The sequence below is a fragment of the Pithys albifrons genome, chromosome 11, assembly GCF_047495875.1.
Source record: "Pithys albifrons albifrons isolate INPA30051 chromosome 11, PitAlb_v1, whole genome shotgun sequence".
NCBI classification, from domain to species: domain Eukaryota; kingdom Metazoa; phylum Chordata; class Aves; order Passeriformes; family Thamnophilidae; genus Pithys; species Pithys albifrons.
In genome coordinates, this window is record NC_092468.1 from 6939918 (window position 1) to 7464384 (window position 524467).

Below are 524467 nucleotides of genomic sequence, written 5' to 3' on the forward strand. Positions count from 1 at the left end.
AACTTCAGTCTTCAGTTTTACCCTGGTCTGGTCCTGTGGATTGACCCCAAGGTGAGAGCTGAAGGGCACCAAGTATGGGCATGGCCCATGTTCACTGCCTTGCTGTCCTTTCACAGGAATCCAGGTCACATATGCTACATTTGCTCCACAGTGGGAACAAAAGCACAGTGGGTTGGGACAGTTTTGTTTGCAAAGTGAGCCAAAATAAAGTGGTAACATGCTCATTCTTAGCTCTGTTTCATTCAAGATTTTTATTATGTTTTAATGATTTTATTACCTTATTTGCTCCTAATTCTTGGGGGGGAGGGAAGGAAGAAGGAAATCTTATGGCAAACATTTGATGTGCTTAATATACAATATAATCACACTTCTTTTGATTGATTTAGTAAGGTGGGAACAGCTGAGAAATGGAAGGCTTGTTTTGAATGTTCTGAACAGTCAATCAATCAGTTTGTTTGGCATGATGTGATGTCATTTACTTACACTAAATGACAAGCTGGTGAGGTGTGTTTTGTCTGAGATGTTGCACCAGTGAGTTCGTATGAAACCGGTGACATGGATGGGTGGCCAGCACCTGACTCCACACTCACCACCCCCAGCACTCAGCAGCTCTGGGGCACTGTCGCGGTGCTCCCCAGGGCAGAGCAGCCTCCTGCCCCCTCAGGGCAGAGCTCATTACGTTGTGACACAGGGCAGGCAAATGGGATTCTTCAATGCCTTAGCTGCAATAACTTCCTTTTCCACTTCCTCCTCCTAGAGCTCAGTGGAGGTGATGGTTCTGCTCAGCCACAGAGCTGCTATCTGGAGATGTCCTGTTGCTGCTTTGGAAGCTCCAGTGGGAAGAGCCGTGGGCTCAGGAAGGAGCTGGTGTCCCTCTTGCAACATGGACTGTGCAGTTTGCTTTCCCTTTCACTATGGAGTTACATTCATCTTGTGCTCTGAGCGTGGCTACCAGGAACTTTATTGACATTGCAAACCTCCAGACAAAGTAGGCAAAAAGATGATGTGCTTTAGGAAAAGTAAACACTCCTATTAACAGACTATTTTAACCTTCCCAGTGGATAGGCCGTTCTTTATTGATCCACAGGCAGCTGAAACAATATCCTACTGCTTAATTATTTTGTATTTTAATCATACCTTTTGATTTATCTGTGAATTGGTAGCTCTCAAATTATAGGACCTTCTAGAGAGTAATAATTTTTTTTTGTATTACAGTAACAACTTTTCATATTATCACATCAAAATGGCAGCCTTTTCAAACTGTTAAGTTACTAAAACATGGAAGACCCTTTGTCATTGCCAGTGACAATCATTTGTTGGGCAACTGCTAAACAATACTTGCCTGCTGTGTATTGGTGATGAGAAATTTCACTGGGAAATTTGCAGTCTCTGCAGCAAGACTTTAATGAGACAGTAAGAAAATGCAGCTCTCTGCGAAAAAGCTCTGCTACTTTTCCTTTTTATTTTGTTAGTCCATTTGTTGTAGAATTTGAGTCACTTAGTGGGCTAATAAGTTAATTTTAAACTCCCTGCCTACCACAAGCTTTGCTGAAGTTTACAATCCTCAGAATAGTCAATTCTCAATTACTTGGAAGACCAACACTCTCTGTTGAAGTGTAGCAAAATGCAATTTGCCAAACTAGAGCATTTTCACTAATGATATTCCATACAAAAAATAAATATACTTAATCTAGAGTCCTGTGCTGTGATGCCAAAAAGTAAGTGCATGAAATGGGCACAATAAGTCATGTAACCTCATTCAAGCAGCCAGTCAAAGTTTCTTTTTAGCACTGAAGAGCAGAATAGAAAAGGGGAGAGGATGCTTTGTGTTCCAGTGAACTAGTTCTCCAAGCTCCTGTTGGTAATGGCCACTTATTGTGTCATCTCTATTGGCCAACAAGGCAGGGTGGTTTTGGGGTGTACTCCACATTTCCCTCACAGAATGCATTTAGGAGAATCCCTTCTGCCTCCTTTGTGGTGTTTTGCCCTGAGCCACTTCATGTGTGGGAAAAGGGTCTTTGTTCAATTTTTATTTATATACTAAAACTCATCATTTGGGGAAATTGGGAATAATTGCAGCATTTATCACTTTCACAGTTAAAGGATTAGTGATTCTAGAAACTCTAAGTCTTTATAGTGAGCCAAAACATGAATAGGTGGAATGTTGCTGTAGCTACAGTTTCAGTTATCAGGCAACAGTATAAACACTGTAGGTTTGAGGATCTCTTCTCTGATTTTGTCTTTGGTGTAATACAGTTTCCTGTAAGAAAATTGCTGTTTTGTCTAAATCTATGCTGTAGAGATAGCACTGCATTTGGAATGGTTCTAGGATGTGAACTCTCATGATTTTATTTCCTTTAGTTCCGAAACCCAATGAATAAGATTATATTTTTAAGAATTCATCTCGGCTCCTGGAATGATGAATCTGCTATCTCTGCCCTGTGTTTGTGATTCCTCTCTGTAGTCACTCTGGGCTTCTCAAACTCATTTTTTAGAAGGGCTTGACTGCAATACCTTGGTTTGGTTTCAGCTGAATTTTGTTGAAATTCAGAGAGCTATGTGGATGCATTTCAGCACTGAATTTCTCTGTTGTGATTTTCCCATTATTTATCATCTTCAGAAACATTGCCTTTCAGTAACGGGTTTTCTGACTAGTTTCCAAACCATGTTTTCATTCATCTGAGAGTAATATGGTCATGGTGCTTTAAAACTACAAAAATCACCATGGTTTCTCTTCTACAGAGAGGAGTTCAGCTACTGCAAAGGAAGAGAGCACAGTTAGAACAGCAGAAGTCCTGCACAGTGGGGGTACTGCTGAACATCCAGGCACTTTGATTTCCTGTGATGCAGAGATATTATCTGAGTTGGTCTCTAAAATAAAAACATAATCCAGATGACATCATGTTTCCCATAATGGGGGAGAAAGTCCTCCAGTGCTGTGACTCCCAGCGTGCAGGTTCCTCTCTGTTTGCCTGCAGCTCTGTGTGTCTCTGGATGGCACTCTTTACCTATGTTCCTACTGAAAGGATTAGCTCCTGGAAATATCGGGTCTTGTCAAGTGATCAGCCAAAATGCAACAGCTCTTGGCAGCTCAAATCAAACAGCATTAAAGCTAAAATTGTTGCTATCAAGAAGAAAACAAAATAGATGTAGTATAAGATGGTATTATTATAATAATCAAGAAAAATCAGGCATGGGGGAAAAGGTGGGAAATTACAAGGAATTATCATCAATCAGAAAAAAATTGATGAGCAGCAATTGAAAGTAACTGGTTCAAATTTAGCTTGAGGAGGAAATTTTTAGAAAATATCTGCATCAACATTTTTTGATACTCAGTCTTGTGTAATAACCTGCTAATTAAACTATAGGAAAGGCAGCAGTTACAGAATGCTAATAGTCATGTAGAGATTCCAATAGATTTTTGTATTAGAATATGCTTTTCCTACAAAGGTGTGTTTTTTGTGTTGAAGTCTATGAATTGGTAAAGGGAAACTGTGCTTTGCCAAATAAATAGAAGCTAAATGTTAGTTTAGAATATCTCATGTTTGTTATAAATATAATGTGAAAATCCCATGCATTTTAGACTAGTTTGCACTAATTTAGCATCTGACACTTTGCTCTAGAGCTTCAGGAAATATTCAGAAAACATTCAGAAAACTAGAAGAAAGTAGAAATAGCCAGTACTGATGAATTGAAAATTTAATGTATAAAATATTGAGAGTGAATAAGGTAAACTAAATGTTCATTTAGAAATTCTAGAACAAAGGAAAAGGTATGGGAGCTGAAGAAATTCTGAAAAAGGCAGAGTGCATGAAAAACATCCTCTAGAAGTTTAGCTGTGCAGTCCAATGGGAGCCATAAAGGTCCCTCAGGGTGGATATAAATGCTGTAATTTTTGTCTTCAGTGCTGTTAAAAATTGTCAAATTGCATTTTTAGTTGGGCTTCAAAGGTCACCTTGGATATTCACTGTTCTTCCCCCTCCACACATTAAAATAACCATATTCATATCCCTAGGTGGGTCCTCATCTTCCCTGAAGTCTGTACAAAGCAGAAAGGAGATAAACATGGGCTGTAAACCTTGCAGTGGGGCACCAATTTACATCTCTGACTTTACTGTGCTATTTACAGGCTGTCTATTCTAGGGACTGTGCAGGAGGTGAGTCACTTTGAAGGCAGGTACTCCGAGGAAGGAGAAATAAATGCTTCAAAGATCTTGAGAATTTGCTTACTGTTCCTTCAGGTGATGGTACTTGCTTCCAAGAACCAAGGGTACTGTAGTTTTGGTGGCATGCTGATGTTCCCATTTCCTCTGGATGTTTTAAGCTACTTGGAGTGCTGCCATCCAAGCCCAGCAAGCATGAAGCCCATGCCACAAGGAGCTGACACAGTGTTCCACAAGGCCACGTTTTTGGCTCCCTGAGTGTACAAAAAATGGTCACAAAGAAAGGCCCTGGTTCAGCAGGTTGTACAGCAGCACCAATTACATGACCTAATAATCTAAGGAGAGCATTATACACCCGTGCCAGGCACCCTACAGTAACTTTCCCTTTTCTGTTTGAATCAAGCCAAGGGCAGATGTTGATCTGTCCCCTTTTCCATGTCCTGTGTCCCTTGTGTCATCCAGTATCTTACCAGTAACCAAATAGAAACTAGTTTATTGCTTCTGGGGCTCCATGGCTAATGTAGGATAGGAGAGACAAGAAGGGTTACTGCTTTTTAATAGCTGGGATGACACTGAGAACACTCAGAAGAGAAAAAAGGGAGAATTTGAGGCATTCTGAAATTATGTTTTTATCATTCATTACTATTCCATTGAAATCTTTCTCAAAAGCATAAAATAAGTGAGGGGAAAAGAAAATGCCAAAGGTAAATATAGAAGCTTACTTGAAAACCATAGCCACCAGTTTAAATGTAAATATAATACTGCAGTACCCACACTTTCAGAGGAGGAAGTAATTTATGGTGAGTGGATGAGGGAAGCTCCAACTGGAGGCATTAATGTCCCTGTATGACTAGCCAGAATCTGAGACAGTGCCCTGATCAGTCATTGCTTACTCCTGCTGGTTTTGATATCTTTGGATAAACTAATTTTAAGGTAGACTTCACAGAATTAAAAAAAAAAAAATTTAGCTATCTCTCTGGTTAAAGTTTCTTAAAAGTGTATCTTGACTATATGCAAAATATTAATTTGCAATTTTTAATTTTAACTGTATCTTTCCCAATTTAGACTGAATGTTATGGTTGAAATCCCGTGTTACCTTCATTAAAATTTTGGCATAGATTTGTTATTTCCTTGTACTCTGTTGACAATCTCATTAATGCTTTAAAAATATACATTATCTCTGCTTTCAAATTCTAGTTAATTTACATAAAATAATGCCTTTAATGAAAGATCCAAACTAGATAACACAAAAGAAGGATAACAGTACTCTGCAATTTATCTTACAACCGAAAAGGTCAACACCTAGCAGGTGTTACCTCATTGACTAATATCAAAATAGAGAATCTGATTTTCATTAAAAGGAAAACAATAAAGAGAGTAATACAGAGTTAAGCACTCCCCTGTGGATTTCAGTCAGTTGATTACAGGAATGGTGTTGCTTTCTGTGTCTTTTTAGAGATCCAACACACTGCTATGCATATAAGCATTGCATCTGTGAGCATGGAAGTGTCCAGTGTCCAACTAGAACCTTTTGGAGCACTCAGGTAGGGGGTATCTGGTCACCCAGGGAGGAACTGGGGTAGAAGATGCCCAGTCTTGCAAAAAGTACTGCAGGATTGTCAAAGAGAATGTGCTGTCAAGACTTGTTAAATGTCATTCCAAAGCACATCCAGGAGCTCCCATCTGAGTCATGTCTCCTAACCAATTACCATCTTCCTTTTCTGCCAGACACAAATATTTTACACAGGTGTCCATCAAAGGGACATTTTGATGTGATTAAGTGAGATTCACTTAACATGTAACATGATTTTATTTAGTGGTCTCTCACTATAGAAACCAAGCAAGGATCATAATACATTTAAAGCAAATATTGCTTCACAAGTCACATTTAAACCCATGTGCCTGCTCTGGAGGCCAAAACATGATTGATGTCTCTTGCAGTTGAAGAGCATGACAGAAGCAGAGTTTGAAAGTTCAGCCTTCAGGATTCAAATATCAGACCTGAGGAACTGGGTGCACCTTTTCCATTGTACTGATTGGGCAGTGGAGGGTTAAATATCCTTTCAGAGCTCCAGTCTGTATTCTTAAACAGGAATTACAGCATTATACACAAATTGTGTGAGACAATGCAACAGCCTGTCAGCAGTATTAATTTCCACCATTAGAGCTATTTGGCTTCAGTTGGGTTCTTAATGTTATTTAAACAAATACAGTTCTCTCCCCACCTTTTATGTGATTTTTCCTGCTGCAAAAGAGCCTTTTGTTTAAAAAACTTCCTGATGATTGCAGAACACATGTATTTATCATTCAGATGGTTCATTTATTAAGAATAAATAATTTAAATACATTTTCTTCTGTTTAATTAACACATTAGCAGTTGCAGCATATATGGAAAGTAAAGTTTGTATTTATATTCATTTCTCAGGCTGTTTGTTCTGTTCTACTTGATGGCCACCCTACTTATTTATTAAAAGCTCCTGACCTGAGTAAGTCTAGAGAAGTGCTTGCAAACTTCTAGAGGTAGAGGCACCTGCAGTAGCAAAATGCTGCATCATTCTCATGTCCTCTAATAATGTCCAAGGCAAGTTTAAATACATGGAGCAAGAACAAATGATCAGGATGACCCTAAGCCTACTTCAGCAAACACATTTACTTCCATTCCATTGGGAAAGTGGATATGTGTTTATTCTGCTGTGGGACTGGAATAGCAAAATATATATCACATAATCATACATCATATCTATCATGTAGCAATATATGTACCATATGAAAATGCAGGCTCTGTAATGCTGTATTTTAAATCTGCTTTTTCTATAAAATGACTTTTATCCTTTTTTTCCTATGGTTTCCCCAGCATGAAAACATATGGCCATTTTCTTTGGTAATACATAAATGTCTTCTAATGTAATCAAATCTTGATTCCTGTGGCTTAGCTAGTTGGTTATTGCAAACTATACATTAAATTCAACACTGTATGAGTCATGGCTATAGGCACCCAATCAGATTATGTGCTTCCCATTTTTGGTGTTACGCAAACACGTCCTAAAATAAAATAATACACAACTGTGAACCTTAGACCCTGATCCTGTAACAAATGCTACAGTGGGGATTGCTACAGGATCTGAATTATGTGTATTTACATACTGAACTCATTTCTATGGACGACAAAGTGACTTTTATAATGTTTAAGAATATTCTTTATGATTTTCTTTATTTCTGATGCCTAAGTTGTTTTTTTAACTAACGGAGTCTAATTGACTTAACAATAGAGTAACACCACTTTGTACATGAATAGTATTAATGAATTTTCTTTTCTTTTTTACTTAGAAAAAACTAATATTCAGTGTGATATAAAAACTTTTATTCAGAAAACATGATCACAACAATAGTTAAAACTCCCAGCTAAATATCTCAATACATCAAGGGGTAGGATAGACCATGACCTTGGAGCTGCCCAGATTTCTTCAGCCAACTGTGCCTGTCAGGGTTAAATCCTGGCCTGCAGCAATATCTAAAATCGACACTAGGGAAATTATGATAAAAATAATCTTTGCATCTCCAGACTCAAATGGATCTTTCTGATTGACTGCCTCTGGTGCCAGGTCCGTGTCAATAATTTGCAGTGAATGCATGGCTGTGACCTTTTCCCCCTTGTTTTAGAATTTCTATTTTGCAAGACCAATAAAACACGTCAGAAGAAAGTGGCGGTTCAAGACACGTTAATGGATGGATCTCAGGTCAGAGAAAATCCTTCAGCAGGTTCCTGCTTGGCACTGAAGAATACATCTCCCTACTGCAATGGTTCTGTCAAAAATGTCGGCAAGCAAAAATTGAAAGACATACTCCTTCAGCTACACAGTGATTAGAAAGAAGAAAATGAGTAAAGGATTTTTAACTTGCTTTTTTAAAATCTGGTGAAGGCTGTAGAAGTTAATGGACACACGAGGTTGCAAACAATAGAATGCAATAGAATATGGCAATTATTTTTTTAAATTTTTGAATATTTTGAATATTTATTTGTTTTGAATTTCTGCATAGCACCACATCAACATTATTTAAACATTTCTGTCCATCTACATCCATCACCTGTAGAAGACACCAGCACTGTGTAACACCCAGGCTGTCGTGTCAATAAACAAATACAATCAGGCAAAAAGGAGAACAGATTTTCATTCTGACACCAATCTAATGTTACCTATTGGTGAAGCCTCTTCATTTTTTGTACTTCATCTCCCTGCCCATGGAATAGGGGTAACATTTGTCCCTTTTCATTTCTGTTATCTCGCTTCTTTATTTAGACTATGATGTTGCCTGAGGAGATGCATCTTCCTGTACATCAATGATCTTGCAAACTTCCTTTCTACATACCCCCACCAAATCAGTTGTATTATGAATTGTTAATAATAGGCTCATACAGAAAGCACTATATTCCCATTTTAGCTCCCTCAAATACTTGCTAGTTGTCTATATGAAAATACCTCCCTCTGAATTATGTTGTTGTGTTTATATGTCCAGTCTTTCAGAGTTTTAGTTCATAGGTCATATTTCTAACCTTTCACAGAGTGGGATCTTGTGTTATCAACTTCTGATGCCGTTCCCCACATTTATTTATTTATTTTTCAATTAGTGAACTAAAATGCTATGGATTTTAAAGTTCCTTCTGTGCCTTTGTAGTCTTTGCATGTCTCATGGCTGTAAGCGTGGACAGTTCTGGCCAGGACCACACGGATTTGATGTCATTCTGTTCATGTTGATAGTTAAACCTCTCTGCACTGTATTTAGTATTTGCCTCCAGGTGACAGATGCTCGGGCACTCAGCACAGCAGTGCACCTTTGAACAACTCAACTGCGATGGCCGTGGCTGGTTTCACAACTCAGGGCATGGTGTGTTCCCAGCTGGGCATCGGGAGGCACAGTCAGGATGTGGATCGTGCACTGAACATGCTCTTAGCAGGGAACCCTCACTGTGCACAGACAGCCAGCACTGCTTGGTAACACTTAACACTTTGGGGCTGGAGGAGTTTCCTCCTGACTAACAGAAAGTGGCTTATAATAGCTGAATTCCTCATCAGAAAATCTCTTCTGTGGAATGATAAGTGAATGGTAGCAAAAATTACTTTTTCTGTATAATTTTCTGTCATGCTAAGTTATTTTACTGCTGATTTTCTCAGGTTTTTTCTATACCCTATTCCATTCCAGCTCACAATACACATTACAGGAAAGCAGATTCCCTAACTAATTAGACAAGCAGCCAAAAAGAGCTTTAGAAAGTTTGTCCCAGCTGATATAGCTTGAAATATTTTTTGTCTGTATTTTTTTGGTCAGTAAATGTGTATTTCCAGCCTCCTTCCTTAGTAGATGAAGTGTTACATCTTAGGTTTGCAAAAGAGATTGGATTCTTGTCTCTGTGTCCCATCTCACTTTTTCTCTGTGTGTGGACAGAAGGAGGAGGATGGAATCTTGCATTCCAGGTACTCAAAGCAATTAGCTCAATGAATCATGCTTCTAGCAGTACATATAGAGAAAGATAATGGAAAGGAATAATGATAGAGACCCAAACCCAACCGATTCTACTCAATTACATAAGTTACCCTGCAATGATCCCTTGTTGCTCTCAAGGCTTATATGTGGCTAAAATCTTGCAGCTAGTCTAGGGCATTATCTTCATGTGAGTGTCCTCATGTTTGCCGGTGCTTTCCTTCCAGAGTATCACAGCTGTCAGTAATCTGCGCTCTTGATTACGAGTTGCACCTGGACATCATTAGTGAGCCCCATCACACGGCTTTTCTTGCCTTCACAGCCCAGTGCCGTTGCCCTTCTGCACCTCTTCAAGCCTCGCCAGTGCAGCCTTCATCTCTAAGGTCAGAAGTTTTGCCTACTCCTTTGTTTCTCTCCTCTACCAAAACCTGTGCAATTTGTCCTTTTCCTTCAACAAAAGCATTTCACATTCTCTTCCCACCTTGGTTTTCCAAGGTCTCCTATTTCCCTCCGAGTTTACGGAACCGTTACTTTATGTATTTTCTGCTCTGTTCCTTTCCTCTAGCCCCCTTCTCTGCGTCTCCTGTCCCGGTTCCCTTTGCATCCTTCAGCAAAGGCTTGTTTCCATCCCTTCCATCCCGTCTCCCTCCCATTCCCCACGTCCTTGCTGCCTGCTCGCTGTGCCCGTTCCATGCTCTCAGCCCGGGGGCGGGGAGCGGCACCTGCCCGGCAGGTGCGCGGCGCCGGAGCCCTCGCGGAGCCTCCACTCATGAATATTCGGGGCCTCCCCTCGCTGTGACGTGGCCGCGGTCCCGGGGCGGGGGCCGGAGCCGCCCCAGTGCTGGCAGCGAGGGCGAATGACGGCGCGGCGGCAGCAGCCCCCGCCCGCCGCCTCGCCCCGCTCAGAGCCGCGGCCGGGAGCAGTCGCGCAGGGCCGGCGCCGCGGCGGGGATGCGGAGGCGCCGCTGCTGCGGCTGCTGGGGGCCGGCGGCGCTGCTGCTGCTGCCGCTGGGGCTGGGCAGCCTCCTCGCCGCCAAAGGCAGGTACCGCGGGCGGCGACTGAGCGCCGGGGCCGGGAGGAGCGACGGGGCTAGCCGGGGCTGCCGCCGCACCGCCGCTCCCCGCAGGGTCGGGCAGAAAGTTTGGGAGAGCGGGGGGCTCCGTGGGTCGCCAGCGGGGACCCGCAACTCGCCGTCTGCTACTTTTGTGGGCACGCCCGGCGGGGCCGCTGGAAGCGGCCGGGATGGGCGGGAGGAGCCGCTCCCGCTGCGGGCGATGCTGCGTGGCCGCTCCGGAGCCCGGCGGAGCGCGCGTGGCTTGGGGATTTGCGGCTCCTGATGGAAGGGCTGGAAGGAGGGGAGCGGGAGGAGAAGGGGTGCCCGCGAAGTTCCCCGCGAGGCCGCGACAGGCGGTGACCCCGCGGGCGGGTCGCGCAGGTTGCCGCAGGTGTGCCGGAGCGCTCGCTGTTCCGCAGCGCTCTCACCGCCCGCCCGCTCCTCCCGGAGAGCGCCAGTCTGGCCCCTTCCAAAGGCTCTGCGCTCACAGGTGTCGCGGGCTTCGTGTATTTTGTTTTCCCTTGACGTTGTTTCCTTGCAGTTGTGGTCTGACTCTCTAGCCCCAAGTTTTAGAAACTTAGTTTTGAGAACTCGTCTCAGTTTATTTTACTTTATTTTAAAGCATTTCAGCTCTTTTTACTTTTATATGAGGCTTTACCATTTATTTTAGTTGTGGACATGTGTGTGAGAGAGAAAACTTCAGTGTTTTTTTGGTTTTGTGTTTGTTTTCTTAAAAAACCCAAACTCCCTGAGTCTTAACTTTGTGAGGAAATCGATTCTTTCTGGCAAATGCTGCTTGACTTTCTTGACATTTACCTGTATGATTAGCAGAACATGACTATAGGGAAAGAATTGTAATTTCTGTTACTAACCCAACACACTTTGATGTCTTGGTGGAATACAGGGTTTTCTGAGCAGATTTACCAATGTCGTTCAACATTTTGATGCAGGGGAATTATTTTCCTCCTGTTTGCTTTCTAATGTAATTTAAGGTCGTTTTCTCCTTTATTTGGATTTTTTTTTTCCTTTGGACAAGAATGTGAGTTTTTATTTCGTGGGAGAGGTTTTTAAATGCTGCCGGTAGTTCATCAGGCAAATCGAGGTAGTTTTCTTGGATTTTGCTGAATCTTTGACCACTGGAGGGCTGCAAAGAGCATGTTTGGTAACAGTATGCACAGTCTACTAGCATTTAGTGTTTAAAAATAGGCATTTTTAGGTTATGCATATTGATATTCAAGTGCTTTAAGTTTTCATTTATTACTTTGTATACCCTGTTTCTTAAAATTAGTTATCATCGAAGGCTGTAATGCAGCATTAACAAATGAAGTAACATATCTTGGCACTGTATGTGGTTGATATCTGATATATCTGATACACTTATCACTGTGGGCTCTTCGGGGTTTTTTTTGGTGTATTTTTTGTTTGTTTGTTTTGTTTTTTGCTTTTTTTTTTTTCCTTTCTCATCTGATCAGTAAAGCAAAGAAAAGAAAAAAATCTGGTGCTTTTTTTCTCCTTGCTCTGTATTCTGTAGTGAGCACATTTTAAATGAAAAGGCGTTTTGTGGGTATCTCATGAACACAGTTGCAAAGCTTGATACTGTAACCATAGTCTAGACTTGAAGGTGGATGCATTCTGGTTGGAGATGTAGGTAGGAGGTGGTGTGTACCAAGCCCCTCTGGTGCCTTAAGCATCCTGTTGTGGAGAGGAGCAAAGACAATCAGAGGTGATGATTTCAGTTCTCATCCTATCACATCTACTTTGCTGTGCTCTGCTGCTCCTTATTTCAAAAGCAAACCCAACCACCTCCCATTCTCCACATGTTTTTGAGGATGGGTAGAAGCATTACAGGAGGTATCCTGGTTCTCACTTTCCACTCAGAAAAATCACAATTTCTTCCACAAAATATCCTCAGGCTGCAAGAATCATTTAGTTTCAGTAGGGGGGAAAAAAACCCCACCAAGACTCTCTAAAGTTTCCTATGGAAAAAGAAATATTAGAGGTAACATCAGAATGTTTATGAGGTGGTCAGTTACAGAACTTAATCTGTGTATTAAATATTCATATGCAATTTGTGGCTTTGTTAGCTTTCTACCAGGTTGCTGACACAGATCTTTGTCATAACTTCCAATAAAATTACTGCTTTGAACACAAAAAATATTTCTTTGAAGTATTTTCAGATACCTGTGTTCAATAGGACAGAGATACACAGTGTCTATTATTGGAATTACATTAATGATGTCTCAAAATTGTCTGAAATGTCTCTTGTGGTCTTCAGTTATGGGATAGAGAATATGCTGAAGCATAAAATAGTTGGGTTTTTTATTCCCCCAGCACATTCAAAATTCATAGGTCCATGTGATCACAGGAAGGGAGAAATACTACCTGCAGCACTTCATTTTTTCTTTGTCTCTCCACAAATCTCTGTATAAGGCTGATCTCTTAAATGATTTATTATGTTATTCTAGTATGTGCTATTAAACTATTCAGTGAAGTCCTAAAAGGGTTGCCATACCCAAATTTCTTGTGAGACCAAATAAATCTACCTTTTAAGTTCACTGCATTTCAACTTCATCATTACCATAAACATCATTTTAATCTTAATTTTGAAGCACAGCTGAAAGCCTTTCCATGATCTGGATACCTAAGATTATTTTATTCCAATTAAATTAATTACATGGGCAAAACTTGAAGTCTTAAGTCATTCAGGACATTTCCCAATCAATGGAAAATTGAGCCCCACTTGGCACGTCTATTATGCAAATACATCAGATTTGACTATCAGCAGTAGAAAAACAACTAATCCAGAGAGACAGAGCCAGCATATTCTATGTAAAGGAAAGCTCAAAGCCTGGGGGGAGGAATTGAAGGAAAATCTTTGAGAACACGCTAGATAGATCCTCATGTCTGAATTTTTCTGCGTCATGCTGTGTTTTTTTTGTATTTTTTCATTGTAAATAGTAATGAAATATCTTTCATTATCAGTTCAGAGATAGAAAAATAAGATACTTCTTTTCAATCTCATCCAAAATAGATGAGAGGTAATGTCTGGCACACTGCTTAGGTGAGAAGATGGGCAATGAAGCAACCCTGTTTTCTGTTGCTGGTGCTTCCTGTAGTTCACCAATAAATCTCAGGAAAGACATGTAAATAGTTTCATGTTTCCATTTTTTTCGTTAATAAATGGAGCTAAGAATACTTTTTATTTTTTAAGTGTTTTGATTGAAAAGCTGTTCATGAAACTGACTCTTCTGTCTCATAGGATAAAAGATTCATCTGATTATGAAGTCTGGGTGTCAAGATAATGAAATGATTCAGAAGTCTCCAAAGACAGAAGTCAGAGTGCTTGATAAGAGCTTTAGTATTCAGGTATTTCAGCACAAAGACTGACAACTATATTTAAGTTGTCATTATGAAGCTGGAGAGTGTTTGCCAGCCATAATCATATTATTACCAGTTTTAATTGCATTATTGGAGGACTACCCAAACTGGGAACTTAAGAGCTTCAGAGCTTCCAAAGCAAATTTTGGTTGTAAGCAGTGTGTGCCACTGAAAGAGCACCCTGTAAGGGGTGTCTTTTGTCACCAAACAGTGTGCCATGAGAGCAATGTGTGGAGAGCTTTGTCACATTTACCCCCCACTTTAGACCTGTGAGTGTTGGATCTGTATCTGGGTATACCTTCTCATGGCCAAATTGCACACTTAAAAGTGTCCTTAGTTTTCTTTCGTAGCTTTTAGCGATTTGGAGAAGTGTGTGAAAGATGTTGAGAAGCTCTCAGAGGTGCTGTGCCTTTATTGTGATTATTTACAATTGAACTGGAAAAAAATATTGGTAATCTGGCACTCCTGTGCATCCATTGGGCATTAAAAAAGCAGAGTGCAAATTGCTACTTGTCTATAGGGACAAATTGGTGTATGTTCAAAAGATTTTATGCTTAGGACTCATGAAAATACAGTTGCATGGCAATTGCTACATAATCTCTGATAGAAACGTTAGAGGGCAAATGTTCTTATACGCTTTGTGTGTATCAGATTTTCTCTGTCAGACTGACAGGATGTTTTGGGAAAGTCATTTCAGATGTTAAGGCTGGCTTCAAATGCATGTCCTGTGTATGTTTATCCCTGGCCTCCTCTTGGTCCTTATTTTGACTTAGTTGCCTCAGAGTGGTTTGCTTTTCTTTTGTTTCCAAGCAGGTTGTATGAGAAGGCAACAAATAGATTGCCTGGCTCCTCTGGAGTGTCTGAGTGGTGTAGCTAACACTTCATTTAGTGTAGAGAGCTTCCCTGCTGAGGAATGGGAAAATAAAAGATAAAATGCATTGTTTCTATAGCCAAATAATTGCTGGTGTCAAGAGAAGTTCCCTGTTGTCTATAGCCTGGTTTAGCAATTCTGGCAAATAATCAAGTCATAACATTCAAAATATATTTCATGTTACTTAATGTTGTGTAAATGTAATTTTAAAGGACACATTTGAAAGCCTAATAGTAGTGAGCTGTGACCTGGCTCAAGTTTACCATTCTTTTGCCTGTGGAAAGGACCATGAAATAAGGGTAGTTCTTCTTGGAGACCTTTTCCTCCCCTCTGGTATCCTTAACAAAGAGCAGTCTGAAAACAGAAGGCAGATGATACATACCTGTTGGGATTCTTGACTTACCTTGGGATTTCCTGGTGATTGTGCTCAAATGATGATTCCTCAGTCTTCCAAATTTCTTAATTTTTTTGATTCATTAAGCAGAAATTAATAGGAAAAAAATTCAAACCATTGTAGTCAGTTTTAACTGGATAACTTAGAACATGACAAAATAATTGGAAGATGTGTTCCTTATTCAAGGTTCAGCTGGAGAAAAATCTTTGGATTTGGATGTTACACTTCAAATAAAACCTACACCAGCAGGAGTTGATTCCAACAGAGAACTGTGAGATTGGTAAATCAGAAAAAGTGACCTGATGTGTTGAAGGGGTTGGGGTTGTTGGCTTGAGTGAAAAGGAATTGAGGAACATGCAAATAGTTTTCAGGTATGTGAAAAGCTCCTTCAAAGCAGAGGGTAAAATCCATGTTCTCCATACTCTTGTGGGCAGGACAGGAAATAAACAGCAACAGGGAACATGCAGGGTAGACTTTAGGAAAAGCTTCTGTCCTGATCTTTGGGTACTTTTACTTGGTGAGATTAAGAACCACTTGGAAGAGAATCAGCATGTACAGTGGACCAGACCTTTGGGCTGTGAGGAGAAGGGATGCAGCGACCTCCTAAAGTCATCCCAAACCCTGAGTTTCAAACTACCCAGTGCATTTTTCTCTTCCTTGGGCACTTGCAGTTGGGCATTGTCAAAGGCCAGGATATCAGCTTCAGGTGTTCCTTGTTCTCCTACAGTGTTTGACTTTTCCTGTGGTTGATACCTAGGAAATTGGCTTAATTGCCGAACACAAATTCTAGTGCTTTGTTATGGATTTATGCTGAATTTTAAAGACCATCCTGGCTTATCTGAGACTTGGCATGCTTCCTTTCCTTTCCACAAAAGCAGGTTTTAAGTAGTGCACTGGCAAGCCCATAATAAATTCTATATCGGTACCTTTGATTATTGCAGCTGAGGTAGAGAGGAGGGTGACAAGGAATCTGAGCCTCTTAAACTTGAGAATCACAGAGCAAGTGAACCTGTTTTGAGGAGCATAAGCTGAAATAATAAGCGTAAAAGTAGAAAATGGTCTGAAGAAGTGGGAAAAGGAAGCCTAATGTTGAACCTGAAAACCATTTGTTGTAGCAGAAGGAAAACATTCTCTGACAAAAGTTAAAGTTGGTTGGACTTTTATTTATGAGTTTAGTGTGTTATGGTTATTTAAAAATGGAGAAGTTGTCATGATTTGGAAAGGGTGTTTGTAAAAATAAGTTAGAAAGAATTTTGCAAGTGACTCTCTGTTAAATCTGTCTCTGTACACAGAGGCAGAGGGTTACTTGTCTTTCACTTCACGATGGACTATCTGAAGTGCTTTCTGCAGCATCCTGCACCCCCCTGCACTCCAGGTTAGTTCGTGCAGGAAGGTGTAGCAGGGTGTCTGTGTGATTCTGTGGTGGGCAGAAATTGTGCACAGCAAAGCCTGTGTGTGTGTGCATGCTCTGTGTTTGCTCTGAGCTCTGTTAGTTCTGGCTTCGTCCATATGTGCCCACACGCTTAACTGGGGGTATAAAGGGTGGTCCAAACCTGAAAGAAAACTTCCCAATTCCTTTTGCATTCCATGCCTTGTGAGGCTGCAGTGTAAGGTTGGGGTCTGCCAGGATCCTGGATTGGAGTGTGTGGACTTGCTGAGTGTGCTCTGGTGCAATTATTTCTTCAGAGTAAACCCTACAGCAGCAGAGTTTTCAGCAGAAAGAATGAACCTGAGCCTTCATTCCCACGTTGTTTATATCTTCATGAACTCTGTTCATGTAGTTTAGTGTTTTTTGAATGACTGTGAAACTGTGGAGTGAGAACTTCAGGTTTTAGTTTTATATTAATTGGGGTGTTTAAGCATCCAAATGGTTCAACAAACATTTGCAGGATGCTTGTAATGCTCCAGGGTTTTATTTTCTTTTATGAACTGAGAGTTTACTATATAGAGGAGATTAACAAGGGGAATTTAACTATTTAAAGTATTTAAATGTTGATTTCTAAAGTGCACTTTAGGAAAGTTCACTCTAAATGACTTCCTATTTTTGCTGTATGTATTGCAATAAAAATTAATATGATGATTTCTTACAGATGTAGAATAAGGGAGTGAGTTCTCAGTAGTAAGTTGTTAAAATATTATGCACTATAACATGGCATCAAAATTCGGGTGACTTCATGATAAAAGCAGAAATATATGGATGTGTGTGTGTAACTACATCAGATAATTTTTGTTTTTCATTCTCATAAACTGATATTAAAAAAAGCTCCTAAAAATCAAGTTCACCATTTAAGGCACATTGAATCTTAATGGCATTTACCCTCCCTGCCCTGAAATCCTGCTTAATGTGGGAGATGGATGGTTTTTAAAAATCTGTCTTTTAAGAAATTGCTGGATGTTTTGGTAAGTCTTTTATGTTCTGTTGATGGTGAAATGTGCCTGCTGCTGTCAGCTGTGTGGTGTAGGGGGGCTGTACAAGATGGTCAAGCTTGGCACCAATGAAAGACTGGAAAAGGGGCTCAGGGTTTTTGGGGACTGAGTATCCTCAAGATCATTCAGCTGTCCAGTGATCACTTAAGAAGACTGGGCTACGGGAGAGAATTTTGCCCATTATCTAAAAGCGGTTTTTGGAATTGAATAGAAGTGGATGTGCTGAATTACAATTCATTTTAATGTGACTTCTCTCTCTATTGATTTTAAAGATGGCTCTGTGTGGAATTGCAGTTTCCCAGAAGTTAATGCTTTTATTTAGATGTTTGGTCTTTGTACTGAAAACCTTGACCCTCGTTAAATCAATGTGAGGTTTGCAGTGTATCTCCCTGGAATTGGGATTTCATCCTTTGTGTGTTTTCCTGTAAATGTAAACAGTTCTTTCAAAGCTTTTAATGTTCTTCTGCTATTAGTTGCCTTTATCCAAACAGGAGGGATGTTTGGTTTAATCTCTTTCACCTTATGGCTTCCTATGGTATAACTGCTTTGATTGAGTCAATAGAATGATTCTTGGGTTTGGGGTGTGGTGTGTTGTTTCTTTCCAAAGAGCTTTTCATTCGATTTAGAACTATTAAGTGCCGTGTTGGCCAAGTAGGCTATCCTGCAGGTTTAAGTGTGGTAATTCTTCCCTGGGTTGACTTTCAAAACACCTGGATTGAAGGAGTCTGTTTCCTCATTGTCTCCCATCCGATCCCCAAGATATCTATTTGTTACTGCTTAAATTCTAGGAGTATAGTGAAGACAAGTAATGCTGCCGTTTCCAAAGGTTTCAGTTATATTTCTTTTGTGGAGCTGGTTTTAGTTGCTGTTTTAAATCCAACTGAACACTTCAAGTTGCACATTTCAAATGTGGATAGTACTTGTCTGTTTTCCTAATAATAATTAAGAATGGCATTTTATTTACCTTACTACTATTTTATTCTACATATCTTAAGGCAATTAAAATGAAGTGTGACATCTTTATTTAATTTGAAGAAAATTGCAGTAAAAGGTAAAGATTAAGATTCTGCTTTCTGAGCATTCACCCATCACTCCTTTTTTTGCAGATTGGAGTAAGTACAATAGGTGAGAAAAATTGGACTAATTTTGGGACTGATTTCTTCATTCTATCTGACTTATGTAGATCCTCCTCTCACTGAAATATGCACATGCTTATAAATACTGTGTGTGTGTTTACATATGTGCTGTGCCTCTGAGCATTATCAGCTTACAAGGACTTAATGCCTTTAAAGTGAATGACTTTAATTTTATTTTTCCCTTTAAACTCCCAGCTTCTGAAATCAAAACACTAAGAAAGTATAATCTTTTCACCCGTAAAAGATAACAAACTCTACCTCTTATGTGAGGGAGAAGTGAAAAGGTAATGCAGGTTTGTCACAAAAACTTAACCAACACAAATAACGTAAGGAACGTTTCCTTCATAACTTTGTGAGTCGTTTTTGTCTTACACCAGGATGTTTGAAATGCAGTAAAAATCTGACTGTAGCTGGAAAATGTTCCTCCCCTTGTCTATACTGGGTGCAAATTTGCAGTAATTGGGTTAAATTTCTTGATTGTAAGCAAAGCTTGCAAAATCTGGAGTGGTGAAACAAAGCTAAAATATTCCGTGGGCTCTCTCTTCTGGTTTTCTGTATGAGAAATGATGTTGGTTGCTGAAACTTGTTTTGGAGTTAGTTTCCCAAAGGCTACTAGCAGAGGTCAATACATGACAGAATGCATTGGCAATAATATTTGAGGTATTTCTGAAGAAACTGTGGCAATTGTGTTTGAAGGATGATTTTCTCTTTTTCTTTTGAGCTGCTTTAAAAATTCCTGAGCTACAGCTGAACAGATGGTATTTGCCATTGTTGTCAGGCTTAGGGAGAAAAAATGAACTTTTAAGATCTTAGTTAACAGAATTCTGAATTTGCGTTGAAAGATGAAATCTGGAAAGATTTAAATCAGTGAGATTTACTTTAAACTGCCTTAAAAAGTCTGCCTTATGAGAGTGGTCTTGAAGTCTAGCTAAGGTAGACTCAGACTGTTGCTCTGGTGTCAGAAATGGAAAAGCATTGGATGCTGAACCCAACTCTAGTTGCTTCCATCTCTTTCTTCCTCACAATCAATGTAAAGAGTGTGATTGTATAAAATGGGAAGATCAAGTGTAATTATTTCAGTGTTTTGCCAGTGAAAGGCACAGGATGAGACACAGTTCTTGAGATGCAATAATTTGGAGAGTAGTATTTCAAGCCTTCTTTTGGGAAACTGGTTTTCTTTTTAATTTGCTCTGCACTGCTCCTTTAAGAGTGGTCTTCGTTGTTGTGGGATCTGTGGGCCCCTCCCAGTGACAGCGAAAAATAATCAAGGAAAACAAGTCTATTTTCAGTAGGCTTGTATTACCATTCAGCTGTCCATAGCTAAATGTGTTGGGATCCACGAATCAAAAAGTATTGGAACTACTTGTGAAGATTAACAAAAATATCCGAGAGAGAGTATTTTTGGTGCAAACAACATGACCTCAAAAAATGTCAGTCTGTTAGTTGCATATGCAACTGTTTCTAATAATAAACGATATTTTGTCCAATATGAATCTTCTTTTTTCTCCACTTAAATTTAATCTGTGTAGGTTTGAATGTAAAATAAAACATCTCACAGGTTTCAAAATGTCAGTCTCGGTAAATAAATAATAGTCACTTCGAACTATTTGTAAGTTGCAAACTTAAATTGTTCTTTGCAGGCTCCCAAGGGTTTAATATATATTTTTAAGGTTTTCATGCTTGAAGCCCCTTAGCTCAGCGTTGGCATCTGCTGGTGCTGGGCTGTGCAGGGGCAGCTCTGCCCTGAGTGCTGGCATTGCAGTGCTCGGGTACCTCTGCTTGGGAAGTGACACTTGGGGGGAATGAGGGCCCAGGTGGCACCCAAATCTTCTGTGGTCATTTCTGGGACTTCCAGGCGCCTCTCCATGTTTTTGAAGAAGACTTGCCCTCAAACAGCAGCTGTGTAGCTGTGCTGCATTGTGCACTGCTCCTTTCCATGCAGGAGCATCCCTGGGCACAGGGAATGCCACTGGCTGAGTGGGCAAGCAGGACAAGGTGCTGTTGGTCTGCTCTGGTGCATGCACAGCACTGCCCTGGCTCCTGGGGGTGGCACAGCATCCCTGCAGCAAACACACAAGTGTTTCATGGGACTAGGAAGATAAGCAAGGGGTAAACAAGGACAGTTCACTCCAAGAAACAAATTAACTGCGCAGCCAGAGGTGCCTTTATTTAGAAAGTGCTTTAATTTGACATGTCCTGAAAAAGGAAGTTCCTTCATAACTTCAGGGGAATATTTACTTTTTTATCTTTCCCCCCCAGCGCCAAAATTACATACTACAAAATGAGACTTTGTCTCTCTTGTTTTCTGGTCTCAGAGAATGTGTTCTTTAAGGTACAGTGGAATTTACTGCGAGATAAATCTTAAAGTGCTGTAATGATTTCTTAAACTCTCCATTTGAACATGCAGAGCTAAATCCATGCATGGTTTAGCTTAACCTTCTTTGGAAATACTTGGAACTGAGCAATGAAAATGCTTTCTGTACATGAGAATGAGGGTGTGTATGAGGAAGTCTTTCACAATAGCCATTCCAAATACACCTTATTGTGTACCATAGAGAGCATTTAGTTATAGCAAGAGAAGAACAGAGGAGGAAAAGTAGAGTAGTGTTTCGATAAGTAAAGTTGTTGGCATTTCAGGTTCTGGGTTTTTTGAGGCTTTCAGCACTGCAGACCCTGGCAGAGTGAAAGGAGCTGTGAGCAGGAGCCCTTGGTGTTTGTGAGTCTCCAGAAATCGATGGGAATACTTTGAAATTCCATGAACTTTTGGGTATCTGGCCTTGACTGTATTTCATGATGCAGTTCTCATTGAGGCCACAAATTCTAAAAATAAATTAGGGCAAGGGAATAAGGTGTGTTACCAAATTTAATTATAGACCAGTTCTGTTTCTTTGGAAGCTAATAAAACCCAATATATTTTTGCAAGACTTGCCAATATTGGCAGATTAGTGGATTTAGTGAAACCTTGAGAATAGCTGAAGGGTAAACTGGGACATAGACTTAAATTAATTTTCCTTCTGTATTTAGGTTCACCTCTCTCTATTCTAAAATACATTCCATGAAGTGCTGACTGGAGCAGAATTGTAAAGGATTTTTGAGATTTTTGAGTTTATCTTTGAAAAATGTTTCCTGGGTATCTTTTTGCAGATCATGCCTAACCCAGTTCTGAAAGGCAGAGTGCACATTAGAGAATTAACTGCTATTCCACATAAGCAATTATTCTGGTATAAATTATGATCATCCCAGAATACCTTTTGACCTTTTAACTTTTCTGCTGCGATGAGCTCAAGGACTGTGTTGATCAAAGGAGGATGTTGAAGGCCAAATACGCAGGAGAGTTGAATCCCTCTGGCTGTCACCTGTGCAAAGGGAGCTCATTGCAATCTTTTCCATGCAGCTGTCTTCCTCAGCTATTGTTGTGTGCACAGTAGGAGAAATTTGATGATGGAGAGGGGAGGCAAGCAAGGAATTGCTTAGTAGGAGCTCTGAGAAAAACACCACCAGTGGGATGCTACTTATAAATTATTTTGAATTTTTCCTGGGTAGTACTAATAGCTGTGTTAGTCACTCCTCACATGGGGAGAAAAGGGAACATGTGGGATGTCATGTGCCTGGTTTCTCCTCTGCATCCTAAGGATGTTCTAATACCTTCCAAGTCTCTAAAAGCTGTGTAACTTTGAATGGAAGGACTTTGTGGGTACAGAAAAACAGCACTCTTCCTGAGTTTGGCTGGTTTCATGTTTGTTACTCCAAGTTAAATTGCAAGTCTCAGAACTAAATGTAAACTTGAGTAAGGACTTTCTAAACTCAGCAGTATTTTCCTGTTACATATCACTGTGCATAGTGAGTCTAACAAAACTTAGCACTCTGAGCTCTGGGAGTTAGGAAGAAAAGTAGAAGCTGTATCCTTTCACATTTTCAAACATGTGCACATTCATGTTTTGTAAGGGAGGGGTTTGCTCCTGACTTAGTGCTTGTTGCAGAAACTTGATCAGAACTGTATAGTAGAACAATTTTCATTTTCATAGTAGTAAGTTGTCTTGCATTTGGTTTTCCCATTGCTAAGTGGAACCAATTGCCACCAACTTTTTAGGGCCCATTAGATGGGTAACATGCTTTGCTCCAGACTTTGGAGTGTGTGTAGCAAAACTGAGAGTAACTTCTGCTCTTCAGTTGAAAGGCTCTTCATTGACTTTGCAAGATAAATGTCTCAGACAATTGGACCTACCTTGGGAGGATAATGAGTTCCCTTGTAGTCCTCATGAAAATTTGACAGAGCAAATGGCCCAAGAGCTCCAGATCATGTGCTCACAACTGTTATTTTTTCTGAAAGATGTTTGACGCAGGGTGAACATGATCAGTAGGCTGCAGAAAGGGAGTGGAGATGTCTTTGTCAGCTTGGGTGTCCAAATGGTTTCTGGAGGAGTGTGACCCTGAAAAGTGACTGTGCTGTTCACTGCAGTGATTGAACTGAAGACACTTCTGCTTCAGGGGAATTTCCATACAGTATTTATTTTCCAACAACTGGAGAAAAAGGGTATGCTTGTTTTTCTGGAAGGCGAAAGTGTTCTTGTGGAGTGTGGTTGTATTTCAGTGGTGCATCTTTCTACTAACTACAGAAAAGATGAATCGGTCCACATGTGCAGACCTTTGTTACTCTGCATGTTTGCACACTGAAGTTCAGAGTGTCTACTGGAAACTATTGCCTGTGTTTCCCAGCCTTTGTAGGAAGAATGTGCCACACTTTCTGTGACCTGGAACAGAAATACAGCAGGCAGTATTCTTGAAACTCCAACCACCCATGTAGGTCCATGCTCCTTGGTGCTTGCAGAAATGGTGGGGAAGGTTTGCAAGTGGCATTTGCAGTATTTTGCTGGGCATGCGTGTGCTAAAGTGAGACTGCCCTGTGACAGTTCACACCTGCCTGCTGCTGGAGGGGAGGATGTTCTAGTAACACTTCAGACTTAGCTGGCCAGGAGAAAAAGAAGTAATGCTTTTGACTTTAAAATAAGCTTTCCTCAGCTCTTGACTGCAGTATCTTGGGGTTAACTTGGTGTTCCTTCTGAATTGCTCTCTATAGGATGTTTACTGTGCAGCTGGATATGTGTTATTTTTGAATATTGGTGGAAATAACATTCCCAGGTAAAATTCGGCTCTGTTCACTTCCATGGGCCTGTTTGAGACCCTGCTGTGTGTGCCTGCAAAAGTGTGAGCCTTGGCAGCTGCTGTTCCCTGCTTACATAATGAATGTGGAACAGCTCAGAACTTGTGGCCCATCTTGTCTTCCTTGCTTTTACAGGAGGAATTCCATGAGCTTTGTCCATTCTTCCTCTGTATTCAGACAAGCCTTCTATGTAAGCAGTACCAATAACTTGTTTTTTCTTTTTCCTTTCTTCTTCCCCTGCCCCAACCCCCATTCAAAGTGGAGATACTGACTTTGTTCTTGCGATAAGATTATAAACCCACTTTACATATTCTAATAACTTATTTTTTTCTGCTATAGTTCTTGAGCAAACTGCCTTTTTTGAATTTGGGCTTGGTGTTTCAAAAGCATCTAGCATCAAAATATTCTCTTCCAAATTGTGGGAATTATTCCTCAATGTGAGCAGGTACCTTTGTGGAACTAGTTCAAGTTCCAGGAAAGCTCTCTGTGTTCTGTCTTTCTGTTTATAATAAGGGCAAATAGATTTTAATTTTTTTTTGAGTTCTGTTAAGGGTATTAACTTTTGGATGGGATAATATTGCTGAAGTGCTTCATTTGCATAACAAATTATTAGAATGCAGTATTGATTGCTATTCATGAGTACAAACATTCAATGAGTAGCTTGGAAAGCTAATTAAAAATTATAATTGACTTTATTCTTCTTTCTCCAGTTAATGTTTCTCTTTCCTGTCAAATTGAAGTTGCTTTCTGTCTTCAGTTTTTAAAAATAACTTGCCTTCAGCACAGTCAAGAGAACTTTGCAGCCTCTTTTGAATTGTTCAGATGCAAAGTGTGGGTAAGTGGGCTGAAGTCTCCAGAGGCTCCTTTATACCCTCTTAACTCGGGGCAATAGAAAGGGAGAGTGTTTGCAGATTTCATGCCTTTTTAAGATTAGAGAGTAAAATTTTAGCTTTAAAACTTTAGAGAACTAGAAAAGAACAAAAAAAAAATGTTGATCTTAACATGAGTCAGGATTGTGAATCTGTTCACAAATCTTGCACTGAGCAAATTTCTACCTGGCCAAGTAATGCTGTTGATGTTTAGTTTTAGCCACCCTTTAGTTTAGCAAATATTTTGTAATGTGCAGTAGATGACAAAAACAATACTGTCCATGGGTTAAGAAGTGTTTGAGATTAGTATTGTCCATAGTTGGAGAGTGTACTGGGAAAGTATCACTTCAAGCTGGTCCTAGGCTCAGATTTCCCTGTGTTTCTGCTGAAGGCTGTCCAGCCCACCCAGATCTTTTGACATTCTCTTGTTCTTAAGGTGCTGACAACCTGCACAGGTTATCCACTTAATTTGCCAAGTCCTTTCAGTCAGTGATATAATCCTTGAGTCTGTGGAGTTTGGAGAAACCCAGCAAGAAAGCATTTTGCACAGGACACTGTTGTCATCACTCCTAACTCATCCCAGTGAATTTTTGATTGCATCCTAAGAGAAATATTTAGTATCATGAAGCCATTGGCAAGGATATTGAAATTAAGTGGAATTTACTAAAGTAGCTTTTGTACAAGTAGAATTGTCATTAAAAGACTAAGGCGACAGTTTTGTTCAACACTGTGAGCTTAAGATCTGTACTGCTTGATGGACAAGGTTGTTTCCCTGCGTGGTACTCCTGAGGAGATGATGGATTGATGATGAAACTCTTTCTAATCCATCAGAAAGCAGCTGCTAAGGGGACAAAAGTCATTGCATGTGTTTTGTGCAATTCCTGGTGGTGTAACTCAAACTTCTCATACAAAATGTGCCCCAGCAGCTGAAGGAAATGACTCAGTCTAAGGCTTAGGCTTACTTTAGGTGTATAAATTGCTGATTAGAATTTATTTGTTAAGTAATTTATAAAAACTCTGCCCTAAAAATGATATTTCATGCTGTTAGCTCTTTTTAAATGCATTTGGAAGAGTGACTCATGAAAATGTTTGCCATTTTAAGTTGACTTCTTGAAGAAAACTGTAATATGACTTGAGCACTCAAGCAAAAAGTACTTGAAAATAGTGTATCATTACTACTACATAGCCCATATTATTTGTATATACATACCCTGCATATTCTGAATATGATCATTTATTGTATATGGAGTTTCTACCATGCTGTTCCTTTTCCATTTCAGGAGTACATTTTATGGATTAATAGAGCAATGGTTTGATTCACTTTTTGCCACTTTACTGTAAATGACATTGGTGGATTTGCTGATTTGTTAATATTGAATCTGAAGTTTTTGCAGGCAAGACCTCTAAATAGTTGAAGAAAATTCAAATATGTCTTATGCATTTCTTAATGACTTGGTGAAAAGACAAACTTTTTAACATTAGTGATGTCAGTCTTTTTGTTATACAATACTTGTGGTTTGTTCTGTAATCAGCTGGCTTTTGGTATTGATGTACATCAGATTCTAATCCCTTTAATTATGAGGGCTAATGTCTTTCCCTGTTTTTTCCCTGACTGAAGTCAGCAGGGTGGCTTGCGAAGGAAGTTGAAAGCAGAGAGATCAAAGCTGGCCTTTCAGTTGTGAAATCATAACAGTGCATGTTTTGCAGATCAAGATTAGGGTCCGAGGCAGTACAAATCTATATGCTCTGTTTTTTCTGAGGAACTTATAAATCCCTATTTTGCAAAAAGCTGACTTTGCTTTAGGATTTATCTCAAAATGTGGCACTGGAAAGGAAGGCTCTGGAAGCAGGGCTAAGACATCACCATGAGGCATCACAGGTTTCCTGGTCTTTGGGCTTCCTCCTCAGTTGGGTGAGATTCCATGGACAAGATTTAGCTTGAAATTTAGTTTCCTCTGCTGCTTATTCTTTGTGAAAGAGGTGATGCATTTTGTGTTTTAAATCCTGTGCTTTGTTGAGAGATGAGCCATATTCTGTGACTCTCAGCCTTTCACGTGTTCTGTGCTGCCAGCCCATTGCCTCAGATCTTTCAGTGCTGTGTAGCTGGGGGTGTGAGCAACAAGGTGGAGGGTAAGGAAAGCAAGAAAAACTTTCTTGTATGGAGCTTTATCTGGCTCCTTTTGTTCTTGAGAATGGGCAAAATGATCTCTAAACTCTGTCATAAACCAGCTGGGTGGTGGAAGAACAAATACATTGTTATTCATTCTCAGCTCTCCTGCTAAAGCAGATGTGAAGCAAGGACCTTGAGTACTGTGATGAAAACTTATTTCCCACTAAAACCTATGAAGAAATGCCTTCCACAGCACAGATGTCCTATCCCAAAAGGATTAGTTAGCTTGGAGGTACTCATACCGGCCAGTTCTTTGCTTGAGTTCAGTTTTCTTTCCTCTTGCTGGCTGGAGCTGTCCTGAATGGCACACACTCAATTCCCTTTAAAGTGCAGTAAGTCCGTCACCTCTTTATACACAGATGTGGAGACTGTAGCAGCAGTACTTGCACTCTGGGTTTTTTACTACCAGCTGACATTATTTCCATCCTTTTCCTGAGGGTTTTATACTATTCCTGAGGAACAATTTGGGATTTCTTTTCTATTCAGTGTTTTGATTGGTTTGGGTTGTGAATTTATTTTTTATTTTCCCTTTTAGTGACTCGTAGCTTTAAAAAAAATTCTTTTCATCTTGCAGTGTATTTTATTGAAACTGGTTGATGAGATAAAGCTGATTTATTTACTTTGCTATCCTCCAGAATAAAGCATGTGTAACTTCCATCCTTCTATTGGCCCCGAGAACACATCTAGGTGGTTAAAGGTCCCAGTTGCAGCCTTGCCATGAGAAGTTCCTCTGCACAGACTAAGCTGAGGCTGGAGGGTGTGTTTGCTGCCTCTCTTAAAGGGTTTGAGCACACCCTGCCTTGTTCTCCACATGGTCTAAAGGCCAAGAGCCTCTTCTGGAATGCAGGTTCTCTATTGCAGGACTGAGGATGGTTTTGGTCTGTGCTCCACAAAGCAAAGGAGCCCTGTGAGCTTTCTCAGTGTCACAGCAACCAGTGGCTAAGGAAGCAGGTTCTGTGCTCTGTGTGTGTGAACAGAACCGGATGGGAAACAGGAATAATGAGGGCGATAAACAGGGCACTCCTCAGTGTGAGTGGGTTCCCAGCCCCTGCCAGTGCTGTGCTTGGCACAGGGACCTTTTCTTCAAGCTTGCATGTCTTTCTGGTCTGCAGGCTTTTTTGAGGTGATTCTTCATTATTCTAAGCATTCCCACATCATCTGAGAAACGCCTTGTTTTGTTGTTCAGGCTCTGATACAAACTGTTGCACTTTGTTCCTTAAACTAAATTACGATATGACTGTGCATTTCAAGAATAATTGAAAAATATGGTAAGTACTGCTGATAATTATTGATTTGTGAGTTGCTCTTGCATTGCACACCGAGCTTGCTTTCATGTTTGCATGTTCTCCCTTTACAGTGTCATTAAGATACACGAGCCTTTCTGTCACACAGCAGGGTTGCAGTTGGTGACCAGCACATCTTGTCATTACTGAGGTACAAATGTGCAGGTTTCTGTGCAGTGATTATCCCGTGGCTGGAAATAGGTGTTCAGGGCCTTAAAAAATATTTTGATTCTTATTTTGATTCTTAGGGCATTGCTAGTTTTCCTATTTATGATGAAGTTTCTCCTCTAGCAAAAGAACTGAAGGAGCATCAGAAAACAGAAATGCGAGAAAAGTTCGCAGCCTATTTTTTTTTTTAAACTTTTTTATTTTTTTCCCAGGTAGAACATTTGGCTTTTGTTATCTCTACTTTCTGTTTGTGTAGCTTCTCAGAGTTTGGCATTTCTAGCTATTGTAAAATATGGATGTTAGTTCTAATGGGTATGAAATTATAGATAAGACTTGTTTGAAAGAAGGGAAAAGCCCAACAGCAACCCTATATTGTAACACAGATGCTATTTACATTTGCATTTGATGTACTTATGCATAACAACAAGGCTCTTGGCCTTGATTTTGAATGTAACTTACCTTTCTTTTATTGGCTAAGGATTTTTTTTTATTCTCCTTAAAAATTCAGTATGAGTTAAGGTTTTAGAAAAAAAAAGGAGTTTTGCAGAAGACTGCCCAAAGTGTGTAACTACTGTTATTGATTTTTCTCTCTAATGGAATAATGGTCATCTTTCTTCTTAGCCAGTCTCTTGAGATTCTGTAGGTCACACAGTAACATAATAAAATCAAATACAGGCACATTATTTGTTAAACTATACACTATGAATAGAAAATGAGGCCTGAGGTGACTCTTTGGTCTCTCTCGTATTTTACTTTACTGTTGACTTTGTTCTTCTGTTTCTGTATTTGTTTTATTGTTTGTTGGTTTTTTTAAGTATCATTAAATGTTAATATAAAAAAGCAGTAAGTGATGGAAACTACTCCTCAGATGGAAGTGCCATGTTGCTATATTAGGAGTAGCTGGCAGGTAAAACATTAAATATAGTCTCATTGTTTTCATTCATGAACAAAATAAGCAATTGGATTAATGTCTTTGTTTTTTGCCTTCCTTTTGTGAAATCGAGATGGTTGGGTAACATTCCATGAGTGCAACAGCAAGGATTCCTTCTTATTTGACAAGAGGTCTCAGAAGAAAATTAAGACAAAGCTTTATTTTAGTCTTCATAAAAATGAAATTAAGTCAATTCATATTTTTAATAATTTAGTTGTTCCCCATCCTGGCTGTTTCTTGTTTTCAAAATGTATGATAAATTTCATTTGACAATAAATCTTAGTGTGATGCTTCTTAATTTGCGGGAGAATGTGCTGGAAGGAGATGCTTTCTTTTGTGTTATACCTTAAACTGCAGCTCATATCACAGCTTGCTCTCCTAGTAGCTTCTCCTTTGCCACTGAAGGTGCAGGGTTTCATAGAGCACATGGCTGGAGGAGGCAGTGGAGAAGGCTGTGGTTCTTTCCAGACTCATCCAGGGGATCTCTTCCATCCTGTATGTTTTGTTACCAGCATAATAGTATTTCTTTGCTGCATTTAGACAATTATTCTGCACGAATGCTGCTGCTGAATTTAACTTTCATTAACTCAGAATGAGTAGTGCTAAGCAAAAAAGCCAAGGGAATTTTGGAATACCTTGTGGTACTATAAATACAATTAAGATTTGTGGTGGTTTAACTGGTGGGATGGCACCAGTTGTCATGGTCCTTCTTTTATGAGACTGTCTTAAAATGGCTTGATGGGTTCTGGTAAGTGCCTACTGTGTTCCTGACACTTCTCTATCTGGTAAATGTCATCACAGTTCAAATAACTATTCAAGTAAAGGCCTAAATTGTAATGAAAAAAACAAACCAACTTGAATACAGTATACAAATAAAAATTGTAAGCTGCTTTTTCTCTTTCCAGTTGTTTGCCCAAAGCTCCCCATTCACTTTAGGACCTGGAAGATGTGCTAGTTTTGATTAAGCTGACCATGGTATGGTGGTTTTTTATCGCAATCAGCAAAGAAATGTTACTGCTGAGTGAATTAGTCACTTGCACAAGTATGAAGAAGCAAATTAGGGAAAATTAGGGAAAATTTACAGGCTTTAGTGGTGGGCTAGAATTGATTCATTCCAAGACGGCACCACAAGATACAAGGCTGTGGTGATGCTCAACAGCAACTGAATGTTTAATCAACAGAGCCTCCCATGTGAGAGTATTAATATAAAGGATGTGAGAAGGTTGTTGCCCTGAAATGTAAAGGGTCTCTCAGATCTGAATCTAAGATTCTATTTAATCTGTGGGCAAGATTTTTTCCTCTGTAGAAAAAATATTTTGCAAAGGTTCTAATTGCCCTTTTTTGCTGATTTGGGTGTTTGTAGCTGTGGAAGAGGCAGCTGGGGGGGTCTCACACTGGTGTCCACACTGGATGGAAAACCAGTTTGTATGTCAGTGAGGAATGTGGATCGGTGTTTGTTCTCTTGCAGTCCCCATGGCTATTCCTTGAAGAGGCTGGACAGGTTTATTGCAAAGAACTGTTTTTCATACCTATGCTGCATTTGAGGTTGCTTTCAGATGGGTTTTATGGGTTGGATTTCCTATGAATCTTCTCTTGCTGTTGTCCTTTTTTTATTATGGCATGAGGTGTTTTCAGTCTGGTGGGGGCAGTGGATGCTTTGATGTTGTTGTGAAATCTGCCTTTGTAACAACTGGCCATGTCTCAGTGTTCCCACACTGGCACTAGTGAGTTCCTTTAACACATTTCACAGAAAATCTTCTCTGTTTCAGCTTTTAGCAGTCTCAGTATACTTCCTGTGTAAGGGATCTCCCTTTCCTTCTTTCACGTCTTGATGAGAGTGTGAGTTGTTGATCTGGGCTGTTGTCAGGGTTCTGTGAGCAGCTCTGTGGAGTTCCACGTGAAGTCAGCTGGGGTGCTCCTGAAGTGTAAGGATTAAACACAGGTACTTCATCTCATCAGGATCTTGAAGGGCAGGAGCATGGAAGTAAAATCCCATTGATTTCTGCCTGGGCAGCTCTGGCTTTCACATGCTGACCTTGCTCATTGCCTGAGAATTTGTAGTGACACCTGGAGTTTGATGCAGATATTGATGTTAATGCAGCAGCTTCCGAGGCATAATTAGCATGACAAATGGGCTAATTCCGTGGCTGGATTCTTGTGCCACACGCTGTGCTGTGAGGCTGCAGCTTTGCCTGGAGCCCACCGGGAGGTGAAACACTGCAGTTGACTGAACACAGTGTGAGATGTTCAGTCAATGTTCAAATCTGAATAATGTTTTTAATAAAAGTAAATGTCTTTGGTAATCAATATCCCCGTGTAATTGTTTAGCTGCTTTCCCAATAGGGATCTGTGTACTTTAGGTGTTCTTTTGCTTAACAAACTACCGTCAGTGAACCATTTCTTGCAGTGTAACAGGTTTCTGGGGAGGGGTGGGAGCACAGGCAGCTGAAATTGAGTTTTGATGAGTAGAAGCTTAAGCAGTAAGAGCAAAGCACAAGATATTATGTGTATCTCTCCCTGAATTGTTAAAGTCTCCTAATGCCTTAGTGAATACATACTATTTCACTTAGAAATTGAAAATTGCTGTTGATACTGTTAAGCTTTTACTGTCCTGGTGAATTTGATGATATAATTTAAACCCCCCACAGCTGTTGTTTGCTTTGTGTCAAAGTGAAAAGATTAATCTTCATTGGTATCCTGCCCTGCAATTATCTAGAGGTACTGGGTGCCCTATATTATATAATCTGATATAGCAGAGGATTACTTGTAGTCCTCATTCAAGCAGAACTTGCATTTGCAGAGGGAAGAGTTTAATTTCAGGACAGAAGTTTGTTGCTATCAGAATAGGAAGCCTCTGTATTAAAACGCTCCTCAATTTCACACCAGCACTTCAGGCACTGCTAAAAACCAGTCAGAGTATCAGTGTCCCCTGTGTGCAAGGTGTGCTGAGGTGTAAATACAGTGTGCAACGGGGGAAAGGTACTAAAAGTAGTGGAAAAGAGAAGTGAAATTTATAATTTCTTGGGGAAGCTGCATAACAGGGAGCAAAAGAACTTGCTTCTACATTGTATGTATTTGCACTCTGTAGTTGTATTTAAATGTTTTAATTAGGATAGACCATGTATGAGCCATCCCAAAGCAGAAGCCTATTGCATGTGTGTGGTCTCCATGGTTTTTATGCCTGTTTCCTGGGATTCAGGCCTTCTGGATATGCCCATCTTAGTTCCAGAAACTGTGAATTGCCTCCCAGTTTTCATGGGACTATTTGTGCTATTGGCTGGGCAATGTGCAGCACCCAACACAGCTGGGTCTTCATTCTCCCAAAATACATTTTTCTGGTGGTTGCATTAAACAAACAATTCCTCCTATTACTCATTTTCTGCAGCTGTGAACCAGTATTGCCAAATAGTGTTGATGCAGTTGTGCTCTTGGTGCAGTTGGCCTTTAAAAGCAGAATTAAGGTGTTCAAGTCCATGAAATTAGCAGGGAGGATAAGCAGAAGGAAATATTTACTGGAAGAAGGTGAAAATCATAACTACTATGTTATAACTATATTAATAACTATGTAAATATCAGTAAGGAAGTCTTACAGTGAATTCAAAATTCACTGAGGAATTCCAGCTTTAAATTTTGGTGTGGATTCTAAAAGCAAAAACATGGGAGCTGTTGTTTCCTATGGATACACAACTAAAGGAAATCAGATGTCTATCTTTTGAACAGCTGGAAAACTCAGACTAAAACTCTTTGTTGCTGTCTCAGATTTGTGCTAATTCTGGTTTACTAATCCAAACTATCTATTTTTTGTAGCAAATAATTTATTTCTTTTTATTTTAAAATGCAATGCCAACCAGTTTGGGAGGAGTTGAGGAATCTAAAAAAATTAAATTCTGATATTGACAAAGGGGTCTGCAGATTTCCAATTTACTGCTGAAAAGCTGTATATACATTTCAGCTTGTAAATGGTAACATAAAGAGATTTCTTCAGAAATACTGAGGACACTAAGGTGCTTTGCAGGCTTGTAATTTTTCATAATGTTGAACTTTATATGGTATAATGGAACTTTTTAGAAGCTTAGGTAATAGCTGTGACCGTACATGACATTCTTCATAGATATAAAGAAGTTTATTAAGGCTTAAACTCAAGTTTGGTTATTTCAGAATTTCTCCTATGGTCTCATTGTTCTCCTTTTCTCATTCAGGAACTGGCATGAATTTCTCTTTCCCTTCCCAGGTCAGGTAGTTATTGGCAAGGGTGAACATTATTCTAAAACCTTCCTAAAGCAGAAGGACAACCACAAAAGACTTAAAATTTAATCGCTGCCAAATAAAATGTTCATGAAATTAAATACTGTTTCTAATCATGTGAAATAATGGAGGCTGTCCATGGTCAGCTGCAGTAAGAAAAGCCCCCAGAAAGCACTGAGAAGCAATTAAATTTAAGGACTACATGATTCCTTTCCATTTTGATCTAGGTATTCCTGTTTCATCTCTCCTCTGTGAGCAGGACAGTAGTTCTTTCTGAGGATAATAGTACATGGTAGGTCCAAATAACCCACTGATCGGAGTTTTTTGGGCCTTTTGGGCAATGCATTACTCTGAAATGACTTTACTATGACATGATCAAAAGAAATAGAATGTAAGAATGAAAGTAATTAAAAACCACTACAAAGTAATTGTAATGTTGCTGAACTGAGCAAAACTCTTTTTTCTGAAAACATCAAGGTAGGTTTTTATCTCAGTATATAACAGTTGTCTTCTCAGATCAGTCTTTGGCTTGGGAAGTTTTTATACAAATAGTTTATTTTAATTATGTTTTCTTGGGGTGGAGGGGGAATGGAAGTAGTTTAGCAGTTCTATTACATACATTTCTTTGTCCACTTTAAGAAGTAATTTAATACGATCTTTTATAGTAGATTTCTGTACTTGTGAGCACAGCATCAACACTTGTATGTTTCGAACAGAGTTGGAGTTGCTGTTGCAGACTGCTGGGGTGGCTCACACCTATTTTGTGGACCATCTTTGCAGACCATCTTTGCTATCTTGTGTTGCTGGCACTCACCTTCCATCACGTGCCATGTTCTTGCAGCTGCTTAAATAGTCCCTGAGGCTGGACTGCTGAAAAAGTGGAGAAACGTTCTGTGTGGTCCCATGTTATGTCTGGTGATTGATATCCCTGGCCTCAGGATGGATCCTGTTGACTTTCAGTGAGGAAAAGTCTTTAAGAAATTGTCATTCCATTAGTGAATGACAAAATCCTGTTTCTGCTGCTCAAGGATTGTTGTTGGAGGAAATCCCCATTTAGAGACTCGTGGCTCAGCACTCGGGGTCTCCTGCCATCCCTGACACGGGGGCTGGCTGGCAAAATGGTGCTGCAAACAGCCACAAGCATTGCTGGCTGCTTAACCAGATTATGAAGGAACATTGCTGTGAGGGATCTGCTCTGTAAGTGGAGGGGTGGAGAAGCCCCCTCATCTCTGCCCAAGGTCTCCAGGGGGTTATGCTGTGATACACAGATGTGGTTTTCTTTCTGCATGGCTCTTTACAGGAAGGTCTAGCACTCTTTCACTTACTATCATGCTTTTAGTTAATGTGGTTGAATTCCATACAAAATAAGCTGGAAGATGCTATGGAAATGCACACCCTGAGTCTTTACTATGTGGTTACACAAGAGCCATCTCACCCTGAGACTGCATTCATTGGCTTCCTGGTAGGACACAACTTTGTGTTGGTGGCAGAGCTGCCATCTGGGAAGCATGGGGTGTAATGGACACTGTGGAATGCCTTGTGTCAGTAGCAAGCATGGGTTGCTTGTTGCATGCTTTGAACATCACAGTGGTCTAAGCTGTGGAGGTGAATCCCCAGCTTTGAACACGAATCACCCATGCTCTCTTGTGCATCTGACATGTATGTGTGATCTGTGACCATGCACAGCTGTGTGTGTGAAAAGCACTGCATAAATAGTAATAGAAAGTGAATGTTTTCCCTGCTGGAGCATTATTCTTTAGTGCTCTGGTGTATCATGAATAAATAAACCGAAATAGGGTGGCAAGTTTTTAACCAATTAATCAGTGAAAGCAGCTAATTTTATGAGGTAGAAACTGCTCTTGCAGTGAAAAATAGCCATAAGAGAAGAAAAGTGTAAGTGTAACCCTTAGCTCCCAGTCTGTATGCAAAATCTATCACCTGCTTTCCTCTGCAAAATCTGGTGTGTTCCTCTATAAATAAAGCTGCAGGATCAAACGGGTGGTTTTCTCAGCAGTTAACTTTCTCCATGACAAAGCAGCGTCCTGGAAAGAGGTCAATGATAATTTGAATTCTTCTTTTCCCAGGATAGAGTTGAATGTGTAAATAATCCAATTGGAGAGGTTTAATTCGTTGGGTGTGAGCCCAAGGTGCCTGTGTGGCTGTGCATGGCTGACTCTGCTGATACACCACGTGTTTGCTGTCTCTGGTCCTGTCTCAAGTACTGGAACGGTTACTGCTTGCATAGATGGGTGCTGGGCCTGTCACTGGGTTTGCCCCTGAATTCCATGATTTCAGGAGTGAGCAGCTCTGTCAGCTGAGAACTTCAGTGCTGCTGGTTTGTTCCTGCAGATCCTCCTTTTACTGCTTGGCCTACTGCGATTCTGTCACACAAAACTGCATGTGGATGCAGTTTTAGGCAGCTTCTGTGCAGCAGGAACCCACTTTATGAACTTTATCTGTCTCAAAATTGTCTCTAAGATATTTCTCTAATCAATATTTATAATGACAGGAAGGCTCACCTAGAGAAGATAGGGCAAATTATTCTTTTTGACAGCTGAAGTAAATCTAGTTGGATCCTGGCTTAAGCTCAGATTATGAAATAGTGAGTTTGAAACACTTTGAATTTTCCCAGTGTGCTACTGCTGCAGAAACAACTGGATAGGTTTTTTGTAATTAATTATTCAGATTGATTTTCTCTGTGAGGGAAGGAGAACTTAGTTCACATGCACTGCTTGTTTATAATTTATAATCAAGGGCAAACAAATTGAAGTGCTCTAGGTAAAAGATTGCATGAGAAAACACTTGAATTAGAATGTGGAAATATTTTCATATAATGTTGATAAACATTTTCTTTAAACAAGGAAAGTTTCAGTTTATTTCAACTTTGGTTATGTGAAATGAAAACGTAACAATACAGAGTACTTGTTTACTAACAGAAATGACTTTTGGGAAGAGAAGTGAATGCCAAATTTGGTAACCTCCCCGTTTGCTATTTGTCCTACATCTGATATTGCTGTCAGTTGTGAAATTAAATGTTTCTTATACTTTCATGAGAGGTAACTTAAATTTCTTGCTCTTGATTTGCAATATAAGAGCAGCAGGGGTGACCTGAGCTGAAAAGACGTGGTTTTGACCTTTAGAGCCACATGAAGAAATGTGTGACTGCAACTTTGATAGCTGAGCTGAATAAATAACTTTGGATGTGAGAGACTGAAGTGTTCCCTGCAAAGCAAGGGCAGAAGAAACCCCTTCAAACACTGGAGCGTGTGTTGGAAATAAATCCAGCAGGAGAAGAGTTTGTGGGCAGACTCACTGTTCTGACCTTCCAGTACTGCACAGTCTATTTAATACAAGGGCTATGGGCTGCTTGTGCTTCTTGTGTTCTAGCAACAGTTTGAACTGTCAATAATAGTATAACTTAAAAATCTGAACTGTTAGAATTACTCAGCTTAACAGGAGACTGAAATAAGCTTTGAGTGCTTGTGGCTTTTGTGCCAGCATTCAGTGAGTAAGGCAGGGCCACAATCTCTTGCTAAGATGCCAGTGGAAATGATTTCTGTGAACTTCAGTTAAAATTTTAAAACTTGAATGCTTTGAAGTTCATTCTTGTAAATTAAGAATTTTCATAAGAACCTGACTCTATTTGCTATAGGAGGCTGAACACAAGCTGTAGCAGTGCAGTTAACTTGGAGTATGTCTGACCTGTATTCCCTGTCGTAGCACTGTGAGTCAGGAAGGGGCTGTGACCAGGTGGTGGCAAACAAATGATTGGTGTCACTCTGCAAGCTTTTGTTTCAGGGTGCATATAGTTAATTTTTGTGAAATTGGTGCAGGTATCCTACAGCTTTCTTCTCTGGGCTAGTGATTCCTTAAGGAAGGAGCATAAATACTGTCTTGGAAGTTGCAGGAGAGGAAATGAGCTTTGTAGAAGATTGCTGGGTTAGGCCTTGCAGCTACTATGTCACCATTAAAGCCCCATGCTAGAATAAAATTCTTAGTTCTGATACTTGTTAGGGCACCACTGATAGTTATGCCACAACTACTGTTTTATCCAGTACCTTCTATTGTTCTTTCTGGGTGATGCAGTAGAGAAGACTCCAACAGCTTTGACTCAAGCAAATAAGCACAACTGATTAGTGTCTTAGCATTAGCAGGGTGAGTTGTATGAAATTGAGTTCATTCTTTAATTTAGAATGTTTTCTTGTGATCATCATTAAGATGAGAAGGATATTAGCAGAACTGATTCTTCAGCTCATTTTCTGCACAGTGGTAATTTATGAAAGGATTGGCTGTTAAGTCATGCACTGAGTGCCCCTATTTTCATGAGCAGTTGCCTTGCCAGGCTAGGGAAGACATCCTGAATGTTTTTACTGAGTATTTTTTAATAAAAAGCATATTTCTTTCAATTAGAATTGTTACCACTAAGTTGTTGAAGTTCAATTTTAATGAGGACTTATGTCCTCAAGAACCTAGAAATAACAATTTTGTACTTCTGTACATACTGTGAAACAAGTTGGTGGAAGAACACAACCCATTTGATGAATATCAAGTTACCCTCTAATGCCACACAACCAAAGCTGAAATAAACTTTGGTGCAGTGGTCTGAAGAGGAAGAGATTCCAAAGAACTGAACAGTGTGAAGCTGCACAGGTACCAATCAAGGTTCTTTTCAATTTGCACAAGGTGTTTCCCTTCTTAATATGCCTGGATGGTGTTTGGAGTTTAATTACAACTCTTCGTGAGCTGAGACTTGAATCTGCAGTGATCTGAAGAACCTACTTTCATTTCTCAAGTGTTTGATTTCAGTATTAATTGACACCTGATACCTAAAGCTCTCTCTCAGCATTGCTGATGTATGCCTTTCAAGGAAATGTGTAACTCTACTGCAACGGCAGAAATTGGGACATGTGTTAGGTACAGCCTCCTTAGTGACAGCATTCTGGCTCTGTCTGGCATGGGAGTGAGCAATTGTGTTCTTCTGTATTGGCCTGTCAGATTCAGTTAGTTTGTCTGTAGGATATGATTGGTCTTAGAAGGGAGCAGGGTTATTGTGTTAGTGAGTAGAACTCATGAGAGACTATGGGATAATGCTAATTCCTTGAAAACCTAAAACAGACAAGGCCCAGCTGGAAGTTTGGGTACAGCAGAGAGTCAGGTCTGTGAAAGACACTGGACTACATGGAGAGCTTGCCTAGATGAGAAAGAGCATGCTGGGTAACCCTGTGCTGTTAGTAAAAGGAATCTGGAGAGGTTCATGGCTTTATTTCAGTTTAAAGGTGGGCATGAGGTGAAAGGCTAAATTAAAATTGATGAAATTAAACTGAATTAGATTTTGTCCTCCTGTATATAGGGTATTGGAAAGATTCTGAACCTTCTGTTTCACTTCCTAAAGCAGAAATGAGCTCTTCCTTCTACTCAAAAAGCTGGAGCCAGCTGGGTACTTCATCCTGTGAAATGATCGGTCCATCTTATATCTACAGATGATGGAAGAGAAGAGGAACAAGAAGGGTGGAAATAAATCTTGTGTATGCAAACCTTGCATTGAATACTATTGCAATGTAGAGTCAGTGAAATTGTGACAAATCCTTTCTCACCTTCTGGTTTGTAAGAAAACTTGTGCTTTGCATGTTTATTGATTCTGAATGCAGGATCTTCATGGCCGGGGAAAAATATGCTTTGTTTGAAATCAGCCAATGTTCAGCTCAAGACCATAATTTATCTCCAAAATGAGCAGTTTTCGAAGTTTCTAATACTTTTTTTTGTAATTTGATGGATTTTGGAACAAATCAGTCTAATCTATCCCTCTGAAAGATTTTTTTTGTAAGTGTTCTTTGTGTTTTGCTTCAGTACAAAATGTTAACTTCCAGGTGTTGTTGCCTTTTACATGATGAAAGATTTAGTAGAGGTGAAAGATAAATGTTTGCTCTGAGCTTCATTATTTATTATATGGTGGCAAAAACCAAGTATTTTCTTAATGTTGTCCCTGCCTAAGGAGGTTAGTTAATGTTGAGTTTATGCTCATTAGGAATTCTTCTGAAATTCATCATAAAAATGCATATTAACTATACTTGTTTGCTATTCCTGCAAGTGCTGTGAAAAAGTATAAAGGCTGTCTGGATAATTCAATGTTATATGTATTAGTTGTTAGACACCAAACACCCTGTTCACAAATGACTCCCTGAATTCCTTATAAAGGTCATTTTGCAGGTGCAAATTTCAGTCTTTCTTCATTATTTTAGTACCTCAGGTGTCTCCCTGTCTTTGGAAAAATTATTGACAAGTTGGGGGGAAATCACTGTATAAAAATAACAGGAATAAAAAGGAATACCAGGAGTCTTGCTGGCACACAGAGCTCTGTCCTGGCCTTACAGTCCCAGGTATGAGAGGATGAGTATTTATGAGGAATTTTTTGATTGCTCACTTTTACTATAGACAGGTCCAGCTGAGGCTTGCCAGAGTCTGCTGGAAACAGCACAGAAACTCAGGGCTGATGTGTCTGTGGCAATTCCAGCAGTACATGGATTGGATTCTTTGAACCTGAGTAATTAATTAATGAATGTCTCCCCTGGGAACATGCAACAATGCAGAAACAAAGAAGGAGTTCAGAGTGTTGGATAAAGACTGGTCTTAAGATTTATATCTACCTTCCCAATAACTTGTGAGTTAAAAGAGCCTAATCTATATAAATTTGAGTTTACTGAATGATATCCTGCAGCAAAATTACTTAGATACGTAATTTACAGGTACAGTAACAGAATCTAAGACATAAATACAGTGTGTGACAATGTGTCCCTAGATCTGCTTTGAAAAGGAGGGTTCCCACTTTGGTCCGAGCATTCGGAATGAGGTACTTTAATTAGTTATTCCAGGCCCTGTGCAGAGCATCACATTGACATTGCTGAGTTAGGATTGGATGTTTCCTGCAAACAAACAGTGAAGTTCTGGGCTTTGTTTTTGTTGTCATAATGTGTGGGTTGACATCATCCCCTATTGCCATGAAGTTGGTGTCCTCAAGGCTACTTTCCTTTCCAAAATGACAACAGGCCATAAGAACAGGGGAAGAAAAAAAAAAGGGAGCTGAGAAAAAAGTTGTGGAGTGAAATTCTCGAGTAAAGTGAATTCAGTTATGAGTAGAACTTGTTATCAGTCATACATTTACCATATTTTGAAAGGTCTGCTAAGGTTTTTATTACTAGTTAATTTGCTCTTCTAGAAAAGTATAGTCTTAACATTCTATTACTTTAGCTTTCTTTTTCTGCTGAGGGAACACCAGACATTAATGAAAAGTGAATGTCTTGCACTTAAATTCTAATTTAGATATGGGAAGAGACCTAAATGGTTAGTGAGGTTAGAGAGACTAATAAAAGGAACACAGTTAGTTCACTCTTTCAAATGGCATTCTGTATTTGCCAAATGAATTTAAATTATGTTCATAAAGATATCTGCTGCTTCTGAATTACAGCTTTGAGTCCTTTTCAGAGTAATAGGAGATTCAATTTGGCTGGATTTTATTTTGATGCTGTTCAGTCAAGTTATACTTTCCTCAAGAACAACATACCTCAAACTTGTTAGGTGAGCTGTTGCAGATTTTTTTTTTTGGTGCTATCTTGGATAACACTGTTATTTTTTAATATCCCCTTGGACTGTAATCCTGTAGAGTACGGTCAGAAAACTAAAACCAAAAGAAAAGGCTGTAAGCAAAATGAACATTTGTTTTAACAGTCAACAGAATGAAAAAGGAGTCTGAGTGGGACATGTGAAATGACTGAGATGGAAAGTTGGCAAGACTTAAATGGGCAGGCATTTCTTTGCCTGTGATACAGTCTGATCATATAATTAGCAGGTTTTTATTATTATGCCAACTGCTGCAATCCAATTATGTTACAGCAATCAGACTTGTTCTAATTCCTCACAAGCTCCACAGATGCCGAGGAAGCACCTCATTCATTCAGGTTGCTGCAGGAGTGAATAGAGATTCCTTCCAGGCAGCCCTTGGTATGAATCCTGAGTGCACTGTGGAGCTCTGAATGTAGCTGAAGAGGAATAGTCTATTAAAGAACCTCTTGGAATGGCAACCTAGGACACAGAGAAGCCAGCTTTTCTTGTTTCCCCCCAGTTTACTCACTGTTTTTTGAGTGTTGATGAAATGCAATACCAGGGGTCTGAGTTCCTCTTCCTGAGGAAGATTACTTTAGTGCTGCTGTTTGGTGTGTTCAGTTGTGCCAATCATTCCTTTTTTACTCATATAATTAATTTTACCATATTTTATCCCTTTTCAGTGACTGTGTGCATTTTAAGTGTAATAGCTGGCTGTAGGAACGGTTACAGGTGCCACAGTACTTTGACATCTTTTATGCTCATTAATTTCTGAAGGATGATGTGAAACATGGAATATCCATTTTTTCGGTTGGCAAAAAAGTCTGTGATGTGTTTTCCATTTTCATATGATAATTTATCCTCTGTAAAAGTTCCTCCAGTTTTTGAAGAGATGGACTTGACATCAGTGAACTTGTAGATCCTTATCACTCCAGCCAGTTACTTCTACAGCTTCCTGAGGTGTCTTGCAGGTTGGGGTGTTTAGCAAGCTGATTTTTTATTTATTTTTAAATTTTACTTTTCTATAGCTGAGAGTTTCATTGTCTTGTCAAAACTTAGTAAACTGAGATTTGAATGCCAACCTGGTCATTCAGGTTTCTGTAAGAAAACTTGCACCTGTATGTGGCTGCTGCCTTGCTCCAAACCAGTGTGGCTGCGTGCACTGTTTCCTGCTTTAGTGAGAAGGGAGATACTTCAACCTGACTGTGCACTGTAATAAGGGATTTATATTATCAGATAGGATGGTTCAGAAACGCAATATATTGAGAGTTCCCCCATCTGAAATGGAATGAGAAGTTATATTTGGTATTGTAAAGGCTCCCTGAAAATAGCTTTCATTGCTCATGCCTTTTGGCACATTAGAAAATAGCTGAGAAAGAGGCATCTGTCCCTTCCTAAGTGCTGTTTTTCAAGTAATTTTTGGCTATAGTTAATTTATTTTGCAAATATGTGATGTAAGAACTATTTTTGTAGTTTTGGTATTCTTTATTTTCCTTGTGATCAGTGTGAGGATGCAGCTGTTCTGTTCCAGCTGCAGTTTCTGCCAATCTCTTGATGAGGATGTCTGAGAACCTCTCAAAACCAAATCAGAGTTTTTGTAATGCCTGTCAGCTCCTGCAGCGTTTTTACTCATCATTTAGATGCACTGTGATTGAACCAGTAGCGACCTGAAACCGTGATTGATACAAAAATACTCCACCAGTCTGAGAATCAAATGAAAACTGGTGAATAACAAAGTAAGTTCTGTAACTCTGCTGCCAATACACAAAGTTGTCTGTTTCCCACTGATTTTCAGGCACAATCCCAAACCTGCAACAGTAGCAAAGGAGTCAGTAAAGAAATAAGTTACAGATAATATGGATTATATGGGTTTCAACTGAGTGTCCACATCTGCATGTGGAACCATCCCTAATGACACTGCATGAAGGATAAAGAACTGGGCAAGATTTATGTCTTTAGCTCCTAATGGATGCTGCAGTACTTGGCTGGGTGTTTGTGGCATATTCTAGTGGTGTTGCTTCATTAAGTGCATTTGTAATTGTCTGTAATTTTGGAATTGAATTGCATTAGAGAATTAAATTCATGTCTGCTGCTGCACCTTCAATGTTAGTGTTCTATTACTTTGCTAAAAACAATTAATAATGCTTTTAGGGGATATGCTGTGATCTAATCATGAATCCAAGGGCCACTTAGTTCCTTGTAATGGGGAGGGAAGGAGTGAGCTGTTTCTGCTCAGGGTATGGAATGGTTGTTCTGCTGCATGTTGCTGAGAGCCATAGTTGCGTGCAGGGGAACAGTTCATGATTGTTATTTGATGGCAAACATCTCAAGTGTAGCTCTGTGCTGAGGTGGTGAACTAGTCAGCTCAGTGATAAACCCCTGGCACAGACAGGTACAAGCCAGTTTATCCCAGTCTCAGCCAGCTGGGGGTGTTACACTGCCAGCAGTGTCCCAGCAGTTGTGCCCCCCCCACCCCATTCAGTGGTGATCCCTCCAGATTCTGGGTGGGCAGTGCTCAGTGATGGGAGCAAACTGCTTGGTGAACCCACAGGCTGGGACTCTTTTCTTGTACAAAGTAAAACTTAGTAATGGCTAAGATTCTTGCAAATGCTGGTCTGCTATTAAAACCCTTCTCAAGAGGACAGGATCAAAGCATTCCTAGAATTTTGTTCAGCATATCAAAACTTCTGTTTGTTGTTTTGGTTGTTTGGGGTTTTATGTTTGTTTATCTGTTGGTGTTTTTTTTTTTTTTTTCATTAAACCATGTCATTAAGGAAGGGCACTCTTATTCTGAAGCACTGCCATGACATAGTGCTGCTAGAGTCAGCATTAGAATAAGAAAATTAAAAGGAGGGAGAGAGTAATTCCCAGGAATATGCAAAACTGTTGAGGTGAGGAGTCCAAGCCAACAACACCAAGTCATTTGTACTTACCTTGCCCCAAACCAGGGCAAAACTGTGGCTGGTTTTCATGTATCTGAACTATTACAGTTAACAGAGCTTTAGAATTTGGGGCTTGTTGCCTTGAAATAAACTCATTTAAGACTGTTTAGTTCTGGCATAAATTATCATCAACATATTGTAATCATTTCCAAATATCAATAATGGTGAATAAAGCTTTGTTAGATATGGTGTTTACTCTTCTTTGTTTGCTCCATTGTAGAATTAAGAGTAAACATAAATGAAGTGCATTATTTCACAATCAATATTACTGTGCACTAGGCATAGAAAATAAATATGCTGTGGCTGCCAGGTGTTTAGGTGGAAGACTGGAGCTTGAGTTGGAACAAACAATAGTAGCTCATGGTGTGTGCTCTGAAAATAACACTGAAAAATGTTTTAGGTGAAACCTGAAAAAGTATTTTGACAAATTGAGTTACTTATGAGATTTCAAGTCCATTTTCAAGCTGCAAACGTGTCATTTACAAATTTGGATCAGGTTGTTGAATTCCTTCTGTTTTGGGAAATAGCCATTCTGGCTTAGTCCATAAGTGTTTCTGAAAAGCTCTTTGGTCTCTGGGAAAAGAAGGTATAAAATCTGAGATGTAACATAATTTTAGTAGTACATTGGCTTGGTACTTTCCTTTTTCTTTCATACCACTGAGGTTGCAAACAGGTTCTTTGAAGAAATCAGTTTTAGAGCAGGGATAAAACATGAATGATGTGGAGAAAAGATACAAAAAATGAAGAGCCCTCATGAGGGCAGAAGAGTAAAGGTGAATTTTTGTAAATTACTGTATAGGAGTAATAATTGGTGTGTTGTCTGTCACTTCATTGTATTGTAGCATTCATAGGAAAAACATATTTTGGAAAAATTACAAAATAGTTTTGCAGAGTTATATAAAGACTGGAGAGAGCTGCATAAACTGTTGTACCTTCTCAGACAGAGCCTGTTCAGTGTTCCTGAGCAGTCTTGTGTACACAAAATTCAGCAATTAACATTTAATAGATTTCTTGAGGCAAAAAAGCTGGGAGAATGTATTAAGGAAAAACCACTTTGCACATTCCCTAAACCTATTTAAATAATGTACTTGCTAATTAATGGTATTTTGAGCTGTGAACGTTTATAGGTTTGAAAAAACCCAACCCCCCTGTGAAATATGTTATTGAATTTGCAGAGTGATTCAAATGAATGGTTAGTTAGCAGCTGAGGTGGCTTTATGGTGGGATGACCTCATCTTTTGACTGTTGAATTTTATCAAATAATAAAGGTTATGTGCAATAGGCACTTTTAGTCCTCTTAGATCATGAAAATGAGCATGGCAAAGGTGATTCTTGTGAAAACTGGGAAAAAAACATCTCTTGAGCATTAAGTCCTGGGTCAGAGTTGACAGCTTTTCTCCTGCAATTGCTCTGACTGCCATGGCTGCTATGGAACCACAGAAATATGAACTCAACCAACTCGAAAGTACAAACCCTTTTGTTTCCTTGGCCAAATTATCAAAAATCTTCACTCAACACCATTGCAGTTTTTGCTCAAGTGAGGTGAGACTTATATTCCATTATCCATTATCTCCACAAAGGGAAATCTTCCATCATTTGGGATTTCTGTAGGTGACCAGCAGTGGCAGAAATTGAATTGCAGTCATTAAATAAAAAAAAGGTTTTATATTCCATGTCCTCGGAGTGCTTAGTCATTGAGCTGGCTTTATTTGAAACAACACAATTAGATTGCTCTTGGTTTGTCCTTGCAAATTTATCACCGTCTTTACCGCATTTGCAATATTCCTGTACTAAAACCCCTGATCATACACAGGAAAAGAAGCTTTTCTCATGGAATGAGAACTGTTGCCTTGGATTTTTCAGAGAAAAACACCAGCAAGACCCTTCCCCCCCCCCCCCCCCTTTAATGTGCTCCGAGATAGTCTTTTTTCTGCCTAATTAACTTTATTAATATTAAAGACTATAAACTGGTGCTCCCTTAATTCAGGGAATCTTAACTGTAATACTTGCCTGGGGATCCAGAGGAAATGTATGTTATTGTGGTCTGTCAACGCAAAGGGACCTGAAGTACTTTATTTACCCCTTTCTTAATAATGCTTAAGAAAACAAGTTATCCAAGTTGTAAACCAGATGAGGAAGAAGCATCTAAAACTAGATCTGTTTCAAATGAAACATAAATGAACAGGTGGCAGGGAAAAATAACTTCCAGTAGCTTTACCTTGTTTTCCTTTTGGCTCTTTGACATTTCTGGAGCAGACTACCAGCTGGACAAGTCAGCTGCCCTCTCCACTGTGGTGTGAGAGGCCCAGAAGCAGCTGATGGGAGCTGGGGAAGATGCTCTTTCCTGCAGTGGCATCTGGCTCAGTGACCCTGCAGCTGTGCTGCCTCTGGGGGGTCTCAGTGCCCTTGTTGCTGTCACTTGTTACTACAGCTTGTGCAGAATGTCTGTGGGGTCTGTGAAGTAGTTGGGGTGAGGCTGTGACAGCTCTGAACTCAGCAGGGGTAACTGCCTGAACGCAGCCTGGAACTTTTAAATTGATCTGCAGCTCATGTGACCTGTCAGTTTTTGAACTGTATTTAGTATCTCAGCACAGGGTTGGGTGTTTTTAGGGTCAGGACTTTGCCCTTTGACATGTTGTGCATCTCTCCTGTACTGCTGCTGTTAAGCCTTTGAGCCATTGCCCTGTTTGCCAGTTCTGTGCAGGCATCTTGGGTGCTGCAGGGCAGCTCAGGCAGCACTGGATGCCTGCTCTCAGGCTGTTCCATCAATCTGCAGCTGACTGTTCTGGAGTGAGGTTGGGAATTTCTGCTTGAGCTGAGATCACACAGCTGGGGTTACCCACTGATCCTGGTGGTTACACTTTGGTTCAGTTGCATCTCTTTATTTTAGCTATTCACATGCTATTGAAGGGCACGTTTTCATACCGCATAGTTCTGTAGGGTCTATCTGAATAGCTAATGCTCAACACATGGAAGATTTACATTACAGACTATCTTCCAAAAGGTACTATATAGTAATTTTTAAATTTTTTTTTTTAAACAGAAATGAAAAGTATTACTTAGATGGTTTTTAAAGGATATACAACTTTGATGCAGGTTGGGCAAAAAGGAATGCTGAATTTGGAAAGCAAGATTGAAATCCTTCTTTCTGGATGGAGAATACTGTTAGTGGCTAGTGTTTTGCCAAATTGTCTGTCATATTAGGACAAAGACTGGCTTCAAGTGGCAACAGAGGAGGTTTAGCTTGGATTTTAGGAAAAACTTCTTTGCAGGATGTGCTGTCAGGCATTGGCACAGGCTGCCCAGGACAGTCACCATCCCTTGAGGGATTTAAAAGACACGCAGATGTGGTGTTTAGGGATGGGGTTTATTGGTGGGCTTGGCAGTGCTGGGTCAATGATCAGATGTGGGGATCTTGGAGGCCTTTTCTAACCTGAATGATTGGATGAGCCTTGTTGTCTCTATCACAAAAGGAGAACATGCTCTCTTTCTAGAGACCACTCTTACATTTTCCAGTCTATTGTCCTTTCTGTTCCCTGTGTCTTCCTCTTAACAAGTGTGGCATTTCTGTTGACAGTAAACATGAGTGGGGAAACCCCTATAGCTCAGGGGTAAGATAAAAATGGGTAGGTGTGGTGCTCTATTATTTGAATTTCTCCCCACTAATCCCAGAACTCCATTACTATTCATGAAGTTGTTTTCTTCTGTGATAGGCAGCACTCTGTCAGCTGCCCATGTCTTCAAGGTAAGCTCAGGTATTTTTGATATCTTTTTTTTCCTGGCTTACAGTTTGCATTGGCCAACCTTTTCATACCCAATTCTCTAAAAGGCATTCTTTATTTTCTTTTACCCATTTTTTCCCATAACTTTCAATATATAACACATGAAATTGAAACACTGAACTTTATAAAAAGCCTCATTAAGTACTGGTAGAAAGGTAGACTAGTGTTTGAGTCTTCAGCACATGACTGTTTGAGTGTGCCAGATTTTCTTCAATGAGGATGTTCTTTCTAGTTGCTGCTGGTCTGTTCTGCAACAGTGCTTCGTTTTTCCACATTGTTATAAACTTGTTTCTTTAATGAGATTCACACGCAGATGTGTGTAACTGTATTTGTCTCTTAATAAAACTTTTAACTAGGGGGAAGTGTAATTCCGTGTATACTTGTTACAACTCCTGAGAATTGTACCTGCTCTCTTGGTCAGAGCTGGATTAAATACATCCTGTGTTCATCCCCAAGCGAGTTATTTATTTATGCAAACTACAGGGTCTGAATGAGATCTTAACAACCCAAGTACCACAGCTTGCAGTTTTCTTGTGTGTTCAGACCAAGCATCACTTTTAGCTGAATCCTTCCAGCCCGAAGCAGTATGTGGCACTGTGTGCAGCCAGGTGTGTATGCCCTTCTGCCTCTAAAAAAAAAAAGTAATATAATTTTTCCTTATGTGGAAGTGATTTTATCAATTTGGGATGGTTATGTCCACTTCAGTATTATTTGTTTCATGTGAATTTTCTCTCCTAGTCAATGAAACTTTTTCTATACATCTGTTGCTGGCAACACACATAAGCCTTCCTTTAAGCTTGATGGATAATCCCTTTGTGTTCTTCTGCTGTTTTGTTCTCTTTTTCCTTCATAAAGTAAACCAATGTCATTTTATGTATCAGTTATTTCAATTCAAATGTCGATTGTTATCTTGCCTATTGAGCAAACATTTACCACTGTCTTTGTTGTGGTTTATTGAGGACAGTGATTTGATAGGAGGTGCCGCCACATCTCCACTGGATTTCAAACCCCCTTGAATAAAGGTTCAGAAGGACCTCAGTGGATCTGTGGTTGAAATGTTTTCTCAAGACACACAGCCAGGCTGTCACCTGTCACTCTGCTTTAGGTATTCCACATCTCTTTCCAGTATGTAAATGGCTGCAGCTTGTGGAGGGCACAGTTTGATGGGTTCCAAAGAGTCCAGAGAATTCAACAGGAACATTGGTAAAGACTATGTCTCTTTACTCTCTCCCCTGCCCAGCTTTAGAATTTTCAGAATTTGATCATTGCTGTCTTACTGCTCAAATCAGTGGTTGGTAACTCCAGTGACAATAAAGTTAGGGGGATGCTGGGCTCTCCTGAAAGGGTCCAGTGTGCCCCTTGGAGTTGCAGAGTGTTGGGATAGTTGAATGGAAAGGAATCACAGCAGTATTAGGGCTATCCAGTACTTGTTTCCTTGGCTGCATGAGAGTTTTATGCTAATTATTTGTTATAGAGCATGATTTCATCTCCCAGGAAACACAAGTTTCCATTTCTCTGTTATGTCCTTTCTCATAATGTTTGTGCTTTAGGTATTTTAAGTGATTCAGCTGCAAAATTATAAGATATAACTTCTGCCTTCTCTTTAAATTATGCAAGCTTTTGCTTTGGGTGATTTTCTTTACCTCACTTGCCCATACATTGTCTTCTCAAGATAGATTCTTTTAATTTTTCTCCACTTGCCTTTTCTTTTTAAATTGCAAAGTTCTGCTGGGTGTATGATCTGTATTGCCATCTGAGTGTAACGAGAGCACTTAATTTTTAATGTTAGCTTTATTAAATTGAAAGTAGTTAAGGTTCTTATCCTGGAGTTCTGGGCTTTTTTTCCCTGAGGTGTTATTCTAGGAATTCCAAAATACACTTCCAATAACAAACGTTTATGGAGATGTTTTGGTGAGCCAAGTGAGAACAGAGTGAAGTCTGGCAATGTGTTTATTCTTAGCCCTGCCTCTGTGTGCACACATGCTCAGAGTAGGTGTAGATCAGAGGGATGGCAACTAAATCAGTGCATGTCTCCTGTCCTGAGCATTATTTCAGTCAAACCTGAGAAGTTTTCACTCCAAATTAGAGTTCTTATTCATTTATCTGATCTACAAGAAGCTTTTAAATAATGTGATCTGCTTTGTTTATGAGCATGCAGAAGTATTTTTCTTACTATGTTTTCACTCTAAATCACAAAAGATCCTGTTCAGTTTGAAGTCATAAGTGAAGGGGATAGAAAACAGGGAGGGAAGTATCAAATATGAGTTTTTTTCCCGTTGTTGTATGTTAAGGAAAAAAAAAAGAATGCTAGAAACAAGTCTTAACCCACTTAAACTAACTCTTTTTACTAAAGAATAATAGCCTATTATGTAGCTAATTGCATTTAAGGCATTGAATTTGCACTCCTACCACCTGACTGTAAAAGCATTAGGCTCTGTAATTGTTATTGTTTGAGCAGCATTTCCTACCTGATACTCAGGGTTAAGAACCTGCTTGTAGTGTCAGTGATGATACTGAGCATCCATCACTGGTTCTTCTATAGGCATGGCCCCCAGTGTCCTCTGTGACTTTGTGGTGTGTTACTAAATTTCTAAGCTTACTTTCAATTTTTATTCACCTTTCTCTGGAAGAACAGATCAAATGTGTGTAGTGACTTTCAGGTGAGGCCTTCTATTATCAATTAACTTGTCCTAAATACTGCCCAACCTGCCCTACTCCCAGACACCATGGGTGTTCTTAAACAGTAAGAGAAACATCCCCAACAAACTGCTAAAGGCTAATTCATCTATTACCTTTCTGCCATGAAGACTAAGATTACTATGCCCTGTAGGCAGCTGGAACATTTCTTAAATTCTTCTCTCGAAGTGGGGAGCAATTTGGGGGTAGCAGAGCAAAAATGCTGATCCTGGAGTGATCTGTGTGTGTAGTTGGTACAGCTGTGACGTGTATGCAGGCATGTGCTGGGGGTTAAGCAATGTTTCATCTGCTACTCTTGAGACTCACATTTCTGTATTTTTTATTTAACATTTCTAGTTAAATGTTATTTTCTAGTAAGTTCCTCAGGGCTTGCTTATGTTCCCTCCATTTCCTTGTGTCATAGACTATAGAACTTACGTCTTGCTTCTATTTTAGCTGCTTGAGCCTGACCTGCCTATGTAGGAGAGAAAATGGAACAGTCCCTTACCTTTTATTACTTTTGTTTTTTTGCTGCACTTGCTTTTCCCTCCTTTTTGTCTTATCCCATTGTTGCACTTTGAGGCTTGGAGTTCATATCCATTTTAGAAGCATATTGTATTTTTTCACATTAATTTTGAAGGAAAAAAGGATATAATTTGCTCTTCAACTGTTTGAATGCCATCTTGCACAATTGAAGGAGCTGAGCTGAATTTCTCTGAACAGTTCTGAGAATCTGCCTGAATGATTTAGATTCTGTGGGGGACAGTTGTTATGAGAAGTGCTGGATTTTGCAGCCTCCCACTCAGGCATTAAACTTGTCCAGGCACTTGAGGGAGCTCACCATGTTAATGAAGATGTAGCATAAATTCCTGTGTCCTCAAATGCAATTTTAGTTCTCAGCTGCCCCACTATATCTAAGAGATATATTCCATAATAACTTCTTTGTTTCTTTATTCAAAGGTATTGTACCTATATATTCTATTTGCATGGGAAAAACTTGTCATATGGTCTCAGCTAAAGAAGGAATCTGTATATCCCTTCATTAGAAAAACCTATGTCTCTCTCGTCCCCTCTCAGAGAAGGGGAGAGCAGTGGAGACTCTAAAGCATCTTCTACAGTCAGAACAGATGATTGTGTGGATTGTCAATAATTGTGTATTTCATCAAGAATTGTTATGAAAAGCTTCCCAGAATGGCCCTGGGGAAGAACAAGCGCTTGTATAGACCAGAGTGGTGAAGTTTCTGCTGTGATCCACCAGGACCTCCATCTTCCTCCTGAGGGAAGTCCTGTGTCAATCAGGGGACTCCTGAACTCTTTTAACATCTTAATGATCTTTTCTCCTGCAATTTTTCACAATTCAGGGTAATCTTTACTTTTCACTGTTAATTCGCTTATGTATCTAAATGGTGGTTTTATCACTCTTTGGAATTATCTGACAATACAGGGGGACTGATTGCTTTCAAACACCTCCATCACTATAAAATCATCTCCTTGGAGGCCTCTTTTAAAATTAATTTCTTGAGCCTATATGGATTCCAAAATGAAGTTTCTTCATGTGGAAATAAAAAAGCGAAAATATGTATTTTTCCTTAAGATGTCATTATGAAATCCATCATCATTTTTTTGTGCTCAAATATCATGCCTTTAATTGCATTTGTGAAAATCCAGCAGAGTAAACAAAAATTTAATTTACTTGTGCAACAGGAACATGATTAATGTTTGTGAAGATGTTACCTGGGGCAGAATAAAAGCTACTTTATTTCCCCCTCAAATTAAACTGGTTCTTGATCAAGAGGATCTGAAAAAAATCTCAATGAACAGTTTCATCAGTGGGAGGGTCCTGCTGGATAAAATGATGTGACGTCACTTTTGAGAATGTAGCTCTTTCCAGTGTTGCCAGATGAGGAATTCACTTTGGCCGGTGCTGCTGTTTTGCATATCATAAAACTAAAGCCTTTTGTGCTTAGTGGAGTCTCCTCTGTGATGGAATGCTGGAAACAATCAAGTCTTGGGACAATTTACACAGGTTCCATCTCCTAAATAATTGAGAGGAAAGTTCAGAACTTCAACAGCAGCATGTCTGTAACTGCTGGTGGTTACAGAGGAGCAGATTTCTGGTTGGTGCTACTGAACAAGGTGTTTTCTTCAAGAGTCTGAGATGGCTAAAAAGCCAGAAACAGCTGCATCAGTGTGTCCCTAGACCTTAAAAATTGTGTTCCTGTACAATACAGCTGAAACCTACTGGATTCTGTTAATTTTTAACAACAGAACTTTGTCTGAACTGCCTGCCTTTGTATTTGTTCTTTGTTAATATAAATAAGTGCAGTTTTTTCAAACACTTTGGTAATTTAACAAGATTAAGTGAATAAACAGATACTTTGCATTGTTTTGCACAACTATAAAAAGCATGTTCTTATTTTTTCCAGTATCTTTTCATAAGGTATTTACAGAAATTATATATGAAATGCTAAAAGGATTTATTAGCCCAGACTAGGCTTTAGGAAGAAGTAATGCTCTTTAAAGATTAAGATTGGGGATTTTTTTCTTCATAATTCAGCCTTCAGCCAATCAGGGGCTAATTCTCAGCACTGTTGAAAAGGCATCTGATATGTGAAGGCACTGTGTGCTCAGTGTAAAATATGATTTTATTGAGGGCAATCCTGAATTTGTAATGGAAGATATGGGAGTTTACTCTTTATAAAAATTGCTCCCTGAGTTATACTCATTTGAGTTTCAGTTCATGAAATGATGTTCATCTGACAAGTGTGAACATAACTTAGGCAATGTCTTACTTTGCTGTGGGAACTGTGCCTTGCAATGGGCAGCCCAGGTGACTGCACTGCAGAGAATTGGTTTCCATCTGGTACAGGGGGTGTTGTCAAATGGGGCATTCAGCTGGTTTTCTGGAAACTCAGAAATCAGTATCTCTTTGGGTAATTGGGTATGAAGACAAATCAGTCTGTGATTTCATCAAAAGAAATAAGGATGGGAGAAAGTTTTGTTGTGTGGTTATATGAGAAAAACTGGGAGCTTCCTGGGGTGTAATAGCTGGGGGAGGGAGTGTTTTTCTCCTTCAAACTGGAGATGTAACCTGGCCTTTTTCCCCCTCTATTTCCTTGTGTGTCTCACAGTGATTCCTTCAGCCCTTTGTGCATCTCCTGTGGCTGCAGTGCCTTTGCTCCTGCAGGGTGGGCACACCGAGCTCACGGATCCTGTTTGCTTTGACCTTTTTGAGGGGTTACCATTTGAAAGTGTGCTGAGATTGTCCCCTTCCAGGCTCTGTGAAAGATAAGGGGATAACAGATCAGATAGGAAAGGGACCTTGTGGCACATAGACTCTTGTGCCTCTGCCATTTCTTGCTCAAGTGATTGTCAGGTCCTTTGGTTTGCTAAAATCGAGCACAAATATCTGCAGAAGAAAAGGGCAGGCCCTCATTCCAAGATAGCAGCTTTTTTCAAGGAGGAGGATTTAGGGTGGCTGGGGATAAGGAGAGATTCAGGATAGCAGGAGGAAAGTGCTCTGTTTCAGGGAGAGAGGAGGCTGATGTATAATTGGAAGGACTGGAGGTGTAGCAGCAATGAGAAGCTAACAAGAGGTTCCTTAGCAGGAGGGCTCTTTGTAGCTGGGGAAATGTGGAAAGAAAAAAAGTATTAATGGAAGAGATGGGGATGTGCCTTACCAAGTGGGAAGACTAAAGGAGGAAGGAAGAACAGAATTGCTCTTTATGATAGGCAGCAAATATCTTTGGAGTCTTTCAGGTGTGTGGCATCAAGTCACAATTAAATTTGTGTGGAAAGAATATTTATTTGCCATACATAGTGTTGGAAAGGTAAACCTGTGGCTGGTCACTTGGTTCAACAGGAACAACAGGCTGCCTTGAGCTGACTTTACATCTAGCAGCTATTTTACAAGATTTTATATCTAGAAGTGGCACTTAAAGCAGGCTGTGTATCATTAAAAGAAAAAATTTGTTTTGCTGCTAATTAAGAGAGACATAATGATATTAATAATTTTGAGCAACTTTATATAGATACTATTTTGTTTTCACAAGGATGGTTCAAAATTTGCTACAAGCAGTGAAATAGACAACAGTGCTGTATAATGTTTTAGTTTCTTGTTTAGGAGACAGAAAGTTACAATGTGAGTAAATTTTATCCTAAGCAACTGTGACTTGTCCAAAAGCGCACTGAGAGAAATACATGTGAACTTTTTTGGAAACATGGCTGTTGTAAGCCATATTTAATCATCACAGGTATGAGAAGAAAGTAGCCAAGAAACACCAAGCAAAAGCATTGCAACAGCAACCTCTGTGTTAAGGAGCACACACAAGACCTTAGGAAAAACCTCATTCCACTCTAAACACCCTTCTGACGGTAGGATGTGAAATTTATGGCATTCCAGAGTGAAGGTTCTGGTTTGTGCCCTTCTTGTACTGATTTATCACATTTTCTTTCTATTAATACTGAGTTATTGTTTCTGCTAGTCTTTTTGACAGTAGTCATGGCAGTGATGTCTTTCAGGCTTGTAGAAATAATGACCTGCACTCCTGCAGTAGTCTAAGCTAATGATCCTGAGACAATGTACAGTGCTCTCTTCTGAAACCTGCTTATAAACTTTATATGCTCTCCTGTTCTAGCTCTTAAAATTTTTGGCAAACTGACTTCCCCGCTCTGACATTGATAGGTCTCCTAGCTGTAAACAACTGCATGAACTTCCAGCCCTAAGTCTTGTACAAAAAGAGTAGCTTTAAAAATTGGTATTGTTTTAGTTACATGGGACTGTCATGGGTCCTGGGATGCTCAGTTCATCTATTTCTGATATGTCTCGTGAGAGTCTCTGAAAATCTTTTCAAATTATTGACTTTCTGGAGAGATCCTCTCTAATGCCATTAATAGAGCCTGGTTTTATTGCTCAGAATGTTCTTGACCAAGTTATGAAGTTCTTCAGTACGGAATAAGGCAGTATGACTACAGTCAGGAATGATTCTTGGAGTGGAATTTGTGTCATTTATGCAGTATTAATGCTGGGGTGCTGTGGGAGGGAAAGCCTGAGCAGCAAAAAGGCTGTGCCAGTGGAGCTGCAGCAGAACCCACAGTGCTGGAGCTGTGTCTGGTATGACTCACTCAGGATGTGCCAGCAGAGCTTGCCTGGGAGATTCCTGCCACTCAGTCAGCTCCACCGCGCTCAGGTGTTGGCAGGAGCTTCCTCGGGCTGTGCTCAACACCTAGAATAGACTGAAAACAACCCCAACAGTTCAGGTCATGAATATTCATAGGAGGTAACAGCTTTTTTGTCACTACTGCATTAATTCTTCCAAATTAATACATTGAAGTCACTAGCATTAGTTTTGAAGCTGTGCATTTAAAAAAAATAAAAATAAAGAAAAATCATTAGAAATATTAAGCAAGAAGCCAGCTAGAATTTTCATGGGTCTGATTCCTTCTGCTTTTTAGTACAAGGCTGTTCATTTGAAGAGAAGTTTTTGAACATGGGTCTCTTAATTTAAACAGCTGTCTGGTGAGACCCCCGGTGTCAGCACTTGACAGGTTGAGTCCAGGAAGAGGATGCTGCAAAGAGCACAGAGACTGATGGCAGGGGGCTGTGCCAATGGGGATGTCATTGACTCCTAACAAATGCTGCCTCTGGCCATCTGGATCCTGCCAGAAAAATGAGGAGAGATCAGGTGTGACCAAGGACAGCAGGCAAAGGTGGCCTGGCAAGCCAGTTGTTGCAAGAGAGTTCTAGGAGTCCATCTTCAATGGGAAGTTTGCACAAGAAAAACTAATTTATCAGTGATAAAGAAAGGCTATGTAGAGAAATTGAGGAAGAATGGCCTTTTTTCTACGTTTTTTTGCGACAATCCTTAGTCCAAAGAATCCTGGTGTGTAAACACAGGCCCCATATGTCCTCTGTCAGAGCTTCCTTTTGCTCCTCTGTTCTTCTGCTCTGTGCAGTTTCTGGAAGGAAAAATACATTTCGTTCAAGTGATGTGCCTGTTTTTTTCATAAAGCTGGTTAGGAATCTGTGGGATGGAAAGATGTGATCTGTCTTTATCATTGTTTTTCCTGTATATGTTGGTTTATTCAGTGTACCTGTATTCTTAAAGATGTTGCTTTCCCAGAAAATAGCTTAGTGGAAAGACACAAATATGATTTTGGCTGCTGCTGAAATGAGTATGGCTTCTTGTCTCATATTTAATGGCTGATTTTCTTTCCTATAAATCTGTGTTTTCCATTTGTTGTGCATATTGCCTAATTAAATGTTGTCAGCTACTGTCAGACCTGCGGTTGTGGGAAATCCTTAGGCTGAATTTATAAAGGAAGAAGCTGTGTGTATGTGGGATTAGTGATTCTGAAACTGCTTATAGCAGAAAAAGTGGAAAAACAATGTGATTGTATGTGGACCACAGAAAAGGTTTCCTTGGAACAGAATTCTAAGAATCTTTTTTACTTTTTTTTATCCCCGAAGAAACTATTTCAAGTAGTTGCCTTTCTTTATTCCTGCTTCCTTATTCTCATTGAATTTGAGATAATGTTTTCCTGGTTCTGAAAATGAGGCTTGAGGGAGATGTGACCACCCTGAGTGAGAGCTGTTGCTCACTTGGATCACTATCTGAAAGTAGCCTTTCCTACTGCCCTTTCCAGGGGGCACCATCTTCCATGGAACTGGCCTGAAACCAGGTACAGATAAACAAAGGAGGAACGAGCTGTGTCACTGCTTCATTTTATTACCAGTGAATGGTCATAAGATATTGAGTTCAACTATGTAGAGGCAGGAAGGAATGCACAAAATATGATTTGCCTGCTAGGAATTTACTTTTCTCTTTTAAACTAACAGGAATGTCAATAACAACTGTGCTATAGCATCAAATGTGATTTAGTGGGCACTTATTCTGTAATTAGTGCTCTCTTAATTTAGCATCTGCTTGGGAGGTAGCACAGCAGATCCCCAGGTAATCACAGTGCATATGCTGCTTTGGAGTATTTTGAAAACAAAACTCTAAAATCAAAGTTCTGTTTGACTGGATCTATGAATGTTTCTACTTTTCTGCCAGACAATGAAGCTACATGTTCAGCTTTATTCAGAGGAAATAGACTTAAATACTTATATACATATATATATATATACTTACTAACTAATATACTTATATACTTAATTATATGATTACTAATATACTTATTAATGCTTACTAATATATATAATATATACACACTTATATAAATATTTATATCTCCTGATGATCTCTGCTAAAATCACCCTGTAACTGATTTGATGTAAGAAGAAATCCTTGATTTCATGGAGATGATGGTTTTTGCTAAGAACTCAAAAGGAAGGACAACAAGGAACTTGGTGTCTGCACATTCTGAAAGCTTTTATATAGGGTGAAAGTAATGAATCAGGGAATCATAGAATTTTCAAGAAACATGTCTGAGAGAAGTAAAAATGCAGGTATTTTATAAAGTGTGTGATAGTTAGATGATGTTTAAAAATGTAAATAATTTTTGCCCACTTGGTGCTTCTTTCTGTTGGATGTTCAGCAACACAATGTATGCAAGAGAAACTACTGTAGACTTAAAGGAAAACTTTCAGCTTAGTTAGCTCAAAGGCCAGCTTTTTGATTCTCTTTTTTGTATAATACAGTAAATACTTCCTTGATATGATGTGTTCTGTCATGATGGCAGTTGTTCCCCGGGTTTTTAATATGGAAATACCTCTTTATTAGAAGTACAAAGTAATTTTCTGAAATACTGCTTTCCTTGGCTATAGGAAAATGGTAGGAGTGAAAGGGTTTTTCAAGTGATTGGGTAAATATAAATAATGCATTGGATTATTCAGGTTAAAATTCAGTATTGTTTGCTCAAAAAGACGCAGCCATTAATCTCAGAATGGAAGTGTCATTTTGGTTTTCATATTTTCAGCTGAAAAGCATGTCTAAAGGGAAAAAAAAGGAGGTTTTTCTTTTTCGTTGGTTCAAATAAGCAGAGAACAATAAAAACAAAGCTGTGATTATCATACAAACTTTCCTGGGGCCACATAGTGGCAATAATTCCTCTGTTTGCATTAATATCCGTGTCATAAATAATTACCTGGCAAAAGTGGATTTTTCTTCCATGCTCACATTCCCATATCCTGGCTGATGCTTTTCACTTCTTACATGTATGTATTTGAGCCATATTAACAAGGCCTTTTTTCCTACCTGTTTAGAACAGAGGGAAATGGTTTTCTTTCCTAGTGCTTCTGGAAAGGTTTTGTGTGTTTTAAATCTCTCAGAAAATGTTTTGTGACCTCAAAAGGCTTCCATTGACTTCAGATGTTTTTCAGAATCAACAGTTTCTCTTATCAAGTTATGTTTGTGAATAAGTGGAAGAGGAAACTCCTGAGTGAGGTGTGAAGCAGGTTGAGCTCTGTGCCAGGAGAATGAGCTCTGTGTGTGTGTCTCTTCCTCAAGGGCTGGGTTTTCTGGCTGTTATGCTCTGGTTCAGTGCTACACTTACAAATTGTTTACTCTGATATTTTTAAATAACAATTTAAGTTCAAATGAGCATGTACTAGAGATCCTTGGTCTAAATCTACTTCCTGAGGGTGCATCTGCTAAACAAGTGCAGGATCCCAGCTTTGTGAGCAGCAGTGCCCTCTGACATTGCAAAAAAGTTACCATCATTTGTTTATAAATTTCTGAGTGTCCAATAAAAGCTGTTCCAGTGATTTACGTGGATGATACAGTTGTTCATTGCTATGTCTTGTCCCTTTTTAAAGGATAGTTACTTGCTCTGGTTGTCTGCTGCCTCAGATGTGCTCAACCTGAGGGAGAGCAGTGTGAGGTCACTGTCTTGCTGGCGCTGCTCTACTGTCCTTGCTCAGCTCTGTACTGGGAGCAGGGGAGGGCAGAGCTCCTTGGCTTACACACCTGGAAGGGACAGCAGCTTCTCTTACACACAATGTTCAGATTTCTTGGAGCTCTTATGGAGAAACTGCCTGGCTTGGCAAGACCACTCTAACAAAAAAAGTGGCACCCTGTAGAAGAGCTCATGTAGAACTGCCTCAAACCCCCGCTGAGTTAAATTCCTTATTCCTTCCACATCGATTTCTCCAGGCCATGATTTGTTATTACATTTCTAGCAGAATCCAGCTTGGGGCTTTTTGCTATTTGATTATATTTAATCACAGCACAGCAAATTTAGGAGACTTGAGGAATGCATAGGATAGGATGTGGCACTTGGAGGACCTTCTTTGGAATGAATAGAATAACAGCAGTCCCCGTTTCTTAGGCATGAAAATATACAGTATCTCTTTGAGCTATGGAATCCTTAGAGTTGTGGAAGTAGTTCAAAGAAGTTATAGAAACCATTGCAACTTGCAAGCTGTGTAGGAAACCTGTTAGTTTTTCAAAGGTGCTTTAATGTCTTTGCTATTGCCTTCCAGCTAATTTGTGTACTTGCTTCATTTATGAAAATTAAGTTCTTGTTATATTTAGGATAAGATAATATCCCTAATATCAACAGGAATCCTGTGGGAAAATTTTATTACCAGCATTTGCCTTGGGTAATATCTTATTTCATATAATGATGAAATAGGTCTTTTTGTATTCTCTGGGGTAATTCAAAAACATCTGCTTCACATTAGCTCCTCCAAGTACTTTGTTTAAAAGAAATGTATTAAAGAAACCTTTCACAGCTTTTAGTAGAGCAACTGCCTCTTATTTAGTCTTGGGCTAAGTGCTTTCCAGTATGAATGATTGCTCTAGCAGCAAGGACAATTAGAACACCAGCCTGCCATAAAACAGCACCCAGTCCTATTTGCAGAGTATTAATGGTCTGCTTTCCCAGCATGTTATGATCCAGATAATGCAAAATGAGCTGCTGCTAAGAGTTCCTTGAATTTTATAATGCTTTATTATATCTCTTCCTCCTCTTGCAGCAGCTGCCATAAGTGAACAAATTAGAGACCACTGGTGGCAGAAATTTTGCAGAGGTGTATTATGATCCTCAGAACTCTGTGTTTCTTCAGTCCTGAGTTAACAGTAATGCTGTGGTTCATCACTGTTGCTGTTACCATGTCTCCTTTGTTTTCCAGTCAGAAAAGCATTTGAATTTTTATACAATGATTTTCATGGTTCAATCTGAAATGATCTTGAGAAGGTAACTCTGAGAGCTATTTTTAGTAACCCTTCTGTCTGGTCTCATTCCATTAGCACAGTTTCATTAGTATTCAGGCCTGGTTTTATCTCTTGTATCTGTCCTATATTTCTTATTTTCAGCACAACTAAATTTATAGCTGCCTTTTTACCCTATGATCCCAGACTGATTTCTTCATTACAAATTCTCTCAGCATTACAACATGAGAGACTGTGCCTCCCCAGGACTGCTACAGCTGTCTCTTGTTCCCTGGGGATGAGGAGCCTCTGCTTCAACCACTCCTTTCCTTTTCAGGGACCACCAAGAATCCTGGAGCAGGGGTGGGAATTGCACTACCTTTGTAGATAATGACTCTTTCATAGAGTTGTAGTCAGAACACTTTTCTGTCTAGACATGGATAAACCTGTCCAGACTGAGAAAGTTAATACTTATTTTGTTTTCTCTGACAAGAAAAAAACCCCTATGAATGTGACAGCGTTTTGAAAGTATCAAGGCAAATAAAAATACAGCCACACAGGAGAACATTCAGAACTGTCTAACTACTCAGGATAAGCTTTCTTTCCCACAAACAATTTAGCACTGCTTGTTGTTATGAAACACTAATTTACCTCTTTACAGCACTAAGAATTTGGATTCTACAGCCTTAATTCACAAAGTTCTGTATAGTTTGCTTTTTATTCTCTCCATGCCTTTCCTCCATGTTTAGATGGAGCTGTCCTTGGTACATTTAGCAAAGTTTCAACAAATGCTGATTGTGTGTGTTTGTGTATATATATACATAAAAAAGATGGTGGTTGATTTTTCTAAGAGTGAGTTGATCCTTTTTGGAGTGTTTTTTCCATGTGTGAGGGTCTTTGAAAATGAAACTTCTCTCAGATGATAAATGTTATTCAGTCAATATAATTAATGCCTTTTGTAAAGGTTAAAGATGATAACCTAACAAATTTTCCTTTTGAGTGCAAGTTGATTTTTTTAATTTCCAAAGGCTCAGATGGACCTATAACTTGTATTATGCCAGTTATGTTCTGTAAACAAACAAGGTTTGAAAGAGTGTGATACTTAAACATTTTCCACACAGGTGCCAGAACAAATTCAGTTGTAGATTTCCATCACTGTTTTGTTCCTATGTCTTTTTTCTGAATGTACAGTAATATATGCTCTCATATACATTAGCTTGCTGCACATTTTATGACTTACTGCTGAAATGATACATACGAAGTTTGAACTCTCTGAAATATTCAGAATAACCATTTTCAATTTCTTCAAGTGCTTACCATGCAAATGCACAAAACTAGACTTCTCTGTGTGTATATGTGTGATAGTTAGTTTCATGTAAGTTTGTGTTCTTGTGTATAAGAAAGTAACCAAATAGTTCAGATGTGTGAGGGTTTTTTTTCCCCCACTTGGAAACTAAAGTTAAATCATCAAGAGATTTTTTTTTTATTTTAAAGTAAGTTTTTGTTCTGCTTTATTTCCATCTTTTTGATAATGCTGATAGGACAAAATAGTGTCCCAACTGACTATTAGTAATTAAATTGGAAATGTTGTTGCACATCCAAAAGGCAGTTACTCTTTTGTGCCATGTGCCAAGGTTTAATGATGCCTTGCCCAGCTTTCCTGAACTGCAGTGCTTCTGTTTCATGCATGCTCTGATATTTGCAATTGGAGGAAGCCTTTTCATTCAGCTTAGTGTGCTTTGTCTCTCTTTATAAACACACATGTGTCATAGATAAACACTTACCTTGCTGTCAAGTTGTGTGTTTTGGGGTGATAATTATGGATTTAGGGAAAATTTTACTTCTTCGGCATAATTGTGAGGGAATTCATGTTGTCACTGCTGCTCTGGTGTTGGCAGGCATGTTCTGCGTTTATTTTTTAGTAGGTGTGTGTATTTCAGTTGGCCTTACAGCATGTTGCTGATGAAATTCATAAGTATTTTGAATTTGTAAAGTCACTCCTCAGTACAGATTTGATTTAAAAGAAATATTTTGGGAGTAAATCCTAGTTCTTCACACTGTGAATGCAGAATTTCCTTCTATGAAACTGAATGTTAAATGTAAGTCTCATGAATAATTTTCATAGAGAGAATTTTAGAAGTCTCGTGTCTCTTACAAGAATTTGATTGCAATTTGATTCTGTTTGATCACTTTGAAGGCAGTAAAGCTTTGACTTCTTCAGATTTATTATATCCACAAGGATTTGCATTAATTTACTTCCTACTTGTTTCACTTCCTACTGGAAAACCTACTGCCTCTCCTCAGCCTTATAAATCATGGAAGATTGTCAAGATACATATAAAGCAAAATAATGCACCAATCTTGTTTCTCTGTAACATCTGTCAGATATTAATCCAAGAACAATGGAAGATGAGACATTATTGTGTGTCATTTCTTTCCCGAACTTGAGTGTTAACAGAGATGTGAATATCCATGGGCTTGACCTTTAGTGTTTCCATAAGCTCGTTGCCAGAGGAGCTGCTTCTCTAGTGCCACATTAATACCTTTAAAAGCCCCCAAGTGTTCATGGAGGTGGCTTTGCAGAGTGTGCTAGTTTTTTAAGCCACTTGCAAAAAGGAAATAGCAAAATTGAGTGTTCAGCTCCTAAACCAGTTGTATATTTTCTGTTTCCACAAAGTAATTCATAGCTAGGAGGATCACAGTGCCCTGAATGCTCATTCTAGTTAAAACTATTTACATGTTGGGCTTTGCTCAGATGGAAGATGGATGATCTTGGAGCAAAGCAAAATGCCCTCCTTTTGAGAGGTTGAAATGATTTCAGCTTCACCAGAAAACATGCTGATTTTTCAAACTCCTCGTAAAATACAGAATTCTCAGCCCTATCTTGTTTCATTTCTTTGACCTTCCTGAAGTGGATTTGATTGTAATTTCACATGTAAGCAACAGATAAACGACTCAGACTATAAAATGAAAATTATTAGCATTAGTGTTTTACTCCAGAGCTGAAGCACTGGTACTTAACTTTTGACTCAGAAATGAATAAACTGTGGTTTACAGCTCTGAATTGCTAAATCTTTAATGCAACCATGGCTGACTCAGCAATGCTTGAAAATTTCAGTTGCAACCCTTATGGTATGTGAAAATGCCATTAAGTCATGGACCATTTGTCATGCAATGATTCAAGATTTCCTGGGGACAGAGCAGTAAATTTCAGAGTAAGGCAAAGGGAATTTTGTCACTGGCAAGTTCTATAAATTTAGAAAAGTGTGCTCCAAAGAAGTTTGGAAAGTGCAAGTCTAAATATAAAAAACAAACAAAAAAAGAAAGTAGTATAAAATTCAGTGGATTAATATTTGGGGCCATTGCCTCTTAGCACTTGAAAAATAAAAAGAAATTATTTTTTTCTAAGTTTTACAGCATGTGGACTCTGAAGGAAGCATAGAAATTGTTGCTCTGTGTGCATGGGTAGTAGCGCTTTGGGAAAGGTAAAACATGTATTTGTGAAGTTACAAATTACCTGTTGGGGGCCATGGCCTCAGTGCTGTCAGCTGCTCCTGGGGATCTGACCATGCTGGGGTCCAGAATTGCCTGTGCCTGACTGGAGGAGGCAGAAGGGAGAATCCCAAGGTCTTCTGTGCAAGTTGCATTACTTGGATTATGTTTAGGAGGAATGATCTTTTCATTTTAGTGGAACTGCTGCAGGGAAAATAATAACTGAGGAAACTTGCCCTGTAGCTGAGTAGAAACATGTGTTCTGAGATCATCAGGACAAGAACTAGATTTAAATCAAGAAAATATGGTGAATCTCACTGCACAAAGGTGTGTAGGTGTACATTAATGAGTGTATAGCTTTGTCAGTGCTACCTGTTGCCAAACTCATCATGTTGCTGCTGAAGAGTCAATTTTATTGCTAATCTGCTCAAAATACTATGGGAGTCAACGTGCAGAATTGGTTTGTAGCTACTGTGGAAATTGTGTTTGGTTTCCTCAGTGATGAAATTTCATAGACTACAACAGAATAAGCAACAGGTTGGGATTTTAGGGAAGGCACCAGTCTAGAGCAGGTGGATAATTGAAGAGCACAGTGTTTTAACTGCCCTGGTTTTACCAGGGCAGCAAGATAAAACATGCACATCTCAGGGCCTCTAGCTGGGGAATAAAGAAAATCCTCTCATTAGTGTTGGGCATCGTGAGAACTAGGTGCTTGTTAGCTGCTAAAAGGGAAAATACTCCAACAGCTTATGTGATGGGAGGAAAACCATGGGATTTTAGGCAGCAAATGGTGTAATTATCATCTCCAACACCTGGTGCATTTCTGAATTACCTCAGTGAGGGAATAGAGCCTTGGTGCCTTGTTCAGCATTCCCACACACAGGGCTCACTGTGCTGGCTGGGAGAAGTTTTCCCTTTGCCAGTGTCAACTTTTTGTTTGGTTTTGGTACTCCCAACAACTTGCATTTGAGCTCTAGGGAAATTTGTACCAGCAGCTGTAGTCTGCTTGATAGGTGCCTTTAAAGGTTACTGCAGTATCAAGCTATGGTAAATCAGTCCCTAGAGATAATTAAAACGATAAAATTGGCTCATACAGTGATTGTCCAGTTGAAAAGGAAGACAGATTACATTAATTTCCTGTATGACCTGGATTCAGGGCAAGTGTAGGATACAGGGACAAGATGACACATCTATATGTGTGGTGCAAGGTACTCTTTTCTGAAGAAAACTTTCTTCCTGAGTCTTTAATCTGAATTTTTAAGATTTAATTTATATAAAAATGTCTCTGAAAAAATATGACATTGACAAAGGGAAATCCTTTGTGCCAAAGTGTTCATTTAGGGGGTTTCTAGAAATTGTGGGGACTTTTTGGTATAATGAACTCATATGTTCTGTATGGAGCTGATAGAGTCAAAATAATCACTGGGGAGTAGAATCATTGGCATTTATTTACATCTTAGCTGAGAAGCAGATTTTCTGGTCACCACTCTGCATCGAAGCCAGGCTGCCTTGAAATATGTTGCTCTTTTTCCTGTTATTGAGAACATTTCTGTTGGGTGTATTGCCCTCAGGTAGATAAATAAAATAATCATTAATCCCATGGTTCTATCTGGTTTAAGGTGCCACTTAACAAGATAAAGTAGATATGCAGGAGCACTTTTCCAGCTGCTAAACCTCAGCCTGAAAAGAGCCTGATTAACACTCAAGTGTGTTTACTTAGAGAGACTGTCTCAGATGAGTGAGGACTCTGCTATTTCCCAAGTGGGATATTCCCTGCAATATTGCTTGCTTCATCATAGGGTTTTCTAAAGTAACAGATACTTCTATTGTTGTTTTTACAGTATTTGGCTGCTATGGCTGTGGACCATATTGTCTGGGCATTTGGGGATTTGTCCCAGAACTTTGTTTTCTTCTTCCAGTAACTCGTGCTGTCACAGCAGTGTGCTGGGCTCAGCTCTGAGGGGGAGAAGCTGCTGCCAGCTCAGGCTGAGCTCAGCTGGGCTGCACTGCAGTGGCTCCAGTGGATGCTGCTGTGATCAGACATTGCAAGGAAAACAGAAGTAATCCAGCAGAAATAACCCAGCAGTTAAACTGTGGAAACTCAGCTTTCTGTTTACAATGGCAGGAGAGACAGACTTCCAAAAGTATGTGAGTCCAGGGAAGCACAGACATGCAGAGTGGTGGGGAGAGATGCTCTGAAGGGTCAGATCAAATGGATTTACCCCTTTCTAGGGAGTCCCCAGCAGTTTGTAGGGTTGTGCTCTGCTCCCCCACCTCCACTGTGGTGATGATGAAGAAAAGCTTGACCTGAGCAGAAAGTCTTTGATTAATTGATCCAAGATGAAATCTTTGTGGCATTTATGTTATCAACAGCCTGAACTTGTGCTAGAAATTCAGTTGTACTCCAAGTTTCAGCAGCCTGTTTTCATAATGGAGAACACTAGTCTGCATTTTTTCCCCCTGAAAACAGTGATTCTCATTAGATTAAGATCTGGGAATTGCAGACTCATTTAGGTTGGAAAGACCTTTAAGGTCATCAAGTCCAACTGCTAATCTGTCACTGCATATGAAAACATGGAACATATTTTATCAACCAGTCTGTGCCTCTTGTAGCTGAGTTATGGCAGCATATACTTTTACAGGCTCACAGAGAAAGCAGAACTAGTGTGAATCTTCAGTAGACTAAAAGTTCATTCAGTGTCAAAGCAAATGAATACGCAGTTTTTGATTATGCATAAGTGTTACTCTGTTTTCTTAAGAACAGCAAAATAAATGGCTTATTCGCACAGCTGAGATCGTTTTCCATCTCTGTTCAGTAGATGCAGAAAATAAATTGGATTTTTAACCTAGGTGCTGTATTGATGGATTCTATTTGATGAGCTCAAGCTGCACATCTTCTGTATTTTTGACATGAGACTATGTGCCATAAAATAGTGGTTGTGTGAAGTATTGTAATGAAGTTTTTCCACTAGAAATGTACTGGAATACAGATGTATAGGGAGTAGCTTTGTTGGATGGGAGTGCTGAATACACCCTAACAAACATTTTGCCCAGGCAGAAACGATATGTTAATGGCTAAAAGTAAAAGAAAACAGGAAAATGTGATAACACATTTTTAGGCCATTTATGTGTTGCCCAACACATTGGGTTTTGTGTGCCTGAAAAACAGTGAGGTAAATTGAGCTTAATTGCAGCATCTTTTCATCACAATAATAGCAATATAGAATTATCAAAGACATTAAATGCTAACAGATTTTGAAAGCGCAGAGGTGTATTTGAAGTTTGTTTTTCAGTGTTAACTTTGCTTCATTGCTCTTTAGGCTGCAGTCCCCGAAGTTCACTTAAAAGCAGAAAGAACACAAGTTGTACAGTGGTTCAGTCTTTATTTTATTCTCTGTAAGTTCACTGTCCCCAAATACTTCTTGAGAGTATAGCTCTGTGATTTTTTTTTTTACTTCATTGTACTCTAGTGCTTTGACCTGGGCAGATTTTTACTTCCTCAATTCTGTTTCTCTTGCTATAGAAAGGGAATAATGCCCACTGTGCCCAGCACTGAGGGCTGGTGAAAAGTTCAGGAAACCTTCAAGGCTGTGAAAAGAGACAGTGTTTTCTGCTTGAGTTTGAAACTAAGGGCTGTCCAACAGGTTTGTGATTTTTAAAGGTGTTATGTTTGTAATTGAGGTTAACTTAATCTGTGATTTATTAAAAAAAAATAAGGCAAGTATGGAAATGTAAAAAACAAACAAAGTGCTTTGTAGAACCCAATGCTTTCAGCTCTTTACTTAAAACTTTAATGCAGCTCATATGTGTGACTTTTGTACCTCATTTAAAAGCAGGCACATCTCTTGAATTGATTTTTGAATGATGGATAGATCATTAGAGTGCTGTGGGGGTTGTGTGTCAGATGATTGCTACCAATTCTGTGCTGGCATGTTGTGTTGCTTTCAATTTAGGCAGTCATAGGAAAATAACAGCTGCTGCCCTTTTAATGCAGGAGATCAGAAGGAGCTGCTTATTTGGATGGAGAACCTGTCTGAACAGAAACAGATAATATTGGCTGGAAGAAACCCTTGTTGAGAGGCATCAACAGCTATTAGCACAAGTGGGATCTTGGATGTCAGTTCTGTGTGGGAGCTGTTGGTCCCAGTGGTTTGTCACCCACGTCATTGGTGACAGCTCTCTGTGAGCTGTTTGCTGAAGGCACTCGTGGGGCTAATGGGAGTTACTGTGTGAGGAAAGGCCTAAATGGGCAACACCGCATTGCAGAGCAGAGGGGTGTTCAGACTGAAGTATGAAGTAGAGTCTGAGGTTCTGAGTTACTCTGCAATGCAAACCAGCTGCCTTTCTGAGTATGATGCATGATTTCGAAAAACTGAATTTTATACACCACTATTAAACTATTGTTAGGATGCAATATGTGCAAACCCTGAAAATTGGGTAATAAATCTTTCATGTTACCTTTTGGAAATGCTCCACTGATTTATGTGGTTGAAGAGCAAGACCTCCGTTCCATATCCACCCAATATGCTGAAGCAGGATGGTGGTGCGAGTATGTAATTCAAATATTTGGGGCCTGGAGGGGCCTCCTGAGAGCTGTGACAGGTAGTGGTGAGCAAATCTGTTGTGAAGACTTAACAGTAAAGATTATCAATACTACAGGAAGTTACCCAACAGCAATGAAGTGAGTTTGGAAAGTCTGGAATGTGTTGTTAGGAATAAACTGGAAGGCTTAAAATTAGAAATGGAGCTGCGTAAGTTGGTGCCCAGTGGTCTTTGAGGACTCCTGTGACTATGTAGGCACACAGACCTTAGCTTAGGTTTGTCAGATCAGAATAAGATGGAAATAATAACTAAGCCTGTTTTTGTTCCAAAGAATGTGATGAAAAGATGGCTTTGTCACACACAATCCCGGGATCACAGACATCAGGGAATAGATGTGATAACTTCAGGCAAGGCAGGAGTTGTGTGGAGACTTGTACGGCTTGTATTTGCTTAAGTCTGTTTGTTCTGCAAATTTGAGGGACAGCTATTTGTGCAGCACTTCCATAGGGTCTTGTAAGTTCTCAGTAACTACACACCATATTTCTTTGACATAAATGGAGTGCACACTTTGAATTTCTCTGGTGTATTTTCCAGTGCTGGGAGAAGCAGCAAAGCTGTCATGATTAATCTTCATTAAAAAAAAAAGGAAATGGCTAAGAACAAAATCCTGGGACTCATGGAACATGAGTATTTACATAGTAACATAAATGCATCTAAATGAGTGAGCCTTTAAAAGTCTGTTTAAAACATGGGAGTGCATTAACAGAAAACAAATGGTTTTGCAATCACAGTGGTGAAAGTAAAACAGTTTTATAGGATGTGTGTGTGTGCTGATACAGGACTCTGGTCAGAGGTTATACTGATAAATTATTTTTTCATGTAGGCAAAAGCAAGCCTTCTCCCAACATAAGCACCCTGTGGTGAGCCATGGAGATGTATAAAATAGTGTTTGGCTTGTGGTGCTAATTATACACCTTGCTCTGGAGCCTTCCTGGACCATGACCCTGTCAAACCAGACAGCATCACTGGAATTGTTAACTACACCCCCGTGGGTGTCCAGGGCTGGGCTTACAGAGCTCCAGGGACACAGCCCGTGCTCAGGGCTGGATTGAGCCTATTAGTCTTCCTGGTAATCACATGCACCTCCATTCAGTTGCCTTCACACCTGGAATATGCCCAGGTAACCTGTGCCAAGGTTGCTCTGGGAAGTGCTCATTAGGGGAAATAGGATGCAAGACTCTCTGTTGTAGCAGCAGGGTAGGATGATTCTTGTTCCAGCTGTTTTCAGCTCATGCATGTCTAAAGTATCTTAATAAAAAATTTTCAAGCTACTCTTCCAGTTTCGAGTGTCCTAAATTGAGAAAAAAGTTATTGATGATTTTAATAATTTTTTAATACTTAGCCTTGAAGTCTTGATTTCTCAAGTTGATATATAATTTATTTTTTGTGTGGCCATTATTCAATGTCTCAGGTGGTGTAATTTGTATGAAGGTTCATTTAGAGACTTCCTTTGGAGGCAGGGGAGCTGTGGGTATTTCTCTCTGGTGTTAGAAGGGGAGGGAGGGAGGAAGTATTTAAGCAGTCTGTGGCTTCTAAAGGGTTCCATTTATTTTAAATTCAGTTCAGAGCAAATTATGGTATTGTCATGTAACTTTTGACAGCATTCAAATATTTCTCCCTGTCTCACTGCATGGTGGTCGTGGTACTTCATACAATGTGTAGATTTGCATTTTTGGCGCAGACATGGAACCTGTGAGGGAAAGCTGAGTGTGTCTTACAAGCTGAGCAAAACAGACTTCCAGTTTTGTCAACTTAGTAATTTGTTTCTGTATTTTATTGTGAATTCCTTTAGGAAATTTGACTTTTCTGGTAACCTGCTATCACACTTACTGTCCAACTATACAGAAAATTCATCTTGTAACACCTGAGTAGCTCCAAGTGCTTGAAAGATCTGTTTTTTCCCCAGTCAAGTCATTACTTTTGGGAAATGTTTTTGCCCAAGTTAAGCCCCAATGTCACTTGTAGGAACAGGAAATTTAGAAAGCTGACGTACTTTGTTGTGATGACTTTGTCTTGTTGGAATAATTAATGCTTGAAAGCACATGTTGATGTTGCTCTGGGGACCAAAGCATTTCAGATTAGAAACCCTGGCACATCCTGGTACCAAACTGTCTTGGCAGCAGGGCAGAACTTGCTTGTGGTATCTTATACCTCTCCTATGTTTGTCTTTCTTGTCAATGAAATCTGTTACATCTAAACAAAATCCTATCACCAAAGATTAAAAAATATAGACTGGATTATGAGAAGAGTCTTTCTTATTTTGATGTCATGGACCATTTTTCTTTTTATCCTTTTTGCTACCTTGGAACTTTGTTCATCTTCTCCCTCCTAAACTATGAGCTATGGACAATCAACTCTTTGTTCCACTGATGGAATCTGAAGCTTTGTATTAGTGGAAAATGTAATCAGAACACCTTTTCAAGGTTAATTTGGAATTGCACAAAACTAAAGATCTGAGAGCTGCAACCACAGCGAAGGTTCCTTGTCAGTCCCTTTCTTGCATGGTTTATGTTTAGTTGAGACATGTAGGAAACAATCTGAGATGCACTTCAATATATGTGGATCTGGATTTTCTGTGTGTTTGCTCTTGATTGCAAGTTAGATTTTCCCACTTTCCCAGGTCCTTCTATAACATTTTTTTCAACCCTTTACATTGACTATATTCACAGGAAATGTCAAACTACTTAGCTCTTTTTTCTTCTTGTCTGTCTCCCCTCATGATGGGTCTGACTGATCCTGATTTGTTTGTTCTTTTGTCTGGATGGTTCCCTGGTTCACTCCCCACAGCTGCTGGTCTTGCTGTTGAAGGGTAAAATTGATGAACTAGCCAGACCCTCCTATTTCCTATCTCTGACATATCCAGGCCAAGTTGTCCTGAGAACAAACAGTTTTCAGCTGTTTTCTCAGTGAGATCTAAGGAGGTGTCTAAACTGATCTTAAAGGAACTTTCTATTTTTATCAGTGAAATCCAGGAGATCACACAGAGTTTACTTCTCAGCTGACAAAATGGTTTGTTCCATCTTGGGGTCCCTTAGGAAAGAAAAGGGTAAAATTATATGGTGTAGAATAGGATTCCTGGCATCATCACAGGTGATTATTAAAAATACTGAAAAATATGAAGAGCTACATCAATTTTTGGAGTTGCCAGAGGAATTAATTGAGAAATTAAACTATCGGAAGAACCAATACCTGGTTATGGGATTTTAAGGCAAATAAACTCCTAGGTAAGAGTTAACTACTTTTACTTAGTCTCATGATGGGTGCTAGAATCATTTAATATCCTCAGTGGAATCAGCTGAGATGGGAGGAAGAGCCCACATCTTAAAATCCCAAAGAGAAGTTTTAGCAGTATATGAGAAGGTGGTGATGACTCAGTGACTTGTCAGGTGATTATAACTCACTTTTTTGTCTCTTATCCTTTCACATGTTTCACAGAAGGGCAATAGTGAGCAGATCTGCTTTTTTTTTTTTCTGGATCAGCCAGAAGTATCGCCTTGCTGTCCTCTTGCTTAGGAAAGAACCCCCAGAGCTTCATTATGTTACTTCTCCAGCTCTCTCCAGCAGGGCAGCTATTTTTAAGGAAACCCTTCTCATCTTCTCTGGTCCTGCTGCTCAGTTAACCTCTGGAACATGTTACATGTAATGTCTTCCTTGACAATCTTCAATCTTTGCTGCAATACAGAATTAATCTGCTGTTGATTCAACCATGTGTGTCAGGAATGAAACATGTGGTTAGTAAATAAAATCTCCAAAGTAGGTGCCAGTAATAGTGTTTCCAATTGTTTTTCTTGTGTCCCATCTTGTTTTTATGGTTTTGTTGCTGTCATTTTCATAGACCTCTTTCTCTGCCTTGTCACTGTTGCTTTTCCCTCACAGATGCAGCATTCCTGATCCAACTCTGACTTAAAGATTTTTGTTCTCCTTTTCTGCCTCTGAGGAATTCAATATGAGCCTCTGTAATCCCCTGCTGCATTATTTTGGCCTTTTGCACAACTTGCCTGCTTTGGTTTTGGTAAGATTATATATGGAGAGTTGCTCCATATAAGACGAGAGTTGTGCTTGTGTGGCTGTGGTGGTTCTGCACTGATACAAATTCATGCCATGTACAGAAAGTGCTTTGGGTTCTGTATCCTTAGAGTGAGGCAGGTGTGTCCCAGTGCTTTAATTGTGTCCCAGTGCTTTAATTAACAAGCAGACAACAGCATCTGATTGTCCATGCTTTTTATCACTCTGGTTTTAAACCATGCCAAAACCATGGAAAAGATGTTACATAAATGTACAGCCTTTCCATGACTTAAAGACAGGTTGGTGATAATCAGTGTCTGCTAGTGACAGTGCATCTCCTTGGGAGTGTGTGCAGATGCCCCAGGCAGGCTGTGGTGGGGTCAGTGCTGGGGAGCAGAGCCAGAGCTGCAGCCTGGGCTGTGCTTGCAAGGGCTGCTCTGATTTGGCAACACCTTTCTTTCTCTCTTCTTTGAAAAGCTGTCTGTGGCCTCACATACATAAAGGAGGTTTAGGTTTTGTCACCTTTGTGTTCAGACCACTTTTCCAATATTACTAATGCCCTTGGAATTGCTGTGTCGGTCTAATTGCTCCCTGTTCCTCTGTAATGTACACACACACTTGGAATGTTTTCAAAGCCGACTCTCAGCCTGTCTGCCTCCAGCTGCCTGCTCCTCAAGCCCTTTACTGTATCAAGACATCAAATGAATTTTTATACTTGTGACTGATGTCTAAGGTGAAGGAGGTTCCAGTAATATTTAGAGAAATAATTAAATCCCTGGGTAGGATGTAGTGCTTTTGAATAATTGCCAGGAAGTCACCTTCCCCTCCTCTGACAGTCCTGCTCTCTGTTGTGGTGTGCATGGGAAGGGCACACGTGCTTGTCTGCTTTTCCACTTTCTGTCTGCGTGCCTCTTCCCACAGAAGGATTCTTCTGCCTCAAAGTATGGCAGGTCTGCTCAAAGGCAGGAAACTACTCAGAATCATATCCTGCACTGTATATAAACCTATTTTAAAAGACAATTATTAAGCAGCATATTAAAAAAAATCCACAAAACCGAGTTTGAAGTGATTTCCTTGTATTATCATAAGATGAAAATGTTTTGCAGCATCTCCTCCTCCTCCTCCCATGCCTCTGGTCTATGTGTCATATAATTTCATAGTTTTACAGCAAGGATATTGAGTGTCTTTATTTTCACAGCTGGTGCTGGAGCTGCTGAGCTGCCTGTCCAACCTAGGACTTTATTCCTGTAGCATATTTCACCTCTTCCCCCTTCATCCTGCTGCTTCAGCCACAGCACTTCAAATACTTCATCTGATCAATAAAAGACACCTGAAGGAACAGGGCAAACACTAAATAAATGTTTTGCCAGAAATGCTGTTCAAATTATGTGGTTTTGTCTATTTGTATTGTGTCAGAACCTATTTCGGTGTAGATCTGTTTAAATGACAGATAAATGAGTTGTGAAATAGTCTGTAATCCTGTTCTGATCTCAGGAGAAATTTAATCAAAACTATTTTGAAGGCACTGTTTAAAGAACTCTAATATTTTTAACAAATTTTATGTGAATGTAAAAATAAGATTGGTGTTCTGTAAGGGAGCAGCTTTCTTGTGCAGCAGCAGCTATCCAGACAAATAAATTACGTGCAAATTAAGAATGTCTTTTTCAACACACACAAATCAAAATTTAATAACTAAAGAAAGAAACTTGGTATTATTTCAAGAGACTACTGGCTCATTGCTGTCATTTTTAGACTTTTTTTTTTAATCTCCAAGAGGAATTGAAAAAGGGGTGTTTATTTCTTCAGAAAAGAAAAAGAAAATGCACTTGGGATTTGCATACTCACCCCTTTCTCTGGTTGAGGTATCAGTGCATCTATCAGCTGCTTTGGAAAATGTACAAGTTTGTCTTGAGGTGACAGAGAATTTGGAAAAAGATGAATGAAAATGAGATCCTTTTATTTAATGGAAGGGGCCACAAATCTTCTGTTTGGGCTGCAGAGGTCAGCAAATGATGGTGTTGCCTTTCACATCCAAGCTCACAGGTGAGAGATCCCTGTGTTCAGACTGCACATTTCAGAGATAACTGCATAGTATTTTCACCAGTTTTAATGACCACATTACTCATATTTACGTTTCTCTTTTAATTGGACATTTGGAGGAAAATTTATTTGGTAGTTCTCCTGTGTTATAGTTTTCATCTTCAACAACTTATTAACAAGCACAGCCTTGGTCAGAAGGTGTTCAGAGGACCTTGCCTTCTTAAAAATAATCTGTACAAGGATAATGAAGGGTCTAATTATCGTTGCAGTTGCAAAGTAATTCTCAAATGCAAAATACACCTCCCATATAATTACTGTGATCAAACTGGATTCTTAAATCATTTATCTTGTTTAACTGGAATGCCTTCTAAAAGTAACCTGATGTGGCACTAGAGGAGCCAGAATGTGGTGTTGTTTTATTGGTTTGGCTTTACTGCAGACTGGATATTATTTTTGTTTCCTTTTAGGTACCATCCCTGAGTGTTAGTCTAACCCAAAAGTCAGTGTTATACTTGGAGTTTGTGCAAACATACTCCTAAAGTTTGTCCTACAGAAAAAAAGTCAGACAAACATGGTGAAATGTTTTCTTTAGGTTCCACTGAAGATAACTGCTTAGATAGTAATAGCTATGTGTTGTGACTGTTGGCAGATGAGGGTGGTGGTTGGTCAAGATGTATGATTTTCCTTGAATTAAAAATATCAAACTTACCTTGTTTTTCCCTATTTATTTTGGTTCAGTTTTCTCCTTGCCCTGGTTTTGTATTAGTTCTTTCTTCAAGTGCCTTGATGTTTTTCAGCCAGGGTCTGTATATATCTTCATATATACAGTTTGTTGGTAAAGTTTCCACCACAGTGATGGTCCAGATCAGGGAGTAATACTATCAGTAGGCAAAATAATAGGCTCCAGATTCCTGCAGATACTTAAAAATTGTTTTGCAGTGTATTTAAGTTCATTCATCCTCCTTCATTAATGTGAATTCAGTCTGCTCTTGACTTTCTTGCCATTTCCTTTTCACATCTCAAATCTCTTGCATATACAAAGGTTTCTGTATTATTCCTCTCCTCCATTTCTTGTCTTCTCCTTCAAGCAATTAGTCTGTGAAATGTGGGAAGTAAACAAACCTAATCATACTCTGGCCATTTAAGGTCAACCTTTTCCTTTGTGACTTTGTAAGGTATGGAAATAAATCACAGCTTCATAAGTACTCTTTGATATGAGTCAGAAATGGATTGATACCAGTGACTGACCTCCAACTCCAAGACTAAGGGAAGGAAATTTATGTTCATATAACTTTGATATATTGGTTATGATGCAATAGGTTTTGGTTGAATCTGAAAGGATTTGTTTTAAACAAAAAAAGAAATGTTGGGGTTTAGAATTTAAATTATTTCTGAGCTGATGCAAAATAAGTTAAAAAAAATCCTTCTTGTTTAACGGCCTTGTCAAGTTGCATATGCACATTTAAATAGATCATCTCTTTTAGTGAATTGGTCTTAGACTTATGTAGTACTGGAGCCTCTAAAGCCTCAGAGGAACTGACCTGGCTCCAGGGCCAGGGATTTTTGGAAGTTATATCCTGCTTTACTGTGCTGTGAGACTGATGTCCACAGGCTGATTCTCCAGACAAAGAAGATTCTGCTCCCTGGTTTCTGTGTCCAGCAGAATGAAGGCGAGCAGGTCCCCAAGGAAAAGGGAACTGGGAGCCAAGCACTGGGACAGGCAGTGGCCTCACCAGGGGGACATACAGACAGGCAAAATTAGTGGATTTGGAATGAATTTTGCTGCACTGCACTTCCTAAAACAAATATTTCATTATTTCTTTAGAATGGAAACTATGAAAATGTGCTATGAAAGCTGTAGTGTTAGGAAATATGTTTGAAGTACTTTGCAGGTTCAGAATTAGATACTTAATCTGTGTGGGATTTTTCTTTAGTTCTTTCTGTAATTTATAATGGGGTTTTTTTGGTTGGTGTGGTTTTTTTATCTTGGAGGTTATACCTCTCCTCGTTTTGACCTTAAGTTCTGTGCCTAAGAACATGCCAAGTCATTGCAAAAATATTCATCAGTTACTGTAATCTGTGCTCTGCTTTTGAAATTTGCAAATAGCAATCTTTTCAATAATGCATATTTATAGGATATTCTCTCTGAGAAAGAATTCTGCATCAAAATGCAGAGGATTTTACTTTTACTGTTACAAATTCAAACTAATAGTTTTATTGCAGTGGTAAAGTTAATGCAAAAGATCAGTGGTGGGAGAGGTCATCCTCCTGTAGTATAACATACCAAATATTCATGGAAGTTAGGGTAATGTAAAGACATAACTTTGTGTAAAAACAGTGTGAACCTCAAAATTACTTGTGTTGTTGTCAAGTGAAGACCAGATTGGCTCTTTGATTTGAAGAGAGGTTTTGGCTCTTGGCTTTCCTGAGAAAGAGAGCAGCATCTCTGTTAGGAGTGAATTACTGCTTGTTTACTGGAGAGGAGGAGTGAGACAGTTCAGTGGAGCTAATAATTTCCATTTTCTTTTGATCCCAGGGGAGCAAGGACTTCACTTGTACCACAGAAAAAGAAAACATAAGTGGTAAAGATGCTGTACCTGTGGGTTGTTGGGAAGAAAATCTTTCTTCCTGCCCCTGTCTTTAAGAAGAAAGGACAAGGTTGCTCAACAATGGGCTGTCTTCCCAGACTTTTCCCTTTTTTCCTTTTAAACCCTTCTAGAAAGTGAGACTGTACCGGAGTTGAGAATGGCCTTGCAACTTATCTTTGCTTTCATGTCTTTTGTCATTGCTGTGGTAACTGTGTGTTATGGGTTTAGAAACTGCTCCTCCTCTGCAGCTCCCCTTTCCCAGGCCAGCAGCAGTGAGAGTGTGTGTGTGTAACTCCTGGTGACCAACCCACCCTGCTGAGCTCAGGGAGTACCACAGGTGGGGAGCTCTGGCTTTAACAGGAGCACAGCCATGTTTGCCTTGAGCAAGGCATGGAGGCACCAAATTGAGCTTCATTGGGTAGTTTAAGTTTTATAAGCAGGATAGTCAGGTCAGTGTGACATCACAGAGCCTCAGACCCACTTTTGTTGCCTGCCACAGCCCAGGTCCTGTTCATGGGCCACAGCACATGTACATGCAGCCATTTATTTCCTATGGGAATTCAGCTTGCCTGTGAACAGCAAGGTCTCTACATGTCTGGGAACGTTGTCTAAAATAGTCCCATCAGGGATGAAGCTTCCTCTTGTTTTTACTGGGAAAACCTGTAAATGTTTAATAATACTGCACTGCCAGCTTAGCCAAAGTCTAATTGTCTGTCTTCGGAGGAGTTTTGGGAGATTATTTATTGGGGAAAAAAAAGAGAAAAGCTCAGAAGACTTAAACTTGCTCTCTCAGGGGGCTCTTTGTGTTGCTCTCATTTACAAGGGGTGTGTGCCAAACTACACAATGTGATTTTAAGTGATTATTTCCTTTGGACATTGAAATCACTTCTGGTGTAAATGAAGGAAGGTAGCTCTGTGCAAGGCACTTGGCTCTGGTGGGTTGGCACTGACCAGCAGCTATGCCCATCTTACAGCTGCTTCCTCCTCCCGGTGGGACTGGGGGAGGTGAGGAAAAGCAGAAGCAAGAATTATAAGTTTAATAAGCAGAGTGGAGAGCAAAGAGAAAAACCAAACAAGGAGTGCAAAGGCAATTGTTCAGCACTTCTCCCAAGCAGATAGAGGCCCAGCCAGTGTCAGGGCAGTGGCTATCTTCCCCCAAAGCTCTCCCCTGATTTTATTGCTGAGTATGGTGTCATATGGCATGGAATGTGGCTCTGGTCAGTTGGGGGTCACCTGTCCAGGCTGTCCCACCCCTTGCCTGTCTTCAGCCTGCAAGGGCAGGGACGGGGGAAAGGGAAAGCCTTGGTGATGTGCAGGTACTGCTGAGCAACAGCCAAATCCCTGCTGTGTTGTCAGGCTGTGTTAGCCACAGATACAAACCACAGCACCAGCACCAAGGCCCACCAGCAAGGGCAACAATTAACTGCAGCCCTGCCAGACCCAGGATGGTAATATGCTAATCTACCAGTGTCTGATGCCAATATTGACATCAAGCCTGAGGATTATAGGCCTGTTAGTCCAGGGTATGCCAAAGCTTTTCAGAACTGGGTGTGTCTTCTAGAACAGTAAAACTGTAGGTGATGGGTAGATAGAATAAATAAGGGCATAAAGGGGATATAATGCAGCTACCTGACTATAGGGGCAGTTTTAATGCCTCTTAGAGTTGGAGACTGTCAGTAATTACATCTCATGTATGTGCTCTGCTCATGCATAATCCAGCAATGTGCATTTTTAAACAACAAAATACTGTCATTCTAAGGTGCTTTACACCTCCTCATACAGAAGCCAATAATTTTAGCTCTGTTAAGTTAAATTTCTTGTTTTCCTGTAGAAGCCTTTCACGCTTTGCATCTTTTAAAGTTCTGAAAAATACCACACCTGGCATTAGGGATGGATTAAACCAACCTTTACTTCTTTCACGCTTAATATCATGTTTGTTCTTTATGCTGCTAAAGTAGTTTTTGGTCTTAAGAAGGCTGAAATGGGTGGTGGGTTGGCAGACCACTCTGTCCTTCCAGGGAATCATTGGGAGTGTTTTCAGTGACATCTCTTATACCAGAGTACTAGATATCAAAGAAGTTGTAATCTAAAGTTAAAAGAGTGCTAAAAATATAATTGTATGGTTTGTCACTGTGCTTTTGTATTACATGATTTCTCACACCCAGGAGTGGGAAAAACCCTGATGATTTCTCTTCTGTGGCAGATCATTGTGCCAGCCCAAACCCAGGTGTGCCAGCCTAGACCCAGTCACAGGGTCACTGGGATAGAGAGGTGCAGGTAGCCATAGAAATGCTTCTCTGCTTCCTGTATTTCAGGAATGCTCTGATCTCATGTTGGCTGTAAAAGTCTGTGCTACCTCAAACTTCTGTTCTCCAACATCTGCCTTGTGCTCAGCAATTACAAAGATAAGGCTGCAAATATCACTGCTTTTTATGTGTGGATTTATCATCCTGACTGCAAACCCCCCTCATAATGGGCTGTTTGAAAGGGCAAATAAACTGCATTTATTACATAGCTGAGATGACTCTTAGTAAGTAGCAGTCAGTGTCCTCTGGTTTGTCTTCTAAAATGAAATTTTAGAGGTAAATAAACCAACCCTGTAAGTTTTTAAATCCAACATTTCTGATAAGGCGAGCACTTGACAGAGCTGACAAATGAATACGATTTGTTTGTTCAAATCTTGGCTTTGGCCAAATAAATATCGCTGTAAGGATGAAAGAAACCTCCAGCACATGGTGTTTGAATTGCTGGGAAGTTTGAGTCAGTGCTGCAGATGTTGCCTGTCTGCTTCCAGCACAGCAATTTCAGCAGCTGTTTAAACAAAGGGCAAAATGGACTACCTTAGTCAACACCCTTTCCACCTGAGGCTTCATGTTATTTTCTGGGGTTTTGGTTCTCAAAGGCTTGAAGGAATGATGTTGTAACAAACCCTGATCATCAACAGCTTCATAAAGCCTTTTGTTGTAGTTGTGATTTGTTTTTAGGTTTTTTTTTGTCTGTGTCTTCGTGTGCTGCCCAAAGGAAATGTTTGAAGATGTTCTATGTGGTATTTCCTCAGCCAAACCAACCTTAGTCTTTAAGATCTGGGAGTCTTGAGTGATGAGACTTGCTGTTGTTTCTTGTCCACATGTCAACAGGAATATTGTTTACTTTGTGTATGGAATTACATGGAAGAAAGCATCAGTATCAGTTTTCTGAAATTTCTCTGACTTACTAGATTTTCTAAATGTCAAATAACTTGTGTCAAGAGACTCTTCTGGCTACTGTTGCCCTAAATACAAAGCTTACATAAATTAATGTGTCCAAACCTAATGAGATCCTGATGGTCTGAGGACATTTGCACAACAAATTTCCAGTAGCCTTTGATTCACCTTTCTACTGAATCATTGTTCTGTACTTGGCTTGACACAGAAGAGGCTATTTTGAGAGCATATGGCCTGGAAAAGTATTTCTGAGCAGGTGTAACAGAATTTCTTCTCATAATGGCTCCAAATAATTCAGATAAATATGTCATGGATGATTGTTCCTGACATGAGGGAGTATATAATGTATAGAAATGATGACTTGTGGAACACTGACTTTGAAGAACCTCATTCTTTGCAATAAATGAGCTCCAAATGGATAAAATCCTAGTACAACTGCATAATGAAGGTGATTCACTTATATTTCAAGGTTTTTTCAAACTAGAAATTGCATCAGCTAAATTTTAGTGATTTATAATCATACCAGTCCACACCTAAATATTCAGTTGAAGGAGGATTTAAGTGTTTTTAAAGTTTTGTTCCTCTATTGCTCAGCTTTTTAAAAATAACTCTTTGTGGAAAAAGAAAATAACTTTTCTAGTGTTACCCTCTGTTAAGTCTGTCTGAAAACATTCATCCTGCTTCTGGTGGTGACAAGGCAGAAGGAAATGACTATTGCCTTTCTAAAACTAAAATATGCACTTGAAGATTTCAAGTAATTCTGTTTCATATATTTGAATGGAATGATGGTTTTACAAATTAATGTTGGATGCTCTTTGCAGTTACTGTTTTTCTGAGAAATACTTATCAAATCTCTTAGGATTTATTGCAAACCGAGGTGTAATGAAGGACCTTGCTGGCTTTGCATATAATTACATTGAGGTGGAATTGTGATGCAGATCCTGGAATTTTACATGGGGAGAAGAGGTTAAAAAAAGTTTTGAGTGTTTACGGTGCAATATGAAACTTTAGCTGTGATCAATCCATATGTCAACTGGTGCAGATAAATTTTTGGGTTTGTATGAACTGATCTATATTATTTTGAAAACTGAAAAGAGACAATGTTCAACTCAGAACTAAAAATCTCAAGGACTCTGATTGGTTTGCCATCTGCTCTTTAGATTGTGTTTAGATTGGCATCTAATTTTAGTATTTGTTGACGTATGATAGACATAAAATAAAATTAGGACTCAGATCCAACCTTAGTCCAACCAAACCTGATTCAATTATCATGTCCTTCACCTCCAAAGCAGTGAAAGGACCTCAGTGAAATTGTAAATTCAAAATGTGGAGCAGCATAACCTGAGCTCATCCCCATGATTCAAGTTTTGTGACATCACACAGCAGCAAGAAGAGGCAGGTCATTGGAAAAATACACCTTGGAATAAGATGCTGTTAAGGGCCATGGTAGAGGCAGGTGGTTCCTTGGAGGTTTGTCATAAAGCTTGACTCTCCTATGGCATATCCTCAGGGGTGGAAGGTGTTTGTGATGGAGCAGAGGGTACAAAGCAAGCTTCCTTACAGGTCTGATGAAAGAATCGGCTGGGAAGTCTGGATGGGACAGAAGGGGGGCTGCATGCCTGGAAAACCTTTGAGAAGAGAAAGCAGAAAATGAAAGCCAATGTAGTTCTCTTGTTATTTGCTTGGAATTTTTTTGCTTCAGTATCCATCAGAAAAACATGGAAATTCTGCATCTCAAACTGTTAAGTAATCTGCAAAATTGGTTAATAGATTATATATTTATTTTTAGTAAATTTTAATGGAATTGAATTAGCAAATGCCATAGAATTAAGTTCTGGGACATAGTAGAAATAAGAAAGGATCACTGCCTGATACAGGCTTATCTTAATCACAGTAAGTGCTTTTTTTCATCTTCAAGATTCTGTTCTTAAGTTTTCAGAGTGAATAACATCAAAGTATAAAAATGTGTCTGGATTTAGTGGGGTTTTAAAATATACTTTAGGGTTTTAAATCCCTTCAAATCTGTAGGAAAATCACCTCTAATTCATAGCACTGTAAGTAACTTCCTTCCACAAGGAAGAATGTTGGGAGAAAATGTTCTGCCTCATGGAACTGAGAGGTGACAAGATCCAGGAGTCTTTTGGAGACAAACTCAATGTTGTCCTTCTGTAACTACAACATGATGTTTTAGTTGCTGGAAGATGAGTAGAGCATCATAAAGTTGTGGGCAGACTTGTGCCTTCCACTCGTCTTAGTACGTTGGCTCAACGGTTCCTGCAGTTGCATATAAACTGCTTATGAAAATAAAATATGTTTTGGAAGTGGTTTCATACATTTCATGAGTTTTAAACATGTGGTTCTAGGCCAAATAAGTGTATAATAATGTATTTGTTGTGTCTGTCTAAATCAAATCAAGACTTGGAAAGGAAAGCCTACGGGATGCACAATGTAATCTACAGGAGACATGAAGAGAAAAGAGGATGCAGAATCTCCATCCTTGGAGATATTCAAAACAGGGTGTATAAGGCCCTGAGTAAATGTGTTTAGTTTCAGATTTAGCCCTAGTTTGGTGGTTGCAGCAGTGGCCTTGAAGGGTTCTTTATGACTGAATTTATTCTATGACTGTACAATCCTATGAATAAAAATAATGCCACTTAAAATTGTATTTTATTTTCAAAACTGACTTGGGTCTAAAAATGTTGCACTTGTAGCACCTTGCCATTTACATTGAAAACTGTTGTGATCAAATTCTTACCACTTCAGTGGAAACCTGTATGAAAGTTTTATAGGCTGAGTTGATTTGAGTGTTTTGAAAGAGAAAACACTTTTGGCAACTCCCATCACTTGCTTCAGTGTGGGGTGACAGAGTTATCGTGGGAAAGCAGAAAGAGAGGTCTTCTTTTGGGGGTATAAAGTTATAAAGTTAATTTGATATTGAAGTGACAAAAGGAGGCTAAATAATTATATTGTTCATATTTTCCCTTACAGAATAACTAAAATGTGTGTAACCCCCTGAAAATTCAGGATGGTGTGAAAGACTTGATCATCGACACATTGCAGTTGCAGCACTGCAGTTTGCTGAGGCATTTGCTAGAAAGAGCAACTGCAGTAAAACACAATCAGCACTTCATCTCATGGCTGTGCAGACTGCTCAGAGCTGCTGGGAGTTCCCCAGTGCCATGTGTGCACATTTGGCACCTCTTGCAGTGTTAATTTAATGAGAAGGAAAAGCTTGCAAACCACGAGCAGAAGCAGCAGCAACTGTGGTACCGTGGCCTGAGGAATGACTCTCTTTTCATGGTTAAAACTTGAGGTCAAGAATTCAGGTTCTGCTAGTTCCTCGTGCAGAACTGTGTGCCCTGCTTTAAACCAGGTTGCTTTCTAGGCTGACTGAGCATCCAAACCATCTTCTGGGAGCTCTGAGGCTGAGCTGGTGATAAGTGTTCGACTCTTAGACTTTGTTACTCTGTTACAAGTAACGGTTGGTATTTGTAATGTTGTTCAAAGTAACACTCACGTTACTTTGTTTCACTTCTTGTAAATCTCAGTTGTTCTTGCTGTATTTCTCTGATTATTGGTCTATTCACATCACAGACACAGGATGGGGACCAAAGCTCAGGTTCCCAGTCTGAGCCATGTGTGCTCCCTGGATGAACAGCTACAGTCCATTTTATTTTTCACCCTATCCCTGTGCACCTCAGTGTAAATTTCTAGGTACGAATACAAACCTTTAGCAGCAGTAATGGAGTTTGCCCCAATCCCAAACTGGTGGTTTGGATTGCCTGAGGAAAGGCAGGGAGAATATGGGTTCCCTGAAGGCTGAGGAATGTCCCCACCATAGATGTTGCTGATGAAAAAATAAGAAAATTTTATTGCTTTGTATTTGGTGGTGCCCTTTACAGAGAGTCTGGCAGGTTTTAGACAGAGATGGGCTCCCTCCTGCGAGGGGAATTTGTGCCTTCAGGAGTGGCTGTCAAAGAACGATCATTTGCAGCTGAAGGGCAGAACTCAGCACAAACTGCAGCGCTCTGAGCCTTGGTTCTCTGCCTGTGGGTGAGATGCTTCTGCAGGACAACAGATTATACCCCAGTCCCCAGAACTCCAATATCAGCTGGGCTTTGTGGTTGTTAAGAGTTTGAGAGGATCTGTGTCCATTTCTGTGGCCATAGTAAGGTTTGTGAAGCACTGTGAGAACTCCTGTAAGCCTTCAAAGTGCCGTAAACCACTGCACCCTGTTTCCATTGCGCTGCTGCTTTTTGGCTACAGTCAGTGGTAAGCTCTGCATATGGAACACATCAAAGTACAATACTGGGACTTACTAGGACCTGGCCAAACATCTAGATTTATTTTATTTATTTGGTTTTTTCTAACATTCTTGTGGTGCTAGCTCAACAAGAAGTATCTAGCTGTGTTCCCCAAGGGGATGAAGGGACTGATCCTCGAAAATTATATATTTCTGGTTACCTTGGTCTTCTGGGGTTCTACCTGACCCATTAGTATGGGGTAAGAGTTCTTACATAGCACAAAACAGGTTTTTTTTTGTCCAAATGGTATTTAATTTGATGTTATGGTGTTAAATAGTAAAGGGTATAAAATTCATGTTATATTCTGTCTCTTCCTCTAGGAAGTGTTGTATTTTGTGAACATTTGAACACAGAGAACAATGAAACTAATGAACCAGGGATGTCTTGATACATTAAGAAGGATTTTAATAGGGATAATATCTTGTAAAGTCTATAATTAGCATTCATTTACATCTTGAAGTAGATGGAAATACTAAAACGAAAAATAGTTGTTAAAAGCTAACTGGCTAAATATGTATATATTTACATGTATACACTGACCTCTGACTCGGTGATGGTGAGAAGTGTGGGCAGGACATGGTACCTGAAAATGCTTGGCAGAGGGATGTGGTGTGAGGGAAAGAATGGTGTAGAATATCGATGAATTCTTTGAGGTAAATATTTCCTTTTTCAAGACTTGCATCGACCTTCACAGCAAGGGCATTGTGGTTTCTTGATGAGGCAATTAACCTTACATTTGTTGCAAGTTAAGAAATTGTACAATTAGTTTGCCAGGAATCGGCTTATCCATAGTAACCTGTTGAGGTTTTGGGCTGGAGTATGAAATACTCTATTAATAAAACCAGTGGAACACATTTCCATGAACATTTTGTGTTATCCTGACACAGGAAAAAAAATCATGAATTTGCCTATGGATTAAAAAACATAATAAAAATATCTGAGTTAATCCAAAGATGAGCCATGTAGTGCACCTGACAACTCGGAACAAGTTGTGTTCCTCCTGAGCAGTGTCTCCTGCTGCAGCTGGGTTTGAGATGGTGTCATGGTGGGATGATTTTGTCTTTCTGCTGCTTAGATAATCCCTCTGGGTAGAGACCATGTGGTTGATGCTAGTTTTGTTTAAAACCTACCCATAGCTGTTATGAATGGATTTCCATATCTGAAAACTCTTCCACAGACACAATAAGAAAGTGCTATTCTAACTGAAAATAAGTAATAGTTTAGAAAACCTGTTTCTGAATACAAGTAAAATGTACTTTGGATTCACCTCAAATGCTGCCTTTATTTTTTTGTGGAGAGGCACCACACAGACTGGTGCAGTAAAGCTGCTGCTGAGGAACACAGCTGGGGAATAAACGTTATTCCTCTCAGGAAATGTTGTAGATTTAACCTTCCAGTTTGTGCCATTGTGTCTGCATCTGAATGTAGGATGCTTCTGAATGAATCTGGAATGCATGCAGGGATATCTCTTTCTGAACAGGAGGGGATGTGACTAGGTAAGTTCTGAGCAAGCTAAAAAGGGCAGGGAAAAAAATACCATCCCGAAACATTGGTCATCCTGTTTCAGGCATACAGGTGAAGCTGTAGAGGTACTGAGGAACACTGGAAAATGCAAGGTGACTTCTGTATTGTTGATGGATTTGCTAAAATTATGTGCATCAGTAATGCAGTGTGACAGATGTCTGAGAGAATCTGAGGCTTATTGGTGGGGAAAACCACACTAAGACTCATGTCCTCAAGCCAAGAGCTTTAAAATCCTGTGTGGGGCAGAGTGTGTTCAGCTGGACATCATAATTGAAATTACAATATCTGTATTGAAGCACCTTTCTGTAAAACGCTTGCTGCTCTGAGAAGGTTCAGTGAACTGGGGCAAACATGCACGAATCTCTCTCAGATCTTGCATCACAGCAAGTACAGGTGCCTAAAATTAAAAACCTAAATAAGCTGTCTGGATTTGAGAACTCCCAAAGCTTCCATTAGAGAAATTAATGCAAAAGCAGAGCAAGTTCCAGTAAGACTGGGAGGGGTGAACTTATTTGAATTGTTGTTGTCAATAATTTTGATTCTGGTCATAAAGCTAAGGCTGATACTCTGCTGACCAGTAAATATTGTCTATTGATTCTGTCGCCTGAATTAATGTCTCTGAACTGTATCCTGCTTCCCTTTAATGCTTGCTTTCCTCTTATTGAATGCCAGAGGCAGAAGCAACATAAAATTATAATTTACTTTTTTAAAACTTCCTTTTGAGCTGCATAAAACTTAACCAAATGTATAACCTGTGTGAATATTTGTGGTAGTTAGTGCAGTGCGATCCCATTTGTGTTGGGTAGAGGTGGCACATTGCATGGCTCGGGATGTGTCTAATTAGCACTTCTGCACCATGATGTTCTTCTGATGGGGATATTTTAGTAGCCTTTTATTCTTTTTCCCCCTGAAGAAAACCAGGCACAAGTAAAATTGCTTTGTTAAAGTAAGAATGAGGTGAGTTTTATTTCTGAAGAAATAGTGTTGTTGAAAAAGCATGCCCCCCAAAGGCAATGTTTTCCATTAAGAGGGAAAGATTTAGTGGCTGCCCATTAGAATGGGATGTCTTCTGGTAATAGGTGCTTCCAGGGGAACTTGCACCCAGAAGCTTTTTACAGAGCAAATCTTTGAAGATCGTTTGTATTTTTGTACCCATACAAACTCTAGTATGTCTCACAACATTCTTGGAATCCTGCTTCTCTAGTCTTGATCCTGCTTGACCTCACCTCTCTGTCTAATCAGAACTTAAGATGATTTAGAGGTTTTTTGGATCAGACTTGAAAACTTCCCCAAAGTAGTTTATTTCTAGAAGGAAATAAATCCATATGCTGCTTATTCCTTGATCATGTTTTATTAAGGATTTTTAAAAACGGAGAAAGAGATGGTGGCTAATAGGGACATTGCTTTTTTGGGTGTTTTTTATTTACCTTCCTTCTGTAGATGCTTGTTCCACTCACTAGAACTTCCATTTCATGGAGAATTGCTATCTAGGTTACCTTTTTCCCCCACGCTTAAGTGACTAGACTGTGTTTGAGAATTGCAGCCCACGTGATCCCCATCTTTGTCCTCACATTACCTTGGATTTCTGTGTTGTGGTCCCATCCATGACCTTAGTGGAGAAGAGATTATTTCATTTATTAGGCAGTTACACTATTGAATGGCACAGATCAGGGTTGCAGCTCTTGCTAGAGAAGATTTGAGAGACTGAACTGGTGGGTTTAAGGTGCCACATTTGGTACTGTCACCCTGCCATGGTGACCTGGGCTGTTGCTGGCACAAGCACTGCAGCTGTGTAGGAGAGGGTGTTTAGTCTCAGCTTTAAAAAGATGCAGTGTTCAGTCACAACTCTAGGGGTTTTTTTTGGTCATATTTCCCCCTTGGTGTGTCATGTTTTTGTATTTCTAACTCTCTCCCATTTCCCCTGCTCTCTTATTTAGCCTTTCTCCCTGGGGTCTGAGCAGATGAGGGCAAATTACTATAATTTTAATTACTATAATTTTATAATTATTCTTATAAAAATTTTAAAAATCCTTTGTAAATATGCTCTTCAATACAAAAAAAGATTTTTTTTTTAAAGCAAACTAAAATTCTTGCTATATTCAGGGGAAAAAAAAAGGTTAATTTGTATAAAACTAAACTTATTCTAGAATGTTTCCAGGAGATTAAAATATTAAACAGCACATTTAAAGCAAAATAATTAAGTTTTTGTTTGTCTATCTTAATTGGTTCTCCAGAATGTTAGTAGTAAGTCCATGAAAAGTATTGAGTATATATTTTGGCACAAACTGAAAATTGTAAAAGGTATTTGTCAATTAGGGGGAAAATGGAGCTGTTGTGATGGAGAATTCATTAAATGTTTGGACCTGGAAATGTTGATATGAATGTGGAATGGGAAACTGTGGGAAGGGGCATCAGTAAGGGCAGGTTGAACTGTCCTCTCAGATGATGGACCTCATACATTTCTTATGCTTTGGGATGACCTCAGGAAGGTCAGATCTTTCTCAAAAACTTCCACTTGACTCTTCAACTCCAGCACTGCTCTCAAATTTCCATTTGCTTCTTGAATTGTTACAGGAGAAAACTAGCTGGTTAGAACCTCCTCTTATCTAAGTGGTGGCTCTTGTTGTTGCTGCAGCCCTGAGCCAAAGTCCTGGTGCTGTGAAGCTGGAACGAGGTTTGTTCTGTCAGTGGCTGCCATAAATAGAATTGGCCTGGGGGTGGGGGTGAATGCACTGTGTGCTTTTATACCTCCTTACTGTGAAACCCAAGAGCGAGATGGCCCAAACAAAGCATGTTTGTACCTCCTAAAACATAAGCAAAATATGAACAATAAATTTGAAGCTGTACCATAAGAGGATAATGGAAAAAAGACACTGACCAGAAGAAGGTATTTTAAGAGAGGCTGCAGGCAAGTTTTCACAAATTAAAGCTGTCCTGCAGATGGGTTGATAGTGTAGTTCTTTCTTTGTTCTTGTTGACCTTCTACCCTCAACTTCTTGGCAATTTATTAAACTCCTGATAAACTTTGTACCACCTACAACTTTTTCCTTTTAAATAGTAACAAATTACTGATTCTGACCAACCTCGAGTTCTGACTTTCTTGTGAAGTTGGAACAAGTCTTTTCCCGGTTGTTAAATTGTAACATTTCACATTTTCAAGTGTTTGGCTATTAACACAGCTTACTTTTAATGAGAAAACTCAAAGCTGATTTCTTGACAGCTGTCCCAGTGAAATACTTGGCATTAAAAAGAGAAGCTGTAAAATGCTATCAATGGATAAATAAAAGGTTTGTTAGGAAATGTGTAGAAATTACATGTTCATAATTTCTAAGACAATGAATTGCAATTTGGCCATGATTTTTTTACATCTTACCTTTTGATATTTTAAAATGCATCACAGTCATATTAAAATATGGTATGTCCTTTCTTTTCTGGGCCTTGTTTACAGTTCTCTTTTCCTTCCTGTTACATGACTGACTGGCTTTGCATTATTGACTGATTCATATTTTAGGATGGATTTGGGATGGTTAAACATGGAGAAATGCTGAGTTTCAAGATTTGTGTTTATTTTAGGTATTCTCTCAGTTCTTTGAAATGCCATTTCCAGAGGGGATAGTTCAACAACAAATGCAGTTGAGCATAATATTTAAGAACTTTCCAGCAGATGAATTGCTTTTCCTCTTCTTGATGGTGTTGGAAATGCTTGTCTGTTGGGGCTGCTTTTCCGTTGGAGTCCTATTGCTAGAATGGGGTGGAACATAATATTTAACTGGTGTATTTTCTCATGTATTTCATTAAAACCCCTATATATTTACTGCAAAGTAGGTTAATACTCTCCAGAATTACATTGTTATGTTACATATATTGTGGATGCAATTAATTTTCCGACGTGAGTGATAGAAGAAAGTCCCAAGTCTGTGGTGGATGTCAAGTCAGGACATGGCCTTTGTGTGTCTCGTAGCTCCAAGCACTGTTTGCCCTGCACTGCAGAAAGCTTTATTTATCAAGGGCCTGGAGCACTGCTCTGTGGTGCATTTCAGTCCTGTGCTCTTGTCTCTGGGGCCGAATAGCCATTCTTGATGCTTATGTAAAAGCCTTCTTAGCCCACGAGTCCAAGCTCTGTGGTCGCTTGGGAGCTGGGAAGGAGCTTTGGGATGGTGTCAGGCTCTGCACAGGGCTGTGTGGGTTCTCACCTCTGCCCCAGAGCCTTCCCATGGTTCCCTCAGGTGTAAACTGAAGAAGTGAACAAATACAGATCCCTGCAGGCTTCCTTAGTCCCCTTCCTGCTCAGCCCCTGTGCCTCCAGTGCAGGAGCCAAACGTTGTTCCTGCTGTGCTGAATGGCACACAGAGCCCGGGCAGGGAGCTCAGCCTGGCGCTGTCCACGGGTGCCACCACCTGCCTTGTGCTGCCAGCCTGCACTTCCAGCTGCAAGCCGTCAACATCCTGGGCAGGACGGTTTCAGGACAGAAGTAGTTTGTATAGTTTTTAGCACTTGGGCTCCTGATGGCACCCCCAGGCACAATGAAATATTCATTCCTCGGCGTGACAAATCATAAGACCTGCAGTAGAGTCTTGTTATCCTGAGGCTGCTCCAACCTGTGCTTAGCTCTCTGCTGGAAGTTTTGCCTTTCTCTTGGCAGACCACTTCAGCAAGAAATGAGCCATCTTGAAGTGCATCTTTTCATTGGCAATTAATCCCTACTTCACATAAAGATCTGCATTCAAGGAGATGATGAACAGCAGTTGGATCTGCTTGAGGAAGAATTGAGGCTTTAACAACAATAAAAACGTGCTGAAGGAGCAGCATTTTAGTAGTGGGACTGACAGGAGATGATATTCCATCAAGACTACAGGCAGTGAAAAGTAGCAGTCGAAGCCTTTGCCTTTTCATTTCCTTATGTTGAAATAGTGCGGAGATGTAACAAGATTAAATAGTAATTCTTTCTACACTATTGCTGGAGCTGTTAAAGTTTGTCCTGAAGATTCAATGATGCCTCATCAGCAGCTCGTTTTTCCCCATCAAAACCACTGTGGTGTTACTGTTCTTGCACTTCTGTAGTGGCATATGATGGGGGGGATTCAGGTTTGTGCTTTCTTTGGCACCACCAGCACATCCCATATGTCATCTGAGCTCAAAGCTTAGATAAACTTCTAAAGTCAGGAGAACAGGACAGAGAAATTTATTACTCTTAGAACTGGAATTCTGTAATTCTGCAGTAAGACTGGGATGTACTTTGAACTCTGTGTGAAATATGTAATCTCATTTGTATGGATTTGATTTCACTTTGAAGTTTGCCATTTCCATAAAAGAGAAGAAAAAAACAAACTTAAAGCATATTTGCTGTTTCTGTTTTCTATCCCAGGAATCAACAGATCTATTCCAATATAAATTAGAAAAGAGTTTTCCAATCTTGAATATTCATAACCTCAAGTAATTTTGTTCAGAAAATAATGGGTGGAATTGACAACCACCAATGATGAAGGAAATTGTCTCTGAATGGGAAAAAGTCTTTAAAAACTGCAGCTAGAGCATTGTTTTAAACTCCCTTCTGACTCTGATATTTTTATATGCTTCTGGACCAGTTGTGTGTTGTAGAGGTTGCAGCAGTCCTTTGAAATCTCCAATTATTTGAGACCTTCCAATTATGTCTCTTATTGATCAGCATGCTCGAGCCTCAGTGTAGGCAGAATCAATGATCTGTGACCCTCAGGAAGGTCTCTCGGGTGCTAATTCAAAGCTTGTGGATAATTCAGGAACAATAGCATAAGCCTTTGTGGGCTTAGGATGTTTGCAGTGGAATTAATGTACTTGCTGGTTCAAAGGCTTTGCAAGCCAAATGTCAGCTTAGTTCTCTGTTAAACAGTTTTCTTGAACATGTCACTAGAAACCTGTGAAATTACACTGGTAATCTTTATCAAATTCCAAATACAAACCCAGCATTTATTTGGTAATAATGTAAAAAAAACCTTGAACAGAGAAGCCTTTCTGTGCTTCAGTATTTCCTCCATTTCATAAATGGATAGGATAAATATAGCTTAGTAATTTCATGACTGACTTTAGTGGTCTCAAGGCCATAATTTACTGAAATGTAATGAATTATTCTTTGTGAGAGGGCATGACGTGGCTGATTATTTTTTCCTTGAAGCCTTTTTCATTTTCTTGTGGTGGTAGTGGTTGGTTTTGGGTTTGTTTTCTTTTACCTTGGAGCATAAATTGCACAGGAATGGCTTTTAAGAGGGAGATGATGTAGCATCATTCCTTTTCCTAGAAACGAATAGTCTGCAATGTGATTAATGTGAAAAAAAAACACTTAAGTGAAAACTTTTCTGTTATTATAATTTGGTTTTGATTCTGCTCTGCTTTCTTTCCTGCTAGTCTTGGTGTTTGTTTGCCTGACAGGGGGAAGGTGGAGGGGTCCCTAATAACAGTAAATTGTCTTGATTTTTCTAGTAACCCCTCAGGGTAAATACAGTAAGTTTAGAAAATTCTCAACTCTAGCTTAGCAATATTAGGAAACTCAGCTTTCTGTGCACCTTTCTGGGCCTGTACTTAGAGGATAATGCTGCAGAGGTCAATAAAAATGAGTATTTATAGAAATTATAGCGATTCTGTTACCCTGCTAGGTTATGAAATTTCTTTAGTTTTTTTTTTTTGTGATAGTTCACAGACTGTGTTATTAGCCTTGAGTCAAGTAAAGGCATTTAACTTTTCCTGAGACATGGAAATATTTTGTTTTTAAAGGATGCAAAAATTTGATCTAAATGTTTTTCATTTTTAAAGTGTTTTGTTTGTTTTGGGTTTTTTTTGCTAAAGTCAGCATTTTAGTTGTCAGGATGTTTAGCACATCTGGAGTTAGGCAAAAGCAGCAAGACTGATGAAAATGTCTATCAATGTTTCCACTTCCATCACAAAATTATTCTTTCTGGGCTGAACTGAAATCCAGCCAGCTCAAAATCTCACTCTCATTTCTTCAGTGTTCTCTTAAAGTAAGTTCTGCTTTGCTCACACTGAGGCTGTGACAGTACACGAGGAAAGTAAGTTCCTGCAGTCCACTCTGACCGTCTGTGCTAATGGCTCTCTGCCCAGTGAGCTGAAATCTTTCATCATGAAAGCCCCTCTGGCACAGCAGAGCCCCAGCCTGCAACACTCCCTGTGAGCCACTCTCCTGGGGCAAGACAGAGATGTCTGACAGAGCAGCAGTGTCTGCAGGCTTGGCTCTTTGATCCTCTTAGTCCCCAGGCACAGATCTAATAATTCAAAAAGCTGAGCTAACTCAGCTCCCTGTCCTGGGAGATGTGTTCTGGGTCACTTGACACGGCAGTGCTTACACTTGGGTGGCACACATGTGGCCCAGAAAATGCTTGGCTTTCCAAGCAACTGGAATTTCAGCACAATGTTGTGGTAATTGTTTGCACATGCTGATGTTTAATGGGGAACAGGAAGCCTTAAGGATGGGTAATCACCTGTTATTCACATCTGATCTGAAAGCTCCAGTTTACAGACAGCATCATACCAAGAGTTAAGGTAAAATGGTGTGGGGATTAGGCTGCATGTTCAGTTCACCTTCCCAGTCAGGCAGCCTGAGCACATGTGCCGAGATGGATGATAAATTGCAGAGAAATGGCGACTGCCTGGTAAAAAACAAAAAAAAAAAAGCTGTGTCAGTGCTTATTTATCTTCCCCCTTCCTCTCCTATCCTTTGATTAGTTTATAACTCAATTTACTATGTATTTAACTCAATAAGTAAGCGGCTTTATGAGGAAAGTGTGTTTCTGAGATGGTTGGGTTTGCTTTTGTAGAGTTCTTAAAATTTTTATTAAGGACAAGTGGAGATCATATATTTACCTATATATAAATGTAGAGAGAGATACATATATATATATTCCTCCTGTGTTGGATTGTTCCCTTGGCCTTTAAATGTCCTTTGCAATTGTAGGAGACACACAGCCTTTTGAAGTGGATAGAAATAATTGCACAGAGTTTGTGTCAGATTATGCAGAAACACAGAAGAGGGAGAAAACATACTGAAAAAGTAAAGTTGTGTTGTAACCAAAGACTCTGTATGTTTTTCAAAATCAGGTGTCCTGTGTCTACCAGCAGAAAATTACCATGGTCCAGATTAAGGACCGTTATTCATGAGCTAATCATTTAAGTGTCATATCAGATGCTTGAGCTATTCTGTTTTGTTGTTTGCAATTAAATTTATACTGGCCACTTGCTTTTATTTTATACCAATAAAATTGCAGCCATCTTTCCTACTGAAAGCCTGAGGACTTCTCATTTAAATAGAAAGTACTGTAAGTTTTGTTTTTCCACTGGCTCAGTTCATGTTCACAAATGTAGGATTTTCAGACAACCAGGTGCAATCTTGAATCATTTGACATTGATTCCTTTCCTCTCTGAGTACTGTAGTTGCATTGCCTAGGGATGTTTCCTAACCTTTTTCATGTTTCAGGAGAAACAGGAGCTGCTTGGAGGCTCAGTGGTACAAGATGCTGTAATGGGACTTGTTTCTACCTGCATGGATTTCATTATAGCTGCTGGCAAATAGACCTATCTAGCCATAGAGTATTGCATAATAATATAGGCATATCAATTTTTTTTTAAACATTGACATTTTTGGAAGTTTTTTATATTTAAAGACTTTTTCCATCTCTTAAAATTATATAGACAGTTGAAGATTCAGCAGGAGTTTGCTTAAAATGTGAGTTGCTACTATAACAACATGTAGCAATGAAACCAAAAGACATGTTTCTTCATTAGGTGTGTGTTGTGTCTGTGTCCAGTTCTGTGATTTTCCTGATGAATTATCCTGGAGTGCATGTTAAATAACAGGTTGCACAAAGACCTTACCAAGGTCACCCTGACAGGTGAGGTCTCATTTCATGCATCACCAGCTGATTAGTTCAATAGGAGAGGATATTTAGAGTACAGGAAAATCTCTCTCCTCCCCAAAAGAAGAGATTGCAGTGTTTTTTGAGGTAATGAAATTTCCACAGTTAGAAACACTTTATCAGCTTTCATGAAATATGTATTTCTCTTTGCAAATTAAGCTTTCCTCGCAATCAAGCTTTGCCTTAATTGCCTACAGAAAAAGCTGCCAATAAACAACAAAAACCTCCTATTAAAAGACTTGTGACAACAAGGCTTGTTGATCTTCAGAAAAGAGTAAACACATCCTTACCAGGAGCCTGGTTTTGCCAGCAAGTGCTGTGTGAGAAGACTTGTTGCTGAGGGTTTTTTCAAGATACATGATAAAAGGTTCATCTAATTCCATGTACTTGCTTGTTTAATATATAATAAATCAGTTTATTATGTAAATATAGACTTGCTTTAGTTGTGGCCCAGCACATCCATGCCTGCTGTAGTGCAGTCTGCTGGCTACAGAAGTGTAGTCAATTTAAAACGGATTATTCCTAAAAGTGCATTTTCATGTCATAATTTTTTTTTTCCTGTGAGGCGGGGAAGGGAAAGAAAGGAAGGAAAACAGATTTAATTAATCTTGATACGACCCAACAAGAAGGTAATATATGATGTTGTTCATATGCATCCATGCTTTGCTCTGCTCTTTGGAGTACCCATGCTGGATGGTAGTTGGGGTATTATGAAATTGGCTGTGAGAAAGGCTCAGAACTCTAAGAACCATCGGGATAATTTATCTGTGTGTGGGCTGCAGTGTGGAGTACCCCTGTCTCAGACACCTCTGCTAAGTTAATGTGTTCTTGATGCATGAACAGTCCTTCCCTCGAGACACTTCAAAGGAAAAGTGTCACTCAGGCTACTAATCCAGCCTTTTTGTGGTACTGCAGTGCAATGACTAAAGGCAGAAAAATCCATCAGGATTATTTTCTGGAGGGTTAACGCAGATTGAGTTACCAGGGGAAGGATTGCTGTGGGATGGATGGTTCCAACCTCTATTCTGCTTTGTTACAGACACCTTTGCAGGAGTGTGAGCTTTAAAGGGCTCTGTAACAGATTTCTCACATGAGCCTGGGACTTTCTGCTTTAAGCTGGTGGTGACATCCTCTAAGGTGACTGCAGGGATGGTGCAGGCTGAATGTAGGGGTGTTCTGGAGCCTGGACAGGGGGGGTCTGTATGTGAGCACCTTGTGCCTGATACTTAACTGGGGGCTGTATGCACTGGGATAAAGGACATTTTTAAAATATAAACCCACTGTGTTCTGCCTTTCCTCTTAACAGTTTATCTAAAAAGAGAAGCAGATGTAAGGCAGAGAAGAGGAACAGAGATATGAGCCAAATAGCTCAATAAAAGAATTAACTCAGCTGAGATACCTAAATAAACAGTTCTCATGTAAAGCAGAATATACAGATATTAGTCCTTCTAGTTAGGAGGAAGGTGTAGGGAAAGTCCTTTGTAATGAGACTTATGATCACCTCCATCTGTTCAGGCATTCTAAGGTATGGAAAACTGAGGGGTCACTTGATTATATAATTGCCAATACAGGGGAGAGATGGAGAGATTCATGACAGCAGCTCTCTAATCTCCCAAAAAACCCAGAGGAAGTAATGAGATTCAGTTATTACAATTTGAAGTAGAATTAGAAATTGAAATGAAGGTATATTAGAACCAGTTAAGAGAATTAAGTACATTTTTTTCTACTTTAGTGCTTTTCTGTGGGAGATGCCAAGCCAGCATTCTGTCAGGGTTTATTCATATAAGCATCTTCTGGAAACCTAATGGTTTCCTCCCTGGCTGGCAGACCTGGGCACTCAGGGATTTTGGGTTTCTCTCTACATTCAATTTGAAACTCTGAAAATGAAATGCATAAAACAAGTGCAGATTTCTGTTCAGTCTGAAACAGTTCAAACTGAACTTTTATGTAATTTGGAGCTTTTTCACTTCTCCTAACATGGATATATCAGTTGTATCTGTGATTGTTCCAGGGTGGTAATGGTGAAAATTATGGTTCTTTAACATGAAAAGAAGCACAATGAAATTTAGAGGAAGTAGTTAATTCTCTTTTTCTTCTTGCACAGTTGATCATTTCAATAGATCAGAAATCATAAGATAAAAGGGTATATTAGGAAAAGACAAAAAAAAATAGTAATTCTGCAGCTGGCTAAGAAAATATTGCAAAAGGTCACTGAGTTATGTGCTCATTCCTTGCAAAAGGTTGAAGAATCCCTTCAGAAAACTCCTCCCCACTGTCTGGTGGATCAGTTTCTAAGTGACCAGCTGTATTTTAGCATCAAGTTACCAATGGGAACTGCTAAGGTACTGTGTTTGCAAGCACTTTTAGCTGTTGGATAACAAACAGCTGTGCTATGTTGTACTGGACATGATTTTTTCCTAAGTCATGTTCAAAAGTGAAGGTTTCTGGTCTATGTGGGATGGTTGGTACATGAAGAATTAAAGCATTTTGTGTGCATAGATTTAAATATGCTTTTACCTCTGATTTTTTCAAACATGCCTGCCTTGTGAGGCATCAATACACTTTCCTCAATCATGTAAATCTGTGCAAGTTAAGAGCAGCTAATAACAGTTGTGCCTTTGACAAAAGGGCCCCCCACTTTGCCTCATAATATCTTTACCCCAGTCTTTGTGCAGTGACTTTGTTTAGGAAGGTTCTTCATCCCTTCACAACTGTGCTCCCAAAGAGTTAATCTTAGGGAGAAGACGATCCTCCTGTGCATTTGTTAGGGCTGAAGTTCACCCTCAGAGCTTCAGGCTGAATGGTTTTGCTTTTTTCTCCCTTGGAAAGAGTGTCTGCTGGCACTTCAAGCCTGTGGCTCAGCAGTGTCTATGAAGAACGGCAGCCTGTGCTTCCCTATTCCCAAAATCCTGGGCTTCATCTCAGTCCTTGGAGCCAACTGCTTGCCCTCGTCTGGAATAGGCAACGTACAGGGTCACTCCAAAGGCCTGGGCAGTCTCTCATGCCAAGAGTGTTTGGGAAAAAAATCAAATTAAAAACCCTGACTGTAGGCTGAGCACTTCCTCTGCTAAATCTTTCCAGCTTCCACTGTCCTGAAAACTTGTTAAAATGTGTCAGTAAAAAATGAATGCAGCCCACTGAACAAGAGAAACCCCCTCCAAAACCTTAGAAAAGACAGAATTACTAAAAGCACATAATTATTTTTATTGATATTGTAAGTATTAGAGAAATCAGATTTTATTTTTAAATAAATCTATTGCACAAGCATCAGTAAATGCCTGCATCTAACTTCACAGATGATTTATAGGAACTTTCCTCCTTTCAGACAGTGCATTTGTTATCTGATCATCTGACTGTACATTGAAGTGATGATAAATGTTGGAAAGTTTCATATGCATTAATTATTCCATGAAAATGGAAATAATTTGCATAGTTTATAACTATTTTTTTTTGTTGAACTCAGCACAAATGTAATCATTATCTACTTAGTGTGGGAAAATAGTTACTTTTTAGGGCTGTGCAACCTTACAGATTCTTTGTGGTGCTAAAAGCTTCATAATTAGTATATTATCAAAGAGCATTTGCTTGACTCCTTGCAAAGATGAACTAAGCAGCTTACCTTAGTGCTTAGAGACTAAAGAGATTGCCAAACAGAGACTAAATTGATATTGAACAAAATTGACTTCTTTTTCTACTGATCCAAACTGTAAAATCTTTATCAAAGAAAACAACTCCATGATATCTTTCTGACAACCTCTTAATCTCCCTGAGATTGTGGGAGAGCTACAGTAAACCATCCTGTCAGTAACATGGGTTTCATCTTAATGTCTTGGGGGTATGTTACATACTGTCCTTCCCTTAAAGGAAATGAAGCTTTCCCACCTCTGCTTTCCTGGTGTAGTCCAGGATGCTCCTGGGAACTGAAATCCCTCCCCCCGGGCCTTTGTCTCTGGGGTTGTTTCAAATTTCCAACAGCAGCAAAAGGCTGCAAAATGTGCTTGGGTGACTTAGAAACCTCAAAGAGTGGGCATTCCAAAAGGATGATATTCAAAACCAGAGCCATAGCAGGTTGCACAGCAAGTTTTACTGAAGGGGAGTAGGCTGAGGCAGCCCGGGAGTCCTCAGCTGGTCAGACCCTCCTGTTTGTTACCTGAGAGGACAGTTTGAAAAAAATCTTAAATAAATAAATAAAAGTTTTGGCTTAACTCTTAATGTTCATTTTCATCCAAAAGTGGAGTTCCCTTTCCAGAAAACTTGGCATTGCTCAAAAATAATGTGCCTATCAAAGTATTTCCAACTAGTTAGTGTTGTCCTCCTCTGCAGGTGAAAACAGGAGTGCTGCAGGACCAGGGACTGCATGGTGGGAGGCTCATTTCTGCAGCGTGGTGTTGGGGGTTGTGTGACATTAATTGGTAGAAATGTCCGTGTATGAACATGAGGAGCAGTTTCTCTGATAGCCTTCACAATTCCAAGTGGCACTGTATATTTGTCTTGTTAATTAGGTGGAGAAAGGAATGCTTGGAAAGAGACAGTGTTTCTTAACTCTCCCAAGAGAGGTGCATGGAGGGAAAATATGATTGTTTCATTTTAGTACATAATAATACCAAGCTTTCCAGTTGAATATTTTTGTTTTCTTAAAACTTGTGTTCTTACTTTCCATAAATTACTCTTCTACCACTATCAATTCATCTTCCAGATGATACTTTGTGTCACTCTGCTGGCTCTTTTCTGCTGAGGAAGTAGATGTTTATTTTGGTATATTTTTTATTGAAGTTTTCACAATACAACCACATTTTATTACCAATTAAATTACAACATTTTTATTTTTTTAAATGTTACAATTGCAGACAACTTCATATTTTACACTCTAGTAAATCAGGTCGATAAATCCAACCATATAACTACAGAAATGCAAGGTCATACCAGAAAAAGGAAAAGCAAAGATTTGAAAACACAATCTCTGGTTTGACATTATTGTAAATGCTGAACCTGGTTAAATGCTCTTTATCTGTTATGTTGCAGAGCACTTCAGTTTTTAAATTAAAAACCTGAATTTGGAATTGACTTTTTGATTCTGTGAAGGATTAATTGCATTATTAGTCTTATACATCAAATCAGTGAGACTGTTCACCTGCACTGAAAAGGGGGTACATCTTTACAGGCTCTAAACTGGAAGCTTTAAAAATAGAATGGGTTAGTTTGGCTAAGAAACCTGGTTTTGTTGTTTTGAAGTGTGGTTTAGTTACTGCATTCTGTAATTTCAGAATTAGATCCTGATGAACTGAATAACAAGACCTTCATGGCAATTGCTTGAACATCTGTTAAAATATCTTGCAGAGGTGATTTCACTTAGACAAACGACTGGGAGCAGTGTATTTCCAACTCATCTGCTGGTTCTCCAGGTCCTTGTCCTTCAACAGAGAACACAGGAGCAAGTTTGAGCCCTGCCCCGTTCAGACTCTCCTGCACTGGGGCTCCACTTCACTGGATCAGAGGGCAGTGGCTGTAAACCTCAAATCCCTTCCCAGTCACTTGGGAATGCTTCTGTGACAGTAGCAAACATGGAGCAATTGGATTTTGGTCTGTTCATTGAGGTTTCCCTGTGTCTGCTGTTGCTCTGGGGCTCTGCTGCTGCCTAGAGGGGTTTGTGACCTGTGACTTGGTGCTCAGGGTACTCGTGGCTTGGCCTGGTGATTCCTCACTGCAGCACTGAGGGTTTGGAGCTTTCATGTGCCCAGGGACTTCAATAAGTTAATTTGCAAGGAGCTGCTTTTGCAGGACTTCTGAGGGCTGCTTTATCACATATTTTTATGAATTAATACTAAATAATTTTAACTTATATCTGTTTTCTGGCTTAATGAGCATGTTGCTGAACAGAGGAGCAAGTTCCAAGCAAGGGATTGAGGTTGGGAGCTGTGAAGCAGCCTCCTCACAGGTGTGACACCTGCTCTCACCTCCTGCTGGCACCTGCTCCTGCCTTGCTTTGTGTAGGTGTGCAGGATCAGCCACCCATCAGTGCTGAGGCTTGTTCTGTGGTTGTCGAACTAAAGCAGAGAGAAATGTAATCCATCAGAAAACTCTGCCCATCTCTGAAGGTCACATCCACAGTCACGGGGGATGGAATAGGTCTCTATGTACCTTGACAGCTTTTACTCTGTGATCGTTTACTCTTTAGAGAGTGACAGTTGTTTGTAATTGCTCTAATTGCTTCACTAATTGAGAATGAGGTTTCTCTTTTATTAGCAGTTTCTCTCCACTTCTGCTGGAGCAAAGTATGGTTTCCCAGCAGCTTGTAAATATGTAAAGTAAAGCCATTGAAGAAAGTGTAGCAATTTTAAGCTGTAAAGTCCACTTGAAAACTCCTTTGTTTACAGGGTTAAAGAGCAGGAAAACCTAATTGTTGTTACACCCTTTGAAATTTTTTTCTATTGCACTGTTCTTTTCCACATTTGCAAATACATGCAAAATCTCTATACTTTTTAGGTGAACATGTCAGTATTTGCTTCATGTTTGATTCTCTACACTTAGTCTCAAAAATAACTTTTTGCTGCCTTTGGTCTCTGAGTCTCTAGAGGCTCTAGTGCTTTTGCCCTTGTTCTGATCCAATACTTGGCAGCTTCAGTTCCAGAAAACCAGATGAAAGATCACAGACAGAATGAGTTCGTTCAGTGGGGTTTCATGAAATGGCTTGTGAGGTGTTAAATGAGGTCATTTCTCACTTCGTAACTTCATTAAGCATCTGGGAGAGGGAATGTGTGTCACAGTACAAATCTTTCAGTGAATGTGAACCAGCAGCTGTATCTGTATTGTGGAGCTGGAAATGAAAATTACTGGCAACCCAGAAAAAGATGATACCAAATAGATCTCTGGAAAATTTGTGGGGACAAAAATGATGGATAAGAGCAACTTGGAGGAGTGAAAGGATGCATGTGTGACTGGGTAAAACAGAAGGAAAAGGTGGGAATATCTAAGAGAAATGTTGGAGGAACCAGTAGTGGCAGCACACCACAATTGTAGTTTAGAGGTGAGATTTAGACAGTTCTGGTTCCACACAGGGAGTGCGATACTCAATTTCAGATTCACAGCAAAAATTCATAATTATTTATAGAAAAATGAAGGAAACAAAGGATAAATTTTGAGGACTCGGGAAAGATTGAAAAGGAACTATAAAAAGCAGAACATGTATAATATCATTCATCTATTTGTCAACAAATGAGTTGTATGTAAGCACAGATAACTCAAGTTTTGTTTCCCGTTCAGCAGTGAGGGGGCCAGTAAAGAAGTATCATTAAGACAAAAGAATGTTGTAAATAGATCTTTTTAGTGCCGGTGAGGAGTTTCTCAGGTGGAAGTTTTACCACCTGAAGCATTCAAACTGAAATTGGGAAAGCACTGGAAACAGGCTGTTAAGAGTTTTTAGTTACTGAGGGGATAGTAAATGTAGTTGGGACACAGTCCCACACTAAGATGCGTCTTCTGGACAGAGTAGGGCCAGACTGGTTTATTTTAAAGCCTCTGAACACATGATATTTCTTTCAAAGACTTGCATTAGTCTGAGGCAGAACAGCCTGTCCCAGGTGCAGTACCTGTGTTACTGGGGGAGGCATTTCCATGCTTGTAGACTGGAAGTGGAGGATGGCCATGGAAGTGATCCATTGCTTATATCCTTTAGAAGAACAGAGTGCTCAGCATGGCAGTGTCCAGTACCTGTGCAAAGCAAAGGTACCCTCCAGGTGACAATAAGGCACTGAGCTTTACTGTTACCCTGAACAGACACTGTGCTTGTCTTCCATTTATTTTCAACATTCAGATAACTGCTCAGTCTGCATGTTATAAACATTCCAAGTTTTTTGTGGGATTAGGTATTTAAAAGAGAAATGATGGCTGCAGTGTGAATGTATGGTGTAATTGTGTGGGAAGAAACAGGATCAGTACTGGTGTAATTGAAGTCAGTGAAGAGGCTGTAATTGGATGAGGGTTTCAGCATGAGTTTGGGAATGATGACTTTCAAATTGAAAAAGAAATGGTCAGAACGTTCCTATGACATGTCTGCCATGGACTGTGAATTTAGGGGACTTCAGCTGTGCTGAATGGTGACAAAAATACCTGCTTTTGTAAAGAACGTGAAAACAAGAATAGCATCCTAGAGCCAAGACATCACCTTTGGGGTGTGAGGGAGAACCTAGGTACAGAAGAGTTGACGTGATTGGTGGAGAACAAGTGATGGTGTTTTGGGGTTAAGTTTGTTGGAGTTGGGGTGGGTTTAAAGCTTGTTTTGTTTATGATTGTAGGAGGGATTTAAAAAAAAAACAAACCCAACAAAAAACCAAAAGCCAAACTAAAGCAACATCAAGCTATAAACTAACCTTTGAAGAAGGAAGGAAGGTGGTTGAGAAAGATTTGAGGGTAGAAATCTCTCAATCGCAAACATTCAAGATTGGAAGACTGATCAACTACCCCATCTCTGTGGGTGCACAGGGCAGCCATCCCCCCTGAAAGGGGATACAGCAGGACCTGATCTTCCTTCACAGCAGCCTTTGGTGGTGGTGAAGGAAGTGAGAGTATCTTAAGGATTCCCTGAAAACATGAGCACGGTGACATCCCATGAATTGTGTGAATGCAACTCTAGATGGTGATTTTGCACTGCAAAGTGTTCATGTATCATGAGCATTTCCTTAGGAGAAATGTAATGAACTGGTCAGGTTTTAGACCTTGAAGGAAGGATCATTATTTTTGTAATTACAGATTTTAAGTTCAAGATCAGAAGATCTTTTTAACATAGATCACTAAAGGGAATGCTTTCTGATAAAAATATACTGGTTTTATCTTTCTATTGGTACCTGGGTTAAGTATCATTCATTAATGCTAATAAACCAAGCCTCAGCTGGAAAAGCAACAGAGGCAATCATCTTTTTTCTTCCCTTAATGAGTCTGTAATTTGTAAGCAAGTAATTTTTAAGGTCTCTTCTATAGTCAGAGACCTTAGAAAACTTCCAGCTTGTTTTACTCAAATCTATGTAATTGCATCCACTCCTGAGATTTTGACTGGAGATGACTAATGTAAGAAAAGTATTGAATGTACTATGCAAATATTGCCTGGATCAAGCTTTCAGAATTGTACTAAATCCCATCATCTGCCTTGACAGTCTGTCCAAACTGTGCTGATTTGGGACATACCCATAGCAAACCTGAGATGTAAACTGATGTGTCTGTGGAATGTGGACAGTACCCTAGATTAAGTGAAATCTATTCAGAACAGACCTTTCCCCAAAATTCTGAAGGTCATTAGTTCTCTGGTACGTCCAACACTATTTCTGAACGAGTGTGGTTGTCTCCTACATAACGGAGCTGACACAGTGCCCACAGAAACCTGAACATTTAAGAGCTTTGCATACCCTCAATTATGTTGCAGGTTCTTATTCTCACAATAAGAAAGCCAGGCTTGCACCAAACTCTGAAGCATTCCTGGGAAGGAAAATAAACCAGTCATTACATTGTGTTACACTTTTTGGAGCACTGGCTCCTTCCCTCCTACTTGTAGTAATTGTAATACTGGCAAAATAAGAAAACCTGTAAATATTTCTCTTCTGTTCTGTGTACATTGCATTCTCTTCTACAAACGAGGTTTCCCTGTTGATTATCTGCAATCTTTGCTACAAAGGAAAGAAAAGAATAATGTGCTAAGGAAGCTGAGGAACCTCAGACACAGTATAGGAGGTTCAGGAGAAAGTGTAGCCCATTATTCTTTTAAATAGATATTAACCTCTCCTTGACCCTTATTAAATTAACTGAAGTTTAGAACGAATTTTGCAGCTCAAATTTGGATACCCAGTTTGCTGATATTAGGAAATTTAGTGTAATACGTACTTATAAAATAAACTAGAAACACTATTAATTTGACCTTGGTTTTAATTAACCCAAGTGCGTTTTGACACGGGAACCTCCCAGGTCATCACACACTCAAAAGGACAGGACGTAAAAGCTGCTTGCTTTGCACTGCAACTCAGTGCAGATTTTGGAGCTGATCAGTTATTTTTACCTTAAGGCAACATTGATCTGATTTGCACAGTCAGCAGCAATTGCTTAGTGTGCTGAAATCGTAATGCCCATGTAAAAGCTCATTAATGAGAGAACTCGTGAAGGCACATGTTCCTGTTCCCTGGATTTGTGTGAGAATAACTGTCCTAAAGCAATCTCAGAAATGTAAGACTGAAAATTTAAAAGAAAAAAAAAAGAAATGGGAATGGGCTAATTATCCCATAAACAGGGACCTGGTATTGGGCTGGGTGAATTTTGTCATTCCTGTGAATACCATATTCCATAAATCCTACCTCCTTCCTTCTGTTTGTGGAATTATGTGCTTGAAATCCCTCAAGACATTAGAATGCATTTTCTAATGATGACTCATTAGTGGTGATTACCCTGTACTAATAACTCTTCACAGGACTCTTTATTCTTGTTATCCTTTTAAACTCTAATCAATATAAAAGGTTCTCTGATCTTGTAACTTTCATTTCTGCACCCCCCCTGTGTGAATAAAGTAATCATTGTACGTGCTGCTTTTTTATTTTTTTTTTTTTAATTTTTGAACCAAGTCTTCTTTGCAAATCACAGACCACTTTTATGAGTGGAACACTCTACATAATTTGAATTATAAAGGAATAGAGATTTGGAAGTATGTATTTGGGCTGCTCAGGAGCCAGGAAAACAAAAAGAGAGGAGGAGAAAAAACTTGAAAAATTGGGACTTCAAAAAACTAAAATTTGCATAATTTAGGTGAACGTTAAACTCTAAACATATGTTGATGACCTATAAATATCAGTGTCTGAAATAAAAAAACAGACAACTTCAAGTTAATAAGACCTAATTGTGAGCCATTCCACAGCAGAGCAAGGGATGAAAGCTCCTTGGAGGCAGAAGGACTGATTTCCAGTTTAACTTCCTAATTTGCCTGCGCTCAGTTTTATTCCATCTGGGGCTGAATTTGGCAGACTTAGGCTGGCACTTTGAATCTTCAGTCCTTTGAAAGCCAAACCATCTCTTTTGGGGGGATTATATGTGCCTTGGGAAGTCATGGCCTGCAGGAGGTGAGTGTGGCCCCGTGTCTCTGCAGTCAGGAGGATTAACTAAAAAACCATTTGAGAAACAGGAAGGTGCTGCTGTGTTGCTGTGACATGCTCAGGAGCAAACCCGTGCCAATTGCTGAAGAAGTAGTAACAGCTTTGCAAAGTGTTTCTGGCATGATTGGCATTACCAGGCAAAACTTTAGAGGAGTCAGAATTTCCAGTGGCTAATTTTTCATGGTTGTTTGCAGGGCTCTGCAGAGGCCAACATCCTTCGTGTGATGGGGAGTGGGATACATCCCACCCACTGAGCTGTCCTGGGGGAAAAGGCTCCTCAAGTCCTGTGGCTGGGTAGGGATTCCCCACCTTGTTTTACCTTACCACCTTTCCTTCAGTCACAATCTAAAAAGTTAGAGGTAATTGAGAATAGGTTGTTGGTGATGTACATCTGTATTTGTTCTACCTGTTTCCTCCTGTGCCAGTTTACTCAAAATTTTTCTGCCTTTGCACACCTACTGGTTTGGGATTACAGATGGAGGTGAGGTTGCTTAATAGGGAGAGGTGGGGATGCCCCTCAGAAAACAATGATATTTGACAGCCTTAGTACCTCAACTTGAAGGCTGAGGGCACACAGTATGAGCAAATCAATTCTTTTTTTCCCAGAGTGGAATGGCTGGGGGTGGTGCAGAAGAAAGGAAAGGACTGGCAGGTACAAATCCACTGTTCTGTGTGTGTGTCCTATTTTCAGGGAAAAGAATTTTCCCTGAAGTCCTTCTTTTTTTAACCTATCTTGCCATAGAATTATGTACCCATCCTCTCTGAGTTGTGTGCCTGGGTAATACAGGCAGTACCACCCTGTAAACAGGTAACACACTTTGGAACTTTTGCAGTTACCATCTGGATTCGTGTCCGATGTTCTGCTCGTTGCTGATATTTTGATTAAGATGATGTTCCTGCACTGATTAGTGGAGCGACAGCTCATGCATCTTCTGTTCTGTGGGAATCCTGCTCCTCCCATCCCTGCCTGGGAGCAGTAGGATGGGAGCTGTGCAATCTGTTCCAAAGGAAGCCTGTGCTGAGTTGGGAGAAAACTGTAAGGAGGTGTCTCAGCAACTGCTGTGGTATCAGCTGCAGTGGGAGCAAAGACTGTTCTAACTTACCATCCAAACAGAACTGATTAAAAATGAAAGCTGTTCCTATTTTTGTACCAATCATGTTTTCATGGAAACTATGTGGTTTTAAAACATTGAACTCACCAGTTTGAATCAAAAGCTCCAGCTTTGTGCATAGATGTATTATGGCTTTGTAGGCATCCTTGTATCACACCACAGGATAAAAACCTATTCATGTAGCTGTGTGTTGTTTTGTGTGAACTTTTGGCATGTATTAACTGTAGCAAAAAAAGCAGTAATTTCCAAATAATTGTGAACACAATACATTCTTTAAATTAATTGAATATGCTATTTTATACAGTCTGCTAAGAAATGATGTGCAGTGAGATGATGAACACTTGCTCTGGGTGTTTTTCCAGCAGTGTTGTTGACTCATCTGTACAATTCTGAAATGGCAAGTGCTGCTTCTTGTGCCTTAGATACAGCACATCAATTTACTTTTCCTGACAAATTCAGGCTCATATACTGGTTAAAATGGTACAGAGATGGAGAACATTGCATTTTTTCCATTACCAAAAGATGACTTATCCAATTTAAGACAATCTTTGTTTTACCTCATTAAATACTGGATTTCTTGTTAAAGCAATTGTTATTTTTGCTGTTAAAATTTTTCTTTGGAGAAGGCTGAGGAGGTTTATATGAAGGAGAGTGAGGGATTTGTTCTTTTGACACAGTGAGAAGGGGACCATGAGTGGTGACATGGAGTTTGCTGGTCTGTGGGCTCTCACTCTCCACTGCATTTGCAGAAATAGCAGGCTAAGGTTTCTGTATTCCTCTGTGATTTCACTTGTTGCAACCTGAAATACAACACACTTTAGAAAGATGATTCAATATAGCAAATAATACATGCATTTCCTTCCTTTTCCAGTTATTAATCATTTATGTGTCTATGAAAGTGGCAGGTTTGCCCTTGGGTTTTGGTCACAGGCCATTATGATTTGCAATCCAGTATAGATTCTGTTGTGGCTGGATACAGGGCAGGAAAAGAGAGCATGGGGTATGAATAAATCATTTAGTCCACTGTGCTAATGCACAGCAGTTTGGATCACCACAGTGCTATAAAAGACTAGTGGCCTGACTTGTCATGAGCAAAAAGTTTTAAAGAACATACAGTCCTTGAATTTTGATCTTGAAAATGTAAGCAATAGTGATTAAGTGTCTGATAGTTCTTTTTAAAGATAATAGAAGGTTGGGGAGCCTTTCAGTAGGAGTTCAGCACAAGAACAATGTCAGCCTCTCAGATCATCAGTGGAAACCAGGTATGGTCCTGATCACTAACAAAGTGGAGGTTTTGTCTGATCAACAAGGCTGTATCTAAAACATCATGATTGCTATTATGTCTACTTGACAAAAACAAAGACATGCTTGAAAACAGCCACTACTTTATTTATCAGATAATGAGGTACCAGAAAGTTCTGAAGTGACAGCCCTTCAGTATTGACATTTGTACCTCTGTGCTGTTTACTGATACTGCTGAAACTAAGTTGCTCAGTTGAACTTCCTCACTGGAGTTATTTTTATAGAAAATTATGTTTCAAACTACATTTCTCATGTGTTTTCTGCTTTTTTTTCTAGCAAACTTACATAATTTATTTTACTTAAATTTACAGCAGTGGAACTGCCATTTCAGTATGCCCTACAGAAAAATGCTGTCTTCATACCTTGCAAGATTTTAGTCTCAAATATGTTTAATGGACTGTAACCACAGGACTACTTTTCCTAACCACCAAGCCCTTGGAAAATGGAAGAATGTCAAAATCTGCAGATCCTGTGGCTGCTGGGCTTCTTTGCTTAGGCATGGTTCTGTGTTAATTAACCTATGCAGATTTTCAAACTCCAAGCTATTGATGCCAACAAAGCAGAAATTCAGGGTTTCAGACTGGTGGATGGAGCTGTTTCAGGGTTGTTTGAAGTAGCATGGAAGCATCTTCTGTGGTAGTTTTCCATTCTCTCCAATATACTGTCCCTGATCTTATTATTCTGTAAAATGCATGGGAAATATGATTAGTTTTAGTTCAAATACAAAGAATTAGGTCATGAGCAGACTGTGAAATGTGGATAAAATCCTTTAAATTAAATTGTTTTATTGAAGAAAATTATCTCAATGCCTCTAAGATTGAAAGGCTGAACATGAAAGAGGTGCTTATTGAAAAAATGCATTGATAGCAGCTTAGTATACTGTGCTAATGAAAATGATTTCTGTATGCTCCATACTGATTATTGAAATTATAGCATTACTTTTATTTACACAGAAAAACTGATACAAGACTTAGACTTGTATCCTGACATCTTTGAAATTGTATCTGCTTTAAAATTAGATACATTTTTGTTTTGTTAATCAGCACACTATCATTTCTTTTCCAATTAATCTCTTTTGTTCTAGAGCTTGTCCTTAAAAATGGGAAATCAAACAGTATAAGCAAAATTATCCATTTGCTGTAGCTCAGAGTGGTAAAGGTATTGCAATGCAAACCAGCCTTATCTTGATAGCGTCAGAGGTAAACACTTTGTTCTGGTGGTGATCAGGTCTTTTAGAATATGCCCACTTGGTTGTTCATTATGCTGTGGGAAAAGCTGATACCCACTGCACGTTAGGCACTGCAGTTTAGCAGGGCAGGACATTGCTGCTGTTTGATAAATGAGGATCAAAATACATTTACATGAGGGACTGAAATGGTGGTTTTCAAAGTATGATAAAGGAAATAGCAATATATCACTGTGTACAGCCAGTCCTGAATGATAGATTTTGTACCCTTTTGAGTTAGGCTGCAAACTTCTTCCCAGTGTGCACTCATGAAGCCTTGGCTTATCTCTAACTTTCATTTAGGCCCCAAAGACCGTGCAAAGGAAGAACAGAAAGTCTGAAATAGAGCTGGATCACAAAGTCATACTGGAACATGCAATATTTCAAAACCTACTGTGCTAATCTACTGCTTGCCTAGACCTGTTTGCCTTTGAGTGTCATCTTGGGCATGAAGGGCTGCCCTGAAACCCAGGGAAGGCCTGAGCTTCCCCCCCAGCACAGTCCTTACACCCCAGCTCAAACAGTCAGGTGCACTAAACCAAATCTGAGTCCCCAGAGTCCAGTCCTAATCCACGTGGCTCTTGAATCTGTAATTAGCAGTGTTGGCCTTTAGTGGGTACATTTCTCATATTTTTTACATATTTAAAGTAGAAAAATAAAGCTTACTTGGATTTTAACATAATTGGAAGATTAAAGGGTCTGGCCTCATTATCATTGCTGTGATTCTGTGCAAAAATGGCTCTTTCAGTGGGCAGTAGCAGGACTATGAGATAGAATTAAATTTTTATCATCTCTCCTGTAGGTGGTTCAAGAGTGACCTGATTACTGGACAACCCTCAGCTACACCTGTATGGCACACTGAGGTTCTGTTGTCTGTTAAAATTATGTTTTAGGGTACCATCCACAGCATTTTTAAAGGGAATTCTCATTTTTAATTGCAAAATTACAATTGATTGAGTAGTATTCATAGTTGGTAGTGAAATTCTTGTGCAGCTGACTCTGAGAAACATGTTACATGTTGTTAAGTTCTATTTTTTATTCTTCTAAATGATGAAAGCCATTACAATGTCCTCTTAACTATGTTGACTTTAACATACAGAAAAAGGGATGCTTAAAAACAGAAAGATGGGAGAATGAAATGATTGTTGTAAAGTACAGTTGGAACTGGGTATTTGCTGCTTGTACTCACCTAGATACTGAAATGATGACTTTGTCAGAGTTCTTGGTTGGCCTGACAGCATCATGCCTGAACTGGACTGGCAAATCCCTTGACAATCCCAGTGCTGTATCTGCAGTACCTGAGTAAGTGGGCTGTGTGAGGAGGGAACTGTTCCTTCCTTGTGCAAACCTTCCTCGTGCTGTGATGTCTCAAAGCATGTTGTTTGTGCTGGGATGGAGTGCTGTGACCCTTGTAATTAAGCTGTGCTTCGGAATCCTGAGAGGCAGGATAGGGCTTTGGTGAGGAGAAGACCAGGAATGTTAAACTGGACGGGATGGGGGTGTTCCAGGTGGGATGGCAGAAAGCTCTGCTGTTGTTCTGAGCAGGATCTGGATGGACAGACAGCTGCTGAGTGGTTTCCTGGCAGAAGGAAATGTGTCTGTAGCGATGTCTGAAATCAAGTGGATGGTGACATGCCTAATTTTGAAGGACAATCAGTGCAAATGTGATGTTTTTCCCCCTTAGCCTTACAAAATAACTGTTTGATGCCATGTCTGTTTTCTCTAAACAAGGAGATAAGGTATAGTGGATTGGTTGATCTATATGGCTTTGTTTTCCTTCCTCTGTGTTAAGGCATTTTTGGATGTACCTCAAAGTTAAAGTCTTCATGCCGTTCAGAAGGGAGCAAGGTAGAAGGCCTGAGCTGTGTTGTGTTGAAGTCAACAGAAAAGCTAATTTTGACTGCAGTGGGCAGATCAGAAAAGGGGAAACATTTCAAAACCTCTCCTAGCTACCTTATTGAAATAAGGTTTCGACGAAGTGGAAAATAGTATTTTGCCTGTTACTTTCATATGATGGAAAAAGTTGAAGATTAGCAGCCAAGTCTGTCTACAGCAGATAAGTTAAGATGGCATTCCTTTGTAGGAGTGTGGAACAGGAAGAAACTAGTTGTCTAGGCTGAAGTCAAAGAATCCCATGTCATCTGTGTGACTTTTTTCCCCCTCAAAGTTAAAATAAGACTGCAAAAAAATCTGTAAATTTGTTTGAAATCTCTCCTTGCCTCATATTAGTGTTACCTTAAATCTGCCCCATGACTGTGGCAATGGCCCAGCTGTGCCATTTGTCTTTTCCTGCCAAGTTCTTGAGAGGTATTCCAGGTGTGAAAGTGTGCTGCCAAAATTGATGCTGAATCAACTTGTGAGAATAGCCAAGTGCTTAAATACTGGAGCATTTCTGACAAAATGAGGCTGAAATTCTCTGTCCTATGAAAAATCACTAATACAGTGGTCAGTATATAACATGTTGAGACTTAGGGTCTCTAAACAGTTATGGGATTTTCTTTATGGATATTATTACTGAAGTAGGCAGTTAAATGCCTCCCTCCCATCAGATCTTGGAAGCTAAGCAGGGTCAGCCCCGGATTAGTACTTGGATGGGAAATGCCTGGTGCTGTAGGTTCTAGTCCTGAGGAACTTCACTGGCACTGTCCAAGCTTGCTCAGCTGTGGCAGATGAACCTCAGGACTTAAGCGGTGGGGGCCAGTTCTGTGCATGCTGATCCTCACCTAAAATCCACTGCGCAGGCTGGAAGGGCACACCCACGTGGGGACAGCCCTGCCCAAATCTTCGTTCGCGAAGCTGAGCCACACACACACACATTATTACTGAAGTTCATTTCTAAATTCAGCACTACTGAGGGAACAAGCAATTAGCCACCACTCTAGGTATTCCCTCGTGAGCTTTCGTAAGGATATTTTGTGAAGTGATTCCCCTCACTGTTGTAAATCTTGGGTCTCTCTGTCACCTGTAGTCTCTTTTGATGCAGATGTAATATGTCTGTAAATAGAGAGACATTGTATAGAGTTACATTTTAATTAACTCATAAAAATATTTTTTTGAAGTGTGAGGGGAATTTACTATTCATAAACTAAGATGCCACTGACTGGGATGAGGCCTTCTGCAGGCAAATGCTGTGCAAGCTCCTCTGGGCAGCTCCCACAGTGCTTGGAGGTCTTACCCGCATCATTTCTTGCTCTATTTTTCATCTCACTTCTCTCATATTTATAAAGGTGATTTGCACTGTGCATCACAATATGCTTTGCATCGTGTTGGGGCTTAGTGATAAAAAGTTGAAGAAAGGCACAGCCACTGACTCTTCCAGTTCTTTGGAGCTACAGAAAGATTTCCTGAAGTATTAGATTCCTGGGATTGATCTTGTCACTTTGAAGTATTTCTGGTATTGCCTTGATTATAGTCTAATATATGTCTGCATAAAATGATCTACATTTAAAATATTAAAATGCCAACAGATATGTCATTATTGGTAGCAATTCTGCATTAATTCAGAGCATTTGGAATTGCTTTCTGTGAGGATATTGTTCCACTTAGAGTTCTGCCACGTTTCTTTGCATTGTGTTCTCTTTGGGTACAACTTTCTTATGGCCTTGGGATTTCAGCTGGGTACAAATGCTGAAATTATATTTGTATCATCCCACTGATACTGAGAAATAGGCATTTTCTGATGTGTTGCTTCAAATCCGAGGGGGTGATTAGGATGTCAGTTGGAAGTGGTCAAGGAAAAAGGCTGTCAGAGACTGGTGTCAAGCTGTGTGCTTTGCATCTGAGAATGATGCTTTTATGATATAAAAAATGGGCTTTGGCATGACTTGAGAAACATGAGTGTTTGGAGATTGTTGACCCATCCAAGTTAAAATGAGTGTGCCATGTCCAGCCAGTCCCTGATGAGAAGGAGAAGGCTCTCTGCAATGGGCTGAGCCCTCAGCAGGGCAGGCTTTTTGCCTCCTCCTCTGTATGCCCTTCTGTGTTGCCCAGGGATGGGAGCAGGGCTCCTTTAGGGCTCACTTCCTTCATAAATGAGTTCCTGAAGTTCCTAACAGCTGATGTGTTTGCAAATCTTGCAAAACTGCCATGCCATTTATCAGACAACAGATGTTTACTTAAATTGAAAATGATATATAGGCTGGTCAGGTAAGTGGTTTAGTCTGATAACTCACAGCTTTTATTGTTAAATTAATTACATATTTCTGAAAAGTACTACATTTTGAACAGGTTTTTGTGTTTATAATGTGTTTTCAAAACACATCTCTTTATTCTAGACAAATGAAATCCACTTTTTTCATTATGCTAGTACAATACATTTGTGATCCAGAGATCATCCTGATATAGACAAAGGGACTACTGCCTTATCAGAAAACTTGTATTATTCTTCCTTACCACTGCATTTGATAAGTATCTCCACTGATATTGATGAAACTCTCAGGAGAGAAAAGGAAATAAAGAAAAAGGGAAGAACAGTTTTATACCAGGTGCAAGCTTATTGAATTGCATCTGAAAGAGGAGAACGCTGCAGGAGATACGAGCACCAAGTGCGCCTTTGTGAAAAGGTGGAGGTCTGTCCTCTAGCTGGGAGCATGATCTGTATTATTCACCTTCTCTGGCTGGGAATTGAATGTCTGCATCTGACTGGATGTGCTTGAAATGACGGTATTTGAACAGACCCAGGGACATGAAATTTGAAATGGAGCTGCTGTGCTGCCAAGTGTGGGGTGGATTCTATTCCTCCAGACAGGCTCATTATGGGCAATAGTTTGAAACCATCTCTTCTGTCTCATAAGAGTCAGATCAGCTTTTTTTCCCCCTCTCCTGCTTTATTTTATCATTAGCCAGCAAAAGCTTTAATCATCCCTTTCTGTCCTTATCTGCCCTGCAAGAGAACACTTGTGAAAATGACTCTGTGCTTCTAAACTGGTTTGTCATTCAAAGGGACCTAATAGTGGACAGATGGCCAAACCCTGGAAAACAGAATGACAGGAAGGAAGAAAATTCTCTCTGCCAAATACCTCTGGAGCTCATTGGGTGAAGGGAGAGGGGAATATTTTATTCTCATCTCTTAACTTGAACAAATCTGCCAGATTTTCATTTTGTTTGGGTCAGATTCTCTGCCCAGTGTAAGATTTGGAGCATTATCTTCTTTATCTCTTTCATCTCTTGGATTGCTTAGCCAGGCATTTTGATAAAAATGTGCCCTAGGTGTTCTTTGAGTTCAAACTGCAACCACACAAATGAGCACTGACAGATGGGGCCATTGGAGTGAAATCCATCTGTGTGATAGGATTCCTAAGGGCAGCCTTTGAAGGCTTGTTGGAAGCACCCAAACAGTGCAGAATTCCAGTGGGTTAATTAACAGTTTCCTGTTAATTCATTTGGGAATTAAAAAACTTCTGAAAGGAAATTCCCTCTTGCAGCTCTGTGAGGATGAGACATACCTGCTATTTTGTTAACTGAACCACCCAGAAACATTTGTTGAGAGGTCGTTTTCCTGTTTTCCAAGAGAGGTATATCAAAATGTACTGTATTTAAACTAATCCCAAAGGTTCACATTTGTAGAAATTAACAAAAAATATTTGTTGACGTTTTCATTCCTGAACAACTTTGATACAATTTGGGATTTTTATGTGTGCACCATGATTTGGATGTCATTTTGATATATGCTTAACAGACCAGCAAAGATTTTTTTCTTTTTCCTGCTCTGTTTATAATTGAGAGGAGGGAGGGATGGGAGAAAGGCTCCAATCAGGACTGATTATTTTGTGAAAATTGATGATAGCTCCACACAGTTTCTAGGTGAGGATGCACTACTGCACTGTTAAGTGCTTACATGATGTATTTTCTCACTCAGTATTAAAGTATGATATTAATAATTTGTGGTGAGCAAGAAAATATTCCCCTGCGTCTGATTAGCAAACAGTCTTGTGAGGATTTACTCCTGTAGCATTTAGGCTCTGGAATGCTTTGATATCTCCTAACAAAGTGCCCCACAACACAGTGAGGTAGCACGATGGTGATTTCAGAGCTCATCTCTTTTCTTCACCTGCTACAGTGTGCCTGGCTGGGGTTTTCTGCTCTCAGTTCTTTGAGGCTGCTGGGCAATGTTGCTTATCCTGAGCAAATCGTAAGTGGAGGAAGTAGAAACTTGTGGAGCTTTCTGTTAATTGTACAAGCAATGTTACAATCTTCTCTTCTGTCTCTGGCAGTGAGGGTCTGGGTTGGCTCCTTTCAGATTCCTGCAATCATTTGGATTGCCAGCTCCTGAACAGACAATGTCTCATGATATCCTGGAGTCCAGTGAGCTGATTGGGGTGGGGATCAGCGCTGCTTCCCTGAAGGAAAACCACTGCAGTCATACATATCAAAGAACCTTTCCATGCCAATAATTAGACATCTCACTTTTAGAGACTGTACTGCTCTTGATTTGTGTCTTCATTTAGGTTTTCCAGACCAGCTGATTTAGTGCAGACTTCCACATGGAATATACTGGTGGTAGTTGCTGCTGCACCCTCTATATCCCTTTGTTGAATTTTCTTGAAGTTGAAATGGAAAGACATCCTCAGAACTTAATCATTTGAATATTGATGTGTCATTATCTGAGTTCCAGCATGTCTGTTACCACTTTGGTCACAGATGATTGTTACCTACAAGTAGAACAACTGGTTTCTTATTGTGTTGATGAACAAAGTCTTTGAGTTTATATCTCAGTGGCTGAAACTGGTGGGAAATGGGTGACTGGGCTGTGAAGATAATGTTAAATCACTGTGGAAATGAAGATAATTCATTTGGGACTTGTGCATGATGAACAGCACGAGTTTACCTACACCTGCCTTATTGCAGGAGAGCAACACAATTCTTGAATAGGAAATTCTCCTCAAAGTATTTAGCAATGAAATTAGCATAAAGTGAGCTGGCTAAAGACCTATAATTTTGCTTGCAGTTACTCATTACTCTGTGGTAAATCTTCATTTGGGGCTATAAGGATTTTTTTTCTTTTTAGTGTAATCATTTAGGAAAATCAAGGAGTTACTTAATATTCAGTTTCCATATATTGAAACATTCTTTGCATTCCTCTTTGTTCTTTCAACACTTGGTGAAGTGTGTTTCAGCATAATCAGCCTCCCAGTGGATTTTAGCATGAAAACAAATCTCACTTTAATTTGACAAACTTCAGTTTACAAAGCAGTGCAAGGAAATTAAATTACCTGTTTGCAAACACAGCCTCCTTTCTCTAGAAAGGTTTTTACTATCACTTGCAATTTTCATGTAACTCTTTCCATTGTCAGTTTTTAACTGTTGTGGTTGTGCCATCAGTCAAGAGTGCAGGCAGGTGGGCCATAACTCAGGCAGGTTTTACTGCTTTGGGACTTTTAGAAGCAGATTCATTTGTGGTGGCTGTTGGGGGTTGTGGGCTCAAGAAAGGGTGGGGATGATGTCAAGCTCATTCATCATAAGATACATCTACTAGAGTGTAGTTAGTCATTGTGAAGTTTGTTTATACTTTGTTGTGGGCCTGAAAAACCATATTGTCTCTATCTTTCATGAGCCCAAATAATTCCATATGTATGAATTTGAATATTCAATATTTTGAATACTTTGTTTTTCAAGCTCACAACAGCTCACCTGATTTGGTGTTATGCCAGTGGTAGGCAAAATACCATAGAGCTTTTTTTAACACCTTCCACCACCGATGGAAACAAAGTCTTATTAAAACTACTCACCCTTGCAGAGGAAGCCTATTACTGTAGATACAATTTATCCTGGTTTTAGAGGAAAGCACAAAAATTTTATGTAAGAGAAGATTATAATTTTTTTTCAGCATGGTATACTTTATCAGAAACACTGATTTATTGACTCTGAAAATTTACAGGGAAATATGCCAGCCTTGATGAGCCTTTTTTCAAGATATTTCTTCAGGTCTCTGATGAAAGTGGTAACTTGAAAGAGAAATCCTCATCACCCCCACAGCCTAGAGATTAATATATACTAGCCTCTTGTGTGGGATCTGGAGTCTCATGTGAGTTGTTCATGTCCCAACTGATTACTCTGGATCTGCCTTCATGTTAAAAATGTCTTCCTGATGTCAACTGCTTTGTTGTCTTGCATGCTCTCTCTCTCTCTCTTCGCCCCGGCCTCCCCCTTCCCCCAACAAATAAATCTTTAAATACTTTGGTTTTCTTGTCATATAAAATAGAAAATACTTTTGACTGTTTCCTAACTCAGGAAACTGTTTCTTTCCCATCTTTATATGGCTTTCTATCATATGCTGTTCCTGTAATGCCTCTTTTCTTTTGTCCTACAGCTGGGGAGGAGAACAAGGGCTTCTCTTCCCTGATCAGTGTGCTCAGGGCTGCCTGGATTGTCCTTCTGCCACAGAGGGGAGGGGGCTTGTCTGGCACTCCCATCTCTAGACAAGAAACAATAAAACAAACAGGCGAGCAAGTCCATGATAAACATGGCAATCATGGTAAGCAGTACCTCAGACATGAGGAGAGTAAATCTCTATCCCCTCAGATTAAGTGCTGTTCTGCATGACAGTTCCTGATGGATCTTTTGTGGGGATGATGTAGAGCATCCATTAGTTTGAAGAACTGCTCTTAGATACAGGTAATCTGGAAGCATCAGATGTTTGTGGCGTCGGCATATAGGCATTAAGTCATAGCAATATGGACACGAGCAGAATTGTTGCACTGGATTGCTGTCTGAGATGGCAAATTAGATCTCAGTCAGTCTCAGCCCCATAATTGATATTTTATAGAAAATTACTCGCTACAGTAAAGGAGTGGGGATTTGAGAGGGAGAGGTTTCCCTTAAGATTGACCAACTAAAGGCATTTTCACTGCAGGTAGATTTTGTAGATAGGTGCATGTACAGGATCTATGTGGTGTGTGGGAGTCTGTGAGTACAGAGTTGTATCTCTGCCTTGGGCTCCTTTGAGTGAAAACACCACTGGCAGTGACTGGTTAGGAAATTGTAACAGACCAAGTCTATTATTACCTCAAACTAATGCAAGGGCTGTATTCCCAGATTACTAATTAATATAATCTCTTTTGGTTCTCTGGCCTGGAGTTTACAGATTTGCTTTACAGATATGACTATTTTAATTCTTTCTCTTTGGAGGAGGAAGGGAACCACGACATCAGCTCTCCCCAGGGAGCTGAAACAGGAATTGAAGGAGGTGAAGAATTCTCTGCTTGTGTTAGTGCAGTAGCCACAGTCGCAGGCTGGGGGTGGAAGAATGACCTGGGTACTGAAGACCCTGTAGCATAAAGTCTCTGCAGTGTGAGGTTACAAAGGCTGTAGATGCAGGCTCTAGAAATCTGGTATTCTCAGAATGAATGTAAGTGGTGCTTCAAGATGGGGGAAAGGGCACAACGCTCTCAACAAATAATGCTGTAACATATTTTTAGCAGTAGCAAAGCTTAAGAAAGTTTTTGTTGTGGGCAAGTGCTTCCTGCTTCTGCATTTCATGACTCCATTGCCCTTGTTGTGCTCTGGGCTTATTGTAACAGTGCTGTACTGGTTTTGAGTTTTTTCTGCCCAGCTTTGTTTAAGCTTATATCCATTTTTCTTGAACTATTTAGTCTGTGTTTTAAAATTCCCACACGTACAATTGTTCTCTCCGTATGAGTCCCAAACACTGTGGGTAAAAAAAATCACATTTTCTTCCAGTCTTCCATCTGTTTGGTTTTTTGGGATTTTTAAAGAAGAATTATTTTGATCCTGAGGATATTTAACTTGTCATATTACGGTGTGACCTCATAGCCATGATGAAATCACGGGGTGAACAAGCAGTGAGTGCCATATGTCACTTGGAAAATATGTGTGAATGTGGGGTAGATTCAGTCAAAATTAACACCCCCCTGCTTGAGGAAAAATAATAGTGTGATTGTGACTAACTGAATATTTGAATGGATAATTAATTTCTAAAGGTGATTGCTGTGAAAGCAGTGGTTTGTTAGTGAAAATAATGTCCTTCTTCAAATAAAGTGTTTTGTGCAAATACACTCAGATAATCCCTTTACCATCCTAGTAGATGGAAGCAGATTCTAATGTGGCTGTGGCCATCTCTTGTATTGGTACATCACTAAAATTGCATCCACTATGGCACGATCAGAGCAGTTAATGCATTGGAAAGAACTGGAGTCAGTGATGCATAGGTTGCATAGGGAGAATTAATTTCTGGCAATTTTGGTTCAGGGTTTGTTATATACTGTTTTTCCATCTGCAGATGTGTGATATCATTCTCTCTAACTGAGCAGATAAAGAAGTTGTTTTAAATTATTTTGGTCTTTGCAGAATGCTGCCTACAACTTCAATACTTACTCACTACTTCTGTTTTTGTATGCCCATCTCTTCTCCTTTTGAACAGGTATCCCAGTGTACTCTGTGCAGACTTTGGGATGAAAACAAACCAAAAAAACAATCTAGCAAAACAGGTACCCAGTAATGAAGGACTCATTACAAATGACACCTCTGTATCTACTCTTGATGCAAGAAGAGCTGCTTCTGACAGGCTTATCTTCTGCATTTGGCAGGTTGGCACTTGACATGGCAGATAATCTATGCAGATACTGATCCAGCAATTCCATCTGTCTTAATATGCTGAAAATATACAGGTGTATACCCATAAGTCAATTAACTCATATTAAGGACTTCAGACTGGAACATTCACTGCTCAGTGTGTTCAATGCTCTTTGGCCAACACTGTTTCGACACACATTCCTTTTTATTAATTGTATCTAATGCATGTTGTATAAAATCTAGGTAAGGTTCTATATTCTCTTTGTTTTACTACTAAGTATTAAAGTTCTGTCAGTTCAATTGGGAATCTTTACCAGAGAAGGGACTCCCCCTATTGTTGTACTATTATTCCATTTAGCATGGAATCAATTTTCAAAGTATTAGTTGTAATCTAAAAAAAGCCCTAAATAATTAAAATGTTGTTGCTGTTCCTAATTTTAAATTGATTGGGACTGTTGCATTAGTTTCAGTATACAGGAGGTGTTGTGGTCATCTTTTCCTCCAGCTGAATTGTCTCCTGCCTTATAAAAGGGATGTCAGATCTTTTTGTCAGTTCAACATTTCATTCTGCTTCTGTTATATTTTCTAAAGAAAGATATAGCTTAGAGGCTGATGAAAGCTAACACTGACAGATTGCCATCCTTGCCTCTTAACTTTGATTAAGAAGTTCCTGCAAAGGCCATTTACTGCTTTTATTTCTGTCATTCACACATTTCAAAATTGTTATTGTAATGAGGTTAATAAAGGTAATAGTACTTGTACAGTTCTGTGTTCCATAATCTTCAAGTTTTGAAGACAGAGACTCTTGCTGTGAACACAATCACGTGACTGTCACCTTGCATGTGAAAAACAGTTTATTTCCTCCACCTCAAAGCCAGGAAGAAAGAAATGACTTGTACTCTCAGCCAGAGATGATTATACACAAGTCTTCAATATGTGGTGCTATCTACAAACATTTTCTTTCTTCCTCGGGGAATGTCTGGACTTCTCCAGGAGCAAATTTCTTTTCTGTCTAGTTCCTCTGTGTTTCCCTGGTACAGAGGGAATGGAGTAACATCATATTTAGTGTGGCCAGAGAAACCCAGAGGCAATCTTTGTCCGTGACAAAATATAAGCAGGCAGGTTCTTTATCTGGTGGAAAAGAGATGGTTGCGAAATGATCCATGATCTTTTCCAGTTTTGTCTGTTATGCACATATTGTATCTGTCTGCATATATTTATATATGGGATTTTACCCCTCTCTTTGTGTTCATCTCCATGTTCCCTTATGCCATGCTAATTTTTATTCTTTATTTTACTTCTGTGCCATGTTTTTGCATTATCTGTTACTTTTTGAGCTTGCAGTTGCTGCACATCATTAAAGTAAATGAAATCATAACTGACAATAGAGATTTTCTTGTGACATAGCTCTACTCTTTCGTGTAGGTAAAAAAACCAAACAAAAACCTACAAGTGGACAAATATATTCTCTATACTTTTAATCTTGGACATCTCAGGAAAAGTAAATCCATAACACTGTTAGAGCAAAGAGTAACAGAAATAGTTTTTCCTACTGCTTAACATAGCAAAAAAGTCAGTAAAAGTAAGAATTTATAAGCACCATGTAATTACATAGATTTAAAATTTACAAGTCTTATGAACCTGTCATTGTATTGCTAATTTTTAAAAACCTCATTTGTTAACAGCTGCATAGAAATCAAGGATGACATACTACTCAGAGGAACTGAATTATCACTACAAATAACAGCTGTAAAAAATATCCTGTCTGAATTAAATAATTTTAAAGCAGTATTTGAGGGCTGCTGAGTGCACACCTAGCAACGTTGCTCAGAATTCTTTTTTCACTGTTATGAAAGGTTCAGAGAGTCATATTTAAATTATAGAGATTTGAGATCTGCAAAGTACTGAGGAGAATGGCAAGAACTACAAACAGCCACAAAGCTATTTGTGTTGTTCTTCAAACAAAAGAACAAGGACGATGTGTTTGTATTGAAATAGGATGGCTATACAGAGAAAGAATAATAAAATGGGTTTATCGTCCCAGTTTGCTTATTTCAACCTGTTTTAAAAGACCCTGAAACAAAACTGTTACTGTGTACTTAGCTTTGTATAAACAAACCCATGGTGTGACCTGTGAGTGCTCCCAGGGCTGACACAGGTTGGGCATTTCCACGAAAATCTGAAAGCCAGTGTCACATGTTATGCTTTCTTAGATTTTTTTTGTATTTCTCCTGACCATAAGAGGAACACCCACATGGAGCTTATTTTAGTGCCGCTTTTAGATACAGATTTCATGGTGTTAATCCTATTGAAAGTTTGGGAAGAATTTGAACTCATAAGGAAGAAGTCCCTTTGAAGCCAGTCTGTTCTAAAGTTGCAATACAGGGCATAAAATTAAAATTTGCAGGGTGAACATATCTAAAGGGTGTCTGTTGTCTGCAGCACTAAGGGGGAAGAGTCAAATGGCTTCTCCCAGCTGAGTGGGCTGGATGCTCCTTCAGGGAGTCCCTGCAGGGGCTCTGGGGAGCACTCTGGGCTGTGGTGGCGGCTCTTCCTTGGCTGCACTGCCCCTCACCCCTTATATTCTCATTACACATTGAAGTGCTTCTGTGGGAGGTGTGTATTTAGAGGTTTAACAACAATGGGGCATATGGGGCAAACAAAGAGGTGAGGAAGAAGGGGCTGAATCTTTGTTTTGTAAGTGGAAATTCTGAAGTCACTTTTCAGCCAAAATATTTGGATCATGCTGCTTAAATGTAATGCATCAATTTTTCATGGGCTGTGTAATTTGGAGATGTGTTGTAAGGGCTTTGACAACACCTGTAAATATTAAGTATCTTTAAAAGCAGAAGCAGACCAGAGGCAGGCAGATGGGTACCTGTGTGGGTTGTGATGCCCACCTTGGGCTGCCCTCAGCTCAGGGCCCCGAGGGAGGCACCTCAGCTCTGCTTTCCTTGCAGATTTTGTTTTCTTATCCAGATTTTCCCTGTTTGAAAACACAGAAGTAGCTGAAGTCTGAGGCCACTTTAAGAGTTGTATTCTTGTTTCAGGATCAAGGTTAGGCTGCCAAATTGTGTTCTGTGGTCATATCGCCACATGATGTAGAGGCATTTGGTCTGCTCAGTTGTGTGCTTTTTTCTCTGGGAAAGTTGGGATGTGCTTCAGAGACTTGTCTTTCCCTTGTTGCTGCTTCCCTGCTGGGGCAAAAGTGATCCCATAACTACTTGGGATTTCACAGAGCTTTGGCTTTGCACTGGAATGGGTTTGGAGTGGTTATAGCTCAAGCGATTTCTTTAAAATCTGGAGAATTTTGTATTGTGGTTTTAGGATTGCAATATATTTCTAATTATCATAATTTGAAAGCATATTCACTCATAAAATCAAGATAATTTCTTTCACTTCAGCATTGCCACAAGGCTTAGAGTGTTAGATCTCCACTGCAAGTTTCATCCAATACAGTTATGGTTATATTCTTGTGGTCTGAGAAATGTCCAGAAGGAAATGATGAGGGAAAGACCTTGAAAAAGGTCTGTTCTGTCTGCATCTTTGCAGATTGATAAAAGATATTTTAAAAGCTTAAAACTGGTCTTTTAACTCTTGCTCATCCTTTATCTTTTTCAAGGTAGCCCAGGATATTCTTCAGCTTGATCCCTCTAAATGTGCAACATTCCTTGGGAGGGAGAAAGTTGTATTGGTATATTGTGGCCATTACATAAAATAATGCCAAAACTGATATAACCCCCCTAAATAATTGAAAATATTGATGTAAGAGAAAAAAGGTAAATATACTGTGATCAATATCAGAAAGAGATGAGAATAAACCAATGCAAACACTGACAGATGTACAGAAATAAGGTTCACTGTCTTTGCCACCAGAAAGTTAAACTCAACACAAAAAATACTCAAGCAAGAAAAAAAAAGGCAAAAAAAGAGCCCTGAATCTTAGTAGATTTCTAACTTGCTGTGGAACTGCCTTGTATAAACACTGATGAGTAGCAAAGCTGGTTGTGACTCTGCAGCACATGATCAGTCCTGTGGGACTCATTGTGGTGGTAATATTTTTCTGTGTCCTGGTCTCTCTGCTGGCAAAGTTTTCTGCCATGAGTGACATTGTGAATCCTTTCAATGTTCTTTGGAGCTGAACAGTCTCTCGGCCATGTCCCATCAGTCATAATCTCTTGTGTAAAAAGGACTTTAGTGTTAACCTTGTTTGGTTTGGAAAAAAAACAAAAACAACAAAACAACCCAGTTACTCGTTTTGGTTAGTGCTGATGCTTAGGCTGTCACAGGGGGGAGTTTCGAGCCACTGCATTTGAAACTGGTGATTAGAACTTTTGTTTTTCATAATGACCTTTCTTTTGCAAACAGGGCTAAATGACCATAGGAGAAAACCAGAAGTAGTGTCAGAAGCTGGAAGAACACACAGTGAAAAATTAATTTATACATGGTCTTACTGGGATTAATTCACCAAAGATTCTTCAATCCTTTTTCCTAGCTGTGTGAAAACATGACCAGGGCAGCTATATTGGCTAAAACTGGAATAATCTGATTGAAGTCTGTGATACTGTTTCAGATTGCTCTGCTATAGTTGAGATGTGCCCTTTTGTGACACTGTTTTGTGATGCTTCTGTTGCACAGAAGCTTTCTGAATCTGCAGAATTCTCCAGATATTTGACATCCTCCAAATGAAATCAGTGCTCTGAGAGACATCATTTCAAGGGGAGAGTGTGGGAGGACTTCCCTTTCCTGAGCTTTGCTTTGGTTATCTTTACGAGAGGATGGTGCTGCTATGAGGTAACAGTTATAGACTCTCAGTAGCACTGACTTACCTTGAGTTCAAGTGTCCATCAGATTACAACTTGCACAGGTTTGGTCTTCCTGCTTGTGGTAAAAAAGCTTTAGTAACAAACTGGCAGTAGAATTTCTGTACAGAATATAACTGTTTAAAGAAAATGCAAAAAACTGCCATGAGTAATTTTTATAGACAAATACTTTCCCCTCTTGTTAAACCTAATGGTTATAATTGATTTGATGTGACATTTCTTTCTTTATACTAATTTTTTTGACAGTCTACTTCAAAGATTAGAAGCTACTAGTGCAGAGATGATGTCCTGCCTTTTCCCTCAGTCCTTTCTTCTCAGATTTTGCAGGTAACTGGCTGATCTCTCCACCAAAAAGAGGCAGTACCTTTGCACTGTGCCACCTGCACCATAAATACACCGGCATCACATCATAATTTTACAAAAGATGATAACTTCCCTCTGGCAGTGTTTTCTCTGCAAGTGTATCAGGTGTGACTGAAAGACTGGAGACTGCTCAGAGTGCTTCTCCTTGTGAACTGCCCAGTTAAGCTACTGAACAGGCTCTGCTCTTCAGAAGAATGCTTAACAAACCATCAAACAAAACCAACCACAACAGCTTTGTTCCATGAAGGGGGAAAAGTCTCAGTCACATCTCCACTCCTTCATCCTGGTCTAAAACTGCAGAATCTTGGTGGACTTCAGGAGTGATGAGTTGTGGTGAAGGACGGGAATGTGGAAAGCAGCTGAGATGCTTTTTTAGGGAGGTCTTGTTTGACTTGATGCATTGAGCTGAAAGTCTGAAGTAGTTCAGGAACTGCTGATGCACAGTGAGACATCAAGTTCCAGCCCTGGGGTAGCAGAGTTCTCTGTCAAAAACATGGGGCAAAAGGCAGAGCACGAGGGCTCTCAGCCACACAGTTCTAATCTAGCACGGCCAGCATAGCAAAGCTATGGCTTGTAGTGCTGATAAATTTGGTGTCATCTGTAAATTAGTTCCTTAACCTCTTGGGATTTGACTTATTGTTACACCAATGAGAATGTGAGCTGCATAATTATCTTAACATTTTCTTTTTTTATTCAGTTTTAATTTTAGCAAAAAGGAGTGAAAGGAAGAGTTATTGCCGGTGTGAGGTGAGAGAAAGCAGATAAACTATTTTGTTAGCAAGGCTCTTAGTTGTGGTAATGCTTAACTAACAAGGGCCACACTTAGTAAATTCATTGTTTTTCCTATGTTCCTCCTCACAACCATATAAGCACAAGGCCTGTGTGTTTCTACCACTTTGTTATGCAGATATGCAGTGTAGTATCAATGGTAAGACTGATTAAAATATGTGCAGTATTTGTTAGGGCAGCTTGCATGTCATCATTTCCCTCTATCATCTGCATCTTCTTAAAATGCACAATCACATTAAATACATGTGACTAATCTTGTCTGCTGTGTCTGTGAGAGGCCGTGGCTCCCAAAGCCTTCCTGCTGTAAGATCTCCCACCTGTGGGCCCTGCTGTTTGCCCTCTGTGCTCCAGCTGTGCTGCGTTCCGAACTCGGATCAAACCTAGAAGGGGCTGAGAACCAGGGACCTGCTGCTGCTGTTACTCCATTCACGTTGGCATCCTTGATGTAAAGGCACTCAAAGTATTGCTTTGAAAAGGAAGGTACTTTTGAAGGGTTGCCAAACCCTGCTCGATTACATGTCACTTTTGACAGCAGGATTTTTCCTGCTTTATATTTGGAGCCTACCAATATATGTGAACAGTCAAACAGCAGTGGTCCCCTTTTGCTGAACCAGAGTAGTCCTCTGACCCTTGCCAGGCAGGTGGCTTTGGTTGCTTTAAACATGAAGTGAATTGAGATTGTAGATTATATTAATATAAAATATAATTTTTTTTCTAAAGGCAAGTTAGTCTGGAACTTTGGGTGGTGGGATTTTCCTGCTTTTTTAATCTCTGCTGTAACAGTAAAGGTTGATGAGCAGTGTTGAAGATGTGCTGATATAAACACAGCCAGCTGCCAAATGCCTGCGTCAGCCTTGTTAAATTTGTGTTTGCATGATTATGGGGTGTCATTTCTGCATTTATGTGGCTGCAGGCACTTTCCTGGGCTCCCAAGCATGATACAAACATTGAAGTGACTCTGCTCTTTCTTGTTTTATTTTAATAGATAACAATTTTAGTGGGTTTAAATGTTACCGTCAAGTTACTGTGTGTGAATCTTGAATGAATGAAGTTTCAAAGTCATCAAAAACCTTGAAGTTGAGTGTGGGGTTTTGATTGATTTTGGTTGCCTTTTTTAATCCGTGAGAGACTCTGGGCAGTTATAAGTGTGCTTTTGGTTCAGATAAAACCTGTAAGTGTTCAGTTCAGCTGAGGACAGGACCTATTCAGACCTTTCTTCCATTGCAAGGGGGTGCATGTAGATGTAGGGTGAGGTCTTCAGGACTTTTATTTATTTTTTTGCAAAATGTGAATAAATGAAACCTGTAACTGTGATTTGCTTCATTCTTTCTCTTGCCCTTTCAAGCAATGGCCTCTCCAAATCAGGTAATGAACAACCATAGGTGTTGACCCCTAAAAATACGTATTTTGATGTCTTAGTGTTTATGATATGGTCATTTCTGCATTTAAGGAGCTGCAGGAAGTTTCTTCTGCGTTCTGACTGACTTATTCTGTAGACTTCTAGGCTCCCATTGGGAAAACCTGAGTGATCTGGTGTGTTTTGGTTTTGCCTTGGCCTGCCCATTCTGCATAAACTGATAGGGAAGATTCTCACAAGGCTGGGGAGTGAACAGATTGTCTTAACTCTCTCCCTCCTTTTAGTGTTCCCGGCATATATGCTCAGTCATATATCCTCAGTCAGGTTCAGCTGTTGTTATCACATAGTTAATTTTATCCTCTATTGGCTCGTATTGAAGTATATTTGCTGGTTTGGCTTTTTATGTTTGCTTGCCTTTGAACTGTACTTGTTTGTTCCATATATTTTCTATTTAATATGTCATATTTCTTATACTGTCTCATTTTGCAGCCAGAACCTGTTCTTGGGGATGTTAAAAGCAAGACTGGCCCAATTTTCTATTTTATACTCAAATTCTGTGAGGGCAGAGTGTCCTTTGAATTTTTCATTGAACATACAATCAATGGATGAAAACATCCTGATTATCAGCAATTATTTCTGAGGAAAGGAGCCTCCAAATAAGAATATCCAGAGAGCCCTTACTTGAAATTGGTCCATAGAAACTGTGGAGTAGTTGCTTTAGGAAGGCTAGAAAAAAAGTTCTCCTTTGTTACCCACGTTTTCAAGTAATCATTGACTATCACCAGGGAGACCTTTTGAAATACCAAAAATAATGATTTCTTTGTAACATCTGAAATATTGGGAAAAATTGAAGTCCAAGTTTATTTCTTGAAAATATGTCCTGGAGCTTTAACCTTTTCTTCAGATTTCATAGGAATGATTTATGTAGTTGTATATTTTTATGCCCATACCTAGTTTTTTCAACCAGGTTGTAAAAAAGTATCAGAAATGTGATTTTAGTCAGCTGTCCCTTTGACAGCAGCTCCTAAAGTTAATGTAACAAGATAAGGTAGCAGGGGCTCTTTGGTTTGGGGTTTTGATGGTGTTTTTAGTAGAAACTTGGGTGCAATCTCCTTTGAAAATTCTGTTGCTTGCTCAAATGCAGATATTCTGTGCATAATGAGGGGTAAAGCTGACAGGACGTGTCTGTCACTGAAGTAATGAATATCAAACGATCAGTTTGAAATGAATGAACTGTAAAATAGATAATTATTATTCAGTGTTCCATACCTTTCACAATAAAAAGCATGAAATGAAATTTGCAATAAAATGTGTCCCATCTGCAACGTTGTAGGGCGAGAGCTGATGTGTTGTGGGTCAAAATCATTCACGTTAGCAATTCCAAGAAGTAGCTGATAATTAGGGACAAAGTGGTAAGCTGGGGAAAATTGTGTTTGGTACTGAGGAGACAATTAACTGGAGAACCCCTAAAATATGCAGAAGATGCAATTACATTTTTCTTCCATCAATATGTCTTTTGTTTGGCAAACAAGTTTTTCTGCACTGGCCAAAGCCCTCAAAACTCTTTTCACAGCAGGCAGCAGTAATTAAGAAATTATCTGTATAATTATCCAGAAATACTGATAAGTAATGAAGAGAAGATTAGCTGTTTTTAAGAGTAGACAGACAGAAATTAATGCTGAATGAATTCATAGAAATCAGGAGTGTATCTTATGCAAGTACTCGTGTTGAACTTTTGTGAGCAATTAATTATTCTGTTTTGGAGGAAAAAAGTATTGATTGCATCCAATTAGATGTTTTCTCCAAGATGTGTATTTTCATTTCTGGAGGAAAAATGTAGCTAAGTTGTCAACTTCTAAAGAGTATCCAGAGGGCTCACGGTGCCTGAGGGCTGCATGTCCTGTCTGGATCACCATCGATTATTTTATTCCTGGTTGTCTGCTTGGTTGCCTGTAACACAATAGGATGTCTTACATCAAGATTCAAACCAGCAGTTTTCCACCACTGTTTTATTTCCCTTCATTTGCTCCAGTGCTGCCTGTGGCTGCCCAGAACTCCTGAGCTGTGCGTGACACTCGTGGGATTCCTGAGACCCTGTCCCAGGGTAGGTGGTCCCCTGACAAGCAGCAGGGCTGTGCTGGGAGAGGAGGAGGTGGCTCATCTCAGTGCCTGCTGTTGGGAAGGACTGCAGAGGAGGAATCACTGTAGATGTCACTTGGTTGCCATTCAAGTGAAATATCCCATCCCACAGCAGAGGAGAGGGACCTGCTGCGTTGTCTCCCACAGGTGACCCAGTTGCAGCCCTGCTGTGGTTTTTAATGAGGAGAAGGTTTGAACATGTGGCTTTACACATTCAGGAAGGTTGGTCAGTCTTGCAACAGTTTTTTTGTTTACTTTGCCATGGGTTTAAAAGCGTTTTGGCATTGCTTGAATAAGACACAAATGCCCTAAAAGACAGGAACTAAAAATGTTTGGAACAAGGAAAACCCCCAGAAGAAACCTTGCAGTAATTTCTGCTGGCAGCTGATGGCAGGCTGTGCAGAGCCCAGAATGATGGCTTCAGTTCTGCTTAACATCAGAGGGAGGGGAAAGGTAACCCACACATTCAAGTGATCCCTGGGTTCAATTTCCAGTGCTTGTGTGTCTCCTTCCTCCCTTGTTTATAGGATCAGGCTAAAGGGAGACCTGTACAGGGAGTGCTGCTGGAAAGCTGTCTTACATTGTTGTGAAATCTGATGGTTTGCTGTCATTCCCAAAGAGTCTGAAATCTAAAAAGCATCTGGGTGCTGTCGTTGAAGCCATCTGGGGACAAGAATGTGTTATTTGTTGGTTCAGTGACATAGTTCAGCTCTGGAACAGAGCTCAGTGCTGGGTAATTGTGACTCCTGATACAGGTAAACTGCCACACTTTCACTCTGAGCACCCTCTGTACTCAACATTTATTATTTAAATACATAGATGTGAATATGAGGAAGGACTATTTGTTAATGTATGAATGGCAATTTAAAATGAGGCTGTTTGCAGTTTTAATTTCTATGTAAATAGACTGATACGCTTCAAAACATCTAGAAATTAGGAGACACTTGAGGGTGTTGAGAGGAGTAAGGAAAGTAAGAGGCCATTTCCAGGTTGAAATACAAAAGAGAGGTGAGGGAGTTTTAAGGAAAGAAGAAACCATTCAAGTAAAATGAATGATAACTTTAGGTTAAATCTGTAGGAAATGTACTGAGAGAAAAAAGAGGATTGCCTTAGAAAAAAATAAAGATTCCATTGAAAATGAGGAGGACCATAAAAGACAATTAAATTAAACATTGTGTTATAAAGTGAGAGCTGCTTATAATCAGAAACAGTATTAGAGCCTAGAAAAATAGTTATTTCAGGCAATTCCTATATCTATACCAAGCTGTTAAAAGAAAATAAATGAACTAGAAAAAAACTAAAATGTAGTAGACTATGGGTGAAAAGTGCAATATTGTTATGAAAAGCAGGATGTCAATATACTCTCCATATGGGTGATATAGCCTATGTAATTATGTGCATTCTTCTGTCTTGGAAAGCTGAAACACAGAGTCTGGACTATTAGAATTTCTGGAACACCCACACTCCTATTGATTTTTTTGGGTAGACAGATTATTATTTGTTTTGGAGTGTGCAGAAGCTTCAGTCAGGACCACAAAGTAATAAGAGGCATCGTATAAAAGTGAAAGGAAGTTGGACTCTGTAGCAACACACGGTTGTTCTTTAGGAGAAAATGGTTGGTGTCTATCAAATGACCATCGTGGACACAACTCCTCCAAAGGAGAAGACACTCCAGTGTTATCTGTATTCTCCCTGTGAGTTATTCCTTGCATTCCTGCTCTCTGCTGTGACTGAGACAGGCAACTCCCATCGACTGGCATCTGCACTGGGCATCAGTGGCAGCAATAGTGATGTAACTGCTGTTTTATGAATGGATGGGTCATGGAATAACTGCCAAGTTTTAAGGGCATATTCTGAGAGGTTTGGGCTGAGGTTGGACAGTCAGTTAATGTATTTATTTTGAGATATGTTTCAATTTAAGAGACATCTGAACACAAAATAGGGAGACACTTGCAAATGGGTATCCTGGGTGCCCGTCTCTCCGGATTAAGTAAAGGATAGGTTGTTTGAAGCAATATCTGTCCTTTATATGATCAGGTTCTCTCCACTGGAATGTCCTTCAGCCCCTGCTGTATGGAAATCTGTAATTTTAAACAAATAATGAAAAGATGAGCATCAGTACTTTCTTCATTTCAACAAACACCAAACTACTTACTCCTTTAAAATCCATGGCATTAGGATTTATCTCATTTCCCAGTATTTCCAAATGTGTAGGCTTATCTGTTGGAGCATGGGATTTCACTGAGATTAAATTTGTGATAGCACACAAGAGTCTTTGCTGTCAAAATAGTGTGGCATGAAATGTTATAAAGGTTACAATTTCTTAGGATTTTTTTCGTCCTTTGTTTTAGCCTCACAATCTGATAGGGATTTTAACTTCCAGTTTTTCAAAATACCACCCACAACCACAAGAGTATTGCTGAAGTTCTTGAGACATAACTGTATAAACCCTAAGTTAGTTTAATATCCTTTTTCAAAACTTCAACTTAAGGTACTTTTTGCAAAGAAAAACCCGCTAACCCAAATGATTAGTTGCTGAGAAATGAGTGCCTTTGAAAATCTGCTCAGCAACTGTTAAAATGTATAATGCTCTGTAGTAGTTGCAATGTTCATTTTAGAGATGTCATAATTGAGACCACTCATAGGAAGAAATAGCAGCAATTGGAATTCCCTGGGTTTAGTATTTTAGGCAGTAAGAGAGGTATTATACATGCAAATTTGTTCTTTAGTTAAACAGGGCATCCTGCAGATCTGTAATTCCTCAGTGAGGTCTGTCTTTGGTGCTGTTGCTTATCTGCATAACATTGAACTATTTAATTTTTTTTTGCTTCCTGTGAAAACACACTAACTTGATAAAAAATGCTTACTAGTGATCTGTGTGTTTCTCAGCATTGCTTGAAGTATCTGGATCATTTGCAAGATACTGGTATCCAGTTCATGAAACAACTGTGCTGGAAGCCCTGTTGAGATAGATATCACCTGACAGAACTCTTCAGAGGACACTCAATTCTTGTTTATTTAAGGAATAAAGACCAGAACCAGGTTTATTTTAAATGCATGCTGTAAATTCTACAGAACATGGATTTATTTTGCATTATTAGAACTTGCAGTCCAAAAAAGAGATTAAGTGTGTAAGAATAGAGGGACTTCATCTAGAGATCTTGGAGTTATTAATTGTGAAAGAAAGTTAAATGAAATTATAGAGGGGTTAAATGTTGGGGATCTCAAGCTTTTATGTATTTTTAAATGAGAATGAGGCTGCTTATAAGAAATTTGTGTTGAATTAAAGGTCAGCATAGGTGAGCAAGATAATGAAATTGTTTTTGAGTACAACTAAATACACAGGAAAAACACATCCTTGTTTGTGACCTTTTTCTGCCCTTGTGACAAGAATGAAAACATTTTTATACCTTTCTCATGGATTTTAACTGTAAAGAAATTAATGTCCGAGGACATAATCAGGTAAACGGTACTGAAGTTCCCGCGGATAATTGTGGGACAAACTCATCTGATTCCAGTTCTGTTCCTCAGATATACAACATGCAACTTCCTGGTCTTACTACTGAGGCATAGACTGTGGTAGTTTGGAATTCAGGATTGCATTCTCTGTAGTCTGTTTGTTATGCCAACTATCATTATAAGGGCATTTTGGTGAAGGAGTTGAAATCTCTTTTGTATTAATAAAAAGAGCAGATAAGTTTAAAGGCAGTTCAAGGCACAAAGACCACAGCTATGTGGTCCATTATCTAAAAGATGTTAATGAGGCTAATGCTTGTGTGCATATGAAAATTCAAAATGTTCTTTTCAGAAATAAGGGTCAAAAGTTTTACGTATTAATATATTGAGTAGAATTTTACTAAATTTGTAGCTAAACTGTTTTTTAAGAATCATAGAATTGATTGGGTTGGAAAAGACCTCCGAGATCATTGAGTCCAACCCTTGGTCCAACTCTAGTCCATTTACTAGATCATGCACTCAGCGCCACGTCCAATCTGCATTTAAAAATCTCCAGGGATGGTGAATCCACCACCTCTCTGGGCAGCCCATTCCAATGCCTGATTACTCTCTCTGTAAAGAATTTTTTTCTGATATCCAACTTAAATTTTCCCTGGCAGAGCTTAAGCCCGTGCCCCCTTGTCCTATTGCTGAGTGCCTGGGAGAAGAGACCAACCCCCACCTGGCTAGAACTTCCCTTCAGGTAGTTCTAGACAGTGATGAGGTCACCTCTGAGCCTCCTCTTCTCCAGGCTAAACAACTCCAGCTCCCTCAGCCTCTCCCCATAGGGCTTGTGCTCCAGTCCCTTCACCAGCCTTGTTGCTCTTCTGTGGGCTTGCTCCAGCCCCTCAATATCCTTTCTGAACTGAGGGGCCCAGAACTGAACACAGTACTCAAGGTGTGGCCTCACCAACACAGAGTACAGGGGAAGGATCACTTCCCTGGTCCTGCTGGCCACGCTATTTTTGATCCAGGACAGGATCCCATTGGTCTTCTTGGCCACCTGGGCACACTGTTGGGTCATGTTGAGCTTCCTGTCAATTAGTACCCCCAGGTCCCTCTGCCTGGCTGCTCTCCAGCCACTCTGTGCCCCAGCCTGGAGCGCTGCAGGGGGTTGTTGTGGCCAAAGTGCAGGACCCGGCACTTGGCCTTATTGAACTTCATCCCACAGGTTTGGATTGACTCAAGTATTTACTAAGTTCCTGTTAAATGTTTAGTATTTACTTGGTTAATGCTAAAAAGTTTCTCTCCTCCACTCAAAAAAGACTCCCAAACCCAAAAAAACGAAAACCAAAGCAACAACAAATTTACAAGGGAACCAAGCATATTTATGTAGCTGTCTTCATAAACATTGAAACATCTCAGAATAATTGGAGTATGTTATTTTCCAACAGGTGACTAATTACTAATATTACTGAGTCCATTAGACAAGGCACTTGATACTTTTGGTCAAATTACCTTGTAGTAAGAATGGGCTACTAACAAAGGAGTCCTCCATTTCAAAATTTCTGCTTTTTTAACATAAAAAGAAATTTTGTTAATGGGCATTGTCATTATTGAAAGATATTCTCTTGGGTGCCAGAAAATGTTCTTATGACAGAAGACTTTTTTTTGTGCAGTGTATTTCACACAGAATAGGTTTGATTGTGCAGCAGGTTCAAAGCAATGTGAAGTTCTCCAGAGGGTCTCCCCTGAGTGATGGGGCTGAGATGCACTGCTCAAAATGTATTCCTTAGTTAAAAGGTTCTCCAAAGGGTTCATAGCTCATGATCACATTTCATAAATCATATAAATTTTGCTTTAACTGAACTTAGCATCAAAACTCACATTGTCTTAATTGAAGCAGGAATTTCACATTTTTTTTAATGTAAAAGCACATAAAGCATTATGTTTTAAAGTTATCTGTCTAAAAATAAAGCCAGAACGCAACTACTGGTATTCCAGTAATTCAGGCAGTGACATCACATGGAGAAATAAGCATTAAGTCGCAGAAGAATAAATTTCTTCTTTACAATTTGTCTTTGCCAATGCATGTAAAATGTGTTTTATTTGTGAAAGTTTCTGGAAAGTTTTCATTTGCTTTGGTGTGTGGGGAACCATACTATTTTGTGTTTTGCTCACGGAGCTACCCAATGTTTGAGAGATTTAATCCTGTAAAATGCAACTATTTATTTGCTTTTACTTTTCAGCCATTTTCGGTTTCCACTTCTTCATTAGTTTCTTTTTCCTCAAAAAATGCATTTATCCATTTCCTTGTTTTCTCTGCCTTCCAGAAGAAGTTTTAAATTCTTTATCAAGGTCCTAATCCTCATTTTTTTAGTGACCTAAACCCTCAAATCTGCCTATCCTCTGAATATTTTTGTTCTTAGCTGCTACTTTCTGACTCTAGATTCTGCTGCTCTCTTTGATTTCTATCCCTGGCCCATTCTGGAGCTGGTAATTTGGGAAATCCATGTTTCTGTCTTAGGACTTACCTTGGAGGAATGAAGGTCTATTATGTAATGAAGTTAAATGTGCACTATACAGTCCTGTGTAGGAACTATGTAAAGAGAACTTGCTTAGTGAAAACAGTCTTTGAAATATCTCAGTCACTCAAACTACAGGCACTGGACACTCCAGCAAATTTCTGTTAAGGGTATGAATTTTCCCAACTTCTGGCTTGGTCTTCTGAAAATGAACATGGCACGGGCCACATGTGTGAGTAGAAATCCTCTTCTGGCTCACCCTCTTCCCTTTCAAGTTTCTCTGAAGCTCAGGGCTGGTAAAACTATCCAGAGAACACGTCACAGGATTTTAACAATGGACAAATTCTATTTTAGTAGCCATTTCCTTAGAAATCCCTGCATATAGAGCTGGAGCTCTGGCCATTGCTGACCCCCCAAGTCTTACTGTGGCATTTGCCCAGTGAGTACCAGCCCAGAGGAGGCCTGCACTGCCAGTGTGCCACCTGCATCTTTTGGGTGTTTCTCATGCAGCACCTCCTAACAGGACTCTAGAATAGCTTTCTTCCTCTGCTGTACAGAGAAGGGCTGGCTGTGTGTCATGCAGACGGCACAAGGGGTGAAGTTCAGCCTCTTGCATTCTACAGAAGCTCATGGGATTTCCTGCATGTGTTTCAAAGGCTTCCTGAGCATCCTCAGCTTGGCTGGTTTTGAGGGGAAGATCTTTGACATTTAGACAGGATTCCAGCAGGCTGAGCTGAAGATCACTGCAGTTAGCAGATGAAAAGACTTAGAACTGAAGTAAGTACTAAGAAAGCCTAAACTTCCTGTCAATTGAACTGGAATCAGCAACCACCTTAAGCTAGAGAAGAGAGAACATGTTATTAGCACAATTAAATGGAAAATAGATCCATTATGCTATGTTAAAAAAAAAAAGAAGAATAAGAAAGAAAACATTTGCATTCATAAAACAATTCTTAACGCTTATAATTTGCTACCTGAGGTTTTGGCTCACTGAAGATTAGAAATCAGCAGTTAAATCAGCTAGACAACACTGAATGTGCCCTAGTGTCAGGGGTTAAGGCTTCTAACACTCACTTTTTTATTTTCATAATTCTTTTACAATATGTTATTTTTGGATCAGTGACATTTTCTTAGCAATTTGAGTCAGAAACCATCTGAAATTTGTAAATATCATTGGACTGTCTCCCTTGTACACGTGCTGCTTTCCACCCACTCCCCCCTCCCCAGACAAGTGTCCGTCTTGGGTTAGAGAAAAAAAAGATGATGTGTGTCCTCCCGAGATGATGTCCTCATGCATTTTGTATGTAATCCTGTTATCATAATGGTTTGCACTGACAAACTGCAGCTTTTTTGTTCACGAGCACTGAGACTGGGGAGGTTTAATGTACAGTGTGGCTGCCCTCAGAAAGCTCTCTACATTCTTGCAGGGTGATAAGGCAGGGAATGCCTGTCTGTGGTTTGGGCATGGCAGGCACAGAGTTTGTGTCCCCATAGCCATGCTCATGGTGATGGCCAAAGAGCCTGGCATGGCAGGGGTTGATGTTTTCTGTCCCTGCTGCTGATGGTTAGTGTCCTGTCTGTGATTTTGTTTCTGCTGCAGAGCTTCTCATGGGCTGCTTGGGGCGGGTGAAGGCTCAGTGCAGTCATGGTTTCAGGCAGTTTAGTGGGGGTTTTGGGTGTTTTTCTTGCCATGTACCAGGTGACAGGTAACAGGGTGGGTTTTGAGCATGACACAGGGAGGAATAAAGCCCAGGACACTGTGCAGAGCATGGAGAGAATGCACCAGAGTAGAATGCAAGAGTCCAGCATATTTTTGGCGGTTCTGAACATCTGGCCTTTCTCTGTATTCACTTTACTTAATTTTGGAGCCTGTCCTTAAACTGACTTTCAAGACAACATTCCCGGGGGCATGAGATTTCCTGCAGACTCTACAGAATGAGTTTGTTTTTCTTTTGCGATTTTCTACTCTGTTGTTTTATGTGCCAAGTGCATTTGCAGATGGAACACAGAGTGGCAGTTTTCTAGCACGATGGTTTAATTGCATCCAAAGGCTTGTAATCACGAGCTTTGGTGGGACAGAGTGGCAAAATGCAGTGCAAATGGGGCATACAAATGTTAATGGATTGACCTCTAACTGTAATAAGGGAAGACGATTAATTGCCTTATCCTAGATGCTATAAATTATTTATATTATGGTTTTATAGGAATGACTAATAAATTCTAGGAAGGGAGGCAAGTTTAAAACAGAAAAACAACCTCCAGCATGGGTATATTTCATCTGTCTGTCTTAACTGAATATATGTTTGAAATCATGAAAGCCTTGTGCTAATTTCAGCTTTCTCTCAGCCAGAAAAATGCAAGGAAAAGGTAAACAATAAATGCTTCCAGAGAAGATTTGTTTGTAAAAAAAGACAAAACTAGAGGGGTTTTTTATAGTTTGAGTTGATATAACTGTGCTACAACTCAATATGCCTTGAGAGGGAAAAGAAGATGCTGCATAGGGACAGGAAAATATCAGAGATCTGAGAGGTGTGTTAACCTATGGATAAACACAGATTTGAACCACTCTTTTCTTCATAATGCCAGTCTCTAAGGTCTAAATTGTAGAATGTTTGTAATGTACTTTCTTTTCTTCCCATCCCAATATAATTTAAGAAATTATGTTGCTGTCACTCATTTGACTTGTTATTGCTCAGTGGACACTTAGCTAAAAAAACAAGGCCAGTAGAATTGCAGTCACTGTGTCCTGAGATTATTTCTTATCCAAAGTGCCATTAAAACTATTCTGTAGAATCCAGAGAAGGAAAGCTTTTATTCATTTGGGTTTTCTAATTCATTTTTGTTTTCTTTTTTGTTGCTGTTGATTTTGGGAGGGGTGAGGTTGGTTTTTGTTGTTTTTTTTTGTTTTGGGGGGTGTGTGTTTGTTTTGTTTGTTTTGTGATGGTGGTTTGAGTTTTTTTGTTTGCTTTGGTTTTTGAGTTTTGGGTTTTTTTTTTTGTGAGACCTCAGACGATTAATGGAATCAGGAGGAATAAAAAGTATTTGCTACTTTAACTTTTATTTCCATAAGGGGCTCCCTTTTCTTGCAAATCCCTATTTACCATGTCATTATTGTTAAATTCTGTCTGTCTCCAATCAGGAGCTCACCCTTTGTCTGTCCAGCACGAGGCAGTCAGAGCTTTGAGCTGCAGCAGAGCCCCCGTGCAGCCCATTTCTGTGCTTGGGTGTTCAGGCAGGTCATGTATTCAAATAACAAACACAGAATCCCTCAGCTGCCCTGCAAACTGCAATCCCAAATGCCATGCAAAGCTTCGAAATTGCATCCAGCCCTTCTCACATTTCAACATGGACAAGACTTTTGGCCTTCATCTATTACATGAACTCGCCAATCTCTCCTCTGGCTGTGCAGTCATTACAAGATGGAGAGATTTGAGATCCCTATTTTCCATTTCACCTTTCCCTGACACATCCTCAGTTTAATCTTCCTGTTGCTCAGTTATTGCAAAAATGGGCAAAACCAAGCACTGTGAAGCCAAGTATGCTTTATTCTGAAAGAAGATGTATTGCAATGTGAAAATGAACTCAAAGTTACAGTATCAGTCCCAGAATATAAAAATAATGCAGCTTTAAAAGGTCCACGATGTTCTAATGGTTAAACAAAGCAACAAGAAAGAGAAAGAATGAACTTCAGTTTGCCATAAATGTATGTTTGCTTTTCTCAGAGATCCAGGGACCATAATAATTTGTTAATTGACCAGCTGTGGTCAGAGCCCTCTCTATTGTCTTAGTGGGTTTTGCTACTTTCTTCTCAAGGAAGAAGCTGTGTGAGAACCTTGAATCTCACTGTTGTCTGAGGTTTTACAGAAGCCAAGGCAGGAAAGAGTTTAGGGTTGTGTGTGTGGATTTTGTTTGGCTTTGTAATGTTTTGTTTTGGTGCTTTCTGTTTGGTTTTGTTTTTTGTCTGTTTGTTTGTTTTTAAATAATCCCATCTGATTCAATTTGTTTTCACTTGAAGTGTCAACTCTCCGTCTTTGAGGTGAATTCTGTTCAGTCACCAGGTGTTTTCCTCAGCACCTGGTACACACAACTAAGTAATAGGTACAAAGATGACTTTGCAGATGAATTTGTTGCACATGTGGTAGATATTCCTTAGTGCAGTGCTCGCTCCTGCCTGGGGGAGAACATTCTTCAAACTGCAATTTGTTTAGATCTCACCATTGTATTACTTATGGAGGAGCTCCAAAGAGAGAACACTCAGATTGTGCCTGTGGGAAGAAAATGGTCTTTATAAGCATAGCAAAGCCGAGCCTCTTACATTTCCCCCTTTCTTTTCATTTTCTGTCTTCATACTTTCCAATAAATAGGAGATGGATGGTAAGCAGGATGTACATGGAAAGGTTTCAGGAATAAGACAATTTGAAGTGGTGTATCCTCTTCTTAAAGTGACTTTTTGCTTGATCTTCCTTTCTACTTCAAGACCAGGTATCCAAATGTTACAGAGCTGGATATCAAGGACTGATTTTTTCCAGGAAAACTTGAGTTCCCATTTAAGCACAAGTAAAGCTGTTTGAATTAAAAAGAGGTGGAGACTTTGATAAAACTAATTAAAATGTAGATGTTTATTTTTTTCTCTACAACATACAGAACAAAAAAAGCAATTTTAGCTGTTTTTCCATAAATACAAAGTGAGAAGTGGCCAAGAGTCAAATATTCTCACTTGCCCTTCTGCTTGGCTTTGTGTATTGTTGTTTCCCTCTTGTCCTTTCTCTTGAATCAGAGCTTTTCAACTGAAAGCAATTCCTTCCAAAGTGTCTGACCCTAATTTTGTCTGACAGTTGAGAACACGTTAAAAATACTTTGAACATTGCCTTTTTCTTTTGGTATCTTAATTGGAGGGATGTCTGTAAGTGCTGGGGATTTTTCATCAGTGAATTCCAGTACAATACACATGTCATTTTTCTTTGCTATTTGAATGTTTATGAAGTACTTTGGGATTTTTTTAGTGGTTTTTGAATAAGAACTTTAGTACTGGATGTATATTAAATAATTTCTCTTTAAAAATAAAATGAGCTAACTGGGTGTAAAACACAAACCCAATTAATTGGGCTTCCTTTTTTCTCTTCCAGTGAACAAACACAAACCCTGGATTGAGACCTCGTACCATGGAATCATAACTGAGAACAATGACACTGTAATTTTGGATCCTCCCCTTGTTGCTTTGGATAAAGATGCACCTGTTCCCTTTGCAGGTAGGATTGTACACTGGGAGCATCACTTGAGCTTATGGATGGTATTATGAATTTAGAAGCATTTGTAAGGCTGCAATTTGTAGTGCAGAGATAATGGAATTTGAAGGAGGTGGAAGGGCTGTGTCTGAGCACTCAGGACCTGACCATTGGCCCACAGACCTTGCAATGAGGTGTCTGTTACAATGAATGTATCCACTCACTTGTTTCAAAGCAGAAGAGATTATAAACAGCATAATACAGCAGGCTCTCACTGTCACCAGACTTTTCAATAAAACACAATATTTCTATAATTAAATTTGAATTTCCCTTTATGGAAATGAATAATTGTAATTACCTAAAGTAATAATACATAGTTAAATTTGTTCAGTAATAAGAGCCCCTGCTTTCACTCGTCCAATTCTGCTCCCTGGATATGGACAAGCTGTGTGACAAATATTTAAAGTTGCTGAAATCATATGTTACTCTGTGAGTATTTTATAACTGTCAGGGCTTGGACAGAAAATTTAATGGCATTTTTGAAGGGTTTTGCTCAGGTTCCTGCATGATGGATATGTGTCATATAGAAGCTTTCATTTGTATTAAGTCTATTTTTCCTGACATTTATTCTGTCATATTATGAATTCCTTAAGCAGAACAGAGTACTTTTGCATGTCAAGAGAGTTTTCTCTTAAATTTCCTGTTCTATTTTCTTTTGGAAGGAAAAGGATAATAGTAAAGCTTCAAAGCTATTCTCAAGATCCTAAAAAGGAAGCAGTTGTTAAAAACATGATATTGCCTAAGAATGTTCATCCCTTGGAAAGAAAGGGACTAGTAAGATGAGTATCCTTGTTCTGGTGGAACACAGTCATGCTCAGTAAGCAGTGAGTGCAAGTGCTTGGCCCAAACAGCATTTTGAAGCATCATGAAAGAAATGTTATAGCCATTTTCCCCAAAAGCACCTTCTGGCATCAACCCTCACCCTGCCAAACAGGGATTCACAGATGGTTTTTGTATGTTGAACCACATTTTAATACCAAGATTTGTTTGTCACTTATGGTGCCCCCTGGTTCTTGGGTGCACAGAACACTTTTCTTCCTCAGCCATATTTGCGCTGGGGATGTTCCATGGAGGGAACTCAACCAAATTTAGTCAGGTCTCAAATGATATATATATATATATATGGGTACAGCAACCTTAGTATGAAACCCTTTGTCTGCTGATCCTTTCCTGTGGCACTGAGCTATTTGCTAATAGAGGTGTAATCAGTGGCCATTCAGACATAGAGAGCCCTGAAGTGGGAAGGTCAAAGCAGGTGTACTTCACACAGAGATGTGCAGGATAAGGTGTCCTAAATTGGTTACTAGTCCATGAAGCAAAGGAAAAATTACTGGTTTCCAAGTTATTTTTTAGTTTAATCATCAACAGAAAACTGTGTATTAAAAAAACCCAAAAAAGCATGGAATAAGACTTTAAATGATAAGCAGTTTTCTCTGTTGTATCTGAGAACACTTTGGTTGTTACATTGGTAACTTTCACTCACTTGTGCAATTCATTTATCCAAGTATTTGTGTTGAATGATGTAAACTCAGCAGAAATCCTTGCTAAACTAAACTTATCTGTGAAATCTTCAGGCACAGTTATTTAGGAATGAAGATTAATTCTTAGTGAAAAGATGGCATTTTAATTTTACCTTTTTTATTTTTCTATTACTATGGATGTGCCATTTTATATTTTCTTCTTTTGCTTCCCTTCTCTTGGGATCCTTACAGGGACAATAATCATGTGCTGTTTTCACTGACACTGCAAACTGTGCTGACTGAGAATTTGGTAGCCAAATTATTTTTCTCAGAAATCAACATGTTTTTCATTAAATAGTGATTTACTTTTCATGTAGAAAATTGTCCTTTGAAGTACTGAACTTAGACTGGTTTTTGTGATAAAGGTTACATTAGACAGTATTTTAATTTATCTTTGGTTATTGATTTGAATTATTTATATTATAAGAAGTGTCTAGGAGGGAAAATACATTCTGTGTATTGCCTGATATTAAAGGTTCATTTGCAGATAATATTGTGCATTTGGCATAATGATCTGCAATCCAGAAGTAATATAGTACTTACTGAACCCTTAATTACCTTGAAGGGCCTGGAATCCCTAAATATCTGGAAAAATCTCTATGCACTTTTTATTTTTTAAATCTTGCCTTTTTAAATTGTTGGAGGAATTTATAATTTCTGTTTTAATTTCTGCTTTAGTATCATGTACTTTTATTTTGTTTCATAATCTCATTAATTTTATTGTAGGTTTTCATGGAAAATCCAATTTCTGTAATGTGAGAAGTAGGAGAAAACTGAACTAGATACAGCAACAACATTAACAGTATTCAGTGGTTGTACATTTAGTAGTGTGGTAATGTGGAATAAATTCTATGGCTATATTTTGTCTGTGTGGAAAAACTTCTTGTACAGTAATAATCAGAGAATCAGAGCTCCAATACTTCCTTTGCCATCACCCTGTTAATATTTTCACTATTTTGTCCAACTGTTGTAGAAGAAAAAACAATTATGGTATTTTCCATGAGGGTTTTGTGTGTGTTTGGGTGGGTTTTTTTTGGGGGGGGGGTGGAGTGGGGTGGTTTTTTTAATTTATTTTTTTAATAGGCCTAGATTCAACAATATCTCAGGGCAGTTTTTGGTTTGTGATGAGATCCCTACTTGGATCTCCTTGAACAAATTGTATTGACTAAATGTATGTAGTTTGTTCCTCTGGAACTACAACCACCCCAATAGTTTCCCAGCAGATTGTTGGCTGTTCCATCAGTATTTGTGTCACCTCATAGAAATAGACATTTTTTTTCTCAATAGTATCAGTGTGTATTTGACTTTAAAAAACCCCACCCACTCAAAATCAACTGACAGATGAGTCCTACACCAAATCAAGCAACCAAACCCCAAATCAAGCAACCAAACCCCAACCCAGCTGCTGTATATCCTTTCACTTTGCATATGGGCATAAGTTCTAGAGAAACAAAGTTGAGCTCACAACAGGAAGCACAGTCAAGATAACCACAAGGCTGATGTTCCTGGGGGATACCTGTAGACATACCTAGCCAGATGTTATGTGGATCTCTCTACTTGCCTTAGTTTCTTCCTTTTAAGTGCTTGTCTTCTGTCAGTGACACGTTTAGGGATTTATAGACTTTAGCACTGCAAGATATGACAGGTTATGGTAGGTAAAATGCATATTTAGTTCATACATTTATGTACTAATTTGTGCCTATTTATTCTGTGTTTTTCTTAGTGTGGGTGTAGTCTTGTGTGCATAACTTATGGAGTGAAGGGTATGGAGTCCTTATGTTCATGGCCAGGGCGGGAGGTGCCCAGCAAGGACTGGCAGTAATGTCAAGCCACAAAGGCTGTGCTGCCAAAATGAGCACTCAGGGGCTGTGCACTGGGGACTGTGAACCCCCTGAGGCTTTGTCTCCCAGCAATCTGCACTGTGCCTCCTCAGCCCCAGCCAGGGATGGCTGAGGAAGTTTTCCAGCATGGGAAGAGCAGTGCAATCCCATTATGTGCTCTTGGTGGTGCCCATGTTGCCCTCCAGAGTGCCCTCCAGGATGCAGAGCAGACAATTGCTAGTTCTCCAGCTCCGAGCTGTGTATGATCAGGGGTGCTTCCAGCAATGCACAGATCACCTTGCTCCTAGTGGTTGCCCTGGGGCACAAGTAGTTCATGCATTTAATATTTTTCACCTGAGCAAATAATCTTTCACAGCAGCAGAACTGAGCTACTAAGACACATTTGTTATTCAGTGATTTTTATCTGCCCTTAGTGCTTTGATTTGTTTTCTATACCCATTCTCATGTTCCTATTTCTTTAGTTTAAATGTTACTTGTGGCATAGGCCTTTTCTAAACTGTAAACAGTATTTTCATTTTCTCTCATGGAAACTTTAATGTTTTTCCTTATACTTGTGTCTTTTTCCATCATCATGACTAATAAGGTAAGTCTGTCAACCCCTTAGAGTAGGAGATGCACATTATGGTGCACATCAAACCCAAGTGGTCATAAGAGAAAATGGATATAATCTGCACTTTTCTCTCACCTCTGTCTAATTTGTAACATTAAGGGTGCTGACAGGAGAAAAAGCAATCTTCTGTGCAGTTACCCTCTCAACAGGTCTGTGTTTCTAGCAAGGACCAAGGAGAGACTAACGGGACTAAATGTGCCTGTGAAAATGCTGGCTGTCAAAAGTGATCATTTCATAAAGCCCAGTTCATAACTGGAGCATGAAGGCTTGAACAAGATTGCAAAGAATGGTTTCTGGTGTCTCTTTATCGTATGAATTTATTGTGAATAATTGAAGTATATGTAGAGTCTTGGTTCTCAAAATCGTGGTGGTGTAAACACAATGACTTACTCTTTTCCATACAAGCATATTTTTCAGTCTCCTCGTTTTGATGGAAAGCTTGAAAATACCATTGTAAGCTTGTCCGTGTGAAAAGAAATAACAGTTTTCCATATTTCAGATTTTCAAGACCTGGCCTGAAAAGGATTTTCACAAACTGGTGTTGAGATACAACTGATCTTTAAAATAATTAGACCCATCACAGCAGCCTGGAGCCTTTTACAGGGTATCACAGACATTCCCTGTCCCCTCCCAACCTTCTTGGCCAAATAAAAAACAAAAACCAAAGAAAACTCCACAAAAACCCACAAAGTAACTGCAAGCATTGTGTAGGTGCACTATGGGCAAATAATCTCATTTAGAGAAATCCATTGGAGGAATCTCTCTTTTAAAAACCTATAATAAAATGCAGCCAAAACAGGGACTGTAACTTTAATTAGCCTTACACCGCTCTGCAGAGTCAGCCATCCCACAGTCAGCTCACATTCTGGTGGTGAGGCTGGTAATCACTTCAAGGATTTCACTTTCAGGCTTTAGGGGTAGTTTGGCTAGAAACAAGGTGAGATCCACTAAATCAATTTGACAGCATCCTGTTTCTGTGATAGCAAGAGCCCTCACAAAATGCTGCAAGATTATGGAAGGCTTTTGGAAAGGACATCTATCTGCATTTCAATAAGAGCAACAACATTTCATCAGCAGTGTTGTGCAAAAATAGATCTGAAAGGAACTTCAGGATGTTTCCAGTCCATCCTCCTGCCCAAGGCAGGACCCTTTATACATGTGTCATTCCTGATAAATAGTCTTCTCTCCTAATCTTAAAGATCTGTAGTGACAGAGATGCAGCAGCTTCCCTGGGTGATCTATTCCACACTTCACCATACTCGCTGATTTTCATGATGTTTAGTCTGAACTTTCTGTACTGCAGTTTTTTTCCCGTTAGTTTTAGTCCTATCCACAGTGGCTGAGCAGAGCAGAGTATTCTCATTCTCTTTTTTTATTGCAGAAGCAGCCTTTTATATTCCTGCCTAAAAGCACTGTGAGTATTTCAAGTAGCCCAGGGGTGGAAGGGGCTTCTGCTGTCCCTGTGTTACTGATACAGACCTGAAGCAGAGAAATCAGGGGGAACTTTCAGGACCATGAGGTGATGGATGCCTGTTCTCACCTTGAAAGTGAAGAGCCTGACTCGTCTCTGTGTCACCACTATTAGGCTGATGCACTTGAGTGCAACATGTCCAGGTTAAGCTGGATCATTTCACCACAAGGAGTTGGGCCTGCTCTATCTTAAGCTACTTTTATGCTCTTGATAAACTGATAGAAGTCATTTTAAGCAAGGTCAGATGTGTGTGTTCCTGGCTCCACACACACACCAATCTGTGCCTCAGAAGAACATCACACTTCTTGGCAGATGGAGACCCAGTCTCTGACAACTTTGTCTGTGCTGAAACCACTGTAAAGAATAAGGAGACAATAAAACCAGCCAAGAAGGATGTCAGAATAATCACTAAACCACAAGCTGCAACCACAGGCTCTCCCAAATCATCTTTGCTATTTCAGCAATTCAGAGCACTGTGTGTTCTCAGCTGCACCACAGCAAATGCAGGACTTGTCAGTCCACTTGTACCCAGGGGCTGAACACAAAATCCCATTTCTCTGCTTCAAACTGTGGAGCTGTCCAGCCTTCTTGTTTGCTTGCTTGCTTGCATTGATAAGCAGTGTCATTAGTAACAGAAACTATCCATTTGGCACATCATTTTGGTACTGAAATTATTTTAAAATTGTGACTCTGAAAATATTTGTTTCTCCCTCAGTCAGCCATACTTAAAAAATGCTGTCAGTTTACGATGCCCAGAATCATTGGTGTTAAATATTTCTTTGTAAAAACGATGCATGACCAAAAAATCTGAACTGCAAGTGAAGCCATGGAGTATTGAAGTTGTTTCTAACCTTTCTTTTTATAATTTTTAACTTCTATTTTTGAAGTTTACATTTATTACTCTAGCTTAATTAGTTAAGAAGTAGCCTTCAAAAGCAAAAAAGGAATCTCTTCATGGTTATCCTAACCTAAGGAAAAATCAAAGATTGGCAATAGCACAACCAGGTCCAGAGATGCTGATTTTGATCCAGAGGATGTTGCTTGTTGTCCGTTAAAGACAAAGTGATACATGCTCAGGTTTCAGATTTAGAACGCCCCCAAACATCAGTCACTGACAGTGACCTCTGTTGGTTCATCCCTGAAGTTCAGAGATGAGAGGTTTGGGTTTTGGTTATTTTTTGTTTTTGAAGTTTTGGCCAATTAAGTTTGATTACCTTTCTTAGGCATTTTTACAGTTGTGAAATAATAGTTGTGAACACCAATGTCTCCAAATAGGACTAAATGTTCGAGGATTCAGGCTGTTCCCATAGAGCTTTGAGGAGATGCTGAGTGGTCTGTCATTGCAGGAGTAATTGGTCAGGAAGAAAATGAGACTTAAATGCATGGAGAGTGAATGGAAGTTGCTTCTGGCAGGTGAAACCAATAATGAAAGGGAAGGTGGAGATAAATTTCATTACACTTAAAGATGTTAAATTACTTGAAGCTAGAAAGACACAAAGTAACCAACTAATTCCAGTCTGATGATATTTACCTGAATTTAAAGACTACTTATGGAAAATATTGACTTGAAATAAATTGGAGCTTATTTTGAGTAGGTCTCTCTTTAAATAACAGTTGATTTTTGGAAAAATAAGGCAAGATATTACTGTGGATATGCAAACCTGCACAATAGCACAGGGACAGAATCTGGCATTTTATAATCCTGAAGTGTACTGAATAAGCATTTTAGTAACAAAATGTGCATTTAAAACAGGTTACAACTGACACTGCCAGGAAAACAATGTGAGTTGTTAAACTTCCAGGCTGTTCAGAACACCAGAGATAAACCTAGTCCTGGAATTGCTGAGCCTATAGGTCCGAAAATTGGTAGCTGCTGTTTTACTCTGACTGTGGATATACATTTTGTGACACTCCTTCTTTGAAACTAATGAAGCCTTTCTGTGTGAGTCCCATTGCTTTTAATTAAAAAGTACACTGTGAACAATGTGCCTGAATCTGCAGATGAAATATGAAGTAATTTATTTCAATGAACTATGTCCATTACCTGTTTATTTGAAACAAAATATTTTAAAATCTGCAGAAAGTAATTTATTTTTGTTGAGATGCTATTACTTTGTTTTTAGTTCTGCTATGGAATGTTTTGGAGTGAATTAGGACTGTAACTTGCTTTTGAGATGTAATTTTTGCTATGCAGTTAAGCGCGGATTCTACTCAGTTGTTTCTTTAATGACTTTCAATTCTGAATGTTAAAGGAAGGACAGCAGAGGAAGTGCATCTGTTTGGAGATAAAAAGGATGAGGAATAGTTCTCTTGCTGTGGTTTGAGGGATACAGTGAGGGCTGCCTTAGGTGTGAACAGGCTCATACGTTAAAATGAGTGCTCACCAAACAGGTGTGAGCAGGTGAAAAACAAACCTGCTATAGTCAGACCTCCCCTTTAAACTTGCAGTGGATATCATGACTGCTTCAGTTTTTACAATTTCAGGTAGATATAAACATTTTCAAACGTTTATTCCTCTAAATCAGGTTATTTTAAAAATGATGTCAACAAGCATAACTGCAAGGCATGAAGATGGACAGGGAATAGGTTGCAACAAGTTAGAATGAAACCCAGGTATGTTCTTTAGTTTTGCATAGTTTATCTTCAGTATTTGACATTCAAGAAGTTGCAAACTTGACCTCTTCAATTCTGCTTTCAAGGGTATGTCAACCTGAGAATTACAAATCTGTGCCCATCTTTACTTCCAGTACTACAATAACATAAAGGATTCTCAAAGGGAAGGCTGAAGGAAGTAGTGAGAGGACACAAGGGAAGGAATAAACAACTGACTCAAATAATGTAAATTCCACTCTAATATCTTTCTTCACGCTTTCATCCCTTGCATGGTCTGTCCATTAATTCAATTAAATCCATCTTCTTCCCGTAAATATTTCCTTCTATGTGTGTGTTCCTGTGTTGTCATGTTCTTGGGTGAATGAAGATGAATATTAAAAAAGATTGCTTGTAAGGACATGAAGCATTATTTATGCAGACTTAGAAAAATATAATACTGTGAGGTGTTAGAAAAATAATTTATAATACCATGAAATGTTAGTAACATAGCATGTGGATTTGGAATTTGCACCTCTTAAAAGTTCACTGCAACAAAATTGGCACTACAAGATTCCAGTTGACTTTAAAAAGAAAATCCAAAAGCTTTGAAATATATTCCTCAGAATGGAACTACTTGAGTTAGTGTTAGGGAGCAGGGGCATGTTGTTTGCTTGTAGTAAGTTCTAAATATTAAAAGCATTTTAAAAGAACAGCTTAAGCAAATAATTATTTAATCTTTAGAGGTTTTTTGTGCTTATTGGTCAATAATTGTCTTGGGGAAAGAATAGTTAAGCAACCTCCCTTTCCTTTAAACCTGCTACTTTTCACTCAGCTGAAAAAGCACAGCTGAAAAATAAGGTTTTTTCTGGACTAAAACAAACACTCTGAATAGTCTGAAAGTGCTGTTGATCCCTTTGCTTGCTAGGGCAGCCTGAAAAATGCATAAGATGCTACTTCTATGAAGCAGAACTGGGAAGGAGAATGTAAAGAAATCAAACTCTGGACAGGTGCTTTGGGTCATCGATTTTCTACTCAATTCTCCTGTTTCCAGCTGTGTGAAATGGATCAAACCAATTTGTTCTTCTGGTCTGTGGTTTCCTCCACTGTCCTTTTTTCTTTGTGTTCAGACTATGTATAAAAAACATTTCCTAAGTGCTTTTATCTGTGCCCACGGAGGCCTGAGCAGCCTCTGAGTGCAGCACTGGTACAGGGAGGGTTTGCTGCTCTCAGGTGTCCCTGTTTTCTGTTCCCTAAGCTTTGCTGATATAGGTATGTAGCATGTTTATAGGAGATGTAATAACTGGGTTGGTGTGGGTGTTGCACCTGAGGGAGCAATCCTGCTAGAGATACACCTCAGTATGGTTGCACAGCCCTGGCTCTGTCACAACTCCCAGCTGGCCAGGCAGGTGCATTCCTGGGGCACTGCAGAGACAGGAAGATAAAGGGTTGGCAAAGGGTGGAGTGGGGAAATGTATTCTTTCACAAAGGTTGCAGACTGTTGAAATGGCATTGTGCAGAAATGTTTAAGGTTGTTAATTGTCAAAATTAAAATATAGTTTCTTGAGGGTTTAGTCTTGGAGTTCTGTTTTGTGAAGAAGAAATGAAATGTGTTCTGTCTCGTACTAAAAATGAGGAATAAACTAGATATTTGTATTATTGGATAGATCTGTAGCTGTTCTTGGACATTAGGGGTTTCATATCAAGAAATAAAGTACCTGATTGTTTATGATGAAAACACAACACATGATATAAGGAACCAAATATTTTCTTAATCACATTGCATGTGTGGAGAAGTGTCCCAGGGATGTTGTGAATGGCACAGAGCCCTGAGTAACCAGAGCTCACAGCTGTCTACTTTGAGCAGTACATTTTTCCCGGAGAACTTCTGGGGTCCCCTTCAGCCTGAATTTTCATTGGGCCTGTGATTTTATGATGATTGGATGTTTCTTTTAGAAACTAAATTGCTACAGAGGTGGTGGGTGGGGAGAACATGTGGGCCTGTAATGCTGGATCAAAAAGAGAGTGTGCTTAATTTTGGTAATGACAAGGGAACTAGATGAGGGGAAAAAAGGGAACAAGTTCTCCATAGCAGGGACTTGGCTAAAGCCAAGTAGCAGCACCCTTTATCTGTATGTTTATTTTCATCTGAGCCAGAGAGGAGAACAGGCTTCACTGTTGAGTTGTAAGCCTTGCTTTTTTATTGGAGTGATTTATTTCAAAACAAAATGATCCTTAACTTTTTACATAAACTGTTCTTTTCACTCTCAACTACTTTAGCTATCTCCAACACACTAAAAAATGGAAGCCTACAAAATATTAGTTATGCATAAAAATTCCTCATACTGTACATGACTGCTAGGCCGTAAATGTTCTTTATGTGTCTTGTGCTCATATAAAAATCAGAAGAAAGTCCATTGAAGACAGTTGACAGCAGAGTGACTTGTGCAGTTCACTCCTATGGTATTGAGTGAACACCTTGGCCATGGTTCATACCCAGACTGCATTATCTTGTACAGCAGTTCTGTAGTGACTGTAAGCACATAAGTCATTAAAGGCCATATGCCTCTTGTGGACCATGACAGCATTTATCAAATAGCCTTTTAGTTGTCAGTATCCCAGTTTTGTTTCAGATTATATTAAAAATAAGTGGACACTAATATCAGAACTCTTGGTAATATGACAGCTTATGATACATGAAATTAATAACAGGCTTAAAAATTTAAAATGCAGTCTTTGAATAAATTGTTGAATACCACTTTAAGAAGAACCTGTATTATCTGCAACTGATTCATTTGGAAACTTTGTCTATCAGTGGAACTTAATTTTCCAGTTAACTGTGGTTGTGAGGAAATTTTTGGAGAGGTTATGAAAGAGATTGGTAGGGATTCAAACTTGTCCTGCTGTTGGACATCTGTCTTTATTTCACGTGAATTGCAATATATTAATTTACTTTTAATTTTAAACAGCTTTTTAAAAGAAAGATTTTATTACCAGATATAATGGCTTTTTTACTGCACATGATGTCCCTTCTGGCCTTTTTCTATTCTGTTGATCTTGTTGTGGTTTCAGCTAGCAGGGAGCTAAACACCTTCCTGAGTTTGATTTGTCAAAGTTCCCAAGGGTATGAATCTGCATGCTGGTTAGGAGTATCAAATCTAATATATTTATAAATGAAAAAACAGTCCCAAGCCAAAAGAAGGGCACAATTAGAAATACTTAAGCTTATTCCAGCTATCTGGAGAATCTCGCAGCATCTCCACTGGTTGAGTTCTTTATCAATGACACTGGAGGAGTGCACAGGAATTTTGATCAGCAATTCAGTGACTTCATTCATAAGTGTATTTGTATTAAATGGAATGAGTCAGTATCTTATTTTAAATATCAGGATGACTGTTGTTCTCAGACTGAAAGGCAGCGCAGACAGGACAGTGGAGATGATTTTATATTGTTTTGGGGTTGTTACCTCCATCACAAAGGGAGGGCAAACAGAACCAAAGTGGATTTCAAAAGTTTTTGAGAAAACTGCATTTCTCATTTGCTTAGTCTTTTGCACTGTTACACACTCTGCCATCTCACAAGCTTTATTATCTGCTTCTGCCAGGATGGCAAATTAGAGTTGCCCAACTATTGGCTGAGGCAAGTTTAATTTAGGAGGACACTGTAGTGTGTTTAAATCACATGAAATCACCAGCCAGTACCATCTCCACAGCTTCAGTCATCTTCCTGGTACCCTAGTCCTTTCCTTAGGGTAGCTCTGTGGTCTCACTCAGGTTCTTGCTCTCTCTCCACCCACTCTGGCTCCCCCCACATCCCCAGGTTCTTTTTTCAGCCTAATGGATTGCAAATTGATTTGTTTGTTGTGTCCTTCCATGACCCTGAACTTGAGACATTCTGTTCTTATTGAAAACCCATGAAGGCATGAACAGGTAAAATGTAGGCAGGTATGTTATAGACAATTGGGATGCACATTATTTTAAAGCATCTGTGCTGTAATAGCATCTTTTGGACAAAATTAACCTGCCTGTGTGTGTTGTACACACAAACACTTGTATTATGCTATTTTTGTGATAAACTAATTGGCATATAGGTCAGTTTCCCTTTTATATCATTATCTCTTCTATGAAGATGAGAAAATAGTACAAATATGGGAAGAAAAAGGATTAGCTCTTCAAAGTGATAACTTTTTAGTTACTTGTTCGAATGTGAATCTGGTTTTTTGGTCTGCCAATTAGCACAGTGATATAACTACTGCAAAAGAGACTTACTTTACCTTTGAAAATGTGAGGTGAATTTTTATATTTCTGATTTTTTCCTTGATTTTTAAAAATCATAATGGACTATAACTTACATAACTTTTATATTAGTTTTAAAACAACAAGAAAATAGTTTGGATTAACAAATGAAAGCGATTACCAACCTGTTAAAGAAATTTATCTCCATAAGAAAGGTAGATTTAAATTTAACTCGTTAATTTAGAATTATTATTCAATTTAAATTTATTTCAAGCATTTAAAATTAACTTTCTCCTGTTGTGGCAAGGACATTTAAGTAACTGTTACTGTGCACCACAGTGTGTCAGGTCCAGGTGTTTTGTTGCTGAGAAGTTTTCAGGTCAGGTGGGTCCCTCTTTAACCAGCCGCTCAACAAATTTTTGAAAGGTGCTTTGGTACTTGATGGATTTGTTAGTACATGTGACAGATTTAATGGATATTTCTGATAAGCTTTCAGCTCCTTCCTGGTGCTTGCCCTGGAGAGCTTCCAGGTGTGCTAATGAGAAAAGCCATGGCTGACCTCGCCTGTGAGGTGGAGTCCAGAGCACGGGAATCAAATGCAGGGCAACACTGTAATTAATAGGCCTGCTAGAACTGAAAGGATGACAGCCATTTGACATCAGCTTCTAGATGCTTTTGGACTAGAACATGTTATTTAGGACAGCAAAGGTTCTTCATCCTAACTGGCAACTCCACTGGAGCCAAGAGCTGTGATTCCGTATGGCCTCTTCTCCCAGGGATTCACTCCTGCAGCATTTCACTAAAACTGTTGGTGGGCCAAAGGGCAAAATTATGTGGCTCTGTTGACTTGAATGGGTGCTCGCCCACTTATGCTAGCTCAGTGCTGTCCATATGTGTGGAAATTGGCTGCAGTGTGGGGGCTGCCTGCTAGGAACAGCATCACGAAAGGCAGTGAAATCATGTGCAATGAGAGAGAAATCATATGCAAGGAAAAGCCCCATTCGCTTTATATAAAATTTTTGATTAAAAAGTCCCTCCTTGAATGGAATTTGACCCAGCTGTTGCCATCTGTCAGCTTTTCAATGCCCTTTACAGAAACAACGTTGTTGGTCTCGGTCCAGCCTCTCTAGGGCTGTGCTGCTCTAGGATGTGCCACATATGGCAGATCCTCAGTGTCACTGAAGAAGCCAAAGGCTGCTGGGGATGGGGCTGAGCACAGCTGATGTACTGAAAACAAAGCAGGCTTATGCTTTAATCTGCAAGATTTAAGTAAAGGCATTGCCTACTGTTCCCTGGAAAGTGTGCTTTTATATGTGCCTGTGACAGCACAGCAGAAAAATTGCAGCTTTCTGAGTCCCTGTGGAATCTGTTTGCTGTGGTTTTCCATAGAGGGGAAAGTAAATTTGGTCGGAACTTTCCTTGCCAATGACTGTGGCTTTGAGCAGAATTAGAGATAGAAATAACCTTCTTTGTGCTGATTTATTTTTAAGCTTTTATTTCAGGAACATATTATGTTCATAGAAGAGAGGGAATAGACTGCTCTGGGGTGAGCACTTCCATCCATGTCTGTCTGAGTGCTGTAATTGTGCAGGTGTAGAGGTGGTGACCCAACTTCTTAAGAGCTGAAAAAAACAAAAGGACAGTTTCTCAGAACAGCAAATTTTTAGAGTAAGAAAACTAGTAATAACTCTGAAAATGTATTTAAAGTTTGTGGATAAACTCTTACAAAGCTAGAAAGATACAGACCATCTTAAAATATATGGTGTTTTAATTGTTTTGGTGTACTTTGATTTGCCATGCGAAGGTTTGCTAAAGTTTGAAATGACAGTGGGTCAAAGGCACTGAATAACTGGGTGAATCATCTAGAGCCACAGGCTGGGTACATTTTGGGGATTTTAATGATCACCTTCTAAGAGGACAGCACTGCCTGCCATGAGGAAACTAAGGTAGTAAAGTTTTCATTGTAATTTAACTGAATGTGAATTATCAGTAATATTTTGCCCACAGTGCAATTTCTGTAGAAATTAGTCTGTAATCCCCAATAAGGGACTGAAGTGCAGCTACTTTGTTTGAAATAACATACAGCTTCCTAGACCAGTGTTTGAAATGACTCTACTGAAGATGAATTTACTACTTAGACTCACCCTTGAGAATGACTCCTAATCATACAAGATACTGACTTATCTTTAGAATACAAGTCTAAACCATACATAAATAATACCAACTTTTTATTCAGTTATTCTGGGACACTTTTGTTGTGAAAATGTAAGTTTATGAACTCTGTTCCTATGATAAACATGGAGAAATCCAAACATCAGAAGGCAAGGGAAAGCAAATTTAAAAATTAAAGTTTAGCTTTGAATAAAAAAAAAGAGAAAACCAAGTCATTGTTATTCCTGAAACTAATGGGAAATAGTTTAAGATGCTGAAATAAGCTGTACTGATCTTGGCCTTAATTGTTTTTTTAAGACTGAAAAGTCAGTAGGTAAACTCTAGGAAACAGCAGCCTGAATACACACAAGGCAAAACACACTGCACATTTCAGGGAGTTTGTGACTGTTATAATATTTATTCAGAGTTTGTGTTCATCTGTGTGAAACTTTCAGACTTCATAATCTTTAGCACTGAAAGAATGAATTGCTATAATTCAGTATAATTTATTGAAAACTGTGTTTCATGTGTGATATTGCACTGTGCTTTTCTGCTTTTTGAATGCACCAAAGCTGCTTTGCTGGGCTGGTTTTGAAGTTTATACTTGAGTAGAACCAGACCTTTTAAGAGGTTTGCACTGGTCAGAATTGATCAATTTTTTATCAAGCAACCAAAATAAGTAACTTATCACACTTCGGGAGGGTGTATAGAGCATGAAACTAGGGCAGAGGAATTAATATTTCAGTATTCTGCACTTAAGCCATTACATGCTGTTTTGCTGATGACAATGGAAACAACTTAGAAAAGGAGTGAGAGAGGAGTCTTCCCTCTTCTCCATTAGTTGTCAACACATTCTTGAATTGACTGAGAAAGGTTGTGATCTGCCAGCTTTGTTTCCACCTCATCTGTCAACCAGTTTTCTCATACATTTATTTTATGTTGTTCTTATCTAAGAATTATTAATGCCTATAATTTCTTTCACCCAGTGTGTGTGTAACTGTTCCTTAAAGCAATTAGAGTCCAGAGGACTTCAGAAATTCCAGAAATCAAGATTTAGCTTCCTCATCTGACACAGATTTTGGGCAGTCATTAAGTGCCCAGGTTGATCAGCATTCATTATTTGGTGACCATCAACACATGTAAGAATCCACTGAAATGACTGTTATTAATATAATTGCTGCTGAGCCTGATTACTGTTATGTATGCAATCCTTACTCCTTCATATTCCAACATTAATTTGAATTTTTTTTCTGCCTGGCATATTCCTTTTTTGTTTTGCAAGATGCCTTCTACCATTTTCCAAACTGTTCTTGCTTTAGTGTCAGGGCCCTGTCCTAAGTAGTCAGAGTACATCAACTTCCTATGAGTATGCACACAAAGAATATGTGTATTTATCTCCTTAAACATAAAGAGCAAATTCTTTGCAGTTAAAAACAGTCTGAATGTCTCATTTTATTTCCTGTGGACATTTATATGATGTAGGACAATCCTGAAATGTGGCTGTTTGCTTCTCATGGCCTATTGCAAATTTTTCAATTATCTCAACTTGACAAGCATTTAATTAAATTTGTTTATTACAGTCTGCACTTGAAATAGAACCTAAAGACATAGTTCTCTTGCTCTGCTGTCTATCAGATTGTTCCAGATGTAATCAGTCCATTAGTGCTGTGCAGTGTGAGCTGCAGTGCTCCAAGCAGTGGCATGTGCTGGGTGCTGAGTCCTTCGTGCAGGGGACAGAGTAGTCTCAGATATTAATTTTGCCTGCATTTCAACATAGATGTCTGAGGGCTCATGCTCTTTTTCTGTTTTTGCCTGTTTCTAGGTATGGTGGTCTCAATATAGGAGATAGAAATTTAATTTAATTTGGTGGGCTTGTAAAGTTAAATGGAAATTGCCTTTTCTGTTACAACACCAATAAATATGTGGGTGTATTTATTGTCTGTTTTCCTGTCACACTGTACTGTATTTGTCCTGGGATTTCTGATTTAAGTGATCTCATTTCTAACATTAGAACCTTGTGTCATTACACCCCTTTGACTTGCACTGACACATCCACAGAGGGTAACTCGTGTCAGTGCTGCTGACTTGGCAGTTGCTGCGATGCTTTCTCCTCTTGGCTTTAGGAATGCTTTTCAGAATAGGAAAGTAAATCAGTTTCATGAAGACACACTATTAATTCTTTGTATTGGGGGCCATTTGTTCATTTAATAGATTAACTTTGTTAAGAAAATGGACAAGATCCATTTGAAATGATGTCAGAGTTTCATCTGGCATGAGTTATTGTTGCTCTGGGGACAAAAGTGTAGCCAATAGGGGTCTGATCCAGTGAGACACACATGGATCTGGGCCAATAATTTTTTCTAGTTTACTCTTCCTTCTAATCAGGAAAATAGCTTTGTTTCAAAAAGCCCTTTTGCAGGTACTTCTAATTTTCAGAAAACCAATTTATTTAATAGTTTTCTATTTACTATATATCTGACAAAATCACAGGCCACATGCTGTGACTTCAGTGAATCCTTTCTTTTTATATGTTAGGAAATGAGTATTTTTATTAATTGTAGTTAATAGATCTGATTGCTTTTGAAAGAGTGGACACCTCCAAAAGCTCTATTCTGTGGCTGATTTAAGAAATGTGTGCCTTGTTTTCCAAGAAGAAGCAAATGCTTCACCGATAAATAAAAGCAGCTTCAGTATTTTAGAACATTATTGAGTAAAAACAATATTAAAATATGTCAGTGTTCACTTTTTGGTCTTTCTGAATTGTGTAACACAAAATAGTGCTGTTTGGGGAAAACTGTCCATCCCAACTGCTCTTGAGAAATAGAAACAGCTAAAAACTTGATTTGACTCAAAATTCCCAACCACCTTCCCTCCCTCTCCACTTTCCTGGAATAGCACTTCATCTTCTATTTCATGGTTGTGGCCACGTTATTCCAGCAAATAAAGGACTGGTGGAACTGCAAATATCAAAAGTGTAATTGATTTAAAATTATACATATAGAATTAAATATTAAAGAACTGTTTGAACCCACTACTCTGTTAATGATGACTAAAGTCTTGGGTCTAGTTTTCATTTCTTGTAGTAAAATACTGATAGCAGTTCCTTGGCTTTTTTCCTCAGTCTCATCTGTAAAAGTGGTATATTTGATGCATAATCTTCTTCCTGTGCTCAGCAAATAGAGACTAACTTTCCTGATGGACCTTATCTTTCTAATTTCTAGCCCTTGACGAATCAAAAAATTGACTATCAAGCAAAATCCAATTACTTATAAGGCCAAATGAATCAACTGCTGCAGCAAAACAGCTGATCTTTATCCCTGATATAAGACTAAGATCTTCAGTGTGGTTGAAAATGAGCAAAAGTAGCGGTAAAGAGAAATATTTTTTTTTTTTGCTCCCTCTGTTAACACCGTAACTAATTCTTCTGAAGATGCAGCCATCTGCTGAAACCAGCAGTAGCATCCAAGAAAGTCTGGGCTGGGATTTGCATCAGGATGCGTGGTCACTGCATGACATGGAAATGTTGGGCACTATTAATTCAAGAAGGTGCCCTGGTTTTGAAGTTCCTTGCTCCCTACAAAGCCACAGTGCAGTGTTTGCCCTGGCACTCCCATGTGCAGGGTACTCAGATGGGAGAGGGACCCAGTTCTTGGCTCTTCCCAAAGACACAACATGCAGGAAAAGTTGGTTTGCACATCACAGACCTGAGAAATATCTGGGCCAGAAAGTTGAAGGGAAGACAGAGTAGATATCCTTCTCTGCTAGTTAAGGCTGTAGGTTGTGGAATTGCTTTGGGTACAAGTTCAAGACTCCAGGACAAAAGTACCTGAGGAAATGAGAAGAAGAAATTATTCCAAGTTATGAAAATTGAGGAGGAATGGGAGAAGGAGTACATGTACTTGACAAGTATAATTAATGTGTCCTGGAGAGCAGGTGTTGTTGAAGTATTTTGAAGAGAATAAGATAATGAAACAAGTGGTTTTTGTTTTTTCTTTTTAACAAGTATCTCCTTGTAGGCCTATCAAGCCAAACTGTGCAGGTTGTGGGATTACTCATGAATCAAATAGTCCTGGGATGATTCTTTGGTAGTTTAACTAATTATATGGGATCAGAATAAATGTAAGGGCATCTTTATTACATCTCTAAACAAACTCTGTGCCATCACAGTGTGAATGAAAGGCCCTCTCATGGTTCTTTCTGCTGGATCTTTCTTGGTGCTGACACCAACTGTAATGATTTTTGGTTGCTGTTTTGGTGGTGGTGGTGATCCTTCTACCAATCAGAAGGCAGGAATTTGGCAAGTATTGTTCCTTATAGGTCTCAGCCTGAGAATCCCCTTTGTCCTCGGGTATGAAGGACAAATATTACTTTCCTGAGCCCAGTGATTTGTGCACAGAGCACTCAGGGGAGGGAGCACTGAACAGTGTGCAGGAGGGATTTAGTTATCAGGTGGTGCTCTGAAAGGGGATTGTAGGAAAGTGCAGCAGTGTCTCCTGAGGGGCAGCTGCTTCTTTCAGCTTGTCCTGTTTCAAGTCTTAAAGGAGTCACTATTCTGTTTTATGATGAAAAGTTTCCTGAACTCTTCATATTTTTTAATTTCCTTCAACAGTCATGTAAACTTGGCTGTGAATCTGTAATGTCCAGTGTGCCTCCTATTCTTATCACTGATTTAAATAACCTATTTTTATTAGCTATTTTATCATTTCTGCCTGAACATAAAACCAATTATTTGGTTTGTAATGTTCTTTATCTCCCTTAGTTTTCATAAGTATAAAATATTTCCTGAAGCATTATGAATAGATTAAAATTCAATTTGAGTGCTGAATTATGCATGGTTTTCAATTTGGCAATACTCTAAGAATTTTTTTTTCCCAGCTTTTTTAGTGTTATGAGAAAATATCTACTATCAAATGTATTTTTAATAGATATTTCCTTGTATTAGATGACACAGTTGACATTTAATCCATTCTACTCAGATGTCTAAATATTTAATTTTACAATTCACAGAGGCCAATCTTTTTGGTAAATGGAATGCTTCCATTCATGGCTAGGATTTGGGGGGAGCAAGCATATAAACAGAATTACTTCCAGAAGGCAGAAACATCAGTGCAGGTGACTCTTTCACTTAAATGTACATGGTAATAGCTCTCAAGCTGCCAACATAGGAAAGTAACAATCAGCAGAGTAAAGCCTGAAAAGCATTAATCAAAGCTCAGTATGATTAGCATTCTTAGTTTAAATGAGTAGGATGTGTAGATCCTCAAGATACTCAGTGCTTCTAGAAATAAATGAATTATGTATAACAATAAAAGCCTTAAAACGGAGGAGAAGCTTTAAATGTCCTGAGTTTTGCTCTACCATTTTTTTTCTTTTGCTATCTGAGTTGAAACTACAGACATAGCTCAGCTTTGTTGTGGGCTGGTCTGTCTAGAGTTTGTTTTTTGGCTTTTTGTATTGCTGTAGGTATATATATAAATTTTCAGAACAGATTGGAATCAGTTCACTGGAATTAAAAAAAAAATCAAAGCTTAAGATGCTTATTTTTTTTGTTTTATACTTAGATTTTCCTGGTTCCTTGCTCAGAGACCTTTCAGGGGTTTGGCAAGGTGAGGCTACTTGTATTTGAAATGTGCTAAAGAGAAAAATTCTTCACACATGGGTGGTACTGATTATTATACATGTCTGTGGTTTAGGATTTTTTTTAAGTGACATATTCACACAGCAAATAAACTTTGCACCTTTGTCTAATCTTATTTTGACCTGCTCAAGCATACAGAGAATTAAATGAATTTCACTTCTTTGAACTCAGTTCTCTAAGTGCTCTCAGCATTAGCTCTCCATATACCTATTTGCTTAAAATGCTTGCAGAAATTATTATTGTTTAAATGTGTGTATTCATTCTTGCTATAAATTTGACATAGCAACTTTTATTGACTTATTGGTTAATAATTTTAGCTTTATTTATTGAATGTGCAAAGCAATGCAGATGGATTTACAACTAAACACATCCATCCTCATGAAACGAAGTAGAGCTGAGGGCCTGAACTGGGATATTTCTGAACGTTCACATAAATGCTTTCATTAAGTAATCAATATCATTGAGTATGTGGACATAAACAGTAAGGATGAGGTATGTCAAAAAGTACTAAGGATTATAAATCCATTTTGTCAGTTCTCAGAGGATTAAGTGCCTCAATATAAAATGAAGGCATAAAACTGTGCATCCTTTTAAGGAATGATAGCTGTAATATTAATACACTTTAGACATGTTCTAGCAATGCAGAAATAATGATTTGATTACTGAATTTAGTTAGAAACCCACATTTTTAGACCTACGCTTGGTGAATTTATATCATATCTAATAAACCCAGTTTTAATCAAGTAATTTTTTATACTTATACAAAAATAATTTTTCCCTTTCATATTACATAAAGGTTTGCTTTTGTGATTGTTGTGTAAATGTCTAAAACATTTGAATTAAATTAAATTTTAGGGTTGTAGTTCACTCAAAAATATGCTGATTGCAAAGGATTGCATAGCTGATCACAAATGAACAGGTTATAAAACAATCAGCTGCAATAATCTGTAAAAATGGTACATTGCTATTATTGGAAAATAAAATTGAATTCCTATTTCTATACAGTTCTTTCAGAGTTAATGTTGTTCCAACAACTGCATAAACTAGGAATTGCTCAGCTGCTTAAGTTATGAGAAAACATCAGTGCCTGAAAATCCTCCTTTGAACTTGGCTCTGGAATGAATTTGTGGCAGTGGGGAAGTAAGGAAGTCAAAAGCAGGTGAGAGGATTGCTTTCCTTGTAAGGTGTTATTGATGAACACATCTTCACACAAGTAGTTCTTTAAGTGTAGTTAATTGTTCAAAGAATAAAATGCTCACTAGAAATGGCAAAGGTTCTACCAAGTCTTGCATCTCTTTTGTAGCACTGGCCTGACATACCAACATGCCCAAAGAAAACAAATCAGATCAGGCTCTTATTTGTAATTAGGGAAATCTCTTCTCTTTTAAAGACAGACTGATATCACCAATCAGCCTTCTTGATTCCATCAATATTGTTAATTACCGGGAATCCCACTGAGAGGAGTGTCCAGAACATGACCTGAAGGTGCAAGCCTTCTGTTGGAATTCACACTGGACTCAGGGATAATATTCTTGCCATACAACTCTTGTTTAAGTTATATGTGACTGAAAATAAGCTCCAATTTCAAGATAATAAATTATCCAATGCCTATGCTGTTTCTCATGTAAGCCAGGGATTCCACTGACTGAACCTTCCTTGCTCCCATCCTTGCCTGTTGTTAGATGATCTCAGGCCAAAGAAAAGTCCCTTGATTGTTCAAAGGGTCTTTTAATGAGTTAAATGTGATTTGACTTGTAGGATGAAATCTCACTTTTGACTTTCTTCAAATAATTTTCACAAAGAAGATAAAACACAAAAAGATTACTTTTAATAGCTGGATTTTACACCTATTATAATTTTTATTGGTTGTGTAAACACAGGGAGTCCTGACTTCTTGATGTCCCCTTATTTATTAGCTCCTGTTTTCTGTGTACACACACACTGTCCTGTTGTACTGCCAGGAGCATGGGTAGAGATCCTAAGAAGTCTGACCTTAGAGGGAATGTGGGTTATTTGATCTCTTGAAGAGAGGACTGATGGAACAAAAGAGTTTTCAGATGTATGAAAGGGTTGATAAGAGGAAGGTGGGAATACACTTCTCTGCCTACCAGAACTAGAACAAAGAGTAGTACTTTGAAATTACAGCAAGAGAACTTCTGATCTGTACTATTTTTATTTTATAAAATCCTCTGATATACTGAAGATGATTAACTATTAGACTAGATGGGTCAGGGAATTGTGGCATTTCTATTTTTGGAGGTTTTTTAATAGATCTTGAAAAAGGTTTGGGTTATAAATACCTCTAATAGGCTTATAGATACAACTGTAGTAAATAGTGTCTTAAGACACCTTCCATCCTGCTCCTGATTATTTTATGAAGGATTGGAAATCCATCCTATTAAAGGGTTAGAAGTGTGTCATGGAGTCTCTGGTATGGTGTCAAGCAGTGCAATTTCCACAAGAATAGAAAAAGCAATTTGAAGTCTCACTGTTTTAACAAGTAATTATTGTTAGTACATCACAAGAAATGAAAAAATAAATACTCCACTCTTCTCTCAGTTTTGTTTTCAGTTTCCCAGATGCCACATACCAAAAATTGTAAGGCATTAGCATCTCCTTGATTTTCCTTAAGATAGATACTATTCTTCTATTTTAACAAGTTTTCAAATAAGTTAAAAGATTTACTTTATAAGATACCTGTTTATGAAATGTCATACATGTCTCAGACTACACTGTTTTTCTTTGGTGTGATTTGTAGGGAATCACTCCCTTATAAATGTAATCTAGTTTTAATGCCTTGTTTGCTCTGTTTGTCCTGTGTTGTCACTCTGTAAGATGAGCTGTGAACGTGTCTTTTTGAGGATCTCACCTCTTGAAGGCAAACTGCCTGGAATACTTTCTTTGAAAAGAAATGAAATGGGAGGGGGGGAGGAAGGGCACATCAGTCTTTTTCTTTGCAATTTGAAAGTTAAAATCTCTTTCTTTAGCAGTTTCAGGATATTCAGTAACAGAGTGCATACCTTGAACATTGTCTTGGCTAGATTTTCCAAAAGCAAATATTGTACCTACAGATATCTTACTTTTAATTCCCTGATATTTGAACTGTGGCCGTTGCATCCTCTGTGTTGTGTGCAAGGGCAAACCCCAAGGATACCCCCAAATTCTTGACTGTTGACTAAGATTGGTAGCCTTGGATCATTCTCAGGTATATTCAGTTAAATCAATTGAGGTCTTCAAAGATGACAAAGCTCTTGAATTTGTCAGTATTCAGGGAGAGACATCTGGCAATAGAAAGCTTTGGTGTGGCGTGCTCTTAGTGCCATGTGTGACTGAGCACATCAACTTCACTGGGCTTATTTTTGAAGTGTCAGAATCTTTAAATGTACTTATAGGCCTTTTTAGCTGCGAGAAGTGTTTGGTATCCTATTTGAAAGGTGTTGTATTTGCTGCAGGTCCACTGGGTCTCCACATGTTGTTTAGGATGTGTGTTTTCTGAGGGGTAGAGTAATATAGTTCTTGACCAAAGGGGCCACTGGGTTACAGCACTGAATGCAAGCACTTCAGGTTGACAAGGCAATTCATGACTGGCATTTATTCTGCAAAGTGTGATTGCAAATAAAGCACAGAATACATCAGTGGCTTTTTTTCTTTCCTTTTTATGCAATTAGGAATGAATGCTGCATGTAAATGCAAGAATTTCTGCCAAAACCAGTGTCAGAAACTCAGACTGACATTAGGGCATTTATACATCACCTGAATTCTGACTTACTCTGGTATTTTCTCTCTTAATTCGAGCAGGGATTGGAATATAGATATCTCTTGCCCTGGTCACCCCAGTGTCTGTCATTTGATGACAAAATGGATTGCATTTTCATCTTCTGCTCTGAGGAACAGAATTTTCAGAATAAGCCAGTGGCCAGGAAGGTTCAGGAACGTCCAGCCCCATTTTCAGTACATGGTGATTTCAATCTTTCTTGCACTATCATTTTGCATTTCAATCAGCTGCTTTGAAAACTGAGTGCTGTGATTTATTTCAAGGCAAAAACTAAATTTGTGTGTTTTTCAAAACCTCTGCACTGCAAGCAGAGGAGGCCGATTTTTTCTGCCTGTGTCCTGAGACTTGGTGAGGAACAGAAAAAGGTTCAAACAGATCCTGACCAAATCACAAGTGTTTCATGTTTAAAGATGGGGAGTAATAAGGCAGTAGACTATAGGCTTTAGAACAGGGATGTTGTCCTTAAGATGGCAATTAGTACCTGGCAGTTCTTGAATCTCTTATATTTAATTGCACTTCAGAGAATGGCATAACTGCATTTCAGTAGAATAGCTTTCTGAAATATATTGTGCATTTACTTCAGGTGTGTGTTGCCCTGAGAGCCAGAGCCTGTGTAAGTGGTGATGGCTGACAGAGGAGAGTCACCCAGGTAGAGGGATGAATAAGGGCTGGCTTGATGTTGCACTAAGCTGGTTGTGGGAGGAAAAGAAGCTACTGAGCAATTAAAGATCTAATGCAGTGTGGTAAAAAACTGAGTAATTTTAAAAACAGCTGAGTGTAAGGGGTGCATAGTAAGGCCAGCAGTGAGAAAGCCCTGCCCTATAAATTGGTCCCTGGGGCACAAACTTTCACATTCAGACCAAAATGAGGTCCAGATTCAGAATCCATACTGTGGCTATTTTCTGACCTTTTCATAGGCTGTAGCTAAATATCATGGTGTAAATCTTTATTAGCATGACTTTCATAGGTGTGCTTTATTCAGACATATAATCATCTCTTGAACTGTAACTAAAGTAATTTCTTATGAAATTTTATGGTGTCTCATCCTTTAGATATTTTTTTTTTGGCTAACCTTTACAACTTTTCATAGCTATTCCTGAAATTAATTGATAGTTGGGGAGTTGAATAGATTTTCCTTATGATTACACAACTGTTTAATCTTTCTGGCAGCTGCAAACCAACCCAGTTGCTTATAAATTATAAGGCATTATAAATCCCTGGCTCAGAAACCTTTACCTATTTTATACAGGGGGAAAAAAATAAAGAACAGCATTTCTTCTGTATACAGTAAATAGCAAAGCTACTTTCCCTTAGGGATCCCTCTTCTATGATAGTGGTTCACTGAGTGTTCATATCTGATTTAGTAAATTGTGAGATGATAGCAATCAGGATGCTGACTGGTTGACTAATGAGATTCTGATGACTACCAGCTCCCTGATGGTAAGTGCTTCAAAACCATTAAGAGCTGTAAGATGCATAACATGTGAAGAGTGTAGAGAGCCCTATTTAAAAATAGTACTAACTGATTTTCGCAGATTTTCTTTATTCCAATAAATAAAACTTAGTTTGCTTTGTTTGTAGTTTTTAAAACTGAGAATAAGGATTGCCTGTTTATTAGTAGTATTCTCATCACTGATTATAAAGTAAGTCATAGGGTTCCTGTGGGGATGCAGAGGGATCATGGCCAGGCAGTGGTTTAGCCCTGTTACAGCAGATACACAAGCAATCCACACAACACAAAGTATCACTATTCTCTCAGTTTTTTCTTTCTCCTAATTGCCCTTATGCAGAGAGTGGGTACATTAATAAAAACATCTCCATATACACATATTTTACAATGCTACCAAAGTTTAATATTGGATGCTATCCAGCCAGCCCTAGTGCTTGATTTAGCTGTTCTTTTCTCATCAAAGCTATTTATTCAATGAATACACAGTTTAGTAATTTCTTATAAAAGAATAAATGATAAAGATTTGATTGTTATGTATTCTGTTTATCTATAATTAATTTTATCATTAGAATGCTGTATTGTAATGACTATTGAGACCTAATTCCCTGTAATCTATTTTTCAGGTTTGCCATTGAATTTTTTACTACATTCTTCATTTCTGCTAAGCCACACATTTTAATATCACATTTCTTGAATGTCAGGGTCCTCCTTAATTTGCTAGACATACTGTAAGACCAGAAACAAGTTAAGTGAGAGAGACCACTGGTAGAGAAAATTCTGGCATGATAATTCTATTTAAATATTAACTTTTATCATCAAAATTACTTCATGCTTCTTAATTCACTGAAATAGCTTAATGGGGTCTTATGAGGACCAGCTATTGTTTACAAGGACTGTCAGCTGCTTTTATGAATTTTTGAAGCCTTGCTGATGTGGCAGCAGATGAGTTCAGTGGAGTTTAATTAATTTGGAAAAAACCCTAAATTTCCTTTTATGAGATCATTAAGTTAGTATAAGTATTTAATTAATTTTAAAAGTCAAAAATTAATAAAAATACAAGTGAGAAGATTGATGGGTTCTGCTATATTTCTAGACTTTATGACTTTACATTAAGCATGGTAGTGAGCTCTAAATCACAAAATAACAATACTTCAAATTAAAGCAGCAAAAAGGATGGGCTAGTGTGCTTTAGGAGAATTAGGCATATGAGCCTTTCTTTGTTGAATAGAGACATTTTAGAGTCCCAGAAATAAGTTGCAGCAGTTATGTTTCTGGGTTATGTGATATTCAATTTTATGTTAATTATTTTTAAGGGAGCTGAAAATTAAATCAGTTATTGTATAACTACCCCCATATGTTCAATTTTCACAGTACCGTTAACTAAAGGTTTGGGGTTTTTTTTCCTGAAAAAAAGATTTCATTGGGTTCTTTCACATACCATTTTCATGAGCATAGGGGTCCATTTGTGTCATGATCTGGAGACTGAAGGTGAAGCCTGGCCCTGGACATGGCTTAGGATGTCATCTGGGTCCGCTCTGTGCTGAGCCAACTGCCAAATAAATAGAGGGGAGGACTATTTCACACTCTTTTTCACCCCTAAAGGCAGTAATGCCACAAGTGTCTGACTTGTCTCTGCAGACCAAAGGCTGAACATGAGCACATGTCTGTCCTTGGGGAGCCATCCTACTCCTGTGCCATGAAAAAGACATTGCAACACTGACAGCTTTCAGGGCTTCTGAACTGGCAGCTTGTTTAGGTGAGAGATTTCTGTGTGCCTTTAGCAAAATACTGCTGTATGTTGCAGAAGGAGGGAGATAAACACTTCCTCAGTTCTTTTCCCAGGGCTCTGATAAATCTCACAGTGGGTAAAGTTCTGAGCTTGGTAGTGCTCTGGTGTTAGAGAGGTGAGCTGGAGTTATTAACCTGGTGCTTTTGAGCCTCTAAGATGTTCCTCTTCACAATCTAACTTCTTTGGTAGAGCTATTAGTGTGTGCTTCAGAGAAATGAAGAAGCAGAACTCAGCATCTTTCATGTAGGTGGCAATAACTCTGCCTGGATGCCCTGGTCCTCCTTTTTTGGGGACAGAATTATCTTTCTAAAGTAAGGTACTGGAAAACTCTGCAGCTGCTCACATGTTCAGTGTTCATTTAGCTAGGTTTAAAACCAGGTAATCCTTTATAAGGAATTAGCAGAAAAAATCAAGGGATGAAGGCCAAACACCTGCAATATGATATTCAGGGATAAAAGTTGGCTGTATCCCACTTAAAGTCCATTGCAGGAGACTTGGAGATATTGGCTGGTTAAGCTCTGTTTGAAGCATAACAGGAGTTCCTCCCTCTCAAGAAAATCTTGCAGAAAGGCCCCTGCTAGCAGTTCTCTGTTGCATTTGAGAGAGTAAGAGGCTTCACACTTAAGTTTAACTTGTATGTTTTTCCTGTCCTCTTTTGCATGGAATAGAGAGGATAGAGTTAAAAAAATAATAAAGAAGTTTTGAGCTTAAAATACTGGAAAAAAAGCAGTGATAGTGTTGGGAGATTCAGTCTACATAGTCCTTCTGGCTGAAGAGTTGTTACATGTTACTGACCAGCAAGTCAGCAACTTGTAAGGATTTCTCTGTGTGAATGAAATTCTTGGTCAGAGGACTTAAATAAAAAGTCACTGCTTGTAGACATTGTGGGTAGAAGTATGGAGAACATGCACTCTTCAAGGACAGAAAAGGCCACCTGCACTGATGGGTGCTCTTAGGATTCCAGGGATCCCATTACGTCATCCAAGAGTACCCCTCCCTTTCCCTCAAGTCTGCATTGGAAGGCCAGCAGGTCTTTGCTTGCCCAGCTGTGGGATCCTCTGATTTCAGTGAACTTGCTGCAGTGGGTCCTGCCATGGTGACTGTAACGTCTCCAGTAGCTCAGGTTATTTTCTGTAAGAATCCTGGTTTTTGGTTTGTAACCTTTAAGGATACTGTTATCCTATTCTCAGTTAGCTTTTTCACCATCCTAATATTTCACTTATTGTCTATCATAATTTTTCTGATCTAACATTTGAAGCTCACTAAAACAGAGTGTGTCATTTTCTTATAGGTTCATACAGGTTTGGATTTGGCCTATCAGGCTCTAATCTTAATTATAAATTATTTGCCTGATGCTGTCATTCTACTCCTTCCCCTTTTCTTATTATTTCTAATACTAAACCTGCCAGAACAGAGAAAGGTGAAGAAATTGTACTTCTGGAATGAAAGATGTAAATTATAGGATGTAACTGAAAAATAAAATGGAAAATAAATTTAATTAGGAGGAAAAACCAAGCAGAAAATAGAAAGGTGAAATAAAACAGTGAAGTGAAAATTATAGGCAGAAGAGATAAAACTGATACCATTCTAATTAGAGTTTTGAAAAACACCATCTTTTTTTTTATGAAGTGAACGGTTTTTTAATTTTTTTTCTATTGAGGTAAATCTCATTGAGTATTACACTACTGTGCTCTTGTGCAGGCTGACATTTACGGGAGGACATTAATTAAAAGCAAAGAAGAATAACAGCAAATGTAGGAACTCTAGCACTGAGGTCAGTTAGGAGGTATTAATACTCTGACAAGTTTTTAAGCTGCTAGGATGTCTTCAAGTAGACCCTAAATTAGGATTTATATCAAATCTAGATTCCTTTTTATTTTCATGCAGTGGCAGGTTTCACTGTGCTAGTGGAGAATGGGGAGTTTTTGTGAGGCAGCTTTAAACTGGCACTAGTGCCAGCTTAAACTTTCATTTGGAATGGATTTTAGGATAAGCTATTCACTGTTTTCTAACCAGTCCCACATCCCAGTGAACATGCTTGAAATATGTTGTATGAAACTGGCTGAGGTACCAGCCCCTCCCCTCCAAAATGATATTTAAAAAAAAAAGTCCTTGAAGAGAATAACAAGGAGATGGAATGATAAAGGGTTTTATAAAATCTGATGAGACAAATTGTTCCCTTCTCCTCTCTTTGACATCTAAAAAGTCTTTTAACATAATATCATAAAGATACTTGTGCCAGAGAAAACTGTCCACATGGCCCTGCATGTCCCTCATCAATAAATGGCTGTGCATTTTAAGAATAGTGGATTTACAAGACTTAGCTACATTTTCTCAAACTTTGGTTATACTGCTGCTCTTCTAAGACAAACCACAGGAAAAAGTTTGCATTTCTAGGCTGTGTCACTGTTTTCCTGACGACAACACAGGAAATCATGACATCAGTCACTAAGCTGTCCCTGGAGCCTGTGACAGTCAAATCACCTCAAACACCATCTTTTGCAAAATAAAGCATAATTGATGCAAAGGTACATACCAAGCAGAATCAACAGGGGATAAAACAGAATTCGACATATCCAGGCTTGTCAAGCAACATCTTCTGCTTCCTCTGGAATTTCCTTGTAACTCCTGAAGATTAATTCCAAGCATCTTTACCCCTAATTCTGTACTTTGGTAGTTTTATATTTGCTTTTATAAAGGTAAAGGTCTGGGAAAAGACCAGTTTGCTCTCCAAATAGTCCAAATGAACCAATTATTGTTAACCTGCCTCTATTTAAGGTACCACTTTGTCTGTTACTGTTTTAATTGTTTGTATCTTCTAGTAAACTCATTTGAATGAATTGTGCACTGACAGGCAGACCTGAAATGCACATTAGTGTCATTAAATGTGCAGATAATCTGCTCTTATTTACTGAAACCTTTTAATAGAAATAATAATATGAATTATGTTTTGCATTAATGAATAATAAATAGGTCAATTAACCTGCTAAATATAAATAGGTCTACTAAAGGTTTTCAGTGGTTGTGCCACCTTAGGTTATGGAGTTTTTTCCATGATCTCTAAACTGACTACAGAACAATCAAGTCATTATTAGCACAACCGTCTTAGTCACATCTTAGCCCAAAAATCACAGTCTTAGGGGTTTCAATGAAATCTCCTCATTTTAGTTTGAAGGAGTGCTAACATAGCCAGTGGCATCTAAGTGCATTAAAGCTTCTGTGGGCTCCCTGAAAGAATTTTGATTCCAATAGACAGTGAGTAGCTTTAAAAAAATTCAGTCCAGGCTCCTGTATGACTTCAGAAATTTCAGCCTTTGTCTTTACAAAGATATTCAAAAGGCTTCAAACTGAAAGGTTCCTCTATCAAGTATAAGAATGAATCCAAATTTAATTAATGCTTAGAAAGATGAGCTGGACCTTTGGAAGTGACCTTGAGATATCTTTACCATCTCATTTGGAAACAAACTTGAAGAATGGGGTTTTTTTTCCATCTCTTTTGCATTTAAAAGGCATGAGTTTGGTTGCTTAAACCAAATTAAAATAATGGCAGTGTTTGTTTTGAGTTGTAAGTGCCTGGAAAGGCAGGAATTTTTGGCTGGGCACAGCATAATCCTATTTTACACAGTACCCCATGATACCTGAGTTTTCTTTCCTCTGCCAAACATGTGCTGTGAAAAATCCTAAATGAGTGAAATGTATTTGTGTGATCTGATCTCTACTGCGTAACTGCCAGAGTTCCCAGGACATTAATTTAGACAGGTAGAACCTAGAAAGGCAAAGTTTGGGGCATGAGTTCAGCACATCATCATTCCTCACTAAATGAATTGGAGCAGGGGTTAAACCAAAATATTTTCTTCTGTCGGTTTTCCCACTTTCATTGGGAGTGTGTGTACGGTCATATTTGTTAGACCAAGGCAGGGAGACAAATCTGACTGGGAGCTGAACTGAGAGATCTTGTCCCAAAAGGGCTGTGCTGACAGCTCCAGGTGGATTAGTTGCTGTCAGATCATACTGGTGGTTTCCCAGTGGGTAAGCTGGGTCAGAACTCGCCACAGCCCCACTCTGGCTGTCCCCTGGTGAGACACAGCCACTGCCAGGCTGCCCAGGCCACGGAAATGCACAGAGTAGGAGCAATTATTTAGTCCTACTGAGAATCAGGACATTTCATGTCTTCCACAGCATCTGGAAATAATGACTGGCAACAGAGAATTGCCTAACTTTTCATGCTAGATGGCCATGTTAAACTCCAACTTTCAAGCTCTGCTTGAGAACTCCTGTGTTTGAGAGCATGTGCTAAGGAGTCACTCATGTGGGAGGAAGGCTTTTCATCTTGCCCCAACACTGAACACTGAACAACTCTGATCCCTGCTGTAAGGAGTAATATTATAAAGAGACTGTTAACAGTCTTATCAGCTATACTCTGATTTCTGTGACTCCATGTGTGAATAAGGCAGGTGCAAAACCAAGAAACTCTTCTATCTTGTGGAAAGGCACTTGCCTTTTTCTCACCAGCCAAAAAAGAGCTGTCAAGTCTTTGCATAAGGAATTGTGAGGAAGGAGTACCTGTATGTAAGAGGTGTTCAGGTGTTTTCAGATGTTTTAGTATACATCCAAAAGGCATGGATTTTTTTCCTCAATAGAACATTTCTGAGTGTGGGATAAATCATAGCTCAGAAATTGAGTTAGCAGTAAGCAAAAGCAAATTAAGCTCCATCAGAGACTGAGGTGTGTTCCTTCATACCTGCCAGAACTGTCTGCTTTATAGGCACTTCATTGAAAATTGCTGCCTCCCCATACTGCTTCACTTGTCATCTGAAGGACACTGTATATTTTAGAGGTCTCTTTTTCACTTTGTATTCCAGCTAAACTCATTTAGCCACTGTACAAAATAAGTGCACAGGGAAGAATTTATACACCTTTCTTTAAAATATCATTAAAGGTAGAGCTGTGGTGAGAGGTGACACATGGGTATTTGAGGAGTAGGAAATTAATTTAATACTTCCAGGTAGCTGTTAAGTATTTGTAGAAATATATAAACTTTGACTTAAGAATTGAAGAAGTTCAATATTCACAAATATTGCTCTCCATGTAGGAAAGTAACTTTGTTTCAAGGGACTCTGTGCATGTCTTCAGTTTTGATTTGCTTTGCCAGTTAATGGGACCCTTGGTTCATCCAAGCAGAAATATAAATCAGATAAAAATATTTATCTTACATTCTCATCACAGAATTAATCAGATTGGAAGGGACCACAGTGGGTCATCTGGTCCAACCTTCCTGCTCAAGTAGGATCCTCCTAGAGCAGCACATGTGAGCTTTTCAGAAGCTGGTGCATCCCAGCCTGCCCACAGCAGGTGAGTTGTAGGGACTTGGCCCTCAGAGTCAGCACGATGCTGGTGAAATTTGGGCAAGTGCTGCATCACTTGTATCATGCACAGCCTGGGCAGCTGCAGAAGGTAGTGATAGCCTCCTATTTCATGCTATCAAACATGATGAATATTGCAAAATATGCATGCTGAATTCTTAGTTCCTTTTAACTGGGAGGGGGGGGGGGGGGGGAAGTGTGTTTAACTCCCTGCCTATGTGGAAATAACAACAAAGTTCATCTGTCTTATCTGAAGAACTATCCCTGGTAGCTTTGCTGTAAAGCACTGATGTAGCAAATGAAGCAGACTGAATGTTTATGCTGATTAAATTGACTATAAAGTAAAGCTTTCTTAATATTTCACCTCAGCTATCATCTGGGACTGGCTATTATTAAGTGTTCTGATATTTATAGGCATTTTCAGTGGGAGTAAATGTCCCCCAGAAGCCGTTAAGTTCTGAGGGTGTGGAGGTGTGAGTGGGGCAGTGCCAGCTGTTGGCAATTAGGGGCAGATTGGGCTGCTCCTCCCTGCCGTTTTCAGGTGTGCTGGCAGGGGCATTAGGTACCCCAGGGAGCCCCCCTGTCCTCCCAGTGAGTGGCTGTGCCCTCATAAACCTGCACTTCTCTGTGGCTTGGTGAGTCCTCATGGTTATTTTCCAGACTTCTCTTCCTTGGGGAGGTGGTGGGATGTGTGTGTGGGAGGAGAGAAGGTGGGGGGAAGGGGGTGACAAGCCCCCACAGCACCCCAGGGCTCCCTGGTCCGCTGGCACCAAGAGCTGAGTGTTTCATGGTTCCTGTTGGTGCCAGCAGAGCCTCCAGGCTGGGACACTGCCAGGGACAAGGGCAGCTCAGCTGTGCCTCTGGGGAACCTGCAGCTGGAGCCACCAGCCTGTGCTGGCTTTGTGAGAAGGTAAAAAACTCAGGGTGGCTGTTTGTCCTCAGCATTTCCTCTGAACCTTTCTGTTAATCCCCTCCCTTCCTAGATTGTTTCTCCATTAAAATTCAGGAGAAAATTGAACCTGCTAGATTATTTTAGCAGTGCTAAGAACGTAGAAGAAAAACAACCACTGCGTTTCAGGGAACTTCAATTTAGCATGATTATTACATGGTCATTTTAAGGACTAGAGCAGGCTGTTCTCCTTGGATGAGAAAGTAGTCAGTAGTGATATATTAAGTACAAAGGGAATCAAAGGGTAAAAGTTAGGGAATTTAACGTATGGCAGTTTTGTATTTTCTTTTATATCCTTATTTTTGTCTTTATTTAAGTTGTTGAAAAGGGAGGAAGGGAGTGGTTCTTGGAAAAACAGCACAGCTGTATCATATTAATGTTTTGTAGGTTATGAGAGAGTTTAATTTTAAAAGTTGCACAGGGAGTTTTTTATACTTACTTTTGCTTCAATTTCCTAAAGTTGTTATTAAAATGGATGGAGTGCTATATCTGAACCTTCAAATTGCTTCACAGGGAAACGTGTCATAACTTTGCACTTTCTGCAAGCTTTTCTTCATCTTCCCAGCCCTAGGTTATGGATGAACATACTTTAAGGAGAAGAGCTGTGGTGGATTTTAAATACGTTCATCTTTAATGGAAGGAGGAGGGAGAACTGTTTAAAATGGTCATAAAATTTTGAATGTAATTTTAAGACCATTTAGTTAGTTGATTTAGGCAACAACAGAAGCATGGATTCAGCTGTGTATGGGTGCTAAGTGACTGGAGTTCCCACATGGGGATGTTAAACCAGAGGCCTCTTATGAATGCTGCAATATTTGGTTTCTCTCACTTACCAGGAGAGATTCTTTTGTAGTTTCATGTGATCTTAATTTTGGTGCTCTTGTGGTACTACTGATGTGTAACAAAATTAATGTTGAAATAGTTATACTGCACTAAATGAGAAGGTACCCTGGATAATCTGTGATAATTCTTGTGCATAGAGTGAATGTGTGTGTTGGCTTCCTGGGATGCTGCAATGGCTTGTGATGGGTTTGATAGTCAACTTTGTTACACCATGACCTTTCTTGTGTTTTTCTCCACCACCTAAATTCAAAGCTGGTAAGTGCATGTGTATAAAGCAGTAAGTTTTAGTGTTCTTTGGTCGACACTTATCCAAAGTTCAGGCAAATACATTTCACAGTCTGAATACTTGAATGTGTGTTGGGTAGTTGGGATTTTTTTCTTTTCAGAATACCTGTAACCACTTGCAATGATAAGCGTGAGTAAATACCAACATTTGATGTTTACTCAAATGAGGGAAGCAGACAGAAATGTAACAATTTTGCAGTCTTTATTGCTCCCTGCAGTGTTGTTGGAGTTGGCCATGCACATTCCCAGACCCACAGCTTGCAGTTCTTGGCTTGCCTGACTGCAGCTGGCATTGCCTCCTGTGTGCCTCATCTCTGTACTCCAGTAATGAAAACTGATAACTTCAGAAGAGCAAGCTCTTGCAACTGTGCACTTTGATGTTCCTTTTAACTATTTGTTTCAATCTTGTTTGTACTGAGATATTTTTGCTGAAATGTGATGGCCCGCTATGTGTGTGGAGGTTTATGGAGGATAAATATAAAAGGCACGCTCCACTACATTCTCTGAATAATCTGACAACTGCTTATAGGTTTTTTGTATGCTAGGAATTTTGTAGCCCATGGTGTTGCACAGAAAAATTTACATGGTAAATTGAGTGTATGCAGTGCAATGTTTCCCTTTAGAAAGAGCAGCAGCACAGCCCCTCATTGGGGTTTTATTTTCAAGATGCAGCGTGGCTGAAGTTAGAGCCATCCCAGGGTCCTTCAAAAATTTCACAAAATTGAATTTTGCAGCCTTTCTGATAAGATTTCTTATCCAAGAAGGAGCCAAGTGTCAGGAACATGGGGGAGCTTGGCATGTTGCTGTGCCACTGCAGAGGAAAGGATGGTCAGTGTCTGTGGTCTGAGGTGCCCTGTCCCCAAACACTCACCATGTCCTTACTCAGACTCCTCCTCTTACTCCTGGGAACTGGAGATCTGTGAAATCTGTCATGGGCCAAGTCATGCTTTGGTTTTCTTATGGTGTAAGTTTTCTCTGGTTAAAATCAACTAAGTGTGGTTTAGAAACTTTTTTAAACATGAGTAAACCTGGCAGAAATCACCTTGGGTTCACTCTTCTGCTCCCTGGAAACATCCCATCTGTGCTGGAATTTGTGAGGCATGCTGGAGGGGGACTTGGAAGAGAGTCCCAACACCAAGTCCTTCTTCCCCAGTCACAGCAGTGGTAAGATTGGTGAAGAAAAATGGGAAGAAAATATTTGCATTTTGTCAGTAATTAGGGATATTTAGCAAGCTTTAGCAGTACTTAAGGGCTGCATATTTAAAAGGAAGCCCAAAGGCTTCCTCTAACAAACCTGAGTCTGTGCAAACAGCACAGCATGTGGCTTATCAAGAGACTAATTGCCAAAAAACCCTTCAGGTACTTGCTGTGGGTAGCAGGTGATCTGCTTTGCTCCTGTGCCATCAGTGGGTGTCTGGGTGGACACAACACCCAAATGAGAGAGAAACTGTTCAGATGCATCAAAAAATAGAGCACATTTCCTGTACTGAAGAAGTGACTGCATAGAGTGCGAGGTAAAAAATAAATGGAAGGGAAAGTAAAGCATCCTTAGATTGCTATAAGCAAATTTGAGCTGGGGAAGAATAACAAGTGGAATCTTTGGGAAATGAGGAAGAAAAGCAACAAATTATGTGAAGTTGACAAGGTTTTAAAGCATACTTATCGGCAATTTTTTATTTTATAATGTGCAAAAGTGGTAATTATGATTGTGGTCTCTGGGGTTGTGGAGAATTTGAGCACAACAGGTGTGGAAGCAAATGTTTGGGCTTTTTTTAGGGGCTGAGTGTATTTCTTTGAATTCTGTTCTGTAAATTCACCCTGGCACTACTTTAAGAAAAAACTCACCTTGAAAATTATGAAGGTTAACAGAGACTGATGTTTTAGGTTTTATTCAGTTGTACTTCTCTGCTTTATGGAGTCCTAATGGAATACGTAAATGAACTATTAAGATGATTAGTTTTAATTGTTTTATTTGTAACCTACCACTTTTAATGTACTTTTCTGATAATACAGTGCTAATACCAGGAGGCAGTGTAAGACACATTATTTATATATACCTTTTTGAATCTTATTGATTTTAATGCTTTATTATTAATCTCACAGAGAATAAATGTTGGATATTAAAATTAAAGTGTTCCTGTAGTACTTCAGGAAATACTTCATTAAAAAGAAAATATATCTGTATGTTCAAATGACATATATCTTAGACACTTTAGGTTATTTTCCAAATAATGGATAATACATTATTAATTTTGTACTTGTGAGAGGTGTTACAAATGTTAAATATATAACAGGACAATTAACAGGACTCCCAGAAATGTAATAGCTTTTCGTATGTTTAAATTAGGTGCAAAGGCAGCTCCTTAGTAGTAAAAGTAAGTTCCCTGAAGTCTCTTTATGTCTTTATGGGTTTACTTGTTATTCAAGCATTATCGATCTGAACAGAATTATATAAACATATTGCCTATTCTCCTTGAGCTATAGTAGAATTCATAGGACTGCTATGCAGTGTTTTAACTTTAGGGGGGAACATTTACAAAGGATCTTAAAATTTGCATTCATTGAATTGCTAATAAAATTTATATAAATATTTAACACCGTGGTGTGCCATGAGCTGGACAGTAGTGGCTTCTCAATGTTTCAGAGGGGAACGGGGTCACATGTGCCACCTTTGGAGCTTTTCCTTGATTTTTTTGGGTAATATAGGGGATAATGAAGTATCTATTAGCAGTATTTCTGCAAATACCTCTGCAGTTCTGTGTTCCTTGTCTGTGCTTCTGATACTGACATTTAGAGATTCATTCTGTTCTGAAATTCTGAGACAGAGTTTCACGAGGCAAATTACACTTTCACTGATGGTATAATCATCCCCTTCCTGGGTATGACTGAACTGGAACATGCTGACAGTTGTATGTAGTCAGTGGCTTTCACTCCTCTCCAGTTTCAGAAATGTCTGTGTCCATGTGTTTTATGATAAAACCGCAGAAAACCTCATTACTTTATTGGTTTCTGCTGTCACAAGAACCTGCCCTATGGGCACAAACAAAATCCAGACTCTGTGGCACTTAATCAGAGGTGAATTTTACAAGGATGTGGCTGATGGGCCAATTAAGCTCCATTTGCCTACTCTGTCATAGCAATTTTGGAAACTTCTTTTAAGGACTTAGGAGAGTATATATTGCTAAATAGACATTTGTGTTTATCCCAGAGGTGGCTGAGCTTCAGTGAAATGTAGCATAATGCTGACGTGGTCCTTAATGATCTCTTTGAAGCACTTTGCTGCATAGTCTAACTTGTGAGATGATGTGAAAGATGCCTCAGTTTTACTTATTGTGTTCTCCTGTGGCTTATTTTTAGTGCTTTAAATTTAAAAACTTAGAGAATAGCATATAAACTTGAATTTTTGTATTCCTTTTAAAAATGTGCTACTGTTTCCTTCAATATGCTTTACAGTTTGCACTTCATGGTATGGATTTACAGTAGTTGTGGCTGTATGATGTTGCCAAAATTGCTAGTAAAGCATATACTGTTAATATGTCAGGTAAAATAAGCAAGTATTAGGGACATATCTGACTTTGAAAGTACAAAATAACTGAAGACTGTCTGTCCTTAGGGATGCAGAGATGCCTACAAATCTAAAGTCAGTGGGGATATTTTTAAATTCTTTATTGTATTTCTGGTAGATACCTTCAAGTACAGACTTGGGGGTCAGGTATTAGTAAACAACATAGAAATGGCAATTAGTACTGGCAATTTATAAGCACAATAGAAATCTTAAGAATAAAAGCAGTATAAGTGTGCTATAAAATCTTATGAAGGATGTTTATGCAGAAGAGCAGTTTTGGAAATGTCAGTATGTCTAACAGTTTTCTAGTGACATGGATGCTGCACATTGAGACAAAAGATGTGGCCTCTTCTGTCCAGCTTGCTTGTCATGTAGCCCTTGGAAAATCAGTTTGATGTTGGTGTTCTATGCATCTGCCTGTTTTGCTTGTTTAGGCCCTTTTTTTGTTTTTTTGACAACATCAATGCTTTGGATGAAGTTTTCTTATTTTTGCCAAACTATGCAGAAAGAGGGGTATAAACATTTTCCGATGTGTGCAATGGATACCTAGAAATGGATCCAGGTTTTACACTAACTTCAAAAGATTCTATAAAAATGAATATATTTCCACACAAACATCAAATGGAATGCATATGTTTAAAATACTTTTAGGTCAGGTGAAAATCTTGGTATTGTTTTCAGTGCCTGATTTTATTCTAGTTGTTCTGTTGTGGGGTTTTTTCCCCTTATGTGAATATGAAATTCACATTATTATTTTATTTTAGTAGGAAATTATTTTGGGGTTGTATGTATTCCAAATTTATGAATGAAATAATTGAAAGCATCTGGAAACTGAAACTTCAGTTATGTAGGAACTTCAGGTGAATGTTAGCTAAACCTTAAAAATAATGCTATCACTGGAGATGAAGTTCTATTGTAGAATACTTTAACAACCACATTTTTCAACCAAGGAAGCTTCAACCCTGAAGTAGGACCAATCCGAGAAAAAAGCTCAAAAGGAGTTTCACAGGTTGTTTCCAGCTGAGCCTAAAGAGAGAACACACCTATTCTGCACTTTCATTGTAGTGGACATGGAAAAGTAGGATTTATAATGCCCAAAAGAACAGGGAAAGTCTTTGAAGTTCAGAACATTAGGAGATTAAGATGTTATTCTTAGTATTCTCTGTTAGTATTTGATTTTTATGCTTCCAGACAGATGTAGACTGTCTTGATTTTCCTGGTCTCTTAGTTGTGATCCTAATGTGTGTTTACTGTTTTCAAGTCCTTAGTGAATAAACCAATCTGTACGTCTTCTGTGATGAAAAAAACATAGAAAGTCAGTGCACACTTAAATAAATGCTGCCATCTCCTTTGTGTGGCAAAACCCATTCACTTTTAATTATTTCTGTTGCTGTTTGATGTTAATCCCTACAATAGAATTGGCAGACCTCCTTCAAGGAGATGTGTCATACTTTTCTTTCAGGTTTTCTTTTTTCCATCAATTGTATCAGTGTGACCCTGAGCCTGGAGACAGTCTGAATAGGTGGGGTTACACAAACACTTGGGCCAAGTTCTCAAAATCTGAGAGTGACAGGTATGAAAGAGAAGGTCAGTGGCCTTTTCTGAAGCTGAAATGCTGATATTATTGTATGCCCTGAGCATCCTTTCAGTATTTTGGGCTTAGTTGTATTTTATATCAGAGGAAAAGCATTCAGTTAAATGCTTTATCCTACAAAAGGCTTACATTCTTGCTTATGTCTCTGCAGATTGGAGCACCATATTATGAGTTCACAGAACGGTTTTCTGAGTTGAAATAACTGCAGCACTAAAATAAATACATAGGTATTGGTTCTTTTTGTGTTCATGACCTTAAAGTAAGCACAAACCTCAAAACCAAATTCATTAAACTGGTAAAAGGTTTGACATTGGCCCTTATTTGAATCAAACATTAAAAATGTAACTGTGACCTGTTTTTCCTTACACATAATATATTTGCTAAGGACAGAAGGCTATGACATGGTTAGACCTTTTCCCACATAACATATTCTCTTAAAGGCTCCATCATGTGAGGATCTTGTAGGATTTATCCCAGTGTACGCAGTGCCCATATGGAAAGATAAAGCTTTGTAGATTAGGGATGAAGATAATAGACTGTGGATTTTTTAAGAGAGAATATCAGAATAGAACATTGCAAGGAGATAATGTCCTCCCACTGCTGGATGAATGCCTTTGCATCCCCTTGGCACTCATAGGAAATAAACATTGAGGTGAAGCAGAGACATTTATTTCCGAAACGGGAGTCATTTATCCTGCCAGAGCATCATGTTCTGGGGACTCTGTTTCTGTTATAGCAAACAGTTGATGATGGGAGATGTTGCCATTTGATGGATGCTGATATTGTAGAATGACTGTTGATCTTCATGTGACTTTTATGCAAAAAGCATAGGTACTTAGAATAAGAGCAATGTTGTTTCCTAATTTTCTTGGATGACAGATTTGCATTTTGCTTTCAGCCATTGGAAATTACTTTATCATAATACAGTAAATTTAAAATTTTATATATTTGTCACACTGATTTTAGTATAGTTACAAGCATCAAAGTTTTGTAATGTAATAGCTAACAAAAATACTTAATGTAAGTGTAGCATGTAATGGAAATGTCCTGTCATTTAATACTGTAGCATCTTTCAGTTGATGAATGACTTGAGCACTCACTTGCTCAAAATTGAAAAATTACAGCAAAGCCAGGGTTGCCCTTCTGCCTGTGTGTGTTCTGGATGCAGTTTCAGAGCTGGACAGGCCATGTTCAGCTATATGGTATTAAATGATCCCCCAGTCAAAGTGTGGTCTGAGTGCCTGTGTCACTGATGTCTGAAGGCAGCAGAAGGTCACTCACCACAGGTTCTGTCCCAAGTGAAATCAGAAGCTGAGTTCTCTTGGAGCAGCATTTCTGGGCACCTGGAAGAGAAGAGGTGATTGTGAACAGTCAGTGTGGGTTTGTCAGGAGTCGGTTGTGCCTCAGCAACTTCTGTGGTAACATGCCTTGATTGTGGGCAGGGAAAGAGCAGGGGGATGTCACTCACTTCAACTCTGCCTGGGGACGCCACACCCTTTCTCCCAGTGCACTTGTACCCAAGGCAGTGGCTGTGTCTGGAGGGCTGGGCAGCTCAGTGGGCATTGCTAGGCCTGGGGCACTGCCAGTTCAGCTGGTGAAGTACCAAGTGTGGCAGTGCCAGTGCCTGCCCTGCATCCTCCTCTTTAACACTGGAGCAGTCAGCTGGGGCACTGCATGTTCCTCTTTACATTTTAAAAGGTTTAAAATATCACAGAAGTTTGATAGTGTGCAAGTTGTTTTAGAAAGGCTACTTTTTAACAGTGTGGAATATGCTGAAGGCAAGAACTTCAAAAAATATTTTTTCACTGGAAGCATATGGTACTGCTTACCCTATAATGTTCTCCTAATTAACATGACCATAAAAAGATGACTATTGAAATTTAGATAGTAACTCTGATTGTTAAAATCCTAATTATAGCAATGTTTAACAACTGTATTGTGAGTAATCCTCTTTTTATTATTAGTTCCACTTTGAGAATCGGTTCATTCACTTTGAAGGCATTTACACACTAATTTCTGGGCACTTTTTTTGAAGTGAATGTGCGTATTGACTAATGAACTTGCTAAAGTATTTATGTGGATATTGGAGTATTCATTTCCAGTTTCAGTCTGTGCAGTGTAGTGAGCTTAGGAAAGTAAGCAAGGTTACCTGGTTTAAATATGTAGATATTGAAAATTAATTTACACAATGCTGCATTACAGGAACAATGTTATTTTAAAGGGAGCAACACTAAATGCAATCACAACTACAGATTAGGACAGTACAGTAGCCTGCACATGGCACTGGCCAGCTAAACATGATTTGCAGCTTCAAGTACTTAGGCTTTTGGCCAGTTTAATCTCAAGGGCAGGACATGATTGCAAATGTTTTAAATTAATTCTAAAGATATAAGGAAAGAAGGAACTGCAGTTTGTAACAAAACCTGGAACAATATATTTTGAGACAGTGAAAAACATTCCTTATAGGGATGGTTGGCCGAGGGAGAGTTAATAGAGACAGTTATTTGAGAAGGACTGGAGCTGTTACTGGAGTCAAGCCTATTTCTTTTATGTGAAAACAAGACAAATGCAGGGGAGAGGAGAAGAAACCAATAATAAAAGTGAAAAAAAATTCCTTTCCTTGTTTGTTTGTTTTTCATTTAGCCTTTTACTGAAGTAGCACTGCTGCAGAAACAAGGGCTCAGCTCCAAGTCTCACCAGAAATTTTGTGACCTGACAAACTTGAATTAACATGGAACTGTTTAGGTCAATGCTCTTGACTGCCTCGTTGGCCACAGGCTCAGAGCAGTGCTGTGAAAAATGGTCTTGTCTGGATAAACCTGATAGTTGCTAAACAAAGGTCCACTAAATAATAAAGCAAAGAGAATAGGTAGAGAAGGACTCCAAAAAGACTGGGGGAGTGGTAACTATGCTGACAAGGCTTTCCAAATGATTCCCAAAAGAATTAATGTGTAAATTGTTATATACCATCTTTGTAGATTGTGGTCCAATGGTGGACTTAAATCATAGATGCCAATGTCAGATTTCATTCTCTTCTGTTTAACACTGTTCCTGTGGGTTGTCTATGCAGTACCTTTGTTTCCATTAGATATAGTAACTTCCATGACTTTTGATGATTTTATTTCTGTAGTAAGTGTTGTGATAAAGATTCCATAGGATAAGGTAGCAGAAGGAAACAGGTGATTGAACTGGTTGAAATGAAAATCTGTTTGGCTTTTTTTCCCCCCTAAATTTAAAATTTAGGCACATAATGGTGATAGTGGAGGACAGCTGGCAGCAAAGATTAATTGTACTTTTGAGGTTTTGGTCATAAATTCCTATGTTGTTTAAGAACTTGCCTTAGTAGGATAGCACCTGGGTACTCTGTGGATACATTCAGTAATCTTTGGTTAATAAAGAGGATGCACCTTTTGTAAATATATACAGTTCTCCCTTCCCAGCAGAAACTGTTCTTTTCTCTTCATCATCTTAGTCAGTGATAGTTGCTTTGTGAGATCCTTTATTCTGGGCTCCAATGCCACTGAAAATCAGACAGTATTTAATGACCTTCTGCATCAGCAGTTTCGTCTCGTGAAAAATTAGAATTGATTTGTTTTGTCTTTGATATTGAAAATCTAAAGCACACCTTTTCTTCCCAGCTTGTGTAATAGCAGCAACAGATGCAGGAAAGGTTTGGGAAGAGGACAAACATTCACTGGTGCATTGCTCAATTAAGACTCTTAACTAACATGGTCAAAAAAAAAAGCTTTTCACTACACAGTTTAAAATACATCCTTAAAAAGAATGAGTGCTTTGTATCAGCTCCATACTGTTATAGGGGTTCTGTCTGTGTAAAGGATAAAACCAGTGGTTTTTTTCATACGACTCCCTGTTTCCCTGTGTATTTAACGGGACCTCATTCCTGTTTGTTCTTTTCATTCTCTCTTGGAAAGCTGCCAGGTTAACCCAGATATTGTATAAGACACGTTATGCTCTCCCTTAAAGAATAAATTAGTGCTTGACCTCAAATACCTTACTATTTTCTGTGATAGACTGCAACTTTTAGTTTATTATTTTAACAGATCAATAGGTACATTAATTCTAAGAGGAAGCTCAGACTGTGCCTGAAGTTAAATTTGCCAGGTTTTTTAATTAGTTTTATTCTCCCATAAGGTTGAAATTTCTTTAGGAGAATCAAAGACAGGAAAGTAATTCACTGGAGAAAAAGCAAATGATGCAGAAAACGCCAATATCAATTTCCTAAACAAGTCATAACTGGAATGCCAAGAATCTTGTTTCTGACTCTAACTCTAATAATATGAGTAATCCAAGGCACTGATCAGAAGGCACATTTTACAAACTCGTGATTTAGCCTAAAAAGATGACTGAGATAAATTAAACCTTGCTGAGCTGTGTGAGATAACGTCTTGAAGAGAACCCTAGAGGTACTAGTGTTTTTTGTAGCATGATTTATATTTTAAAGGCATTAGGAACAAGGTAGATGGCCCAAGTGCTGAAAATTTGTTTCGGGACATTCCCAGTTGTATTTCTATCCTGTCTAGTATATTTGAAGTTGGATGGTATCTCAAAACAGGCCTTTAAAGTGGAGAAACTAGTTAAAGCAAAATAAAAATTCCTTTGTGTCTTTGACCTCAACCACTTCATACATTTTTCATCTTAGAAGCACAGTCCATCACATTTTGTGGGTTTAGCTGGAAATTGGGTTGCTATAATAACTCGTGGCTCAGTGGTAGAAGAATGAGTGTAAAAATACTGAAGCTATTGCTGGTTTCTTCAAAGACAGAGGGAGATGGTGCATGAAGACAAATGTAAGGTTTCAGGTTAGCCTAAACCAATTTTTTGTCTGCTTATCTTCCACACCCTTCACTTCCACGCCTCTGCACCTTAAGAAACATGGGGTATTAAACTTGTGTTGGTGGCTAATCTTGTGGAAAAGTGTATCTGCAGTCCTTAACCTGAATTGACTTGTGCTCAGAATGAGCAGTGCCATCTTCTGAGGCTCGATGATAAGACTGGGATGTGGATCAGTTACCAGAGCATTTTGAGGGTGCTCCTCAAAGGGGTGAAATAGCTTTGTGGAAGATTAAGTTATCATTGGAAATAAATTGATGATGTAGCTAACAAATGGGGGGAATTTTCTAATGTCAAAAGCAGTGGAGAGGAAAATGATTTTCTTCCTGAGTGTTGGCATTTTGGAGCTTTAGTGTATTATCAGGCATGGATAGTACTTCTAACAACACAACTCATTCCCCCACACCCTGACTTGCTATACCATTCAGTCCTACTTACGGGTTCATGTCCTGTAGCTGAAATCCAGGAAGTGAGAAACATTGCAAATCCAAAGTTTGTTCTCCTTTTGGCTTCTTCTGCAAAGTGCAGTTTTATTTCTTGTGCATGAAAAATCTCTAGGAGAAGAAAAGTTGTCCTTAAAAGCCACATGATTCTGATCCAGTGGTCCAACTCTGGTCCATACAGGGAACTATACTTAAGACAGAAATCTGCTGAAGAAGAGATAAATTCTAAGCTTTTTGGTTGCTAGAGTGCATTTTTCCATGAGGTCCAGTATCCTGTTTTACTGCTTCAGTCTGGGCTGTGTTGTGGCCAGAGCAGGTGTACAATTTTTGTATCTCATATTTTAAGAGTGAGCAACTGACATTAGAATATCTCAATGAGCCTGTCCTGGATTAGCCACCAGAGCACTGTCTTCATTTCTTATTCAAAACACCCACTGCACAATTTAGCAGACTTTGTGCTTACATTTGTAATTTTTCAGACTCAACGGATTCATCGAGTGTTCTAGAAATCGAGACTTGCTTTCGAAGGTATTTTGCTCTTTAGGTAGTATTTTTAAGCTCTGTTTTCCAATCAGTTTTTGTTTTCACTTTGTTCTTGATTTTTTTCCCTCTCTTTAATAGAAGGCCATCATATTCTGCATTTAGGCAAACAGGTGTGTAAACTCTTTTTAGAAGAATGCGTTTGTTTTTCCGTGCAGAGGATCTTTATTCTCTGATAAAGAAAGTGAAGTCATTTTAGGGTTATGTTAATTCTTGTTAGGGAGAGAAGCAATTCTTTGCTAAGAGAATCTTTTACTGATTTCTAATTTATTTGAACTTTAGTTCATTATTGTCCTTTTTTCTTCTACAAATTTGTGAATGCTTCTGCTCTCCCTTCTGAGCTCAGTGTACAAACAGACTGTGGGCCCTGTACAATTTTGCACCTGAAGTGCGTCTCTTCCCTTTTCTTGATTAAATATGAATATTGCTACAATTTTCTAGCTATACAAATACATGCAAACAGGCTTGGATTCCAGCTCAGCTGTGCATGCTATAGGACAGTATTTACCATGGTATTGCAGTGCTGCCCAGCTGATGAACCCCAAGCAGGACTAATAGCTCCTAAAGTGGCCTAGAAAATGCTTCTCCAATCTTTTCTCCCTTTCTTTTTTATATTGGGATTTTTCTGCTGCGAAATAATGCTTTGATATGCTTGCTATAAAAATGTCAGTGAATTTTTTCTTTAGTATCATTCCATAAAAAGAGGTCTTCTCAGAAGGACCCATGGCTAAAGCCAGCAAATAGAAGTAAACTGGCTCCAGTATGATTATATTTACAGACATTTTACTAATTATTTGTATTTCTTGTCTCATTAAGAGATCTAATATGTGTGGGGAAAAAAAAAAGAAAAAAACCCCTGACAAATCTAAAACCAACATGTCAACTTTTTTCTTATTGGCTTATAAATTTTGCCTTTGCAATTCTGGGTATTTGCATTAAGGAAAAGTCAAAGAGGGTTTTTTTGTTGTTGTTTGCAGTTTCTGTTTCTTGAAGTTTAATCATATTTCAATTTTGAAATATATTATTTTAAAATAATATTAAACCAAATAATTTTAAAAAATACTATTTTGAAGAGTCTGTATGTTGGATCTTTATTTTCAAGAGGAAAACATTTGCAGATAGTTTCATTATTTTACCATCCAAGCAAAATGCCTTTAGGTATCTAATGGTAACTATTTATTTTTTGTTGCATTCTAATTATTGCAAATTAAGTTTTTATTCCAAAATGATGTTCAAGGTACTAATTACTTAACCTTATAAGGGCAACCAGCCTAGTGGAAATAGATTAGATGTGATTTATAAAAGGAAAACATAAACAGGCTTTTGGAAAATAATCCTGGTTGTATATGTGCAGCAACAAATAAAGTTCAGGACTGTAAATATTCATCCCACAGGAATAAATCAGGACAAGAGGCAGCTAATTGGAAGAGTTTCTAAGGTGGACTGGTGGAAAAGAATTTTCATTGCTTTATAGCTGAAATTCAAATACTGTTGACAGAAACTTCACTTATTGACTTGCAGCTAATTAGCAGCTGACAGACTAGACAATTAGTTGGAATACAATGGAGTTTGAGAAAAAAATTAAAAGTTTGTAGCACTCATTAAAAGCAAGTTTCAGTTTCTAGAAATACACCAGCTTAATTGTCAGCATGATGGAAGTGTACTATGCATCTAGTCTGAAGTCATTTATATATAGCAGTGTTTATGGATACATTTGCCAATTTAAAGAGACATTTTAAGTGACAAAGTGCTGATTTTTTTTTTTTTTAAATTTTGGGACTATTTCCTTTCTGTTTCCCTCAGTGACTACAGCTTTCATTGAAAAATAAACTCTTGAATCAGAGAATTTAAAAACTTAGGGATCCAGAGGAACAGATACCTAAAAGTCAGGGACATTTGACGACAAGGAATATGTGAGAGCACAGGAGGCTGCTCTGAAGCATAAAGGGACCCAGGATAGCTGGTTCATGTTCAAGGCATCTCAAAGCATGAGAGTTGTCTGGTGAGCAGAAGCCCAAGCAAAGTGTACATCAGGTTTTGCTGATATTAATATAAACTGATGGGCTTGAATTAGTTTTGCAACTTTCCTGGACTAATTTGGAATTTCCTGGGCTGAGCAAACTACCCACACCTGCCAATGTGGGATCAAACAGGAGAAGTACTAGGTGAGCAAGTACTAGTTCTACAGGAGAACACCTGGCCCCGCTTGGCCCTGATCCCGCCCATGTTCAGACATTCTCTCTGCTTCAGAAGACACCTGGTGGAATGTAAACCTGTCTTTCATGAGCTAAAACCTCAGGAGGTTTGTATTGGAGGCCTGGCATGACTTCCATGCAGAGTAAGTGACCCCAGTGGACATTTGTTGGATGCACACTGTGTTCAGATGGGTAGGAGGGTGAATTAAATTGGAGACAGAGGTGACAAAGTTCCCCCCTACTGCAAGTAGCGTGTAACCCACCTTGTGTATGAAAACACCATGAAATGCAGGGCAAAAATGGCCAGAGTACACAGCCTTTAAAAAGCAACAAACAGAGGGTAAATCAAAGCCTGGTAAAAGCCATAACACACTCCAGTTTTACAAAATCTGCCATTAAAGTGAACCCAGTTAACAATGGCATCCATGCCCCATATGGCACCAGAAAAACAAGTGGGCAGAAAATGTAAATAAATGTAAACTCTGCCTGATCTGTGCAATGAAGCCCTTCTATGAAAATTCCAGTGTTTGTGGTGCTGCCTCAGGGACAGCCCAGGGTCTCCCTTGGGAGCTCTGGTTCTGCTAGGAAGTCCTGGAGCCACATGAGATCAGGTTGTGGAGCTTCTCCTAGTTTTTGCTATATCCATATGAGTTCCTTGGGCTCAACTTCAATGGAAGTTACAGCAAAATGACTTAGTTCTTCACTGACTTGCTCTTCATGTTTCCATTTGAGTAACTCCCCAGTCAGAATTCTGTATTAAACAGCAGCCATGTTTTACATTAACTTTGTACAGATAGAAGTGATTATAGCAGAAATGAATTTGCTTGTCATATCTTCCACTGCCTAGCAAATAACACTAATTGCTTCATATCAAACTGATTTTCTCACATCTGTGTATTTGGTGTTGTTGGCATAGTATTTGAGTGTATTTAAGGGAATGAGCTTTTCTTTTTGATTCTTTTCCATTATTCCACAATGCCTCTTCCCTTTCTTTATACTGTTAGCAGTGAAAAATGAAGCTGAGAGCTAAACATTGCCTAAGAAATCTATTTCTTTTTATTCCTCAGACTTAGGCACCTTCAGACTAGAAGCTCTGTAGAATCATAGGGACTTTGATGTCATGAATTCTCTGTCTTTTACTGTGTAGATCACAAGCTGGTACTTGTTTGCCATTTGCTTAATTTCAAGGCATTATTTGATGATGTGTTGTTTCCCTCCTGCATTTAAACCTGTGGTGCAGCCAACATTTACAATGCTTGCAACATTCCTACACACAAAGCAGAAAAATTTAGAACAGAAGTTTTCTTTGGGTGACAAGAATGTAGGCAGTGCCAGGAAAGGTTATCCTGGTTAGAACAGATTAGTTAGCTCTTAAATAATTAGGACAGAACCAATTGGTAATATTTTGCCAGGGTGGTTGTGTCCAGTGTGTATAATGCTATGAAATGTTACAGATTATAAGAGAGATTTTCTGTCACATTTCTTAATCTTGTGTGATTTACAGTAAAGTTCAAAAAGCACTGTCTGGATTCGTATATTTTAAAAGTCATGCCATTACAAAGGATCCCTTTGCACATTCACACAAAGTCTACAATCTGCCTGCTTGAAGTGAGAAACAGTTTTTTTCCCCGAGTTTATTATACTTGGATGCCAAACGTGTTGTTTTGTTACACTTACAGCTTCCTGGAGTTACAAAACAAACATTTTAAAGACTACATTTCTCAGAGAGCTGCTACCAGAACTGTGCATTAATAAGCATCTAAATTACATCTCTTGCCATGTAGAACAAATTAGATTTCTTTTCATTAATATCAGGGAAGCAGAAAACAAGCTGAATCCCAAGTGAATTAAATGAACGTAATTATTTGCCATTTCTTTTGCTACTATAAACTAGCCTTTATTCAATTAAAAAACTCATAATCATATACCCACTATTTCAGTGGAGTTTTAAACAGCTGGTATCAAAATTAGGTAATTTTCTTACACTTTGTATACAATAGTTTCAAATGTCTTTCACCCTAATCACGTGGCAAGTTTTCTAGTCCCATTTTTAAAGCCTAAACAAACCCCAAAACTGTGAGTTGTTCTTCAAAATTTCTCTCCTATGCAAGTCTTGGAAATGTTGTGGTAAAAATCTTTGTAACAGGAATGTTTCTATGTTTTGTTGAACTCTGAGTTCTAGCAGTTCTAGATTAGCCTGCTAGGAAATAATCTTAAATTATTTTTCCCTGTTTTTTTTTTTTTTTGAGGAGCTTGATGGAGAATAAAATCTCCTAATCCCTCAAATCCTTAATTACTAACTGTGCCACTGTTTTGTTCTGAGCTTTATTACTGCTGTGGTGTCTTTGCTGGCCTATTCAGTGCTGAAATGGTGAGATATTTTATAAAATGCAGAGCAGAAACACTAATATATAATCCTCAAAGGTGCTTTTTCCCCTCCTTCCAATGATATGTTTCTAAATGGGGTAAGTTCTATTTTATGGGAGACCAGAGAAAAACCTCTCATTTCTACCATTTCCATCAGTATAAATGAATTTCTTAATTTTTTTGAGACTGTTCTCCCAGAACTTCTCATTTTTGCCTCATACCTAAATGTTTCTAGCTGGTAGTTAATTGTTTGCTCCTTTTAGTATCACTCCAGAGATCCTCGATGGATTAGAGCTTCAGTGCAAAACATTAACATAATAAGATAATTCTCATAATGATACACAAGAAAGTGCCCTGAAGTGATGAAAGTAGTTTTCCCTTAATGTTGTTATATGCAGAGACAATTTGTGTTACAGCTTTTTAAAAACATATTCTGCTACCTGTACTGCAGAATCATAGTTAATTTGAAAAGAGCAGATACAGCAGCAGAACAAAGTGGGTTCTTTAGCCAGAAGATGAGAAATCTCTCAGAAGTAGGAGCCCTCCTGAACAGCTGAGGAGAAAACTTAGTGAGATACAAGAAATATTGCCATTCTCTACAGGGGTAAATGGAGGACTTCTCATTCTGATTGCTCAGAAGCGAGAGGGAAAAAGTAGCATGATCCTCTTAAATCAGATCAAATCCCTGGACAATGCAGCATTTGGATGAAATATAATTCCTGTTTCTTTACACAGACACTTGGTGCAAAATATTAGTGCTGTTGAGATGTTGTTCATTGTGCTTCCAACCTAGACTGTTGCCTCCACAACTGAATTGATGGAACAGTTTGTTTAGATATTCTTAGACTCCTACACAGACCAATGGTGGGGTTTTTTTCCTTTTTTTTTGCCTTTTGAAACTGTTTTTCTTTAAAAGTAGCTGTGAGTAAAAACAGTGGTGGTGACCTGGAAAGGACACTTGGAAAAATATGAGCTATATCTGTACATATATCAGTTCATTAAAATCCCAACTTGAACAAGTTTAGGTTCCATGGAATCTAGATTTTAACTTTTCAGTTCACATAATCTGCTTTATTGCCATCTGTTGTATCTCTTTCTTAAAATATCTAGTTGCTTGAATTTGTTTTTCTACTGTTCTAGCTTCCAGTTGGGTTCAGAAACAAAACACCCTGGGGCATGTGCCATCATCAATTTTTACCATCTACTATAAATTACCTCTTTCTGAGATTTAGTATGGTGTCATATAATGGAGGTTCTTTTTATGTGTGACAGGGTGATTAACTCTTGACTTGAGCTGTTTTCTTACACGGGCAGAAATAGAATACAGAACCCATCACTGCAGCCCCATTGTCTGCTTTTGAGTTCTGCATTCTCCATATGGCAAATGCGTATTATTTTTTAAGATGAAAGAGAAAACAACCTGAAACTGAGTGTGCAGCATCACAGCATTTGATGTTTGTTGCAGACAAGTGCTTCTGGGATACATGTGATTAATTTACAAGTAAAACACTTCAGGTTTTCTTGTTATTGTTTTGTCAGTTTTACAGGCTCAGCTTGAGATGTAAATCAAGCTGTCTTCCTTCTGGTTCATGCACTGTTGCCAATAAATTGTTTTTGGAACTGGAACTTAGCTGGCATCTCCTGGTTATTTGGAGATGGAATCCAGCTCTCATTTCCATAGTAGTCCTGATTCTTCAGAGCTATTGCAATAAATAGTAAAGATGCCTTTTTGCTGTTTGTGCAAACGGATCTTGAGAACACTGAGTTGAGACAGTCAGCCTAAGAGGACCCCAAAGGCTGTGAGTGCTGTGTCCTGGCTCCCTGCTGCCAACACTGCTCCAGGGCTGTTTGAGGGTCTCGGAATGTCCTGGTGACTCTCTCAGCTGCCTGTGCCATCGCAGCCTGGCAAAGTTGTTTGGGCGCTACATCCTCTTAGAGGAGTTTGGGTGTGGAGTTTTTTGTATGGCTGGTTTTGTTTCCTGATTTTTCCCAAATTGCTGAGAACGTGTAGTGGGAAATCGTAGGTCATGGTGGTTGAAGTAGGGTTTGGAACACACAGTGCTGCCAGCTGGGAAAGCTCTGGGTCTGCAGCCCCCCTGGCAGCCAGGACAGCAGCTCAGTGTTGTGTGGCTTGGAAAGGCGCAGCTTTAGCTCGTGGGCTGCTCCTGCAGGAGGCTCTTCCAAGCCTTTCACTGTGCTGGCTCTTGGGCAGCACAGGAAATCCAGTTTGACTGCTTTGTGGGGTCTGTACTTGGAGTAATGTCCTTGTTGTGAAGAGTTTATGCTGGGAATATTTGGGCAACTCTCTTCAAGGCTTGTGACTTAAAATAATTTCTAGTGAACAATGAAAGAGGCCTTGAATTTTCAGGGAATTTATCCCATCACAACAGTGGGTTTTATGAAATTTTTAAAAAAGTATATATTAAACAAAATAATAAATAATAAAATTTATATATTCAAAAAAGAAACAAAATATTAATTTAATTTAAATAATAAATTTTGTAAAATTAATGTATTAATGAAAGCATTTTATCAATAGACTATAAAGTATGTATTTTATTAGCCAAAATAAACTAGTTTCTCATCCCTGTGCCTTTGCGAAGTTCTCTTAACACATTGTGTAGGAACATCAGCATTCAACAGCCTTTTGATTTCTGCTTTTTTAAATACCCATAATTATATCTTTTTTGATTGTTCATATATTCAAAACTGTTTTAAAATCAGTTTAAGAACTTGCATAAAGCTAAAACCTTAGTTTTTGTAAGCTTAAATCTGTGTTGGGTGAATGAATATGGCACTGTTTTCTATGCTTGGTAATAATTTTCTTCTATTTAAATTTCCTCCAGTGGCACCCTAGAATTTTCTTTGTTGTATGAAATTAAAATGCCACTCAACCATCCTCTAAGTACTTTTTGATTGAGTGATGCTATAAATCAGCATCATCAATGTTTTATATCAAGCAAACTGAACCATGCTTGTCTGCAGGCAGTTAATTTATAGGTAATACATAGACATTGGGTTGAAGTACTCGGCTGAAACAGAGTAAAGTTATTGGGGAGTGATGGGGAGGGGGAGTGGAAAGTTTTTTCTCCCCTAAATAGAACTTTAAAAGAGTAATTGAAGCCTTGAATATTACTGTTAATCTTTTTCTTATACCCTCATGCTCAAAGAGCATAAAAAGCATAAAATCAGTCCTTATGGGACAGATCTTTTACTTTCTCTACAAACAAGAATTAATTTTCTCTGTGCTCAAGATGAAAGGTATTGGTGCAGAGGGACATGATCTTTCGTGAAATAGGTGATGTCAGTACTATTTTGTCAGTTGATGTGCTTACTTTAATTCCTAGAGGCGACTGTACTATTTTGGGATATTTGAATGGGTGTTTCTTTCTTCAGTAGTTCCCTGTGCCCAGTAGCACCCTCAGCTGTCCTGCCTTGAGCCTGTGGCACTCGTGGAGTTTGATCCTACAAGGGCACAAACAGTTGAAATCATTTGTCTCCTAGCTGAACTCTACTAATTTGAAGACCATGACTGAAACTTTGCAGGAATGTTTGATTGGTTGTCCAAAGCTCTACAAGCCTCTATTCATATGCCAGACAAGCTGATAAATGCCCTCTAAATCCAAACTCCTGCCCTATCCAAACCTGGTTCACTTGTTGTTGCAGAATCACACTCTTAAATAATAGCCTGTCAAAAGAGGTTAATTTTCAGATCTGATACACATGACCAGACTGTATAGCATCAATTTAAATGTCCAAACATGTAAAACAGTTTGCCCTAGAAATTAGAATTAGCATGTAAGCTGACAGAATGTGTGCTGACATCTAATTATGGTTCATAATAGAGTTTTGTTCTACTGTACTAAGACCTCTCTTGTTTTTATTTTTTTCTAATCTTATTAATCTAGACACATAAGATTTTTTTTTATTTTGGTCTCTCATTTGCTAAGATTATAATTCTTCAAAATCTTGTTATGGTTGAACAGAAATTTTTTGCTAAAAATAATTTTGTAGCAGGTTAGGTAAGAGTGTTATCCAGATGCTGTCTTATGTTCAGTTAAACATGGAAGCCTAAGGAGAATTTTGAAGACAATTCTCTTTAATTGACTGTACTGTGCTTCTTTAGCTGCCACTTTATTTTGTGTTAATGTGCTTTCAGTAATCAGAGCCTTAGTGTGTCCTCTTTTGATTCTGTTCTTTTTCGTATTTCTGATTGATGGCATTTGTAGGAGCATTGATTTCACTTAGCAGGACATCTGCCATGAGGCTGCACTGGTGGGAGTGTGGTGAGGAGTTACCTTTTCACTTCCTCCTGGGGAGTGTCTGAGCCTTGGGGACAGAGGTTACATTTCAGAACAGCCTGAGGTCCCCAGTGTACACCTGCTGGAAAAGCAGAGCAATACTGTGCGGTGCTTTTGATGAGAGAGAAGGGGTGCTGTGCATCAAGGGTGTTTAAGGGTCTGAACTGATGGAGTTGTTTGAATTCTGCCATCCTTGCCTATGAGAAACATTGTGATGGACTTGTACAGACTACCAGACTTGTCATAATTCTAAGGACAGGGCAGGGTCACATCGGAGTCCCTCAAGGTGAACACCAGTGCTTCTGCTGAAATCTTTATGACTTACTGATTGCAAAGGAAGTAGAGTTTAACACCTGGTGGGACACATCACTTGGGGAGCATGACCTGAAAATTGAAGGAGCCTGAATAGGAAGACCAGCAACACCATAAAGCTTGGGAACTAAAATCTCAGAGAAGCAAGCTGGGTTGAAAGGTATCTGAGAAGAGAATTTCATAAATTAAAAAAGAAAAAGAAGAAGAAGAAGAAAAGAAAGGCCAATTCCAATGTGAAAAATTAAGCTACAGTTCGAAAGTGACTCAAGAAAATTAACCAGAATTGGGTAGGGTTGACCAGCTGGGTCAGATCCTATTTGACTTCTAATTGCAAATGGACACAAGTTTTGGATGTGACTTGCTCTGTCTTCAAAAATGAGTAAACATGGTGTTACCAAATGTAGTTCAGGAGTTGTAATGTCCGTGGTTACCACAAGAGATGCAGTTTTATCAAAGTGGTTTAAACATCAATATTTAGATAGTAACTTTTATGAATAACATCATTTACTAATAAAGTTCACAGATATTTTCCTGTAAAATTAAGGCATTTATTGTGACCAAAATAGTGAATTGAGTTGTTGATCTTAGATAAAAGTGGACACTGATGACTTGGCATCATATTAGCTGTAATACTTACAGTAAATAGGTGCAATACTATTACACAGTTCCTGGGACAAAATAAGTTAGAAAATAGTAAAGGCAAGTACCCAACCAGCATTTCAAAGACTGTTCAGTTACTGTAGAAGGAAGTTCTCATTTACATATTTTTCATTAAAAAAGCATATGTTGATCTAGGGCAGTGTTTTCACATGTGTCTCCTAAAGCTTATGAACTTGCACAGTCTTAAGTGTAGTAGTAGAGATGTTTCTGTTGTGTTGGATACTTCCAGACTTCATTGTATTCCTGCCAGTCTGTAGCTGATACCTGTAGCTGGGTAATTCAAAGTCTCTAATGTTTCTGAGGAGCTGCACCCAATTACATTCTGTAAGAACTGATGCAAGTTATTTGGTAGTTGAAGTGAACCCTCTGCAGCCACTGTCTTCCAAATGACTGTTTATGGCTTTCATTTTTAGCTGGGAGAGAATCCAACTAACCCCCATGCAACACCACCAGCTGAAAAATCCACATATTCTTCAGCATGATCCTGTGACTTACCAATGGGGCTTCTTTGTGTGGGTCTGTAAAATTGCATTCCCTGAGCCGCAGGTTTCATTTTGACCTCGGTCACTCTGTTGTTTATTTCTGGGTTTGTTCAGTTTCCCCTACAAAAATGTTATTAACAGCTCATCCTTTTTTTGTATCCTGATGTGTTTGCTAGGGCAGCGTCTTAAATGCAGATTAGGTGACAATATTAACAGTGTTTTATGAGGGTTCTAAAGCTGAGGATTGTCATCTTTTATTAAGACTTCTGTTTCTCTATGAAACTGGGAAGAAAAGGGAAAAAAATAGAAAGCTTTCTCCCCAGAATCCCATTTGGAGTCTCAGAATTCAGTTTCCTTTATGCTATTTTTAGCTGCCAACATTTATGCTTTACCTGACTTGAAAAACACTTTTTTCTCATGAGTTTATAGACCACTGATCTGATACAAAAAAAAAAGGTCTGTCTTTTGTAGGAAGATTGTTACTCAGTTTACACCATTTTCTTTTGTGGTCTTGTTCAAAATAAGTGATGGGGAGACTAATGATTGTCCAACTCTTTTTTGTGGGTGCAGAATTTTCTCATCTTCCTTAGAAAAAGTAAGGCCACTTGACCTATTAAAAATGAATATAAATAGCCATATATTCTCATATTTATACACATATTCTTTTATTTTCTTGATTTAATAGGCTTAGATGTTTTTCTGTGTTTTATTTGATACTTGCAATTTTCCCTCTAACCTGTTGCATTTACAAAGGAAGTGCAGCACAGATGTGATCTGGACAAAAGGATTTAGAAACTGGCAAAAATAAATGAAAGGAAGTCAAAAGGCAGGAGTTGAATTGTTACCTTCTCTTTTGAGAACTGTCTGGAAAGCAGGCTCATTACAAGTAACTGTTTGCCATGGAATAGTTCTGCTGTAATTATCCTTAATCTTCACTCTGTGGCCTTTTCCTATTCTGAAATGTCCCTGACAGATCTGACTATTCTGATTTTTATTGTGTATTTTTAGTTTTCTTTGGTTTAGTTAATTTGTGTTGTCAAGGCATTTTACCAGTTGTTTACCAAATGCTTAATGTTTAAAATGTTAAAAATGCTTATGCATAAAAAGAGACAGTTTTTTTTTAATTATCCTGTTCTGCCTTTCCTCTAGAAGCAATTTAGAGCAAACAGTCCAAATATACCACTGAATATTGTACTTCAGTACTTACATATAAATTGAGAATAGATGCTGATGTACATGCACTTAGAATTTTTTCACATGGGAAAATCAGCAACAAAATTGGTAGAAATAGAATATTTTATCAGTACTTGTTGAGAGCAGGTGCATTCTGTGCAGTAAGAGGGGACAAATAGCCTGTGTCTCCCTTGTCAATCAGATTTAGATTGATACAGTTGATGGAGAAGCAAATCAATGTAGTTTATTGAAGTCTACAGAGTTTTCCAGACTATGGGATGAGTTCAAAGTCTAATCCATCTGTATCTAATTATTCAGTGCCTCTAGATTATTTTATGCAGATTCATTCTGTAATGGAAATTTTCTACTTTAAACAGAACAGTTTCATCAATCTTGAGTTGTCCTTCCTGGTCACAGGAGGGCAAAGAGAGCCTTAGCATGAAGGATAGTGCTGGGAGGAGCAACAGTGTGGGCAGGAAGGAGGCTCAGGAGACTTCTGCTAGAGAGCACTCAGGTGAGCTCTTCAATATCCCAAACAAGTACACTGATCAATAAGGTGGGGTTTAGTGCTTTCTTCCCTTGCTATGTTTTGTAGAAATAGTGAAGTATTTGTTGGAACACGAAACTGAACTTTTCCTTCCTTTATCCCAAGCAATTGCCCTCATCAGTGGACTGTAGAAAGTGTCTGTCTTTCTGCTCAGAATTAACCAAATGACACCATCTTTAGCAGAAGCATTTATAAGAAAATTACGGAGATATTTCACTTGAAACTCAGGAGACAGAGTTCTTCATCTGAATCAGATGCGAAACTTGAGATTAATTTATTTGTGTTCTTTCCTTCTCCCATCTCTTCTTTCCACCACCCGCCCCCCCCCCCCCCACACCTCTTCCCGCACTTTCCCCAAGCATCTTTTTGGTCCCCATTTCATCCCTTTACAAAATAAGGAAAATTTTGGAGTGTCCAAGACTTCTTCCTCTAATAGAACTCTCTCACAGGTTGGTTGTTATTTGGCAATACACAGCAATTCAGCAGATAGTTCTAGGCATATAGAGATTTTCAAGATGAAAAGCTGAAAGAAAACAAGTAGTTTTTTAAAATTTTTATTATTTTTTCTGGTCACTTTGGAAAAAGGAACTTTACCTTTTGAGTCTTCAATGGCAAAAGTGGTAATAAAGACCTGAAAAAATTGAACTGAGGTCTCACTGGTGAACTAAATATGATTTTTTCAGCAGTGAGGCTTATGTCAAACTAGAATGCACAGCCTCTAGAAATAACCATTTTCTCTGTGCTCAAAGAATCCCTTAAAGAGATCCTCCACAAGGAATTTACTGTAAGGCTGTGGTGCCCATCTGTTACTGATGGATACAACTTCCTTACTTTCACTACTGTGACATCAAAGCCATGATACTAAATTGGAAGAATATTCTAGAACAATATTGCCAGGCTTTATTCTTGTGGTTGGCTTTGAATTGAATAAAAAGAAGGAACATTTTAGTTGGAAATGAATGCTTAGCCCAGCCAACTCTTTAACTAGATTAGATCACAAACATCCCAGGAAATTAATAATTCCAATAGTAAAGGGGATCATTCTGTTATTGCGGAAAATCCTTGTGCTGCATAGTAGTTTCTTTATTAAGCCATCTGCTCTTTCTTTGGTATGAGCATCTTTTGGATAGGGACACTTTACTAGTCATTCCAGCATCCCTCACCGTGGCTAGTCTGCAATACTAATTAAAGATCAGCTTTATGAAATAAAAGTATTCAACATACAAATCTGGAGCTCAGCTCTCCCTTTGGCATGAAGGACCAAATGGCAGGAAATCTTTTCATGGATTTCACTACAGATTTTCCTTCCCACTTGTTCTTTTTAATGTGAGGGTGATTTAAGGGAACAGCGCAGGCAGTACAGTCTGTTCCCTGATTATTTAACCCAGGTCAGGACACTTTGTGTGCAGCAATCCCTGGTGGTGCAGCCTGTGCTGCCTGGGGGGAGCTGTGGGCTGTGGGACCGTGCCCTTCCTCCCCGTAGCACCCTGTGCTGCATCCTGCACTACACCCTGCAGCTGGGCACTGCCCCCAGAGCCATGCCTGGAACCCTGATGTGCCACATGTACCACAGCAGGGCATAGCACGGATTGGAGAATTTGTTGATTTTTACTCCAGTTTTCGAGGTGTTTGGATTTTTTAACTCCTGTGTGCAGTGACTACAGACACTTGTGCATTTGGGGAATTCAAACTGCTATATAGGCTTGACATGTTCAAGAGAGGAGGGGAGACTTTAGTGGAGACGGGGAGGAATCCTCCAGCACTATGTTTTCACACAAAGCTGATTTTCAGAAGGGTCCCCCTTCTGGAGCTCCCGGCCCTCCAGTCCTTGGGACTGGGCAGTGCCGCTGTGTTCCCTGGCACACTGTGCCCCTGGGTGCTGGCTGTGGGGAACACCCTGGAAGTACCTCTGCTGTTCTGAGCAGCGTTACTGCCTGAACACATCTGTGCTGGATCCCTTTTCCTCTCCTACAGTGTTTTTTGTCATGCTCTGCTCACGTCAAAGGATGGCCTCAAACAAAATGGGGAAGGGACTGCAATGGGCTCAAGTGACCTGCTTGGAGTGGTTCAAAAACACTTCCAAGAAGCAGGTGCCTGTCAGCAAGTCCTACACCGTCAATCTCTGTATTATAGAAGTGCATTGATTCTGATGGCATTATTTTTTTGGAATATGGCAAGAACCTTCTTCAGATTCATAGTTGAAAGGCTGAGCATTTCATAGGTGTATAAAAGATTTTAATGCTGTGAAATCATAGGGCTTGTAAAACCAATAGTGGTTTTAGCAATTTTTCCATGTGAAGAGATTATGTGACATTAATTCCTTCTGTCTCCTCACCCTTACACTGGGATTGAAGGATTCCAGTGTATCACTGCAGAGATGGATTGCCTGGTTCAGCATAACATGTATACACTTGAAGAAACATACAGGATTAAATGTTTTCCTGAGTCAGAACCTTACTGAAAAAAATTTAAAATGTTGCTTTACTCAAGGATAAATGATTTTCTCTTATCTCCTGTCCCTCCCCTTCCTCTCAACTCTATATCTTGCCATCTGCCTTGATTTTTTGCCGTATTATGGTCACGTCATCATCTTTGATTTGCTCTTTGAGGCTAAACAAAGTAAAGAAGGGCAAATTGCATTGCTGCTTATGTGCTTTAAGCCATCTTTTTCTGCTCCACCAGCCCATGAGGGACTGCAGTGGCTACAGCTGGGCAGAGAATGAACCATTTTCTGTGATGCAGATTTTGTGCTCAGAGTATAATGAGCCAGCACACACCATCCCTGGGATGTGCTGTGTAGGATGAGATCATCAGCATGGAACTGCCTACAAACTGCTAAGCCTTCCTCATCAAAATATATATTTTAGGATTAAAGGGCAACTGCTTAGATAAAAAAACAGCTTTTCTTTTGAAATAATGTGTCTTTAAAAACAACCAAGTTTTAGTAGTAGACCAGTAATTGTGGTGATTTTATTCTTCTCATTCCCCACTGGTCCTCCTTTATTAAAATAAATTACTAAGAAAATAAATAGCTTTAAAATGAAGATCATTCTTCTTGAAATGACAGTTTAGTTTTGTATCCTTTGAGATTCTGTTAGTGAAAAATGGGTCACCTGAGCTATTACTGTTGTGTGGCTTTCTGGAATTAGAAGTTGTTCTGGCCCTCCTGCTGTGCATATTTGTAGGGCATGTGCTGAGTCTTGTTCCTGCAATTCTTTATTGCTGGTAAAGGAAACAAACTGTAAAAGAATTAACATGAGACAAGACAGAGGAAATGACTGAGTGATTTTGAGGGACTGTAAGTGGCAATAAGGAAGAAAATTTGCTTTTGACACTGGGTTTGAAACCACTGTGTGGTGTGAACTGAAGCACAGTAAGATGAGGCAGTGGGAAATTCCTGATCTGACTTGAAATATTAATAGGAAGCTAAATCATTCATTTTTTAAAAATAATTCCTGTAACAAAAAATATTTCACTTTCTCAAATTTGCCATTAAGGGACACTTATTAAGGAGTTTTGTCTTGGCATTTCTGTCTCTCTCAGCGTACATTTCCACATAGTAAACTTCTCAGACACAATGGGCTAATTGACACTAAATCTTGCTAAAAGTCAAGATTTATCATCATTTCCTGCTAATTTTATGGGAGTTGAAAATAGGCAGGCAAGTAGGTAAAGATGAAAACCACCTTTTTTCCTCTGTGAGAATGACAAGCTATTTCATTGTCTTGGAGGCTCTTCATAAGGTGTGTGTTTGATACATATTTTTTTTTAAACTTCAAACAAAATGCATTAACTTCACTCAAAACTTTGCAGTTAAAAATCCTTTTGATACCAGCAAAATTATATGGAATGAGAATTAAGTAATGTAAAAATACTAAAATCAGAATGTTCATTGCACTGCAGAAAATTGATAAAGTCCAGTGTAAATCACATCCTTTAGCAGTTGTTACATTCCATGGGATCAATGACTCTGCAGAATGTTCATTGCATAAGTAGTCTTTTGCTACCCCTATTGTTCCCTCTGTTATTCTTCCACATTGCTGGGGGAAAGAAAACCCACACAACTCAAAATGTTATCATGGTGCAGCAAAGATAGTAATGAAATGAATTCCATTCCTGTTAGTAAATGGTGTTTAAACCATTTTACATACCAATCATGAGGACTCAAAATGACCTATCCTTCAAGTGTGGCAAAACTTGACAGGGGCCCACTGTTAAATGGAATACGTGTGCAATGTACCATGAATTAAAATAGATAAACCCTTGTGGAGTGGAGTTACAGGGAGGTTCTACAGTTTCCATTGACTCTTACCTGGCTAGATTTTAAAATTCAATGGGAAGGTTTTAGGTGTGAAATTTCAGGGTGATGGATGGAAGCTGCTTGGTGTGGTTCATGGTTTCAAACACTAAGGGAGCAAAGGCATCCACTAGGAGCAGTGTCCAGGTGGTGATATTCCATGTCCCCCTAGAAGCTGGGACAAAAAAACCTGAAAACTTTGCAGCACAAGGATGAACATCCAATGGCACAGACTTCTGTGTACTTTGTCACTTCTTGAACTCGGACACATTAGAAGCAGAGCACTGACTACAAGGGAACTTCGTGCTCCCAGCACCTTGCTCTGATTCCACCCAGGCATGCAGAGTGGTACAGAAAAAAGATAGTATTCCTTTCTCTCAATATCGTGGGATTCCAGTGTTGTCCCCTTTTCCTGGCCTAGGAGTGCTTTTTCTCCAGAAAGATCCAGTGCTGTTTCAGTAAACATCCAGGGATATATAATGCTAGACTTATTGTTTGTCTAAATATAATTAACTAGGAGTTTGTTTTGCCTACTTGTTAGTTTCTAATCTCTGTCTTGTTGGTAAAAGCATGACTCACTTGAAGTAACTTCTCTGAAGGACCACAGAGAAATAATTCCTAGAAACAGGTTCTCAGGTTACTCACCTGCTTGTGTTTCTTGGTACCAAGCAGCAAAAAGTACTGCTATTTGGGGGTTTTCAGATTACTGATTCTTTTTTTATGAGACTGGTTTCCTAAATGTCATCCTCCTCCAGGTAGAAAGATCTGTTACAGTGAACATTTGAATTTATTCAAACTAAATATGTGCTAATATATGTCTAAATAGAAGTGTTACAGCATTTTTAGGCAGAAGGTTCTTAGTGAATAGGTCACAGAAAGGTCATTTCTATTTAAAGTTCCTAATCTTTCAGAGAACTGAGAATGTAACCTCACCAGACTGGGGAGAAACACATACATTTTAAGTACACGTTGTTTATTCCAAGTGTAAAATAGTACAGTAGCAGAGCAAGCCCAAATATAACCAACCACAGCTTGGGATCCATTTCAGATGTTGAGACTTTATTGCTCAGGTGTTACAATCAGAGTCTTCATTGGAAAGCCCGAGGTTAAAGCAGTTAAGCCTTTCTGGCTGTTTATTTTCACCTTCCAGGAGGTGTGAGCTACAGTGACCAGTGGTTATGGTAGTTAGTTTTAAAAGCTGTGGTTTCATCATTTGTCCCTACTTTTTACTCCACACAAATACAAAAAACCCAAGCCACATCACACTTTGAGGGATGAGCACCATTCATTGGGAATTTCTCAGCTCTTCCCCTGCAACCTGAAATGTAATCACTTAAGTGACTGCAATTGCACAGGGAATGTGGCTTGAATGGGTACTGGAAGCCTCTCAAACTTTAGTTTGTTTAATACCTAAGTCACAGAGGTGAACTGAACCCAGCCAAAAGTTTAGTTTCCTTATTGTTGTTTTGCTTCAGCTGAACTATAACATAAACCCATAACTTGAATACCCTTGAGCACAACTTTGAATTGAGAACTGATTCAAAATAGTTGTTTTTTCTTCCTCCTGAACTGGAACTGAACCTGACCCTTAAAAATGTTGTTGAACTTGTGCCAGTCACAGGTGATCCTGAAAGAGAACTCAGATGAAGGTCTGATCTTTTGAGTCCCTGACTAAGCAAAACCTTCATTTCCATCAGGAAGGTGTGTTGTACATCCTGGTGAAGAAGCACAGTTCAGTGATGTGAAGCTGTAACCTAAGTTGACTTCATTTCCCATGTGATGTTAGGATAAAATTTTCTGTACACCTTAAGCTGTCATCTAGTATTAGGTGAACTTTTGCATGGGTTAGTAAAAGAAAACATTTTATCATCACAAAAAGCACTTGGCTGTATTTCTATTTGGAAATCTTGAATGAGTCCAGAATCTTAAAAAAAAAAAAAAACAAAAAACCAAAACAAACAAAAAAAAAAAAAAACCAAACCAAAACCCACCCCCTCTGTACCCCGCCCCCCCACACACACCCCCAAAAAATAACCTTCACAAAAAACCATGGCAAGTAGCACTGATATTTGGGAAAGAATTATGGACTATAACAGCAGTAGCAATAGGAAGAACTGGGGAGAAACTCATGATGGCAGAAACTTCAGGCAACTTCCACACTTTAAATAAAACCTATTGTGAACATTTAAAATGTTTTTGAATGGCCAAATAACAAAAATACCTTTGTAAGGGGAGCTCTATTGAGGATAAAATTCACATGAAGGTCTTGGTTTATTGTTCTGGCAACTGAATGCCTTATGTGGGCACAGTGAAAGCAGCAACACAACTGCAGTGCTGCAGAAGTGCCCACTGGGACACAGCCTGGTCATTGGCAGTCATGGAGACCCACCACTGAAGAGGGCACAGTAGTTGGGTATTCAAAAGGTACTGCTCAGCTGTCACTGCACTACCACAAAACCAGTTTAATTAATGAGGATAATACAAGAAACTCAGATGAAGAGGCAGAGCTAAGCAGAATACAGAGCAGCCTTAAATCAATAGCAGTCAGGTTGCATTACTAAGGAATTCTGAGGTGCAGTTGTTCAAGGTCTGTCAAAGTTTCTTTTGTAAACTTTTATTTTCAAGACTTTAAAACTAAGCATACTATCAGGTGAAATTTGCACCTTGGCCATGGATATTTAGTATACCATAGTTGAGAAAATATGGGGGTTATCAGGGAAACAAGGATTTCTTGAGGTTTCATTTTGTTTTGAGCTCGTTGCCTCTGGCCTTGAGTTCATAGAGATTGTAAGTCAACCAAGATCTACATCTGAAAAAACAGACTTCATACTTTAAGAAAGAACTGGTTGTCAGGATCAGATTTTGCAGCTAATGTGAATTATACAACTTCATAAAAATTTAACTTTGCCTAAATGGGAATAAATAATCTTTAGTTAAGGGGCAAATAATTTTACATGCTTTATTACCAACTTTTAAATGTCAAGTTTTATAAGACCCTATAGGCATAAGGGTATGCATCTCAGATATTTCTAGAGCTGGATGACAGATAACATATCTTCTATAGAAACTTCAAATTGTGTGGAGAGACTTACATTCAAAGTTTTTGGCTTTTACTTTAATAAAATTAGGAGTTTTATTCTGTCTTCATGCCCGAGTACTCCTCATCCCCTCCTCAGCTGTGTTGTCAGCAGTGGTTTCAGGAGTGTGAGATGGAATTCCTCAACTTCAACCATCATCTCTTTGACTGGAGCTCATCTGTGCAGCACACACAGCTCTGCTGGGGAAATCAAGCCCAGGGTGCTGCCCACACAGTTGTCAGTCAAAACTTCAGGCTGCTCCCAAAGCCAGGCTCATCCCCCTGACTCAGGGTGCCAGCTGTGCTCAGGGCTGTCTGCTGGGGCACGTTCCTTAGGCTGGGAGCAGGCTGTGCTCTGCCTCTCTGCTCAGGGGTGGGTCTCAGTGTGCTGCCACCTCAAGGGTTTCAAACCACTCCTCTTCTTACACAATTTCTTTCTAATTTTTGGTGAAGTGATAACACTTCTGTTGATATGTAAATAATGAATGGATTTTTGTGTGTTATTTCTTGATTAGAAAGAAATGGCCTGGCTAAAATTAATTTGAAATAATGAAACAGTAAATCAGTGCATTTATTTTAAAATATGGGGAGAAAAACACACACCTATTTTCTCTGATGTTTGGGGTTTTTTTAAGAAAAAAATGCATAAGTTTTCAATTCAGCTGTGTGTGTTTATATTTGGACTCCAAAGGTATAATATTGGCCTTAGCATTAAACACCTGCTAGCACAAGGTTTGTGGACACATTAAGGTGATCTCAAAGTGAGCAGTGTTTGGAACTGCTAGTCTAATGAAATACAGGATGCTCTTTCAGTAGTCATGAAACAATATTAGGATCACCTTAACACTGGTAGTTTAAATTCCTGATGACTCCATTTAGAGTACAGGCCAAGTGCTAATGTGTTCTGAATCCCCAGCTTTGGCCTCTGTGCTAAGGGAGAACAACTAAAAGAAATTCATAGCAGTAGTATTAAACTCAAGTTTAAAGAACAGATTCCTTCACACTCTGTGTGTTAGTACAGTAAACCCTGCTTTACCTTGTATCTGGCTATTTATTTAGGTATTTATTCTAATAGCACTAAATAAAAAAATGACAAAGGCTTATTTGTTCTATAAACACCAACAACTTCAAAAGTCTCTCTGTACTGTGAATGAGTGTGTTGCTGATGACAATGGCCACATTGCTACTTATGTTATATACTGGGGTGTGTATATACATATTTATATGTTGTATATTGGTATATATGTATGAATATCAGTCTGGCTTCAAATAGATCCCAAGGTGCAAAGGCTGGCAGGGCAGATCTGTAGTGTGTGGCTTTTGTGATAGGCTCCACCAAACCAGATGACTCAGTCTTTTGATTGACAGAGCAAATTAGAAGTTCATTGCTCATCTGAGAGAAAGGTAATTGGGACAGAACATCTCCTGTCTTCTGCTTTGTTTGAGAACTGTTTCCCACTTCCTGGAAGCCAGTGTCATACATTTCCCTTTGGAAAGGCACGTTGCAATGCATTGACTTAGTGAGATGTTCATAAAGGAGTATAAAGTTCTGTAGATGTCTCTAATCACCTTTTTTTTTTTGAGCAGGCTCATAATAAAAAATGAAGAGGAGCAAATATGTATATATTTCCTGTAGACTTCTTAGAGACCTAAGAGTTACTGAGCCAGGGAACAGCTCCCTAACTCTGCTTTATATCTGTCCACCCACAATGTTGTGTCAGCCTGAAATCTGAAGCTGAAGGTCATGCATCCATGTTTCCATAGCCTCCTGATAACCAGTAGATCTGGCAAAAATAATTTGAAGGATTTTTTTCAAGATTACTGCTCCAGGGTATAGAGAAATGGTACTAATCTGTCAAAACATTTCTGCTTATATAATTGCCTTCTTTTTTTCCCCTTCTGAGCTTGTCCCAGTAGAGAGCATGTGCCTCAGTCCCCTCTTGATTTTTCTTTTTACAGAAACAAATGTCATCAGGACACCATTTGCAATTCCCCTTGGTGGCAAAGACAACTTCTGGGCATCAAAGCCATTTTCTTACACATGGATTAACATGACATGGTGATTCTGATGCATTTGCAATAGATTTTTATGTGTGGTGGCTCTTTGTGTTGAGATGGCTGTCTCTTCACATTTGTATGTCTAATTGTGACCTCAGTGACAGCTTCTGGGTCTCCTGCTGTGATAAATACTGGATCACAGAATGGACACAGCTTCCAATTTCCTGCATGCTGGATATTACCCTTGAAATTTCTAACAACTTCCAAATAAACAATGAATTAATTATTACACTGATCTGGTTCTCTGGACTCAAGTAAAACACATCCATTTGAATATTCCCAGAAACTTGAAAGGCAGCCAGCAGTTCTGTTGTCTGCCTCAGCTCATTAGTGACCTTGCTTGTTTATAGTTACAGTTTAATTCCCCCATAACTCATTTAGGGTGCAGCCTGCTGTTAGTGCCCATATAGTTACTGGACTTTGAAGTGTATGAGAGATGTGACATCTAAGATTTAACATCATGATTTATAAATATATATATTTCTTTAAGGCAAATGATTGGAAGTGTGCCCTTGCTACACTGACAATGACTGGAAAAGTGCTGATCAACTTCTATCAGAGCAAAATGAAATGTTTCAAATAGTAAGTGGGCACCGGCCATGCTCCAGAGCCTGTAGTGTTTGACATCTGTTAGAACAAATGAGGATTACATGTTAAGCATTCTTTGTACCTCTACAAATTTACAGGACCTGCAAATCCTAGATAAGGTGTTCACCTTTTAATTTGGCTGAAAGGTATGATTCAGTTTGTATTGCTAGCTTCAGATTTTAAATCTGTATCTCCTTGTTGATATAGTACAGGAGAACAAATCAAACATACTTTAATGGACCACATCCATAAGCTTCTTACTGCTACATGTGACAGAGATGAGCAAACTGCAGTAAGTGACTGCAAGATGATACTACATGAGAAATAATCCAAACACCTCACTTTTCCAGGCTGAGGAATGCACTATCAAACCAACTACATGCCAGTTTGGTTAAGTGTAGTGAATTCCACCTGTGTGCTAAAGGGCCAAAGGAAAAATAGATCTAACATTTATTCATGGCAAATGTTTTCTTCTGAAAACTTTGTAAATTAATGTAAACCTTACTGTGAAATTAAAGTTCTCTGCAAGCAGCAGGTATAAGCAGAGCAAAAAGACAGGAGCATTATGGAAGCTGCTAAGCAACCTTGTATGGAAAAGTCTTTTCAATGCACATGAATATTGTCTTTTTATAATAGAAATGACTCAGCAACCCCCCTTTTTTTTTCCACAGCATCCCTTCTTTCTGCATTTTGGTTTTTGGTTTTGGTTTTTGGTTTTGGTTTTGTTTTTTTTTAGTAATTTGTGAGGCCCAGCTTTGGGATGTCATGGTACTAATATTCTTTAATTTCTTATAGGAATCATTAAATTAAGGAATTTCTCAAAATGACAGAGGGATACAAGGTTGATAGAGGAGGTGTGTGTGATCCTGGGTTGCATTAGTATCTTCAGATAAATGGCATTGAGAAGTAGGAAATAAATGATAGACTTCATCCCTAAAGAGAGAACATGCCCTTTGTTTCCTGACAGTGGACACTTGGAGAACACTGAGGGCTTCAAGGTGAATTACCTTTCTTTGTGATATGATGTAGTTTAGGTTCATAAATTCTAGGAGCAAAATTTTCTTGAATTTTATAAGGAACAGAAAGAAACTTTTCTTTCTTAAAGAGTGTTAACTACGTAATAGAATCTTTAGGTCCCTTCTACTAGTTTGCATTTGTATTATCTGGTATTTTGTCTGCTCTTGTAAACTGCTTAGTGTTCATGGGCAAGGGAGAACATTCATTAATTCATTTTTGAGCCTCTTCACGTCTCTGTATTCCATGTAGCGGATGTTTTTGCTCTGGAAAATCCTTTGTCAGCATTGTAGAGCATCTTCTGAAAGATGTTGTCTTTCCTGCAGCTCATGAAATGCTTTATTCTGCAGTAACTGTAGCCAGGTCCAAATGCCAAAACGATAACCAAACTGTGTTTGTGCTCCAGACACATTCCTCGAATTGATAAATAGAACACCAGGTATAGAAAATTGCTATGCAAAATTTGGTCCTATGCCTCAGTAGCTATGACACCCATCTAGCAAGATTTTCCAGTATAAATCACAGGAGGACTGAAAAGGAGCTCTGAAATACTTTAATGAAGAATTTATCCTTTGAAAGAAAGAGAGCAAAGTCAATGCATGCATAGCTAAGTGAACTCCTGTATATCTGCTTGATAAAAAGATTATATCTAGTCAGGACATGAAAAATTCCTACATCTTCCTAGTCTGTGGGAAATATCTGGCCTTACTTCAGAACTTGTCTAAACTGCAGCATTAGACACTCCCATGGTACTCTCCCTCTCTCTGCGGGGTGGAATGTTGGTAGTTTTAGCTCCAGAGACAGCCTGTGAATATTCCATACAGTGAATTCCTGTGCCTGAAGGAATGGAAGTATTGTCTTGCCATTTGCAAACCTGTTTCTGCATTGCTTGTTATCATTGGTTTCCTCTTGGATGCATGTTGGTTTCCTCTTGGATGCATGTTGCAGACTTGCTCTTGTAAATAGTAGTTTGCACATTGTTTAAGTGGGTCTATTTGACCTCTGCTGTGCCTGATGGCTTGGGGGGGTTGGGGTTCTTTTAATGTAATTTAAAAAACTAAAAACCAAAAAAACAATAAACTTCCATCTTTGCTCAGTCAACACAGAGTGGCTGATACAGTTAAACTTCTTTTTCACTGAGAAACTCTCATCTTTTTCAAGAGCTTAAAGAAATAAGTTCTGTCGTAGTTGGTGTGATTTACAGTAAGTTTATTCAGGCTATAAAATATGCCTTTGCATTTCCTCTATTGCTGATGCTTTCTCTTCCCCTTAATGCAAGATAAAAATTCTATTACTTTTCTCCATGCCTATAAAACTCGTAATTTGTGTAAACTTGTTTTTTTCCATGTCAGTCATGGCTTTTTCATTTGTTTTGTTGTGGTAGTAAAGGAAATGTCCTTTCTAAGATGGCCTTGGATTAAACTAGGCTTCAGTCAGACTAAAATATAAAGAAAAAGGTGGTTTTTATTGCAAGGAGCTTTTTGGCAGACTAGTACTTCTACAGTGCATGATGTTAATGACTAAAGGAACGTCTGCTTTGGAATAAAAGGTCATCTGTTATTTTCACGCTGTTGCCAGAATTACCAAATGGTCAAAAAGTGGCTGGGAAGCTCCAGCCGAGTGTGACTTCATTGCAGTCTTTTCTATAAATAATCTTGGAGTCAAAGAAACTCTTAAATCTCCACATCCTCACCTTTCTCTTCCCTGAAATGCTGCCACCTTGTCTTTTGTGGGTTTAGGAGTGAGGGTGGGAAGGCTCTCCCAATAAGAAATCAGATGGAAAATCCCTCACTATTTGAGGACTCTACTGAAAAAAAGTGCAAAAATCTAAATGAACACCTGTCCAAATATGACCTTTGTTTTCTCCATTTAAATTCCATTCATCCAGCTTGACAAATTAGAATGGAAGAACCTTTTAGCACGTAGAAATTTCAGATGTTGAGGTTGGCTTTTTTTTTCTGCAGTATATAATGAATTAAAGAGTTGCATTTTGGCAGCTTTCTTCCAAGGTATACATCTGTAGTCTGAAAGCAAAGGGAAAAATATCCCAAAATTTAATGAAAGAGAAAGGGTTTTTTTTTTCCTTTGGTACCCAGGGATGAATGAGTGGCATCTAAAGTTCTGCCTTTGAGGGAATAGGGTTGGATGCTGTGAGGATCTTTTTGCTGCTGATAGTAACATGTTTTAGCATTTATTTGTTCATTTTATTGTCTAGCTACAAATTGTACACTGCATGTGTTTCCTTTACTGGGCTGAGCTTTGTTCCAGCCTCCTCCCACTCTGCACCTTAAAGCCTTTTCTGTCCAGTCTCATGCAGTCTGAGCTTGCTTTCACCTTTTTTCCTCCTTCTTAATCACATCTGCCTGGAGAAATAAAGCTCTTTGCTTCATACCAAAAGAAACATTATCATGGAGCTCTATCACTTATATTGCAGACTATTTGATTATATTGTGTTTTTCATTATTCCCCTTTCTATTAAAAAAACCCCTTTCCTTTACTTTGTGTCAAATTTAGCATTTTATTTGATCATGTTCAGAGAGGTTGTTTCCTCCTCAGGAAGGATTTATTTAGGTTATGGTAAGATCCCAATGGTAGGAATCAATGACAAACCAGAAGTAAACTTGGAAGATGCTTTGTAAAAGTGAAGGAAATAAAGAAAAAAAGTAGTTCTAGAAATACTTTTCTATAACATGTCTGAATTTGTTTCACAAGGGTAAAGATTATAATTCTTTGCTTGCGTAGCACCCATTGGTAATAACTGTACGATTGTCACAGCTTTGCATCTATTGCAAGAGCAGTCCCTGTGTTTGTAGTGAATTCCTGCAGCCAGCAGTGTGCTCATGGGCCTGAAGTCACAAGGCAAACAAAATTATATGTTCTTGAGTCCTGTAATTGACAGTAAAACTGATTCTGATGGAATTTTTTAAGAGGGTTTATGACCATTCAAAAGAATGTTTTACATAATTGTGATCTCTGTGAGTTTGATTTCTAGACATGAAGCTATGTATTATAGTGGTATTGTTCAAAATGATTTAGTTAAGAAGTTTTTGAGGGAAACATCACTGCACACTTATAAATTAAAGGTGAAAGTTCTTGCTACACAAGCTTGTATTCCACAAGGTCCATGGGTTTTAATCTTCACAGCAGTTTAAGTGTAATGTAACAGTTTTCATGTTTAGTAAGAAAAAAATAAAACCCCCAAACCAGCACCTACTGCCAGTTCTTCCACTGGGCCACCTGCAGCTCTGCCTATCCAATAGCACCTTTTCAGATGTGTGACAGAAAAACTGCAAATAAATGTCCCCGAGGCTGGGAGAGAGGGAAATGTACTTGTGATAACTATTCCTTTCATTGGCCAGGTCCCAGTGCAAGTGAGCAAAAGTCTTGTTCAGTCTTCAACTGATCCATATAAACATGGCAGGTTTACTTCCCAGGGGAGTGGGTTAATGCAGCTCCATGTGGAGGTTTGGTGGCTTATGGCACACACTGGGACCAGATTTAAATTCAGTGGTACATGGCTCCTTTTAGTGCCCCATGGGAGGTGTGTGTACATACACAAATGTGTGCAGGAAAGTTACAGGATCTGGGGAAGCAGCTGAATTGTTGAACTTTGACTGGAACAGGAAAGAGCAGAGGAATTGAAATTGTTGGAACACAAACTCATAGACTCAGGACCCCTCTCTAATTCATCTTCATTCAGAGGTTTATAAGAGTCTCAGACAGGCAAGCAGAAGATGAAATATGTTCTCTTACTGACCTGGAGGCAAAGCTGGAGCAGAAGCCATGGACCTTGCCTTCTTTTTGGGTACACAGCTGCCTGTGTGACTCTAACTTCCTTTATTGGCAGTGCTTTTCAAAAGGATGTGTTGTCATCTGTTTTTGTCTTTTCCTGGTGATTTTTTCTCTCCCTTTAGGCAAGAGAAGGAAGTATTATATTTTAGCCTGAATCAAGCCTCTAGCCTTAGTTTTCTTGCCTCATTATAATTATTTGCCTAATTATAACAAATGTCTGCAATTGCTCTTCTGGTCAGTCTTGCCCTGGCCAGTTCCTCTAGAAAGCAGAATAAATTCTACACGTTCCTATCAGGGCAGCTGGTAGGACAAATAAATTGTACAGATTTCCATCATATGGCCTCTTGGGCTCAATTTTCAGCAGACTACTTAAAAATCTGGCTAATCTGGTTTTTATTAGAGTTGCAGCAGTTTTATGTCCTGCTTTCTTCAAATATGAAGGGATTAAAAGCTTGATGGAAAAGCAGTTTGTGTAAATACATATTACCTACAGAGTCATTGCTGCCTACACAAAGCCTAAATATTTGGCGTTTGAAACTGATTTTTGCAGACAGAGCAAGAGCTACAGGAGCAAGTTTTGGCTCTGAAGTGTCATTCCCTGTTCCTGCCTGGCCTTTTGTCTCCAGAGAGCTGTGCAGTTCACTTGTTGGATGCTGCCAGAGAGGCACAAGAGGGTGATGCCAGATTTGCTGAAATGGGAGCTCTGAGCCTGTCCAGCTCTCTGCACACCTCATCCCAACCTACTGAGCTCCTTTAGAACCTTCCCCCGTGTGAGGTTTCCCTGTGGTTGCTCTTTATTAGAGAAGAATCTTAAAAAGAAATATCTGCAGGGAAAAAAAGTCATAAAATTAATTCACAGTGGTAAGTAGACAGTGATCCTTCTCATTTTCTGGTATCCACATAGAAAAGCTGAGGGGAGGGTTTGGTTCCAAGACTCCAAGAATTTTATAGCCTGCATGTGCAATAGGCTGGAAGAGCATTACCAGCAGCATGGCATGTTGTCTTTAATGCGGTTCAGGAGATTTTTTTTAAATAGGATTTTGTGAAAAATGCTGTACTCCCATAAGACTTATTAGAACAATAATCTGGGTTTGCTCAGATTCTCTTTCCAGGCTATGTTCATGAATTTCACACTATCCAAGAGCTCCACATCTTTGGTTACTTTTGGCAGTGGGTAGAAATTGGTGTGCATTAGTACCTCAAAGGTTTCCTAACTCCAACTGTGACCTGAAGCATCAGCTAATGCGAGGTCTATCTTGTCTGCACCAAAAGGGAAAAATATCCTATAAAAATAAAAAGCAGGAAGCTTATTCAATGGCAATGACATAATCTGAAGGAACAGTGTCGGTCTTTTCCATAAATTTCTTACACTGAGGATTTCAATCTGAAGTGTAATGTTATTAAAATCAGTTAGTTTTGTATTTTCTTTCTTTATCTTATTCCTTTTATCAATTTCTTTTTAAGTTATCAGACACATTTTAGTGGGCACACATCCACAGACTTTATAAAATACCTAAATGTTTCACTGTGGGAGTAGAGCTTAAGGTCATTTCTCTGATAGTGTGAATTACTGTTGAATATCAGGGTCTCTGTGTACTGGTCTGTAAAAATCCATTGTCTTGTAAGAGTAGTTACAGTGAGGATGTGTAAAAACAGTCTGAAGGCTTGGAATAATACAGTCCAGTTTTGTCCTGTTCTGCTCATACAAACATCGAGTAAGAAATCAAAGTCCTTTCAGTGGTTTGTTGAATGCTCCACCAGCATACAATGAAAGAGTCAGTGTATTTATATGCAGGATTGTATTCATAACTTCTAAACTTGCATGATCCCTAGTTTTGCTGATGATGATTTTCTGTTTGTCCTGAGTTGTGCACATCAGGTTTAGCAGTCTTTGCTGTCATCCATTTTTCATCCCACATCACAAGAAACTTTGTGGACAGTGTGTGCAACTGGAAGGTATTTGTGGATGTCTGAGAGGTAAATATTTACCTGTAATTGCTGGTCTCTGAAAATACGTGGTAGCAGTAGGGTTCTTGCATAAAGCCTCCCTGTCAAAGGCAGAACTTCCCCAATTTGAAGCTCAGCGATGTTGACTGTGGTATTTACTCTGTTGTGTAAATGCAGAATGGTCTTGTCTCTGACAGGGAACTGTTATCGACTGTTGGACCACACTGAGTGTGTTTGCATTCGCCTCCCCACATACTGTGTATGTATAGATTTGCCATAAGTTTATCTTCTAAAGTTAATACAAAGTAGTTAGTACCTTCCTGGAACCCTAAGCTGTGTGTTCCTTTAGCATGAAGGCATCACAGTCGTTGGGGACTCAGCTTCTTAACTACTGGCACAGGCATTTGAGTCTGTCCTCTTTCACTGGAGCCTGTCAGGGGGATTAATTAAACTGGCCAAAGTTGGTTTGTTTGGTCCTTTGACATTGGTGGGAACCTTTGAGCACCTGAACTGCTGATGAACTGGAGTGTAATATAAATATAACACTCTCTAGGTATTGTACTCATTTAAGTCTTCCTGGCCTTAAATATAGCTGGTGCTGCCACTTCAATGTGAAGAATTACTTTTATTATCTTTCTAATCTAAATTTATCACCTGCTGAGTAACCCTGAGTACAGCTCACATCCTCAGATTTAGAAATCAATGTGCTGCAGTTGTGTGCAGGAGGCTTGCTCTTCACTGGAGTTTTCAGGGTCTTTAAACTCTCGGAATACCAACAGAATGCTTGGGTGTGTTTATTCTCATGGCTTTTGATATGCTTTTTTCTGTGTAATTTGTCTTGTTCAGACTGTATTTTTTGTGCAGTGTGTGGCCTCAGAGTTCTAGATTTCAAAGTACAAGTCTAAAGTCTTTCCCTTCTGTTTTTTACCAAGGGCCACAAGTGCTGCCTTCCCCACTCAGCTGGTGATATAATTTGCTATAAAGGTGTGTTTGTCAGTGTGTCTGGTGCTTTCACCTCTAAGAGCAGGTGGTTAAAGACACCACCCAGTGAAAAAGCAGGAGCTTGTCATTGCTCCTCTCTTGCTTCCATTCTTTCCTCTCCTTTTTGGCTTCATGTCTCCACTTTATTTTACTGGCAAGAGGACTCTGTCCCAGCAGAACCATCCACTTTAGGATAGCAAGGTGAAAGACCTATGTCCACTGAGGTGAGCCTACTGCATTTATAGGAAAATATTGCACATGTCTAAAACTGTGAGATATCCAGAGCCATGGTGGATATGAAGGAAGCTGTGTATGAAAACAGTTAATCCTTTAGCTTATCTGCCACTACAATCAGGAAAAAAAAAACCAGAAAAAAAACACAATGAAAACAAACCAGGAAAGTCTCTATTTTACTTCTATTTTGAGTCCATGAGGAGCACTTCAGTGATAGCTGGGTTGTTCAGAAAATAACCACAGCATGGTGGTGGCACAGCTGGATTCGTTTTGTTTTCTCCCGTCAAAATCTTGTGCAAACAGAGTTTTTGCTCATTACTCTACTGAGATTGTGGCATCTGAGCTCAGATATCAGAACTTGTCTTATCCCATCCTTTCACTCTCTATCCTGTAACATTCTTCTGTCCCGCTGTGTGAGTGTTTTCTTCCCACTGGTTTTGAGTAGGATCTGTTCAAGTGTGTCAAAGTAAGATGCTCTTGAATCTCTGAATCAATTGCTGCCCTCCACTGTCTGTCCACTTTATGCTCCCTATTCAGAAAGACTGTACCCTCATCACTTTTTGGATATACTTTTAATTCTTATTTAAGATTAAAATTTTATAAGTCTGTTAATTCAGATAGCTGACAGATTTTTACCATAGTTACATGAAGGCATATAAAGGAGTTTATTTAAACATTTGTAGTAAGATGGATCCAAACAAAGAATAGATCAGTTCTTACACCTGGAAAATGCAAGATGTAACTCTTGTACTTTGGTGGGAGAAACTTATTACTCCTTCTTTAATGCTGCATAGGGTTTGCAAGGCTAACAACACCGTTCCTCCACACCATTCTGAGCTGGACAAGGAATTGGAATGTGGACACATTAAACATTATAGAGAAGGCACTTGTCTTTAAACTCGGTATTGCTGAGAGGAGTCCCAGGAGCAAGAGATTACATCCTGCCTCAACACAGTGTTTCAGAGACAGAATTTATGGTTTCTTTTGTTTTTTGGTAAATTAAATCAGGGAGTTGTTTGCTTTATTTACTCGATGGCTTACTCCCTTCTCAGTTTTTATTGCTGTCATTTATCGTGGATGGTTCTCCAGTGCTAAATGAAGTGAAAGCATAGCAAGTTTTCACAAAATCTAGTTTATTTTCTCCTGCATTTACCAGACAAAAGTGTCTAGAGCTGCTTTGGTTGCTTCTGGTTATGCTTTTTTTCTTCATTGAATAGTTACTTATGTTCACGTAGGCTTTTGTTTTTCTTTTGATACAGTGTAATTTCCTCTTTCTGTACAGAGTAGCCATTAAAAAGGTAATTGAAATTCAATAATGGGTGAACATGCAAAATACAGTGATTGACTGCAGGTGATGGTGAGCAGAGATGTACTTCAGGTATGTATGTGCTGAAACAGGATCCCAAATGTGTAAGAATGAGTTGGAACAGAGAAGGGGGGAGAGATCCTGAGTTATAGACTCTCATTAGCAATTATTTGTAACTTTAATCCTGTTGACTGGAGAACAGTTTTCTTCTGTATGATTATTTACTACACGATGGTCTTCTCTGCAGTGTTTACTCAAAGTAGCTCTTGCTGAATTAGCCTTATTTGGTTGAAAAGTGTCATTTCCTATAAAACAATACTTGAATAACAGGATGGCAGGATATACAACACAAGGTGTTTTGCTGGCATCAGATATTAGAAGACAACTCCTCTTGACAGTGCTACGTTTCATCTGAATAGCACTTGATCCTTGATCCAAGACAGGTCAGCTGACTGGTGTTTGAAGTACCACTAAAAGCAAGAATGAGATTGGTTTTGTACACAAAACTGAGATGCATCTTGTATTCATTCCCAGTGCATTGAAAAGGAGTGTTTAGGGGCATAATGTGGCCCACAACCTTGCAGGGCTTCTAACCCAGAAAGCAGACCAGCACTCTTCAGAGTTATTTGCTTCTGTTTCTGTTCAAGAGCAATAAGGACAAAAATTCTGGAAGAGACTGAAGAACATTTATCAAGCTGTTCCTGAGCGTGAGGCAAAGCTGCCATTTTGCTGCTGCCTCGCTATTTGCCAGTGTCGGTTTTGGAAGTGGTCTGGGCTTTGCAGCTCTATGGCTTGTGAATATATAGATGGAAGGGAAGCACAACATGGAGGGCTCTCCCTATATGTAGAGATGCTGCATCTCCTTGAGATATCTGGATCATTTCACATACAATAAACTGTTAGACTGAATTTGCGGTGTTTAATGCACTGTCTGTACTGACTGCCCACTGCAAAAGAGTATCTGAGTGTGCAGACTCACAGCCTAACAAACATATGCATGTTTAAGAGTAGACAGAAATAAGGCCTCCCTTCTTTGGCTGCTGAAAGCATGTTCAAGAGCATGTTCAAGCCTACTAAAAAGGAGAAGAGTAAGCCCATGTGTAAGACATGTGGCATAAAAAGTGTTCATTGCTGGCTCTGTGCCTTGTGTCTGAGAAGATTAAAAATACATCAGCAGAATTGTGTTGCTGTAGATAGCACACAGTGAAAGGTCATAGAGAGTAAAACGGAAAGCTTCCAGCAGCCAGTTGATTTTCCTGCACCCTACAATATTTGCATGCTGTCAAATAATATATGAATGGACATAACTAAGCAAGATGGGGAAGAAATTATTAAAAAGTGCATAATACTAGAGTAGAAACCTGTGTAATCTTTTTATAGTAGTTTTCATGGTATATCTTAATTATTTAGCAGAAGGAGTTCCCTGTCTAACAGAAATACTTGAATAGAGAGATGCCAAAGACAAAGAAAGGAGGAACAAAGGCAGACATTTTCAAGGGAAAAAGGTATATTGAAGTACACACTTTACATATAGAACAGCAGTGATGTAGCTGAAGTAGCTTTACATTTCAGTCAATTTTAAATTTAATATATATATATATTTTTACAGGGTATGGGCCATGCTTTTTAAATGATATGCAGCAGTCTCTTCAAAATATACTCTTTCAAAATGTGTTCTAAGCACACTTTTGATAGAAAAAAGTAAAAACAGGGCCTGTGTTTTTTCTAAAGCATGTTTGAAAAAAACACATAACCCACATTCTAGTCTCTCTGTGGAGCTCCAGGAGAGACAATTGCAAAATTGCTATAGACAATATCTTGTTCCATTTCCACAGTTATTCACCACTACTGAACAAAACGCTTTGAAATACATCATTACAGGGGTGCTTCTGTTATTTTGCAGTCTGATATCTGACTTGTTTTACACATGCTTTTTCAGTGTCATTCTAAATGACTCCTGACTCCCCAAAGCAGGATCTCTAATACCCCTCCTTCTGGTAAATGAATGTTCTGCTTCCTCAGAGAGCAGTAACAAAAAGACAATACGTGCTTTCATCTGGATTTTTGATAACTCAATCCTGTAGTGTCTGCCTTCATTTTCTTTCATTATGGTATTCATCAGAGCTCTGTGAAGCTGCTCAAAATGTTTCTTTGAAGTTTTTTTTTCTCCACAAAACTGTTTGCTATTTCATGCAATTTTACCTTCCCTCAGATCCACGTTTCCATAAAATTTTGCAAAATTGCCTTCTTGTTTTTTATATCAAACCCACAGAAATTGCAAAATCAAATTCTTTCTCTTGGTTTGGAATGAACAGTTTTTGGTCTAATTTGAATAGAAAGCAACTTTCCTGCTGGTAATGTATTAATTTTTTAATCCTTTCTCTTACACATCCTTTGACATAACCCATACCACCTTAGTAAAATATTTTCTTATTGTAAGAGTTGTTGAATCATTACAAGCTCACACTTTTTAATCAGTTTCAGAATATCTAGTTCTACATATCTTGTATAGGATACGAAATTGCTATAAAGCCTGGTCATATTTCAAGTCCAAGAAGGCACATTGCTTATTTCCTAATAAAATGCCTTTCCAAGAAATTATACTATTAAATAATGAACATGAACACATTACACATTGCAGTGGAGCTCTGAAATATTTATCTTCTCTGAGTCCTTTGCTCAGCTCTGTTGTTCTCTCCCAGTTTCCTGTTAATTGTTTTATTTCTCTCCTGATAGTGAGATGACTTCTGTCAACATACCTGAAAAATTGTTTCTCTTCTCCCAGTTCTCACTGTCTCTAGTGTCTTAATATTCCACATCTAAAGTTTAGAAATTTCCTCTCAGTGATGTAAAATGTCAGCTAAATGTGCATGTAAGATGAATTCGTAGTTTAAAGTGACCATGTATTTGTATGTAAGGTGCTCAAATCTGAAGTTTTCTCTTCACTGTCTACTATGTAGCCTGAACTTCATCAGTTTGTCTGTGAGGGTGTTATGGGAGGCAGTGTAGAAAACCCTCCTGAAGTCAAGAAGAGCAGTATCTATTGCTCTTGCCTTGCCTGCACTTAGGGAATGGGCTGTATGAGAGAGGTTACCCTGCAGAGAAATGTCAGGTGCCTTCTGTGACCTAGGAAATACCTCAGATCTTCACTGTCTATTGGAAGTATTCAACAATCATTCCTTTCTTCAATGAATGAATTTCATCTTCCTAATGAATGGTAGTAGTGGTGTTTGTTTATTGAGATGATTCATTTTCCCTGTGCAATGTTGATATTTTAAACCATGGATTTAAAAGTATGGTTTAAGCTAGCCCTAGATATGTTTTACAGTGTAACCACTGTGTGTGCAATCTGTGTGCAAACTTGAGGCAAGTTTAAGAAAAATTGTAAAAACAGATTAAGAGAACCACATTCAGTTCATAATTGAAGTAAAATCCTATGTAGCAATAAAGATGAAAGGACAGATGAGTCAAATGGCTGCTTTCTGTACAGCAAAAACACACTATGTACCCTACTTGTGTCTGCACTTCTCTTGGCTTTTTCTTTGTCTCTTCCACTGTATTTTTTGCTCAGTTGCACATGAGTGCAGTGTGACTGCAGCAGTTCTTTTCTATTTCATTTGACCCTGAACACTTGCATAGGACATGATCAGTAGGAACAAGTTCCCTGCTCCACAGTTACAGTATATCCTGACGTTGAATTTTGTATCTCGCTGGGGTTGCCATCAGTGCCGTTTCTGGTGTACAAACTGCGCATCTGTCCCTTGGAAAAGGGTGGCTGCAGCTGAGGCTGTGCCGGAGGGGCTGGGGCTGTGTTTGAGATGCTGAGGCTGCCCAGCAGCAGCTTTCCCGCTGTGCCCCTGGCAGCATTGGCAGCAGGAGGAGGGCAGCAGCAGGGCTGGTGCTAACACAGGGCTGCATCTTTACACAAGAGCAAGAGGTACATTTAGAGACATAGGAAGTCTTACCTGTCTACAGGCTGCCTGCAAAGTAGGCTAACAATTGAATTGTCTTGCTTTCCCCTGATAAAATGCTATTCAAGTCTTTAAGTGGAATGGCAGTAACCAAAGGAGAAGAAACACAACATGAAGAGTTTGCTGAAGGCACTGCAAGTCTGTCTCTGCCGTGGAGCTGGAAGGCTGTCTTTAACAATGCAGTGCATGTGACAAGCCCTTTTAATACACAACCACTTCAGCTGTGTGACTATTGAGCCCCTTCATAATTTTCATGGTACTTGCCTCAAGAAAAGTAGAGTTTAATTTTCAGCTGATTTTGAAGCCTTCAGACATGACATAAAAATGAAAATATTGCCACCTGCATGATTTTACATCATTAAGGAAAATAAGTTTCATAAGAAAGTAACCAAAACTGAAAAGAATTTTATCAGTCACTTTGCAAATATTGTTGCTCTTAAGTCATATCCCAGGCCCTGCTGCACCAACCCTAACAGTCTCCTTCAGCTGAACACTGGGCTTCTAATGTTTCAGCCTTACGCTCATGGAGAAAACAGCATAATGTTATGAAATATATACCTTAAACTGTGCTGAGACCAAAAAGCACATATGCAGTTTGTATTTAAATTTAGGTGTACAAATACGGAATGAATATGTTCAGCACTCTTTGCATCATGTAAAATATAGTTGAGGTTACTGATGACTATTTTAATGTTGTTTAGTGCATTATTAAAAGAAAATATGAAATAAAATTTAGATCATATTTAGTATTGTTTAATGAAGTTTTTTGGCCACCAGTGAAAAAAGTGAGTAGGAGAGTAATGTCTCAAACCCAGGAAATGTTACAAGTTTATGAAACCTGAATGTTTGTTGCGGTGTAAACTTTGGAAGGGTCCTTATTGTTGAAAGCTTGGAGAAACTCAAATGGACATTACACGAGGACTTGAAGGCTAAATAGACACTGATGTTCTGGCTTCAGGAAATCTCAGCAAATGGTGGGAGTGGATGGGGGTGGAATTTTTGACGAATTTCAACTTTAAGAAACAGCACATTGAATCATCAGGACCACCAAGTAGCCAGGGAAAGGTATGGATGGGCAAGTGATGGAAAGGATGGGGATTCGTTTTGTTTGGCTGGGGTTTTTATGAGTCAAAGAAAGATGGAGAGTCCTCAGGCTGGACAAGCAATTTGCAGCAAAGGACCTAATGGGATGTTACTGAGGCTGATAAAAGGAATAGATAAGTAGTACATCTCCATTTTGTGATCTGTGATGAAAGAGGACAAGGACAGAAGAATAGTAGGGCAAAAAGTCTGGGAGATTCTCCTTTTAGTGTGTGAGATGGAAGGGAAAATGCTGTTAGGTATTGTCATAGTGTCAAAGGTGATTTGTAGAATTGGGGCAGTTGTCTCAGAATTAACTGGTGTGGAAAATTAGAGTGACACAAAACACTTTTTTAAATAGAGCTGTGCATGTCCATTTTGGTTGTTGAATTGAGAAGACTTGCCATTGAATCCCTCTGTCACATATTAGACAGCAGATAGGTTCATATTGGGTTCTAAGCATTATAAGTTAGAAAGACAATGCAAAACCAAATAATCCCAATGTGACTTCCATTAGGAAGATACAATAGGAAAACATGTTTTCATAAAGAGCACACTGTCTCTGCTTGAAAATACTGCTGAAGTTTTTGACTAAAATACATTTAAAATCCAAACTGTGCTAAGCTTTTAGATTGTACCTGCCTTTAGGGCCCCTGTTACTCATTTAATCCCCAAATTACCCATGATTGACACAAACTTGGCATGCTATCATTCTGCAGTTCAAAATTACAGGTGCTGCAAATAGGGCTGTTTGCACAGAGGAAGTGAATTGCCCATAATTTTGCAATTTCCTCCTTGGATATTATGAGTTTTATCACAGATTGTGTCCCATATCTGGGCCTTGACAGGTAGGAGTGTGAGGTTGGAATAACTGTGGTTGCTAGGAGCTGCTGTTGCACAAGTGGTTGAAAGGACTTTCCATCATCACAACCCAATTAAGCTTTTTAATACTTCTAAGAAATCATCCTTGGTTTCTTTGTAAATCCAGCAAATCTTTGGTCCTTAGACAAGCCCTACTTTTAATAAACACCTATGGTTAGGTGTTGCTTGTACCTGTGAGAGACAGACCTATTTTTTGCATTTACTTGCCATTGTTGAAATGTGTGTGTGTGTATCCGATCCCGTCAGATCTCGGAAGCTCAGCAGGGTCAGCCCCGGATTAGTACTTGGAAGGGAGACCTCCTGGGAAACACCGGGTGCTGTAGGTTCTAGTCCTGAGGACTTCACTGGCACTGTCCAAGGTCGCTCAGCCGTGGCAGATGAACCTCAGGACTTAAACGGTGGGGCCAGTTCTGCGCATGCTGAGCCCCACCTAAAATGCACTGCACAGGCTGGAAGGGCACACCCATGTGGGGGACAGCCCTTCCCAAATCTTCCTTCACGAAGTTGAGCCACACACACTTGCCATTGCTTTTCTTGAGTTGATTACTCAAATACTCTGTCTCTCCAAACACATGCAAAAAAATAAAAAAGATAAAGAATGGAAATAATGGGAAAAGTGTTTTGTGTTTACTTGGAGTTTGCAAAGCTAGAAGGAAGTACTACAGTGCTGCACAGCTGGCTCAGGTACCTAATATGACGTTATCAAGCCACACAGATGAGGATGAGCAAGCAGTCACGGTCTTAACACCAGCTCTCTCTAGCAATGCACGCAAGGTGCCTTGTGGCATTAGTCTCTTCCTCCTCCTCAGTTGTTCCTGATGAATAAGTCCTTGAATAAGAATTTGTGGATGCTTTAGTTCCAAGGGCAGTTAGAAAATATCAACAGACAACTCAAAGTTCTTAAACGTTGTGTCTACACTGTTACTATTTCATGATTTGTTTCCTTTTTACTGATTCTGTATTTCTTGGAATATTTTTACTCTTCTGCACGTAAACAGCAGAACAAATTCTTGCGTAGCAATACAACTTGTGTATGTAAGTTGGCTGAGGAGCAGCCAGGGGAGCTGGGGTTATCAGCCTGGGCAGAAGGAGCCTCAGGGGGGACCTTATCACTCTCTACAAGATCCTGACAGGGATGTAGCCTGGTGGGGATTGGCCTTTTCTCCCAGATAACTAGAGACAGCACAAGGGGAAATGGCCTAAAACTGCACCAGGGGAGGTTTGGGTTGACATCAGGAGGAATTTCTTCCAGGAAAGGGTGATCAGGCATTGGAATGGGCTGCCCAGGGGAGTGGTGGAGTCACCGTCTCTGGAAGTGTTCAAGAAATGCCTGGATGTGGCACTCAGTGCCATGGTATAGTTGATAAGGTGGTGATTGGTCATAGGTTGGACTCAATGATCCTGGAGGTCTTTTCCAACCTTAATGATTCTATAATTAATGAGGATCCATTTCTAAGTATTTTAAATTTTGTAACATTTTATGAACATTTGCATTTTACATTTGAAAATGAGGACTCAAGACCTAGGACTACATTAGGTGTTTGCCATCATGTATGTAAACGGTGCTACCCATTTAAATACTTACCTTCTCTTTGTGTGATACCCAACTACTTGACTTTGTGGTTTGATTCTTTGTAAAACAACCCTGTTGATACCTTTTAGGTTAAGTTAGTTGAATTTCTGTTTGTTTTTTTTTCCTCACAATTGTTATTTTATTCAACCCTGTTCGGATTTATTTATGGGGATTGTCCTTCATAGGTGTTTTTTTTTTTGTTCCGCCATGTCATGTTCAAAGCTTTCTGAACAATTTCAGCGTCTGTTTGTTTATTAAGATGCAGCCAAGAAAAAAAATGAGTGTGCTTTGAAAACAGATATATTTTTGAGTTACTTTTCATCTACCAATCTAATTTCATGTTGGTGAAGCTAACTATACTAACTGCCTACTATAACCAGTACTTTTCCTTTGTGCATAATGTGTCAGCACAGCCTTTCCCACTGTAGTTGACTGTACAGCTTCTTGCTCTCCTCACCTGACTAAGAAGGGCTGCATGTCTGTAGGATCCTCTCCTGCCTTTAGACCACAGTTACAGAAGTAGGGAAAAAAATCTCACTGTCCCTTCAACACGAGGGAGAAAGGGAGAAGATACATTTTCTGGCTCATAAAATGATGTGGCCATTCATCTGAAATATCCAGTTTTTCTCTTACAGGAAATAGCATTTCAGCATGATTTTATCTGAAAAAAAGGAGCCATGCTCCACTGGCACCACCAACAAATCTCAATTCATACCCAAAAAATGAGGAAAGTCTACCTTTCAAAGAAAAAAAAGACATAAAAAAAGCCTCTAAACTTTTCTTTGTAATCCTGGGAACTGGAAGTCAATGTAGGTCAGCTCCTGAGACAAGCCACTAATGATTTTCTGCCTTTAGTTATACTTAGATTTAATCTCAGAGTCTTCAGTGAGATTACAAACCTAAATTATAGCTCTCTGTCTGTGCAACTGAAGTGCAGATGAGCCTAAGAATTAAAGCCAAACTAATATTTGTTTTTGCATGGGTGGATTGGCTGTGGATGTGAAATCAGCATTAAAAAGGCTTCTCCAAGCCCCTGAGGGTGATGTCAAAATGTAAAGCCTTGGTGTTGTTTTTAAGAGCTATTTTTAACCTGGCTCAGTCCACATACTGTTTCACAACACATTCCCAGGTGTGTTTCTCCATGACCAGCTGAGGAAATGTCCTGTTGTACTTGGGGTGAGAGGAGGGGCCAGGGCCATCTACTGATGTCACTTGGCAGCTCCATAAGTAGGCGTCATCTAAAGACCTTTCTGCCTCACCAGGGCACTTGAGAGATAAACTCTGGCTCTTGAAAGTTCATTTGTGACAAATAAGATGGTGAAATGAGGGGGTTGCCTTCACTGACTTCATTGTGCTTTCAAATCATAGATGCAGGAGCAAGAAATACAGTTCCATTAAAGAAATGTCGATATATTTGCATATTGATTTAGATGCAGGAGAAAAAAAGAAAATCTGTACAGGCAAAAAATCCAATAAAGATAGTTCAGTGAGATAATCCTGTATATATGGAGCATGTTTGATAGGCAAATAAATATTGTTGTTGATATTTTACATTTATCTGTGGGTTGTTTTCACATGGTGTTTTGTGAGACTGTTTTACAAGTTTTTTGGACTGGTTCAAAAGATTTCTCTCATCCCCTCTTTTAATTAAGTAAAAGAATGCCTGCTTTGTTTCTCTGCTGTAATAAAATCATGGAAAACCTTTATGGGCAAGGGAAGATTGCTGCTTATGCTGGTTTTTGCTTACAGATTTAACTGACTGTATAATGAAAGAAGGGAATGTTTATGCCTTCCTGTAAAAAAGGTCTTATCTGTCCCTTTTTGTCAATCAGAAAATAAAAACTAAAATATGAACTCCATCTCAGAATAATTTTTATGATTTTCTGATATCTAAACAAAAGCATGATACTGTTATAGTACACAGGCAACTTATAATTTATTAGTATGTTTTTAGTAGTAAACAAAGAAATATTTCAGGAGGCTTTTGTGAAATCCATAATCATACATTTCAAAGAATTATTTCAAGTTCTGTTTCTGCATTTTAAAAGGTATTTGTAGGCAAGCACTGCTGATCCAGAATTATCAACTTACTGGCAGTAAATAATTTTTCTCATTTACTTTTCCTGTTCAATCTCAGCCAGAAACACAAAAGCCAATTAAAGTATTTGTGGTTTATTTCTGCAGATTTCACTTTAAGTAACTGGAGAGAGATATAAATTATTACACTAGTAGTGTGTGTCAGGAGCTAATGAATTGCATGAAGAATATTTGCCCATAATGTGAGGGTGTATCTTGACATTTCTTTTTCAACAATTACACACTTTTTATCTCTGGACACTGAGAACTCTCTTTTTGTTTATTGATTTTAAGAGACCCCAGCAGTATTAAAATAATCTTCATTTCCCACATAGTTTTATTCAAGACAAGTGACCTCTTAATGATAGATTTCAAAATGGAGAGAATATATCAGATTTGTCATGCTTTAAAGACAAATTATATTTCAATATGGTTCATTATGTAAACCTCCTGGAAAGAAAACAGTTTTGCATTATTAGCAGCTGGATGTTGTCTGTCGTTCTGCAGGAACATAGCCATTCTCCCAATAGTTAACTCTTTTATTCAGGTCAAAATATAGGGCTGATTTGTAAGATCAGCTCTTGCTGCTCTCAGTGACTAACTTGTTTGTAATGGCATTTGGAAAAAAGTGGCAACTTGGGTTCTTTGTTTTTCCATCCCTGGGGAGCTTTGGTGAAACATTTGTGGACTTCCCCATGTCTTAGACAAACAGCTGTCATCATTTTGGCCTGGAATGACAGCAGTGAGCTCAAGAGGATCCAGGTAAAGAGAAGCAGGTTTGCATTTCCTTCCCCCAGGAACAGAGTGTGTGGACGAGGTCTTGCTACCCCCTCAGGCAACTTCCCCTTAGAACCACTTCTGTGCCACAGGGAACTGCTCCCTGGAGCCACGCAGAGCCCCTGGCATTGCATGTGGCACAGAGGAGCTTCCTGCTTGGCACCTGCTCAGAGGTCACGCTGCAGTTCTTAACCTGGGCATGAGCACATCCAATCACTGCAGGAGAGCCACCCATGAACCAAGGCACCAGGCTGGCTGGCTTTGGGATTTTTCTGCTCTGTGACAGTCCAAATCAGGGAATTCTAACACATTTTTTGAGAGAGCAGTGATTTAGTCTGTGAAATAATCACTTTATAAAGGTGAAGAGTGAAACCCAGACTCTGATAGACTGTAATTACAATTCATGGCTGAGTTCTATACTTTCAAGCTACTTTTTTAGTAGTACAACAGTTAGAAATGGATTATATTAATAAATGAATATTCCATTTATGAATACTTAATTCACAAATGAAATATCTTTGTTTCTAGCATTTGGAGTTAATGTTCTCACACAGAAAAGAAGCTATTTAAAGGCAGCCATGGTATATTCCTTTCTCCATGGAAACAAAAGCCTTCCCATCATGAGTGACTGGGAGAGTTGCACCAGGTTGGGTTTTCTAGTCTGCTGTTTCTTTTACCTGGGATCAGTTGGACCCTCCAGCAGGTGACTTTGCTGTTGGAAACTGTGACTGATTTCCTCCTTTTCCCTGGCCAGGACTCCACGGTCCAGGACAGACTGCACTGTTGTGTATGTTGTGAACTGTGCAGTTTTAGATGAGTCCCTGTTTCCAGAGCTGTCATTTCAGTGTCTGGTTGGTGGGTTAGATAAGTAAATGTTGACCCTCAATTTAATGGACTGAAATCTCTGCATTTGTTTTTGCATTTTCTCTTTCATAGGTGGGAGTTGGCCATAGCTGAAAGAGTTTGAACTGTGCCTTTAGAACCTCTGCCCACACAGTGACTATGTTTGCTATGCAGTAGGTTACTGGGCAGTATAAACTCTTCTGGAGTGTCTCAGAGAAAAAGCATTGAAAAGATTTTGCAACGTTAGTAGAAGGCAGTGACCTATTCCCAGGTGCCATCCACCAAGGCAAACCATGGAGTAGAGAGAGTTATTAACAAAACTAGTAGTTTGCAAATATTGACTGGTTTGCTGCAACATAATTTGGTTTAAATGTCCATGTACATCTACTGCTTAACCTTTTCCTGCCTAATGGAAACCACACATCAAACTCAGTCTCTGTATACTAAAGATCAGCATGTCATGTAACAGAATAAATTAATGGCAACTAAAGCAGAGCCTGTCAATTACTAGGAACATTAATTATTCCATTAATAATGACTTAGTTTAAATCTTGTTTTAAAAGCATATTGGACATTGCAATTCATTAGTTTCATTTGAGGTTTCAGCCATGTGTGCTAATTGAATTATATATGTTTTGGCATAGCAGAATTCCCATTATGTTTCCATTCCATCTAGTTCTCATCTGTCTTTCCTGAAAAAACTGAAACACTGCCATTAAGGGCACTCCTTTGAAGCTGAATATTAAAATATGTATTACTGTGCAGACTCAACTGCATAGAAATGGAAAAAAGCTCATTTTTCCATGTTGTAATTTGAAACTGTGCATAGTTTTCCCCTAATGCACTGCACATTTCATCTCATTTTTTCCCCATTGTGGAGTATCTAATTAAATGGTAAATTAAAATCCATGATTATTTTGAAATACATTTCGTTACCTACTTTCTCTTTTCCTTTTTCCCCCTCATACTTTTATTTTTATAACTTCCTCCTTGGAAATTTTACTTTGTTTTTAAAGTACTTTCATTTAAACAGCACCCTTAAGTGTTTTCTCTATAGTCCATATAAATAAAATAACAGGTGCCACCAACATATTACAGAAATTTTGTGTTATGTATTAAGCCTGTAAATACCTTTCTTTTCCTCTCAGTTTATGAGCTGGACCATTGGGAAAAGAGATTTACAGTGCATTTTACATTTCAACAAGTGAAAGCAACCAATCTGAAAAACAAAATTTTCCTCAAATATTCTGTTTGACAAAGATTTTTTTCCCATCCCTATTTTGAATTTTATGTAAATATCCAGGTATTTCTTTAGACTGAACAAGTTCCACTTGCCCAAAGCAAGGAGGTGCTGTGCTCTCAAGTGCAACCTGGTCAGTGGGCCATGATCCTGTTCTGTTTAAGCTTTGTTTTAATCTGACAGTGCAAAATATCCCTTTGCCTCAAGCCCGAGTCTCAAGGCTGGGCCAAGTCTTCCCTGCCGTGTTCTGGGGACTGGAGGTGCAACCAGAGCAGGTCCAGCTCCTGTAGATGCAAAGCCACCCTCAGAAAGCTCACAGTTCCCACAATTTAGCTGTAGTTTGTTCATTTATTTAATCTTCTGCAGCATTTGAGTGCTTCCTGTCCTCACCCATGGGTTGTTGGTGGGAAGAGCTCACAGTGCCCTTTAGGTGTCATCTCTCCCTGTTTAGCCCTTTCTGTGCTATTAATTTGAGAAAGGTGAGGGTGATACTGATTTCATCCAGCACACAGAGGCATCAGTGACATGTGCTGTACGACCATAAGCTGCAAGATTTCTCTGACTTGTGAAAATGTTCATACTTTCCCAAATTTTATGAGGAACACAATCTGTGACACTGTTTATGATGAGCTCGTTCCAGGCTTAATTGCTCCTCACCTTGTGTATGCAAATGGTCCTGGTGCTATCAAAGTATTTCTGATAGATGCTTATGCCCAATTTATGTTTATGTTCTAGTTGTGCTCAAATGTGTTCATTTTCTTTGGGATTCTGTTACTGATTTTGAGTTGGGGTCGGGATACTTTATGTTATTTTAATTTTGTTCTGTTTTATTTATTTATTTAACTTCCTTTTTGAACTCCTGCTATTACTCAGCTGTCTATTAGACTAAGTCTCAGAAGTCCATGTTCCATATTAATGGAATGCAGGCTTCTGGGGTCAAGGATCTCTTTGTCAGAACCTTATTCATAGGATGGTTTGTGTTGGAAGGAACCTTAGAGATCACCGAGTTCCAACCCCCTGCCATGGGCAGGGATGCCTCCCACAAGACCAGGTTTGTGTCTTTCCAGTCAACATCCCATGAGAGGTCTAAGGAAGCCTGGGGGTTAAGAAATACTGTATCTTAGATGATTTCTGTGACCAGAGATTTCCATAGCACAGCAGGTGAGACCAAGGTTTAGAGAAAAAAAAAGGCATCTGTTCTGAAATAGCAAATATCCAGTAGCTTTAAAATGCTGTTCTAATGGCAGTGGCTCAGGTAAAATTCGCTGTTTCTCTAGTGGCTTCATTTCATTTTAAGTCATTGATGCTGTATTTTTCTTCCTATTCTGCAAAATATTGCTTACAGTCTTTTAGGGAAAATTGGTATGGATAAATGGATTCAAAACTGCAAACTGTTCACGAGGAAAACTTAGATAGAACCAGAAAATAAATACCACTATAAGCAGAAATCTATTCTGAAAAATGAATCCAGAGTAGCTGAACTGATAAGATGCATTTACTACTACTTTAACTATATTTAGAGCAAAGAATTGAATCATTCTTTGACGAAGATGATTCTGTTCTATCTGAAGAAAAACTCTCAATTTATTTCATACTGTCCTGGGTAATATTGGAGAGAACATTAAATCCATACTGATTGGAAGCTGAAAGGTGGTTAAAAAGAAACAGTAAGAGGGATGTTTTTTCCTAGGAATGTGATATGGGTTTTTTTCTTTGGAAGATCCACACCTGTGTGTAGTCAAGAATTGGTGTGTAATACACAGAAAAATGAGCTTTTTAATGACAATCCTACTTCAGGACGTGTTTGGTGGCTGTTTTGAGGTAGAAAGCTCTGCTGGCAGAGTTTCCTGTGAAGCAATTTTCATGAGTCATTTAAAATGCATTCTCCCAATAATCCTTTGAAAGTCAAGCATTTCTCTGGTCTGCAGATCTGTAATGCCCAGAGATGGGAAGTTGGTTCAAAGCAGATAAATCGATGTCCACCCATCCTGTGAATTCTGCAGGGGGCTGTTGGGCATAATGCAAATTCATAGCATTAAAAAATAAAAAAGGTGGGAGGGGAACAGCACAAAAACCACTTTCTAAAAGATAGTGTCATACCATTATGATAACCACAAACTTCTTATCTCCCTAGTAGGTTTTGACTATGGATGTTGTGCATGATTTTTTTTTTTTCGTCCTACATTGGTGTGGTGGGGTTTTTTATTTGGTTTTTTATTTTTAGGAGAGAGAAAACAGCTTACTCTTTCATTTTCAGAGCCATAATGTACTTGAATTCTTATTCTGAGCAGGATAGATTGTTGAGGGAGAAAATGAGTAACCCAAGTCTTTGAGCTGTGACTGCTTTATATCCCGTGTGTTTTTTCACCTCTTTTTACTTTTTTATTAGCACCTTTCACTGCTGTCAGCTAGAGCAGATTGAAAAGTAATGGTGAGGCCAAGCTGTTAAGGTAATGCTGACAGAGAACAAAATCATTTGGAAGTTGGCAACTAAATTTCTTTGCAATCTGAGTCAGTGTTCTGCTATGAGAGACTGTTCAATTCAGGCAGAACTCTGTGGTGTGAATATGAAATGCTGTAGCAAGTCGGGCTTTGAAGAGTCAGCCAACTCCTCAATTAATCTGCATCAGCCTATTATTTGTATTTATGGCCTTTAAATCAGCTTGTACAAAAGCTGTGGAGAGAAAACTTCACTAGGTGGTAAACAACAGAAGAGGGACTTGAATAATTGAAGCAACCCACATGAAATAATTGGCTGCCATGCACTGCCCATGATCAGCCACTCCAGCTCTTTGCCGTGTCAGCCTTTGATCCTTTCCTGACTTCAGACAAAGGAATGGCAGATACAGAAAACTAGGTAGTTGGAGCAGAGCAGAGTGAGCTGACAAATCAAACACCATATCAAACAAACTACCAGAAAAACAACAAAATCAATGAATGACTGCTTAACCCGTCACACAGAGAATCTGAGGCTGAATGGGTCCAGTGGGAATGGTTAGTCTTCTCCTTCCCATGTATTTTTAAACTAATTTTTTTATCCTTTTTTTTTTTATTTGAGGAGTTTTTGGTTGGTTGGTTTGGTTTTGTTTTCAAGGAAGAAAAGATGCTGCTTAGTAAAACTTCAGTTGCTGACAGGGAGTGAGGTTGCCAGGTCAGTGTGATTGTCCTCTCATCCAGAGGAGGGAATGGTATGTCTGGATCTTTCTTATCCACTGCAAGATAGTAAGAAAGAACAATCTCTTTTGTGCTCCCACACTTGCCATACAATAACATGCCCTTTTATAAAAGCCCTTAAAAAGCTGGCATTGGGCACAGACCTGGGGATAAGTTCTGGCATCTTACTTTTAGATCTTAGTGAATGCTCTGACTGCAGCCTTTGCATGAAAAAATGACATGAAAGGTGCTATGTTCTGCTGGAAACATGAATGTGTCCTGCAGAAGGCATCAGTGAACATATTTTCACAATGCTCTCCTTTATGAAAAGTTATTTGAAGGATTCTAAAGTTGTCAGAATGAGGAACTGTCATGCAGGGAAGAACTGAGGACCTGTGTCTCAGTCCTCAGGTCTAGTATGACCCTAAGGAATTCTTCAGACTAGGTAAGAAATGTCATAGAAAGTCCTGCTCAGCCAATACATGGTCTCTGCACCTGGGACTGAGTGTACCTGCCAGGTTTATTGAACATGTCCAAATATTGATTTTTTCAGAAGATGAAGAGTTGGTCAAATTTAGATGGCACAGTCCACCATCTCATTTATTGGAAATGTATTGAACACTGAAAAAAATGTGGCTCAGAACTGCTGTTCTCAGAGCTGGTGTGTCTGTAACTGTGAACCAATTGTGATGATGTTTCTGAAGACAGCACATTAGAAGTCACAACAGGGAAACAGATGAGCCAATAAAGTTATGAACAAAACAAAAGAGGGTCTAGGAATCATCTTTGTAAATAGGAACTTTAATATGAACTTTTATCTGGTTTAAACCATGAGTAGTTCCAAAAATGTGTGTCTACATTCAGGAAACCATGATGTGCATATTAAAAATTGTGCAGTTACTGCCTTGGTATGTTCCTGATAGCTTTGCTGGCTCTGACTCTTGAAAATCTCACAGCTTCTGTGTTTTCTTTAAAATGGTGTGATGGCTCAGAGAGAATCTGCATATGTGTCTTGTTCCCTAGTTCCTCTACCAGAGATGCTTTCCAAGAGAAAAGTCTCTCTAACAGCATTAAAATCTGGTATTTTGCCCTACTTGAGGAAGAACTGGGGCCATAAACCGCAGGTTTCCTTTTTTTCATAAGAGTTTGACAAGCCTGGATTGGTCCCTACCCTCTCTATTTCTCTTTTACAGGGATTTTCAACAGCTTTCTGTCATCTTTGGGGTTTTGTTCTCAGCCTGGCAGTTAGTTTTGTTCACCCTGGCTGGAAGCAGCAATGTCACTGATAACCTTTTCCTTGTTCTTCCAGAGCCCCCTCAGGTGTTGCTTTGCAAGGTTTGCTTTCAGCATTATTTAGTTTCTTGTTTTGCCTCATCCAGTACTATTCTTTCTGATGCAATTCTGTGTATCATAGAATGCTTTTAAAAGAGATGGAGTGAGGAATTTGTATCATGCAGTTTAAATACATCTCTGTTCTCCTGCATTAGTAGCAATTTTAGTATAGAATCCAGAAAGCTATGCTGACTTGTTGAATATATATATATATATAAAGCCGTATATTTTTTACAGAACACAGTCGAAAACAGGTGGAGTATCAGAATAATTGTTGCCAGCACTAGTGTCCACCTTAAGCATGGTTTGTTATTCTACCAACAGTGCCACTCAGGAGTAGAAATCAAGTATGGGAGGATGATTGTGACTAAATATTTTTGATACTCTAACAAAACATAGGCTGGCTGGTGGCTTCATGGAGCAAATTCTCTGGAGAGCAAAGAATCAATGTAATACAGCTTTTCTCACTCTACCAGTATATGTGCAGTATGTATTCTGTCATCAGTTTGGTAGAACTGTGTTCTTGTGATTCCACTGTTTTAATTCTCATATTACCTAAAGACTTTGTGACCATTTTTATTGATTCTTTTTTTGCCTTGTGATCAAAGCAAAGTCATCTCTCATTCCTTGATAGCACAATCTGTCAAAGATCTTTCCAAATCTCCTATCAAAGTAGTGCTGTGGTTATGTCTTAATATAATCTTTTCCACATCCATATTTTATTTCTATTTTCAGCCTAATAGAATATAATTCAGGGGCAGACACTGTGGATACTGTGTAAAAACATCCATATATCCCTCTGTTGTGGCCAACAGCATCACTTTTTGGGTGTGGTTGTATTCATGTTTGTCTGATTTATAGGTCAGAGTCAGAGCACTAGTGAGTGCTACTGGTAAAAATAACTTTTAAGTTATGCTTTTGAGATCTCCACTGAATTTGCACAGTGAGACTTGCACAGTTTTTCACCCTTGCAGTGTTGAAACAATGAGTGTGGTTGTGTTGTTCACATCAGAAAAAGGCATTAACGCTCTGAAATTTCCACTCAAAATGTCTCATTTGCAGCTGTCGTTGGGGATTATTGTGTTTATTTTAGTCCCTTACAGCTGTAAACACAGAGAGCAGTTTCCTGAGGTCAGTGGAACAATGCTATGAATGAACTGATATGAGAGAGATCTAGTGCATCATCCAGTTCAGCTTTAAACACAAAAAAAATCATTATTAGTTCTGTTACCTGATTGCCTTTTACCAAGAATGAAAAGATGTGGAAAAGAAACAATGATGTTTATAATAAAATATTTGATTCTTCTTGCCCTCTTACCATCTACTGCTCCATCCCACACACAAATTAAAGGAATCCCTGAAATTGTGGGCTAGGGCAGAGGGCAGTCATGGAAGCAGCTTGTGTGTCAATGCCTGAATGTTTGCACATTTGTTCCACTGTGGAAAGTAAACCAGAAGAAACCATTTCAAATGACCTACCAAACCTGGCACATGATTAATCAAAGTTCTAATTATTCCTCAGTGTCACTGACTTCCCTGAGGTTCATAAGCAGATACCAAGGGTTCACCTCCTTTTGAGGTAGGAATTTTTGAATATTTGGTTTTTAACTGGAAGTATTTTTCCACCTGCTCTTGGCAGTAAACACAAGTGCGCACACACATTCTTCTGAGAATTCCCAGAATTCCAGTGAATAGATGGAGCTGCTACATTACCTGAAACGTGCCAGCTGGATTCCTTGCAGATACCATCACACACACTTGTGCTAGTGCCACAGCTGGGAACCTTCCCCCCCCACTTTACAGAATGTGGTTTGTAGATGTAAAAGTTGGCATACTTGATAGTTTGGAAATCACAACTTGTGAAAAATGAGAAGTGCTTAAATGATTTTCCTTTCATTATCATCTAATTTATCAGACCTATAATATTCAAAATTCTTCGGGGTTACTTAGCTGCATATCTCTGTGCAGTTATGGCTGGTTAAGTAGTTATAATCTGCTAAGTGAGCCATCATTGTGTCTGGATAAGTAATTTTGACAGTCATAATGTACTAATTATGGAACAACACTTGGAGGATGACTAGGGTCGTTGCTGCTTATTTTTCATTAACCACACAAGTGATGTTAATGCATTTTTGGACTATTTGCAGAACTCTCAGGGGAGATTTGCCTGCTTGAGAGCACCCTGTTCCTCCAGGTTCCCTCTGGTGCACAGGAGAACACCCTGCCCAGTGACCCAGGGAACAGCCAGGACAACCACTGGATATACAAGTGGGAAATTTTCAGTCCAAATTCCAAGTTGTTGCCAGGTGTTTGCAAAGTTCTGTGAGATGACCCCATCATCTCATTGTGTGCAACTCTGCCCTGCAGGCAAAAGCCTTGGCATGAGCATGGCTGCTTCCCCTTATTATTTCATTTCTGGGTGTTGCTTTCCTTTACTGTGGGGTGTCAGATCTGTCAGAATGGTTTTCTTACCCTGATCTGTGGTGGTAGAAGGACCTTTGAAATGCTCCTGAGGGACAGAGGTCACAGGATGGGTGAAGCCAGGGACCAGTTTCTCACAGGAAGGGCACTTTAGCCCATGTAAAACTGTTCCAAGTGTATATTTTGCACAAAATGTCAAAATTGCAAACAGACATTTGTACCAAAGGAAGAATAGTTGAGTTCTTAAAGCAATATGCTGTTTGTCACTCTGTTTCATTATTTCCCTTTGTGTTCCGTTTGCAAACAAATAACAAGCTTTTTTTCACTATTACATCTATAAATTCAGCCTAGTATTACAGAGACAAAATGTTTTATCTGAGTATTTACTGTGATTAAAGATTCCTTGGGTTCTCACTGACAACTGTTCGATCCCTCTGTGTTCAAAATATGCCCTTAAAAATACTTGTCCAATTATGTTATTTAGCTCAGCTATGATTATGACAGATGGCCTGGACTTTAGGCTTTGTCACCACCTGCAGTTTGCAGTGAAGTCCTGAGGATCAGCGTTTACTCAATATATCTGGAAATGAGTTTTTCAGTAAACAAGTCTGCTAATTATGAGCAGGAAGAAGCATGATCCAGTTCACTCAGTGTTAGTTGTGTGCTGCAGGGCTAAAAGGAGGGTAAACTCTAAGAGGCTCTGTGTCATGAGAGCAAGCAGGTATGACTTTGGAGGAAAGAAAACAAAACAGTACAGAAAATACTGCCATTGTTGGTCATTTCTAGAAGATAACTTTCACCATATTCACAGAGAGAAAACAGCACTTTTTAAATTAAATCAGAATGTTCCAAAATATATGGGTATTTTCATGGCAAAGCTAACAGAGAAACTGTTTCCAACAAACACCTTGACAAGCATTTACTTAATTCCTCCTTCCAAAAACATATTTGTCACCTAGAAGTTCAGGTCCGTAAATGTCTGTTCTAGAAACTGTGTCGACACAGAGGTTGCTTCCCAGGGCTGAGCATTCCCAAAGTGGTGCAGCCACAGCCAGGTCCTGTTTGGCCTTTTGTGAAGGTCTAACTGCAGACACCACTGAAGGGTTGAGTGGTAACTGCAAAACAGGCTTGGAATTGACTTCTCATCTTGATTAAATACTTCGTGTTTTCTACCAGATATATGCAAAATAATATTACAATTTACTTCAGAAACTGCAAATATAATCTGTTTCTTTACACTCTTGAGGAGCAGTTAAATAGAAACTATATAGATATTTATTTGCACTTTCTGAATTGCTGAAGTGATTTATTATTGTGGAATTTTCATGGTGTTACATTTTTATTGCTTTATATTACACATGTTGGATTTTAATAGTTGCATCCTTCATTCCATTAATTTCAAATTAAACATTAAATTGCAATGAAAGTTCAGTCATAGCTCTTAAAGCATAAAAAATAAGCTTTGGTCTTCACTTTCTGGAAAGAAAGTGAGGATGGAATACAGACTAAGTGGGAAAATAATTTCTCAGTAAGAGCAGCGATATTGTACAGAACAGCTGCTGGTAACTGTGAGATCTGTGTCTGTTTCTGTGCCACAAGGTTTAGTTTTATTGCACTTCAGTTAACCAAGGTTAATTTAGCTTTTAGCAATTGTTTATTTCACCAGTACTCAGCAAGGGGTTGCCTTTTGCCATTGACATCAATGCAAAACTTGTAAATAATTGTAAAAACCCAGGTTGTTCTTTTAAGTTCAATTCTATCATCAGGTAATCTGGTTGTTGTTTTGGTTTGGGTTTTTTGTTTGTTTGGTTTTGGTTTTTTTTTAAATGTGGCATCTCATTTGCACAAAAACCAGTTACAGAGCTGTCCTTGGGAGTTCACATTATAAAACATTAAAAGGCTTTGCTGTGCAAAGACTTATGTCTGTAATTAAATTCAGACCTCTCAAAACTCCCACAGAAGTCTTAACTCCTTGAGATGCAAAATATGCCAAAAGAAACAAATGCTGCATGTTTTCAGAAGGACTGGCATTCCCAGTCTCTTACATGTATAAAGAAACAAGGAAGAGTAATTTTACTAAAAGATTTTAAAAAACAAGGGCCCAACATGCAGTTGGGTATAATATCAGGAGCACCTCTCAGATTAACATAGCCAGAAGTGGGCAGCAGGGAGGGAGCAGAAATCAAAGAGAAAGAACAAAGTCATGATACATTTCTAATGGAGCTGGTAAAAATATTGTTTATCAACAATATAATTTAAATGAAGGAGAAGCATTTTGTGGATTTTTTTGATACTCCTGCCATTTCTGCAGTGCTGATGGGGTTTTTGAGAGGACTGAATTGAAAATCTGACCTTTCCCTGAAAACAGCTATCCTGACACAGCTATTTGGTTTCATGGAAAGGTTCGACCAGTTTGTAATTCCACATCAGGAAAAAGGCTGTCATCATCTTCCAAGCTGCTGAGCAGCACCATTGCTGCCCTCTGTGTAGCTCCTGCTCTAGAGGAAGCATGAGGGCAACAAATAGGGTAACATCTAAGAGACAGAGCAAATAGTTCGGGTTTTTCAGTGGGTTAGATGATAAAAGGCACAAACACCACCACGCTGAGCTCGTTGTGGCTTTGAATTTACTGTTCAAAAAGCAAACCTGCTTTCATTGCTGAATAATTAATATGAACAAGATATCCCACTGTAAAATCATAGAAGGGACAGAGTTCCTGTTTTTACAACTGAGTTCTTAAAGGGTGTTCTGTATTTTTAGACTTAGCTGCAGTTTGTATATCCATTATAGTTATTTTTTTGTCAGTGAGAGGATAAAAACTTAAACTAAGTTTCTATATAGGAAAAGTTATTTTATACTACTACTAATCATGACACTACATGAAAGAGTGATGTTTGCAATCAGCCTGAGATTTACTGGAGCACACCAGCCCCTACCATTATAAATACTGGACCACAGGTCTGTGCTTCTGAAATGGTTCTGGTGGCTGGAGTCCCATCTGAATCACAGAATTTATCAGGACCTCTTGTTGCTGCCAGTCCTGCCTTCAAATCAAGGATCTCTAAATTCTGAGTAGGTCTAAGTTACTGTCTCATGAAAATCTGAGGTTCTGCACTGCTCCAGTATTTGTGCTGTTTTTAGCAGAGTGAAAAGCTGAAAATAAGGAACAAGATGTCAAGTAGCAGTTGCTCCAGGGCAGCTCTGGAAGTACTGAGGTATTCAGCTCACACAGCTCAGGTTCTCACACCTCTAATGTGTAAAATATTGGGCAGGGGAAGGCTGTCCTACGCAGAGCTGTGCTGGGCAGTCTTGGGTTTCTGTGTCTAAAAAACTCCTTGTGAGTGGCAAATCACTGCAAACCTTTCCTTCATACAAATGCAGACATTTACTGGAGGGCTGACCTGTGGTCAGTGGCTGGAGCTGACTGATGGCTTGTTGGTGCTGGTGGGGAGAAACCTTATGCCAGCACAATATAAAAAGGCACTGGCACTTCTTTTTCTAACAGGCTGGTAAGAGATAAACTGTACAGAATTGAAGAGGAAGAGATTGTAAGGCTCAGAGGAATAAGATAAACTGAATATATTTTTTTAGAAATAACAATAGTAATTCTGTGTCCACATAAATCAGAGTGCAAATGATCTTCTAGTGAGATCTGCATTTACTTTTTCTTTTGATGAATTTATTATCTTCACTATATGATTTCCATTCTGATAAAAAGCCAGATGCTGTAATTTGGGCCATGTTACTTTTCATTTGTGATGATGCTTTGCAGTAGAAGCATTTGTGTCCAAAGTAACTCATCATGTCTAGAGATCCAGTTCAAATTATGAACTTGCATTAGGAGCTGGATATTTCAGATTGTTTAAAGGCAGACAAGTGGAAGTAAAACCAAATGAAAAAAAGCCATGATCAGGAGGAAACATATGGTACTCTTGTAACAATTAAACTCGGTGCTCTACTTTGCTGCATGTCTGCAGGATGCACAGATTAAACCCTTGTGCCCAGGCTTCATGCCAAGATTAAATTAATGTTCCTAAAATTTTTATTTAATCTTCTGAAAGAAGAGGCCACAGCAGAGTAAACAGCTGAGTGAAAACTTGGGGATGTGCAAGCACTTTATCCCTTTTCTAACCTCTCACTTAATGGTGTTCTCTCTCACATGTGTTTCCATGGGCATAAGGTGAAACAGTTCTGAAACACCTAATGCATCTCTGACATATTTTACTGTGCCTGTTAACAGGAGATTAGAAGCCATTCAAAAGATCCAAACTCCATTCTTTTCTTTTAACTCACTTCATAGGCTGCCAATGCCGTGTAAGTTCCACAATTATTCAAATGTACTTTGCATTGCACCTCTCTAATGCTTACATTTGCAAACCCGACATATCTGCTTACACACTTTGGAGAAAATTCTCATAAAAAGTCACTTTCTTGGTCCTCAATTAAAAAAAGAAAAAGGGAGAAAGGAGTGAAAATCACAGGAGGATCTTGCAGTCCTTTCCAATTCCCATAGGCACGTCCAGAGTGCTCTCACTCCAGGCTTTCCAGGCAGGAGACTGCCAGGACTTGGCACCATGGCAATGGGCCACCAGAGCTGCTGGACTGTCTGCAGAGCCCCATCTGCCCCCAGCATCAAGGGACCACCCATTGCTCTCAGGTGATTCTGTCCCACTTGTCACTGGCATCTTGTTGCCATCAACTTGTCTGAGAGGGGGAAAAAAAAGGGAATGCTATCTCAAAATAATGGTGTGCTGGAAGAAGGATGAGCTCCATTGATAACAACCAATAATCAGTTCTTTCTTTCTACCTCACTTTTTGTAAAGCCTAAATAGTAGTTTCTGTTTTGGTCTACATATTTGGAATTATTTTATAATTGTTATTACTTTTGCAGGACAGCCCTAGCTCCTACTATTTATCTTTCCTTTGATTTGCATGGTTGAGTTCACTTTTTAAATTCTGTGCTAGCCAGTGCAAAGTTCCTGGTTTAGTTCTCAAGGTAGGTCCATCTCGTGCCTTTGAATCAAAAAACCAATTGATCATTCACTTTGTGCTTTGAATTAGCCAACTATGCCCCAAAACAATATCTTTAAAATTATTCAGGGGAATAATAATTTTAATATGCAACATTTTCCAAGATTCTTTATCTCAGAAATTGTCTGCCTTGATATAGGGCCCTAAGGAATATAGTTTAATTAAAGTAAGGTTTTTTGTCAGTCTGCTGAGTCCTCTATAGACTAAACAGCTGCTGATTTTCTGCTCTGACTGTGACATGGTGCTGTTCTTTTTCTTATTTATCTCTGGATATCTCACAAGGGAGCCAAATGTAGCAGGCCATGTTGGTGCCCTTATTCTGCTGCAGGAAGTTTTGGTATTAGGTTTTCCTATAGGACTCTAGGAATTCTGTAAGCAGGTCTTTATTTTGTTTGAAAATCTAGGCACAGGATTAGCTACCTTCACATATTTTTTTAGCATTTTAACAGCTTGGTAATACTTAGTGGCTACAAATCATTGCAAGCAATATAATAACCTTTTTAATCTTATGTGCAGAGGCCTTTAGGTCGCTCTTGTAAAAATAGGTCCACTTTTTTTTCAAAGGATATACACATAAATTGGGTCAGGGCCTCACTAGGCCAAGTTATCTCCTATTTTTCTCGGTGTAGATCTCACTAATCTAGAGGTGAAATAGCTTCATGATCCATCTTTCAGACACAAACATGGAATTAGGACAGTGGTAGCATCTGGACTTCTGTGTTTACTGGAAGATGTCTGTCTGAAGCAAAGCGATGTCTCATCTGCTGCAGTCACTGATTGCAGATGTTGCAGCCTCAAGTGAACAATGATCTCAAATGATGCTGGCAGTGGTGGGAAGGCAATGACCTGTATGGGTGTCTCTGATTGTTACTGACACCTGTGGAAAAGGAGATGAGAAAATGGCCCAATTGGGAACTGTGTGATTATGCTCCATTTAGCTCCTGGGGGATAAAGTTCCTTTAGCAATGTGCCTTTTTACAGGCTTAACTGCACAGTTGCAGAATTAATTTTTTAAGTGGTTCATTATAATGTGGTATTCTAAAAATGCCAAGGCAAATATTTCTCAGTGATGCCCATGTAACTGTCCAAGAGCCTGTGCTGTGCCTTACACTTTCCTCTCTGAATTAGGCAGCTGTTTATGTTCAGTGTGTGGGGGATACCTGGATCACACTGAACCCATGGGGTAACTGCAAACATGGAGCATGAGGCTGACACAAGCATTCCATTGGAGCAGGTGGGCATGGAGCCCCACACACTGATTATGTATTTAAAATCATGCTTTCTGGCTTTTTCCCCTCTTGAGTCTTGCAGATTTCAGAAAGAAGAAAAGGTTAAGTAATGTTTGATATTATTTGTAATAGAACATTAATCTGATATGGCTTTGATTTATGAGAGGAAGGAATGGCAATATTTTATATTTCTGTGCTTTTGGAATGGAGGGCATTTGAGAAATATATGGTCATTACTTAATTAGGCACATCTTTATGTACACAAACCTTTATTCCCTGTTACATGTTTTTCTATTCTATCTCTGTTGCAGTTTTCAAATAAACATGTATCAGTTCTCCATCATTTAAGCTGCAGTGCAGGGATCTCTTGTGCAGATCTGAGTGTGGTGGGTTATGCATCTAAGCAGTGAGGTTACTCCAACAGAACAATGTGATTGCTGCAATCAAAGTGTGTCCAGAAAAATTACCCTTTGAAAAGAAGATTTATGTAAATAAAATTGTAGAGTGGTTTTTTTTGGCGCTTTGCTACTGAGTGTCTTCGTGCCCTGAAGTGGTTTGCTTGGGAAACTTACTGTGGAGCCAGGAGGAAACCAGACATTGCTGCTGCCCACAGAACTGTCTTTTTTATCCTGAAAAATGGATCCCTGCTTCAGCAGAAGAATGAAGTCTGGTTCATTTGGTGTGAGCTTATGGCAACAATGAATCACTTCGAGTGCAAGTGCAGTTTCCCCCTTTTTCCAGTTTCAAATCCATAGAGCAGGGAGGGTAGCAGTGGATTTATGTTCTTACTTTACAGAGCATGTTGCCCATAAAATTAGATATGAAGAAACAATAATTTTTGGTGTTATATTAAAATATAAATACCTCCCTCTGTTCGTGATTTCAGTATTGCCTGCTCAATTTTAGTATCTCAGCATGAGTTTAATAGCAAGGACTTCAATGAGCTGGAAAAGCATATACAGTAGTTACCACCTTCCTTATTTTTTTTCCTATCCTGAAAGATATTTCACATCTTAATTATTATTTTGTCTCCTTTTCCCAAATAACTGCTCTTTCCTCCTTCAAAAGGTAACCTTCTCTGTTCTGTAATTATTGAAGCAGTAGCTACAACTTGTGATAGAAAAGCTTGTCTGAGCAGTACACCTTGCCAGTGGCATGGAGACACTCCAAAGGTCAGCAGCTCTGCACTGCAGGAGATATTTGCAGGATTCCAGCAGAGCAACCTGTGTACAGCTGTTATTCTGGAAGGATGGATTAAAAAATCAGAGAAACAGCAATGCTAAACAAAGTTATTGGGAAACCTGCCATTGACTACACGTGGTGGATTCATGCTGCATTTCTGAGAAAACAGACATCTGACTGCATTACTTATTTGCAGGTTTCCACCCAACTGCCAGGAGAGATCTTGGATGGCAGATTTTCAAAGAACAGTGTGCCTGTGTTTGGATGTCCATCTGTATGTGGAGACAGATGTAAAGCATTAAAGACTCACATTTGATTCATACTGAGAGTACTTTAGTGTTATTGACAGTTTCAGTTATAGCAAGAGGAAAGTCATACCACGCAAATTCATACCTTGTATAAAATTCTTGGTGGACTAATGTTGATCTGTAGTATATGAGGAAGATTCATTAGTGATAATTGTCAAATACCTCTGTTATGACAGGATGGATCCCTGTAGCTCGATTAAGTTGTTGAATGAAAAAGCAGTGTTATTGTCACTCATATACAAAATGTTGCAGGTCATAGTAACACCTTGGTCATGGCATTCATGTCCGTTCATTGAATTGAAACTTGATGTACCTCTGTCCTGAACAGAATATTTGTCTCTTTCAAGGTGTGAGTGGATTTGTGTCTGATTTTGTGCCTTTGATTTTGGTGCACTTTGGGATCCTTCAGGTACTCATGTGCTTTCAGGAAGTAAAAAACTGCAACCTTTATTCTAAATAAGTGATCATCATTTCTGTAGCATCTCTTTATTGTGTAGCTGCATAATTTCATAGCACTTGAGGGAAACAACCCACCCCTTTGCAATGTAGCTGGAATTAACAAATGTTTGCAGGAACACATACATGTGTGTACATTCACATACACACTTGTGTCCTGAACACAATAGTGTAAACTCTATTCCATAAGCAGTCAGATGATTGCCTAAGCATACAATTAAGAATTATTAAGGTTGGAAAGACCTTTAAGATAACTGAGCCCAACCATTAACCCAGCACTGCCAAGCCCACCACTAAACCATTGCCAAATCTACATGTCTTTTAGATAACTCCAGGGCTGATGTCTCTACCTCTGCCCTGGGCAGCCTCTTCCAGTGCCTGACCTACCCTTTTGGTGAAAATTTTTTTCCTAATATCGAATCGAAACTTCCCCTGGTGAAACTGAGGCATTTCCTCTCATCCTGTCACTTGGTACTTGGGAGAAGTAGCTGACCTCTGCCTGGTTACAATCTCCTGTCAGGTGGCTGTAGAGAGCAACAATGTTCCCCAGAGCCTCCTTTTCTCCACCCCCAGCTGCCTCAGCTGCTCCTCATCAGAACTGTGCTCCAGACCCTTCACCAGCTCCCATCACCTTTTTCTGGACTCACTCCAGCCCCTCAGTGTCTTTCTTGCAGCGAATGGCCCAAAACTGAATACAAGATTTGATGTATGGCCTCACCAGTGCCCAGGACAGGGGGACAGTCACTGCCCTGGTCCTGCTGCCACAGGCCAGGTGCCATTGGCCTTCTTGCCCAGCTGGGCACACTTGGCTCATGTTCAGCCACTGTCAAGCAGCACCCCCATGGCTTTTTCCACTGGGCCACTTTCCAGCCCCTCTACCCCAGCCTGTGATGCTGCAGGGGTGGTGCTGAGCCAGGACTTGGCTGTGTTGAACCTCATCCAATGCAATGAACCAGCATTTGGTGATTGCTGACTCACATATAACTGTTGCCTTGCATCAACTGTTGATGCAAATGGTGAGATGTCAGAGATCCCAGCTTTTCACCTGCATTCTCTGGTATTCTCACTGTAATGAAGGCTGAAGAAAAAGCAGAGGTATCTGTGAAAAGACCAAGAAGCATGAGGTGTTCTTTAATAACTTCTGAAACCGATTTCAGGTGGGTGAGTCTGTGTAGTTACTAAAGAAGGAATGGGAGAATTTTTATTTCTACTGAGAGAAGCGTGAGTTTGGTGTTTTGTAGAAAAGGCAGTATTTTCTAGTACAATTTTATTGATTGAGGCTTATAATCACTAAATCTTGCATGTAAATGTGACTCAATGTGAAACATTGTCTTTATCAATTTCCAAACAGTGGATAAACTTGTTGATTATGTTTCAGAAATTATGAACTGTCAGTAGGTTTTTTCAGGCATTAATTTTAACAGAAAAATATATATAATTATTATTTCTGCAGTAGTAATGTGTGGATCGCTATCAAGGCTTTCAACTTCAAATAACTTAAAATTGGTCCTTATGGCTAATGTTAGTCTGGATGATTCTAATAAAACCATGTCTAGAATTTAGTTAAAACATGTATCAAAATGAAACAACTCTCAGCAGAGTTCAACCCTCCACCCAGAAGATTTTATAGGAAGCAACTGGAAATCCTCAGGATGTACATCCTGTCCATGGGAGAAGAGAGATTTTCCCTGTACCCTGGATGCAATTGCTGTAGGATTTCATGAATGTGCTTCTACCTTTCTGTGGTATCACCGACTGCCACCACCATTTTTATGATCAGAAAATCCTGCATCTACCTGTTCCCAAACCCATTCAAATGAAACATAGTGCAATATTTTACTATGTTTTCTGTTGTGAGGAAAGCAGTGTCCCAGTTTGCACTCTAGTTATTCCAGCCTTTCATAGGAGAAGGGAGGAAGGTGGTGCCAAAGTCCTGAATGTAGATAAATGGTGAGTCTGAATGAGAGAGAGACCCTGTTGGCTTTTTCTCCATGAGTTACATAACCGCATTTACCTGAGAATCCAGGAAATAAGATAAGCTTGACACAAGTCCCGTTGGGATTGTGTAGGTCTGGGATTAGCTCAGATGGGTTGAAATAAAGCCATTAATAATGAGAAATAGTATCTGTTGTATTTTAAAGTCACTCTTTGTAATGCCTAGTGGTAGTAGTTGTACACATCTGTCGGTATGTTGTCTCACAGTATAAAGGCAGACCTTATTTGATTTTCTGCTATGTTAGAGCTGTTACAACTCTGTTACCATTTCCATTTGCAATATAGTCATTAAGGCACCTTTTAAGAAGCATTATGATACTATACATTTTCACTTTTCAACAGTGTTAACTCATTTCTCTGGAAATAGGAGTAGATTCCTTCTTTTGAAAAAAAAAACCTAAACATTTGCAGTTGTTTGCATATAAGTAGGTTGCTGTAGCCACACTCTGGGAGTGTATGTGGGTTTTTTGTGATGTGTTTACAAATATCTCACCATATCCAGGCAGCTGTCATTATTTTATCTTTGGCAAATGGGGATATAAAGATAAAATTGGAGTTTTATATAAAGCTGGAGTGTCTAGAATAGAAGCAGGATATAAAGACTTCTAAAATATTTGCTGAGATCTAATTGGAACATGTGCTGCTTCTGTGATTGCTTTGCATCAAGCCTCTGCGTTTGGAGAGGAAAAGATCATAAATGTTTGGATTAGGGCTGAGAGAACTTTTTTCTGCCCTGAGCTATTTCTGTTTTTAAAGAACAGTAGCTTGCATGTCTGCAAATGCTGTATTGTTTGCAATCAAAAAGTGAATCAATAAAATAATAAACACAAAACACTGAAGTTAGGATTTCTGTTGATGGATTGTGCATCTGAGGAAAACTTTATTAAGAAACTATGAAGACTAGTTTTATAGAGCACAACAAATAGTATTTTCTGTTACACATCCAGCATTTATACTGGTTTTTTTTGTATTCAATTAAAATAAAACTGAAATCCCAATATCATTTTAGAGGAATGTTTCGTTTTTAAGTTACAAGGAAATTCAGATAATTTGTCCAAAGATATTTGTGACAACACTGGGATTTAAACTCAGTGATCAGTGCCCACAATTAAAGGTGAACAAACTGCTTCACTTCAGTCCTCTCTTAATCAAATGCCTTGTTTCCTGTGCACAGCCCATAAACATTGTGGAACCTGCTTTTACAGATGAGCAAATTATGAATCTTTTTGAAAGTCTGATTCTCAAGGTAAAATCCCTTTCTTCTCTAGCCCAAGTATTTGGGCTCATTGAGGGTAAACGAGAGAGAGAGAGCACATCTTTGTCCTGGGAAACATGTGGCTCTTTCATGCACTTGAGTCAGGGGTTGGAGCAAGCAAATGTCCAAGCAAATACTTAATGTACTTTTCTGGCACCTCATAATTGCTAAAACAACTGTGTGCTGGTCCTGTAAAGACATTCATAGGATTGATTGCAATTGGGAAGCGTGGGATTCATCTGCCTAATTGTCAGTGTATAACTGAGCAAAGCTTCAACTCCTGTTGCAGTCAAGGGAAACCTATGTGGTGGCGGTTAAGGGAAGATTCTAACAAATTTATACTCTAAGAGTACCTAATCCCCACCCTCCCTGCACACACACCCTTGGCATTTTTTCTTTTTCACTCATAATAGCAATTATGAACTCCAGCACTTTTATAAAGCCACTGTCTGCTCTCTTCTACAAAAATAAACAGTGTATTAGAATAGAAAAAGAGAAAGAAGAGACAGGCCTGAATTAGAGGTCATAGATTCAGAGTTAATTTAGAATTTGGCAGTTGACTCAGATATGATTGGCGAGGAGATTTCCAAAGGGCTGCAACTGTAAATTGGAAATTAATGGAAAAGGATTATGTGAGTGGGAGACAGCTTTGAATCTATAATGCATGTCCCATGACTGACTTGCTCATAAAAGAGCATGTGTTTAATGTGTCATAAAAATATTTAAGTCACTTTGGTCTTTGTATAAATATTTCATTTTTAAAGTTGGATTATGGAGTGGTTAAAAATGAACTCAGTGTGCATATCCTTACTATTAATGTGAAGGATAAAAAAGGGATCACCAGATCTGGGTGAGTTTTCCCCTTCCAGACTCGTATTCTCATAAGATTCTTTATGTTGTCTTTTGTGTCCTAATAATTTTTTTTTTAGTCTTTGCTGTATCATCTGTTTTGTTCTATAGCATTCCTTTGAGGGAAGCAATGGATCTATTATATTAGGAGACAGTTTGGAGGCAGAGTGGGTTGCTGCCAAGAAGGCATTCATGTATGAGTGTGTGAATGTGGGTGGGTGACTGAGATGTCCGAAAGGGACACTTATCTGTGTTCCTTCAAATACGTCTGTTCCAAAGATGACATATGACTGCAAATAAAGCAGGATACATTTTGAATGTGCCCATGTTCTGCACCATTAGTTTTTTCACTGTTGGGAAACTAAACTGCAAGAAACTGAACATCTGCTACCACTTGGCAGCTCAAGTGGCTCAAGGAAGTAGTGACAGCACTTAAAAAAAAGACCACCTCTAAAATATTATCTGTTTTTCTTTTTACTATTTTCTTTAATGAAATACAGTCACCTAATTTAGCTCAAAAATAATGTAGCTCTGCATTGCTGTTGGTACCATATGGAATGATCTCTGGGGCTTTAAGAAACCATTTAGTAATGACAGAGGAAGAAGGAAGTGCCCAAAGCTGCACTCTCCTCGTCATGCTCTACAAGCACATGGTAGTGAACCTTTTGGATGTATTAGAAACTGATATTTGAGTCTGTGTTTCCCCCATCTATAGCAGCATGTGGAATATAAATGAACTTCTCAAGTGTCACTCCAGTGCCTAAGACAGATCCACCCAGTTATGTTTGCTTTATGCTCTTCCTCACAGGTGAAATATGTGCTTTTAAAATCCATGGACAAGAAATGCCCTTTGAAGCTGTTGTGCTGAACAAGACCTCGGGGGAAGGTCGACTTCGAGCAAAAAGTCCTATTGACTGTGAGCTGCAGAAGGAATATACATTCATCATCCAGGCCTATGACTGTGGATCAGGACCAGGTGGAACTAACTGGAAGAAATCTCACAAGTGGGTGAAAATGGGGAGAAATATGGTTTTTGGCTTAGGCACATGTTTGTTCTCTAGTATATTGAAGGGCTCCTTTTTATATGGGTAGAAAGCAAATAAAACAAAGATGAACCATTATTGCAACAGTCCATCTATTTTTTCATTCCTTTTTTATTTTACAAAATATTTTTTGTTTGCTGTAGTTTGACCCCTTCTGCAATGGTTCCACTGAAAGCTTTTAATAGGATCCCTGTTCAAGTGGAAAAATGCATCTCGGTTTTGGTCTATTTTTTCCATTCTGGCTTTCACATAAAATACATTGATTAAACAGATTGTCCAGGTCATGGAAATGGCTTTTAATTGATACTTACAAATTTTGCTTAGGTTTTCTTTCTCTTCACCTCATTTCAAATGTTAAGAAAAGAGAAATCTCTTTTTAGTATATGCATGTCTATAACCTGCAGCAGTGTTGCATTTGGACAGTGTGTTTCTGACCTCAGCTTTTGGACAGCAAGTCTCAGAGGAACTAAAATCCTCTAGAAGAGGAGTGTATGGAAGGTCAGTAGGTGGTACTGACTTTGAAGCCAATTCTCTATGTAATCTTAAATGTTACAGTGCCTTTTAATCCTTTTAATTCATACACCAATCTCCAGACCATTTGTCATTAAAGATAAATTTAACTCACATGTAGATGTGTAAGTGCTCTACAAATTGTTCGTTTTGCTGAAAGCCATTTAAATAAATGATTTATAGTAATCATTCTTCCTTTTGCTTATCCAGGACATGTGACAATTAAAAATTAAATTAGGTCTGTAATGCATGCTCAAGTTTTTCAGGATATTTCAGAAGAATACACATTTAGAAGGAAGCCTACAAAATCAAATAACCACCAAATCACAGAAACAGGTTTTGCCTTATAGGATTAATTTTATTAAGTTTCCCTTTCTCATGTCAGTAACAAGCTGGTACATTCCACTTGTGGAAAATTTGGGTCTAATCTTAACTAAGTGAAATGTGGCCCATCTACACCAGATTTTGTTACCCTTTCTTATGGTGTTTTTTTTACAGCAAACCCCACACTAAGCTGCACTGTCTGGGATCCTGACCTTTGCTAATGGCTCTGCCACTGATCTAGAAAGGCCTTTGCCTTCTCTGTCCCTCTGTTACACTGTCTATCAAATTAGAGAGCAAATTCTTTCAAAGCAGGGCCTTTAGAGTTTACTCATTAAATACTAAAGACCTCAATGGGTTACATGTACAGCACTGCAACTAATTAAAGGTTTAGATAATTATAATCAGCACAAGGAGCCTTATTTAACAGGAAGAATGTTCATAAACTAACCATTTATAGGCAGTGAAGATGTAAGACCTGTAATTTTCTTCCCCTGTCTTTGCTCATTTTACACTGTAATGATATCATTGACTTTCTGCTGGGGTTCATTTTAAGAGGCACACTGATTTTAATAGGGAGCACCGTGAAGTCCTCTCCCTACAAGTAGTGGAAATAGACTGTTACCCAGTGCCACATTAAGATGCTAAATTTGGTATATTAAACATAGAAATTCAGTAATACCTCATTTTAATAGGTACTCAGAGTTTTCTGGATATGTTTTGTTAGTCTTTTCAAGTGTTTTGAAAAGAAACTGTTAGTGAGGCATCACAAGAAATGAATTTTTTCTCTTTGATGTCTTACCTGTTTTAGGGCAGTAGTCCACATCCAGGTGAAGGATGTCAATGAGTTTTCCCCAGCATTCAAGGAGAGCATGTACAAGGCCACTGTGACCGAGGGGAAGATCTATGACAGCATCCTGCAGGTGGAGGCCACAGACGAGGACTGTTCCCCCCAGTACAGCCAGATCTGCAACTACGAGATTGTCACAACAGATGTGCCCTTTGCCATCGACAGGAACGGTGAGTGTGCTGAGGGGGCACTGCCCAGTTCTGGGACAGAGCAGCAATTCCTGTAGGTGGTATAACTGCCCACTGATACCAGCTGGGAATGTGGCTTGAGTGCTGACTCGGGAACAACCCTGTTCTCATCTCTGAGAATGAGGAAATCGTTACACTGGGAAACTCCGTCCCCTTTAGGCAAGATTAGGGCAGAAAGTGAAACAGAAATTTACTGTAAAATGCTATTACAATTTTGAGCCAAGCAATATGGTCCTCTGTCTCTCAGACCATTCTCTTAATTGGGTCAGATCTAGTTTACCATCCAAGTGATGGTATTTCTCAGTGCAGCAGGTAGTCCTACCTAACAGGGTTTAGTCACTGGAGTATGGCTAGTCTCATTGCTCTGCCTTTCTGGAGCAGACCCTGAATATAGAATTGGCAATATTTTGGATACATTTATCAATTGTTAAAACTTTTAAGGTTGTGGGTCCACAGATCTGCCCATTTGTGGTGCTTTCTGAAGCAGATCCATTATTTTGCACTGTGGAAGAAAATGTGCTTTGGAGAATTAGCACCATTTTTAGTGAGTTTTGGGTTTCACTCATTTTTTAATTTATATAATATTATATGGAAATTAATAAACCATGTTAAGTTTTCCACATGCAGCAATTTTTGGTCTTGGTGGCCCGGTATGTCAGCTTCCTGCTTTCCCCAGCCAAGTCCTCACCAGGGAGCTGCACAGAACATCACAATGAGTTTGGGAATGGTGGCTGGGGTGCATGGAAAGTGTGTGGAACATCATCCCTGTGCATACCCAGCACTGATCTGATTATCTCTCCTAGCAGAAGCATTTCATCCATGTTGTACGTAGAGGAGAGCACTGTTTGGAAGTTAAATCTGATTTTTGGCCAAATTGGAAATTGAAAGCATGCATGGAGCTCCTGTTTTCTCTGAGCAGTCATTTTCATATTGGGATGTTTTATTAAAGCTCTTTACCCTGTTCAAAAATTATTCCTCTCTGTTTGTGCAGTTCTTGCACAATGTGCAGCTGAGCATCACAAGGTAATAACCGGTTGGCATCAATAACTTGTAATGGCATTGGGGAAAATGTTATTTTACACTGGGAGGCAAGTATAGGATATAGGAGTGGTAATCATGATGAGTATGTTTGTGTTTGAGTAAATGAGGTCAGCTGGCACAGTAATCTTTTGCCAGAGAATTGCACAAAGGATTTTTTACAGGAAATGGGCACTTGGAAATGAGCAATTCCCCTGAAGCTTTTCCTCTCTGGGGAATTTTTTTCTGGCTGGGAGATTTCCCATGTGTTCATATAAAGGAGTTCTCCACATATCTGAAGCTGGTTTTCACCCAAAGCTCCACATGACTTACCCCTGTGGGGCTGTAACTTACCCACAGGTGGTTTCATAATTTCCTACCAGGTTTGTGACAGATATTATGGATAAATAATACCCTGAAATTAGCAGGGTACAGAGCAGACATTTCTATTGCTCGTGACTTTTCAGCTCCTATCACACAATGCAGCTGCCTCAGGACTGATCATGGGGTTTTTTTGCAGTCAGGCATGATCAAAAGCATGTGAAATGTCAGGAATCCTTGGTTACAGCTTTGTCCTCATGTGCCTGGGACCTGCTTTTCAGCAAAGGCAATGAAAAAATCATTGATTTAAACATGACTTTAAAGCCTGCAGTGAATAATTGGCATAAGGTTGTAATACTTGCAGTTGCTTGGTCATGAATTCAATTAATATTTTTTGATCTATTTGTTCACTAAAAGAACAGTGCTGCCACAACCAACAGTAATTGCAGTCTAATTTGCAATTTTTTAAGATAATGGTAATTACTTAAACCCACAGGGATTAAAGACAGAGTCAGAATAAATGGTTACACTTTTATTTTGTGACAGAAGTACATTGCTTAGTTCCAACACATTTCACTGCTGAGAATGTCTCTCTGTGGCAGCTGTTATAAACTTTCTGTGGTGCAAATTCTTTGGTAATGTGCCCATTTGTGTTCCCTGCAAGATGGTTGTAATAGATGCATGAGATGCCTGGGACTGCCCGTTAACACTGTGCTAATTAGGATTTTGTTAATGTGGGTTTTTTTTTAACCATTGTGAACTACAAATCTAGGTTCTTGTGTCTTCTGCAGGTTATAATCTTTTCTACTTTTTAGTGACGTAAGCGTGGAATTTCATTGCCCAGAAAGTGTATAACGGAATGCCTAAAATCAAATCTAAATATTGCAGAGGGCCCAAATAGAAGGGGTGAGGGGTGGGAAGGGGGGGTGGTGGTGAGGAAAACATGCCATTGTCTGTCCAGATGGTAGATTTTTTTTTCACTACTAATATATGAAAATAACCACAAACACAGATCTGTAGAAAGCTGAACATCCTATTCCATGATTTATTTTTTTTTAATTTGGACAGATCTTTTAAGACAAAACTTGCATCTAGTTCCATGCATGGAACATTTTATTGTCTTGAAGAATTGTAGTACACATTCTAAACCTTTGTAATTTAGGCACCTAAAGGTAGGAAATATAAAGCTTCCCATTTGCATTCGGCAACTCTGACCCTTGGTGTGTGATTTCCTTGTGAATAAAATTACATTGTGTTATGAAACAATAGCACTAGTAAAATGGACTCTTGCATATGATGAGCCTAACCTGGAGGGTAATGAGCTCTTAGGCATAAAATATAATCATGTAAAGGCAGAGGACAAATTTATGCTTCGCTATGCAAAGAACTGGGACTAAAGGTATAAGTTATAATAAGTTTTACAGTACTATTGCATGCAGATTAGTCTAGTTTCTTCTTAGCAGAGAATCCTAATCATCAAGTCAGTATTATGTAGGCTTTTTTCACGTGAGATAAAATTAAACCCCAAGGCATAGATCTGCTGTAATGCCAGGTAACTTTTCTATGCCTCTTGTGCCTTTGTGTATCAGGGATCATGCTCAGATATCAGAGAATTCAGGTATAGACAAATTCTGTCACAGCTCTGACTCGCTCTCATCTCTAAGATGGGGATAACTCTCTTTGCCACCCACCACTGGACAGCACTTCACAAAGACATGTTCAGGCTTCAGTACAAAGAGGAGATACTGACTTATCTGTCCAGTCAGTCTGGGTTCTATCAGGTTGCAGATCTTAGAGGACAGATGTGGGCAGGACCTCACAAGGACATCCTTTACAGCACTGAGATCTGTGTAAGGAGCTCTGCAAACTTTGTGCTGTCAGAAAAGCAGTGAAACTTTAAAGCTAAGCATTTTCAATTTGATATTTATTTATTTATTACATTGCAGCTTCTTTCATTTTCATCGAAATTGAACCCCTTAGACTAGAAGAAATTCAAATCCTTCAATGGCCTTATGGTGAAATAACAACTCCTCGTGTCTCTTGGCTCCTGGAAATGTTGACCTGCCACTCCTGTGAACAAGCTGGAGTCATGTAACACTATCCCAGCTTTCGTAAGAGTTGGGAGATTCAGTTTTTCACTTTTGCACCCAGGAAGTAAGTGTGGAATGTAGGAGGGAACTGCCATAGTGAATGAGTCCAGTCTTTCCCCATTCTTGTGACGGCTCCAAAGTAAGGTGAAAGACAGCCATAAAAGAGGAATGTCTGTGTCAATCTATCCCCAAAACTGACCTTCAAGAAACAGGGCTGTAAATGTCTGTGTCCTCAGGCAGGATTTTTATATTCCAGTAGTCATTTATCTGTTTTTTAAAAAATCTGTTGTACCTCTGGGTATTTCCAGGAAAAGGCAGATATTTAGGAAGACTGGGGGGAAAAAAGAACTTTTATGACCTAATTGTGATCTGTGTGGAAATGCACTTGCTTCTCCCATTAACATTTTCTCTTTTTAATATTAATTTCCTTTTTGTCTGTTAGTGAGATGTAAATAGAAACTTTCAGACTATCATCTCTAAAACATTAATTAGTCTGTATTTATAGCACTTCCCTTCTGTGTCTACTTTTTAGTCATATTGATTAAATTGTTAAAAACCAAAGAATCATAAAGCATCAGTGGTAGCAGAAAAAAATTATTAGGAAATCAATAAACTGTTGGGCAACATCTGCAAGACATCCAAATGACCTTCCAGAATAACACCTGATGTTCAGAATCTTTGTAGTCCAAATCTTAAAAGACCATAATAGAATACAAATTTTGGGAGAGAGATTTAGTGAAATGCAAATATATTGTAATGATTTATAGATCTTAACAGGACAGTTAATGTGCCACACAAATTCTAGCAGTCTGGACAATTTTGGTTTCTTTAGAATTATCTTTGCTGATTATGGACTAAAATAAAACCAAAGAGAACCAAACAGGGAAATATAAAAATTCATGTAAGAATAATATAATGCAGAAAGGAAAAAAACCCAAATGAGCAGATATTAAATCAATAATTAAGTATATACAGTGGTAGCTTTTCATTTCTCTTAGGCAGCTACTAATCGAGTAACTTGAGATAGTAAAATAGGTAGCTTAAATTGTTTTGTCAATTAGTAACTCAACAATTAAATAGTTGGTATCATTGTTGTTGCATTTGTGGAGGGAAGAGGAATTTACATGGCACACTTGGAAATGCCTGGAGAGAGAACCACAGAAGGAGTAGGACACAGAACTGATTCCATATCAGCCTTCAGCAGGTCCTTCTGTTTCTCTGAGACATAAAAATAATAAAAGGGCTTGTCCTCCTCTGCCTGTTCTTAAAGGGAGGGACAGACTCAAAGCCAACAGCAAATGGGGTGTTGAGCCTGATTTATAACTGCAGATGGAAGGGTCTATTTAAACTACAAATTTTGAACCTGAAGATGGTGATAAATGCAAAAGCAGCCTTCTTTCAGTCCTGGCCTGACAGATTTAATTAAACTACTAAAGTTGTCTTTAGTGCAGTAGTAGTAGAAAGGAAAGTGGTGCACTCTGACTAGATAAGGAGTGTGTGTCAGACACCTGCTAAAAGTCTTTGTTGGTCAAACGGAGGTTTAGTGCAAGACTTTTTCAGAGAAGTTGAATTTGTCTGCTTTCTCCTGTCTCTCATTCATTTGAATAAAAAGAAAAAGAAAGACAAGAAACCTTAAACCTCCTAACACTGCATGTCTAGAAACGAATACTTTTACCAGCACCTGTGGGAATCAGTTCACTGTTCTTGACCAAATTCCAGATTCTGGAGTCTCCCCATTTCAAATTTAGCCCAAACAACTGGATTTTGCTGATCCTTGCTTGAAAGTGCCTGTTATGTGTATCATTTATCCCGTGTAAGTTTGTTAAAGCTCTTTCCCTTTCCTTGTGAAAGTTCCAGTGTCTTTGTTCCTGAAACAGGTAATTTGTCACCTTTATATGTGTCAGGTTCAGCACACAGTCCCTGTTGTTGCTGAGCTTTATTTTCATGTGATAACTCTGCTGTCGTATCAAACGCTCTAATGCAGAAGGTGATTCTTGGGCTTTTCCTATTTTTAAAACCCAGGGAAAGGAGTTAAGGGCTAAAAATATCTCTCATCCAACGGGTAATTTAGGAAAACAGGAGGGTCCTTAGTCTGGGGAGGTGCTCAGCAGTGATCTCAGGAATGTGGCTGCCACCTTAAAGCAACGTATTGTGTGAAGATGGGGAAGATGAGAGTGCACCTCCTCAGACTTTACACTTCAAGATGTAACTGCTAATTAGTCTTTCTGTCTTACTTTAGAAACTGTTACTGAGTAGATGTTTTCTAATATAGCCATGCCCATATTGTATGCCCAGCACCTTATATTTACCTAAGAACTTCTTTATTTCTTTTCTGGATTGAAAGAAAACACTTTCTGTTTCTCATAACTATCCTGCCTGTGGATGGCCCATGTGCTTCAAATGAGCTCACAAAGGACTTGATTAACCAGGATCCAAATGTTGCAGTGTGTGTCTACTTAGCCAAGAACAAATCTCTGAATGCTTTCTTGTATTGAATCTCCAGGTAACATCAGGAACACTGAGAAACTGAGCTACGATAAACAGCACCAGTATGAGATAATGGTCACAGCTTTTGACTGTGGACAAAAACATGCAACAGAAGATGTCTTAGTGCAAGTTAATGTCAAGCCAGTGTGCAAACCAGGCTGGCAAGGTAAGGTTCAATAGCTTAGCTATTTTATTTTTTGTTTCAATTTCTGTTCTTTGGTTTTTTCCCTCCACCCCATAGTAAGGGAAGTGGGGTATTTATTACAGTTTGCTTCATTCCAACAAAGTGGGTAATAATCCCATGGTTGTTACATTTGCCGTGTTTCTTCTCTAATAAGAACAAAGAACAGATTAGAAAAAAAGAAATCAAATTTCTGTTCTAATAAGCTACCTAATAATTCAGTCTGAATATACTGGAAAGTTAAAAAAATGCAGCTGATTTGCCTTTATCCTATTATTCCTTTCAATAAAGCTCCTGAAGCCACCATGACAAGGTGCTTTTCCCACATGAGCCAGAGTTGTTCAGATAATGTTGTTCCAGGTACAGCAGTGGCTGTCATGAGCATTCCTGAGTCAGAGCACGCTCCCCTGGCAGGGAAAGGCATTCTTTATGCTGATTGCTGTCTTCATATTGAGACATTTCAGGAGGAGCTGATTTTCTAAAAAGGTTATAAGGATCCACACTCTGCTGAAAGGGAGAAAACCTCTGCTGGCAATGTGCTGTGAAGATAGATATGCCACTAATTACAGGGACTTCAGATGAAAATGAGGGCTGGATTAGGGACAAACCAAGTGGATGTAACCACATTATGCAGATGCCATTCAGGACTAACTTGACCTTCATAATTGTAATTTTTAACCAGAATGATTGAGAAGAAAAAAATCAGTTTGGCTGTTGTGCTTAAAGGTAAATTGTCAGACTGACATTTAGAAGGCAAAAAAGGTTTTCTTTGTAAAATGAGAAGCCCTGGTCTAGAGGACCTTGTAATGACATGTTTGCAATAACATGATTCCATTTTCACAGTCCGCACTTAAAGCAGAACCACATTTCAGTTTTTCAGGGATGTACTAGTTCCCCACCCACCCAAGTACTCTGAAGAACATTTTGTTGAAACAAACATAATACCTATGAACTGCTTCCACATTTTCTAACTGATCTTATTGTTCAGAACCCCATGACTTATTGTATAAAACCAATATGGTCTCTTTACACTGTAAAAATGCTCTGTTTTCACTTTATGGAGTTATCTCAAATAAATTAAATACTTCAAAATTAGCTTGGAATTTTTATTATAATGGGTGCGTTGTTGATTATTTTTTAAAATTTCCGTATTATTTCCATTTGAGGTATTTTATTGATTGAATAATTTTTGCAAAAATACCTTACCAGTGGTGTTTAAATTATGTTTAATGGTGTTTGTATTGCCCAGCATTGTCTTACTTCATTGTTCAAACATCATTATAGGATAGATGTTGGTGGTGGTCCCATCAGGTGGGTATAAATACCAGGTAACCAATAAAAGTAACAGAAACAACCTAAGGTTTGGTTGTTTTCTTTGGTTTGTCTTTTTAATTATGTTTGTTTAAATATAGTGTTTGCAAGGTATTTAAGATTTTAATGAGAAGCTGGAATTCATAGAGGTGTGAGTTTTCTACTTTGAGCCAATATCTGTAAAAATTAACTGTTGCTAGGGGGGAAAAAAATCAAAAAATCCAAACTTACTAAGATTATTTCCAGTACTTAAAGAGGAAATCTGGAGACTAGAAATTGAGGATATTTATAGTGCTCTTTCTTCCCTGTGTCTGTCACTCTGTGACCTCCCCACAAAGGGGCAGCCAGCAGGTGTGCTCCATCTTCTTTGAAAGAATGCTGTATTTGTAAAGATTGCATTACTAAGGGAGGTAAGATAATGGAGATGTTTTTGTCAGAAAAGATGAATATTCTGAATATTAGAAGCTGCTACAATACATGTGATTTTTTTCCTTGTTCTTCAGTGTCAGCTTGAACAAACAAAAGCTTGGAATTTCAATTTATAGCATTAGCACTTAGTTCTTAAAAGTTAATGGCTTTTGTAATTTGAAATATTGTGCACTTCTTTATGCAACTGTTATGAATAAGGATTGTAGTAGTCTAATGCAAATTCAGTTTTAAAAGTTTCAGTGCAATAAATTTCAGTGTAGATGCCCTTCAAATAACCCCTGTTGTGTGGGGCTGGGACAGAGGAGAATAAGCTGATGTAAAACCATGTACAAAATTATTGCTGTTTCTCGAGGCCAAATCCATGTGACTGACATGTTGTACAGAGCAAATAAGACTAAACAAGCCAAGGGGCTGTCCTTTAATCGATATTCCCTTGGATATTAGCACTGGAGTATTCATTAAATCCAGGAGCTACTTCCCTGCTCCCTGATGACACACATTAATATGCAGTCCACATAGAAATCATCAGCAAAAAACCCTCCTCTGTGCTAAGAGGCTACTTTAGAAACAAACTTGACTCAAACTGACATCAAACCAGTCTGAGATCACTCTGAAATGTTATTAGTATCCTAAGCAAGCTAAAAATGTAAAGCAATGAACTGAATTAATTCTTAATCAGTTATATTGATTGGAAATTTTCACTGATAGGTTTTGTTAACTGACTTTAGAGCTGTGCTACAAATTCACTTCATGATAGCTGTGTTTTCATTTCCGTGATTTGCAAACACTGGAGTCATCACTTAGTGCCAGGTGAGTAAAGAAAATGAAAAGCTGGACCTCATAATGGGTAGATCTGCAGTTGAAGATACTTTGATTTTTTGCTTAAAATACTTTAAAACACAATTAGTAAGTTTCCATACTAAGGAAAAACTATTATTGTCAACATGTGACCAGGGTTTCTGTCCACCCCCCAGGGCTCTGCTTTTGTTTCAGTCCTATGGCAAAACACACTTTTTCCTGGAGATTCATTTCCAGTGTGGTTTCTTTCACTGCAGTAGTTTTAATGTCACAAATACTGATTTCTGTGAAGTTACATTTGCCATATTCAAAGCAGAAAGACTTGTGGCAACACAGTACTAAATATCCATATGGTATTTTGATTAAAAAGCATGAGATGAACTTAGGCAGAGTCAAAGCCCAGCAATCTAGACCAGGTTTCCTTTAGCTCATTTATGGTATCATAATATTGTCTTGTCTTGTTTCTGCTACATTTCAGAAGAGTCTTCACAAACCTGTTACTGTCCCCCCATAGTGGGGTAGCAAATGGAAATTAAATATAAACCAATGTGCTGGAAGATGCAGGATAGCAGAAAGTTGAAAACAATAATACCAAGCTCTCTGGTTAATGGTGTGCTGTGTGGGGAGAAAATAGAGCAGTTTAACCTCAAAAAAAGAGGGGCAGAATCATGTCCCCAAAAATCTGAAAAATATGTTTTAAAACTGTTAAAGGTCTGCTCAGTTATTGACAATTAAACCACAAGTCAGATTGCTCCCTAAAACACAATTGATTTCAGACAGGAGGTAGTTACTAAAACAAGAAAGTTCCTCTACTCCAACCAGCTGAATACCCCAGTAAAGGCTCAGGGAACTCTGCTTTCCTGGAACAAATGGGAGGCTGGCAGTGTTTCTTGGGGAGATAAGTATGCAGAGAAGACAACAGGCCAAAACTAGAAGGCATTTTGGCTCCTCTCACTAAAGACTATTTTTTCCTGCCAAATTTCATGTGGACTTGCAGAAGCAGTGGTGAGTAACATCCAGTTTAGGACACAGTTACTCTGATTAGAAAACAGGATTTCACAGCATCCAGCCTTAGGTGTTTTACCAAACTGAAAAGATATGCAGGCACGTCTCACTACCTCAGGTAGCAAAATGAAGTTGAAGTCATTTAGAAATTAATCTTAAAAAAGAGATGTTCCTGAAAATTCCGTTATTTTCTACATGAAGTTTACTTAAAAATAGTTTTTAAACAAAAGTTTCTCTTTGTTTATTTACCTAATAGATTCCAAAAATATTTAATAAGGGTAGTTAATGTATCAAAGAAATTGCACGTCACTTCTTTTGTAAGGCATGTAGGGCTCGCTAAGGTGACCTACCACCAAAAGGCACATTCCTATCACCTCTTTAATGTTGTATAGTCATTCAGAGCCCATGTACAGGTCAGGTCAGCTTGCATTTCCTCCTGAAATAAAATCTTTTTCTTGTACAGAGAAGGGCAGGACCTTCTATTTTAGCAGCAAAGTGATCTTAGATCACTTCTGAGTCAACATACATCACAGATGCTATTTGCAGTAGATGCTGAGTGATTTTAGAATGGTATTCTTGTGGGCTTTCTAGTAAGATGCAATTACTGAGGAAAATCAAAACTGTATTGGCTTTTGTGCTGCCAGTGCTTTTAACAAGGAGAAATATGATTACTAAAGCAATTGGTTATTTGAAGGAGGGTGGTCAGGTGCAGAAACCTTTCTTACGAGAATGAAATTCCTAGTCTTGAGGAACTGTTTTAAAGGGCCAACTATTTTCTGCAATAAATATAAATCAATTTCTATTTTTCTTGTGCACATACCTAGCAGTTTAAAATACAATGCTTAGGTTGTCTAAACTGTAAGATATTTACAAATATTTTCAAAAATGAAATTTATGGCAAAGCAGGGAGTCTTTATGCCAGTCTGGGCTCGGCACTGCTGTGTATGCGTTGGCCATACAGCCTTCAAACAAGGTAATCGTAATGAAATACTTACATTTGGCTATTAACTTGAATGGCACCATTTTAGTAGAATACCCACTCTAAATAACCACTCCTGGCATTTGAAAATTAACTGAAATCCTGAGTAGTATTGATTTTTGAGGTTACAATTTACCTAAGTTCATGCTTGTTTATGTACTTGTATCAGCACTATTTTTTTTTCTTTTCTTTGACTACCAGATGTACGTAGAGAGAGCAGTCAGACCTTTTTCAGTCTAATCTTTAAGATGTGCTCCCCTTTCCTCAGCAATTCTGTGTATGCATTGTAGCTGAATACATCTTCCCTGAGCACTCCAGGTGTCTTCACATGCTTCTTACTGAAAGCACAGTGCCTTATGTATTCCAAGACTCCCTTTCCTTTGCCTGGCTCTGTCAGACTGGTGGCTCATGGAAATGCTGTTCTTGTCTTAATGGAATCAGCTCTTTTTCCATTTGCCCTTTTCCAGTGATGTCTCACCAGTTTGCTGGACTTCCCGAGCATGAACTGGCAGTTGTATCACTACTGCTAAGCAATAGTTCTGTCACACCAGTTCTCAAGGTCATCTTATTCTGTGCTTGGGATCTCCTCTTTCTGTATTGCCTTCTAATGTAGCTCTGCCTTCTGTTCTTTTCCCTGGCAGGAGTAACTAACACAGTCCTGGTTTTGTGCCAAGACCACAAATGGAAATATCAAATAACACTCCCAAGGCAGGCTCACCCAGATCATTACCAGTTACTTCTCTGTGTACCATGAATTTCACATTTTCAGAGTAACCCATTATTGCTCTCTCTGTAGGCAGTTCTGCATATCTTTGGAGACTGAAATACCAAAAGCCTGTCTTTCCTATCTTAACTGATACAAGAAACCATTCATTTTAGACCAATTTAACTAAATTCTAATTTCCATATACCTCTGTGCAGTATTACTTTGTTCACATTTCTGCATTTACAGCTACAAAAAAAGTGTTTCCTTTTTTTTTTTTTTAATTTTCACTGCAAGTTCTCTGTGAGCTTCACTGGGGCAATTATAATTCCATTGAGAAATTTCCTGTCACTGAGATGTAGCTGACAGCTGGTGATTTCATTAAAGTTTCCTCTGCCCAGAAGTTAAAGTACTACAGTATACCCACTTGGGTTTGAAGCTTTTCCCTATGATTTATTTTATTTTGCATGTAAAAGTTTCACGTATTCTTAGACCATGGCCTTAAAAATGGAAGGCTTTCCACACAAGTTTTGACATACTCAATTCATTGATTCTGATAACTCGTCCATGCAGTGTTTCAGACTCTGTCCTTCAAGATCTGAGCAGCATTTTGCACTTTCTTCAGTAGAGTCACTCAAAGTCTCTTGACCACCTCTAAACCTGGTTTTGAGGAGCAGTAAGAGCAAGGTTATGTCCTAAAGGAAAGTAGACATTTGTAATAGCAGAGCTGGCAGAGCCTTCCTCACCAAGGGCAACCCCTTACCCTGCTGAGGGGAACAGGGCACACCCAGGGGTGGGGATCAGGATCAGCCATGGTGTCAGATCCTCAGGTGAGGAGGAGGCAGGTCCCAGGAAACGTATCCATGGATCAGAGTTGGGATCAGGTCACTGGGCAGGTGCACAGTGATGAGGCTGTGCAGCCAAATCCAGGGTTGAGTTCTGGCCAAAGGGGCCCCATGGGCAGAGCTGTGGCTGAGCTGGAGCCCAGCACCCTCCAGCCCCGTGGCTGGCTGGCACTGCTGGGGCTGAGCTGGAGCCCAGCACCCTCCAGCCCCATGGCTGGGCTGGCACTGCTGGGGCTGAGCTGGAGCCCAGCACCCTCCAGCCCCATGGCTGGGCTGGCACTGCTGGGGCTGAGCTGGAGCCCAGCACCCTCCAGCCCCATGGCTGGGCTGGCACTGCTGGGGCTGAGCTGGAGCCCAGCACCCTCCAGCCCCATGGCTGGGCTGGCACTGCTGGGGCTGAGCTGGAGCCCAGCACCCTCCAGCCCCATGGCTGGGCTGACAGTGCTGGGGCTGAGCTTGAGAGCAGGACCCTCCAGCCCCATGGCTGGGCTGGCACTGCTGGGGCTGAGCTGGAGCCCAGCACCCTCCAGCCCCACTGCTGGGGCTGAGCTACAGAGAGCTCTTGGCACACCAGAGCAAATGGAGACCCCTGGGGAGGCTTGTGGAGGTTCATGAGGGCTTATTAGTGCCCTTGGGGCTCTGACACTACAGGAAATACCTGTTAATAGTCAAATGCAACCTCACAACAAAAAATAGCTTAACTTATGCTGTTGTTTTGTATTTTGTAGATGCTTACATGTTTATTTTGCATAATTAGGCACCATTAGGGCTTGTGGCTTTATGGCTCAATGCAGTATTCAGTGTCACTAGGTCAGGCACAACAGCTATTACAGTTCACTAACTCCTCCAACAGAAGACTTTACCACTGCCATGTATAGTACAAATTTCTGTCTCCTTTTTGTTGTTTTTTTAAACTACCAACATGCTGCAGACAGAAAAGCTGTATCTGAGTGTTTGTTTATGCTTGGAGATCTCTTAGCAAAGCTGGATCTTTAAAGTTGTTCAGGATCTTAACAGAAACAAAGGGATTTAAGGAAGGGCTGGGCATACAGGCACTGCCAGTCTGTTTTCTAACTTTCCTTCTGAGATGATGTGGCATAACAAATGATCTATTTTAACATTAATGATATAATTTCAAATTAAAATAATAATGTTAGCTCAGTTTTGTCCTCCTTTAAACTGTCTCAAGAAACAGGATTCAGAATTTCTTCCTGAGTCTGTTGCAAGGCTGAGATTTCCATTTTGCAAGTGAAAATGTTCCTTTTTCAGAACTTTGAGGAGGGATTAATCAGGAAACAGGGGAACAGAAGATGTAATGCAATTGCTCTGTGTGTCTGGGTTTTGCAGTTTTTTCTATATGGGAAAATAATGTCCTTTGAAATTAATTTTTTGAGATATAGCGAAAATGCTGCCCAAGAGAAAATATGCAGGAACTGTGACCCAGTGTTGGTTTTGCTAAAAACTCCTTTGTCAGAGTTCAAAGTAGAAATTCAAGGTCAAAAGTCCCTCCATTTTGGAAATATCTTATGGCCATTGATCTTTCACATGTGGAGAATGTCTGACTGTACAGCAGTTTATTGAGGGGCTGCAACAGATTATATTCTGGCAGTGTGCACTTTCCAGTAAATTTGTGGTGTCAGAAGAAAATTGTAGTTTTGTGAAGACAGTGCACTGCTCTTCCAAGTGTCATTGTACAACACCTAGAGCTGCCTGGCTACTACTTTTAAAACACATGAAAGCAAGTGTACTTTTGGGAAAATGACAGAGACATTCTGATTTTGTTTGTAAAGTGGATTTTTTGAAAAAAAAAACAATTTATTATAAATTGTTTCAGATTTTCAAATTAATAGAGAGGAAAATGTTTATTAAAAAACCTACACACTTCAGCCAAGCTGCAAAGTGTATATGTTAACAAAAAAGAAAACAATACAAAAACCCCAAGCCATGAAAAAGGCAGCAGAGTAACCTGAGCCATGTCTGTAGATTGCACAGATAGCCCAGATGTGAGGATGCTGCAGGGGAAGCAGAAGAGACACCGGTTGCATTGCTTTGGGAAACTTTTGTTCCAGGGATGCTGCACAGACTCACTAACTGCCCCACATACATTTTATCTTGAATTTGGCTGCCAAGATGCACATCTTCAGCCCAACAGGAGAGAAGTATTGCATTTCACTGGGTTACAATTGTTTTTTATCACATTGCCATCATTTTTAGCATTATGAGATAGAATCAAAGTTTATGGCCACACATGTGTAGGAGACATGAATCAGATCATACCTTCTCTACATCAGTGCCATCTTCCTTCAAGGAAAAAAAAATCAGAATAGGTCCTTAGTGACAACTAGCATTAGAAATTAATTAAAATTTAAAACATGGATCACAAAGAAAGACAGTCATGTGCAGAAAATGTTAAGTGTAGAGATCAAGGAAAGTCTTCACATTATCCTTCTGTTAAAAGGGAAATTTATTTAGTGCATTGGGATTTACTTTTAAAGGCTCAAACTGTCACTGAAGTTTGATTCATTTTGATCTTGGAATAGTTTGACTATTTCAGAGATCAAGAGGCACGTGTACACAGTTGGTTTGTAAGTGATGAAATCCAAGCTACAAACTTGATATGGTGATATTTACACTCCAAGGTTGTATTTCAGGTATCATCCAGCTGGGGCTCTCTTGTGTTGTCTGGAGCAACTTTATGCCACAAGTGGCAAGCAAAAGGCTGCTGAATTTGAAAATCCAAACAAAGGCTGCAGGACTAAACAGTGCTGGTTTTATTCAGACTTTCCCCACTGGATTAGTCTTCTCCCCTGACTGGGGAGATGGAGCTTCCCTTTCTGAGCTTGCTCTGTTAATGTGGTGGTGTAGCAGGTTTGTGTCAAAGGAGGAACTAATCTCACCTGAACTACCAGTTCAGGTGGGATTATGTAACTTTCGACTGTTTGCATAATAGACACATTTTAATACATCTTAAATATATGAATTCAGAGGTTTTTGCAGATGTACTTTACATGAGTCTTCCTCTAAGTCTGTCATAGAGGAATTTAAGAAGTGCCACCACATTCCTTAAGGGAAGGTGCTGATCTTATTAATAAGTCCAATGTGGGCTATTCTGGGAGAAAGAAAAAAAAAGCAGTCTTTACATCACTCAAAATTGAAGACTTGGGTTATTCTCACAATAAGTTCTTCAAACTGCCACCGTTTTTTGGATGTTTTGCTTGTTCTAACTCCATGTGCTTTCCCACATTCCTAAGTGTACTGGTGGTGAGATCCAGAGGGTGTGGCCTCGGCTTCAACAGCTCTGGGATGCTGAAATGTGGGGGGACAGATACTGTATAAATAAGTCAGTTGTTTTGCATCAGAGCTGTTGCTGCCTCTGAGAAGTGTCCTGTTGTCACAGGATTGTATTATATCCCAGTATTATCTCATGCCTGCCTGGAAATGCCTTCAGCATGGAGAGGGACTTCTGGCAGACCCTAAATGTGCAGGAAGTCAGTGACAGAAGTACTGATGGGGTTTAGGATGAGGGCTGGTGTATGGCCATGCAGTGGGCCAAGGCACAGACACTAGTTCAAGTCTAGTTGATGCTTTACCATTTAGAGCCGAGGTAAATCGAGTGATTTAGAATGTGCAGGGTTTATGATCTCTGGGTACAAATTACCACGTCTGCCAAGATGGAAGGTAATACCATGATACAAAACACCTCCTCCAGCTCATGTGGCAGAAACAGAGGGCTTCCATTATTCTTCTTTGTGAGCAGTGTCATTTTGTGTGGCATGGAGTTTGTGAGACTTTCTTCATATGATGGGAGGTGAGTGTGCAGTTGCAGATACATCACAGTTATGGTTCAGTCACATCTCACATTCACTAATGAATATTTTGCATGAGTGCTGGTTAATTTGATGTAGCTGAGAAATGAAAATGTGGCTGTAAGGTGCTGACATAGAAATGTTTCAGATACATATAAGAATATATATAATATACGTATTATATATATTAAAAATATATATAAGGAATATATTGTTTTAAGTGCTGAATGAGAGACTATATATTACTAGTTTTTATACAAAAGAGAAAATTAGCAAATTATTTTATTTTTACCTGAAATATCTGAAAGCATTCTCTGCTCATGTTCAATTGGAAAAATGTTATCCTCAGGTTTCTGCAACGGGTGAAGAGGAGAAATCTATTATTGTAATGATGTACCATGTATGATACTTGAAATTCTAATGGAGCTCTTTTAGTTGACAATGCAGAGAAATTCTGCAATACTGTAGATCAAATCTAACTTAATATGGAACAAGTGGACTGAATTACCTGAAAATTACCACTGAAATAGCAACTCAGATGATGTGTGCACAGGCAATAAAGTCGTCATAGTTGTCTTAGTGATGTACAAGTCCTAAAGATTTTGGTAAAAGTAGATCCTAAACATACTTTCAGCATGTTCCATGAAGTCTCAGCTTCTCCTTGATAACAACATGCTGCATCATTACCGTTTGGATTAAAAATCATCTGAGAATTCTGAAATACAGACCACTGAGTTTAAGCATCCCATCTGTGTCTGGCCTCTGGACTAACCATTGCCCTACATTTCAAAATATTTGCATGGATGTTCTGATTTTCTTTTAAATGTTTAATACAGTTTAAGGCAGTGGGAGAGAGTACTAATTTTCAAGCTTTCTGAAAGTAAGATCTATAGAAAAAAGACCAAAATCCTTCACCTACTGAATCTACTAAATGTATATATAGATATAGATACACATATATATATATGTATATCTACATATATATACTATTATTTTTCCTTCCACTGATACTTTGAAAGAATGTTATTGTCAATTTGCTTACAGAGATTTCACTGACTGCCAGGGCCTAGAATTTTTCCATTTATGGAGTCCTCTTTTACCTAGGGCAAAAAAAAAAAAGTGAGACAAACTTCAGCTCTGGATGTGAGAGTACTTCTTGTGGCAGGCTCTGTAGATACACAGATGTGCACAGCAGACAGCAGAGTTGAATAGTGTTGTGACTTCAGCAAAATTGACTATTTGCACCTCCATATTAATAAGATATTCTTATTTACTTTGTGTGGTAACTTGGCTGGAGTTGACTAAAATGTATGAGAAAAAAATGAACCCATTGGAGCAACGAGGAGGAGAAGGGCCATGAAAATGGCCCAAGGGCTGGGGCATCTCTTCTATGGAGACAGACTGAGAAGTTGGGATTGTTCAGTCTGGAGAGGGCTCCAGGGAGATCTGGCTGTGGCCTTTCAGTGTTCAAAGGGAGCTTATTAGAAAGACACATGGAAACATTTTACCAAGGGCTGTAGTGGCAGAACAAAAGGGAACAGCTTTAAAGTGGAAGAGAGTAGATTTAGATTGGATATAAAAAAGAAATTTTTTCCTATAATGATGGTGAGGCCCTGGCACAGGTTGCCCAGAAAAGCTGTGGCTGCCTCATCCCTAGAATTGTTCAAGGCCAGGTTGGATGGGACTTTGAGTCAGCTGGTGTAGTGGAAGGTTCCCTACCCATGGCAGGGGTGATGGGCTAAGTGATCTTTGAAGATCCCTTCCAACTCTAACCATTTTATGATTCACTGAAAATATGAACTGCAAAGATAGCTGAAATGCGTGTTTTTAATTATTGCTGCTTGTTTGGGTTTTCTCTGAAGCAGGTTGCAAACACCATAATTAATTGGATTTAAAAAATTAAACGCTTCAGTTGAGCAGCATAGTGGTATGTATGGCACAAACAGGTGGCTGCCTAAGGCAAGGGATTGTTTAAATGTTGTGGGCTGTGAGACATCTGCATAAGCAAAACCACAGATTAGTCAGATCTGGCTGAAAGCATGAGCAGTCCTCTCAGCTGTAACTTCCTGTCATTAGTGCCTCACAAAATTAGTGAGATGTTTGAAGACAAGAAGTGGCACTGCAGATGTGTTATATTAGACTGATGTATAGCCTGGACCTTGGAGATATTTGTTCTGTATCAGGAAACTCTGAAATTTGACAAACTCTGTGCAGCAGCCAGCCTCATCCCTGCAGAGTCCGCCTGTAGTCTGTCCCAGGGACACGGACAGTGGACATCCACACTGACACCAATTAGCCCTTCTTGTCATGGTATTATGTAGCCCATGCTTGTGGGACTCTAGTAGCACTAGTATTACTTAATTGAGCCTGAACTCTTATAAAAAGAGGGCCAAAATCCAATTGTTTTAAGAAAATAACTTATTGATGTCAAGTTCAGAAACTTTTTTTTTGCCTTAGACCTTTGAGAACAAGATGTCATTTAAAATTATATAACTCCCTTCACATTTTTAATCATTATTGAATCTTGTTGATTTTTTTTTGTTGCCTTTTTTTTCCCCCCCAGACTGGAACAAACGGATTGAATACAAGCCTGGCTCTGGGAGCATCCCCTTGTTTCCCAGCATTCATCTAGAAACGTGTGATGGACCAGTTTCCTCAATACACACCACCATTGAGTTACAGACCAACTACATCGGGAAGGGCTGTGACCGTGAAACGTACTCAGAAAAATCCCTGCAGAAATTGTGTGGTATGAATATATTTTTAGTTGAGATAATGTTCTCTCTTGATTAAACACCAATTCCTTGTGACCTGTAAGCGTGCAGAACTTGGATTTAGCTCCACTGATTCATTTGGGATTGTTACAGTGAAAATGGAGAGAGTGGTGACACTTGACAGTTGATCCACTCCTTTCCATTTCTTTTCACTCTTTTTCCTCATTTCTCCCTGCTATTTCCCTTCTCTGGTTTCTCTCCTTCCTCATACCACCTATTTCTCTTTTGTTCTCCCCTCTCCTACAAATACTAGTGTAACAGTGCAGTGAGATTTCAAGTGTAGATTTGCTATCATAGAAAGACTGTAGGATTTGAAGGGACTTGGAGCTCCATTTTTTATTTCAGTTTTCCTGACTCAGATTTCTGTTGTTCTGCCAAGTAGTGTGCCAGAGAACAAACATACAAAAAAATGAAAATAAATATTTTGGACAATTATTTAAGCAAAATATTTAAGAAATGTGAATTTCAGATAAGAATTGTCCTGAGGGAGAAATGTTTTTCTAATTATTTTCTTCCCTTATTGTGCTTTTTGATAACTTGCTGTAAAAGATTCAAATTAATTTTGAAAGATATTGCTGTACTTTTTAAGAGTCATTATATGGAAAGCAATGGCCAATTGTCTTTTGACTTTTGAGATCAGCTGTTTCTCCTCCTCCTCTAAAACCCTGTCTTCTTAGAGTCCTGATGGTGTGGAACATAAATTCTCTTCTCCAAAATGTCTGTTTCCCTGACTGCTGTCTGGGCTGCAGTAGAAATTGTACATTTTTTTTTCCATTTAAATGAGTGGATTTTGGCTTGGGGTGCTCTGGTGCAGGGCTTACATTTGCTTTCATGACCACACAAATATGTTAAGGTCAATACACAAACCTTTAAGAAATAATTTTGTAAATGAAAATTTTCAGCCAGTGTTACTAACTGGTGCAAAATGGACAGCCAAGTCCCAAGGGATAATATTTTGTGTTTAAGATTACAAATGACCAGTGGAGATGGAGAAAGTGAGGTAAAGGTGAGCAGGAGTAGTAGCATTGTCATAAAATCATAAAAGTTTTACACTTGAATATTAGTGAAGATCACAATGGTAATCCTGTTTCTTTTCCCAGCTGACTGGGGTCCTAGAAAAGCAGATGAGATCCCATCTGCCGACAGTATGCATCTACATCCTGCTACTGACATTAAATCTGAGTGGCTGAGCAAGCCTTGATTTCATACCATACCAAAATTTAAATAAAAATAAATATGTTAGAGCTAAAGTCAAGCTCTTCTGCCTCCTCTGAGAACCTGTGTTGGCAGCAAAGGGCCCCCTGCTTTACCCTGGTACAGACCTGAACTGCACATGGCACAGTCGCTCAGAGCAGATCACTAGGAACAGGACCAAAAGCACCAAATTATTACCTTGACATAAAACACCAATAGCAGCTATACCAACAACAATGTCATTTTAAGTGCAGGGCTGAAAGTAGGTACCTTCAGCTAGTCCAGAATTCCCTAGCTGAGGAATGTTAGCCAAAGTCTAAGGGGTTCAGTTTGCAGAGTGTGGCTTGACTGCCTTACCTGCTACACTTGAGTAGTGGAAAAGAGAACTGCAAGTCTTTCTCTTTTCTTCTGAATAAACCAGATGGTCTCAGTACTGGTCCAACTATAATTCATAGTCTGCACTATGTGTAGGCCTAGGCTGGTGAAAAGCAGAGTGATTAACGCCACTTCAGCAGGTTTCTCAATGCCATTGTAGTAGTTGCAGCAGTCTCTGAGCAGGTGGACAGAAGTTCCTGCTGAACTTCCAGCTTTTGCTCAGCACATCCATGAAGGAACAGAATAGAAAGCATTTGAGAAAACAGGTAGTGTAAAAGTATATGTAAATTGGGGGTAAAATTTTCACTACTAAAGAATATTTTTTTGTCCAAGTTTTCTGTATCTTCGTGGAGAGCAGACATGGTAGAAACTTGTAATAGGACTTGGATAAAAAGGTTGTAAGTGACAATGTGCTTTACATCAGAATTGCATTTAGACTGCCTTGCACTTTAGTAGTTAGTATTTATTACTATCCATAATGTAGACAGGACTCTCATGAAAGCAGGTTAAATTATTTCTGGAAGTCAGTTTTCTCCCAGAAATTACCTTATTGTAACTAATGCCTGGATGATAAATTCTTTGAAAAGGAAGAAAAGCCTGAATTTCTCCTACCAGTAAAGCCCTGTGCCATTGCAGAGAGTGCACAACTGAGTGATCATGGGCAGAGCTGTGCTGTGTAAAATACAGGGCTCTCTCTCTATGTTTGAAGACTCAGTTTATAAATCCTGTGCTCTTTTCTTCATTTATCTGTTGGAAATCTGGAGAATGCAGATGCTGAGGACAGTGCATTAAAATTCATTATTATATGGTAGGTGATTTAAGTCTGCTTTTCAATAACCCAGTGATTTGCACTCACTTTGACGGTCAGGGTGGGCAGCTTAAATGATTAAATTACGCTTGACTCATTTGAAAGTCAAGGAGCTATTAGTGTTGGGTCTCAAAGCATTTCATTAACTGTTTTTTCACCTTGTCATCTGACAATAATAAAAAGTAAAGACTGCCTAAAAGACACAATTTGGTCTGCAAAAACATATCCAGAGTAAATCAGATTAAAACAAAAAATTGGTTAAGGAGCCTAGAATCTGGTGGAAGGTGGGCATGGGGCTGCCTTCTTTCCCTCTAAATGTAGATAAAATAGAAAATAATGGGATTGCTAATTCTTAGATCTGGCAGATGTGAAGCTCAAACACGGAAACACTGTGTATCAGGTTCAAGGCCATGCTGCAGATTAGATCCTGCCCCCTCTCCTTTATCCTGGCTTGTGTACCGTTGCAAGAGGCTCAAAGAAAATTTTGATCTGATCAAAAAGTATAATCTGAGCTTGGTGTTACAGGCTGATTAGCTTCCAGCTAAGCCAGCACACTGGTCCAGTTCAGGAAGCAGCATCACCGTGTGCTTCCCCTGGCATAAAGTTTGGAGCCCAAATATGCAGGACTGGGAGAGGAGGTGGGGCCAACTACATAAATTGCTTGTGAAAGCAAGCACTTTAATATGCAAGGATTACCTTGGCAGTCTCAGTCCAAACCTGTGCTTGGTCAGTGGCTCCTGCACTATTCTAGAAGCATTTTAGGAGGAAAGGGCATCAGCCAATACATTTTGGAAAAGCACTGATCCAGTGGCGTGACAAGACCATTCTGGGAACACCTCCAGATACATCCTGTTTGCCTTGCTCCAGGTCTGGCTGTGGACATGGCTGAGCAGCCTGGGACTCTGGCTGGATTTATTAGGATGGAAAACACATGATTTATTCCAGCTAAACCTCCCAAGCACATAATCCAATGTTTTTTCTCAGGGCAGGATTAGCACACAGTAACAGAATGAGATTCCAAACTAACCCATAGATGTCCATAAAAATATGGGCAGATGAAGTAGGACCTGTTGAGCTCTGTGCTGATTACCCAAATGCTCTTACACAACCCTGACCTTAAGTTGGGAAAATAATGTTTATGTGATTTGGCATTGAAGCTAATAGGACCATTTGGGTAGTAAAAATAATCTAAAGAGTGGGAATCAGTACCCTGGCCTATATTACATTAATCTTCACAGCTTTTTCATCAGTCTCACATCCTGTTCCTTGTTACATGTAATTTGCAGGAGCTTCCTCAGGTGCCATTGACCTGTTACCATCTCCCAGTACAACAACTAACTGGACAGCTGGGCTTCTTATGGATAGCAATGACATCATTTTTAAATTTGACGGAAAGCAAGGAGCCAAAATCCCAGATGGAATAGTCCCAAAAAATTTAACTGATCAATTCACCATCACTCTGTGGATGAAACATGGACCTAGTCCAGGATTAAGAGCTGAGAAAGAGACTATTCTCTGCAACTCTGACAAGACAGGTGAGTCTAGGTATTGAAAAAAATGTTGTGCAAAGGGAATATCAACATTAGCAGAGTGTTGCCATCTCTCCTCCTTTAATTTGGTCTGAGAAAAAACTTACTAAGCTTGGTTGGTGCCACTGTAAGCATCTCTGACTTGACAACTTATTGAGGGGACCGATGAGTACCTAAATTTCAAACACAGATTCTCCTCTTGGGCAACACAGCTGTAGATTTTCACAGAATCACAGAATGTGCTGAGTTGGAAGGGATGCACAAGGATCATCAAGTCCAACTCCTAACCCTGCACAGGACCATGGCCAAGAGTCACATTATGACCCTGAGAGCATCATCCAAATGCTTCTTGAACTGTGTCAGGCTTGGTCCTGTGACCACTGCCCTGGGGAGCCTGTTCAGTGCCCAACCATCCTCCGGGGGAAGAGCGTATTTTTAATATCCCACCTAAACCTTCCCTGACTCAACTTCAGACTGTTCCCTCAGGTCCTGTCATTCATCACCACAGAGCAGAAATCAGTGCCTGCCCCTCTTCTGCCCCTCACAAGGAAACTGTACCTGCAGTGAGGTCTCCCCTCAGTCTCCTCCAGCTGAACAGACCAAATGCCCTCAGCTGCTCCTCACACACTTCCCCTCAAGGCCCTTCACCATCTCTGTTGCCCTCCTTTGGACACTCTCTCATAGCTTAATATTATATAGGAGTATAAGTCAATTCTTTTGGTGTGGTTTCTCATTTGGTTGGGCTTTGTGTGTTAGGTGTCTGTCTCTTTCAAACCATTCCCCTAACCACAAGTGCTGGTGGTGGTTGAGGTCAGTGACAGTGACGGTTGGGTCCCTCCTTGCAGAGATGAACAGGCACCACTACGCGCTGTACGTGCACAACTGCCGCCTCGTGTTCCTGCTGCGCAAGGACTTCGACCAGGCTGACACCTTCCGCCCCGCCGAGTTCCACTGGAAGCTTGACCAGGTACCTGCCCTTCTCTTGCCTGTAGGCCCCTCTCCAAAGCCCACCACAACTGGGATTGGACAACCACCCCAATCCCACCACAATTGCCTTGGGAAATCAAGTCCTGTTGCAACTACGTTGCAACTTGTAACTGTTACGACTCTAGCTGGGACCGCGCAAAGAGATGAGTTAACTTGGTTGAGCCATTTTATACAGTGGGGTGTTTTAATGGAGTCATTTTAAATGAGAAGTAGAGGTTTATATCCTTTGGCAATGGATAGAGATGTGGCATTGCATACAGTTCCTTAAAAGTTCTCCATTTATCATTTTAAAAAAATCTGCTTTATCAGCAGGATGGAAGTGATGGAAACCTTTTCAGTAAAGAGTATGCTGACACACAGGCCTTTGTAATATAGTGTAAAGCCAATCTGCAGTCTTTCTCTTTCATCTGCTGTGCTATATGTAACATCTACTTATTATTAAGAGTATATCACAAGAAAATTATTATGAAAAAGATAAGAGTTGCCTTTCATAGTTTTATTAATTCTAAGCAGGATAAGGATCACTTAGATGAAAGAAGACAGACTTCAGCAAAGTAGTATTTTCTCAAAGCAAGTTTTTTCATCTCTCTGAGTCCGAACTATGATATTAAAGATGTAGATAGAGGAATGTTTACTTTTGTATTTCAACTTCTAAATGTATATAAAAGTATGATCTTCATCATGATTATCAGATGAGTGTGGTAAGAAAGGGTGTGATGATCATAGCACTTGTTTTGCTTTTACATTGACCAGTCTGAATCAGTTCATGCTGCACTTGATATGAAATCTTCCAGTGTCTCAAAGCAAGTTTCCAATAAATCATACGGAAGATTGCAAGTCAGGAGTAAGTGATGTCACCTCAGATAATGCTGTTCTGAGTACTGAAGATGGATTTCTATTTCTAAACTCTGTGCTCAGCATCTAAATTAATGATAATACAAAGTTTATGTGTGAAGTATTTTGACTTTGAAAATTGAATGCAGTCAACTTTTATAATCTTACAGTGAGAAAGAACCATTGTCCTCTCAATAAATGAAATTTTGTGTAGCTCTCCTAACTTGGGATGAACTTTCCTAACCTCTACTGAAAACTCCTACATGATGGGAACTAGAAATAGAAGAGATTTTTCAGGTCACATGATAAATTTCCTTTTATTCTGCTACTGTCAATTGATTTCCTCAGTATATTTTCTATCTGAAAAAGAAAGTAAGATTAAAGTGTAAGTAAAGTTTTTTATGGGTTGTGTGACCAGACTTCCATGAAGATAAATTTATATTGTCATGGTGATACTGTTGTAAGTTTTGTCATGAAGGGACCTCATAAAAATTGCTTCTTTATCTCTTTTTCATGCTCCATCTGGCCTATATGGTAGAGTAAATTAAAAGAAACTGAAAATAAAACATGTGAATAATGGGCTGGTAAGAAACTTGCACCGTTTTGAAGGCAGTCAGAAGTTTTCACTTTAAAGTAGTAAAATTATGCCAGCTTCTAACTATATACTCGGAGTGATCTACCTTAGAAAGCACAGGATATTTTAAAACCACATCAAAAGCAAGTTATGATATCAGTTGATGTGAAAAGAAGCTAGGCTAGATTTTAAAAAGTAGATTTAAGTGCTCTTGGCACTCAAGAGTGTCACACTTAAAGTTGTTTATTTGCATACTTAGATTTTGAAATACCTCTGGAAAGCTCACCTTCAGAGCAGTTCATTCTGTAGTGACATATCATTATTCCTTGTTATGGTTTTTGGGTTTTTAAGAAAAGCCTGGGAATTAGGCTGTACCAAAATGCTGTCCATGTCCTGCCCATGTGCCCTGGGTGGTACAGGATGCTGTAGATGGCTTTGCACAAATGACTGTGGAAGGCAATTCAAGGATTGGTACCAAGCACAGCCACAGTACAGTAAAATGTGTCAGAGCACTTTATTGCTGATCTCGCTTTGTGAGCGTGACAACAATCCATGGCTTGTTTTGCAGAGAGGAATCCAGTGACCTTGGAATAGGGTGAAGCATGAACTAGTGAAATCATTTATCATTCTTACTGCAGAACAGTAAAATTTATGATACCAGCTGCTTTGGGCTCTATCTACTCCACAGGACTACTCATTGTTTCAAGGCATTGACCGAGGATGTGAGCTTATTGTCATCCCAAGTTTAATTTAATTTTCCAGCTCTCATTTTTGTGTGGCTGCAGGCTCCATTCTTGGCTGAGTACAAGGATTCATGTAACACTTATATAGTTACACCAGAGCAGGGCACCTGAAGCCTCCTGGTACCACATGGCCATCATAATAGTCATGCATAAAAGTGTCTGAAACCTCCACGTAGTAGTGGCTGCGAAGTTATCTCTGAGAAAGTTGTGCCTGTAAGTTAGTTCATAAACATAAGGATTTATTTCCAGTATGGCTTTCAGTGTGTTTAGCCCTGTTTGTTGCATTAGACTGAATGGCCTTTGACAGGTGAATTTTTCCCTTTCTGTGCTGAGGACACACATGCCTTCAGTAGTGACCTGCTAGCACAGATGAGAATGATAGTCAGAGGTAACAGACTTTAGACTGAAGGTATCCTTGTTAATTGTAAAAGCATGAGATAAAAAAATAGATAATTTGGGTTTTCTCCACTTTTGCTTTTCCAAATTAACTATCTTAGTTATGAGAATCCATTAGCAATAATCTGGAAAAAAGGTATGGAAGGAACCATGTTAAAGAAAACCAGTGTCAAGTCTGTAATGCTGGGTAATAAAATCTGCTTTTCCTCAACAACTGCAACAGATGCCCAGGTAGAGGTGGGTCCTTCCCTTTTATTCCAATTTCCTTGGAAGTGCCGATGTTTCCTTTGTTTCAGGATCATCACCTTCTTCCTGAGTTTCCCATGTAAAGGTTTAAATTGAATACCGCGATGTGTTTGTCACCTTTCTTTGTTCTTTTCTCATTTTAAAGTATTAGATACTTTTTAAAACTGAGAACTTATTACAAAAGGTTTTGTTACCAAAGTCAGTAAAAGGGCACCTAAATCACCATCTAATTGTCTCAAATGGATAGAAACATAGATGTGATTATAAGTTAATTATTTAGGCAGCCAAATATATAGATTTGGGCCATCTAAGAATACCATATAAAGTATAAGAACTGTTTCTTTGAAATTCTTGGAAAGCTGTGAACCAGATCAAAATAATAGCTTGGATAGTGAAGCAAAGCATTCAAGCATTTGGTGACAGTGGACAGGATAACATTAATAGGACAATGCACAGTGTATTTCACACTCTGTTCATCACAGATATTACATTTTTCATAGAAATATGAGGATAGTCAAGCCAAAATACATTTTTCCTTCCCCAAAATCAATAGAATAGGAACACTTCTTTTTTAGTGGAAAAAGGTGTCTGAGCCAGGACTGAATTTTTTTCATGTGCTTATTTTTATTCACAATGGAAAATTATTTTCAGGATGTTCTCACCCTGAAAACAATCTTCCAGCCCACAGGCAAAATTGGTATTGATCCCATTAAAAAAACAGGGAATGCTCTGCATGATCTGGAGTCATTCTCACAAAAAATGGACAAACATTCAGAAAATTCCTGCTTCTTTTTTTTAAGATTAAATTGCTTTGAATATTCCCAGATAAACCTGCAGTGCTTTTCATTGTGGAAAAGCCCCAAACAATCACTTGTAAAATAGGAAGCAGAGAAAGAGGTTTAGATAAATGTGACTATTCTGCAGTGTGGGTCTGTGTGGGCACGGAGCTGCTGAAGGGTCAGGGCACAGCTCCTATTGGCATTCAATCACCTCACTGGCCACACATGCAGAGGGTCTTCTACCTGTACCAAGCAGCCATGGCCTGTCAAGCCCTTCATTCCCAGCTGTGTGCAAGGACATCATAGAAGAGGAACTGGTTTTTGAAGAAATGTGTGTAAAAGTGAAGTGAAATTGCTTTGGTACGTGGACTTTTTTTATTTTTTTAGCTAAATTAACTCCTCCCATTATATAGCAGCAATTTTATGAGCGAAAGTTATTCTTATGGGCTGGATTTTTAGAAATTGGTGCATCTAATTTTGAGACAACCACCATTCACATCATGAAAGCTGTAAGTGGCCTCCCTCTAAGAAAGAGAGAAAATGAGAATTTGTGGAAAGCACACAGAATTCTCAGTCCTGGAGGGTGAAGGTTTCACAGAGGAGACATGACGGTGCAAGTTCCCATCATCTCTGTACACGAAATTTGCCCCCCAGGTAAAATACCTCTGGATTGCCAGTCCCATACCTCCAACATGATGCTCTACTGAAAGTTAATGTGTTTTTTTATGTTGTAGTTGTTTATTTTTACTTGAAGCTTAAAAGGCTTTCTTGTGCTCTTAATCACTTCTTTTACAAATTGACATGCAGATCTGCGCTGCTTTATGCATACACCTTTACTAAAACTACAGAAAGGAATCAGATGGTTTCCTGTTGAGCCACTAAGAGAGATGATAAATGAATCACACTAATCCTGCAACAGAGATGAAATAATTCCAGAACTTGGAAAGTGTTTGCAGCACCCATGGCACCTCAAGTGTGTAACATTATAGCCCTGTCTCTTCTGACACAGTTAATTGCCAGTTTCCATCTTTAAATGCTATTTTGACAAATTTTTATTCAGTATCTTGCTTCAAAACAATATTTGATAGCACAAGGATGAGTCACCAGTGCTCATAAATGCCAAAAATACCCTTTGAGGTCCAAATTGAAAGAAGCTTGTTTAATATATGTTTTTAATGCAACTGCTACATCAGTGCTAGCAACAAAATCTGCTCCCAGTGGCTGTCCAGCACTTGCTTTATGACATAACAAAGTTCCTTTGGGCCAGCTCTGAAGTATTGACTGCAAATGATCTGGGTTTGTGCATTTCTGATTTCTGCACTCCGGCCCAGTGTGAAAGGCAGAGTGCTCTGTGCTTCTGTTAAACTTCTGTGACCCTTAAGGAGCAACCAAGCTGAGTATTTTACAATTTCTATATTTGCATTTGCTTGAAATTATTTGAACATGTTTCTCTGTATTTGTATTCTATGTTTTGCAATTTTCTCAATTTTCTGACTGTGGCAGATTCATTACAATGCTATTGGATTTTCAAACCTGTTGGTGCTGACCTCTATTCCCAAAGGCAACTCTCATGAAAATTATACCAGTTTTATGTTGTCTTTTGGCTCTTACATGGGAAACTGTTCCTCACATATGTAGTTATGGTTGTTATCAGGGGAATTTAGAACTATTGCAACCACCAAGCCCCTTAGACCCTAAGAGACTTAGGTTTTATTTTTATCAAATCAGAAAAAAAAGAACAAAAAAAGGAAGGTAATTCTGAATAAATTAAAAAATGTAAAACTGGCTATAGCACCATAAGATAATAAATATAATGCTCTTTAAGCTTATTGTGGGAAGACCCCCAAAATTTTAATTTCTTAGAGAATATCTTGTTAGGGATTTATTAATATGCCTAAACAAGCTGGATTAAAGTGTCTGTTGATTTGCCTTATTCCTACAGTGCTATGGGAACTCTAGAAGTGTAAAGGCTAGAACTGAAATTCCCTATCAAGCTGTGATGGGAAGGTGAATATTCACACTTGCTTTCTTATTTTTTGGCTATTTCTAATATTTATATTTTACCCTGTCCCTGATTTGTCACTTATGCCACGAGAGTTTGTAGAAAACGCATACAAATTGTTTTGAAAATGTTGCCAGTTTGTCTTTCAAGAAGAGCATTTGGAACGTTCAGGTGGTGATGGAAGCATTTCACTTAAATAGGACTTACATGTTTATCCTTCTAAATACAGGTTAGGAGAAAAAGAGGCTGTGCTATCAGTAAATATAAATTCATTTATCTATGTGCATGAGCTGTTCATTCCAGCCTTGGGGCATTCTGGATGTCCACAGATCAGGAAGAAAGTATGGTGTTGTTTTTCCATTGATTTGCTTTCCACATCTGGGTAGTCTCTTGGCAACGTCAAAGCCTAGAAAGGCATGTTTAAGCACACAATGAAAAATTATGTAAAAATGCAGAACTCAGCAGCTTTTCTAGTTATACAGTTAAAAACTTAACACAGGATGCTGCCTAACTGTAGTGCTCAAGTGTTACTGAACTGACATGTTTGCTTGATGCAATTTAGTGACAAGAAAGGTGGATTATAATAGAATTATTTCATCAGGAATGAACTATGGGTCTAATTTACTAAGACACATGGAAGTTACAGCATGACAGCACAAAGACATGCTGCACCTACACTACATAATTGAGGGTTTCAGGTGCTTTTATCTGTCAGTATGATGAAGCAATTTCATTATTTAAAGTTGTAACTAAGCCATCTATATTTTTGAAACCCATTGTGAAAATCAGTATTACACATTAGGAGTTTCAAGGCTACAAAAGCAGCTCACAGCCTGCCTGCAAATCAGTTTGCAAACTCTTACAGTGCTGTCACAATGTCTGTTATATAGAAAAATTCTTATTTGAAAGCTGGTTTTTTTTCCTAATGCAGTTATTTACTTCCCCCAGTGTGATAAGCAAAAGAAACCCTTGTTCCAGGAGTGCTGGGTCTGACAGGTCAGAGCCTGATGAAGCTCATCACTGATTATTGCAGCTCGTTAGGCCACAGAGAATGCAGCAGGTTGTTCTGCCCAGCTGGTGCTGTGCAAAGGACACCCCAGGGCGTGTGTTTGTCTGAGGGCAATGGAGTTGCTTCTTATGGAGTAGAGATTGGTAGACAGTAGGAAATAAAATGGTCTTCCTGGGAAAACCTTTCTGGCCAATTTCCAAAGCAGAGTCAACGGCAACAGGGAGTCATTTGCACAGCTCAAGAGCAGGGTTGAGAAAGGCATGATAATAATATTAATGGGACATTCTGTCAAATACAATAAAATGGTAGATGACATTATGGTCACATTCCAGTGAGCTCAGTCTGCCATCAGAAAACTGAATAGAAATCTTCCTTTTGTGTTGTGGTCATTAAATCCAACTTGGTATTGGACTGGGAAATGGAAGCAACTGAAATCAAATTCTTTGCTACTGAAATTTCCATCAAAAGGGAAGTAGAACTTGACCTACTAATCCTCCCTTTCTGTACTGTACACACTAAATTTTGTTTTCTTATATTTATTATTCAAATTGTAGCGGATGTACATGGGGCAACCTTGGCAGAGAGACAGACTTTATATATCACCTTAAAATTCCTTCCAGCTTTATGTATGATTCTCTAAGTAATGTGTGATATTCTGAAAATATATTATTATGGTTTCTAATGGCTTAATAAAACTTATATCAGTAATTTGTCATGTGAGAGTACCCATATAAATAACTTCACACCCAAGACAGTAGGAGCCATTTAGTTGTAGTATGGATTTGTCAGTTCTCACTATACAACCTCCACAGATCACCAAAATCAATATTCTTATTTGCAGGACACCTGGGATGTATTAGGAATGACTGTGGTGGGTAAACCAAATGTTTGATTTATGTGATTTTGAAGAAAGATCAATTTCACTTTTCATAAAGAACTCTACTTTTTTAAAGATATTGACTGTCTTAAGACATAGATTTAAAAAAAAAAAAAAAACAACAAACCACACTGACTGCATTCAGCAGACTTTGAGAACTAATATCTATTGGCCATATTGAACTTTCATGATATTAGTGTGTTTATTTGCTGCAGAAAGTAAAGAATTCCTGAGGGCTGCATTAGGACCTGCAGAACTCCAGCCAGCACTTTCACTGCTGGGAATCTGTGCTGATCTCAGTGCAGCTGCTCTTGCACTGGCTGAGAACCTAAACCTTTGCTTTCCTACCAAATGAATATTCTCTCTCTGAGAATAAAGGGAATATCAGTAGCTTTTAAATAAGATCAGGATATCTGTGCAGGTTTTTAGTTCAGTGCCACCAATTAAAACTGCACTGTTTAGGTTGTGCTTGGAGCTGTGAGCTTTGCCAGAGCCAGGATTATTTTTTAAATTTAACATGTACCATCATCTCAGCCCTGATTAGGTTACAAATAATTGTGAATCCATTCATAATTTTGTAATAGTATTAGTTCTGGCTAGAAAATGGATATCTTTAGGAATAATTTCATGTTTTAAAAGCATTTTTTACTTTAGAGTCCCATATTCTTTGTAAGCAGGAAATTAACTCTACAGAAGCTTCCTAGGGAGGCAAAAGCAGGATCCTCACCTGAATCTTCCATTACAGAAGTTGTTTTTAAATTAAAGTCTAAGTGCAGCTTTAACATTAGAAATTGTGACTTTATTGAATCATAATTTCAGGAAAGTTCCTGATGTTCTTTGGTATCATTGATAACTGTAATGGGTTTTAGTTTTAGAGTTTTTGAAGTATTTGCATATTAAAGTCATAACAATTCTCCATCACAAGTAAATTTCCCCAAAGAAACATGCCTATGCCACAGATGTTGTACAAAGTTCTAGTAGTGTGTTATAGCATACCTCCCAGTTTTAAAATATCCTCCTAACAGCCAGTTAAGTTCCTATTCCTAATTTGCTCAAGCCTGCTCAAAACCAGACAAAAAGCTGCAGACTGATTGCACAGATCTCCCTGACCCTGTGCTGGGGTTCTTCCAAATGGACAATTAATGAATTCAAGACACTCTCTTCATTTTGTCAAGCAGTTAGGCAGAGTCCAGGCTCTTGCTAAGTTACTTTTCAATCTTACATTGGCTCTTTTATTACCAATTCAGTCTTTTCCCTTTCAATTTGTTTATTCCAATTAACCCGTGGACTCAGATTTGTTCAGAGTAAGTTGCTGTTGTTGTTGTAATTGGTTGCATGGCCTGCAATGGCAGTTTTATTCTTCCATCAGTGACCTCACACTCTCTCTGAGGCCTCTCTGCTGACACCCCTGGGTTTGGCTGCACTCCCCAGTAAGGATTTGCTCTCATGCTCCAGGGCCAGCATAGAGACCCTGATTTCAAATTCAGTCTTCATTTTCCATATGCTGAATATTTAAGCAAATGTGGAGGATTTAATGAAGATTCCTGCAGTTACTTATCAGCCAGTGCTCAGCTAAAGTCAACAGAAGAACTGGGATCACAGTTAAGTGTATTACAACAATTCAAACAGAACATTCTGTTACTAATCTGCCTCTAGTGGGTATGCAATGGAAGACCATTGTCCTTTGTGTGCAGAGCTGACAGGAAAGTGCAGTTTCCTTCAGGTACCTACCATAGGGGACCTTGATTCCTTGTAGGTCTTTTCTTCCTTTCCTTCATCATCATTAGTTCCAGTGGACTAATTGTGTTTTGATTTCAGAAACACACAGCCCTGAGCTGGCATACAACTCACCTATGAACTTTAGTATTTCAGCCCTTACAGTGGTTTCATGTCATGTAAGACTTTGGATTCATTATAATGTACTTTAAGGGAGCATATTAGACATTTTGTCCTCAATATTCAGATTCTTTTTGTTTCTTTTTTTTCCTTTAAAAAAAAGTTATTTATAGTTTTGAAAACGAACACCTGAACTATTTGACAAAACTAAAGGGCATATTTTTTCAGAGTTCTTTCTTTGTTTGTTTGTTTTCCTGAAGAATCTCTTGTCACATTGCTAGCAATAGTAATTTCATTTTAAGAATATGTCTGCACCCCAGCAGCCCTTTTCCATCAGCAAAACGGTGCTTCACAGGGAAAATTCAGCCAGCTCACCTGTGAATAAATGTGTGAACCTTGAAATAATTACTTTAATGGGATCCATAAAACTTTAAACGTTTGTGCTACACTGATATTGAAAATTTTTTCCCACAGTCTATTTGTTTCATGTCCCTAACATCAACCCAGAACTATTCTGGGATGCAGACCCTCAGTGCTGATTGTTTAGTCCTATGAAAACACTAAGAATGTCATCATGATTAGTACTGAAAGCAAGCTATATATTGACTAAATAACAACATTCTCAGACAAAGTCACAAATATAGCTGATAACTAATTAACTGAGTATGGTATATAACATATAATCAGCCTGTCTGCAAAATGCCAGCTATGTAATTAAAGTCCCCATTTCAGTAAAGAGACTATGCATAATATTTGGGTTGTATAATTTCCTCTCTTATCCCTGCGTATAAATACAGAAACGTGGATACACAACATTCTTCACAGAAATTATTAAGGTAGCCAAATATGACTCATGGCCACCTTTTAGCTGCATTAAGACAAAATACCCTTGCTTTTCTCTGCATTATGTGCTAATTGCCTGCTGGAATGGAAGTAAATCCAACACTAATCTGCATGGAGAAGGAGTATCCACTTCTGATGTGTCTTTCTTCTGCTGTGGGTTCCTCCACCTCAGACTGTACAGTATTCAAAACTGTTGTAGTGGTGGGCTCCATGGATTCCCACCAAATGATCCTCTGGAGATATCCTCTCAATTAAACATGAGAGCTGTGGAAGAGCAGGAATTCTTTCATCTCTGATTTGCTCTGTGAACCTTCAACACAGCAAATATCTTTCAAGCAAAGCACTTTTCCCAAAGCATGGGAATTGTGAACGGGTGTTTAATGCCTGTGTCAGCTCCGTCTTCCTTTGCTGAGCACTTTTAAAGCAACCCTTGCAAGTAGTAGGAACACTTCCTTCAGAGGTAGGAAGCCTTTGAAGATGGATTTGCTGGGTCATGGAAAGCCTTCAAAGCACCAGCAGTACCATTGCCTAAAGGAGAGGCTCTCCAGCCCAGGAGAATTCAGGTGGGCTTTCTTCTGTGTGCAGACTTACCTGGGAATCCTGGTGTTTTCCAGATGGTAGGTGACAACTGAGCTATCAAGTCTGGCTATTTATTTAATGAATTAACACCAGCACATAGCCCTTCCTGTGAGATTAGAATCAATAAGGGGAGTCTGGTCCTTTGGTCTAACAAAGTGACTGACGGGTTTAGGTGGGAACATGTGAGGAGGAGAAGACACGAGGTCTCTTCAAAACGTGTTTTCAGAGCTGAGCTCAAGTGTTTGCCCTCAAAAGCAAACAAGCCCCAACCAGCATGTTTTCTTTGTCTCTGGGGTCTAGTTTGCATTAATCACACTCTCTGTACCTTCATAACATCCGGAAAACTGACTGAACCAAGCATTGTATTTGTTCAGACACCAGCAGCAAGGGAAGGATGTATCATCCTAGTTTGAACAGTGACAACCTCCTTTTTCTTTGTGCAACCTCCTTGTGCTCAGAGAGAAAAAAACACTCATTTCCTGCATACCCTTCAGGAGTATGGTCAGACCCCTCAGTTGCCTGAAGGCTCAGTCCTTGAAGCAAAGGCACTCAGGGTGAGAGAAATGTAACCTTTAACATTTGAATATTAGGATTTCAGTCAGGTTTCTGGAAAACAAACTGAAGAAAACTCCAAACCAATATATTAATATTGGAAAGGTAATTGCAAAAGCTAGGAGGGCTTGTTTTGTATTACCACTAATAGTCTTTTTTTTTAAATTAAGTCTATGTTTTAATTAAGTATTATTAACATACTGAGAAGTATTTTCTTGGTTTTCTAGCAAATAATGTGTTTCAGGAGGCTGGCTGGATGAGTATTTCATTTAGTTTTTGACCACAATTCTATTTGCAGACTGAGCCCTCAAAAGAGTGAAAAATAAGTTCATTGCAAATCTCTTAATAGAAATATCTAACAGGCAGAATCCCTGCATGTATCATCTGAGAAGGCAGATCCCAGAGATCAGAGAAAGTGATTTAAATTCCAGATAAGATTCAAAGATGAATGATGAGCCCTCATGAGCGAAATAAAGTAAAATTCTACATATGCTGCCTTGAAGCAGGAAAAAACTCACAGAGCAAAAATCTCATTTCAACTGTCTTTGAAGACAGTTTGTTCAAAAGCCCACACTTCTTCTCAATTTTAGAAAGGGCATTAATAATCCCAGAATGTAAGACTCTCACAGTTTGGGCCTCAGCATTCCCCCAAATCTCTTCGGTAACTTCCAGTGATGTGCTCAGGAACATAATGTGTACTGTTTGGAAATAAAACAGTTTCACGCTTTGTAAAAGCATTAATAGTCAAAAATCCAAAATTTAATTGAAAACTTTAATAAAATATTGTCAGTCAGGTATCAGGCCTCAGACTATGAACCAAATGAGGTGTTTGGGCTCTTTCAGTTGGGTAGGAGGTCAAGGGAGCTGGTGGTTTTCATATTTTCCCCTTCACGTTATTCTTATTTGTTAAGTGGTAAATGTGTTTGTGACTAATTCTCAAAAACTATCTTCTAAACCCTTTGCACTTTTTAATCTCTCATCATATATATAGACATTGGATATATATCTTTTTCAGTAGTTTCTGTAACGTAGAGAGGTGTTCAACAGAAAATTTATACTGACAAATCATAGTGTAGATCAATATCTGGCATATAAATAAAATAATCATAGAAGCCCTTTAAATTAGGGGGCAGGAAATTAAGCTTGTAATGCTTATCCTGGCTAAGATTTTAGTTGTGCTTTTTATTCCTCAGTTTCTGGTAGATAATGGTTGATTGAACTTGATCTTAAAAAATGTTCCCGTTTCATTATTGGGTAGAAAGTGCATTCATCTGAGAATATTGATCATTCTTTCCATTTAGAAAGAAGCAGTTTTCCACCCTGCTAGGACCAAGGAAATATTTTATTGAGCCTGACAAGCTGCAGCATTCATGGTAGGAGGTACGATGCCTCCTTCTTCCCTTTTTTCCTGCTCTCCACATCTGTAGATTCCCCAGGGCAAATGGGAGCTGACAGTGGCCATGCAGCATTCCCCAAGCAGAGCCCTTTGCTTTAGCCTTAATAGGTTTATTTAGGCTTTTCTGTATGCAGGTAACTCATTTGTGAGAGGTTGGTATGGGCTGAAAATAAAGAGCAGTAATCACCATATTAACTGAGAGCCCCTCACAAAACCCATCCATTTAAAAGGGAAGACATTTGGGAAGCAGTGGCTGTGTCCAGTAAAATCACACTTTTCATTTGGCTGCTAAAAAGGTGTGAATGGGTGGGATGATGGTTTGAATAAAATTGACAAAGCGCATAATTAAAGTTCCCACATTAATAGAACTGGGATATTATAATAATTTCCATCCATAAATATTATATGTGCAGGAACTGATCAAATGCCAATCTCTGTTTTAAAAACCACATAGGGTGCTTTTCTGGGTCATCTTCTGGCTTTGGTAAGAGAAGGGGCTTCCACTGGCCAAATATCCATTTACAAAGAGGAACTTCTTGTGCTAATACTGATTTTTCAGGTGAACTTAGAACTTTTCTGAATAATTATAAAGGAGTAAAAGGGAATCCGATGGCTCATTTGGAAACAGCATGTGGTTAGCATTCCTCATTGTTGTTTCAGCATTATTTAAGCTCTTGTTAAAATTAGTTTTAGACTGTAGCCTGTATTACTCACTGATGTGAAGAAGGTGGTAGTTGTAGAGCACAGACTTATAGGATAGCAATGAGTTTGGTGGGTCCTGTGCCTGTAGTTTTAGTCTGTGTTACTGACTAAGCACCACAAATTAGCTAATAGCAAATAATGTGAATGAGATTGAAAATTTGGTAAAAATCCCTTTCATAAATTATTTGGTGGTTTTAATACAGATTTAGCAGCCTTAGTAATAATTTTTTTTATTACACAGTATTTCAAAAGGGTTCTCATTCCCCTAAGTTTAGGGGCATCCCTTTGTGTATTTTCTCACTAAATACAGGAAATATCTGTTTCTGTAAGATATTTGCCAAAATTCCCTCTGTGTATATATTGCTATATTTTTGAGCAGGAGTGGCAGAGGAAATGTTGTGTGTTCCATACTGTCAGTGTGTATTTGGGTCTGTGCAGCACCTGTAGAGCTCCTGTTCACTGTGGATTGGCCTCAGCCTCCCCTAACGTGGCAGCATTGTGGGAATTTTCCCAGCAGTAATGCTGCAAATATGGGAATGTCACTTTAGCTCTCATTTGGCATTTGACTAAGACATGTCTAGTTTGAAAAATTGTGCTAGTCTTTCTATCAGAGTGTGAATCTGGAAAGTTCCTTGTGATTGTAGGACTGCACGTGGTGCACTCAGATAACGCAGGCCTGTCTTTTTTCCATTTTGCTGAAATGTGATGGGAAAATGTTATAATGGTTTAATGCTGTCTGCAGCTCTGTTAACTCAGAAGGTGAATTTTTGTCATTGTATAATGAATGTAAACAGATGGTAAATGCATTTTGGTTTCAATTATACTGTGCTTGTTTTCAAGACCTGACAGACATCAGGTTGGGGTCTCTCCAGCCTGGCTGAAGACAGTAAATCTGGACCTCTATTTTCTTGTCACTAAAGAAGCTTTTAAAGATTTTCTGTTGAGGAAAGCAAAGGAGACTGTAAGTCTCTTTAAAAGTCTTCAGAGAAAGATATTTTCTTCATTGACTTTATAGGGAATTTAGCTACTTATTTTATGAAGAGAAGTCACACTTAAAATGCACGGCCGACTTTAGCACCTAAATTAGATAAATAAAATCATTGCCTCTTCCTCTAGCCCCAGGTGCCTTGTGGCCTGTGTATTTACTTTTAAAATCCATAAAGACAAGAAAGAAGGAGCTAAGAAACATACGGGTCAAAAGTAGCATCTCTCAATCAAAGAGCTCAGAGAACTGGTCACAGTTGTTTATGGTTAGTTGGGTCTGAAAAGCTGAGCAGAAACTGCCTGCTGTAGGTGTGGGCAGTGTAGAGTTTATCTCCTTGTGGGAAACACTGCTACATATATAGTTTACTCACCTTTTCATTTTGTGCTACTCTTTTTATTATTGAATGTGCAATTTAAAATAGTCATCTGAGTATTCTTAAAGCAAAATGTCATTTAGTGAGGATGTGGGATTTGAAGAGATTCAGTGAACTCATGGTCCGTTTGCAAGTTTGGAGTAGCTCTTTTGAGATCTATGGAAGTTCTGTGATATCAGGAACACCAGGCATAAGAAATTCATTTTACTGTGGGTTCTTTAGTTTTAATTTTCTGCCAAATTATGTTTTATTTAGTTTTGGGAACATCTTCTGAGTAGAATGCTCATGGAAATGCATCTATTTATGGGAGAATTGTGTTTGTTCTAATGAAGATTTTGTTCTAATGAAACTTTTAGCCACTGTTAAAGGAATATTTAAAAAATGCTAAGAAGCAAGCCCAATAAATATGCACTTTTTTGGGTATAATGAATATTTTCTGATATCTAGTAAACACTTCTTCCTTAAGAGGGCTAAACCCCAAAGTTACATAATATTCCTTTGAGATCACTAATCCTGACAGTTGAACTGCGAAGTGCTGTTTGATCTTACATCAAGGTACTTTTCTGCCTTTTGTTAATTCATGAAAGATTGGTGTAATTTAATAGAAAAAAGGAGAATGTAAAAAAAAGGGAAAAAGGGAAATACACTATATACGCTAAATACAGTATGAGCTCCTGTTCAGTAAAGCTCCCTGTTACCTTTAGTGAGCATTATAATGGTAAAGAGCAGCTAAAATAAGCTTATTTATATGAGGTAGAGAGAGGAAGAGAGAGATTAATGGCCAGGTAAAATTGCCTTACTAGTGAAAAATAATCAACATGTTACTTCCTAATCACATGAGTATTTCTTTATGAGATCATTACAATAGTTTATACAAATTGTTTTACCTTAGATTACCTACCAAGACTTTGTTTTTGGTTGGAGGAAAATCAATAGCAACTTTATGTATAGTTAAAAGGTATCAGTTTTCATTACCTTTGTATCACTTCAGTAGTTTCAATTTCAGTCCAACTCCGTTACTAAACACTTAGTTTCTGAAAGCTTTTTATTTATTTTCGTATGTTTTGATAGTTTCTGCCTTTAAAATAAAAAAAGAAACAACAGTTTTTAAATTTATTTGTTCTGATACAAGCTGTGAAAAGTACCCCGAAGTTTTTACAACTAGAAGTTGTCTAAGAAAATACATGACACAAGTTGTTTGGGGTTTATTAATATCAGTGATTATACCATGTTGACTTTTTGAAAACAGTGTTCCCTTTTTACGTCAAAGCTTCAGAAATACATAAATATTCTGCAACCCTATTTTAAAACCTGTTTCACTCTGGATTGTAATTGAAACCCCAAAGCTTGTGTGTATGTATGCATATGCATATTTATGTATATCATACATTCATACCTATATATGTACCACGAAAAGCTGCAAAGGATGGCGGCACCATTAAGTTATTTTTAACATATCCTTCCCCACCCACCATCTCTCAGTCTTACAGTAAAGTAAAAGTCATCAGGTTTGGTACAGAGTTGTCAAGTCTCTTTCAGGGTAAGACAGGAGAAGAATCTGTTGAGGTGAAGAGCCAGATATATTTCAAATTCGAATGGTTTCTGATGGAAAAGGGCCAGCAATGTTGTCATGCAGGATCTCATCAGGGAACTGCAAAACAAAAACCTAAGAGATGTCTTTGTTATTTCATTCCATGTTCTTTCTTTTTCTACCGTCAATGAACAGAAGTTTACCATGAGATTTTTTTAAATCCTCTCTGGTTTTACGCAGCGAAGGTTCATTTGCAGATGACTCAAACGTCATATGTGGTTGGAATTAAGTTGGCTTCATTAAGTGAAGGAATAATAGAGTGGATATTGGGATTATAAAGGAGGACAAAGGATGCCAAGATGCAAGACAGAGAGCTCCCTGCTTGGCAGGATGCCAGCAGCACGAGAGGAGACTGTGCCTAACAGCAGGTCAGCACTACAATTGCCATCCTCTCTCTAGCACGTGGGGCAGGTAGTTCTGACTGAACCAGATCTTGAAATCCTCAGAGTCAGCTCTCTATACTTAGCTCTTTTAAACTGAGCATGATACACAAATCTGATTCAAACTAACTCACAGTAATAAAAAATTTGCCCCAATTGCCATAAAAGGGACTTGCAGTGTCTGTGTTCACCATCTCTTTCAGATGGAAGACATTTGCTTCTCCACATGAAATGCACTGCATAGTTCTGCAAGATTCAGGTTTTATCTCAGGAAAATCAAAGATCAAAAGATGTCTTACATCTGTAAGTCTGGTGCTAAATACAGACTCATCTTTTTAGATGCATTCATTTGAATGTACATGGAGGCGAAAGGGCTGAGGAGAGAGAGAAATAATTACTTTTATTTGTCACTACAAGGTAAATAAGAATTTCTGATAAAATACAACAAGGCATTTCCTATGGGAACATCAGTAAACATAGAGGAATATACTTGGTAAACATGCTATATAAATGTATTCCTGGAATTAGTTTGGATGAATTGGTATTCTTGGGATATTTCCCAAGGGAAAAAAAAATGTTAAAAGATGGAACTTCCCTCACCACATTTTCTGAGTGATTTAATGGACATCCACATAAGTGTTTGACATATTAAATAAATCATACTGAATAACAGATTGCAGAACTCAAGATATTCTAATCAAATAGTCTTTCCATATTTTCTTAAAAATGCTAAACAAATCTTAGGGCTGTTTAATAATCAGTCTGTGGAAGTTTGCTTTTTTAAATGAAAGTAAATGTCTAAGTTGTATAAACATTAAACAGAAGAAAAAACATGGAATAGACAGTGAGTAAACAGTTTAAAATATCAGTTTGGAAAGTCTGTGATTAGATTTTTACTTCTTTGCATATAGCATTTACTTGAGCAAGGTACACAAGAAAATACAATATGTTTTTCTGATTGATAGTTTTCTAAACTATCAAACTCTATACTGAGGAAATACTTGGTTTATAAGGTATGTGACAAATAATTTTAAATCAGTCTGCATTAAGCTTCATTATCTTTTCAATTAGCGAGACTATAAGGGCAAAGAAGTGCTTCCCAACCCTTCACCTTCAATTCCTTCTTTTCAAAACCCAGTGTTGTGGAAAATCTCTTCTGTTTGGCTCAGCTCCCTGAACAAGGTGTCAATACGGAGTTCTGGCCATTGTTGTTAAGGTTTCCTGTTGTCTGTGGCATGGAACTGGAACCTCGTGCAGGACCTCAGACATGCACCACAGTCAGCAGAGACTTGAGAATGAGATTCCTCTGGCTCCTTCACCTCAGTATAATCCCTAAAGGATTTCCTTCCTTTTATCCATGCAGCCAGAGGTAGGAAATACAAGCTGTGTTTCTAGACTCCTCACCAGAAGTCCTGTGAGGGAGCAATAACTTGCTTAAGGGTTGCATAAGGAGCATGGAATTCTCTTTTGCTCCCTTCTCTGTTTAATGTTCTTCTGATACTCAGTTGAGGTCCCAGAAATAAGGGATTAATTTGCGTAATGTTCGATCTCCTTTGTTCTAGGACTAATCATGCGCAGTCCTTTACAAGTGCAGATATAGAAGAAGGTTTTTTAATTGTCCAGATTAGCTCCCTGTATGTGAAGCTGACATCACCTCAGCACGTGTAAGCAAATCCAAACTCCATGGAAAAGCTTCCTCACAGAAGGAGTACAAATTGCTCCATCCTGAAAGCACTGCTGCTAACTGGAGGAGTGTGGTGCTCCAGTCTCACCAACTCACAGCACTGGGGCAGAGCAAACCAGCCTGGTTGGGTGGGGGTTTTTTCCTTCACTGCCGCCACCTGTCAGAATTCAGCAACTTGCTCAGAGAAACATTGGGTTGAAATCTGAGCAGGGCTAAGGTTCAAACTACAAGTTTTATGTGGAGGTTAAATGTGCAGCAATATTCTTATAGACAAAGCACTGAACTGGTAAATTGTGATGATGCTTTTCAATGTATCACCTGTTAATTTAACTGGTGGGAATATATAGATGCCTTCTTTTCCCATATACAGTATATTTTTCTTCCATCCTACCTTAATTAACTACCTACTTGCTGTATCTGTTGTCACTTCAGGGACCGGGTATATTGATTTTACAGACAGGGGAAAGAAAAATGTCATATGAAGGAACTTCTAAAGGATAAATGTAGAACAGGACACCCAAAGAGACAAAAAAAAAAACAAAAAACAACAAAACAAATACCAGCTCAGTATATGATATGGATATTTTTATATTTTAGAGCTTTATTTAAAGTTGTCTGAAGAGACTGTGGGGATATGGGAGATGTATTTGCAATCTGCACAGCTCCACTTAGTGGTCAAGAATATCCAGACCCTTTCTCATAGATGTTTTAATCCTTTTCAGTTTAGCAATACTGAGGTAGAATAAATAATACTACAAGACATAGCAGTTTATATCACTGGATGGGTTTGATTAGTCAGTGTTTGTGCTTTGCTCTTGTTTTATTTTCAAAAGCTCTTCCTCAAAATGAATGTGCTGGCACACTATGTTGTAGCACAAAGCCAACTGCAAGTGCATATCTGTTGGTTCTCCCAGCAGCCAATTTTTACTATAAAGTCTGCATATTCCCAGCAGAAGTAGATTTTTGTTCATTATATCAGAGAGCAGAAACACACTGGGGAACCCAGCTATCCAGTGAAGCAAGCCCATCCTTAACAGTCAATATCTGAATTACATCCTTGAAGTCTACACTAGGACATTTCAGCAGGGTATCTTTTATTCTCAGTGGTGTTGGGATAATTAAAAAAAAAAAAAAAGAAAAAGAAATCATAGGTGGTTATAAGCAATGAGAAAAAAAGGAAAAAAAAGTCAACTATGTAACTTCTTTTCTTCCCTGCATCACTTAATCAGCTTTTGCAGGTGGCTCAGCTACTGAAATTTAAGGCAAAGATTTATTAGAAGAAATCAAAAGAAAGCAGCAGTTATAGCAAAAGCAATGCCCCCAAGGCATGTTCTTTCCTTTTTTTACACTAACACGCCTTAGTTGTAGGAGTCTGTGGATGAGAACTGACATTAGAAAAACAATTAAGATAATAGATGAGTTTCTAAAGGAACAGATAAATGCTTGCTCATGGTCTTTAAAGATCCTGTTTCAGAGACAGCCATTAGGAACCCCTGAGTGGGAGAGCAGAAAGCTTTCTGTGCTCACCTGTGGATTGCCTTCATGCCCAACTCACCAGTCCTGTGCAGATGATTCGACTGCCTAAATTGTTTAATTTTTTAAAATTTGCATATGTAAATATACAAACTTTTATTTTAAAAAATTGCACATATATGTAACTTTTTCACTTTTATTTGAAATCCACTGCCAACTATTTCCAAATTATTATCTTTTTAGGCTTCCTTGCTTACAGTGACACTATTCCCTAGGTATTGATTTAAAGTGTAATGAAATAGTCTTTCAGAACCTTTAAGTTTGTTCCTTTGAGCTCTCTGTTTGTAAACAGTGCAGTACTTTCTCTCAGTACTCTAAAAATGTGTCCAAAATTATATAATAAAAATATTTTATAATATCAAAATATAAAAAACCCCACCAAATTATTGGATTTAACAGAAATAAAGCAATGCCAAATTCTGTAAATTTTTACAAAGCTCTTTCAGAAGGATTATCTCAGAGATGAAAAACGTGGTATTCTTTTAAACTCAAAATAATATCCTTCTCCCCATCCAAATATCATCTGTGCTCTGAAGCAGGGTCATGGTGCCAGGCTTTGAAGCAGAATTACAAAGCATGTGGCTGGTCTCAGAACAAGGCAGGGGGTTGACCTGGGCACTGTGACTGGGAGGGCACCACTAATGCCATTAAGCATAAGATCAAAGGGAGAGTCCCTGCATTAGTTGTCTTCTTTAGTGAAGGGAGATAAAAATGCAGAGCCTGAGTTGTCTCTGCGCGTTTTACAAAGTTATCACGATGATGACCTGCCCCAGCTCTGCAGAGAAATGCTTGCAAATAAGGAAACTGTTCCATTGTTAAGGTTTGGTATGAAGGGACATATTCTGGGCAGGTGCATACAATGGGTTTGGGGGGGTATTTGCACATACTTGAAATGGAAACTTACAGAAAACTTAGATGAACTTGAGGTGTTTCCCTTGCTGCTGATACCAGCAAATCACTACGATAGGAAAGTTGGAAAAGAGCCCTCCAATTAGGATTGAAAACATTTCAACATTTGCAAATGAAATTGTTACTGTCTGTACTTTCACCTGGTTGTTTGTGGTTTTTTTTTAATTTTTTTCTTTTATTTATGATGTAAGTTTACAGTGAAAATCTTGTGACTGATGTAAACCAATAGTTCAAGGTCTTTCTTTCCATAGAGAATTTAGTATGTGGAACGATTGATTTTTAAAATGGAATTTTAAAAATTTGTTTTGCAAAACAATTCTGTTCTTGTTCTTGTGAGTCTCCCCAGTTCACATTAAGAGTCAGCCATTAGCAGAAGAGAAGTTTTGTAACAATGGCACTAGGTAAGAAAGAGTGGAACAAAGGAAGAAACATCTCTTAGGTAAAGCACAGCAAGATTTCAGAATTTGTTCTGCCTCCACCAAGGCATTCATGTGAAGCAGTTACAAAGACCTCCAGTATGTGCCTTATGTGCAGTCCATCAGAGTAGCCAATAGTTGTGACTCAAATGAATGTACAGATTTTATTCCTTACTCTCTAGACTTTTCCGTCTCATCACAGCTGGTATAAAGACTCAACATCTTCTATTCTTTATGTGAAAGGAATGCAAAATTCAAGTGAAACCTTAAACATCTCTCATCCTTTAAAGAGAATCTGATTCACAACTGTCCATGTTGCCAACATCAATGATGAATGACATCCACTTTTTCAAAACGTTGTGGCATGGGCATGTAGAAATAATGTCAACATAACCTCCTCAAAATGTGTCATGTGAGGAGTTATCTATGTAAGAAAATCATCATTCATCAGACACAGAGACATCTGTGCCCCTTTCAAGAGCTTTGGAAGGGTTGGTTTTTCAGAGTATGGCCAGAGGAAGTGTTGGTAATGTTTCTCTTGTACCTCATTGCCTGGTGGCACAGCAGTCACCTCCAACACAGCAAGCCTGAATTTTATCAATTTGAACCTTATTCCTGTGGCTAAGAGGATCTGAATATCTCTCATTTTGAAAAAAAAATTCACATCAGTGACAGTGTTGCCCTTCTCTAATCTTCCGCACAGTGGTGTTTATGGAACTAGAATTGTAATTTAGCTGAGAAGAGACATCAGGAGGTCTCTGGGCCAATCTCCTCAAAGCAGAGGCAGCTATGAGCTTGGACCAGCCCTTGAAAAATCTGCAAGGATGGAGTCCCGACCTCTTTGGGCTGCCTTCACTGCTGCCTGACTGTCCACATGGCTTTATACCCAGCCTGAACATGTTGAGTTTCGATTGCTATCCAGTCTGAGCCTGCCGTGTTTCCATGGATGTCCATGATTCCTTTGGCACAGCACTCCTGGAAAAGCCTCTCTCTGGTGACTTCTCCCTCAGCACTGTGAGGCTGCTGTTCCCTGATGTTGCCCCACTCCAGGCTGAACAAGCTCAGTTCCCTCAGCCTCTTCCACATGGCAAGGCCTGGCCATTTTTTTGGTTCTCCACTGAATTCACTCCAGTTTATACAAGTATTTCTTGTATTTAGGGGCCCAAACTAGGCACAGTGGTCTAATAAATGATGACTAAGGATAGGGGTGAGAGGTTCAGAGACTGAAGAGCTGTGCAGTGCTTGTTCTCACATGTGCATGCCAAGCTCTTGTGCACAAAGCCAAAAAAATGGGACATTTTGCAGACCAACAAAATCTGCTGCTAAGCACCACGTGCTTCTGAGACCAAAGATTTTGGCTTCAGTCAGTTCCTATGCTTTTTCAGTATAAAACAGGAAAATCTCTGACTTTTTTCATTAGAAGGTGCTAAAAGCTTGGGCCACCTACTTTGTAGGATTTATGTGGAATCTGTTTTTATCTGTTTTGTAAAAGCGTATTCCAATGCAATGGCTTGAAATCAGCACTGAGAATTCAGACTGGTTAATTCACTGTGATTTGATTAATACATTTTAGAGGCAGACTGGCGTTGATAGAGTGATTCCAGCCATCCAGCAGCCTTTGAAAGCCAAGCTTACTCATCTGTAATTTTATCTCATTAGGATAACTTTATAAATTAGGCTTTTTAAATACAGTTCATACTTCAGTGTATTAAAATTTCTCTTTTTGCCACTGTAGTGTATTTTATGATTTTCTTTTCATGGCTTCACTGCTTCATATTACATCCTTTTGCCACTGTGGAATACATGCAGGTTAAAAGTTGGCTTCCTATGTTAAGGTGAAGAAAGTGTCAGAAATGACAGCAGAACAAATTACATGCCACAATTATTTATTTCGTTATTTTGTTTCTTGTGAAATGCCCAGCCTTGAAATACTACCTGCTGCTGAATGACTGGAATGTATTCCAGAGTTTTGAAGTAAATTTTTACTTCCATATAGAATATTTGGTTTTACCCTGGAGCCCAGTACTGAAAGATCATTTGGTGAAGTACACACGTCTGTGTCCCTAAGATGTAGTGAAATTGTATGACAATTAAGCACCTGACCAACAGGTGCTTTTGAAATCTCAGAAAGCACCAAGCTGAGACTCCTAAGTGTGTAAATTCCCTTCAAAATAAAACTTAATGTGTTGAAATTTAAGAAAAAAGCATGCAGGGATGGTTTGAGGACTTCACCAAGCTGTGTAGACTTGCATTATCTTACTTTCCAGAAGGTATCAGAAAAAATAAAGTTCGTAAATACTTTGTCTCATGTGGACATCTGCAGTTGGACAACTCCATTTTTCTTAGGAGCACTTGAGCACAGTTGCTGGAGGCTTGAATTGTGGAATTCACGTAGTCTTGTGTTTCCAGGCAGCACTGTCTTTGAGAAATGTAACTGCCTAATGATCAGTCAATGGGGTAATTACACTAGTGCACATTATTATGTTCTTTGTGTGTATAATGCCCCAAAATGTTTGGGTTTGCTATATTAAAGTCTCCTGCTTTCGTCACATGGGAGGAGAATTGCTCACTCTTTGGGGTGCACTTGGGGCATCTCAAGTGATGCAGTTCAGGGTTGCAAAACAGAACTAGTGTGAAACAGTTCTCAGAAAAGTGTCAAATACTAATGCCTGTAGTTTTTGCCATGCAACGCCTCTCAAAATCAGGTGCAGCAGTTGTTTTGTTTTATGTAAAACGTCTCACACATGAGGCCGTGATGCATCACATGCTAATGATCAGGTCAGGAGACTTGGCAAGCTGTTTTTCCTTTTAAAGGGAGGTCTGCAGAATACTATACATGAATGAATGCTGTTTGTTCAAAGAAGTTTTCAGTCTTCCCATTTATTTACTTTCAATTTTGGTTTCAGTTCATTTAACCTTCAGAAAACATTTGTGCTGTCTGCTGCTTACAGAAGGAAGGCAGTGGCAGCCCTTGCTGCATTTATCTCTTGCTGAGGAGCTGTGATGTCTGTGGTAATAAATGTATCCGTTTGAAAGAGAAGTGATTAAGTGCTTGTTGAAATGTCTCCCGGAACAAAACATTAGCTTTTGTTTTCAAAGGGCAGATATTGCAGCAGATAGCACTTAACCTGGCCAAGGACAAAGTGTTATGTTTAAACATCACTTTTCTGCTTGCTTCTGTGAAACAGCACGGATATCTGCATTCAAGCACTTCCATTTTTTAATACACCAAAACAAGTATCTCTCCAGAAGTGAAAGTAGCATTGTTGTAACTTGCTTTTTTAAAAAAACAGCTAACCCATTCTATCAATTTGCTGTGATTTATTCCTCTGAACTTTTAGATCTGCAAGACATAACAAAGGAAAAAAAATAATTGGGCAGACATTGATATTTATACAGTAGACTTGTCTTTAGAGACAAGGGTTCATCTGGGTGTACCTTTGTGAACTAAAACTACGTTGGGCTGTCTTGCAGTAATCCCTGGTTGTCCACCTCAGAAATTCACATCAGATTTGACACAAATATTATCGTGTTGAAAGCATGTTGTAACTATGGCCGTTGCTTTTCAAAACTGATGTGTATCACTGAAACCATAAATATCCTCACTTTCCTGAATACCTGTGAAAAAGCTCAAGGCCAAAAGATGAGTGAGTTTCCTGCTTGGATCAGTTGGACACGTGGACTGCTGGGCCCTCTGGGTGTACGCAGAGCACAGCCAAGCTCCTTGTAGCCCTGCTGAGGTCCTGTGTGTTGCACAGGGCTTTCTAAGTGCTACTGTGTTAAGTTAGTAATGGCAATCACTGATAATAACTCATCATAGTGACTAAGTGCTATATATTTTCTCAATTTGAAGCTCATAGGGATCCTCAATAACCATGCTGATACATCCTAAGTATACATCTCAAATAAAATTTTGTATTCTTAAAAGTAGGTATAGACATTAAGATATTACAATATTGTTAAGATATTATGTATTAACATAAATATATGAAAATACAAAGCAAATAATGTATTGTCTGATTTTTCTATTTTGTGCATGTCTTGTTTTCAAAGAGTGTTTTAAGATACCTCTATTTACTGCATATATTGTGGGTGTTTACCACTAGAATTTATCAATATTGTTTTAGCTTTCATTAACTTTAGAGATGTATAAATTGCAGTAATGTTCTTTTTTTTCCTATGAGTGAAATTTTGAAACATTTTAAAAAACACTCAGGATACAACAATCAGTCACCTGACCATGAGTGCTAAGTAATACTTTTCTTGCCCTCTGCCTTTCAGATTTGTGACAAAGAATGGCATTACTACGTGGTCAATGTGGAGTTTCCCGTCGTTACGTTGTACATGGATGGAACCACCTACGAGCCCTACCTGGTGACCAACGACTGGCCCATCCACCCCTCCCACATTGCCATGCAGCTCACAGTCGGGGCTTGCTGGCAAGGTAAGGGCACAGCCAAAAACAGGCAATGCCAGTGGGAAGCCAGAATGAAATAATCTTATTTGTCTCACTGATTGCATAGGAAATAAATTGCTAAAAGGCTGATGAAGTAAATCCAGAATTGTTAATTAATCAAGTCCAAGGATAAAATGGACAGGCCATAATAGGCTTTGCATTTTCATGAATTCTTTCACCTAAAGGAGTGTTGAATACAGTTTGTCTATTCAATGTGAAAGGTTGTCTTCTTTCTCTTCTGTCTTCACTTCTTTTAGTTGTTTCCCTCATTCTCCAACTTCAAGCAAAGATAATACTAAAGAGCTTCAGTTATCTCTTTCCAAATTTCTTTCACAACTCATGGCCCAGTCTTGTGCTCTTCACATTGCATGGATATTACCAGCAATTCCAGTAGTTTAATTGATTCACCCTGTTATAGACCAGAGGTAAAAGTGAGAGTAAAATAAATCCCCAACTCCAGCCCCCTGAGCCACACTTATATGGGTCTTGGCTTAAATATTAGCCTTTTTTGTTTTCTACCCTTTCTAATCCCACTCCTCTCATTTTCTTCTGGTCCTTACACCACTGTTTCCTTCTCTGTTCTCTGCCTTACATCTGAAGTGCTCTTCTTTTTCTGCCTGTCTGCTTTTGTAAAGTTGCCTCCGTTACTGATTTTCTACTTACACACTGTGTGTTGTTTTCACTTAAGACAAAGTATGAAGTGAAGTAAACTGCATAATTAGGAAAAATGCTTTAACATAGATTGTGGTTCTTCCCCACTCTGTGATGTTGTCTCACTTTCTCCATTATTATATTACATTTGCCAGTTTGATCTCTGCTCATTTACAATACATTATCTGCAAGATTTGGACATCTTATTCATGGTAGAGCTGTTCAGTGTAAATAGTACTAGAAGCAAATCCAGCTGGTAGATTGTGAACACCTTGAGGTAAAGATCCAATCTCTACTTTGATGGCAACATGCAGAATAAAACCTCACTAATCTTGAAAAGAAGATTTGATAAGTTTAGAATATTGGTATTATAGGAAGCTACTCAGCATGACACTAATCCCAAATATTTTGAAAAGTGTGGACTAATTCTTGTCTGACTGGTATTTGCATGTGTAGCTTTTTATCTCTTAGGTGATCTTTTGGTGCATTGAAGTTTCTCATTGATGTTAAACATAGAATACATTTCATTTTAATCTAGGGTGTTAATATTCTAAGGGAATGTTACTTCTTTTTTTTTTTTTTGCTAGAAAACACTTAGTGAAATATCTATCAAACTTTTCAGAAACCAGTACTTTGGTTTGGCCAGTAGTTTACTGGGATGAACAGTTGACAGATATAAATTTGACTTACATGAATTTTCTTTTGCTTGGACCTGGCTGATTTTTTCCTTAGATAGTATTGGTGCAGTGCTTTTAAATCAGAGTTCCAGAGTTAACAAATTCAAATGCCATTTGTAAATTCAAGTCTTTCCAGGCAAAGGCAAATGCCATAGAGGCTGGGAATAATCATTGAGTATTGCCTTCTGAAAAACCAGAAAAGTTAGCTGGGCTAAAAAAAAAAATTAGTCCCTTCATATTTATACCAGGTTCTTCTGCATAGGTTTACATAAATATTTTTGTGCATTATTTGTATTACTTCTTATCTTCTTTCATTCATACTTTGTGTTTTTATCACTCTCTAACAGCAGTTCTTAGTGTTTTCAGGGTTTTTTTTCTAAAAGTCTCAGCGTTGGTGGGAATCCACTCTTAGCCCTCCCCTGAATCTCATGTTACCCGTGGCACAGATGCCAAGTTTTGAGAATTGTGGAGCAGTAATTGTGTCTGCGGAATAGGCCCTGTGTAAGCAGAAGCTGTGCCAGCTGTGCCACAGCACTGCAGCTGAACACACCAACTATCATCTTGTTGCCTTTGCATCTCTGTCTCTTGTCTCAAAGAACTGAAGGCAAAATGTCTCATATAGGCTCACAATACCTTTAGAGCACAGACTATATTTAGTATTTAAGCTGTTAAACAACTAGAAAGTTACAATTGTCTTCAAACACTTTTATCTTTGCCTTGAATAATTTGATGGGTTAATGAATAACCATTCAGGATAAGAGTCTTCTTCTTCCTCTTTGACGAAACATCTGATTTAAACTACTGAAAATGCACCTATTGCTGCTGTTAATATTTACTGCAGGATTATGTTATTGCTCTTTTAATAGTGAGAGTTTTGGAACTCGTCAAAAGTAGAAACAAATTTTCCACCTCATGAAAATGTCAAGATTTAGCTAAGATAGTGTGGTAAAGATTCTGATAAACATTCATGTGTCAGGCAAAAAGATGAACTGTTAATGCTTATGTGAAACAAGATTTCAAGATACTGTTTTTGACAAAGCTTATCTTTTTATAAGTTTGTTTTTGTCACCTCAAACTATTTTAAATGAATGCTGTGGAAAGTCATTTTGTTAATAAGATTCAGCACGTTATTTCAGTCTGTGGAATTGTAATTATGCATCATATAAAACTAATCTGTTCAAAACATTAATTTTCAAAATCCATACACTTCAAGAAAAAGGGGCTCTATCAAATAAATACTTTCTGTGAAACTGTTAACTAAGCCTACTTAGGATAATACGTTTTGGCCAGTAAGAATAGTCTAAATATTCACAATTTCAAAGCATTATGAAACTGCTTAACAACAATCTATGATTTATTTCAGTAAAATTTTGCCATTCAGATTTGCTAAGAGGATATGAGGAATTTCTGGCTCTGGTTTGCCAAGACTTCCTCCTTCCCTTTTCATCAAAGCACTGGCACAATAGGAACACACCCTGTAACCTCTTCTCTCAGAAAGGGCTTTTTTCTGTCTTTACTAAACCATACTAAACCAGTTCTGAGTCCACACCATCCGTTTGTCAAAGTCAAATTATTTGAAAAACAATTTCAACTCAGACAACGAAATAAAGCAGAATAAATAACAGTCCTTTTTTTTTTTTTACCACTTCAATTCTGATTTGCTCACAGCAAAAAGTCATTGTGACTGTGGGGCAGATTAAGAACTGGCAGGGAGCAGGAGGAGTGTGTTTAGAGGACAGTGAAAAATCAAGGACAAGAAGAACTGTAATTTATTCTGTTAGCAGTAATAGGAAAATCCACTACTGCTATGAGGGGTTTACCCTTTCACATGTGAAAATTTTCAGTTCTGGTCTGGAAATTGGGAGTTGTTCTGCTGTTTCTTTAGGGGATGAGTATCCTGCAGGTTATGATAGAAGTAACTCTTTCTGCCCTGTTCTTTTCATCACTTACACTGCTGCTCATCCTGAGGTTACAAAGTGAGCATCCTGCTTGCACCTCCTTGTCTTTTTCAGAGTTGTACTATATAGGAATCTTGGGCATGGAAAGAGAATTCTTTTTTAAGATTATTATTTCCTATTATTAATATTTCAATGCCTGAGAAAATGTTTCCCGACTTTTATAACCTTATTTATAGCATCCATTTCAAAAAGTTAGGTTAGTTTTTATTTCTACCTTCAGCTGCTCAAGTGAAATATAAAAGCAGTTTAAGTTCAGTGCTGTTGTCCTTCCCATAACATGGAAACAAACCAAATGTGCAATCACTCAGGCTTACGTGATATAGTCAAACTTTAGCCTATGACATACCTTGCTTTGTGTGGTTTGGTTTTTTTGATGGCAGCATTTGAGGAGGAACAGGCAAATCTCTCCTATATCTTCACTCTTCTTTTGGCAGTGTAAAAAGCATACCTGATTTGTTCATTCCTGATCTTATGCAAAATTTCTTTAATTAATGTGACTTGAGTGCTAGGACTTTCCTAAAAAGAGGACAAAATAGCCTTTTCCTGAAGAGCAGTCTTGGAGGCAAGCAGAAAGCTCAAAGAGCAGAAAGCTGGCCTTAACACTTGATATAAGACAATGTTCCTGGGTCTGTCAGGCACTGGGTAAAGTTTCCTGCAGCCCAGGAAGCCACCCAATTACCTGAAACCAAGCTTGGGGAATAATTCCGAGCTCTTATGACACATTAAGCATGAGGAAAGTTGTGCAATTTGTTCTGGTGTAATCAGTATGAATTTTATCTAATTAGGTGTTCTGGATGTTACTGTAGTATAATCTTCCTTTTTATTTTAAAAACTTTGGTTCTTTCTTCAGGGAGCTCATTAAAGGGAAGATCTGAGCAGAGCTACAGAATTGATGTTGGGTCCCTCACAGTGGTTAGCACAGAGTGAATGTTTTTTTTATTTTGTGTGGGTCATGTTTCATACTGCTGTAATTTAGTGGAGGCAGTTCATTTCAGGGTGGGAGTTAAAGCATTATCTTTAGGCTGAACTGTTTATGTTGGTTTGGTTCCTTGTGCCCAGGAGCAGTGACAGCTAAAGACAAAACCTTCTGGACCTGCTGCAGCCCATCTCCAACACAGTGCCAGCCTTCAGACCTGGCAAGCCCTAACTCACTCCTAGCTGTGATTTCAGTGGCACTGGGCCTGGACAGAGGTGGTACTGACTGCAGAGATGAGCAAACTGGACTTCTGGTGAACTACCTGTGGGCAGAAAGGAACAATTTGGAGGGCCAGTACAACTGTTCCTGAAATTAGGCCTTTCTGCACCCTGGTACAGTTTGCCAGCTTTCTCTGCAGGTTCTCAGGGTTAAGTGTATGAATTAACTTTAATAACTTTAAAATTGTGTTCACATCAGTGGCTTTGCAGATGCTTGTCAGGAGTGTGGTTTGGATGTAGGTCAGGTTATTTAAGGCCAAAGTGCTGTTCTGTTTCTAACAGTGAGAGAAATTTTGTGGCAAAATCACTCTTTCTCAGGATATCTAAAGGATAAAATTGGTTTGATGCATGTGTGCTTCCCAGAGCAAAAGAGGGTGTGTGGGCAGTGTGAGCTGGCACTGCCTCTGAGCCCCCACCCCCTGAGTGGATGTGCAAAGCAGACATGGCCCACTGGGATAGGAGAGAACTGTCCCAGGCTCAGCTTTGGGTCTCATTACTGCTCCCTTCTTCTTTAGCAATAAAGAGACTTTAACTTTGCCCTTCTGGCTCAAGATTCTCAAGATCTTTTCAAACAGTAAAGAGCTATGCAGCAGGAAGTGGAGTTACCCTTTCTCTGTGAGGATAAGGTGCAGTATCGAGAGGGCAGACGATATTTCCTCAAGTCACTTAAAAACATCTGCGTCACAGCAAGAATAGAATCAGCCTTCCTGATCTACTAGAAAAATCACTCTTATTCTTCCTTTTAGCTTTTGCAATCCTGTTTCATTCTCCTCAGCAATACAAGCAAATTGTTAGCTTATCCTGGAGCATACGTTACAAGAGCTTACCCCAGTAAGTTCTCCTCCGAGTTCATTATTTTTGATTCAGTTTATCTGAGGACACAGCAACTGGACCCTTTTACAGAGTGAGAAATTTCTTCCATTAAAGCAAGGTTTATAGGTTCCCACTCTGATCCTTTATTGCTATACATTTGGTGGCAAAAGCAGACAGAAGAAGGGAGCAAGTTGCATGATTTGGTAGTCTAATAATTTTATGTACCACAGGCTGAAAACAGACTTCCTCACAGCTTCTCTGAAAAGATAAGGTCGTGAGTTCATACAAGGCGTTTGGGGAGGGTGAGTTTATGTATCATTCCTAAAGCACTGTCAGGAAAGTAGTGACTCAAGTTAATGAGTTGTCACAAGGTTATGCTGTAGCTTGCCATGACTGTAAGTCACTGTTTCTAATAATGCCACCCATTCAGGAGTGCTGGAGCCTCACAGTGTAATTATGCTGGACACTGCAGGGAAGGGCTTTAGAAGCCTGTCAACAGGCAAACTTTGTTATCATGGATACAGTAGAAGGCTATTGTAGTTTCTGTTTTCTAAGTAATTTCTGGTTTCTATTCTATTTTTCTTTTGTATTCTGTCATTTTCCTCCTTCCTTGACCTTGGCTGGAAACCTGGTTTCTTACAATTTTGTTTTGTAAAGTAACCTTGTTAACCTTGTATGCCAGCCCTCTGCTGACACAGAAATCACAGAGTGAAGTCACAGAACTCACTGACTATTCAAGGCAAGAACTGTGTTATAAGTCGGAGAGGAATCAGATCAAGGAGAGACAAACTGGGCAGTGCAGCAGCAGCATGTGTCACTCAACCTTAGACTTCCCCCAGAAATTAGGATATTTAGCAGACAAAGATAACCTTTGCTGTGCATGGAACATAATTGGATCCTGCCTTGGAGGCTGACATAACTTGCACAAACCTGAGACCTCTCAGGGGTGATACAAGCAAACGAATTAACACAAGATCATCTGGGCAGATTTCAATATGATATGATGCTGAATATCCATGCTGGTGCTTCCATAGGTACAGCAGTGTTCCTGCTCCATTGTCTTCATCAAAATGAAGATGGAGCAGATTTCTGTGCACTTCACAGATCTTTGCTGAATTCTAGCTGTAGTAGAAATACAAACAGATGTGGATGGTTTAGTTTAGGAGGGTGTTTTCTTGGAGACCTGAATTTGCATTCAAATCACCAGTTCAGCCTAGATATATGCCCCTTATTTAATTGAATTCCTGCAGGGAGCACTATGCACCAGCACAGGAGTGTGATTTGGGGAATAGGAATATAGTTTTTTTGGCAAGGTTAACATCACTTGGACTGGGATCTACTCTGAGATATATGACTGTAACATTTTTCCATGATTGTCAGAACTTCCAGCAGTTCCCATAAAAATAACAAAAATGTATTAGCTTAATTGGGAGAGATTATAGAGTTTTTCCTTCTCTTGAGAAAAATTATTTTAATACTGTAAATTATACCTGCTTTTGAGCTGAGGCTTGATTGCACAGGGATGGGTCAGCATATGCGTACTTTAGGGCAGGTAGCCCTTTGTGTTCTCTGTGCTTGTCATATTTCAGATAGTTCTTTAAAGCCTAAAGCTGCCTGTGTGAGGTTGTCAGGTTATGATATCTTCCCAGAGCAGGGCCAGGCTTAAATAGTGCCATCTTTGATGAGCAATTTCTGAGTAATTTTTTTCTGAGAGATATTAAAAAAAAAGAGAAACCGCACTAAAACGTTTTTGTGCTGAGAAGCTCTGGGAGTATAAAACCCCAAGTCGCTAATTGGGACTACTCCTGAAATCTATGTTAGGTTTCATCCTGTTTAACAGCCAATCTACTTGTCAGGGAATTAAACCCAACTCCCTAAACTGCCATAACAAAAAGATGGCATAAATTTGGAGGCTTGGACCTGAGGACTTCAGAGCCAGAATATCTTGCAGCTGCTCCCACATTCAATTCAATCTTTATGTTGGGACTCTGAATAATCGATTATTCTTTAATTATCTGGCTCAGTGTAATAACTAGAGTCTATAATATCTTAAAAGAATCACATCTAATTTGGAAATTCTCTTGATTCATCATTTCCCATGAAAATCCATTGTGCTTAGACTGCCCTGATAATTACTTGCTCATTATTAGGATAGGGCAAAAGGCCTACAAAATCTGTGAGCTCAATAAAGTCACTTGTTTTGACAAGCCTGATTGTTCTTTGGAGATTGGTGAGTGAATGCAAACAGCATTTTACATCTCTGGAGTCAAACCAACAACTGTAAAATTCAGTGGTAATCAAATTCTGTCACACTTTATATCAACTCAATGCGAAATGAAAAACAAAAGTGTCATGGAAACAGGCTCTGCTTCATTAATGAATGCATCTTAGCATTAACCATGAAGTCTGAACTCTGAGACTCTTCAGTTTCCCTTGGACTCTCCAGTGTTATATCTAACAGAACCTCTTCCTGTCTGGGATCAGAAGGTGTTTGCCAGGTAGCAGTTCTTACCTCCCTAAACTGTTGTGCATCTGGCAGTCTCTGGCTGTTTATAACATGCTGACATGTGTACTAGAAGCATTTGTTTTCCTCCCTCTGTGTAAGGGAGTCATCCCAACTGAGCTGTCCCCAGGGAAGACATCTGCAACCTAATCATCCAGGATTAAAGAGGTTGCTTCCACGTTTGATGTGCTGTGTTTGAACTTTCAGGCACCAGCTGTAACTGAGCTTGTGACTCTTCAGGTCTGTTTCAGACAGAGATACTGCAAAGCCTTGCTTTCTCTGGCAGTGTGGTGGCTCCCCACGGAGGGGCTGTGTGGGTGCTGCTCCTACACGTTCTCTGTGAGCCTCCCCCCCCCTTGTGCTTCCTGCTGTTTGCTGGGCTTGAGGTGAGCACAGCCATCAGCTGCCAATAGCACAGGGGGGAAGGAACATTCACAGGTGGTCAGAGGGTTATAAAGTTCTTGTGGGGAGGGAACACCCTGACCCTAGTGCAAGATGTGTCCCTGCCTAATCCAACCCCTGGCCTGCAAGCAATATCATGGGACACTGCCCCTCAGCATACCCTGATAATTGTAGTTATCTAGATAATTGCAGCAGCAATAGAGATCAGAACCAGCACAGAAAAATCTCAGTCCATAAAAGTTATTATTTTAGTAAATGAAAAATGTGATGCACTACTTTGGCAATGACTAAGCAGTGAACAGCATTATAGTGAATAATTACGTGTGTCAGAGGTTCCTCTGGATGCCTCCCACAGTCTGTTGACACCATCTTCCCTTTCCAAAGCATGAATTGATGCCAACACCACAACATTCATCCTCTTGTATCTGCCAGATTTTGGGAGTGGAGGTGTGTGCTGGGTCAGGTGGGAAAAGCAATGCACAATTTTGTCAAGGGCTGAGTGACACTGTGGCCTGTGCTGCCTCAAAACTGTGATGGTGACCACAACATTTACATTTAAGGAATGGAAAAAAAACAGTAGCTTTGAAAATTTGTCATGCAAGGAGCTGTTATAAGTGATGTTGTTTTACAGAGTAGTTTCAGTCTATTTTGTTACAGACATTAACTTAATTCCCTGACAGTAGGGAAGGATCTGTTTTCCTCTGTTGGCCACATCATTCATCAAAGTCGTAACTACTTAACTGTCCCCCAAGAATTAGCACTCACAGCATATTAATCCGTAGTAATCAATATAAACAGAGCTGAGTGAAACACAACATGTAACACAGCTGAGGAGTAGGTTTGCTTTTCTCTCAGACCTTGCAAACATCTCTGTGGAGATGAGCTGTATCAGAGTAGTGTCTTGCTCATAACAAAGGGCATAAAAGACCCTGGCAGCAAAAGTCCCATGAAACTTGCTGAGGCAATCCAGTTTAACTGCATGGCCTGACCTCTGGATAGAAACTGGAGATGCTGTGTAACAAAACACTCCATGTTTCACTGCACCATAACAAAGAGAAGTAGAATAAATTTTAGGACACTTGGATTACCTCAAGACCATTATCACTGGAGCATTATCATTAGTTCTCTGAATTGTTGCTCCAGAGACTTGTGTGATCTATTTAGTTCTTCATTATCCCAAAAATGTTGTTGCTTAGGTTCAGTTTGGTGTCAAAACCAAGAGTTAAATTCATAGGATCTTAAAGCAGTAAGAGCTGTTGGGAGTCGCTTGTGCCTTTTCTTCAGTTGATTCTTAGCATGTGGTAATTTCAGTCAACCGAGTCAAATCCAGACAGTGGAGCTGAGCATCCTCCTGCCCAATGGAGCCAGTGACTCTGAGCTGCCTCTTAGCTGTGTGGGGAGCTGCAGAGGCCTGAAATGAATCATGCTCATGGTCAGGGCATCTCTATTTGAAAAACCATTAGGTACAGTTATGCACTGTGTTTAAACATGCAACAGAATTACCATGTTCATGCTGGATTAAATATATTCATACTAATCTATTCTTGGGAGCCAAGAACTTTAGAGTGACCAGGATTTGGAGGTTGGCCATTCTAGCCTAAATTTCTATTCACTGACAAGCTGAGCTCAAATACTCAAAGAATATCAGCTTGCAAAAGCAGAAGGAAAGACAGCATTCAAACATACTAATATAGTAGAACCAAGTATGAATAAAACATTTTATCAAAGCTAGAAAACAGGGTTGTGGAAAAATGGCTTTAGGCCATTGCTTCAATCCTAGTGCGAGTTTTGGGTTTTGCTTCCCAATTTTATTGCATTGGATTTTGTCCATTTGCAATCTAATAATTACTGGCAATTGGAACATCAGCAGCTAACATCCCCCACTGAGCTGAAAGATTCTGAAATGCTGAGACAGAAGAATATCAAAATATCAACATGCTGCAATTACAAGCAGCTGTGAGAAAAGTCAGATATAATGGCCTCTCTTCACCTTTGAGATTTAAATTGGCATGTATATAATTTTGTCTTTAACACTGGTAAAAGGTGCTTATGGAAGGCTTATTTAGCAGCCTGTTTTTTGTAATAAAGAGTGAGATAGTATTCTGTCTTTTAGTGCCCTTCTTTTTTTACTGTGGAAAAAGCTCGTGTTCACACTGCCCTGGGTGAGCAGGAATGTCCTATGTTTTACACATAATGATGAGAAGAATGCTAGGTTATGATTAGTACTTCTAATAATAGCAGCAGTTGCAGGAAAAGCAATAGGAATGATCATAGTCTATTGTGTGAGGTGGAAAATGTTAAGAAAAGTCCTTGTTTAGCCTGGCAAAGGAAAAGGGATTCTATAGCTGTAATTTGACATCTCACATTCCCTACTAGGAATAAACATCCAACTCTGAGGATCATTGCCTCCTATTGTGGATTGTTTGGGGAATCTCTGTCTTCAGAAGAGTTTAGAACAGTTCAGGCCATTCTCAAGAACAGATTAAGTGTAGCTGTTCTTTTCTTGGGGCTGAGGACATTCTGCTTCATCCCTCAGTGCCTCTCCAGACTCCACCAGTTGTTCCAGTGCAATTATCCCAGCCTGAGTCTCCCTGCCATGACCATGGCCATAGCTGTGCAGATTTTCAATACTTGCACAATGTGAGACTGGCTACTTCCAGATATTTTTCACTCACATTTTCTTGAAGTACTTGATTTTCTTTTAAATAGCAGTTGATAGTCTCTCCCATACAAAGATTACATCACCTCCTTTACAGTCCAGTATCGATCTGTTCATCCACACAAAGCTGAACCTTATTCCTATGAACCCAGGTAGTGTATAAGCCTGTTCTTCAAATGCTCACTGGTTTTGTAGTGCCTCTATTTTCTGAGCATTTTAAGAGCTGATTCCTGGCAATGCTCATATTCTTTTCCATACTTTTATGTTAGTGGTTGGACAGAGGACTTACAGGACAGATGACTTTAAATAAGAATTATATATCTCCTGGATGGTAATACCTCCTAGTACACCAGCATTTTTTAAAAGTGTGGCTTGAGCACAGTGAATACTCTGGTGTATTTAATATGGTTTATAGGCAATTATTGTATCATTGCAAACAACCTGGCAATGTAATTGCAAGTGCCTTGTCAACAATACCAGAAAAGACCTAGTCCAAACTGAAAGAGCAAACAAAATCTGACCATGGGTGTAAGCACTAGTCATGCATTTCTATAGCTGTGCTTCAACTGGTTTATCCCGATTGCATGTGTCAGGCAAAGCCACAGCACTGAATTCTTTTTCTGGCTTTTTGTCTAGTCATTTATATACATTTTAATGAGTTATTTTTACATTTAAATACATTGGGTTATCTGAGACTGCTTCTTATTTTGCATCTCCTCAGAACTATTAAGCCCTACTGTCAGGACTTACTGTAGCTCTCTGAATTTCAAAGCTCAAGGATTAGTGTTGGTGTTTTAGCTTTGGAACTTGCTGTCTTCACAATTCTGTGAGTGATATGTGAAGCTTCCAAGCACAATGAGATTTCTTCTCCTTTTTAGGGAGAGGTTTGGGGTTTTTTTTTAAATTTGACTTAACTTTTTTGTCCATTTACATTGCTGCTGTATTAGTGGCAACATGTACTTCTAAAGACAATATATACAGATGAATATAACATTTGGCTGAAAAGCCAATGTCCCCATAATGCATAATCTATTTACCAAACAATCATCTCGGTAAGTATTGGAAAGGCTGAACTTCAGCTGTTGCATACAGGAAAGTTGCTATAATACCTCTACAAAATTCTGCCCAGAAGAAATTTTCTGTGTAGTGGACAAATGAATGAGAGAGTAGAAAAGAATAATCTCCTGGGGACCTTCCTTTGGGGTCAAAAAAAGAGAGAGAGGCAGTTTATGCTGCAGTGTTAAGCAAAATAGAACAAAATCTGTCCACTCCTAGGAAGACAAAGCCTGCTTGGACACCTCTTTTCTCTCAGTGCACCAGTGTATATTTTCTTCACCCTCTAAAATAACTCAATTCTTCTTTATAATGCTCATCCTGCACAGACTGGAAGTGTCATTTCAGGCTTTTAGGTACCACCATCAGCCTAAAGAAAACTGGCTACTTCATCCCTATCCTAACCCAATCCACAACAAATCTCCAAGTTCAAGTTCAAGCTTGAGCTAACTTGCCTGGCAAAAACAGGTGGTTTGACACTAAAGCTACAAACACTGTAGAGATGAGTTATCTACCAATTACAACAGCTTATCAACAGCTTATCAACTGCTAATCCAATTAGTCACTGCTGTGTGGCTCCCTCAGTCCTCTCAGGCTCGGGGTAGGCAGTAATTCACATGCACTGCGAGAGCTAACACCTGCAGGAAAGACAAGCTCTAAAAATTCTCCTGAAGGGGGATGAGTAAATCAGTAAATGTCCCAAGAGTAATTTAGATACTATGATCACTGGTGCAGGCAGTCTGTAATCACGTTTTATTGACAGCTCCTAAAGATCAGTGTTCCTTTGAAGCTGCCTGGAGTGAAGGCGAACAGAGCGTGTCTGGAGAGCCCAACACAACATCCAGTGAGGGCACCAAATGAACCTCTCTGGGCCAGGGGCAGCACTGTCAGCCTTGCAGTGCAGTGCTGTTTATTGGCCCACAGGCACTGCTGGAATTTACAGCATACCCCAAGAGACAGCTCTTTGCAGGGAGTGGGGCAGTTTGCTTGCACAGAGCCAGGACTGAGAAGAAAGGCAAAGGTAAGTGATCTTGCAAAGAAACACTTGCAACCACAGTTTCTCTGTAAATACACCTTGCACCTTAGGCATTTCTTTAATTGGTGTTTGATTACTTAAATAAAGTCATTGATTGATTTTTAAAAATGTTATCCTTCCTTGTACACATTTGGGAAGCTATGGTTCATCTCAGAGTTTGTTATCACAGCTTTATGAACACCTGAACAGAATCCTGGAAAAACAAGACTCTTAAAGACAGGCTGCTCCTGGGTACCATCCAAGAACCCACAAATACATTCCACTTACCCCAATAAATGGGATTTCAAATACACTTGGCTAAAATGGTTATAAATTCTCTAAATGTGCTAAATCATAAACTGAATTGTCAGATGTGTGGTTTGTGTATTGGTATCAATAATCATTTTGTCTTTGCTTTCTTGCAGGAGGTGAAGTCACCAAGCCCAGATTTGCTCAGTATTTCCATGGCAGCCTGGCCAGTCTTACCATCAGGCCAGGGAAAATTGAGAGTCAGAAAGTGATTTCCTGTTTGCAGGCCTGCAAGGAAGGTCTGGATATTAATTCTCTTGAGAGTCTTGGCCAAGGAATAAAGGTGAGGGATGAACTGACATCATCTCTGATAAAAATTTAGATCTGATTTATGAAGTGGAGAGCCCAAGGTAGAGTACACACAGTACAAATGTACTCCCAGAAGCAATGTAATTTCCCATAAAATCATGCAAAGAAAAAGCAGAACGGTAGAAGAGCTGTGACACTGCAAAGAAAAATGTTTCCATTATTGCTAAGCTAGATGCCCAGAAAGTGAGGCCCTGCTGATATTTTAGAGTCTGTATGAATTACCAGGTTGTGCTCTCATGCTTATTTTGGTAGTTCTACAGAAACAGAAGGGATTCCAAAGATTTATGGAATTTTGATTTCAAGTAGTTTTAAAGCAGTGGAAAACATAAGTCCTAATGCATTGAAAATTTCAGTATGTTCAAAGAGGAAAGCATTGTGGGACGTGAAAATGGTACAATAAAAAAACCCTAAAGTCAAGAAATTAAATTTTTAGATTTGCATATAAATCATTATCCACATTCACTCTGCATATTACTGTCTTTACAAATAATGTAGCACTTTTTCTACAGTTGGAGACCAACAGACAGAGGGAAATCCTGTTTCAGTTGACATAGTGGCCAGATTGCTTTGCATTCATTCAGACAAATTCTGTTCTTTGGATACATGTGCAGGATTTTGGCTGTAACTTCTCTAATGCTCACATGGGCTGTATTGTACTGATACCATTGTTAGGTGACCAGCCTTTTGTGTTTAATGTGTAGCCACACTGTGAAGCTGTTTCCTAGCACAGAGATTCCATCTTCCAAAGGAGCTGAGCTTCAAATTCCAGGCTGGGACGTTACTTTGGCTGCAGTCTCTGCATCCTGGGAAGCTGCTGCCCAGTGTGGTTTCAGAGTGGTGTTTTTGAGTGAGGAGGAAGATGGTGCTCTAACACTGGATGTAGAGTGTGCAGTGGGAGTGCCATATAGTACATTTTATTGGCTACACTTTTCATTGTGCAGGATAGAATGCTGATAGCAAATGCACTCCAATGTCTGTGTGGGTGATGGGTTGCAGTGCTGCAGCATAACTGATACATTTTCTGAAAACAATGGTAGAAATGCAAATTGAAAGTGCAAAGGTAAAGGTAAAGGAGGAGTTTTGCTGGCTCTAACTTTTGCATATGAGCAGAACCCCCCAATGACTTTTTTTATCATCCTACCAAGGACATCGCTGAGAATGTCACATTGCTGCTTCTCACAGCAACCTGACACAGGGATAGGTAAAAGCTGCTTTTAAAAGGCAATGCATGCAAGAAGCAGATAGGGCTTCCTGGAACCCACGACTATATGCCTAACAGCAAGTTCCTTGCTGGCATTTTACATGAATTAAAACAGTATACACTTGGCCTATGGAGCTTGAAAGTATAGTAATTCCTGCACTATTGCACTCTGCAACTTGACAGTAAGTCTAGTTTCATGGGCTTGGAAAAAACCCTGTTCTACCACCCCCTGCTGCTCCAGCATGAGGGATTGGCTTCCTTGCAGTACTAGCAGTGCAGTGGGGAAAAGGAAGATGAGGGGTTGTGTTTTGCCTTTTCTTTCTTTTGCGAGCCTTCAAAACATTTTCATTTTCTGAAATACAGATGAGACATAGTGGGTTTTTTAAAGTTACAGATTTGCTTTTACTGCCTCAGCAAGCTCAACAGTACGTGCCACAGCAGGAGGCCAAAATGAAAGGAGCAGTCAGAGATAGATTGTGGTAAGGTTTCTTTTGGGGGCTGGCAGAAGGAAGCTCAGATCAAAGCGAAGTGGTGCTCTGACCTTGAGCAGAAAATTAGAGAGAAAGGTGTTTTGGTGTCCAAAATAAATGTACCTGATCTCAGAGAGACACGTGTGACAGCTGCAGCAATGATGGGTTCTGTGGGGCTGGTTACATGGTGCTTTGCAGATTCAGTGTTGGCAGACTGTTGTGGAAAGGTGTTTGCTGGGCAGAAGATTGACCCTGTAACCACCTAAGAGAGAGTAATGCAGGTGGAGTAGTTTCTGACGTGATAGTCTTGGATGCTTTTGGTCTGCAACCTAATTTTCAGGTATCTGTAACAGCTCACAAAAACACTGTCTAAACTGTTGCTATTTTTAGCCTTTTTTAATGAGAAAGACAAAAATGGCTCAGACTAGGGCTTTCTCCAGTCCTTTTGGCAGCATTCCAGCTGTTCTGGCAGCTAGAGACTCCTTTGGCTAATTTTATTCTCTACTACTGCTAGCTTACAGAAAGGAAAAAGAAGTGTATGCAGGCTGTGACTTGTGTTAGTTCTCCTCTTCGTTAAAAAATACCCTCCAGTGTGTTATGACCTTCTTGCACAAGCTTTAAACCCGGTCCTCCATGTTCTGTTCAACAGAGAGCCCTGAGCTTCATTCTGTTCTTCACTGTCTGTTTGATCTTCTGCTTTTTAACCTTTCTTGTTGTAAGGAAGCGTAGACAGACATTGTCTGTGTATAATAGAACGTGTTCATGTAATCAATATCTGGCTTCAGGAGGGGACTACATGTGAGAGAAGGGTGCATTTCTTTGTGTTTTGTGCTGACAGCAGTAGGGTACAAAATAAGGGAGTTAAGTTGGTTTTCTCTGCAATGCAGATGGTTTGCTGAACCAATTAACAGACAGAAAATGGAATCAGGATTAATTATGATGAAGATAAAAATCAATCATTTGCTATGTCACAATAGTAGCAAAGTTTCTTGATCAGCAAGGCCGTTTTGTGTTCGATGCAATGGACTGGAGGAGGCTCAGGGCTACGAGAGCAGCCATTGACTTTGCAGAGTTTGTTGGCTCACACGAATGGCTGGCTTTGTGCAAGCAGCTGCTCCATCTTAAATCATGACACCCTTATTGATCATGAGGCAGAACTGAGAATCCCCTTTATTGTGGCTGACGTTAATGAAGATGTAGGAGGCAAATGTTATAATTGTTTTATTCATTCATGTTGAAATATATCTCAGAAAGGTATCCCAGGGTAAAGCCACACAGAAGGCAGCCAAAATACACCTCTGCATGTTTTTATAATGGGGATGTCTTTAAACAGAAGAAAAGATTACGTAGTAGTAAGAATCATGGCACTAAATTAAGGTTTTGAACTCTGCAGAGTTCCAAAAATATACATTATCAGAAATTGCTGCAGAAAGAGTACCAGCAAAGTTGACAATGCAGAGCAAAATCCAGCAAACTGGGGTTAATTTACTATAAAATTAATTATAACAGCAGTTATTCAGATATGAAATAAAAGACTGATACGAGTACATGTTTTAGGGAACAACATGTGGATTCGGCCAACAATAGCTACTAAGATATTTTTTTCTTAAATCATTAGATTTTAAACTTATGTCTGAACAACTTTCCTTAAAAATGTCTTATTTTGTACTCTGTACCTGGTACTTTAAATACTAATTATATGCATTTCTCCTAGTATCACTTCAACCCTTCCCAGTCAGTCCTTGTCATGGAAGGAGATGACATTGAGAATATAAATCAAGCTCTCCAAAAGGTCTCATACATCAACTCCAGACAGTTCCCTACTGCAGGTGTACGACGTCTCAAAGTCTCATCTAAAGTCCAGTAAGTGATACTTCAGCTGAACTGATTAGATTAGGAGCATTTTCAGTGAATTACTTTTTTCTTTTGACATGTAAAACAAAGATTTTTCGCTGAATTAAACTGATAAATCATACTGTTTTGTTATTGAGCACAGAGGATTAATTTAATTTACTTTTATGCCAATTTATGCGGTGATTTTCTTTTGATATTACCCTTTTAAGAAACCTTTCTTGTTAATGTAATGTAATTGCATTCTGTTTATAGTCTGGAGCAAGAAGTCTGGACTGAATAATCTTTACATTTATTGCATTCTTATTTTCCTTCTGAGATAGGTAGAGCCATGACTTTTTAAAGTAGGCCTATTACATCTAAGAGAACAGTATTTGTAGTTTTACTTGGAATAGTCTGTCTGTATCCTCACATGTCTGCTGTCGATGAAACACTGATGGTGGGTGTTAAACAGGAGTCTGTGTCCTTCTATTTTCGTGCAGCAATAGTGGCAGAACCTGCTCAATAATGTTTCCAATCCTACACCGTGAGAGCCACTGCTGGGCTCCCCTGGAGCATGTGTGGTACAGCGAGGGGCACAGTGCAGGGGGAGCAGGTCTGCAACAAAACCAAACCTCAGCTCTGCAGCCTCTCACCTCTGTGTGCACAGCTCTCACTAAGTGCAGGGTTTAGTGCAGTGCTGTGGGCTGACCACAGTTTGAAGAGCAGCTTCTGATGCAGTTTCACTGGAAGCAGTCCAGTTTGCACACTCCAAGGCTGGCCCAAGCCCTGTGCCAGGATGGAATAAGGTAGAGTTTGTCAGGAGATTCACTTCCAAAGCGCAGTGCTGATGCAGATGAAATTGCTGGTATGAGAACCTTTTGTCCCCTGCAAATACTCGAGGGTGCCAGAAATAGTTCATGATGGGACCAATGTAAATGGATAATTACAGAATCACAGAATATTAGGCCCTTTCAATCACACATGACAAGATAACCTTATTATATTCATTAGATATCACTTTCAGAATTTAAAGTTAGGTTTACTACAGTTGCCTAATTATTATTTTTTAACCATTCACCACTTTGTAAAGTGTCAGTTAAACATCAACATATTATTCTCTTAGTGCCCTTACAAAATACTGTTTGTCCCTTCATAATTTTAGTAGCTGTGAAGGTGGGAGGGGATGACAGGAACAGAGCTCTTCATCTCCCTGCTGGCCCATTGACAGGTGTGTGTCCTTATTCGTGGCATTGGCAGTGTGGAATAGACTGATCTGAGAGCCACCAGGTGGGGTTTGGATAGTGCAAGTGCCACCTCTGATATGCAATGTGTTACATGCACTTAATGAATAATCTGTTCTTTCAGATGTTTTGGTGAAGATGTCTGCATTAGTATCCCAGATGTAGATGCCTATGTAATGGTGTTTCAGGCCAATGAGCCCAAGATTACAATAACTGGGATGGACCACTTTGCTAGACCAGCTGCACAGTTTGAAGGTGAAAGAGGTGTTATTTTGTTCCCTGACATCAGGATTGTCAGCACAGTCACTAAAATGGAGCATCCACTGGACTTTAAAGAACGCGACAGAGGTTTGTGTCTTTCTTTTAAATGTTATTACTTATTCTGTAATGTGATCCCCATATTTTTTAAAGGATAGTGCAAACAAGTCACACAAAGGAAATCACTTCACCCAGATTATTTCAGGCAATGTTAGGCCACAGTAATGCTGCACTGAAAAAACTTGATCATATATATTGAAAAATGTGTTAAATAGTGAGAGATCAGAACGTGCTTCAAAAACCCCATATTTTATATTTAGCATCTTCCTTACGTCAGAGTAATTCCTTTCCACTCTTTTCCTATTCTGTTGAATAACATATTTTCATTAGAATCTCTCTATTTGTAATAAAATTTTGTTAATTGTACTGATAAAGTGAAAAGCAGTAATTGATTAATAGTTGAATTTTTAGTCTGTTCTTACGTTTCCAGCTCTGATACTGACTTGTGGGTGATACTTGAGAAATTAATCTTGTGCCTCAGTTTCCCACCTGTAAAATGTAAATATAATAATTTAAAAAGGTGTTTTTCAATGATGAAAGTTTATTCTACTGCTGAGCAATGTGTGTATTATTATTCAAGGCTGAGTGAATGTTCAAAAGTATGTCAGGTTTAAAATACTTGTCTATAAAGGAATCTTCCTCTTGGATGCTTGTGTGCAAGGTAAATGAAATGTCTGGTATTCTGAGGAATCATTCTAAACAGTATTTCTTGGACTAGACTAAGCAGTAACTAGAGATACAGCTCTGGGACCGATAAAATTGGTAATGATTTAACAGGTTTAGGGGCATGGAGTCCCTGAAGTCTGCAAATTTGAACTGGGACTACATTTTTGGGTAGGTTAGAGATGTACCTAGAGCTCAGATACTCAAATTCTCTGTACCACGAGTTGGGAATGTAAGGCATAAGGCTTTTTAATCTGTGCCTTCCTCCCTCCTGCACTCTCTAAAATGAGATGTGCAAAATGGGCAGTAAGTTTCAAGATTGCAGTGTCTGTGTCTACACCCTCAGGGAGCTGGTTAAGCAGCCTTGCCACACACTCTGTGCTGAGTTGATCAGAGAATTTAAATGATAATTTGATATGCTACTCTTTTTTCAGTGACAGAATTATTTTTCTTTTACGCGTATATACTGAAGGATAGTCACACAACACAGGATCTTGCCATTGATGATAATACCCTGCTCTTGGATAGATGGCCATGTCTTTGTAATGCAAATTCTTTATGGGCCATAGAGTAACTGAGAGAATCGTTCAAGCATAGATATATTTGATGTGTATTTCTCCAGTTCGGTTTTCCTTGAGAAAAACGTGAATGTGTGGCATCAATCTGGTATTGATACAGTACTGAAAGCCAGAATTGTTTACATGAATTTATTTCCAAGATCAAATTTCAGTTTTCTACTGCCAGTGATGTTCTTGGATGCCTTTTATTACAGAGCAATATATTTTCTATTCATCTCACTAGCTATTTGTAGGCCTTCATCATCATGGCACCTGAACAGACAAGACATTTCTCTTGATTTGTTTTAAGTATCCTGCATTTAATATCAGCAAAAAACAGTTCAGACAACTTTGCAAAAATTGAAAGCCCTGATGCATAGTGCATGGAATGACTGAGCTGTTCTGTAATCCTTTATCTTTTCCTGCTTTTTTTCATGATGTGTGACATGGGTTCACAGCTGAGAAGCCAGTAATAGTAGAGGAAATGCTTCACAACTTGGATTTCTGTGATGTTTTGGTCATGGGGGCAGAACTAGATCCTGAACAGGAGTGTTTAGAACTAGATCATGTGGAGCTTCAAGGAAAACATCTGGATGCCACAAATTCCACAGCAGGATATTCAATCTATGGTATGTTCATGGTATTTGCTTTCCTTTATTTCATCACACCAATTAAAGCACTATATGTCAGAAATTAGACAGAAATCACTGATTTACTGGCTGTAAAAATAATCCAATAGTGACTTGATCTTAAAAAACAGTCACTTCTTGATCTCTGGGTGTGCTGTGTTTATTCTTTGGAATCTCAGCATCCCTCCTGCTACTCCCTAAATAAGGAAAATGGCATCACTGCTTTCTTTAAAGGTGAGGTTCTTGTGGACCATCACAGTGGGATGTGGGAATGAGGGGATTCTTCAGTGCTCCTGTACTGTGCTGGTAACTCATTGGCCACTTATTGCTGTTTACTGAGCAACTTATTCTGTGTTTTCGCTGCTGTATTTGTCCCCCTCCCTTATGGTTCTCCATTCACTTCCATAAACTAGTCTCGCATAGTCTCGGATCAGCAGGAGACTCTATCAGGGAGTATTCAATGCTCTGTCATTTCCAGAGCATTCTGCCAAGGTTTGTGTTCCCTGTGAGCATTTGATGTCTCCTGTACTGCCCAGAGCGCTGTCCCAGACTGTCCCTGCCGTGCCCCCTGCAGGTGTGGACAGCATGTTCAACTATGAGCAGGTTCTGCGGCAGATCCGCTATCGCAACTGGGCCACTGCTGCCACCTTCGACAGGAAGTTCAGGGTCAAGTGCTCGGAGCTGAACGGGCGCTACATGAGCAATGAATTCAACTTGGAGGTAAGCAGCTCTCTAGTCAGCCTTCTGACCCGGCACTGAGGCTGAGCACCAGCCTTACCTTCAGCAGCATGGTGTTTTCTTTAAAAGGCATAAAATGACTGACCAAGAATGCAGGGAGTTGACTTCTCCTATGGGCATTCCTCAGTGGGGGTCTCTGTTCTGCCTTGTGTTTGAGGAGGTGACCCCTCTCTCAAACTCCACTAGCAAAGAGAATTACTCCTGTTAAACAGAATGCTTTGGATCCACTCCCCAGACATGGTCAGTAACTACAAGAATATTTAGATACCTCTGTTGAGTCCATGTGTGCTGGGTCCAAGTCCAGTGCAGCCCAGTGGCTCAGGGACTGCGAATTGCTGCTGGTGCACCTCAGCAGAACTCATGGACCTCTTCTGAATAACTGTCTTATCCAGCCTAGAGCCCAGGTACCAAATAGGGCAGGACCTGCTTAGCACTAGGATCAAAACTAAATAAATGTTTACAAAATCAATTAACAACACTATTATTATAAAATGAAAGTTTTTATATGTTATGTTTAGATAACACCTAAAAGCTGATTAGTATAGAGAGGAGAAAAAGCCACTACTTGTCCGGTTCTGTGCCACTTCATAGTCAATAGTTGGAAGTGTTAGAACACATTGTTCATGCTAGAAATTAGAAATATATTAAGCTGTGTATTTTTCACTGACATAAAAAGAGTTATTTTGGACTTTAAGATCTATGTAATAATGTTCCTATTAGCTGATGAATTTCATAATTCAATGTAATATATGAAGCCAGCAGGCTTGGAATATAAAACACTTTTTAGTAGCTGAACCCTTATTTTTCTCTTTTACCAGGTTAATATTCTACACAGCTCCAACTCCAACTTCATGGACCATGTAAATCATATGATAGTACAACCACAGTTCCTCCAATCTGTCCAGCACCCTGAGGGGAGTGTAAGTGCTGTTCACAGCTCAGGTATGTTACATCTTTACAAAGACTGCTCATAATGATTTGGGTATGTCAGTGTTTCTCTTGTGAGCCAGCCTGGTCAACAAACAAAAGCCCTGAGGTCCACAGTTACAGCTTGTAAAACCTCACAGAGATCATTGCACAGATGTGAAAGAAGTTAACATTGAATTCTATTCTGTTGTTAAAAGATGGAATCCTTTCTTAAGGTCTTCATTAATGGTTTTGTACTCTGACCCATACAGTTAAGAAAATGTCTTGTTTCTAGTATTGAATGGTATGAAGGGTAATATTTATGCTCATATTGCCTTTGTACAGCTTTATTTCTATGGCATATTAATTTCTGCCCACTCCTTTCTAAACAAAAGGAAAAGAAGTTTGTATTATTTTTTAAATATATAATTGCCTCAGTGGCTCTATTAGATGCTGTCAAGGCCTCTGCCTGGAGCTCTTTGGAGAGAAGGTAGGTTCACCTAGTCACGTACAGCGGGCATTAGCATATATTAAATGCAGAATTAAAATTAATGTTTGGGCTATATGAGTTAAAATATATACCAGAATCTGAAACCCTTTCAATGAAGTTAAACCCAGGACAAAGATAGCTGTTTAAAGGTTCAATTCTGAAATCCTTTTAGCTGGATGAGACATATATAAAGAAGTAAAGCTGATGTAAAGTGTAGGTAATTATAAGTAATTATATACAGGTATGCTTAGAAAGTGTCTGTATTTTTCTTTACACTTGTACAGACCACTAAAATGAAACTGAATTTTTATTCAACTATTGCAAACTAGTTCTCTCTCCTTTAATACTGTTCTGATTTCAGACTTCCATTCTTATAAGCAGGGCAAGGTGATAAAATGGGTTATAAAACTACTATAGCTCCTGGAACTGCAATACCTCAGGAGCAAAGGTACATAGGAAGTGGCAGCACTTCTCCACTAACCTGATTATGGAGCTGATAATACATGGTAGTTCAGAGAGATTTCTTCCTGTGGCTAGGTAGAGACAGGCTTCTCAGAGTGCAGCCAAACAGTGAGGAAAAATGTCTTGAATCCTCAGAAGTCCCCCAGCAAGGTTGTAACACAAGCAAATGTAGTGGCAATGCATTATTTTATTTCTTGGAGATTGAAATTCAAATCACAGTATAAGTGTTTGAAACCTTTGAAAATACAAGCTTTGAGATGCACTTTTTCTCCCAAGCGAGTCTGACACCTCTGCTGTAATCAAAGAGGTCAACATGTGGGTGAGAGAAAGGAACTTCATTGCAAAAGCACTCATTCTGAAACTAATTGGCTTTGCATTGATTGACTACTTGTCTTCTGTAGTAAAGTGGCTCAAAGAACAAGTGGTAGGCATGCTCACTTTTCACTTGTGATTTACAACGCTCATTATAAGCCACACCATCCATGTAGGCTCTGTCTTAGGATGTGGGCCCTTGTCAGGGCTTTCTGTAGCCCCAGGCACGTGGCAGGTGGCTGTCCTGATTCTCAGGCCAAGGGAAGAGGTGCTGTGGGTTAAAAATTGACAGTGCATTTAGTGGGGTCTCAGCGATTTGCTCCACAAATCTAAGTCCATGCCCTTTTCCACCTTTTGCTCCAGTTGTTCCGAGTGTGGCCACCATTGTCATCATAATCTGTGTGAGCATCCTCGTTTTTGTCATAACACTGGGCGTCTATCGGATCCGCACAGCTCACCAGCACAGCGCTGCAGACCACGAGGGAAGCAAAGACAATGAGATGGACTGGGATGACTCTGCTCTGACCATCACTGTCAACCCCATGGAGGTACCTCCCTGAGGCAGAGTGTGGTGGCATGGCCCCCACCAGCAGTCACTGCCACTCAGCTGTGAGCTCTAAGCCTCTTTCAGAGAACAGTTGTTCCACCTTGGCAGAACAGTTGTATGTACACTCAGGACCCCAGCCCTGCACACCATGATAATATATAATTGAGAGCTTAGTATTTGTTGTCATATGTAATTATGAAATAGGATAGTGGAGAAATCTTAGGTAAACATCACTTCCTCTCCATCCCTGTTTGTGCCCCTAGTATCCAAGTTGATATAGTTTCATTGTTTTTAACCTTTTAATGTAAGCACTAATACACTAAAAGAAGGGGAAACGATCAGAGTTTAAAGAAACTCATGTTGATGGCTTAAATTTTGCAGCCTGACTAACAAAGATATTGGCAATTGACATTCCATTCTTCTTACAGTAGTTTAATACTTGCTATCAAATTGCACCAGGTGTGATTCCTAATAATCATATAGTGATGGAAAGCAGATTTTCCCTGCATGTTAGCATTGCTAAATGATGACTAAATGCTCATATTCCCACAGCCACTGGCTAGCAAGAAAACACCTTTCTTCTACTGTCTCTCTTTTATTTCTTTAAATGTACTGTAGAAATATGAAAAGCCTCACCAGACAGCAGAGGAGAGTGAGGAAGAAGACATAGAAGATGAAGAGGAAGACACAACCAGTGCTGAATCAGATGAAAGTGAAGAGGATGAGGAGGAGGAAGAGGAGGAAGAGGAAGTGATTGTCCAAAAGGGAGACAAACGGAATGCCACCAGGCAAGCGCAGCTGGAGTGGGATGATTCAACACTCCCCTACTAACAGCCCTCCAGCCACATCGCTCTTTTGTAACAACCAATACAATTGTTTTTCCGAGTCTATGAATTCATTGACAGGATTTGAACTTCTGCTTGCCTATAACTGTTTTGCCTAAAATGATCTCGTTGTAGTAATTGGTAATGATAGAACTGATCCTTTTCCTGCAAAGCCTGGGGGAAATGTGGTACAAACGTACTGGCATAGCCAGTAATGAAGTAATCTCCACCCTGAGCTGTTAGCAAGCATAGTTCTCATTTCCTGTTTCTATACTGCAGATATGTGACAAAAGTGCTGTCACTCGACCCATAGAGGTTTTTACCTTTGCTATTTTTTTCCTACAAAAGAGATTTCAGCTTGTTACAAAGAATTACTTGTATGGGTCCAAATAACAGTTGCCATTTCACTACACACTCTTACAGGTGTAAATAATAATCCACCTCAAAACTGGGGCAGAGTTTTAGTGCTACAGAGGACAGAGGGTGAATTTCATCTGTTGTCTCGTCCTGCCTTCTTGGATTTTAACTGTCCTCTACAAGGAGATATCTAGGACCGGACATGGAATGCACGTGTGCCTATGTAGAAGGAACAGTGTATTTTTTCAGGCATGCTGTCAGACCCTCAAGAGAGATTTTTATCCAATCTACCGATAAGATATTTGAGTGTTTAAAAATAACCAGCAAAAAGGGGCTGCTGAAGGTTGCAAACCAAAACAAAAAAACCCAAACAATAAATTCTCTATCCACGGATTGAGTAATATGATCTTATGCAAACTGTAAATTCTAATGGGATTGATTTACTGAAAATCTGTAGAGCTGCTCATTAGTTATGGATTGAGCAATTTGCAGCAAATCGATGCTTTAAACCGTCTGTCTCGTAAAATCATTAGCTTGCTGCAGCATCTTACTGAAGTAGTGGAAAATAAGTGACCCCATTATTCCATAGCTATTTATGGCTGGGATTTAAACAATTATTTTAGATGAGAAAATTGTTCCCTTTTGTTTAGTGAATGCCGGCTGGAATTCCTGTCTGACTGTATTCTATAAAACATTATGCCCTATTTCTTCTGTCCCCCTGCCTGCCTATAGTGGCACAAGAGAAAGGAACAACATCCACAACTGTCAACTCTCTTTTGTGCTCATAATTCTCCCTTATTTCTTCTTCCTGAAGCCATTAATGCTGAGAAAAGGTTTTATAAAGTAGACCAAGGAGAAATAAAACCTACCTGGAACCAAAATAATTGAAAACAAAAACTAAACTCTTAAGAGGTTGAGAGAGTATTTTAGTTTGTTATGGTAACACAGCATATTTTTCTTAAACACTGTTTAAAAAGGAAAAAAAAAAAAAAGGCAAAGCTATGTACAATATGTTGTTAAGTCTGTGTGGTGTGTTTTTTGTCCCCTTTCCTTAAGTACCTCTGCATCTTCAACTGCTCTGCATCCCAAATGCTGCAGCACCTGCTAGGAAAACTGCTCTAATGCATACAAACAAAATGGCATGGAAGGGAATGATGCTTAGTTGCTTGTCTCATTTTTGTTTGGTTTTTTTTTTTTCCCAAAGTACTTCATTTTCTTTACAAACTCATCATTGACTTTTGCTTTCGTAATTTGCTGTTTAAAATAAGCTGCTGCTTGTTCTCCTCTACCTCAGAGAAACAAACAGTCTTGCCACAAAAGGACCTTCCTGGGCCCCCCTGAGTGGTAGCTGATGTTGCAAAGAGCAATTGGAGCAATCTTTGGGGTATCCACCCCCATCAATACGAAATTATTAGCAGCTCCTGAATGTCTTGGAATATAGAGAATATACTGTGGGGTTGGGGGTTCCTTTAATTCCAGCTTCTGTATCTCATCATTGAAGGGAAATACAGCAGCTCGCCCTTGTAGTTTAATAACTAGAAAGTAAATGAAAAAATTCTCTATTCATTTTAAAATTAGATATCTTCATGCTTTTATTTGTTGTGCCAACACTGATGTTGTCACATGACTGTTAAGATTGGCAATACAGGAATTTTCTTATGTTAGCAATCCTGTTTGCTTTTTATTGTCTCTCACATATTAAACTTAGAAGAATATTTGCAGAAGCCAGCCCACATAAATATAATTTATTTGCAGCAACAATAACTGTAAACATTTCTGCTTAATAAAAAATTAATATTAATATTTCTGAATATCCTGAACTAAAATTTTATGCTAGATCATTTCCTAGCACCCCTGTTATAACATTTAACTTTTGTTAGTGACATGAAGCAGGCTCTTCATGATGCTTGTTATTAGCACATATCAGCAAATCTTTCTGCTCAGAAGGATTTGAAAGTAGATATTTAAAAGTGAATTTCAGATTTAAAACTGGACTTAAAGTATTTTAAAGTTTCTGTTATTCCTGATTATTATTATTATTATTATTATTATTATTGTTTTTATTTCAACCATAGCAAACCTTAGGGCAACTCAAAAACAGCAATTTACAACCTTATTGACAGCCTTTAATTCTTTTATATATTTGTGAATTCATCAGTGTGTTTCTTCATCTAATAGACTTTTATCTTTTTGTTACTGGAAGCAGATCTTTTCAGGTTGTACTCATACATTACACAAGAAACAAAGTATTTTCTCTACTGTAAATAAACCTACATTTTTAAACCTAAGCAAAGTAATACAGGCATGTGTGTTGTCACTATAATTTGGTTTGCAATAAGATATTCAGCAAACTAAAATGCTTCACTGTACTTATTTTAAATTAGTCATTGGAGTGCATTATGCAGCATTTTTCATTAAAATAAACAGAAGAATCCTTTTCACAAAATGTTAGTGAGAATGAGATATTTCTTCATAGAATGAATCCCAGAATTTTTGCATAGCACTGACAGCAATGGCTCCATGAGCAAAAGCCTACTTAGAGAAAATCAGAGAAATACCACTTTTTCTAAAACCATTTTAATATTTCCTCTCCCCTCCATCAATTTTTTTAATGTAAACCACTTAGAAACAAACCAGAACATATAGACATATATGTGAATACATACACACATGTGGGGTTTTTCCCTAATCAATAGCCAAAAGTCTCTCCTTTCCTCTCTGGAAAAAGCCTTTAGAATTGTAAATTACTTAGATTGGAAAAGACCTCCAAGGTCACTGAGCCGAACCATTAACCCAGCACTGCCACCCCCACCGCTGCCCCCCTGCGTCCCCAAGTGCCACATTTTAAATCCCTCTGGGGTTGGTGACTCCACCATTGTCCTGAAGAGCCTGTTCCAATGTCTGACAACTCTTTCAATGAGGAAATTCCCTAATATCCAATCTAAACCTCCCTGGCACAACTCAAGGCTGTTTCCCCTTGTCCTGCCACTTGTTACCTGGGAGAAGAGCCCAACTCCCACCTTGCTGACTCCTGTCAGGTGGTTGTAGAGATCAAGAAGGTCCCCCCCAAGCCTCCTTTTCTCCAGGCTAAACACTCCCAGCTTCCTCACCTGCTCCTCATCAGACTTGTTCTCCAAACCCTTTCCCACCTCCCCTACCCCTCTCTGGACTTGCTCCAGTGCCTCAATGTCATGAGGTGATTTTTTTTTACAGTGGCAATAGACGTGTATCCAAAGAAAACATTTCTGAAGAGGTACCCATAATACAGGAATCCGTGACACCAGAGGTCTAAAATGCCATCACACCAATGATGCATTTAAATCTTTGAAGTTCTAATCTATGGCTGGGGACAAACTGCAAAACCTACAAACACAAATTCAAGATGATAATATATGTTATCTGAGTTACTATAACTGCCTAAATGGCCACTTGTGATTAATAGCTTTCATTTTTGTTCTCAATTCTATCTCTTTCATGGGTGTTTTATCTTTGCAAGTAAACCTTAAAATGCACAGAGTTGGCAGTGGTTCAGGAATTATGGTTTCCATGTCTCTGCTGGCAAACAGGAATAGTGATGCTGACACCCTTCCCAAAGCACTGGGAGTCTTGTAGAGGAAAAGCACCATCAAAGAGCTTGTTGGTTATGGTTCAATAACTCTGCAGCTCTGCTTGCAGCTCTCCACTGTGGGGCTCTAAACGCGTGCAAAAGGAATGACACAATGGTCCCAGCTAAGAACTTTGGGCTGGTGCTTCATTACTTATTGCCTATAAGGAAACACTCTTGATAGCATGAAGCATTGCAAACATTAAAGCAGAGTTCAGGAAGAGCCCTCATTGCTATTTGCAGCACTAACTCTTGGGGAAATTGTGCATTCATCAGCTCCTGAAGCTCCATGGCCGTGTGTTGTCACTATTTATGTCTGTGCTGACAACAAAGAAACAGAAAGGATTTTTTCCCAGCTAAGTACATTGTATCATAAAAGAGTTCAGCGTTCCCTGGGTAAGGTGCATAAAGCCTGCCAGACACAGAGAGAAGCTGATTCCAAATAGGGAACAAAGGTTTTACAATCATATTCTATCCTCAAACTTTAGAAACCCAGAAAATTTCATGGGAGTAAAAGGCTTTTCTTCAGTCCTACTTATTCCTTTTTTATAAATCTGGATACAGTTTTGGGGTTTCAGAGGCATTTTCCAATTAAATACAAAGTTCTTTCAGGTGTCTTTAGGTGTAAATCTATTTTTGGATGAACAAATATTTATTTAAACAGATACAAAAGACTTGACTTGATCAGACAACCTTGACCAAGTCTATGACTACAATGATATTTTAAACAGTACTGAAATTGGCAGTAAATTCTTGTCTACAATCTGCTTAATGTACCCACATAGAGATGAGAAGGTGGATGGTGGTTCTAGCTGGGCATGCTCTTTGGAATGTTGAAAGGATCGACTGCAGTCAATTCTTTTAGAAAATTGAATTATTATTTAGGGAAGAGTAAACAGGATCATAGAAGAGAATACTGGCTGAAGACCTAAGGTTTACAGCTGATGTGAAAAGCCTGGACTTGAAGCTTGTAGAAAAAAAGACATTAAATCTTGAGTGTCACATGGTGAGGAAATGGAAACATGCTGTTTTCATGTCCAGAACTGACAGCTATCAGAAGGAACAGGAAAGAGAAAGAGGAGGATATTGAAGGGTTCTGAGATGACCATCTACATGCACAGACACATATGTCTGCACAGATGTGCATACAGAAAAATCACCTGCTTAATCTCACCATGGAGGTGGTGGTTGTATAATGAACTAGAAGTTCCAGTTATTTTGCAGAGTTGGTGTTGTAGCTGCCTCCTTAGTTGCAGTTACACCACCTCCAGCAGGGCTGGAGAGGGAGCAAGGCCATGAGAGATGTTGCTACACTGTCCGTACATTAAGTAGGAAATTTTAGGGCCAAGGGAGGCCCTGGAGGTTTGGGGCAAAACATTCGGTCAGGGTAGTTACCACACATTTTAATTTGAGGTAAGAACTGGAGCTTTTGCACACAGACAACTATGTTTGTTAGTTACAGAGGTTTTTTAGAACCAACATTCTCTGTAGGCTGACGAACTGGGAGCACCCAGGACAGGGTATACTCCATATTGCAAAGACCCTCAAATAAACTTTGTGCTGATGCAATCTTCTAAGTGACCACATAGTTAAGACTCATGATTTTTGAAAATACACATAATACAAAAAAACTTCAAGGACACTCATTCCCACTGAACAAATCTGAGGGCTGAATTATTACCTTCATTCTCTGAATCAACCACTGTCATGTTTATTGGCTTTTCCACCAACTGATCTAAAAATGTGGGGTACGTTTCAAAAGAGATGGGAGTTTTAAATATTCTGTTACAAATAGTGCACCACCAGAATCCTGAGTAAATTTTTGATTGTGGTTAACAGGAAGTTCTGTCCAAAGGGTCATCACAACAAAGATATCCCAGAATGGGCTGTTGCTTTGCAGAGCAATACACACTATGGTTAGGCCTCCTAAAGACTGTTTCATCTAAATTTCAGTGTGTTTAGAAGTTACTAGACTCATCAAATCCTAGAAATAAAGATTAATAGACAGAAGAAGTAGTGCAGGTAGAGTATTATGCTAACAGTGCAGAATTGTTCCCTAGAATATATTTTCTAGTGTTAGGGGTGGGGGTGCTTCAACCAACTTAAATGTTTCTAAACCTGGGGCTTCTACTTCTTCCCTTAGGAGATTGTTTTAGAGTCTGTTAGAGTTCATCACTAGAAAACTTTTCCTGAAAATGGATTTAAATATTCCTTTTTGTAATTTTTATCTCATTAGTCCCAGTTATACCCTTTTGCACGACTCTAATTCCTCTAACCATGATTTATATCCTTTGAATATTTTTAGATAGTTATCAAGTTCATTGCCTTTGGTAATTTATTAGAGGAGCTGTGAAACCCTCCTCATCCCAATTCATTCCTTCATTCTCATATTTCTTACCTTTTCATGAAACATCATTAGTACAAAAACCAAACCCCTGGTATTTCCTTAAATTAGTCACGGTCAGTTCACTCTGTTAAAGTGCTCTGTGTTGGTGTGTGTCACTGAATAGGTTGTCAAAGGTTAAACAAGAAATTGAAAGTTGATTTGTTTAAAGACCTTTTCTGTAATCTATGGATGATTTCTCATAATATGAATTTGGCAGTGTCTTTTATGTTGGTATGATTTAACAAAGCAAACCAATAAATGCTGGAGCCAACCAACCAATAATACAAAGTTGTAATGTCTTAAAAATCAGATTGCTGTCATTAATGTGAAAACAGACATTGTCATTCATGTGCCCATCTTTTAAGTCTCCCCCCATGAAACAGTAACTGTTATGAGAGCTTTCATTTGAGACAGGTTGTGTTGCTTCTCCTCAAATCTCATTGGTAGAATGCACCTACTTTCTGAAACAGGTACTCAAGATTTCCAGCCATGTGCTAACTGCTGCAAAGAAATAGAATTGTGCCAGCTCTTCTGATTACTGCCATGCATTATACTGCAAATCTGTGAGGCATTTATGGTCATGATGACTATGTGGTTCATTCCCAAGCATGCCTCAAGCAAACCCCTGTTCTCTGGCTCAGAACCCTGATCCCACAGGCTAACAAGAAGCATGTACAAAGCCAGCTTGGATCTTTTAATTGATCCCTCTCCTGCCTTCTGAGGCCAAACCAGAACAGAAACCCTTGTGCTCAAAGGCCCACTGCATCAAAAAGACCCAAGGGAAATAAACCCATCTTCCTCATTTGCTCTGCCTACAAGGGTTGATGTGAAAGGGAGAGAGGAACACTGAGGCTTCCAGGGCTGACTTGAGGGAACTCTCCACTTCCCTCAGCACATCTCTGTGCCCAGTAGGTGTCAATCAGCACTGTGCAAACTACACTGTAGGAGATGAATTGCCATCAGTGAGCACTTGCCACTTCTCTGCTCACCTTTCCAAAACGAGCCATTGCTTGAAGAGTAACCGAATAGACTGAGTGGGAAGATGAATGAGCCTTGCAAGGTGAGCAGGTTGCAACACAAAGAGAGAGGAAAAAGAAGAGCAATTCCTGAGCAAGGAACTGTAAAACATGACTTAAATTGAGATGAGCAGCAGAGCAGGAATCAGACTTTCACCCTGAGTATTGCTCCAGTTTGGTGAAAGGGGTTGTCCTAATTAAAATTAACCATATATTTATTAAAAATTTTATATGTTACTGAGAGTGTAAGATTCTGAAGAGTGAGAAATAATCTCATCATGCTGAATGTAACAGCTGTGCTCTAACTGGCTGGGACAATTCTATTTCATATTTCATCATAGCTTGACAGAAAAGTGATACTTCATCTGCTTGCGGAAATGTAGAACAGTTCCACATTCCCAGGTTCCTTCCATGTTGGTGCATTAGTTCTTGTTGAGGAGCAGTAACTGCAGTTGGTAGCATGTATTTTGTAGCTTGGGATTGCTTCCTAGCAGTCCAATTTCTGTGTAATTGTGGCCACTTCTACTGATAATAAAAATATACCAGAGAAGGGATTCAAATAAACGTATGCTGTATGGTTGTGACTCCTTAAATGTGTCTCAAACCAACCAAATCTTCAGTCCAGAAGAGATACTCTTATATGAAATATCTTAACGTTTATGTGAAACAACCATAAACCACATCTTGAAATGTCTTGTTGCAGATGCTAATTGCATTTCTGAAAGCATGAATCTATTCCATTTATGCAGTATGATGAATTAAATGACTATATGCAATTTAAAAGGTGAATATGAAATGATTTTTAAACAGATACAAATCTGCTCTTTAAAAAGAACCCAACCCTTTCTTTATGAAAATGTACAGTAAATTTTGACACATGGTACAGTACGTGAAACCTAACTTTACATATAGTGGGAAGAAATTTGTACAAACCCCTTCCATGGCGTAGTGGTGTATTTCAAAAAGCCATGTCAATTTGCACAGTTGTTCATGAATTCAACATTGTTAATATCCATATGTTTTCCATATGACCGATTCAATGCATAATCGAAAAAAATCTGTTATTTTAAAGTTTGTTCTGTACATGTATAAAGCCAGATTCATTTTTGTGGTCACTATGGCACTTTCTGTGAATTGGCCAATAAATATAATTTTAGAATTTCACATAAAAGGTAATGCTCTGTAATCTTTATTTCACCAATTATGGTGATGTTCTCATTTCCTGAACAATAACCCTTAAACATTAACACACCTCTGGTGGCAAAGGTTAACTATCTGGTCCATATCTGTCAGCTCTTTTGCTAATTCCTAGGGAGGAATATGCCATATGACAAAACACTCAGTTTTAGGGCATCCACAGAACTTTGCATCCTGCTGCCAAAAATAGGGAGAGGGAAACAAGGGAAAGGGACCTTTTTTGAAGAGCTGTTGCTATTTACATTTAATAGCCATCTATTTTCACACTTCATTTTGGTATGATAAAAGAGGATAAAATATTAAAGAGAAGGATGAATATACCATATATTACACTCATAAAATGTGAAATAGTACAAAGGGAAAAAACATGATTTTGAGTCACCTGCCTATGGATTGCACAAGTACATGTAATGATATATGGGATCTCATCACATGTCCCCAACTATTGCTGGGCTGGGCTGAACCCAACAAATGCTTTGCACTCCTGATTTCAGTGGCATAACATCCCAGGACTGGCTGGCTGGAGACTCTCCTCAGTGCTAAGAACTCAAATACTTTTCTAAATGCCTTTTAATATAGTATATACAATACATACAGCATATAATTTGATAATAACCTTGCCTATACAATTATCAATCAAAAATTTGCACATACTAGGGGCAAATATATGCAAAATGTCATAAATCATTATCATACTTCTCTATAAATGTGCAATGGCCTAAAAAAGTCTTACTAAACACAACTTTTCTGCAAGTCAAAATATGTAATGACTCAGGGCAAATTAAATATGTATAAACAGATGACAGATATTAATTTTTAGCATGTTATTGACCTCTTGTTCTTTGGACCACATAACAAAATCCATTTTGTATATAAGACGAGAAATATATACCCAAGAATTTGTTTTAAGTTTTGAAGATTGGCCTCACATAGCCTATAAAATAACTTTCATTTGTCCTCACACAATCACAGAATAATTTACGTTGAAAAAGTCCTTCAAGATCAAGTCCAACCTTGTCCAATCAGCACCTTGTCAACTAGACAAGGTCAGCTAGACCCTGTCGTCTTGTTCTTGTGCACAATTTTTGAGTTTAGAATAATAAAACAGCTGGATTATTAGAAAATTTAAGCTAATTGCAGTAGGCACATTAACTTAAGGGATTTGCCCCATACTTCTTGGTTATCTACTGATCCATGATTTAATTTTCACTGCTAACAGCCTAGAGCAGAAATGAATTTTACAGTAGCCAGGCCTTCGTAAACCCCACATACGCCAAATTCATATAAACATGACTTTCATATAAACTTCCATTTCCTCTTTACCTAAGGAGGGCCAAGAAGACATATTTAAGGAATACTTCCTGCAGCGCTGAAAATTTATTCACTTTAGCATAACATGTGATTAAATTTGGTCATTTCCACTCTTTAATACTGAAACTGCCTGGGGGTCTGCAATATTAAAACTTGCTGAGTTTGCCACCAGCAAGGCTGGGCTCACCATCGGCCTGTGTGGCTGCAGGGCCTGTTTTCTTAATAGAAAAAGAGTTTTGAAATCTAATTATCCTTCCCTCCTCAGATAGCATTTCCTCACTGCCTTCCCTCTCCCCTGATCCTCCAGGTTTATCCTTTTTGTGGGGCGTTAGTTGATAAAATAAAAGAGGAAAGAAAGCAAATTGTATCACACCTTAGTCCCATCCAGAGTAACCACTAACCCCTGGCACTCTCTCAACACAAAATGTGCACCTTCTATGCACTGATCTGAAAAGGTATGCAAGGATTGGACTATGCCTTTGGTTTCTAACAATTTAAAAAGCTGTTAGCACTCTCTTAGAATTTAGGATGGGCTTTTCAGAAGTTTCTGAGTCTAGACCTAACTACCCCTAATGAAACTGCAGTGATTCAAAGAAACAAAACTATGAGCTAGCACACCTTTAAGGTTTCTATAACTCTCTGCAAAAAAATATTTTTTATGTAAGAGAAAATAATTTTATAAATAAAAGAATTTATATTTATGATTTCATTCTATTCATAATTCCAAGCCTTTGTTACCTTTGCAGGTTTTCTAATAACCTCCATGATCTTAATTCCTGAATTTAGAAAATCTTCAACAAATCATAATAGCTTAGCCTATTTAATAAGATATCTCAGGCAGTCAAACACTCAGCTACATCTTCACCCATTTAGGAAGCTGAAAACCTCCCAACAGGGACGCACAAAACTTAACCATTTTCTTTTCTTAGTTACACACATATACCAGGAAGAAAAAAATGAAAAATTAAAAGTTAACTGATACAAATGGCTTTTTCACTTATTTGCAAGTTATTGCTTGTGCTAAGACAGCATTCAAACAGCAGTCCTCTGCTACACAGAAAACATGACGTGGAAGTGTTCCAGGCCAGGTTGGACAGGACTCAGCAGCCTGGTCTCATGGAAGATGTCCCTGCCCATGGCAGGCAGTTGGAACTGAAAGATCTTTAATGTCCCTTCCAACCCAAAACATTCTGTGATATATTGATGGTTCACATATAAACAAATGTTCATGGATGTCAATGTTTCTAAAAAGTTTTAGTTGATCTAATATTATACTGTTACACATATAAGAAGGAAAAATCATAAGCAGGAGCAGATTTAGGACCAACAGATTCATATCTGCCCTCCTGTCATTACAAAGATTATTCAGCAGAGCAGCCAACAAAGAACTTAAGAGTTCTAGAAGTTGTGATTTACAGTTAGTCCAGGTTGACTACAACAAATACACTGAACATAGCCTAGCACAGAAACTGCAGACTTTGAGGGTCTCTGCCTTCTACCACCCACTCTGTGACTCCTGGGGATGGGGCTGTGCAGGGCCAGGAGTTGGACTCCATGATCTTTGTGGGCCCCTTCCAGCTCAGCATATCCCGTGATTCTGTGAAACATTTTCTCCCAGCTTCAACTCTGCTCCCTGCCTGGCTCAGTAGTACTCACAGTCCTCCTGCCTGATGCTTCTCAACAAAAAGGAGACAGGCTAGTAAGGCAGACCATGGGCAGTTTTTAAATTTCCCTGTCTGCTTCTGCATGAATGGCCTTAGGGGAAAGCTCACCAAGGGAATCAAGGAGAAGCTCCTGGAGACAGCAAATCTTCCAGTGGGTCTTGCATGAATCCCACTAACTCCTCAATCAGAAATGTCTGCTCAGATGAAACCACCATTGAAAAGGGATTTGCAAATATTTATGAATTATAAAAATTGCTGCAGGAGTTCAGAGAGAAAAATTAACCTGTGCAAAATATTCTGGTAAAATAAAATTAACACCCAGCTGTGTCCAAATGTCCCAAGACTCTGTAGTTTAAAGTTAATGGCAGTACAAAGAGGCACGGACAGAGATGTATATTAGACACAAAAATCACTAGAGACAGAGTGGAGAAAAAACAGGCTGGGTTTTTTCGGTGTTTTAAATTAGAGGGTTTGAAATGTCTCTTTATTCTGACCTTAAAGAAAAACAAACAACCCTATAACTTCCCTGAAGGTAATCACGGATGAAAGGAGGAAAAAATTATTTAGGCACAGTATTGCAAATATCATCCTCACAACAGAGTTCATGCAGAAATCTAAGCAAAAACCTTTCAAAATTTAGCATTTAGTGAAAGAGTGCAACTGTTTCAAGAAGGGATTACTCCTTATCAGGCTGCTCAGCTTTCTCACTGCTTTCCCCTCTCTGCCTGGTATTTAGCTGTTTGTTATGGCCTGTTTAATATTTACCTCATAAGGGTTTGGGTGTAGTCTATTCTACTGTGTATTTTATAGACTATAGCATGGAGGACACTTGTATTCACTCCCACGGATGATACTACACAGAATGAGTAACATTAATAAAAATAATTACAAATGCTAGCTGGAATGTGACATGGCAGAGCAGATAGAGATGAGCCTCAAATATGCCTAACCTGGACTCCATTTTCTGCCCTTTTTGCCTCTCATCTTCATAAGATTCTTCATCCTCCCTTGTTCATCCCTTTTTACACCTATGAAATGGACAAAAAAAACCTTCCCTAGTTCTCTTTTCTGATGTATGGTGTGGCCCCTGCCTGTGCTCAGTCCCACAGAACAGCCTCTCCAGCAAGAGGACTCAGTGAGCACAATTCCTGCAGATCAGAACCATTGCCATCACCAGCAAATCCCACAGCCCCTTTGCAGACTGAAGCAGACTGTGACAGCCTCAAAGTGAACAGTTCTGCCCAGGGAAAGCAGATCAGGGCAGTTGTGGCAATCAGGTCCTAATGAAATTCTTTATTGATATGGAATATAATTTTCTCCTTAAATACGTGAGAAATGCATAAAGATACAAAAATCCCTACATATTAGGAAAAATTTAATATTAAAAAATATTGTTTATCTAAGACTATAAAAATCTCTGTTTTCATAAACACAAGAAGCAGATCTATGGTGGTGTGGGAGATGTGTAGCAATTCATTAAACTACTCTGCATTTGCTGAATATTAATCTGAGTATTATTAAAGAGTTTCAGACAAAGAATTTTTTTTCTCATAAAGAAATACAACCACTTTCCAAAAATTCTTAAAGAACTAGAAATACTTTCTACCATATCATCTGTGCCATTAATCTTATGGCCCCAAATTCCACAATATATATATTGGAGGTCTCAGCTTTACACAAACGAGAACTGAAAATACATGATGCTGACGGGAGATGTCTCCTGAAAAGCAAAATCAAGCACAGTAAGAAGCAGTGAGGTGCAGACAGAACAGTAAGAGGAGTTCTGAAATGCACAGTTCTCACAGCTTCTTCTAGCATATTATGTTTTTAAAAGTAACACCTAAATGCTGATGCCTGCTTTCACTGACAAGGTGATCCTCCTGCAAGGACAACCCAACTCTGAGACAAGGCCTCATTCCAGGGATTACTAGCTTGTGACATTTTAATTTATTTTTTTTAAACCTACAATACTTCTGAGACAGACAAAAGGTAAAAAGTAGAGCTTACATGTAAGGATAAAGGTGGCAGCCACCAGCATTGCATTCCCATTGTACACAAGTTTAGAAGAGGACCATAAGCACAGAGTTGGTGAGAGACTTGAAATGGGAAAAGCAGTGGAGGGATTCCAAAATTAACGTGCACAGAGTTTGAGTTCAAAGCCTGGATTATATATTTCTTTAATTTAAAGGCAGCATTGTGTGTCTTGGTTTTGCTTTGGCTTTCCTGCCCCCGAGCTGCCCCTCCTTCTCTCACCATTTCTCAAAGTGGGGGAAAGAAAAGGGGAAAAAAAACTTGAAAGAAACTGAATTGAGTTGGAGTATATATGTATCTTCTAAATGCTTACAATTATATATACACAGTCTGCATCCAACATAGGAAAACCCTCAGGGGAGAAGGAAAGGGGAAGGGGAAAACAGGGGCAACAAAAGGACAAAACAGAACAAACAGGTACTACTAGACACCCCCATCCACCCTCCAAACAAACCAGTAAAATACAATCCTACCAACGACTCTCAGAAGAAGACCAGCTCTTTCTCCCGTTCTCTCTCTGATCTCCTGCGTGGCTCCAACAAGGGACTGAAAGCAGCAATACTCCCTGCTCCCGACCCTTGCCAGAACAAAAAGACTTGCCACTTCCTACCTCCCTCCCTGATATCCTCCCTTGTCACATGGGAGGGGAAAAGAACAGGTGAGGAATACCAAGATGATGAGCCTTCCACTAGTTACACCTGGTTACAAGGGAAGGCCTGGATCCAACTATCACAATTGTGGTTTTTAGGTTTCTCTTCAGAATAAATAGATGCCATTTGACCCAAATAGCTGGTTTCAGTCCCATAATTTAGGATAGCTGAGGGACCTAGTTCAGAGACTGGAGTGTTGTTGCAGAATATGCATCCTCTGCTGCTTAAGTATATGCCAAGGCAAAGCAGAGGTATTTAGCCAAAATAATTGTTGAGGCAAAAAGCCTATTAAAGCAGGAAACATCAGTGTTATCTATGCTGTCTCAAAAGTCTAGAATACACACAAATTATTTTACTTGCTGATTTTCAGTAAAAACAGGTATTTATTATACTATTTTGTAAATGCATCCATTCTAACTGGAATAATCATCACAGGGAAAATTAAATGCAACTACTACCTTCATTCAAGGGTGACAGAGCAAGAAATTAGCTGGGATTTTAAAACGACTACTCTGTCAGTCTGGATGTGGCTGCATTTTGGGGCACTGTAGTATAGGTTGGTTTTCACAAGACATTGAACAACGCCCCTCTGAAAACCATTTTGGCCATCATTGGACTGTCTCATCTAGAAACATCATCCTTGTTCACCAGCTCCTTCAGAAACCCTGTGTGATGAAAAACAATGCCCATCAGATAGACACACACCCAGGCCCATGAACTGACAGGGAACCAGTTCTTCCTTGGAAAGCCCACTAAATACAGGTATTGCTGCATTCTATTGTATTTATTTTTGTGCAGATCAGGTTACAATAACAAATAATTTCCTACAATTTAAAATACAATTATTGAGCATTGAGACCCAGTCTCTAGGTGTTAAGTTCAAGTAAAGAGGTTTTGCTCATAGAAACAGTCAAGGAAAGCAATTGTATGTTCAATTACACTGGGGGCATTTGCACTTGCACTGCAAACCCATACATGGAGCAAGAGAGGTAATTGGTACAGTTTAGTGCAGCAAAACTAAAGCAACACGTGACAATTGAGACTACTCTGCACTTATGTAGCATTTATACACAGAAAAGCATTATGCTTGTTACAGACTTTTTTAACACCACTGATTTTTTTTCTTTTTAAAAAAATAGGTATCAATTCTTCTTCAGGAAAAAAACCCAGATTTTGAGATTAACTGCAATAACATTAATGAGACTTGTGGTTTGGGCATCAGTGGAGATTGGGAATCATCTTGATCACTGTTTAAAATAGTTTGTAATCCAAGAAAGCTTAAAAATTGTTGACCAGACTACACCAGGGGATTCACGGCATAGATAGAAATTTGTAGGAGATACATAGATTCCTCAAGACCCAAAAATTGTTACTACTTGCTGTGTCCGGTAAGACACCACAGTTTAAAAGGTAAACCATTTTACTGTTACCCTCGTACTTCACAGCTAATGACATATCACAGCACGACAGAATGGCTGAGTCTGGAAGGGACCACTGGAGGTCAGTTTGACCAACCCCCTACTCAAGCAGGGTCTCCTGCACCTCAGACAGGCTGCCCAGCACAACATTCAGATGGCTGTTGAATACCTCCAAGGAAAAATACTCCACTACCTTTCTGGGTAGCCTTTGCCAGTGTTCAATGACCCTCACAATAATAAAAGTGTTTCCTGATGTTCAGAAAAACCTCCTGCATTTCACTTTGTGCCCATTCCTTTTGTTCTGTCATGGGCACTGCTGCAAAAACCCAGGACCCCTCTTCTTTATACCCTCCCTTGAGATATTTATATACTTTCATTAGATCCCTCATGAACCTCTTGAATGGCAGAACTCACACTATTTCTCTGGTAGCTAGATTTCAGTTATTAATACCTGCTCCCAATTGAGTTGTTGGGTTTTTTTAACATTTTGTGTAAGCAAGATACTGGACTTCTGGACTTTCAAAGCTGAAGAATCCAAACTAGGCACTGTATCGCATGGAATTATCAGATTCTGTTTGTCTAGCTCAGTGGAATTCATGTGCCTTTATATAAACTATTCTTCCCTTCTTCTTCTGTAGTTCTCAGTAAACATCTAGTCTTAAACTAAGGCTCTCATTCAGTCAACAGGCAAAGATCAATAACTAGATGAAACAAAACATGTGTTGCTTGTGTAATGCTCTTTATACATTGATTAGTTAACTCTGTAAAGTATTTTGGATCTTTTGGCACTGAGTATGAGATGGGAATGTAAGCCACCCATTAGCCTCTCTGACTTGACAAGTACAATCAACTCAGATTAATCCTTCAGCAGTTTATCTGTGAATAAACAGTACCACAGGTGAAGCAGCTCCCAAGATGGCTTCATGCAGAGACAGATGGATTGGAGAGGGCTTAGCACCTTAGGTGTGCTGCCAAATAAATACAGGTGCACTGCCTCCCTGGTCTGCCAAGCAACTGAGCAGCTGTGTTTGCAGAGCACAGAGCTGGGGCTGCTCAAGGCTGCTGTGCCTGAGCTGGTTCAGGTAGGAAGTCAGGCTGGATACCTCCCTACAATGCTCCCCACAGTCACCTTGTATTTTACACAGCTTATTAACACAGGCTCAGTGCTGTCTACAAAAGCCCCTGGAGTATTCAAGACTTCAAAAGCCCCTCTAAATGAAGAGCTGACTATTAAAAATATTCTTTAAAAGCTGCCAGGCTGGCTGTTAATACTCGCCAGATTTTTTTTCTTCCATGTTCTGTAACGTGCTTCTCCCACAGTATTTGTGCATTGTGCCTCGCTGATTCTGTTGTTAGAACATCCTTTGGCTCTTTTGAAGGGGTTTTGATATCCAGAAACAGGCTTCTGCTTCTGTGGGCAGTGATTCATGGGCAGTATCATCAGGAAGTGGATTGAAATCTTTGGAGTGCATCACAACTGGGCTTTGCCAGTCTCTACTACTTGAGCCATTGTCAGATTCTGTGCTCCAGCTGAACTTTCTATTACGCTATCTAGCTGCTATTAATACAAGTTATGCTTCATTAAGCATGATTCGAATTGAATCAGCCTCTAAAGCTCTCGTTCAATAAAGTGCTGAAGGACAAACAGAACAACTTTTTATATTCCTAGAAGTGTCAGTGAGACAGCAAAGAACCTTTATTTCTACTCTATATCCACCTCAGAACCAGGTGGCTCTTTTAGAATGACAATACCCTCACAGATTTGATTGGGCTTTTTTCCCTCTAAATAAAACTTACTTTGTTTCAGGACTAGACAAAAGGCCAATGAATGCACTGAAATACGTACACTCGGAATCAAGGTTTTGTACAAATCTGTAGTATAAAACCTGCTAGTTAAAATAGAAAGTCCTTCCAACTTGCCTTGCGCTGCCAGGTGAGGTACCTTCACTACAATGGGTCTGCTTCAACCCTTCCCAAACACACCACACTGTGTCAGGCAGACATCCCAAGGATCCCTGCTGTATATCCAGCACAGTCAGCACAGCCCTGGGATTGTGCCATTCCCTGGCCATGGGATCCCAGCCGTGACTCAGCGGTCAGGGTCTGTCCTGTTCCCCCCCAGATGCTGCAGGTGTCACTCTCTACCATATCTGCTCACAGCAAAGGCTACAAATTGACAAGCAATTAAGTTACAGATGGAGAGGCAGCTCTGGTTCATCAGGTCCTTAACGGTGATTGCTTTTCTACAACAAAGAGAAAGTGGAGCTGTAACTGAAGGCAGTTGTTGCTCATCACGGAGATAAGGTTCACAGCAAGAGCCAATGCAAAGCATAAACCTTGGGTTTGGCTCCATGTATCTCCCCTTATTCCAAAGCACATTCCAAATGGGGCCAGATCCACATCTCTGTAAGGGTATGAGCTCTGTGTTCAAGTGCTGCCACCCTTTGGAAGTTACCACAGCATGGCTTTGGAGTAAGCCTTTTCTGAGCCCCCGTGTCCAGTAGGATAAGGGGAACACTCCCCCTCTGCATTACCATGGATCCATAAGAACATACGGAGAAAGAGGTATTAGTATGAAAAGGTGACAGTTTACAGAACAGAGATGTGAGTGAAAAGCAGGTAGGATACTGAGGGAATGGAGGGAGCATCTGGTGGAAAGGCCACCATGAAGGCAGGGGCTGGGAGGGAAGTGTCACAGGGACTGGGTGCCTAACTGCAGTAATTAGTGCTGTGCAGTGTCAGACTGATCAATGCTGCCTGATTAGGGCTGGCAGGCACCAGCAGCTGTTTAAGTGCATTCATTTTGTCCAACTCCAGTTTACAGGAGCTGGGATTGACTTTTAAGGACTTACATGAAAAGACTATTCAAATGCCAAGTGTTATTCCAGTTACTCAGCCTTCACCCATGTGAGAAACCAGGCAGTCCTTGTGTTACACCAAGCTTTCTCCTTTTGGCAAGCCAAGGAAAGGTTTATTTTCAACTTTAATGGAATGCTTATAGCATTCCCTCTTTATTGTTTCTGTCTTGGGATTGTTACCCTTAATGGCTCAAAAACCAGTATCTCCTGATGTGCTCTGTAGGTATTTTGCCTCCCAGGAGCTCTAGTGTTGTGCCCCAAATCCCAGCACCTGAGACTAATTTTGTTTTCCTTCTATCACACACTTGCTGTGATCATGACTGCTTAAAGTCTTTTGTTTCTATTTAGACTAATGTCACCTGTACCTCTATGATCCTTGGCTACATAAATACTTAAAGAAGAGGCAGCCTCTTTTGCCCACACAGCAGAGGCAAGTAGTCCAGAAATATTTCAAGTCTCAATTGACTCCTACAATGATATTATTTTACACATTCCATAAGTTCCTCATTCTAGTAAGCCTTCCAATGACCTCCAATGTTAAATCCACAGCTATCCAAATAAGTAACTTGAAACAGAATGGGACTTAAAAGGTTGCTCAAGGTCCCAGTTCCTCTGTGGGAAAGCTTGACAGAAGTCCCCCAATAGTGTATGTTATGCAAATCGGGATATATAAAGAACAGATTTTACAAGAAACCTAAAAATTATCCTTAACAGTAAAAGTTCTATAGAATATAAAGGAGTAGAATCAATTGGGAAAATGTACAGGAAATAATGGTAGGAGAGACCCTAACCCTTCAGGACAGCTTGCCTTAGCAGAGCCTTCTTTCTGCTTTCCAAGGAGCTCTCAGTACTTAAACTACTCCTTCCAACTACTGAATTTTCAGGTAAGAGCTATTAACCCCCAGAAAAATATCTAATTCTTTTGTCCTATAAAAACTTTCACATCATGAAGAGCACAAAATCACAAACACAGGGACAGGGACATTCTTCTGTGTAGTTTAATAACAAAATATTCTTTAAAACATAGTTATCCATCTTAGTGGTCCCGGCTTTGCTCTACTCTTTGAAACCATTTTAGAACAAGTGGCTGCCATTAGGTCCCACATGGGATGGACCAGGGAAGTCCATGCAGGACTCAGCTCCCTGGTTATATCAAACAACTAAGTGGGAAAACTACAAACAGCCTTTGGGATATCCTAGAAATTCTTAGCCATTTAATAAAAATGGTAGCCCATCAGCATCTCGTATCTTATAGTAGAGGGTGTTTTTCAAGTATAGGCACAAAGGGAATTTCTGAAGGAACTAAAATTTTTAAAGCAATGTGGGTCTTCTACCTCAAGGTCTGGCTGGTCTATCTGAAAATGCTCAATTCTCAAAAGTATCACAAAAGAAATGAGTAATTGTCCTAAATAATATGATCATCCCGAACAAAACAAACCTACAGAAATTAATTCCTCTGGGAAATTCTCGCAGATTTTTAAAACCAGCCTCTGAGATTTGATAGCAGAGGTATAATTATTCATGATCTTCTGAAGGATGATTTAAAAAAACCCTACAAAAAAGAGCAATTGCTCTTTATTACATACAGTAGCTTTTTGGAACAAATTCAATAGAACCCTCTTGGGTTTATTCTTAATTGGTTTCATAGGATGCTCCCATAAGGGAAACATTTTTGAACAAAATTCCACTGAGATCTTTTCATCATCTTTGCATAATTCTGATCATATATCATTACTGAAAGCCTGTTATATTCCTAGCCCCAAGTCTAATGTAAAGCATTTTTTCCTCTGACATTTCTTGTGGTAAGCCTCAGAAGCAGAAAAGACCACAAGCAGCTCATAGGCATGTTAGGTGTGGTATTTGATAAGCCACTTGTGCTTGAATATGAGAATATTTAACCAACATCTCCTGATTTATTAGTGAAAGAAGGAAATCATGAGAGAAACAAATTTACAGGCAAAGAGTATCATTAATTCAACAGTGCTCTCATTGCTTTCACAGCTCACAGTCATATTTATTATGCATTACTTGGAGCTACTTTTTTGAGAGGGAAAATTACACCTTGAAGACACCTCTACTGTATTACTAAGTACCAAGATCGTATTTTGATTTCCTACTTATCTCTGGCCAGAAAATAAAATAATTTTTTTTCACATTTTCTCATGACGACCAAACATTAAGATTAGTCATTTATCTGAAGGCACTGCAGCTAATCCACATTGTTTAATTCCCATGGCAAACACTCTCACAGTCAGCAGATCCCTGAAGGTTGGTATGGATCCATAAAAGAACAGGATTTTCCTAAAAGGATTCTAAAGTCTGGATCTAAGCAAAATATCCAGAGAGTCCAGTTACCAGCTGTAATATTTCCTTGTAAATTCTGCTACAGAAGCACATTAAGAAAGAACCAGATGTGAAGCTACATTTCATAGGTCAGTAAGACAGTTTGTTGGTGAATATCTAGGCAATTCTGCAAATATACATTCCAAAGGTACCCAATTCCTCCTGCTTTCTTTATGCTTCTGAAGCCTTCATAGATTTTGTAATTAATACTCAGCTGTAAAAGTCTTTTCCTAGGGTTAAGCCAGTGATCCAAAGTGACAGAACAAGCAGTAAATTGTCACTTGTCACCTGCAGAATAAACTAACCAGAATGCTAGTGCTAAAAACATGCACATGGACATGATAATATGCCTTAAAAAAGATGATAACTTTTTAAAGCAATGATGATAGAATTGCCACTTCAGAACATAATGCAGAGACTTATATTTGTTTCAGTTTCTGAGAAGACAGAGTAAATAAACTAACAAAAAGGAAAATTCAAGAGCACCCTTAAACAGATGCTTTTATGGTGAGCGGGCAATTATTCCATCCACAAACTGATCATTAATGGAAATGTGTGGAACAACTGGAACCAATTGACAAACTGGTTTGATCAGGAGTAGCCTTTCAATTCAAATGACACTACTTGACTTGATGATGTCACCAGCAGAGCAAAAATCCTTAATCAGCACTCACCAAAGCAAAAGAGTGGGAGGTTGACAGGGGTTCAAGCACATTTAACTAAATGGACCCCAATAGTGGGAGAGCATCACTGTTTAACTGACCATACAAAACTGGTACAAAGGACAGAGAAACAGGATCAGGATATCCAAACCATACCTAAACGTGATCACTTCTCACATGGAATACTAAAACTGCTTACCTTATGTGTACATGACTCTTTCTTCCCCAAACCCACAAAAAAAAATCTGTTTACTGTTTCTAATCCAGGGGGAAGAACATTGAAAAAAAACCCTGCTTGCAACTTCTCACATTCTTAAATGCATGACTATAAAAAGAAAAAAAAACCAAAAAGTTCCTTTATTACAGATCACATAGTATAAAGTGCAAAGAAGCACCTGATCATCTTTATTCTGTATTTGAACTTGATTTTTTTCTAATCCTTAAGGCACTACTAGAAGATTTTCTAATAGGAAAAGTTTGTTCTCTTGGGTAAAAGTTTTCAATAGCTATGATTTTTCTCTTACTACCTCAAGGATAATTATATTCTCTAATCACTGATTCCTTGCCTGCTTTGAATCTTCCACTTCTTTGACCAAGGAGTTCAATTTAATAGAAAAAAAAATTAATCTTCCCTTCCAGGGAGTCTCAATAATGTTTTAATTTCATTGGTCTAAGAGGTGATCAAGTCCAGCACTTCTACAGAATCTGTTTACAGTACCTGTCACAAAGTTCAGACTGACAGAGATTATCCCCTGACCTGCCTGACTACCCTGTGGGACAGACAGACACTGAGGGCCAGAAAGAGGACCAATCTGTGGCCAGCACAGGGCTGCCAAGGGGTCTTAGAACAAGGATGCCCCATGGGAAGCAGGTGCTGTAGCTGCTTTCTGCTTTCCCTGCTCACTCTGATGTTGTCTGTAGCATCGTGTTTTCTTTTCCTGCCACCAGAGGCAGGAAAAGCCAGTGCCAGGCATGATTCTATGGGTGAGGTTTCTAAAAAAAGAGGAAAACTCAAAAGGCTTCAAAAAGAATATGAACAAATCATAAATAGAAAAAACAAACAAACAAACAAACAAAACAACAACAACAAAAAAAAACCCATCAAGAGTCATTAAGTAGGAAGATACTGTCTCTAGTTCAAGAATTGCCAGGTTGGCACATTTCTGTAGGGCAAAAGAGAGTTCAGATGAAATGCCACCTTTGCATTGTCCCAGTATTCTTACCTTTGACTACAGTGCTGTCTGATGTCTGAGACAGAACTGACCATGCATAGACCGCATATATATTTTCTTTATGGACTTACATTATTTGAACACTCATTTCTCACTAATTTTATTAATATTAAGGATTTAGCTCATGAAGGAAAGAAGGCTGCTGGTATCACCACCCCAGCTACAGAGCTCAAAGAGAATTCAGCCTTCCTTTGTCCCCCATCCACTGCTTTGCCCACAGATTTCTGCTGTGACTGAAGCCTAGTTGGCATCTATGGGGGCTGCTGGATTTCTATGGATCAGGCTAATTTTAATCCAGTTTTTCACTACTGTCGCTAAATAAACTTGCACAATTTTAACAATGAAAAGTCTCCAAAGAGCCTCAGTGTGTATGAACCAAGTAAACACCACAGCTGACTCATGCAGCAGAACACCTGGGGGACCTGGAACCTCCAGGATGTTTGCATTGCTCTTATGGAGTTCTCTTTTCACTCTCACTGCACTTTCTTGCTGTCTAAATTATGTGTTCTGTGCTTTATTCAAGTCACCCCAACCTTTCTTCCCCTTAGCCTGAATGATGAAGGCCTGACCACAGACCTAACGGAAATGATTCTGTGGTGACTTTAAAACTGCTTAGGGATGTAGATAGCACCTAGTGAGAGTTTAAATAGCATTTAGGAGCCTAATTTTGATAGAGATCCACCTGTCAAAACAACCTTACAAATTTGGCCCATAAAAGCTTGTCCATTGACTTAAATGAACACAGATAAGTATCTTTAAAGATGAAGAAGAAAGAAAATTCACTGTACAGTGAGAAGATTAATAAAATATTACAATTATAGCCACATCTTAGTACTTGAACTGCTTGAAAAATTCATGTTCCTTTTGTACTTGTTAATTTTGCTTTCTTCTGAGCCCCAATCTTTTTATTTTGCTGTACTCTTTCTAACTGTTTCTGAAAACTTCCAGCCTCAGGCAGTCAGGCAGTCTCTGCAGGGACTCCTTTTACAAGGAGACTTGAACATCTCTTGATGACATGTAGTCTAATTAGCAAATCAGGTAAGGGTGGGCAAGGCAGCAGGGGTAAAACCCATTAAAAGCAACCAGTACTTAATTAATTTTCTTGGGAAAATAAAAATTCATTTTATTGTTGTTTTTTCTTTTCCACAAAGAGTCTGCTTTATCAGAAGCCTTGTGCCCTGAACCGTTAATTAATTAAACTTATGGTTGCAACCAGCTCTCAAAGTAACCTGCTTAATTTCATCCTGGCTGAAAGAAAACTCCCCAGCAATTTTGTACTTTCAGCTATTTGACTGTTTTAAAATCAGGAACTTTGGAATCTAATTGTGCAATAGCAGAATTAGGATTATTGTTACTATCAATGTGAATGTATTATGCACTGAGAGAGGCTATTTATCATATTTTATTTTAGAAATTAATTTAGGATTTAAGTTGCTTATGTTGAAAATCTTTTTCACTGCATCCCTTTGTTGTAGTCCATAGGTAGGATCTGGGTTGTTCTGTGATGCTGCCACTATAACAAACTGTTCCTGACAAGCTATTTTACCACTGCAATCTCTAAAGTGGGTGCAGTCAAACAGTCTTAACAAAATCTCCTTTATCCTGTAGAACAGCCTTTCAGGTGGCTGGTTTTAGGAAGCACATGGACATTTATTTTGGCCCAAAGCATCCAAGGGCAACAGTTAACTCTCCCAGAAAAACATAGCCAGAAGAATATTCCAACAGTGACAGCAGCAGCATCTAAGGCTACCAAATCCCTTGCAAGGACTAGAGAAGTAGAAGATGGAAGGCATACAGACATAGAGAGGACATACAGCTATTTTTTATCTTCCCTTCAAGTTATTGCAGCGGTGGAAAAAGCTTGAGTTCAAAGATCTGGCAAATATTTAGTTTTGTGGAACCTTTCTAATCCAATTTTCACTGTTGCCAGGAAAGAAAAATAGGAACAGGTGGACTCATACAACTGTAAATTCATAACTGTCCAGTGGAACTCAGTATTTAAAATGTATTTGTTAGAAATGGAATTGCCAATTATCCTTTTATCAATGCAAAAGTGTAACACCCTATTACCTAAAGCTGGTGCTGCACAATAACTGGGTATGAGGCCTTCACTCTGAATGTTCATCTCAGCTTTTGAATGAGTTCTCCTCAGGTCTTTTCTCACCTTGCTTTTATACTTGAAATAGGATTTCCCTGAAGTCGAATAAAATGAAATGTCAGTGGTATGAATGATTACAGAACCCAAAATTTAAACTTGCACATGCACAGATTTGCCCCAGGAATGCTTTCATCCTACCAAGCAAAAGTGCCATATGAGTTCTCAACAAACAAACAAACAAAACAACAAAAAAAACCCAAACACCAAGAACAAGAAAAAAAAGCTTTAGCATCAAGACTACTTATAACAAGCCAATGGTAAAGGAGAAAGCAGAACTCTAAGGCCATAAGATTAAAAGTCTCTAAAAAGATCATGAAGCAGATTTAAGGGAATTGAGGCTATTGAAAGGTCTGTCCCCTATGTATAGTAAAATGAGTTATGTATACTTTGCAGATTGCTTTAGCACTTTATTCCCTAAAGCTTAGTTAGTGACAATGTGCTTATGTGTTTTCTTGCCTGGCTGCTTTGGATGACCAATGCCCTCTCAGGAAGATTTGAGCAGGCGGTGACTAATTACTTCTGGCATTTTGCATCATGCTGTCAGCTGTCGTGAATGAAGACAAACCCCTGCTGCAGAACGAGAAGCCCCCACACAATTAATTCTGTGTAAGCATATTAAAACAAAGCTGTCAAAGCAAGTTAGCTCACTAGTGAATCCATCTCCAGGCATCATGGGCTTAATTTCTGTATGCACTCAAGAACATAAATTCAACAAGTAAAGTAACACAAATGAAGAGTAATCAGTATTCCTCACCCAAGAAATTACTGCATTAACACAAGGAAGGTAGCAAAAGCTGTATTGCAATGAATGGCTGAACAAGATCCATCTTAAAAACCAGGAAATGCTGACATTACCTGTCTCCAAGAGGAGAAAACTGGAAACCTCCAGTAGAACAACACCCTACAGAGTATGTGTACCAGATTAGAACAGAAACAGAAAAGTCCTTGTCTACAGAGCAGCATTTTGACTCACACTTCTCTCTGCTTGGAAACTGGGAAAGAGGGGTGCTCCAGCCAGGGACAGAAAGCTATTTCAAAGCTATTAGGACTGTTAGCTGTGAGTCTCATTGATCTCATTCCTGAGGAAGCATAAGGGATGCCTGTTTGTGAACTCATGTTCTTTTGAGGAAGGTCCTGGCTCATATGCCTCTAACTCAGAGCACAGACAGAGTCAGACCCTCTTATCTGATTACAGACATACCCTGTCAGAGCTGAAGAGATCCAGGGTGGGGCTCTTAATGTCAGAGGTTTTGCTCACTGGGAGCTGAAGAAAGGGGATGAGAACTTACATAGGCAGAAAGTTTTGAGTATCAACAGAGCAGCAGCTGTCAGGTGAACAGATAAGGAGATGGGACATGGGGCAAGGCTGAAATGATCATGCATGGGGTGGAAATTCAGGAGTCATCTGCCCACCAGGGTCAGCCAATTAACTGCTTGTGCATCCGTGGGACCAGAAAGCTGGTGCTCCTCCAGGAAAGGGAACACAGGGCTGCAGGAGCAAGACCCCTCCATACTGCAATGCTGTGTCCTGTGTCTTTGCCACACCAGGGAGCCAAAGGAATGCAGGCCGACAGAGATCTCTAAACAATCAGAAAAATTATTGGTGAAAGAAATAAGTTTGGCTGGCTGAGCCAGCAGAAGCAATACTGCATTCCCTTCTTTTCTCCCAGACTCAGCTTCTAAAAACAAAGGCAATGTTCTGCTGATTTATTTCCCCAGAGACAGGCAGCTGAAATTGTCAGAGAGAATGGAAAATAAAAGTCATGTCTGCATATGACAACAATTCCTGAAAAAAGCAATAATAAAGAAATGAATGTCTCTTGTATACATTTCTTCAATTCAATTAGAATACAAGATGTTTGTTTCTCATAGAGTTAAACTATGCTCCATAGAACGGATGTATAAAGTTGGAATAACCCTGTTTGCATCAGAACAAAACCAATAATAATGTCCTATAAAATTAATTTTCAGCTTTGTCTGAAAACAAGTCACTTTTTGATAAGTATGTCATGGCATTAGTTATTTGCTACCATTTTAATAACAAATGAGTTTTGAAAATCAAGTGCATATTTGAAGAAAGGCTACAGGCTCATTTTTTGAATGGCATTTGCAAGAATAACTCCATGCAGCTCTTTGAGACACATTTTCAGTTACTATGCAGATTTTTTTGCTTTTTACTGCTATAAAAAGCATAGTATTACTTTTAACTACATCAGCAACTGATATTTTCCAGTCAATTTCTTCTGAGTTACTACATGTAGATTTGATTTGGTTTTCCTCTCCAGGAAAAAAATTATGAAAAGATGCCCGGAATATGTGAACAAAATAGTAATAGAAAGAAAATCTTTTGGTGAAGCTATAATGTCCTTATTTATAGAAATGTAAAACTTACCTAGCCAAAATATTAGCATTTCACCTGCCAATCAACCATAAGAACAGGAAAAGCCCAAAAGATAAAAATCATGGGACAGAATGCTATCCCTTTGCTGAAGGGAAGAGAAACTTAGAAATTTTTAAGATATATTTGCTTTGTGTGTATGATTGTTACTCATTACACCTAATTAAGAGGCATCTCAACATTTTCACTGACAGTGGAACTCTATTAAAGGCAAGCCCTGCCACAAAGACTTCAAACTTCAAAATCTAGGTTAAAAAATATTGAGATAAGCCTTGGTTTACAGAATTAGAGCCCAAAGGATTGTAGAGTCCAGCTTTGAGTTCTGCACTCACAGAGTGGCTCTAAATTTAGGGGTCCTAATTTTTCAGTCAGAACTGTGTCTCCACAGCAAAGCAGGGAGGGATCTTGGCTGTGTGTGCTGCTCCGGTCTGTGTGCAAGGTGGGAACAAAGAAGATACATCCCATGTAACTCCTTTCTCAGCTTCAAAACCAGATACATCAAAATAAAGCAACTAATAACCCACAGAGGAACAAACTGCTCAGCTCTACTTCTTAGAATTATTACATGTATAATACAACTCAGTAAAGTTTAACGAGTTTTTGAAAAAGTAATCTTGCTTTATTATCCCAAATTCCTAGTCAAGACTGATATATAAGTGATTTAATAACAGCACATGCAGCTTCCCTAACATTTTAATGGACAGTTCAATGAGAAAAGGAGACAAAACTTATTTCTAAGATCCACTTTAATATGATTCTGCTGGCTCTATGGCATGCAGGCTAAAGGTGTACATGTAAGCTTAGCAGGAGAAGGACAGAAGGGAGTTGCCACCATTTTCTTCCCTGTTTTAAGTGGAAATATTCCCTCTGCACCTACATTTGAATTTTGGATTCTAGATGGTAAATTGTTCAGTCCACTTCTGTGATAGAAGAATTGCTGCTAACCCGAGCAACTGTAAGGAAATATAACTCAGAAGCTCTGCCCTCATCAGCTGTCATGTTCATTCCTGGAATGCCAAAAGACCTTGGTATTAGAACTATTATTTAACTTCATGTAGTATAGGCACCTTCTCATAACTTGAACCAACAGCAGAACTTTGTGGAGCAGACACAGAATTGTTTCTCTTAAAAACCCCCAATCCATTATTCATGAATAAGGCATGAGTGAAGGATGAATACTGTACCACACCAGTCCTGTGAGTTTTCTGAGCCTGAGCATCCATTGTGTGCTATATTTTAATTGGAACTGCATAAAATCTGGCAGCATTGATTCCCAAGGGCACAAGCAAGTTTGTGATGGTTTTTGTGTTTGTTTTTTTGTTGTTGTTGTTGTTCAGATTCAGTTTCCCACACAATGCAGGATTTGTTGAAATGTCTTTTAACAATAAAAAGTTGACATATTTTGAAGATGTCTGCCTGTGTCCTCTGTAATTTACAATTTATAATGCTTGTCAGAGTTAATGAGATTGGTGTGTGTATATATTGATTCTGTTTGAATAAGATCCTGATACATCCAGGAAAAAAAATGCAAAAAAAAGCCTCCTTCATATCTCTGAGCAAGAATTCAGGCCGGAAATACAAGACAGCAACATAGTCAGACTTTCAGGGCTATTTAGGACATTTTTGGCTACATGTCAAGATTGAGGGTCAATGAACCAATTTTTATTTTGCAGACTGAGAACTTGATGGACAGAGGTTGACAACAGGACATCAAAAGTGGGAGAAGAATACAGACCTTCCTTCTCTTAAACAAGAACAATATAGGATCACAGCAAAAATATTTTGTACATGTCCACAGGATGTATTACCACAGGAGTGAGCAGAAAAGCCATGTCTGTGTATGAGACATACACAAAGATCTGAATACAACAGGAGGGGAAAAGAATCTCTGATTCAAATGTATCCCATCATCTAAAGTTATCTGTTCAGTTACACCACCACTGTTTTACTATGTCTTTACCTTAGAATCCCGAGGCAAGGAACATTCTGGTGTAACTGAGTAGTAACTAAGCCATTCATGGAGACACCTCTGAAAGTGGCTGCTGATGCAAACAGCATATTCCCCAGGTTCAGTCAGACAAGGATAACCCAAATACACAGCACTCCTCAAAATAGCCACTGCTTCCCATTTTTTACTTCGGATTTAAAGGTGCACATAAAAAGCTGCCATTGAGGGTTATGTATATGGACCTGTGACCCCTTTGGAGTCACCACATAGACAGTCCAACAAAAGCATTATATGCCTTCAACTATGTAGCTTTTATTCATTTCTGTCTGAACAAAATTCTGACAGTAATAGTCTAAACAGATAAGCAACCTTAGCATTTGTTTGGTGGGTTGCAGGATAACACAAACAAGTTTCCAAGAATAATTTCCTTCTTTCCCCCTTTCCAGAATAGTTTGCTAAAGAATGTGCTCGAACAGTAATTGCTTGTACAAAGTGCAAGAAAATTTTGAAATCATTTGCACTGTGTGACACCCCTGTTATGAAGTGAGAGACATGTAATATTCTGGGTGCTAGTTTTTAATTAAAGCCAAAGAGCAATCCTGATAAATTTTCTTGTTCTTCTAATAATGTTCAGGTCAGCCCCAACAACAAAATGCTATGAAGTAATTACCTCTTAGACAACAAGGAACTGCAAAGCATGAACACATTAGGCACTTCTTCACTGCAAAACACTAATAGAATATTATTGATGGGAAGATCTTTTACGAGAAACTATATCTAAACATAGTAGAAAGAAAGAACCAGTTCTTTTCTTCCCTTCCCCCCCCCCTCCTCCCCCATCTTTGAAGTTACATTGTTGAAAGTCTACCATGTAAAGCAAATATTACTTAGGGTTCCTGTACTACATGTACTATGCATGGAATGAAAACTCTGTGAGAAGGTTTATCATTGTAAAATTACTCTTTTGACTTTTTTTTGTATGGAAAGAACAAGGAACTCTGTTTGGGTTAATTAGAATAAGTCACTATAAAAGAGCATATTACTTTAACTCACGTTTCTGCAACCTCTAGGATGGCTTGAACTACAAAGTTTTTCAGGATCGATAAGAAGACACCGGAATCACATCAGCAAACAAACTTTGCCAAAATGAGATGTGGAACACTTTCAACAACTTAGATTGATGGACTGAAAACTGTTGTAACATTTCATTTGACAGTCAAGTTTTTTTCTTTCATTTGCACTTCCTGATCCCATTTGGGTTTTAAAATGGAGTGCATGAGGATACAAAGCTAAAATAGCTCAAGAGCTTCATAACAATTTTTTCCTGCATGGAGATACTCTAGTGCTTTTAATGTGAATGTACTTTACTGAACCAGGACAAATAAGTCTGTATGAAGTCTTGGAAAGCAAATGTAATGAGAAGAGAATTTTTGATGAGGAAAATTACCTTGAGGTAGATTTTCATTAGGATCTGTGTATATACTAAGTCTCAGACTTTTTTCTCAACTTTCCCTTAAAGAATTTCCCCTCAGCTAAGAGATATTCTGTTTGGAAACTGCACACAGGAGAGTGACAGCCACAGGGATAGCACTGCCTAATTTTCACTGGTTCCAAGGCAATATCTTATTCTCGAAACCAAAGTCAGGACACCTGTGCTGCTTTGCATCTGCTGGATCCTTTTTCTAATCAACTTGCAACCTGGAATATGACTCCAAAGAATGATACTTTATGTGCTATTAAAGGAGCTAAGTTGGGAAATATGCCTTGTTTGATCACATGGCCAAGAAATACCCAAGAGACATAATGATGAGCCAATGCTACTGTCTGCTGGAATTTGATAATGGAAATGGTGCTGTCACACACTGATAAACAGCCATTGAAGTGAAAGGTGAAATCAGGCACTTTACAGAAAGTCTTTTCTATTCAGGAAAAGGCTTTTATTCCTTCCTTTTAAGGTTTTACTTTAATAATTGGTGTGTTTAGGGCCTGTACTTCTGCCTGCATTTTTAATTCCAGAGGTAACAGACAGTGACTTCTTCCATGTGCACCACTGTGCCAGAACAAAAAGTCAGACACAGCTTTTGTGATTTGGAAAAAGACTTTTCCTTTATAATAACTGTGTGTTACATCGCTGGAGAACTTTACACAAATAGAAATGAGACCAAGTGTCAGTCCCGTATTTTTCAAATGCTCTGTTTGGATCAAGTAGCAGCTCTTTTGCCTTTAGAGCTTTCCTCAGTTCTGATGACATTCTTCAGGACCAGGTCACGACCCAGCCCCTTTGCAGCATCACTCACAAAGGCCTAACAACACATGGAGAGTCCTGGCAGGGCAGTGTTTCCCCAGCTGTCCTGTGTTTCAGGGTCAGTCGGTTCAGCAGTAACTCACCAAGGAGGTGTTTGCCTTCCCCAGAGAGCAGTGACTGATTTGTAGCAATGAGAATATTCCCCCTGCCAGCCCCGTGCCCAGGGTGCTACTCCCCCTCTCTGCAGTGATGTCACTCTGATCGTGTTCTACAGGCACTTCCCTACACTGTCTCACAAACCTAATTCATCTTGAAATGTACATACTGGCTTTTCTTTATGTTTATGTTTTTAATCTTCCTGTTCTTTATGTAGCTCCTACAACACACTTTGATTCAAAACAGTAATTGGAGTTTTATGGATAGTCACACTCTGCTTTATCTCAAAACACGCAGTGCAGGAGGAGAACTATCTCCAGATTCCAGGTGCTTCCAGCCCTGAGCAGCTGCTAAGGGAGGACAAAGAATGGCTCTTTACTTTCTGCCTCTCACTGTCACCACACAGCACACAAAGTTTTTCACCTTGCTCTCTAGTCTGTCCTGGCCAACAAAAGGTGACAACAATTCTAGAAGCTACAACTGTAGCAGGTCTTTTTATGTCTCACCTCCTCTGAGTTTGCTGCCCAGGGGATTTTAGACCTGTACATGGTCCTCTGACTACCAAAAGAGTAACAAGCCCTTCACATAAATACAGTTATGGAAAGCTTATCTGATTTTTATGTTGACAAGTTGTTATTGTTGGAACCTTTACCCCAAACATGATGGTGCACTTAGAATAATTGGAGCAGGATTGCAAATACAGTCTTCTGTAAAAGTGTCCTTAAAACCTGGAGTCCAGCTAATGAAGAGAGAGACAGCAGTGGACACTGAGATACAATGTGTCTGTCTGCAACCAGGAACATGGGAAAAAACTTGTATTTGCCCAATTAAAAAAAAAAAAAGGCGCTGCAAGGATGCGGGATATTTTTTGGGTACAGGTGCTGAGTGCAGCATCATTTATATCTTATCCATAATTTTGTTAACTGCACCTATAAATTACCCACAACTGCACAGGCATATTTGCATTTCTAATTGCTTGTACACCATATTGAAAATCTGGATGCATAAATGCCTGTCGTTTTTAGGAGTAATGGACAGAAGATTTACCATTACCTTGTTAACAGTTTAGAACAGAGAGTTGCACCTCAGAGAGCAAAAACTTGACAAATATAGGAATAAATGACATCTCACTTCAAAGAGAATTCTGTTTGATTTTTGCTTCCTTTTGGTTTTTCATTTTATTTTAATTTCCAAATTTAAAAACTGAATATGGACAGTATTTAATTTTGCTGAATAGATAAGAAAAGAAAAAGAAAAAAGTGTGAGAAAGACAAAAAAAAAAAATCCTCCAGTGTTTAATTTCCTAATTTCTCAAGAAGAAATACATGAAGTAGAGGGGAAAAGAATGTGTTATAAAATAGACAATAATAGACCAGACCTTATTACAAACACAGGAAAATTCAGAGAGGTGATGGATATAAAATGGATAAATATTTCAACAGCAATTTTTAATAATTAAATAGATCACAAACAATACTATTGCTTTTCTACATAATAAGCAATGCAAGTATTTGTAGAAATTTTAATAATTTGATAACACTGGAAACCTGGTTAAATTAAATTGCTTTTGTAAACAAGGAAAGAGTTAAAAACCTTCTTTAGAAGTAAAAGCTTTTAGATGTGTTGCTGTTTGACCATAAGTCCAAAAATAGAGTATTACTGGCAAAGCTAAATTAGAGAATATGTACAAGAAAAGCATATAGATCTCCAGTTCCAAGTTTTGAGGAATTTTATTGGTCATCAGCAAAGAGTAATCATTCCCATCCATATCCCCAAGAACGTTTACAGACTAGTGATGAGTTTGAGCTTGGTTACTCTCCAAACATCTATCCAGGAAATAGAATCATCTATAATTTTTAAGGCTCACATCACAAAGGGAAAAAAATATCTAGTACTCAGTCTCTGACATAGAATAAATTAAAGACAAGGCAGTAAAAATGTGGTTAGGGAGTAAAAAAGGCTCCTGATAAACAAAGAGCTAAATAAAAATAATACCTGCTCCAGCCTGGTTGTTTAGCTCTGCTCAAGGTACCTTTTCTATCCTGGAACCAGAACTCGATCTGATCCTAGGGCTGGTGTCACCTCCTCTGACAACACCTGGGGAGCAAATTCACAGGCAAAGATGTAACTGTGGGGAAAGAAACAAAGCAAGAGAGCAGCATTAAACTTGGTCTGAAAACATCAGCATTGGCACTTGGAAAATTCTTTGGATTAATCACAGAAGGGTGTAGACAAATCTGCATTTATAAACATTCTGTAAACATCTAGCATTATGGTTTATTATGCTATATTGCTGATAGTGATCTTGAATATACACTTCCTTGGCTGATGGTTAATGACTGTCATTAATAAATCAATTAGCTACTTTGATCCTCAATTGATTAAACCTGTGTGAACTGAGCTGTTCTCCTCTATGATTGGCTCTGGTAAAATGTAGTGCAACTTCAAATCTGATTACTCTTCTTCCCACTCTACAGAGATGCCCAAAACAGGACCTGTGCAGATAACCACTGGTAAAAATCCCATCTTTCCAGCTCTGCTGCCATCTCGGACTTGTACTGAATTCATTCTGACAGCTTTACAAGCAAAGAACACCATGATGGGTGTGTGTAAGGCAGGCCAGGGTGGACATTTAGTAATGGTGTATATGGGATAGCAGAGGGAGGGAGGTCCTCAGCTGAAATGGCTTTACATCTTTCTAGAAATACTGTAACAAACCAAGCTGATTTTCAGAGAGTGAAACAAACCACTGTACTTTTCACATGCAATTTGAATTCTTGACCCAGGGCAATTTGTTGATTTTTGAGCATTAGGCAGATTTGTAGGTTGTTTAGATCATGCTTTCTGTGAAGTAAAATAATCAGTCTTCTCTACTCACATTCACTGAGCAGTACACTGAGAACTATACCATCACAAAAGCCCCTTTCCTCACTCATTCTCTTTTCAAAAAACATTTTTTTAAAAACCATTGTGAGACTACATTATGTCTCTGATATTCTGCAGTATAGCAGAAAAAAATTCCTCTTTTTGACCCTTCATTCTTGTTAGTGTCACTGTATTCATGTGCTCCTTCCACCCACCCTGATAAAGGCTGATTTCTTGCCTTCACTAAATCATGCCCATTGGCAAAGCTGGCAGCGTGATGCTGGTTGTCACCTGTGATCCAACAGTTCACTATTACAGAACTACTGTATTCCAAATTCTCTCTCTGAAACATACCAATAAAATTACCAAATGGGTCAAAAACTAAACAAAAGGCTTATTTCCTTCCAGTAATAGGTTGTCTAATAACCAAATTACCCTTACCTGTTTCCAAGTTTGGATAGTTCTGAGTTGGAGGAGACTGGTGGCCCAAAAATATTTGCTATCCTGAGTCTATTATAAACCACATCCCACAGAACTTAACACCAAGGGGCTTTTTCTGTATGGTAATAATTTGCTTACAGAGAACAGAGGCCTTTTAGAATGCAGTCATCTTGTTTTCAAAGAATAATAAAAGCTTGTTTCATACTGATGTATAACTTTGGTGTTTATTCAATGTGTCAGCAGTGCTTTGTAAAGAAACAGGGATCATTTCTCTACATGCAACGGCAGCATTGTCATTTCACTGACATCTGGAAAACTTCATTAAATAATGTTTTTGACCTTGTTGCAAATGTCTCTGCTGAGCATTTGAATAAACTGAATAGTTTGCAGGAAAACAACGAATAGGAAGTTTTACTATTCCAAGGGACAGACACATTTTAGAACATCAAAACTTAAAAGAAAGGGGAGGAGGGGGGATTGGGTAGAGAGAAAGAGCTATGGTATTGAAGAACCATTAAAACTATAATAATTGAAAAACTAATCAATTTACATAACAAATTGCTCTGCTAGATGAATGAAAAATCACTCACTACCCCACGCAAAATTGCTGAATAAAGTCTGAAAACTCATCTCTGCTGCATCATAGAGTGAGTTTACATTTCAAGTAACAGCTGCATTTAATAACTGTGTGGTACAGAAAACACCTTAGGGTAAAAGTGAAATGGCAGTAATCTGTCAGTGTGGCCTCACTGAGGCAAAGTGTAAGTTGCTAAGTGAGACATTTGGTGCAAGTCACAGAAAAAAATGTGAATTGTGCTATTTTACAGAAACATCACGAGACCAGTCCAAGCAAGAAGTAACTGTTTCAGTTTGGTCTCACAAATTTCCTTTACTGCAACTGCCACCGAGGGACCTGCTCCCTTCAGCAGACACTTCAGAGGTGTTGCTTTTGCCCAAATATAATGTGCCCATGCTCATTTTTGTGGGTGTTGCTGAATGGAATCCAGTGGCCCACTAGAGACTCCCACAGTTTACAGGTGGGACTGGAATCCCTTCAGAACACAGAAAGGGCATTCTAGCACATACACAGGCTGTAAAGATTTAAGCAGAATTGCTCTTAGTAATCCTTGAACCATTGCCAGTGGTGCACTATCACATTGTACAGACATTTTCAAGAGATAAAATATTTAAAAACTGAACTCTGGAGCTAATTCTTCACCAGATAACAGCAACATTGTGTAACAAATGCCTTAAACCTACAGTTTTGGATTATACATTTTGAGTTACTCAGAACAAAAATAATTTTTTCTAGTAGCTTAATTTATCACAGAAATTATTAGTTAAGCACTGAAACATGTAGGTGACAAAGTAATATCAGTAAAATGGATACAAAGTAATTGGAGAGAAAGCCATCTCAGATGAGGTAAAGTATCAATTATCAAAATAAAACTAGAGATTGGAAATAAATCTCAGAACCAGAAGACAAAGTGAAAACAGAAAGTGTTTCCTTGCTCCTCAACCAAAAAAATTGCAGCAGACCTACTGTGAAGTCAAGTATGAAATTACACAAACAGAAGCCACTAGAAGGGAGCATTTGAGTCTGAATTAACTGAGTGGAATGAGATTTGGAAGACAAAGTGGGGATTTTTAAATAATTCCGTACGTAACAGCTATTTGCTTTTCTCAAGTGCAAAGGATGTGCATCTATCACCTGCACTGTGCATGTATATTTATTTTGTGCACCAACTGACCAGGATATATAATAACTACACAGCTTCTGCCACTTAAAATTGAATGACACAACATAATATCTTGATGTTGGAAAAACAGCCATAGGGCAAGGAGACATGGAGAAGATTCGAGTCCTCTGGCATCACTTTGTTAGCCAGCATACATCCTTCTGCTTCTTTTTGAAGGGGAAACATAAGGTACCTTCTCAGAAATTCAGACTGAGGCATCAGGAAAGAGACTCCACTTTCTGGCAAGGAAGGTTAGTACAAACCTGTGTGAGAATGAACTGTGCCAGGTGTAATCCATCAGTGTCCAGACATGGCGATGCAGCAACTTGGAGAGAATTCTTTGCAGCAGCCCATGCACACCCAGCACCCCGCAGAGGATGAACACAGAAACCAGCAGAGCTGCAGAGCACATGTTGTCCCTTCTTGTGCCACCGTGTGGCAGAGCACAGCTCTGTGCAATGCTCCAGGGCTGAACGTGCCCTGAGCTGCCAGAGCTCTCGGGAATTGCTGTCTTCAGTGTCTCTCCCAAGTGCTGTTGCCTGAGGTGCATCAGGCTCTCCTTCTTACAGCCTGAGGTGGCTTTGCCTGCATGGCAAAAGGAAAGTCTGTCCTTTAGGAATGGGAAATATGTAACAAGGAGGAGACAAGAGAGTTCTGCTGCCTGTCTTTGGGAATTGTGGGCATGAATGAATGTATGTGTATATGGCCAGACTTCGCGAACAAAGATTTGGGCAGGGCTCTCCCCACATGGGTGTGCCCTTCGAGCCTGTGCAGTGGATGTTTTAGGTGAGGCACAGCGTGCACAGAACTGGCCCCACTAAGGTTTACGTCCTAAGGTCCATCTGCCATGGCCGAGCGAGCTTGGACAATGACAGTGAAGTCCTCAGGACTGTCACAGCACCCGGTACTATCCGGGGCTGACCCTCCTGAGCATCTGAGATCTGATGGGATTGGAGGGCAGAGAGGCTTGAACTGTCCCCACTGAGACTCGAACTCAGGTCCTTGGGATTCAGAGTCCAGAATGCTCTCCTTTACGTCATGGGACCACCCAATAAATGAATGTACAATCACATGGAACACTTCTATTTCCAAACAAGACTGCCAATATCTGCAGCTCTGCCATGGAGTATCCCAGGACATGTGAAATTACTTCAGCCTGTGGCTCCAGTGGAGATGAAAGACATTGAACCTGCAATGTGAAGAAATAACTCTGATCCTTCCAACTCAAAAATCTGTCATATTTCTTGGAAACAATAGGCAAAAATTGGTCTTGCCTTAATATTTTTCCTGTTTTCAAATAAACACAGTGTTTCAAGTTCTCAGCTACAACTGCAATGATATTTTTGTCTGAGTTGACTTGTGAATTTCCTCTGTAATGTATTATCTCCCCAGTCCAAATCAGAGACTGGGTGAAGATCAAAGTTCCCTCACAGCCATTCCCTGGGGAAACTAGGATATGCTCAGGAGGTGATGCCTGCATGTGGCAAGATCCACCCCAAAAATAGCACAGAGGGAGGTTATGCCTTCAGTTTTCATTGCAGGTGAGACAACTAACTGTTTTTCCCTAGATGAGGTCCCAGACACAAGACAAATTATTATGTAATATACATGCCTCCAGTGCAGGACCACAACTTGTTTATGAGTAGGATGCCTTGCAAAATATTCTTGAAAAATAGGTTTGCCTATTCAGCCTCTCCTTCCCTAGATTTTAGCAATCTTTCTTCTCCATATATTTCTAATCTGTTTTTCTCACCTTCACCTGAAAGGTGACTGCTTTGGAGGGATGAATGATGAGATCTCTGTGGTGTCTGAAGATGATTCAGAATGAAAGATGTTGCAGGAATGCAAGTCATTACCAGTACTGATTTTCTCTGTATTATGGTGGGTTAGCCCTATTATATTCTCTGCTTTTATCTTTGCCAGCTATTTGCACATGTGATCTCTTCTTTCAGTCATGTCCTCCTTCTCTGCTTGTTTACCCTGCAAACTTTTCAATCAATCAATCAATCAATCAATCAATCAATCAATCAATCTCTTCACTATTCATTACCTACTGAAAAATCCACTGTGTTTCATGGTTCTTTAACCTGACAGTACTAAAGACAACTGGCAATGGTCTACAAGAGAAAACCCTTTGGTGTTTACCAACACATGAAAAACACTGATTGATTACTGCAAAGAAGAGTAAAATATGTCAGCATAATACGTATGGAAAGAGGATTCTACCCACTACCAGAATCTCCACTCAGGGAGTGGTGTCACCTTAAATAATTGTCTTTTATTTGGAATTTTCCAGCTGACCAAAGATTATTCTTATTGAAGTTCCATTTCAGTGCCTAATATGAAAAGCTTGTTCAAGACATAATGGACAAGATACAGAGTAGATGTAGTACACAACCCAATTTCTAAAGATCCTCATTTGAAAAGAAGGAGACTTGTTTAGTCCTCCCCATAATGATTGGAACTATTTCTGTATCTTAATCCAACCATAACCAATTATTAGCTACGACCACTCTTCAGTTTCGGAAAGTATCCATGGTAGTCACCAAACCCACAAAGACTATATTCCCTTGCACAGGGATTTATTAAACACTATTTTTTACAATCTTCCAAATCCACAAATCAGACTTAAGAGATTTGAGATTTTTTCCTTGAAAAATAAATTATTTCTAAAAAAATAAATTATTTCTACCTGGTTTATCATTTAGGCTCAATGCAGACATCTTAATTGCTTTCGATCAATAATTCATTTTGTATTATAAAAATTTTTGTCGATGTGATAATAGAGGCTCAGAGTGGAGGGAATAAAAAAATCTCTGAGAGAAATATGTTTTTCTGCAACTCTAAGTGTTTTGTCATCATCAACTTCCAATATATAGTACAGCACTGTTGGAGGAAAACTTCTGAATTACTCTGCTGGCTCTGCATCACAAGATGTGTTTAGTATTTATGGCCACATACAGCCCCTAAATTTGCCCTGGATTTGGACAAACTATCAAGCACTCCCAGAGATATCTCCCTTTGGAATTATTGGGGAAGCAGAATCTAAGTCTACCTTCAAAGAGCACTGAAACACAGTCACACATTTACCCACTGTGGAGAAAGTCAGTGGGCAGAGGGTGAAGTCTGGAAAGCAAGAGGGAGATGCAGCATTTGTAATGATTTTCTTATAATAGTTTTCTTATTATGGTAAACAAGAAAAATATTTTTTCCTACATGGCATTAGATGCACATTTTAATGTAGCTGGACACCCTTTTTGTCTTGCCTTGTTATTTAAGTAATTTTTGGGGTTTTGATGCCTTTTTAAAGAGGAAAACTTAAAATGCCAAAAATCACAAACAGATGGAGCTTTGGAGCTTTATTTCAACCCACTTCATCCAGGTAAAACCAAAACAAAAGCAAGAGGGAGAAAAAAACCACTTTCCTCATGATCATTGTTTCCCCCTGTGCTCTCCTAGCAGGTTTCCCTGTCCTTCTTCCCAAGGATTTGCCATGGGGCACTGCTGGCAGGGCCGTGCTGCTGCTGACAAATGACTGCCCTGATGTGCTGTGGCAGCTCCCTCGCTCCCCAGCCATACAGGTAAGAAAGGAGCACTCACAAATAAGGCTTCACACAAATACAAAATTCATTTTAATCCTACTGCCAATTTCTTCCTGCTAAAAAACAAACAAACAAACAAACAAAACAACCACAAAAAAACCCAAACAAAAACCCCAAAACAAACAAACAAAACACAACAAAACCCCCAAACCCCAAAACACCTCCTGCCCTCAACCTGCCTGGAAAAGTCACACATTTGTCAAGATTTAATAATTCTTTCCCTATTAAGAAGCTCCGGTTGTACCAGATGATTTTAAAATGGAGCTGTGTGCCTCTTAACTGAACAACTGTTGCTGTTGGAGCAGAGGGATGCACACGCCAGGGAGCCCAGCCTGAGCTCAGTGTGCCGCAGCAATCCCCTGTGTCTGTGGACCATCATACGGGGGAGCTTACTGGGTCCTGTGCAGCAACACTGCAGCTCCTGCTCCGGGCAGGACACAAATCCCTGCCTTGGATCCTGCTCTGCACAACCACTCCCTGCACGTCACCACAGCAGCAGCTTCACTCCTGCATGGCACTGCTTCAGCCAACGCTGCAGATACATCCCTGCTGCCCATTCGAAGGGAAGGACAGTGGGGGGTGAGCCAAGAGCAGGGAGCACACAGGGAGGCTGAGCAGCAGCTGAGCTCTAGGTGCAACTTAGCATAGCTGGAAAAGCAAGGGTAAACCACAAGATTTTCCTGTGTACTCTGCTGCTCTCACCTGAAACCAGCATTTCTTTATCTGCCAAATGCCTGCTGTAAGAGGAAAATTATAACCCAGTGTTCACTGCAATTACACCAAAGCATCCTTGAAGGAAGGTGTCTGGTTTATAAAACACTGTGACTGGGACTTGTTTCTAACTAAAACAATCTAGAGCTTACCAAAATAACAACAAAGTCCTGCAAGTGTCTCATCTCAAAGGTTCCATTCCAATAGTTGCAATTGGAGCTGATGCCTAACAAGAGATTATTTTGGCAGGGCTTTGCTTTTCTGCACTCTGTGCAGGAAATCAATTAGAGGTTTTATTTTCCTTTTTAGAGGATAAAAATTCAAATAATAAGTAATCTCTGTTTTAGTCAATACTACCATTCTGAGAGAGATTTGTAGCATAGATAAAACCAGATCCAGAAGCCAGTGACATAAGAATAAAACACTACAGCTGTTGTCTTTCAACAGCCTGGTTAAACCTTGTATTGCATCTACAAAATAGTCCTTGAAGTTAGGACAGCTCTTAAATATTGCCTTTCCACTTATTTTAATTGAGTAATAAACATATCTCCCCTTTGCTTCTTGGTTAGAGCTGGCTCAGGCTGCACATTCATGCTGTGCTCAGTCTCTGTGGAATTTTCCTCTCATAACTTTGGGAGCAGCAACCACATACAGCAGGACAATTCTAAAGAGTCTAAACAGTCATGTATCTGCCTTCCACTAAACTGAATTTTTAAAATACATTTCTTGTGGCTCCTTTTGAGCACAATAGTTGAGAAATTGAACTGCTCTAGTCCACCTACTGGAAGAAGAGACTGGAATAAAGTATAGTTGGGGTCTAACTACAGGGATCTTCTAACGAGCAGGTAGGATAACTGAATACCAAAATGTGTATTGGACAAAACAATTACTGATTTGTTGTTTCAGACAGAAAAAAAGCCACACAGACAAAGATAAACAACTCAAAATATGTTACTTTTGTATTACTGTTCTGTTTTCCAACAGAGAAAGAAATGGAAATGGATTTACAACCCCCTGGGAAACATGTATAAAACACAGGCATGTAGGATATTAAGATCTTGGCAAAGATAATGATGCCTACTGCATATGCCATACAGGATACTTTTCTTCTGCTTCACTGCAGCAACATTGTATTTTGCTAAAAATGAAACACAGTTGTGCTTTCACTTCTACACCATTGATCAAATAGATGAAGATGGTCATTGATCCTTTTGAAGAATAATACCCAGTAGTATTTCCAGAAGCTTTGGGCAAAAGTGGACAGATAGAGGGCTTTGAAACACCTTCACCTAGTGAGCCTCAGTCCCAATTGCTGTGAAGTCTGATACACACACTTTTTAAAATGCATGACTTAGTATTCACAAGCAAATCAAATATATGAAAAAGTAGCTTTCTCTGGACAGTCCTTGTAATTGACTTCCAAGTCTCATCTATTACTAATTTTTTTACTCTTTTATTTCATATTTTTTACTACAACAGTAAAAAAAAAAACAATTGCATTTTGCTCTTGAAGTATCCTACACCACTTCACCCAAAGACCCTGTTTTCCAACTGAGTTTCTCTTTCTCCTGTTGTATTTTCATGGATTTAAAAAGCAAACTATCAGTCTGAGCTATTTTTGTCTATGTTCTCCTCTGCTCTCTCTAAGAATTCTCTTCATCTTGTCCTCGTCAGGCTTCTAAATGCCTATAGGTCTCTACCATCCAAAGTTCCAAGTTATCTGGGCACCTAAACCATGGAGCCTCAGTGCCTCTCCCAACTCAAGTGCTTGGGAGCTGTTCTTCAACTGCAATACAAGAGCTGTGAGGGAAATATTTCATTCCTATGGGACAACGTGCCAGAAAAAACCCCCATCAAATTCAGTAGTGTGAGAAATTTTAGACTGAAAAATAGTCAGTTTTGAGGTAGAAGTGCAACAACATGTTAATGGAGCAGTGAGATAAAACAATCTTCAGAAATTAAACTACTTCAGGTCTAAGTTGGGAGCTACCAAGAACTTCACTGTTTCCCTGTTAGGAGATCACATGCTGCTCTCCAGCCAGCGTGAATTCACACTATATGTTAGACACAAGGAAAGTAAAAGACAGTTTAAAAAAATAGACATAATAATAATAAAAAACAAAACAAAGAAAGAAAAATACCCAGAAGCAACCCAAGAAGCTACATAGTATCTTAGCTGGGTCATCTTCAGCACCTCAGTGCTACAAAGTGACTTGACAGATACTCTGCTTAAACAGCTGCCAGCTACATTTCCTTCCCTTCCCAAAAATGATGGACTGGACACAAAGCTGCAAGGTTCTTTCATCTCAGCTGAACATGGACACCATAGGAATACAGAGAGAATAAAAGTTTTGCACACTGCTTTCTTTCTTTTTTTTTCCTAGTGAGCTCTGACACACAGTTTCTAATCCATCTTACCCAGAAATTTATTCGCTATGTAGACACACACATGTAATCACAGTAATTATCTTCATGAACTGAATAATGTCCTTGAAATGGAGAGCTTTCATCTTTGTTTCATTGAACTAGGAGTTTAGATAAGCAACTTCACATACCTTTTAATTTTCTTCAGGCAAACCCTGTTCCTTTGCAAAGCTTTTTCTATAGACAACAAAGCTGTGGGGAAGCAGGCAAAGAACTATGTGTGACTTTTACTTTCTGAGTTTTGTATTATTTTGAAAAGCCTCAGAGGCATTTCTGGGAAGGAAGGAAATAGCAAACAACAATAAAAGAATATAATGTCATTAAGGACATCTGAAATGACATTGTCAATGTTAAGGAAATGTCTGTGTTTGAACATCTCATCTATTAAGATTGCCACTGACAAACTGGCATTACTAAATGGTACTGCAGATGCAGCACTTGCCAGCAAGTCTGTGCACAAACTTTAACCCAATTGAATTGGTTTTGATACAATAGATTTAATTAGGCAGACAGAAACTATTGTGTACCGGTGAATAAATCTTTGTAATAGTGACTTTATATTGATGTTTTGTGTTTTTTTTTTTACACAGGCAAGAATTCAAGTTGTGCTACATTGTTATAAATCAAATTATAGTGAAAGTCTTGCAGAATTCATCAATGGATATGATTGATTTTTTCAAAAGTACATCTCCAAAGGTGCATGTTTGTGCATCTTAGTTCAAACTGGTCATCAAAGAGTGCATTAGAAATCATTCTGATTTCTTTCTTTGCATTTTGCTCTACATACTCTTCGCCCCTCCCAAGAAATTACAGGATTTATGGAACCCTACATCAATACTATGATGTTAGTCTGAATTACAAACATTTTGCATTTGCTATTCTAGTGCACTTGGTTGTATCTGAGTGTATTTTTGGTGCCTTGTGTTTTATGTCACCTCTAGTTTGTGTTTCTTCTGCAAAACTTATATTTTATTCTTGCAGCCTTTCACTTTGCAAGGAAAGAAAACACATTTACCAGATCTTCAATTCACAAAACTTTGTAGATGTTCATTATTGTTAATAAAATCCTTATTGCTGTGCTGCCACTATAGGAAACAAGTAGGGGAACAAGGCAGTAGAGAGGAGCAGAAAGGTTAGAAACACATGGCAAGAGATAAAGGGACCCAATTTTCTCAGAGAATAAAAAGTGCATCTCTGTGTGCCCTCTCAGTCCCTCTCCCTCCTGCTGTCACCACAGGGCTGCCTTCTGTGCTTTCTTTTCCTTGTGAATAGGCCCCAGGTAGGTCGATGTTATGCTTCCTTCTTCCTACAGGTCTCCCCCGGAAAGACTGGCTACCAAAGGCAACTTAAACAGCAGAAATATTTTCTAAAACAACTGGGACAAAATCTGGGTTAGGGAGCAGAGAACTCAGTTTTCAGCTCAAGTTTTGGCTGCAGTCAGAAATAGATTACAGAGAGTTGAAAGATGTCAACAATAATTTTCATCACTTTTGTGGTTAGAATTTTTTGTTATTATTTATTAGTTCTATGGTAAAGGGGAAAAAACCCCAAACCCAAACACTTCTCATTACTGTGCTAATACAAATATTGTGGGGAATTTGCTGCTGAGAGAAGAAAGCTGTGAGCAGCCACAGCCTCTGCACAATGGATGTCCAGAAGAGTCAATATTCCCACTTTTCTGTCTTATTCTTGCTACTCTTCATAGAAAAATAAAAGATTTATTTCCCCAACCAAACACTAAATATTTTGTTTAACCATGAAGTCCACAGTCTTCAAGTAATATCTCCATCCACACACACAGCTCCAGGTAATCTATTTGAATTTACTCTCTCCTGCCTCTACATCTATGCCTTTGCCAGACCCCTCAGTGTCTGTGGTAGCTTTTTAATTAGAGGACTTGAGTGTTCTTGTTAAGCCTGAAAAAGAGCTCTTGGCAAGTCCATTGGTTTTAATGGAGCATGTCTTCCCAATCTCTACTTCCACTCATTTGGCACATGCTGGCATTGTTCAGCATAAAAGCAGTATTTACTCTGTGCCAAACTTAAATTAAGTGGTACACTGTGATCTCAGTCAGGGGGAGGGATTTATGGTATCAGGGATTGTGCAAAAACGGAATTAATGACAAGACTGGAAAACTTACAAAGCAAAGAGACAGGATGAGCTGAGAAGGGAGGGGAAAGAGAGAACGTCTTGGGAAAGGTTCAGAGGTCTACTATGGAATATTGAAACTGGATCCTCAATGCCTTTGACTATATTTGCAACTTTGCTGTCTTAGAAATTAGAAAACAAATCCTTCTCCAGTTTTTTCTATTCCTTATCCATACCCCTAGAGGGGATGATGATTATCCAGCTTTTAGGATAAGGCACTTTGCTGAGAAACTCAACACTTCGCACTTATCTCAGCAATTACTCCTTCAAAACAAAATATATTCTTCAAATTAGGCCATTTTACTTAATCCACTTTCAGCAGCCTCACTCTGACAAACTGGACATAACCATCCTCACATGAGCTATGGAAAGGGTAGTTGGATCCTGGCTCCTGAAACTCCCACATGGATGGAACAGGATTCACAGAAAATCTGCTTGTTACAACAATGGCATGGAAGGAAACAAATGTGAAACACTTTACAAATTAATGTTGTGCTCTAACCTCTCTAACTCACATAGTGACATCATTTCTTCATGCACTGTGTGATGTATTAACTTTGCAGTCATAGAGATAAGCAACAACCCAGAGAAGGAAATGTTGCAGTCTGCTCTAACTCTACATTATGAGTTCTAATGGCCCCAGATGTATGTCATGGGTTATGGACAAAGATAGAATTATGTGAACATTTCATACTTTGGGTTTAAAATCAAAAATAATCTTTAGTTCATGACTTACTGACATGTAGAGTATGTAAGAGAAAAACCAATATCTCACATCCTCTCCATTCAAGATGCTATTAAAGCCTTTTACTTTTCTTGCAGATATGCTTTTCTTTTGTGTACTAAACAATGGTTACAGACAGCACTTGCAATAAAAATGTCATCTTCTGTAAAAAGTTACAACTCTTTTACTACCCTAAATACCAGCAGCTACAATTTTCACAGTCACTGAATTCCACAAATACTTTATAAGTTTTGTTATGTGTTTCTGATATATGGTCGTTATGAAGTTTGTCACACTAACAATTTTGAAGACTAGAATTTTTTATCCATGTCTTGTTTTTCTTCTCTATCACCCCATGATCTAACTGTAAATGTTTGAAACAAATTAGGCCTTTAAAATATATTTCAATTATACATATATTTATGTTTGTAGGTGTATGTCTGCATACACGCCTAAATAATTAATTTCAAGGTATAAATGGTTTAACTGTTTTGTTTTCTTTTAAAAAAATAAATGTACAAGCTTGCTACCTTGCTAGTTGCAGTGAAAAGAAACATGATACACCATCTTTGACTGTAGCTTACTAAGAGTCTTGCAAGTGGTTCTTTGGTCATTTGAATGAGGGAGCAAGAGGTTGGTGTGTAGTTTCTTCCTTCAAGTCTTGAGACATTTCACTGGCAGGTTTCTCTGAACAGAGCTGTTCTGATTTTGTTCCAGTTTGAAGGCTGGCATTCATTGTGGGTATATAGACTGTGTATTGCCTATAAAAAACACTATGATCTGCCAGTCAGATATTAAGGATAACAAAAGAGTAAATCTGGAAATTATCAGTTTCGCAGCCAAAACTAGAGGAGTGTGTAACTTGCTATTTCAGAAGGTGCTGCCAACAGGAAGATCCTTTGTTTACTGAGCACTGTTGTGTTGGCATACCAGTGGGATGATCTATCCCAGACTCACTGTTCAGTACTAAAAGTGTTTTGAAACAGTATAAAAGAGGGATGAGGACAGTGCTGGCACATGACCTGGGCGAAGAAGAGGCAGCTCTACCCTCTGCTGGTTGGTAGCAGCTGTTCAAACCTGAAAGTGCCAAGTTCAGTGTATGATTATTGATGTTCTTGAGAATAAAAGCATATGAAACATGCACAGAAATTGAGAATTCAACATAAGAAAGCATATTCACAAAGGAGGAGCTTTCCAAGGAAAGGTTTGGATAAAGCTAATCCTGTAGTCACAGTCAGATCTGGCAGTGTCGCTGTCAGCAGGGCAGTCAAATCCCTGTTCATGGCAGAGGGACTGCAGTCACTGTTTAGACCTTAAGCCTCAATGTGAGAACTTTACTTATGTAGTTGTTTCTTTGAAAATGACTTCAAGCTAGATTTTGGATAATGCAGCAGCACCCAAACCACCATCCCTCAGTCCCCCACCACCCCTGGTGTGCATTCCAAGGTACAGTTCCCCACATTTTACTGGACAAATACAGCCACAGCCAGTACACAAGAAAAGGAGTTAACCAGCCTTAAATCAATATGTACTCCAAGACTCAGTGTCTATCTTTACACTAAATCCCCCCCTTTTTTTTTTAGTTTGTCACACATTGACACTGCTATTCCCAGATATTTAGGCCTCACTCTTTCCCTAAACTTTCTAGAACAGGTTTCAATCTGTATAGATAACTTATTGCCTAATGACTGCCTCAATGCAGTCAAGATGAAGAACTCAGTTTAGACATCATGGAATGTGGGTCTACACTTGCATTTTATAAACCATTATGAATTGTAGTTCAAATATCTCTCTATATCACATTTAGGAGCCAAGGAATCAGAAGTGTCAAAAATATGAAGTTGTTTCATCACTGAAGGAAAGAAATAGCTTTTTCAAGGTCTAGTGCTTTTGCCTACCACCTACAGTGTTTGTTCTGTCATAACTTCTCTGAAAAAAATTACTACCTTCCTCTTAGAAGCAAAACTGGCAAAATTGGTCCAGCCTAGACTCATATAAAGAGGCAGTTAAGCCTTCACAATAACTTTCTCTGCATTTCCTAAGAAGAACTGAAAAATAAGCCAAAATAAGAAGTGGAAATATTCTTGAAAACAAAGCAAACCTTCTTTCTAATCTCATTTTCTTGAGTGGTAATATTAGAAGCATGTGGATAGCATTTTTGGGGTTGTTATTTTTGGTTTTACACCAGCAGATATTTATCCATCATGTGATCTACCCCTGAATTTCAGAAATTCAGCATAATTTCAGAACAAAAACAGGTTGCTGTGATTCATGAAGGGTAAATACAAAATATGACAGCAGACATGTTGAAGTGCACTCCCATCCATTCTACTTTCTGCTTTGCTTTTGCTAGTTTGTTATCAAGCCAAATCCACTTCCAGTCAGTGGTCCAAACACAGGCTCCAAACTGAACAGTCCACTGTGCCAAACCCAGTGGAGTCCTTACATAATTTTTAAATTGATTTGCTAAACCAAACAACATGTATTTACATTCGTGCTTTAGGTGCTGACAAGACTGGACCGTAATGCAACATTTTACTTACTAATCTCTGCTGTAATCATGAAAGATTAAAATACTGATAAACACATTGGAAGGGTGGGAAAAACACTGGAAGTTTCTCTTTGCATGTGACAATAGTTACGTCAGCAGCAAAATAGCAAACCACTGCTATCCCAGTCTGAAGCTGAAATAACTACAGGGATAAATACAATTACTAAAGAATCAAAACACTACTAAGACAAGCCCAGTTCCTTTGGTTACTTTTACAGCAAACAGATTTAACTGTCTCATCAACAGTGTCAACTGCTAAAGCAAATGTTCTGAAGAAATTTGAAATATGAAGCCCCATAAAGACCATATTTTTATTCTGAGTTGAGACTTGATCAGAGAAACTTCATGAGAATATTTTTGTGCAAATTAGCTCCTGTCAAACAGATTGGCTTTCATCAAATCACAATTCACTGATGTTTCTGGCACACAGCTTTTATGCACACCAGGATTCTCATGCAAAAGGGAAAGGAAACCATATGTTTTGATTCACCTTCAGCTCTCCCTGCCATATGATCGTGCATTCTAGTGACAAAATGCTCCTAATGAGCAGAATGTGTTGAAATCTCTTTGCAAAAATGGGTCAAAAGTAAAACCCATTTTAAGACTAAAGAGCTTTATTAATAAAAACATTACAGTTCTAAATTAATTAATGAACTTTCCTTTATTCCATAACATGGGTTTCCATAAAGATACTTCAGGCTCAAAAAATTAATTTTGCTTTTTCATTATGCAAGCTTGAGCAGACATCAAATGAAAGAAACACATCTTAGGGATATTTTAAATGCTGGTTTACCAATAGCTCAAGGGCAACTACTTTTTAGACAGCCTAGAAAAAGATTTTTTTCAATTAATAAAATATTAGCTTTTTTTGCAACTAGTAGGTGAGCTTGCCCCCTAATTTCACTTCTTATTTTTTCTTCTTGTGCCTCAGGAAGTTGAAAAGTAAAGGTTAGACTTTATCAAAGGCTTGACATAGATTGGTAGCAGATACATATTTCTGAGGTAGAACATAAAATGAGTCTAATCCTTAAATACTAATGCACAGAAATCAGCAACACACCTATGTACTGTACTAAGAAAAAAAAATAAGTCTGTCTTTTCTGAATAATACATACATTTTTGGAAAAGATTTGCAGTTAAATCTCTGGCTACTCTCTCTAAGAAAATGAAATAGCACTAGGATCATTTCATATTACTCACACTACACAATACAATAGAAAGTGAATTTGCCACTGACTGCCCATGTATGTTGATGGGTTTTGGCTTACGCTATTCAATGCTGCATTTTCTAGTCTCAAAATTTGAAAGAATTTTCTTTTAAGAATTTAAACACTGTTGTATGAGCTTGGCTTTGGGTTTGGTTTTTTTCTGGTCTTTTTCTTTTCAAGTGAAAATATACAGTGAGAAAAACAATATATAATTTCCTATATAATTGCAGTCTTTAAAAGCCCTGTTTCTGACTGCTTATAATCATAGTCTGAAGTCTCCAGCAGTTTTCTCAAGGGAAAAAAGATGATTGTAAACATTAACTGGTGTCTGAGTTATTTCTTTAGGTGGACCTGATTGATTCCCTGAGTGTGGTAAGGAAAACTTTGCTTTCCAATTGTCAAGAGAAACCACAGAAGAAAATGGAAGCACAAGAAAATACTAATGATAAAGAAATGAGGATAGGTTCATGTGATTGACATTGGTCTGATCTTTCATCTACTGCCATTTAGATGAAGGAATACTCCAACCTTCTGTTCCTCTTTGTAAGGAGGACTGAGAGTATTCACATTTTTATGTGGAAAGGCAACATTTTTCTTCACAGAGCTCAACATACTTTATAAAAAAGGTCTGGTCAGGACAAAGGAGGAATTATGTTAATTCCTTTCTAGGGATAAATACACAGTAATAAACAAGAATTAAGACAAAACCCTGATCTGACATCTGCTAATTAGTCAAGCTCTAGTACCACACAAATTGCAACTCTGGGGCAGTAACTTCCTTGTTGAACACCACATTTTCTCACTATCACTTGTGAATGGCAAACCAAGCACTCCCTTAACACAGAAAGAAATTTCTTCTTGACAGTATCCAGCCTTACACTCTGCACAAAAAGACCTCACAAACGTACCAGGTTTAATGCCAAAACTATTCTTATCCCATTGAACACTGAAAATATCCTTGGTGTTCCTCTCACTCTCTGAGAAGTTGGCTGGAATTCATTTATACCAACTAAGGCATTTGTTTCCACCAGGTACAAAAAATTTTATCCCACCCCAAAGCAAAAGCATTGTACCTAATAAAAATAAAGTTATACAAGGAAAGATAGGGAGGATTTCAATAAAATAGAACTGGCTGCAATAAACCTGAGTAAATTTTATGTGGTAAATCTCTCCAGTGTACAGTGCTACAGTGCTCACAGGCCAGGAAGGAAAGAATCCAGCTGAAAATACACAAGGAATAATATCTTCTACTTACTAGGATTACCTGTGCTGGACACAAACCTATCAAAACATGTCTCACTGTTTTTATCCTTACTCAGAGATTTGACTATCCAGTTTTATATCAGGTCTGTACATAAAGTGTTTGAATTCTTCAAGTAATTGGATGGTTTAGGTTGGAAAAGGTCTTTAAGATCATCAAGTCCAGCCATTAACCCAGCACTGCCAAGTCCACCACTGCCCCATGGCCCTAAACACCACACCTACACATCTTTTAAAAAGCTCCAGGACTGGAGACTCCACCACTTCCTTAGGCAGCCTGTTCCAATGCTTGACAACACCTTTGGTGAATTTTTTCCCTAATATTCAATCTAAACCTCCCCTGGCACAACCTGAGGCTGTTTCCTCTTGTCCTCTCATTTGTAACTTGGGAAAAGAGACCAACCCCCACCTGGCCACAGACCCCCTTCATTGTGGTTGTAGAGAGTGATAAGGTCCCCCCAAGCCTCCTTTTCTTCAGGCTAAACATCCTCAGCACCCTCACTGCTCCTCATCAGAACTGTACTCCAGACCCTTCCCCAGATCTCCTGCCCCTCTCTGGAATCACTTCAGCCCCTCAGTGTCTTTCTTGTAGTGAGAGGTCTAGAACTGTAAAGTACTAGAAACACTGCAATTTCATATTGAGCCACATTTCCATTCTTAATAACAAAATAATCAGATGCAGCTAATTAGAAAAAGGAAAACATCCAGCTACCTAAGCAATATCCAATATACACATGGTCAATATCAAAAAGCCTGGATTTGTGGCATCCCAAAGTTTCAGTGTGCTGCTTCAAGCAAAGCATCCCCCATTGTGCTGTCAGTGTTCCCTTGCAGGCGACTTCAGTGCCCTCAAAAGTGCTGCTGCCTCCTGTGGGGATTACCAGGAAAACAGCAAGTGCAGCTCAGGAGGTGACATCAGGATCTAACATCTTAATTAAATGGAACAGCTTCTACTATGTACTGTTTAAAGGGGGGAAAACTCAACAACAACAACAAAAAAAAAAGGTAGGATTCAACATAAGGCAATCTCAAGACTTAATGACTAAAATATCCCTTTATATATATATAGCCTTCATAGGCCTAGGAATATTGAAGAGGTTAAAGTATTAGAAATTAAGACTTGTTATGCAGTAAATCTGTAGCACAGCAAGGTTAAGTTACTTTCTGAGGTCTGTAGATCAAACTGCAGTTTGTTTTACCTTTGCTCAGCACCCATAAGAGGATAGAGGATTTATTGACCATTGTTTAACATTTTGTTCATTTATAATCCAGCTATTATCACACTAAGTTTGCTTTCCATGCCTCAGCTCTACACTGTTATTTCCACTCACAAAGCTTTTTAACAGCATAATCTCTCTCACTGTTTGATACATTTATTTTTAACCTAAAAACCATTTCATCTTGTCATATGCTTTCATCTGACAGTTCTTCAATCTCAGTGTCATAATCATGCTCTGGAGCAGACTGTTCTCATAGTAAAATCACTGTACTGGGGTCAAATGAAACCCAAACTCATCCCATTGTTGTAAGCTTAATAAGGCAATACATTTAAGAAGCCATATCTTTTAGCAACTTTCTTCTACATATTGATATTATCCCTCCGTACAGTGTTTGTGGGTTACCTGCTGTTCTAGAAACACCTCTTTCTGCATCAGAACAGCCCCCTGTGGAAGCCAGGCTGAAGCTACCAATCTCTTTCATTTTAATTAAAAATTTGCAAATTCATTTTCCTACTTGGAAATTTTTATCATTCGGACAGGGAAGTGAAGGGCGAAAAAGCTGTGACTTAAGTGACTCATTATGTTCTCCCAGCAAGTCGTGCCTGCTGCAAATTAACTGCTTGGAGATATAGTGCATACTGAAGTTTGTAACACAAGCCTTTTGGCAAGCTCATATTAATTAATTTGGATAAACCAGGATTCATTCTATAAAGTTTTTTAAATGGAATGTGTACTAGAGCTATTTGCACCACGTAATGTGGGTACATTAGTAAGGTGCACAATGCCTGTGGATCAGGTATTGAGGCAGACCTGGAGCACACTAGCCAAGAATGACACAGGATTTACTGCAGTCAACTATCAACAGTAAATGAAGTTAATTATAATCACCATTATCATCATCTCTAACTTTAAGCCTAATGACTGCCTTATTTATTTTTCATTTGCAAAAGCACTGATATATTTTGGTTCCCTACTGTAATACAGTAATGAAAATACTTTGGGAGAAAAATAATTTAAATAGTTGGTATAGCAACCTAAGCCTTTAGGCAGAAGCATTCACTCTCTAAATCCCTGGTAAGTAATTGAATGAAAATTGAATGAAAAACTGTCGACAATGGAAAACTTTGTTGACTCCTGTTGTGATACATAAAGTAGGACAGAGGGCATTTAAGAGAGCTCTATGCATTTCCAAAACACCAGACAGAAAAATGCAAAACTTTAATTGGGAACAGAAGAAACAGCTTAAGGGACAGTCTGCTATGGTGTAAAAGGTGGAATTTTCAGTGAGAAATAGTATTCATCAGACTTGTGCATCCTTTACCTTACTACTGATGAGAAAACTAGTAGAGATGAGCCTCACCCAATTACCTCTCTAACATTCTTATACAAGAGTTGTATTGGGCTTGTGTGACAAGGCAGTGGGGGAAGATACAGGTGGCTTCCATGAGAAACTGCTAGAAGTTTCCCCATGCCCAACGGAGGCAATGCCAGCCAGCTCCAAGAGAGACCTGCTGCTGTCCAAGGCCAGGTGGTGGTGCTGGAGCCTCTGGGATAATATATTTAAGGACGAGGGGAAAAAAAACCCCTAGTCTTACTTTTTCTCTCCCTCTGTTCACCTGAGGTGGCTTGGGGGGGCTATGTGTTGCCCAGTCAGGGTGAGCCCACCACAAGAGGTAAGCATATAACCAGCACAGGGACATGCAGAACAAAAAAATCAGAGCTGCAAAACTGAAAGTTAACAGTCTGTGACACAATAGTTCCAGCTCTAGTTCAAGTGTAAACTTAGACACACAGTGAGCAACTTTGCTCAAGCAGTTTTCGACCTCTGCAGTGCATGTAGGCAGCATGTCCCCCCTGCAGCACCCATTGTCTTCAGATTTCAGTTACAGATGAAGTGTTTACACTTGTTCTTTTCTTTGCTGGGAGCCCTCTTTTCTCCTCTTCACAAGTTCTTCTAAAACCCACTTATTTTATTTTTCTTTTACATGTATTATAAACCTTCTCACCTGGTGAGAAGGAGGAACTTCTGGGGTGAAGGAGAAACTGATGGCAGGGAGTTTCTGCTTACCACAGCTTTAATTCCCTATGTTTACCACTGCTTATTCCATAAAGCCTTTACTTTCCTCCACCCACTTCATCTGTATTTTCCCCTCTTCCCCTAGGCAGTGTGATAGATGGAAAATTTTTCCTTTTTTTTTTCTTTTAAGCAGAGCCAAGTTATTAACACATATTTCACTGCTCAGCTGGACCTCCTAATAAACTAATTACTGCTTAGAGCCAGGCTAATCAGGAGAGGAGTCAGGATGTCCAGTGGAGAACTGACAAAAAAAATTACAAAAAGGCTAAAAAGTGAGGCTGAAGCTCAAGTCTGTGATCAGGAAAGGAGATACACCAGCAGAGCGGTCTGAAGGTGGGCAAGTGCTAATCACCAACTCAATAGTCACTGCAGACATGGGCAAAGATTTGGCATTAACAAACACAGTTCTATTCATGTACAATTTTATTATAGAAAGATTTTTTTAAACAAACTCGAAGAAATGTGGCTGGTTTGTAACCACAGACAGCAGTTTAACATGCAGTACAGCACCTTTTAATGCAGCATGGCCCTAAATGTTAAATGTATTGGCTTGCAGCTGCTGCATTTGTTCTGACTAAAACTGCTTTAGCCAAACTGCTCAAACTAAAACATTCGAGTTTCTTCTCTGTGGACTCAATAGCAGCACAGACACACCTTCCATTAAGGAGATGAAGAGCCTTACTCTGGGAATAATCAAGTTGAAAAAGTCAGAGCCCAAAGAAAAAGCACCTGACAGGGAGTGCCAGGGGAACCCAGAGGGAGCCAACACATCAGGCAGAGGAAATGACTGCGGCCACCAGGATGAGGACAAAGCACAGGGGGCTGGGGGGAGTCACTGACAGATAATCCATAGCTGCTATTTCCAGTCATTCTGTAAAATGCCCAAACTTTTATTGGTTCCAAAGAATGACAGGACTCATATTGTGACAATAACACCTGAGACAACAAGGCTTCATACAGCAGGAATAAGAAATAGGTCATAAAAGGTCATGCATGCAGACCACAGTGTCAGGGTGCTGCTGTAGGTCCTTAATATCCACGACAAATAGACCCTCTAAAGCATCTTGTAGTGATTCACTTAATACCTTCAAGATTTGTGCAAAGGGGCATGAAATGCTGTGATTTCTCTAGCAAGCACTAGAAAGCCCTTTTTCTTTGGGAAATGTGTCTCAACCAAAAAGAGATTTTCTTTAGATTCTCTTCTAAATTGTGCAATCTTAAATTTCATCTGGTCCAGTGCCTTTTCCAACATTTTTCATGAGTTCTCAAAAAGGAACTCCTAAACCCACTGTGAATATTTCAGATATTTGTCTGTATTCCTTGGGTGAGTTTTATTAGGCCCTGATACTTTGAAAATATAAGGTCTTTTTAAGTGATACAGCATTCCCTTTTTTCCTCTTTCTTTTTCTCTCTTTTATTTCTAGACAGCTCTTACATATATATTTCTGGTGCTAATTGTTCTACTGTGTGATCTCAAATTTTTTAATGAAGAAATAAACAAAATTATATTAGGGTCCTTTCCTTTGCATTATCTGCTCTTAGTTTTCCCTGTGTCTCCAATAATGTACTCTCCAAATATAATATTTCTCATTCCCATTCAATCTTAACAGTTGTCATTTCTGTAGTGTATAGTATTTAGAAATACTTCTGGAGTCAGAGAGTTAGAACGACCATAAAATGTACAGCCATATTACATGGTCAATGGAGTGACCATATGAACAAATCAGATTATACTCCTTCTATCTATGTGAAAAGTGGTAGAGGAAACTTAATTATCATTTATCCTCCATTTCTTTATCTGTGGATAAAGGCTTAGGGAGCTCAGTGTGACATACTTATACAGTTTTAGAGCAACGAACAAGCCTTAAGTGTACCAGATGCTTACTAGATGCCAATCCTCATAGCAAAGCATCACCCCAGCTCTGGTCTGGCTGCTGCCCCAAGTGTGCCTCCCTAGCTGGCAAAATTCCTGCTCAAGAGAGGTGGAAAGCAATGGTGTAGATTTGTGTATCAGCTCTGCCTTTTTTCAATACAAGCTCTCAAAATATTTCTGCTTCTTGAAACATAAGTCAAGGGTAGCCATTTCATTGCAGGCAAAGAGTTGAATGAAAGACCAACAACAAAGCTCATGAAAATAAGAAAAAATTAATTCCGTAAATTTTCTATGTCATGGGAACCATATGAAGCAGAAGACAAAGTTGTCCAAGACTGATAGAAAAGCACAATCCACACAGAATCCTAGAAATAGAAATATGTTACTGAGGATGGTATATACACAAGTTGCTATTAATCCAAAATGGACAAGACTGTCCAGGTATCAGCATGTGACTCACAAAATATACTTTTTGTTTTGTTTCTTGCTCTCCTACTTTTCCTCCCTCAAAAAACTCTTGATGTATTCATGAGTGCTTTGCAAAAGAATTTCAGACAAGCAGCACAAGATAGATTATTTCTACCAGTCAAATTCAAAAGCCTTACCATACCCCAAAATTAAATATGCACAGTAAAAAAGCATTATGATCGATTAAACTGGAAAGACAAGGGGAATAAATAACACCCGTTAAAGGTTCAGGTTATGCTATGGAAAGACATTCAGCACACAAATTTAGTACTTATGCATGAAAACCTAATCGACACAATAGGTTATAACCATTCCAGAGAACCTGTTATGGCCCATCATGTAAATGGTTCCACATAACGACACAGCCATTCCGGCTGCAGGGCTCTGCATCGCTGAATTCAAAATTCTCTGCAAGAACAGACTTTGAGCAAAGAGGCTCAAAGGAGCTATTACAATAAATTATGCCACGACCTGTCTAACTCCCAAGTATGCATTCGTCCACCAACCAAAGTTAAAGTGCTAAATTTTGGGAAAATGTAGTCACAGTACAGAAGCTAGAATTAAAAGTCAGTATTCTTGAATATGTACCACGTAAGTATTGCTTGTCTTTTAAGGTTTCAGATAAGAGAATAAGCTGGTTCAGATTTCAGTTGCAGAGAGTAGATTTTCTTTCTTCCCTTTGTTCCAGTCCTACCAAGCAGGGTATTTACATGGGAATGGAAATAGGATCAGGGCAACTACTACCTCTTCTAAACTGCTTAGCACTTGTATGTCTGTGTCTTACCTTCAGCGCAGAACAAATCTGTTTATGGAAAGCCAGGTAATACTGCCCAAGAAATCTTGGACCTCCTACTACTTTTCTTAAGGGAAACAATAACACTTGGTTCTAATTATTAATAATATATCATTTTCCCACTGCACTTGTCAGTTCTGAAGCTCTGCTTTAGCTTTGCATCATTGCTGCAAGGTAGTAATTTTACAGTGAGTATTTTACTCACTGTATGGATGGCTAAGATGGTAAAAGCGCAATCAAAAAAAAGGCAACAAAGATAAAATCTGATCACCGGGAGCACCTCGTGCTGTCTTGTGCTAACCAGTGAGTTATTAGTGCTGCTTGAGTTAATATGTATGCTCTTGCCAAGATCTCTGTGCAGTTGTTCCTTGACAGCATGCTTTTCTTTCAACAAAGTCTCTAGGTAGGAGTAAAGGCTATTAAAAGAAGTTTGCCTTTTCAAACCTTTCAAGCAATTACAGCATTATCTGACTTTGAGAAGCTTATTTTGAAACATTTAAAAGGAGCCTGATCATCACACCTGAAAAGCACCTGCATTCTAAAACTTTTGCCAGATTTTTGCAGAAATCTAAATGTCAGCTCTCCAGATAGTAAAGCCCAATTATTCCTTTAATACTCATGGCTTTTTAAACCCCTTCCCCAGACAGCAACATTATATAAATTTTTCAAGGATGTGTGAGCTTTTGCTGATGGCCTGTAGTTCCCCAGATACTCACCCATCTGGTGTTCCTTGCAGTACATTTCTCTGTACATGGATAAGACTGCAGTTTGGATCAACTCATAAAATCCCTGTGCACCCCCTGGCTACCCATGGTGATTGCAGCCTTCTGTGCCCAGCAGTTCTTAGGAGATGCCATTTGCAGTGCACAGTTCTGTGTAACAGCCCAGCAAAGCTCGCAATTCCTATTTCAGGTAAACAGTGACTCAGACCATTTGAATGGGGCAACATTTTATCTATACCACTAAAAGATCAAAATCAGTCCAAAATCACAAGCTTTAAGGTTTTTATTAATCACTGTGGGGCTGCTGGAAGCCTACATTTCATTTCAAACAAATTACCTTTCAAACATCTCTATCTCAGCTCTCTTTGATTTTTTTCTCCAGGGTTGCCTTTTTATTTTCATGGGAGAGGATAAAAAAAAAGTGTGAAGTTCTTTACATGCAATAGGCAGGCACTGAACTGTGAGCAGAGCTGAATCCCATGGTGACTCGATGTCTACAGCCCAATTTACTGCGCTCCTCCTTTCAATAAGCAGGCAAGGCAAAGAATGGAACAATTTTGCTTATCTACTGCTTGCTGCTCACTTTCAGCAATGGTTGGGGAGGCAGCACCATCTCTCACTCCGTGCAGACATTTTTCAGCTGCATGCCCCAAAATTGAAATTTTGAGATGTTTATGAATAAGTAAAAACCTGTCTGTATTTAATGCAATGTGATATTTGCATAATTACTTTTCAAGGTAATGAGTCTAACAGAAGCCAAGCCACAGAAGGTTGAATATCTTCAGAGCAGTCTGTGCCAAGACATAAACAGAGAACTCCTGCATCAAATCACAGAGCAGTTTAGAACCAGCATAATTTATTTAGGGAACAATAAGCATCTATTTGTGCTGGGCAGGTGGCCAAGGTGAACAAATGAAAGACATATATGTAACTGAATATTAGATAAGTCATCATTTCATTTCATCATCATTTGTCTCTTGGAATATCTGTAACCAACCCTGCTGAGCAAAACATTACAGAATAAAGGTGGCTGTCAAACCACCTCTCCAAAGACAAGCAAACAGTTGGGCTGAAGCAAATAATGACAATTAGAAAGAAAATATTCTCAGATGGTGGCTACTCTCTTTTTTAGGTGATGAAATCAAGAGTAAAATCAGACTAACATACAGAGAGATGGTCAGTGACATCTTTGACTCCCTGGATAGATGATAAATTAACTGGCAGGTTGGATGTGGGTCAGAGATGGAGATGGCTAAAGGGTATTGACATCAAGCAACCAACCAACCCACCCTGCACAGCAAACTCCAGAGACAGGTGGACTAAGCCAAGTTATGACAATGCCTTATTATCCACTTACTGCATAACCCATCAGGTAGTAATTGACACCAATAATATTCAAGAGTCTGTGGATCTTCTTGAAAATGACTTCCAAGATCATTACAGAGCTTTGGACCACAGGTAAGACATTATTCACATACAAGAAGAGGTCATGGTTTCTGGGAGTCTAAATGTTTTGACAATGCTGACTGAAAACCTTCCCAATGTTTTCTAACATAGCTGGTGCTCAGAATGTGGAGAGACCCACATTGCACCTCTGTACAATGTGTAAAAGTGATAGAGGAACTGAAGTTCTGATGCACACAACTCCAGGTATTATTTTAACAAAATAAAGCAGAGCAATAAATACATAAACAATTATACACACAGCCTGTTAAAACTGTTCTGCTTTAGACTGTAACACTATGATCTAGTGCTGCTGAGAAATATATTCTAAAAACTAGGAGGTTCTGCATTCACAATTAGAAGAGAGAACAAAAATTAAAATAATACAGTCATTTGAACAAAGTCTCTTTTTGTATAAATGCAAGCCCACAAATTTTAGTACCTCAAATGCTTCTTAAGTTAAAACCATCTGGATATTACAGAGTTTGAAAATATAAGCAGAACACTCTCTCTTTGTGTGTATATATATATGAAGAGACAGATGAGATACTAGCAAATAAAAATTTTAAAAATGGGTGAAACACATGTCCATGTAAAGATTTTGGCTACTTGCTCCTGCTACAGAAAACAGAATCAGAAGTGATATGTAACTGGAAAAAAATTAAGGCTCTTTACCTGAAATTTAATGGCAAACTGTGTAAAGTAAAAGACAAATGAAACTACTGGAGATCAGAAAGGATTCATTTACACTGAAAAATTAAACATTATCTTGTCTGTTGTGCTACTGGGACCTGAAGCTTTCACTAACTTTCCCAGGAATGTTAGTGTATGTAAGAGAACAAAGTACCCAATATCCATGTAAGTGAGAGCAAAGCAAGAATAAAGTCACACTCTGCCTGGCAGGTGTAAATATCCAAGAGGAATAACTTAGCAGGTAGTATCATGTCACAACAGTGTTCAGAAATTACTGCTTTGACCTAAGCAGTTGGTGTTACACAAAATTTAAATCAACAGTGAATATGTTACATATCAAAAATTTTTTTCAGGGGCCAAACTGATTCCACAGGACAACGATCACAAGTCTCATCCAGTAAGAAGCACTTCAGTTGAAGGAAGAGAAGGAGAACTTCATCTTTAAAAGGGCATTTACTGGAATATGCACATCACAGGAAAGTAACCTGTCAGATTGAAAGCTCAAAACACAAAGTCTTGTCCTATCAGTGACTCAACAAGAGACCAGAGTAGTGTGACCAGACCCCACTACCATGGCCATACAGCCCACCTGTACCCCAAATACCTGCAAAATCATTTTGCTTTTGTTTCTCAGCACCAATTCTTGCTTTGTAAAATGGCAATGTTTTGCTTTCCCAGCTGCACGGAATTTGTGTTTCAATCATTTTCTAGATTCAAAGTACTTCAAAAATTCATAATAAAATTTGCTTTCTTCCTTTGCATTTCTTTTTCCATACATATGTTAAACAACACTTCAGAGAGAAATCTCAATTGTCAAGAGCTCTTGCAGCCACGCATCAATCTTTTTAATAGAGTTCACTGGGGTTTTTCCCCCTTCTTCACAATAGTAACTAAGACAGACTCTATAAATTCTGGGATTTTAGTTGGCAAATAAAAATCTCCTTGAAGTGCCCTTGCACTTATAAATGTGTTAGTTACTATGAGATTGTTGCATTGCTTGCTTTTAGCAGCTCATGGCAGGAAATAAAGAATAGTAAATCTAAGATCAAGTCATTAATTCTACTTTAACTCACATGCAGTAAGTCTCAGAAGCTGAAGGGGAAAAGGTTTCTTTTTTTTTTTTTTTTTAAAAAAAGCCTCCAAGCCTGCATTCCCAAAACCACTTAGACACATCTGTGACTTCTCTAGAATTATCTTTTCTTCCCTCAGAAAAAACTCTAAGCAGAAATGACATTGTATTTTCTGGCAATTTTGCCCCTCAAAATGTTCAGCTTTTCATCAGAAAGTCTGCACAAAAAGTATTTCTTCATTTTAATCTTAGCGAATATATACCTGATTTACACAGTCAGCTCTGAATGGGCAAACCCTTGTTCTCCCAACACTGTTTATCTGAAGGTGAGAAGTCAGAATGGGCTCATAAGAAAACTTAACCATCCAGAAACCAATTTTTCAAAGCAATTTTTGAACGTCATGAGACAATACAAACTAACGATGCAGAACTCGACGCTCCAAGAGCTCCTCTTAAGCTAAAGAAGCAGCAGCTTTTGGTCAGGAACTCCAAGCACTCTGGACTCAGCACACAGCAGGTGGGCTGGAAGGTCTCACAGCTCACAAAGTGATCTCTGTAGGAACAGGCAGGGCTAAAGCTCTGCCTGCTGTGCTCCCCAGTCTCCCGCAGTGCTCAGCAGCAAGCACAGGAATGGTGATATTTTCCAGGCTTTCCTAAGGTATGGCTTGGGGGGTTTGCCATCCACACAGAGCTTCTTGGTATCCAATAGCTAACAAATATTTACTTATTTAAATTTGTGTACTGCCATCTAGAGACACTGACAACATTTTGCCTGTTGGATACCTCTATAACAAGGACTTTCACCCTCTTCAGCAGCAAAATCAAACCTGAGTTTAGAAGTTCATCATTCTGGCCTGATGTTTTAAAATTCTTTCTACCAGATAAAGCATTTAATATTGGTTAACTTCTCTATAAGTGTCTATAATCATGCAGAAAATGTATTTCCAACAAGTAACATGGAACTAAAATGAGACATCTGTGAAGATGTGCCAAGTGAGTCCTGGTGAATCTTGTTTATAGCTTATCAGGGGTGATTTTGGAAATTTGAAAGGAAATATTCATTAAAGCAGTTAAGTTTTCCCCTTGTTCACCTGTGTTGATACACACTTACATATGCCTGAGTGATCTCCTTTTAAAATATTAGGACTTTCCTAGCTTTCTTTTGGGCAGTTATGCCTTTTGAGTTTTAACAAAATTTATTCAGAAGTAGATATGTGGACAAGATAATTCTTTTAGAAACACTGCAATACAAGTTATCTCTACTTGTTAAGTTTTAAAAGTTTCAATTTAGGGAATGATATTATCATTCTTGTCACTAGTGAAAAAATAGACTAGAAATCTATCTGGAGGATAAATCACAAAGTCATATCTTCAAGTCCAGCAGAAGCAAGTTCTGCATTTTCTGCTCTTCCATGAGCTGATTCCATCCTAAAGGTACACTATGGTGGGAATTTAGAAGTGGATAAGGCCATCACATTGTGGAGCAATTTGGTAAAATATCTGGGGACTTTGTCTTGTCCAGGTCCTTTCTCATCAAACACTTACCTAGTGAATTAATCACTAAGGAATAAAATTCAAGTGAACCCTCATCCATGGCCCAGTTTTGCTATAAAACTAGAAATCAAATAATCACAAGCTTATCCAGCCAAACATCTACTTGACTTAGTTAAACACATTAAAAGTCACAAAACCAAAATAAAACAATAAAAAAGCCCTCTCAGCTGAATTTATTCTTAATTAGACACAACAGCCCAGCTGTGCTGTGCACCTCAGGAAACCTCAGGGGCTACAGAAAGCTCAGATTAGATTACTGTGTATCATTCCCAAATCCACCAGGAGTTTGACTCGGCTACAGAAACGTTTTGCTTTGTGTTCCACATGGAGTTTCTCTAGATGGTCAATCAGAAAAATCTCCTCACAGTTTTGTTACCCTTAGCCTCTTCCCAACAATTTTTCCCTAAAGTAAAGAAAAATTAGTTATTTCCGAGTGAGGAAACGAGATTGAGAGATTTTAAAAGTCCAAGGTAATATATATCCAAAGCCTGGGAATGTTTGCCCTCTCTCAAGCACAAATCACTTCCCTTTCCCTACCAACAAATACATTTGACAATAGAGGCATCCATGGCACTTAATGAAGCACATGAAAATGGTCTCTTGGGAATTACATTATAGTGCTTTTGTGTCCCAAGCACCACAGGATTTCAGGCCTCAGAGAGACACCTTCCTCAGAGACACACCTTCATACAACACTGAAAGCGGGCTGGTAGAACAGCCTAGTCAACAGGATATTCTAAATTCAGTACTATGTGAGTGAAACAATTCCACATTTTATTAACATGGGATAGGACAGAGTTTCATTGTGTCTGCTCAGATCAGAACTCTCTGAAGACTCTTGGAACCTGTTGGAGGATAGAGACAACCAACACATAAATATTGGGAAAATATGAGTGAATCTACTCAGCCAATGGAAAGTTTACCCAATTCTTATTTTCCAAACGCAGACTGGGGTGGGGGGCTTACTGAAATGGAAGTTAAAACCAGACAACTGCTGCTAGGACAGTGTGACTTCAGGATGCTGTAACCTCTGCAGTGCTACAGTGTGCTTTCCACAACAACATGGAAGGAGGACAGGGGAATGACCTTTCTTTCCTTCACATGTACTGAAACTCTCACAGTTCACGATCTCAAAGTTGCAGATGGGGGTAACTATTGTTAAATTTGTGGTGCTGACAAGTACAGAGGAGTAAGAAGGTTTCTGCACAGTTCCTGGTCACTGTCTGCACAAAGACCAGAGTTAATCCGAGCTTTTAAGATTTGGAAAAGCTACATCACCTCTGGCAAGTCCACAAAACTTGTGCATTCAAATATTCACTCAGATCTATTTGTAAATTAATTAATATATCAGGGAAACCACTCCACTACCCATCTTTGACATAACAATACAATCATGATTTAATCAAATTTTCGTTATTTCATTTTCCTTCCCCAGTTAAAAGAAGAACTGGAAAGCTGAGGACATTTTCTCAGTGTTTCAGTGAAAAGCATTTTCAGGATAGACCTTGAGCAATCTTAACCACTACTTATCTGATCCAAATCCCTCAGCTAAGCTTTGCACAAAGGGCTGTATGGAACTAAAATCAAATAACAGTCATTTCTTCACCCAATAAAAATGACTCCTAGCCATATTTCTTTAGTCCCATTTCAATGCAAACCCTGGTTCTCACTGAAGAAGAATGATTCTTGTTTCAAGGGTTGTTTTCTCACCTCCTGCCAATGTGAGACTAGTCAGCACGACATTGATTAGAGGAGCTGAAAGTGCCAGAGTTGTTGAAAGGGAATAGATGACAATTTCATGGTAATTGAAGACTTAGTTATATTTTTCTAGCAAATAATCAGTACATGTTCAATGTTTCATTTTAAAAAAAAGGGAGCGGACAAACCACCCTTCATTTTCCTTATTATAAAATGTAATTAAACACTTGGGAGGGGGGGGCGGGGTGGGGGAAGGGGGAAAAAATATATATTCTCCTAGTTACTTTATAGAGTCCTCCCTTCCTCAGGCTCTTAATTGGGGTCCTCTCCCTCAGGTTCCCATAGGTTACACCGCAGAATGTAAACTTACTGCTCTGGGCTGAGTTCTGTCAGAACAGGGCACCTAAACAGCAAATGTAGCAGTACTTGCACCTGGACTGTGACATGTGCTGTTCTATTTATTGTAATTTCCCTTATCCCCAGGACTGTTTGCACCACACAGGGCAGGTAGGAGTTTAAAAAAACCCTGTACATGTCTTTCTCTTCAAGAGGCAGGTATAACCTACTTTCTCTCGTTACTTCATGATTTTGAAGGTGAATAACTTCAACTAGAAAATCTCTCCAAGAGCACATTGCTTGGCTCAGTTTCATTGGCTAGCCAGGCTTGCTAAAGAATATATTTTAATAGGCTACCATCTGCAACCTTCCCATTATAGCCTCTTTTCCAGGATGTGTGATATGTGACAACTTTGTTAAATGCATATAGGAGTAATCTACCATGCAACATTATTTCAGAGTCTCACACACTGGAATTCAAACTATGTCATTCCTTTCTCAAAAGAAAATTCCCATATTTTCAAGGAGGAAAGTAATTCTAATAATTGTGAGGTATTTGGATATATTTGAACTTAACTTTAAATGCTTACATTAAAATCAAATTAATTTTATGGCATTGGTAGTGCTCAAAGGAAGGAGATGGAGCAAAAGGAAACAGAAATTTCCAGGTATTTGGAACTTCCCTAACAAATCTCACCATTGCAAGGGACCAAGAGCTCAGTGGTTCAGTTTTCTTCTTCCTCCCACAGCTACTAAGAATGAGGGTGTCCATTAATGCTTTGGGTTGGAAGGGACCTTAAAGCTCATCTCATTCCAAACCCTGCCCTGGGCAGGGACACCTTCCACCAGCCCAGGCTGCTCCAAGCCCTGTTCAACCTGGCCGTGGACACTTCCAGGGATGGGGCAGCCACAGCTTTTCTGGGCAACTTGTCCCAGGGCCTCAGCCCCCTCATGGGAAGAATTTTGTCCTAATACCTTATCTAAACCTGTCAGTTTAAAGCCATTAGTCTTTGTCCTATTGCATGTCTCTGTCTCTAGACTTCTTCCTAGATACTGATGTCACAGACCTTGACTCGGTACCTTTGACAACATTTCAGTCCTTGGAATTACATTTTGGTGTACGTTTTCCCTTTCCAGCTTATAGAATACAGATTCCCCAAGGGTTTTAAAAATTATTTCCTTAATAGCTCTATTTCCTGCCTCCACAGATACTAATTAATTTTGCACTGCCTTTCAAGCATGAAGATTTCATTGCAGAAATATCAACAAGTCAATAATCAAGTACAGACAATTCTAGGTGTTGGGGATGAATAACATGATGAAAACAGTTTGTCAGAAGGAAAAAGAAAGTGTAAAGGTCAATATAGCTCTTTGAACTGACATTTAATTTCCTCATCCATTTAACTATGCAGATCTCAAAGTGCACTGGGGAGATAAAAACAGGATTTATGTTGAGAAACTTGAAGTTAAAGCCAAGGACCATACTGAGTCAAACTCCTCAAGCAAAGTTAAAGATCTGTATGAAAGGGAACAAGCAGTATAAAACAAAATAAAAACTACAGCAGGCCAGTACTTGGCCAAACAAATAAGCCACCCTGGAAAAACATATCTTTTAACATTAACTGAACAATATATTAACAGAAAGTTGGGCAGAACTCTTCCTCTAAGGAGCTCTTCCCCACCACATGCATTAAAATGCATTCAGAGCAGCACAGGCATGAGCTCAGTTTCCTCTGGGAAGACTACAGACCATGGGACACGAAAATGTTTGTCTCTATGGATCAGTGAATAATAGCAATCTGATCATCCTCACAAGTGGCAACGGAAATTACCACTTAGGAAAATGGGCAATTGATTTTCATTAGCATCCCCCATTATCATCAGTTGTCAAAAATCATCTTTTATGAAGGAATTTTCCACTTAAAATAACATTATCACCCTCAGAGAAAAAAGTAATGGGTATAGAGTATTTCACCATTCACAAATTATCTTCTAAATTCGAGCAGTTCCTTGAAAAGTTTTTTAAGGTGAAAGCTGCAGTTCTGATTAGTCCTAACTGTGTGGTGATTGTTCACTGTTAGACATCTAAATTAGAAACTAATTTTGAAAATGTATCTTAATATTAAATGCAGATTAGATGTCAAACTTTAGCCATCCGAGAAGGAAAAATATGAACTTTCAGTAACATTAATATTCAAACAGAATCTTGCACTACTCTTTTTCTACTCACACTTCCATGAAATGCACATTACCAGAATGCAAGCAAAGATTTTTAATATGCTTCAAGTTCTGTTAAGTCTTAATTCTAACTGAATCCTGTGTGAATATCACACAGCTCTCTCAAGATTTTTTTACTCCATAAAATGCCTTTTTGTGTCCATAGACATTTAAGGGGTCCCAAACACATAAGACAAAGTCCAGAATGAAATGGAGATAAAGTTTTGAGATCTGGAAACCTAACAGGAACCTGACAGGCACAGGTGAGTTCCTGTGCTCACTCTGCTTCCTCCTTTTCTCCATCTGGAAAAAGAGATGAGCTACAATCTGCTGTCAGGTAACCACCACAGTGAAGATGCCCCAAAATACATTTCAGTCACACAAGCAAGAAGAGCATTGAGATTTAAATGTTAGATTGGCAGAGCTGGGCTCCAATGGCTTGGCCAATACCCAGTAACTCCAAGGGTAAGGGAGACTAGGCAAGAAAAACTAAGAGTCTTTTATTTTCTCCCACTGCATAATAAAGAATTTCTAGTTAACATTAGCAGAAGATGCTTTTCCCACAGCTGCTCTCTGTATTCCTGACTCCTGCATTGTTTAGGCATCCAGAGGAGAACACTCTGCCTTCACTGGTACCATGAAGGAGTGTGGGTGTCCAGGGGGTGAGAGCAGACCAACACCCGCATTGCAACACATGGTTTGGAGTGAAGTGCTATACCAACAAACTGGCATATAAAGATGAAATCTAGGACAAAAATGAAGCTAGATTGTACTGATACAATCCAAACATAGACAATGCTGCTACCAAAAATTTAGAGACAGATGCATGAAAAATAAAATTAAAACCATATGTTTATTTGGTCTATATTTTCTTACATTTCATAATTATTCTGTCTTTCTGTCACCAACTATTAAACTATTGGGACACCTAGGCCCTGAGGAGTGCAGCTCAAAATCCTGTACCCTGGAACTTGTCCTCTGTAAGTATCTTAATTTGGGATACACAAATCTTCTTTATGGTTCTATCCATATTCAAACCTTTACCTTCAGCCTTATAGATTTTCTTAAAACCTCCATTCAGAATGGAGCTGATTTTAACTCTTCTAACAGATCAGTAACTGTCCCTTCCTACACAGAAAGGTAGTGTTTTATACACCTCTCAAGAATGAGTCTTTTCCTATAAGATAAGAAATAAGACCGTGTTAAAGTTTTACCTGTTCTTGATTTCTCTGTATGAGACAAGTGGCAATATAACAAAAGTTTTACTTTGTTCTGAAATACCCAAGTCTCAGGTGAAGGGATTTTTGAATGCTGAAACTACATTGCTATGTACATAAACATAAAGATTAGGAGCCATAACTGTACAACCATATAAAAGGGATTTCTGTTTGATAGAAACATGAGTCTAATTAGATACAGGAACAAGTTATTTTGCATAAGCAGGGCAGACCTTACTGTTAGTTCAAGTGTCATATTACTAAGTTAAAATTTCCTGTTCAAAAGCAGCCAGAACAGGTATTTGAAAATGGGTACAACTAATAGAATTGCATTAATCTTCTTAATTTTTAATTAAAAAAAAAGAAGATGCTTTGTCAGAGATGTCCATATGAACAGACTTTCTGTCCAAAAGCTTTAAGGTTCTGCCTTAATATTAGATAAAATTCTAGAAATATGAAGCAAGTCAGACACCTGTTTTAGTACGTAGAAAGATATTCACAAACTCTAAATGAAGAAATACTCACAGGAGCAAGTGATTACTGTAGCTGTCTTATCTCACCAGCACTATACTGTAGTCTGCAAAATGTTTTTCCAGCTTCTTACGCATCAGTTTGTCTATATAAGATTTCAGTGGGGTCTTTAAATTGTAAACATCTCCAGCATTTAATTACATATACTACTGATTACAAACTTGATAGGGTTTCAATGCCCAGCTGCAAAACCTATATTTTATCTCGGAGGATGACAGGCATCTCCCTCCTCACGACAGATATCCCAACACACCTGCCAACAAATAATTGGCATGAAAGGCAGGCATGGCTTTGATGCTTAAATCATGTCACCCTTTACCTCTCATGTACTAGATTAAACTCAAAGCCTCATCACAGCTGTGATCATTAGGTTCAGCCTAGCTAAAAAATTGTCACTGTGTCCTGGCTTACATCTCCCAAAGCAGCCGCTTTCTTAGGGTGGAATGAATCTCTGAAAGGATGGGGTAAAGCACATCAGATATAACAGAGTCATCCAATCTTCTGTTGCACACAACCACATCACATAACTCTCAGCATAATAAAATCCATCCTAACACCAAATGTGCTTGTGTCCCCTCTGCTCCTGTAAATGGCGGCTCCAGATCCTATTTTCATTCATAGTTCTTCTTAATTTCCATCATAAATTTAGTCAGGGGCACAGTATACTCATTTTTTTGTTATGCTGGCATTGTTCATCATCTACAAGAGCTCTTCCAACCTCCACAGTGTTTATCCCTGAAGTTTATTTAGAAAACAGTAAGATCTTCTCTCTATCTTTGTGTTTTGGTTTGAAATACTAATTTTAAACATGAAGATACTGACTCCTTACTGCCTCTTTCTGCTCTTCTGGAAGGGGGATGAGAAAGCAAAGTCTTTTCAGTGGCTGCAGCAACCACAGGACTCTCTTCTAAAATCATTCCCTCTGGGAGCCAACTTGACTCCTCTAAGGACAAAATGAAACCTCCATTTCCTTGCCATGTGCCCTAAGAAGACATACCTGCACAAACCCTGTACTGCAGCCTTGAAGGACCAGGCTGTTTGCTGAAGTGCATTTGCTGCCCCAGCTTGAAAATGTCAATTATCACATTTGTGTTCTGCTATGAGCACGGCTGTGCTTTCAGAAGATATTATGCAGCCACAGGGAAAGTAATTAGGATGGATATTGCCACTAGTTTTTCAGATCACTTAATCACACTTTTCTGCTCTGAGCTAGTAATTATTTATCATAATTTCCTTGACAAACTAAATGTAATACATATTGTTTCTCATTTTAAGAAGCAAGCTTTTTCTTCCAAGTATTTATCTTTGTTTGAAATATTCCTGTTAATACTAAGTCTACAGATGAATCAACTTATATTGACAGAGGTAATAAATGATTCAAAAGTGAAGCTACTGTCATTTTTAATCTTTAGAGAAATATTTTATTCTGAAATACTAATACTTTCAGGATTCTACTCCTACAGCAGTGTTCCAAATTAATTGTCAGGTCATATTTTCATTTCACTGCAATCTAAACAGAAAATGGCTTTGCATTTTCATAAGTGTAATTTTTTTATCATTTCTGATAGTTTGAACCAGTATATATAATTAATTAAAACTTCTATCCCACTGGCTTCTTTCCACAGATTAGAAATGACATGGATCTTTCTGAAGCATTATGTTGCTGGATAACTATTACGGACACATGACAGTATTGAAAATTAATTCTGCATGTAGGTGAAAATTAGTATTTGCTATTTATATACATTCCTTTTGCTTTTCTTTGCCATTTTTGCTTCCAAACTACCCAGCTGTGTAACACATGGAAAGCATGTACAAGCTGAGTGCATTACCCGGTCCATGGGCACAGGTTCCTCCCATATTCACTGTAGCAGGGTACCTGTTGTACATGTTAAATAATTCAGCAATTCTGGCTTACAATGTATGTGGCAATGTTTGCTCTTAAAGTTCTCTTTGTTGAGAATTAGTAATATTTTCTTGGAGCTCTGATGCTCCCGGGCTTGGTAGGAACAAAAAAGTATCTCTGCTACTTATTTCTTACACAAAGAACATGTTACTGCCTTTGCTGATTGTTTTCCCTGAGAAAAGGCATTGCCTGCCCAGCCATCCCTTACCACAGTCTTTGCCAGTGCTCAGTGCCAGCCTCCAGCTTCCCTGCCATTGCCCCAGACACCACCACCCCTGTACTGGTTGGGAAGGGTCACCACGATGCCAAATCCAAGCGTGGGAGCAGCACAGACTGGCTAGTTTCCTCTGATCCATCACAACAGGTCAGGGGCAGAAAGGTTTAGTACTAAAAGAGGTTTGAAAATCACTTGTCACGTTTCAAAGTTCAGCTTTTGGGGATAACATTGAACAAGGGTTCTTTTACCCATTATCATTCCCATCTTCATCTGAAACAGTGCTCTTTCCTACTTTCTTCAAATATACCTCAGTCAGGAGTTCCTTGATATCACCTATTACCCAACAGAGTTGGAAGACTTGCTACCTTCCAAATTATCCCTAACACCTGGTCATTTTTACTTCTTTATAACACTTTACATATATACTGGTGTATACAAACACCACTGAATGCTACAACTACATACACAAAGAATTTCTGCCCAGTTCAGTCCCAATCATTCAGGAAATAGCAAAACTATTAAAGACTTTTGCACTTTCTTAGGAGTTTCTATTTGGCTATAAAGTGATTTTCTATTTGTCTTGTTCATCCTGACAGCAAAAAGCTCATTAAATACCAGTTGTTCATATATTTCTTACATTAGTCATTTCTATGTACATTGTTTATCACACAACTCACTAGGGCAACTTTTCTTACCCCTCCAGGGACAGCTCCCAAGCTTTGTAATGCTATAGGAAAACACAGGATAAAAATCTACGCTCCAGAAAAGCAAAACCAAATATTTAAAGTTGTAGATTTTGTCTAAATTAATTCAGCACTTAACTCTCCTGATGGAAAACTCAACAACTGTGTTACTACTTAACAGTTAAGAGAGGAAACTTTATAGGAACACATCCATGGGAGACGTTTTTGGAAAAGAAACAGTTTTCAGGGGATCAGATCACAATGTAAGTTCCAAGCTGAACAAAAGCTACAAGTGGAGCAAATCATATGGCTCATATAGGTAAGTGTTCTCCCAAAAGATTCTGAATGAAATTACAGCCAAAAGAATTGCTTTTGAGATTTTGGTATTCAGCACCTGCTTGCCATATTGACTGAAAGACAGGAATGCAAAGGGGGAAAAAAGATAAATTGAGCAACTCTGTGTGTATAGCTTTTCCTTTATTTTTCCATATATGATTATCAGTAGCCCTCACACACTAAAATTAAACCATAATATTGTGGTATATGCAGAAACCCAAGTATTTCTTTACATTTTACGTCCCACAGATATTCAAACAGCAACAGGAGGACAGAAGTCATATGTGACATTTATGCTAGAATTCCTGCAGACCTGAAAATAATTTGGTATTGTTACCTATCACAAAACTTCTTTTTTTATTTTTTAATTTAATTTTTCATTTTCTGACATTTTTCAGTGGCACACAAAGATGTTTAGGATTGCTACAGACATAATAATATTTAGATAGGAATACTATTTAGATTAGTTTTAAAATAGTGCTAACTTTAATAACACTTGGATTCAGGACAAATTTTTCAAAGCTTACTGGATCTTATTCAAAGTGAGTTGGGAAGTCCATGGAAAGATTCCCATTTTCTTATAAATAGGCTCTCAAATAAGTCCATATACTAAGACTCCTTTGTGGCAACTTCATTCAGGGTTACTGGTTAAGAAAACATCTCTTCTGGCCTGACTGATATTTTGCCACTGTTTTTACTAGTTTATGTCAAAATTGTAACATTTTCCTGTAGGTTTATCTGTGCAACTGTTTAGCCATGTATGCTAAACATTTATTTTGAAATTTCATAAATTAAAAACATGTCTTTGCAGCTACTTTGAAGTGAAGAACCATCAGAAATATTAGCAGAAGATTTAAAAATAAGATTAATTACTACAGTTAAGACATCACATAAAACCACATCATACCAATATTAATTCCAGAAGCCACTCAAAGACTACATTTGTAGCAATTTCAAAGGCCACAGAACCCCATTAATTTAAAATATCTCCTTTTTCACAGTGATTTATCTTTTCCCCAACTCAGCATTATGATGTTCTCTTGAAAGTTTTCATAATATGCTTTGCAATTGTAGATATCATCTTTTAATTAATTCACCAACAACTGTGTTTCCTTTTCACAAAAACAGATTGCTCAAGCACTCTTTAATAAACTGCATTTATTCCAATTAAGGGGTGAAACTCTAGATAGGAAAGCTGAATTTGGGTACCAAGCAATTGCTTAGAAACTTTCTATGTTTTATTCAAATTCTTCATGAAGAATGGCACTATGTACCAACATTTGTTTGTATTATGTTTGGTTTAATTTGAATAACTCAGTAATAGCCTAATTTCAGTTTTAGGATTTCTCCTTTGACAGTTTCAGGTATAATTTAGGCCTGACCTCGGTTTTGCCTCAGACATAGAGAGTACATTATATAAAAGAAAGGAGATCAGTTTTTAAAATAATCTTGTGCTGCTGTATTGATGAAGTGATCTAACTTCCTAATTGATCCAGTAGCCCATTACACACTTTATATCACTCAAGATTGATTAAGTGATAATTGCATTTGATGTAGGTCTTATCCCACGAAACAAACAGTTCATCACCCAAAAAAATGATGAGGCTGCAGACTGGGCAATCAATGGATCCATGCAACATATATTTTGTACTCTAAAATATCACTAATACCATATTCCATTGGAAAACACCACTTTGGCTGCCATTTTTTAACCCCTTTCCTCTATTTTTTGTAGATAACAATATTTACAAGGTCAGTCATGCTGAATTACTTTGCTCTTTCCAAACACCGTCGCAAACCAGCAGTTCCTCAGGCCAGTGAATGTCCAGACAGCTGCGAGTGGGTGTCATTTGAACATGTGCTGAAGTCAGACACATTTGCACTGCTTTTTGTGAGCCTTGGATTATGTTGTGGGGGTTTTGGTATTGGCTCTCAATGTAAGTGGGTAAAGTAAGAAAACAGAAGATGTGATTTTTTTCAGTTGCTTCTCTTTTGTTTTCATAGCCAAATGGTGCTCTTTCAAAATCAGCTCATGGATAGTGTCAGGAACAGGATTTTGCCTTATGTCCTGACTACTGAAATGTTATCAAGAAAACCCCACAAAAGGCTGTTGTAAATTTGTCTCCTCTAGCTTGCTTTAATATTCCTCTAATGATTAAGTGCTAAGAAATAAAGTTCAGCACAGGAGATGTCTTTCCCCTCCCTCAGAGTTTGTTCTAAGCTGGTGCAGTGCAGCCAGTGCAGCCAGTGAAGAAGCTGCAACATGGGAGTTACAAAAAGTGAACTATTAAAATCACTTGTCAGCACTTTCATCTTCTTTTCTTATTTTCATGCAGTTTGACCATAGCCACAGATCCAGGCATTTGTTCTGAATCCATAAAGTGCAGTCATAAATAACTCATTATAGGATGTTAGGCCATTCAAGAAAAAGAGGGAGAGCACGTTAAATACATGATTGTGTAAGACAAAATGGAACTTTCAAACAGAATATTGATGTATGTGGTATTGCATTTACCTATTTTATACATTTGCTACATCAGGAGTATTCTTTGCACATGATGATTTGTATTGTCAGTGTCTCAAAGCCTTTCCATTCCCTTTGAAACATTAAGACCAATGGAATGGGGCTGAACCAGCTGAGAATTGCACCCAAGAGCTTTTCAAGTAGCTATTTTTCTCCACAAAATAAACAGTGTATCAGGATCTTTTTGATTCTCCATGTTGGTAATGCTGCTTTGCTGCAGTTGAGGTACCATTAGTGTGGCATTTAAAGCAGGACTGTCTGAAGCCACTCAGATCAGTCAGCAACAGCTGCTCTCAAAGGCTGCTTTTACCCACAAAAGCCAGCTTTAGAAGGGGAAATGGGCATTTATGCTGAATAGTGGGAGCTCCTTATAGGCCAGTGAAAATCTCAAGAGATTGTTATAGAACAGACAAGAGTAAATAATAGCAGTAACTGAGCCAGAGGAACTGAAATGGCTTATTCTGCATCCTGAGCTATTTCTACAGTAGTGAGGTTAATTATATTTTTCCTTTTTAAATACAGGTTTGGGGTTTTTTTCCTTTATTTCACTCATTTTAACTTATCTCCAGATCCATAGTTCCCAAATGCACTGCAAAATACTTCCAGAAATACCCACGGTCTGTGTTAAACCGGTTCAGATGGAATAACCCTTGCCGTAGAAAAATTCCGTCACAATGCAAGCAATCTTCTTCTTCTTCTCAAATGATCTTAATAGTCCCTCACTTCCTTCGAGGTCTGCACACTCACAATTTACCCAGAAGTAAAGTTTGGGTGAAAAAAACAAACAAGCCTATGAGGAAAAACTCCTGGAAAAGAGCATTGGCCTGTTTTCCCTTCGAGGAAAAAGCTGTCCCTCTGCAGTGCTCAAGGGACAGCCTAATCCACTGGAAAATCTCGCAAAGTGGCACAATGTGGCTTTCAGTATAGGATTACCACTTTTGGACTTAAGAATTAAGTGATTAGATATTCTTCTATGCTGAAGTAACTAATTTTAATGCATTTCTTAAATTTCCCAAACCAATGGATTGGGCTGACCTTTGCTGGACATGAGCATTTGCCAAAAAAGAAAGGGCCCCTATTAAACACAGCTCTTTAGTTTCCTTTCCTACCTATTCTTTATAAGGGTTTAGTTCATGTTATGATCTTGATAGCATTACATTAAAACCAATCAATTTTTAGATGCAATTACACTGTCCCAAAATCCTGCTGTTCCTCCACTGGAAGCCTGCCTTACTCATTTTGTTTTGACCACACAGATGGACAAAATTCAGATCTTTTAGTCAAGCTAAAAATGCAATTACAATCTAAATGTATTTTTATTTTCTATATATTATATATATATATATATATATATATATATATATATGCTTTTATAAACAATTTCTATTAACATAGGAACACCCATTAACATTGGGATACTGGTATCCTCTGTGATCTTTATTCCAATTTGTGAACACATTTCTCTCTGCCTTTATTACTTCTAGTTATATATTTTTGTCTCTAATACTGCCTTTTCTTGATACTTTTGTCCCACTGAACCTTAGATGCTTTTGCCTCTCCTTCCTTACTAACATTCCTTTCCTCTCTTGAAAGTCTCCCATAACTTTAGATAAAAAGCCACCAAGAGCTCAATATCAATTACTGCTGGTGTGCAAAAGCTTCAGCTCTAAGTTTGGAATGGGAGAGATGGAAGCACTTGCAGGATAAGGTATTTTTCATTATTGCAGTCTTTGCCTGAACATACATAACAAATGTGCTTGATAAACCAAGCATGAAATTGCTACAGGCAAAGGGCATTAACAAATTGGCAAATCAGGCGCCTTAGGGAAGGAACTAAGATGAAGTTGCCATCCTAAACTGCTGTTCTGTCACTGACTAAACACACACCTCCTTCAAGTGCTGCAGGGGGGAAACCCAAAGGAACTTGCTGGGGGGGTGCTGGCTGAAGGCTTTGAGGAGACTTCATTTGTGGTGGCCCATTGGCACTGCAGTGATATATTCAGCTGAACTTCTCTTGGTATTTAGGAAGGATATTTGTCAACCCTGCATCGTGGATCCATGAGGAATATCCTGTTGAACTAACTAGTAATTAATATAACTGGAACTATTTATAAGACCCAGGACTTTAAACTATAAATTATCTATTTCTGAACTATCCACAAGAGGTAATTCATGACCTTCTCCTGCCACATTCATGGAAGTATAAAGTGACGTGTTCATGTGCTTATTTTCATTAAAAGGCATATTTAAAGACTGATAAAAGATTGACATGCAATGTAAAGAGGCAAAAGTATATTTTCAGATTGATACACCAAACTTATTCACTGGTAAGAAATGGCTTAATGTGCAAGAGTTTTAAGGAAGTACATGTTGGAGCAAAGTTCTCACCATTCTAACTAGAATTTTGGTATGTAGTCAATTATGCTTATAGACATGTATGCTAGAACATCACCTTTTAGCTCTAAAAAAAGTTAAATAAGTACTTTAATACTGTCGGTATTAGCAAGGAATGGAGGTGCTCTCTGTGCTGCAGCATCAAAGCTGACAGGAGACACACAGCTACTCGTCCATCACAGATTTCTGGGAGACTCGAGAGTGCCCTGTGTTCAGTCCTACAGGAGTCACATCCATTTGCACCTCCAGACAGATTGCAGTGTTAGTGTTACAAACTTACAACGGCAGAAAAATTCACCCAGCTGAGGTGAGAGCACAGAGTTTCCAGGGCTTTGTGTGAATTAACAGTTAAAAATCTGAGAGATGGATTTCCCAAGAAGGGCGAGAATTGCTGCATTAAAAATTTCAGGCAGCTGAGAAAACTGGCAATAGTAAACACTATACAAGCATGAGAAAAGAAGCATATTGAAGTGAGACATACAAGTGCAAACTGTTCAATGGGAAGCCTGGCTGCAGCAATCTTTCAGCACTTGAGGATATGTTCATTTGTGAATTTAGCTCTATAACCTGGTTGTTTGCAGCATTTTGATTCTTTTGGAACTTGCACAAAATGCCTTCATTAGGCCTCAGCAATACAGTATTCCGTTTCCTAATTTGATTGTTACTCAGGAAGACAGAGCAGCTCTTACAGTAGGCAGCAAAACCAGGATGTCTGCAAAACAGGCCTTCAGAGATTAAGGATAAAGTTTCTCAAAGATTTAGCAAAATGGCCATCATGTCCCCAGTTTTAAAGGTTATATTGCAGATAATGAAGTCAACTTCAAAACAGAAGTTACTGACACCTTTCTAACAAGGGATGTCAACAACTATTTAAAATTTGAGGCCATTGAACTCTGCTCTCAACTGTTCTGCAGAAAACCTGCAGAAATTCCCCTGCATGCAGTGCTGTTCTCCCTCAGTGAAACCAGTGCCACCAAGAATACTGGCAGGAGAAACAGTCAATGCCAGGACTGTTACTCAGTACCCACTGTTCATTTCAGTGCATTTCAGTTGACCATTTGAACCCCAAGGATAATAATCTGAACACTATTAAGGCTCTTGAACAAAATGATTATGACAAAAAGTTGCAGTAGGTCACTTCCTTCTTTAACCAGCCAGAACTCCTATGGCAAAGGGATCCAAGGAGCCCATATATAAAACCAGAAGAAAACTTTAATATTACATTATACTTGTTCCTTGCACTTCTGGAGTACTTAATACTGTGACATTCTGCCACTGCCAATCCCAACATTTTTCTAATTTTAGATCCTTCAAACATCTCATCAATAGAATAGTATTACTTCCACAGTTTTCACTTTGTCAGAAGCCGAGCCAGCCTTAGATCAGCTCAACATGATGCCAAAGCTCAGCATCTGACATCACTGAAATGCTCACTAGTAGACCTTCCAAGACCTGGTCCACCTCTGACATAGTAACAGGTACTAGTAAAATTCCTCCTGGGGGAAAAGATCCCTCACTGAAGCATCAAATATACAGCCTTGACAGGTTGTAATGGCACTCAGGAAAAGGAAAACTAATTAATGAACTTACTCCACACCATCAAGTGACTGCAGTTGTTAGTGATGCAAAACTATGAGCAGAGGTTAAACTGCATATCCTGAGAGCAAGAGACTGAGAGACTAAATATATGGAACTATGGTAAAGAGCAAAAACATGAAAGAGATGTTGCCTTTGGGTTTTTTAATGACTTCTATGTCTGATGAAGCAGTTCCCTATTAAAATTATAATCACAAGCTGACAGTTTGAGTAATCATCAAATGATCTTGTAGAGCTCTGAGTTTTGGAAAGTGCTGAATATCCCACCCACTGAAAAATAATCAGACTTCAAGATACCTCACACTGCCCGCAAATTAAGGCAATAAAAATCCTCACTGTCTTTGTGGAAGAAAAGAGTTTTCAGTACGTATCTGTGGAGAGCGTGACGAACATCAAAAACAGCAGCTGCTACTGTTTGTGTTTCTTGTACACAATTAACTAGCAACCTCAGTGCCCTTACTGAATAAATACTGGCATTACAATAACTAAAGGCATATTTGGCTTTGTGAGTGGCAGTCATACAAAAGCAGTTGATTAAGCCACTTTAGTTTTGTTCCCTTTGTCCAAAGAACTTGAATCTTACTTGAACATGGGAAAGTACTGACTGAAGAATATATGAATTCTGGCCAAATCAATTTTAAACGTGTAGAGCTGTGCAAACTCTTCTTTTCTCTTCACTTTGTTGCAATTGCAGAAATAAATCTGTGAATGGTGATTACATTTTTCTGTAACTCTCTGACCTTTTTCCCCTGCCCTGGTGCTCAGCACATTTGAAAGAAACATCTATTAGAAATTTTTTGTGTCCAGCTTATATTAAACCTGCTAGGGATATATATCTACTCAGTTTAGGTGTTTGGAGGGGTTTTTTTTTATGGAATACCTAGAAATGAGAAAGCCACTTAAAAGACTAGATATATGTAGGGCAGCAGTATCTGATATACTGTATTTCATAAGGAGATGTAGAGATTGACCTCATCCAGCAAAAAATGGAAAGGGTCGATTGCACTCACAGTCAGAATTTGTGGCAGATGCAGCAACTGATTCATTCCCTCAGCACATTCTGTTTAAACTCATTTCCGAGTGTGCTGGAGTTCCATATTTCTTAATAGAACAGGATCGTAAACTTTTTTTTCCAGAAATGCTTACTACCTTTAGTGATATTAAAGCCTCAGTTTAATGCCTTACCCACCCAAGCTATGATATGTGGCTAAGGAGGGTGTCAGAGGTCACCTATTTTACCATTTCTAAAGAATTAGCAAAGTCCAGGTCACTGTCAGCTGGTGCTTGAAGAAAGCCCATGGTCCTTGTTATGTTTGCTTGTAAGTGATCTTGCTCACAGAAGCAAACCAAAAATATCAAACAAATGAAAAAGTATGTTGTAGGCCTTTTACAGGAAAAATACTCTTTTGATTTTAGGCTAAATATCATCAGCTTGTTTATTGAGAGTTCTGCAGTTACTGCATTTCTATAGCTGGCACTGTTTGAGTGGACCAATTACAATGCCTTTCACCATAGTGGTTTAAAATACATAATAAGCCAAAAAAGCAAATACTAAATAAGTAAATAGTGTGCAAAAAGACATAAATAATAAACCATTTAAATCAACATGAACTAAATGGTGTCAAGATGGAACGTGTTCAGCACTGTAACCATGGCCTGTGACCCTCTAAACAATGCAGATTATTCCCATTTATGTAGCACTAAGGAATAAGGCTCAGTGAACACACCTGAGCACTGGCATCCCACAACCTCACTGTGTGGGCAGAAGACTGGCAAGAGGATTTACAGCTTTCATCTTGCATCAACAGAGAGTAACATTTCCCAGCAATCCTCACTGGAAAGTTGCATAGAAACTGAGACACAGCTGAAAAATAAAATTTCTCCTTGAGGTGGTCAAGCAATCTGTACTAGGCTATGTATGTGTTCAGTTCAGGTCATGACTACAACCACTGATCAGCAGTTGAAATACTGACTGGTGAATCTCAGAATTGCATTGCAGAAGGTAGGACTTTCTTCAGGAAAAGCCCAAATAAGTTCTTCATTAGTTTAAACACTTCAACAGATGCAGCAGAAGGAAGAAGACAAGGGCCAGAATGACCTATTTGAAATTATTCCAGGAATCAGTCACAAGGAATTCAAAGAAACTTTATGAAGCAGCATAAGATCTTCAGCTAATCCTTCTATTTAAATCAGTGAAACCCTTGACTAGTGGAATCAGAAATAGAATAGAGTAAAATTCAGGTCAACACTCTCCAGCCCCTTAAAACCTGCAAACAGCAGGTGAAAATGTGGAAAAATGCAGGTTGTGAACACAAATGTGTCTATTGCCAACAAACCTGGGCCTGCTTTCTCTGCTGCATCAATAGATGGCTCATTTGAAAAGTAATGTTTTTCTTTACTAAAATACACCTTTTTATTGGTCTCCAGGTATTTCAAGGAAGTATTGCCAGTTTTGACAAACTTATTTGGAAGAGAAAGACATTCAAAGCAGTCAGAAAATGTAATAGTTTAAGCACTTTGGTAAGCAAGGGAAGACTCTGGTCCAAGTTGCTGTTCAGTAATTCAATATTCTGTGAGAGAAGTGTTAATTTTGCTGTCAAAACCCAAAAATCATCTATTTTGCTTGTGATTGTTCTGAAAATATGTCTTTCATTAAGAGCAATGGTTTTTTTCCAGGCAAACTCCATTTCTGTTGAAGTGATCAATGGCAAACAGCTGGATCAACATTAATTTGCTGCCAGCCTTCCAAATCAACACTCACTGGTATAGATAGCAAAGTATAGACCTTGTTTCATTCTATTTGTTTACTTCCATTCATTCAACATCACTGCTCATATTTCATATTTTCAGCCTTTTCCTTTTACAACTAGAAAGTCAATTTTAGGTATTTGCCATATTAATAAACTGACAAGGTACATTTTGAATTACCATAAAAAGTGAGTATAATCTAATAGTTTTCTTGATTATTTTGACTATAAATTAAAGAAAAAAACCCATGGAGAACATAGTATGAAAGAGGCACCAAAAGCAGATGAAATACTGATATGATGGAAGAAAATATTATGATTTTGTAAGAGACATTTAAAACAGTCATACACGTTACCCAAAAACTTGGTGTTGGGAGAAAGCAGCAGAGATTTTTATGTAAGAAACAGCAGAACTGATGAAAAGAATACAGCTATTCATAGATATAACAGGCCCATAGGTACTGAAGAAGGAAACTAGACCTGCAAAGACACAGTGATGGGCCAAGAAGTCAGAGCCTGTGGTGGAATCCCTGCAGCAGCATCTTGGTTGTACTTCTCTTCGGTGCTGGCCTGTTTTCATCTCATTCTGACTCACAAGAAACCAGTTGGTACCAAAAGAAATTACACACTTTTCTCACAATTTCTGTGGTTGGTTTTATTTTCTCCCTAAGCAGTGATAACATTTTTAGCTGTAAAACAACCCCATTTTCCTCTACAAAATAAGAGTGAATTAGAAATTCTTCAGCCACAATAAGACCACAGAGTAGGGGGAGATGCATAAGACATCATCAAGTTGAACCACTGCAGACCAGCAGCTTTTGAGTCAGTCCATGAAAAGCTCTCCGAATCAAGCACATTTTCTCCTTGACCTTTACCTGCTGCTGGGCTCTGACTTACAAGATTGTGTTTTCCCTCGTGGTGAACATTTGTTAAGGCTCAGCCTCATTTATTATGAAGGCTCACACAGACCTTTCCCAGAAAAGAGCTAAATGCCAAAAATGACTTGGTCTCTTTGACTGGGCACCTGGGCAGGCATTGCAACAGTGACACCTCAGGTGGACCCTGCTGTCATTTGGCTTTAAGCATGTTCCTCTTCCATCATCTTGTCATAAACACAGTACCTGCCTGGCAATTTGCTGAAGGTGCCACTTAAAAGAAGGATTAGAAAAGTTGCTAAATATTCAAGACAATAACTTCATATAAATTTCTTGTAGTTAGTTTGCTACTGTGATATAAAGCTATGATAAAAATAAATGACATAAAAGCATTAAAAAAAGAAGTTTATATAAACTAGGAGTTCTCAAAGCGTAGTCGTGATAATCCTTTCCCAGCTGGTTGCCCAAAAGGGCAGGCTTTTATCTTTATTTCTAAGTGCTAACTCATACATATGAGGAAAAGTGGCAGTGTTTCCCAAAAATCACCATTCCAAATAGCATCAGAAGTAGGGAGGTAAACCAAAATGTAGACAAGTGTCTGTTATTTAGGCTTAGAATTGCAGCACTGAATGCAGGCACTAGTAGGGAATCCTGTTCTGTGAAATACTCACCTTATCAAAGAGTGAATCACTCAAAAAAGGAGGTTTCAATAATGTTTTTCCTCATCAAGAAGAGCATACAAGACCTCTGTAGTGTCAGAGGACATTTATAACGTTCAGTGTTAAAAATTCTAAGCCTTAATCTGGTAACTTCATTGATTTTTTTTTTAATAACTTTAGTTTAAATGTAGATACAAAAGCAATGGCCTTAACTAGGAGAATTAAAAGCACAAAGCATTATCCTGAGATAGTTCTCAAATGGAAATGAAAAGCAGAATTCATCAGCAAATTAGTAAGGTGAAGCAATCTGCTTAGCTTTATGAATAACATGTAAAAATGCCTCCCTACCCTTACACATAGTTCACACATCACAGATTCAGCACCCTTTGCATTCCATTGTTTGGTGCTTGCAGTTCTGATCATCACTAAAAATATTCTTCCTCTTTTGCTTCTACAGAGCTTTTGGGAGTTTTGTATGAAAAACATTGTTATGTTGAATGCCATTGGATGCAGCCCTCGACACTGTGATTTTAGAGCCTGAATGTGTAACTTATGACAGAGATCAGCTACAAGACATTCCATTATACTTCATACCTAAATTGGATTCTTTCCTATTATAACCTACACTTTCTAGTATCTAAATTGCCTTCATGCTGACTTGCACGGATTTACTGGCATGTAATTTACACCATTTATGACACCACTAAATTTGGCTGGAGCAAAGTTCCTGCAAGTGGCAGCATGCTGTGCTACAGACAGCTCTGCTGGGCTGGACCAGATGGCAAAATTCTGCCTTGAAATTGTACTGGGGGTGGGGGGTGGAGGGGGGGTAGGTGGATGTGTGTGTGGAAACGACAAGACAAGAAAACAAACCCAAAAAATCCTCACAGGAGAGAAGGGTGGGAAAAACTATGAACAAGGAGGCACAGTTAGAAAGCAGATTAGCTGTATTTGTGTGTTTATGTATCTCCTTTTAATTAAGGAGATCTCATTTCCTGCAAAAACTCCTTAGAACTAAGTTCCACTTATTGTAACGTAAGTAGGAGTTATACAAATGGGTAGTGTTAGATCATTAGGGCAATGGGAATTATGGCTATTAGAGGAATTCTTTCACTGAGTAATTGTGGGAAAGAGAACAAAGATAATGCTCTGGCTTAGGTGTGTCAGTGTCCAGCATGGGGGGTCTGATTCCTGATGGGGGCTTTGATGCCCAGTAAAATATTGAGAGTTTGGTTATTCTGTGACACAAAGTATGTGGGCTGAAACCGCCAACATCTGAAAAAAAGACAAAACAAAGGAAAACTCCACAATTAAATCAGAAAATAAACTGAGAAGGCTTCCACCTTTGTTCACTAAAGCAGTACAGCTATTCTAATGCAACTAAGCAAAGGGATACCAGATCTCCTGTTCCAGAAGTTACAATTCTTTCTGTATATGTGCACTTCCAATACCCAAAGTTCATTAAAAGCAAGAATAAGGAACCTTGTGTATATCATTCAGGGCAAATGCAGGTGAAGGAGACCCATTGTGATTTGTCTTAGAATAACAAACATATAAGAGATATTTTGAATTTATCCTTCTTTAAAAATAATAATAAAAAAATAAACAGGCCAGTGTTTTCACTGTTCTTATGAAAGGTGCAGTTTTATCAACTATAAGTACAGTACCTTGAAATAATCCAAGGCTGGGGAAAAATGCTAATCTGGAACTCAAGAAGTAAAGCTCCTGTTGAATTCCACTGTTGAATTCACAGAGCTATTGATGTACATTACAGTTCAATACAGGTTTTGTTGAATTTGACTATTTTTTTCGCAGAAGAATATATAACACAAAAGAAGAGCTTTGCTTTGTTTTGTTTCCCTGAATGGAATAGATAATAATTTTGAATCAGATCATGTTGAGCACTTGGGGTGGCTTATCACTGTCATCATTATTAAAATAATTTTGTAGCATTAAGCAATAAGAACTAAAAGATGTGGGAAATCAAAAAAATTAAAAGAAATAGGAATGCCTGCATGGTCAGAGCAGAGAGTTCACAGACAGCTGGCTGCTGGGTTGGTATCCTGCAGAGCTGGAAAACTCACTGTAATATCCTTTTCCAATAAGAAAAAAACCCCTGTGAGGTTCAGAAGTCACAGAATGGGAAGAAATTCCTACACTAAAGAAGTTTCCACTTTCGGATTTTTTTTTTTATTTCTCTTAACAAAATTCCTTACAGTTACTGTATTTGCTTATCTGAATACATTAGGATAGGAAATTTTTCCACCTGTACATCGAAAAAACTTTGCAGCTAATATAAGGATAATAAAGTTGTGCCAGAGCCAACCATTCTAGTGTATTTGGTGGAATTTGTTATTTAATATCTAAAATAAATGCTTAATTATTTATTTTGATATTTTTATTGCATTTAAGCTATTTTGGTGCAGCAAATCAGATTTTTACAGACTTTATGGAATGTGGAACTGAGAATACTTCTTTTATAAATATATATACAATCTCATAACTTAAGGTTCTGGACATCACTTTGCTCTTTTACAGAACAAGTAGAGTATGTGCTTCTTTTATTTTTAAGTTAATTTTGTTGGGTTTTATATTAATAGATACAAATCTCATCTTCTCTTTTTATTTTTTTTCATGAGCACACTGAAGAGGCTGCACTGATTTTTGTAAACTACCTGGGTAATAGTACAGTAATTGTAGCACTGGAAAATCAAAGATCAAAAGCAGCACACTCATGATCATAAAGCAAGCACATCATACTTGTCTAAATTATTAATCCAAAAGCCATAAAATTAAAAAAAAAAAAGGTTAAAAGATTTCCTTTGGTTCTTGCCAAAAAGCCTGCCAAGATGCTGAGCTGCTCAGGATACTCTGCCATACTCAGAGAGCTGCTCTGAGCATCAGTGGAGACCTCAGAGAGAAAAAGTCACTGTGACTGGGTTGAGGAAAACTGGTAATAACCCTCTACATTAAAACTCAAAAATAATAATTGTGCCAAGAAACCTGAACAGAGCACACTTTGAGAATTATTTGTTGTATTTTTTTACAAACACCAGATGTACACAAAGAGGACACAGGAAAATATAAAGAACATATTCTGAATTTACATCATTTTCCTTCTCATTCCAGAAATGAAAAAGAAAAAAAAAAAAAAGGAAAGGGGCCAATCAGGCACAAAATTCATGTTTCCTGGATGCAATCCTGTGCATTGTGCTCTAATAAAGCCTTCCCTGAGCAGGGAGGTTGGACTGGATGACCCTACCACAGGTCCCTTCCACCCTCACCCATTCTGTCATTCTGTACCTCTCTTTTGCCACCAATCCTACCAGACAGAGCTTTAATCCTGTACAAACTTTCTGCTCCTTTAAAAAAAAATGTTTCCTGTATAAGAATGTGTGTATGGGAGAAGAATATTAAGAAAATATTTTAAAGATGTATGTCATGTTGGAAATCTCACACTTTTTTTCCAAGCTGTGGTTGGTGTTACAACAACCTTACTATGGAGTCTTTGAACAGGACACTGGTGTTATGTTCCTTTTGAAATATTAGAAAACTTGAAAGCTCAAATAATGAAATGCTACATTTTGCATTTGAAGACTAAGCAATATTAAGACATTAACTCCTATGACCATACAAATATAAGAAAAGTCACTGTCAAATGTAATCCAAAAAGTATTATTTTCTGCATAGAGACACAGCAGAATAATAGCTTTCTATCATACATATTTGATCTTTTAGCTGAAGTAATGGCATGAATCTCACCTGCTTGTTTTACACTGGCAGATGTGCAGTGCCCACTGCTGACTTGACATGCTGCAGAAAGCTGAGAGCAAGCTTTCATTTTTTAGTTTGCCGATATTCAAAGAAAGAGAAATGCCTTCACAACCTTTCTTTAGATGCTTTGACATGTAAATCAGTGAAATAGGGCTATTGTTTGAGTGGCAAGAGACAAGAAACTAATTTCTAAATGCACAGTCCATTCCATTCAAATATTCGCTACAACCTGTGAACTGTTGTATCACGATCTGAAGTTAATTTCATAGGGAACAGTTTTCAATTCAACAATAATTCTTTTTCCACCAGAATTACAAAAAGAAGGGAAACTGTTGTAGATACAATGTTTTGAGAAATAGATTTTGGCAATAAATGCTGACAAAAAATGTTGAGGAGAGAGAGAAAATAAGAGCACAGGAAATGCATGAGCAGGAGTGAAGAAGGAAGAGCTGGATTTACCAACACTGCTTTGAAAGGAGTCTGCATATTAAGCTGTTGAATTATCTAAAAAAACTCTGCTGTGAAAGATGCAAAACAGTTACAAGCTGGGAAATGGTCCATAAAGAAATGAGAACCATGCTTACTAAAGCTGAGGATTTTCTGCTTTAGCCTGTATGAAATCAAACTCCAGTCAGGATTTCTAGGAGAGGGTAAAGTACAGGTTGTCTGGGATGCCTGCTCTAAGCCAATGATGCATTTTCACAGCTATTATGGGAATTGTACAGACAGGAAGCATTTCTGCCAGATTTCCTCTATTTAAATAGGTTTATTACCCCAAATTGTTAGAACTAAGGAAAAAATGTCAGGGGTATCAGCACTAAAGCAATTGATGTGCAATAACAATGCACATGATATTTTAAGGGATATTGAGCACATATTCTTTACAGCAATAGAAACTAGCACCTGTTTCTTGTTAGAAACTCATGAAGCTCCAGGAGCATTTACCGACATCCCCCAAACTATATAATCATTAAAACAGTTTACAAAACATATGGAATGAATTCTGACTTCCCCCTCCAAAACCACAGGGGTTTATAAAGACCAAGGAATGAATCTCTTGCAGTGCTCATCAGGACCCTGATATCCAAGTTTTTCCTGGATTGCTCCCTGTTTATTGACACCCTTCCTATACAATCTCTCGTTCACCCAACACTACTTGACTTATCCTCATTTCCACACTGTCAGCAGGAGACCCTTGGCTACAAGTGGCTGACGTCCACCCACTTTTCCTAAGCTCTGAAAGCTTTTGCAGCCTCAGGGAGGATCCTTCTGGGTAAACATTGTAATCCAGAGTGTTTTCATCCTCAGAGCCAAACACTTTCCAGTAAAACAGGTCTAGTACTTACTGGATATGGTATTCGAGCAAAGTCATGCTACATGCTGAGTAAGTTCTCATTTCTTTGGCTATGTGACCGCCCAAAGCCCCCAAAAAGTATTGCAGAAGAAAAAGGTCTCCCTCAGTAGCTCACTCTACTCTTTTACCACAAATGTTCCCTTTTTTATCTATATTATATTGTCTTGAAGGCAGAACATCACACCCATTCACCTCTGACTGTGAATTATAGTCTAAAAGCCTTTCTTCAATAGTAGATTACCCATCCCTAGAATAAACACAACCCACATGACATGGGTTAATGGAAAGGATGTTTCCTAAGGCACTGATGTCCACTCTGGAGGGGCATTTTTCTTGCCAGCACTGTTAAATGGATGGCATTGGGAGAGAGGAATACAGAGTAAATACTCAGCATGAGAAAGCAGACAAATTATCAGAGGCACAAGTGGGAGCAGGACAGTGCCTGAATAGCCAAGAAGAGCAGGATTATTCAGGTGAAAAGCCCTGCCGAGTTCTTTCCCCATGTGCAGCAGTTACAGCAACATTCTTTAGCTTTTGAGGTTTCCTTCATGAAAACTTTTTACTAGTGCAGGTTTCCAGGCCACAAATTATAGAGGGCTCTTCCTTAAATGACTCACAAGTAGCACATATTTTTCAGTGTCCCTGGCAGATTGTACCTTCACAGCACTTCTCAGATAACAGGTAGATAATCTGATTTACGCTACAGTGGAAGCAATTCTAAAGTTGTTTATCAGATTGTCGTTGAGATGCTTTGAGTTCTGGCTCTTTTACAGATGTGTGGCAGGTTATTAATGCTTTGTACACCTTTCTAAACTTGTCACTTTTATGCAAATGGTTGAGGAATTTGCCCAGCTATAACAAGCTGATGTGAGCTGAGCACAATAAATTAATTCAGTACTTGTTCTCTTCTGCACACTCTGATGTCTGATAATTTTATTTTAGTCTTCAGTATATTTGGCCTCACTAGATAATATAAAGATGAAAAAAATTTGTTCCAGTGTGGTTTTGGAGTGGACTGCTGTTTTGCACAACTATCCACAAAGTATATTAGCAGCTAAAAACAATAGTATGAAATACTGTAAAAAAATAGTATGAAAATTAGCCAACAAGAGGTTGGATGCCACAGTGTCACATGTGAGGAACTGAATGCATGGACCTAGTAGTGACAAGTATTTGTCTAATATTACAGCAAGCAGCCACTGACTCACATTAATAAACAGGATAAACAACTGCAACTTGACTTCCAACACCTTTAAGGATTTATTTGCTTTCTTAGCACTGAGTTCACATTTTTTCTTATAGTAACAATAGCAATAAATACTTGAAAGGAAGAATTTCAGTGTTTGCAACAGAGGACAATAAAACAAAAGCTATTAAGAAAGAAGGAGGATGGAAAAACCACCTCCTTGCTTGCTTCCTTTCATTTTAGGGTTAGGTCCTCTTGAGATTTTTTCTGGTGTGAAAACCTTGTAGTAGTTTCCTTTTTACTGGGCTATGACTTTAGGATATGTAAAAGTCCTGGAATCTGGCAATACTTGTGGTTTTAAAAACTGTGTAAGCTATTTAATAATAATGCAAAAGTGTATTTACTTTATTCTGGTAATTTTAGGGAGTGCATCCTGTCAAATGTGTCTGAGGTTATACAAACACAGAAAATAAGCATATGACACTCCTTCTGAAATGTGCAAAGAGATAGAAACATTTCATAAAGCCCTCATCCCCTCAGCCAGTAGAGGATCATCCTGGTTATGGGCAGCTGCTCTGGCCTTTAGTAGCTCAGCAGGCAGACTGAATACTCAAGTCTGCAATTCCTATAGGACTGGATATTCCCACATGGGTTTGGCACACACAGTCTGAAGGTTCTGCTGCCCACAGAGCCCCCGGGTCACATAGCAGAGGCACAGCCAGAGCTGCCCCCACACTGTGCCTGGGAACAGCCCTGCTGGTGCTCATGCGCGTGATCTACGATGTCCTGCACAGAACAAGCTCTGCAGCTGGGGAGTCTAATTATGGCCCCACTATATCATCCAGGTCAGGGGCCGCAGCTGTGCTTTGTGTTCCCTGGCACTGCTGGCTGCAATCTTTAAAGGTAAATGTGACCACTTAACCTTTCCAGTCATTACTACAGTTTTCAAGTGCCTCAGGAATATCCCTGTTAACAACATGCAGTGTTCTGTTTATAGTTCACAGGAGTGTTTCAGCCAGCCTGCCTTGTGCTTGTTTCCCACAGTGAATGGAAAAGATATGATAGAATGGATTTATCTAAATTATCAGAGAGGTACCATGTTGGTAAAATATCTATAGGGCACTTCTGTTTCCCTATACATTTAATTTTTTCTTGCCAGACCAGCTTTGGTGCTGAAGAGAATAGGAAATAAAAATAAGAAGTTGATTGGTCCTGTTATGACCCTCATAAAAAAATTTTAGGTCACAAACAATTATCTGAGTGATCCAATTCTGTCTAGTTTGCACTATAAATATTGATATCTCTCTGCAATAATTCATAATATTAGTCTGGATTTATGTGATGTAAGATAATTATGAAGGAATAGAGTGGAGTTTTCTTACTGATGAATAAGAGACTTCATTGATGTCTATAACATATCATTAGAAATAATGACCAGGCTGTTATTTTATTGGTCGTGGTATAAAGCTGCATCATCTGGTACTAGAGTATGGCTGCTTTCCACCTTCAGATTCTTGTTCTGTTAGGCATTGTCGTTGGTGGGATGCACAAAAACACAGCAGGCACTACCTATCTGGATGTGGGTGAATATGGGTGGGCTAAGTCTCAGAGTGGCTTAGACTTATTTTTGCAGCAAGTTGCTTAAATTTCCTCAGTTTTGTTTCATGGGCACTCAGAAATTACCATTAGGAGCAGAACACAGATCTCTACAGAGCTCACCCTGCATGTGCTGACTTCTTCCAGGCTGCAAAATGGCAATCATGGTGCCATCATGGAAAGACAGCCAAAGCCAGAACAGTCATGTCTGACGTCTCCCATATTTCATGTTAATCTAGAAAACAGACTTCCCACTGCATTGCCAAAGACACCCAAAAGCAAAATATGCATAGCTACATAACCCATGTGAACTCAAGTAAACAAGAAACACACAGTTCTCTTTAGTCTGAACAGTATCTCACATCCTACAAGAATCCCTGCTGAAAATCCCAGTCAATTCTGACTTTGGGACTCTTCTTTGAGGTTTAGAAAAGAAAAGCATTTTGCTTTTTTTTCCCCCCTTTTTTCATTTTTTTCTTTCTTTTTTTTTTGATACATCCTTCATTTAGTAGAAATATTTCTATGACTTAAGGTGGTAAACTTGTCAGATCTCATGAGAAAATCTTGTAACAAAGCTTTAACTTGAACAGTCTCTTTCACTTCTATTACTAAAGACATGATGAGTTGAAGTATAGATATGCTTTAAAATTACCTCAATTCTTTAGCAAGTGTGAACTCAGAATTGCCTGTAGTTTATTTCCAACTTTATTAAGACATGACCCCAAGGCTCTCATTTGTAACTAAAGTGAATAACAGCTGACATTAGAAGCTCTAAGAATTTTTCAAAAAGGTGACAGTTTTATGCAGCTTTAGTAAGCAGGAATGCAGAGAAATTCTCAAACATCTTGACCTTTTGCATTTGTTCCTTGATGAAAGGGATAACTGAGTGCAACTCCACAGAAATATGAAAGCTTCCCTAATCAAAAAATACACGGATACTGTGTTGCACAGGTTAGACAAATATTAGCTGATCAAAACATAAGAAATGAAGTTTTTCCTATTTTTCAAATACTTTCATAAAAACATTGTTTTCTTCTGTGGGGATTGTGTAATTTTCACGTCTGAAAGGGGCTAAAAACCTCAGAAAGGCAACACTCTATTGAGAGGAAAAGAGACCCATTTCCCTTGTGTTACAGTCACACATTGGCACACTCACAAACACAAAATTCCTTGCCAGGTCTCCAGCATCAGTTAGGAACATTAGTGCAGATCTCTGCAGAAGCCAAGCTGTGGGTGCTGAGGATGCAGTATCCAGATAAAACATGTTTTAGGGATTTTACTTTGGAATATTTATAACCTAAATGTTCATTAAATGCTGGGGCACCTCAGGTGAACTCTTTGAGCACATCTTCTAATTTAGTTTTATCTGAGAGCAAACCAGCTGGCATGCTCTGAACAAAAGCACCAGAGATAATGAGGGTATTCTCTCAAAATCAGGAATCTTCACCCAAATTAAAGGCAGATTCATGTACACCACCCATCCCTAATTTAAGCATCAAAGGGAAGCATCATCAAAAGTGAGCATACTGAATTTTAAACTGAATTTCTAGCCAAAGGGATGGGCAGAGGAATGAACAATCAGCTCTTTTGAATGTATCATTCTTATTTCAAAAATGTACAGCCCTCTGCCATCTCTTCCTTGTCCTTTCTCAAATACTCTCCTCCCTGCTTCTTGCAATGATCCTTCACTAAATGACCAGACACAATTTATAATTTCTTGTTTTATCTGTAATATCACTACAAGCTGAGTTTGAAACTGCTGAGTCCAGTTTACTACTGCAATTAAGACTAAAAATTAACACATAAACTTCAGAGAATATTCTTGAAAAATGTATGGGCACTTAGTTTAAATTTTTTGGATCTCAATCATGCAGATTCATTCATATAGAATTCTTTTTATCTCCTAACCGTAGCTCATGAAATGTGTTTTCAAAGCCAAACAGAAACTCATGGCTGTTTTCTAAAGAGCACCAAGCTTTTCTATAATCACTATTTCTATAATCACTGCTATTTCTTAATACTGTGGGAGGTGGTCTTACTGTTTGGGGATGTGCTGCTCCCAAAGTATCCTGGCATTTCTCTGCCTCCCACTGCAGCCAGCAGCTGAATTCACACACCCTTTACATGGGTCAACTAGTATGTGATTTCCCCCCCCCCCCCCCTTCTCTGCAATCTAAGAAATCTATTATTACATATACCAAAAAACTCAGGGAGAGTGGGGGTATTAAGATACAATGAAATGTAATCATATCCTGAGGAACTGTGGTATTGAACCAGAGCCTAATCAATACAATCAGAAGTTCAGCATGGAAATACAAATGCTACCCACACTCTCCTTCAGCTATTTTTCAGAACTTCCCACAGTTCTGGCTAAATGGAAAGCATTACCCAGCTCTCACTAAGAGAAGCATTGTAATGTTCCCGCAGCACACACAGCCTCTATAACTCAGAGATAATTGAAGGAACACACATGCAGCTCCCTGCATGCCTTTAAGCGCTCTGCAAACACCAGGCTAAATTCTGCTTTCCTTTGCAGGGTTTAATGCAGTTATTAGAATTATCTGCTCAACAGAGCTCAATTGCATGATCTGGTCAGTGAATGAATTATTTCATTCATTTGCCTTGAAAAAGCAGAGAAAATTCCTTGTGTAAAAATAAACATGCCAGTATTGAAACTGGGGGTAAGATTTGAGAATTTCTTCCTTTCCCTAATGTGCTGAAATGACAGTTTTCTCAGAAGAAAAAGTAATCTGTTGGAGGGGAATCATCCATTGGTGATTCACAGGTACCATCTACAAAGACCTGTGAAAAGGATAAAAGATGTACTGGAAAAGAAAACAAACAAACAAAAAAAAAATCTTTCGGTTTATGAAGTTAATAGGGTAATTTCAGACATGTTAAATGGATCATTGCAATTAACTCTGCTTCTATCAAAATGATACCCTCAAATTATCATCAGATCAGAGCTATGATTTAAATATGTTAGCATAGAAATTCCACACTCATGCAATTTAACCTCCACCCAGAAGAGCTGGCTGAAAAGCAGCTACCAGGAAACAAAAAAAAAAACTGCCTTAACCTTTTCCAGTCAGGGGAAGAACACAGCAGTAAATAATTAGGACAAAGTCCCTTGGCCTGCTGTGTGTGCACCCAGTCAGAGAATACAGTGCAGGACTTTAGTGCCTGCATTCCTACTTTATTTACCATTAGTATTCAGCACTGCTGCTGATATATGGAAACACAGGGAGAAAATATAAAAAAGCCTAATAAAAATAAAGCTATGGGGAGATAAAAACCTTTTTAGCTGTGTGCAGGATTTTTTTGCTCTCTCTTTACAAACTACCTTAAATTAAGATGCTGAGATATGAAATTTCAACAGAAGAAATGGCAGAGGGGCTCTATACATATCCCAAATTATGTAAGGTATGATTCATAGACATCAGAGGTAGGATTATTTTTTTAAGACAACTCCTGTAGGGTGAGATAAGGTAAGGACAACCTATATGAAGTATTTACTGTTAGACAGCTGTGGCTATGTGTGTAATAATAATTAAGTCACAATTGTCTCTTCAATTACAAACAACAGGATGAGTGTGAATGATTGTTTTCATCTACTTTTAGATGCTATGAACTTTCAGATATAAATGTGCAACTGGATGGTCTTTGGATAAGAGGGCAGGGATTAAAGATGGTGCATTCTACTGCCATTTCTCTTAACCACACCACAAAGATGAAAGAGGTGAGAAGGCCTGAAAGACATAGGGTGTGAAGGAGGTACCCAATCCTGTAGTGAAATGAAGGCTCACAGATGTCATTCCAACTTATTAAAAAGACCACTGCTTGAGTTTAATGAGTTTGAATCTATGCAAACCCTAAAAGAGAGGTGACAACAAAAACCTAGGGAAAAAAATGCCGCTAAGCAAACTTACATCTTCAAAACAAAAAATCAGGTACATATGTAACTTCCTCTTAAATATATGCCATTTTCATACTCTGCCATTTTTGGAAAAAAAATTTTACCAGAAGTTCTTTCACCCCTCAAATGACTGTTTTGTTATTGTTCTTTTGAAATTTCAGACAAGCTATTCAGAATATTTTAGCAAACCTTGAACCCATTGCAGTCTTTTTAAAAAAGATTGTTTTCTGAAATTATCACCTCTATATCCCTCTGTTTCCTGTGAACAATGTACAAATATTTACAGAAAGCAAAATTCTAGGAAATACATGGCAGAGCACAGAAGTTTCAAACAGAATTTTGGAAATTATTTTGCTCCTGTCTAAAATAAAATAAAAAAAAAAAATCAATACTCTTCCCTGTTGTCCCCAAAAGGATTCTGACAGGCTGCATCAGAGCCAGAGGCTTGGAAGATACATGATCTGTGAAAGCACAGTAGACTGTGCCAGAGCAGATCCAGGCAGCATGTCAGCTCCCAGCAAGGCTCTCCCAGAATTTTAAGCCCTGTTTTCATAATGAAGGTAGACTTCTGCAATCACATCATCTGTTCATCTTTCACACTTTCACACATTCTTAGTTTACTGGCCAAATCACAAACTTTGAAAGAGCTCTTGAAGGCAGAGAGAATTTTGGTGGGTTTGAGATTTGGGACTGTTCTTTGGGCTGAGGGGGTGGTGTTGGGTTTTGGGTTGGGGATGGGAGTTTTTTGAGTTTTGTGAGAATCTCCAGATGGATAAAGGCAAGGAATGTGCAGCAGGAGCTCAGCTGTTCCATTGGATTTGCTGGCTGGTCTGTGAGTGCACACAGAACCCTGGCCAAGGACAGCTGCCTCCTGCCCAGAGAACCATGTGGGACACAAAAAGGAGCAGAGTGGCACAGAAGCTGCAGGGCATGTCCAGGAGAACACTGCGGGGAAGGATAAAGGCAACAGGGTGGACAACACAGGAATTTAAGGGGGGATTTATGAAAAAATGAATCTGCTTCCATAGGCATGCAAGATAAATTTTCAGAAAACTAAGCTTCATTAGTTCGATTGCATACAAAAGAACATTTTAAACTTAGCTATAACTGTGGAACATTTTAATTACACCTAATTAGGAAGTTTTGGCAGCATTCTGATAAAACTTCTTTTCAGACATTGCTGATGAATTGCAAGCAGTTTGGGCCACTGTAGGCACCAGAAGCAGCAATGAAAAAGGAGTATTTGAAGTACCTAAGCAATGTTACATTATTAAATTCAAAACTCAAGCACTAGCAGTGATTAAATATGCTTGAATGGTGAATACGCTTTTGACATTTCAATCAATTAACTGGTATTTCATTGTTAGAAATATGTTTCTATTTCTTGAACACTGCCTGGATCATAAAAATACAAAACCACAAAGGTGATTAAACTGAATGTGTCAAAGGTCTATCTTCCCAACGCCCTCCTTTGGCAGAGGTCACATGGGCAGCTCCAAAGAATGACTTCCCAGCAAATAAAGTCTACATCTGCTTCCCACCTTGTACTTTCCAGAACAGGTTTGGAGTCTGATGTTCCTAAAATAATTTATGTTGTAAACGATCTTTAAGATCATCGAGTCCAACCACAAACCTGACACTGCCAACCCCACCACTAAACCATGTCCCCAAGAGCCACATCCACATGTGCTTTAAATCCCTCCAGTGATGGTGACTCCACCACTTCCCTGGACAGCCTGTTCCAATGCCTGACAGCCCTTTACTGAAGAAATTTTCCCTAGTATCCAACCTAAACCTCATCTGGTGCAACTCACATCATGAATGGATGGGAAGGTATTTCTATTGAGCTTCAGTATCAATAAAAACACATGAGGTATTTGCAAACTATCAATCGTAACTTCTTGCTTCTGTGAAATCTACTTTTAAAGGACAAATGAAGAAGTAATGGACAAGTACATTGCAGTGAGAATGAGCGGAGTGATAAAATGGATCTTTTCAGACATACCTACAATGAGGTCCTCTAAGGAAAATGTGGTGTTCCAAGGTGGAATGTTGTCTGATTGAATGAATCTGCACAGCCCAAAAGAGTATTGCTATGGTCAACCACATTCTTTCCACTTTCTATGTTTTCCATTATTTTCACAGCTCAGTTTTGCTATGAGCTAGTTTGTAAATCAGGAACTGATTGGACAAACAAATCACAGGGAATCATTCATCAATTAGTGTTTAGTAGAAAGCAAAGCTTACCACTTGAGAGATTTTCTAACCTTTATAATTAGAAGTAGCAGCAAATATTTATAAAGATAGAATGGCCAGAGAGTGAATTTATGCTAAAAAAAAATTAAAAGAAATTAAGAATGGGAAAGAACATTTAAATATGTGTTACAAGATCTCAGTCTCCAATTGGGAATATGTGGTATATTATCCAATAAAATCCAAATCCACACTTACTTTTATCTGCCTCAGCAGTTAGACACTCATTTCCCATAACAAGATTTTCCCTTTCATTTTCTTCTGCTGTTAACGGCAAATGTATACAGATATAGATTTTATTTAAAATCTCATAATTATTTCATATGTTCAAGGTATTTTTTCATGAGAATTTCATGCCATAGCGAGCTCTCTTAAAACTGTGTCACTGTAAGGTAAAATAGTGCCTCTGTCATTAAGTACTTGGGACTCTCTCACCTCTACAATCCTGTCATCAGTTAATTTTGCCATCTGCAGTGCCACTCTGCTTACAGAATAAAAGATGGCACATAAAAAATGAAAAAGTTTAAGCTTTATCCTCTAGAGAATCAAAAGATGCAGTATTTCAGACTACCTGCTGACTGACAGAATATCTGATACCTTTCTTCTTACTGGTGCTTGTAGTTGAAGGCTACATTCTTTTAGCACATCTAATGAAACTCCTGGAGAGAAGGATCTACAGAGAGTTGATTACAGGTGTACACTGGGTTGAGGACAATTTATCCTGTCAGTTACCTTTAACACCTTTTTCCAGCACTTAAAAAACCCAACCAAGCAAAAAATATGCTTGCTTTCTGTCTACCAAATAATTATCAGAATTGTGCTCTGGCTATTAAATATTTACCCCAAGATCTATATATGCATTCAGGAAAAGATTTCTGTCAGTCAATAACAGCAGCATCTGATGAATCCTACTAATACTGCAGCTCTCTTTTATAATGGGAAAAACCCAGTCAGGATTATTATCAGAAGACATGTGTGAGTCACATTTTATTGCCTTATGGTCCCTCTCCAATTTCTGTTTGTGAGAATGTGGATTCCTCAGCTCAATCTTCATAATTTGTTTGTGCTCCTGTATCAATAACACTTGGCTCCTCTTGTTTGGCTTTGGTTAAACTTTCTCTAATACAACTCAGAAACTGTAATCAAGGGAGTGAAGCAGTCACAGTATCCAAGTTAATACTAATTCCTCGTAAATCTTAGGAAAAGCAGCTTCTCCAGTTGTGTCACACACTTCCAGGAGGACAAACCTGCCAGTGTCTCTACAGAGTATCCAACAGCAGGAAGGACAGAGAACATCCCAAGGCCTCAAACTTTAACAGAGTTGCATTATTCTGATGCAGCAGCTGGAATTATTCCAGGTCCATGTAAAGCCCTCCCCTGAAGCCCAGTCTGGCTCAGCATATCCTTTAGTTATCAAACACAGCTTGTGCTATAATAGATTATTATTTCTATTTAATGAAATAATCCCCAGAGAACCGGGCTTTGCTTTCTAAGAGCCTGAGTGTCAGTCTATGTTCTTTTAATATCCTCCTTGCACCAAATTGGGCTAAAGCATGTCTACACTTTGAAGTGTTTTGACTGCATCATGAAGGACCATACCCTGTATTCACTTTTTCATCTCACTTTTTTTTTTTTTTTATCTAGAAAGGCCTTAAAAAAGTGGAAGTCAGAATTAAAATTATTCACCCAGTATATCCCTTAATTTCTACATGGGAATGTATTAGCTCATGACCCTGGCTCAGAAAAGGTAAAAGCAACAAATCCTCGGGAGACTTGAGTTCACAGGGAATTTTCTTACTGTTCTTTTATATTGTGCAGCTCATTAATAAAAATAAAACTGGGGTAAACACCAAGCTATTCAGGACTTGACCCTATTCAGAGAAACTGATGTTTCTGATGTCTGCAGGGAATTTCTAAACAAATCAATAAGCTACAAATGCAGAGTCCCTTAAGACCTTGCCTTGGATCCATGAGAAACATTTTGAATGAAATGTGTCAGGTTTCACAAAACAGTATTTTCTGATGATTAATGGTTTTGAGGGGTTTTTTTTGGAAATTTTCAACCAGTTCCAGCTGAAAGCATTTTTTCTAAACACATTGCCTACCCACTGGGCAACTAAAATATGCAAAAAGCTGCTGACTCAATATTCTCCATATTTGTGATGTTACATTTAGGCTGCCTTCTCCAAGTTCACATAAATGTCATTTATTAGGCACTAAGCCTCTAAAAGCTGGTATTCTGGCAAAATTTTTAAGAATTTAATATGCTGTTTGTATAATCATTCAGAGAATCCAAAACAGACTAACTCTGTGGGAAACAACTCTCACACTTCAATATGGATATTGATGACAATAGATTGAGTCATAGGCTAATTTTTTATCAATATTCACTAAGTTTTGGCAGTCCAGTAAAAAACAAACAGCACCTACAACACCAACTGAGCAGCAAAAACAATTACTTTAAGACCTGTATCTACAGAGTTGATTGTGAAGAGGAGACCAAGCCCAGTTTATGAAGGATATGTAAGATTTCAAGTCATTTATAAATGGAAGCACCTACTCGCATCTCTGCTTTAAGAAAATGTGTACTTGCTTTAAAACAGGCAGTATATTGTGTAGCAGCAGCTTCTCTCCTCTGTTGGCTCATGATAGGAAAGCACTGCTGTAAAAGGGACCACTAAATTGGGAAACCAGATTTAAAGGGAAACATGACAAGTGTGGATAGGCTTATTACATGATGGAAAGCCACCAGCAATATCATTTTCCAGTGTTCTGGTGTAGGAGTCAGGGGATTTGATGTACATATAACTGCACATTACCATTCTTATTTTCTTCTACAGCAAGCTGCCATTTTTGTGAAAGGAGAAATTACTGTCAGCTTCCATTCAGCAAAGACAGCTTCTTTGTCTGCTGTCTTATAAAAGTGTCACCATTAGGCCCTTCTAGAGCTGTCTTCTTGTTTCATTAGATTTGACACACATTCTTCTCTCAAGTCAGAGGTTAAAAGGCTTTCAAAATCCAGCAATTCCTTCCCCCTCCCCATCTCATTCTTGATTGCTGCCTCTCTCCTCCAGACAGCTGAAGGCTCTGCCAAGGTGCTGCTGTTCTCCCTTTTGCCCCTTAGTACAAATGAACCCAAGCTGAGCTTCTACATCACGCTGCTGTCACGGGCTCCTGCTTCCACACTGCAAATAAACTGCATCGGACTTGGCAGCTGTGTTTTCCAGCATCGCTGTCTTGGCAACAACTTGAGGATGCTCTAAAGCTTCACATACTTTTTACCTTAGACAGTGTCATTCATGCAGAGATTGTTGCTCGTTGCTCTTCACAAAGAAAGCAACCGACAAGACTGAGGCTGTTGGCTTCAAACACAACCCAGATTTGATGGTGTACTCTGCAACGTTAGCGCAGTTCTACTTCCCTGTGGAAATATTCAGGGGTTTGCCAATCCAGTAACAAGAGCCATAAAAACACACTGGCAAATTTCAAAGGGATAGTAGTTCATAATGAATGTGAAAAGATGAGCACCTGGCTACAAGGCTTGAACTTTAAAAGTCAGTAATCAAATAGAAGTACAAAGCAGCCTAGAAGGAGGCAGGGGCATGAAGCAGCACGTGTTCAGCAGGCTTGCTCTCAAACAACCTGGGCGTATGTTGGAGCTCACAGCTGTTTATAAATTAAAATTTCAGTTCACCTAACCAGTATCATACTTTTGAAGGCAAGAGCATAGTAAATTTTGACCATGAGATACGTGTCTGTGCCAAAAAATTTAGCATTCCCTGAGTTTCCTTTTTTTTTTTAAATGAGGGGTCACCCATTTACTGCAAGGAGAGCAAGATGGGATTTGTGTTTGCAGAAATACAGTAGGAATAAATGGAGCAACTGAGTGTGCCAAAGCAATTCATCTGCCATCCAGTCCACTCTCACAAACTGCAGGTGTAGAAATAGTGTGTGTCCAGAGTGACAGAGAGAGCACTGAGAGATACAGAGGGAAATAGTGATACAGAGCAGCATGGAGAGATATGGAGGGAAATATATAGACTTCCCACTGCCATATAACTTACCTTTCCTGTGTGCTGAGTCTCATCTCAGGAAGAGAAAAGTAGTGAGTTTTACTCTGGAATTTTTTCGCTTCAGAACTGGCACTACTTCAACTCATGGCTGCAGCTTAGAATAGGCGTGTTCTCAGCTGCTGAGACATCGGTTCAGTTATTTCATCAGAGACAGATTCTTTCCCCATTTCTCTCCCCATGAAGAGGAGGCAGTGATAGCACTTTGAGGTCTGGCATGACATCCCAAGATTCCACCTCCTACTTTTCCTTGATGTACTGAGTTTTATTTGGTTTTGGTTTTACAGTGTTCTCCAAACTGCAGCAAGAATTGCTTCAAAAACTTTCAGATTAACTTTTGTGTGTCCATCTGAAAGCATGATTACTGCTTGAGTAAATAACTAACATTATGTTTTAATCATCTAACTAGTCTTCCTAACTCCCCACTGTTTGTGATATCCTACAGGATATCAGAGGAAGAAGCAGGACCATTTTAGTTATTTTGTTTTGCCCTTAACAATTTTAATTCAACGTATCCCTCTCACAGAAGGAGGCAGTATGAACTCAAAGCCTTTTGCTGGCAAGACTTAAGAGATGGTGCAACAATGCTTGAGTTTAGAAAAATCTAGAAGATTTTCTAGAAGCCAAATCCAACCTTTAAAAGGTAATATTATCACTCAGTGAAAGAAAGGACTTATCAAATACAGCTTCGGGCATGAGTGATCAAACAAACAACAGAACCAGAGATATAACATGAAACAGGCCACAGACCACATTATCAGAACATTAGGACTTCCTTCACATGAAGAGGATAAAGCCCTTTGAACAGAAGTTTCTTTAAATTGAAAAAAAAAAATGTGAATATGGTGTTCCCAAATCTAGTCTCTGTCCTCCTCCTTCCTTTTTATCGCTTATACCTTGTCCTATATCAGGATTCAATTCACAAGCCCCAGTTTCTGGGTTTATCTTTCACATAATCTGGAATTTGTATTTACTGTCCATTTACACAAGCCAGCAATTTGTATAAGTGTCCCCACACATGCTTCTCTGAAACCATAAACCCCTCATACCCCTCCTGCTTCAGCTCATCTTCAGCCCTGTGCCATTACAAGAATGATTGTAACACAGAGGATGTGTACAGGATTAAGGTGATCCCTAAATCTCTGCATTAGCAGTTACAATGAGAGATGTGAGATGGAAAGAAGTTTTTAAAACAGATTTTTCATGAAGACAGGTGGAGCTGCCAGACCATTTCTTGCACTGATTTGGTTCATAGTCATTCCTATCCTCCCAAAGAACACAAACCTTGGTGTTTTGGATCTCTGATTGCAGAGAGGTGGGGATGCTCTTTGGGGAAAAAAATCCCTTGTCAAAAAGTCAAATGATAAAAGGATAAGGAAAAATCAATATAAGAATGCTCTGAAAGATGATGAAGTTATAGAAAATCCAGCGCTGGACACACTATGACCCAATAAAGGATCAAGTGTGTTATGTACAGTTTGCAGCTATTATAGTTGTTATTTCTGTATTTGTTTCACTAAATGCATTTAGTTGTTATTCTCCAACTGACAAAACCAAGGAAAATCCCTTCCTTAAACATCAGCAGTTGCCTTGGCATATCTGAACAAACACATCTACCTAGTTAAGTTTTGCCCAGCTCTTTCCCTTCCTGCCCTCTCATGGAAGTCTGTCCAAATTGTCAGATTTCTAAATAATTTACGGATGAGACTCAACCCAGGCAAATTTTTAGGGCCTTTTCTCAATAGCTGGTCATCCCTTAAATATTATCACTACTAAAAATCATCTAGGGCAATTCCACAATAGGTTTTATTGTTTCCAGTATCTTCAGTGGTCTGCAACCACTGCTTAGACCACAGAAAAAAAAGCAAATTCCCTCCATTTCTGGTGTTTTGCACTGTTGTCATAGTTTAGAATTCATAAGGGGACACAGCATTAACAAACTGTGTGTGTGTGTTTATGTGTGTGTTTCTATCTGCAAAGGGTGGAAAAGCAATTTAGATGTGAGAGATAGAGTAAACTGACTTGGCATTGTACACAAAAATATTTTCAGCTTGTCTGCCTGCAAATGCATCTTAAATAATACAATTCATTCTGAGTGACTGATTATGGCAATCCTACCCATAAATCCTAAACCTGACATTTTAAAATCAGATTTTCTTTTCATTTTTTAAGCAGTGAAAGTGCTTCTCCACCTTGACATGATTTATCTTTTTCTTTTTCTGGATGAATTAAAGTAACTTAACAGGCCAAAACCTCTGGCTGCAAGGACTCATTACACAATATGATCCTCTGTTTACACATCCATCCTTTTCTTCCCTATTGGTCTTACAGACAACAGATCAAAACATATTTATTTTAAACATAATAGGTTGATTCCTTTCAGGCTCTCATTCATTTCAATAAGCTCCATACAAAAGGTGCTATATAATATATAACTGAATGCATATGGTAGTATGGATATTTCATAGCTTCCTACAGTCCTTATCAACTTGAGGAAGACAATAACTCATTTAACTTTTCTTTTCATACAGTAGCCTGGGTAAAAACAGTTGTTCTGGCCTGACCTGTTCCCACAGGATGTATCTCATCACAGACGGATTTTCACCCTCAGTGAAAGTCTCAAGAAACCTTTACATTTTACACAGATTTGGAGATTACGTTTTTCCTGTAGAAAGCAAAATGTTACTCCCTCTAGAACCATTCTGAAAAAATACATTAAGGATGACTTAAGCTTATATTTGCATCAATTAAAAGTGTGCTCATGACTAAGCCACACTGACTTCTAGAACTCCCTGGTTTTATCAGCTCTACTTCTGAGCATCTGCTACTGTTACAGAAGTCTTTAATCAAAGAGTTTACTGGAGCCAAGTGAGTTATATAAAATAATAAATCCCATCTTACCCAGAGAAGAAAAAACTTGCCTCAAGAAATACTTAAGAAACTTTGCTCATGTAGGTCACTACGTTATTAGCAGGAAAAGCAAAGTACTGTGCCACTGAAGGCTGAATCCACACTTTTAAAATGAAATTTATCTTTCAGCAGTTCATAATTTTGCCATGAAAAACTCCTTTGGGCTGAATTTCTACTATGGAGACTCAGCTCAAACACAGGTTCTCTCTGAAAGTCTAAGATCTGGTTCAGACATTAAGAAGCTTAGTAAAAATTACAGAAACAATACATTTCTAAACTGAAAGTGGGAACAAAGTCAGCTGCAGCAGGTGGGCAACTGATTAAATTGTTTATGTGTCATTTTTCCAGACTCATTCTCAGATTACCCATCATTTCCATACACATTTATGCAAACATAACTCTGGCCTGGTTGAGCAGAGCTCTTGGACACACCACACTGATTTTCACAATCATACGTTTGAAAATGGAGGATTTTTAGAAGCCTGTATAGGTTTTGAGTGATTATAAAACATAACAACCAATCCTGCAAAGGAAAGACCTGAATTTTAAAAACTTTCAAACACATAAAGACTTGCACAATCCCAGACCTGTCTCTGGGATATCAGAGATGTAGATGTCAGCAGGGTGCTCCAGAACAGTCCACCATGGACACAGTATTTTGTCTGAAAACAGACTAAATTTTGAAGCAAATCTTAAAGAACTCCACCCTAACTAGACAACTGGAATGATGCTTTCTGCACTTTTGGTTGTGAGTTTGGTAGATAGTGGCTTTTTTTGTTCTTTGGTTTTTCTGCTGGTCTTTGTGTTAGTCTTGTGTGGTAGATAGAAAAGCAAAGATTCCAAAACCAGATTCACATTCAATGCAAAATACTCCAAGTGATCCTCTCTCCCCGACACATAGAACCCTCTCTCCATCTAGGATGAAACTGGAGAGCTGAGGATTTCCTCCTTCAGACTCACACAGTATTCTCTTACTTGAGATCTCATTAATTTCAGGCAAAATCAAGGCAGAAATAGGAAAAATTTCTGAATGCATTTTTTTGTACATAATTTCTCCCAGCCTATACTAGACCATGGGTTAGATAGTCTTAAAGGTGGCAAAAAAAGCATTTTGAGATTCTTTTTTCAAGACAGAAAAAAACAGTTGACAACATTACTGTCTTTCTTGAGTGTGAGGTAAATGAATTCTATGAAACTGCATTTTTAGGTTGCCTGCAAGGTGGCTCCTGCTTCTTACAGAGGAACTAACTTAGTTCCAATAAAATAAACTAAGACTTGTCCTTGAAGGACAGTAGTAACATTAGGGATATAAAAGGTTGGATTCTACCCAAATCATAAAGACCAAACTGCATATTTAAAGCCTGCATGGGACTATTTGTTGGTCAGAGCAGTAGAGTACTTCTGGCTTAACAGCCATCTAGGCCTTCTCTCCAGCAGTAATTTATCAGGAGTCTGTCACACCCTTGTGTTTCATCAGTCAATTTTGCCAGTCTAACACCTGTGAAATACTTTCATCTCACAAACTCCTGCAAACCAAACAGATCTGAGAAGCCCAGGCTTCACATCGCTGTGAGGCTGTACAGTGATTAGAAAGCCTCTTTGCCATTAAGATTTCACTCATTAAGTTACATTAAAAATACACAACCTGTTAAAAAACAGTCTATTCATTTCATTTTCTATCTAATCAGTGTTGCTTCTTCTTTTACATGCTCTACAAACACGAACAGAAACAGGAACACAGCTTCTTGTGAACTTGAATTACTGAGCTAGTTAAACCACACAGAACATTTCTTATTAAACTACCTTCCAAAGTAAGCATCAGGGATTAGACAGAAAACTAAACAGACCTTTCAACAAAATCTGAGGCAACAGACCTCAGCTTATTGTCACAACCTTCACTGCCTGAACTTCCAACCTACCTGACCTTTCCTATCTAACACTCAGGGATGTTACCCTGAAATAAAAGCACTGGTTTGCTGTTTATGGAATGAATTCCTGGATATCCTTATCAGCAAATTATTTATACATTAAGATAAACCAGGATAAAAAAGGCCTGAAGGGCCAAAATAAAAGTGTAAAATGCCTAACTGTATTCCAGTGAGAAAAGAAATTCCTTACTCGTGTCCTGCCTTCTAACTTTGGCTCCTTATGCTGTCTTAGCTTGCAATCCAATTAATTTTAAGTGAAAAACGTTTAAGCAACCCTTGAAATCCAGAAAAACTTTCTTCACTCCATTACTCTTTCAGCTTTGTAGCTATCAACAGTATTTTCATGCACTTTCCAAATTTTAATTGGATTTCATAATATGAGGAATAAATTTTTGTCCTTAGGCTAATCTCTCAAAGACCCATTAGCTCCAGTGGACACCCATAGCTAATACTACTAAACCAAAAAAAAAAAAAAAGAACCAAGCCACTCAACCCTCACTCAGTATCCCTGAAAATAACAGTTCCTCGCTCAGAATGCCACTGGCTAAAGCAAAGCTCTGCCTTTCCTAAAGCCACATTTAATCCTCTGATTTTGCAACTTAAAAAGTTGCTGAGCTGCCACACAACATCCAGGCTGGTTTCTCTGTGGAAAGGGTTACCAGGTGCAGACACAGAGCTATTCCTTCACCACAGTCACTTAACACAACATATGCATCTCATTGCGTGCTCATTTGCATGGACAATCTGGTGGCTCCTGTGGCTTACATGGGCACAGTGAGGCAGCAAACTCGGAGCAATATGATTCTGGGAATTATGAAGATTTCTTTCTGAGAATTGTTACATTCTCTGGGGACTCCTTTCCTGAATTTAAGTAGATTACACATCTTTCAGATCTTCTCAAAGGTAGAAAAATATAATTGCTTGATTATAACATACCAATACACAAACACTAACTTGAAACCTAGATTGAAGCCGTTCGTGTTCCCAGGAAACTCCCGGTGACACATTCCATGTTGCTGTCACAATCTCCACGGGCTGGAGCGATGGTGGCACCCTGTGGTTGGACAGACGTGTGTGAGCGCTGCCTGCTGCTCTCTGCTGCCCACAGCCCTCGCTCCTGCTGTGCCATTCCCAGCGCTGCTGTGAACTCCCAGCTAACACACAGTGGAGAAACACTGAGTTTCGTTACATACCAATGCAACAAATTCTACTTAGCATCTCTAACTTGATTTCCAGGAATAGGCAGGACAGACTGTACTCCCAGAAATTCTGAACCAGCAAGCCCTGGGACAAAGTCTGCAGGGACCAGGAGGTGTTCTGAGCCTGTGCCCCGTGCACATACCTACACCAAGCCAGGCACTGCAAGATTAACCTACTGCCAACACCCCCCAAATATGTCTGAAACACCAAAAATTATTAATCTTGTTAAATAACATCCCTCCTCCATGTGGCTGGTAAGGAGGTGGCAGAGGGCTGTGGGGCTGCTCTGAGCTGCACACAGATGGTCAGAGGGGTCCTGCACAGCCCCACAGCAGGACACAGCCCGGCCCTAGGGGGAACCAGTGCTGCCCTGGGAAAAGGCATCGAGCACAGGGAAGCAGGACCTTGGGGAAAACAGTACTCCCCACTATATAGTTGTTGGCCAGAAGGAAGTACAAGTGCAACTGAATTAATTTTAAAGCTGTCTTTAAAGCTGCCTGAATTAGTATGTCCCATAACTTTTACTTTTCCCTCCTCCCCAGAAGTGAATCAAGGTGTATTTCATTGCTTTCAGAGCAGAAAATCACAACTCTTAATAACAGCATCTGATTACCTTCCTAGGATGTTCATCCTCAAGCTGTTAGAAAAAGCTACATGACAGGAATTTGGAACTGCAGAAGTGTGGGGACATTAAGGATAAACAAACTCCTACTCTGTTCGTAAAAGCGAATGGCTTGATAACTCTGCAGGACAACAGGAACCATTCTCTTGCAGCTTGAGCATCCATTTCATGTGAGAAAGAGGAGTCATAAATCAGGGCAGACATCTTTCCTCTGTTTTGGAGGGGATTCGGAACACCAGTGACAATGACTAAGCTCATATAATTACTAAATCCCCTTGGTAATTAACTGAATTACTAAACTAAGTAAATCCACCCTGTAACTGCCCAGTGAACATATTTCATCCCAGCTATAGGTAACACAAGGACCAGGAGATCCTTCTTAGCAGCATCCTGAACACAGACAGAGGGAGCACTTGGGAAATGAGAAATGGAAGTAAAATCAATATGATGTTGAGTAAGGAAAAATGGCATTTTTAAGAAAAAGCTGAATAATCTTGCCTGTCTCAGCCTTTTAGATAATTGTCATGGCATTTGCCTTTGAGATGCTGCTTGTACTTTTCATTAACTTGTAGTTTCTGCATGGTCTATACTGAAGCATATTGTGTTCCATATTATACACAATTATATATTTTTATTTATTTTTTTGAAAAATCCTGTATTGCTAGCTATAGTGTCAGTGGCTTTATTGTTAAGATTTGATTTTTCCTTTCTGTTCTTAATCAGATTTCCCCTTTCCCACAACATCATATATCTGGTGGATGAATGTCTCCTGTACACGACAGGAACTATTTGCCAAAGCAAAGCTCCACCATGTTGCCTCCCCTGCTGCAGACAGTCTGGCTCTCCCTTCCCAGAGGGCTGGACCCTTTCCTTTGACAAGGAACAGTTGCCAGGTGACAAGGTCATCTCCTTGGGCAATATGCTTGAATTCCACCTTTTCTATGTGACAAGGTACAATCTTGACACGTATCATGTGAGTAGAATTTTGGAAAAAGCTGTTTCTCAACAGAATTCCCTTGTGCCAAAGTTTCAATCTGTGTGAAAAAGTATCTGATAACTGATGGCATATTATGACTAATAAAATCGGCAACTATTTGTTAGGGAAGTATTAACAAATAGTATTTAAATACTGGCAATTTACCTCAATTTGATAATGTGACATTTTTCACAGACAAAAAGTACCATATCTGTTTTCCATCAATTTATCTGAGAAATATTATTTCCTAAATTTTAAAGTACATGGCTGAGGAATTTTACAAACCTGAATACGAAACACGAATATCAGATTCTTACAAATAGTAGCACTTGTTCTTCTATTACTTCTGCAAGCATAAGGAGATTTGCAAATAATAAGCTAGTAAATGTTTTGCAAAATAAGTGGCTTAGAGTTTATAAATGCTACGTTTTGCAAGTTCTGCTACTACTACTTACAGACAGCTCAACTCTCTAGCTGATACTTCTGCATTTCCAGTTGGCCACACTGGAAAGAAGCAATGCTGATTTCAGCAGCAACTACACAACTCATTGATGGGACAGCTGAGCAGCCAAACACAGGAAATGCCACAGAAGAGAAAACCCCAGACCAATAGTTTATCAGCAGGGCCCTACATTCACACTTGCCCAAATCAATGGCTGTCTTTGAAGTGTGACATTTTGGTTTTCTTAACCTTAATATTTTTAACATTTTTCTGAACTAGTTTTCTGCTGATATAAATCCCAGAAGCCCTTGTAAAGTCCATAATATATGTGAACAAAGCTGAATATCTGAATTTGGAAGAGATCCCTTCTGCAGGAGTCTGAATAAAACCCCACAACGCCTGCACACACACCAGTGACTGATCCCTTGTGTTCACTGCTCTCACTCACTCTCTGAATAATTGAAATAGAGCTTTAGAAAAAAGGGAATTTGGGGGACACAGAAGGTAGTGAGTTTTGTGTTGGATTTATTTAGCATCATAAAATCCAAGGTGTTTTCCAGGAAAGCTATCAAAACTCATAATGCAGTCACCAACAACGTGACTGTAAAAGCTCTCAAGCTGACGTGGAGACTTTGCCTATTTTGGTGCCTTGGCCAGTAGCAGTCTCTGATGGAACAAATAGTAAGTTTTTGTAAATGTCCAGTGAGATCTGAAACCACATCACTAAACTCTCAGATGTCCTCAGATAAAGCAAAGATTTTTCCAAAAGGTGAATTTTGGAACCATTACTCTTGCTCCTCCTCCCTCATCTGTAGGAGTCTGGGTACATATCCAAACAAATATTTTATTAAAAAAATTTTCTGTGCTTTTTACCATTTCAACAAATGAGATGCTTCTGCTGACAACAGAAGTAGAAAAATATCCCAGTTAACCAGTTACACAATATTTTAACAAACTTCTCATAGTCCATTCTCTATTTGCTTGAAAGATGGGGTGTTTATGTACAATCCTGAACAGCAGCCACTTGTTGTTTGCTAAAATGCGGATTCACAAAATTAAGTAAAGGAAAACACTACTAGTGACAGTCATGAGTGTTGAAATAGATCTGAGGAGACTCTACCCAGTGATTACATTTCCCATAGTCACAGAATGACTTCTAAAATTTCCAGTACAACAACAAAAATCTATCACCTCTAGGTGGATCTCAGCAGAGACCTGGAAAAAATTAGATTTCAAATGAGCTTTAATAAACCATTCCCCATGCTAATCTTTTCTTTTATTCCCCTGGCTTGTTTTTTTCCACAGCAGGTTCAACGGGTACATCCTTTCCTGATGGTAAACACCCAGCAGATCCACACCCTGGGCTGTGCTGCAGTGCTGCTCCCCAGCTCTCAGCACAGACAGCTGCTGCTGCTCTCCTCCACAAACACCTTCCCCAGAAAGCTGTTTGATCAACCTAATCTTGAAAAAAGGCAGTGATAAAGTTTGTTAGCCAAGGGCTGATATTGGAGATCTGCTTCCACACAGAAACTGAGAGTGCAACTGTCTCTCTTAGTTTTAAAGATATCATTCGAATCATCTATTGGCAGTTTCTGTAATTTCCTCAACAACAGCATGTTTGTACAGCCCTGGAACCTCACTTTAATGGCTACTGATAAAAAACTTAAAGGCTAAGCCTTTAACTGATACAGTGCAATAGGAGTGTAAATAAAATACTGTAGCTGGAATAACACCTCCACTGCTTGAATTGCACCCACATCCCAGGAGCCTGCTTTTTTTTTTTTCTTTTTCAATTTCCCTATTTCTCATTCAAATTTGCCAATTTACCCTTCCCACTCCAGGATTGTTTGTTTGTTTTGTTTTATTTTTTTAAATCATCAGAAATGGTGATGTGTCCTCTACACACCAGGCACAGGTGTCGCCCACAAGGTTTGCCACAACACTCTATGCCTGCACTGGAATGATACTATACCAAAAGAAATGAGCAGCAGACAATGAGATGACCAGTGCCCCAAGTTATGATAAGTGAAAGTAAACTTCTGAGTGAAAAAGCCGTGGTAAGCTTAGATAGTGAATTGAATCTCATGGCTAAAACCAACATGAATCCTGTGATCTCCAACAAATGAGACAGGCTAAATTTCTTTCCTTGCTCTTAAATAAAATGAGCACAACAATCATAGGATGGATTCTGCCTGTTGTACAGTAAGGCAGGGAAAGTTAAAAATCTCTGTCAGTGCAAAGCATGACTATGCTACATGCATTATGCTGTCACTTCTCAGAGGGTAGATGTGGGACTTGCATGTTGACATGTCCTGTGAACACCTCAGGCTGAAATATCTGCTCCAGTCTCCTACTTCAAGAGATCTTGGCTCTGCTTTAGTGGGTATGATTTGCCCAAAATTATTCTCCTATATGAATTTCACTTCTGTTAACACCTTTGGTCCCCTCTGTTCTGATGCATGGGCTGCTTTCCAGTGGATGCTCATCTGGCCAGGTCCCCCTCAAAAGGAGAGCAAAGTTTTGGTCATGTGTAAAACAAAAGTTTTGGCCAGATTATGGATCATCCACTGACTGCAGTGATATGCAGACACCTCCTAACTTGGACTCCCACATTCTGATCAGATGCAGCTAATTTCATTTTCAAACAGAAAATCAGCACTAAAAAGAGCACCGAGCTTTAGTTTATGTGGTTATATAAGCTGATAGCATTGGCCTATTGCTGAGAGATGAGATGTGAATTCATTTCTAATTAATTTGCCTTTACAGAGCATATGTCACATTCATTGGTCACTGTCCAACTTAGTAATTGCTTATCACTTTGCAGGAACTTCCTATGATTTCAATTCTAAAAACATCTGTCTGAACTATGCCAGTAAATCCCTTGGCATTTTATCTTAACACGGGTGTCTTAAATGCCAGGTTCTCTTACAGCTATTTAGATTTTTATTGATATCAGGCTCTTTGGCCAGTTAAAGAGATAGAATAAAAGCACAGTTACACAAAATGTTAAAAAAAGAAAAACAAAAAAGGGTGGGGGTGAGGGGGTCAAAGGTTGTATGCATAAGAAAACCAGTTTTTAAAAAAAAAATCATCCATCTACTCTTTGTATATTTGTCAAAATGAAATTATGAATGCAGGTTAGACAATAAAATTGGGTACTTCAAGCAAAATTATGACATCAAAAAGCAATAAAAATATTTAATGAGTTTTTGACTTATTTTTGTTTTCAGACTGCCAAGCCATAAGTGCATTAATTCTTTCACACACATGGACAAGCTGACCATATATACAAAACAGACTTTTTCATGTATGTCATAAGGGAAAAAAAAAAAGCTAAAAGAAAAATAAAATTAAAAAAAAATGAGAGAGAGACTTGTGTAAACTGACAGATTCTTCCAGAACAACTAATGTAAAGAAGGATTTATAGAGGTCAATTTCAGTGTAATTTATTTAGAGAGAAGCATTTGGAAGTGTCAGCACTGAAGATATCATATATTTCACTTATCTCTCACAGCCCCAGAGCATCAGTCTTGAAGCATTTTGGAATCTTTCCAGAGAATGTTTTCACTAGCACTGAGAGAAAAAACAACAGCAACAACAACAAAAAAACCACCAAAAAACCCCAAACACACACACACACACCAAAAAAAAAAAAAAAAAAAAAAAAGAGAGAGAGAGAGAGAAAGAAAGAAAAGCAGTGTCTAATTTGATGTAAGGGTGTTTGACCTGCCTGGTGAAGCCTTGACTTCTTTTTGTCAGTGTTTGCAGTTTGACATGACCAATAATAAACAGAAAAAACCCTTTGAGATTATAATCTAAATTGGCTCATCACACTGAGTTCCTGATGACATTATTTAGATAGTTAGCTGAAGAACAGTACTAAAATTATCAAAATAAGAGTTCAACCAGCAAGAGACACTAATATTATTTAATAGTTCTTGAAATTAAAATTGCAGTTTGTAAGTCAGTTGAAGTAGACTGGAAGATGGACAGGACAGCATAGAGCAGAAAATGACTGCAGAACAGGACTGCTATCAAGGATCTATCTAATTTAGGATTCCTTTCTCTTCAGTCACACTCAGGTGTATGTGTTCAGGATTTATTAGTTCACCTTTCTGAAATTCACCAAGGAAATAGTCTACACAACAGTTCATCCACCAGCCCTAAGATTCTGGCAGTGCAGTTCCAGGGTAAGGAGTTTTGCTCTCCTCATGTGTTAATTCTGCTCTTGTTACTCCAGAAAAATATCCTTTATGTTACTGTTTAGCAGTTCTACTCATGCACATATTAGTACTTACCACTGTAAAAGCCCCTTTTTATTTTTTTAATTCTGAAGATTGATTTCTGTGAGCCTTCAGCAGATTTTCCAAGATGCTGATCCAACACAACATAAATGTTATGATTTTGAACCTTCTCACACCAGTTCTGTTGCCAAAGTTAGGTTAGATTTTTAAGAACCCTCTCTACTGGCTTTGTGATCTTAATAGCTGGCAGTGATCTCTGACTGCAGAAAGCTCCCTGCAACACACACCTTTGTCCTTCCAGATGTCCCCATGTGAGATCAGCACAATTCAGAACACACTCAAAACAGGGGAGTCACATAGAACTGCTCCTGCTGTGTCTCAGTGACCTGCCAACAGATGTGGGGGACTCAGCATCGAAGGCTTTTACCCCATCACTCCAGAATTTAATCAGAGAGCCAGATGTTGCAAGGGCAAAATTGGTACTTTGACTCTGAATAATTCCTGGAAAGAGAGGCTCCTGATCTGAGCAAATTTACAACTGTTTTTCATTGCTATGATATGATAGGTTTTATTCACTCTACTAGTTTAGGACCAGAAATAAAGCATAAAGAAAAGGTGGCATTATCAACCACAATGTATTCCTTCCCCTACCAAGGCATGAGAGAAATCTATTCAGAGAAACAGTTAAGCTTACAGCACAAAGCCTCCTTTGCCAGCAGGTAGATAGAACCACATTTTAGAGAAGACCAAGGATTAATATAATGCTCTCAAGTCCCCAGTCTTTCCCAAGAAAGGTTAGAAGAACACTACTGAGAAAATCTGCTGACAGTTGAGGGTAAAGGAATTATGCACTACTTTTGCATTGCTTTACGTTATGGCAGCCTAAACTCAGAGTCTGAATGATGCATTACTGCTCCGAGTGTCAACTGCACTTGCATTTGCCTCCCAAAGAATTTTGGGTTGTTCTGTATCACAAATTAGCACAAAGCAAGGAAAGACAATGAGAATGAACTTAACTGCGTTTCAAAAAGATGATTTAATTTCCCCTGTCTTTAAGGAATTGAGTGTTTTGTGAGGGAATCTCATTAGTCAAATAAATGAAAATATATTTTAAAATATGTAAGAGGTTGGAAAATGATCTATTATTTTGTCTTTTGAATGCCCAAGAACCACAAGAGACTACACAAAGGTAAATTTATACAACAGGTAAAATTAATGATTATTTTCAAAATTAGCCCATGTAATATGATTGATTGATAAATACTAGCTTAATTTCATCCAATTAAATACCTTCACTAGCTTACATGAATGAGAACCAAATGTAACCAAGAAGAGAAATAGACAGTAACTATTTCATTTATGGCATGTAACATTTATGACTATTTACATGGTCTTGTGACCTTCGAAATAAGCAGAATGTAATTTGCATATGAGGCCTAAGGATTGTACACCACTGGCACATTAAAACAAAGAACTTGCTATAATTCAACTAAATAAAATATACTTGAAACTGGATCTAAAATACCACAACAAACCTTTACATTGAAAATTCCTGTCACAGAGAATGAAAAAGTCTAAAATGATGTTGACTTGATATTTCCTTTCTCCCTTTACTTGCACTCCCAAAACATATAGATATATGTCCACACACATGCAAATGTAAAATTTTTATTATTTTATGGCATAATTTTTATTATTATAAAGGCATAATCTGTGCTCTAATAGTAAATTCTCTTTCAGCAAACATGCCTGTTGATGTTGGCATTGCCAAGGTAAACAACAATATCAAGTACATAGTATGGTACAAAAAGGTAACAAAACAGATTTTAAAATTGCAAGATTGATATTCGTTAAAGATTTGGGATAAAAGAGCTAATTTAGATTAAACAAGGGCTGGTCATGAATAAACCTTAGGAGCTCATAGGCCTAAACAGAAGCTGGTTCATTTATTTTCTTTTAATTTCTTTCCTTTCACTGCAAAAACACCAAATTCTTGAAAAAGTCAGAATTTTAAAATAAAGGATGATACTAAAACTAACATTCTCATAGGAATTCAGATCAAATCTGAGATAAATGTCCAGTTCTTCTAAAAACTGTAGTTCTCTGCTGCTCAGGAATTTTAGACTTATCTTAACAATGACCCCAGGAAGTGAAGGACATATTACCTATTTAAAAATAGACAAGGCACAGGGAAAAAAATACTGACTTGCTCAAAGTTCAACAGAAGCAAGTGAAAAGCAAAACACAGGCTATCTGATAATTATTTAAGACTGCAGAATAAAAGATGACTTTTTTTAGCAAGCCCAGGAAAGATTAAAAGTCTTTGATACAGTTCATCTGGGGGAAATTTCCAGCCCATTTTCCACCTGCTTAATTCTGTTTCAGAAAACAGTCAGATTACTGAGCCCATACCAAAACCAAACTGAAATCCTGAATGCTCATTCATTATTACCAAGTACCATATGTCTAATTTTATTTTTGGAATTGTCTTTGGCAATAACACACTCTGTCTGAAGCTCTGTGGCAAAGACTCAAATCTGATGGTCCAGAAAAGAGATTTTTTAGGGGAAGAAATTGTACTGCAGGTAGTCAATAGAATATTGAGCTTTGCATGGTAGTTGTGTTGTTGACCTGTAGGCCACCAAGAACAAGCAGAAGGGTGAAGAGATAAAGAATAAAATCTTTGCTATGGTTCACACACAGCAGTAGAAGTAAGGAGGTTTGGTAGACAAATCCAATAGTGTAATTTCCTCTTGTCTAAGAATTTCTGTTACCATTTTCCTCCAGAAGTTGGTTTATTTGGCTTTTTAAACTCTTTACCTGTTGAGTGGCATTATAAACATATATTACAGATTTCTCTCAGGTTCACATTTGAATGGCACATTTCTCTGCTTGGCCAGTCCTATCATTACCACTGTCTGCCTTGAGTGACCACAGAAAGTTGCATGGTCTGGAGACCATTTTCTCCTCAGTCACTAAAGACACCAAAGCACTTTCACATGGAGCTTCTACTTTTTTTACATCCATTTAACTCACACTGTCTCAAAGTGCTTTATCTCGATATTGGTATCACATGGACTCAAAAGCTGGTGCCTGTAAGAACCTTGTATTTGTAGTCACACATGATACTGTGGCAATGACCTAGTTCATCTATTTATCCCACAATTGCTTCCTTCATTGTAATTAGAACTCAGTCTCAGCAGAAAGCTGTCACAGTGAACATGTCCCTTCCTTCCCTGTTGCTGCTGTGTGGGGTAGAGGGGTTTGTTTCACTTAAGCCATAGTTAAAGGTGAGCGTTCCTGGAAAAGCCTTATTGGTTACATAAATAACTTCAGCTCATTTGAAAATCCTCCAGGAGTTCTGCTGTACAGTTAGACTCCCTAAAATCTCTGGAAAAGCATCGCTCAGTGCTCCAAGGCATGCCTGCAATATTCCCTTGCACACAGAAAGGAGGTTCCCTATGGAGCTGTAGGGAAATCACACTAACAGCACAAATCCAGTAGGCAGTTTTGGCTTTGGCTGCAGCCCCACCCTGACGAGGTGCAGCCAGAGCCACTGCAGGGCTCTGCACAGCACTGTGTGGCAGGAACAACCCCTGCAGGGCCCTGTGCTGTGCAAACACGTCTCAAACGGGGGCAACAGTTTGGTCAATTAAGCCAGAATTGCTAACTGTTTGCAAAACATCCCATCCTGTTTACTGCTGATCTTTTTGTGGACAATTTTGAAGAAAACCAACTATTTTTCATACTACTCATCTACTATCTGAACTTTAAGCTATGATTGAAGACTTTACTTTTTCTTTCAATTCATGTTTGCTACATTTTTTATTTGGTATCAGAGCTGCATTGTAATAATTGTATAATAGAGTCAGAGCTAAATCCAACGCAAAATATGTATCAATGTTCCAAAAAATAACCACCCAAATTCAAGTGAATATTTATGTCTTTGATTCGTGAAGCAGCTTTTGTATCTCATTTATGACCATAGCTCAACATTAAAGGATTCCTTGTCAGTGAACTAAAGATAATGCCAAAGTCTATCACCTTTCTTCATTTCCCATTGTTCTCTACCTCAGACAGCTTGAAATGCCTTTTCTTTGGAGCTACTGCAGTGAAAACTTGAGTATTTCAGTAAAGAATGTCCTTCTTAAAATTAAAACTAAATACAACACCAAATTAGCACATAGGCTGCAAATGCATCACAATACCATTAACTGAGATAAAGCACAAAACTGCCCCTGAATTGCTGGATGCACAAACATTCTACCAAATGAAGGAATTGTTTAAGCAGATACTGTGCACTCATGTGCATGAGAGATGATGGCAAGGAAAAATGGGATACACATAAGCTTATTTTTATTCCTAGAACCTCCAAAACTCCAAGAATGTAAGCAAATTCATACCACCCAGTAGGACTCATTCATTAACCATCAGAGAAGTAGTAAATACACAGTTAACACAGTGAGCTAATGAGCTGCAGCTTAACCTGCTGATCCAACAATTTCAGGCATCAGTCAACCCACATCACTCAAGTAGTATAAATGGTAAATAATATTGAGAGAACAAAAAAGTGACAGCACGCCCTCTTACTTTGTTTTTCATGAAATTAAATAGGACTAGGGAATTCAAAAATGTTCAGCACCCAATAAGCACCATAGAACAGGTGGAAGGTTAAAGACACGCTTGAGGCTGTAGGGCTCAAAGAGGTAAAACTATGGGACAACAGCATGGCAAAGACACCACACAGCAGAGTGGGGAAGGGACAGGCAAAATGCCCAAGCAGTGCTGGAGCCCAGAGGACTCCCAGAGGAAGAGTAATTTGCAGCCTAATTAAGTTATGCACTTAAATTTTTTTTCAGACACATTGACAATAGATGCTATTCTCCAACACATTGACTATTTTTATTTTGAGGACAGCCTAAAGTATTTTAAAATTTATATGGAAGAAGAAAGATCAAAGAAATCTCAGTGCTGGACTATAAAAGACAACTGTCAGATCAACTCTCTGCCAACAGTGCAGTCTATTTGGCAGAGTCTAGATCAGCTCTGTCTAAGAATGTTCTAGGCCTTGACTACAGAACAGCAGGAGGGAACTACAAGCAGGAAATAAACCAGAGGAGTTAAACTGGGCAGGGACTTGTCACAGTGATTAGAAACAAGAAATGCTTTTACTAATACCTGACACGTTGCAGCCAGGAAGGAAGATGAAAGGGACATTCCTCTCAACTCCAGTTTCACCCCAGCAGGATCACCCCTGCTCTCCTTTTCCTGCTGCTTCAGAGCTCCATTAGTGAGTCAAAAAAAACCCTCCCAACTCTGTACCACTTGCATTATTTTATTTTTTTCTATTTATTTATTCATCCTATTGTGTTCATTCCCTTTTGTCTCTTTATGCTCTCACAGTTTAGCTAAACCATTTCTCATGAATAGATTAAAGTAGACCCAAGTCTTTTCTAACTGCTTCAGCTTCCATGCTGGTCATTTAGTCAACTGAAGGACAAACAAACAATAGCTTATATTAACAAATATTGATTTTTCTTAAACACAACCTTGTGAAAGTGTTACACCAGGTGATAATGTCTGTTAGAAAGTTACCATATGGGATTAAAGATATCAGAAGAAACTTCAAACCAGAATTTGATTGTGCTCTGGTTTCTGAGTGCTTGGGGTTTTTTTCTGCACAGCACATCCCATGCAGTAATTTAGCCACAACAGTGGCATTCAAGTAATTTCAAGAGCACAGTGCAGTCTTTTGAAAACAAAGACTATGAAAATCCCTGCTGAAATAATTGACTTTTCACTGACTATTAAGGGGAATATTTCTACAAAACAAGCTGGGGAAAAAAATCAAAGTGGAGACTTTTCCAAGGTACAGTGAAATATTTTATTCAAAACATATTGAAATAATTTTCCACTTCAAAAGCCAATATCTGTTTCCTCATGTAAACATTTGCTTCAGTACTAAAGCATTAAGAAAAAAGTGGCTGTGTCCTACTTTGCATTTAAAGGGAAATTACTTGGGAACTCCTTAGTCTTGGCCATTCCTTCCAGCAACTTATAAGTCACAAGTCAGATTTTAGCAACATAAATATATCCCAGAGTATTCTACATACAAGTTTCCTTCCTGCATAATTCCAGCTATATATATGTATACACATATAATGTGTATTTATATATAAGGCCCCCAAGATGCACTTTTGAAAGCTCCCTTATCACCTGTTTACTCCATATCCAGAAGCATTATTATATCTCCCAAGAAAATAGTTAATTTGTTAATAGTCAATTAAATACTCACTGACTTTGGTAGGTATGTAATCAAGGTGATACTAAAATGTGCATTATAGATATGACAATATGATGGCCATCATGGAGCTTGGAGTGCTCTGCCATTGCAGTATCTCCAGAGAGACCTTCTGTACATGCTCCTAAACCACTGCATTTGCTCCAAGAGATGCTGCTGTTGCCTCTTCATCCTCAAACTACTTGCACTTACCCACATCAAGGGACTTCAGACAAGAGTTCCCACTGCCATCATAAAGATGCTAAAAGAAAAAGCTTAATACTGCCTCAAAGGGAAAAATCCTGTATTACTGTGGAATGGTGAGTACCTCAGTTGTGAAATTATATTTTGTAACCCTCCCTAGGTAATGAAATACCTTTAGCTTAGAAGATTTGCTACATGTAGAAATGCAGAGACTGCACAAAATTCACCTGGTATAATGGCAGGCTTGTCAGATTTGCCTCACCTGAACCAGCACTGCAGAAATATCTTTTTAGGACTCCAAGAAATTAAAAATAATATGAAAGGAGCCTGTTCCTCCACAGGGGGTTTCTCAAGTTCAGAGCGATAAAAGGGGCAAAACAAATGAGAGATATGAATTCACTACTTTTTATGGACTGACACGACTTCATATGAACAGCAAGACACAGAAGTACTGAGAGAATTAAAAGCTGATCCAGCGTTTGTTATGAAAGGGGGAAGGTGGAAAAGCAGAACTTCTCCCTTGATTGCAAAACATATAAAGGAATTTTACTTTCCTTTCCTTTATTTGATGAAGCTGAGACAAAAATCCCAGTAACATTGGTTTATATAGGCAAAAAATGATACATGATGTTCTTTCCTTTCCTTGCTTTTTTGTGCTTGTGTTCTGTAAAAGAGATGACAGTTTAGCAGGTGGTAAGATTGATAAATAGTAATCTTAACAATATTCAAGCAATTCACCTTGTGGCCTTTTTTTCCTTTCAGAAATATTTCAATTGACAAGTCCTGAAGTTAGGAGTTAACTATTGGAGAAGAGAGAAACTTTCAGAAGTCTGCAGAAAGTTAAATCCAAATGAAGTGTATGACAGCTCCCTGTGCTGTCCTACTAGCAGGGCTACAGACAGAAAAAGAAAATAGTCTCAGATCTCACAGAATCAACTGCCCACACACACACTCATCTGTAGCTTTCTCTCAAAAAATATGAGCAAAGGTTATACACATAAATATAGAACAGGAGGAGATGGCTTAATCCAATCACATGAGCACTTTGCCTAAAGAATGGCAGAAATAGAAATGTAATGATGTGAAGAGATTGCTCACCTCAGTAGGAGGTGTCTCCTGCAAGTGGTAAAGTTGAATTTAATCTGAAAAGATTTTTTAGTATTCTACTGCACTCTCTTCTGACTTCCAGAATGATATTCCTGAGGCATTACCATACATAATGTATATATGATCTCTGCTTAGTATTACATTTATTGCAATATGAAGTATTTTAAAAGTTCATCATATGCTTTCTCATGGTGACATACTGGGACAAATTTTAAAATACAGGTCCCCGAGGTGGCTGTAGAAGAACTTCCACTGTGCATACAGATGAACTCTTGGAAGAAGCTGCCAAAATAACCTAAATCTTCACAAAAGCAGAAAAACTTTACTTTTATCTTATTGATAGGCTCGAGTTACAATACTTGTATCTGCCCCTGTCCTGTCATGGCATATAAAACCCAGGCCCGTAGAACAGAATTTGAAGGAGATTTGGTCCTGAACATTTTCACAGGACAGTTTTAAGTTTTAATATGGCTTCCATTCAAATTATCTTTCCAGCTTTCCGAGTGCACCTATTTTCAAATGACCCTTTAGTATTTTGATATTGATATAAAGCCAGAAAGATTCCCTTTGACTTCTGTCCTTGGTTCAAACAAGACATTTAAAGTACAATAGGACGTAGGACAGCAGCTATTTAAATTTTACTTTTCCTAATAACAAAAACAACAAACAAACAAAGAAAAAAAAACAAAAACAAAAAGCACAAAACCAACAATCCCCCCCAAATTACAAAAATTAGAATAAAAGTAAAAATCTAATACCTTGAAAATAACAGCCTCTAAAATATTAATTATGCTCATGCATTTAGGAGAATGCTTATTGCTAAGGTTTCTCTTGTGAGCACTGTGTGTCACTACCAACAGTGCTATTGAAAATTTTGACCTCCCAATAAAACGGCAGAGAAAATTTCCCAGCACCACACAGTTTAAGAATGTGACTGCTGCTTACATCAGTAAAACACTCCCATCTGACATTCTTTTCATCTACCCCAAACTAGTATGTAATCTATTTTCACGTACAGTGAAGATTCAGTAATAGTGGGACATGAACTTATGATGTGGAAACACATCCCGATACTCTCACTCAGCACAGCTCCCTCTGATCTGAGTGAAATTTTTGAGCAAGTGAGAAGTAACAACAAAAGTTATTCACTGTTAAGTTTTTAGGTTTCTATTTTAGACACCAGGTTAAAACAGATGAGATAAAACAGTCCATCTTTCCAAGCTGGTTAAGGAGACTTTTGAACATGATACCTCAGCTGAAATAGATTTGGAAGAGACTGCCTTGACTATTAGTTGTCTCTACCATCAAAAACTACTAAATCAGGCAATCTCTTTCTTAAACTGATCAGCTTCTCCTAAAAACCAGTTGGGCTTTTTCCTTCCTATTAAAAGACTGTTCCAGAGCATCATTTGCCTGATGACTATGAACTAAGTTCTGATTTCCAGTCTCAATATACTCTTGGAAAGTTTCTATACATTTCTTCCTTAGCTTCAACACTTGTCCTTGCTCAGTGTTGATTTTCCTGACAGCAACCTTCACTTTCCCTTGCATTTGCTAGTCTAAAGCCAAGACTTTCAGTGTCTCCTTGTTAGGAAGGAAGAATGAAGGCTGGAAAGCTGACCATTAGTCAGACACAAACTGGAGATCTGCCTGCAGTGCCCTGACTGGACATACTGGAGGATGTAGAAATACATCTACCTCTGACAACTCCTGAGTCAGAATGTCTCTTCTTAACACTATGTCATATATTGCCCACTATGCAGTTCTGGGCATATGAGAAAAAATACACCTTTATAAAATTAAATTGCTTTCATGAAATTAAACAGATTTTTTTTAATAACACCAAGGCTAAACAATTACTGTGAAAAATAAATATGGGTGGGTATTAATAATACAGATGTACATTTTTATATAGAGAAGAAAATTTTAAAAGTTTCATATCAAAAATCACTATTGTGTGAATTCTTCTACAAATGAATACAAAGAAAATGAGGTCCACCATTTCCCAATAAGGACTGTGACAAGGGAAGAGAAGTGGTGATGTGAATACATCAGCACCAGCAAGATAAGAGTGGGTTTTGATGAAGAAAGAAAAGGTGTTGGAGATGCAGGAAATGCTGTGCCACTGTGAACATGACAGGTAGCACTGAGAAACAAACACAGGTGAACCTGTGAGGGTAAGACACAGAAATAAGGCAAGAATACAGGGAAGCACTAGAGGTTACAAATAACAATGCAGGCAACAGCGAAACTTCCTTTAAAAAGGGCTTGGGGAGACTAAATTTTATCCAAAAAGATGGGGTAAACAAATCAATACAGGAAATAACTGTAATTGTTTTTGAACACCTGCTGAGCTCTAAAATTAGCTTCCACTCACTACAGAATATTGCTGTTCTCCACTGAACAAAAAATAAACTTCAGCTTTTTAGGGAAAACCATATCAGACAAAGATAACTCATTTATTTTATCTGCCTGACATGCTTTCCAAATTCATGACAGAAACAGTAAAAGATCTGCCTTTAGAAACACACAACATCCAGAGGAATACCAGTGGAGCCAGGTTTTCCCTTAGTGCTGGTCTGTGAAAATTGCTCTTCTGAAGGCACTGAGTAATCCAAACTTAACTCTTCCCCAAGAACGTACAAAATTTACTGAACTTGCAAAAGGTCGTTGATGAACAGGAGCTAAGAATATAAGACGGTAAATGAAAGGCAACTCACAGAGAGGCCACTTCAATAACCCATAGTCCAGCAGTCACTGGTTAGAGAGAAAAGTCCAACATTTTTTAACCAACAGCCCAATCCACATTCTTGTGCATCTTTTTTGCTAGATCCAGTCCTCTAGCATGGATGGCAAAGCTTATATCCACATAGCTGAAGCCTCTTAGGTTGGAAAAGCACATCTGAACCGTGTGTTGGGAACAGCCCATGTTCCATGTCAACCTCCCTGCAATGACTGGGGGTTGGGAAGGAAAATTTAAGTTGGCTCTGGGAACATGGAGAGTACCAGTAAGGAAAATGGCACACCAACAGTTCAGCCTGTGTCCCGGCTCTGTCTGATGTGCTGTTACAGACAGAGCCACACAGACCTCAGCAGTGTTGTGATCATCTTGAAAATTGTGTCTTAACAATGTGCCTCAGTGTTTGTTGCAAAAGTAGAACAGAAGAAAAAAGCTTGTCGGTTCAGGACTATTCTCCCCAGCATTTCAAGCAGCATCAGCAAATTGTTTGCCACTCAATCTTTATCCACCCAATTCAGATACTGAGCCTTTTCCTTAAAAGCATTCCAGCTACATGAAGGAAAAATGATGTATGCATTTTTACTAAAAAGGCTGCTCATTTAAACAGTTACTGTACTATTTACCAATACAGCTTCCATTTTCTCCCATAAATTACATAGTCTTTCTGGATCTGCCAGCTTTCAGTAGTTTAATTACTCTGCACTTAAGAAACTTCTAACAGAAATAGCAACACTTCTCTTATCTGTATCACAAACTTGAGGTTTTTCAAGCTTGAGAAAAGAATATTGACAGTGGAGGGAATAGTTATACCCATTTGAAAGCTACAGCAGGAACATGAGTAAGAAATTGTTCTCCCCTCTCCACAGGGGAAGGGACAACATGGGATAACTTTACAGAGGAAAAAACTTTAGACAAGATACCAGAAAAACTTTCCAGCTAAACCACTGAACTCTATTGCTACATCCCTGTTGCTATGGATTTTTGTAGAAAGTTAGACAAGCACAGCCAGGGGGATGTGCTGGGCCAGGCTGTCCTGCCCACAGGCAGAGGCAGAGCAAGGGCAGCTCTCCAGGGCACTCAGGGGCCACCCTCTCTGCAATGGGCCGTTCTACTGATCCAAGGGCAGAGTGGTCATGCACACATAGGAATTCTTCATGACAATGAAGAGATAATCGAAATATCTCCTGGATCAATACCTTCTTTCCTCAGAAGCAGTGCTGAATGTCTGTCTTTTAAGGTCCTTTTCTTTAGGGGCAGTAATGAAAAACTTCATTGACTTTACTGCATATGCTGTTTTTAGGACATCCAGCCATGAGAATTCCTCCATTTTCAAGGCTCTGATACCACAGGTTCATGTAATTTTCCACTCCTTTAGAAAAGCTTGCAACAACATTATGTACAGTTCTGTTCTTAGTCAGGAAAAGTTACTTTAAATGCTAATTAGCAGACTTAACCTCCAAATATTGATTGGAGAACTACTATTCTTTTTATTTTAAAGTGATAAACTGAAGTAATTTTTAGGTAAAATAAGCATCTGAATTACCTTTTAAAATTGCAATTCCCCAGCTGTAAAGACTGCTATGTATAATGTATTTTTAAAATTAAACACTTAGATGATACAGTGTTGTGTACATATTTTCATTACTTTTAGTAATAAGTCAGACTAAGTGCAATAAAGGATGTATGGAACAAATTCATCTGTTTGGTCTGTGATCCTTTTGTGCTCAGTTTAATCATTTTAATACAAATACAGTGTCATTTCATTCACTGTGGTTGAGTAACTGGAGAATGGACAAGGAGACTTTACACAGAAGCAAAAGTAATGCAAGTTGGTGAAGTAACCTACATCTAAAATTACATATTTGTAAACCACTTTTAACACTGAAAAGCAAAACAAACCCAATGTGGATTGCTGTACAGAGTGCACCTTTGGAAGTTATGCTGTTTAGCTGTATAATCCAAGAAATACTGTTTGGAAGCCAAACAATAAACCATAGAACAGACTCAGGTATAAATCATTTAGATATAAAATTATCCTACAAGTGAACAAATTCACACCTGTGGTGTAAAGATGGGAACTGATCTAGAAATCCCTTAGCAGAAAGGATTTGGCACCCAGGAGTCTTTAACACAGAACAAAGAGGAAGTTTTAATTAGGCAAAGAAACAATCTGCAAACCTTCCCCTGAGGAAAGCATTCTGCACTAGCAACATCCAGGTTGCTGCTTGGGAAAGCCAGGTCTATGGGTGCTGAGCATGCCCAGCACTGCACCAGTATGGACACAGGATGAGCAATACTGGGCCACATTACCTCCCTTTGCACAGACCTGTCTTGTTTATGCAGCCCCATGGAAGGAATTGCTCTCCAAATACAGAATTAGCAAAAGACTAGAGGTTTGACAAAACATCACCTACCATTGCCTTCTTTTCATCACTAGTGAGTAAACTGAAAATCATATCCCCATTGACAGCAAAATTTTGACAACTGCAGTCAAGACTGAAGAGATGAATTAAATGCAAAGATATGCTTTGGTATGCCTGGCTTCAAAGGCTCCAGCTCATTTTAAGCCCCAGGGGTTGCCAATTACTACTGCTTGAAGCACTCTGTCCTCCTGCCTCACACAACACCGAGGGGGGAGTTCGCCTTGCACAGAGTTCTCACTACATGTTTTCAAAGTTAGTAATCCCTGCTGGCCAATATCTCTCAGTTCATTGTCTCAGAAGATTCCACATTCTATGAAAGCATAATGGCTTGTGACATTGCTCCGTATCTCTGTCCCTGTAACAATTTGGCTCATGGTATTTCCCTGACCTGATTGCTTCCTGTTTGCAACAGTTAAGTATCCCCAAAAGCAAATGACATTTTACACCTCATATGTTTCCATCAGTCAGGGAAACATGAGCTGCAAAGGAAAATACCACAAGCACCAAATGTTCCATGGGCCAGGCAGCCCTCTGAAACGACAGGCTCAGACAGCAGCCCAGCATGGTCTGAGATCTGCTTCTGCCCCTCAGCCCTGGCAGCAGAGCTCAGTTTTTTTCTCTTCTCTTTGTAACAATAAACAGTTTACCATAACCCCCCTCTGATTAATCCAGTTCCACTGCACATGCTATCTACATTTCTGGAACAATTGCCACTTTTTCAAATACCCTTGGTGCACACATGGCCTGTGATTGCTTGATTATTCACTACAAAACAGGAGAAAGGCTGTTACACTGAAGAGAAGGCCCATACACAGCTCTGCTGTGGGGACCCAGCTCTGCCTGTAATTCAAGTGCAGCTGTTGAGTAAAATGCACATATGGTTATTTTTTTACCTGGAACATGGTGAGTCTGAATTTCTTCCCAATTTCATTCCAACAGTTGTGGATTCATTTCTTGTCATTTGCTGTGCTCTTTTGCAATTTCTGACAGAAAAATGATCTATTTGCAATGGAATGCCTCATGTATTCTGTAGATTACCATTGTGAGCAGCACAGCTTTGACCTTTTCAATAAGCTGTAATTTCATTTGCTGCCAGGGCTATTTAGGTCTCTCCCTTCTGTCTCAGGCTCTCTAAATTGCAGGTAACAGACAAGAATGGCCAACCAGCCAAATAAAAAAAATATTTAAAATTAAATTACAAAGTATAATAAAAAAAGATCACTACTCTTCCCAACAGGAACCCTGTGCTAAAATGATTCTTCAGCCCAGCATTGCAGTTGATTGAGCGGTGATTGTTTCCAGGTGAATCTCATTATCCAGCAAAAAGTCCTAATGACTAACTCATTTCAGCTGCAACACTAAAACACTGTCGTCATCCACTTGGGAATACTAAAATGTCTCTAGGAAGAGTCACAACTTTGTCTCTTTTGGGGCTTAGGCTCTTTCCCTATTTCAAATGGCTCACAATAGAATCTGTCCATAGGTACTGACTGTTTCTTTTTCAGAGCAGTGAAGTTTATATTAAGAGAGGTGTCTTGACATAAAAAAACAACAACAAAAACAAAAACACAAACAAATAAAACAACAGGAAAAAAAATGAAAAAAACCCTAACCCAATCCAAAAAAAAAGGTATGAGTACTGTCTAAATATAGGTATTTATGAAAACTAAAGAACCTGAAGATAAATGGAGACAGATCCAGGTTTTTTGATTTGATCTTTGGGTTGCTCTTATTTTTTAAACAGATTCCTTATTAGAAACAATATATTTTATATTCTCAGAGTATTAGCTTTGCCTTTTTTTTTCTTTGAGTAAATAAATTATTTTACCTTTTCACCTTTAAGTACATTGTTAATTATATCATTAATCTTTGTCATTCTCTGTAAAGTTTATAACATGAACACAGTTCGGTAAGACAAGCACACAATTTCTAATATTGTTAAATGCAGTAATATTTATTCATTCTACACATCACAGTAGTTGCTGAATTATTATTTTATTCCTTTAGAAAAGAGCTGTTCTTTCTGTGTAAGATGAAGGCCTGAAAGGTGGTATAAAACATCATGGCTCTCCAGACAGCAGCTGCTTGATTCAGTACAGCAGCATTTGGAAATATTAATATGAACAAAGGCAGTTCAATACCTCCAGTTGCTGTTTTACCTTTAAAGGAAGGCTGAATACATCACCTTTTCAGGGAGTAAAGAAAGGTATAAGCTATGCATAACTGGAAAATATATTTATTAAAGAATGTTCATTCTGTGGAACATAATTCAAATAAGTCATTACACCTTGTTTTCATTTCTTGCATCATTTACATCTGGTATGATTTCACAGTGCTTCTCTTTACTCTGATGGTGCTATCAGCACATCTGTAGTACAGGACAAATACACAAGTGTTTGGAAGGTAAAAACCTTCAGAAGAAGATAAAGAGGTGCCTTGAGTGAGACTGTCAGCGGCCTCTAGACAGAAGTTAAAAGGAAGCAATAAGCAGAGCAAGAGAAAGGAGAAGGGGAACACTCCCCAAACTGACCGAGTTGGGATATTTGTTTGCAAGCAGATGAAAGAAAAGCTGGAAAGGAAGGGAAGTGTTGAAAACCTTTTTTGTTCATTCCTTCTTAAGTGTATCACAGAATTCTCTACATTTACCAAAGTACTGTCTTTTGCCACAGTCCTATCATGGTCACCACTTACAGAGAGTCAAAGAGGGAAATGGGAAGCATCTATTTTAATTGCCAGCACTGAAACAAGTGTTTGATTTTCTGACAAGCAGATAGGTTATAACAACACTCCTGCCACATTTACAGTTATTTCTTGATAACTTTATGTTCACTTATTCAATAGAAGTATTTATTTCTGCTACAGGTCCTCTGGAAATTCATGGAACTACTTGCAAATTTGTGTGAACCTGCCCTACAGAAAAAGTGCTCTTTGAGCCATCCAATTCATACTTATTGAGGCTGTGGTAAATAAATAAGGTGAGAGGAAAGGAGCCAGAATTTTTGCAGTTGATAAACTGATTTTTCATGTTTGTGCTTTTGTGGGGTTTGAGTTTGTTGAACTTTTTTCAACATTTGCTGAAACTTCCAAATATGCCAGTGCTCATAGCATTTTTCTGAAAGTACAGCTTTGGGTTTGGTCCCTGCATGACTTTTATTTTTCTCTGCTAGTACAAGCTGTCCCATAGGCAGTTCATATTGTTGCCTAGAGCAAAGATAGGAAGAACATTCATTCCACTTGAGAAGACTCTGTGTTGTTTTTTTTCTTTTTTTATTTTAGAACAAATGGAAACCAAGGATTTTATGTAATCATACTGATGTCACATAGTAAGGTCATTGAATGATTCTAGTAACTTCATGATCATTAATAATTCTGGGCAATACTGAGTATCAGCTGAAACAGCTTATTTTCATCTGCTTTTTTTCAGTCAATAAACTATTCCTCAGTCATGCACCTCCTCAAACAGCCCTGAGAGCACTCCTGAACATAAACAAGAGGGATAGTGGATGAACTTTGTGAGCACTGCTATGATGAGGACCAGACAGCTCTAGAAATCCAGCCCAGCACATCCCATCCAATCAGCATGTTACCCACAGCACAAACTCTAGCCCATGGTGTGAATTGGCTAAAAAACAATGGGAGTTCTTCCTGGTTTATGCTGTTAACAGATCAGTGTCTCTGTATTTGAACTCATTTTTACCACCTAAGGTAGAGCTGAGATCTTGATTCCATCAGGAACCAATAAAATGCTTATCACAAACTCCAGCGGGACTGGAATACCAGTAAGGTAACCACATAATCAATAGTTTTTACCTTTAGATGGAGTCCAGAGGAGAACAGTATGATCTTCCTCTAACTAGAATTTCAGAATGTTTCTTCCATGGCCCAAATATATATTTGTAGCTCTCCTGAGACAAATATATCTCCTTAAGAGCAGTTTAAATGCTATATTAGGACTTATGTAAAATACATTTAAATTACAGTAACTGCTCCCTCATATTTTATACCTGCTGTACTCTGTGCTGCTTAAGCCTCTCTGTTGCCCACTTGCACTATTCACACCAAGCAACTCCAGGCTAACTCATTTCCTTCCTAATAATCAGACAGTGCTTTGAAAGGGTCAGCCAGAATGACTATCTCACCTCCTGGAGCACTTCTGGTGCCTGCACTGAGACATTGGCCTGGCTGTTCAACTCCAGTCTAACTCTTAAAGACCTCCTCAAAGCAATGGTAAAAACCTGAATACTAATTTATTCACAGACACTAAGTACCTTAGATGTAAATTACCTCAACTGAAGTTGCAGAAGTTCAGCAGTTCTGGAAATTGGGTTCAGCTCCTTATTAGCCAATGAGTAGCAGATTAATGTATTGAGGTGACAGACTCAGGTTTTGCTGCTCTCAGTAAAACTGGCAGCAAATAACAAACCAAACTGCCTTCCTAGGATACATTGCTAATTACACTGAGCTGGCCATCAAGTTCTCCACTTAATGATGTGACTGTAAGGGACACAGAAGCTGGATACAGATGGTGGATAGACTGGGTGTATAAAACTGGTGAGAGGGTAGTGTGTTCTGCACATGGATTTGCTGAACTAGAAAACCAGATCAGAGAAAAAGAAAACAAGAAAATAAGGGAAAAAGAAAAAAGTAAGAACTTCTTTCTGAGTTACCCAGAAGTCTTGAAAACTTTTTTCTCAAAAGTTATAAAGGGAGCTGTGGGCTACACATCTCTCCCAAGAACTACAACTATGTTGACAAATCCCTAGACAGTTTTCTACTGAAGCCATAGAGACTGAAAAAATAACATGGGCTACTTCTGTGGAGAAAAGTATTTAAAGAAAGAAAAGAATGACCTTTCATTGGCCATACCAGCCCAAGTTCCCATATTATCTAATGAAAAATAAAACAAATCAAATTGCAAAGAGCGAGATCTCAAAAATACTTGGCTTATTTTCATCTAAAGAAATATTAAGTGGGACAGGAAGGATCAGTCAGTAAATACAGTGTATTTGCCCAGCTATGTGGAAAATAAACACACAAGTAACATTTTGAACCATATCAGTGCAGAGAAACAGTAGCAAGATTTGCATGGTCATTGGTAAAATGGTTAAGCTCAGTACACTCCTGAAAAAAGACTGATAACCATCAGAATAAAATAGCCAGACTGGTTATAATAATCAGGGTTGCTTATGATGCTTCAAAACACTCCAAGGGACTCTCCCTGCTATATCAGAAGTCATACACTTCACAGGGTGCTGAGTCCCCTTGGGGATTCATTTATCAGTGTTCTTGTAACTATTTCTGTAATTATTTAGCCATGTTAGCTGTGGGGATGTAACTGCCAAAAATCTGTGTAACATTGTGACATTATAAATACAGTAAATTAAACAAATGAGAAACTAACTCTTTTCTGCCTTCCTAAAAATCAGTAAGGTACATTCACAGCCCTGAACCATTTTCCCTGGCAGGGGGACAGAAATCCCTTCTTAGTGCAATCCAAACATTATAAAGGAAGGACCAATAGCCTTAATTAACTGCAATTATCAGTTCCCTGTTTTCAAGGTGATAGAGGGAAGAGTTGGACAAAACTTCTGCTTTCCCCTCCAACTTTGCGTGATCTCTGTTGAGGTAGACAGACTTTGGGTCTAAAGAATTATAATATCTCTCTGTTGCTGCTATTCCTTTTTTTTCCCAGAAGATCATGACAGGCAGTGCATACAGCACTGTTTTAAAGTCATGAAGACACAGCTCAGGACCTGGCATTTTCAGTAGAAATCAGTAATACCACAGCAGCTGTTGCAGAATGCAGCTCGAGCTTCCTGGGGCTCTGCCAATGAAAGTGTTGGATTTGCTCCTGCCTGTGTGACACGGTTTACTTCCCACAAAACACCACAAGTGGCTGCAGATGCAGAGGGAACCGTAGCCCTAGAGCAGAGAGAAAGCAGTGGTGGTGGAGAGGGATGAGAGAATGACAAGTTCTTGCAATGTGTGAAGTTACTGATGGGTTCTGATAGTGAAACTTAACTTTTACTGTCAAAGGAATTTTTCCCTTTTGTACTTAAGAAAGAAAGGCTGATCAGAATTCAGGAGTCCAAATAAGCAAGAAAACAATTAAGAGCTGTCAATTCACAACAGATGCAGGGCAGGCACTGTGTAAGGATGTTTATATCCATGTTTCTCTCAGCACACCACTCAAGAGATAGAAACAAAAGAAAAGGAAACAAAAAAGCTTTTTTTCTAGGAAACTCATAATATATTACTTTGAAAAGAAAAATGCTAGTACAGTGTCCACTACCAATTTGATTGCAAATGCCAGAGTAAGCCCCTGTGGCCACATGCATCTAAAAGCACATACTACTGATAAACACACATTTGCAGATCAGCACAAATTAATTTGTTTTCTGCATGATCAAATATTAACCTTACAGATGCAGTTAATGAACTTTCAAAATCTGCACTTCTTTTGTTTTGTTAGCAAGTTCAGTTTAAAATGAGCCTCAAAAGCTCAACTTAGATCCCCTTTCCTAGGCAGGATTACCAAATTTCTTGCAAACTGATAAGTCATGTTGTCCTTATATTTTATATTCAAGTGCTGGTGTAATAGTATTACACACAATTGTTCTTGTCTTAGTTTTAAAGCAGGGCTGGAAAACAAAGTGTTTATCACTTTGTAGGAATTCGGGTCACAAGTGAAAGCTATTCAAGTTTCAACATATAGGTTTCCCCATGTCCATCATGACCTCAAACATCCTAATTATTCAATTCCTTGTCTGTTCTTGAGCATAGGAACTATCAGTGAGAAAAATGTTAAAAAACATCATCCAGAATTAGCAGCAGAAAGCATTACAATGCCCACTTCTATTACGAAGGCAACAGTGACCATCTAAAGCCCAAATCTAAATTCTACATGAAAATTAAACAACTAAGTTGTGCCATTTTGTCTGTGCTGTTGCTAGTAGTTCTACTCATCCTTCTGGAGTTTGCTCCCGGATGTACCTGACCCAACTCTCTAGTGAAGGAAATTTATCTATGAGCAGTCTCACCAGCAGAACAGAACTGGTTGTTTGAGGTTGAACTTGCTGAACAGCAGCACATGGAAAAGAAGGATATAAGCACAGTTGATAAAGTCTCCCACAAACTCCTTGAGTAATATTCCTCAAAAGACAGGAGCTATTAATTCATGTCTCTCCACAGTGTTAGACCAGGACTGATCCTTGAAAAACCATGCAGAAAATCAATTTGCAAAAGGCTTAAATACAGGTTTCTTACAGTGCAGATTCTGCATTCAGACTGTACTCAGAGAAAGGATCCCTGTTTTCCCACGGCCACTGGATCAGTCACCAGTTAAAGGAGCGACTGCTCCCTCCTGTGGACTATGTGCCATACCTCCTTTCTGACTAATATCTCGTAAGCTCTCCAGCATTACACAGAACAAAATCCATTAACTACCTCACCCAAAAAATGCAGCCTGGTAGAACAGAGGAGCTCTGAATACACAGGGATACTCTCAAGAGTAGTTACTGCACTGCTTTCGTTCCTTTTAGCTCTGTTAGACAGCTCTTTGCTGGTCTCAGGCTGTGAGAAACACATGTCAAAGCAGGCAGTGTGACTGGCACAGCTGGGCCAAATCTGCATCTCCGTGTCCCTGTGGCTCACTTGTGCCTGAGCTCTCCCTTTCCTGCCTCTGGGGTGCAGTGGCCAGCAGTGACACAGCCATTGCAGTAACTCACATCAGCAAACTGCTTCTAAGGTCTTTTCCATGCTGCGTCATTCTCCATAGAAACCCATTCTTCTCAAAAATTTGTATTCTAAGACAGATAGTTAGAGAGGCTCCTTGAAGCCTCTTGCTTTTCAGTGCTAATTTAGTACATTCTTCCTTGAGAAACTAGTCTGAGATTTCCCTGTATGGTGAATATGATCTTTACTGACATATAATGAGCATTTGACTACTCTCATCATGCTGATTCAATGTACACACACAGAATTTTGAAATAAACTCATTTGGTTGTCTCCATCAAATTTGTATGAAAATATGCATAACCTTGTTACACATCAGCTTTACATCTGTCATCTCTCTTATTTTCCCTTTCTTTAATCATTTCATCTACTCTTCCCCTATTCATCTTTCTTTTGCATTCTTTATTCTTATTCTATTCTCTTTTATTCCGTTTCCATTTTGATCTTGTTGCCAGAGGGCAAGAACTGATAGTGGTGTTAACAGGGAGAGCATTCAGGTTTTGGAAAACAGAGGGGAATGAAAAAATCTCTTGCATACATAATGATAGATTTCATTCATATTTTGGAACATCAGGGACCTTGAATGAACAAAATTATAACAAAATTTAAAAAATTACAAAGAAATAGAAGTTTCCAGCCTTTACTCACTTGGCATAACTGAAAATATCTTGCCTTTCAAGCAACAAATGTAACTTTACCAGTGTTATTTTTGAAACTGACAATGAAGTTGTTAGATATTTAAGGAACATTATATTATGTACAGAACTGCTATGTGTAAACACCATTTATGTTCAAATTATATTAAAATGAACATTAGTTGTTGGTAAAACTTCAATGAATATAATGTAAAGATTTCATTGTATCATTCGTATCATGAGTGGACATCTGATCACAATACAAAACTCTGACACTGCATAATCTGGCAGATCTGGTTGCATACACATGGAAATTAATAAGCAGATTCTGTGAATAATATTTCAATGAAATGAACTATAACTCAGACATTAAATACTTAGTAAGAAAATGCAGTTTCTTCATATTGACATTGGGAAGGTGTTAAAATACTATAAAGAGATACGCTTGTTTCATGGTGGTCTGATACAGCCCCAAGCAAGCACAATGGGATCAATTAAGTCATGTTGGACTGCCCGGACTTCTCCCGCTATGGGTTGCAAGACTTGAGAACAGGTGGTAGAGACTATGGGGATCCTTCTGTGTTCAATAGCACAGCTTTTTGTATCCTTATCTACAGGCTTGCCAGCACCTTCTAAACTTCTTTCACTCTCATAACAGCACAGAGGGAATGAATGTCATCTCTTACTTATTGCAAATATCTATTTTGCTATTAGGGGGAATAAATAGTAATACACTTCATAAATTTAAATCAATCAGCACCTATATTCTTTCTGATAAGAATAATAGACACAGAACTGATGTTATCTCAGCAATCATTTCTTAAATGCAGTTCCAGGACTGCATATTAACCCAGGCACAGAATGTATATGGCACAGGGCAGAAAAATACGGAACAGAGCCCCAGTGGGATACCTTGCTGATTTAGTCATTTTGCTTTTATTACCCAGGCCATTTCTTTATAAAAAGTGTGTGGTAGGGCTGCTTCATTTTGTGAAGCACTAAATATAGAACCAGACCAGAACTTCCCAACATTCAAATTTTGGACCTGATTTGTTTGTATTTTGGTTCATCCTTTTTGAGAGAAAATATGATTTTTTTTTCTAAAAATCCTAAACACATCATGTGTGCATGCTATACAAGTTAGCATCATAGGGTTAAACCTGAGAATTATACTGAGTGTTAATGCTTATGTCACCAAATGAGAGTTTATGCCACCAAATGGAAGTTTGACATTAATCGAACTTTAGCCCCAGGCAGAACCAGGAGCTAATTAATGGAGCAGTACCCTTGTTAAGCACATATATCATTTTTCTTATGTCAATAGGAATTTAATTTCTCCTAATAATTGATGGATAATTGTTTATGAGTTTCTACATACTTATTCAATCTTATTTTTATACATTTCATTGAAATCCTGTAGGCTCATTACCTGGTTTTGGTCCCTTTAATTGTGGCCTCCATAATCCACTGTAACCATCTTGCTGAAACACCCTGAAGGTTCATGTTGTGCTTTATAGGGGAAAAAAAAATAAAAACAGCTATTAGGTTTATTTAGAATATAATTCTCACAGCCAAGTCCAAGGGCAATAGCCACGTGCTCTTAACAGGGAAGGAAATACTTTTGACATGGTTTCAGTTCCAAATTTGGTGTTAGTTATTTGCAGGGCAGAGTTGCTGACATTGAAGTAAGAACTACAGAAATGCTGAAGACATTTTCACAAATACAAAATTACTTCATTAATAATATCTGCTATTTTAACACCAGCAGGGCTAAAGGACTGCCACTAGGTTGTGTATTCATGCTGTTCTGTGGTGATGGAACATATTAGCTGTAATTCATTTAAAGGAACCCTAATGATTTTTACTCTCTGACTCTTGAGGAGATAGTAGATGGCTAAAGGGTAATTTTTCCTCACACTATTTTTTGAGTGATTAGAAAGAAAAACACCTCAGTTCAGTGTATTTTCAATCTAGTTCACTCAAGTAAAATTCTTTTGTAGCAAAAGTTTAATCTTGGTACTGCACAGAATCAAGAATATCAAATTTGAGAATAAGACACTTGAGTATTCCTGTTAATTTTCAATGTTACAAATCAAATTCACACAGCTACATTGATGAATAGCAAAAGACCATTTCTCCTCCCAGCAGTCTGTTAAAATCTTAGGTTTTGATTTGATTGAAGCACCTTTGGCTTAAAACTAAATTGCTTGTATTTCTGGACTTTTTCCCTCAAGCAAAACCAGGACATATACTCAAAGTCTGACTTTATCCTGTAAACACAATTCTTTTAGTACACCTCAGTTCTCACCTTGTTTGGGAAACTTAATCACTAACTAGGATTACAGGGAAAAGTGCATTTTGAAATGACATAACAGATATTGCATAGAAAAAGAACCAGAAACACTAAATTCACCCATTTTTTTACACTCCAGCCACCCAAGCGGCTTAGTGGTATATAAAGGAAAAATTACATCTGTATAGAACAAAGAACATCTCCAGCATTATTCCCACCTGATCCTGACCTTAGCTCATCATCTGTGTGTTATGAACCTGTTATTAAACTATCAGAAATGCCTCTGCCCAAATTAAGGCGCAAATGAGACCAGGTGCCAAAGTCAGAGAGAGAGAGAAACAGGAAAAAGGAGGTGAGGGGAAGAAAAGAGAGTGACAGAGAGAGATTAAAATAGAAAATATATCCTCACTGTGGATCCCATAGATACCCATGGGGGTCCTCTTCTTCTGGTTTTCTTGGTGGTGAGGGTCCTGCAAAACACAGAATCCAAAGGATTAATATTTATGACCCTTCTCATCTGCCTCTCACGTGAATGTCCCATGTGTAGATGATCTTCCCAGGGAAGGGTTTACTCCTTTGGTTTGGTGTGGAGAGATTTCACCATTACACACCCCAAACCCTTCTCCTCCAACACCTCCTGAGCTCAGATAGGGCTGATTCTTAACACTGAGACATTCTTCTCTGAGCCTCATTTACTTCTCCTCAGCCCTGAGATGATTAGACAATAGTCTTAAGTTCCCAGTCACAGTCCAAATTCCAGTCAGGAGGCACTGGGAGTGGGGACCTGCTCCAGTGGTTGCAGACAGGCAGTTGCTTCCTTTCAGTCTGACAAAAAGGCTTCTTATGATTTTGACCATGTTTAAGACATCAACAACAATTCAGTCCATCACACTTAAATTTCATGACCAGTTCCTGTGGGAAGTCCCCATTCAATTTGCTCAAATTTGGCTGCCTGCAACAACCAGCTTACACTTGATGTGTCTGTAAACTAAATATGGTTTAAATAAAGTTTCTAACATTCAGAAACATTATTTTTTTTTTCTTTTGTTGATCACATACCAGGGTCTAACTACTCGTAGCATGGATTATTCTCCCCTCTGGGTCACATTTTCCAACTACCAGAGCAAAAGAAAACAGCAGTTAGACTACTCCTAACTACTACTGATCATCACTTTTCCTTACAGACCTGTTCTGACCCTCGTGTGTATAAAGGACAATGACATTATAGTGGCATAACAGACACAGTCACTGTAGTGGGTGATCTACACTAACAGAATTATGTGTTTGATTTAGCATGACTAAGGGGAGCTGGAGGTGATTGCTGCTGAAGGTAAATTACCCTGAAAATACAATACCTGCTGAAGCCTGTGCAGAACAGGCCCACCCTGGAGTTTGTGCACGCAGTGGTACACAATAAAGAGATCCAGAGGTGACAAAGGCAGAGCTCCAGAGCTGTGGCAGAGCTGTGGCAGTGGCAGGGCAGCAGCAGAGCCTGTGGGTAAGGCACTGAGTCCCACAGGAAAAGCTTCACCACACACTGCAACTCAGTTCTAACCTTATGATTTTGCAGTTAAGCAGTGAGTTTCACTCCTCTGGAGAGTGGAAAACATGTGCAACCTCTCCATAAGGGCTTCTGAACAGCAAGTGACCTGCACCCTCTTTGGTTCTTTACACCAGTCTTCCTAAGTTGTAATCTTGATTTATTTTAGAACATTTTTTTGTGTAATGTTTCACTAGGATGACACAGGATGTTAAACCATATGTGGTATATAAATTGTATGGGTTATTGCCAATGCCATTACAAAGGCTATGTGGAGCATTTCATGAAATACTCTAATTTACATTATAATGACTCTGCTGCAGCTTTGCAAACATCCCAGTGTTATTGTAAATAACCCTAGGTTATTTTTGCCAAATGCCAGAATTAAAAGCTAATGCTGTATATATGGGGGGGAGCAGGTGAGACACCAAAAAACCTTGTGAAGATTTGGAGAATTGTTCCCTTTCTCGCCCATATTTTTGTCCCATTTCTTCCCCAATCTGTAGTGTCTCTATGGTGATAAAACAAACAAAAGTACAGGTCCTAACATCCAGAGGATTTTTTTGTACTGATATATTGAAATATTTCATTCAATACAGTGTTAGTCACATGGTAGTGCAATAAGGCAATTTTTAGTGGCATTAAATTACTTTACAATACAAATTCATTTTGAGCCAGGAATTCTTATTTATCCTCTTGTTTTATAAATCCTTCAAACCAAACTGTCTTACCTTTCTTCTATGCAATTATTTATGGAGGGAAAACTTTCAATCTGAAGCAAGTGAAGATAATGTGATGACCTGAGTGTCACTTTTTGAACTCACTTTTTATGTATTCATAAAGGATTCAAATGAGTCTGTATCAGGTTTTCTTTCATGATTGTCTGTGGGGTTGTCTCTGAGATATGCTACAAAGATAAGGTTTCCATTGTCAATATATCCTTATAGTATGGGCAGCAAATTTTAATTACATGAAGTAGCAGCTTTAATTAGGAGAAGAAGATTGAAAGAAGAACATTCAGAAGAGTCTGGTGAAACCCCTCATTAATTAATTTAGGAGGAAAGCTTTCTGTGATATTTCTTCCCACCCCTGCCCTAAATCATACGTAAGTTAATACAATTACATTATATAATACTTGAGAATAAATCTCATCCCTGAAAAATTAGAATCCCTTCACCTTTCAATACAGTGAACTATGTCTCTGCTGTAACAGAGATCAGTAGCTAGTCAATGCTGAATGGTGCACATGGTATCACTCACAGATGGACAGCCTATATAAGTATAAAAGAGTTTCTGTAATATTTAACAAAATATATAAACATGATTTCTAAAAAAAATTACTGAGACAGCAAAAAAGAGAAGAAGAACTCCTGTTTACTGTAGATAAACACACTTCGTTTTAATTTTCAATTTATTTTCACTTCATATAATAAGCCCATTTTTTTTTTTGCCAGGAATTCTTTGTCATTTTTGCCTTTGATTTTGACTGACAAGTACACAATCAGAGTTACAAACAAGTTAATTAATTTAGTGATTGAACACTATGATTGAACAGGGTTCATTAAATGGAAGACTAAAATTCAATCACAACTAAATATGTTTAAACAAGTCAACTTTGTTTCACAAGCACAGAGTTATTCTAATAAATTGATTTGGATGTATAAGTGTATCATTATACAAACAGTTTTAAAAGTAACACAGCTCAAAGGAAAATGCCATTTTCTACACCAACAGAGCATGTAATAGTTTGTCATTACAAGAGAGGCTTAACTTACACAGAAGTTACTCAAGTTCCTTGCAAGCTTTATTCTAGAAGGAACGAATCACACTTCAGCATGATGCAGCAAATTGACATGTTATCTGTTTGTTGCTACCCATTTTTGATCATTATTTTAGAGGAATAAAAGTCACTCTTTCCTTACTTACTTTTAGAGGCCAGTATTGATCACAAATACTGAGCTGTATTCACCTGCCCACTTGAAACATCCACTCAAGAAGTCTACGATGCACTTTGATAATCAGCTCACAGCACACATCTACATAAAAATTATCTTTAGAATTCCCTTACCTCATAAGAGTTCCAATATATTTTCAGGATTTCAGTACTATAGGAGGGAGAAATGTATTAAATCATGACTTAATTCATAACCCTGACAGAGTAAATAGCCTGTATTATTTAAACTGCTGTTGCTGATTAAAAGCATATTTGAAGTGAACTCTGTGTTGATACCCTGGTGCCCCTGCCCCCTCAACAGAAGTTTGTGTCAGTCAAAATCCTTGGGGAGACTCCTCTGAAAGCTAAATTCACCTGTTTTCTAATATTAACTAGTAGAAGTCTATAATTTCTGGGCTTCAATGAGCAATTAGAAGCTTTGAAGACCAATTACACTTCCAATAACTATTTAACTGAACTAGCTTTTCTGACAATACATTGTGCCTCCTTTCATCAGAACACTATTTGCAAATTTTTTTTGCAAACACATTTTTTTGCAATGCATTCTATCCCTGAAAATGTGCTGGGAATAGAGTACAATACAGAGCATGGTATGTAGCATCACATACACATTTTCAGCATAAATAATATCACCTACAGTCCATTTCTGTAAAGACTTATATTTGTACCAACAGTTTCAGACTTATTCTACTATTTAACCAGTCACACCCTCTATAAATAATGGATTTTAACTTCTTTCCTTGCCTTCACTCAAGAGCTGCATTTTTCCTCTGGGCTTACACAGAAATTGTAGATTTCATACAGGGCCTTGACCTTTTGAGTGCCTACTCCATCCATTTGGGTTTCTTTAGATGAATAAGCTGGAAAAGGTATACAAGAAGAGAAATATTATTTACAACTCACATTTTCAGACACACCAGCAATGCCTGTCCCTAGGAATGGGGATTTTAGGTGTCTAAAAGTTAATATCTAATCAGAGATGCTCGGCTACCTGTGTTCAGTAGGATGACCAATATAGAAGACATGTAACCATAGACTCTGAGATGTAACCCAAGTGTCCATCACCCAGTGCAGAAAACTGGCTTAATTCTCACAAATATTGGATTATAATCTAAACTAGACTAAGTAGATCCCATTGGTAACAGCAACTGGGAAACACTTCAGTTCCTCTCATTTTCAGTAAAACATTGTTTTATGTATGCATTTGTCAAATGAAATATCTTTGATCTCAATCTTCATGAAATTTGCACAGGATTAATGTAAAGCTGCTGCAACTCACACTTATTCTTTCGTAATCAGCACAGACTAAAAGCACAAGCACAGTTCCTTCAGCTCAGTGAGAGTGCAGCACTGTTTTAGACAAAAGTAACTCCAGTTGCCCTCAGTTACTTCACCCCACCTGAGGCTGCACATCCCAAGCTGGGCAGAGCTCGAGTGCCTTGTGCAACCAAATCACAAAAGGCTACTGTTGTCCTGGCTGCTGAGACATTTCAGATGCCAGTCCTGCCTCCCAGTGTACTCCTTGTCTTTTTGCAGTCTGCCCTGTTTCTCTGGCACTGGCCAACATTTCCCCATTCCCTTATGTCCAGTGTCCTTTTGGCTGCTCCCTGGGCAGCTCTGGAGTGTAGTGGAGCTGAGCATGTGCCCTGGGGCAGGAACTCAGGGAGCCACCTGCTGCTGTAGAGCCTGGGGCACAGGGAGCACCAAATATTTTAAGAAAAAAAAATATCTCTGATCTAGGAGAGGCTTTTTAGTGGAAAATGTCACATTTAAAACAACTTCAGAAACAAGAATTAAAGGCAGCATGATGGTGTTAATAAGACAATGCAAACTAAACATTTTTTTAAAAAAGGATGTATATCTGTAAAATTAATATATATACAATAAAAATACAACATGCTTAAAGGGAAAATTTGGGCAAATGAGGAAGAAAGAAATGGCAAATTAATTACAAGAGTTTATCCCTGCTCCATCCATCCAGCTGACCATTAAAATATATACCAATAGCCGGTCTAGAGAAGCCACAATTTTTCACTTTCATAAAGATGCCTTTTTTACTGAATTAAGAGCCATCTTTCATTTCTGCAGTTCAGCAGAGTATTGAGTGAAGACATATTAACTTATATGAAATGGTTACCTCTTTTCATGTGCCCTAATGCATCATTTTTTGATTTATAAGTGATAAATTTTAAGCACCTACTACACACGTAAGTTTTTTATTTTGGTGATATACAACTGAATTTAAATCATAGCAGTAACTTACTGGCCAGATAATGAACTTATTATTCATAGATAAAATATATATTACTCAACAGTTTCCTAACTGATACCACTGATTTATAAATAAGTTAGATAATTTATAAAGTACAAAACTGAATCAGTAACAGAAGATTCTGGAAAGCAAGTTAGAAGAAGACAATTCCCTTTCAGGAATCTTTTGCTTTCATTTCTCACATTTTTCCACCTAATGGAGGGAGAAACTACTGTTATTTCTCACGTTATGACAACAGTGAAACCTGAAAATGAGCATAAACACTGCTACCCGTTGATGGATATGTGTACAATTACCAGGGCTACCTTACCACATAGGAAACAAACATCTTTCTCTCTCAGTTGCTCCTTGATCACCAAAGCTGCTCTCAGTTTTCTTGCACTCACCATGGTCATCATTTTTCTGAGGAAATTTCTATTCTAAACCCTTTCAATGAAAGCATTTACATCATAACACGCTCTAAAACGGGTGTTTTTAATTGTTCCTTGTTTCCCAGTGTCTCCCTGCAAAAAGCCCCTTTTGTCTGACCTTACCCTGTGCCTGGAGCTCCCACTCCAGCTCCCAGGTGTGCCTGGTGTCCCACGTGCCCCTCAATACCTGGGGTGCCTCCTCCAGGGTGGGGCACAACAAGTTCTTCTCAGGCACCTCAGCTCAAACAGGTAAATTTTGCAGTAGTTTGATGCTAAATATTTGGACAGTTAAACAAAATACTTTGTTTCATTTCTTTCTCTGAAAAGAAAAAAACCCTAAACCCCAAAGCAAATAACCTCGCAAACAACCCAAAACACACCCCACTCTAAATACAATTGTGCAAATTACAAACTTCAATTTTAAAAGCACGGGGAGAGAAAAGTTTCTAACACTGTTAGAACTGATACAGGATTTTGAACACCTAGAGACAAGTGAAAGCTGCAAAACAAAGATGATGAATATTCATTTCGAGTTTGCAGTAGAGTCTTACGGTTTTGCTAACCAGGGGTGGAAAAAAAAGACCAAGCAGGAAAACTGAAGTATTTTACCTCTCCTTCTGCTTCTGCTTTCTTCAGAAAACAGCAGAAGGGTAAGACTGCTAATTAAAACTAAGGGAAAACAGCCCAGACCATCATAGTTCTTGCTGGAGGCAGTAGCATGACTTCAATTGCTGAAAGTTGAGCATCAGTAGTTGTGTCATGTGCTCACGCCAAATCCTGGAGCTAAAGTTTGTGCTGTGCTATCTTGGACAGAACACATCAGTCCAACTGCAAGGACTTTCCAGGGCACACATGCCCAGATGCACTAAAGCTGTCAGGGCTCTGCAAAAGTGCCACAAGCACACAATCCTTTTTGCCACAGTTTTTTATAAGCAGCTTCTGTAAGTTACTGACGCTCAAAGGTACACAATACAGTATGTTCTAATGCAAATAATTATTGGAAAATTAGGATATGGCTCTTCATTTTTCATTCTGTTCTCATCATAGGTAATTTCTTTCTGGTTTTCCCCCCAGGAAGGCATCCTAGTTAGAAACAGGGCTTTAATCTTTCCCAGTAATCATATCTTTTAACTGTCCTGATTCTTTTCACCCTCGGTTTTATTACTATAGTTTTCTGACCATATCAAACCAACTAAAGAATGCCTCGTGCTATTTGAATTTTATTCTGGTACTATCAAATGCACAAAGGCACTCTGGGAAATGTTCCTGAAGCTCCTTTTTTTAAATGCCTAAGCCTTTTGTCATCTTAAAGAATTCATTAGTTGCCCAGAAACACACAAACCAATTATCTGCAGGGCTAGACATTGTGACTCCAATAGTATCTGTGTCAAGAACAAAGTGAGACAGGTCAGCAGGATGAAGGTTGCCTGGTTGCATTCACATCAAAAAAGGAGAGGCAGACATTTATATACTTAGCACCATTCACAAAGGTACTTGTCTTCATGTAGCAAAGTCTTCAAAGACATGTAAATCTTCACTAGAAAAACCACAGAAGTAATGCTTAATTGAAAGAAGAAAGGTTGAATAAAAGGTCGATCAGAAAGGGTTTTAATACACAGAATCTCCTTTTCACTATGGACTTTAAAACGTAAGACGTTATTTTAAATTATGATGTGGATCATACTTGTGACACCAACACTAATCTCTGGTTATGGACAAGCTGAGAATGGACAAGTTGGAGAAAAACTCTTACGTAATTGTCTTGTCAGATCCTAATTAGACACTGAACATCTGACCCATGAAAACAACTGTGCACTACTGAGGGAACAGGCAAAGGAAGGAACATCGTGATTTCAGTTCAGAATAATGTCTGTGGTATCTCTCATGTGCTGTTAGTTGCTAGCTCTTTTTCAAGATGGAAGAGCATCTCATACTGGAATTCTGATAATTAAATGCTAGCTGGGGTAAAAATCTAAGCCCAGGTACTGAGGCGAACCTGAGAGTCACATTTATCTCAAGGATGCAAAAAATGGTGCTACAGAATTTCCTCTTAACATCAATTCATTTCCAAATAGAAGCATAAGGCACTTAACACCCTGTGTAATTGAAGGCAAGAAGGAAGAGGGCATTTCATTCCTTTAGCATCTCTTGAAAAATCTTATCTCCACAGTGACAGTGCAGCTTGCAGATTGGGAATTGTGCCAGGGCTGAGCAACACAGAGTAGTTCAAGAAGCACCACCAATCTCTCTCTAAAGGCTGCATAAATCAAAACAAGAGGCACTACTTCTGCCAGTTGTAATTCAAAGAGTGCATGACTCAAAAGTAATCTAAAAGTAGCCCGTGATCCATTATTTCTAGGAGAAAATAAGCACTCATAAGCAACTGAATACTTTTCAAAGTGACTTTAACAACATTCTTCTGAGCAAAGAAGGCATCGAGGTTTTAAAAAGCAATCTGAAAGAGGAAGTTATCCCTAACCTGAGGTATCAGTGTTGCAATCTTAAACCTTCAGAAATTTTTCTTTCCAAGTATTATAGCTGTGTAAGCAACCAGGGTCCCATCCTCACTATTCCAGGGATAACAGGCACAAGGAGGGAAAGGTGAGGAACCATTTTGTTATTTTGCACTCACAAGAGTCCTCATAAAAATGAGGATTATTTAGAGCAGTTGGGTAGTTGAGTGTTGTAAGTGGTTGTATGAGAACCACATGTTTAGTTAATAACTAGACAAAGCAGAAACACTGATATAAAAGAAATCAAGAGCACCAAAATGGGAATTGGTTAATTATTTGTCCCTGGTTTGGGTAACTGAACTCTAAAATGAGAAATTTTGGAATTTGGAAGAATCATCAAAAAGAACATGCATTAAACATAAGTCTTGATCAACAATCCCCTTTTAGTGTGATATCTATCCAATTTTAGATCCTTTGTGTCACTAAGCACTTGCAAATATGCCCAGCAATGTGAACTGAAGGATTTGGATGAATAAATGATCCCATTTTCAATTGTGTAGGACAACATATAATGAAAGGAAACAAACCTTTCATAAATATATGACACTTATTCTGAAAAATATTGTCTCTCCTTGTCATATAATCCCCTAAAATACATCCATGATAAGCAAACACAGGCCAGGAGTCAGGTTCAGACACCTACCCATATATATTTATACCCATTTTTGAGAATCTAAGCATATAGTTGGCAAGAAATTTTCATCAAGAAATTGAAGCACATGGATAGTTTCTACTGACTTGAAATAAAACTGAAGTCAATAGAATTCACATGCTTAAATTACCTTGAGGAAACAAGTGGAAAAGGCTCTACATGGCTCTGGAAATCAGACTATTTGATTTGCTATGTGAGGATAGACATAAAACTTTGACAATAAGCTTTTCCACTAAGAAACATTGGTGTAATAATCATGGTACTACACAAAGAATTTATTTTACAGTTTAATGTCTCCTTCAGAGTATGCCAAGTGTATGTCAGTCATTACAATTTTGACTGCAATGTAACACTTCTTGGGTTTTCTGATACCACTAAGCACACACAGTTCTGAAAACTTATCATTGACTGGCATAAAATAAACTGTATTCTGATAGAAATAAAAGGGATTTGTCATCTCACCCTCATTTAAAGAAAATTAAACCTCTCATCATCGAACACAAAACTCTTCTGCTTCTGTCACTAACAAATTCAACTCCCACTTTTCACCATTTACTAATCTTTTCAAATCAAATTGAAAATCGCATCTTCAATCAGGCAGGGAGAAAATGCAGAGAAATTTCCAGATTTGCAGGACTCCTACATCTAAAGCAACAGTAGAAGTCTGCTAAAGTACAGAGAAAAAAACATTAAACTGTATTGATTGTAATATTATCTGGTTTGGAAAGAAATAAAAACTCTATAGATGACTACTTGTGCAATTTGAAGAGAAACTGAGAGGAAATAAGGAATACATATAAAAAAGGAAGCAACAAATTCTGTGGCCTATACCAGTATAATTGAGGGAATGCAAGACATTCTGGCACAAATGAACATAAAATCTGGATTCTTTTAGAACCAATTTTTAGAGCCAAACATTTTTGAATTATTCAATTTCTCCCGCTGCAAAAATCCAAAAGGGTATAAATGAGTGACAAAGCAAATGGCAATTCATAAACTATGAGCTCTGCAATGCTGACACCAAACATTTAAAAACTACTTATTGGAGCAATCAATAATGATACAGTTACTGAAGGACCCATTGAGAAAAGGCTACAAATCATCAGATTTCAGTAATTGCTTGATTACTTCTTATGTATTTGGACATTTTTGTTGAGATGAATTTAATAGCACATGATAGCATCAATAAAGTTCATTATAAAACCATTGTATTAGTCAACATGTCACAATCTGTTCCCTGAGTGTCCAGAAGGTTTTTATGTTTCAGAAACAGAGCAAACTTTAAGCAGTAATTTTATTGAGGGTGTATTTGCCTGCATATGTGGCTCACTGACCTCTTTGGCTAATCAGTCTGCACTTAGAGGTGTCAAACTGCAGACAAGAGCAGAAGGCACTTTGGGCCTGTTAACAGCTGCCAACTTTGGAGTTTATAATTGGTTGCCATCTGGGATACATTTTTTTTAAATAAGCCACAGGTCAGTAATTTTACTTTGTGAATTTTAAGATGACTGAGCATGAAGATGACTGATGGGTTGCAGACTATACAGCCACAGAAGGAGGTAAACAGAAAACAAAACAAAAATATATGAAGAAACTAAAGCAAACAGAATGATATAGACAGTGAAATATAAAATAAAAGCATAATGAATAAGTGATCAAAACATCAGTCACTTGATATTAGAATGTGAATAATCTTCAAGTAGAAACAAAAAAATGGTGACTATCATAAAATATTGCCATGTCTGGCAAAAATAATCGAAGTTACAAAGTGGAACTCTAAATAAGAATAAATTGAAAATGAAAAGAAACACCCTAAACCAAAGAGATACAGAAAAACTGGAACAGAAAAAGAAATTGCAAAAATAATGATAAATGGCAAGGTAAAAGACAGAAAACTCCCTGAGGAAACGGCTCAAGGGAGCAAGCTGTTCAGTTATAAGGAAAGCCTAAAGTAATCTTGCAGAAGTTTAAAAGAAAACTAAGAAGGTGAAGGTGAATAAGTTATTCTGTAGAGCATTTTCCATACCTCTTCTTCATTGTTAATTTAGTCAGAGACAGAAAAAAGTGAATTGCATTACATTGTGTTTGGAATGTGATGTGATTAGACAGTGTGAAACCACAAGATGAAGCCATTAAAAACACATAAATCAAGGAACAATATATATTGCATTTGACAACCAGAGCCTGTGGAGCCAAACTCTGGGCACATGACAATGGTGAAACCTTTTGTGGTCTTCAGCCATCTCATCCATCCCTTGCAGGGACAAGGTGTTTTCCTCTCCTATACAAGCTGTCAACTGCATTTTAATTTTTTTAATTAATTTTTATAAGGTTACTTTCAAAAATCAAAACTTTTTCCTTCAGTCCTTTCTTGAAATCTAGCAGAAAAGGCCTTTAAAAATTGGTTAGCACAAATAGTGAATTTTTCATTCTCTGACCTCCTGAAGTAACACATTACCTGTTTCATCGCTGCCATTTGGCATCCAACACTTTCATTCCCTAATGCAATCATTCAGAATAGTTTGTTCTCTTTCAAATGTTTAACTGAGACTTTTATCATCTTGACAGACTCAGCAGGATTAAGCTCATCCTTAAAAGAAGAAACATTAAGACAAAAGTAGCTTTCTAACTAGCAGAACTAAGTCTGCTGTCTTAAACATACCCAAAACACTAAATGGAGAAAACGAGCGAAGGTGGAGGGACCACCGGCTCATGAATGGGGAAACTACAGGAACCAGAGAAAACTACTATTATTATTTAGCTAAATTAGACCTTTCTGCCTCCAAAATAAAAATGCTTACAAATATGAGGGCAGATTGTATTGTTCAATAACTATGAAAGAGATGTCTAACCTTTTGAAGCTGATTTGTAGGTCCAAATCTGAACACCCCCAAGAAAAAGCCCAACCTTTTTGTTTGATTTACACTTGCTTAGTAGTTTTATCAGTGTTCCTTAGCTCTAGAATCATTAGAAACAGTGACTACTCCACCCCTGTTCACATGTTTCAAACCTTTATTGTTTTACAGAACTCTATCACATCAGGACAATTCAAAAGCTTATCTGTGTGAGCTTCATGATCATCACACAAATAAGGCAATGCCACATCATCCACACAAAACACTTCACAGAGAGAAGCACTTTATCTGCATAAGCCCTGTTGATGTACGGTTGCATTAAAACTACTTCTCTCTGTCTCTTACCATTTACTAAACTTCAAAACTGATCCTGCTCTGAGAAGGGTTGGCACTTTAAGATGTGCCTTCTGTCTAAATAAGGTTAAGATAAATTAGTGATAGAAATATCCAAGAGAGGTTTTTAAAAATCCTATCGCTATCAATGTCTGGTTGGGATTCTCCTTTACAAAAGAGCTAATTGTGGGCTCTCACTGAAATATTTCCAACAATTAAGGTATAAGGACATGGTGAGGTATGGACACATCTATTGGTTTTGTAGAATTTTAGATCTTGAAAGTATTTATATCCACCACTTTCCCATTTAGTGATTGTGCAACAAATGAGAAGAAATAATTTGGTAGTGCTTAAACATGGCTAAATATTAAGTGGTATTATTAAGTGGTATTATTAAACAAAGCCTAAGATAAATACATAAATACTTTTGATGCAGGTTTTGGTAAGTTACATTTGAATACCACAAATAACAGAGTGGAGATTATATAAACAGCTCACAGGACACTGCTTTACTTTCCAAGTTTTGTTCTGTGCTCTCTTGTTTCATTTCATATGAACATTTATGACAATGCTACATCAAGTGTCCCCTTAGAACTGACACTGACATTGGCCTGGAGGGTAGCCTGGAGTTCCCAGAGGTCAAAGCAGCTCTGTTCTGACTGCAATGAACATGCAATTACTCCAGTATTCATGATCTGGGGGAACAAACAAGGCAGTACTTAAGGAGGAAATGCAGCAGACCTCTTGGCCCTTTCCTCTCATTAAATCCATGTCCCACACACCTGGATAGGCAAGGACACTCATCTAAACTCCTTATATCTGACCACTGGGGATTTTACCATGTCTCTATTGACCTATAAAAGTCCTGGTTTCCATTTCTGAGATCAAACATTTGAATGGACTTTTATTTGATAAAAACAAATAATTTTACTTTCAGAAATCTAGAACACTAAAATGTGTTGACATTTTTATGTTATCTTTTTCCTGAGGTGTGAAATATATTTTCTTTTTCATGCCTTTCAATTAATTCTAATGAGCATCACTATCAAGCTGAGCAACACTCAGGGCTAATTATCTTGAACACTGAAGGATCATTGAGGAACTATCCCTCATGGAGTTTTGCAGTCTCAAGAATTCATCTCTCCTTTTGAAAAGACTTCCCATGGCAAAACAATATGAAGAATACATTCCATAAAGGTGTAGCCACTTCCTGGCCATTGCTGGAAGAGCCAGCCCCACATCAGCAGCCAACTGTCCACAGTTCACACACGAAAGGCCTGTGTACAACCAACACTTCGTGGCCTTCACAAAGCTCAGCTGAGCCACAGGAGATCAGAGTGGGTTTGGATGGAGATAAAGAACTATGATATACTCTCAAGATTAGCCATATTTGGTCTAAGCAGTTTGCAAATATTTATGACCTTAGACAGTATGGAGGATATTGCACATTTTGTGACAAACACATCACTTTAGAGGAACAGATCAATATACAAATGCAACAGCAATAAAAGTGATAAACCCAATCCAGTCAGTCAATCTGATATATAGCTAATGAGAAACAGTTCCAAGCACCATAAAATCTAGTGAAGTTACACTGGACTGGCCCTGCTATGATGAAGTGTGACAATAGAGGCAAGTTTGCATTAAAGGTACCCAAAGCTGGAAGCATAAGCTAAATGCAGATCTCACACTGCCCCCACCACATCGAGTCAGAACTGCACAGCAGTGCAAAGCCCGGAGCAAAGCTGAGAATAAAACATCACCAAGGGTGAGAAGGTGTGGACAAGTCATGCAAATATGCCACTTCAAGGTCCAACAAGAGTCTTTTGTAAGTCAAGTGACAAGCCTTTAAAATCCGAAAAGCTCGAACCAGAAGTCATTATAAAAAGTTTCTGAATAGCACTAACATACTTCAACTTTTCAAGTAAATAGCAACTACAGCAGTGGCATTTCATATTAACTGAAATATTTTCAACCATTTCTCTGGCAGTTTAGATAGGAAAACCTGCAGTATTCAAGTGAAAAAGTAGTAAAACTATAAATCTCAGTATATCTTAAAGGTACAGAGGCAATAACTCAGCAATTAAGAATAAGTTTTAAAGGGCTTTCAATTGCATAAGGGAAGTTACTGCACATTTTATCAGGCACACAAATACACGATATCTCTCACTTTAGGATGTGTGCCCTTTTATAAAGAAGATCATTCCAAAGAGAAGAAAGGTCACCATAGAATGTTGTGTCCAGCTGATGACTCAGCACTTGAGTGACTGATAATAACATATAGTGTGAAAAAACTACTTGCAGGTCTTTGACAGCTGTCACATATCAGAGAAAAAAGAATCATAAACACTGGCTCATCACCTGGTTGAAATTATTATGGAAAGGAATGAAAATTAAAGATTATAATTTATTATAATTTTTGATTATAAATTAATTAACCAAAAATTTAGCCTACTATCATGGTGAACTACATTAGATTTGTCAGGATCTCTCTGGAGGTCAACAATCTTTGAATCCATAATCAGCACAAACTGAAGCAGTCATGATTTGAGTTAAAATTGTCACCCCTAAAACTGTTGCTTTCTAAAATTCTACAGGAGAATTCAAGTGTGAATGAAGTATTGTCTCAGACAGAAAAAGGAATGCCTAAATGAGAGTCATCACTGATGTACAAAAAACAAATTCGTATTGGATGTCAGACAGAATTGCTCATCACTTTCACTCTTTTCAGGTGCAGGGCTGGGAGGGAGAGAGCAGCTACAGACAGAAGTAGGAAGAGCATTCTGAGGGAGGTAAAAGGTAACTAGACATATAGAGATATGTACCTGAGGATGTGGATCCAGGAGGACTGACCCAAAGCATCCCTGCCATGCTGTCTCCACTGGCAGCTGGTGCTGAGCTGCACTGTCAGGCACCGTTCCTGCCACAGCTCCATCAGAGCAGAATTGGCCAATCTGTCACAAGGGCTGTGAGAAAGTGGCAGAAAGGTTAACACAAGCATCCCGTTTTTAAACTTCTGAACAGGGTTTAAAGCCTGACAAAAAGATGACCACACCATTTTTTTTTTGCCTCTGAAGATGGAGAATACAGGAACCTGAGTGGCAGGGGTGCTGCACGGGTCGTTGACGGGTGATGGATGGTATCCAGTTATCAAAGCAGGTTTAAGGCTGGCTGTAGAGTTTATTAAGTACCAGTCATGAAAATAAATTATTCAGTGAATAAAAAAATTCATCAATCCTTTGTATGATTAATATTTTTGCAGGTATTTTCCAGCTGCACTGGATATGGTGTCATTCAACTGTAGGTCAGTAGCAGGAATCTGAACCAGGCTGCCTGTGTCGAAAATGGTTCATGCTGGATAACTCTATGAGGGCCTTTCCCTCGTTCTTATAAGAATGAAAGAGAAAAGATTTAAGCACAATCCTGAATATAACATAAATGTGGTAGAGAACTTGAATACTGGGAAATTCTAACCAGCTCCAGTGATTGCCTTTAGATACAGAAGGGAAGTGTATGCTTGACACAATATCATTGTAAATTAATTAAATCCTGATAGCAAAATATGTTTGAGGGGAAACTAACTGAATATTTTTAGTAGATTAGTTTCAAAATGTTTTCAGGCTCTGAAGCTTTTCAAAAATTCTTTCAGAAATTTATATACAAACTTAAATTTTTAATTTTAAAATATTCAGGAAAGTTTATTATTTACAGGTACTTTACAGTTTGCTGTTACTTATTTGAGTATCCAAAATCAGAGGAAGTTGAAAACTCTGTTTGCCTGGTCACTCTCAAGCAATGAATCTTGGACTGTACCCTGCAAGGTGGAATAAATATGTGTGATAACTGGGAATAGACTGTCTGCCTGTCTCCTTCACACCTCCCTGGTGGGTTTTGTAAGCATCAAGCCACTGAATGAAAAGAGGCAAACCTCATGTTTTGCATTTCAGAAGACAATTATCTTGCTTACAAGTGGGTGACAAGTTGAAAGGAGCAATGTCCAGTCCAAAAAGTTGAACACTACCTCCAGCAATGGATCTCCCTGCAGACCAAATCCTCTCCTGTTCCATTCAGCATCAGTGCAGGGTGTCTATTCCTGTGCACCCTGTTTTGGGACGCTCCCCCTGGACCCAAAAGAAGCTCAGGTCTCCACATACATTTAGCATGCATTTTACTGCAGAATTTTATTTTAAAGCAAATACCAGGCAAATGCCATGGGGCTTTTTTATTGCTCTTCTGCTTCGTTTTCTCTTAAGCCCCACAGCAGACTGCTCATATGAAACCTCAGAGCTCATTTTACTCACAACAGCCCCAGAATTGTGACTCACCACAGCTTGAAGTACCGTGGTATTCTTGCCAGCTGCTTACACGTCTAGTCCACAACTACCTCTGTTCTCCCAACTAAATGCTACCAGCTTTCTCTAGCAGCTGTGGAAAGTCAACATTTAAATGTCTAATAAATCCTGGTCAGTCCATGAGTTTCCCAAAGACTCATAACCAAACAGTGCCCTTGTGACACTTCAAGGTCAAACATTTCTTAATAACTTTTCTCATATTTGTATGGGGTTTAGCTAGTTAGGTATGAACACCAACATACATGCAGAAGAGTATCATTCTCGGGGTAAGCCAAATCATCCAGCCAAATTTCCCAGAAATTAGGACATCACAGAATTTAATCATAGACAACTGTAAAATGTTCACACCACTAAACCCCAAACCTAATAAATTAGATTGCATCATTTACTTTTATCTGAATAGGACCTTTGATTTAATTGGTTTATGCACTTGCCAAGGAACACCATGCCAGTTTAAAAGTGAGGACAAGACATTAAGAATGTATTTATCATCATATAGACTTATAAGTCTGGAATCCAGAATGTTCTTCTCCTTAGTTCAGTGCTTATTCCAACAAGTCACAGTGAGAAAAATCTTGTTTCTTTTCAAACTGGTAACAGGTTTTCCTACTGATTTTCATGCAGCCAGAATTCCACCTTTAACACTTAGAACCAAGACTTTCTGGCTTTACCTCCAAAAGGGATCTCAAGCCTTTGTAGCAGACTAAATTCCCTGTGCCATTCTCTTACAATAGTTCTCTCTTACTTCTTGGACAGTGTCTTCTTTTGAAAAAAAAAATCTCCAAGTATTGAAGGTAGTAACTTGTCTCAAAAACAATTAGTTTTTCCTCTTTCCAAACTTCTGAGTTCAGTGAATTCTGTCCTTCTTTGTTTGCACTTAGTTTCCATAGTTCATTTATGTAAAAAAATTATTTCCCTTCTCTTCTAATCTTCTAAATGCAGATGAGTTCTCTCACTGTGGGCACTCTCACTGGGTATGAAATTTACATTTCATATGTAAATGTTTGTTCATCCTCCCTTTCAAACAGGTTCGGTTGAGATATTCCCAAATGATTGCTTTTGAAAGAACCACCTTCAGGTATTTTCCTTCTTGCACTGCCATCAACTGCAGCTTTCACAGTTTTAAGTAAACAAGGGGAATTAACATCTGTACTGAATTCTCATTTGGATGGTGATTATAATTGTGATGAAGTTTAACATTGTATCAGTTGGCTGGAAGGTGTTGTAAAGGAAATTAAATACTTCATGGGTCTCATTTAAGCCTTACTACTTATTCTAAATGGCTTTTCACCTATCCAGATTTAAAGTAATTTAGATTTTTTAAAAATTAGAATAAAGAAAGTCATTAAATTTCATCTTTCTGTTGTTAGCCTTATTTCAATCATTTCCCACAAATTGTGGCACAAACTGGGCACAAATTGTACCAGTGCTGCTCCTGACTGAAGGAAGGACAGAATGGGGTTCCCTTGGCTTGCACTGGTGATGGGTTCCCCCACCTGAGCCCTCCCCCTGACTGCCAGGCTGCTGCTGTGCCCTGTGTTTTGTAGGATTGTCAACAGGAGACTAATTTCTAGAAAGACCTTTTTTACCAGCTCCTTTCTCAGAGAAGCTGAAAATTTCCACAAGAAAGAGAACAGATCCTCATTTCAGGGCAGCCAGAGTAGCTGCAGGGAACAGGAGAGGAAGGCAGCACACATTGCTATTTAAGGAATGCTCACCACATCCCACTGGGGACCCCACAAAGTCCCAGCAAAGTGGCTGAATTCCCAAGTGAGCCAAACTGCAAGAGGATGGAGTTTCTTTCTTTACAGTCAACCCTGAAGAAAAGACCAAAAAGTTTTCAATTCATAATAGCTAAGTTTTAATACATGACCCATGAAAATACCCACTTTTTAAGCAGCAAAAGTGAAAGTAGGGAAAAGACAATACTGAGGAAGGAGATTTACTCATTATTTCAGGGCTTAAAATGGAAGAAAAAGGTGTCTAGAGGAGTTTGTGCTTTAATTAGATAACTCTTTATTACTAGACTTTTCCCAGCACCAGAAAACAGCCTTTAAAACCAAAGAGAAGGGAAAAACATAATGAGGAGAAAAATCTCCATCACCGGGGAAAGGGACAGGTTTTAGAAGCTCCATTAGTGCAGTCACATTGCCTTTGCTCAATCCATTGCTGCAAAGTATTCCATCCTCGGCAGCTTGAGCAACACTTTTACAAACTGGCTTATGTTGGTGCATAAGGGCATAAATAAATACTAAGTAATTGCCTCATAAATACTTCACAGAGATAGGTATCTTTTGAAGCAGGTCTTCTGAAGCCAGAATATATGAATAAAATCTTTTCAATGCCCTAAATACTGTCTTCCTGCTGACAAATTCCCGCCAGGTCAATTTGAGAACTATTTAATGAAAATTATCCAAATAAATAATGCAGGAATAAACCTACTGAAAAATTAAACTTTCTGCACACCAGTTAAAGTATAAACTAAATTAATTAAAACCTTACTGCCAAGTAGTGACATAACAATTATTTCTGATTAGTTTGGTTAAAAGAATAAACTTGTTAAATGAACATGTGATATGCATCAATGCTGACTTACTGATTAGGTTTGCCCTTCCAGTATCACATATACTAAAGATTGTTCAGCCTATCATATTTTTCCACACTGTCCATGAGTTTGCTAATCAGAAGCAATTGATAATATGAAATATTTAATGCTGTAATGTTTTATTAATCTCTGCTCATGAAATGTTAATAGCAAATTTTTGCTAATACAATATGGGGCTCTTGGTGTATTGAGCAGCTTTGCCTCTTGTTGGATTTTGGTGCTGCATATTTTGTGATGGTCCAAGAGTGACAGAAGCAAAAAGGCAACACCATGAGGATTAAATGCACACTCACTAGCACCAAAATAAAATGCAGACTGCATTCTGAAAAACGGTTAGAGGAGTATAGTGCTTCTTATGGCTCCCCCAGGATCTGGAGAAGGGTGAAATGATTAACTTACTGCAACAAACTGTCCAGCATTTACTGCAGTTCAATGACATGACATGCAATTTGTAAGGAGTACACCAGGCTAATCTGCCCGGATGACTGAAACTTCAATTAACACAGCAACACTGGGCTGTGTGTGGGAATGACAGTGCAAAGTATAACAAACCCAGCAAGGTATTTGAAAGAAAACTTCTGAGCTTCTCTTTAAAGGGGCACCATGAAACTCCTGTATTCCCCTGAATGCTGCACTTTCTCCTCTCACATCTCACTGCTTTCTTTAAAACTAAACAGCTTTCACCTTCTTTGCCACTCCTTCTTGGGGGATATTTAAACTCGCATCCCATCTTTCACAAGTCCTATAAAAAATTGTAAGAGCTGAGGATTCTGAAGTCATCTTTGACCACAACCTTGGCTGTGGAACTCTCTGCCACTGCTGCCCTTCTGCCCTCAGGAGCCCTTTCAGGGCAATGGCTCTAATCCAGAGCAGAAATTCCTCTACAGCTACTGCCAATTACCACTTATTATCTGTACTTAGTAATGTGCAACAACTCTGGTCACCAAGGGTAGCAGTCAGAAGGGTCTGTCAAACATCTTGAGCGGAGAGGATGAATTTCAGTCAAAATACAGAAAATAGGTGGGGTTATTAAGAAATAGAGGTAAAATTGTCCAAAGAAATACTTACCTATGGAAACATTGAATTGCCTGCAGTCACCAAAGCCAACTAACCAACCAACCAACCAACCAACCAAAAAAGCAGAGTTACCTCTATTCTTCACAGGCATAAACATGCTTTGTAGCACTCACTTGCAGAGAGTTCAGGCACTTAAAAGGCTGTCTCTTTTTACACCTGTAACAAAACCAAAGATTTAAACAAGTGCCAGAATAATCACAAGGGCCCAAACTAAGTGGGCAAATCTTTTTTTTACTCAGTAAATCTTAGCACCACTTCATGGGTTAAATGATAGATAAAGTCTTCAGAATTCACAGAAAATGACTGCATCGCTAAGTGCAGTACTTAGTAATATGTTTGGATTTTAAATAACTCGCCTACTTTGACTATTTAGATTGCAACTTGTTTGAGAACATTAAAATTAATACAGAATAAACTTGATATCAGAACTGGTAGGTTTATTAGCTACTTTCAGGAGGAAGGATAAATACAGACTGCCTGCAAAAGCTGTTTAGAGACAACACCAGCAGTTTGCAGTGTGAAGTTAAGGTCAAATGCTTAGCATCCTTTGCTACCCTGAGAAGGCGACTGCCTGGGCTACTATCCTGCCTCTTATTTCTGTTCCCAGGAAGGAATTCTTAAACTGTTCAAAATTAATTGAACTTCTTGACACTTTGTTGAATGTCTCAAACCCCCAGGGATTCAGATAACAGAGTGTTTGCAGGAGTGTCCAGAGGCTATCCACCTAATATGCTTTTACCCTAAAAAGGAATCTATCTACTTTACAAATAAAAAAGAATTCTGGACTTACGGCAGCACGTTACAAGTTAAGGGTTTTTTCAGCTTCAGCGAGGATCCTGCCAGCACTCCTGGCAAACACTCCATGCAGTGTCAGCTCCCCTTGGGAAGCCTGCAGACAATGCTACAGACTTCAGTGTTCACGACTGGCCTTGATAAGAAAGTTAATGAGACTGTGCAAATCACAGCACGTGAGGTCAGTTAGACCATGTTCTTACAGAGGCTGCTCCAGTGATGTAGAAAAACCACGGAGGAGTGAGGGGACAACCTAGAAACAAATGTCTGTGGCATTTTTTAGAGGGAAAGGCTGACCTTGGACCACAAAAGAAGATAAAGTGTCACACTGGAAGAGTGTTATTTATTAGCCTGAGCTCAGACCACCAGGCTGGTTTCATGCAAGAGCTGAAGTGAAACCTGCACGAGCAGTGCTTTATCTCCTTCAAACACTGGCATTCCCACTAGCACCATTACACCTATCACTTAAGAAACAAAGTCCTTCCGCACAAGATTAAGCTCTTCAGAAATCAGTGCAGCATCACAGCCATTAAACAGAAATATTTATGAAAATGCCACCAAAAGAATGACCCAAATAACAGTACAACTCTTTCAACTCTTTCCTCTCCAAATATCTTTGTGTTAAAAATTTATGTAAGAATATAAATCTGAAGCAGTTATAATATTCCCATTAAACTTCCTTTCTTTCACAGCAGAGGGAATGCCATCTAAAAGTTTTCCAAGATACCAAGAAGCTAGGAGAAAAAAAGAATCCAAAGTTTTCTCAGTTGTACCCCCCAACTTAGCACAGCTCCAGCCTGTGTAGATAAGCAGCTGCAGAGCCTCACTAATTTCAGGGGAGCTGCTGCTGTGCTCACACTTACCTGGGCACATGGAGTTTTACTGAAGAGGAGAAGATATGAGCAACAAGCTGAAAATTAGGTTGTTCAGTCTGCTGGAAAAATTTTGCTTTAAAGGTTTACTTTAAGAACTGCCCTATTCAATATCTCAGTGTTTTGTTAGGTTTTTGGTGTTTGGGTTTGTTGTCTTCTTTTGGTGCTGTTTAGTGTTGGTTTTTTGGTGGTGATGGGGGTTTTTTTTAGGATTCTTAGTGGGGTTATTTCGATTGTAATTTTTTAGGTTTGAGTTTGTTGGGACTTCTTGCCCCCCTCCCCAGTCATTCATTAAGAACTTATGCCTATTAGTGTATTTATGTACTGGAGTATTTTGATTTTATAAATAAACCAGTCCTTAAACACAACTATAATCTATTTGGTTTGAAAATGTCACATCTGTTCTAGGTATTTATATGCACTGAGGCATCTCCTTTCAGTCACAAGCACATTCACTACCCTCCCCCAGGAATATTCCTCCTCTTTAAAAGTGGGAGATGTAACCATGAACACACTAACTCATATTGACACAGAAAGTCTGGCAGAGCTGACATCTCAAGTGTCCTGTGTACAGTTCTCAATTAAAATCATTCCTTATCATCCTTATTAGAAACACTAACATATGTATCAATTATTAACAGTATCATTTTCATCCTTGAAAAATAGCAACTGGCTTTCTACATCCCAGACAGATCTCAAATATCCTGTCTTTCCAAGTCAAATCCATGTGCAACAGGCAGCAGGGAAAGCAGAGTGTGAGGGGCTGGCATGGAAGAGCTGTGGTCCCACATTGAAGTCTGCAGCCCATGAAAACAAACAAACAAAAAAGCATAGGAGTTGCAAATGTTTGCTGAACAATCACCTGGTGCACCGGCTCTGTAATTAGTGTTGATAGGTTTTTGGGATGATGCCCCAACTCATATATTACTACAGTCACTTCTGTTTACCACTTTGCAAATGTTGCCAAATTATTACCCAGTAAATGGTAATTGCTCTGTATTTGTCTCATCATCATAAACATTTGTGACAAGAGACCTTGAGCAGCATTAATACCCCGACAAAACACACTGCTCTCTTCCACAGCCCTAATCAGGAGTGTGCTAATATAAACATCCATTCCCTCCTGTCACCACCAACAAAAGTGCCAAAGAGGGGAAAATACTGGATGCAACAACAGCATCAAAAGCAGGGTGCAGTAGTTATGCTTCTCAGTGCTTTCACTGATTCCACAGAATCCCTCATATATTCCTTTGGCCATGTTGCCAGAAACCCCAGAAATCTTTCTAAACGCAGCATTGCTCCATTCAGCTTTCCAGCATAAATTTCAATACAGCTGTCATTCTGCTCTTTCTCCCCAAGCTTTATAAAGCTAAGCAATGGACACTTTCCCCTCTGTTTGGGATTTTTGCTCATATTGAAATGCTTGCTCTACATTTATCTTTGAAAAAGGTGGAAATATGGACTCTGCCAAAATGGTCCATCCTCTTCTAACAAACCACCACTGTGGCTAATTGCGTAAAAGACAAAGATGATTAACATCCAAGGAGAACCATCACATGCCAAAATGGTATCCAATAAGCATATACAGAAATACTCTTTGTATCGTTTTACTGTTCCTTAAAAAAATGCTATGACTTAATCTGAAGGAACTTGTCTTCCTTTAATATGCAAACCAACACTGGTATTCCTAATAATACTCTCTCAAAGCTGATTTCTAGTATACTGTAAAAGATGAGGACAATTAACCAGTTAGATGCTACATTATGCTTCACTAGAAGCTTAGAGAAATCCTTTCCCTTACATGTGCTATGCTGAGAACGTTGGATTGAAACAGGAAATACAGGGTCTTGTTGCTCTTCTCAGTAGGGAGTGAAAAAGCACTCTGGATGATTAGAGGACCTTTTGTCAGTCACCTCATTACCATTAAAGTCAAGGGTGAATGTCATGAAAATAATACTAAAACTATGATATACAAAAACCTCTATAGACAACATATATTTTGTAAATTTTTTTGCATTTTTGTTAAAAGAAATTTAAATGGCAATGTGATACACAATCAAATAGTGATTACTGATTTTTGTCCAAAGTGAAATTCTCCATTAGTTTCTTGCATATGATCAATTTCAATTCACTTTAGAGGTGCTGATAAGCTCCTAGAATATGGACAACACCAATGATCAGAAACATACCTCCTAGCTAAAAAAAAAAATGAGAAAGACAGGAAAAAGCAGAAAATAGCTTGAAAAGAAAAAAGGAAACTTGAAGAGTCATGTGTATACAGAAAGAAGCTGTAAAGGATTGCTTTTGTATGAAGGACTCTCACATTACTAAAGCAAACAAAAACATTTAGGTGTGTGCATGTGTATATTAAAACTTCCATGAAAAAACTGTACACTAACATGACTTTTCTACCAACAACCTCTTTGAAGTTGCTTACATTTCACAATCCATTCTACAAGTCATCTACTGGCACAACATAAAAGCTACACCATTCCCTTTCCTGAAGTCCCCCTGTTTAAAGAGATCTCTGGTAGCTCTTTGTTGTGTGCAGATATACCCTTGGGCACTTGCAACAGCCAGAAAGATCCAGGTTTAAAAATATTCCTGAATTATCCCTGACCAGGTTGTTGATTCCACCAGCTGTGCTATCCTTCCCTTAGCTGTCCTCAGGCTACCAGGTAGGAGCAGATCACGCTTTTCTCCTCCTGCCAGCTACAACAAACATGCTACAGAAGGGAAAGGAAATATTTCACATTGCTGGAATGACAGGGCACAAAGCAAGTTTTTTGCTGTATTTTGGTCCCTAGTAGTTTCCCTTCATAAATCCCTCTTCATGAGGAGCTCTGCTCTTTTGTAAGCTGGTGCTAATTTCAACTGCATGTCTGCTGTGGTTTCCAGGTGAGATCAATTTAATATTTTACTCTAAATACCAGAAGAAATCAAATTAAACTAGGCACTAATCATCAGATGAATTTAATATTTAATTAGGAAACTGTGTAAGTGACTGCAATAGTTCTGAGTTCTTTGTCACATGCTAAAAGTCAAATGAACTACCATCCCAGGTACTTGGGAAAAGGTACTGTAGAAAAGCTGCATTTCATCAGGAATTTTTGGAAAATTATGCTCAAACAATGATAAAATATTAGGGAATTGTAGACATCATGAAAGAGGGAAAGGGACATATGCCATTTTATTTCTTGACTATGATATTTTTATTTTAGGACAATTACAGAAATCCATGGCTCATTTGATATAGCCCATTTAACATGCATTCAAGATGTTCTAGCTATAAAATTAAATTAAATTCATAAATAATAAACTTCTACCCAACAAGAACTTGTAATCTCATAATTTATCTTTGTCAAGGTTATTTCATGATCAACAGTAAAACAGCATTCTTACTTCTTGCTCTGCAGATCTTCATACTGAAATAAACCTCCAGGTATTTTGTTTGCAACAATCCACCTGCCACAGAAACACCTGTTTAAAGCTTTTCTATGCTAAGCTGTTTGGGCTAGAGCTGCAAACATGGTGAAGCTCCTAAGGTCAGGAAACACAGCATTGCTACTTTAGCCGAATGTGCACACACACGTTTCAACAATGTAGTCCCAGAATAACTCCTATTTCCACGTGTTTTATCTCAGAAATGGGTTCAGCTCCTGCAGCAGTAAGAGTAGCACAGAAAATGTAAATGTGGTAGCAGTGCCCTGGATAGATGAGATTCCATAACCTCAGGTAGCTGAGCTTTGTGCTGCCTGGGGATAAAAGTCCCCTCGGCATCCATCCCTGATGGAAATAGCCCAGGGTGTCACAAACAGGAGTGTTTTGCTTTATAAATAATATATGTATTAAAAATTGTTCTGCCCATCAAACCATTTGCTCTAATCAGGACATAGTTAACTGTAATCAACTTTGACTTGTTGTTTTAAAGCTAAGATTTAACAGAAAATATACTCGATTCAGTGGGGATTTATCTGATAAGGAGCTCGAGCAGATCAAATGGACTTGGCAGTAACTCAGGAGAGGTTCACAGTGCATTAACTCAGCAAGTAACTCCCTTACCAACCACAACACCAACTGCACAAATGTGTTATACACCCAACTCCTTCCAATATGCCTCATCCTTTGGGCTAAATTTGTTTTGTTCATTCTTGTGAAAAGTGCCAGACTGGAGGTGTTGAAATCCAAATTCCTCTTTTATCAGCAGAGCAGCAAAGAACAACAACAGTTCCTGTGTACTGCTGAGCTTAGTCCAGCTCTGGAGCTGCTGCTTCCAGGGTCAGGAATAGCTTTTCATCTGCCATACTGATGCCTTAGGATCCATAGTACATAGATTTTTAATCTAGCTTTTAACACCTTAGAATAGTGTTAGCCAATTTTTGAAATACTGTTTTATGTTCCTCGTCAAGGGTTTCAGTGGATAAAGATTTTAGCAAGAACATCTAGTTTGTATAGAATGTACCTAGAAAAACATAAAAGTAGATACATTCTACTCAAAATTATTCAGAAGGCCCAGAAGCCTTGAAATGGTTCCAAGTAGGACAGAAGATGTTGATGAAGAGGAAGATACGGAGGAAGAGGTGGTCTTTTACGACCACCCACTTAATCTGGAGAGCCATGTCAAGGGTGGTCCTAAGGGAGGGACAGTTTTGGAACTGGGTGTAACAGTATTAGGTAATGCTTTGAATTGTTAATTGGGTAACTAAACAAAAGCAAGAGGCTTTTGTAACTCTCTGTGCACACTTTGGAAGAAATTAGATTCTTGTGCATCCAACATCATAAGAAAAGGGATGGTACCTGCTCACACTCACAGATTGAGTCTTAAGCTCTTTCTTTTAAGAGCCAATTTTAGGCATCAATACTAATTCATACCTAATTAAATATGACAGGTTCATTACCACCTTCTTATTAACTTGTTACAACAATCTTACTGCTACCCCAGAGGCTACAACTACTGATTTTTTGAGTTTTAGCACTGGAAACCTTATGCTGCAGAGATCAAGGGGTAGACATCAAACAACTTCAGCTATTTGTAAACTGGGGTAAACTCAGCTATGGAATATTATCCGTATCTCAAGATGTTCCACCTCTACATGGGTGTACTAACCATTGTATGTAGGTAATTTTGTGAATTCTTATGGCACCACAATTAAAACAGATTCTCCTTACATGTCTGCCTTAATTTAGCAGCCCCAGTGATGAAGTATTATTCTTCTGAAGGAGCAGATAGCTCATGTCACATAGCTAAGTTACTGCAATGCTTATCCTTAGAGAATTCATTGGAGCAATTTCTGTCAGAAAGTTTGCAAATGTCTCTGAGAGGAGAATGACTCTTAAGCTAAACAAAATACACAGAAGATATAGAGAAGATGGAAAAACTGGTGAATGTTGGACAAAGTTGCTGTGAAGTGATGTAAGCAGAATTGTTTTATTTACAGATGCCATTCGCCAGAGGCTTCTTTCCTTTTGTCAGAGCCATCACGAATTTTAACAAATGCTTCTTGAAAGAAATTACAATTAAACAGGACATTGTACAGCTGAACTCATGAAGCCACATTAATGGAGGGAACTGTCCCAGCCTCAGGTTCAAATACTTCAAATGCCATAATATCAGCTTTTGAGCCAAGCATGGTATCAGGGTGGGCCAGAGTACAGAACTGTTGTGTGTGCACCCAAATGTGTGCATACTGCAGAGCAGGACTTGCACCCCCTCATTTGAATCTTTGGAGAAAGGAACAAAACTCCTTAAGTTTAGTTCACTAATTATTTTTTTTTTAAGATCAAGCCTGCATTTGACCCTGAGATTAGCTCAGTTGGTTAGAGCATAGTGCTAATAACACTAAAGTTGTGGGTTGGATCCCCATGTGGGCCATTCACTTAATCATTGGACTCAGTGATCTTTGTGGGTCCCTTCCAATTCAGAATATTCTGTGAAATTCTGTGGTCATATTACAGTTTATTCACAGGAGAAAGAGAAGTAGACTGTAAATCAGCAATACAAACAGAACACAGGCAACTGTTTCTTACCTTTTTTTCTCCAGAGATGCTTATTGCTGTGATCAGCATTTCAGTTACAGCAGTGAATTTTAAGTGCTGTATTCCAGTTTCACTCCCAGTTTGTCATACCAGATCCATGGAGTCAGTGGAGCAGTACAGGTGTAACCAAGGGAAGCATTTACTCATTAGCAGTTAAGGCCACAGCCAGAAGCAATTTTAAGTCCTACAGCATGTCACAAATGGTAATCATATTGAGCTGCTCACAGCATCTTCTTCTCCATTTTAATTTCCAAGGATAAATGAAGCAGCACAGTCTCACAGCTCCCAGAGCACCTCCTTGATCATGGGCATCTTTCCCAGCATGCTTTTAAGGGAATAGCTTCCAGCTTCCTCTGCCTGTTGATCAGCTCCTCATGCTCACCTTCCCTTCAGCCACTTACACAGAGAACAGCCTCTGAACTGACAGATTTTTCACAAGCTATTCTACAATCTACAGAATTTTTTCTGTTACAATGACTTAGGAGGAAAAAATATCACCAAAAATTTGCTTTCTAAGGAGTTTAGAGAAAAATGTGGCATTTAGCAGGAAAAATGAATGTAAAAATCATCAGCATATACACAAACAAAATGCAGTAGATAATATTTTCTTGGTCTGCATAATGGGACTTGAGAGGCACCAAGATGATTAGAGGAATGGAGCACTTCTACTACAAGGGAGGGCTGAAAGAACTGGGATTGTTCAGCCTGGAAAAGAGAAGGGTGACCTATTTGCAGAGCCTGAAGGGAACCTACAAGAAACCTGGAGAGAGACTATTTAAAAGAGCAAGCAGTGACAGGACAAGGGGCAATGGCTTCAATCTGAAAAAAAAAATAGCTTTAGATTAGATACTAAAAAGAAGGGGTTTTTCTGTGATGGTGCTGAGGCATTGGCACAGGTTGCCCAGAGAAGCTGTGGCTGCCCCATCCTGGAAACATTCAAGGCCAGGTTGGATGAGGCTCTGAGCACTCTGATCTCATGGAAGGTGTCCCTGTCCATGGCAGGGGGTTGGATCATCTTTAAGTTTTCTTCTAACCCAAACCATACTGTGAGGTGTGACCATCTGAGGGGATGCTCTCATCCAGATTCTCATGTGCAGTAAGGTAATTTTATCCCACTCTACCAATGTAAAGAGACTGGAAGAATATTTATGGCAACTTTGAAACACCAGAGAAGACTAAGGAAGCTTTGATGTAGATATGAATAAAGCCCTTTACTTTTTTCTATAACTGTGACAGTGACAGTGATTGTGTTTGCAGGTGAGCCAACCCATGCAGGACTGTGTTATCCAACAAAGGCAATTATAAAGGAAAACAAGAACTTTGCTTAGGAAAATACTGTATGCAAAAATCACAGCAGTTTGATCTTCTGTACATGTCTCCCCAGCCATCAAGTACTCCACAGGACACAGATAAGTAATCTAAAGGTTTATGTCTTATCAGCAGGGCATCATGTAAACAGAAAATACCCTTTCTTTCTCTTGTCTACTCACATTTCATAAAATAGGAGAACTAAATGCCAAACACTTTTCATAACTCTGCTTCCTTTGCTCATTTTCCTGCTCTTTTCCTTGGAAGTGCAGCAAGTACACTGAACTCAATACATCCTGACAAAGAGATGGGATTATGTGCTTTTTCTTGACTTCATCTGTGCATGAGACACTCTAGCACAATTCACCAGACACTTCAGATAAGAGGAGGCTGAGAAGTGGGAGGAGATAAATGAAATGAAGAAAAGAAGTGATAGTATTACTTTTCTGCCAGCATTAACTTACTTTCAATCTGACTCTGGATTTCACACGGTAAAACCCTTGATCCACAGCAGTTCAAGATTTGACATTTCTGGAATATGCGTGTTTTCCTCTAACTCACACAGTTTTTTCTTTTTTTTTTTTTTTTTTGAAAGCCTAGACTCATTTCACATATATTCAAATGGTGTTGTTTATGTTAGAAGTCCACCAGTACTTTCCTAGAATATCTTGCCAGATAAATTCTGGCCTCATTTCAAAATTATTATCTTGGCAATACCTCAGCAGTTTCAGTCAACTTTGAAGATGAAATTAGAGAAAAATATATTATTCTGTTTCTTTATAAGAGAAAGGTCTGAAGAAGAACAGAGACTATTTGGAGCTGCAAAAACTCTCGTCCATGTGTCTGTGTGTGACATGGAGAGAGACAAAATGCACAAAGAGGAATTTCCATGGAATGATGCTGCAAAGCAGAAAATGTACCTAGTGATGATAAGATGGTAATCTTCAACCCCCTGAAGGTTCTGTGCAGAAGTTTATGCTGAAGCTTCTCTCCTAGACTTCTTATTGCTCTGACTGTCACCCCAAAGCAGAAGGCACCCACCTGCACCAAAGCTGGTACAGCTCGGATCCCTCCTATACTCTGAGCATTCCTCTTCACTCACATTCAGTGTTCTTCTTTGGGAACTGAGTCTTTCCTACTGTAAGTACAGAAAAATTGTCAGCCTGTAGCTTATAAATTCATTGCCAGTTTCCCTGAAACTCAACCACAAGGTAGGAGACTTAAAAGTATTCTGCGCCAGACGCCAGAGAAACCACACGAAATAAAGCACTTCATGTGTATCTTTACTCTGGCACAGATTTCAGGCAGGGCTTCCTTACCGTGCCAGGCATCAGCTGCAATGCACAGATCCAGGGGAAACCAGGCACCCCCAGGCACAGCTCAGAGAATCCCTGGAGTCCTCTGCAGTGCTGGACCCTGGAGCAGAGCCTTCATAGGATGCTGCTGTAGCTTTGCAGGGCACTTGATGGCCACTGAAACTGGAGCTGTGCCTGTCACAGAGCCAATGGCACTGCTCATGCCCATGGCACCCTGGGCTGTAGTGCCAGCCTGTGAAGCTCTGGGAAGCTAGTAAGTGCCTTTAATGGTTTTAAACTCAAGTAATACCTAATTATGAAATAATTCAGCTTAAAAGAGAAGAGATTTTCATTCTAGGAAAAAATTTGTAATATGAATTCACAGATTATGTAATTTGCTTCATTTCAGTGCATTCAGCAGAACTGCATCATTTTAGATCAATTGAAAAGCTAAATTCAAAATGCAGCCCTGGCCAGGACTTCATTCATGCTCAATTTATACAGGGTACAAAATCTTTGCTGTTCTCCAGTATTAGCAGAAGCTTTACCCTCTTAATTATTTAAGATAATACAATGAGGTGGTCACTGACCTGGTAGAATAATGAGAGACAGTCACTGAGCATTAGATTATCTTCAAGCAAGCAAAATTTTCACTTTTTCTGTGAAGATACGGCTTCAGTAATTTATTCAACACTGCCATCTGTACTTCTCATAAAGGAAATACATTTTTTCAGGATAAAACATGAAATGTTAGTGAGGGAAAAGTAAAGCCTAATCTTTTGCTTGAATTTGCATCAGGGAGTACTAAAGCACATTATTTTACCAAAAGCATTAACCTTCAGATTACCTTCTCCTTTGCAGTAGTGCAACTTCTGCACATTTCTGTCTTCCTGGAAGGATTGCCATTAAGAGCAATGACTAAATTAACCCCTTTGTTTCAAAATTACTCCCAGAACATAAAAACACTCTTGGAGATGCCTCTACGAGTAGTTGGGTAGATTTAAGGGAACTACAGTTGAATTATATAAGCCCTGCATACAAATCCTTTTGTGCACTTTTTTCTATTTATGGAAATTATTCCTTCCTAAAATTCTTGTTCAGAAATACAGAGAACAAATAAAGTTTCTAAAATGAAGTTACAATTTCTACTGTACCTGTAACTCAACCACAGCTTGTTCATGCAAATGTGACTTTTCACAGAGGAGGAGGCTGTGTACAATAGATTTTTCATGTGTAAAAAATATTAATTTATAGTTGTAACAACTCAATATTGAAGGCAGCTGCTGAAATGGGTATTTTCTGTTGTGCCATATAAGCCACCAACCAAAACCACCAAACAACCAACTATTCAAATATCTGACTTCCAAATAATGTTACAAGAAAGTTACAGCTAAATCTGCTTCACATTATAGGCCAGAGGACCCTTGCCAGAAAAATAACAGTACATGTATGGCTTTCTCAATGTCAGCACCATGCCAGAGACAAGTCTCAGGCCCTTTCCTTGAATCATAGCTCAAGATATGAAGTTTGTACACTAGTCTCAATTTTATCTTGAACACATTATGAATTCCAGACATCATCAGAAGCACAAGTATGGCCCATCAGAACCCACAGACATACATTGTTTGTATAAGTCTTCAGAACTCACCGAAAGGTTTTTACACACAGATTTTTCTCAAAAGTGAAAGTTTGTACATTATTCACGTGGTTTTGCTATGCTTTAAACCACATTATACAACTTTTTGTATTATTAAGAAAATTAATAAATTATTTTCATAAGATTGCAAAAATATATTAAACCACTATGGAAAATATTCTTTAAAATGAGCTTTTTTGTAACTTGAAAGCAATTTCAATGTTTGGCCACTTCTAATCATATTCCATTCCTGTTTTTCATTCAGCTTTTCTTTTGGGGAAAATCTTTCCCCTTCTTACAAAACCAAGTAGACCCTTAATCACAGTCCTACTAAATTGGCTCAATAGAAGGTGGACACCAAGTTATTATTTTTTCTCTCTGAATTCCTTTGTCAAAAGTTGTGATGTGACTGGTTGATACAACCCAGTCTGTACTATGAAATGTAGCATTTTTTCCTAAGCAAGTTTTGGGCCAGTGGCAAATGGAGAGTGACTCTACAGTTTATTACTTCAGCTGGAAGCACATTCTAAGAAATATTCAATTTTACACATAAACTGGAACAAGGGGAAGGGGAAGGACAGAGACCTGTGAGTGCTCCCAGAACATTCTCTGCATCAGACATCAGAAGGTGTCAGGAGTAGGGGAAGATCCACACTCAAATCCCCATCCCAAATTAGTCAAAGGCAGGACAGTTCTCATGTTTTCCAGAGGCATTACTGTTACAAAAAGCCTCTGGGTATGAATACAAGGCTGTTGGTGAATCCTGCCACATCTCAGCTTTGGGCTGTGACAGTGTCATCAACTAATTACACAAATACACAGAAGAAGAAAATGTACAGGTGCTTCACCAGTGAAAACTTCACTGCTGAGAGACAAGTGCCCCCATGGTCAGTCAAGAGCTGAGTAAAGATTTTTGTGAATGCTAGTGACATCTAAATACTGGCATCTAAAAGAAGATTTAGTGCCTGTAGGTTTCTGCAAATCAACCCTAAGGAGACTTTTCCCATCCTAGGCTTTCAAAAAGAAAAGATTAATTGGTCATCAATAACATTCTTTATCTTCTTGGCCAACTCTTGCTGGATACAAAATGTAGCTAATCATGTCAATCCATTTTCTTCTATTGTTGACATGAAATATCATATACCTCCAGGCTGGAAAGCTTTCCTCATTTTTGATATTGGAATAGTTTCAGGCAACTGAACCGCCAGACAGTGAAATGCAGTTGCTGAGGGAAGGGTGCAGGAGTGCCAGTGCCATTTTGTACACAATTCATCATTACTCTTTCCTCTCTGGAAATTTAGCCCTTCTATAACCTACCCTTGAATTTTCTCTTTTGTTCTTCCAGAGAGAAATGAGTCAGAATGTTCAATAGTTAGGCAGAAAATCTTTGAAAGACATGACCTTAGAAACAAAACCAAAGGCACTCTCAGAGAAAAAAGGTGAATAGACAATATTCTGATTGTTGCAAAACCACTCTTGAAAAGCTGCTGGGAGATAATTTGGAATTGTGCCATTTAAAATGTAATCATCCACTTGAGTTTGAACCTCAAGAGATCAGATCTCCTGAAGCTGCATTGGTAAGTCTGCATTACTGCATCCCTACCAGTGAGGCTTTCCATGCACATGCCAAAGGCTGTAGAGACATACATTTTATAACACTGCTGTCAAAGTTAGCATGGGTTTGTAATTGTACAAAGCCATATGACAATAAATTCACCCACCACAGTTCACAGATCATTGAGAGAGCAGATTTTTGCTTCAGGACCACCAGCAAACAGGTCAGCACTGCCCTTCTGTTGTAATGGGCCTATCTGGCTTTGCACTGGTTGTTAATGAAAGAGTAGCAGAATTCTGTCAAAAATGCATCAAGACAATTGTCACCTGAAGGTAAAAGATTTGTATATTCCACTAAACACTTATCAAAAATGTCCTATGGGGAAAGGCAACCCTCAAATACTCTTACAGAGACTTAATCTTAGATACAGATGTTAAATAAAGTTCCTAATATTGCTTTTCTCTGGTATGCCAAGTGCCTCTGTGGAGCTTCCCTGAGAAGGAATTAATTTCCTGCATGATACACATCACCATTGTTGGATTCTGTTTTCTGCCTGGGGAAAGCTGTCCTGTTTCAATCTGAATATTTATTCATAGCATAGCAAGGACTTGAGTGGTTTGTCAGATACAGCATGCTCATTAAAACACTTCTAAAGTAAAAAAATTAGTAGACTGGAAGCAAAGATAATAACTTACACCCTGCACACTAACTTAAACCACCTTAAACAAAATTGTGCTCCCTTAGATTTGCTTATTCCCATTTTTCTGACATACTGCTACTGCCATAAAAAGTATAATCCCATATAAAGAGTGTAACTATCTGCCCATTTTATTTATATTTTGGTATGGGATGCTTGGATGGAAAAGTTCCATGAAATAATCCTTGGCAACACCTTGACAAAACAAGTGTAAGAATGCTCCAGAACACAAAGCTGATCACAGACTGTATAAAACATCTACTGAGCTTTCCTGGCCTTCTCAGAGAAAACTCTCCTCTTGGTGTGAATATCCAGGCTTGGCACTTCTTGACAGTGCAGAATTGCCTTGGTAGTAAGTGGAAAGGTTCCTGCTAACAAATGTAGTTTAGGGAGGTTATAAACTTTCCCTCAGTTATGACACAGGTTACTCCTCCAGCATGGGAGATGGGAGTCTCTGAGGCAGTGCCAGGCACAGCATCACTCAGCACTCTGAGCTGAGCTGTGTGGGCTCAGTGGGCACAGAGCAAGGGAGGGAGCTGAGCTGGAGGTTCAACACCCTCCCTGATAACAAAGCTGGGGAACACCAGTGTTCCTGTGCCCACCAAGAGAGTGGCAAAGCTCAGACAATGTGGGAGGCAGGACTGCCACCCACAGTCAGCAGTTGTGACATGCTGGTTTAGAGGAGGTGAATTTGCAAGAGCAAGAGCTGAGGGAATGACAGGGAACAAGCCAGGAATCTCTGCTCCACACAGAGGAGGTGGACTATTTGAGACTAAACTTGAGGAATGATATGTTTCTCAAATAATTAAAGTTTTCATTAAATAATTTAAAATAATTGGAAGCTACATTACCAGTAGGAGTCAAATTAAATGTAGCATTTATTGTGACTGAGATGTTTAAATCAGCTGAGTCCCAGAAAATCCCTCCTGAAATCTGTTTGTAATAAATTTGGACCTCCATCTTTAGTGAGTATATGAGAAAAGATGGATTGAATATCTTCCTCATTCTTGGTGGTGTATGAGGCAAATAATTAAAACAGAGTTGTTTTCTGTACTACAGCTACAGAAGAATTACATAATTATAATGAAGAATTACATAATTAATGTTTGACCATTATAAATATTTCTAACTGGGAGTTAGATCTCACACTTTGAAAATCTATGTCACCATTATTTAAGTGAATAATAGTGTCAAAACAGAACATTTATGAGATGGAAAAAGAATAAGGAGGGTTCATAATAGCTGCCAGAGAATCCTGGAATATGTAATGAGTTTCTAAACACTAACTAAAAACTGAGAAGCGCATATAAAAAGAAGTGATCATTTGCCACCAAGCTTTCAAATACAGCCTTTGTGAACAAGGGGTCAACCCCAACATTACAGCAGAGCTGTAATACAACACTGCAGCTGATACTGAGCAACTTCATTGATTCAGTAATGAAACCAGCAGAAACATGGAGAAAAAAAGGCTGGTGCCTCTGAAAAGGGGGTTTGACTTTGAATCAAATACAATATTGGTTTAGAATGTGTCAGTATTACCCTGAAAAATACAAGACAAATTGGATTATTTTTTCATTTTAAAAACTAAGTGAAAATGTTATTCCATCATTATGTCTACATAAGGGTCTTCTGAGCAAACTCATTATCATATCAGTATCTATTTTTATACAGGATCACATGGAATTTCATGGAATTTACATCACCTTCTTCCATGCTCTACCTATGTGCTGGTTCCAGTGCTCCTGGACATCTGATCTACAGGTTACACAGTTTTCATGTGTGAGGTACAGCAAAATGACCACGTGGCACTAATTTCAGCAAGAGGAACTCATCTGCTTAGTTAAAGAAGAAATATGCCAACCCAATCCCTTTCACTACCTATTCCATGGGAGACCTTGCTTTTTTGCCTCAGGTAATGACAGGCATTGAAGGTGTGGGGCCAGGCTCAACCTTCACATTTAAGCATATAACAGAGGTCATAAAAAAATTAATGAGGTCCCAAACAGGACTGCCAAACTGTGTAACAATTACCAGAGAACATCACAAGATCCCAGCCTGGCTGGTTAGTTCTGAGCCAAAACAGTTTTTCTCCCTGATTCAGCTAATTTGTTTCCAAAGATCGATTTCCCACATCCTTCTAACTTTCCTGATACTGAATTATGAAAAAGTTTTTGACACATTCAAAGAGCTCCATTTCAGTTCCTAAAAGGAATGACTCAGTCATTAGTGCCACTGGCAAACAGATGCACAACAGATGAATCAAATGTTTGAGAGTATGAGGGTAACATAAAAAGAACATCAAGAGTTAGAATAAACATCACTTTTCTTTGATGAAACTTGCTTTAAAACAAATTTATAGACCTAGTATACTGAAGAAAATAGAATACCTGCAGAGAAATTCAAACATGCACAGAAAAGCCTTCAAACACAAGAAACCATGGTCCTAAGAATGACCTGGAGATCTTTTTCTCTTGGCTTTTCTTTTTTCTTTTAATAAAAAATATAGAAATAAACCCCATAGTAACATGCTTTGCTGTGTAAATATTGCAACCATGGAACAGGTCAGCCCTTCCAACAATTCCCATCTTGGCCAGGAACACAACTGCATGACAACCAGGCTCTCCCTCTATTTTCCTCTATTTTTTATCTGAGTTAATCCTATTTAGTGCAAACTTCATTAATCTAATCACGTTATTGAAGAATGAATGATCCAAACCATGCATGGAAACTTTATCGCATGTCCCGTAAAGTGTTGGGCAAATGCACTGAAAAGGTTGTGCTGAGTTCTGCGCCAGGTTATGTTTTCAATTACATATCAACAGATATTCTACTCTGCAAACTATGAACAGGGAGTTGTGCATTTTTCTCTTGCAGATTTCAAACTTTCAGAAATGTGTCATGAACAAGAAACCACTGGAGTTCTTTATCTTTGAACCACTGCTTCCTCTTCCTAACCTGGGCACTGTCCAGTCTTTAGTTTGCCCTTGAAGACAGGATCAAGTAATACAGCTAAATGTGATCCCATTTCAAGAAAACTCAAATACCTGGTATAGAATTCATCTTGCAAAAATGAGGCAGGAGATAATTCAGATAAAAGCCACTCCTCACTCTCATTTAGGACACTCTCGAGCTTCAGCCAGAGAAATGGAAATCTGTGAGAGGGTGAACTGTGATGCACTATATTCAAAAGAAGATTAAGGCACAAGATAGAAATACTTTGATGGATTTATTCCATTAGTCTGCAGAAAAGAGGGACATTTAATATGAAGAAATTCCAGTTTAATTCACTGAGCCAATTTTATTTTGTCTATAACTGAGTTAGATCTCAATGGAGCTACAAGTAGAATAAATTTGTCCTCTGGGATTGATGTTTTGATTTTGTGGTTTAAATATTTTATTATTTACCTGGTGAGTTATTTTTATATTACACTACCTTTCTGGTCTGAAGTAAGAAGACTAATTTCCATTCCTGTGGTCAAAGCCATTATCTCCAAAGCACTTATTCAGATGGTACATTTCACTTTAAATTTGATTCCAGCTTTGACTGTACTGTTTTCTAATTACATTTTTGGTGCACGTTTCACCCTTATGTCTGTGTGAGCTGAGTTATTCACAGTTAGAATTTTATTGCACCTAAATTACAAGTTTGGAATGTTGCTTCACATGTGATTAATTTGAGTAATTGTCACGGGTCTGCCAAACAGCCCGTGTTCACTGAGATGAGGCTTTATAAATTAGACAGGCAGTGGATCTACCAGGAGAGTTTGAGCAGAAGATAAAGACTGCAATAGCTAGTGGTGTTTTCATGTGTAATTAGAAAATGCATTGTTCTTCAATTAAGGAAATTAATTAAAATCAAGCAGATGGTAATCAAGGCGTATTGCAACATAATTTTCTCTAGCACATGCATTACTCTCAGGTGCTATCAATGTATAGTATTGGTTTTACACTGTAAATTTAGCTCCAGGATACATATCCTATGTATTCCTTAATATATTCTTCTTACTTATTTTTCTTTTTTTTTTCATCTAATTCTACAATTAATCCTGTGCAACAGCTACACATAAAAGGCAGTGACTACAAAATATTTATTATGAGATACTTTTCTTTTCCACAATAGTTCTGGTCAAACACAAAGAGTTGAGCCAGTATTTCATCGATGAAAACCATAGATTAATTTCATTGATTGTGTAATAGAATGAGAATGATCATCATATTGACCCTTGAAAAGTTCAATTGCTGCTCAGTTTATGAGACATTTAACATTCTCCATAAAAATATTTTACATAGAATTTGCAGCATTGTTATTTTCTTTCTAAACACCTCAGAGTTCTAAAGGGAGGGTAGATAATAGACCAGCAAGCCTCCGGAATGGCAAACATCTGACAAAAACTAAAAGCCAAGCCCCCAAAACAACCTGTGATGTTTTCCACATTTATCAACAAACACTTAAGAATAAGAGAGACTCGTGGAAACCCGAGGATCAGATTCCCCAGTTGTAAAGGCTGAAAGTTCAAAAATACAAGTGACAGTAGCTAGAGTAGCCCTTTCACTTCTGTCTTCAAAAGTGCTTAAATATGTTCCCCTCAACACAATAAACTTATATATGTATTCCATGTCTCTCTTATGATGGATTTAATGCATAATTGTACTCAGATTTGAGTGAAAAAAGATAGAAAAACATCCTTGCAAACCATTTTTTGTCCATTCCACTTGGTAAAGTACATGGTTCCCTCTCCAATGGAGTTTTAACTGAATTAGGCTGAAATGTGTCAACTAAGACTGACTTAGTATCAGGAAACCAATGTTTATGATTAACAAATATCCACATCCTCACCTAAAAATTAATATATATATATATATATATATATATATATATATATATATATATATATATATGGGGAGAGCTGATTTTTAAACACCACACAACTGGAGCCCCTTGCCATGTTAAGGCATGAAAGCGGGTTAAAAAGAATCATACCCACTTCCAGAAGGAAGACTGTTATGCCTTGCCTCTCTAGCAGAAAATTCCAAGTGCATCTCTCAAGTGCAGAGATCTCCTTGGGTGCATTTCCTGGTGCCACTGCAGGCACTGCTGAGGGTCACAGGGCAAGTCTCGGTCACGCTCCCCTTGCATGAGACACTGCCCTGTGCGTATGGGGAGGAGTTCCCCTATAAGGTCTGACCAAGGATCCACCATGCCCAGCTTGGCAGGGGGCTACAAACACCTCCAGTCCCACTGAAAGATGCCCATCCACCTGCGCTATTTTCATTGGCTGTGTCTAGGAAAGCAGCGTTGCTTAAATTTGGAAGTTTCACCACAATTCACCCTCCTCATTAACAACATCACCTTTATTGTGACTGAGGCCAATGCTCCTGTACAGGCTCCATGTTCCTCTAATACACCCTCACAGGTCAATCCTCCTGCCTTACATCAGTGGCTTAAAGAGTCTTAACAAGATGGTTTGAAAAAGATTTTAATCCCATTTTTTCCCAACAAAGTCACTTCTTTATCCTTGAATCTGAAAGGCTTCTGTAAAAACAAATCAATGTGATCTTTTGGGTACTTAAAGAACTTCTTAATTATAATGTCAAGCTCCTGGTAACACTGAAAGTGCTTAAATGAGAGATGCATACTGTGAAAAATGAACAAGTATAGCACACATAAAGAGCTATTTGCTTTAGGTAACAACTTGACCCAGCTTTGCAATGAATCATGTGACCTTAGGAAAGCTGTTTAACCATGTTTCAATCATTCATCTGTAAAAAAAAAAAAAAAGCAGTTATCTATTATTGGAGATGATTGTGAACTGATCAAATAGTTACAGAATCTTTTCATATCATATATTGACAGAATAATGCCAAAGTAATGTTCTAAATGGAAAAGAAAAAGGACCCTGCAAATTCAGATTGCAAAGAGTGCTTTAATTAACTGCTTTTGTAAGCATGTTAGCTTGGCTTCACCATCCGGTGCACGTCCAGCCTGGAGTTAAACAAACTCAAAGTCAGACTAGAGAAAAAGTTGAGCTGAAGCACCACTGACTGTAATCTTGTTACACAAAATGATTACATGCGCATGTCTCTTTCTTCTCTTCTCATTGGGATTGATACTGAATGGTCTTATTTTTTGTGACTCTTCTGTGTTAATATTCTTTCTTATCAGCAAGCACATCCATGAAATTGCCCAGAACTGTAGACATGTTAATGCAGAACTCAGAATATGAAACAGAGAGTAAAATTATAGACAAGGCAGCAAAATAATCCTTATTGTTCTAGATTATCTATATACAATAGAGAGGAAGAAGGATGACAAGAGGCAGTGATGAGAGCCATAAATTTGGGAAGCTGTTGAGTAGAACACTGAGGGAATAGTGCTTTTTTGGCAAAAATGAAGATCTGTTGCTTTGTTTTTAAAGTCAAATGATATTCCCTAAACAGCAGCACAAGGTCTCTAACTGTCAAGCAATAGCCCTGGCCGTGGGAGGGTCCTGTATTCACAAGATTCCCTTTCAGCTCTTCTAATGGAAGTCAGTTTATCCCACTTAGTAAAGATTGCAAAATATCTGTATCATACATTTTTCAGAATGCCACAAAGATGATAGATATTTCTAGTAACAGTGGGATCAGAAAATAATAAGCCTTTGACCATAATCATGCCATAGGTCCAGCTTTGCCTGTACAAGAAAGAGTGAATGTGATAAATCAATATTGGAATAGAGAATTGAGCAGCAAATCTGACCCTCCTTCTTCTCCCCATTCAGTCTGTGTGTCTCAAGGCAAATTCCATTTAGACCAAACAGATTTTCTATAGATATTTAAATGGACAAGAGCTGATCACACACATACTTTTCAGCTAGAAACACTGCTGATCCTCAGTCCATTTTGTGGTACAATTTTCCTATGGCTTTAAGGAAAGAGGATCCATTACTGTGAAAGTTGAAAGTGTAGTTTATATATTCTTTAAAAACCCAAGGGGTTCTTCCCCTCTATCTTATTCCTTAAGCACTGACTGTTTAGCAAGAAAACTAAATCAACAAAGAGGAATGGCTCTCTGGAGATTAGAGGTCAGGTGCTTCCATCCTCTGGGTAAACAGGATATTTCAGTATAATGGAATGGAAGGAAAAGGTTTTCACTTTCTCACTATCTCAACACAGTTAAGTAGTAGAACAGGTAGTAAAAGAGGAATTCAATTCCCTACAGTTTGAGCAGAAAAGGTCCTTTGTGCAAAAAGTGGAGAGTGTCACACATAGACTGTACACCAGTAGCTAAATTCAGAGTTTGCCTTCTTATTTGCTGCTTAATATTACTGTTGTGACATACTGAAAAATGTCTTTCCTATTGTACCTTAGAGAATATATCACCCAGTCTATTGCAATCAAATGAGCTTTCAGACCTCTGCCAAGGTCTTCCAGATTATTAGAGGAAACAGAATGGGTTATAGGCGTTTAATTCAGCCTTACTCTTTTACAGCTTCCTATCTGCCATCTGTTAACTAAACCTGAAATCTTAAATGCTGCTGTAGATTCAAGGTAACTTTCTACTGCGCCCAGATGTCTCCTTTGAAAAGATGTTACCAATTAAGTTGCTACCAGTGCTAACACATTGCAGCCTGCAGACTTTTCCACGTCAGTTACTGGCACATCGTTACTGCCCACACCAAGATGTGTATGGCTGCATTTCCCTGCATACAAACTCAGGCATCACAGTATGACTGTGGCTGTTGTAAAACACTGTACTGATTCACAGGCAAAATTCAGCGACTGAAACCTTCATTACACTCTTAGCTCATAGGCCTGGTAGCTGTCCGGTTACTTTTTCAATACTAAATACAATCACAGGTCAATCTTTACCCTGGCTGTGATTAAAAATTGCAGTTGCAACACATCTTGATAAACAGAAAGACTTCTCATTTCTGCACTCTGTCTGAGATCCCTCACAGATCTCTGCAGGGGGAAAATCATTTTAGCTGAGGCAAAAATTGAACAAGGTTGTCAACCTCTTTTGTGCTTCTTTAAATAACTTAAGGAAGTACTCCTTGCAAGAGAAAAATGAAAAAAAATATTATTGACTGTGAAAAGAGTTTTCAGCTAGATGGTGAGAATACTTTAGAAAGTGTCACTTTGGCTTTTTCAGACTTTAACAGGCAGAAAGTATCCTGTTGACTGAAGATGAATTTAATTCTTTCAGATGGCTGCTGGCATCACCAGACTGTCCTAGCAAAAACACACACCAAAAATTTCATATAAAGCCAACACAGCAGAATTAATCTCCTTTGTACTGGTTCAGAACAAAACAATTGCCACTTTATGGGATAAAATGGCTATAAATAGATGTTCTTGTGAAAACTGTATCTGAGGCTGTCCTGGGGAGAAGCTTCAACGTGAGATAAAACCTGTTGTACTTGGGAGTCCCACTTTCAGAACCCTGTGCTCATTGCTGGAGCCACAGCCTGTCATCTTTGTGAACTCTGAGCCACTTTGGATATAAATTTACATAGGGCTCCAGATGGCAAGTCACATGCACTCAGAACTGCAGATTTAAACCAAATCTCAATTACAGACATAACTTTTCTTAATAACATCTATACATTTTTACATTTGATAATTTTTTGTGATCAGAAGCTGGTTAACATTTAACTCTTTCTCCAGACAGCAAGCTTTTCTAGGTTTGGATCACAACCAGACTAATGCCAGAGGCAGGTGTGCTCACAGTTCTTGTACTGCAAGAACCTTTGCATAGCAGTTTTCATGAGCAACTCTGCAAAGCATTAATAAGGCCACTAAATTTCCTCACCACTGGGTACACTGTGCAACCAGAGCTGTATTAGTGACATTAGTGATCTCACCTAACAGCTGCTGCTGCCACAGCTGGACTGGCTCCTTGCACATGCTGTGCTGCTTTGCTTGCCTAGCCTGGGCAGTGCCAGCTGAGGTGGCTCCTCACTGTATGCCCATGACCAGAGCTCATGTGTTTGTTGTTATTCCACATCTTCCTGAGGCTGTGAATGACAAGAAAGGGCTGTGGGCTGCCACTAATATTAATACAGCTACTAATGCAATTCCAAGTTTATTTTTGCATCTTCAGAATTAAACAAACCAGTGAGGCAATTTCTCATTGATCTCAAAACCTCCTGTCCATGAAAGCCTGGGCCTTCCTCAATATAAAACTATGCTTCAGTGGGCAGAATACCAATTCCTGCTAATCAACGTTTTCTAACAGTGTCAAAGCAGTTTTACTGTCTTTCATTTTCTTATTACACTGAATTCAAAGCAGGGCATGGCCACGTTTCCAATGTCATTCCATTGCCACCTGGTGCTCGGATCCTGTAACCGCAGGGATCCTGAAAACCTCGACCCAGCCTCCCAACTGCCTGCAGGTCCAGGGAGGCTGCAAAACCTGACTGTAAACTGCACTCACTCTCGGCAGACTCAAATTTTCAACTCAGTGGTCCATTCCTCTGGGGAAATTTTACAGATCAAAACATTCAAGAACACTGATAATCACTATATGCATATCCATATCTGTCTAGTGACATTTATATATACACATAGCGTGTGTATCTGTGTATTAAGTCACCGTATATCTAAAAGTCACCTGCAGCCTTAAGATAAAAATCAATCCTGCAGCAGAAAACAAGGTATTTCACAGACTATTTAATTTACTTTCTCTTGTAAACATTCCTCTCACACCATTTCAATAACAAAAATCCAGCTACAAAAATAATTTATCCTCATACTTAAATACAATGAGATATTTTGGCATGTATTTCAGATATTTTCTGAATTGTCCATACATGAAGTCCATAGTTTTTAAGGTCTTTCTACTACCTTGAAAACTTTTTGAATTTTACATTGAGACCTCTATTATTCTGAGGTATTCTGATTTATGAAGCTACAGCATTAAGAAAGTTGGCTTATATTGGGAGAGCTGGGATCACTTTACCAGTTCTGTAAACAGTCATGTTGTATTTCTCAAGTTTAATGTTTTAGGAGCACTCCAAAAACCAAATCTTACCACCTATGAAACTGATTCTCTAGAGTTTATTTCAGCTTTAAAGATATCAGTTCACAGAGGAATTCAATAAAGGCATCCGTAGCTATTAGCCACTTCTTTATTTACGAGCCTTTAATTTCTTCTCAAAATGCTTTACTTTATCAATCAAACAGGTTACTTTGGGACAGCTCCAAAATTCTCAGCAGAGTTACTGAAAATATCTTCTAGATTCTAGTGGGCTTTAGGTCAAATTCTTGATAATTGCTTACACATGTTTGGTGTCCAGGGACTGAAATTTAAACATTATAGATTCAAGAGAGATCAGGCAAATTAATACTGCTCTATCCTTCTTCCAGCTAAGTTCAACTTTAATCTGACATTTTCCTAAAGCAGGTAACTGTATATTACATTTTCTGGGCCATGTCTGAGGTATTTTCCCCACAGCCATCACCAGGACATAGTTTATATATTAACAATTCTCGGAGAGATTTTACATCTAGAGCTTCTGCTGAGGTAAGATGACTCTTAGTTCTCTGTGACTTCAAGAATCATTCACACAGTCTGCTAGTCCTGTCAGCAAAGAGCTGCTTTTCTTGCAAGGTAAAACATGACAATATGATAAACAGCTCTCACTCACACCAGTGAGGCTGCTCCAGGTCCTAGGCTAGGGGGAATACAATGGCAAGTCTTTCTCAGCAGTCTCTGCTGAAACTGCCATACACTGTATGAAATACTTTGGTGGAACCTATACTAAAACGCTCACTGGGGAGTGGAAAGAGCCCATGTATCTCTCTGTGCAGCCCTAACCACAGGCACATGAGCTGCAAGCAAAGTGTCCTCTTTCTACAGCTAGTCCTGCTCATTTGCACCAAAATTGCAGCTTTCTCCTGAATCCCACAAACAGGAGGACCATAATCTGAGCTTTGCTCTTGCCAAAGACACCATGCTACCCTGAGGGGTTCATGTAAACAGCGTCTCTGGGAGTGCTGCGTGATGGGTCAACAGGTTTTGATTCAAGCCTAAACAATAAAACACACAAACTAGAGGGAAATAAAAGGGTTTTAACACTGTGACAAGAATAAATATACTTAGGGAAAAAAAACCATCGTATTTTCCTACAGCAGCATCCTGGCCACTGAATTACCTCATTTCTTTCCTAGGTTCTGTACAAAACATACCCATGTTACAAGCCCCTAGTCCACAAGGAAGTGTTTCTGTCCTGTATCTCAGGCTGGAAGGCAAGGGATCAACAATATATGACAGTGAGAAGTTATTCAAAATGGTTTGGAAGGACCCTTGAGTGAACTTATTACTCCAAGTGCCAAAGAAAACCTTTTACTGTGCCCCATGAACCAACACTTGTGCAGCCAGTGTCATTTCTCCTTTCCACACTTTTCATTTATTTTACAGTGAAGTCCTGAGATTCATTAGGGGGGGTGGGGGGTATTTTTTTTTTCCATTTTATATTCTTATTTTCCTCTTTATATTTTTGGCCAAAGTTTTACAAACCAACACTAGATGGTGCTTTCTGATGAGAAAATCTTTGGCCTCTCTTTCTTTAAAACATCCTGTTGCACTTCTGGTGTGCTGCAGCACTGAAACAAAATATAATGAGCATCACAGTTGTGGAAGGCTTTGAAGAACCATGCTGTCAGGTTCCCCACAATCTCTGAAGAAAGCTAATTTGTTACAGAATCATTAAAGTGTAACCCACAGAATAAAATTAAGTTTCCAAAGGCTTCCTTTTTCATTGTATAAAACTCATGTTAGAAAGTTAAAACATTTTTTAGATATTAAACTCATCAAATTAATGATTGTAGTCATACATAATATGTGTAAGGTATTTTATTTCTACATATATGGATATTTAAGGTTTTTAAATGAGTAAGTATAGATACTGTGTTTATATATGTAATGTACTTTAATAAATAATGGCAAGTGATGGCAAATTCAGATACTACATGAGATATAACAAGGGAAGATGATGTTCTTATAAATTAAAAGCAGGGAGAAATAGTGTACTGGAAATGCTGAGATAAAATAATTGCAGTTGCTGTTCTCCTATGTGTTAAAGCCAAGTTAGCTGTAGTTTGGCTGGACCAGTGGCTCCTGATCTATGGATGTGTCCTTTTTTGACACTGTCTTTTGGTCAAAAGGAGATCACACTGTAGAAAAGCCACTGTGGTCAAGGTTAACAAAATGATGCTTTAAAAGAGCTTATCCTTAACTTGTTATACATTCTTAATAAGCCCCATATGTCTGTCACTTTTAATTAGATTAACAAATTCTCTCCCAATAGTGGCTAAGTGTATTCACTCATTATGTAAAATACACAGTAGTTAAATAAATATGATCACCAATTATGACTTTAATGAGTCAGTGCTGTAAGTTCCCAGACTGATGAGTTGGACATAGAATGAACATGAACTAATTACATCAACCTGAAGAAGATGAGCTCTCTATAACAGCTAATCCTGCAAGCAAGGCAATCACTAACAATTAGAGATGTGCTGTCTCCACCACCAGCTGCTGGACACACTTGGGAACACACAGAGGGTGACCTTCCCACAGACAGCATTAAACTGCTGCTGCAGGAACCGAGGCACTGCTCCAAGTTCTGATTCCTACAGAATTCCTCATTCCCTCCATAGTTACACATTTGTTTAACAGAGCTTAGTTGGTTGTGACTGTGAGCTGACAGAAAGTCTGGTTCTGTCACCCTTGCTGAGGCTGAGTACCCTCTTTGATCCACAGAGACCTCCACCTTCCCAGGATCACCTGCAGAGTAAGACACTGCACAAAGAAGATGACAGAATGGAACTGGGAAGTAGTGGGGGGAAAATCTCATTCTCAAAATGGCATTTTAGTGATCCATTTTATCATATTCATTAGTTATATTCTGTAATTGTAGAAAATGATTTTAGAAAGAAGTTGGTGTTCTCTGGTGGTTTAATATTTTATCTGGTAGCATTGAAATTAAGTGTGGGAAAGTAAAGAGAACTTTATCTATCCATGAATGTAAGCTAATTGGATACAGAATACTTGAGAACCTACTTACAGCACCTTCTGCAAAGAAAAAGGAAAAGATTTCAACAGACACCTGATTCTGATTTCATTTACATTGTCTTAAGTCAGAAGTGGCGCAATACCAAGTAAATAATGCGGAGATTTGAGAAGAAAGTGTGAAATATTTAGTTTACAGCAGCTTCTGAATAAAAGGGAATATAATGGGAATTCAAGTACAACTATAGCCAGCTCTTTGCGACTTATCTCACAGGTCTGTCTCAACCACTTCCCTGAAAGGGTGGTCAGGCACAGGCTGCCCAGGAAAGTGGTGGAGTCACCATCCCTGGAAGTGTTCAAGATACAACTGGAGGTGGCACTTTGTGCTGTGGTTTGGTTGACATGGTGGTGTTTGGTCAAAGGTTGGACCGATGATCTTGGAGGTCTTTTCCAACCTTAACAATTCAATGATTTCCCCACATGTTTCAGCTTGTGCACAGCAGAACTAACACAATGACAAAGAACAAAGCAAAGTTAGTTTTTTTCAAAAGGTTTCTGTTTGTTTGCACTGTTTTTCATGAGGACAGAATGACAGGCCACCAAGGACTTCATACAGGCCATTCCTGCTCTTCTTGCTAGATAAGCTCTTCTTAGTACAAGTGTCAGCACTAAAATACTGTTTAAAGTTCTTTCATACTTCCATATGGAATAAAGAAATGCTTCAACCAGCCAAGAGAGACATGGTCTCATTCACCCTTCATAGTGGCTGCAGATTTAGACATCTGTTGAAAATCTGGGTGGAAGTAAAAACATTAAAGAAATAGTTTCTAAGTCTGAGCACTCCTCTAGGAGAGGTGGAATTACCACTGGGCAAAGAAAGGGAAATCAGTTGCTTTACAACATGATCACTTCTACCCTTCCATAAACCTCAAAAGCTATTTTGGAAACATCCTAAATGGAGGCTCTGTTGGTTGGCAGAGGGGTAAAACCAGATAGATTTGATAAGCCCCTTTTCAACAACATCCAGGGTTAATAGATTTTGTGCAATCCCCATGAGATTCCAGGACGTGCTCCCTTCATCCCTTCTGCTTCCCAACTCCATGCTTAGCCCAGTTGCCTGGCAGTGTGCACGGTAGTGGAAATCTTTATATTACAATGTTAAAGGAGTTGTCACTTTCTTTGTCTCTCCTTATTTAATTGTTTTTATCTCCAAAGATCATTAGCTTTTAATAATTATCATCCAAATCTGCAGTTCACACTTCCATCTCTTCCTTCTCAGTGGCTCACTGCAAACTTTTGCTACAGAGCAGCTGAGTTCAGCATCGATGTAAGTCATTCTTTTATTCTTTGTAGTTTTTGTTCTAGTAATTAAGAGAATTTTAAACCAGACAGTCCCAATATTCTTAGATTTAGTTAAATCAAGGTAACACTCAACAGGAGTGTGTACATTTTACTCACTGCTTCTCAAATCTCTTTTGTACAATTTGGTTTAGCTTTTATCTCCTTGAAAGAATATTTTTATCCTTGAATAAAGGTTTTCTGATTCTGACAGAAGCTGGAATCAGTGGCAATACACATAACTCCTTAACTGAGAGAAATGAACCACAGTGACCAGTGGGCCAAAGTAATAACTGAATAAAAACAAGCTAATTCAGAGCAGAATTCATCTGAGATACAGAAGGCCCAAAGGAATAATTCTGGAAATCAGAGTGACCCCATAGGTTATTGTAGCAATAGAAGTCAAGGAGCATTTTATCAGCTTTCAGTAGAGATCTCCTTTAGGATACAATATTGATGAAAAATGAAAAGAAATTGCATTCAAGCACAGAAAGAGATCAACCATCTGTTTGGAAACTGCTGTATCAGATAGTCCATGGCCTGCACCTGAGGTAAGAAGAGCACAGTGCTGTTCTCATCAAATTCAAAATAAAGCCAAGAGAGGTCTGATAAATCCACATCATAGTTATTTATTGGGTAGTGGGACATGAGGGACCATCCCGCTTGTTACAATGGAGTTTTCTGTTCTTGTGTGCTCTGAAGCATTCATTTCTGGTTCACTCTAAATGCTGAGGATTCAAAGTACTGAAGAGAAAATTAAATTTAATGACAGATGTAGAGGTCACTCAGGGCAAGGAGTCATCAGGGACAACTGTTTTCAGGGACACATTTAGAATGGTGTTAATTAAGTTTAACATTGTAAAAGGCAATGAAAGATGTGTACAGATGGGGCCCATTGGAACAAGGGGAAGAACAGCTTCAGTAGGAAATCTTTACAGAAAATGTCAAACACCATTTCTTTCTAGCAGCTGATGTCTAGTTCCCAGGCTCACCTCTGCCACAGAGGCACACGATGTAGGGTTGACAGAGTCCATATTCTGAATCCAACCCCACAAGAATCATTCAAAAGGACTTGTTCTGCCCATTGCTGGGCTGCCTGTCTGTCCCTGCCAGTACTGAATCTGCATCTCACCAGCTCCTGTAGCCAGAGAGACCAAATGCTGATTAAAATAATGTTTTATGTGCTGTGCTAGAGGACAGATGGCAGTAGCAGCTGGAAACCTTTGCAAAGTATACGTTCTATAATTATTAAAACAGTGACAAAACAACCTCCAGCATATACAGAAAGAACTGCAAAATTCAGAGTTGAATGAGAAGCCCACAGAGCATAAATGTACAAGGACCACTCAGAGGAAAGTCACTTTTGCTAAAACTGGTCACCTCAATGGCCGAGTATGACTGGGAGAGGAGGGGACTCACTGCCCTGTCAGATGGGGTGCTATAGGCATGAAATTTGTTTGATCATCAGGGCCAACCTGTGGCTGACACTTCCACTCCTCTCCTGTCAGTGGCATGTGACAGTAACTGTTTCTCTGCAGCGTACAGGACCTATACTAGATCAGGCAAATGGGGTTGTTTTAAGCTAGTGGCTTGTTCTGAAGGCATTGAGACATCTCTGGGTACTTTTACAAAGAACAAGTTCTCTCTGGCAGGAATAATTAACAGATTATAAATGTAATAATAAAAACAGCTCAGACTAAGGAACTGCACTTTTTTTTTTAAAAAATGGGCTTTCTAGAACCCATTAAAAATCCCTCCAGGGCAATCTTGTGCCTCCTTCCAACCTTATATTAGCAATAAAAAAAATGTGGCAGCTAACAAATTTTGGCCAGTGCAGCAAAACCTCAGTTTCTGTGAGCAGTCCTTCCTGGCACAAATTCCAACTACAATGAGGTTGTCACTGCCAACAAATCCTACAAGACAACACCAAAGACAGAAGTGATGGGGAATGGCCAAAGGAACAACACCTGGTAAATGACAGCTGTCCCTACCAGCTGCCATGGACAGGGTTCTTCACAACTTAACAGCTCTATCTTAAGATGAACAGGGTGTGCAAGAATACAAACTAATCCTTATTAAACCATATACCCACTACCAACACTGTCAGTTTGGGGTTTATGTCAAGAATTTCCAGCTGTGAAAGGTATTGCATCTGAAAACACACACTACCTTCAGGCTGGAATTTAGCAATGCTTGCAGAGGACATTCCCTGAGTTTACATCCTATGGCTTTGAGCCACAGTATTCATAATTTCCCAGTTTCTCAAACTAATACAATACCAACTGTACTATACATTGATAGTGCACTCCATCCACTTCCAAAACATAAAAAATGAATTAGTCATTCTTTTTTTCTTTACTGCTCTAATGAGGCAACAGTTCTACTGCATTTGTCCACTGACATGAGAAAATGCACCTGTTCATTAGTACTTCTCCCTTTTCACAGATGTACATTGCATTGTTACCAGACTCCATAACTGGACAAATTGATTATTTTGAACATAGAATTTCTCTACAAAACCATTTTCTAGTGTATTAATTTTGTTTCTGACAAGGTGACAACATCTGTGCATGTCAAAGCTGTTCATTGGGTTTTTAAGAAGTTATGACAAGCTAATGAGAACAGAGGAAAAATCAGGTTTGTAAAGACAGCAGCAACTTGTTGCATAAATGTATCACAGGAAGAAAGGAATCAGGAACTTATGAGTGTGCAGAAAGGCACATAAAATTGACTACTACTACCACTTTGAGCCTTTGTGTTGTTTTCAGCTCTTCACCAGGACCGTCATGTAATAAAACCTCATATAAAGAAACTTCCTAACCACAAGATTGAAGTAATGGAAAGAACAAAGTTTTACAAACCATGAGTAAACACAGTATTTCAGAAAAACGCATAGCACTTATTTGTATAATGGCATCATAATGCTTACTATTATTCTCCTTTACTTTTGTAAAGCTGCATAAATGGAGTGATTTTTGTTAGAAACTCTTTGTCTTCTCCCCAGTGTCACTGCAATGTGGTGACATGAGGTTTGTACTGAGGCTTTTATAGGTCTTCCCAAGATGTCTCGATTGTACATTTGAACACATCCTTAGTGGTTCAAAACCTGTGTATTACTTTGAAATTAAAATGTTAATAACAAATAGCAGCTGCTATTGCACCCATTTTCATCAAACTTCATGCTCATTGTCATTTATTACAAAATGAGGGGCTGTGTCTGCTGTTTGGAAAATCACAGGCACAACACACAACTGTGAACTCATCTGTATCACAGAAAGGTAAAATAACAAATCAGCCAGCCAGCAGTTCAGTCACCACAGCAATCACTTGTTCACATTTGGTAGAAAAAATATAATGCAGCCAAGGCAAGCTACAGAAATCGCCTTTTAGATAATCTGTCACTTTTATAAGCAAAACGGTAGTGCAGCCAATGTTTTTGACACTTCCTGCAAATACATCAGGAATCTCAGGCACTTAAAGTGCTTGACTTTATGTTCTCATGCAGCCACACTGACCTGATTTATCTCCACGTGTGAAGACAAGTCCCAACAGCACTGGAACCTGAAGCCCAGCGCACAACTACCTCACTCTCACGGCAGGACTGCAAACATGACTGGTGCAGTGTTCATTCATATCCAATTTATACTCCTGAAGTTCCTCCAGAGACTGCCAGCAGCCTAATTCTGTAATACAGAAAGAAAAATGAAGCACATTACTATGGAAATGAACACATTACTAAAACCTCATGAGTAGGTCTCTCAGATACCCTCAAAGAATTGTTACCATATAGATGAAAATAGTAATGATGTGGATATGGAAGGAATGAAGATTCTTTTTTTTTTTTTTATTATCAGTATTTTCTACCTCCTCCAACCTGTTGATTTACCCCTTGTATCTTAAAATACTCTATTCTTTTGTATTATAATTACCAGGACTGTAGGAAACTGTTATTTAGTTGTGTTTAGTGTTTCCATGCTCAGCCTTTTAAAGGATGGGGCTGGTAACTGTTTCACTCACGGTTGTAAATGGAGCCCAATAACCAGGTGGTTAACTATGACTGTAACATAGTTTTGCTTAATTCACTTCAGAGCAAACATCCATTTTCTGCTACCACAAAACATTTGTAGTAAAGAGTGCCTACTTATTGCCACTCTATTTTGTACCAGCTGTATAGTGCTCTCAAGAGCTCTTGAATTTTTATACTTGGTTTGATTTACATTCTTTGCCATAGAAAAGAGAGCTTGCTTGAGGTACCATTTGAACCATCACTCAAATTCAGTCATAAAATTTACTCAGGAATGTGTTACAAAAGTAAGCATTCAGTAACAAATACTCAGTCTCCACTTGACAGCTCGGGCCACGGATACCATTTCTTGGATGTCATCTCTGCAGTGCTGTATCATCCTGTTGAACTGTAGGGACAGTGACTTGTGTAGATCATGCACTAAAGCCATTGGCAGGTGGGCAGAGTTGTTGCTAATTGCCAGTGTGTTTTTTGGAGGGTAAGGAATGGGGCATTTTGCTAATGTGGATAACAACTCTCGTGGCTTGTGACGCTGTTATAGCTGAAGAGTGCCCATGAATTTTAAGTAATGAAGCTCATTGCTGTGCCTTACAGGAGCCTCATTAAATACACACAATGACATTGGGAGGGAAATCATTCAGGGCTCTGTTCAGGACTGTCTAGAAAGGAACTATAATCTCACTGCCTCAAGTACTCTTGTGATTCCCCTGACAGTAATATACCACAAAGCCTTTATTTTGTTTATTTATTTCCAGAACCTCCTCAGAATAAATGGGGAAGACAGAGAAGTGAAGTAGAACATGACTGATCTTAATTTGCTTGTGCTCAGAAGCGCTTTGGACACGTGAGATTTACTTTACTCAAGGTCATGTTGAAAACTTTTGGTAAAATGAGAAATTGAAGTTGGGTACTACAAATGCAGCTTTGTCTACTAGCAGCCACCCATCTCTGAAAATGAAAACTACCATATATCAAGAATTAAAATAATAGTTCAGGTGCAAAAGGGAAAAAAGAGAGAAAAACTGCAACAATGAATTTATGTAGAAACATGGGATCACATAGACCTTCAACTTCTTCCACCAAACTGAGTTCAAAAACAATGTAGATGGGACAACTTACACACATATAATATGCCATACACCTGCTGGAATCTGTATTAGAAACTTGCTTTGTCACATCGGAGACTTTACCATAACAAGTAACTATACATCAAGCTCTAAACACAAAAAAGTGTTAACAAAACTACCTTTAAACCCATCAAATACAATGCCTCAGATTTAAATACAGCCTACACATCAGAAAGGTGTGGCAGGCTATTTGCAAAAGCACCACACTTTCAGACTTAGCCCGTGAAGGATCTGGCCCAGGTGTCATACAAGGAATTCCTTAGGAACCCTTAACATTGCAAAGGCTCAATCTTAGACTGCATTCAGATATTTACATAACTTTAAGGTGAGGACAGAGGGTACAACTAAGCACAGGGCCTAGACCTAAAAACTGCTCACTGGAACTATCCTACAACATATTTTTTAATTTTATTACTTTTAATCCTAAACAAAGTACTTAACTTCAATAACCATTTTGCTCCATGGTATGCCAATATCAGTCAGATGATGTGTAACAATCTAAATTCACATTTTAATATTGGTATCTATGGTTTGTGAAAGAGACCATCATTTAGACTATCTTTCTTTTCCCTTGATTAAAGAGGTGTCTAGAGAACTCAAACTGAGTAGATGACTAGATTTTGGAGAGCCTGGGTGAAGGTGCTGATCATCCTGGTGGGGATGATCATATTTTCAGCTTTTCACAAACAAGCAGCACTGTCAAACTCTGAAGGCAAAGAGCTTCAGCACGTTTTCATGGAAAAAAAAACCAACCAAACCACCAAGGGCTGGTTTGTGAAGGATTGGAACAACATACAAATAGATGAATAAGGGCTCCGTTATACAGACATGTATATTCCACCTATGAAAGATCAACAGAAAAATCTGTTATTTCATACTGCCACTGCTATTTCTCTCCTTGTATTGAATATTTAATCTACAGACATACTATGAACACAACAACCCATAAATATCTGATGTAAATAGTCTAAATAGTATAGTAAGACAAGAAGGTTACTATATTTGCAGGAAATTTTGTGTATATTTATATTCTGGATGCCACAGACATTAACAAACACCAGTCTAAATTATTTAAGGTAATCTTTCTCTGCGTCAAGAACATTAAAACTTATTAGTATGTATTAGAAATTTAATTCAAAGTTTGCCTATCTGCACAGCCTTTAAATATGTTTTATTCTTTAAAAATGGTTTAATCTTTTATGTGAAATTCATTTCAATTTGCTTTTGAGTGCAGTACTTCCAGCTCTCACCCATTTTAAATGCCAAAGATTTTATTTGAATAAACAATAAATGAGGAATGGAAATTAACTTAAACCTGCCTATCAACTACACTGTGTAAGAGTTCTTGGTCTTGTCTTACTGTTATGGCTATAAAATGGTTTTCAAAAAGAGCATGAATTTTGTCAGTTGTTCATGGACCAGATCTTTGCCCTGTGCAGCTCTAAGTGCAGCACCTTTCTATCACAAGATTTTTGTTCTTGTGTTGGTTCTGCTGCTCTGACCCTGGGGAAGCCAACTGGCCTCAACACCCCCAACCACACAGCAGAAATGTAACTACCTTGAAAAGCACTTTTTCATCTCCATAAACTAAAAATTACTACAGCAGAATGAATATTAGTACATACGTCTAAAAGATCCTTTCTCTTTAGTGGTACCCTTTTGATGGTGGGCTGCAGAGGATCTAATAATGGGACAATAATACTCAAGATTCAGGCTACAAAGGGTACAAAAAAAGCAGAATATTGTTCTTCACAAAACATCATACTAAATGTTTTTTTTTTTAAATATTACAGTAGTATAATTTATTTTCATTAACTTAAACAACTTCCCATTGAGGCAAATTTAATGTAACAGTTCCCACAAAGTATTCTGTCCCTCTTCCAGACACACAAGCCATAATCAGGGAGCACAGCAGTAGTAGGGTTAAAGAATTCCTGCCTAGTTCCTTGCAGGCAAGTTTTAACTCATCCCACTGGGCATCTGAGTAATGGCTGCAACACATTTTAATAATTTATGTGTTTGCATGTGGCTTCATGCAGCCCTATTTTATCTCAGTTCCTTACTCCTAAAAATAAGCAGTTGTCTCCTGTTTAATATTTGACTTATTCCCAAAATGACTATGTTTATTTTTGTCCCGAAAAAGTAGGGTGGTTATTTTTGACAAATTCTTTTAAACTTTGCCCTTTCAGAAACATGATCTGACAAGAGTGTTTTGTCCAACTGTACCACGCTCATCTTTTAGCTCTCCAGACTCACTGTTTGGCAGCTGGATCATTTTTATCCAGGAGCACTCTGGAAATGCAGACACTGCCTGGCGCCAGGTGCACTGCGGCTGATGAATCCCAGAGTCGCTGTGGTGGCATGTGGGATGCTCAGTTATTCCAGCGGGATCTCTTGTTGTTCTGGGATTCCATTGGAAAAGTCTGGCAGGCCTGTTTGAGCAATGTTCACACACTGTTTTCTACTTGGACATCTTTCTTTATCCTGGTCCTTGAAATAAGCTGGAAAAATCCATCATATCCAATTTTTAACAATTAAGAATATAGCCAGGAACTTTAGGCTTACGGCTTGTATGAAATACATTAATATATATAACATTTATAGATGTCTCTAGTTTGAATATCTTTACATTAATTTCAGTACAGAATAACAGACCACACCACTGCCAGGTGATCATGGTGCTTTTTCCTTTTTATTTCTCCAGCTCTTCAGCTATTTATTGACAGAAAACACCAAGAAGTGTTTGTCAAGCTAAAGAGCCAACCAGTTCTCAGTTGGAGCCACTTTGCTTCCAGGTTCATCAGGTACTTACAATTCAGCTTTCTAAAGAAAATATGTCCCACTGAATGCTTGTTCCTTCTGTCCATCACCAACCTGCCAGCTCACACCTGGTGAAAATTCAGTGTACTTCAAAAGAGAGTCTTTATGAAGACAATCCAAAAAGAACATGTTTCCATGAAATAAACATTAGAATTCCTGTAGGTAGAATGTTCAGATGCCAAAAAAAGTTTAATGTACCTCTCTACTTATGGGTGCACCACACCCGTCACTAGTTTCTTGGGCAAAAAATAAGCTGCTCATTTTTAATTATGTAAATTCAGCAGAATAGCTTGCCAACAGGTGACCTCTTGTGCATTCAGAGTATAAAAGTATAAATTGCTCCAGAGAAAGGGTGTTTCGTTAAAGAGACCTTTCTTTAATGGCAGATCTTGTTCCATAGACTTCAGTGTTCCTATTCACACCATTTTATATATATATATATATATATATATATATATATATATATATATATATGTATATATATATATATGTATATACATATATAATTTATTTATATATATATAAAAATATTGATACAGCTACAGCCAGGGCAAGAGCTGACAGAAAGCTCTCATCCTAGGCTGGACTGGATGTCAACAAGCCAGAGGGTAATTTGGAACATAGAATTTTTTGCAAAAAGATTATTTCCTTCTGTCATAAATAAACTCTTTATTTGCTTCCCTTTACTTAAAGAAAACAAAAACAGATGAAATAAAAATTAATTGCAACTTCCATTATTTTTGGCTTGTGCATGAACTTAGAAACACTCACCTGGTAACCCAGGAGACAGACAGCAGACACCTGCTAAATTCCTGCTGTTGGTAAAAGGTAAGTAGTGACAGTGTGTGCTTCTTACATAGCCCCAAGGAACAACATTCCAGACCTCTTCAGGGAGCCTTTCAGCCCCAACACACTTCAGACCTGGGGTTACCACCAACCGTGAGACAAAGAACTAGCCCGGTAGGCTTGGAGGTGCCCACTGCCACACAGAGACCTCACTCTACACAAGGATGGCACAGCCACCAGAAGGTGCAGTGATGGGGCTGGGATTTAATGAAAGCCCATGCTCAGAAGTGTCATTATTTAGGAGCTTGTTGCCAGAGATTGTTGTTTGGTCAACAAGACAACTTTTTGAAATTAAAGGTTGATTTTTTTTTTTCAGTGTTTTAATAGGAATAGGCTTTTCATTTGAGCAAGTGAGACTGTGAAGGTCTGGAAAAACCAGGTTTTGCCCTGACAGTGATTAATCCTATGCAGCTGTTCTCCTGGACTGTTTTCAAACGTTTTCAACAAATCTTAGAGATTTGTTCGAGTGGTGACAGAGTTATTTTACCTGACTAACTTCACATTTTAATGAACTGTGAAAGTCTAAAATTTGAGAGAAGATAGCTTGTACTGATTTGGATGAATAATAGGCAAGAAAGTTTTAAATGGAGAGTACCAAAAAGCATCACAAGACTCAAAACTCTCCCACTTTCTTACTCACTCCTCTGTTAGATATTCCTGCCCAAGACTGCTGCACAGTGCTCACTGTCCTCAGAACCTGCAAATTTTCTATCTCATTGGTGCAAAATTGGGCTTTTTCTTTACAGCTGTTCATGACACAAGAGAAGGTAAAGTGAAAAAGGTTGGATTAACACATTGTCTTGACATCATAAGCCTTTTCAGCTTAGCTTAAAACCATCTTCCTCATTTTCGGTCATGTTCCTCCCCAAACAATTTCTAGATGTTTTCAATCAATTTATCTTGCTTCAACTGCTTCCTTCTGCTAAGCTAGGCCCTAGTTCAAGAGACCATTTATTTGTCTTTAAATTTAAACACATTTTTAAGCTTTATGAAACTCAGTATGTCATGAAAGCAACATTAACAGTATTAATTCACAAATGGACACAAATCCTTGTTTAAACTCTTTGCTTTCTAGAAATGTCTTCCTGAATCAGTATTTCCATGTTATGCTGTGACATTTTCAAGTCATTTAGCAGACTAGGTGTTGTTCTCTTGCAGGTTGGCATTTTTGAAAAATTATGCTCTTGTTGAATAAGGCTAGATTTGGAGTTGGTTTTGAAAAGCTTTTGCTGAATTGCAGCTTTTTTTCATTTATTTCAGCACAGAAATATGTAGCCTAAGCTTTCTATTTAATTCTGTCTCACATTTCTATTGGTGACCACCATGAGCCATCTGCTTCCACCTGCTTTGTCTTGTCCTTCTAAAACAGAAACTTTCAGTTTATCCCTGAAGGACATTGTCTAGCAGGGGATAAAAAAGCATGTTTCTTTTAAACACTCTTTGAACTTGATGTTTTGGGACTGGGTTTCATCCCAACTGCTGAACAGCCCAGTCCCTCACTGGTAACATCCTTCCTGCTGTCACACAGCCAGCACTGCATGGCGGCAGCCCAAGGCAGCTCCAACTCATGCTCACCACTGTGCTACCTTCTCTGCCTCTCTGTAGCACTCACTCTACCATTCTTTCTTCTTCCTTTTATCCCCTTCTCCAATGATGACCCTGTAAATAACACTAATAAAAACATCAATTTTTTCTACAATAAACTGTATTCTCTTCCAGGTCAGAGTCAGTGGTCATTGTTCCTCATGTCCATCACCTGTCCTGTACTTTCCCAAACATGTCTCTCCGTTTAGACAGGAGATAAATTTATTGTCATTTTGTGCTGCTTTCCTTGTCTCAAATACTTCTAAGCTGTCAAGACACAGGCAGAAAGTTACCTTCTGATTTGACCTCAAATATCTGACATGGAGTCTTTCACAGCCCTACCCTGCAAAGTCTGTAGTGAAATGCAGCTGCTAAAGGACACTTTAGGTAGTGAGAAGGAAGCATTCAAACTGTCCCCTGGGCTCAGACATTCCTGCATCCTTCCTCAAAAATTAAACTTTCCCATCTACAAGCATCTATAAACTTTCCTAACTGAAAAATACTGGCAAAATGTAGGTCCTGCCTGGCACAATTCACTGCTATATGCCCTACTCCTGTGCCAGTCTGATGAGCCCCTTGCACTTAGCAGTGCTAATTTTTACAAGCATCCTTAATTGCAGGAACATTTCATAGCTACTTAAGTTTGATATCCAGGTTCTTTACCTAATAATTTATATGCTGGAAGATGTCACTATTATGCAATCAGTGACTGAAAAATTATTTCATGAGATGTAGATAACCAAAGAACAGGAATTCAAATGACAAGATGCAGGTGTTTCACTAAATTTGGAGAAAACCACTGAAAAGTATAAAAGAACACACGGGTGTATTCAGCTCAAAAACTGATCACTGATAGGTCCCACTGATTTCCTCACTCATTCCTAGAAAAGGATGAAAGTGCCTGATTTGTGATTTTTCACTTAAAATTGAATTGCTGCATCTGCATTGCAGCATCCTGTGACAGTCCACCACATACCAAATGCACATGAAA

At 38.8% G+C, this 524467-nt stretch overlaps 1 protein-coding gene across 2 annotated transcripts; it reads left to right on the forward strand.

Moving 5' to 3' along the window:
- The first annotated feature begins 10481 nt into the window (after positions 1 to 10481).
- Positions 10482 to 335471, forward strand: CLSTN2 (calsyntenin 2). 2 transcript variants are annotated; one of them, XM_071566208.1, is made up of 17 exons: positions 10482 to 10684; positions 141321 to 141443; positions 250773 to 250968; positions 252650 to 252858; positions 258808 to 258957; positions 271412 to 271597; positions 275286 to 275534; positions 276374 to 276495; positions 302036 to 302198; positions 315561 to 315727; positions 319139 to 319287; positions 320623 to 320846; positions 322495 to 322665; positions 323240 to 323385; positions 324222 to 324345; positions 325937 to 326121; positions 326739 to 335471. In XM_071566208.1, exons 3-17 carry the CDS (start codon positions 250808 to 250810, stop codon positions 326949 to 326951), a joined length of 2619 nt encoding a protein of 872 aa, XP_071422309.1. In that variant the 5' UTR covers positions 10482 to 10684; positions 141321 to 141443; positions 250773 to 250807; the 3' UTR covers positions 326952 to 335471. The 2 variants fall into 2 exon arrangements, with proteins under 2 accessions (XP_071422309.1, XP_071422308.1); XM_071566207.1 differs by having other exon boundaries at positions 10503 to 10680.
- The last annotated feature ends 188996 nt before the right edge of the window (positions 335472 to 524467 follow it).

What these genes read in the sequence shown, in the direction of transcription:
- CLSTN2 (XM_071566207.1), top strand. Translation starts at nt 10,593, where the DNA reads ATGCGGAGGCGCCGCTGCTGCGGCTGCTGGGGGCCGGCGGCGCTGCTG. An exon ending in GTCTTGGCCAAGGAATAAAG is followed by an intron (nt 315,728 to 319,138) that starts GTGAGGGATGAA and finishes CATTTCTCCTAG; the next exon opens with TATCACTTCAACCCTTCCCA. An exon ending in CTTTAAAGAACGCGACAGAG is followed by an intron (nt 320,847 to 322,494) that starts GTTTGTGTCTTT and finishes ATGGGTTCACAG; the next exon opens with CTGAGAAGCCAGTAATAGTA.